A 576,716-nucleotide genomic window follows, 5' to 3' on the forward strand; every position below is an offset into this window, starting at 1 on the left:
GTGAAGGTAGCGTTTGGTATGCTTTCCCTCATTGGTCAGAGTACTGAGTACAGGAGTTGGGAGGTCATGTTGCAGCTGTACAAGACATTGGTTAAGCTACTTTTCAAATATTGTGCTCATATCTGGTTTCCATCCTATCGAAAAAATTTTGTGAAACTTGAAAAGGTTCAGAAAAGGTTTACAAGGATGCTGCCAGAGTTGGAGGATTTGAACTATAGAGAGATATTGAATAGGCTGGGGCTGTTTTCCCTGCAGCGTCAGAGGCTGAGGGGTGACCTTAAAAAGGTTTGTAAAACCATGAGGAACAAGGATAGGATAAATAGACAAAGTCTCTTCCTTGGAGTGGGGAGTCCAGACTAGAGGGCATAGGTTTAGGGTGAGAGGGGAAAAATATAAAAGAGACCTAAGGGGCAACATTTTCACACAGAGGTTGGTATGTGTATGGAATGAGTTACCAGAGGAAGTTGTGGAGGCTGGTACAATTGTTATTTAAAAGGTATCTGGATGGGTATTTGAATAGGAAGAGTTTGTAAGGAAATGGGTCGGGTGCTGGCAGATGAGACTAGATTGGGTTGGGATATCTGATCGGCATGGACCAAAGGGTTTGTTTCTGTGCTGTACAACTCTGTGACTCTAATACTGATTGACTGACTATAACCAGGTGGTTGATATTGTCCTGAGAGAGGACACTGAAATAGGAATATTATTGTTGGTGATATTTCTCAAGGGTTTTGAGATATAGATTGCACAAATCTGTGTCTATAAACACACTGGAGTGCTGTTAACACTACAACCAGCCTGTAGACCATGAGCTTGGTATTAGGTTTAAGATTTTTGTCATCGCCACTTGAAAGGTCTGAGAAATACTCTTATAAAACTTCAGCACTTGAAATTCAGTTGCAATATTCAAGTAGTGTGTTTATTACACATGGCTAATGCTGGACAGTCCAGACTCTTCTCCACCAAGGTTCAAAAGAGCAGAGTTTATATATGATTTCATTATCAGTTACAATTCAATAGTATTATATTGGCAAAGGCCATAGCACAATGGCTTCTCATTGACTAGTAACTGTGTTCCTTTACTTGGTATTGATCTTTCATGAGACAGTAAAGAATGTATATGTATTCTGCATAAATGTGTTCCTGTGTATTGTTTGTGTCTCATATCGAGTCACCCGACATCATGGTTTGTGTATGTTCGGTAACCTAGCTACTGGTCCTTAATGGCAGTCTAAAATTAATCAAACTTTTGCATTTCATACTGGTTTCAGATCCATATGTCATTTTTTTTTTGGTTTTGTTTACCCTACATCCAAAAATGCTTGTACACACTGAATTTTTCCTCTCCCATCACCATAAAAAATAGTCTTAGTTTCTGGATTACTAGCCCAGTGATATTACCACTATTCCATCTTCACCAAACACTGCTTTATGATTTATGACATTCTTAGAGGATGTATGCCTGTGCTTAGATATATCTCCACAAGTGGCTCACTGGGAAAGAGGACTCTGTGATTGAATCATTATTGTCTGTAGCATCTTTCAGTTAAGTACTTAAAAGGTGAGGGAATAATCAGGATAAAAGACTACAGTGACTGGGATGGAAGCTATTGGTGATAACAAAAGATAGGAATATGTGAAGTCGGGTGTTATGGATCTATGCACAGAATAACTTTAATATGGGGACATCATTGCCAAAATATTGTTGAAAAAGATTGTGCTCTGTAGTCAAATGAACTCATAGAGTCATAGAGATGTCCAGCATGGAAACAGACCCTTCGGTCCAGCCAGTCCATGCCGACCAGATATCCCAACCCAATCTAGTCCCACCTGCCAGCACCTGGCCCATATCCTTCCAAATTCTTCACACACCCATCCAAATGCCTCTAAATGTTGCAATTGTACCAGCCTCCACCACTTCATCTGGCAGCTCATTCCATACACGTACCACCCTCTGTGTGAAAAGGTTGCCCCTTAGGTCTCTTTTATATCTTTCCTCTCTCACCCTAAACCTATGCCCTCTAGTACTGGACTCCTCCACCGCAGGGAAAAGACTTTGCCTATTTATCCTATCCATGCCCCTCATAATTTTGTAAACCTTTATCAAGTCAGCCTCCGATGCTCCAGGGAAAACAGCCCCAGCCTGTTCAGCCTCTCCCTATAGCTCAATCCTCCAACCCTGGCAACATCCTTGTAAATCTTTTCTGAACCCTTTCAAGTTTCACAACATCTTTCCAATAGGAAGGAAACCAGAATTGCACACAATATTCTAACAGTGGCCTAACCAATGTCCTGTACAGCCACAACATGACCTCCCAACTCCTGTACTCAATACTCTGATCAATAAAGGAAAGCATACCAAATGTCTTCTTCACTATGTATGCCTGTATTTAAAATCTAATTATCTCACACTGTCACTCCTCTCTTTAGGAAGTTATTTGAAATGAAAATCTGAAGGAAAAAAACTTTAAGCCTATAAGAGGAAATTAAATATTAAATTACTTGAACAGAAGTGCTTGAAACATAATGATGTATGAGTTTCATATAATAGGTATTAGCATATTTACAAAAGATTAAAATATGTTTGGTAGTATTGGTTATACAAGGAAATTTTACAATAAGCCAAGATGTCCATTCTCAGGACTTGTTACTTAAATTCTTTCACTTTGTGTCTTTCATTGTTGTTGATTTATTACATGCAATATCACAGGGGATGGACAAGCATTGTTCAAAAATGCACTAAGGTCACTCATAACAAAGTGATGTTGCAAATAGTCTCACTCCAGCCCTAGCCGGACGATCTTCTGCAATGGCTTGTCTACTGCCTCTGAACCTAGCATTCAATTTCCTATATATGTTACCTCTAGTTGACATTATCTCTAAATATGAGAGCTCCACACGGATTCTAATAGCCTGGTTTTACCTTACCACTGTTTATCTTGACCCCACCAACATTGTAAGCCAAGTTGTTCAATGTCCATTTCTGAGGGAGCTTCAGTTTCCTTCAATTCAACTTTGGGAAGAGCAAAGGCATAATCTTGAGGTAACAGTCACAAATTCTGCTCACTTTGCATCCCGCTACCTGATCAAATTGTGGACTCTTTCTAGTTTCCACAAATGCTGCCAGTTTCCCCTGCTCTCTCTAAGTTTGTATAAGATTTCCAGCCTTCCTCCGGTGTGTTGTGTTGCTTTTCTTTTGTTTGGCTATGAACAGCTTTCTGGGCAATGAGAACCCCCCAATCCCATGAATAAGTAGACGTTACATGCACATGATGACTCTGATCGCAGGCGAGCTGAACCCAGCGCTGTATCTGATCGTGTTGACTGCGCACGAGACACTCAAGAGGAAGGTTTGAGTTCCTTCGTGCACGAGGGCGTCACCTGACCAACGTCTCTCTGGGCGCGGGCACGCGGCGGGAGCTATGGAGACGTGCGCGTGATGGGGAGTCCGGGCCCAGGGCAGGAGGCGATCCGAGTGTGAGGGGAAGTCGCTGCTGCATGGAGGGTTCCGGGGATGAGGATATCCAGCCGCTCCTTGATGGAGAGCGGAGGAAAGGTGCGTGACCGCGGCCTGTCGGACAGTCTCGGTGGGTGCTGTCACCCGACTCCCAGGGCTGCCCAGTAGCTACCATTCTGTTAAGATGTGTCCCGGCCGCAAACACCTTCCCTCCTCCCTCCCCCTCGGAAAGACTGCAGCTGTTTTTGTCACTGACTACAGCGTAGTCATTAAAAAAGTGAAACGTCTGCTCGGCCCTTCCGAGATGTGCTGGCTCTCTGAAAGCATTCTCATCCCCGGAACGATTCCCCTTTGTCCTCATTTGAGGTCACCCCCCTTTTCAAAATATATATTGTATACGTGTCCCCTCGTTGTTCAATATGCCATTCCCCATTTTAATTGCCTTTTACTTCCTGATCTCTCGCATCGTTGATTCATTTCTCCACCAGCATTGTCTGTGCTGTTAGATTTATCTCCTCGGTGTCTGTGCCCTGCAATGCAAGATTCTTTCTTTTAAGTTCTTTGCTCAGGTAAACTTGGGTTTTAACATTCTTTTACGTTTATCTGTTATTTGCATCTATATTTGGATTAGAACTGCTGTGGACACTTTCTTTAGAGAATTCACTGCTCATAGAATCGTGGAGGTCTACAGCGCAGAGAAGGACCCTTGCCCCGACGCGTCTACCTGGGTCAAAATCAACCATCTAACGACTCTAATTCAATTTTCCAGCGCTTGGCCTATTGCCTGGTATGCCTTGGCAATGCAAGTGCACATCTAAATAATACTAAAATGTTTCTATTACTCATACAGGCAGTGAAGTCCACATTACTATTACTGAGTGAAAACATTTCTCTTCACATTCTCTCTGACCCCTAACCATCAATCTCTACGCCATCTGTAGGGACTTTCCTGTTTGTATTCATTGAATCTCTCTTGTTTTGCATTACAAATTATTTAATCTAGGAATGCAGGGCTGTACTTGTATGGCACAATATGCAACATTTTATGCATACAATCCTTACTGTGTGGAAGCAGGTCAGTTGGCGTATAAAGTACATACCAATCCTCCCAAGAGCATCCCACCCAGACCCATCCTATCCCAGTAATTCCCTAACTAACCTACCTAGCCTACGCATCCCTGGACATTATAGGTAATTTAGCTTGGCCGGTCCACCTAACCTGCACATCTTTGGACTGAGAGGAAACTGGAGCACTTGGGGGAAACCTGCTCAGACACTGAGACTGCAAACTCCAGACAGGCAGTTTTCCAATGGTGGAATCTAACTTGGATCCCTGGCGCAGTGAGGCAGGAGTGCTGTCCCAATTTTACATTGACGTTTTGGACAAAACGTGTTCTCAGGAACCTAACTCTGGCTTGAACATTGATTTCTAAAGTCGCTTTTCACTAAAAGTCATAACTTGCACACTTGCAATCGCAATTTAAAATGAAAATGTTATATTTATTCAGTTCCTTTTTAAAGTTGGCTGTATTTCCACTTCTTGTTAAAGCATTCCAGATTATAATGATTCTGGATTTAAAAGAAATCTTTGCTTTCACTTGGTTCTTTTGTCATTTACCTTTTAAATTTTTTTTGCTTATTGACCCATCTGTCATTGGAAACAGTCTATCCCTGACTACTCAATCAAAATCTCATGATTTTTAAAAACACTTACTTAATCTCTCAACATCTGATCAAGAGAAAATAACCACCGTTTCTCCAAATAAGTGCATGCAGGAGGTGGGATTAATTTAGAATGTTGTCATGGTTGGCATAGATCTGGTGGGCTGAAGGGCCTATACCTGTGCTGTACTATTCTGTTGTCCTATGACTAAGGTCCCCCAATCCATGGCAACATACCATTCAAGCTCCATTGCATTTCCCAGGTTTTGACATCCATGTAGTCTATTGCTCAAACTTGAATACAATTTTCCATATTTGTTTTATTTGACATTTCAAAGCTTGACATAATGTCCTCGTGTACATATTCTCTTGCATTGCAAAGTCAAAGGTTCATTATGTTTTTATTAAAACTTGTCTTGCCATCTTCAATTCATTTTTTGTAAACTTGGGAGATTTATGAATACTAAATGTTACAGAAAAAAACGTAATTTAAAGGTTTCACCATATACCTATCTCAGCCCAATAATAGCGAACCTTTTAATACACTTTTTCTTGTTGATAGGGGAGTTATTAGTAGATGCAGTTGGTGGATTGGTAAATTTATAAATGGCGACAGTTTGTAATGAGTACTTGAAATCATAAAGTTCTAAAATGCTGAGCTCTGAACTTCAATGTGTCTGAATCACTAGTTAATGTTTAAATGAAGAAATCGTAGTCTAAGTTTTCTAATTATGCTTAATTACATTTTAAATTATGCTTAATAAATCTATGATTGACCTCAATGACAAATGATCTCTGTGCAAGAGCTTTGCCATCGTGGATTTTCATATTGTAAAATATTTTGTAGACAAATTATCCTTTGGCTTCTGTCTTCATGATGTAAGTTTCAAGACAGGATTTGAATAAAGAAATTGCAGCAGCATACATTAATTTATTTTCATATATTGAAAGGAGTAATGGTGTGTCAGTGAACAAAACCAGAATCACTGTTAAAAGTCGCAAGAATTAGAATGGCTGATTCTGAGACACGAGTTACAGTGATGTAACTTTGCTCTAGTCTCCAAAGGTAGCAGTGTGTATATTTCCAACCTATTATTTATTGGGTGAATTTTTATGGTTTTTCTTTATCTTTCAGCAGGGTGTGTAGCTGTGAATGGCAGCAATGTGCCCTTAATAGTTCATATTACTAAAAGAAAAAGAGACTGAAGGGGTTAGAAAAGCATTGACTGAAAAGCATTTAAAAGACCGACAGATGAAGTAGGAAAGCATATTCAATTCACTGATTTATTTTTCAACACTGTTGTTCTATGGAAAGGTGCCACCATTTCACATTTCTGCCGAAATCTCTAGTTTTATTATTAAATTTGAGACTGTGTAGTAATAGATTTATATATTCTGTTCTCAATTCAGTTTCAGCATGCTGCTCAGCTCGATGCAACTTGGCGATTTTGGCTTTTTGGGGATTTTTTGTTGTGTACGCACTACGTGTGAATCTCAGTGTAGCGATGGTTGAGATGTTAGATGATAATGCAACATCATTGAAGAATGGGAGTGTTGAGGCATGTCCACCACATTCCAATTCTACTCAACAAAATTATGTGAAAAAGGTAAGATAAGCTGTCTCTGATTTGTTCATTCAAATGAGATAATCAGTATTTGTGAAAGGTAGTGAAAAAAAATCTTTTAGCACAAAATATTTTTAGTGTGTTTAGTTAACTTTTTTTATTTTTGTATTCTGGATCAGTGGTGCTGGAAGAGCACAGCAGTTCAGGCAGCATCCAACGAGCAGCGAAATCGACGTTTCGGGCAAAAGCCCTTCATCAGGAATAAAGGATGCTCGTTGGATGCTGCCTGAACTGCTGTGCTCTTCTAGCACCACTGATCCAGAATCTGGTTTCCAGCATCTGCAGTCATTGTTTTTCCCTTTTTTTTATTTTTGTATATGAGCTGCTGCTCAAACCTGGTGCCATTATGTAGGTGTCTTTGGCTGCATTTTTAACTTGGCATTTCTGGTGACTGATGAGTTCTATCAGCGTTTTTGCTATAAATGCTGTGTCTTACAATCTTGTACTCCACAATCACCTGATGAAGGAGCAGTGCTCTGGAAGTTAGTGCTTCCAAATAAACCTGTTGGACTATAGCCCAGTGTTGTGATTTTTAAATTGTACATTGCATCAGTCACCAGTTAAGATACTGGTGCATTGAATTCCCTTTGGTTATATTGTTGGTCAGGGAGGAGAATCACAACAGTACAATTCTTCAAAAGTATTTTGACTGTTGGACTTGGGCAGCTGTTCATGATTTCCAGTTAATGTTTTGACTCTTGACAGAATAAAACTGAGTGAAGTCTGTAGGACAAAACATCTAGTGCTTTATAAAATAGCACCAGTGCTTTCAAATGGGATTTGCTGTACAGATAGCTCTGTCAGAAATTTAGTTAAAGTGATACTAGGTCCTAGTCTTAATGCAACTGACTTTAGTTTATTTGAAATGTGTGACAGTGCCCAGAATTTGACGATTCAATTAGTGATTATGTAACTTTGGAAGTCTTGCACAGGTATATTTAGCATGATCCCACTTGTATCATATGGTTCCAGTGGTAGGAAGATGCAATTGGAGAGGATTAGGAACAGAGTGGGAAAAGTGGAGGCTGTTATTGGACCTTATAGCAGAGTGGGAACACTGGTTGTGTAAAAGTTTCTGTAACTGATCATTGCGAAGTTGGATATGAGAAACATAGACCATTTGTCCCTTCAAACTGCTCTGGAATTCAATATGATCATGACTGAATGTCCAGCTGAGTAACCTATTTCCATTTTCTCTCTATATCCTTGGGTCCCTTTTAGTCTGAAAAACTATATTTAACTCTTTGAGAACATTTTGATGTTTTGGTCTTAATCACTTTTTATAGCAGAAAATTGCACAGGGTTATCACTCTTTGGGTGAAGAAATTTCTCCTCTTATCCTCCTTCAGTAGTTGACTGCATACTTTTGAACTGTGATCGCTTGTTCTAGACTTCCTGGTCATTCGGAATGTCCTTCCCGCATTTACCCTGCCTAGTCCTGTTAGAATTTTACAGTCTTCTAAATGACAGTGAATATAGGCCACTAATCCAGACTCTTTAGTAGGTGATGGATTCTTAGGGGAATGTAGCACGAACAGCCAAGTATCTGGCGTTGAGACTGGCTTTAATGTAATGAGGGGTACATCTGGTTCCAAGCGATGGATTTTGTTAGGGGATTCTAGTCCGAGGTAGACAGATGTTTCTGTGGCCAGCAGCGAAAATTCAGAATGGTATGTTGCTTCTCTGGTGCCAGGATCAAGGATGTCTCCGAGACGGTGCAGAATGTTCTCAAGGAGGACGGGCCAACTGGAAGTCGTTGTGTACATTGGAATCAATGACATAGGAAGAGAAAGGTTGAGATTCTGAAGGGAGATTAGAGTTAGGCAGGAATTTAAAAAGGAGGTCTTTGAGAGTAGTAATATCTGGATTATTCCCGGTCCTACAAGCTAGTGAGGGCAGGAATAGGAGGTTAGAGCAGATGAATGCATGGCTGAGGAGCTGGTGTCTGGGAGAAGGATTCACATTTTTGGATCATTGGAAGCTTTTTTGGGGTAGAAGTGACATGTACAAGAAGGACGGATTGCACCTAAATTGGAAGATTTGCTAGAGCTGCTCAGGAAGATTTTAAACTAGTAAGGTGTGGGGGAGAAACCCAGCGAGATAGTAAGGAAAGAGATCAATCTGAAACTGGTACATGAGAGAACAAAGGCGAATCAAACAGTCAGAGCAGGCAGTGACAAAGTAGAGAACAAGGTAGGACTGATAAATTAAAGTGTATTTATTTCAATGCAAGGGGCCTAACAGGGAAGGCAGATGAACTCAGGACATGGTTAGGAACATGGGACTGGGATATCATAGCAATTACGGAAATAAGGCTTAGGCTTGGACAGGACTGGCAGCTTAATGTTCCAGGATACAAATACTACAGGAAGGACAGAAAGGGATGCAAGAGAGGAGGGGGAGTGGCGTTTTTATGGGATAGCATTACAGCTGTACTGAGGGAGGATATTCCTGGAAATGCATCCAGGGAAGCTATTTGGGTGGGCCTGAGAAATAAGAAAGGGATGATCACCTTATTGGGATTGTATTATAGACCTCCTAATAGTCAGAGGGAAATTGAGAAACAAACTTGTAAGGAGATCTCGGTTATCTGTAAGAATAATAGGGTAGTTATGCTAGGGGATTTTAACTTTTCAAACATCGACTGGGACTGCCATAGTGTTAAGGGTTTAGATGGAGAGGAATTTCTTAAGTGTGTACAAGGAAATCTTCTGATTCAGTATGTGGATGTACCTACTAGAGAAGGTGCAAGCCATGATCTACTGTTGGGAAATAAAGCAGGGCAGGTGACTGAGGAGTCAATAGGGGAACACTTTGGGGCCAGTGACCATAATAAGTTTTAAAATAGTGATGGAAAAGGATAGACCAGACCTAAAAGTTGAAGTTCTAAATTGGAGGAAGGACAATTTTGTTGGCATTAGTAAAGAACTTTCAAAAGCTGATTGGGCACAAATGTTCGCAGGCTGGAAAATGGGAGGCCTTCAGAACTGATGTAATGAGAATCCAGAGAAAGTATATTCCTGTTAGGGTGAAAGGAAAGACTGGTAGGTATAGGGAATGCTGGATGACTAAAGAAATTGAAAAAGAAGGAAGCACATATCAGGTATCGACAGGACAGATCGAGTGAATCCTTAGAGTATAAAGGCAGTAGGAGTCTACTTAAGAGGGAAATCAGGAGGGCAAAAAGTGGAAAAGAGATAGATTTGGCAAATAGGGTTAAGGAGAATCCAAAGGGTTTTTACAAATACATTAAGGACAAAAGGGTGACTAGGGAGAGAATAGGGCACGTCAAAGATCAGCAAGGCTGATTATGTGGAGCACAGGAGATGAGGGGGATACTAAACAAGTATTTTGCATCAGTATTTACTGTGGAAGAGGAGATGCAAAACATAGAATGTTGGGAAATAGATGGTGACCTTGAAGAATCTCCATATTACAGAGGAGAAAGTGCTGGATGCCTTGAAACGCATAAAGGTGGATAAATCCCCAGGACCTGATCCAGTGTACCTTAAAGCTCTGTGGGAAACTAGGAAAGTGATTCCTGGACTTACTGAGATATTTGTGTCATCGATAGTCACAGGTGAGGTGCCGGAAGACTGCAGGTTGGCTAACATGGTGCCACTATTTAAGAAAGATGGTAAGGACAAGCCACTGAACTATAGACTGGTGAGCCTGACGTTGGTGGGCAAGTTGTTGGAGGGAATCCTGAGGGACAGGATTTGGAAAGGCAAGGACTGATTAGGGATAGTAAACATGGCTTTATACTTGCGAAATAATGTCTCAAACTTGATTGTGTTTTTTGAAGAAGTAACAAATAGGGCACAGCAGTAGATGTGATCTATATGGACTTCAGTAAGGTGTTTGACAAGGTTCCCCATCGGAGGCTGGTGAGCAAGGTTAGATCTCATGAAATACAGGTAGAACTAGCCATTTGGATACAGAACTGACTCAAAGGTAAAAGACAGAGGGAGGTGGAGGGTTGTTTTTCAGACTAAAGGCCTGTGACCAGTGGAGTGCCACAAGGGTTGGTACTGGGTCCACTACTTTTCATCACTTTTATAAATGCTTTGGATGTGAGGATAAGGAGTATAGTTAGTGAGTTTGCAGATGACATCAAAATTGGAGATTTAGGACAGTGAAGAAGGTTACCTCACATTACAGTGGGATCTTGATCAGATGGGCCAGTGGGCTGAGAAGTGGCAGATGGAGTTTAATTCAGATAAATGTGAGATGCTGCATTTTGGGAAAGCAAGTTTTAGTGGGGCTTATACACTTAATGGAAAGGTCCTCTGGAGTGTTGCTGAACAAAGTGACCTTGGAGTGCAGGTTCATAGCTCCTTGAAAGTGGAGTCGCAGGTAGATAAGAATAGTGAAGAAGGCATTTGGTATGCATTTCTTCATTAGTCAGAGTATTGAGTACAGGAGTTGGGAGGTCATGTTGCAGCTGTACAGGACACTGGTTAGGCCACTGTTGGAATATTGCGTACAATTCTGGTCTCCTTCCTATAGGAAAGATGTTGTGAAACTTGAAAGGGTTCAAAAAAGATTTACAAGGATGTTGCCAGGATTGGAGGATTTGAGCTATACGGAGAGGTTGAATAGGCTGGGAGTGTTTTCCCTGGAGTGGCGGAGGCTGAGGGGTGACCTTATAGTGGTTTAAAAAATCATGAAGGGCCTGGGTAGGGTAAATAGACAAAGTCTTTTCCCTGGGGTTGGGGAATCCAGAACTAGAGGGTGTAGGTTTAGGGTGAGGGGGGAAAGGTACAAAAGAGACCTAAAAGGCAACTTTTTCACGGAGGGTGGTATGTGTATGGAATGAGCTGCCAGAGGATGTGGTGGAGGCTGGTACAGTTGCAACATTTAAGAGGCATTTGGATGGGTATATGAATACGAAGGGTTTGGAGGGAAATGGGCCAGGTGCTGGCAGTTGGGACTAGATTGGGTTGCGATATCTGGTCGGCATGGATAAGTTGGACCGAAGGGTCTGTTTCTATGCTGTACCTCTCTATGACTCTGATTCTTTTCCTGACAGTCATCCCAGGAATCAGTCTAGTAAACCTATGTTCCATGCCTAAAGTCAGAACAGGTAAGGAGTCCAAAACTGCACTCTGTGCTCCAGATGGGGTTTCACCGAAGTCCTGAACAAGTGCAAGATATCCCTGCTCCTGTACTCCAATCCTCTCGCTGTAAAGACTAACATGCTATCTGCTGCTTGGCTTGCTGTGTTCTTCAAGCTTCGTGCTTTTCTGCTTTGGAATTCAGCATCTGCAGTTTTTTGACTCTAAGTCTACACGACTGTGAAATCTCTTCAAAGGATACCCACTTTAAAGAAGTGCTCTGCCTCTCCCAGACATGAAAACAGCTTCTCCCATCCCTACCTCCATTTCATTGGCAACCAAGCTAGTTTTGGGACTGGTATACTTCTAGGAGTGTCTTGATGAAATTTAATTTCATATTTGGAGTAGGTGGTAAGATTTATAGATCCAGGCTGGATGGCTAGTCAGTTTAACTTCAGTGGCAGGGAAACTTCTAGAAACTATTATTTGGGATACAATTTAATAATCGTATGGAAAAATGTGAATTGATTCAGAAAATTCCACATGGATTTGTTGAGGGAAAATTGAGTCTAACCAATGTGCTGGAGCTTTTCGTAAAGGCAATATAGAGGGTTGATGAGGCAAGCCGATTTATATGGTGTACGTAACTTCCAAAAGGCACGATACAATGCCACACAACAGACTTGTCAGGAAAGTTATAGTTCGTGGAATAAAAGGAACAGGTAGTAACGTAGATCTGACCTTTCCCACCAAGAAGAGAAAAGCCAGCAATGTTAAGGAAGACTAAGTTTTTGATTAGATTACTTAGTGTGGAAACAGGCCCTTCGGCCCAACAAGTCCACACCGACCCGCCGAAGCACAACCCACCCATACCCCTACATTTATCCCTTACCTAACAATACGGGCAATTTAGCATGGCCAATTCACTTGACCCGCACATCTTTGGACTGTGGGAGGAAACCGGAGCACCCGGAGGAAACCCACGCAGACACGGGGAGAACGTGCAAACTCCACACAGTCAGTCGCCTGAGTCGGGAATTGAACCTGGGTCGCTGGCGCTGTGAGGCAGCAGTGCTAACCACTGTGCCACCGTGCCGCCCTGTTCTTCTGTTAAATTGCACAATTTCTTGAAAAAAAGAATATTAATGTTTTTTTCCATCATTTATCATTGGATCAATACTCTGTAATACCGTGGTTAACCACATGATGGCACACTTGGGAAGGAATTAGTGCATTGGAGAATGGTTCTAGAGATGCGACAATTCAGTTAAGAGGAAAGATTGAAGAAATTGCAACTGTTTTTCTTGGAGTAGAGAAAGCTAAGAAAAAAACTAAGAAGTTTACAAAATCATCAAATTTTCAAAATGGAAGCAGCGTGCAGAGGTTTTGAAAAATATCATGAGAATGTCATTAAAATGCTGAGAACATATGTAGATGTGATGGCTTCCTCCTGCACTAGCAATTCTGTGATTCGCAAGCTGTAATTTGATTTGAAAATTGAATGTACTTTAATATTAATTTTGAATAGTATGTACATTTCATTAAGGGTATCTATGTCACACAAGTTAGAATAACATCCTGAAAAGGAGAAATCCAAAGGCATAGCAATATGAATCGGGAAATTCTCCATCATAATGGATTGTTGTACTCCGTCACAGGTTTATTATTGAATTTTACTTCAAAGCTTTTTTCAAGATGAACTTTATGCTTACAAAAACTATCAAGCAACTTGATGCTATTTTAAAAATTTAAAACTTTTTCCATTGATCACATATCAGACTTAAGCATTCCAAATAACCCACTTGAAAGTTAACATAATTTTGCCCCACTCAAGTGACATTGCCTGGTTATTATCACTCTGTGATTGAGTTTTTGCAGTACAGGTTTCAATTCAATCAGAATTTTTCAATCCTGTGCTAACAGGTAATCAAATTTGGCTTTCTTCATTCTTTATGCTCCCTGCCATCTGGCCTGTCTCAACAAGAAGAGGAGAAACTAGCAACAGGAACATTGAGTTTTTCTCTGAAGTTGCACAGTATCTCAAAGGTAGACGACAGAGGGTGGTGGTGGAGGGTTGTTTTTCAGACTGGAGGCCTGTGACCAGTGGAGTCCACAAGGATCGGATGGGTCCTCTACTTTTTGTCATTTACATAACTGATTTGGATGAGAGCGTAAGAGGTACAGTTAGTAAGTTTGCAGATGACACCAAAATCGGAGGTGTAGTGGACAGTGAAGAGGGTTACCTCAGATTACAACAGGATCTGGACCAGATGGGCCAATGGGCTGAGAAGTGGCAGATGGAGCTTAATTCAGATAAATGTGAGGTGTTGCATTTTGGGAAAGCAAATCTTAGCAGGACTTATACACTTAATGGTAAGGTCCTTGGGAATGTTGCTGAACAAAGACCTTGGAGTGGAGGTTCATAGCTCTTTGAAAGTGGGGTCGCAGGTAGATAGGATAGTGAAGAAGGCGTTTGGTATGCTTTCCTTTACTGGTCAGAGTATTGAGTTGTGAAAGATGTTGTGAAGCTTGAAAGGGTTCAGAAAAGATTTACAAGGATGTTGCTAGGGTTGGAGGATTTGAGCTATAGGGAGAGGCTGAACAGGTTGGGGCTGTTTTCCCTGGAGCATCGGAGGCTGAGGGGAGACCTTATAGAGGTTTACAAAATTGAGGGGTACGGATATGGAAAATAGGCAAAGTCTTTTCCCTGGGGTCGGGGAGTCCAGAACTAGAGGGCATAGGTTTAGGGTGAGAGGGGAAAGATATAAAAGAGACCTGAAGGGCAACTTTTTCACGCAGAGGGTGGTATGTGTATGGATTGAGCTGCCTGAGGAAGTGGTGGAGGCTGGTACAATTGCAACATTTAAGAGGCATTTGGATGGGTGTATGAATAGTAAGGGTTTGGCGGGATATGGGCCGAGTGCTGGCAGGTGGGGCTAGATTGGGTTGGGATATCTGGTCGGCATGGACCAAAGGGTCTGTTTCTATGCTGTACATCTCTATGACTGAGTATCATGGAAAAAGAACATTTAATGTTTTTCTTTCACTATCACTGGAATACCTTAGCTAACCATATGATGGCAACGTTAGCATAATGTTCAAGAAGGGCCACCTACCTTCTCAGTGCAACTTCAATTGGTAATGAATGATCATCTTGCCAGTGTTAACCATATCCTAAATCTGGTCAGAAATTTACATGTTCAATGGAAATTGGATAGTTGAAATATTTCTTCAAAATGATGTGTATGTTAACAAATGTTGGACCTTTTCATGTGTTATTGATTTATAGACGTTTAAATGTTTTAAACATGATGCACTTAGCTGGCCTAAGGATGTTTTCTTAATTTTGAAATAAGGTCAATTTTGAGAGGTAGTATTTTTACTGGAAAATTTTGTTTCTAACAGGGCAAGGTATATAAATGGAATTCAGACATACAGGGATGGATCCTTAGCTCTTTCTTCTTTGGCTACATCGTTACTCAGATACCAGGTGGATATCTGGCAGGTCGATTTGGAGGGAAGCTGTTACTTGGCTTTGGCATACTGGGCACTTCAGTTTTGACCCTCCTGACTCCTCCAGCAGCAGCATTGAGTGCTTACTGTGTAATTATATTGAGAGTTCTTGAAGGTCTGGGAGAGGTATGGTGTAAGTTTTCCTTTCCAAACGTTTAAGCATTTTACTTAATTCAAACATTCAGGTGTGTGTGGTGTTGGTTATAAATCAATAGTGACTAACTGTTTTTGACCATTTGGATTACATGATTCCAGGAAGTATAGATCTTCATTGGGAAGGAAGACAGTGAAATTGGCACAATTTGAGTTTTTATTTTAAAAACATCATGGTTTTTAAATTGTGATGAATGGTTTTGAAGTTTCTGTAGTTATTTAGCTGTAACTAGTTTACTGAATTTCTACTCGTTTATTTGCTGTCAATAATGAAGCATCGTTGTCCAAATTACGTATGACTGTTGATAAGGTCATATTGACATAAAAGTTCATGGATGAGGAAAGAAAGTTCCAAGATGCAGCATATTACAAAGTGTATCCTTTTGAATGATGGAAATTATTTGAATATATCCTTGGACAGCCTTGATTTAGTACTCGCCATGTCCAAAAACACAATAGTGTAGATGCTGGACGTCTGAAATACAAACAAAAAGTGCTGAAAGAACTGAGGAGGTCAGGCAATGTCTGTGGGTTGAGGAGAAGAGTTAACATTTTAGGTTGAAGACCTGGTTCTGTGCAAATATTGGATTTTCAAATTAATATTTTTTGTACTTATTTAGTTAAGCTTTCATATGAAGAAATAACAAATGGGCTTCCCCTAATATAGAATTTATCTAATGATAGAACTTTGAACATTTATAACTACAGAAAACCAGAATGCTTTGGAAATTGTAAATCTTTGTTATTAGAAATATTATTGTCATAAAGTTTTATGCTTTTAATGTTTACTGATCTATAGTATTGAAAAATAGCATTTGGTAAGTGTAAATATGCAATGTTTAGAAAAAAATCTTTGCTTTCTAAAATAACTGAAAATGTTGGAAATCCTCACGTCTGACACCATCTGTGGAGACACAAAAACAACAGTTAATGTTTTAGGTTACTCGCCTTTTTTAATTATAACAACATACAATGTTTGCTGTTCTTACTATGTAATATTCTCCAACACCATTTAAAAAAAATAAGAAAAACAAGCCAAAGAAACACAAAAACAATAAAGCTTCTTCAAACAGGTTGATCTTAAATGAGAGAAGCAGAGAGATTTAAGGTGAAAATGGCTCAGGAATTCAATACATGAAGATACTGCCATGAATGGTGGGGTGGGAGAAGCTGAATCTGAGCAAAACTGAAATCTCTGGACTCCTATATAGCTAACATTTGTAATTGTTGAGTCTGGTGATAAGAAAGATATCACTGAATATTTCAGCAACCGGTGGGCTGTAGCAGTGAGCAATACTACCAAAGCAGAAGAAGACTGCTTTGGTGATGGGTCAATATGATGTCAACGAACACAGTTTGGTCTAACAGAACGACAAGGTTTTGAATGGTCCAGTTGAGCCTGACTGGCTGGGGATGTGAATAAAATTGTTGACAAGTGGGTAGAGTTTAAAGAAATGGATTTTCCCTCCAATTTGACTGTCACTAGCTTTTAAGATTAAACTTTTTCTTGTGTCTGTTCTGATTATGTAATAGGGTGTGACCTTCCCTGCGATGCATGCAATGTGGGCTAAATGGGCACCCCCTCTTGAACGGAGTACACTCCTCAGTTTATCATATGCAGGTGAGTTCATTCATTAAATCTGTTGTCGAAGCAGGCCATTTGGCCCATTGAGTTGACAGTGCCACTGAGCATGCCATCCCTGTAACCTTGCACTTCCCATGGCTAATCCATCCAGCCTGCATATCACTGGACACAATGGGCAATTTAGCATGGCCAGTCCACCTCACCTGCACATAATTGGACTGTGGGAGGAAACAGGAGCTCCTGGAGGAAACCCACACAGACGTGGAAAACGTGCAAACTCCACATGCAGTTGCCTGAGAGTGGAATCGAATCTGGGTCCATGGTGCTAAACACTGAGCCATTGTGCTGCCCATTGTGTAGAACCTACCAAAGGTGATGCTGAGTGAGTGGATTCAACATTAGTGATGATGATATTTTTTAATAAAGGTGTCATTGTCAATTTCATATTCAACCCACTTAGTTTGATTTATTCACCTTTTTAAAATCCATATCCTAATAATATAGACGTTTGGTGTTTAAACAAAACAAATCTCAAAACAAAATCATTTGACATTTATTTTTTGCGATGGTTTGTGTTTTAAAAGGGATCCTGATTGTGAAACACTATTCTTCAGAGGTTCTTCTCTCGTTTTCTGCCCAGTCCATTCTTGGATCAAGTTGCATTCATTATCTTATCTACAATGTTCAGTTATGTTCCACATGTTGCATGTGTTTCTAAGTGAAAATGTAACGATTTGCATCTGGTTATAACCTCTTTCTGTCAGTATTTGTTCTTGGAATACACAAAGTTTTGAACTTTTCTAGTGCCATTAACAATAAACTTGTTGATTTGTAGGGAAATATTCTGTCCAATTTATGTAAAATTATGGTGAGATTTGTGGGGTAGATGTCCACTCGTATTTGATGGGCTGTTTTAATTGAACTATTGAAACTGAATACTAATTTGGATATCGGTATCCATTTAGTACCCAAAATACTTATCAAGTAGTGGGGTGGTTTCTAAGTCTGGAATCTTATTACTTTCTAGGTGCTCAATTTGGAACAGTCGTTTCTCTCCCATTGTCTGGAATGATTTGCTATTACTTAGATTGGTCATATGTATTCTACATATTTGGTAAGATTTTCTAATTGTGTGACCGTAAACTGTCTAACATGCACAGTATTCTCCGATATTTTATTTGTCTTGCTTTCCTTCTACACTTGTATCTCAAATGTCTACTGATATTTCCTGCTTAGTTATGAATATGCATGTGTGAAGTAAGAAGGAATATTTTATTTTCCCTGTTCATTTCTTAATAATCTTGGGAGAAGGAAGCTGGTGCAATTATCAATAAAAAGGCCACTCTGTTTGTAAATATTTAACCTCAGTTGCCACTTTTGCTGATCCCATTGTATGTTGTCCAGGAGAACCCACTCAATAGCTGGAAACGTTGCTACTGTTTTATCCCCCTATGACACTGATGGTAGTGTCCCTTTGCAGCCCTTGTCAGAAGCAGCCACCTTTGGGGGTTACACTCAAGACATTGCTGACCTGTATGCTGCTGTACAATGTGAAATGAAATTATTATTCTTGCCCTAACAAGCGTTCCAATAATCCTTGGTGAAAATTTAAATTCTCTCGTGGCACACCTTGACACCTGTAATTATGTGGCTATGCTTTTTTTTGAGAATATGGATACAAGTGCTTTGTTTATAGCAAAGGTAATTAACTATGTAACTGTTTTTGGATGCAAATGCTTGTAATATCATTTTGCTAATGGTGGAAGCTTAGTTATTCATAGCTTTGGATATCTACCAGCAAATTAAAATTAAATTAGCTACGAGGTTGTTTGTCATTAAATTTCATCCTGAACATATCCAGAGCTGCCTGTTGAGGTGGCCCCATACAGTAGGGACCAATGATTCTTCCATGGGTGTCTCATTGTATCAAGCTATGTAAACATAAAACCAGACCCATTTGGTGGATGTATTATTGATTTGTTTTGATTTATTTATTGTCACACGTATCCTGTTAGAAAGTACAATGAAAAGTGTTGTATACTATCACCACTCTAATGCCATCTTAAAACAAAAATAAACTAAAACATCAAATATTAAGGCAGGAAAATGAATAAAGCAAGTGTCCAACTTTACCATCCTTTTTAAGTGCTCCATCATGGGCCTGGTGGCCAGGTATGAGTCTCCTTTTCTGAGCCATTGCTGTTGGAATGGAAGTTTCCACTCTTGGGTGCCATTTCTCCTCCACTAACACCCTCGCCATTTACTTCTTGCTGGTCCTCGCCAGTGCAAACACCACTTGTGATGGGAACCAGATTGGACTAATCTCAACTCTGTCACTGCTATGAGTCCACTTTGGGCCCACGTCACTAATGCTGCTGATAACGCCAGGTCTCGTACTGGGTCCAAATTCGCTGCCTCCATGGATCTACACTGGATGTAGACATAGTTAGGAAACCAAATTTGCCTCTGCAGCAGCAGCCATGAGTTGGCACTGGGACCACCTTGATGAAGTAGAAGCCCTGATAATCCAAACCTACCACTGCCACACGTCCGTGCTGCTGGGCCCACTCGAGCCTGTGCTGCGGCTCGAGTGGGCCCAGCAGCACAGGCACGAGGAAAAAAGCAGGAAAGAAAAGTGGATGGAATGGACGAGCCCCCGGCCACAGATGCCCTCCCCTGTCAACATCTTACTGGAAGACTGCCAAATTTGATTTTGTTTTGGGATCAGTTTTTTTTTAAAGTAAGTGTTAGATTCCAGGGACTTATTAAAAGAATCAAGCCACAATATTCCACTGTTTTGATCAAACAAACTTTTTTATTTTTGTTGAGGCTGATGTGGGTAAGAGACAAACTATGGTAGAACATCTCTCAGCATTTCAAAAGTGAATGTGGTTAAGACAAATGGCATTACTCAATGCATATACTGTTTTCAGACCAAGATTAGTGACGGTACAAGGAATTCCAATTCCTTGTACAAAGATGTAGCTTCATAATTCCTTCAAATGCCACTGATTCAGATCACTTCAGTGCTCATTTTCCGGTAGTTCGCTTTCCTTTTCTGGGTGAATTCTGGAAACTAATCCATTACTTAGCTACAACTCCAGCCTTCCACAGACTGCTAGCTTCACTGAACCTGTACTACCCATTGTTTTTCTTCTTGCTCAACTGTACCAACAGTATTGCTTGTGGGCTTTTCAATTCCCATACACAGCTACATTAAAGAATTAGAGACTTCTTCTGAGCCCCTCACAGCTTCCAGAAAGTTTTTGAGCCCTGGCTCTTAGGACTTCTCCTGAGTCGTAACTGCACAAAGCAATCCAGCCTCTTCCGGAGTCCCACTAACACACAGCCTTTTCAGGAACACAGCTTAACAACACCACTTTTCTGCATCAATCCTGCTTCTTTCTCTGTTGCACTGCCCAACTGACTGTAACTTTAAACTCCACATGAATGATCCTTAAGCTGTTTTGAGTGAACTATTTTCAGCATTTTACAAAAATCTTTGGTTGCAGTGTGGGGATGCCTCAGCAGGACACCTTTGTAGGGAAGACTGCCATCAGTTGCTGCAAATTTTAGTTTCAGCATTAATCTTCAATTCTGTTAATTACTGAAGAAATCATGGACAACTGCTGATTTTAATTTTACTGCATTGCATAAACCAGGCCATTATCAATTATTATATGTAGAAATAGGTTTCACGATTATGCATACCTATTTGTGAGAATTTTAAGATATAACTTATTCTGCTGTATAAATCTCTGCATTTTGCCTTTTAATTGTTTTTTTTTAAAATTCAGGTGCATTTGGAGTGGCCTGGTGCCTGATATGGTTTGTGATGATTAGTGACACACCGGAAACCCACAAAACTATATCCAGGGCTGAGAGAGTGTATATAATGAATTCACTTCGGGGCCAGGTAAGATGACGACAGTCAAAGGTAATTGATTGAACTCGTACCAAACAAAAGCCTACTACTTTCCATCTTAAACTTCAACTGACTCAACATTCACAGACTCTGGAAGGGACATTTTCACTACCATGGTCAGAATGGTAAACACCTCTATAAACATCCGAGCTTTTATTTTAATATTATTCTGGTTTGACTCCCCTTCTCGCATGTTTATGTACATGCCCTATCAAATTCTTTAATAATCCCACTTCTGACCTAATGCTGGAGGTAAGGTAAAGCAGCTGAAAATTGTTCACACATAGATGCTGCCCTGTGAAACCCTGCATTGAACTACAGGGACTGAGGTCATTAACCTTCAACCACAATTGTCTGTCTTTGTGTCAGGCCTGATGACCAGGGTAGTGGTTATGGAATTCAGCTATTTTGTTTATCATGGAGTCTGAAGCTGAGTAGTGCCTGCAAAACCTAAACTTGAAATAAGTGAGCAGATTATTGTTGAGTGAGTGCTTGTTAGCACTGTGGACAATTCCTTCCACCACCATGGTGATTATTGGGAATATTTGACTGAAATGGACTTGGTTGACTCTTTGACAGGACACATCTGCATAATTTTTCAGGCTGTTCAAATTACATTTCCAAATAAGCTTCCTTCCTCAATATAGTAAGTTCCTTCATTTGGAAATAATTTGTTCACTATTGATCCTGAAGAGTAAAGTGGACAAGCCAAAGTGTACTTTGTTTTGAACAGGTAGTTGAACAATCTTTGTAAGATTGAACTGAGGATTTTATGCTTGTCATGAAGTGGGGAAACTTAATTAAATTTTAATTGTTCTTTAAGAATAGTTTTAAAATGATATGTAAAAATACAAAACAAAGTATAAAATATCAACATTGTTTAAACTTAACAGTAAAACTTATTTGATAAAACATAAGGAAATAGACAAAAATAACATTCAGTTTGATTTACTTGTAGCATTTTCTGTTAGCATTAGCATTTGGGTTGCTTTATTCTTTAATAACTTCTGCATTTTGTTTTGGTCCATTTCTGTAGCATTCTTTAAATAATAATGTACCCTGGAGATCTCTATGGCAATCTTTGCCACTTTGGGCTATAATCGTTCCTCATTTTTGCTACAACTGGACTTTTTACACATTATTAACCCTACTGCCAACATACATGGAAGAAATTCTACAATTTAACATTAAAGAGGTAAGTCTGACAAGGTTGTTATTTTCGCTTATTGAGAACTTAGTCTTTTTTTACGATAACTTTGAAAGAAACCATCAAATTGGAACTAAATAGTCTATCCCAGTCTTTCTAAGTTGCTTTGTAAAATATTAGAATATGTTGCAGATTGTGGCTTCATGATGATTATTTTTAATCATGCTATCACTAAAAATATGATCATGATCACTCTTCAATACCAGTAATAATGCTCATATTATTTATTTACCTAAGATCATTCCAACACCGGCTGGCAAATATTAAAAGCTTAATTTGGGGGCTGTTCCCCCTCATAGATTTTCAGGATTTGCACCAGACACTATTCTTAGTTCAGTGTCATCAATTACTTCTGCAAATTGACTTGTATAAGAGCAGAAGTATGCTATTCAGCCCATCAAGTTTGCTTTGCCACTGAACGAGATCATGGCGGATCTGATCATCCTCAACTTTTTTGCTCTTTCCCCACAAACCTTGATTCCTTTACTGATTAGAACTTTGTCTACCTCAGCCCCAAATACACTTAATGATACAGCTTCTATAGTCCTCTGTAATAAAGAATTCCACAGATTCACTACTGAGTGAAGAAATTCCTCCTTGTGAACAAGTGACATCTGGTCTATATGTGAGAAGTTTGAATTTCTGGAGCTGAGATCTTTTTTTAAAAACTCAGATAAAGAAGAAAAAGTCCTGTAGTGATACGGATTTGTTTGTATTGGATGTGTTTTACAATTGGACATCGTAAACATAGAGAAGCATGAACTTCCTTTCTGTTCGGAAGGATAGGAATTCTTTTGTGCTTGTCTGTTGGGGTGAGGCTGGACCTATAGCTTGGAAAACTTGTGTATTTTAGTTTGCAGAGGTCCAGGTGGAACTTGGATCCAAGAAACAGATTCTCCTGAAGAAAGGACATAGAATAGAATTGCCAGGAAACAACTTGCCTCAATGGAAGGATTTTAGTTTGAAAATTCTGGACTGAAAGTCATTAGAATTCTGAAGTGAAGGAATTATTTGAAGTTGAGAGTCTAAGCTCAGTTGTGATACAGTTTAACGAAGTGGCTACCAAACCATCAAACCTGAGAATTGAAAGAAACAGTTAGTCCTATCGACGTGGTAGAGCAGAGATCCCTCTCGATTTTTGACTACTATAAAGTGTTGAGATGATTGGGATTCCGCTTCTTACTGAGTTTCAAAATTTTTCAATTTGCTTAATTATTTCATTAATTTTAGTGTTATTTCAGTGAAAGACCACTTGTTAAATAGAAACCACATGAAATATGATCTATTAAGTCAGATTTCAGTCTGGAATCTAACTTGCATGTTGCCATGTGAACGGCAATTTCTTGACTCAAAGATTTTTGTTAAATTAACTTGGATTTAGTACAGGGTGTAGCTGCAAAAAAGTTTACAGAAAATTTGAAATCTTCCTTGTCTAAAACTTGGCTAAGTGTCAGGAAATTTTAGGGTGGTGAAATGTGCAGAAGCTGATAAATGGACTTAAATGCAGAGGTGTGATGTACTGCACTTTCAGTGTGGGATAACATATGGGATAACAATATACCACAAATCGCAAGATTTTGAAAAGTGCAGATGAGCAGAGAGACCTCTGTGTGTCCATATACACAAGCCATAAACATGGCTTTCAAAAAAGAACTTAAAGGTTTATAAACAGAAGAATAGGCTGGAACAACAAAGAGCCCATACTAAAACATTACGAATCATGTGGCATTTATTGTATCCAAGAATAATTTATTTTTAATCCATCATCCAAACACCTATAATCATACCACAGACACACTGATTCAGTTCACCACTAACCCAGCGCAGTTTGAATGCCTTTACCTATCGTTGGTTGTCCGTATCATTTTCCTGCTTTGAGCTTTCATTTGGTTATATAATGATTTTGAAATTTTTGATTCTGCCACATTTAAGATGCCACTGTAGATACAGAATAATTTTATGTTTTAAAAATGTAAGTGATTCCTTAGGGTATTCAGTTTACAAAATAAACACAATGTGAGTAGGCACTAAGCCCCAGGACCTGTTCTGCCAAGTTAATCTAAGACTTAAACCTGTTCCTGTTCCATACCCCTTAATACATATAACTAGTGAGGAAAAAGAAAATCACACTCATACTTAATGTCTAGATATCATTTTGATTAAGTTTATAGTGCCCTTTCTCCAAGGCTAGTATATTTTTAAGGTATGGTCCCAAAACTAAGTACTCTAGCTGTGGCACAACCAGGGCTTTGTGTAACTTGTTTAACTTCTACCCCCTTGTGTTCTAGTCCTCTAGATAAAGTGTGTTACATGACATGAGTCTCCTTGTGAATTCTGTGCCTGTCCATGATATTTTAATATCCTGTGTGTAATTAAAATCCATGGTAAAGAATATCCTTTTTTAAAAGCATTTCAAATTTGGAAAGCGCGATCACTTCTAAGAAACAAAATCAAAAATTGCTGAAAATAACTCAGCAGAAGAGTCATTGGATCTGAGATGTTAACTCTGTTTTCTCTCTACAGATGCTGCCAGATCTGAATTTTTCCAGCAATTTCTGGTTTAGTTTCTGATTTCCAGCATCTGCAGTTATTAGTATTTTTTATCTTTAAATCCTTTTTTAAATGACAGATACGTTGTGAACAACTTGAATATTGGAATACAGTAAAATTGCAAAATTTGCTGATTATGCTGAACTTGGAGTTGTGGTAAACAGTGAGAATACCCATTAATTACAAGGTGGCATTGTTAGGCAGAATGGGTACAAATGGTAAAAATGGAGAAGTGTGAGGTGATGAACTTTGGCAGAAGGGTTAGAGAGAGGCAGTTTTATGACATAATTCTGTAGAATGTAGAGATCTAAGGTGTTTCAAATTCAATTATTTATGAAGGTGATGAATATATTGAGAGAATGGTTAGCAAAGCATGTGGGTTTTGGGCTTCATTAATAGAAATGAGTTCAAAGTCAGGGAGGCTTTGGTGGACCTTGAATAAAGTACTAGTTAGAACACAACTAGAAGGTCATGTCTAGTTGAGACACTTTCCGAAGGATGTAGAGGAGATCTACCAGAATGATTCTAGGTATAATGGTTTGTTCTTGAGCAACAGAGATTGATGGGGGATCTGAGTTTATGACAGGTTTAGGTGAAGTTGATGAAGAAAAGCTATTTACGTTAATTGGTGGTGTAAGGACAAAGGAGAAGCTTTGGGGTAGAGATACAGAGGATGAGAGGAAGAACTTTGTAATATAGTTGAATGGCAGTGACCTGGAACTCTGTCCATGAGTAAGACTTGATCAGTGATTTCAAAATTAAACTGGCTGGGCAATTAAAGGAAATAAACTTAATGACTTTGATCCTAATTGGAAATGTAACTCAGCTTTTTAAATGATCATGGAATTGAAAGATGCACTTGCTAAATCAGCAAACTCTTTAGATTAGATTAGATTGCTTACTGAAGCGCGACCCATTTACCCCTTCACCTAACACTACGGGCAATTTAGCACGGCCAATTCACCAAACCTGCACATTTTTGGACTGTGGGAGGAAACCGGAGCACCCGGAGGAAACACACGCAGACGCTGGGAGAATGTGCAAACTCCACACAGGCAGTCGCCTGAGGCAGGAGTTGAACCCGGGTCTCTGGCGTTGTGAGGCAACAGTGCTAACCACTGTGCCACCGTGCCGCCCACACTCTTACTGAGCAAAAGGCAGTTGATGCTTGAAAATTAGATCATACACCTATCCAAATAATTCTTTATGGAACAACATCTCTACGTAAACTTGTGTTTATCCAAAATTCTGCTCATATTAGCATCAAATCCTATTCACGTCACTCTCTGGTACTAGCTGACCTATGTTGGCTCCCAATCTGACAATTACCTGATTTTTAAAATACTCATCTTTGCTTTCAAATTTTTCCATGGTTTTTCCATCCTTCGCCACCTCTTTACTTTTTCTATACCTAAAGTCTTTGAGATCCACCAATATTTGCACATCTGTAATCTTAGTTGCCTTGATCATTGACAATTGTGTTTTCAGCTGATTGGGCTCTAACTCTTAAATTCCTTCTCTGAAATTCTCCAGCTTGCTCCACCTTTCAGGCAGTCCTTAAAATCTACTACTTTGACCAAGCTTTTAGTCATCTGTCCCCATAGTTCCTTCTGTGGCATGGTGACAAATTTAATTAACAGTCTTGAAGTGCCTTGAGACATTTTGCTACATAAACAATTTATATAGCACCTTCACCTCAGTCTGTGTTGAGCAGTGTAATTTGAGTTACAATTCCAGACTTTGGCATCTCAGAAATAGTTTCCCTTCAAAGATTGTTAGGGGTGAAGTCCATTAGTGGGCAAATTTTCAATGGTCAATGGATAAACATTATTTATTGTTATATTCTTGTGCTCATGCTTTAATTTGTGCAGAAGTTTGTACTGCAATATAGCTAATTACTTTGTTTATGTAGAATGGCATTTTATCTGCCCTACCGTATTTCTTCTGTTGGATGGTGATGATTACTACTGGGTTCATTGCTGATTGCCTGATAAAAAATCACAATTTTACTACATCTGCTGTTCGTAAAATGTTTACCATTATAGGTAAGATGTTTTAATTTTAAATTTGTTGTGGCTGAAAACACTTTTGAGAAATATACTTTCAAATTCTGATGTAGAAATCAGTGATAGTGTAAACGTATTGGTTCAGAATGTAATGATATTGGGGACTTCACCAAAGTTTTATGGGATTTGGTGGTAAAGTTGAGATATACAGTGTCAGTAGAAATGCAATAGCTATATGAATGGATATGCAGATAGATTCCACATTGACAGTTAGTTGGTAAAACGAGGCAAAGGATGTTATTGGTTAGGTAATTGATTTAAAATAGGACATTACATAAATAGAAGATAGTATATATGCATAACAAAGACCACATTTTGGATCTTTGAGATGATTGGTCATTAGTTGGAGTTGGATTTCAGTGTGTAGCGTGGAAGTGAAGAAGCAAATAATTAGAAGCAGTAATTCAGCAAAGGTCACGGGTTTATTGTGAGTAAAATTGGTTAATCATTGTTAGGCTATGGTTTTCTTTATAAGTAAAAGAATTGGGCATTAGCAAGCGTTTTTTTAAGAGTATTGATGAAAAAAGCAAATATTGTTTCTCTATATGACACCGGTCAGGTGCCATTTGGTTGCTTTTTGACCAGAATTGACTAGGAACTGGAAAAGAACTCAGCTGAAACTTTACCAGCAATCATAAAGCTGTGGACTAAACTATCTAGGAAAACTTGTAAAATAAAAACATAAATTTAGTTTGCAGTAATTTGATGAAGTTGGGAAGGTTTGGATCAACAGATGTTGAGAATGGGCAGGGATGACCCATTCACTGTCTCCTTTTGATCCAGTAGAACAATTTGCATGATTGATACCAAAGACTAGCCACCAGAATACATGAACATCAACTAGCCACAAAAAGACATGACCCACTCTCTCTCTAGAATCTTTACATACAGATGAGGAAGGAGACCACTTTGATTAGGGCAACACATCCATCCTAGGACAAGCCAAACAGGGACACATGCGAGAATTCCAACAAGCTTGGCATTCCAACCAGAACTCAATCAACAAACATTGACTTCGATCCCATTTACCACCCCCTGAGAAAAAGAATGGGAAATTATGTCACCACAGGAAATGATGTCATCAACCCAAGGAAACCTAAACACCAATAAAAGTGGGCCATAGCACCGGTGCTTCATCCAGAGGCTCACTGATATTACCTAGTATGGTGGCATACCTACATCCATGATTGAGAACACATGGTTGCAAATACATGTGTAAGATACAAGTTTTTAAAGAGTTAAGTTTGGACTTGAGTGGCAAGTTGGGCAAATGCATGGCAAATGAAGTATAATGTGGATATATGTGAGATTATCTACTTTGATAGCAAGCAAAAGAGACAGATGATAAATTGGGAAAAAGGAAGGTACACCAAAGCTGAATTTGTACATAAGTCGCAGAAAGTATGCATGCAGGCGCAACAGGCGGTGCAGAAGACAAATGGTATATTGGCCTTCGTAGCAAGAGGATTAGAGCCCAGGAGCAGGGATATCTTGCTGTAATTATACAGGGTCTTGATGAGATCACATTTGGAGTATTGTGTGTGGGTTTGACCACCTTATGTAAGGATGGATGTTCTCGCTATGGAGTGAGTGCAACATAGGTTTACTAGACTGATACCTGGGATGGTAGAACTGAAGAGAGGCTGATTGGTTAGGATTATATTCACTGGAGTTCACAAGAATGGAGGGAATCTAATAGCTATAAAACTTTAACAATTAATGCAGGAAGTATGTTCCCAATGACCAGAGAGTCCAGAGCCAGGAATCACAGTCTAAGCATATAGGATAAGCCATTTAGGATTGAGATGAGAAATTTTGTCACCCAGTGTGATGATTTTGTGGAATTCTCTGCCACCAAAAGCAGTTGAGGCCAAATACTGAATGTTTTCAAGGAGTTACATTTAGTTCTTGAGGCCAAAGACATCAAAGGGGATTTGGATGAAAGCGTGTACTTAGAACATTTAGCCATGACCATATTGAATGGAGGTGTAGGCTTGAAGGATTGAATGACCTACTCCTCCTCTTTTCTTTGCTTCTGTAATTGTAGGATGGTTTATATAATTTTAGCTTGTATTGTTTTTAAATTTAGAAGGCTGCGGGATATTCTGATTCAATGATTCTCAAACAGTCTTTGTTCAGAAGCCTCTTATTTGAGTGGATTGAAAATCACTAAATTAAGAAAAAAATGGCTTTCTGTTTAAACTTGTACTTTGGCATCCTTTCCCAGTGTTTAACTATGTGGTACTTAATTTTTTAAAAGATATCCTCTTAAACAAATTTAAACTCACTTGGTGTCTGCTACCAGCTAATTGCAGGTCTGCTCAGAGATCTTGGTGCCATTCTCCGCACTCCTCTAAATATAAACAAAAAGATAAATAACTGTGGACGCTGGAAATCTGAAACGAAACAGAAATTGCTGGAGAAATCGAACAGGTCTGGCAGCATCTGTGGAGAGCAAGCATTTTGGGTCCAGTGACCTTCAGAACTATTTGCTCAGAAAAAGTATATATACTAAAGGAGGAGTAACAGGTGGGAGTAAAAGAGTAGACGATAGATGGAACCTTACAAGGAGAGAACAGTAGTTGGTTTGACAAAGATGAATAATGGTGAACTGGAGAGAAAGAAAAGCTGATGATAGGGACTATTAGGGAGTAAGAATGGGTTGGCTGTGATGAAGGTAGCCCGTGTGGTGACCGGGCCATGGTATGGGACTGGGGTAAAGGCTATGGAGTGAGGTATTCAGGCCCTAAAGTTACTGAACTCTGTATTAAGTCTTGAAGCTTGCAACGTCCCCAGATGGAAAATGAGATGTTCTTCCAGCTTACACCAAGCATCACTGAGCACTGCATTGAGCCCAAGACAGAAATGTGGGCCAGGGAACACCAGCGATCTGTTAAAATGGCAGAGAACTGGAAGCTCGGGGTCATTTTTGTGGACAGATTGTAGGTGTTCTACAAAGTAATCATCCAGTTTGTGGTTCATCTACGCAGTGTCGCAAGGACCACATTGTGAGCAGTGAATTTGGAGTCAATTGCAGTAAATTGTTGATTCACCTGGAAGATGGTGATTGCTGGACCCCTTGCTGAGATTTTTGAATCATCGATAGTCACAGGTGGGGTGCTGAAAGACTGGAGGTTGGCTAACCTGGTGCCATTATTTAAGAAAGGTGGTAAGGAAAAGCCAGGGAACTTTAAACTGGTGAGCCTGACATTGGATAAGTTGTGGAGGGAATCCTGAGGGACAAATTTACACGTATTCGGATAGGCAGGGACTGATCAGGGATAGCCAACATGGCTTTGTGTCTGGGAAATCATGTCTCTCAAACTTGATTGAGTTTTTGGAAGAAGTGATGAAGAGAATTGATGAGGGCAGGGCGATGGCCGTGATTTATATGGACTTAAGGCAGTTAACAAGGCTTGTCATGGTAGACTGGTTAGCAAGTAGATCACAGGAAGAACTAGCCAATTCGATACAGAACTGGGACGAAGAGTGAAGACAGCAGGTAGTGGTGGAGGGTTGCTATTCAGACTGGAAGCCTGTGACCAGTGGTGTGCCACAAGGCTTGGTGCTGGGCCATTGGTTTTTGTCATTGATATAAACTATTTGGATGTGAACGTAGGATGTGTGGTTAGTTCATTTACAGATGACACCAAAATTAAGGTGTGGTGGACAGCAAAGAAGGTTACCTCAGTACACAGGGATTTTGATCAGATGGGCCAATGTGCCAAGGAGTGGCAGATGGAGTTTTATTTAGATAATTGTGAGGAGCTGCATTTTGGAAAGGCAAATCAGGGCAGGACTGTTACCATTAAATGGTAAGGTCCTGGGAAGTGTAGCTGAACAAAGAGTGCAGGTTCAGAGTTCCTTGAAAGCGGAGTCGCAGGTAGATAGCATAGTGTAGAAGGTGCTTAGTATACTTTCCTTTATTGGTCAGTGCATTGAGTTGGGAGGTCATGTTGCAACTGTACAGGATGTTGGTTGGCCACTTGGAATACAGGTAACCCACACTTTTCAAACATTCGCTTTACATAATTTTGATTTTAGAAAAGCCCTACATTAGTTTTTGCGAATCTGAAGAGTTTCGCTTTTAAGAAAAGCTGTGTACTTTTTGCCAAATAAATTGTGCATCTTCACATTTATGCTATTTCTGGCTTACAAAAGGTTTCCTGGGAACACTCTAGTTTTGGATAGCGGGTCTACCGTTGTTGTATACAATTCTGGTCTCCCTTCTATAGAAAAGATATTGTGAGACTTGAAAGGGTTCAGAAAAGATTTACAAGGATGTTGCCAGGGTTGGAACAATAGGGAGAAGTTGAATAGGTTGAGGCTGTTTTCCCTGGACCACTGGAGCTGAGTGGTAATCGAGGCGCATGGGTAAGGTAAATAGACAAAGTCTTTTCCCTGAGGTGGGGGAGTCTAGAACTAGAGGACACCGGTTTAGGGTGAAAGGGGAAAGATTTAAAAGGGACCTAAGGAGCAACATTTTCATGCAGCGTGGTGCATGTGTCGAATGAGCTGCCAGAGAAAGTGGTGAAGGCTGTTACAATTAAAAACATTTAATAGACTTGTGGATGGGTATATGAATAGGAAGGGTTTAGAGGGATATGTGCCAAGTGCTGGCAAATGGGACTAGATTAGTTTAGGATATCTGGTTGGTATGGATGAGTTGGACCGAAGAGTCTGTTTACATGCTGTACATCTATGACACTGTCGGGAGTCCCTGGACCTGAAATGTTGATGCTGCTTACTCTGCGAATGTTGCCAGACCTGCTAAGTTTCTCTAGCAATTTCTGTTTCTATTTCAATCCTCTATCAATGTTCTCCTAGATGAGGGAACCTACCCCCTTAACGCTGTATACGTTGCAGTTGCACTTTGCATCCAACATCTGGAAACAGCGTCCATTCACCAACTCTTAATCATGGTATTATGGATGGTCCTTAACCCCTAATGTTAACCCTATTAGGCAAAGATTTTAATATTTTGAAGAACTTCTGGAAAGTTTCCACCGGTTCTTGGGGGTCGGTTTGAGAACCGCTGATTTAATTGAGATATTTAAATCCAATTGGGTTGGAGAGCACAGAATCTATGCCTAACCAAGGTAATGCTATCCAACAGCTTTCATCACAATGGGAAATTTCATTATGAACTTTTACGTGAGCTGTCAGCCTTCAATCTTATGGAATGATTGAACCAATTCAGCTAACAACAGCTTCCTTATCGATCCAATAAGGTTATCCACTATATAACTAAATCAAGACCTTCATGTAAGGGGTTTTGGCAAGTAGGTATAATCAACTAGGAGAAAGTGAGGACTAGAGATCAGAGCTGAAAAATGTGTTGCTGGAAAAGTGCAGCAGGTAAGGCAGCATCCAAGGAGCAGGAGAACCGACGTTTTGGGCACAAGCCCTCCTGAAGAAGGGCTTATGCCCAAAAAGTCTATTCTCCTGCTCCTTAGATGCTGTCTGACTTGCGCTTTTCCAGCAACACATTTTTCAGCAAGTAGGTATAATTACAATAACAATCTTTTTGTTTTGTTTAGGTATGGTCGGACCTGCAATTTTCCTAATTGCTACAGGTTATGTGGGGTGTAACTATACAATGGCCGTGCTATTTCTCACAATATCTTCTGCCTTGGGTGGTTTCAGCACATCTGGTTTCAATATTAATCATTTGGATATTGCACCATCGTAAGTGAACTATTTGAAACTATTGACCCTGTGTTTTCAATCTTCTGCTGAAAAATAAATTAATCTTTCAGTGTCTCCTTTTAATATGAAGAAATCTCTGAAAAATAATTTTAGAAATTGCCTTCTCTCCAGTTTGAACATGAGCATGAGTTACCGAAGTGAGAGGTCCATCTTATTTTCTTTGTTCATGTTGTACATTAACAAAGACAAATGAATAATATGGATAAAGGAACTGAGGGCATAGTTGTGAAGTTTGCAGACGTTACAAAGATTGGTGGAGGGACAGGTAGTGTTGAGGAAGCTGGGAGGCTGCAAAAGTACTTGACCAGGTTTATAGAGTGGGCAAAGAAGTGGCAAATGGAATGCAATGTAGGAAAGTGAGATCATGCACTTTGCTGGGAAGAACAGAAGTGTAGATTATTTTCTAAATTGGGAAAGGCTTTGGAAATCTCTAGCAGAAAGGGACTTGGAAGTCCAAGTTCAGGATTCTCTTAATGTTAACATGCAGGTTCAGTTTGCAGTTAGGAAAGCAAATGCAATGTTAGCATTTATTTCAAGAGGGATAGAATTCAAGAGCAGACTTGTACTGATGAGGTTGTATAACATTCTGGTGAGACCGTATTTCGAATATTGAGACATTTTGAGCCCCTATCAATGCTGACATTGGAGGGTGTCCAGAGGAGGTTTAGAAGAATGATCCTGGGATAAAGGACTTGCCATATGGGCACTTGTGGACTCTAGGTCTGCACTCCATCCAGTTTAGAAGGGTAAGGGAGATCTCATTGAAACCTGCAGCAAACTTAAAGGCCAAGATAAAGTTGACAATGAGATGTTTCCACAAGTAGGAGAGATAAGGACCTGGAGGGCACTGCCTCATAGTGAAAGAACTTTTAGAACTAAGATGAGAAGGAATTTCTTCAGCCAGAGCATGATGAATCTGTGAAACTCACTGCTGCAGAAGTCTTTGGAGGCAGTCATTGAGTGTATCTGAGACAGAGATGGTTGTTTGATAGTAAAAGGATCAAGGGTTACAGTGGAAAAAACAGCAGAATGGGGTTAAGAAACAAAATGGCCATGATCGAATGGTTGAGCATTGTTAATGGCTGAATGGCTTAATTATGCTCCGATATCTTATGATCTTATTAGCAGATTTCTAACTATAATGATCAATCAATGAAGTGAGGTGTAATAAATCACATGTAGCATCAGCCATCTTTTCAATCATTTAAATGTATTTATTCTGCTTTTAATGCAGAAACAATGTCTGATTTGTTGATATTTAGGTTAAATCAGAATTTGTTCATCTATCTATGAAAACACCAATATAAGATTCAGATTGAAGACCATAAGATAAAGGAGCAGAACTTTGGCGATTCAGCCCATCAAACCTGCTCTGCCATTCAATCATGGCTGATAAGTTTCTCATCCACATAATCCTTGATCCCTTGACTCCACGACCCCAGGGAAAAGACTTTGTGTATTTATCCTATCCATGCCCCTCAATTTTGTAAACCTCTATAAGGTCACCCCTCAGCCTCCGATGCTCCAGGGAAAACAGCCCCAGTCTGTTCAGCCTCTCCCTGTAGCTCAGATCCTCCAACCCTGGCAACGTCCTTGTAAATCTTTTCTGAACCCTTTCAAGTTTCACAACATCTTTCCGATAGGAAGGAGACCAGAATTGCACGCAATATACCAACAGTGGTCTAACCAATGTCCTGTACAGCCGCAACGTGACCTCCCAACTCTTGTACTCAATACTCTGACCAATAAAGGAGACATACCAAACGCTTTCTTCACTTTCCTATCCACCTGCGACTCTACTTTCAAGGAGCTATGAACCTGCACTCCAAGGTCTCTTTGTTCAGCAACGCTCCCGAGGACCTTACCATTAAGTGTATAAATCCTGCTAAGATTTGCTTTCCCAAAATGCAGCACCTCGCATTTATCTGAATTAAACTCCATCTGCCACTTCTCAGCCTATTGGCCCATCTGGTCCAGATTCTGTATTAATCTGCGGTAACCCTCTTTGCTGTCCACTACACCTCCAGTTTTGGTGTCATCTGCAAACTTACTAACTGTCCCTCTTATGCTCGCATCCAAATCATTTATGTAAATGACAAAAGTTAGAGGATCCAGCACCGATCCTTGTGGCACTCCACTAAGCTTTTCATTCCTGGGACTATTTTTGTGAACCTCCTCTGAACATTCTTGGGCCAGTACATCCTTCCTGAAATATGGAGCCCAAAACTATGTATAATACTCCAAATATGATATGAAAAGAGCCTCAGAAGTACATCCCTGCTTTTATATTCAAGTCCTCTCAAAGTAAATGCCATCATTGCAATTGCCTTTCTAGCTAATGACTCAACCTGCAAGTTTACCTTGGGAGTTCTAGTCCAGGATTCTCTCAAGTCTCTTTGCACTTCTGAATTTTCTCCCCATCAGAAAATAGCCTGTGACTCTATTCTTTATACCAAAGTGCACAACTTCACACTTCCTCACTTGTACTCTATCTGCCACTTCTTTGCCCATTCTTCTAACGTGTCCAAATCCTTCTGCAGCCTTCCCACCACCGCATTGCTACCTGTCCCTCTACCTATCTTTGTATTGTTGGCAAACTTAGCCAGAATGCCCTCAGTTCCTTCATCTAGATTGTTAATGTATAAAGTGAAAATTTGTGGTCCCAATGCTGAGCCTTGCAGAATGAGCTCCTGTTCTGAGAAGGACTCTTTTATCCTCGCTCTCTGATTTCTGCCAGACAGCCAAGTGTCTATCCAACTAGCACCTTGTCTCTGGCACCTTGGGCCCTTATTTTACTCAGTAGCCTCCTGTGCGGCACCATGTCAAAGGTTGCCTTAAAGTCCAGGTAGGTAACACCCTACCTGCTTATTACTTCCTTAAAAGATTCTGACAGACTTGTCAGGCACAACATCCCTTTGAAACCATGGTGATTTTGCCCTATTTTATCGTACACTTCCACATATTCAGAAATCTCAGCCTTCACAATGGATTCCAGAATCTTACTCATGGCTGAGATTAGGCTCATCTCTCTATAATTTTCTGTCTTTTGCCTTACTCCCTTTTTAAACAGGGGTGTCACGTTAGCCATTTTCCAGTACTCTGGGATCCTCCCTGATTCTAGCGATTCTCAAAAGATCACCACTAACACCACTATTATCTCTTCAGCTATCTCCCTTAGAATTCTGGGGTGTAGTCCATCTGATCCAGATGATTTATCCACCTTCAGGCCATTCAGTTTTTCTAGCACCTTCTCCTTGATGGCAACCATATTTCACTCTGCTCCCTCATTCTCGAATTTTTGGGATGTTACTCATGTCTTTCACAGTGAAGACTGACATGAAGTAATTCTTCAGTTCTTCAGCCATTTCATTGGAGAGATTGTAGTGGGGAACAATGTCCTTTCCAGCAGCCTAAAGTCCTCTTTTGCCCATTGTTAGAGTTTCTTTAGATCTACAGTCTTCCTTTATATTACTGGCTAGCTTACCCTCACATTTAATCTTCTCCCTCCCTTTTGTTTTTGTTGCTGTCTGTTGGTTTTTGTAGGCTTCCCAATCCTCTGGTTTCCCACTGCCCTTTGCCACATTATATGCTTTCTATTTTTGCTTTTATGTTATCCCTGACTTCTTCAGTCAGCCACAGTTGCCTCGTCCTTCCTGTACCATGCTGCTTTCCCCTTGGAATGAATCTCCGCTGTGTCTCCTGAATTACTTCCAGAAAGTCCTGCCATTGATGTTCAACTGTCTTTGATACTAGGCTCCTCTCCCAGTCAATTCTACCCAGCTCCTCCTTTATGTCTCTGTAGTTGCCTTTATTCAGCTGTAATACTGTTACCTTTGATTCTATCTTCTCCTGCTCAAATTGCAGAGTAAATTCAACTTATTATGATCACTGCCCCTTAAGGGTTCCTTCACCTTAAGCTCCCTTATTAAGTCTGCCTTGTTGCACAGCACTAAATCCAGTATTGCCTGTTCCCTCGTGGGCTCCACCACTAGCTGCTCCAAAAAGTCATATCGCAGACATTCCACAAATTTCTTTTATTGCAATTCACTACCAACCTGATTTTCCCAGTCCACCTACATTTTGAACCCTCCATGATCACTGTAACTTTGCCTTTCTTATACCAGGACAGAAAGATGATTTGTATCTTGCTGAGTGGTGATGAGAGAAACAGCATATGAGTCAGTCTGTGCAGCTGATGGGATGTGAGTGGGCATGTGGGGCAGGGGAGGAGAAGTTGGTTGGGTAGAGGGGTATGTTTGGTTGTAGCAGAGGAAGGCTTCACGAAGTCCATCACCATGGAATAATGAACAGTTTGGTTGAAACGTGTGTGAATACATAAAGTTTTTACTAAGTATATTACATACAGATTTTCATATTTAAATTATGTACTGCATGCGTTGATCTATAATATGTAGATCAAACTTTACTGCACCACCTTTATTGCTGGCAACAGGTGGTCATGTTTGTTATTTAAAAACAATATTTTTTTTGTGCAAGTTTCTTAGCCATATCTCATTAACAAGTGTTTATTAATAGTAAGGCCAACCTTTGCTACCCATCCCAAATTGTTCTTAAAGTTTTTGGTGAGTTAAAATAGGGTCACAATGCTTTTCAAACAATTTTCCATAGCCTTCTGCTTTACTTTGCATGTACGTAAACCAGCAAGGTCATGTTGTCTTCATCGTGTACTACTTGCATTCTCTCTGCATTGAATGCTGAAATGCTGAGGTCACTAGTGATTTTATTATGAATGCATTGGTACACAGTTATGATGGTAATCGGCAAACAAAGGGAAAATTAACATCTCGATCCGCTTAGTCTATAACTATCCCATTTGAAATTGCCTAAATGCATTTGTATTTCATTAGACAAATGCTGTAACTACATAATCCCTAAACTCAAAACTTTTATGCCTCTTTGTCTTTGCCATTTCATCCTGATTATTGTTCACTTTACCTGAAAGAGGCTAAGATCGTTAAGCTGGATGTTGATTATTAACAGGAAGGTACATATTTGCACACAAGGATTAGTGATCACACCAATTTAGAAGATACACCTGTAGAAAATATAGTTGCCAGGCTCTCATTAATGTCATTGATATTCCCAAAATGTCTCAAATATGGCAGTTTTTTCATCCAATACAACGCCTAGGTATCAACCACTTCAATAACCTATTGAAAGCTCTCCTCTCCATTTTCAACAAAAGCCCCAAACCAAAACTTTTTTGAAATTTCTCAGATTTTTAATAAAAAACACAACTGCTGTTTCTTCCCTCCCTTTGTTTATTGCTATAAGGCAGCCCAAAAATAAACTATATGATGATTTTTCAATATAGTTGTCTTAAAATTCAACTTGAAGAGACATTTGTAGTATCTGCACTTTGGAATATTTGTAATCTCAAGCTTCTTTATGCATTATTTTCCTTTCTAGGGAAATGGGGCAAGGTGGGTAGAGGGGGAGAAGAGGGAGGGCAGTTGAGGGACAGACAATTATACATGTATCTGTGTAAGGAAAACTGAATAAATATTTGAGGTGGATGACTTTATTCTGATTTCTGTGATAAAAGTTTAGGACAGAGATAGCCTGCTTGTGTTTATAGTTTATAGTTTATTTATAGTTCTACAAGCTTCTCTCTCTCTAGGATGACCAAATTGCCGTCGCCTTAGTTATTCACTGTTCAGCATCGCATATATTAGGAGCTGATTGAAGTAATAAGATTTACACAAGTTCCATTTTTCCTACCATTTTGTACATTGTGATTAGTGTTCCAATGTTCACTACCATTGTACTACCCAGTCTAGAGTTTGTTGTTGGTTGAAAACAGAACCAAACTGGTGTTGGAATCTTGGTCTCCCAGTCATCAAGTATATTATTGAGTAATGTTTTGGAGGGGAACAGGAAATCTTTAACTTTTGCAGTTTTTTGTATACACATTAAGGAAATTAAATTTGATACTTAATAACCAGGTACGCAGGAATTTTGCTTGGAATCACAAATACGTTTGCTACTATACCAGGAATGGTAGGACCAGTTATTGCCAAAACCTTGACACACAGTGTAAGTATAAATTTCTGTATGCTTACCAAGTGAGAAATCTTGCACTGTCAACTTCCACGTTCAGCAAACTATTTTGGCCTGTATTTGTATGTTTGAAAACAATGAAATAAACAGTTGTTTCAAATAAATCACAGGGCAAACAAAACATTACATCCTCTTTCAAATAATAAATATTATTTACATAATTTTAGAATTTAGTTCTAGTCGTTGAAATTATTGTATAATGTTATCAATTTAGCAGTTTGAAATGCTGAGTCACTGAGCTAGAAAATCATATTTGTTTGTTAAGTAGAACTGTCCTGAATAAAGCAGCATGATGTATCATAAAGAAATTTTTCTAATTTGATAATATGCAAGACCATCCAGTGAAATTTCCTTTGTATTTAATGAAGTCACTGTTATGAAATCAAACTGTTTGCAAAATTAGTTTATAACATATTTATCTTATAAGGATTATGCTGCTGTCTTCTCACAAACTAACATAGCTAATGACAAGGGGATTTGCCTGTTCATTTTAAATTTAATAGATTCTGCAGATGCTTTCTTAATCAGAATTAGTGTTTATTTTTGCTTTTCTCTTTTACTCCACAGCATACAATTGCACAATGGCGAACTGTATTCTACATTGCTGCTGCTATTGATATATTTGGTGCTGTGTTTTTCACCATTTTTGGAAAAGGTGAAATCCAGTCTTGGGCAATTAATAACTAAATATTTTGCCTGTGACCTTTTGTACTTAAATCATGTGACCTAAAAGTGCCTCTGTCCATTGTTATATTGCCATGTGACCTGGACTTACTCATTGTCCTTTACATTGCTGATCTTTTCTTTTCTTACTGCCAACAATAGTTAGCAGATTATCTAATTGTATCCCCCTATTGTGCTTAATCCATGAATTCTACAACTTTTTAAAAAAAAAGTTAACAAAGTATTTTTGTGTAAATTTTAAATGCTGAAACTGAATATGTACAACTTTCAAAAACTGTCCATAAATTGGTAATGAAGGAATAAAATAGACTCTTAGTGAAAAATCATCTATTTAGTCATTATTATAGAGTTATAGTCATACAGCATGGAAACAGATCCTTTGGTCCAACTATTCATGCTGACCATGGTTAGATATCAATTTTTGTTCCTGGTATAAAATGTGATGTCTTGCGTTTATAACAGTGACCAGATTGGTCCTTTTAACTTATCCAAAGGATTTCCTGATGACAAGAGTCATTGTGAGATAACACTGCCTTTAATTTTAAGACTGTCATTGTGAAACCCACATTTGTGTCAAGTACAGTCCAATTTGTATATTGATAATCAAACAATGCATCCAACTGTATGCTATCATGATAGATTCAGACCAGTAAACTGAAAAAAAAGATGGCATCAAGCTAAAAGAAAAACCCTGCACATAAAGTAGAAATCCAGCAGACAGGGAGAGCTAGAAAAAGCAATACTGGGGAAATAAAGGAATATGAAAGAAATTAAACAGGTAGAATTATTAAACAAAAATTTTATATATTTTCCACATAAACTAGGATAAACTATAAAGAATAATGGTATAACGGAACTTAAAATTACATGAATGAGGTAAACATTTTAATGGTGTAAATTTTGTGCTGAAATCAAACAGCATCTACAATTTCCAAACTTTGTAATTTATTTAATAAAGGAATGAAATGGTACACTGAATAATTTGTACATTTTGGGGTGTACGTCAACCTTGAAACTTCAAAATTGAGGGTTTGACTTGTATGCCCAAAGTATAATTAAACTGCTAGCATGGTTGTGGTCATTTTCAAATGTGATTAGCATCTAATGCAGCGGGCATGACTTAAACTTCCAAGTGTCTTTGCAATATTGTCTGGTTATGCCCAGGGGAAAGATACCAGTAAAAGAAAATATGCATTTGTGGGATGAAATATTTAAGGCTGAGTGCTACTCAAGTCAGTATAGCATGTCATGGTTGGAAAGGGGGACCAACCTGTATGTTAAGTACATGCAAAATCAGTTTTGGGGCTGAAGAATGTGATATTAGAACATAGAATGGTATGGCACAGGGACAGGCACTTCAGCCCATCACTTCTGCACTGACCATGATGCCGATCTAAATGAATTACATCTGCCTACACACTGTCTGTATCCTTATATTCCCTGCCTGTTCATGTGTTTGTCTAAATGTCTGTTGAATATTGTTATTGTATCTGCTTCTACCACCTCCCCTGGCAGTGTTCAAGATTTCTACCACCATGTGTTTAAAAATAAAACTGCCACACGCCTTTAAACATTTACCCTCTCACCTTTAAACCTAGCAATTGCACATTAGGCATAATGGTCAGAGTAAGTTAGAGTGAAAGCCACATGAGGGGAGGGGGAAGAGTGTGTGTGTGTGTGAGAGAGAAGGTCAGTGAGAGAGACACCAGCAGGTAGACAATGGTAAAGGTCTGAATGTGTGCTGTGCTAGTGTCTTGAATGATGGATTTATTCATGTGATTTTTATAGTAGCATAACCATTTTTATTACTGGAAAGGAATGTGATGTCACCATTTCCATTTATTTACTGTAAATAAATGCAACTTCAGATCAATAAATCACCAAGAACTGATAGGTTCCATTTTGGGATATTAGAATCAATTTTCCAAAGTTTTCCCTTTTTTTGTGCCTTTTGGATTGGAAATGTCAATTTGTTCACAGAAACCAGAAAATCACCTACATTAATGACCAATTCCAATTACATTCCTCATAACTATCATTTGTTCAAATCTTCAGTCTGACTTTAGTGAGCTGATCAGAGATTCTAGATATCTGAATAATCTAGCTAACTATGTTGAGAAACGTTTTAGTATGTTAGATAGGAAAATGTCTCTGGATGTTGTCTGTGGTGGACTTTCAAAAGGCATTTGAAGAAGTTCTGTGCAGAAGATTGAGTTTAAGTAAAATTAAGTGGAACTGCAGGAATCCTGAGAGGTGGATGTTGTGAGAAATAAAGGATTTATTTTCTAATTATTGGCATGTTCCATAGGGGTTTGTACTGGGGCATTACCCTTTCACAATATGCATCAATGAGTAGACAACTATTTACCTAAATTTGCAAATGATAATTGCAGGCAACATAGATGATTCCAGATGGTTATAGGAGGACAGACAGATTAGATGCGTGGATAAGATAGTGGCAGATGGAATTAAGAGTGAGGTCATCCACTTTGGAACCAGGATTGACCAATCCAAATATTTTTGTGTGAAATAGTAAAGAGGATTTGGATAGACAGGTTCAGAAATCACGAACAGTAAATGTACACGTATATACATTGATGCCAAATGTGCAAAAAAGTGTAATCTGGCAATAATTTGGCCTAAATGTGCAAAGAAAAGAGATTTTCAGGATGGAATTCTAGAGCATAAGGCTAGATAGCTGAAGACACAGCACCACTAGTGAAAGAACCGGAGATAACCGTTATCACAGGGTTGTAGAGCTGAAAAGTTAGAAATATAAAGAGAGGAGAGAAGAGGCAATGGAGAGAATTAAGAAATTTGAACTTGTGGTCAGTAAATCAGTGTAGGTTAGCAAATACAGAGGTGATTGATGAAAGTGACTTTGAGAGAGTTCAGATACAGCAGAGGAGTTATGCATAAGCTTGTAGTTTTGACAAGGGTAGAGTACAGATTTAATAGAATAATACAATGTATTAAAGAGTTACATGGAAGATATGTTTAATAAACTTGTATTTCCTTGCAATTTGAAGTTTTATGATATTATACCAGTGTTTTAAAAGATAATTACATAGAATACAGAAAATTATTTCCTCTGGTGGAAAATTTAGAACAAATGTGCACAACTTTAAGATAGAGCTAGGTTAAAATCTATCACCTTTTCCCAAAAAGTCTATGACTGCAAGATCAGTTGGTTTTACTTGATAAGGAAATTGAGGTATTTAGACCAGATGGGTAAGACTGCAGATCATCTGTATTACAGCTGAATAGATTTGAGGGAATGCATTCCGAGAAACTGCATTTCATGAATATTTCTTGTAGTCATGGCCCCTCTAATCAGACAGCTGTAAACTCCAGAATTGGGTAATCTGTTTTCCACTGTTGAGGTGAAAAACAAGTGAGACTGCTGCATCTTAAAAAGCCTGTTAAGAAAACATTAAATATTTATATCTTAAAAAAGGAAGCTACAGCCGAAAGGAACAGTTTCCCCATTTCCTTGGGATGGTGAAGCTAGTCACAACACTAAACATGTGATAAATGTTCATTTACAACAATAGTACTTTTATACTGATGTATTGATTTTAGCTAAACTATACCCCAATTATATTGCTTGTAATATATAATTATATTGCATATAAATACAACTATGCTTGTTCATAAGCAGAAATGTAGTAATCGCTCCAAGTGGTTCAAAGCAAATGTTTTGAGAATATCGATGGGGGTGGCATCATTTATCTATAGTTAAAAAGATTTTAAGGATGTTCAGTTTTGTGCCACATTTAAAGAATAAAAATTATTATAATTGTAGCTGATTTTCCAGTTTATAATTCCTTAAAATGACTCACTTGGACCAAATATTATCATAAGCTACAAACACTTGTTGCATGAAATAAATTTCTAGATTAGAGCCTTAAGTAAGCCTTTTATCAAACAGGTAAGTGCTACCATACTTAACCTAGAAAGCAAGCCACCTCTGCAGAATTAATCTATTTGACCACTAATTTCTAAAGCATGGATGATTGATAGACCGAAAAGGACTTAATTAAAACTCCTACCACACTATTTATAAATAATTTGTCGTGATGGGACTAGCCTAGAAACTCAACTTTTCACATTAGTGTTGGCATGGGCTGATTAAACTAATAAATAGGTTCAAAATGAGTTTCATTACTGCTTGCCATGGAGAATAAACAGCAACATGCACTGATTAAGCCAAACAACCTGTTTGAGTTGTAGACTACAGAAAACATCCTTTAGAGCAAGGAATCTGCTATCAATGTGATTCTAATCCTGCAACTTTAGTTAACAGTTTGTGGGTAATCAAGGTTGAGCAATAAATGCTGTTTTGCTCATATTGCTTACATTCTAAGAAGAATGGCACGGTGGCTCAGTGGTTAGTACTGCTGCCTCACTGTGCTATAGACCTGGGTTCGATTCCAATCTCTGACGACTGTGTGGAATTTGTGCATTCTCCGTGTCTGAGTGGTTTCCTCTGGGTGCTCCGGTTTCCTCCCACATTCCAAACAATGTGTAGGTCAGACGAATTGGCCATGCTAAATTGCCCATAGTGATAGGCACATTAGCAAGGGGTAAATGTGGGGGAATGAGTCTGGGTGGGTTACTCTTCGGAGGATGGGTGTGGACTTATTGGGTTGAAAGGCCCGTTTCCATGCTCTAGGGAATCTTTAAAAAGATTTGTTTCAGCAAAAATATAGTACTGGAAAGCAATAGTCACTACTGAATGATATCCTCTAACAACTTCATGTAACAAAAGGAATAAAAATAAACAACTTGTATGCCCACATTGCAACGTTCTGATGTTTGCAGTTTGGAAGCAGCATCTGATGTCCATAATAAATTACTAACACCAATTTACATGGCAACCATGATGAAAATTGATATTTTTATATCTAGAAATAACATCTTTTTAAAGTTTGGACTTCAGACTGGTGATGTGTTGGTTTTTTTTGTAAGGGGGTTTAATAATTATTTAGGTCTGTCTTTTTGGAACTATTATTTTAAGCTAGTATGTGTTAGAGTCAATAACTGGAGGCCTCCTGGAAGGTTAATTGAAAGTTGTTGACAATGTGGGGTTTTGCTTAAGCCATTAGCTTGTTGAAGCTTGGATAAGCATTTTCTTTTAAAGAAAATATAGAAAAGACAGTTTGGAGATCTGTCTGAAGTCAGATATAAGAATAGTTCCTCTGAGAAAAAGATTTGTTCAGAACGGTTATAGCAGTAAGTTATCTCAGTAAGGGTTTCAGTTTGTGAAAACATCTAGACCAGGAATGTTGAATTGGAACTCCATCGGCTATTGAAGGACTTAGAAAGTCTAAGATCCAGCGTTTTCTCCCTGTAAGCTGTGTGGCTGCATGTGCAGATCCAGAAGTCAGTGTTGTGCATAGGTTTTGGAAATCCATGCTGCTGGTAAGAATATTAGAGAGAATGTTGCTAAGATCTCGGTTACGTGAATATACAGGAAAAGGCTTTGTAGCTCAGAACAGGAGCCAAAGAAAAAGTATTTAAGTCAAAGCTACAGATTTGATAGGGAAGAGAAATTTCTCTGGATTTTAATTAATTGTTAGGTGGTTGTATTGAGAAGTACATAGGAATCAATTTGTCAGGAAAGCTTTAATTCTGGGATCTGGCTTGCCCAGAGGTAACATCAGCTGCAGCGATAAAAGTATCCAATTTGGAGTAGTATTGTTGAATAAAAATTGATGCTGAACTGCACGAGATATTCAGACTCATTTAACCAAAAAGTTGGTCAGAGACATAGTTCTTAAGGAGAGTTCACTCCTCTTAAGGAAAGATCCTGGTTCTTTTTAAGTGGCAAAGTAGCTTTTGCTTTGGATTATCTATCAAACAGGTGTATTGAGCAGCTCCACTTTGCCTTGATTTTCTTTTGTAAATCACAATAACAGTTCATTCCTAGATTAACTTTTATTTGTGAAATGTCTATAGTGTTTTTTCAAACTGCTTAAAAAAAAACTAGCTTAATTAACAAAATCTCATAACTTCAGCTGGGTTTCTATTTTGAGAACAATCCTGACAATATAAGCATATTTTTAAAAATTAGATTTTCTTTTTCAGCCACTGCTACAATTAACTCAGGATGGTAGAGTTGTGGATGGTAGAGTTCAGGGATCGTTGATTAACTAACTCTCACCCCAAGGCTTTTAAGACTGTTCCTCATCTAATAAAGCTTGTAGCAATGAATTTGGTTTGTTATATTAAAATTATAATTGGATGAGGTTACACGTTTCTGAATAGTTTAACTCATTACCCATAAATATCTTGCTTATGTTACATAAATTATGGTTTTATTCCTACTTTAATGGTTAACAGAATTGGAAAGGTCATCTGTGATAAGCTTCATCGAATACTCTTTCCACTTAAAACTTTTCTGATATTTTCAGCTCATCTCTCTTACCAAGTTCTGGACGAATTGCCAATTAACTAGTTGTGTGAGCTTATAGATATGGGAAGTGACGATGTAGAGTTGTAAAAGTTCAGATTTGGCATCCCAATGACCCACCAAACTAAGTCTTAGTTTTGATTTAATAAAGGAGCACTGACTGCTTGATCTTAGGAACTCTGAATATGCGTATGTTAAAATCAGCTTGAGACAAATTTCCTTAATTTAGAATTCCAGAGAGTCCTATTGGTTAATTTTTCAGGGCAGTTCCTTGACAAATCAGAATCAAGTAGCCTAGTTTAAAATTTAAACCTGGCTGTTAAATGTCAATTACCATTAATGGGTGCATTCTCCATGGCTCTACCAATCAATGCCCACTTGCAACCAATTAGCCTACGCAACTCATGCAGCATTAAATGTGGTTTTTCTCTTGATTTGGTATTCTTGTATAATGGGAGAAAGTAAGGTATGCAGATGCTAGAGATCAGAATTGAAGGTGTGGCACTGGAAAAGCACAGCAGGTCAGAAGGAGCAGGGGAGTCGACGTTTTGGGCATTAGCCCTTCTTCATGATGAAGGGCTTATGCCCAAAATGTCAACTCTCCTACTCCTCAGATGCTGCTTAACCTGTCCTTTTCTGGCATCACACTTTTTGATTCTTGTAAAACATCCTGATGATTGCAAGACAAAAAAGTTTGATAAAATGTCTTTTTTCAGTAATACTCAAATTTGTTATTATTGAGATGGGAATATTATAACCAAAATACAACTGATGGCATTATTGTCCAAGGAGGATTCGTGTCCCCTTTGTGGACCTAACCTTCATCATCAGAGAGTAAACCCAAGAAGCAAATTGCTTTATAAGTATGCAATTTGGAAGAAGCGAACATCCTTGAACATTAGAACATAGAACATAGAAAAATACAGCGCAGTACAGGCCTTTCGGCCCTCGATGTTGCGCCGACCAAAGCCTACCTAACCTACACTAGCCCAATAACCTCTATATGCTTATCCAATGCCTGCTTAAATGCCCATAAAGAGGGAGAGTCCACCACTGCTACTGGCAGGGCATTCCATGAACACTCAACCCGCTGAGTAAAGAATCTACCCCAACATCTGTCCTATACCTACCACCCCTTAATTTAAAGCTGTGTCCCCTAGTAACAGCTGACTCCATTAGCGGAAAAAGATTCTCACTGTCAACCCTATCTAAACCCCTAATCATCTTGTACACCTCTATCAAATCTCCCCTAAACCTTCTTTTCTCCAATGAGAACAGCCCCAAGTGCCTCAGCCTTTCCTCATACGATCTTCCTACCATGCCAGGCAACATCCTGGTAAACCTCCTCTGCACTCGTTCCAATGCCTTCACATCCTTCCTATAGTATGGCGACCAAAACTGCACACAATACTCCAGATGAGGCCGCACCAGAGTCTTATACAACTGCAACATGACCTCAGGCCTCCGGAACTCAATTCCTCTACCAATAAAGCCCAGTACACCATATGCCTTCTTTACAGCACTATTTATGTGGGTGGCAATTTTCAGCAATCTGTGTACATGGACACCAAGATCCCTCTGCTCATCCACACTACCAAGTAGCCTACCATTAGCCCAATAATCCATCATCTTGTTACTCCTACCAAAGTGAATGACTTCACACTTAGCTACATTAAACTCCATTTGCCACCTTTCTGCCCAGCTCTGCAACTTATCAATATCCCGCTGTAACCTGCCACATCCTTCTTCGCTGTCCACAACTCCGCCGACTTTCGTGTCATCCGCAAACTTGCTCACCCAGCTTTCAAGCCCCTCCTCCAGGTCATTTATAAAAATGACAAACAGCAATGGTCCCAAAATAGATCGTTGTGGAACACTGCTAGTAACTGCACTCCAAGATGAACCTATACCATCAACTACTACCCTCTGTCTCCTTCCAGCCAGCCAATTCCTAATCCAAACCTCTAATGCACCCTCAATGTCATACCTCTGTAGTTTTTGCATTAGCCTACCATGGGGTACCTTATCGAACGCCTTGCTAAAATCCATATACACCACATCTACTGCTTTACCCTCATCCACTTCCTTGGTCACCTTCTCAAAGAACTCAATAAGGTTTGTGAGGCACGACCTGCCCTTCACAAAACCATGCTGACTATCCTTGATCACATTATTCCTATCCAGATGTTCATAAATCCTATCCCTTACAATTCTCTCTAAGACTTTGCCCACAACAGAAGTGAGACTCACTGGCCTATAGTTACTCGGGCTATCCCTACTCCCCTTCTTGAACAAAGGGACCACATTCGCTATCCTCCAGTCTTCTGGCACTATTCCCATGGACAATGACGACATAAAAATCAAGGCCAATGGCTCCGCTATCTCCTCCCTAGCTTCCCAGAGGATCCTAGGATAAATGCCATCAGGCCCAGGGGACTTATCTATTTTCATCCTTTCCAGTATTCCCCAGACCTCTTCCCTACATACCTCAAGGCCATCCATTCTAATCACTTGTGACTCAATATTCACATCAGCAACAGTGTCCTGTTCCTGAGTGAATACTGACGAAAAGTATTGATTTAGTGTCTCCCCAATCTCCTCCACCTCCACGCACAACTTCCCACTACTATCCTTGACTGGACCGATACCTACCCTAGTCATCCTTTTATTCCTGACATACCTATAGAAAGCCTTTGGGTTTTCCCTAATCCTACCAACTAAGGACTTTTCATGTCCCCTTCTCGCTGCTCTTAGCTCTCTCTTTAGATCCTTCCTGGCTACCTTATAACTCTCAATTGCCCCAACTGAACCTTCACGCCTCATCTTTACATAGGCCGCCCTCTTCCCTTTCACAAGGGATTCCAATTCCTTATTAAACCACGGCTCCCTCACAAGACCCTTTACTCCCTGCCTGACTGGTACATACTTATCAAGGACACCCAATAGCTGTTCCTTGAACAATCTCCACATATCATTTGTGTTCTTCCCTTGAAGCCTATTTTTCCAATCCACGCATCCTAAGTCATGCCTCACCGCATCATAATTTCCCTGCCCCCAGCTATAACTCTTGCCCTGTAGTGCACACTTATCCCTCTTCATCACTAGAGTAAAAGTCACCGAGTTGTGGTCACTGTCCCCGAAGTGCTCACCTACCTCCAAGTCTAACACCTGGCCTGGTTCATTACCTAGAACTAAATCCAGTATAGCCTCACCTCTTGTTGGCCTGTCTACATATTGTGTCAGGAAACCCTCCTGCACACATTGGACAAACACCGACCCATCTAACGAACTCGAACTATAGCTTTCCCAGTCAATATCTGGGAAGTTAAAGTCCCCCATAACAACCACCCTGCTACTTTCACTCTTCTCCTGAATCATCCTCGCAATACTTTCCTCTACTTCTCTCGGACTATTAGGAGGCCTGTAGAAAACTCCTAACAGGGTGACCTCACCTTTCCTATTTCTAACCTCAGCCCAAACTACCTCAGATGGCAAGTCTTCCTCCATCGTCCTTTCCACCGCTGCAATACTATCCTTGACAAGCAATGCCACACCTCCACCTCTTTTACCCCCATCTCTGACACTGCCAAAACATTTAAACCCTGGAACCTGCAACAGCCATTCCTGTCCCTGTTCTACCCACGTCTCTGTAATGGCCACAACATCGAAGTCCCAGGTACCAACCCACGCTGCAAGTTCACCTACCTTATTTTGTATACTTCTGGCATTGAAGTATACACACTTCAAGCCACCTTCCTGTTTACAGGCACCCTTCTTCGAGACCGATGCCTTGTTCCTAACCTCCCTACACTCCAGGTCCTGCACCCTAAAGCTACAGTCCAGGTTCCCATGCCCCTGCAGAGTTAGTTTAAACCCTCCCAAAGAGCACTAGCAAACCTCCCCCCAAGGATACTGGTGCCCCTCAGGTTCAGGTGTAGACCATCCTGTTTTTAGAGGTCCCACCTTCCCCAGAAAGAACCCCAGTTGTCCAGAAACCAGAATCCCTCCCTCCTGCACCATCCCTGTAGCCACGCATTTAACTGTTCTCTCTCCCTATTCCTCGACTCTCTATCACGTGGCACGGGTAACAAACCAGAGACAACAACTCTGTTCGTTCTAGCTCTGAGCTTCCAACCTAGCTCCCTGAAAGCCTGCCTAAAATCCTCACCCATCTTCCTACCTATGTCGTTGGTTCCAACGTGGACCACGATCTGGGGCTGCTCTCCCTCCCCCTTAAAGATCCGGAAAACACGATGAGAGACATCACATACCCTTGCACCTGGGAGGCAACATACCAATTGTGAGTCTCTGTCGCCCTCACAAAACCGCCTATCTGTGCCCCTCACTATCGAGTCCCCAATAACTATCGCGCTACCTTTCTCCACCCTTCCCTTCTGAGCAATGAGGACAGGCTCCGTGCCAGAGGCCTGAACCTCGTTGCTTACCCCTGGTAAGTCATCCCCCCCCCCCCCACAAGTATCCAAAACGGTATACTTGTTCTTGAGGGGAATGACCGCAGGGGGTCCCTGCACTGGCTGCTTCCTCCCACTCCCCCTCACTGTCACCCATTTCTCTATAACTTTCGGAGTAACTACTTCCCTAAAGCTCTGATCTATGACCACCTCTGCCTCCCGAATGATCTGCAGTTCATCCAACCCCAGCTCCAGTTCCCTAACACGGTCTTGGAGGAGCTCGAGATGGGTGCACTTCTTGCAAGTGTAATCAGCAGGGACGCTAATGGCTTCCCTCACCTCATACATATTGTAAGAGGAACATTGCACTGCCTTCGCTGCCATCCCTCTAAAAGGTAAACTTTAAAAACTAGATCTAAAGAAACAAACAAGCAAAATGCAGCACTTACCTGCTTACCACAACGGGTCTTATTATTAGTTTAGAGGAGGGTCTACCCCTGTAGTGCCTAGGGTTCCTCGCCTGCACGCTTATATAAGAAAAAAAAACCTTCCCAGGTAAGCTAGCGCGACACCAGCTTCCGGGTCCGCTAGGCGCTTAAAAAAAACTTTAAATTTTAACCGTTAAAAAACAAAAACTGGACTATACCCGCGACTTAAAAAAACACCACCAGACAGCCGTTACCTGCTTCGCCGAGAGAGTGATTCTGGATTCTGGATTATTTCTTGAGTTTTTTTTATCAAAAGGAATGACATCAGTGGTAAAGATATTAAGTTATTGTCTCAAAACCAAAACTTTGAAACCATTTGATAAAACTTGTTGAATCTTTAAAGGATTGCTTGAATTTACTCTTGATTGTAAATCATATTTTGTGCCTTGAGATTGTATAAGAGCTACTTTCTTTCAGATGTGCAGAAATAACAATCAATTTCTTATTGCTTCTGCTAGCATTGTTTTTGTCTCCAATTTTCTTTTATCCCAGAAGATTCCAATTCATTTTTAATCCTCAACAGTGAACACAGATATGAAGCGCGTGACCACAGTTTAATCCTGTTCACAGTATATTTACAGAACCAGATGTCGGTTTGTAAACAGAAAGGAATCTTGCTAATTTTCTTCCTTTCCTAATCCAATATGCCATCTGCTCGGAATAGTTAATGTAGCACAAATCAGGAATCAACCGGAAGCGGCAGAGACAAACCACTATAAATGCCGGCGGAAACACCATAGAAGCGCATCGCAGGAGGCTCCCAAGCACTGAGGATGTCACCTAGACAGGGGGTGAAACGTCTGCAACACAAATTCCCAACTCGGCGAACACAACCACAACACAGTTTATTTATAGTAATAGATTTCTCTCAAGAACGCAGCCATGTATGGTTCCTTTCATTAAAAACTGTCTGTAACATTAGAAGCTATTATTCTTCAAAAGATCTTCTTGGCACATTGAGCATGGTCCAGTCAGATTAGAAGTAATAATTAATGTTATACGGCTAGTATAAAATCTAGTGCAATACTGACCCAGAGGCCAAATGTTTACTGGGCCAATCCTCCTTTGATGGCAAGTTAATTCATTTTATATAACAGAATTGGACATAATTTCAAAATGTGCAAATGACACAACCTAGCCATAATGAGATATGGATAGTGATAGACTCAAGATGATATAGCTGCAAATGTGTTGCTGGTCAAAGCACAGCAGGCCAGGCAGCATCTCAGGAATAGAGAAATCGACGTTTCGAGCATAAGCCCTTCATCAGGAATAAGAGAGAGAGCCAAGCAGGCTAAGATAAAAGGTAGGGAGGAGGGACTAGGGGGAGGGGCGATGGAGGTGGGATAGGTGGAAGGAGGTCAAGGTGAGGGTGATAGGCCGGAGTGGGGTGGGGGCGGAGAGGTCAGGAAGAGGATTGCAGGTTAGGAGGGCGGTGCTGAGTTGAGGGAACCGACTGAGACAAGGTGGGGGGGAGGGGAAATGAGGAAACTGGAGAAATCTGAATTCATACCTTGTGGTTGGAGGGTTCCCAGGCGGAAGATGAGGCGCTCCTCCTCCAGCCGTCGTGTTGTTGTGTTCTGCCGGTGGAGGAGTCCAAGGACCTGCATGTCCTCGGTGGAGTGGGAGGGAGAGTTAAAGTGTTGAGCCACGGGGTGATTGGGTTGGTTGGTTCGGGCGGCCCGGAGGTGTTCTCTGAAGCGTTCCGCAAGTAAGCGGCCTGTCTCCCCAATATAGAGGAGGCCACATCGGGTGCAGCGGATGCAATAGATGATGTGTGTGGAGGTACAGGTCAACTTATGGCGGATATGGAAGGATCCCTTGGGGCCTTGGAGGGAAGTGAGTGTGGAGGTGTGGGCGCAAGTTTTACATTTCCTGCGGTTGCAGGGGAAGGTGCCGGGGGTGGAGGTTGGGTTGGTGGGGGGTGTGGATCTGACGAGGGAGTCACGAAGGGAGTGGTCCTTGCGGAACGCTGATAGGGGAGGGGAGGGAAATATATCCTTGGTGGTGGGGTCCGTTTGGAGGTGGCGGAAATGGCGGCGGATGATACGTTGTATGCGGAGGTTGGTGGGGTGGTAGGTGAGAACCAGTGGGGTTCTGTCTTGGTGGCGGTTGGAGGAGCGGGGCTCAAGGGCGGAGGAGCGGGAAGTGGAGGAGATGCGGTGGAGGGCATCGTCGATCACGTCTGGGGGGAATCTGCGGTCCTTGAAGAAGGAGGCCATCTGGGCTGTGCGGTGTTGGAATTGGTCCTCCTGGGAGCAGATGCGGCGGAGACAAAGGAATTGGGAATATGGGATGGCGTTTTTACAGGGGGCATAGGCTGATGGAATAGATATTCACATGCAAGAAGAAATTATTTGCAGAGAAGTGTCAAGTGATGTGTTTGATAGGAAGAATTCTTTTTTTTAAAAAAAGGATACAATTGTAAAATGGGTGGAGGAACAAAAGGTCTGAAGGAATACTTGCACAAATCATTGAAGGCAGTCAGATACATCAAAAAAAGTTGTTGCTTAGAGCCACAACTTAACTAGGAAAAGAGTATCAACAATTGTACCCCATTTTTTTCCCAAAGGTCGTCACAAAATATATAACTTTCCAAGAAGAGTACCAAAATGCCAATTTGCCTAACTGACTGCTACTTGGAAAATGCAATTCACACCAGGTTACTTCAGAAACAAGTAATAAAAAACTTTACTGTAGTACACAACTTGAACAGTGAAAAGAAAGGACTTCTAATTTATGTAACTTAAACAATACTCCTTCAAAACCCACAATCATAATTAAGTCAGATAAAAGACAAATGGTTCAACACCGATACTATTTTTGCAATTATGAAACACTTTGAATCAAAGGACAACCATAATTGTGCAACATTTGATTGGGTGACTTTGGATCTTAATGAATTCTTACTTTTAAGCTTTCTTGGATTTTTTTTCTTTTCCTCCTCATGGAGGAAGAGATGCTCTTTGTCTGCAGGCTCTGGATGTTTCTCATTGTCTGCTTAATCTTCTGGCATTTACAACTTTTTAAACACTCTGTAGCCTAACCAATCAGAGGGCTGTTGCCAGACTGAATTAACTTCAAAAAACTCTCTGCCATTCAATCTCAAATTCTCCCTCGTGTTTTGCTTCCAAAAGCAACATTTTCTTACATCGCTCAACAATATGCAACACTTGATTTTCAAGTTGCAAAACTTTCTTGATTTTCAGTCCAACTTCCACTTCGGTTTACAGTCCCAAAAAAATGAAAAATGTAGTCTCTTACATAGGACACATAGAACCTGTGCTTTATGCAGTAAGATGTAAGCCAGGTAATTATGGTGACATTTATAAATGCTGATTGGATTTTAAATAGAATATTGTTTCAATTTTTAGGCACATTTAAGTACATCCATTTCAAGATGATTGGTAAAAGAAGAGGTGACATAAGGATTTTTTTTTGACGTACTAAGTGATTTGGATCTGGAAATAGCTGCCTGAGGGTTCTGCAGTGGATTATAAAATCTGAAGAGAAAAGAATTTGGAGGACCATGGGCACTGAGTTATTCTTTCTAACCACCAGGTTACTCTGAATTGAGTTATCTTACACAAGGTCATAACAAACTAAATGCCCTTCTTCAACATTGTAAACATTCTATGAAATCCTTACTTTAAAAATGGGTAAAACTTACTCGGAATAAAATGGATACTTTATCAAATTTCCTACATTAAAAAGTCCTGAAGGTTATGATTCACTTCAATTTCATTTTGTTCATTTTTAATTTCTCAAAAAATTCTAAGCATGGACGTCTAAAGAAACTTAGGAGCAGAAGTATGGTTATTCTCTATATGGTAAGTCTGTTCTACCATTATTTTGAGATCATGGCTGATCTGATCATTCTCAATTATACAATATAACAACTGGATGCTGGAATTCTGAAAACAAAAACCAATATTGCTGGAGAAATTCAAGTCTGGCAGCATCTGTGGGGAGAATACAGTTTTTCAAATCTGGTGGCTATTCATCAGAACTGTTGCAGAGTACTGTTGAAGAGTTCTGCTGAAGAGTCACCAGGGTCATAATATTAAACTGTTTTCTTCCCACAGATATGACCAGATCTGCTGAGTTTCTCCAGCAATTTCTATTTTTGTTTCAAATCCTCAACTCCACTTTCCAACTCTTTCTTTATATTATTGACTCCCTTACTGATTAAAAATCTGTCTATTTCAGCCTTGAAAACACTTAATGACCCAGACTTAACAGCCTTTTGCAGTAAAGAGTTCCATAGATGCACCACCTGCTGAGAGAAGAAATTCCTGTTTATCTCTGTCTTAAATGTGCAACCCCTTGTCCTGAGATTATGTCCTCTGGTCCTAGACTCACCCAAAGAAAAACAACCTTGCAGCAACTATCCTGCTAACTCCCCTGAGTATCGTGCATGTTTCAAAAAGATTGCCTCTCATTCTTCTTTATTCTAATGAGTATTGGCCCAATTTACTCAACATCTTAAAAGACCTTCATATTCAGTATCAGTCTATTGAACCTTCTCTGGACTGCATCCAAAAGCAATATATCTTTCCTGAGACAAGAGGGGGGGAAACCAAAGCTCTTCACAGTATTCTGGCAGTGGGCTGACTGGTGCCATGTGTAGTTTTAGCAAAACCCCTCTGCTTTTATACTCTACTCCTTTTGAGATAAAGGCCAACATTCCATTTGCTTTCCCTGTTACCCACTGAACTTGGATGCTACCTGCTTGTGATTCATGGATGAGGATCCCCCCCCCCCCCAATCATTATGTTCCATGCCTTTCTGCAGTCTTTCTTTATTTAAATAATGTTCAGCTCCTTATTCTTTCTTTTAAAGACCATAATCTCACACTTCCCATTAGTATATTCCATTTGTCAAGTTTTTGCCTTCTGTTATGAAGATGTAGATGTAGACAGACGGGAAGCTGGCAAGGACTGAAAGCACAGAATGTGCTGAACAATTTAAAAATGTAACATTTGGTTGACACAAATAGCTGATGTTGTGTTGCCAGAATACAAAAAAAAATTCAAATTCGGCCAATCAGTTTAAACTATGCCCTGGAGACCAAAATCCAATTGAACTTGAATTTAGTGTTTTGATGACATCAAACCAATGAAATGATTTGATGTTTTGGGGTATAAAACCAGACATTTTGAACAGGGGAGAACTACAAAGAGCACCAACAAGTACAGACTGCCAGCCAAATAGCTCTCCAAAAAGTACCTGTCCACAAGAAAAGTTGTGCAGCAGAAGACCAAAGAAAATACGACCCAGGAAAATACAGCGGAGAATCGACAAAGCCATCTAGTTTTGAAACATGATTTTTTTTTTGTAAATCTTAATCGGGGTTTATTATTGGACCAGTGCTGTAGAATGGGAGGTAAAGATAAGTTTAAGAGAAAGGAGCTGTAAATAGTTGTGGTTTTAATGTTCTCTATTGGAGTTAAAGAATAAAATAGTTAATTTTTACTTTAAACTGTGAAATCTGAGAGTTTTTTGCCTCAAAGTTTAACAGATTACAGTGCGAGGTGAGCTTCTCTGTGTGTCAGGTTTAAATTAGCAGAGGTATTTGCTGAGTATCGTAACAGTATGGGGGCTCTTGTCTGTGATTTGAACTGGTTTAGACAGATCCAGTCTGTGTTTGGACAGATTTGAATAGATTTGGAGTACGAAAAAAATCCCAGTAACTTTAAACACTTGCCAGTTAGTATCCTAATCTTTAAATAAAACGCAAGTGAGACAATTTAACTTTGGTTACTTGTGGTTGGTTAAAAGTGAGAGAAATGGCTCTTCAAATTGCTAAACACATTCTGGGATTTGAAGATGATTCCAAAATTTGCCAAGGAAGTTTAGAAAGAGAAGACCATACTCTTAGAATTAGCAAAGAGGTTAGAATTGGGTTTAACCAAGGACGACGGTAAAGCTGAAATTGTAAGGAAATGACTCAAAACACTTAGAGGTGTCAGAAAAACAGATAAGTGCAGTAGAATTAGAAAAACATTATTTACAATTAAGGAAAATTGAGTTAGAAGATAAAGAGAGCCAAAGAGAGAGACAGATGAAAAAGAGAGAGAGAAGATTCTGAGCTGAGCAAAAAGCATTTGAACTGGAGAAGCTGCGACTTAGCAAAGTCAAGTTTACAAAATGAAGATTAAAAGTGAACATAGTGAAAGATACAAATATGTCAAAACTCTGCCACATTTTGATGAGAAAGACTTTAAAGTTGCCTTTATTTCATTTGAAAAATTGGCTCAGTAGATGGGGTGGTCCGAGGATTTATGGGTAATGCTAGTTCAGACTAAACTGGTAGGCAGAGCTAGTGAGGTTTTTGCTCCGCTCTCAGATCAGGTGTCAAGAGATTATGAATAGGTAAAACAGGCTATTTTAATTGCTTATGAATTGGTACCAGGAGCGTATGGACAGCGGTTCAGAAACATTAGTCTGTCCTGGTTCCTTCTTTATGTTGAGTTCGAAAGAACTAAACAGTCATTTTAATAGATAGGTGCGAGCCTTAAAGATAGATGAGTCCTATGAGACTCTGAGAGAGATTATTCTGTTGGAGGAGTTTAAAAACTCACTTCCATAGATGATAAGAATTCACATGGATGAACAAAATGTTCAGTAAGTGAGAAGGGCAGCAGAATTAGCAGATGAATACATGTTGGTGCATAAGACAAGCTTACAGCCAGAATTTTGACCTGTGGGGGATAGAAGTTTGGGTAAAGGGAGATCCCACACTATGAAACAAAGGGTACAGAACACTGGTAAGAGTTTACCACAAGTTAAAGAGGCCCAACAGGGTGGAAAGGAGGTGAAAGGCCTCATGTTTTTTCACTGTAATGGAGTGGGACATAGAAAATTGCAGTGCTGCTGGTTCAAGAAGGGCACTGGGAAAAGGTGTCTTCACTGCAAGAAAGTGGGACATGTAAAGTCACAGTACTGGTCATCAAAGAAAGGCACTGTGGGAAAAGATGTGATAAAAGAAGCTAAGCCAGTGGCATTAGCAAAAGGAGTAAAGGAAACCCCGAGAAGCGCTGCGGAACTGCTGCAGAGTACGCGGCCTAGGCAAGGGTGGGTATGGAGTTAATGCCTGATCTCTAAAAAGGATTCACCTCCGTGGGTAAAGTTTACTCTGAAAGAACAGGAGGCGAAGGACAAGAAGTTATAATTTTGAGAGACAGTGGATCTAACCAGTCTTTAACAAAAAGAGATGAGGTAATTTGCATTCTTTCTGATCTGTACCCCGAGAGTTTGGTCATTTGTGGGGTAGTTGGACAGAAATTTAGCATTCCTCTATGTAACATCAGGTTGGAGTGCCAACTCAAGACTTGGGAAGTAACAGTGAAAGTGATTGACAGATTGTCAGTTCCAAGAATCCAGTTTATTCTTGGGAATGACCTAGCAGGGTCCAAGGTGGGAGTGATACTCCTTGTTGTGGAGAAGCCCAAGGAAAATCATAAAACTGAGGACTTAAAAGAAAAATATCCTGTTATTTTCCAGACTGTGTAGTAACATGAGCTGTAAATAGTTGTGGTTTTAATGTTCTCTGCTGAACTTAAAGAATAAAATGGTTAATTTTTACTTTAAATAATGAAATCTGGAATAGCTCTTTGCCTCTCGAAATTTAACAGATTATGGCACTAGGTTAGCTTCTCTGTGTGTCAGGTTTAAATTAGCAGAGAGGTTTACCCCGTGTTGTAACACTTCTCACTTAACCTGTCTATATCCATCTGTAGACTGTGTCATCTTCATCATGTGCTTTCACATCTATTTTTGTGTTATCTGTAAACTTGGTTACAGCACATTTATTTTCCTCAATCAAATCATTAATATACATTGTAAAGAATTTTGCCCCCAGCATTGATCCCCGTGGCATATCACTAGTTACACATCATTACTTGTTGCCATTCTGAAAATTCTTCCCTTACTCCCAACTCTTTGTCTTCTGTTAGTTAGCCAGTCCTCTATCCATACTAATATACTATAGTAAACATTGTTTTAACCAGCACTTTATGAACTGGTATTCATGATAAACTGGCAAAAATTATATACCTGAAATACCAGAAGTTTACTGTCTTTCTGCGATTCTAAGTTGTCAGTTGAGGTTGCAAACCAGAACTCTATCAACAAACACACTGACTTGGATCCCATTTATCACCCCCCACCCCCGAAGAAAAAGAACAGAAAATGACATCACCACAGTAGATAACATCACCAACCCAAGGAAACCTAAATACATGAATAAAAAGTGGGCCATACCATCAGTGCTTCATCCTGAGACTCACTGATGACGTTATCTCGTATGGCGATGAAATGTCTGAAAATGAACCTTCCAGCTCAGCGAGCAAACCGACATCCAGAACCTCAACCTGAGCTACAAATCTTCTCAAAACTTGCTAATGTCACCAATTTGCTTCATAATTAAATAATATCAAGTATGTGTCTGTAATATCATTTTAAAAGTAATTTTGAGAATTGCGGCCTGGTTTTTGCGATGGTTCAAAATCATCATTTTGAAACTGACCCATTGATGGTACTGTAACTAGACTGACCCTCCTTCACTTCTTTGACTGGTATAAAGCTGTACTTAGGTAGTCAATCTGACAATCACCCCGTATATATTAAACTGTGACATATAAGTAAACTGGAATATATTGAGCCTTTCTTTAGCCTCCAAAATCATGATTTTTGTGTGCATTCAGCATTTATATAAACTCACTTTCAACCCCCCAAAAAATCTTTTAGGTTCAATATTCTACACTTTGGTCATCAGCCTCAATTTTTCACCACAAAAGAGCATGTTTTTGTGGCAATCTAGGAGCAGGAGTAGGAATAGATCACTTGCATCCTCAAAACTACTCTGCCATCTAAATGGATGATGGCAAATCCATCGCAGTGTCATTATCCCCAGATCTCTTGATGTCTTTAATATATTGAAATACATTATCTCTGTGAGCAGGGGTGAGAAGAATTCCAAAGATTTGTTACTCTGACTGAAAAAAGAAACCTCCTCATCTCAGTCTTAAATAGCCTATCCTTCCTCTAGAATCCTTATCCAGGGAATCTAACCTACATCTTTGCTATATCTAACCTTTTGAGCCATATAAGAATTTTATACGTTTCAATGAGATCACCTCTCATGGTTATAAATTCTAGAGAATGCTGGCTCTCTAATCTCTCCTTTCAAATTAATTCCACCATTTGAAATCAGTCTGATCAACCTTTGTTGCATTCTATAGCAAAAATATTCTTGTTCAAATAACAACAGTAATAAAGGGTGTACTGTACTCACTACACAGGATGCTGTGTCATCTAAGACTCTATACAATTGCAGCATGACATTTTTATTCATGTGCTCAAGTCCTCTTGTAATAAAGATCAACAGATAATTTGTATTCCTAATATATTGTTACACCTGCAAATGACTCTTAGTGACTCATGAATGACAACACCCAAATGTCTTTGTACATCAATACTTACCAATCTCACGCTATTTCAAATAGTCTGCATTAGTGTTTATTGTTTCAAAGTGAATAATTTGCATCTTTTTATCTCTCAAGTTCTTGCCCATCCAATTAATCTCTAAACTCCACTGAAGCCTCTTTGTATCCTCTCCACTACTCACATTTTCATCTAGTTTTGCATCATTAGCAAACTTGGAATATGAACTGATCCCCACATCCAAAGCATTGCTATAAATTATAATAGCTGAGGTCAAATAAATGATCCTTTAATTACCCACTAGTCACAATGCACCAACCTGAGAGTGATCTATACTTTACTAATCTTTGATTCTCTGCCTGCTAAACAATTTTAAATCCTTGCCAGCATATTAGCCCCAATCCCATTTCCTCTAATTTTGGTCACTAAGCTCTTGAGAGAGACATTCAAACATATGAATTAGAAATAAAGGTAAGGCCACAGCCCCTTTATCATGGTCTGCCATTTATAATGTGATCACTAATCTGATTGCAGTCCCATCTACCCCTAATAATCTTTCCCTCTTTTGCTTTTCAAGAATCTACCCAACTCTGCCTTAAAATCATTCCAGGGCTCTATTTCTACTACCTTTTGAGGAACTAAGTTCTGAAGTCTTATGACTGTCAAAAAAACTCTCCCCAACTCTGTCTTAAATGGGTGATCTCAGATTTTGAAACAGTTATCCTGATTCTAAATTCTCCTACAAGAGGAAATAAAAGAATCCAATATGATTTAAGTGGAGAACAACTGCAGAAAGCTGCAACACAAAGGGATTGAGGTACTTGTGCGTGAAACACAGAAATTTAGTACACAGGTAATCAGGAAAGCTAATAGAATGTTGACCTTTATTTCAGCAGGGTTGGAGTATATGAGTAGGGAAGTCTTTCTGAAACAGTACAAGATGCTGGTAAGACCACATCTGGAATACTGTAAACAAAATTGGTTTCCTTATTTTGAGGAAAGATATCATCTCATTGGACACATTTCAGAGAAGGTTTATGAGGATGATAGCTGATATGGAGGGAATGTCTTATGAGCAAACGCTAAACAGTTCGGGACTCCATTCACTGGAGTTTAGCAGAGTGAGAGATGATCCCATTGAAATGTGTAGGATTCTTAAGAGGTTTGATCGGGTAAATGCCGAGAGGATGGGAGGGTCTAGGACCAAAGGGCATAGCCTTAGAATAAAGGCTTGTCAGTGAGTTTTGAGAGGATTTGTAGCTCAGGTTGAGGTTCTGGATGTAGGTTTGCTCGCTGAGCTGGAAGGTTCATTTTCAGACGTTTCATCACCATAATAGGTAATATCATCAGTGAGCCTCCAGACGAAGCACTGCTGATGATTGCTGCTTTCTATTTATATATTTGCACTTTTTTGGGTTGGTGATGTCAGTTTAAGACTGAGATGAAGAGGCATTTCTTTTCTCAGAGGGTTGTAATTCTTAGAAACTCTTTGCCACAGTTCTATTTTCATACAATCATAAATGCCTTTATTTCAGTTTAAAATACTGCACTTGAAGTCAATCTTCACTTTCTCAAACTAAAAGTAAAATTCTATCATACTATGTTTGTTGTTCAATCATACTATTTGCCACAGTTCTGTTTTCATGCAATCATAATTGCTTTTATTTCAGTTTAAAAGACTAGATTTGAAGTCAATCTTCACTTTCTTAAACTAAAAGAAAAATTCAATCATACTATGTTTGTTGCACACAGTACTAGGTCATTCATTTATCCTATTTCTTTGTACGATGTCAGATCTAGTATAGCTTAACATCTGGTTGGCTCCTGAGTACACTATCCTAAGAAACTATCTGACAAATAGTCTGTAAACTCATCTAGGTTGTTTTTGCCCATCCAATATTTTTAGACTATTTGCACATTAAAATACCGCATAATTATTGCTGTACCTTTGTGATAAATTCTCATTATTTTTCTTTTATACCCCACCCTACATTGAGTCACTATTAGGTGGCCTGCATATCATTCCCACCAATCTCATCTATTCACTTGCCTGCATTTGGTCTTTATCCCTTTAAATCTTTTCTAATCATGTACCCGTCCAAATGTCTTTTAAATATTGTAACTGTATCTACATTTACTACTTCCTCTGGCAATTTATTCTGTATACAAACCACCCTCTGTCAAAAAGTTGCCCCTCAGCTCCCTTTTAAATCATTCTCCTCTCACTTTAAAAATATGTTCCCTAGTTTTTAACTCCCCAATGGACCAAAGGGTCTGGTTTCATGTTGTTTGACACAATGATTTGAATTTATCGTTTTACAACTCTACTCAAATTGCTACTGCATCTTAATATTCTGAACTCAGGACATCCCCCTCTGTTGTGTTAATACTATCATTGATTAACACAGCTACACCACCACCTCTTTTTCTTGCTTTCTAACCTTCCTAAATGTTATATAATCTTCTATGTTTAGGTCTGAATCACTTCAGTCCACTTTCATCTTTCTGTAATGGCTATTGCATTTTACTTACTTATATTTATGAGTACGCGCGCTCAGTTTTTTGTTTGCTATGTGCATTCAGATACAGAGCATTTAGTGATTATTTTTCTCGTTTTTTGAACAATCCGTGGACTTATTCATGGATTTGTACTCTATTCCTTCCTGTTTATTATTTTCCATATTAGCACGATTCTCTCTTGCCAAGTCTCTACGATTTACCGTGTCCTCTCAAATTTGATCCTTTACTCCCATTACTTAATTTAAACCCCTTTCTTCTTTCTAGTTATTTGGTTGTGATAGAACTGGATCTTGCTGAATACTTTCTGAAAATCCAAATGCACCATACCCACTAGTTCCACTTTATCTATTCTGCTAGTTCCATTCATAAAAAGATTCCAACAAGGCTGGATAGGTTGGGACTTTTCTCACTTGAGTGTATAAGGTTTAGAGGCGACCTTATAGAAGTTTAAAAAGTAATGACGAGTATAGACACAGTTAATGGTAGTTGTGTTTTCTGTAGAACAAAGAAAATTACAGCACAGGAGCAGGCCCTTCAGCCCTCCAAGTCTATGCTGATCCAGATCCTCTATCTAAACCTGTTGCATATTTTTGAAGGGTTTGTATCCCTTTGCTCCCTGCCATCTATCTGTCTAGATACATCTTAAATGACCCTATCATGCCCACCTCTGCTGGCAATGCATTCCAGGTACCCACCATCCTCTGCATAAAGAACTCTCCTAAACTTTTCCCCATCACTTTGAACTCGTGATCCCGAGTATTTGAGTCCCACATTCTGGGAAAAAGCTTCTGGCTATCCACCCTGTCTATACCTCTTATGATTTTGTAGACCTCAATTAGGTCCCCCCTCAACTTGCTTCTTTCCAATGAAAATAATCCTAATCTACTCAACCTTTCTTTGTATCTAGCACCCTCCATACCAGGAAACACCCTGATCAACCTCCTCTGCACCCTCTCCGAAGCATCCACATCCTTTTGATAATGTGGTGACCAGACCTGTACGTGGTATTCCAAATGTGGCCTAACCAAAGTCTTATACAACTGTAACATGACCTGCCAACTCTTGTACTCAATACCCCGTCTGAAGAAGGAAAGCATGCCGTCTGCTGCCTTGACCACTCTATTGACCTGCTTTGCTACCTTTAGGGAACAATGGACCTGAACACCTAGATCTCTGTATATCAATTTTCCTCAGGACTTTTCCATTTTGGATCTTTCAAAATGCATAACCTTGCAATTATCCGGACTGGAACTTCATCTGCCATTTCTCAGCCCAACTCTCCAATCTATCTATATTCTGCTGTATTCTCTGACAGTCCCCTTCACTATCTTCTACTCCACCAGGATTTAAAGACTAGGGGACATATTTTTAAGGTGAGAAGAGAAGGACTTCAAAAAAGATGTCAGGGGTAAATTTTTAACAGAGGGTGGTTTGCATGTGGAATGAACTCCCTGCCCTGTGGAAGTGGTAGATTTGCGTACAATTAGAGTGTTTAAAAGATAATTACACAAATAGGAAAGTCTTGGAACGATGTAAGTCAGGAATAGGCAAGTGGGACTAGTTTGTACATAGACAACTAATTTGACACATTTGCTGGTGAGGTACAGCTTTCAGGGAAAGATCAATGGGGACAAACCCTCATTACTAATAAAATATTAAAACACAAGAGATTATATGTGAGATTACATTGCCCTCACGTCTTTTTTAAAATCTTTCTCCTCTTGAAATCAGTAGACTGGGAGAAACCCCCTGGCTTCCATTGATGGATGGACGAGATCCCAGAAGATGTTAATTCAAGTGATTGGCGAAAGATGCAAGGAGGAAAATCTTTTTTTCTCAGGCGGTAAGTGATCGGGGTGCGGTGGAGGCTTTCGAAAGAGAATTACATGAGCAGGAAAGGGTTTCTGGAAGGTTAGGTGAGGGAGACTGGCTCTCGGTGTTGTTGCTCTTGAGGTAGCAGGGAGACATCGGGCCGAATGGTCTCCTGCGCTGTGGGTAACGTCCTCTCACTTACCCCCGAATTCGTTCAGGCGGCAGGAAGAGCTCGAGCTGTTGACTTGAGGGGGGCGGGGGCGGGACGGAGGCGGAGGCGGAGGCGGAGCGCGAGGCGGGTGGGGTGGGGGAGGGGAGGGACGGACGGTGGGGGGTCGCAATTGAAGTCAATCGGCGGACCCCCTCTGGTACGTATTAATAGCCGTCACGCAGCCGCTTTCCGCCTATTTGCCGAGCGCGTGTGAAGTAGGTGGCCATTTGGCGCGACGCGCTGACCATCTGCCGGCGATAACCACCATCTGCTTCGTTCGAGAGGGTGAGAAGGTGAAAAACCGTGAAGGAAACAGCGGGGTTTGTGCCGCTGGTGGTGCGATTGAGCCAAAAGGAATGGAAGCTGCGGGCTAGCTTCGTTAGATTTCGGCGGTCGGTGACTGGTTTCGGCTCGATTTGGCTAATTACACTGTGAATGGGGGCTCTCCGACCCCTAATATTTTAATTCCCGTTACGGGAACTGCCGAAACAGCCTTCTCTCTCTCTCTCTCCCTCTGTCTCTCTCTTCCGCCGCCCTTCGCGTCTGTGACATAGTTAGAATAAAACCAGAGGTTAGCCGACAGGTGGGCGGCGTTCCTTGTGTGTGTGTGCGCGCTCTTTATTTTGCGAAGATGTTTCTTTTGCCATTTTTCCTTTTAAACGTTGGTTATAGTGGAGCGAAGATGATGAGTAAAGCTTATTACTGGCTGTGTGTGTGTCCGGAGGAGCAGTAGGGGGAGGGAGCCGCGGCTCGGTGCCCGCTAGTGAGAAAATGGCCGGTGTGTCCGTGCGGTTATTGTCAGTCAAAATGGAGGAGAGCAACAAGGAGGGGGAGGGGGGCGTCAGAGAGGGAAAGGCAAAAGGTATCTTTATTATTGTAACAATTCGAAGAAATGGACAAATATGCGCTTAAAAAGGAGGGAAAGCAGCTGGAGGTCGAGAGAGGCGCTCTCTGATCATTCAGAAGATCGTTGTCTTTTCGAGTAAACCAACTGACTCCTGTAATTTGAAGACTTGGAAGGCTGCATCGAGTTACTGCTTTCTTAACTTTTTTTAAAAAAAAATTGTTGACCGATTTTACCCCCATCCCTGGTTCCTTTTAGGGCTGAGGCAACATCCTTTGGCAAAAGCAATGGGTAAGGAAAAGATCCACATCAACATTGTTGTGATTGGCCATGTGGACTCTGGCAAGTCCACCACCACTGGGCATTTGATCTACAAATGTGGTGGCATTGACAAGAGAACCATTGAGAAGTTTGAGAAGGAAGCTGCTGAGGTGAGAAAGCAAGATCAACTTTATAAATGTTGTTGTTCTGTTGGAAAGTTACCTTGTATGGTTCTATCATTAAAAATGTGATGAGTATGACAATATTGTAAATGCCATGTAGGATACTGAACAAACTTGCATTATAATGAAATGTCTCTTTTTAACCCTCCCACTTCAGTTGTATCCATCACTGCGAGTAGACACGAAGTTACTATTCTGTTTTTGTGGATCCGAGCTCTTGAAAAATGAGAATGAAACTACCAAAGTCAATGGTAGGCTAAATTCTGAAGAGAATCCAAGGTGTTGCATCTGTAGAATCAGCAGGATTTGCACTTATCTATCTACTTTTTTTCCCCCATTTTTGCTAAGCTTTATTATTACTGAAGGCTACTAATGTACCACATGTGGTACTGTTTTCTGGCTTTTGGATGGAAAGAAAATAAACCTTTGAGTATGCAAGTTCTAATCCAGTAGCCATTAGTAGATAGTGTTTGATTTGTGTATGATCCAAATTCCTTTGCCAATTAAACTGAAACTAGAATGAGATTTATGTCCCAATTTGTTCTGGCCTGGAAAGAGCTAGAGTGCTCAAAGGGTTAAATTGCTTATTGGTCTTGCATGATTGGAGCATTGAATTACCAGGATTCCTACGCAAGCATGTTACTATCGTTGTCTTATTTGCATTTTCTTTCTTTAGAGAAGCATCTGAATAGAAAATCCTGGAGTAGGTTGTGCTTCGAGGATTTGGATTCTGAGTAGCTGTATTGATTGGGTGGTTGGCTGATCTAATCTGTGCTGTTTTTGATTATTTTCATTTTAAAAGAAAATAATGTAAGCAAATTTGAAAAATTAAAGCTACCCTATATGGGCAGGAGAAAACCTTCAAGCATTATTCTGTCAAAAGTGTTGCTTATGTGTATCTAACTTAATTACATGCCTCTGACAGGTCTCTGACATGTTTGATCTTTGGTCAGGTGCAACAGTTGTAATATACTATCAGAAGAAATCACTTGGGTGCATTGAAACTTAACCAACTGTCAGCTGGTTTTAAAAAAAAAATAACAATTTGAATTATTTTTGGTAAGGCTGCATTTCCATTACAGAGTTGACTTATTACTTTGTTAGTCTGAGATTGATCTAGAATGGAGTTCAGAGGAACGTTGCTTGAAATATATTTGTTGTGGTTCTGTTTGCCAAGCTGGGAATTTGTGTTGCAGACGTTTCGTTACCTATCTAGCTGACATCCTCAGCACTTGGGAGCCTCCTATGAAGCGTTTCTGAGATCTTTCCTCCGACATTTGTAGTGGTTTGAATCTGCTGCTTCTGGTTGTCAGTTCCAGCTGTCCGTTGCAGTGGTTGGTATGTTGGATCCAGGTCGATGTGCTTATTGATTTGAATCTGTGGATGAGTGCCATGCCTCTAGGAATTCCCTGGCTGTTCTGTTTGGCTTGTCCTATAATAGTGTTGTCCCAGCTATCCTTAGTAGCCACACACGCAGATGACAAGCAATATGAATTTGACTGGGACAACACTACTATTATAGGACAAGCCAAACAGAACAGCCAGGGAATTCCTAGAGGCATGGCACTCATCCACCGATTCAATCAATAAGCACATCGACCTGGACCCAATATACTGACTGCTGGAACTGACAACTGGAAGCGGCAGATTCAAACCACTACAAATGCCGGAGGAAACATCACAGAAGCGCTTCACAGGAGGCTCCCAAGCACTGAGGATGTCACCTAGACAGGGGACGAAACGTCTGCAACACAAATTCCCAGCTCGGCAAACAGAATCACAACGAGCACCTGAGCTACAAATCTTCTCTCAAACTTTGAAATATATTTGAAATTCTATCTTTGCAGAATTTGTGTTGAAGTTAGGTACACATTCTGTATAAACTGCAAACAAAAACAGTTCTCATAGTGCAGAAGGACACTGTTCAATTTGTCTCGTCATCCTGGTTTTCTTGAGAGAAACTTGGCTGAAATCTTTTTTCTCATAACTGAAATCGCAATCCCGGAGCCATTTATGTAACTTTTATTTCTGTGTTCTCTAAGCCTCAACATTTTTCAAAATGCACTTCCCACTGAAGTGCTGAAGAAGAATCACTGCACCTGAAACATTGACTGTTCTGTCTCTCTCATTGCTGCCAGATCTACTGAGTTTCTTCAATTTCTTTTTGTTTCAGATTTCCAGCACCTACAGTTATTTTTTGGTTGTGTTTTTATGAAGGCAGTTAACTTCCTTGCTTATTTAATGTATCTTAATTAAAGCCCAGGATTCGATTATGGCTTACTGACCACTTTCTCAACATGCCCTGCCATCTTCAACATTTTATGTTCAATTTTTTTGTGCTCCTGTAAGCTAGTTTAGAATGATCACTTTTATATTGCTTTTAATCGTTAGTCCCATCAAAATCTTTTATTTCATCTTTGTCTATACATGCCATCAACCTGTACAGCTTTAGAGTTGTAACAAAAATAGGAACAGGAATAGGTCATTCAGCAATCCAACATTTTATATGATGGCTGATCATCCAACTCTGTACTTATTTCTGCTTTCCCCTATTCCTCTGTCTTAAGTAGCTTACCCTGTATCGTTGAGTTGTCATTATCTTTTGGTGTTCTTCCAAGATTTGTCAATTGTAAATTTTGAATTTGTGCTATGTGCGTCCAAATCTAATCAATGATACCCACAAACAGCAATTGGTTTAACACTGATCCCTGGAGAACTTCACTATTCACTCTCCTGTAGTTAGAGGAAAAAAAAGGTCCCATTGCTGTTTCCTATTACTCTGGTTACCATGTTGTCATTCTTTGCCCACAGGCTTCAACTTTGCTGGCAAGATTGTTATGTGACACTGTCTAATGCCTTTTGGAAGTTCTTGTATGCCACACAACCCTTAGCAAAAGCTGAATAAACTGCAGATGCTGGAAATAATTACAAAAGTAGAAATTGCTGGAAATAAGACTCAGCAGGTCTGGTAATGTGTTTTGGTCCAGTGACCCTTTTCTTCAAAATACAGTTATAAATGGTCACTAGATCCAAAAGGTTAACTCTGCTTTCTCCCCACAAATGCTGCCAGACCTGCTGAGTTTTTCCAGTAATCTGTTTTTGTTTCTGATTTCCAGCATTCGCAGTTCTTCTGGGTTTTGTTTGTATAGACGTTTGCAAATCTGTCAGTTGAATTAAGATATCATTTGCTTCTAAACGGTTTTTGTTTTCAATGTTTGTTTCACTGAATTGAAAAGAAACAAGTAGGATTAGCCTCTACTGTAGAAATGAATAACTATTTTCACATTTTTTTTGACCCAGAAACACTGCTCTTGCCAAAATTACAACTCCTTAGGAAACCAGTGCATCTGCTGAATTTGGTTTGTACTAGCCCTTCCTTCCAAGGGAAAAGTGAACAAAAACTGAGAAAACACTATCTTTGCTGTCTTGTCAATTCTGGATAAACCAATACCTCATGACATCTGGACGGTTATCTTCACATCCGATGGCATTTGCATGAACACTGGAACCCCAGTTTCATTCCTGTGAATACTAGCAATTTTCCATGATTGATTTGTGATTATTATAAGAGAATGCGACCATCATAATTCACAAGAGTTTATGCTGGGGCTTTTTTTCTCCTGGTAAAAGCTAGATAAAGATGTAAGCAATATTATCTCCTACAGTTCGAACTGTTACTGGAGACCTCTCAAAAAGTACAGGACAGATTTGAGTATATGTTTGCATTCTGCAGAAGGGGAACAGGCAGGGAGGTTGACATAGAATTTCAACAGTGCAGATATACTAAGCTTTGTGGTCTTGAATCTTTGCGAAACAATGTATTGTGGCTTTGGTACGTAAAACATTGTGACAAGTGCTTATGTAAAAATCTAGTGGTTAGTGTACAACATTAATCTGCATGACTTAAGATTTGCTTTTATAATTTTGCCTTTATAGTGTGTTGTAATTTACCAAAATCTCTGGACACTAGAATTATGTTTCTATATAATTGTAGCATTCTGTGTTGGCTTGCAGCAACTCTAATGTACAATAACTATCTATTCTTCCAGATGGGCAAGGGGTCCTTCAAGTATGCCTGGGTGTTGGACAAGTTGAAGGCTGAACGTGAACGTGGTATTACAATTGACATTTCTCTCTGGAAATTTGAAACCAGCAAGTATTATATTACCATTATTGATGCACCTGGTCACAGAGATTTCATTAAAAACATGATTACTGGTACTTCTCAGGTATGTCAAGTTAAGAACCACCAGGGCAACATTTTTGAAAAATGACACTAGTAAGTGACTTGTATATAATGTTTATTTATTGTTTAAAGGCTGACTGTGCTGTATTAATCGTTGCGGCTGGTGTTGGTGAATTTGAAGCTGGTATATCTAAAAATGGCCAGACTCGGGAGCATGCTCTTCTGGCCTACACGCTGGGTGTGAAACAGCTCATTGTTGGAGTGAATAAGATGGATTCTACTGAACCCCCATATAGCCAAAAACGATATGAAGAGATTGTTAAAGAAGTCAGCACTTATATCAAGAAAATCGGTTACAATCCAGACACTGTAGCATTTGTACCGATCTCTGGCTGGCATGGTGACAACATGCTGGAGGCTAGTTCTAATGTGAGTAACTTTGGGACTATGTTTTAAAAAGCTATTTAATTTGTAGCAACTTTGTGTGATCTTAAATATTGGTGAAGGTGCTACCTTTACTGATGGCCATGATCATGTTGGGCTAATGGGAATTTTGCCCACTGTTCAGAGACACTGGGACCCTTAGGAATTCTCTTGGACCTTCCCTGTGGAATTGAGTGCCTTTCAGGCAATTAAATAATGTTTCTCATGATTAGGGTCTACTGTGGTGTAGACCCCACACTGCTGCTGCCACTCAAAAGTTAGCAACTTTTCATTGCTAGCACGAGTTGTGGTGATATAATCTACCTAATAGAGGGCCACGATCATCGTGGCATCCAAGCCAGCAGCAGTGAGGGTGAGTTGGAAGCAGGAACTTTGAGGTAAATTCAATTATCCTGCATCAACTCTTCTTACACTACTACCAGTTAGGGTGGTGTTGCAATTGCCAACTGATGATTGAGCTTACCTAATTGTGGACAAGGGTTCAGGTCAATGTTTTCTGCATTTAATAGGAAGGTTGGAGTTAATCTAACTGAGTTGATTGCCTCTTCCAAAGTTATGTACCCTAGTTGTCTTATTTGTTTTTGTGGATTCTACTGATAATAAAGGAAAATTATCCGTAGGCTATATTACTGTTCTGTAGTAGGAAGTAAACATTCAAGGTGCTTCTTTTACACAGATGACTTGGTTCAAAGGTTGGAAGATCAACCGTAAGGAAGGTAATGCTAATGGAGTAACTTTGTTGGAGGCTTTAGATTCTATCCTCCCACCACAACGGCCAACAGAAAAACCTCTTCGTCTTCCTCTGCAAGATGTCTACAAAATTGGTGGCAAGTATTACAGTATTCAGATCTCAATGTTGTCAAGTAGCTGTTTTGAAGCAAAATATATTCTTCATGTCTCTATTTAAAATTTAGTGGTAGGTTTTTCCCTGTATAAAAGTAATCCATAAGTGGATGTCACAAAAGATCATTTGACAAAGGTACAAATGCTAATGTAAAATTTAGATAGCCTCTAGTTAACCTATCTTCTATAGGTATTGAGACGAAGTAAATTCTTTCCCAATCACTACTGTGTTTTCAACTGTGAAATTCTGAAACAAATAGCTATAATAAGCTTCTTGAATATCAAAAAAGCGTAAAGTGAGCAAATCTGTAATCCATGTTTCCTACTGAGTAAAAATAAAGTGTATAACTTACTTACTTTGTGGTATGATGAGAATAGGAGGGAACACAAGTAATAACTTTAGAAATAATGTGATCTGAATGATCACTATAACCACTTAAGTAATAGTGTGGTATTTGAATCCAAGGCCTTTTATTTTTTTTTAAGAAACTATTTTAAATGGTGATGCTATTGAACTTTGATTTTGCTATGTGTACATTTGGGCTGGCGAGCTGGAACACTGATCTTAAAGTATGAACTTTCTATGTTCACTTGCAGGTATTGGTACTGTACCAGTGGGTCGTGTTGAAACTGGTATTCTGAAACCTGGAATGGTAGTTACATTTGCACCTGTAAACGTGACAACAGAAGTAAAATCTGTTGAAATGCACCATGAAGCCCTGACTGAAGCTATGCCGGGTGACAATGTTGGCTTCAATGTTAAAAATGTATCTGTTAAAGATGTTCGCCGTGGCAATGTTGCTGGGGATAGCAAGAATGACCCACCGATGGAAGCTTCCAACTTCGTTTCACAAGTCAGTGCTTTGGCATCGTTTTCTATTTGTCCAGATTATTTACAGGATTGTTCTTTGGCATTGAATGGAAACCTGTATTGTCCCTTCATTTATTTTTAAATTTTCAGTTTTTTAGTGGCAAGTTGGTATCATTGGCAAGGCCAACATCCAATATCCATCTCTAGTTCCACCAGGAAAGGTGGTGGCGAGCTACCTTATTGAACTGCTGCAAACTGTATGGTGTAGGGATACCTCTGGTGCTGTTCAGAAATAATTTTGACCTGGTGACATTGAAGGAATGGTAATAATGCTCAGTCAGGGTGGTGTATGGCTTAGTGCAGATGGCAGTGATATTGCGGATAGAAATCACATCCAGTCACCGTTTCAAAATGCATTTTGAGGTTGGGGCAACAGAAGTTGGAATGATGACTGCTCATATCTGAAATTTGTCAGAATCAAGTCATTGTTTGGCTATCATCATATTAATTGAGTTTTCATGGTTAAGAAAATATTGCCTTATTATCAGGACTTTATCTATAAGCAATGATTCCTAGCAGACCTATTGGCAGATATCACCTTGGCTGTATTGTCAGAATCATGGAATCCCTACAGTGTGGAAGGTGGCTATTAGGCCCATAATGTCCACACTGTCCCATCCAGACCCACCCATCCCTGTCACCCTGCTAATCCACCTAGCCTAAATATCCCTGGGCATGCTATGGGCAGTTTAGCATGGCCGTTTCAATTTAATTTTGCCTAGCAGTGTAGGCACCGGCTACAGCTATTTAAATGTTTCAAAGTACACATTTTGAGGCATACTCCTCAATTTTTCTAATTACAGAATAGACCATGGGTACACTAACGTGGCAACTGATGTAAGTTTGTTGTTGACTCCATCTAACCAATAGCAACTCCATCAGGCCTCCTAACTTTAAGCTTAGTTTTCCCCAGAAATTATGTTCCCTCCATCTGTCATTCTGTGGGTTGCTTGTGCATCTTTTAATTTTCTGATGTTCTTTTTCAAGATGCATATTTTTGCAATTTTGCACCTATGCTGTTCCATTCACTTAGTTTTTCACTGTTTCTGTCTTCTCCATCCTGTGTATCTTCAAAAGGTCAGTGTAAATTCCTTGTTCTGTACGACTGCATCAGGTGTTGCATCAAGTTTCTTCTTAGATTTTGTTTTCTACCTTCCACTGTTCCTATACTGAATTACTTTTTTTTTGTGATTTTTTTTGTCTTCCACCTGTACTTTTTTTGGGTTTATTGCTTGCCTTTTCCTCAATATCTTCTGGCTGCATCCCTGAATCCTCTTAATTTTGTGACCTGTTACACTCATTATGAACACTAATTAGGCAAGGATGTCTGTTATTTCATTATTGCTCTATGCCCTCAATTACCTTCCCTTTCCAGTATTGTTTTCCTATCCGTGGGGGAAATAAGCTCTTTCCCTCTTGGGTCTTGACTACTTCTAAATTGCCAATATTTGGCCTGAAGCATCATTCACTAGATTACACTTGACAACCTTAATGTCACATCAACATTAAATATTTACTGTCTTGACTGAATTGTTCCTCATACTTCCTTCATCTCTGATTTTGTTAAACCAAAGAATGTATGTCTTTGGTAATTTACTTTAATTATCATCACCTCTGGCTGGACACTTTAAAGCATTGTCAATTATCCTGTTGATCACTAAAACTGTTGACCTATTCGATGAACATTTGGGCGTGAAAATATAATTTTTACTTCTCTTCAATGGAAACTGTTCTTAAATGTCCCTTGCCTTCAGTAATAAATGTGAGGAGCTTCATGGATTCTTTTTGTCACAAAATTCAAGACTGGTCAACGTTTGCTGTTTCTCTCCTTACCCAGTTCAATAAGACAAATGTGTTATGTATTATCCTCTCGCCTAATATCTTGAATCTATTCCATCTCTTAGAGTCCACTCCCCTTCCTCTCCTATTCTAAACAAATTGCTGACCAATTAACATTCCTTTAGAGCTTTCACATTGATTACTGTTAACAGCTTCTCCTTTCGCATTTTTAGTCCCCTCCTAAATTTACTAGCATCACCGATTATTTGCTATGTAGAATTAAAGTGATGAGCTTTGCAGTCGTTTTTAAAGTTGCCTTGCATGTATACAACTTCAAGGGAATGTTGCTAATATGTGGTGAGCGGTATGGTATTTAAGCCAGATGAGAGCACAGCACTTGATAGAACATTGGTCATCAGTACTTGTAGCTTCTAAATCTGTGTGGTTACTTTCAACTCAATGTTTGAAACCTTCCAATGAAGTTTCTGGTCCAGTAACAGCTTGAAATGACTGAATCTACACATTCTTTTGTGATAAAGCTGACTGCTTCACTCTCCTTCCAAATCCTGTTTACTGTTATCAAGCTGTCTTAGCTTTGTCTATTCTTATCTATCCTGTTGTAGCTAGAAAATCTGCTACAGAGGATTCTCCCCTTGTTCTGTTACTTATTCTTTCCTTGGCCTCTTTAACTTCTCATCTACATCTATACAGTTAGCTTTTGGTGATACCTTCTAAGTCTACAGACCAGAAGCCATATATGTGCTAGTGACATTTGGTTCTCGCCACCACCCTCCATGGACTTCCTACTCATCAAGCTGCATGTCTGAACAGATGGTTTCTCCAATTAAATATTGGGAGATCTGTATAGCCAGTATCTTAGTTCCCCACCATTTGTTCCCTGGCAGCAGTTTTCATATTTTTTTTGTAACCAATCTTAAACTGAGCATGATCATTCATGATCTAGGTTTGTATTTGATCATGTTTCAAACCTAATTCACATAATCACCAACACTGCCTATTTCCACTGGCTGCATTAACTCTGACTCAGCTCAGTTTTTGTTAGACTTGTATCTGTAGACTTGATTATTCTAATGTGCTCCTGACCAACCTCTCATTTTTCCATCCTCAAGTTTTAATTATCCACATCTTCATGTCTTGACTATACCATTCAACCATTGTTCTGTGCTTTTTGATCTGCATTGGCTCCAAGTCAAACAGACCTAGATTTTAGAGTCCTCCACTTTTTTTTGTTTTCAAATTGCTTTGTGGCCAACTGTTGCCCATATCCAATTTTCCTATGTTCTCAGTTTCGCTTCTCCATTGCAGCCATATTTTCAGTTGCTTTGCGCTTGATGTCTGAAATTCCCTCTGTAAACTCCTCTGTTTCTGTGCCTTATTTCCTTAAGATATTTATTAAACCTGTTTTTATTTTAAAAACTTTGGGTCATCTGGCCTAAGATCTTTGCCTGTGGCTGTATGTTTACCGATGATTCTCTCATACCTTGATGCTTTAAATACGCTACGTTAAAGTTTCTCCTCTTCTGAAAAATATTTGCCCTGAAGCTTATTACATAATGAAAACTGATTTTCTTTTAATGCAGGTAATCATTTTGAACCACCCAGGACAGATTGCTGCTGGTTATGCTCCTGTCTTGGATTGCCATACTGCTCACATTGCTTGCAAGTTTGCTGAGCTAAAAGAGAAGATTGACCGTCGCTCTGGAAAGAAGCTAGAAGACAACCCCAAATTTCTGAAGTCTGGGGATGCTGCCATTGTGGAAATGATTCCTGGGAAGCCCATGTGTGTTGAGAGCTTCTCTGAATACCCACCTTTGGGTAAGTAAAACTGCATACTTGTTCACCTGCTGTCAAATTAAACTTGAATATAACCATACTTTTAAAAATATTCCAGGTCGTTTTGCAGTTCGTGACATGAGACAAACTGTAGCGGTTGGTGTCATCAAAGCTGTTGAGAGAAAGGCTACTGGTGCTGGCAAAGTAACTAAGTCTGCCCAAAAAGCTCAGAAAAGCAGATGAATTCGAGATTTGTCGGTTGCCACTACTTCAGCCTCCGCAGTTGGAAGCCCAGGTTTAGAGTGGATGATCACAGTTTACCATTTAAGCTCCATAATAAAAGACTGGTTAATCAAAATGCATCGTAAATACTTCCGAAGGAAAGGATTGTGGACCATTTCATTAATCTACGTTGTAGCAGTTTTAAGTTATTAGTTTTAAAAGCTGTACTTTTAAGTGAAAACCAACGCCTTGACAATTCTGTCATAGAAATTAAAGCTGTTAAACATGATTTTGAATCTGGTTTTCTCCATTTTTCTGAGACTGACTCCAGAACACACATGTATTCCTTTTTTTAACTTGTCTTTTTCCTGTTATCCTTTGCCACCATTACGATAAATGCTTTTGCATCATAACCTGTGGTAGCTTTTCATCAAACCTCTAGCAGTCTGTGTTTTTTAAACAAAGCTTGTATTTGACTTAATGATCTTTTGCCAAATGGTGAATAACTGTAAACATGGAACTAATTTCTAAATTGTGCTGGTTGAAGTGAAATGAATTGGCTAGTTTAAAAACACCACTGGTTAAAAGCCATTCATCTGTTGAGTTGTGCAACCACCTGCTCTTGGTTGTTGCTTAGTTAAGATAGTTGAGGTGAGTTTTTGTGTATCAAAAATGATAAAATTCACAGTAAACGACACAATTTATCTCTGGTGTAAAAATGCTTTTTTAGGGGGCATCAAGTGAGGAGCAAGGGGGATAATAAGGGATGGGAAGTCTGGCATTATTGCTAGACTGATCATCCAGAAAGGAGAAAGTGAGGTCTGCAGATGCTGGCGATTCAGCTGAAAATGTGTTGCTGGAAAAGTGAGGCAGGTCAGGCAGCACCCAAGGAACAGAAGATTTGACGTTTCGGGCATAAACCTGAAGGGCTTATGCCCGAAATGTCGAATCTCCTGTTCCTTGGATGCTGCCTGACCTGCCTCACTTTTCCAGCAACACATTTTCAGCACTGATAATCCAGAGACCCATGTAATGTTCTGGGTACCCACGTTTGAATCCCGCAATGGCAGATGGTGGAATTTGAGTTCAATAAAAATTGAGTGAAGTCTAAAAATAGTCATTGTCAGAAAAGCCCATCTGATTCACTTTTATGTTTCCTTTTAAGTGAGGAAATTGCATCCTTGGTCTGGCTTATATGTGACTGCAGAACTGCAGCATTATGTCTATCTCTTCTGGGTAGTTGGGGATGGGCTGTGATTTGCTGGCCTAGCCAGTAGCACCCAGTTAAAAGAAATCAAAGTGTACATCTCGTGAAGGAAGATGTGGAGCTAGGGCAAATTCTACTAGAAATCATGGGTTTTCGTTGATTTAAAGTTGCAATTCATGACACAAACTATTGTGTCACAATTCCGCTATGTTTTAATGCTTTACTAATTTGTACATTACTGCTAGACAAAGACTGCCAGACAGTTCTTGCAAAAGGTCAAGTTACCATAGTCCTGGCAGACCACAGGGCTGCTCTTCTCTAGAGAGACACTGCTGGTGGTGGTTTAAACTGAGGGTCACCATGCTTTAGGCAAGGGAACAAGTTGAAAAGGAGTCCATGGTAAGCTCAGCAGGTATGGCAACTCAACCCATGCTGTTGGCATTATTCTGTCTTGAAAGCTAGATATCCATCCAACAGTGGTTACCTTTTGTAAGCAATATTGCGAGTAAAGTTTGAAATCCAGTAATTTACTAACTTTCCTCTGCAAATTTTGAAACTAATCCATATTGTAGCTTTCATAGTTTTTGTTGTCAAATGTTTACATAATGATTGCTGTTTTGGGCAAAAGCCTTTCATCAGGAATAGAGGCAGAGTGCCTGCAGGGTGGAGTGATCTCTCCACCCTGCAGGCACTTGCCTCTATTCCTGATTGAAGGGCTTTTGTCTGAAACGTTGATTTTCCTGCTCCTCTGCTGCCTGAACTGCTGTGCTTTTCCAGCACCATTCTAATCTAGACTCTGGTTTCCAGCATCTGCAGTCCTTGTTTTTACCTAATTATGTAAACATTTAATGTAACAGTTGGTGCTCTCCTTGGTCCTGTAATTTTTGCTTTGAGCCCTATCTCTGAGGCCATAAGTGGGAAGGATCAGTCATGGATGGATGGATGGAACAATTTCTACGTTATCAGTAATGTTGTCTATAAAAGATTGAGAAGATTTGAAGCTCAGGTTGAGGTTGTGGATGTAGGTTTCTTCACTGAGCTGGAAGGTTCATTTTCAGACATTTACCTACCATACTAGGTAACATCGTCAGTGAGCCTCTGAGCAAGGCAGCACTCGCTTGGCTGCTATAATAAACTTGAAATCCTTGGGGAAAATGTGGAATATGCACTAGTTGGAGTTCATCTGAGCACAGAAAATGTTTGTTATAGGAAGCCAATAACTTCAGCACTAAGATATTGTCAGGATTGTGCTGGAGTCCTGTTGTCTTTGGCTGATTCATTACTGACCTTTTGCTCCAATTTAAAATTGAAAGTGGTAGTGCAAATTGCTGAGCAGCACACATCTGGCACAACTCTTCAGATACTCTGTCCAAATGCAGCAAGATTTGGGCAACATCTGGACTAAGGCTGATTAAGCAATTACTAGGCAATTATCAGCAACAGATAAGATAACAATCTCCCTTTTTAATATTCAAAGGCACTGTCAGAGCTAAATTCACTCACTGATAATATCCTGAATGTTGCCACAGGACAAAACCTTCATTGTACCATTTTAACAAGCAAATATGAGACACTGAACTCTGGTGATTCCTGAAGCCTATCTACCACCTGCAAGGTATAAATCAGGCATGTGATGGATTTCTTCCCATCTGTGGATGACTGCTGCCATTATAGCAGTCAAGAAACATGACACCATTTAAGACAATGCAATTGCTTGGTTGGTACTCTGTTCAGTTGTTTGGTCTTCTCCCATTGATATGCAGTGGCAGTGGTGTATGCTGTTAACAAGTCGCACTACGATAACTTGCTGTGACTTCAACTTAGAGTAACATCGGTGTCAGAAACGAGACCATTTCCTGAAACTTCCTCTCCAGGTGGTACCATTCAAATTTGGAATTGCATTACTGCTTCACTTTTTTTCCTGGAATTCCTTTCTAACACACCTGTGAATATTCCTGCATTGTGTTCAAAAGGAGACTCCGTTCCATCTTCTGAATGGGCAATGACTGCTGGCCTTGCTAGCAATGTTTATGTCCATGAACAAATAAATACGTATTACATCTTATCATCCTGATGTGTCTGCAGACTTGCTATAGCTGACAGTCACACTGAGATTCAGTTTTTAAAAATAAATTGACTTGATTGAGTGGGTTTTCTTCTGTTTTAATTGAGATTATAAAATGTTTTCTTTGAGGGAGTAAGCCATATTGCCCAGGTCAAAATTGATGTGTTTATAGTGACTTTTATGGATTAATTTAATGTAAATTGTGAAAACGCTCTGAGGCAAAAAGTTTTTACTCAAAGTTCCATGTTTTTAAATTGTTGTTTTGAAACTTAAAGCTCGTAACAGGCCTATGGTATGTATGTAAAACTTTTTGGCATTAGGTTTTGTAGACTTGAGCTTTTTAGCTCAATTGGGATATTTGGGGATGATATTAAAACCCGAGGGGATGAATATTTTCTAATCAACCTGTTCAGAGGTATACGTTTCTGGAGCAGGTGGGATTTGAACCCACAGCTCCCAGCTCAAATGTAGGACATCACCATTGAGTAAAAGTGCCTTTCCTGGGTGAGACTGCATACTTTCGGCAGACATGCCATCTGCCTCATTGGTGCCCTGATATCTTGGTAAATGAAGCATGACAAGCTGTGAAAGGGAGGATCTCACAAAGCAAGTGAAAAAATTCATTAGGCAATGGTAGGAATTAATGTTACTAAAATAACCACACTTCAAGAAGCCAATTCAGCCATAAAACCATAATAAAGCACAATATGCAACACACAGAAGTATAACGTTTAAAATGGGAGAGTATTACAAAAAGAAACAAGAATAGGCACATTTTGAAAGATTTTTTTAAAATCGTTAAGGCACTTGATTATAACCTGAGACCATAGTTAGACAATATGACACAGGAGAAGAAGTAGGCTATTCAGCCTATTGAGTCTGCTGTGCCATTCAATAAAATCATGGCTGATAATCCTCAACTCCACTTCCCTGCCTTTTCTCTACAACCCTTGAACCTGTCTATCTCAGCCTTGAACATACTTAAAAGTCTCAACCTCTGCAACCCTCTGTGCTAAAACAGTGGCATAATTTGTTGATATTCTTGAGTTCTCAGCGCATGGATATTTCTCCAATTTGCTGTATCAAAGGGGGCTGATTTTGGGGAGGCTGAGAATAACAGAGAGAGAGAGCAAATCAACCAGTTCTGCTTTTATGAATCTATTTCCCTTTATGCTCTGTTGAAAAGCTGTTGCCTGAAATATCATTCTTTTGTATTTTGCTGTGTCTAGCTTCATTGTTTTTTTTTCAATCTGCATAACCTACAAACAATGTTTGCCTCAATACTGTATATCAACCTTCTAGAAAAGTATAAATCAGCCAGGAGATAAAGATGACATGTTAGTTTTAGTTCAGACTGGGTGTTGTTATTGATGATTTCATGGACTGGCTCAGCCAGTCAGTTGATCACTATGGCTATCTTAAGTCAGTGTTTTCCTTTGTAAAACCATTTTACCTCATGAAAGGTCCTGAGTGTTAAAAATCAAATGATGGAAGATGAAACTTGATAGTCCATTTTTACCTTCATCATAATAGGTTTGTATTGTAGTATTGCCAAGTTGGCACCTTGTTTTTAGTTATGCTTGGTGCTACTTTATATATGTCTCATCAAACTAGGCTTGGTTTCTTCGCTTAAAAACAAAATATTGGCAATATTCAATAAGTCAGACAGCATTTGTGAAGAGAGAAATTGAGTAAAGGCTTCAGGCTGATGGCCTTTCATCAGAACTGGGAAATGTTAGAATTATAATAGGTTTTGAGCAATGGGTGGATAGATAAAAACAAAAGAAAGTTTTTTCAATTGGTTTCCCCTGGCTTGTTGCTAAGTTTAGAATGAAGCACATGCCAAGCCATGATGTTATGCATTGTGATGTTGAACAGTTCTGCTAACGGTGTCTCAGAATCTCATATCAGTTTGGAGCTAGAGAATTCTAGTTCATATGTTTGTAGTCAACACAGTTCAATGGAACATGTTCTCCATGTGAGGATGGGACCTGATCTCCAGAGGAATTGTGCAGTGGTGACTGTGGATAGAGACATCTACAACATGCAAATAGGTTTGGATGAGATCAAGTATTTATGATGGTTCTCTCATCATTTGTTGCTGTCCTGTTATAGTAGATACATCTTTTTGCAGCAAGCTAAGCCAGTAGTCCCCTCCTGAGCCACTCTAGTTGGATGTTGAATTGCCCTGTTCAGAATTTCTGTGTCCTTGCTAAAGTGCTTTGCCAAGTAGTGTTCAACAAGAACTGATTTATCAGCTGAGGGCAGGCACAGTGGACAACAATCAACAAGCAATTTCCCTGACATGTTTGATCAGTTGTCAGGCATCTAAAGTCAATACTGAGGCATTCCAGGGACATTCACTCTTTACTGTAAATCAATGTGTCACCATCTCTGTCCTGCTGATGGGGTAAGATGTCCCAAAGATGGTGATGGAGGAATTTGGGTCATGCAGAAAAGTATGATTTCATGAGAATGACTATGTCAAGCTGTTGTTTAACTAGTCTCCCAATTCTTGTATATTTCAGATTGCAGTTGTGAATAGAATTTTGCAATGCCAATGGTGACGTGTGTCATTGTGTCAGCATTTATGGGATCCCTGCTGGTATATTTGTATTGACAGGGAATCCCTAAGAATTTGCCACTATCTACAGGCTGTCCCTGGGAGTGCAATATAGGTTACACAAAACTCCAGAAAACATTAAAATCTTGAGGGGAGTCAGAGGTATGTGTCAGTATCTACAAGGAATTACTGGGAGTGTGCCAGCTCTTACAATGAGTCCTGTTGTCAAGAAGGGAGCTTGTAGATTTTAACCAGTGACTGTGAAGGATTGATGATCTTGTTCCAAGTTAGCACTGTGTGACTTGGAGGGGAACTTGTTGGTGCTGATGTTCCCATGAGTAATTTTCCAGATGGGAGATTGAAGGAGGCTTATTGTAGTGCAAACCTAGTTCCAGAGGGCCTTAGGGCTGTTTTCTCATTACATGGAGAGAGAGAGACAACTGATGGTGAATTTAACTTGAGTGTTTCTCTGCCTCAGGTGAAGTTGAGAAGGTAGCACGTTCATGGTAACCTCAGCTGGAATGGGAATTGAATCTGTGCTGTTGACATCAGAAACCAACCATCCAGCCAACTGAGCTAACTGATCCTATATCTTGTGGATGGGGTGAATATGTTTGAATTGGATGAGTTACTTTGACTTGGAGGGTGTCAAGCTTTTTGGGGGTTGTTGGAGCTATACCTATCCAGATAAGTTGGTAATATTCTGTCACACTTCTGAATATGACTTATGATGTGCTGGCATAGGGGAGAAAGGAGGTGAGTAACTCACTGCAGAATTCCCAGCCTCTGACCTATTTTTCTAGCCACAGTATTTATACGGCTGATTCAATGCAGGTTCTGGTCAATGGTAACCAAAGCATGTTGACAGTATGGGATTTGGCCCTGGGTAAGGGGAAAACATTCTCCTTATCTATCCTATCCATGTCCCCTCATAATATTGTACACCTCAAAGTGATCCCCACTCAGCCTTCTCTGCGCTAAGAAAATGTTCCAGCCTACCTTCTTTCTCTTCATAGCTGAATCGCTCTAGTCCAGGAAACCATCCCAGCGAATCTCCTCTTTACTCTCCCCAGTGCAAATGCCTCTTTCCTGTAGCATGATAATCAGACCACGCATCACAATATTTTAGCCTAACTTAGGTTAAATACAGTTTCATCATAGCCTCCCAGCTCTTGTATACAATGCTTTGTTTAAGAAAGGCAAGGATCCCATATGCCTTCTTAGCCAAATTATTTACCTTCAAGCATCAATGAACATGCACACACCAAAGTCTCTCTGCACCCCTATACTTCCCAGGGCCCTACCACTCAAAGTATAACTCTATTGCCTTGTCAGTTTTCCAAAAAGCATCACCTCAAAATTTCAGGATTAACTTCTTTTTGTCATTGATCAGTTAATCTGATCATCTCATCTACACTGTTCTCTTTCCTCTTCATTATTTACCATACCATCAATTTTGTTTCATCATCATCTACCTCCCACATTCATGTCTACATTATTAGTATAGACTAGAAAGAGCGAAGGTCTCAAATTCCATGTTAAGCCACTGGACACAGGTTTCTAGTCACAAAAACAACTTTTGACCATCACCATCTGCTTCCTGCCACAAAACCAGTTTTGAATCCAATTTGCCAAATTGCCTTGGATCCCAAGGGCTTTTAGTTTCTTAACTAGCCTGCTATGCAACCTTGGCACCTAGTCACCTGTTCAAAAAAAAAGTCCAATATATTTGTACGGCATGAACCCCCTGACAAGGTCATGCTATCCTTGATTAGTCCTTGCCTCTCCATGTGATGATCGATTCTAGCCTTCAGTATTTTTCTGATAATTTCCCAACTACTGATTGTTATGATACGTTATGATAGAGGCAACGGTTGGGGATGGGGTTGTGGTGGATGACATTTTTTTTAGATTAGATTACTTACAGTGTGGAAACACGCCCTTCAGCCCAACAAGTCCACACCGACCCGCCGAAGCGCAACCCACCCATACCCCTACATTTACCCCTTTACCTAACACTACGGGCAATTTATCCTGGCCAATTCACCTAACCTGCATATCTTTGGACTTTGGGAGGAAACTGGAGCACCCTCTATCTGTAGGAATGAAAACTCAGGGTGCCTCATAACCTGTAGGGAAATCTCTAGATGTGCACAATTTATTGCCAGTACGCGGAAGTTGTCAATAATTAACGGAGTTAACACTTAGATGGGTTTGTTGTACTTTGCCAGATGACCATTCCTGGCCACTTGATCTTAATGTGCTTCTGGGCATGCAGTTGTTTGAGGTAGTTTGCTGTCACCAATCCTTATTAGGTTTTGCTTTGTCTTGGCCCTGTCTACAGATTAATGATAAAGGGAACACCACAGAGGAATATCTGCAGAACAACTATTCTTAGTTAATGAGAAAGTTTTATTGCAAGATAGGAGTAAATAAAAATACATTTGGTAAGATTTAATTAGCAGGACCTTTTCAGGGGTTGGTACAGATAAATCTGCTTTCTCTGAAAGCTGGAGTAGAAATCCTTGGAAGGAGTGTGAGCAGGGAGTGGGTGTAGGAATAGGAGTGAGCAGGGAGTGGGTGTAGGAGTGGGAGTGTGAGCAGGGAGTGGGTGCAGGAATAGGAGTGAGCAGGGAGTGGGTATAGGAATAGGAGTGAGCAGGGAGTGGGTGTAGGAATGGGAGTGTGAGCTGGGAGTGAGTGTAGGAGTGGGAGTGTGAGCTGGGAGTGAGTGTAGGAGTGGGAGTGTGAGCAGGGAGTGGGTGTAGGAATGGGAGTGTGAGCAGGGAGTGGGTGCAGGAATAGGAGTGAGCAGGGAGTGAGTACAGGAATGGGTGTGAGCAGGGAGTGCATGTAGGAATGGGAGTGTGAGCTGGGGGGTGGGTGTGGGAGTGTGAGCTGGGAGTGAGTGTAGGAGTGGGAGTGTGAGCAGGGAGTGGGTGTAGGAATGGGAGTGTGAGCAGGGAGTGGGTGTAGGAATGGGAGTGTGAGCAGGGAGTGGGTGTAGGAATGGAAGTGTGAGTAGGGAGTGGGTGTACGAGTGGGAGCGTGAGCAGGGAGTGGGTGTAGGAGTGGGAGTGTGAGCAGGGAGTGGGTGTAGGAGTGGGAGTGTGAGCAGGGAGTGGGTGTAGGAATGGGAGTGTGAGCTGGGAGTGAGTGCAGGAATGTGTGTGAGTAGGGAGTGGGTGTACGAGTGGGAGTGTGAGCAGGGAGTGGGTGCAGGAATAGGAGTGAGCAGGGAGTGAGTACAGGAATGGGTGTGAGCAGGGAGTGGGTGTAGGAATGGAAGTGTGAGCTGGGAGTGAGTGTAGGAATATGTGTGCGTAGGGAGTGGCTGGACGAGTGGGAGTGTGAGCAGGGAGTGGGTGCAGGAATAGGAGTGAGCAGGGAGTGGGTGTAGGAGTGGGAGTGTGAGCAGGGAGTGGGTGCAGGAATATGAGTGAGCAGGGAGTGAGTACAGGAATGGGTGTGAGCAGGGAGTGCATGTAGGAATGGGAGTGTGAGCTGGGAGTGGGTGTGGGAGTGTGAGCTGGGAGTGAGTGTAGGAGTGGGATTGTGAGCAGGGAGTGGGTGTAGGAATGGGAGTGTGAGCAGGGAGTGGGTGTAGGAATGGGAGTATGAGCAGGGAGTGGGTGTAGGAATGGGAGTGTGAGCAGGGAGTGGGTGTAGGAATGGAAGTGTGAGTAGGGAGTGGGTGTACGAGTGGAAATGGGAGCTGGGAGTGAGTGCAGGAATGTGTGTGAGTAGGGAGTGGGTGTACGAGTGGGAGTGTGAGCAGGGAGTGGGTGCAGGAATGGAAATGTGAGCTGGGAGTGTGTGCAGGAATGGGTGTGAGCAGGGAGTGGGTGTAGGAATGGGAGTGTGAGCAGGGAGTGAGTGCAGGAATGTGTGTGAGTAGGGAGTGGGTGTATGAGTGGGAGTGTGAGCAGGGAGTGGGTGCAGGAATAGGAGTGAGCAGGGAGTGGGTGTAGGAGTGGGAGTGAGCTGGGAGTGAGTACAGGAATGGGTGTGAGTAGGGAGTGGGTGTACGAGTGGGAGTGTGAGCAGGGAGTGGGTGCAGGAATTGGAGTGAGCAGGGAGTGAGTACAGGAATGGGTGTGAGCAGGGAGTGCATGTAGGAATGGGAGTGTGAGCTGGGAGTGGGTGTGGGAGTGTGAGCTGGGAGTGAGTGTGGGAGTGTGAGCAGGGAGTGGGTGTAGGAATGGGAGTGTGAGCAGGGAGTGGGTGTAGGAATGGAAGTGTGAGTAGGGAGTGGGTGTACGAGTGGGAGCGTGAGCAGGGAGTGGGTGCAGGAATGGAAATGTGAGCTGAGAGTGAGTGCAGGAATGTGTGTGAGTAGGGAGTGGGTGTACGAGTGGGAGTGTGAGCAGGGAGTGGGTGCAGGAATGGAAATGTGAGCTGGGAGTGAGTGCAGGAATGGGTGTGAGCAGGGAGTGGGTGTAGGAATGGGAGTGTGAGCAGGGAGTGGTTGTAGGAGTGGGAGTGTGAGCAGGGAGTGGGTGCAGGAATAGGAGTGAACAGGGAGTGAGTACAGGAATGGGTGTGAGCAGGGAGTGGGTGTAGGAATGGAAGTGTGAGCTGGGAATGAGTACAGGAATGTGTGTGAGTAGGGAGTGGGTGTACGAGTGGGAGTGTGAGCAGGGAATGAGTGCAGGAAAGCGAGTGTGAGCAGGGAGTGGGTGCAGGAATGGAAATGTGAGCTGGGAGTGAGTACAGGAATGGGTGTGAGTAGGGAGTGGGTGTACGAGTGGGAGTGTGAGCAGGGAGTGGATGCAGGAAAGCAAGTGTGAGCAGGGAGTGGGTGCAGGAATGGGTGTGAGCAGGAAGTGGGTGCAGGAAAGTGAGTGTGAGCAGGGTGTGGGTGTACGAGTGGGAGTGTGAGCAGGGAGTGGGTGCAGGAATGGAAGTGTGAGCAGGGAGTGGGTGCAGGAATGGGTGTGAGCAGGGAGTGGGTGTAGGAATGGAAGTGTGAGTAGGGAGTGGGTGTACGAGTGGGAGCGTGAGCAGGGAGTGGGTGTAGGAGTGGGAGTGTGAGCAGGGAGTGGGTGTAGGAAAGTGAGTGTGAGCAGGGAGTGGGTGTAGGAATGGGAGTGAGTACAGGAATGTGTGTTAGTAGGGAGTGGGTGTATGAGTGGGAGTGTGAGCAGGGAGTGGGTGCAGGAAAGTGAGTGTGAGCAGGGAGTGGGTGTAGGAATGGGAGTGAGCTGGGAGTGAGTACAGGAATGGGAGTGAGCTGGGAGTGGGTGCAGGAATGGGTGTGAGCAGGAAGTGGGTGTGAGCAGGGAGTGGGTGTGAGCTGGGTGAAGAGACGCGGGACTTCCCCCAGGTTTCAGGGCGGGAACCAAACCAGGTTTCGTTTCTGCTTCTGCTGGTTTTGAACATCGCGCGTAAAGTCGGTCTGCAGCTTCCGAGCGAGCGATGAGCCAGAGGAAGGTGCCGGGCCGAGCGGGAGCCAGGGTCAGGGGGGTCGGCAACGGGAACGCAGGGAAACCAGGCTGCTCGGGCCGAGCGGCCGCCGGCGGCCCGAAAGGCCAGGCGGGGAGAGGATCCAAGGAGGAGGTACTGCGGGAGAGCAACAGTCCCGCAGCAACCCGCCTGAAGCACGGCGGCAGCCCCGGGGGGGATGTGGGGAAGAGCGGGGGCAGTAAGGCAGGGGACGGCAGGAGGACGGGCAGCGGGGTCCGGGGGAAGGGGAGGGCGGCTGCCGGGGATAGCAGCAATGTCCTCGGCGGCAGAAGGGCCGCGGAGCTGAACAAAGTGCTGCGGAATGTGGTGGAAAACCTGAGGATCAAGTCGGTGCAGAAATCCCGGGCATCGAGACAGGTCAATGAGGTGGTGGATCACTTACTGCGGTACATCCGGAGGGAATCTGGAGGTTGTTTCTCTGACATGGAGAAGTTATCGAGCGGCAGCTACTACGAGAACGTGAAGGTTATTAAATTTTTTTTTCATCCGCTGGTTCCCACCCTCTTTTCCCACCCTCTCCCAGATATTTCCTGCCCTCTGATTGCGCTTTTACTTTCATTTCCTCCGTGTTTGGGAGATGATCTGATGGGGAAGTGTCTCGGTCAGCCCCAGGGAGCCTGATCAAGGAACCTGCTCCCTTCAGGTGGATCTCCCCTCTCGGAGCAACTTGTGTGAACCTTCGTCCCTTTTTCCGCCTGCCGAGAGCTGCAGGGGTGGTCAAAGTAGGACCTTCTCTGGGCTTTATCGACTGCACGTTTCACCTGTCCATTCGGTCCTTCTGTTTTGCTGCTAGCCCTCAGAAGGTGGGTGGCACCCCTGCTCTATCCTTCTGCCTCCTCCTCCTCTGTGGGACTTGTCAGCTCAGAGCAAGTGGCAAACTTTTCGCTCAAGGTACCGGGAGATCTGGGGGTGGGAAGAGGGGCTGGTGGTGAGGCTTTGTGGGCATGAGTCACCTTACCCACCCCACCCCACCCCACCCACCGGGCTTTAATGTGAGACCTCAGCAAACTGTGGGCAGGTTTGAGAGTGAATTTGGGATCTCCTCTCCATTCACTGACCCCATCTCTCTCTCTCAAGCTCCACCCTTTCACCCTCGTCCCGCCTCCCCAACACCACCAACCATCACCCCCACCCCCCAAATCACAGGATCCCTCCCTGTAACACTGGAGCAGCTGCACTAGCGGGAGATTGGAGGAAAGCTGCAGAATAGCCGGCCCTGCTCAGATGGTGTGCCCAGGGAGGGGGTTGTGGGCGACATCGAGGGGGAGGTTTGTTGGTTACAGAGAAAGTCCGCAGAGAGGGGGATGGCGGTAACAGTGTATGCACAGGCAGGTGATCAGAGAGTGGAGGGGATTTTTGGTGATCAGAGTGCCCCCAGGGAGGGGGTTGTTAGTGACAGTGCCCCCAGGGAGGGGTTTGTCAGTGATCAGAGTGTCCTCAGGAAGGGGTTTGTCGGTAGTCAGAGAGGGTCCCCAGGGAGTGGGTTGTTGGTGATCAGAGACTGTCCCCAGGGAGGGGGTGGTGGATGTCAATGGTCAGAGTGACCCCAGTAAAGGGATAATGGTGGTCAGTGAATGGCCCCGGAGGAGAGATTTTATTTTCATTCACTCGTTGGACGTGTAAGGATCTTTGATGAATTTCTGCAATTTATTTTGAAGATAGTACACACTGCTACTACTTAGTGTTTGTGCATTTATGGCAATCAGGTGAGCTGCTTTGTTTGAATGGTGTCAAGTTTCTGGAGTGTTGTTGGAGCTGCACCCATCCAGCCACTGGGGGAGTATTTCATCACTCTCCTGACTTGCGTCTTGCAGATGGTGGACAGACTTTGGGGATTCAGGCAGTACGTTTCTTGCAGCACTGTTCCTAATCTGTGAACTATTCTTGTTTATGAGATATGTCCAGTTGAGTCTCTGGTGAATGGTAACCCTCAGCATGTAGATAGAGGGGCATTCAATGATGGGAACACAATTGACTGTGAAGGGGTGATAATTAGATTGCCAGTTATTGGAGATAACTATTGCCTGGCATTTGTGCGTCATGAATGTTACTTGCCACTTGTCAGCCCAAGCCTGGCCTGTTGTCCAGATTTGAACATGGACTGCTTCAGTATCTGAGGAGTCACAGATGCAATCATTGGTGAACATTCCCACTTAAGATGGAGGGAAATATTGATGTAGCAGCTGAAGATGGTTGGGCCTCTGACATGACCTTGGGGAACTCCTGCAGAGTTGCCCTGGAGCTGAGATGATTGACCTCCAACAACCATGATCATCCTCCTATGCACCAGGTATAACCCCCAACCTAGGGTTGGAGAATTTATCCCTAGATTCCCATTGATTCCAGTTTTGCTGGGGTTCCTTGATGCCATACTCGGTCGAATGCAGCCTTGATGTCAAAGGCTGTCATTCTCACCTCCCCTCCGGAATTCAGCTCTTTTGTCCATGTTTGAACCAAGGCTGTAATGAGGTCAGGAGCTGAGTGGCCCTGGCTGGGTGTTACTGAGCAGATTACTGCTGAGCAGGTGCTTCATAATAGCATTGTTGATGCATCATTTTACTAATGAATGAGGGTAGACTGATAGGGCATTATTTGGCAGAGTTGGATTTGTCTGTTTTTTCTCTACATGATAAACCTGGGCAATTTTCCACATTATCAGATACAATAGAAAAGCTCTGCTGGGGGACCAGCAAGTTCTGCAGCACAAGTTTTCAGTAATATTGCTGGAATGATGTCAGGGCCCATAGCCTTTGCAGTATCCAGTGTCTCCACCAGTTTCTTGATCCCATATGGAGTGAACTGAATTGGCTAAAGACTGGTATCTGTGATGTTGGGGACCCCTGCAGGAGGCTTAGACAAATCATCCACTTGGCCCTTCTGACTGAAGATTGCTGCAAATGCTTCAGTATTATCTTTTGCACTGATGTATTAGGATGTTCCACCATTGAGGATAGGAATATTTCTGGAGTTTCCTTCTCCAATTAGTTGTTTAATTATCCACCACCATTCACGACTGGATGTGGCAGAACTGCAGAGCTTAGATCTAATCTGTTGATTGTGGGATTGCTGTCTGTCTCTTACTGCTTATACTGTTGTGGTGCAAGTAGTCCTGGCTAGCTATACCAGGTTGATACCTCATTGTTAGGTATGCCTGGTACTGCTCCTGGCATGCCCTCCTGCACTCTCCATTGAACCGGGTTGATCCCCTGGCATGATGGTAATGGTTGAGTTGGGCCATGAGGTTGGAGATTGTGCTGGAGTACAATTCTACTGCTGCTAATGACCCTCAGCTGTGAGATCTGTTTGAAATCTACCCCACGTAGCCCAGTGATAGTGCCACACAACATGAGTGATTTCTCACTGTGAAGACAGAACTGAGTCTTCACAAGGACTGTGCGGTGGTCACTCTGACTGATATGTCACGGACAGATGCAACTACAGTCAGCAGATTGGTAAGGATGAGGATATATATGTTTTCCCACACCACCTGCTGCAGATCCAGTCTAGCAGCTATGCCCAACTGAATGGCTTGTTAGGCCATTTCAGAGGACAGTTGAGAGTCAACCACATTGCGGTGGGTCTGGAGTCACATGTAGGCCAGACCAGGTGAGGATGGCAGATTTCCTTCCTTTAAGGACATTAGAGAGACAGATTTATCCTGGATAATTGACAATGATTTCATGGTCATCATTAATTCCAGATTTTTTTATTGATTTCAAATTTCACCATTTGTTGTGGTGGGATTTTGAACCCAGGTTCCCAGAATACATCAACTGAGTTTCTGGATAATATCACTAGGTTGTCGTATCCCTGATGGTGTTCACAGAGTGAACGTGGAGAGGGGTGACCCAGATCCTGTGCTATGGTAGGTGGGTCCTAGATAGTTGATTAGATGGTTAAAGTATTCTGAGATTGTACTACCTGCCCAATGTCAGCAAGTTTCTCATTCTGAGTCCGTCCTCAGCTCAAGTCAGTAACATGCCTGAGATAATGATAAGTTAAAAATCACACAACACTAAGTTATAGTCCAACAGGTTTATTTGCAAATGCTAGCTTTCGGAGCGCTGTTCCTTCATCAGATAGCTGTGGAGCAGCATCAGAAGACACAGAATTTATAGCAAAAGATCAGTGTCATGCAACTGAAACAAGTTTGTTCAATATATTGTTTCAGTTATAGAGTCAGAGATGTACAGCATGGAAACAGACCCGTCCATGCCAACCAGATATCCCAACCCAATCTAGTCCCACTTGCCAGCACCCGGCCCATATCCCTCCAAACCCTTCCTATTCATATACCCATCCAAATGCCTTTTAAATGTTGCAATTGTACCACCCTTTGCATGAAAAAGTTGCCTCTTAGGTCTCTTTTATATCTTTCCCCTCTCACCCTAAACCTATGCCCTCTACTTCTGGACTCTCCCACCCCAGGGAAAACACTATTTTTCATATCCATGCACCTCATAATTTTGTAAACTTCTTTAAGGTCACCCCTCAGTCTCCGACACTCCAGGGAAAACAGCCCCAGCCTGTTCAGCCTCTCCCTATAACTCAAATCCTCCAACACTGGCAACATCCTTGTAATCTTTTCGGAACCCTTTCAAGTTTCACAATGTAATGGAAAATTATCCATTTACTGTGAAATTAATTATCCACTTACTGTGAAATTTAAAAGAAATGCTTTTCTTAAATTCAATGCTGTACTGAACTTTGTAAACGATGCTTTGATGAAGGTCTGCAGTTAGCTTATCTCTGTTTGAATTCTGTAAACATTCAATTCGACCATGCGATAGTCGAACTCCGTGAAAGCTGAAGAATTGTTATGTCTAGGACCAGGAAATGAGAGGATAACAACTTGAGTTTCCTGCAGTCTCTGCCCTGGAGAGTGTGATAAGGAACGCTATAAGGCAAGCATCTGTACAATATTCGGGGCTCTTTGCATTGAGGCATCTGGCTTAATGTAGAGTCAATCCTACAGGAGTTAAAATAAAAATCCTTTCTTTGCTCTTGCTAATAATTGAGTCAAGTTGATTTAATTTCCACGACACACAACATCTTTCCGATATGAAGGAAACCAGAATTGCATGCAATATTTCAACAGTGGCCTAACCAATGTCCTGTACATAACCTCCCAATTCCTGTACTCAATGCTCTGGCCAATAAAGGAAAGCATACCAAACGCCTTCTTCACTATTGCATGACACTGTGATCTTTGGCTATAAAGTCTGTCTTATAATCCTGCTCCACAGCTACCTGATGAAGTAGCAGTGTTCTGAAAGCTAGTGCTTCCAAATAAACCTGTTGGACTATAACCTGGTGTTGTGTGATTTTTAACTTGCCTGCCCCAGTCCAACACCAGCATCTCCACATCTTAAATAATGATAGCAAATTTTGCCAAGTCTTTGTGAGCTGGATACATCCAATTAACAATAAAGCTTAGTGATGGAAGTGTTAAACGTTCTCTTTCCCAGTTTGTTGCCATGCCATACCTCACTATGTCTGAGCAGAGACTCCTTTCAAATCTCATAACGAAGTTAACCAATATGTAAGCAAGTACTCAACTAAAAGCAAACTACTGCAGATGCTGTAAGTCCGAAATAAAAACAAAGTATTCATGGATGCGTTATAACTGTGCTTCAGCCTTTTTACACAAATTTATTTGTCACATGAATGAACAATGTAAGGCTTATAATTTCAGAGACCGAGGATACCTACTGCAGTATTGATACATACCAACTGTCAGACATGCTGAGCCCAGATATAATGAAATTCCTCCATAAATTAAATCATTTATGATGCTAGAGTAAGGGTGTAGCTCATCCAACACAGATCAGACATAGAAGCACCCTACAACATGGAGATTTTGAAACACTATGCACTGATGTTGTGGAAACCCAAAAAAAGGCAAGAGATCTTCTAAGGGAAGGAGAATAGTACTCAAGGGAAGTTTTTAAGGTTGGAGGATGTAATTGGATGGAAACAGTCTCTGGGGTCCAGGGTAGAAAGGTAGGCATTCCATAGGCTGGTCTCAGGGGAAAGTGCATGGGGAGGAACAAGTGCTCGAGGTAATGGAACGCTTGTTCAGATGTTGCAGAGGAGTATCATGGATAGGATAAATAATGTTTTCCCTGGGGTGGGAGAGTCTAGAAATAGAAGTTGGGGTCGGGAATAAAGCTTCTTGGACCTGAGCTATTTGCTAAGATCAGAGGTGAACTTTGACACCAAGTTCATTTTACCTTCCCTCCTGACGCCCTTACTTGCAGAAATCCAATCAAATCTCAGTCTCCAAACTAAACATTCGCAACCATGTGAGGCAGAGAATTCCAAGATTCGTAACCCTTTGAGTGAAGAAATTCCTTTTTATCTCAATCTAAAATGGCTGGAGTGGGGAGATGGGTTTAGTGTTGGGATCATGTTGGAGGTGGTGCAAAAAACAGAAAACTATTTGTTGAATACAGAGCACAGTGAATTTGTGTGTGTGTGTGTGTGTGTATGTATATGTGTGAGTGAGAGAGAGAGAACACATGAGTGTGTGTGTGTGAGAGAGAGAGAGAAAACACGTGTGTGTGTGTGAGAGAGAGAACACGTGTGTGTGTGTGAGAGAGAATACGTGTGTGAGTGTGTGTGTGTGTGTGTGTGTGGGCAATCAGCTTGTGATGGGATCATCTTTATTTCAGCATTTTACTTTTGGTCTCTGCAGATTTCAGAACCAAATGAATTTGACATAATGATCGTCATCCCTATTAAAAGAATTGAGTTTCTGGAAGTGGATGCTGAAGGTGCTTTCTACCAAGTGACATTTAAGAGAAATCCAGGTGCCAACCCCCTCAGTCAGTTTGTTTGCAATGACACACTATCAGCTGAAGAAATGATCTGTCACCTCAGGAAACTCATCAAAGAAGGGGCAAAAACTCTGTCAGGTTCGTATTAGGTTATGGTCATATAATTTACACATTCCTCCAATATAGGGTGGCTCCTGCTAAGCAAAATTGGTCATTGTGTTTTTCACCATGTGTTGAAATCAGAACAGGCACCTGTCCAATCCTTATCCAACATACTAATGGTGGCTGCAATCGATAACTGAATGAGTGGTTTACCTTCTCCTAAGTTCGGGGGGCTCTACCACACTGACTGGGCTCAAATAACTCAGCCCAAGTATGAGGATACGGGAAATAGCTGAAAAGGTAATGGATGAATTAGCCTGAATATTACAGAATTCACTGGATTCTTGGAGGGTTCCTGCGGATTGGAAAATGCTCATGTGACACTCCTGTTCATGAAAGGAGAGATACAGAAACAACAGGCCAGGAAGTTGAACATTGGTCATTGGGGAAATACTAGAGACAGTTGTTAAGTAGCAGCAGAATATTTGGGAAGGCTTAATGCAACCAGAGGCAACTGGGTTTTGTCAAAGGAAAATCATGTTTGATAAACTTGATACAGGCTTTTGATGATATAACAAGTGTAACAAGTCAATAGGTTAAGTAAATGCAAGAAGTTGACAAATGGAGTATAATATGGGAAAATATGAAGTTGTTTATTTTGGAATGGAGAACAAAAGTGCAGAACATTATTTAAATAGAGAAAATCTGCACAATACAAAAAACACGCACAGGAAGAAATTGGGAAAGCTAATGGAATGTTGGCCCTTGTTTCAAGAGGTTTAGAGTATAGGAATAGGGAAGTCTTACTGCAACTGGTGAGATCACAGCTGCAATACAGTGAGCAATTTTGGTCCCCTTATTTCCAATGAAATATTATTTCATTGGAAGCAATTCAGTGAAGGTTCACAAGGATGATCCTGATTTTGAGAGATTGTCTTATGAGCAAAGGCTAAACAGCTTAGGACTCTACTCATTGGGATTTAGAAGAATGAGATGTGATCTAATTGAAACATAGGATTCTCAAGGGGCTTGACAGGGTAAACACAGAGAATGTTTACCTTCATGGGAGAGTCTAGGATCAAAAGGCATAGTCAAAGAATTAAGGGGTGTGAATTTAAGATTAAGATAAGGAGGAATTTCTTAGAGTTGAAAGCCTTTGCAACTCCTTGCCATTGAGAGCTGTGGGGACAGGATCCTTGTATATATTTAAGGTTCAGATAGATTGATTGCCCTACTCATCAAGAATCTATGCTTACAGCTGCTGGAAAGTGGATGCGGTCAGAGCAGCCATGATCCTATTGAATGGTAGAGCAGGCCTGATGAGAAAAGGTCTACACTTCTATTGCTTTTTGTGCTATAGTTGATAATGAGGAACTAAGGTAGATGGATTTCCTGATAGTGTTTGAAAAGATGCCACATAAAAGATTACTGCACAAGATAGAGCTCAGTATTGGGGATAATTAATATCATGGATTGAGGGTTTGATAATACATAGAAAACAGAGTCAGGACAAACAGGTCTTTTTCAGGTTAGAAAGACATAACTGGTGAAATGCCACAGAACTGCACTGGGGGTAGTTCTAGAGGATCTAATTAGGCTGATTCCTTTGATGAAGGAGTTGATTGATCAAGAATGGTTAAACCGGTTAAGCCTTTATTCATCAGAGTTAAGAAGAATGAGGGGTGATCATAGTGAAACAAAATTCTGAGAGGGCTTGACACTGAAGGTTTTGAGAAGATGTCTCTATTCGTGTAGGAATCTCAGACTAGGAGGCATACTAACAGAATCAGGGGATACCCATGTAAAACTGAAATTCAAATATATTTCTTGTAGAAAGAAGTGCATTCTATAATTTTCCCTGCTCAGGAGAGCTGTGGAGGTGAGATCACAGAATTTGAAGAGGAGTTAGGTAGATTTCTGAAACACCAAGGAGTTTAGATAGTTGGATACTCTACAGTATGGAAACAGGCCCTTCGGCCCATCAAGTCCACATGGACCCTCCAAAGAGCAACCCACCCACACTCACCCCCGAATAATGCATCCAATGCCATGGGCAACTTAGTATGGCCAATTCACATTTCTCCACAGGATGGAAAAAGTTCTGGATAATTTTGGTTCCTCTTTATATTTAGTATTAGCAGGAGCCTCAATGTACTGCAATTGGTCTAAACTTTGAGTCTAAAAGTGTGGCACTGGAAAAGCACAGCAGGTCAAGCAGCATCAGAGGAGAAGGAGCATCTATGTTTCAGGCATAAGCTTGAGGGCAATGAGGAAGTGAGGCCTACGGCAGATCAGTCATAATCTTATAGAGTAGCAGGGCAGGCTTGAGGGGCTCAATGGCCTACTCCTGCTCTTACTTCTTATGCTCTTGTGGATCATGGAACTTCCTGTTATGAATAAAGGGATAAGAATGGTTGATAGAAAAAAAAGTATGAAAATTCATGGGCAAATACAAAAAAGTTCTGAAAATCTCAGACAATGGCAAATTTACTGAATCACGAGGGACTGGAAAATTAAGGCATTCTTCAGTGAAATCCAAATGCTTTGAGGCCACTTGCTCAAGTGATTAATGTGACAAATAAATAATTATCACTTTCTTAACAGGAATACCTTGGTGAATGTTTGAGTCAGGAATTTTTATCCTGACAGTATCAATATACATAAGTTGCTGAAATGACAAAAGGAAAATTCACAGCCTCCATATCATTGGAGAGAACACTTTGTATTGTGAATAGAGCTGTTTTTATTATAAGAGAGCATTTTCTTCTGTATGATGGTGATTTAAGACAATTTCCAGCCAAACTGCTCAAAATAATCGAAAAAAAAGTTTCGCCTGGATGAATAGCTCACTGGAATTCAAGCCCTGCTATACCTGGAGTGGGCACATATGTTAAAGATTTAAAAAATAACACCGGATTTCTCAGTTTACCTAACTTTCACCCAGACTGACAAAAAGCATGGCCGGATTTCTGCACTTAACAAGAATTTCTATTAATATTGAATAAATAGATTCTAAGAATGGATAAACAATTATGAACTATTGACAAATAACTTCCCTAGTTAAAACTTTAACCTCTTATAAACTGCCCCTTACATACATATAGGCAGACACAGACAGGAAAAAAAAGGTGTTATGAATAGAAGGGAAGACTGAGAAGGCAGCTCAATGGTTCCTTTTCACAAGGTTCACAGACAATTTTTTTTCCCTTGTCAGGACTTGCTGCTCCTTGAATCCTCCTTCTCCAGGTACTTTCACTTGCTTGCAGGAGGCACAGAACAGTTGGTTAAACATTTATAAAATTTCTGACCTAGTATTTAACAGCCATAGCTTAGAGCAAATTATGAGGGAAAAATAAACTGGTTTTCTTCAGGCGTGAGGTGGTTTTTACTGCAGAGAGCAGGAACAGCTTCTTATCTTTCAGAGGTCAGTAACGTCTTCCTCAAACATTCACATGATAAGTTGTTCAGCTGCCTAGAAGCCAGTTATTGGCAGGGAGCAAGCCTTTGCCATTGATAACTGGTCACCATACCACAAACCTATCGACTTAGTTGTGGCTGAAGCTCAGTTCATATATACCCCTCGGCTGCAGCTTGTCTATAAATCGGCTTTACCCATTGCATGAACAAACAGCTGTGTAAATTGTACTTATAATAAATGACAGTTAACCTTTTTTTAAAAAAAATGCAACAATCAGTCAACAATCCTTAGCTTTTAAACCAATACTTTTTCCATTTCAGTCCACAATTGGAAACAGAAAAATAAAAAAAATACAGTCTTTACACAATGTACTCAGCCTTATCATAGGGTCCTTCTTATCTCAGGGACCAATCTAGTGAATGTTGGCTGTACTGCTTCCAATGCAAATACATCCTTGTTTAGATATGGAAGCCATGAATGCATTCAAACTCTTGTTGTGGTTTCATAGCCCTGTACAATTTTAGCAAAACTTATTTTTATACTCCAACCCCCATTCAATAAACATCAACATACTATATTCACTTCTTAACTGTTTGCTGTACCAACATGTTAACTTTCTGGAATACTTATATGAATATACCCAAGTTCCTCTCAATTAACTCAACTAACCTGCCTACATCTTAGAGTGTGTGTGTCCCTTTCACAGCTTCTAGTGTTTTATAAAGTTCCAACATGATCTCTATTGATATGCTGTAGACCATGGCAACTTTCATATTCCATAAACTGTCTTCACCTTTTTTAAATCTGTCCTGCTACAGTGAGTGCATTATAGGCATAATCAGAAGTTCCCTTTGTCCCTCTGAACTTTTATGAATTTTACTATTTGTTTTCTGTGCCCTTGTGCTGCAATCCTCAAATGCATTATTTGGATGAAATACCAGTTACCACTTGTGTGCCTGAAACAAATGATGCAATAAAATTATCCACCATGCATGTTTAACTCCAGAATGGCATCAGAAAGCTACAGTCCATTTACAGCAGCACTTGTGTCTGAATGCATCCAAAACAATGGAGTGAAAAATCAAGAGGAATATTAAAATTGTGCAAGTGTGAACTCTGGGAGTACTGTGTTCCCTCGCACTGAGTGAATGTCGTTAAATGCTCCCTCACTTGAAATGGAAGAGATCGCAGTATAGTTCTCGCACAACTAACGTCCTGTGACATAACAGCAAATTAAAAGGTAGGAACACATGAGAGTACACATGTCGCTCCCAGTAACCTCATGAGGTAGCCAGTTGCTAAGTGCGCCTAGTAGTGGATTGACTGAGCTGCGATGAGGCTCTATTCTGGCATTCAGATTGTTTCTCAGGCAGCTTGGACTTCAGTAATCAAGTGAAAACCTTAGACCAAGGTTGAATGTGCCAACAACTATGGAGAGGCAGAAAATTGTTTCCAGGGGTAAAATAAAATTCTGCATTTGGCAGAATGTTGGAAAATTCAAAGTTTGCCAAAATGGTACAGTTTGATATTCAACCAGCTCTGGGTGGCTGGTTTTCATTTTAAATACTTTTGTGTCACATCCACCAAAATTACACAAAGTGCGAAACTTTCTGCACCAAAAGGGTGGATGTGAGGAGTCAACTGAAATTTTCAAGAGTGAGATTGAAGGATTATTGTTGGATATTAATGAAAAAGGATATGAATCAGGGACATGTAAATGACGTTCTGGTGCCTAGGTCTACCATAATTTATTTGGATGGTGAAATGGTCTCTTCCTATTCCTTGGGAATAGCTACTTCACCTTTGGTTGGCTTCTTCCTGTTGACCATTAACAATTTACTTGGGAGGAGCAACCTTTAAAGCTAGTAAATCTTGTGTGTTCGTGGTCCAAATCCTTTATTCTGCAATTATTGAGGATTATTATAATTATTTATCATACTCCACTGGTTAGAACACTTACTCCTTTTAAACTCCTGTTTGACAGAATACAATATAAAATTGGAAAGAAGAAAGCCAGGATGTCCTGCTGTGACCCTTCAGATTGAGGACAAGGAATATGGGCCAATCTCACTGGACATGGTTTTGGCCCTGGAGGTTCATTCACAGAGCTGGCCTAGCAGCACCACTGACGGCCTAAAGATTGAAGATTGGCAGGGAAAGAAAGTCAGGAAAGAATTCAGAATGAAGCCATTTTACCTTGTACCAAAGCATCCACTTAACCTGGCAGAAGGAACACGCGGTCAATCACAGAAAGGTAACTTACCTTTACATCCATACACACACCCAATACACTATCTTCTCTTGTACATAATTGCCATATACACAACATTTTCGGTACTTACACGAATTAATGTTACTAAATGGTTAAGGATTAAGTGGGACAAGTTTCTTCAGATCTTACTCTCCCTACCATAACTTAACCAAAAACTCTTAAGTATGGAAATTAGATTTCCACAGAAAAAATCCTTGCAAAACCAGTAGGGGAGGTCAGAGAATTTCCTCTTCACAAGCAATTCTAGCAAAAACCAGTCAAAAGAATTCTGAATCTGGAGCTGTATTTTCATAGAATCCCAACAGTGTGGAAGCAAGCCATTCGACCCAGTGAGTCCACACTGACCCTCTGAAGAGCAGCCCCCAGACCCAGTGCCAACCCCCTCCCCCACAACATCCCGGTAACCTTGCATTTCCTTTGGCTAATCCACCTAACTTGAACATCCTCGACATTGTGGGCAATTTAGCATGGCTAATCCACCTAACCTGCATATCGTTGGACTGTGGGAAGAAACATGAGCACCCGGAGGAAACCCACACAGAGACAGGAAGAATGTGCAAACCTCACACAGATAGTCGCCCAAGGCTGGAATCGAGCCTTTGTCCTTGGCGCTGTGAGACAGCAGTACAAACCACTGAGCCACCATATCGTCCTGATTTGGTGGCGTGCTATTGCACCTCTGCATAATCACAGCTGGAGTGTCAAAAGCCAGAAATGTATTGGAGGAGGATCTGGCTGCATGAACCTTATACTGGAATTCACAAACCTGACTGCAGGGAAATGAATAGTGAAGCAGGAAGCATCGGAATGGCACAATTAATACTGCTTTCTGATTGAAGCCTGAGCTTTTCACTATTTTTGATTATGTTTTAATCATTACAGAAATGTGGCGGATTTCATTCTCACATATTGAGAAGATGATGCTCCTGAACCATGGCAGCTTAAAAACTTGCTGTGAAAATGGATCATCTAAATGTTGCAGGTGAGACTTATCACTCATTGCTGTCGCCTGTTACTGATCTGGTTTGGAACAGTGGGAAGCACACATGTATTAAGTGAAGCAAATCATGTGATGTCAACAGCTAAGGTACTTTGATCACAGTTCTCAATAGCTAAGGTTCTTTGATCGTGGTAAATGTTAGGTTCTGGGGACTTCATTAAACACTTTAGAGGTTTGTTGAGTCGTCAGCTTCAGGATTTGACAGAATGGATCATAAGAAACACAGGAATAGCAGTAGGCTGTTTTTCAGCTTGAGATTAATCTGTCTTTCAGTGAGATCATGGTAGATCTGTGAGCTAACTCCTCATGCTCCTGAATAATTTTGAATAATAAAATCCATCATTCTCAGATTTAAAATTAATAATGGATCCAGCATCATTTGCCATTTGCAGAAGAGAGTTCTAAAATTCTGCCACTCTTTTGTACAGAGATGTTCCCTAATTTTACTGCTTTGAACTCAGGTGTTATGTACGCTTTAGTTCTAGACTCCCAAATCAGTGGAAACAGTTTGATCTACCCTTTATGTTCCACTTAATATATTAAAAACTTTGATCAAATCGTCCCTTAACCTTCTAAATTTCAGGGAATACAACCAAGCTTTGTGAAATCTGTCCTCTTAATTTCAACCTTGGGATTCAGACATCAGAAACTAGGTTGTACTCATTTCAAAGTCAAGACTGTGCTGCTGGAAAAGTACAGGTCAGGCAGCATCCGAGTAGCAGGAGAATCGACACTTTGGACAAGAGCCCTTCATCATGAATTCTGATTCCTGATGACGGGCTCTTGCCTGAAGTGTTGATTCTCCTGCTACTCGAATGCTGCATGACCTGCTGTGTTTTTCCAGCACCACACTCTTGACTCTGATCTCCAGCATCTGCAGTCCGCACTTTCTTCCTGTACTCATTTCAAAGTCAGTATATCCTTTCAAAGGTTTAGTGTCCTAAACCATTCATAGTACTCCAGGTATACTCTAACCAGAGCAGTGTAAAAACAGATTTTGACTTCCCTGTGTTCTCGTGCTCTGATGGAAAGGCCAGCACTAAATTAACATTTTGGATTATTATCTCTATATTTTGCACTGTCACTATTTTTACTTCTAACTAGTTAGAAAATAGCCTGTTCTATCCTTTTTAGATCCTTACATTGAAATCTATTTACCAAAGTTGGGCCCATCCACTTAATCTGTGTTATATATACTGCTTATAATACCACTGCCTATGTGCATATTAGATACTTGCCTTTCTATACCATGGCTCAGCTACCTAACCTGCACATCCCTGGACACTATGGGGCAATTCTAGCATGGCCAATCCACCTTTCCCGCAAATTTCCTAATCATGTCAGTTATTTGTCTTCAGTTTTAGGTCTCTTATGAGGAATAAGATCAGATGCCTTCTGGAATTCCATATTAATGACACCCAGAAACATTTCTTAGAATTTCTCATAGTTAAGTGTGTTTTGGTACAAACTAGAGAACTTAAGATGTAAGAGCAGGAATAGACCATTTGGTGCATCAAATATGCTGTGCCATTCAAGGGATGCCCAATCTGATAATCCTCAATTTTCCTGCATTTTCCCTGTAACTTTTGAATTCCTTACTGATTAAAAATCTGTTTAAGTCTTTAATATAGTTCATGGACTAGCCTCAATAGTCTGCTGTGGTAAGGAATTTAAAACATACACTACCCTCTGAGAGAAAAAAATTCTCCTCAGTGCTGTCTTAAACGTCCCTTATTTTGAGGTTACGCCCTCTGATCCTAGACTCTCTCACAGACTCACCTGAAGACTGAGGCAATGGAGTGTAGGTGTGTACACCTTTCCAGCTGACCCTGAGACTACTGGATCCAGCTCTCTAACATGTCCATGGAGTCAGCCAGATGATTGCTTACTTTTGGCGCTTGGGCCCCCACGGATGTAGCTGAACTCCTGCAGCATCCCACATACCCATTTGCTGCTTCCTGCTCCTCCCTGTGCATGTGGACAAATTCTCTGAGTACCCACACCACAGGGTCCTCCTCCTGCCTGGCACTGAGCAGCTACCTGACCAGCAGTGGAGTTGTTGAAGTGAGATGCTCACCAGCAAATGCTCCCAAACTTTCAAATTGTGACATTCTCCCTGAGGTGTTGGTATCTGAGCTGGCAGGGGGTGATAATTCCCTCCACACAGGTTGAGGAGATGGCTTCTCCTGGTCCAGGCTGTTTCTCCACCAGGACCATGGTCATCCCACTAGTACCTGCAAGACACAAGGGAGTGAAGGTGACACAGCCAATGGTTAGAAGTGGTGTGCAGTGAATGACACTGACAGTGGGGTTAACACGAGAGCTGCAGTGGAATGAAGAGTGGCACTTACTGAGTTGGCACAACATGAGTATCTCTGTATCCATGAAGGATGGATCCCGGCCTCCTCCTGTGAGGGTTCTCTCTCATCATGGTAGAACCTGATGTCAGGTACCTCTCCAATCATCTGGGCCCTTTCTGACTTATTGTGAGTTGTCTTCATCTAGATGGAGAGAAAGGGAAGTTTTGAGAGAGGTGGAAGTGAGTGGCACAGCTGGTGCAGGTGGCGCAAAGGCAGTGAGGTGTCCTGGGAGACAGGTAGTAGAGAGGCCATGTATACTTAGTGCTGGTGATGAGAATGAGGGAGGGAAAATGTTGTAGGGAATAGAGAGAGTGATGGTGCATGAGACTTTGATGGGAGCTGGGTGCAGTAGCTCAGATAGAGAGTGTGAGAGGTAAGAGAGAGAGGTGTGTGACACTTACCCTGGCAGAGCAGAGATCTTCTTGCCAACCTGTTGAACATTCCTGTGGGTTGCAGAGACGGCAGTGACCTGGGTAATGCCCTCAGACAAGCCTGGTGATCTCCTGTCCTCTGCACACCTTGTCCACAAGGACCACCAGGCCCCTACCAGAGAATCGTGGTGCCATTCTCACCTTCTCTGATATTTTCTAAATGAGTGTCCATTTCTGAGCAGAGCAACTTTGGAATGCCAGTATTGTGGGAGCACAGTGGCCTCTTAAATAGGGCATGGGCACCGGGGATGGTGGTCTTTAGGCAGATTGCTGCTCAGTGGTCTTCTGAAAACAGCAAATGGTAAGATGGGGCTGAAACTGGGTGAGAAAGGTGCCATAGGCAAGGGGTAGGTAATTAACGAACAGGTTTTGCAAGATATGGTGAGAGACCTTGCTCAGCACCGCAGGGAGAAATCTTCAATAAACTGGACGAAACTGACACTTGGCCAGAAGACATGGGATTCAGTCCCAAGATTTCCTACAGGTACTTAAAAAGGAAAAGTACGAGAGAAGTGAATGTGGATCTTCTAGAGAGAGTGAGAATGAGGAGTTTTGGATAATAAAGAAATGGCAGATAAAATGAAGAAATAATTTGCTTCCACCTTCACTCCAGAGGATACAAAAACTTTCCAGTAGTACTTGTGAATCACGAAGTGCAAGAGAAAGGGGAGCTTAGCAAAATTACAATCATGAGGGAAGTGGTACAGAGCAAACAAAGTTTATAAAGATTCTGAACAATGCTGACAAGCTGGAGATGCTGATCTACATGCTGTTGTAGGTCAGTCTAAAACCAGGGGACACTTTAAAATTAGTGGTCACTTTTCCATGCTGTACATCTCTATGACTGTATAATCGATAAAGATATCTCACAGAGGGTTGTGTGACTTCGAAACTGTCCCTCGGGAGGAGGGGCATATTTTGAGATGGAGATGGATCGATTCTGGTTAGGCAAGAGTCTTGAGAGTTATTGAATTGGATGAGAATGTGGAATGTGAAACAGATTAGCCATAAATCTTCCTGAATGGCAGAGCAGATTTAAGAGGTGGAATTCTACTTCTGCTCCTATTTTCTACATTCATATATTTTCACTACTCTTCACTAGTCACCTGGTCAAACAATTCAATTGAGTGAGTCAGACATGAGCTACCTTTTCTAAATTCATGCTGAATCTTTGTGGCCAGCTGAAAAATTTCAAGGTGTTCAGTCACCCTAATTCTTAATTAGACTCTGGCAATTTCCCAGTAAAAGTTATTCGGGCTTATCTATAGTTCTCTGGTATTCCTTTCAACCTTTTTAAAATAGCCGAGTAATGCGCAACTTTCCTAAAGGAAGACTTCCTGAATCAAGCAAACTTGGAAGATTATGGTTTGGATATCTGCAATGTTCTCACCTCCTTCTTTTAGAAACCTGAGTGGAAACCATCCACTGTGGGGACTTGTCATTATTCTCTTCATTAATGTTTTTGTTATATTAATTGTGATTATCCCTCTCCAAGATTTAATTTTAGATTTAGTGATTTTTCGGCCCGTTTGACCTGATTCTCTATTGTAAATACTGATGCAATTTTGTTGACAGAACTACATCACCATTGGTTATTTTCCACAGCTCATTGCTTTCTGGCCACTCATTCCTGTGGTTAAAAAAAAAGTATTGTGTTTGAATTCCTTGTGAGTTTCTTTTCATATTCTATTTTTGTCATTTTCACTGTTTTGGAATCCTTTGCCGGATTTGTGCTTTTTTTTTTATTTATGTCTTCTTAGCTTTAGATAATGGTTTTCATCTGTTTAGATGTCCATGGTTTTTTTGTGGCAAAAAGAGCTCACGCTCCTTACATACATAAATGGATTGTATGTATAAATGCCACATTCCATTGAAGTCAGCCTTGCACAAATCAGTGTATTAATTGCTTTTTATCGGTTTTCCTTCATTTCTAAATTTTTTTAAAAAAAATTACACTCTCATTACTATCCAATTAGAGTCATAGAGTCCTACAGCACGGAGACAGGCCCTTCAGCCCAAACTGGTCCATGCTGACCAAAATGTCCATCCCCATTTCCCTGCACTTGGCCCATATCCTTCTAAATCTTTCCTTTCCATGTATTTGTTCAAATGCCTTTTAAATGTTGTTAATGTATCCACCTCAACTACTTCCGCTGGTAGCTCATTCCATATGCACACCACCCTGTGTGTAAAACAAGTTGCCCCTCAGGTTCCCATTTATTCTTTCCCCTCTAACCTTAAACTGATGCCCTCTATTTCTCGATTCCCCAACCCTGGGAAAAAGACTGATTGCATTCACCTATCTATGCACACTGAAGATACTCCCTCAGTCTCCTACACTCTAAAGGAAAACATTTGAGCTTGTCCAACCTCTCCCTATAACTTAGATGGTTGAGTCCTTGTAAATTTCTTCTGCACTCTTTCCAATTTAATAATATCCTTTCTACAGCAAGGTGACCAAAGCTGAACACAATACTCCAAGTGCGGCCTCACCAATGTCCCGTGTAACTGCAGCATAACTTGCCAACTTCTATACTCAATGCCCTGTAAGGTCCCTCTGTTCCATCACGCTCCTTAAGGTCCTACTATTCACCATGACTCATACCTTGATTTGACTTTCCAAAATGCAAGAACTCACACTTATCTATATTAAACTTCATTTATCATTTCTTGCGCCACTTTCCCAGCTGATCAAGATCCTGTTGCAATTTCTGATAATGTTCCTCATTGTCCGTGATATTACCTATTTTAGTGTCATCTGCAAACTTACTAACCATCCCTTATATATTTTCATCCAAATCATTGCTACAGATAACAAACAGCAATGGGCCCAGCACCTACCCCTGAGACACACCACTAGTCACAGACCTCCAATCCAGTCAGCGTCCTCCTACTTTTACTCTCTGGTTCCTATCATCAAGCCAATTGTATATCCAATTTGCCAGCTCTCCCTGGATTCTAAGCCATCTAACCTTCTAGAGTAGGAGAAAGACTGCAGATGCTGGAGAATCGTTGAAAATCCTGATGAAGGACATTTGCCTGAAATCTCAACTCTTCTGCTCCTCAGATGCTACTTGACCTGCTGTACTTTTCCAGCGCCACACTTTTTGACTCTAACCTTTCAGATTAGCCTATCATGTGGAACCTTATTAAAGGTCTTACTGAAGTCCAATTAGACGACACCTACCACCACGCCCTCATCAATCTTCCTGGGCACTTCATCAAATAACTCTAACAAATTTGATAAGCATGATCTCCCATGCACAGAGCCATGCTGGTTATACCTAATCAAAGGAATTTCTTGTTCCTTGGATGCTGCCTGACGTGCTGCGCTTTTCCAGCAACACATTTTCAGCTCTGATCTCCAGCATCTGGAGACCTCACTTTCTCCTATACCTAATCAAACACAGTCTTTCCAACATATGTAAATCTTATCCTTCAGAATTGTCTCAAGTAATTTACCTATTGTAGGAGCATAACCCCTGACCGGCAACAAATTTTCAGGAGGCAGGCAGCATTCAGGCAAGTGGAAGATGTTGATTTGAGTAAAAAATAGTTAAAGCAGGGAGAGGGCCAAAGGATTGTTCCTGAATCTGGCTTCAACATAGGAACTTAATTATTTGCTTAATCTTTAGATTAGATGGGAAGAGAGATCAATGACACACTGTGATTTTACAGTAAAAAGCAGTATTTTTATACACTGAGTTATCATGATCACATTCAACGTGGTCACTATGTCCTTCCCCCTTACTCTGTATACCCAATCCTATGAGACACTTCATCAATGATGGCCTTTCCTATGGACAGCCCCAGATCCCAAGATCTTATGGTGTTAACAGGTACTATAATCTCTAGGCCTTGGAATCTTCCTATGCGTCCTATTCATTCACAGTTCAACGTTACGAGGTATACTCAGTCGGTCTGTCTCAGATTAGCTCATCTCCAAGGACAGCTTCAATTCTGTTACTCATTGTATTTCCCACTGTCCTAATTATATATGTACAAATAGAAAAAACAATTTTAACTTACTTGCTGTAAGATTTATAATATTAATTCAAATTATAAAGTGTAAAGTTATACAGTTACTTCTACTGTCAGCATTTCGTGATTAATGGGCTGTTAACAATCTATTCTGTTCACACCATGAGAGAAGTCATTTCCTAAAGCTGGTTAACATCACATCTAGGTCTAAATGCTTTTCTCTTAATATTTATATTATACTTTGGCTACATGTATTTATATGTTGAAAACTACCCATATGATTCTCTGAAAAGACTTCAACTAGAACCTATTTTTATATTCTGAAGTATTCCTGAAAACTAATTACTGAAAAGTAACTTTGGTTGTTCTGGCAGCTGCTTAGGGAGTTAATATGCTTTACCTTGCATGTGGTGTTTATTCATCATTATTCTTCGATTTGTCACTTGTTTATTTTGTAGGCATGCTGTTATCAAAACTATCTGGAACAGGCTGTTTGTCCTGTCTATCTCTTCTCAGCCATTTAGTGTTTTACTGCTGGGACAGGCTGCACCATCTTGTTTGTCAGCCATTGTGAGAGCATGACATTGGTCATTTTGGTATAAGCATGTACAGTATAGTCCTACATCTATCAAAGATGCTCGGCTTACTTACCTAACACAGATGCTAGGCTTCTTCAGCTGCCTTGGGTACAAATGATAGTACTCAGCTTTGACCCTCCATCTGGGCGGAGCTGGATCCTCACTGGCTGATCCATTAAGAATGGTGGGTTACATGTGATGCAAGAGGGAAAATACCACTCGAGGAATCAAAGTCAAGGGGAGCAGAAAGTTGCACAGAAAAAAAATGTAGACTGAAACTGCTTTAATTTTTCACAGGAAGCCCTGTCTGAAGCTTTTGAAAAACCTCATCCAAAAACTTAAGGAGAAGAATCCTCGCATTCTGGCAAATGTCTGTTCGTACCATGCAAAAACAACGCTGCTGCATGCCTGTGTCAAAAGACCTAAAGATGAATTGTGGCCTTTTGAAGAACTTGATACCTGCTTTCTTCAGCTGGTGGATGACTTCATCGAACACCTGAAGACATCCAACCTTCCTCATTTTTTCATTCCTACCTACAATCTGTTTAACCCTTCTGTATTTGGTACAAAATGCAGGGAAACACTGTTGCGTCTAATTGAAAATGAAAGGAAGAATGACTTTCCAATCTTCTGAAGGCCCAATTAACTGCATAACAGTCACTGATGATTCAGTTTGAGAGAAACACAGATGGTAGGAGAAGTTTGGTTTAAAAGTAACCTCTGGAATCCTGAACTAAATGCATACCGAATACAGCACATAGGTAAGGAAGCTATGCAAAATGTTTTTAAGTCACTGGTTAAACCTTAAGCTGGAGAACTGTGTTAGTCTTAGTGAGTGTGCAGAGATTTACAGGAACAGTGCTTTGGATGAGGGACACAAGTGGTGCAGAGAAACTGAACAAGGTGGAATTATTCTCACAATAGCAGAATGGGTTATGAGAATGGGTATGGAATGAACTGCCTGAGCAAGTGGTGGAGGCTGGTACAATTGCAGCATTTAAAAGGCATCTGGATGGGTATACATATATGTATATATAGGAAGGGTTTAGAGGGGTATGGGCCAAGAGCTGACAAATGGGACTAGATTAAGTTGGGATATCTGGTCGGCATGGGCGAGTTAGATGGAAGAGTCTGTTCCATGCTGTACATCTCTATGACACCATAAGGACATCGCTGTCTATGATGTCCAATCAGGGTTGCAGGTTTCTACTGTGCATCTTCATGTGACTGACCAGGCTGATGCTCACAGGCACAAAGGGCAGGACCTTCTAGTGGCACCCTGGAGGAGTGCAACATTTGTTTCCATTTCTCTGAAGCATTTTGCTTCATCATGAATGATCCAAAGTGTGCTGTTGCCATTTTGAATGAGTGGAAGCAGTCTCTTCTCAGTCATTAATGTCAAATGCCATCAAGCTTCTGAGTGTCTTTGTAGTGTTTTCTTTGTCCTCCCAGAGCATTGCTGTTTGAGAGATGGGGAAATATATCCTGATGATCCCTGTCAGGCATCCAGACAGTGTCTGATCCATTGTGGTTGATTTTTGCACATATTTTGAATCTTTATAGAGCTGGCCTCAAAGAGGATACAAATTTTCTTTTGAGTTGTCAGTTTTTCATTATGCTATTGTGTTTACTGCTGTCATTAATTTATATTGAGATAATGCAGATTCTTATCTTTGTCACAAGATGGTTGAGAAATAAATATCCAAATTTCCTGAGCTACCTCTGTGAACCATAGAAAAGAGCCTGCTTTCTGTTTGTTGTACTGAATGTATCAGGTTTAGCTTAAAGTAACATATCCTGAAAATGTTCAGTATTCTACACAGTATTGGAAAAACAAATGTTACCGTAAGAATCGATTCACCAAAATATGCTTTTATACTTTTTAATTTGTTAATATAAACCAAAAGGAGACAAGCAGGAGGCTGGAAGAACACAGCGAGCAAGGCAGCATCAGGAGGTGGAGAAGTCAACGTTCTGGGTGTAACCCTTCTTCGGGACTGGGTGTGAGTGGGGAGCTGAAGATAAAGGGGCAAGGTAGTGAAGTGGGGATAGGTGAAGACAGGATAAGAGTACGACCTGGTTGGTCAATGAGAGGAATGAATCTTGTTGGTGGCAGGGAGGATTTGAAGAGAGGAGGAAGGGCTTGGAAGGGAGTCAGGGATGGGAAGAGAGGTTATTTCCAATTTTCTAACTTCAAATAACTTCCCTTCCCATTCCCCTGACTCCCTTCCAAGCCCCTCCCTATCCCTTCCACTGCTCCCTGCCACTAACAGGATTCATTCCTCCCATTGACCAACTGGGCTGTACCCTCTACCAGTCTTCATTTATCCCCACTTCACCACCCTGCCCCCACCACCCCTTTCATCTGCAGCTTCCCGTACACCCACCCCCAGTCCTGAAGGAGGGTTATACCCGAAATGTTGACTTCTCCACCTCATGATGCTGCCTGGCTTGCTGTGTTCTTTAAACCACCTACCTGTCTACTTTGGATTCCAGCATCTGCAGATTTTGTCTTTCAGAACAAAAAGGAGCAGGGATCAACCATCACTTCTGTTACAATCTTGCCAGTTTGTTTATATAAACTTAAGATTTCAACCCTAAATTGTTTAACATTAACGAATGAGGAACTTTCGTGTTTTTATGTAAATTGTTAGTTATGAATAAATGCAACATTTTACAACCTTGACTTTGTATCAGTTATTGTTAAGACTGGTAGATGGGCGTTCTAGCAATAATTGTAGTGTAGGGCAGGGTAGAATATAAATCAAAACATGATAGTCTATGTAACAATGGTAATACAGTATTCATAAGGAACTCGAACTTTTATATGGACTGGCAGACTAAATTTAAAATAAATGTGGGAAGTAGTTGGTCAAGGAACGTATACAAGATAATCTTTTAGGTGAGTGTATTGAGTAAGCAGCCAGGAAATGGCTATTTTAGTTGTAGAATAATGCTAAGACAAAAAGATAATTAACAACCTCGCGGTATTATCGCAAACATCATTTACAGCACCCGTTGCTCTCGATGTTGTCTCCTCTACATTGGAGAGACCAAGCACAAATTTTCAGAATGGTTGAAGGAACATCTCTGGTTCGTATACACGAATCGACCCCACCTTCCTGTAGCCATTCATTTCAACTCGCCCTCCCACTCCCACCATGATATGTCCATTTTGGGCATCCTCCATTGCCTAAACAAGGCCATCTGCAAACTGGAAGAGAAATATCTCAACTTGCCCCTTGGCAGCCTATAATCTCACAGCCTCAACATTGAATTCACCAGTTTCCAAATCTCCCCACCTCATCCCTGATCCAACCTTTTGACTCGGCTCCACCCTCTTGAAAATCTTCCTTTCTGCCTATCCACTCCACATTTCCCACTGACCCATCATAATCACCTTCTACCTTTGCCCATCTATCACGATCCCACCTGCCCTTGCCCTAGCCCCACACCCCTCCCCCTATTTCTCTACCTCTTCCCCCACTCCAGTCCTGAAGAAGGGATATGCCCGATACATCGACTCATTTGCTCCTCAGATGCTGCCTGATCAGCTATGCTTGTTCCAGCGTCACCCTTTATTGACTCTGACTTCTCCAGCTTCTGAAGTCCTCACTATCTCCCAGCTAATCCAGAGACCCAGGAAATGTTCTGGGGATCTGGATCTGAATCCCTCCATGGAAAATGGTGGAATTTGAATTCAATAAAAAATCTGGACCTAAGAGTCTAATGATGACCATTGTCGATTGTCAGGAAAACCCATCTGATTCACTAATGTCCTCTAGGGAAGGTAAGTGCCATCCTTAGCTGGTCTGGTCCACATATGTCTCCAGACCCATAGCAGTGTGGTTGACTCTTAACTGTCCTCTGGACAATTAGGAATAGGCAATAAATGTTGACATACCAGTGACACCCTCAACAGTGAATGAAGTAAAATAATAGTTTGGTCAAGGGGCCTCCAAGGAAGGGTGACCATGTGATACATTTTATATTGAATTTGAAAATATTTGGTTAAGTCTGAAACTAGAGATTTAATTCCAAACAAAACAAATTCAATCGTATGAGTGATGAATTGGCTAAAGTAGGTTAAACATCTAGATTAAAAATGATGATGGCATACAAGGAATCACTAGCATTTAAATAATTAAGGTATAATTTGCAACAACCATACGGTCCATCGAAACACAACAAACTCAGGAAATGCAGCACGAACCATAATAGGAGTTAAAGATTGCATTCAACCAAAGGAATAGGGGAATTACGTTTAAAAAAAATACCTAGCCTTATGATTGGGAGAATTATTGAATACAGCAGAAGGTGGCCAAGATATTTTTAAAAAAAAGCATGAAATTGGATTAGCAAGAAAAAAAATGATTATAATGGTTTCTGTAGGTATGTAAATCAGGGATTTGTGAAAATAAACATGGACTTATTACAGGCAGACAACTGAAATTATAATGGTGAACAATGAAATGGCGAATAACAAAATGGCACAGATATTAACCAAACACTTCAGGCACAGGTTTGTTTCTGGGGTTCGCAATCTGACTTCAGAACGACAAGAGTTCTACTCTTTGTGTCCTCTGAGACCAGACAAGACTCTGGTTTCCTTGTTTAAAGATTTATTCATGCATGCTTGGTTGATATATCTATCCAAAGATGGGGTAGTTCAAATTTTTAATCACAAGAACAAAGACTTTACATCAATTTTGCAGATAACAAGCTTTCAATTGACTATTCCTTCAACAATAAATATGGGGCAGCACAGTGGCTTAGTGGTTAGCACTGCTGCCTCACAGCGCCAGGGACCCGGGTTCTATTCCCGACTCGGGCAACTGTCTGTGTGGAGTTTGCACATTCTCTCTGTGTCTACATGGGTTTCCTCCAGATGCTCCGGTTTCCTCCCACAGTCCAAAGAGGTGCAGGTTAGATGAATTGGCCATGCTAAATTGCCCATAGTGTTAAGTGTATTAGTCAGGGGTAAATGTAGGGGAATGGGTTTGGGTGGTTTGCTCTTCGGAGGGTCGGTGTGGACTTGTTGGCCCGAAGGGCATTTCCACACTGTAGGGAATCTAATCTAATCAATCAAAACATTAGAGTTTACTCACTGCTTTTGTTATCCAATCGTCTTTGTATATGTCACAATCCAAGTTAGTACATATGATGATGCGATCCAATCTTACTTAAACTAATATGCATGCTTATTTTATCCATGTTCACATTTTCTCAGGCTTCTTCACTGCTGACTGCAATCCGGGCTCACCAGGCTTCCATCAGTAGATTCTCAGTTTTCTTCACTGTCACCAATTTTGAGATAATGTGGCCTAATCTCTCAACCTCTTGGTTTCCTTTTTATCCACAACCTCATGCAAGTGGTTAACTCAACCTTTTCTTGGCAACATGGACTTTTTGTCTGCTTCTTTGAAACTGAACCATTCACTTTACAGGGGCCAGGAAGAGTGTGCCTCAAAGGCAAAATTATTCCAGATCATGAATCCACGAGCTGCCTATTGGGTCAGAAACACAGTTAGGTATAGCCATCTCAAGGTCTCCAACAACCCATTTTGAACTTGGAGTCTATGAAGCCTATCTCAACTTGAAATTGATGATTGAGATGTTAGCCATTGTCATCAGCTCTTGAGCCATGTTGCTTGCAGGGAGATGCACTGCTGTTCACGAAGGAAGGTTGGGATCTTAGCTGAGAATTTTGTCTGCAAACACAAAAATGCCAGTGTCTGGTTCTGCCCGCCAGCAGCAAAGTGGCCTTTTTATTTATATTTTCATGGGATGTACACATGCTGGTAAGGCTATGCCCTTCCATATTTGCCCTTGAACTGATCATCTTGCTAGGCCATTTCAAAAGTTAGTTAAGAGTTAACCACAGTACTGTTGGTCTGGAATCACATGCAGAATCAGAGTATTGCAGCACAGAAACAGGCCCTTTGCACTCATGCTGGCCATCAAGCACCATTTCTCAGCATTTAGCTCATAGCCTTGTATGTTGTGGCATTTGAAGTGCTCATTTATATACTTCCTTCATGTTAAATGTGCCATTTTGCAAGTTGCAACCAGTGACTAGTGCAATACCTCAGGGATCAACGCTTGGACCAAGCTATTCACAACATACATTAAATGATTTAAACAAGGGAACTAAATATAATATTTCCAAGTTTGCAGTTGACACAAATTTGGTGGGTGGGTGAACTGTAAGGTGGATGCAGAGATGCTTCAGTGTAATTTGGACAATTTAAGTAAGTGGCAAATGAAGTATAATGTAGATAAATACAAGGCTAACCACTTTGGTCGCAAAAACAGGAAGGTGGTATGTTAACATTCACAATGACAGGATTGGAATACAGGAGGAGGGAAGTCTCGCTGCAATCGTACAGAGCGCTGATGAGACCTCATATGGAGTACTGTTGGCAGTTTTGATATCCTTATCTGAGGAAGGATGGTCTGGTGATTGAGGGAGTGCAACAATGGTTTACCAGACTGATGCCTGGGAATTCTTCGAGGAGAAAGTGAGGTCTGCAGATGCTGGAGATCAGAGCTGAAAATGTGTTGCTGGAAAGGCGCAGCAGGCCAGGCAGCATCCAAGGAACAGGAGATTCAACGTTTCGGGCATAAGTCCTTCCTGAAGAAGGGCTTATGCCCGAAACGTCGAATCTCCTGTTCCTTGGATGCTGCCTGACCTGCTGCATCTTTCCAGCAACACATTTTCAGCTCTGATTCCTGGGAATTGCAGAACTGATGTACAAACACAGACTGGATCAGCTGGGATGATATCGACTGGAATTTATAAGTATGAGGAACACCTTATAATAACCTAAAAAATCATAATAGGGATAGACATGCTAGACAGGGAGGATACTCCGATGACCAGGGAGTCCAGAACCAGGGGTGGTAGGGTGTAGGTTTGCTCGCTGAGCTGTAGGTTTGATATCCAGATGTTTCATTACCTGGCTAGGTAACATAATCAGTGGTGACCTCCAAGTGAAGCAAAGCTGTTATTTCCTGCTTTCTATTTATATGTCCTGGATGGGGTTCCTGGGGATTGTGGTGATGTCATTTCCTGTTCGCTTTCTGAGGGGTTGATAGATGGTATCTAGATCAATGTGTTTGTTTATGGTGTTGTGGTTGGAGAACCAGGCCTCTAGAAATTCTCTGGCATGTCTTTGCTTAGCCTGTCCTAGGATAGATGTGTTGTCCCAGTCGAAGTGGTGGTTTGTTTCCTCCGTGTGTAGGGCTACGAGGGAGAGAGGGTCGACCCATCCAGGACAAACATATAAATAGAAAGCAGGAGACAACAGCTTCGCTTCACTTGGAGGTCACCACTGATGATGTTACCTAGCCAGGTAATGAAACGTCTGGATATCAAACCTACAGCTCAGCGAGCAAACCTACACCATAAACCTCAACTTAGCTACAAACCTTCACAAACCTGGGGTATTCTCAGGGTATAGGGTAGGCCATTTAGGACGGAGATAAGGAAAGATTTCTTCATCCAGAGAGTGGTGAGCATGTCAAAGAAATGCCAAAGAAACCTAAGTGAAGTCAAAACATTGAATGCTTGAGAAGTTCTTAGGACTAAAGGGATCAAAGGACATGAGGAAAAAGCAGGGACAGGGTACAGAGTTGGATGATCAGCCATGATCATATAAAATTGGGCGAGCAGGCTTTAAAGTTTGAATAGTCTTTAGCTGCATATTTGAAAGTTCTTGCCTCTTCAACCCTTTCAGGCAGTATGTTTCATATCCAGTTCCTTCCAAGGGGAAAACTATCTTCCTAACTGTCCTCAATTTTAAAAAATTTCACTTGGGTCCCCCTCAGCCTTCTCTGCTCCAAGGAAAACAACCCAGCATTTCTAATCTGTTTTCATAGCCAATATATTCCAGACAGGGTAATCTTCTGGTAAATTTCCTCTGCACCCTCTCCAATGCAATCACATATTCCTATTCTGTGGTGACCAGAACTACACACAGTACTCCAGCTGGAACCTAAACAACATCCTGTACAGCTCCATCATAACCACCCAGCTCTTGCATTCAATGGCTCTCAACTAATAAGGGAAAGGTGTTGTTGTCTTTAAGGATCCAAGGAGACAGATTTTCAGTACTACCCGGACTCCTACCACTCGTTATGTATTCCCTTGTCTTGTTGGTCCTTCCAAAATACACCACTCCACACCTTTCAGGATTAAACTCCATCTGCCGCTATTCTATCCATCTGACAAGCCTATTTACATTCTCCTGTAGACCAATACTTTCCCTTCACTATTTACCACACCACTAACTTGTGTCTTCTGTGAATTCACTTCTAAAACCTTATGTATCCTTGTCTAAAAATTTAATGAAGCCTGCAAAACACTACAGGACATAGGCTTCCAGTCACAACGACAAAACTAATTTTCACCCAGCTCCATCAGCCTCCTGCCACTAAGACAGTTTTGGATCCATTTGTTACATTGCTCTGGATCCCAATAACTCTCAGCTTCTTGACCATTCTCTCATACAACACCTTGTTAAAATCCTTACCAAGTTCATATAGGTGACAACATGTAGACCAGATTAGGGAAGGACAGCAGAAATCCTTTATTAAGGGATATTAACCAGATGGGTTTTTAAACAATAATCGATGATAATTTCCTGGTCACCATTACTGAGTCTGAGCTTTCAATTTCAGATTTTATTAATTTGTTTAAATTTAATGAGAATTAGTCTGGGCCTTTCAGTTAGTAGTCCAGTAACATTACCATTACAGTGCTCTCTCCTTTTGTGATACTCCTAGATGACAATAACAGAAGGGAATACTGGTCAACCTTTTACACTGAATGGCTTCTCTCTGTTACTACAATTAGCACTGAACCTCTCACCCGAGACTATATTGTTCTGAGAAACTGTGGAGTTGTTTTCTGTAGGTCAATGTTTCTAAACCTGAAACATTTTTATAACTTAACCCTGCTATAGGTAATGAAGAACTACACAGATTAAACACATCAGATATCTGATAAGCTTTTAAAAAACAAGCCAGATAAAATATAGTCAACACTTGAAGATCAACGATGTGAAGCTCATGTTCAGAATATATCGTCTGGGGTTTGTGCATTTTAGGCAACAATCTACACAAACCATTGACTAATTCCTAAATACATAGAGAGAAGGGGTACGATTGTAACTTTACAGCATCAGAGTTAGTAGACAGAATAACAGAGCTCGAGATAGCACCAACCACTGTAGGAGTGTCTCAAAAACTCATCTTGGACCAACCCAAAAGGTTACAATGTGGAAGGGCTATTGCAAAGTGGATACCAATATAGATTACTACAGGGAATACAGAGTCTGCAGACTGTGAGTAATTTGTCCATCATTAAATGTAAGCAAGCTAGTAAGTAATGCAGATAGTGTGACCTCAAAGTCACATCCGACAACTGTCCAACATTTCCTGTTGCAAGCAAGGCATGTGCCCAGAGGACACTGGAAGTGTCAATGCACAAAGGTAAGGCCAGAGCAAGCAGTTTGACGTTGTGAGAAGTCACACTTAAAAACTGCACAAATGCAGTGCCCATCAAACAAAACATTACATGATCCATGAAATATGTAGCCAGTTTACAAGATCAAATGAGGACGATGACCATCACATTGATACATAGTGAGCAATCATTCAGGCACAGTGAATATTCAAGTGAGTTGGTCAACTTTTTTCACACAAGGTGCATTAGTCAGAGGGAGATGGATCTGAGTAGGCTACTCTTCGGAGGGTCAGCGTGGACTAGTTGGGCCGAAAGGCATGTTTCCACACTGTAGGGAATCTAATCTAATCTAACCCGCATTCTGAAAACGTGAAGTCTCCAGGAAAGACCTGTGTAACAAAGTCTGGACAGATAAGCAAACAGATGTGTTTCAGTATCTTGTAAATTTATTGTTTTACACAAGGATATACTTAGATAGAGTACTATTTTGTTCTGCAGTCAAATGTAAAACTTTGAACCTTTAAACTTAAAATCTGTTTAGAAGTAAGGGATATTATGATGTTATCTTAAACTGCTTTCAACTACCACTTTGACAGGATGTGATTATTAGTCGCATGTCCTTTATTCATTCTACCACAGCAGATGGCAGCGGTTAGATATTTATTTAACTTCAGAATTAACATTATTTGTTAATTATTAGTCTCACCTTTGGGTAAGAATCAATCCATGTTATGTGAGTGGTGCATTCATGCTGAAGAATGATATGTAAATAGATAACACTTGGAACTACCCTTTGTCTATACATGTACAAACTGAAGTCACAGTGAACACTCGAGTCTAGATTAGAGTGGTGCTGGAAAAGCACAGCAGGTCAGGCAGCATTCGAGGAGCAGGAAAATTGACATTTCGGGCAAAAGCCCTTCATCAGGAATAGAGGCAGGGTGCCTGCAGAATGGAGAGATAAATGAGGTGGGGGGGGGTGGGGGGTGGGAGCGGGGAGAAAGTAGCATAGAGTACAATGGGTGAATGGGGGTGGGGATGGAGATGATAGGTCAAAAAGGAGGGTGGAGTGGATAGGTGGAAAGGAAGATAGGCAGATAGGACAAGTCATGGGGATGGTGCTGTGCTGGAAGGCTGGAGCTGGGGGAAGGGGAAACTGGTGAAGTCCACATTGATACCATGGGGTTGAAGTGTTCTGAGGCGGAAGATGAGGCGATCTTCCACCAGGTGTCGGGTGGTGAGGGAGCAGCAGTGGAGGAGACCCTGGACCTGCATGTTCTCGGTAGAGTGGGAGGGAGAGTAGAAACGTTGGGCCACAGGGCTGTGGGGTTGATTGATGCAAGTGTCCCGGAGATGTTCCCTAAAGTGCTCTGCTAGGAGGCGTCGAGTCTCCCCAATGTAGAGGAGACCACATCGGGAGCAATGGATACAATAAATGATATTGGTGGATGTGTAGGTGAAACTTTGATGGATGTGGAAGGCTCCTCTGGGGCCTTGGATGGAGGTGAGGGAGGAGGTGTGGGCACAGGTTTTGCAATTCCTGCAGTGCCAGGAGAGGGTGCCAGAAAGGGAGTGTGGGTTGTTAGGGGGACGTGGACCTGACCAGGTAGTCACGGAGGGAACGGTCTTCGCAGAAAGTGGAAATGGGTGGGGAGGGAAATATATCCCTGGTGGGGTCCGTTTGGAGGTGGTGGAAATGTCGTCGGATGATGTGGTTTATGCGAAGGTTGGTAGGGTGAAAGGTGAGCACCAGGGGGTTCTGTCCTTGTTATGGTTGAAGGAGCGGGATGTGGATGAGATGCATTGGAGGGCATCTTTAACCATGTGGGAAGGGAAATTGCGGTCTCTAAAGGAGGAGGCCATCTGGTTTGTTCTGTGGTGGAACTGGTCCTCCTGGGAACAGATACGGCGGAGGAATTGGGAATATGGGATGGCATGTTTGCAAGAGGTAGGGTGGGAAGAGGTGTAATTCAGGTAGCTGTGGGAGTCGGTGGGTTTGTAAAAAATGTCAGTGTCAAGTCGGTCATCATTAATGGAGATGGAGAGGTCCAGGAAGGGGAGGGAGGTGTCAGAGATGGTCCAGGTGAATTTAAGGTCGGAGTGGAATGTGTTGGTGAAGTTGATAAATTGCTCAACCTCCTCACGGGAGCATGAGGTGGCACCTATGGGTGGCACCAATGCAGTCATCAATCTAGCGGAGGAAGAGGTGGGAGGGGTGCCGGTGTAATTACAAAGGATGGACTGTTCTACGTAGCCAACAAAGAGACAGGCACAGCTGGGGCCCATACGGGTGCCCTCACCATCCCACGCCTAGAGGAAGAACGCCTCATCTTCTGCCTTGGAACACTTCAACCCCATGGCATCAATGTGGATTTTACCAGTTTCCTCATTTCCCCTTCCCTCACGTCACCCCAGCTCCAACCTTTCAGCTCAGCACCGCCTTCATGACCTGTCCTACCTGCTTATCTTCCTTTCCACCTAACCACTCCACCCTCTTCTCTGACCTATTACCTCCATCCCCACCCCCATTCACCTATTGTACTCTATGCTGCTTTCTCCCCATCCCCAACCCCACCTCCTCTCATTTATCTCTCCACTCTGCAGGCACCCTGCCTCTATTCCTGATGAAGGGCTTTTGCCCAAACCGTCGATTTTCCTGCTCGTTGGATGCTGCCTGACCTGCTGTGCCTTTCCAGCACCACTCTAATCTAGACTCTGGTTTCCAACATCTGCATCCTTGTTTTTACCACAGTGAACACTAACGTACTTACCTCCAAACTTTACTCCATAATGTCATGTTTAAAAAATTGCTCGTTTAAAATTAATTGCCATGGTGCATACCGAGGGAACAATGAATACCAAATCCTTCATACAAGACTGGTCAGGAGCTTCAGGCAAGGCACATATAACAATAGGGACATTTAAAACTGGAACTAGCTGTGTTTATTCATCTTCCAATAAAATACAGTGGAATACACAGAATGTTAATCATCAACATCTAGGAACATCGCACACTGCTGCTATCCCAGCAACCATATGGAACCTCATTCATTCCTTCCATACTAGGCCCCCATCAGCTGAAAATAACATTCTGTTTATATAAAGAAAAAAAAACAATTGTGCACAAAACATTTTTTAAATTTTCCAAAAGCGAAGGATGCAGTAAAGTGCAGTGCTCACGTGTCTTGGAATTGAGCCTGTGCAGTAATTTAACTTTGCTGCGCTGTATAAATCAGGTTTGGTTTCACTGCTACAAGACAACAAGAAGCGGATATCGTTGTTTCAGTTTCTCTGTAAAGATATAAATGTGTACATTAGCCAGCTGGTTGGCTGTATGATTACAAACTAACACTCTTAATTTAATCTCATGGTTTTCATTAACATATTGTTTATTTAAATGAAAACTATCCACATTGATGTTTACCTTTAACATTTCTTTCACTGTTTGAGCTCAGTCTAAATCTTGCCCAATGTAACCTGGTGGCCACCTGCCAGCTCTCCACCAGGCTGACGTTGAAAACTTCGCAGAACCACTGGCTGAAGGTTGGTCTGATCATTCGGCACAACCAATGCCTACGGCAACATACTGCCAGAAACATTTATAAAAGGTATTTTAAAAACCCATTTTGAACTGGGGACAGGGAATGAGGCTGCTCCCTATTGAATGTACACTGAAAGCTTTCTGGGAGGACAATGTTGATTCACAGTTTCCTGATCAGATTAAGGGGTACAAATGCAAACTGCAATTACAAATGTAACAATTCAGCTCTGCTTGTGATTGCCCATCAATGGCCTGTGTGAATAACCTGACTCTGGGATTGAAACCCAACAAGCTATGGCTTCAAAAACTTTAATATGACCTCCTAGGGCTGAGAGAATGCAAGTATGGCTTGTAGTATTAAACCTGGACAGGAAACATCATGTTTCCTTCGGTTCTGTCATCAGCATCAAAATTTCACCAACACTGCTCAGTTTTCATCTGTCCTCATTTCTTAACGTTGCCAATGAGTATGTTTTCTCTGCAGAGATGACTTGATCTTTAAATACCTGTTTCATATCCTTCAGATTATCATGTTACTTTCCTCCCCAAATGTAAGCATCACTATTGGATCCACCACCAATTTTACTGAAGTAATTTAATTGCTGATCAAAATCAAGGAAGTGCATGAAATGCACGATCAAGAATGTGCAGGTTTATTACCCACCACAGACACAATTTCATGAGTAAAGACTAAACTGAGAGAATGTTTTTGGATCTTACTTTATTCCAGCCTCTTCTGCCTTGCCCGCGACCGCTACGGCCTTCACCATGGGAGGCTGCAACCTCCCGCTCATATTCCTTCTTCATTTTGTTTTGTTCAAATCTTTTTGCCATTGTCAGAAGTTCTTCAGGAACAGGCTGCACATGAAAAGCCCACATTTACTGCAATTGAATTCAGTTATACAGTTGAACCTACAAAACAGCCTCACACCTTGTCTATACAGAGGATAGATGGAAATAAAATAACATGACAGAAACATTCTGTTCAACTGGTCATGCTCCACACTCAACCTCCTTCTTGTTTTGCTTCATTTAACCCCATCAATATATCTTTCTATGTCTTCTTTCCTCATAGACATATGACCAGGCTTCCCTTAAATCTCTGCCATTCACTCAACCACTCCCTGAAACGAGTTCCACATTCTTACTACTCTCTGGGTGAAGACCTTTGTTTTGAATATCTTGTTTTTTTAATATCTGTTAATAACTGCCTTACACACATAACTTTTTAATTCCTAAACTGGGAATCAAAATATAACTGATTAGATTAGATCCCCTAAAGTGTGGAAACAGGTGTTTTGGCCCAACAATCCACACCGAACCTCCGAAGAGCAACCCACCCAGACCCATTCCCCTATACCTGACACTACAGACAATTTACCTAACCTGCACATCTTTTGGCCTGTGGGAGGAAACCGGAGCGCCCGGAGGAAACCCATGCAGACACGGGAGAATGTGCAAATTCCACATAGACAGTTGCCCAAGGCAGGAATTGAACCAGGGTCCCAGGTGCTGTGAGGCAGCAGTGCTAATCAGTGAGCCATCATTTCCTTCCATAACTTTAAAGACATCAGTCTTCAACTCTCTCTGAAGAAGCCCCAAAAGCTCTGTGCCGAAGTCCAAGAATATCCCAATACACTGGATCCGTTCAGTTCAGGTCATCTTGTTTGAACACAGTTAGGTTATTTTATATTGGCACTGCGCTATTAATTTGAGGCACGTTTTCACTTATAGAGTCATAGAGATGTGCAGCATGGAAACAAACCCTTCGGTCCAACTCGTCCATGCCGACCAGATATCCCAACCCAATCTAGTCCCACCTGCCAGCACCCGGCTCATATCCCTCCAAACCCTTCCTATTCATATACCCATCCAAACGCCTCTTAAATGTTGCAATTTTACCAGCCTCCACCACATCCTCTAGCAGCTCATTTCATACACTTATCACCCTCTGCGTGAAAAAGTTGCCCCTTAGGTCTCTTTTAGATTGTTCCCCTCTCACCCTAAACCTATGCCCTCTAGTTCTGGACTCCCCGACCCCAGGGAAAAGACTTTGCCTATTTATCCTATCCATGCCCCTTATAATTTTGTAAACTTCTATAAGGTCACCCCTCAGCCTCAGACGGTCCAGGGAAACCAGGGAATTACATCTGAAGGTTTTTCCGCAAGTTCATTTCACAAAGGCTTGGATACAGGAGACGTTTTCAAGCTCAAGCCAGGAGCCCCACAACAGAAATCACTCTTTGAATGTTCCCAGTCTTTAAGTTATGAATCATTTAAGCCCCATTTCTCAGTTAATTTCCATCCAATTGCAGTATCTACACTTTTCCTTTGGCTGAGATGTTAGACTAGAGCTAACAAGTGAAATACTAAAATGAGGTACGACAAGAACTGCAGAAACACACCTGACATGCTCGTTCAAGAATTGCAATCAATTCTGCAGCAAATCTCCAATCATTCCTCGTGATGAGGGTTATTGCGGATCCCACACGACTGGAACAGAACACAATATGTTAACAATAAATCCTCAGTGTCCTGGTGAACTTCATTAAGCTGACAAAGAAGCAAACTGTACACTTACAAACAAGTTACAGCTTGCCTGCTACTGGCATAATCAATGAAACAGGAGGAAGCCAGCTATTCAGTCTCCCACTCAAAGGGGACAATATGGAATGGGGGTGGGGTTTTCCACACTGATAACCCTCTGGACCACGTGTGGCATAAAGCAATTGCAAAGCAATTGTACTACTAACATAAGGACAGGTTACAGCTATGGATGGAAAAGTTGCTGAGTTGTTTAAACTTTGTTGTACAAAACGGTGAATGGAGCAGATTCTGTTCTTGACTCTGAATCAAAGTTCCAGGTTCAAGTCCCATTCCAGTACTTGATACCCAAGGAAGGTCCATTTCCTAAACTGGCCAAACAACTTGCAAATGCTTTTAATAAATGTCAATGGTAGGTCATTAGAGTGGGAGAAATTCCTGGTGAGCCATGCATTGGAAAGGAATTGGAAATATATAGTTATCCATAACTCCAGCTTACAACAGGCTCGTTGAGATGAATAGCCTGGTTCTTTGCGGCAGTCTTTGTGGATACAGCTAATGACAACGATTTTATGGGAATGACCAATTGAAAAACTCAATTAAGCAATAAACAGCCTTTTGTAAGGTAAAGGCTTCAAGGAACATGGAGCAAAGCACAAACAGCCATGATTGAAGTGAACAACTGAACAGGCTTAAGTACCTAAATGGCCCATTTCCCTCTCACACAACCATTTGTGGTGCAATAGTAAGTCCCTACCTCTGGGCCAGAAGGCCTGGGTTCAAGTCCCCTGTGCTACAGAGGTGCATCATAACATGTCAGAACAGGCTGATCAGAAAATTATTACAGATGACCAATTTTTTTTGTCATTACGGTTAAAGTTTTCAGTTTAAAAAAAAAAGTTTGAGAAACTGCTCACAAAAACTATCTTGTAAGGAAGATTTAATAAAATAAAGAACTGGTTTTATCAATATTAGTACTATGAGTTGGATCAGATGCCATTCCCCCATATTTGAAAGCTAACACCCACAAGACTTGGCAAATACATAGACATTATATAATGGACAATCACATGGTAAAAATAAACTAACAAGTTAAAAAATCTTCTATGGTTTCACAATGTAAAATAAGCCAAGCATGGGATAAAGATTCAAAATTTGATAATTTACCAAACATTGGATAATTGCCATTCAAAATACGTCAACATCTCAAAACAGATGCATATCAGCTTGCAAGCTCACAAAAAGTTCTTAACAAAATGCAGTTCAGTATTTCAGCTGCAATATTCTAACTTGACTTCACAATTGTCAGTCACTTCCTCTCCACAACAGTCAACAAAAACAACTTGTAGCTCTTAGCCAAACATCAAATTCTGATACTCACACTTAGTACCAAATCAACAAAATGGATAACTTTACTCCATCCTTTCTCTAATCAAGAAATTTTCATGTGAGCCATGAAATAAAAAGGATATGTAAATAAAAGATGAATAGACAGTGACATGAAAACAGGAATTTTCATGTATCAAATAACAAGCAACTGTCACGTGAACCAGTAGGATCATAATGCCTTGTAGGGAATAACATTAATGTTGGTGGAAAGAATTTAAACACGAAAGGTAATTGCAAGTGTTTAACTGTATGCCACTAAAAAGGATCCTGAACCTGTTATTTATTGCAACCTTGATAGGGAGATGAAAACAGGAATAGAAAAGCTATGACCTAAATTTCAAGAAAGAAGTTTGAGCAAAAAGAGATGTTTAGCTATTTTATGGCAAAATTTGAATAATTTCCTGGAGCTCATCCATCTTTCTTATAGTTTCTTTTTTCTCCTGTTCTATTTACCTCTTCAAGACTTTGGTCGTGGCGAGGGTTGGCAGCTTGCACTTGAGGTGAAGGTGAGTTTGGGTTCCTAGCGGCCTCTGCTTTGTCGAGGCAGTCTGAGCGCTAACTGTGGCTGCTGATGCAGAGGGGAGTTTGGGATCCTGCCAGCATCTGCTTCCTCTGCAGATTCATGGAAACGGTGGCAGGGCACGTTTAGCCCCAGTACGAGATCAAGCTGCATCAGCAAAGCGGGCCCAAAGCCAACGCATGGCAGTAGTGGAGCTGAGTGTAGCTTGAAGCAATACCCAACAGCATCAGTGACAGCTGCACTGGCGAGGCCCAGCAAGGACTCAGTGGCAAAGGCATCAGTGGAAGCAAGATGGCACCACAGAGTAGTGACTTTCATTCCTGCAGGAGTGATGCAGCAATGACGACTTAAGCCTGATCACCAGGCCCATGATGGAGCACTTACAAGAAGGACTGTAAAGTTGGACACTTACTTTATTTTTTCATTTCTCGGTCTTTAGATGTTTTGGTTTATTTTTCTGTGTTTTAAAGATAGCTCTGGAGGATGGTGACATTGTACAAACTTTTCACCATTTTGTAACAAGATACATGTGACAATAAATCGAATATTAATAAGTTTTTAACAAACCAGTTACAAAAAGAAACAGTTCACATTTTTGAATACATGAACAGGAATACCAAAACAAAATGTGGTTACAGTAAATTTTTGTAATTTTCATTGAATCTCGATGACAAAGCAAAGTGGCAGTTTCTCATTTCAACAGTGTTCACTGTTTTCAATCCTTAGCCTCAGTTTAGCTGTGACAAACAACATTAGAGTTATAATATGCTACAGTTTAAATGCATTACATTCCACATTCAGCCCAACCTGCTGTACAAGGAATCAAACCACAATATATGAGAGAGGTACCAAGACAGAAAATTTGCCATTTTCTGTTATAACGGACACAATCTTCTCAATGGAATTTTCCAACAGCTCTTCCAAATGGGAATCTTGTTTACATCAAGGTTTGTTCACAATGAGTAACTTTGTCTATGTAGAAATGAGGTCTGTGTCTAAATCTACCCATGCCCAATCAAATTCAGCTCCTATGACAGAAAGTGTTGAACTTACTCATTGTGTCCTTTGCCAAAGTTATTTTGCAAAACAAATAGGAAGCAATTTTTTCCCCACAATTAGGTATATTGATGAGAAAAGTTCAGTCAAATGACTAACACTGAAGCATGCTTTTAGGTCAGACGAGGGGGCAGTGACGGACGGTTCCAGAGGGTGATGTTGAGTTGGAGGCTAGGGACTGGGACAATACGGGAGATAGGGAAAATGAGGAAGCTGTTGAAATCCACATTCATCCTGTATGGCTGCAGGGCCACAAGGTGAAATATGAGGCATTGCCACCCGACACCTGGAGGAGGAAAGGTTTGGCGGTGGAGAAGGCACAGGACATGCATGTCCCTGGTGGAATGGGAGGGGGAGTTGGAATTGTTCAGCCACAGATGGTGGGGCTGGTGGGTGTGGGTGTCCCAGAGATGCTCTCCGAAACCACCTGCAGTAAGGCGCTCCATCTCCACGATGTAGAGGAGACCGCACCGGGCGCAATGGGATGCAGCAGACAACACCGGCAGAGGTACAGATAAACCTCCGACGGATGTGCAAGGATCTCCTGGGGTCCCGGACGGAGGCGGTGGGAGCGGTGTGGATGCAGGCCCTGCACTTCCTGTGGTGGCTGGGAAAGGCACCAGGAGTGGGGTGCGGGCCGGCGGGGGGCATGGACCCGACAAGAGAGTCGTGGTGGGAATGGTCCCCTCGGAGCGTTGATAGGGGTGGAGAGGGAAATACATCTCTGATAGTGACCAACACCCTCCACCCAGATCTCAAACCCATCCAGACCATCTCGGAAACCTTCCCCTCCACCCCACCCCTGGACCTCTCCCTCACGGTGTCTGGCAACCGACTAACCAGAGTCATACATCACAAGCTCACCGACTCCCACAGCTACCTAGACTGCACCTCCTCCCAGCCCACCTCCTGTAAAACACCATTCCCCATTCCCAACTCCTTTGCCTCTGCCGCATCTGCACCCAGGATGACCAACTCCTCCTCAAGAAGACCTAAGTGGCTTCCCTCTTCCACGATTGCAACCTCCCCCCCACCCCCCCACCATGCGCCTGACAATGTCCTCCAGCGCCCTCCTTCACCCCACGCACCGCTGCCCTTGAACCCCATCCCTCCCAACACAACAAGGACCAAAACCCCTGGTCCTCACCTTCCACCCCACAAACCTCCACACACCACTCATCATCCTCCGCCACTTCCATCACCCCCAAACGGACCCCACCATCACAGACACACTTCCCTACCCACCCCCATCAACGGTCCAAAACAACCATTCCCTCCAACACTTCCCAGTCAGGTCCGCACCGCCCCCACCAGTACACACCCCTCCCCCAGCACCCCTCCCTGCCATCACAGGAAGGGCAAAACCTGCGCGCACACCCCCCTTCCCCCACCCCCGTCCAAGACCCCAAGGGACCCCCCAACACCTGCCAGAAATTTACCTGTACCTCCACCAATGCTGTCCACTGCATCCCCACCACACCCGGTGTGGTCTCCTCCACATTGGCGAGACAGAACACCCTCCCGCAGATCATCCCAGAGAACACCTCCGGGACACCCGCACCCATCAACCCCACAGTCCCATGACTGAACTCTTCAATACCCCCTCCCACTCCGTCATGGACATGCAGGTCCCAGGCCTCCTCTACAGCCAAACTCCTACCACCCAACGCCTGGAGGAGGAATGCCTGATATTCCGCCTCCAGACCCTGCAACCACACAGGACAAATGCGGACCTCAACAGCCTCCCCACTTCTCCTCCTCCCGTATTATCCCAGTCTGAAGCTTCCAACTCGACAGTGCCCTCCAGACCGGTCCATCATTCCCCCCCTCTGACTTATCACGTTCTCCCTCACCTTCATCCACCTATCAATTTCTCAGCTACCTTCCCCCAAACCCCACCCCCTCCCATTTACCTCTCAACCCCGACCCACAAGCCTAATTCCTGATGAAGGGCTCATGCCCAAAACGTTGATTCCCTTGCTCCTCGGATGCTGCCTGACCTGCTGTGCTTTTCCAGCACACTATAGTCTCGACTCTGATCTCCAGCATCTGCAGTGCTCGCTTTCTTCTGAAGCATGTTTTGTTTATAATTTAAACAGATCGCTGTTTAGAGGTTATTTCTGTTTTTAGTAGCATAATATTTGTGGTTATTCAACACAAATAGCAGTAGCAAACCCGCATTGCTTTGCATTTATATAGGCAAGAAGCCTGGGTTCAAGTCCTACCTGTTCATAGATGTGTACTAACATCTGATTAGAAAAAAAAAAGAAAAATCCCCAGGTGCTTCACAAATAAACTTTACAACATTCAATATAAACAAATGGAAATTACAAGAAAATATTTTCAATATGGAAATCTCAACTTAGTTCTGAAACATGTAGAGAAGCTCATAATCTGACCTTAAAAACCATTTTACTCTATCTATTTAGTCTGATCACATAACACTTGGCACTGATGTTACCTAGACTGAAAACAGTTCCATTCCCAGGCAGTAGTAAAAATTCATGAGCATAAAGACTCACTTCATTGAAACATGGATTTCAAAATCACTTTGCAACCAACCACTCAACTCAATGCAAGTCATCAGACAAAATGGAATTGAACAAAACAGTCAACATCCACTGTGAAATATGTTGCTGAAAAATAAGATGTTAGAACAGATATAAACGGCACAGGATGTTATTAAAAAAATTAACGTGCCCTCAAAACAATGGAAAAATAGTCCCATTTTAACCTCCTATTGCATCCAAAAGTCACCCACAACTTGGTTGGGTTCTTGTGGCTGCATAAAATGGGACACCAAAAACTTTTCTCCTTGACTACACTATATGGCATTTGTTTAGTGTCTGTCTACAAAAAGAGAACAATAGTGCTTCATGTTTATGTACAGGTAAGCAGGAGGACTTTCTTTTAAAAAGAAGAATGTGCCATCATTTGTGATGCAACCAAAGTGGAGACAAAGAATGGAAGGTTCAAGGAATATATGGTTTGGCGAAACTACATCAATGGAATATTGTTGAATTTCACACTTTTTAAAAAAAATACTATCAAGTGGGGATGATTTCATGAGTACCAGGGTCAAATTCACTTGAAGTTTTATTCTGTGGAGTTCAAGATATCCAAACCTTGCTGTATGATGATTTGAAGATGCCGGTGTTGGACCAGGGTGTACAAAGTTAAAAATCATACAACTCCTCCACTATCACCTGACGAAGGAGCGACGCTCCGAAAGCTAGTGTGCTTCCAATTAAACCTGTTGGACTATATAACCTGGTGTTGTGTGATTTTTAACTTTGCTGCATGATCACTTTTATACATTTTCGCCCACGATAAAATCTTGTGTGGTGCAGCTTGCTTTACAGTCTAACACTTCAGCACAATCCTCAAATCAAATTCAAGGTGAGCAAACATGGGTTCCTAGCCTGAAGCTTGTTTTTAAACAAAAGAAACTCTATTGGATTACACGAACATCACAGACTGGAACGTATCAAATTCAAATTATGTTTATTTATTTCAAAGTGTATGTTTAGGATTTATTGAGCCATCTGAGCATTTGAATGCTCAACTGTTTTGCAAAACACCAACGTGTTCTAGTATAGTTCCTTCAAGGGAATCTATTAAGTTATCAAGCAGAGAATAGTGTGCACAAATCAATAACTATGACAAGCAAAAGGGAACAAAGAAAACTTCAAAGACTTCTGGTAACACAACGTCCCAAGAGATAACTATCTCACAATCACCCACTTGAATAAAACACACCCTTGATTTTCACAAACACTTTTTCCAAGACAGGCGTGTTAAAACTAATAACCCTGTTTCACAAAAATCATTTGCAATTTTTTTTTAAAAACTGAAAAATCCATCAGATTGCAAATCCAAAGCACATTAAAGAAATCAATAAGGCCACAAAACTACCAACCCGACAGGACATATAAAAACCCATAAGTTTTTCGAATCAGATCCACATACTTCCTGTTGTTGTAGTTTTTAAAAAATGTTTCTATTGCATTAGCTAGCAGCTTCAGCAAAAAAAAAAGTGACCATGTACACTCATCAGTAATTATTTCAAAAATCTTGTGGACTCTTATAATCACTTAGTCAGGAGAAACTACTCCATTTCTGCCAACCCTATGACTAATTGTTTGAGAGAAGCTGTTTCGAAACAACAGTTCTGCCAGAAAATGATGACGGTGAACGAGAGGGAGAGAAAAAAAATTCCACTCAGCACAACATAATGAAACACAGTCAGGAAGACTTGAGGTTGAACTTCTTCAATCTCACACACAAGGACTGGATGAAATCATAAAAAAAGGAAAAAAAAGTGGCACAGTAGTTAGCGCTGCAGCCTCACAGCGCCAGAGACCCAGGTTCAATTCCCACCTTGGGCAACTGTGCGTGTGGAGTTTGCACATTCTTCCCGTGTCTGCATGGGTTTCTTTCGGGTGCTCCAGTTTCCTCCCACAGATGCGCAGGTTAGGTGAATTGGCCATGCTAAATTGCCCATAGTGTTAGGCGAAGGGGTAAATATAGGGGAATCGGTCTGGGTGGGTTGCTCTATGGAGGGTCAGTGTGGACTTGTTGGGTCGAAGGGCCTGTTTCCACACCGTAAATAATCTAAACCTAAAACAAACAGGCACTTGGGGAGGGGGATTGGGGGGGTGAAGGGAAATGAAAGACATTGGCTTCAGAAGCACCCATTGTTACTGTCATTGTATGACTGACACACCACCACTAACTGGAAGAAGGATGGCAGAATGAAAGAGAATGAGCTAATGGAAATATACCATGGTAAAGACTGGGAGATGCTGGTCAGCAAATGCCAACACAAGTCAGTGTTACCCTTCTTATTATTACAATGATTTGAAGACGAGCAATTTCAAAACTGCCGATATTTACGAATCTTACCAAGGTGATAAATTAGAATGCATGGAGGGAATTAAGAGTAGTGATGTGGCAAATAGAGTCCAAGGCAGTTGCAAATTCAGTAACAGGGTCCCTTTTTTTGGTGCAAGTCAGGAACTTGCAGGAGGGCGTCTGTCAGACACCGTTACTGGTACATCACTCCTGACATAATTGAGTAGTCACTGGCCTCCAACAGCAACCAAAGTAAAAAGTGATAAATCAATGAAATAATTTTAGAATTCTCCATGGATTTTCTGACATTTTCACATTTGGAGAATTAGTCAACTTGAAAATATCCCATCATTATGATAAAGATCAATAACAATACTTTAAAAAATGAATGACGCTGGCAATTAGCATCATGGAAGGTGTGTTGTCTTTTGTGACAGATAGTTAAATGCATACTCAGTGAATGTTATTAAAGCTATATACAGGTTTACCACATGGCAATTGGAGAAGGTTTTTCTACCTTATCAATTTTTAGGAAGTGCAGGGGTTTTACCCTCTGGCCAGTATTTATCCCTTGAAACAGAGCAGGTGAAAGATGTCTTTTCATGGCATACAACTGCAAAAGGGCAACAGTGAGGCAGGCAGATAAATGCTTCCTGCAACTATATGGCTAACATTTACAGACCAGAAAGGGGATAATGAGAGAGATGCCACCTCTGTCACAAGTGTGAAAAGCATGAAAAAGTGATGAAGACTTGTATTTATAAAGCATTGTTCATGCTGATAGAACATTCCAAAAAGTTCTTTACATCCAACAAGTATTTTTAAAATGTCACTGTTGGTGCATAGGAAGCCCGGAAACCAATTTGATCTAAAACAACAACAAACAAATATTCTGTTAATTGTGATTTTGATGGAGGTATTTTAAAAAAAAACAGCCAAGGTATCAGTGATAACTCACTTTTTTCAAAATCGTACCCAAGGATCTTCTACATTCATCTGAGCATGCAGCATCTCCAACAATACAGCACACACAGTACAGACGGTTAGCAAGTGAAGTAAATACATGTACAGCAGGGAGGCAGCAGAGATATAGACTGACAGTCACAGATTAAAGACATGGGATCAGTGCATACCCTGCTCTGCCAGTCCGCCCGATTCTGTGTACATACTCTTCTATGTTGCGGGGAAAGTCGAAGTTGAACACATGTGTGATATCATGTACATCCAGTCCACGAGATGCAAGATCAGTAGCAATAAGAATCCGAACTCTCCCTGGAGAGCAAAGAAGTTTGCATTTATTTTCAAAACCTACAGTAACATTTGCATCCTTCTTGTGAACCCAACTGTTCCTCATTAAGCTTTAAGTCTACTGTAATTCAGTTTCTAAATTTCTGAAATTCAGAAACAACTTGTAGATTATTTTGGGGCTAGAAAGAATGCGCATGTTAGTACAACTATGAAGCAGACAAAGGAATATACAGCAGGTTATCATCACTGTGAAGCAGATTGGGGGAGTGGATCTTGTTAGAAAGGCAGCAGGAGATAAGAACCAGTAGGAGAGAGCCTCTTCAACCTGTCCCTGCCAGTCAAAGTTGAAGCTTGATATCACAGGAAAATAGCAAGGCATTTGGATGGTGTTCCTTTCCTTTTGATTGGTCAAGTGGTTTAAATCAGGAGATAATACTACAGCTGAAGAGTCAGTTAGGAAATTCATTTCTAACATCAAATTCAATTACTTTAATAGAATAGAGGTGGCAAGTCAGGTGATTTATTGTGGCTGTAACATGTGGGGACTAGTGAATGCTGTGCATGGTGACCATATCTGCGGAAAGTATTGGCTGTTCAGGAAACTTCAGCTCAGAGTTGATGAATTGGAAGCCAAACTGTAGACATGGTGACACATCAGGCACAGGGGAAACTTACTTTAACACTGTGTTTTAGGAGACAATAAGACCTCTTCACTAATTACACCAAATTTGGTTTGTTATCAAGGACAGAAAGATGTGACTGAGAGTGAGACAGATATGAAATCTAGAACATAGCTTTCGAGGAGCCTCAATTAGTGCCATTGTCCAAGAGGTTCTTACACCCATTGTGAATAGGGGCACAGACCACACAGCGATGTCATTAAAGGTATCAGTGTGGCGATGAGCAGTGCTGTAGGTACAGTAGGTCATGATTTCACCCATCAGTTTGAGTGGAAATAAGGAAGAGTCAAGAGAAGTAGTCATGGGTGGAAACTGTCTACGTGTCCCCAAAAAACATGATTTTAAAATAGAATGCATGTAAGAAGCACTCCACCACTATCATGGGTGATTCTTATTTCCAGGTAATAACAAATCAGATAGGCAAGGGTAACAAGAAAGATGAATTTCTTGAGCACATCAGGGATTCATCCTTAGAGCTTATGTTGCAGAACATACCTGGGAACAGGGTATTTTAGATCTAGCAATGCGTAATGAAGTTGGATTAATAAGAGATCTCATAGTCTGGGTAGCAATCACAACTTACTAGAATTTCAAATTCAGTTTAAGGATCAGCAATTCCATATCAAACCAGTATCCTCCAATTAAATAAGAGCAATTACATTGATATGAAGAAAATGTCGTCTAAATTAAGCTGGGAAAATAAAACCAAGGGTAAGGTCAGTGGGTGAGCAGTGCCAGACGTTTAAGCAGATATTTCATAATGCTCAGTAAAATTTATTCTGATCAAAAAAGAACTTGATGAGAAGGATGAACTACCTGTTGATAACAAAGGCTGTTAATAATAGTATTCAGCTGAAAACTAAAACATGAAAAGTAGTGAAAACTAATGTTAGGCCAGAGGATTAGGACTTTTCTTTTTCGGAATGACTAATGCATAACTTTTAAAGTGAATAAAAAGGAAAAACAAATGATTATGAAGTAAACGGGTCAAGAAATATCAAATGAAATGACTATCTAAAGTGAGTATGGAACTCCCAAAAGGAAGTGACTGGAGTATTGAGAATGGGGAATAGGGAAATGGCAGATAATTTAAATCAATAATACGAATCAATCATCATGGTAAACATTACAAAAATAACAGATAGACAAGGGAAGAAATGTCTTGTAACCGTCTCTATCACAAGGGACAAAGTATTTGACAAACTAATAGGACTGAATGACCTGATGGCCTGCAATCAAGAGGTTTACAGGAAGTTGCTGAAGAGATAATGGGGGTATTGGTCATAATATTCCAGAATTCAGAGGGTTAAAACAGCGGTACACTGTCCCTTCTCAAGAAGGGAGAGAGACAATTCGCCTTACATCTGTCATTGGAATATTGCCACAAACTACTATCAAAGGAAGACATGGTAGGACATTTAGACATGTTTGTCACAATTCTCATGGAAAGGAAATCATGTCTGACAAATTTGCTAGAGCTCTTTGAGGGTATAACAAGCAGAGTTGATAACGAGAAACCAATAGATTTGATGTATTTAGATTTTTAGAAAGAATTCGAGAGGCTTCACATAAAAGATTATTCCACAAAGGGAGAAATGGAATGAATGGTTGGAAAGATTTAACTGGTGGAGTGCCAGGGGTATCAGTCCCAGAGTAACAATCATTTACAATTTATATTAATGATTTTGAGGCGTGAGCAGAATGGGACGAGTCTAAATTTGTTGACTTTATGAAGGCAGACGGGAGGACATGTTGCTAGGAGGACATAAGGAATTTGCAAGGGGGTACAGTTAGGTTGAGTGAGTGGGCAAAACTAGACAGATGGAGTTTACAATGTGGGGTCATGTATTTTGATAGGAAGAATCAAAAAGATAGACTACTGTTTAAATGGAGAGATGAAAAACAAAGTAAACAGGAGCAGAAGGAAGCCATTCAGCCCTTTGAGCCCACTCCGCCATTCAAAATGATCATGGCTGATCATGCAACTCAGTGCCCTGTTTTCACTTTCGTCCCATACTCTTTGATCCTATTTAGTGTTATAAACTACTGTTAATACTTCCTTCAAAACATGCAATGTTTTAGCCTCAGCTGTTTTCTGTAACAGAGGACTCCACAGGTTCATCACACTTGACGAATACATTTTTTCTCATATCAGTCCTAAGTAGCCTATCCCAGATCCTGTGAATGTGACCCCTGAATCTGACCTCCCTAGTCCTGCGTTTACCCACAAAAAACAGGAACAAGACTAGGCAGTATGGCTCCTCGAGCCTGCTCTGCTATTCAATAAGATCCAACATTCTTCACATCCACTTTCCTGCCTTTCCCCATAACACTCGATTGCCCTACAGATCAAAACTCTATCTATCTCAGCCTTAAATATACACAAGGACTGTCCCCCACAGTTCCCTGTGGCAAAGAATTCCAAAGACTTTCAACCCTCAGAAAAGAAATTCGTTGCAGTCTTAAATTGGCATCCCTTCATTCTGAGGCTAGACATTTCCAGGAGGGGGAACTCTCTCTCAGCATTCAACTTGTCAAGCCCCTTCAGAATCTTATATGTTTCATTGAGATCACCTCTCATTCTTCTGAACTCCGATATGTCAGGCCCCAAGTAGTTTAGCCTTTTCATTGTAAGACAATCCCTCCATACTAGGAAGCATCCTTGAGGGCCTTCTTTGAACTGCCTCCAATGAAATGATATTAAATAAAGGGATCAAAACTGCTCACAGTACTCCAGATGTGGTCTCACTAGCACTTTTGTAGAGTTGCAGTTAGACTTCCCAACTCTTAAACTTCAACCACCTAAAAACAAATACCAACATTCCATGAGCCTTTATGATTACATGCTGCACCTATGTGTTAGCTTTCTGTGTTTCATGCACAAGAATCCCCAAGTTGCCAGGGAAGACCAGGGAAACCCAGTGGATGTGGTCTATCTAGACTTCCAAAAGGCCTTTGATAAGGTGCCACACAGGAGGCTGCTGAGCAAGGCGAGGGCCCATGGTGTTCGAGGTGAGCTACTGGTATGGATTGAGGATTGGCTATCTGACAGAAGGCAGAGAGTTGTGATAAAAGATTCTTTTTCGGAATGGCAGCCGGTGACAAGCGGTGTCCCGCAGGGTTCAGTGTTGGGGCCTCAGCTGTTCACGCTATATATTAATGATCTAGTTGAAGGGACTGGGGGCATTCTAGCGAAGTTTGCCGATGATACGAAGTTAGGTGGACAGGCAGGTAGTACTGAGGAAGTGGGGAGGCTGCAGAAGGATCTAGACAGTTTGGGAGAGTGGTCCAGGAAATGGCTGATGGAATTCAACGTGAGAAAATGCGAGGTCTTGCACTTTGGAAAAAAGAATAAAAGCATGGACTACTTTCTAAACAGTGAGAAAATTCGTAAAGCCAAAGCACAAAGGGATCTGGGAGTGCTAGTCGAGGATTCTCTAAAGGTAAACATGCAGGTTGAATCCGTGATTAAGAAAGTGAATGCAATGTTGTCATTTATCTCAAGAGGGTTGGAATATGAAAGCACTGTTGTGCTACTGAGACTGTATAAAGCTCTGGTTAGGCCCCATTTGGAGTACTGTGTCCAGTTTTGGTCCCCACACCTCAGGAAGGGCATACTGGCACTGGAGCATGTCTAGCAGAGATTCATATGGATGATCCCTGGAATGGTAGGTCTAACATACGACGAACAGCTGAGGATCCTGGTATTGTATTCATTGGAGTTTAGAAGATTAAGGGGAGATTTAATTGAAACATGGCTTGGAAAGGGTGGACGCTAGGAAATTGTTTCCGTTCGGTGAGGAGACTAGGACCCAGCCTTAAAATTAGAGGGGGTCAATTCAGAACAGGAATGCGGAGACATTTCTTCAGCCAGAGAGTGATGGGCCTGTGGAATTCATTGCCGCAGAGTGCAGTGGAGGCCGGGACGCTAAATGTCTTCAAGGCAGAGATTGATAAATTCTTGATGTCACAAGGAATTAAGGGCTACGGGGAAAATGCTGGTAAGTGGAGTTGAAATGCCCATCAGCCATGATTGAATGGCGGAGTGGACTCGATGGGCCGAATGGCCTTACTTCCACGCCTATGTCTTATAGTCTTATGCTTTCTGGTACTGATTTCTGCAGTTTCTCTCCATTTAAACAATATTCTGTGCTTTTGTTCTCCCTTTCAAAATGAACAACTTTACATTTTCCCATATTACACTCCATTTGCCTTCATCAGTCATAACATAGATTATGAGCAGAGAGACCATCTTCAGCAGTATAAAACTTTAGTTATGTCACAGCTGATGGCTGCCACACTATAGGAAGAATGTGATTGCACTGGAGTGGGTGCAGAAGAGATTCAACAGGATATTACCTAGGGTGGAGCACTACAGCTCTGAAGACAGGCTGGATAAATTTGGGTTGTTTTCCTTAGATCAGAGAAGGCATAGAGAGGTCAATATTGAGGTATACACTATAATGAGGAGTATGCACAAGGTGGATAGAAAGCAGCTGAAGGGTCAATACAAGGGGGCATAATGTTAAGGTAACCCACAGGCAATTTAGAGGAGATTTAAGGAAAATGTTTTCCAACCAGAGGCTGGGGTTGTCTGGAATGTACTGCCTGAGAGGATAGTTGAGGCAGGAAGCCACAACCTTTGGAAAAGTACTTGGATGAGCATTTGAAATGTCATAACATTCAAGGCTATGGGCCAAGCGATGGTGTAGATTTAGAGTAGCTTTCGTTAATGCAGACTCACTAGACTGAATGACCTCTTTGTAATGTAAAATTCTAAGATTCTACATGCAGCAAGTAATTAAAAAAGCAAACTGAATTTTGACCTTAATTTATTGTGGTTTGGAATTCAACAAGAGGAAAGTCTTGTTAAAACTGTACAGGGTGTTAAGGATATACTGACATTGGAGGCAAAGAGATTCTCTCGGTTGAATTCTGGGAGAAAGTGGTTGACTTATTAAGAACGGCTGAACAGGTTCATTACGTGAGAAAAGGAATTGGGATGTCATGTTGAGGCTGTACAGGACATTGGTTAGACCACTTCTGGAATACTGTGTTCAATTCTGGTCCCTCTGCTATAGGAAGGATGTTGTGATACTTGAAAGAGTGCAGAAAAAGATATACAAGGATGTTACAAGGGTTGGAGGGTTTGAGCTATAGGCAAAGGCTGAGTGGGCTGGGGCTATTTTCCCTAGAGGGTCCGAGATGGAGGTGTGATGTTGTAGAGGTTCATAACATCATGAGGGTCATGAATAGGGCAAATTGGCAAGGTCTTTCATGGAGTAGGGGAGTCTAGAACTAGAGAGCATAAGTTTAAGGTGAGAGCGGAAAGATTTAAAATGGACCTAAAGTGACAGTTTTTTCACACAGAAGGTAGTGTGTGTATGGAATGAGCTTCCAAAGGAAGTGGTGGAAGTTGGTACAATTACAACATTTAAACGGCATCTGGATGGGTATATGAATAGGTAGGGCTGAGAGGAATATGGGCCAAATGCTGGAAAATGAGACTAGATTAATTTAGGATATTGGTCCAACTTGTCCATGCTGACCAAAGAGTCTGTACAGCTCTACGGCTCTATTTAGAAGAATCACAGGGTAGATGTTGTGAACACATTTCCATGAGTGGGGGAGTCTTGATCCAAGGGACATATTGCTCAAGGAGGGGTCACTTAAAGCTGATTTAAAGATGTAATTGATTTTTTTTCCCCCCTCAGAGGATACTGAATGTTTACAAATCACTACACAAAGGGTCTTGAAGGCTAGATCACTGAAAGTATTTAAAGAGGAGCTAGATAGATTTTGAAAAATGGCAGAGTTGAGTGCAATGAGGAACTGGCATGAAAGAGGAGTCAAGGCCTGAGCCAATCAGCCATGCTTTTATTGAACAGCAGGGTGAGGTTGAGGGGCTGAATCTCTGCTCCAATTTCTCATGTTGCTAACATAGCCTCAATGCATTCTACAGGGGTAGACAATGGCATACTGGTATTATTACTAGACAATTAATCCAGAGATCCAAGGTAATGTTTCGGGATCCTAGGTTTGAATCCCGCCATGGCAAATGATGGAACTTGAATTCAATAATTATCTGGAAATAAGAATTTAATGACAACCATGAATTACCTGATAGTTAGGGAAAAGCCATCACTAATGCTCTTTAGGGAAGGAAATCCGTCATCCTTATCTGATTTGGCCTACGTGTGACTCCAGACCCACAGCAATATGGTTGACTCTTAACTGCCCTCTGGGCAATTAAGGATGGGCGATAAATGCTTGTCCAGCCAATGACACTATCAATAAAAAAAAAGACACTGCTGGCATGGACATTAACCAGTTCACGGTCCACATTTCAATCTGGCAACACTGTTTAGGAGATTTCAGCAATTCATCATCTTTCTCATGGAATTGATGAGAAGGACAGAACACTGGGATTCTTCCAGATTGCTGAATCCCCAAGCCACAAAGCACAATGGATTGCTCAGCTCAGCAATTGTATGCTGAGCTCCCTATTCCTTGTCTGTAATTCTTGGTACTTTTATTTCACACCAATTGTCAATACTCAATCCTTTTTGTTGAGTCTATCATGTGGTAGGATGATTGCTGGAGAACCAAGGATGATTACTCACTAACTAACTCATAATCTGGACTAAAAGAGTAGCGTTTTGATACAAGAAGAGTAACACAGTGGTGGTGATGGATCATGTTCAGCAGGGGCATGGGGTGAGTAAGCATAGTGGAAAAAAGGTTGGTTCAGCTTCAACAGGCAAAGGAAAGGAACAGTCACCTGGAGCAGGGAGCTTATGGTGAGGACCAAAGACAGTAGTTATGGCATTCCTGGCATTGATAACATTGGATATCGGAAAGACAGTTTGGTGACTTAGAGGCAGTGGAGAAATCAAGGATGGGATAGAGCTGAGTGTTCTCAATACATACATGGAATCTCATGTTTACAGATGACGTTGCTGAGGGGTAGCATGGAGATGAGAAAGAGGAGTGCCTGCAGTAGAGGCAACCATGCTCGAGGGGGAAGACATTTCAGGGGTTCTCTGGGTACATGTGGATAGCTAAGAATAGATGTCACAGGATGACAGGCCTATCTTGGCTTCCGGCATGGTTCTACATTGATTTGCCAAAAAAACACCTGGTTGCCAAAAGTTAAATTATGAAGAGGATTACACAAAAGCTAAACATTGTGGGCTGCATACACAACTCCTGCTTCTATCTCTTGTAGTCATGAACCACAGACAAAAACATTCACTACATTTTCACCCTGGGGTTCAAGTTCAATGAAGAGTGTGAAGGGAAAGCTAGCAACAGCAGCGGGTATACCTAAATGTGAGGTGTCAACCTGGTGAAACTACTCCACAGGCTGTTTGCATGTTAAGCAGTGGTAGGAGCAAGTGATAGATGGAAGGATTCCACAACCAATCGATCAGATCGAAGCTGTGTGGAGGGGAGGTGGTGGCACTGGGAGACAGTTGGAAAGCAGCAATATCATTGGATTAATAAACCAGAACTCCAAGTTAATATTCTGGGTACAGTGGTTCGACTCCCATGACAGACAGTGAAATTTGAATTCAACAAAATAGTAGAATAAAAAACTAATCTAATAGTGAACATGTTGACTGGCATTACCTTCCCTAAAGGATGGGTTTTAATGTGCCATCCATCCCAGGTGTCACCTACATGTGACTGTAGACTCATAGCAATGGGGCTGACCTTTAACTGCACTGTGGGCAATTAAGAATAGGTAATAAATATCATGCACCTATATTCCAAGAAATAATTTTTTATAAAAAGCTCAGTCACTTCTAGATGTTTATGGGAGTAGACATTTAAACAAACTAACAGGAGCTAGAGGCTGCACAGACATCACTATTCTCAAAGATGTGGGTGCCCAGCTCATCAACGCAAAATTCAAGCTATAACACTTTACAATAATCTTTAGCAAGCAGTGCTGAATAGATGATCTATCCTCGGCCTCCTTCCGAAATCTCCAGCATCACAGATGCTCATCTTAAACCTGTTTAATTGACTCCACTTGATATCAAGAGCCAGCTGAAGGCACCGTATACTGCGAAGGTTATGGGCCTTGACAACATTCTGATAATAGCACTGAAAACTTATGCTTCAGAATTAGTTGTGCCCCATTGGAACAACTGGTTCCTACACACAGTAGCAACACTGACATCTACTCAACAATCTGAAAACTGACTATGTATGATCTGTAAAGAAAAAGCAGGACAAGCCAAAATTGACCAACTAAAGCCTCATCAGATTAATCTTGACTATCAAAGAAATGGAGGAATTGTTGATAGTGCTATCAAACATCCCTTGCAAAGAAATCACCTGATTACTTACACTCTATTTTGGATCGACCAGGGCCCACTTGACCCCTGACCTCATTACAGCCATGGTCTAAACATGAACACCAGAAGGTAGGTGAGGTGAGATGAGAGTGACCAACCTTGACATCAAGGCCACATTTGACTGATCATGAAGCCCTGGTAAATCTAAAGGCAACTGTGAGCAGGGGAAAACTCTTCATTTGTTGTAATCATATCTAGTCCAAGGAAAATGATTGTAAATGTTGGAAGCTAATTATCAGTCCCAATACAGTACTACTAGAGTTCCTCAGGGGACTATCCTAGGCTCAAACATCTTTAGCTGCTTCATCAATTCCCTTCTCTCCGCCACAAGGTCAAAAGTGGAAATGTGCCAGTCTCTATGGAACAATAGGGTCGCACTTCAGCTGTTAATCAGAAGGTTGTTGGTTTGATACCATCCAGCAATGAATGACCTCCATCCTTTGGACGATATGTTGGCCCAGTGGTTGGCACTGCTGCCTCATAGCACCAGGGACCTGGATTCGATTCAAGCCTCGACCCACTGTCTGTGTGGAGTCTGCACATTCTTCCTGTGTCCGTGTAGGTTTCCTCTGGGTGCTCCGGTTTCCTCCCACAATCTAAAGATGTGCAAGTTAGGTGAATTGGCCATGCTAGACTGCCCATAGAGTTCAGGGATGTGTGGGTTAGATGCACTAGTCAGGGGTAAATGTAGAGTAATAGAGTTGGGGAATGGGTCTGGGTGGATTACTCTTCAGAGGATCGGAGTGGACTTGTTGGATCAAATGGTCTGTTTCCACACTGTCGGGGTTCTCTGGATCTATGGTTTCCTGATGAATGCACAGATGTTCAACACCACTTACAATTTGTCAGATACTGAAAGGGTTCCATGCCCAAATGCAGCAAGACTTGCACAAAATTCATGCTTCAGCTGGTAAGTGGGAAATATCCAAAATAGCTGCAAGTTCTTCTCTAAGTTACACAACATCCAGTCTATTCTCTCTCAAATCCTAGAAAGCCCTCCCTGCAGCACTATGGGTGTATCTATACCCCAATGGCTGCAGCAGTTCAAAAAGGCAGCTTAGCACCAGTTTCTCTCAGGCTTTAGGGATGGATAATACATGCTGGTCTAGTTAACAAGGGTCACATCCCACAAACAGATTAAAAAAACACTCCCCTATTGTAAATATGCTTCCATGCTTTAATATTCCAGCAGCCCCTTCCAATTTGATATTTTGCTATCTTCTGGAATTCTCATCAAACTCTTTCTGATTGTAGTGTCTCTTAAACTGTGTGTTAAATTGCATTATCAACTGTTGTCCTGAAGTTTCTAGTGGGCCACAACTGCAAATGTGCATTTTGTCCAAATAAAAACAGCTTGTTTTGTGATACTTACTACCCTGGAGAGTAATTAGGTCACTAAAATGCATAATTTTCTTTGAATGGTTTTGAAAAAAAAATTACTCATGAAAACATTAAGGTGAAATAAAAAGGTTATTTTACTGCCTGGGGTAGTTAGTGATTGAAAGTCAGGTGATTTAACTTCTAGACAGATGCCAATGCTCCATCATCTTAAATGTTCCTCCCACTCAACCATAGATGCCTGGTTTCCATGATGACTGCGGAAGAGATTCTGCGCTGAAACTATGTACAAGGGACAGTGAGAAATAGCTAAAAGTTGCCAAGCAGTTGAAGAGCTCATAATGGTCAAACTTTTAAATGATCCACATATTTTTAAAAATTCATAAAGAACTACTCCAGAAACTGGTTACAGATATCCCCCTTTGCAGTACCTTCCTTAAAATCTTCCAGGGCCTGCTCTCGATCGTATTGCTCTCGGTCACCATGAAGAGACTGCACTGGGATCCCTTGCAGACTGAAATCACTTGACAAATCATCAGCTCTACATGGGTACAAACAATATTCAATTAGTCACCTTCCAAAACCTTTGAATAAAATAAAGAAACTTTCTGTCCAAACAGTTCCCCTGACCAACAAGGGAAATGTGGGGGACCATCATATATTGACAAGTACTTGCTGCAGAGATTTGCTGAGTCATGCAAATACCATGCCACCATGGTATTCTCCAAGCCACAATTTAGATAGGCAATCAGAGTTTACCAAAAAATGCTTTTCCGGCAGAGTTTGTGGAAGATTAGAGCATATTGCTGAGTCATGTAATATTGCAAATAAAAATCAGAAACTAAAAGGTTAATTAAGACTCCAATTCAGTGAGACATTCTTACAAAACCACAAAGCGGCCTTCACTGTTTCAGTTTCCAACCGTCTGGCCAATCCTCTTCCAGATTCTGAGAAACGTTTTGTTGGAGGCAAGCTCACAATAAACTTGATTGACGTAATATTACAAGTTGAGTCACTTGAGTGGTTGGATTTCGATTCAGCAGAAATGAAACATCTTTGGACAATTTTCTTCAGTATTTTCCTCCACACTGAACAGCATTATAAATTTTTTTTTAGAACACTGACATTCATACTATGACAATCATAGAAGGGAATCTGAAAACACTTCATCAAAATGGAATGAAAAAAAGAGCTCAGGCTTGAGAAAACAGAAGGACAAATAGCTTGGTTGCAGAGCTAGATTTTAAGGAGTTTCTTAACACAGAGATATGGAAGGGCAAAGAGATTTAGGTAGACAATTCCAGAGTTTAGATCCTGGTCAGCCAAAGGCAATGTAGCCAATGACTGGTTAGAGGAATTGGGATGCATTAAAAAAGAATTAAAGAAATAAAGGTTTTACTTTGGATGTTTTGAGTGGAATGTTACAGATGGAAGTGACAAGGAACAGATCATCAGGGTATATCACCTGGAAAGGTTTGTAGGATGTGAGTATTAAACGAACGACATTGCCATACAGCAAGTGTATAAACAGTGATTATCAGGTGGACTTGGTGTGAGTTAGGGTACTGACCATAGAGTTTAGGACAAGTGCAAGTTCATTAAGTACAGTTCAGTATAGGTGACTGTCAGAGTACTGAATTAGTCAAAATGACAAACATATGGATGAAGGTTTCAGTGATAGATAGGCGAGGTAGGGGTGGAGATGGAAATATCGCTGGAGAGATGTGGGTTTGAAGTCAATTTGTCATCTACTAGGACACCAATATTGCTAATAATCAGGTTTAATTTGAGGTAAGAATGGAACAAGTGAAGAGAGAATGGAGGATGCATCAGGACTGATGATAATGTCATTGCTCTTCCTATGTTTAGCTAAAGGAAATAACAGTTCATTAAAAACTGCAGAGCACAGAGTATGGTTGGGTTGAGTGTGGTACAGCATTCATGTGGAAGGTGATCCTATGTCTGAGAATGACAGTGTAAAAGTACAGCATGCAGACCAGAAAAGGGTTGACATTATACTGTTCTTTCCAATTGTAAAGATTTAATTTAACTTTGGAAAGAACAAGTTGATAGGCTGAAGAGCATTTCCCTTTCCATCCCCTGCATCATTTCACACAATGCCATGAATGGCTGGCTTGCATCAACACTTGCCCAAAGACTAAAAATAAATTTTCATTCTATAATTATACTAAACACTAGCAATTTTTGAGAAGATTTGTAGCTCAGATTGATGATAAGTATGTAAAAGTTAGCTCGCTAAGCTGGAAGGTTTGTTTTCAGATGTTTCGTCATCATTATAGGTAACATCATCAATGAGAGCCTCTGGTGAAGCACTGGTACTACGTTCAGCCTCTCTATTTACAGGCCTTGGTTTCTTAAGGTGGGTGATGTCATTTCTGGTTCATTTTTTCCAAGGGAAGGTAGACAGAATTTAAATCGATGAGTTTATTGATGGAGTTCTGGTTAGAATGCGATGCCTCTAAGAATTCTCGTCCATGTCTTTGTTTTGCCTGTCCTAGGATGTGTGTGTTGTCCCAGTCAAAGTGGTGTCCTTATTTGTCTGTATGTATAGAAACTAGTGATAGTGGGTCGTGTCTTTTGGTGGCCAGTTGGTGTTCATATATCCTGGTGGCACATTTCCTGCTAGTTGTCCGATATAGTGTTTTTTTTTTACAGTTCTTGCATGGTATCTTGTAAATGATGTTAGTCTCGTTGGTGGTGTCTATTGGATCCTTTCGGTTCATTAGTTGCTGTTTTAGTGTGTTAGTAAGTTTGTGGGCTACCATGCCAAGGGGTCTGAGTAGTCTAGAAGTCATTTCTGATATGTGTTTGATGTAAGGCAATGTGGCTATAGCTTTTGGTTGCGTTGTGTCTGCTTGTTTAGATTTGTTTCTGAGGAATTGGTGGATTGTGTTTATTGGATCACCAATATCAGGACTCTGAGCAGAAGCAGTAATGCAGAGACTTGAACAAGCTGACCTCCCATCTATCAAACCCAAACTTTGGGTCCACTATGTAGATGACACCTTTGTCGTCACAAAATGGAATAAATTAGAGGAAACAAATAACATCATCAACAATATCCTGACAGGCATAGAATTCACAAAAGAGGAGGAGAATGACAATAAACTCCCATTCCTCGACGTGACAGTTGAACGTGCAGTTAACAGAAAGCTTCAAACCAGCATCTACAGAAAAACAACTATCACAACACAAATACTTCACTTCAGAAGCAATCACCCCAACATCCACAAATGCAGCTGCATCAAGACATTATTCAATGAGCTACATTACACTGCAGCACTCAAGAACTACAAAAAGCAGAAGAAAAATATCTATCCAATGCTTTCAAGAAAACGGGCACCTAATAAACACAATCCACCGATTCCTCAGAAACAAACCCAAACAAGTAGACACAACACAACCAAAGGCTATACCCACATTACCTTACAACAAACTACTTCCAGACTACTCAGATCCCTTGGCATCATACTAGTCCACAAATCTACCAACACACTTAAACAGCAATTAATGAACCTAAAGGATCTAAGAGATGCCACCAGCAAAACTAACGTCACTTACAAGATACCATGCAAGAACTGTAAAAAAACACTATATCGGACAACTCGCAGGAAACGCGCCACCAGGATACATGAACACCAACTGCCCACGAAAAGACACGACCCACTATCACTAGTTTTTATACATACAGAGAAAGGAGGACACGACTTTGGGACAACACACACATCCTAGGACAGGAGAAACAAAAGCACGGACAAGAATTCTTAGAGACATGGCATTCTAACTAGAACTCCATCAATAAACATATCGATTTAGATCTATCTACCTTCCCTTGAAAAAAAAGATATGACATCACCCACTGTAAGAAACCAAGACCTATAAAGAGAGAGGCTGGACATACCACCAGCACTTCACCAGAGACTCTCACTGATGATGTTATCCAGTATGGTGACAAAATATCTGAAAACAAACCTTCAAGCTCAACGAGCTAATTTACATACATACAAAACATTAAACTAAAACCACCCTACACAATGCCACTACAAGTCCAGAAACAAGTCAGAATTCAAGCATACAGAGTAAATAACAACAGACTTTATGTGAGACTTTATCAACTTTGGTGTAATTAGACAGTGAAAAGCAAATTAGACACGGAAACCTTTATCCTGATTGCATTCAATGAGGAAGGGTGGGAAGAATCTTGCTCTTCAGACTGGTGAAGTGTGGTTGGACATGGGCCTGGTTTCTTTGTTGTAGACTTGATGCGAAGCAATAAACGGAACATTCTTCCACTGTGCTAGAAGCACTTCTCTACAGAAGTCCAGCTAGTGATTTGCAATAAACCATTATCCAATAAAGATCAATTAGTGTTTACATTTGCAAGAATTCTCTTTAGAGTTATCACTGGTCTTCTTATACAGTCAAATCAAATGACCCAGAAATATTTTAACTTATATAGAATCTTACAGCACAGAAGATGTCCATCAATTCAACCATTTTTCCTCTGATGTCTCTTTGATCGAACTGTTCAACTTGTCCACCCCTCTATTCTTTCTCCATAGCCCGACACAATTGGGTTTTAAAGTACTCAATCCAATTCCCTTTTGAAAGTTACTATTCAGCCAAATACTTGATTTTTAAAAATAACCTTGAGATTTGTTTTGGGGTAACTGGGAATTAAATTGAGATTGCATTTGTTGCCATCATTGTTCCCAGCTGTAACTACACTACATGAAGTCTGGGACTCTGTTAAGCTGCTGGCACTTAGTCAACAAAGTGTTTTAAAATAAAAGGAAATAAGTCAGGAATCAACTAGGGGAGAAAATATGCAATTAACCTGCATGTGGAAACTCATACACCTCACGCAGCCCCCATTGTAATGCGATGAACTCTAGTTGTCCTGGCCAATACTTATTCTTCAGCCAAAATGATCAGCAGATTATTTGGTCATCAGCACATTGTTGGCATGGGACTGTGTGTGTAAATTAGCTACCATATTTCTTCCAGCACAACAGAGCAAACTACAAAAGTATTTAATTCTACAAACATCCACTCCCTCCACCACCAATGCTCAGTAGCAGCAGTGTGTACTACCTACAAGATGCATTGCAGAAATTAATGATAACTTCTTAGACAGCACCTTCTAAACCCATGACCATTTCAGCTAGAAGGGCAACAGATATATGGCATCCCTGAAAGGCATCCAAAACAGTCATCACCCTGACTTCAAAACACATTGCTGCTTCTTCCCTGTCACTCACTTAAAAGCCTGGAATTCCCTCCCTAACGGCATTGTGAGTCAACCTACAGCACACGGACTGCAGTGGTTCAAGAAAGCAGCTCACCAACATCTTCTCAAGGGCAACTAGGAATGAACAATAAATACCAGACGATCAGCCAGCAATATTATTGTCCCAGGATAAACATAAAACTTGGCAGTGAAAGATTTGGGACATCCTGAAGTCGTAAAGCTGCCAAACAAATACAAATCTTGCTTTCTTTCTCTAATCTGACCTCTTAATTGCCCCAGATCCTGAGCTAGACTATTGCTTCAGGCACTATATCCTTAAAGAGCAATGAACTACTCTGATTAAATATACCAGGGTAGCCTCACCCACAGCAACTTAATTGCCATGGGCCTAACATCACTCAACTTTGCATCAACAAGTTCACTGCCAGAATCTCTGAGCTTTTGAAACCTTTCAGACTGTCAGTAAAAATAAATGACGAGAATTGAGCTAAGTACACCTCCATGAACATAGTTAGTACCCAACATACGTGAGCTTTCTTCCCACAAAGATGATGACTTTGTCTTCAGGGTTCATGGACTCAATGAAGTGAAGTGTGTAGCTTCTTTTCTCTTCTTCAGGGATAACTAGTACATGTTGTTCCACCGTTTCCACTGCCTGAGAAAAACATCATGAATTTGCTTCTAACAAGCACTCTTCTACTGTGTCATAGAAACACATTCAGTGTGGCAATTTAATTATGGCATTAATATGTTATGTATTTAGCATCACTGGGAAGATTTAGCAAAACTATATACTCACAACATTAAGGAAGTACAAGTTGCACTGACACTACATTCCATACCATTTCCTTTTGCCATATCTTCCCCCAAGATTGTTGAATTTACACAAATTCACATTCCTTAAAACATGAGCATTCAAACTACAGAGAAGACCTTTCAACTTCATCATTTAATTAGAACATGACTGATCTGCAACTCAGATCCATTTACCTGCCTCTGCTCCATATCTTTTGATCCTGAACAAAAATCTATTGATCCTTAGCCTGGAAAATTCCAACTGACCATCATCACCAACTGCTTTCTGGAGGAAGAGAGTTTCCGAATTCCAATACTCTGCATGAAGAAATGCTTGTGATACCATCTCTCAGCGGCCTAGCTGTAATTTTAAGTTTGTGCCACTTATCCAAGACTCCTTACTACCAGAGGAAAATATCTTCTCTCTAACTTGTTGAATTACTTCAGATAACCCAGAATCTTCTTAAGTCAAGGGACTGCAATCCCAATTTGTCCAACTTGCCCACATACTAGGGTAATTTAAAATCCCTCAGTCCTGTTTTCTAGTCACCTTGTGCTGTTCCAAAATAATGTGTCAATGTACGATTGAAATAGTTGCAGCAATTTTGTCGAAAGGCCTGTCTGTCTTGACTCCACATGATAGTTTTTCCACTGATTGTAAGTTCATGGAATCCCTTCAGTGTGGAAACAGCCCGTTTGGCCCAACAAGTCCACCCGACCCTCCAAAGAGTAACCCACCCAGGCCCATCCTATTACTCTACAGTTACTCCTGACCTACACATCCCTGAACACTATGGACAATTTAATATGGCCAATCCACCTAACCTGTGCATCTTTGGACTGTGGGAGGAAGCCAGAGCATCCAGAGGAAACCCACGCAGACACGGGGAGAATGCGCAAACTGCACACGGACAGTTGCCTGAGGCTGGAATCGAACCCAGGGCTCTGGTGCTGTGAGGCAGCAGTGCTAACCATTGTGTCACTGTGCCACCACAGTTAATCACTGCTAGCTTTAAAATCACCAACCAGACCAGATCTTTAAATCATCTTTAACCTTCTGAAAATTTTAGCTGCATTCAGATATGTTAAGTGGACCTTTGAGTAAAACTCAGTCTTGCAGGTTCCTGCACACCCTAAGCTACTTTAACAAACCAAACAGTCAAAATCCTCAATTTCGAAGTGTGACATGCTTTTATAATAACCTGCTGCACAAAATACATTATAGTTACTTTCTGAACATGTTCAAAAGCTTGCAAATGAAACCCAATGCTCTGCCTTTACTCACTGCTAAATCCAGTGTTCCTACATAAACCATCATTGGATTCTTCAGATACGATTTTGCTAATCTCCGAACCCCATCAGGCCATGTTGCACTGCAGAGAGAGAGAGAGAGAGAGAGAGAGAGAGAGAGAAAAAGAGAGAGAGAGAGAGAGAACAAAGAATTAACAACATGTACTGGTGTCTATTGCTGAGCATTCAACTTTACTCTTTGCAAAGTGCTCCAAGGCTGATTCCAACACGATGTGGGACCATTTCTGTAAGCATGAAACTGTTCTCTTAAGATCTTTCTTCACCCCAATCTGCTTTACAGTTTTCCTGAAAAGATGTTGATTTGACACTGGGTCATTCCACCTATGATGCTCAGTGCCGGAGTACAGTACCAAACATAGCTAACCACCTGCCAAACTCTCTGCATATGGAATGAACTCCGAGAGCACAGAGAATCCTCATTCTGCTTCAGTTGGTTGCAGGCTCAGTGCTGACAATCATTAACCCCCGCCCCTAATCCTGACTGGAATATTGAGCCAATTGTACAATGTCTGCCAGTGATTAGTTCTTGACCAATGAACTTGCTTTGTTGTTTTATTTAAAGCAGATTACTGCACTGTGTGTCTCTCACTGTGTCTCACACCTGCACACACACACCATGGGTACTGGGGAAAATAAGCACTACCGCAGTTAGGCGGTAGTGTGGGGGTGAATAAAGGAAAAAGAAATAAACAGGAGTGCACAAAAAAAAACCAAAAGGTGGGAAAAATAAGCAAAGAAAAAGACATAAAAAAAATAAAGCAGATTACTTGCCGCAGGGAGTGGAGTGCATCATTTCCCCCTCCAACTCTATTTTGATTTAGTCCCTGCCCTCCCCTTCACTGTTTGTTCACACAGCATTGCCCTTTGATGTGAAGGGCACTGCTTGTCACAGGCCACTCGGGTGTTTTCCTACTTTTCCTGGTGGTGGAAATTGAATAAAGATTTGTACACCTTGTCTCTCACTGTGCCTCACACCTGCACACACACACCATGGGTGCTGGGAATAAAAATAATAAGCACTACCGCAGTTAGGCGGTAGTGTGGGGGTAAAACAAAACAAAAAACAGGAGTCTCTTTGGGAAAAAAAAATAATAGAAAATAAACAGGAGTGCTTGATGTGAAGGGCACTGCTTGTCACCGGCCACTCGGGTGTTTTCCTATTTTTCCTGGTGGTGGATATTGAATAAAGATTTGCACACTTTGTGTCTCTCACTGTGTCTCATACCTGCACACACACACTATGGGTGCTGGGGAAAAAAATAAGCACTAGCGCAGTTAGGCGGTAGTGTGGAGGAAATTAAAATAATATAAACAGGAGATGCATTGCCCTTTGATGTGAAGGGCACTGCTTGTCACTGGCCACTCGGGTGTTTTCCTATCTTCCTGGTGGTGGAAATTGAATAAAGATTCGTGCAAAAAAAAAAATTTAAAGCCGATTATTCGAGGTGAGGAATACATCAGTCAGCCCTTTTCTACCTGGTCATAATGGTCTGTCTATCAGGTCGTATGTCCAAAAGGATCTTCATAATCTGAGGTTCAAATCCCATATCCAGCATGCGATCTGCCTCATCCAACACCTGTTTAAAGGAAGCAGAAAAATAACATTAATCCTCATTTTCTGATCAAATGACCAGAAATGATTTTTTTCTGTCACTGTAGTGCAGGGCTTAAAAAGTATCGCCAAACCAGGTTGTTTAAGGGTGAGTAGTTAAAGGTTCATTGGACATGACATTCAGCAATTAGAGACATATGGAACATTACTAGCCTACTACAATAACAGCCTGTTTTGGCTAGGAGGAGAGAGAAATGGGAGAGAGGAGTGGAGGAAGGGTTCCAGAGGAGAGCTGGGAACATTCTTTTATGCAGTTAATACAAAGCTATTTGGAGGCATTTTGTTGTCTGCACAATGGAATGTCTGAAAAAAGACAAAGTACGATGAAATGGTGATATCAGCACGTAATGTCAGATTCGGAAAAGTATTAATATTGGGGGACTTTCCATATCAGCCCGGGGTTCATGAGACCAGTGTCATGGAATTTGAGGTAGAGCTCCATGTGCCATTGTCACCAAGTCCCCAATGGCTGAAAGACTGTGTGACTCATTAGTTTGTATTTCTATTAGAGAGATTAAGCTAATAGATTTGCTCATTAGTTCGTGCATGTGTTAAACAGATTAAGCTAATAAATTTGCTATGTGTTGAAGCACATGTATTTTCTTGCATTTATTTTAATGAGACTTTTAAAAATATTCAACAAGATGGATTCCACAGCTGAGGAAACATTCTGCATCTCAGAATGGTCCTCTAACGATGGGTACGATGTGCAAGTGAACTGGTTGGCTGGGGTTAAGGCCCGTGAAGTTTATTGGAGGGGATTGGTGGGAGGTAGAGGATTTGGAGCAAAATCTCAAGGGGCTACTCCATGCCAAACAGGATTGACTGAAGGAAGTTTCACCCCAATGAGGTGGATTCCGCTGACTGGCTTCTGTATGTTGTTTTGGGAGAAGCGAAAATTAAAGGAGGAGAGCAGTACATTGACTATGAGTAGATAAAACTGAGGAGAGGCAGAGCAGTATAGCATGCAGTCCAGCATTAAAAGCAACAAACAGGGGTGGAGGGAATCGAGAGAGAGAGAAAGAGCAAGCGAGCGAGAGCGAGAGAGAGATGGAGAATGAGGATACACACTGTACATAGCAAATTAGTTGTGTGAAGCTATGAGATATAGTCAGTATAGTTTGGACAAATGAAATTAGCTATGCATGCAGCTGCAAGTCCTCAGAGATGGATCTCAGAATTGCTTCTACTGGCAGGACTTGACTGAAAAGCTGGACTGGTGTCATGGTTGTTGAATTAAGGATAATAAATCTTTTTTTGTTCGATTTCTGCTGGTTCATTGGATGTGAAACTATTTGCACATCTCACATAAAGTTAAAACTGAGAGACTCTTGTAACAGTGGTAGTGTCCCTACTTAAGTCAGGAGGCCTGGGATCAAGTCCATCGGCTGTCAAAGCATATTAGAGAGAGAGAGAGAGAGAGAGAGAGAGAGAGACACACACACAGAGAGAGAGAGAGAGAGACACACACACACAGAGAGAGAGAGAGAGAGAGAGAGAGAGAGAGAGACCCAGCATTTGTGTTTGACCAAGGCAATAAATCCTCTTTCTCTAGATGTGAATGCTTTGAGTGCACACAGTGAGCTGTTAACCTTTTGTGATCTAGTTCATACATGCTTTTATTCATTGGCTGCCAAAATGTTGTCTTGTGTCAGCTGTGTTCTTCCCCCCCGGTGCTCAAGATCTGGCAAGGCTTTTATATTTTTTGGAAAGTCCAACAAGTGGAGTAAAGTTCCCACTATTAATATTATTCTGAATCTAACATTACATGCTGATATCACCATTTCATAGTACTTTCTATCTTTTTCCAGACATTCCATTGCGCAGAAAACAAAATGCGTCCAAATACCTTTGTATTAACTCAAATTTTATATTTTTGAGAGTGTAGAGTGTAGACTGCAGTTGGAACATGGATGTCGGAGTTAAATGTCCCATTAAGGAATAATCAGTAGTTGTATAAAGAACCTGCTAGGAAATGTTTATTTTGGAATTACTTTCTTTAGGGCTTGGTGAAAATTTACCTCTTGCAATTGACTGAAGACATATAAAACCAAATGAAGAAAGGAAATTAAGTTAAAGTTATTTCCTCTTTCCTTTAAATGCTATACTGCCAGTGTTGTATTTAGTTTGAAGAGAAAGTCCTGGATAAACAGCAAATATCAAAATCTTTGTGATTGAATTACTGCCTTTAGAATTTCATTTTCTGGTCTTCTAAGGTCTGTAATATTTGTAATTGTTGTAATATATGAGTGAATCTTTAATACTGGGTAATAAGATTTGCTCACCTTAATTGTTTGTGAGCATGAATTGGTGCTCTAAAAGTGGGGAAAACTAGAATTTTGAGAAGGCAATTCTCTTTGAACAGATTTATCTGATGGCAAAAAACAAAACACGCCAGGCAGAAATCATCTGAGACTTGTAACAGAAGGTGCATAACCTTGAGAATGTAGCTGACAGCACTTCCCCAACTGTTCCATCCCTGTGTAGTGAAACAAAGCCAGTGTGTAATGGCATCCACGAGCCAGAAGGACTGTACAAAGAGGTTGGACCCTTTTGCACAATTAGAGATAAGATCAGCAAGTCTCTTTCAACTCCAAAGTTAAAGAAGCTCTCTGTGAAAATTGGATTTTATTCAGACAGAGTTCCCAAGGCAGTTACAAGATCAGCACTCCTTACATTCGACAGAAATCAGTAGTAAAACAAAGTTACCCCAAAAGCATCAGAGGCTCAAGACTTCCAAATCTTATTTCACTGGGAAGTCTTTAAAGAGAAGAGTTGTGAAGAAAATGCTTTAGCCTGCTCTCAAAAACATAGATAAACCTTTTTGGAAAGCATCGAATTTGAACTCTGAATTGGCAATGAGGAATGTTTTGTCTATTTACTCATTAACTTGAAAGTGGTTTTCAAAGAAAGAACTAGGGAAGCTTTTCTTTAAGACCATAGATATTTAAAATATTGCCTGAAATTATCAGAAGACTTTGACAGTATTTTTAAATCAAATACATGAAAGTACGACATGCCATCACCTGGTGACTTAGGCTCTTCCTCTTCCGGGACGAGCTGGGTTAACTCTTTCTGCTGACAGTTTTAAATGTAGACAAGCAGGAAGCTGGAAGACGACAGCAGGCCAGGCAGCATCAGGAGGTGGAGAAGTCAACATTTTGGGTGTAACCCTTCAGAATGTTGCCTGCCTTGCTGTGTTCTTTTAGTATTCCGATGGTCTACCTTGCATTCCAGGATCTGTAGTTTTTTCCGTCTCGGACAGCTTTAAATCTTCTCACACATCTTCTGTATGATGAAATATATGATTTTGGAAAGGACAAAATTCTAGACTTCCAAATATTACAGATATGTTTAGATATTACTAACCCATTGGGTTTCTTCCAGAGAAACAATGGTTTTTGTTTTGTTTTTTTGAACGGGTTTCAAGAACACACCATAAGAGCTGGAAGTTTTTGAAAAATAGGACAACCTTGAACAGACTACAATTTTGAAAGTTCACTGTTTAAACATCACCAAGCCTAAATGTATGATTCCTGAAATTGGGATTGATAGAGGTTGCTATTCAAGCACATGATGGGAAAGTCAATTGATTTTTAGAAGGACAAATAAATTTAAACCTTTACATTTTAATATAAAGCCAAGAGCCAATAGAAACAAACAGTTCGAGTGGTTTTAATGTGCATCAGAATAAAAAATGGGATAGATTTCTCAGGAAGAAATTAATTAGCTCAACACCACAGCTGGGGCTGTACATAAAATAAATCCAAATCTGTTGTCAATTTTGAATTTAGAATAATTTTGAACGAAGAAAATTTGAGTACAAGATGGTCACTTACATTTTAGAAAATTGTATGTACTTTTTGTAATAAAGACCAAACAAGTGAAATTTGTAGTGCTTGAAATCACAAGCATTAATATTCATTTGTCACTTTTAAAGGTATTGCAAAAACATGCCTGTGTTTATTCTATATAGTAAAGTTTTCACTAGTTATAATGATAATTGATGTGGGCCATACTTTGAATTAAAACAATAGTGACAGGGAAAAAGTGTCACAGCATCAAATGGAAATGGGAGTCACTTACATTGGATATAATCCATTTAGCTACACCCAATGATATCAAACTGTAGTTTTCTCTTGGAAATGTGTGTGGCCTTGCTGGTGGGTTTTTTCAAAAGGGAACTGAATTAGATGATTTGGCCACCAAGTAGAACACTGGGACCAGGCAACGATGGTACACAAACACTCTCCACCTACATGTGATCTTCCAAAAAAATTGCCTGAAAGTCAAAAATATATGGCATGATTTTGGGATCTACATGTAACCGTGCAAAAGAGATAGTTACATCTGAAGTAACAAATATGAGCTAATACTTGACAAAAATGCATTGAACAATGGGTCTTAGACATGCACAGCTACTTGATAAAATGGTTACTGTAGCTTGAAAGAGTACAAAAAAGGGTGTTTAAATGATAAGGCACTGACATAGTCCATAGAGAAACGGACTTTAAAACAATGAAAGTAGTATTTGTGAAAAGGAAGTAAAATGAAAACACAAGAATGATTGACTACTGTGTCAAAATGTTACAGAGATGAAGGGTCATGCACCCTGGGGGAAGTTATGATGGGTTGAATGGAAGGCCCATCAAATCACATAGTTACCCCACCTTCAGTGGTTGTATGGCACATGTACCCCGTGCTCAAACCAGGTGAAATTGTAAGATGTCAAGACTGTTAACATATGTGAAAGAAGGCTGAGCTAAGACTCAGTTGGTGGAACAGAGTGGAGTAAAGGATCCCTGGGAGTGAAAGCAGAAAGTAACGCCCAGAGCAAGAAGTTGACCTCAGCCAAGTGTTGCAGATTGGCACATGCCAAGGTCCAGTTCTATATGTTGAGGGACGCACTAAATCTTGGGACAGCTGCTGCCAAGGTGCAGTGGGGAAAGGCCACTCTAAGGTTTTCCTGCCCAAGTTAAATGGGGGTTGATGCAGTTATTGGACCATGCCTTAGTTTTGTTTGCCAAATAGTGTCACACTCCATTGTCTGTTTGTTTCTTCAAATATATATTAGTTTTTTATTTTTGTGGAATGTAGGTGTTGCTGGCTGGCCAGCATTTATTGCCCTTGAGAAGGTGGTGGTGTGCTGCCTTCTTGAACAGGTGAACTGCAACGGTTCAAGAATGGTCATGTTGCGGCTGTAGAGGACATTGGTTAGGCCATGTTTGGAAGACTGCGTGCAATTCTGGTCTCCCTCCTATAGGAAGGAAGTTATGAAACTTGAAAGGGTTCAGAAAAGATTTACAAGGATATTTTCAGGGTTGGAGGGTTTGAGCTTACAGGAGAGGCTGAATAGGCTGGGGCTGTTTTCCCTGGAGGGTCAGAGGCTGAGGAATGATCATATAGAGGTTTATAAAATCATGTGGGGCATGGATAAGGTAAATAGATGAGGTCTTTTCCGTGGGGTGGGAGAGTCCAGAACTAGAGGACATAGATTTAGGATGAGAGGGACAAGCTTTAAAAGGGACCTAAGGGGCAACTTTTTCCCTGCAGAGGATGCTGTGTGTGTGGAATGAGCTGCCAGAGGAAGTGGTGGAGGCTGGTACAATTACAACATTTAAAAGGCATCTCGATAAGCACATGAATAGGAAGAGTTGAGAGGGGTATGAGCCAAATGCTGGCAAATGAGAGTAGATTAATTTAGGATATCTGGTCGGCATGGATGAGTTGGACCGAAGGGTCTCTTTCCATGCTGTACATCTCTATGACTCCAAGACAGTAGCTCACTACCACCTTGTCAAGGCCAACGCAGGATGGGTATTAAATGCTGGCCAGCCAGCAAGCGATACCCACAAGAATGAATAACCAAAAAAAAAAATTCAATGTGGATGCAAGATACTGAAATCTAGCAACATAGTCACTGCTGGTTTGAGGACTCAATTGCTGGCAAAGATAGCAGATCACAATGACACTTGGACTTGCTAACTTTTGAAATAGTCTCAGAAATGCAGAGAGGAACTGTCCAGATATACAGATATGTCCTGTGGAAATAACACCCTCTTACCAGTGGTGGCAGGATGTACATATGCATCAATAAATGTGCAGCTTCAACAATAAAAGTGAACAGAGAAATTTATGATGGAAATATGGAAAAATAGAAAGTCTGACTTTAAAGCAAAGTCTGAATGCAGGATGCACCCTGTTTCCTCGACCCAACTCCAATTCACTGAATTTCAAGTATAAATGTGATTGTATTAATTCTTCATTCATAGGACCTGGGAATTGCTGGAAAGGTCAGCATATCTGGCTAATCCCAATTCCCCTTGAGGTGGTGGCAGTGGACTGCTTTCTTGAAACACTGCAAGTTTTATGGAATATGTACTTGCAACGCGTTGTGAAGGAAGGGAGTTCTAGGATTTTGACAGCAAAGGAACGGCAAAGTAACTTGAAGTCAGGATAGTCAGAGACTTGGATGGAAGCTTGTTGCCATGCACTTTCCCTTATTTTTCTTGAGTGGTGATGATTGCACGTTGGGATGGTGTTATTGAAGAACCTTGAACAAGCCACTACAGTGCATCGTGTAGATGGTAGTGCAGGGATAGAAAGTTTAAGGTAGGCACCGATTAGGTAGGCTGCTTTGTCATAAAAGGTGTAAAGCTTCTTTGGTGTTGTGACAGCCATATTCACCCAGGCATCACCTAATCAATATCCTGCTGGAATGTTTAAGAAGTGGAGAGAGGAGTTATCCACTGTAAATTTCCCAGCTTTTGTAGCCACACCATTTATATGAATGTTTTAGTTCTGTTTCTAGTTGATGTTGATAGTGGGCTATCTGACATTGCCAAGGGGAAATGTTCAGATTCTCTCTTGCTGGGGATGCTCATTGCCTGATAATCGTATGGTATGAATATTACTTGCTACTTATCAGCCTAAGCCTAGATGTCATTCAGGTCTTGCCACAAATTATTTTCTGATGGGTTGCCAACAGGAATGAGCAATCTTCTGCGAACATCCCCATATCTGTCCTCATGGAGGGAACATCATTACAGACATCAGGCATAGGGCACTAACCTGAGCAAAGAGACTGACTAACCAATGCATAATAATCCAATGGTCTGGAGCTGGGCTGATAGGAGGTGAAATTACCCACCACCTCAAGGGGAATTGGGATTAGCCAAATATGCTGACCTTTCCAGCAATTCCCAGGTCCTCTAGCTAACAGGCTGTGGTGTCAGTGACCATTCCCTGTGGTAAGGACTGATATGAAGACAAGCTTCTTTCACAAAAAGGACCCAACATAGATGTTTGCTCCTGTATAATTCCCACTCTCAAAAAAAAGCACCTGAAACAGTTTGAAAAAAATGCCATCTACTGGGAAACAAATATACTGCAATGCAACTCCAGAGATTTCTCCAGCCATTTACAAATGAGTCGACCTTTAGGTACTTCCTTCAATTCCAGTCTATCATTCAGACATCTATTTGATTTAGAATTTCAATTAAGACTGGTTAAACCAAGCAAAATCTAAACAATGTATCTGTAATGTGAATCACAAATGCAATGTCCAGCATTAATGTCAGAATTTGAAAGTTCTTTTGAAAAGGTTGGAGACTGGGTTGAAATTCATTCTGGCTCGACAACCTGAAAGTCCTTCTGCCAGCTGACCATCAGGATTCAGTATGAAATGAGCTGAGTCAGTCTCCGCACTGACAGCCCAGAGAACTAGCTCTGAGCAGCCTCAACTCCAATTCTGAAGAGTCACTGACCTGTAGGATAAACTTTATTTCTCTCTCTCTCTCACTCACTCATTCTACAGATAACAGCTGACCATTTGCAGCATTCTGCTTATTTCTCAGGTAGACAACTAGGTGGCTGGTTTGGGAACAGAGACGTATGCTAGTGCGGGACAGGAGGAGTGTCCTGGAGCTGTGGCCCTCCATCAACATAGGCAAGGCAGTGTGAAACCTCAGTGAACTTTTGCTGTGCCTGACTTGTAAGTCGTTGGTACAGACTCTGGTAAGGTGTTCCATCCTTCACTTGCAGTCAATTAATGAATCAACTCACCAGGAGGATGCTTTATCCCTGCATGACTTGAAGGCAAGAAAAACAACATTATCTAACAAAACCAAGTAGAACCTAATATAGGAGAGGATCAACATCTACTTGTTTATTTCAGAAGTACACACCAAGTTACTTTATAGGTAAGCATATAGCAAAATGAAACAAAGAGCAATGAGCAAAGAGCAGTTGATAGGAGTTAATGTTAAGGTGTTATTCACTCTTGTGGGATCTTCTACATGACACTAGTTTAACACCTCAGGTGAAAGGTGGCCAGCCCAGGCACCTTTGGTGCAGCCGTCCGACACTGACCCACACCCTCAATGTTAAATAAAGCATTCAAATGAAAACAGGTGAAACCTGGGGTTAAGTTCTGCTTCATTTCCCCTGCTCACTCACCAAATATGTGATGCTCTTCAGATTGATGAAATTGTTCATTTGAAGATCATTCAACCGCCCGGGAGTTGCAATAACTATGTCCACTCCTTTTGTTACAAAACTGATCTGATCTTTACGGCTTCCTCCTCCATAAATACAAATGCTGCAGATTTAAACATCTGACAATTAAACACAGAGTTTGAGGGTATTGAAATCCTTTCAACAACATAAAACGGTGCAAAAATACAAAAAACATCCCTTGTTCAAGTGAACAAATCTGGAGCTCGAGTTCCCACTGGGATTGTCCTGATCTCCCACTATAATTTTATTGACATGTAAAATGCATCACCGGAGTGGGGCATGTATGCTAACAAGAACATGAACTAATTTTCTGATCCTGTTTGAGATATAACAGGGGCACCTTCAGAACAGCCCTCCCAGATTAATGGCCACTACTTCCTGAAAAGCTGTTCAGAAACACAGCCTGACATGAATCACTATCCACTCTATGGTCAGACCACATTTAGAGTATTGAGAGCAATTTTGGCCCCATGCCTCAGAAAGGATGTATTGGCCCTGGAACAGGTCCAGAGGAGGTTCATGAGACTGATCCCAGGAACGAAAGGCTTAACACATGATGAACATTTGAGGACTCTGGGACTATATTCGATGGACTTTAGCAGGGTGAGGGGGAACTCAATTGAAAACTTACAGAATACTGAACGTCCTGGACAGACTAGACGTTGGGAAGATGTTTCCACTGGCAGGAGAGGAGGACCCGAGGGCATAGCCTTAGAGTAAAGGGAAGTCCTTTTTGAACGGATACAAGAAAAAACCTTCTTAGCCAGAGAGTGGTGAACCTGTGGAATTCATTGCCATGGAGGGCTGTGAAGGCTAGGTCATGGAGTATATTTAAGACAGAGGTAGATAAGTTCTTGATTGCCAATGGGATCAAAAGGTTAAAATGGAGAAAGAAGGAAAATTGGGATGAAAAACCTATCAACCATGATAACTTGGTGGAGCAGATGGGGCGAATGGCCTAATATCTGCTCCTATGATCTCAAGGTCTCCCCAAGGTGGTGGAAGATTCCCAAAATTGGGCAGAAACTGAAGGTATGGTTACCTGAAGCAAAAAAAAAGACAGATGTTGAAAATCCAAAGGGAGAGAAAAAAAATGGCAAATACTCATCAGGTCTGGCAACATTATATTGGTGCTGCCTGACCGTGAGTATTTGTAGCATTTTCTGTTTTTACAACATTTTTATATGGAATTGGAGAATTGGTTATTTAAAAAAAACCCGTTGCACCTTCTGTTATTCGTTCAGTTTAATGTCCTCGGCATCAATAATACCGCCTGCAGTTGGACACTTCCAGCTATTTGCAGCACCACTCTTATCACGTGGGGCTGAATACTGAGCACAGCAAGACTTAACTCAAGAAAGCTGCAATACAGACTGAAATCAGAGGCCCTGAGAAACAATTCTTGCTATACTTTGTTACAACATTTTACATTTCCCAGTGTCTGAGAAATGGAACCTAGAGGTCATGGTTCAGCACAGGTGGTTTTATCCACTGTGGCCGTTTCTCATGCTGTCAGTCTGAGAAACATTAAGGTGCACCGTATGTGCAACCAAACTGCACCATTTAATATTCATCTTGCAGGAATGTTAGTGTTGTTGATTTCATATTATTGAAGGTACTGTGGATTTGAGATTTGAACATTTGAAAATTCAGCAGTCAAAATCCACTGAGTAGCCAAAAATGCAAGCCTTCACTCCACCATTAAATATCTTGTTGGCTCCGACTGCTAGAGCAGGAGCATTATGGTGAGGTTTACAAAGACACAACAGGACATATGGAAGCAATTTTCTCTAACTGTTAAAGTACTGCACAGCTATCATCAGTACCTCTTAATTCCTTTGTAACTGTACTTGTTGCACTCTTCCTGTATCTGAAGAGCAAGCTCTCTTGTTGGAGTGAGTACCAACATCCCTGGGCCATCACCTTTCTCCCGCTGCCTAAATACAAACAGAATTGTTACAGATGGCAGGTATGGTTTAACCTCATGGTAAACTTTACAATGCAACAAAGAAGCCAGGTCTTGGCCTTGTGCAATCATATCAATGTGATTATTAATGTTTCAGTGTGATCAAAATTTCAATGTCTCATTTGACACCAGATAAATGGCATCGTTCGACAACGTTCCCAATTTATCAGAAAATCCAGGAATAAAGAAAGGACTACTTATCCAACAGAACTGTTGCAGCTATCTGCAGTCAGTAACCTCTAAATGCAGCCACAACATAACAACTGAAAGAGCTATAGGATAATTATAGTGGAGCTAGCTCACTAACTAATGATTAGCTAGAGAAATTTACAGCATTGGATAAGGCCATTCAGCACATCTTACTGCTGCTTTGAAGAGTCATCATAATTACACTAAGCTTTTTTCCATAATTCAGCAAGTTTCTCATGGTCAAATACCTGTCAAACTCACTCAACGAGCTTCCATCACTTGTGTCAGGTAAAGCATCCCAGATCCTAAGAACTGCAGGAAATAAAATTCTCCTGTATCTTCCTACTTATCCTAATGATTTTGATTTACAACCATTGAATATTGATCCTCTTGTCAAAAAGAACAAATTTCCCCAATTTGGTTGACCAAAGCCTTTCATTATCTTGAAAATTTACAAGAGGTCACCTCTCCACCTCCCTCCACATCTTTCTAAACATTGTACATCTCTGAAGTGTCAGAATTGTCTATAAAAGGTCATCCGTGGCCTAACCAATAAGTTCCAGCAAGATCGCTATGCTTTTATATTCCATTTCTCTGAATATAAATCAAGTAACCCAAATACGTTTCAAGAACTATATCAGGTTGTCTGATGTTTAAGGAATTCTGTATATAGGTATCAAGTCTCTTTCTTCATCCACATTCCAGAATAGTGCTATTTCTAGTACTCTTTCCATATTAGTTCTCCCGACACTTCACACTTTCTCATGTTAAACACCAATCTGCCATTTTTCTGCGCATTTAATCATTTAGACTATGATGCTGAAGTCTATAATTATCCTTATTAGTGCAGTAATCTCATTGAGTGAGGATTACAGTGACGTAATCACATCAATTAACAATCTCAGTGTGGTAATCTCATGGGGAACTATACAAGGCACAGTTAGCATTTTTCAAATGTGAAGGCGTTTAAATTTTGATCCGTTTATACTGCACTAATTCACTTCAACATTTACTTTAAAAATTCCAGATTTTGTAATTGGTCACAACGATTTTTCTTCCCCACAGTTTTTTTTTGCTACATCAATTATCACATGCTGTATATCACATGTTGTACACTGGTTTCACTTCCTATTACAAAACTGAGAATCTAAGCTAAACTTGTTGAGACTACTAATGTTTCACTTGAAAGAAACAACACCAGACTTGAACTTTAACATAAGAGAAATCTATTACTGAATAATGCCTGAGATAGTCTCAGGAATGGCTGTCTTGAATTCAGATACGAGAACAGAATTATCATGTTTAAAGCAGTGCCGGGTACAGATTTCATTTGTCACACTGACAATAATCTTTTCAGCAGGGCTACTTGTTTAAGTCACATGCTTGTGGTGTGCTAAAGCCAAGCAATTAATGCAAAGAAGTACACTCAGCAAAACCACTAACCCTGCAGTTTATGCAAAGCCCAGGGTTAATCTGACAGTCTCTGAAAACTGACAAAGTACAAGAATTTTCATGACTTCTCAGACTTTCTGTTGAGTTTTAAACTTAATTTTACTGCTATTTCAATGATTACTATCAAATTTCACAGCAAGAGAGGCCAGTTCAGCCCCTCGTACCAGTGCCAGGTCCGTGCAATTACATTACACACGTATCTCCAGCCCTCTTGGTCGCCATTAACTCGCAACCCCATCCCTCTCTCCAAATAATCTCTCCCCTCAGAGCCATTCACATCACCTACATTCTTTCTCTGAATAATCACCTAGTCCCATTCCTCATCATTTCTGTGACCTCCCGATCATCCCCATATCCTCTCTCTGAACTGTAGTCCCATTCCCCATCATACCTGTTCCCCTTCTGTGAATCTCAATATCAGTCCCCAACATCCCTGCTCCCGCATCTGAACAATTTTTCATCATCATCTCACCAATTCCATGTCCACTTGGTCCCGTTCTCTATCCCCCCTCCCCTCAGATTGTTCACCCCTTAGTCTTGTGCCCTCCATGTGAATCACTTCACCAGTGGTCCAATTCCCCACCATCCATGTCCCTTCATTCTGAATAATCTCACCCTCAGCCCATTCCCATCAGCCTATGCGCTCACTCTCTCTTTCTGAGCAACTTCTACTACTGGTCTCACTCTCCATCCACCATGCATCTCACTACACAGTTTCCCCTCTGTCACATTCTCCATCACCCCTGTAGATCACTTGGTGAGTGAGCTCTCCCTTCAGTTCTAGCCCATTGCCCTTTTACAAATATTAGCATGAAGACACTGCACCTTTCATTATTTCAATTGCTCCATACCCAGCAGCATTAAAATCCTTCCATTTGCTTCCTATGCAATTTTATTGACAAGGTGCTGATCTGAAATCAATGTCATCTTGTTACTGACTCAAACTAATGCAAGCTACAGTCCAGAACGTCTCCAATGTTCTTTCAAGATGCCAAATAGATAATCTTCAATAGTGATTTCTGGTGTTAGGAGGAATTTCCCATACTTGATCTATGGATGTAGATTTGTTCGCTGAGCTGGAAGGTTAGTTTTCAGACATTTTGACACCATACTAGGCAACATCATCTGTGAGCCTCTAGATGAAGCACTGGTGGCATGGCCCACTTTCTATTTGTGTGTTTAGGTTTCCTTGCGTGGATAACATCATTTTCTGTGGTGACATCATTTCCTGTTTTTTTTCTCAGGGGTGGTAAATGTGATCAAAGCCAATGTGTTTGTTGAGAGAGTTCCGGTTGGAATGCTTCTAGGAATTCTCGTGCATGTCCCTATTTGGCTTGCCTTAGGATGGATATGTTGTCCCAGTCGAAGTGGTGTCCTTCCTCATCTGTATGTAAGGATGCTAGTGAGAGAGGGTTTTATGGCTAGTTGATGTTCATGTATCCTGGTGGCTAGTCCAGGGAAAATTTCAACTGGGACTACACATCCATCCTAGGACAAGCCAAACAGAGACATGCACGAGAATTCCAAGAAGCAAGGCATTCTAACTGGAACTCTAACAACAAACACATTGACTGCATCCCATTTACCACCCCCTGAGAAAACAACAGGAAATGACATCACTACAAAAAATTATGTCATCCACGCAAAGAAACCTAAAACATACAAATAAAAAACGGGCCATGCTACCAGTGCTTCATCTGGAGGCTCACTGATGTCACCTAGTATGCTGACAAAACGTCTGAAAACGAACCTTCCAGCTCAGTGAGCAAACCTACATTCAGAACATCAACCTGAGCTACAAATCTTAAAACTTGCTAACTTGATCTATCCCAGTAAGTGTATATTACCGAGTTATCCCCTCCCTTAATAATTTCCTCCTTACATACTGCATTTTGGTGTTATCTAAACCATTTTAATTTCTTTAATTCCTTCCTTCTTGTCTTACCTCTTCCTGATCAAGGCACTGTTTTGCTCTAAAAGCCTGAACTCATGACTAAGACCTCTTAATATTCTCAGGGACTGGAATGTGCTGTCCAAATAGTGAAGCCAGCACTATTGTCATTGGCTTGTTTGTTTTTATCAGTTTTCAGTAGGCTGGTACAGACAATCATGGCAAAAAGCAGCAGGGTTTGCCTCACCACATTGTGCACTGCTCCTGTACTCAGCTGATTTGTATCTGATGAGTTGTGGCTCAATGAACCCTAGCTAGAATTAGAAGAATAACAAGGTTAATAACAGAAGGGGCAAAGGAGAGAAAGAAGATGGAATTTTTATGTGAGAAAGACATATGGAAAATAGTAGCTTACACTGGCTGTAGGTCCAGGTGGATGAAACCAGGTAAGAGGTATGCCAGGGTTTTTCCGGTTCCAGTCTGCGCTATTCCAATCAAGTCAATCCCCAGTAAAATTACTGGCCACGCTTGAGACTGAAGCAGAAACAATCCACACAAACAATACTAAGTCACACTTGCATTCACATAACAATCAGATTATAGGAATATACATGACGTTTTCCATACCTGGATAGGAGTTGGATGCTGGAACCCAACTCTCTTGATGTTTGCTATGACCTCTGGATAATGCTCAAAAGCTTCCACAAATGTGCGCACTGGATTAGGAATGTGTCGTTTACTGCCTTCAATCATATCTTCACATATTATATTGTTGTTTAACTTTCTATTAAAACAAGCACATCAATTCAGAGAGATTCTGTAACAAATATTTTGAGACAATACAACTTTAAAACTTCGAAAGAATCTTCGTCAATTTCCAGAGATTCAAAGGAAAGGTGACCGCCTCCTAAGCTCCCTCTCATATTGTTTTAATGAGGTGCAGGGAGTGCATCAGTGGGTCATAATGATGAAATTCTCATTGCCTTAATTGTATAACTCTGCTTCCAGTCAGTATCTTCTGATCAGTGAAACTGGAGGGAGGACCCTAAAGGAGAAATCAACAACGCTGTGCCTTTGTACCTTGATATAATACACTATTTCATCATATCAGGAACATGTCTTCCATAGTACATTTTAAACGTGCAACACAGCAAACAAATAGAATTTTTGAAAATACAGCAACTCGGGATAGGTGCTGAGGTAACAAAAACCAGGGATTTTCCAAGTATTAATTAAAAGACAGACATCAGGTGCACCTTAATATTTAAGAACACCCTTCATAAAAAAAGGAATGAGTGATACTGAAAGCTGCATACAGACAAGATATTAGTACTATAATTATATAATACTGAAGCTTGTCATTAATTGTAAAACAGTAATAACCTTTTTGCTACAACATGTAGTCTGGCCAGAAGTTAGATTTCACTATTAGATTAGAACAGTTAACAACAGCTCAAATAATAAAAAAAATTCTTACTGTAAACAGATGAAGGACTTACTGGACAAGTGTATGGCTAGAATCTGCCTTTTCTGCCAAAAGAGGGAGCTTTAACACTGGCAAATCTGGCTTCACAATTTGCTGGCTAAATTGCAACATTACAGAACAAGTAACTAGAATTGGAATAAAGGCCTAAATTTTAATATGGCAACCCACTGGCTTCTGACTTTGCTATGTTTCGAGGCTCAGCTTCATTGAGATCATTGAGCTTTCTGGTCTGAATGAGACTACAAATGATTGCCCACTTCTCAGCCTCAAATGGGTTTTGCGGGACAGAAATGAGATAACATAGACAACTTTCTGGCTCAAGTCGTAATAGTGATTGGCGGTCTTGCCAACAGGAGGATCAAAAGGATTCAGGGGCGGGGTGGTGGGTGTACATGTCTGTGTGTGTGTGACAAAATCTTCGAGGGCCACTTGTGCAGCTTTCTGAGAAACTGGGAACATTTTTGCAGCAAGTTAAGGACAGCACTATATGATACAGCTGGTTTGAGTGTTAGGTGATTGGCATGAGGTAGAAACTTGAGATAAAGTATGAAGATAGGAAATGCAGGATAACTACTGTACCTCCTCCTACCAGCAGCAGTCTCAGACAACGAAATTAATCAATTAAACAGCATTCTTTCAACATCAGAGACGGCAGAGCAAGAAAACAAATGCTGAAAGATCACAGGAGCGAGAGGCTGCTCGCAGCTCTGGAGTGGTACTTCCTGTTCTTCACAAATCAGATTACCTCACTGAACCAGACCAATGCACATACTGTGAAGAATAATTCCACATCAGTTATTCCACACAAACACCATTGTTACTTGTGACGTTTTCTAAACAATGCTGCATTCCCCATTTCTCGCTAAGTTATTTGAAGCAAGAGCCATAGATTGGTGTTTTGGTTCTGAACTAAAGTTGCGCTTGCAAAATGAAAGATTAACGTGAATAATGGCTGCAACAAATGGCAGGGTCAGCTTATGGGTAGGATAACTGTTTATATGGTTCAATTGCCTCCACCTTTGGAGCATACCAACACTTCCCATTCACCTTAATAAAGCAAATCAGTGAAGTGGTATGTATCAGTGGCATCCCTTTGTTAAGTGTTCATTCCAGGAAGTTCAACTGATGATCGGTCTTGAAATGGGTCCCAATTAATAAGAATCCTGTTGCTCAACAATGAAGTGACTTGTCAATAGTCACCCAGAATCCTTTTCCCAACTTTAACATTTGCACAGGGAGTACACATCTTTCTCAATTCAAACATTAGTTGTCTTCCCATCTAAATTTATATGCTAATGCTGTTTTTTCCTTTAGTCTGGTTACGTTGAATGTGTCCATATCATCCACCATAATAGTTAAGAGTTTGCTTGGCAGTCTGATGCAGGAGGAGACACATTGGCAGTATGCGTGGGGGTGAGAAATAAAGTCTGGTTGCCAGCTTCTTGATATTATCATGACTTGGAATGTAACGTTGCTCCTTCATGGTCACAAAGTCAAAACTCTGGAACTCTCTCCTGAACAGCATCATTGGTATCCCTATACTGACTGAGTTATAACACTTCAAGACAACAGCTTACCAACATCTTCACAAGGTCAATTAGGGATGGGCAATAAATGCTGGCATAGCCAGCAAGTCTACACATCCAATGACTGAATAAAACAAAACAACCCTAGTTACATCATACACTTCACAAGGGAGCAGAGTGCTGTCAGAACATTTCACATTGTAAGTAAAAGCAAGATACTGGGGAGGCTAAAAATATGAAATAAAACAGATGCTGAAGAAATTCAGCAGGTGTGGCAGTATCCATGCAGAGAGAAAGAGTTGATGTTGACTCCAGTATGATTGAACATGTGTGACTAGTGTCATACTGGATTTGAAATGTTAACTTGGTTTCTCTCTTCACATTATAAACACCACTACCAACATGTACGAGTGAGGTGCTGCCAAAAGACATTTGCTACATTTCGCACAATATTACCTTTCTGTCACAGCAATATGGTTTTCGACTTATGTAATCCATAGTGAGGGAGATCTGAATGTGTTTTCAGTGTGGCTTAACTAGTAACACTGATATGGAATTTTAGAACAGCAAGAAAGAAAAGTAATAGGCTAGCAAGTTCATAATATTGCTTTAATTAAACACCAGCGTTCAAATTAGCCCACCTTTTGCTGGCATCTCTAAGGCAAGAATCAAAAGGTAGATTCATTCCTTAGCTGTCCTATAACCTTGACAATTACTTTGTATCTCAAACTAACCAACCTTTGGAACACCAATTCATTTGTTAACATTTCCAGCTACATCCATCAGAGGCTAGTTAAATAGTCAGAATTATAGATTGTTCATATTAATCTTCTCTTTTCCTCCTGGTCATCTCAAAGAACACCACCACTTGTAAGTTTCCCTTCAAGTCTACAACAAGAATGAATCTAACCATCTCTATTTGATATGCAAGGGCATTACCACTGCTGAATCCCCTACAATTAACATTCAATGGATTACCATTGATCAGAAACTGAAAGTAGACCACAAAAATATTGTGGTTACAAAAGAAAGTGAAAGGTTTAGAATCTTGCAGTAATTTTCAGAATCCTCCAGAATTTGTCTCCATCTAAAAAGGTACTAGTCTGGAGTATAATGGAATACTGTCCCAACTTGCCTTTAAGTGTGGTTTCAGCAAATATCAAGAAGCTTGACACCATTCCAGATAAAGTAGCTTGCTTCATCAGTATCCCTATTCACAACCTTCAATATTCATTTCCTCTACCACTGATACATAGCAGTTTGCACCATATGGAAGATGCACTGCAGCAACTCACCAAGGTTCTTTAGACAGCACCTTCCAAACTCTGACCTCTACCACTTGGAAGAACAAGGGCAATACTTGCATGGGAACACCATGACCTGCAAGTTTCCTGCCAAGACATCATCCTGACTTGGAACTATAGTCACTGTTCCTTCACTGTGGCTGGGTCAAAATTCAGGAACTACCACCTTTAACAGCAACAATGCTGCAAAGCATAGAAGTGGCTTACTACCACCTTCCTGGCAGCAATTAGGAATGATCAACAAATGCTGGCCTTGTTCCTATAATGTATTCAGGACTTACTTTTTATTTCCAAAATGTAAAAATCCAAATAAGAGAAAATTCATCACTGGACCTAGTAATGGGACATAATCTAAAAAGGCAAGTGAAGTAAAAGTAAGGGGACTATCTAGGCAATAGTGAGAACATACTTTAAGACCATGATAGAACAAAACAAAGTACAATGAGAACGACATTTATAGCTTGAAGAAAGGCTGATTTTGAGAGGCTGAGAATAGAACGTGAAGAAAAAAGGGCAACAATATTAGGAAACAATGATGTAGAACAACAATGGGAAACCTTTAGAACAGTCCTCCACATAATGCAGGAGAAGTCTACTCAGCTAAAAGGAAAACTCAGACTGAACAGTTTTGCAATTCCATGGATAACTAAAAGGCATAAAGCATAACTGAGAGTTAGGAAATTAAGTGTACGGATAACAGACAGAAACAAAAACAAATTAGAAGAGAAGTAAAATAATTAGGAAGGAAAGGAGAAATTATGAAATTTTCATAAACAAAATAGTAAAATATTTCATAGATACATCAGTAAGAGCCATGGTTGGAATAAGATTGTCAAAAGTAGACAGGATAATTTCATAAGTACTGAAAGAAATGACAGAAATATTAAATTACTTTGTTTTGTGTTTCACAGGAAGATGGAATGTAGTCATGACACTAAATGATGAAATGAACAATAAGATAAGCACATTTAAACATAAATGGGAATGTTCTGAATAAACTGAAATTCATAGGATAAAATTCCTAGATTAGATGGATTGAATTCACCAATTTTAAAATGATTAGGGATGAGATTACTACATATATTTAATAATTCAATGTAAAAAAAGGTGTAGTTCGAGAGCACTGGTATATAACTAATACAACTCTCATGTTTAACAATGGGGCAGAACATGTCCAGGGAATTATAGACCAGTCAGCTCAACATTGATTATAGGAAAAGTGGAATTCTCATTGAAGAGAAAAAACAGATAATTACAAATTGAAGCTATAATAATGAACAGTCAGCATGAATGTCAAAGGAAAGTTGTGCTTCACCAATCTCACTGATTAATGAAGTATCAGAGTAGGAAAAATAATATAGTGTATGTAATTTATCTAGATTGTCAAAAAGGTCTTTGATCAAGTGCTTCGTAACAGAATGAGAGAACTTAGAATTAAGAGGCAAGTAGCAACACGGCTTGGCATCCAGTTTGAAGACATTTTATAGGAAACCTATGAGCAAGATAAGCCCACCATACTGAAACAGCTTGCAAGATTATAAAAGAATTCCACTTCTACAAACCTATAATATTTGCCCTTACATATCAGTTCAATATATGCATCAATATTTCATAATATAAATATTTAAATATCTTCAATCATTTTACCTATCAAATTACTTTTAAATGGGGTGATTGATGTGGAAAGCAAAATGGAGTTCAAATTTAATGGCCTTAAGTTGCTTTGTTGCATATAGTTGGTGATCTGGCCACATTTTAAGCACTCTCTCCCCAATCCCCTGCCATTTTCACTTCAACCAATAGATTAGATTAGTTTAGATTACTTACAGTGTGGAAACAGGTCCTTCAGCCCAACAAGTCCACACCGACCCGCAGAAGTGCAACCCACCCAGACCCATTCCCCTACATTTACCCTTTCACCTAACACTATGGGCAATTTAGCATAGCCAATTCACCTAACCTGCACATTTTTGGACTGTGAGAGGAAACAGGAGCACCCGGAGGAAACCCATGCAGACATGGAGAGAATGTGCAAACTCCACATAGATAGTCGCCTGAGGCGGGAATTGAATCCAGGTCTCTGACGCTGTGAGGCAGCAGTGCTAACGACTGTGTCACCATGCCGCCCAGATAGCATATCACCAAATGCAAAATCTAACATGAGCTTGAGCTACTGGGTAACACTATACTGTGCAACGTTTGAAAACAAATTGCTTCATGTATTCATGGATGGTAACCTAGCATTTTTTTTTATACAACAGAAAGTTAGTTTATCACAAGAAAAAAATTTATTTAACATTAATCTCCACCTTTGCCTTATTTGAAATGACTGAAAATGACTTCCAACAAATGCATAGGATGAATTGCTACTGATATTAAAGGATATATTAGTCAATGGCTTTGTAAATTAATTTTAAATGGAAAAATGTTTTTAAAATATGTGTATTTGTGTTCTTGTGTATCAAGCAAAAGCTTCATTTATGCAGCCTCTTTTGAAAGAGCATAAATGGTATACATGAAAAGATTCAATGGCGATAATTCAGCTTGGTGTCTGGGTACTTTCTTGTGCTGGGCTATTTTTTAGTTCAGAATCACAAAAAGATGATTTGCATTGAATTCAATTTGTGCTTAAAATTCTCTATTTTTTGCACCAGTCACAACAATTTTTGATTAATTACATTAAAAAAGCACAATGTAGCAAAAACTCGATCTCATAACTCAGAAATGCAAACTTTATCCAAAATACACAATAGGTCCACAGTCTACTGCACTTAATGGGTTGTTGTATTTTAACCCAAAGAGATTGAATCCACCACAGTTACTTAAACTCATTTAAATGAAATGAACAGTACAGGAAGAATTATTTTGCACAACTTTAACTCAAATTGAGGAGCAATAAAATCAATATAAGAACAGGATTCATGCAGGTCAAAGGAAGTATTAAAAGGTCAACATATGTGAATTGTTCTCTCTCAGGCAAGAACCGCTAAGAGTAAATACACTGTTCTTGCCAAGAGAAGCTCTGAATGAGATTGATAACTTTGCAGCTAATCAGCTCTTCCCATCTGGATATGAGGCAACTCCCTACTCAGAAACGACTCTTCCGAGATTAAACTGTAAATCTAACGATGGAAAGTGTTGCTTTAAGATAACAAACTCCTGACCCTTATCCACCTGGAACTGGAACTGCTTGTGTGAAGAGTCCACCTGCCCTTAGCATCTGAAAATAGAAATAAGGTTCAGTTCCTTCCTCACAATTCCAAACTACTCATCAACACTCCCTATACAGCTTTCCCACATACACAGCAGCAGGGAAAGTACTTGTTGAGAGCCGATGGTAAAAAGCAGAACTACATCTGCTAGAATAATTACTCAATATTTATACAGCAGTCAGGGCAAAATAAAAGTGACCAAAACACAGATGGCGAAAGCAATAATTCTTTTTTGCTTCAGTAAGAAGCCAGCCACATTCCATAAAATGGAGAGCATTCAACAGCTGATAACAGCTAGAGTACAAATGCCACCACTCAAATACTAACAACTAAGATGTCTGGGAATTAAATCCACTTGCTTGCAGATTTGAGTCCAAGGACTGCACAACACTCCAATCACTTGAGCACAGTTGCATAATACTGGTCACCCCTGCAGTTGGCTCGCAGATGTCACAAGAGTATAAGTAAAGAATTGTAAGGAGAAGGCAAGATAAGGAACAGGTGCAGTAGTAGGCAATTCAGCTCCTTGAGCCTGTATTCAACTAGATTATTACTGATCTTCTATTTCAAACGATTCTCCCAAACTAACCCTACATCCTTTGATAATTTCATATGGAGAAATGCACCAACACAGACTTAGAACTACACAGTGGCTGAGCTTCCTCAAAACATTCACCACCCTCAGAGTGAAGCAAATCCTCCTCACCTCAGCCCTAAATGATCTCTTATTCTGTGTCTCAGTTCTACACATTATATCCACTCCCAAAAACCTAGGGGTAACATTGATCTTGCATCTACTCTGACAAAGCATTGTAAAAATCACATTTTAATAAGATTTTCTCATTCCTCTCAGTTGAGAATTCAGCACTTTTACAGCTTCAGATAGGGACAAAGTGCTTCAAAGCCAATGAAGCATTTTCCTATCTCAACTCAATTTTTTTCTCCCCTAATCCAGTCCCTTTTCACTTATATCCACGGTTTTTCTTACACTTATGACAATTCACAGGCTCCAGCCATCTCCTCTCACTACGGACGTGCAATTCCTTCATACGTACGGTCTCAGGGCTTTCTGCTTCCTCCTGGAGAAAAGACTTGAATTGTCCTCATCCACCACCACCTACTCCTTCTCCACCTGGCCAAGTTAGTCCTCGCTTTGAACGACTTCTCCTTTAATCCCTCCTTTACTTAAGGTCAAAAGTGTAGCCACGGTTACACCTGTCTCTTCGCAGGTTAAGTGGAACGTTCCTTGTTCAGGTCTTACTCCTGCCCCACCCACACCTCTCTCTGGAACATTGATGACAATGATCAGACTGCTCTCTCTCTCTCGTCCAATTTTGCTTCCAATTTCCACCCGGCCCTCACTTTCACCTGGTCCATTTCGAATTCCTCCCTTTCTCAACATTTGTGTTTTCATTTCTAGGGACAGGATGATGACCACTATCCACTACAAACCCAGAGACTCCCACAGTTATCTTGACTACACAACCTCACTCCCTGCTTCCTGTAAAGACTCCATTCCGTTCTCGCAGTTTCTTAATCAACGTTACATCTGTTCCGATGATGTCAGCTTTTACAAAGGGCTCTTTGAAATGTCCAAATTCTTCCTAAACTGAAGATTCATCCCCACTGTGGTCAACAAGGCCCTTAACTGTGTTCAATCCATCTCCCACACTTCTGCTTTCACCCCTTCCCTCCCACAATAGTGATAGGGTTCCCCTGGTCATTGCTTACCATCTCACTAGCATCCATGTCCAAAGGATCATTAGGTTCTGGCAAATTTCGCGAGACGCCACCATCAGACATGTCTCCACTCCTAACACCACCCCCCCCCCGCAACACTGCACTTTCCCATGCAATCGCAGGTGTAACACTTGCGCATCTACTTCTTCCCTGCTCACTATCCAAGGCCCCATACACACCTAGGTGAAGCAGCATTTATCTGCACTTCACTCAATCTAGTCTACTGTATTGGCTGCTCACAATGTGGTCCCCCCTACATTGGGGAGACAAAATGCAGACTGGGCTACCACCCATGCCCTGTCTGCGAAAATGACCCTGCACTTCCTATTGCCTATCACTTCAACATAGCACTGTGTTCCTTGGCCAACATTTCTGTCTGAGGTTTGCTACAGTGCTCCAGCGAAGCTCTGTCCAAGCTGGAAGAATAACGTTTCATTTTCTGCTTGGGGACCTTGCAGCCTCCAGGACTCGATATCAAGTTCAATAATTTTTAGTCTTTAGCACCTTCGCCTATGTCCTTACCTCAATCCACAAAAAACCAGTCCTTGTCATTATGTGAGCTGCTACCATACTGATGATCCCCATTAGCACTATAGATTTTCCCAGGCTAATTGTCCATTCCTTTGTCTGTCCATCTACTATCCTCTCCGTCTCTGAGCTTTATCTCCATGTATCGTTTGCTGCTCTCCCAACTTCAGTATCAGCATTTACACTAACCTTTTCCTCACTATGATCAGTTCTGAAGAAGGGACAGTGGACCCGAAACATTAACTCTGATTTCTCTCCACAGTTGCTGTCAGATGTGCTGAGATTCTCCAGAAATTTGTTTTGTTTTAGAATTGGAAATGCTGAAAATCAATGGTTTTTTTTTATTTGAAACATTTTCTTTGGAAGAATCATCATTATTATGATGCAAGAAATGTGGTGATGGCCAACACGCATACAGTAAGATCCCATGAACAGTAATGAGATAAATGAGCAGACAATCAATCAGTAGTAATGATGTTGATGGAGGGGTAAATGTGGACCAGAACACAAGAGAGTATTCCTCTGCTTTACTTGAAATTAGTACCATAGGACCTTTTGCATTCACCTGACAGGGCAGATGAGGCCTCTGGGATTTACATCTCATCTGAAAAAAATCACCTGAAACAGTGCAGTCCTCTCTCAGCCTCACTCCTCTGATGGTGCAAATATCCTTTATTGTTTCCCTTCTGGTGATGCAGCCCATCTAACAAACGGCCCTTCCCTGGTGCTACCTTCCTCTGGCATGGCATTATTCTCTTGGCATGGTACTTTCCACAGGGCAACTGTTGTGCTTTGAGAGTGTAGCCACTCTTCATTACTGATCCACTAACATTACAGCTCTTGCTTGGAACTGCCTACCTCACAGCACAGCCACGCAGCACTGCCTCAGGAGCGCTAGCTTTGATTATAGGCTGAATCTTTGAACTTACTTTCTTCAGATTCTAAAACAAGATTGCTGCTAACTCAGTCATGACCAGCTTATCTTTTGTTTTGGAATTTGTTTAAGTGACCAGGCCCTTTAAGCTAATTGCACAGACTGCAAGTGCAGGTAACTTAAAGGGGCTGACTCGTACTTGGCTGGTATAGGAACTTTTAGGCAGTTACACGACTGTGCAGCTTACATGCAACACTGGCCTTGAATGCCAAAACCTTCTATAAAGCAAATTGCTCTAACTTGAAAATGACAAAGCAGCAGATTTTGCAATGTGGCCTGTTTGAATTATATTGCTTTCTAATCTTCTAAAGCATGATTGAGCACCGGATGGGAAGATCCAGAGACCAGACCACCAGCTAAATGCTGCAAGAGAAATGTAGAAGGAAATTTGCAGCTTTTTAGTTTCTGGACTTAAAATCAAATCACAAATGTTTTGGAAAATGTACTTCTGAATTTGTATTGTCAGATTTCAGAAAAAAATTACCTCCAATTTGTGACTTCTTCTGGTGTCATATTGACAACTGTCTCAGCTTCGATGTAGAAGTTTTTTTTAATTGGTGAAAGGCCTTAATGCAAAAAGAGAAAGTGGTTATTTGTAAAACAGATTCTTTCTGGTCAATCTAATATGGGCTACGGAGACTCAGCCTCAGTCGTATTGGTGACCAGGGTTTCTGAGTGCATGTATCAGATGACAGAAGGGAAATACCAACCAGCCCACTTCATGGCTTCATATTTCTCTTTGTTTGCACGCAGTGAGTTCCAGTTGATGACTGGACGGGGTGTGTTCACGTTGCTGCATTTAGCAGAGTAAGTATCAGAGCTGGTCCTTGCACTGCTACTTAATTTCGATGAGATGCCTTGAGGGATGGGCGAGGGAAAGAATGAGAAAAGACAAAATTAATGCAGATTTCCAACAGATTGTGAGCTTCCTTTCACATCTGAGATCCAGAGATCTGTGGCACAATGTCAACTGCTTTTAGACTTAGAGCATCATAAACTCAGGCTCAAACAATCACAAATCACACCCCTGACCACTGGCATCTCACTTAGAAGAGTGCCCTTTGTACAATTATCGTCTAGAGTAATGGAGAGCAATAGGTCTTTTGTTAATTTGGCTGATCCATAAACTCGAAGAAAGTGAGGACTGCAGATGCTGGAGTACCTGTGTTTTTCCAGCATCACATTTTTCAACTCTGATCCATAAACTCGACTGGTTTGTGACAGGTTCTGAAATCCACAATTATACCATAGGTTTCATGAACTGAACCCCTGGATCAGGTTTTTCACAGCAACTTCCAATCAATGTGATGATTCTGTTTGATCAATCAAGGGAGGCAACTCCCATCCTCAGACAGACAGCGCAAACACTACTTCATTCCCCTAACCCAGGTCAGCGCACGTGCTTCCCTCTCTCAACTACACTCAGTCACTGTGGACAATTCCCTACTTATCTTCACCTCCTGCATTTGACCAGTGAAGATTAGATTAAATTCCCTACAGTGTGAAAACAGGCCCTTCCACCCAACCAGTCCACACCGACCCTCTGAAGAGTAACCCAGACCCATTTGCCTCTGACTAACGCACCTAATACTATGGGCGATTTAGCATGGTTAATTCACCTAACCTGCACATCTTTGGACTGTGGGAGGAAACCGGAGCAACTGGAGGAAACCCACGCAGACATGGGGAGAATGTGCAAACTCCATGCAGACAGCTGCCCAAGGCTGGAGTCGAACCTGGGACCATGGTGCTGTGAGGCAGCAGTGCTAACCACTGAGCCACCGCTCAGATTTCCCAGGATATTGCTTGGTATGGAGGGACGGTCTTATGAGGAAAGGCTGACTAACTTGAGGCTGTTTTAGTCAGAGAGAAGAAGGTTGAGAGGTGATTTAATAGAGACATACAAGATGATCAGACAGTAGGTAGGGTGGACAGTGCGAACCTTTTTCCTTGGATGGTGATGGGTAACATGAGGTTACATAACTTTAAATTGTGGGGTGATAAATATAGGACAGATGTCAGAGGCAGTTTCTTTACTCAGAGTAGTAAGGGCATGGAATACCCTGCCTGCAACTGTAGTAGATTGGCCAACTTTAAGGGTATTTAAATGGTCCTTAGGTAAACATATTGATCATAATGGAATAGTGTAGGTTAGATGGGCTTCAGATTGGTTTCACAGGTCGGCACAACATCGAGAGTCGAAAGGCTTGAACTGCGCTGTAATGTTCCATGTTCTAAAACTAAGACCTTTCAGACTTACTTCGGTCAGACCTCTTAGCTCCATCCACCTCATCTGCATTTCTCCTCTCAACAATATTCTCAATTAGTTCCTTGGCTTTCAGCTGGGCTGCGTGGCTTCCAAACAGCTTCACTTCCACTTCAAAATCTCCTTTTAATATCTAGCATGAAAGAAATTTTTTTAAAAAGTGTAAAATCAATAGTCCTATGACACCAAAATGGGGTAAAACAGCATATTCTAGTATCTGCTTGTGCTGTTGGTTTTGGACGCAGAAAGCTAACAGACACCATTCTCCCCAGCAGTGATGTGCAGCTTGTTTGGAACATTAGTCACTCCTTATATCATGGATTAGGATGAGTGACAGTCTAACCCCAGATCTGCTGCCTTCAAACTTTGAAAGAACCTCAATTCTGTTACAAGAGGCTTTCGATCTTTAATCTCACGGTTGCCATGATCCAGCTGATCTTTATCCTGCTTTTAAGAACACATGAATGTTTCAGAAATGATGCTAGTTTGCTTTTTGCTTTCAGCTGACGAAATGTTGCTTCTACATTGGGCTTCATCACTGTGCTCGGGGACAGGATTCTCATAGAACAGTTAGGGGACATTCTCTTCATTTTGAACAATGTCTGTCCTCCAGCTACATGTGTGAAGCAGATTACACAATGAATCACAGCATGGCAAATTGGCCATTTCGCCTGATTCAAAGTGCTGGCATAGACAAGGAACAACTTGCCTCGTGCCACTCCACTGCCTTTTCTCCATAACCTTGCAATCACGTTTCTTATTTTTCAGATAATAATACAATTGTTTTGAAAGCCTCAACAACACTCTCAGACAGTATATTCCAGACCCCAACCACTTCCTGTGTGAAAAATCTTGTGTCACTGTCCTTTTACCAATTACTTTTAAGTCTCTTCATTTACACTATCCAAACTGCTCATGATCTCTAATACGTCTAAACAATCTTAAATTTGATCACTCAACATCGGTCCTAGCATCACAATTCTACTCCTTGCTGAAATCTTTCATTTGCTATTTACACTGGAATTGTTTAATCCCATCATATAGACCCTTTTTTTATTCACATGGACAACAGAAAGAGTGAAAACATACAATCTCAATTTCTGATTCCTCCCATAGTCACATGGAACTGCAAGTCTGAACGAAGTCACTTCCAGAGTAGGCGGCCAGTCAATGAACCTTTCTTCAGATTGTGATCAGACAACTTGTCAGACAGTTTTGTTGCACCGACCCAAATTAAGCAACCCCAACTCACCTTCACAATGATGAGGTACAAATGGCAAAATCTAATACTTGCAAATGGGGACAGGAAATTTAATCTACAGATTTACCAGAAATTCAACTTTTGATACATTAGAGTCTTCATTTTTAGAAGTGCTGCAAGGACCACATTCATCTGCTCCTGTATAACTTTGGTTATAGTAAATAACCTACAACTGGCTTTCGATGAAAAGCATTAATCAGAACTCTGTGTACCTGGGATCTTGGAAATTTCTGCTAGTGTTTTACAGAAAAATCATTCTACAGTTATATCTAGATCAGAATGAATTTGAGTTTTGAGAATATTCTCAACAAGTTCCTACCTGTATTTTTGATCCTGATGTTTCTTCCAGCTCACGTATTTTAGATCCTCCTCGACCTAGACAAATCAAACACAGAACTAAAGAACTGGAAGGCTACGGACTGATTTTAATCCCTTCACCTATTAGGATACCTTGTCTTACTCTCAGGCTTTCCATTAACCCTCCCCGATGACCCCCCGACCCCACCCCTTGATATTGCACAATAAAAGTCTTCCCAACAGTAGGCTGCAGATTATTGGAGTAGGATGGTGTCAATATGGATTGATTCAGACAATGTTGTAAAAGGCCCCAGACACTTCAAGTGAATCCTACATATTATTATGCTGACACTCTCTGCTACTGCACAATATTTAGTGACAGATGAAGAAATTGACTATCTGTACCACAGAAGTAAAATAGGCCCTGATTCAGCAGGTAGTAGGTACACACTCATTATTCGCTACCCATTATATTGGTAAAATGTCCTCAGTAGGCAGGCAGGGTATACACCTGAAATTGGGGATAGGCTCTTTAGACAAGCAATAGTGGAATTACCACCTATTTCAAACTCCCTTTGCAAAGGTGGACTGCAAGTGATGGCAATTGTCATTGTCCCTGGCATGGGATAAACCTCCTAAGAAGCAAGCACAAATTTTTGCTGCATTTATATAATGGAACAGGGAGAAGTGAGGGAGATTGCGACAACACAGCAAAGACAGCAACTACTAATCCAATTTCTATATGTTTTTGTGAGGTTGGGAGAAACTAGCAGAAGTGAAGTTATTTACCACAGATTCAGTCACAGTTTTTAATAATCATCTAAATTACAGGGAATGCAACCCTAGTTTGTGTAATTTACCCCAGGTTATAATTAAACATAGACAACTAGATTTATTAAAGAAAAATTACACTTGACAAATTCATTCAGAGTTTGAGAAAATGAAACACAGAAACAGGAGAAGCCATTTAACCACAGCCTGTTGTACCATTCCATGAAATGATAATTTATCTGCAATTTTACTAAAACCGTTTTTGCCTTGTGTCAGTTAACACATTTTTTCAGTCTAAAATCTATCAATAGAAAGTAATAAGTAACAGTTGATCTAACACTGATGATCATTTGCAGAAGAGAGTTCCAAACCTCTCCCACCCTTCACAGGGAGAAGCATTTTCTAATTCTCTGAAAGGCTTAGTTCCAATTTTTATGGTATACCTGTAGTCCTAGACATCTCAAATCAACAGAAATAGTTTCTATCCTCCTCTTTCCTTTAATATCTTGCATACTTTGATCACATTACCACTTAACTATCTCAATTCCAAGGAATACAATCCTAAAAATTGTGTAATCTCAATTCATAATTTAAATCGTTGGAGTTAAGGCACGAATCTGATCCAGCCATACTGCACTCTCACCAAGGCCATACTATCCTTTGTAATGTGTGATGTCAAGAACTGTTCACAGGACTGCTATGTGGCCTCAGTTGGCTTTGTATAGCTGCAATATAATCCCAACAGCCTTGCATTCTAATCCTATTAATGAAAGAGGCTAGGATTCCATTAGTTTCTTTGATTATTTTCCAGATCTGATTAGTTGATACTGTCAAACTACGAAGCTAAGAAAGGAAATCTTTTTGTAAGGGTGCTTTCGCTTTATTCAATAATCTTCATTGAAAACTTAGCACACACTTGAAAACTGCAACAATTTTTCATCATAGCACATACAACATTCTAAACTGCCTTAAAAATAAATCCATAACATTCTGACGAAAGTCAATATGCCCGTCTCTCAATGCTAATAATTATTTCAAAATAATCCAGAACTGGATGCACATTTTCTCCAAAACTAATTAGTTCTTCCTTGGCCATAGCCTGATATTTTGTTGAAATCCATCCATTAGTTTGAGAGATATATTATTTACAGACAATCAGATCAAAAGGGGCGTTAAATATCAATTACCTTCAATGATAGAGGAATTATTAATGCTACTCCTCTCTCCACCTATTTCCCATCTTTCCTGCAGACATTAGAGTCTGGAATATTTACTTCCCATCCTGATCATTGTGCAATTATGTGTCACTAATGGTTATTCTACCAGCCCCTCCAAACTAAATTGGTGCCTGTAATTAATCAACTATTCTAACCTATTTTTCTGCCCTAATGTTTTACTCATGTCATAGAATCTAAGAAGCCCTCCAGTATGGAAACAGGCCATCTGGCCCAATAAGTCCACAGTGACCCTCTGAAGAGTAACCCATCCAGATCCATTCCCCTACCCTATTACACTATATTTACCCTTGATTAATGCACCTAACCTACCAATCTTTGGACTGTGGGAGGAAATCAGACCACTTGGACAAAACCCATGCAGACACGAGAGAATGTGCAAACTCCACATGGGCAGTCACCCGAGGCCGGAATCGAACATGGATCTCTGGTGCTAGGAGGCAGCAATGCTCACCACTAAGCCACCATGCTGCTCCTCTAATGCTTTTAGTTTTCTTTGCACCTGTATTGCCAAAAGCATAATTTCTGACTTGTTACTGTACACTCTTTTCTTTTTAGATCACATGATCATAAGTCATAGGAACAGAAACTAGGCCATTCAGCCCATCAAGTCTGCTCCATTATTCAATCATAGCTTATAAGTTTCTCATCCCCATTCTCCTGGTAACCTTTGATCCCCTTTATAATCAAGAACCTATCTATCTCCGTCTTAAATATACTCAATGACCTGGCCTCCACAGCCTTCTGTGGTGGTGAATTCCATAGATTCACCACTCTCTACTTGAAGACATATCGCCTTGTATCTGTTCTAAAAGGTCTTCCCTTTACTCTAAGGCTGTGTCATTGGGTCCTAGTCTCTCTTACTAATAGGAACATCTTCTCAACATCTACTCTGTCTAAGCCATTCAGTATTGTAATGGTTTTTGAAAAATTTATACTACTTTTCCAGCTTATCCCTCTCTTACCTTAAGTACCCTGCCCATCTTTATAAGCCCTCGAAAGTCAGAGTCATAGAGGAGTACAGCATGGAAACAGACCCTTTGGTCCAACTCATCCATCCCAAGCAGATATCCTAAATAATCTAGGAGAAAGTGAGGACTGCAGATGCTGAAGATTAGAGTCAAAATTGTGGTGCTAGAAATGGCAGAAATGTCGATTCTGCTGCTCCTTGGATGCTGTCTGACTTGCTGTGCTTTTCCAGCACCACAATTTTGATTCTAAGTAAATCTAGTCCCATTTGTTAGCATTTAACCCATATCCTTCTAAACACTTCCTTTTAAAGCACCTGTCCAGATGCTTTTTAAATATTATAATTGTATCAGCCTCTATCACTTCCTCTGGCTGCTCATTCCATACACTCACCTACCCTCTGTGTGAGAAAGTTGCTCCTTAGGTCCCTTTTAAATCTTTCTCCTCCCACCTTAAACCTATGCCCTCTAGTTTTGGACTTTCCCATCCCGGACAGCTTCCTAGTTAGGATTTAGGTCTCAGCCAGTTCTGAAATCCCATCCAACAATACTATTAGTGCAGGCACTGGAACACGAGCAATGCTCTATGACATGGTACACAGTATTTCCCATACCAGTCCTTCCACCACAAATTCACTTCTTTAATCTGCTCATCTCTATTGCAGTTTGCAGTTGACATTGGTAATACTGCACAGATTTCAACCCATTAAGTTTGATCTTTTAATTTCACTCCAAACTTCTGGTGTTTTTCAAAGAGGACCTCTTATTCACACTTTCTTGTATGTTCCCAACTTGGATAACAATAATTCAATTCTTTCCTTCACTACTCTAATATCCTTTAATCAGTATTAAATGCCCTCCCATCTTGGCACAAGGTTGCCAATATACCATGTCAAACTCTTGATCCTGTTTCTTACTGAATTCCCTACAAGTTTTCATCCTTCACTGGCTACGTTTGGGCAGATTTCTGCTCCAATATGCTTCCCCCATACTAGGTTATGCTTCGAAGTCTTCAACCTTACCCTCAAATTGTATATGAATTGCACCTATTAGAGTCAGAGATGTACAGCTTAGAAACAGAGCTTTCGGTCCAACCCGTCCATGCCGACCAGATATCCCAACCCAATCAGGTCCCACCTGCCAGCACCCGGCCCATATCTCTCCAAACCTTTCCTGTTCATATACCAATCCAAATGCCTCTTAAATGTTGCAATTGTACCAGCCTCCACAACATCCTCTGGCAGCTCATTCCATACACTTACCACCCTCTGCGTGAAAAAGTTGCCCCTTAGGTCTCTTTTATATCTTTCTCCTCTCACTCTAAACCTATGCCCTCTAGTTCTGGACCCAGCGACCCCTATCCATGCCCCTCAATTTTGTAAACCTCCATAAGGTGACCCCTTAGCCTCCAACGCTCCAGGGAAAACAGCCCCAGCCTCTTCAGCCTCTCCCTGTAGCTCAGATCCTCCAACCCTGGCAACATCCTTGTAAATCTTTTCTGAACCCTTTCAAGTTTCACAACATCTTTCTGATAGGAAGGAGACCAGAATTGCACGCAATATTCCAACAGTGGCCTAACCAATGTCCTATACAACCGCAACATGACCTCTCAACTCCTGTACTCAATACTCTGACCAATAAAGGAAAGCATACCAAACACCTTCTTCACTGTCCTAGCTACCTGTGAATCCATTTTCAAGGAGCTATGAAACTGCACTCCAAGGTCTCTTTGCTGAGCAACACTCCCTAGGACCTTACCATTAAGTGCATAAGTCCTGCTAAGATTTGCTTTCCCAAAATACAGCACCTCGCATTTATCTGAATTAAACTCCATCTGCCACTTCTCGCCCACTGGCCCATCTGGTCCAGATCCCGTTGTAATCTGAGGTAACCCTCTTCGCTGTCCACTACACCTCCAATTTTGGTGTCATCTGCAAACCTACGAACTGCACCTCTTATGCTCGCATCCAAATAATTTATGTAAATGAAAAAAAGTAGAGGGCCCAGCACCGATCCTTGTGGCACTCCACTGGTCACAGGCCTCCACTCTCAAAATCAACCCTCCACCACCACCCTCTGTCTTTTACCTTTAAGACAGTTCTGCATCCAAATGGCTAGTTCTCCCTGTATTCCATGGGATCTAACCTTGCTAATCAGTCTCCCATGGGGAACCTTGTCGAATGCCTTACTGAAGTCCATATAGATTACATCTACTGCTCTGCCTTCATCAATCCTCTTTGTTACTTCCTCAAAAAACTCAATCAAGTTTGTGAGACATGATTTCCCATGCATAAAGCCATGTTGACTATCCCAAATCAGTCCCTGCCTTTCCAACTACATGTACATCCTGTCCCTCAGAATTCCCTCCAATAACTTGCCCACCACCGAGGTCAGGATCACCGGTCTATAGTTCCCTGGCTTGTCTTTACCGCCCTTCTTAAACAGTGGCACCACGTTTGCCAACCTCCAGTCTTCCGGCATCTCACCTGTGACTATCGATAATACAAATATCTCAGCAAGAGGCCCAGCAACCACTTCTCTAGCTTCCCACAGAGTTCTCGGGTACACTTGATCAGTTCCTGAGGATTTATCCACCTTTAACCATTTCAAGACATCCAGCACTTCCCCCTCTGTCATCTGACATTTTGCAAGATGTCACCATCTATTTCCCTACAGTCTATATTTTTCATATCCTTTTCCACAGTAAATGCCGTTGTAAAATATTCATTTAGTATCTCCCCCATTTTTTGTGGCTCCATACAAAGGCCACGTTGCTGATCTATTCTCTCCCCAGGTACCCTTATTTCCTTAATATATTTGTAAAAACCCTTTGGATTCTCCTTAATTCTATTTGCCAAAGCTATCTCATGTCCCCGTTCTGCCCTCCTGATTTCCCTCTTAAGTATACTCCTACTTTCTTTATATTCTTCTAAAGATTCACTCGATCTACCCTGTCTATACCTGACATATGCTTCCTGCTTTTTCTTAACTAAACCCTCAATTTCTTTAGTCATCCAGCATCCCCTACAGCTACCAGCCTTCCCTTTCACCCTGACAGGAATATACTTTCTCTGGATTCATTATCTCATTTCTGAAGGCTTCCCATTTTCCAGCCGTCCCTTTACCTGCGAACATCTGCCTCCAATCAGCTTCGAAAGTTCTTGCCTAATACCGTCAAAATTGGCCTTTCTCCAATTTAGAACTTCAACTTTTAGATCTGGTCTACCCTTTTCCATCACTATTTTAAAACGAATAGAATTATGGTCACTGGCCCCAAAGTGCTCCCCCACTGACACCTCAGCCATCTGCCCTGCCTTATTTCCCAAGAGTAGGTCAAGTTTTGCACCTTCTCTTGTAGGTACATTCACACACTGAATCAGAAAATTGTCTTGTACACACTTAAGAAATTCCTCTTCATCTAAACCTGTAACACTATTGCAGTCCCAGTCGATGTTTGAAAAGTTAAATTCCCCTATCATAACTACCCTATTATTCTTACAGATAGCGGAGATCTCCTTGCAAGTTTGTTTCTCAATTTCCCTCTGACTATTAGGGGTCTATAATACAATCCCAATAAGATGATCATCAATTTCTTATTTCTCAGTTCCACCTAAATAACTTCCCTGGATATATTTCCAGGAATATCCTCCATCAGCACACTGTAATGCTATCCCTTATCAAAAATGCCACTCCCCCTCCTCTCTTTCCTCCCTTTCTATCCTTCCTGTAGCAGTTGCACCCTGGAACATTAAGCTGCCAGTCCTGCCCATCCCTGAGCCATGTTTCTGTAATTGCTATGGTATCCCAGTCCCATGTTCCTAACCATGCCTTGAGTTCATCTACCTTTCCTGTTAGGCCCCTTGCATTGAAATAAATGCAGTTTAATTTATTAGTCCTACCTTGTACCTGCCTGCCCTGACTCTTTGACTCACCTCTGTTCTCAACCGCACCAGTCTCAGATTGATGTCTTTCCTCACTATCTCCCTGGGTCCCACCACCACCTCTCCCCCCCCCAATCTTACTAGTTTAAATCCTCCCAAGCAGTTCTAGCAAATTTCTATGCTGTATATTAGTCCCCTTCCAATTTAGGTGCAATCTGTCCTTCTTGTACAGGTCACTTCTACCCCAAAAGAGATTCCAATGATCCAAAAATGTGAATCCTTCTCCCATACACCAGCTCCTCAGCCATGCATTCATCTGCTCTATCCTCCTATTTCTGCCCTCACTAGCTTGTACCACTGGGTGCAATCCAGGTATTACTACCCTTGAGGACCTCCTTTTTAAATTTCTGCATAATTCTCTGTAATCTCCCTTCAGAATCTCAACCTTTTTCCTTCCTATATTGTTGGTTCCAATGTGGACAATGAACTCTTGCTGGCCCCTCTCCCCCGTGAGAACATTCTGCACACTCTGAGACATCCTTGATCCTGGCACCAGGGAAACAACACACCATTCTGCTTTTTATCTGCTGGCCACAGAAACGTCTGTCTGTACCTCGGACTACAGAATCCCCTAACACAATTGATCTCTTGGAAGCCGACGTACCCCTTGTTGCATTAGAGCCAGTCTCAGTACCAGAAACTTGGATGTTCGTGCAACGTTCCCCTGAGAATGCATCACCCCCTACATTTTCCAAAACAGCATATCTGTTTGAAATGGGTATCTCCACAAAAGATTCCTGCCCTAGGTGCCTACCTCTCTTACCCTTCCTGGAGTCAACCCATCTGTGTGACTGTACCTGAGACATTCCCCCCTTCCTAAAAGTGCCATCCACCACACACTGCTGCTGTTGCAAATTCCTCATCGCTTCCATCTGTCTCTCCAACCGATCCACTCGATCTGATAGGATTTGCATCCAACAGCAATTATGGCAGATATAATCCACAGTAACCCTTAAACTCCCACATCTGACAAGTACATATCATTGCAAAGGCCATTTTTGCTCCTTCATTATGTACAGACCCAGAAAATAACACAGTCTTATTCCTCTACAAAACACTGCACCAGGTTAAATTAATAGCTATGGCTTATAGTTTAAGTTTAATCAAGAGACTTATCTCCAAGATTAGTTGCGAAATTCATTGTTTGTTAATTTCACAACTAATCTTGGAGGAACCGGTTTGGGCGAAGTTCACAACACAGAATCAGAGAAGTTAATTGTTTTAAGTCTGTCTAAGAGAAAGGCTGTATTAGTGAGTAGAGTGGGTTCTTTCTTGATTATGTGTTTTTGGAGATAAGTCTCTTGATTAAACTTAAAATATATGCCATAGCTATTAATTTAACCTGGTGCAGTGCTTTGTAGAGGAATAAGACTGTTATGGAATTGCTGATCCTTTATCTCACCTGGGTCTTCTACTCCACACATTATAGTTCATACTAACGCCGCATGAACAGTTATGGAGTTTGGTGTAAACTGTCCAGATACTGCTTCCTTTGAATGTCTCCGATGAACATGTCATTGAGGTTTATAAAATCATGAGGGGCGAGGATAGGGAAAATAGACAAGGTATTTTCCCTGGGTGGGGGAGTCCAGAACTAGAGGACATAGATTTAGGGTGAAAGGGGAAAACTTTAAGAGGGAGCTAAGGGGCAACTTTTTCATGCAGAGGGTGGTGCGTGTTTGCAGAGGAAGTGGTGGAGGCTGATACAATTACAACATTTAAAAGGCATCTGGATAGGTATATGAATAGGAATGATTTAGAGGGATCTGAGCAAATCTCTCTGGCAAATGGAACTAGATTAGTTTAGGATATCTGGTTGGCATGGATCAGTTGGACCAAAGGGTCTGTTTCTGTGCTGTACATGTCTATGACTCCATGACTGTAAGTCAGAGAGAACTAAAATGTAAGTACATTTAACTTGGGATGAACGAGCTTTCCACAAATTTCCATTCAATGCAGTCTGGACGCTCAATCTGCTTAGCATTATCCAAGTCCAGATTAATTACACTTATTTATCAAGTTATTGAATTATTTTGTTTTCACAAACTGGTTTGGACTGAGACTTCTTTTAAATTGTCCACTCACTCCCTCAGGCTTTCGCAAACTGCATGTATTGGAGACTTAAAGCAGCCCCTCCTTCCCTGTCTACACTGAATGCTCACTCTCACCAAGTTCTTATCTTATACGTTCCATTTACACTTCCACCACGTTACAACTTTCTGGAAGAGCAGGACACCAGTAAATGTGTATTTTCAGAAGTTAAATAGGTGCCATACAAGAGGTTACTACACAGGATTAGGGCTCAATGAACTTGGGCGATTCTGTAGAATGGAGATTGGTTAATGGACAGAAACGTAAAGCAGGAATAAACGGTCATTTTTGAGATGAATGGGCTGCAACCAGAGTGCTGTAAGGATCATTGCTTGACCTTCAGTTATTCATTAATGACTTCAATGAAAGGGAAAGTGTGTAATATAGTCAAGTTTGATGATGTAAAGCTAGATGCAAACAGGCTACAAAGGGATATAGAATGATTAATGATTGGGCAAGAACATGATCCATGGAAATGACATCAGGAAGTGTCAAATCATTAATGTTGAGAGCAAAGAAACAAAATGTCTAGTTTAAAAGGCAAAAAAAGTCCATGTTGGTATACAGGAGGATTTGTATGCCCTTCTACACTAAACAAGTTATCATGTTTACTAAGCAATTATGAAGATTAAGAGTATGTTAATTTTATTACAATGGACCTGGTATTAGAATAAGATCTTGTTGCAATTATTGTGGGCTTAGTGATGGTGTACATGGGGTTTAGTTTTATCTTCTTCCTGCAGAAAGAAATACTTAGTGGTGGACAAAGGTTCACCAGATTTACTCTGAAATCTAAGCTTTGAAGGAAGAGTGAACTCATTGAAATGTATAAAATTCTCAGCGTTTGACAGGGTAGATATTGAAAAAAAAACTTTTCCCTGACCGGAGAATCTAAACTGCTGTCATAGTCTCAGGAAAAGGGGCTATTTGAGATTGATGAGAATATTTTTCATTCAGAGGCTTGTGAATCATTGGAGTTTTTCGCTCACAATGGAAGCTGTGGATGGTCAGTCACAGAGTACATTCATTGCGAACATTTTTAGCTCCTTTGGAGATTGGTTACACAAAGATGCTCTGTCTTACTGAACTGAATTGCTATGTCGGCTGCCTATCCTGCTCTTATTTCTTATACTCAGATTTATCTTGTAATATTTAACCCAATTTAACCCAGCAGAAGGGGGTGGCATGTTGGCAGTGGTTAGCACTGCTCCCCACAGCACCAGGGATACGGGTTTGATTCCAGCCTCGGGTGATTGTCTGTATGGAGTTTGCATATTCTCTGTCTCTGTGTGGGTTTCCTCCGGTGCTCCGGTTTTCTCCTACAATCCAAAGATGTGCAGATCAGGTAAACTGGCCATGCTAAATTGCTCATAATGTTCAGAGATGTGTTGGTTAGGTGCAGTAATCAGGGCCAAAATGTAGAGTAGTAGGGAAACAGGTCTGGGTGGGTTACTCTTTGGAGGGTCAGTGTGGACTTGCTGGGCTAAAGGGCCTATTTCCATACTGTCGGGATTCTAGGATTCCAATATCTCCCAATATTGACAGATATTATTTAAGCATCAGTTATTTAACCCTGTATCAATTCTAAGGTATTAACCTACACACCATGTCTTGACCCTTCTCTTCAGTATTCATATCCAAGTATTTGTCACTGTTCACATATGGCAATGATTTACTTTTGATTCCTTTGGGTATTTACAATCTGTTCAACCTCCAATTCAATTTTCTCTTTTTATCCTGGATGTGTGCCCTCAATTTACACAAGAATATTTACACCTTGCAATTGATGGGTATTTGACTACTCAAATTCCCACTTGGAGTTCACTGTTAGTATACAAACAAATACTTATTCTGGAATATTTACCCTTGTATTAAACCTCAGTATTTACCAATATAGTATTTTATTAACTAGCTATCAACACCCAGGAAAGCATATGATCATCAGATCCAAGTTTATATCTGCAGTATTCAGACTCAGCTACTCACCTGAGAATACATAGGTATTCATATGTGGTATCAATAAACAGCTGAGCATACTGGGAGACGTACAGGACCTTGACATTAAAGAAGCATCTGACCAATTGTGGCATTAAGGAAGCCAGAAAGTTGAAGGGACTCAGGGGAATAATTGTCCCCTGGCTTGCATCACACCTACACAAAGGCAGATGGCTGTCATCAATGGAAGCCAACTTACTCATGGAGTCATATAACATGGAAACACATCCCACAGTCCAAGTCATCTGCACCGACCAGACATCCCAATCTGACCTAGTCCCATTTACCAGTACTTGACCCATATCCCTCAAAACCTCTCCTATTTACATACCCATCCAGATGCCTTTTAGATGTTGTGACTGCACCTACCTCCAACACTTCCTCTGGCAGCTTTTTCATACACACACCACCCCATGTGAAAAAGGTACCCTCCGGGTCCTTTTTAAATCTTCCTCTCTTAACTTAAATCTATGCTTTCTAGTTTTGGACTCCCCCACCTTAGGGAAAAGCACTAGCTATTCACCCTATTCATGCCCCTCATGATTTTGTAAACCTCTGCAAGGTCGCTCCTCAGCCTCCGACACATCAGGGAAAAAAGCCTCAGTCTATTCAGCCTCCTGCTAAAGCTCAACCCCTCCAGTTGCAACAACTTCTTTGTAAATCTTTTCTACACTCTCTTAAATTTAACAATATCCTTCCTGTAGAAAGGCGACCAGAATTTTAAGCATTATTCCAAAAGTGGCCTCAGCAATGTCCTGTACAGCTGCAACATGACATCCCATGGTGGCTCAATGGTTATCACTGTTGCCTCACAGCACCAGGGTCCCAGGTTCGATTCCAACCTCAGGCAACTGTCTGTGGAGATCAGATGAATTGGTCATGCTAAATTGCCCCGAGGTTAAATGTGTTAGTCAGAGGGAAATGGGTCTGGGTGGGTTACTCTTCAGAGGGTTACTCCTCAGAGGGTTGGTGTGGATTTAATGGGCTGAAGGGCCTGTTTCCACACAGTAGGGAATGTAGAAAAAAATCTAATTAAAAAAAAACTCCAGTATTCAATGTTCTGACCAATGAAGGTAAGCGTGCCAAATGCTTTCTTCACCACCCTGGTTACCTGTGACTCTACTTTCAAGGAACATTGCACCTGCACCCCCAGGTCTCTTTGTTCAGCAACACTCCCCAGACCTCTACCATTAACTGTACAAATCCTGCCTTAGTTTGCCTTACCAAAGCACAACAACTCACACTGATTTAAATTAAACTCCATCTGCCACTACTCGGCTCATTGGCCCATCTGATCAAGGTCCCTTTGTATCCCTGACATAATCTTTACCATCATTTTGGTGTCATCTGCAAACTTACTAACCATGCCTCCTATATTCACATCTAAACCATTTATACAAATGAGAAAAAGCAGTGGGCCCAGCACTAATCCTTGTAACACACCATCACTGGTTACAGGATCCAAAGACATCACTCCAGCAGTTCTTCATGGCATTCTTTTAAAATAGGCTGGTTCAAAGATTTTATTGCACACCTCTGGAGTTCCTGGTCCAGAGGTAGGTACACTATCACTATGCAACAAGAGCCCTGATTGGTCGTCAAGGTAGTGTCTGAGGCCCAACCACCTTAACCTGCTTCAGCAATGGTCTTTCCACTGTCAGGCTAGAAGTGGAGATGTTTGCTGATTATCGCAGTGTTCAGTCCTATTCACAGCTCATAAGATACTGAAGCAGTCCCTACCGACATGCAGTAAGAGCTAGTCACATTTTTGACCTGGCCTGATAAGTGGCAAGTAGCATTCACAAGTTCCATTCAATGATTACGTTCAACATGACAGAATCTAACTTCTCCTTTTGACATACAACTGCATTATCAATGTTGAGCTCCATCAATGTTCGGCGGAGTTTGGGAGAGGATAAATCAACATTGATCAGAGCCTAAACTGATCTGCTACATTATTGCAGCTACAAAAACAGCTCAAAGACAGGGATTCTGTGGCTGTCGCCTGACACCAGCCAGTAGAGAGGAGCTCAACAGACTGGCATCCCATCTACTATATATTCACATACAATCTGTTCATGGTTAGTCTGGTGTATGCCATCTATTAAATGCAATGTCAAGGATATTTCGACAGCTCCTTCCAAACCTGCTCCCTCTTACCTTGAGGGAAAGGGCAACTATGAGAATGCCACCACCTGTGACTTCCCTTCTTTGAAAAAATAAACTTGAAAAGCTTTGGGATTGGATCAAGAAAATAGTATTGACTATATTGCTCTACAGAGAACCAATACAGACTTTATGGGACAAATGGCTTCCTTTTTTGCATTACAATTCTATAACATTCACACCTATTTACTCTTGACATACACAGGGATGTGACTCACCGGAGTGCGTTTCACACCTAGGAATTTAAAGCTGAAATATGCCAGAGAACCTCTGAAATTCTCACTTGGGTATTTCTCATTAGTATTCATAACTGTGTACATAACTCCATACATTTACAACATGGTATTCCTACCAGGAAACTCCCAGGTACAACCAGGTATGTGCTTTAGTATTTACCGCTGATTATTTACAATTGAATGAAATCAGGAATATTTTCCACGAATTTGCACCAGCAGTGTACCTTAACCAATGTAAGCCGATTTAGGATTTAACTCTCACACTTGAAGAGTTAGTCTCAACTTCACACTTTATGCTGACATGTGCACTTGGGCATTTACTCCCTGAGCTTCCCACTTGGGTGCTGATCCCATGGCAGTCATCCCTGCTATTTAGCCCCAGGTATTTTCCCCAACAGTCTCTAATGGGTATGACGCCCCTCACAGTCAACTTCAGGTATTTATCCTGCCCAGGGGGCGGATACTCTCCCCAGGGTATCTGCCCCCAGTATTTACCCTCCGGCCGTCTCCCCAGGGTATCCACCCCCAGCATTTACCCCGGCCGTCTCCCCAGGGTATCCACCCCCAGCATTTACCCCCGGCCGTATCCCTAGGGTATCCGCCCCCAGCATTTACCCCTGACCGTCTCCCCAGGGTATCTGCCCCTAGCATTTACCCCCTGTCTCTCTGGGGTATCTGCCCCCTGCATTTACCCCCCAACAATCTCCCCAGGGTATCTGCCCCTAGCATTTACCTTTTGACTGTCTCCTTGGGGCATCTGCCTCTTCCACTTACTCTCTAACAGTCTTCCCAGGGTAAGTGCAGGAGGCAGATGCCCCAAGGAGACAGTCAAAAAGTAAATGCTCGGGGCAGATAACCAGGGGAGATGATCGGGGATAAATGCTGGGGACAGATACCCTAGGGAGACGGTCGGGGTAAATGCTAGGGGCTGGGGAGATGGTCAGATGGTAAATGCTAGAGGCAGATATCCTGGGAAGACTGTTAGAGAGTATCTGCCTCTAGCATTTACCATCTGACCATCTCCCCAGCCCCTAGCATTTACCATCTGACCATCTCCCCAGGGTATCTGCCCCCAGCATTTATCCCCGATCATCTCCCCTGGTTATCTGCCCCGAGCATTTACCCCTGACAGTCCCCCCAGGGTTTCAGCCCCCAGTATTTATACCCCGAGTCTCCCCAGCTACTTGCCCCAAGTATGTACCCCCTGAGTCTCCCCAGGGTATCAGCCCCCAGGGTATTTACCCCAAATGGTGTCCCCAGGGTATATGCCCCCATATGTACCGACAGTCTCCCCAGAGTATTTGTCTCTAGTATTTACCCCCCGTCAGTCTCCCCAGGGTATCTGCCCCCAGCATTTACCCTCCAACAGTCTCCCCAAGGTACTGGTCCCCAGTACTTACCGCCTGACCATCTCACCAGCTGATTCGCCCCCAGTATTTCCCCCTGACTGGGTATTTGTCCCAGTATTTACCACCTGACAGGGTATTTGCCTCTAGTATTTACCCTGACAGTCTCCCCAGTGTATCTGCCCCCAGTATTTACTCCTAGCAGGGAATCTGGCCTTTTTACTTACTCCCAACAGGGTATTTGCCCCCTGAATTTACCCCCTGACAGTTTCCCAGGGTATTTGCCCCCAGTATTTACTTCCTGACATGGTATCTGCCCCCAGTATTTACCCTCTGACAGTGTATCTGCCACTGGTATTTACACCCCTCCCCAGTGTATCAGCCTCTGGTATTTACCCCCCACGGTATCTTCCCTAGTATTTACCCCGACAGGGTTTTTGCACGGTATGTAACCTCCCCAACAGGGTATTTGACCACAGTATTTACCCCTGACAGGGTATTTGACCACAGTATTTACCCCCTGACAGGGAATTCGCCCACAGTATTTACCACCAACAGGGAACTTGCCCACAGTATTTAGCCCCAACAGGGAATTTGCCCACAGTATTTACCCCCTGAATTTACCTCTGACAGGGAATTTGCCCACAGTATTTACCCCCAGTATTTATCCCCCTGACTGGGAATTTGCCCAGAGTATTTACTCCTCCCGTAGGGAATTTGCCCACAGTATTTACCCCGACAGAGAATTTGCCAACGGTATTTACCCCCCAGAGAATGTGTCCTCAGTATTTGCCCCGACAGGGTATTTGCCCACAGTATTTATCCCCTGACTGGGTATTTGCCCACAGTATTTACCTCCCAACAAGGAATTTGCCCCAAGTATTTACCCCCGACAGGGTATTTGCCCACAGTATTTACCCCCGACAGGGTATTTGCCCCCGGCATATACCCGGCAGTGAATTTGCCCACAGTATTTACCACCCCGACAGGGTATTTGCACACAGCATTTACCCCCCGACAGGGAATTTGCCCACGGTATTTACCCCCCAACAGGGAAATTGCCCAGAGTATTTACAACCCTCGATAGGGAATTTGCCCAGAGTATTTACCCCCCGATAGGGAATTGCCCACAGTATTTACCCCGACAGAGAATTTGCCCATGGTATTTACCCCCAACAGAGAATTTGTCCCCAGTATTTGCCCCCCCGACAGGGTATTTGCCCATTTATCCCAATAGGGAATTTGCCCACAGTACTGAGCCCCGACATGGTATTTGCCCACAGTATTTACCCCCAACAGGGTATTTGCCCTTGATATTTACCCCCTGACAGGGTATTTGCCCTCGGTATTTACCCCCAACAGGATATTTGTCCACAGTATTCACCCCCGACAGGGTATTTGCCCAGTATTTACCTTGACTGTGGGCAAAAACACTGTCAGGGTAAATACTGAGGGCAAATACCCTGTCAGGGGGCAAAAACACAATTTGCCCCAGACAGGGTATTTACCCAGTATTTACCTCCAACAGGGTTTTTGCCCACAGTATTTACCCCCTGACAGGGTATTTGCCCGACAGGGTATTTGCCCTCTGTTTGCCCTGACAAAGTATTTGCCCCTTGACAGGGTATTTGCCCAGTATTTACCCTGACAGGGTATTTGCCCCCTGACAGGTTAATTGCCCTCAGTATTTACCGCCTGACAGGGTATTTGCCCACTGTGTTTACCCCCGACAGGATATTTGCCCTCAGTATTTACCCCGTCAGGGTATTTGCCCACTGTATTTGCCCTCGACAGGGTATTTGCCCAATGTATTTGCCCCCGACAGGGTATTTGCCCACAGTATTTGCCCCCTGACGGGGTATTTGCCCCCTGACAGGGGGTTTGCCCACAGTATTTGCCCCCTGACGGGGTATTTGCCCTCACCTATCACGGAGCCCACCGCCGCACTCTCCATGTAGAAGCTGAGGAAAGGGCAAGTTGATGGAGAAGGTAAATTCCGGGCCGACCCGCCGCCGCCTCCTCGGCCCCCGGTCCCGGATGGTCTCCCCCTCCGGCCCCGGCTCGACTCCCCGCGGATCTCCCACCGGTCCCCGCCCCCCTGCTCCCTCCGGGGGCGGCTCTGGCCCGGCCTGGGGGCCGCGGGCGGCCTCCACTCAGCCCGGGGCCCCGGTGCCTGCTCGTCGCCGCTCTCCGCCTCCCAGTCCGACATGGTCCGCTACCGTCGGGGGCGCGCACACCTGCCCACCTTATCAGGGCACGCGCGGGAGCGAGCACACCTCGGGGAAGCGCACCTCCATTGCATCTCCCCTCAGAGCCATCAGTCTCTCCTGAACAGATCAATAACCTGTAAACTAATCAATAACCTATAAACCCATCAATGATCTCCAAACCCATCAGTGTGCCCTAAACTGATCAATAACTAAACTTATCCATAATCTCCAAATCTATCAATAACCTCCAAGCCCATTAGTATGCCCTAAACCAATCAATAACTGAACCCATTAATAACCTCCAAACCTATCAATAACCTCCAAAACAATTGATAACCTCCAAATCCATCTATGTGCCCTCAACTGATCAATAACTACCAAACCCATTAATAATCTCCAAACCCATCAATAACCACTGAACCAATCAAAAACTACTGAATCCATCAATAACCTCCATAACCATCAAAAATTGGTCCCTTCAGAAACTAGACAAGTTACAATCCCATGTGTCTGTTACATTACAGATTGTGGAAACTGCTTAATATCACTAGCCAGTTACATCACTTATTTTTCTTTTGATTTATTCCATAACTGTATCCGTTTGTCTGACTTTGTGTAAGTGAGGGATAGCGTCAAAGACAGTTGGGTTTAAATCATGAACATGAATTGGATCACCTTGTTGTTTAACTTTGTTCTGCTAAAGCGACCGTATTATTAATTGTTAATTCTTTTGTTTAAGCTATAAGCTTGATGTCTGGTATTGGTTATTCAAAATGTATCATTAAGAGCTACTGGGGCAAATTTGAGGGTCATTGAATTTTAATTTTATTGCAAACACAGGAATGAGAGACTGACTTGACTTGGCTGTTTGTCTTTAGGTCATTACAACATCCCATCATATTGTTCTTTGTGGGAGCTTGCTCTGGATTAATTAACTGCCACATGTCCTATACTGCATTGGGAGAAAGTGAGGACTGCACATACTGTGTGGCACTGGAAAAGCACAGCCGGTCAGGCAGCATCCAAGGAGCAGGAGAATAAACATTTCAAGCTCCTTTTCTTTATCCTGATGAAGAGCTTATGCTTTAAACGTTGACTCTCCTGCTCCTCAGCTGCTGCCTGACTGGCTGTGCTTTTCCAGCGACATGTCCTATATTATGAACAGTAACTACTGATAGACTTTAAGCAGTATCTGAGCAGAGAGCTGACAATCGTGCAACTACCTGGCCCTTACAGAGAGCCAAGACAAAGATAGTAGGCCTAATACCCTCCTTCAAAGCTATTTTATGATTTCCACATTGAATACAATGTATGAGAAGCTGCCGGGAAGCTAAACGTATAGGACTGTATGTCTCACTTGTGGTCCTTTCAACAAGATTCTCCACTTTTCTCTGGCACTGAATAGAAAATCTATGCCAAAGTATTCAAAACTAGAACTCCTTTTGCTCCTTTTCTAATGAAAAGGCCTTTAGACTCCAACCTCAACCACTTGCTGTTGAATATTTGATGACTGGCATGGACAAGATGGCCCAAAGGGCCTGTTTCTACACTATAAAAACTCTACAACACTATTTGACAACCAATTCCTTCTGCATCTGGAGCTGCCTGTTCTCTGGGATTCTTGTTTCCTCAACTTAAGATAAAAGTAAGATGTTCACAAAGAAACAGGAATTGTCCAGAAAAAAAAGGAATCTTACAAATGAAATCAACTCCAAAACACTGGGAGTAGTAAAACTTGCTGAAGAATAAACAAAAGCAGGATTTGATTTCTCTTGGTTTATTAGACTTCGAGAAAAAATGTCATTACCTTATTAAAGAAGCCAGAATTGACCTGTCACTAAACAAATAAATTAAACAAATCTAAATCTTACTGCAATCAAGTTATTTAAGGCAAAATGACATACTTCCATGTAATAAATTATTTGTGAAACAATTTATGAAAATTACTCAAATAGGATTTGAATTGACACTAAGCACAACTAAAATTGATCTTAAAAGACTCTTATTATTTTTCAGGAGCCTCCGTTACATTAGGGATTCATCTTTAGTCTTCACATTTGTTAGAACATCAGGCAAGAAAGGCACCATATACAGATCAAATAAGAAAAAGAATCATCGGCTGTAAAACCTATATATCCTTTACATATTATACAGTTTGTAAAATTTACAGACTGAGTTTTGATGAATGGAAATTCAGACTCATTCATTGTTTTTAAGTTTTTAGTGATTATTTACAAATGTCTACATATACCAAATAAGTTAAAATTTTAAGAAGACAATGAGAAAATTACTTTTTCGCTGCCTTGACAATGTCAGGTAACATTATGGCAAAAAATTTATAGTGAGCTATATGCAGCTATATCAGTCATGTAACATAAATATGCAAAATCAATAGAGTAGTGAGTTAGTGGGAGTCTTCAACCATTGGTGGGAAAAAATATAAAAGGATAAGGACTGGAGTAATTCCTGAAATGTGTGTAAGAGAACTTTACCAATCACTCTGTTTCCAGCCTAACAAAGAATGGAACAGTGTTAGATCCAATTTTTGGGAACAACATGGAACATTTTCAGTGGGGAGCTAGCAGTTAGGAACTTGTGATCATATTGGAGTAGCAATGGAAAAGGACAAGGAACTATCAAATGTCAAAACACTCAAAGAAGTAGATTCATCTTAGTGAAGTTAAAGCAGATTGGAGTTAAAACCTGGCAGGTAAATCAACAAGTGATCAATAAGAGACCTTCAAATGGAAGAAGGTTTGATAAACATACTCCTGCGATGAGCTCCTTAGTGAACGAAAGAAATTGGCATTAAAATTAAACAGAAGAATAACGATGATCATAAAAGTCAGATTCATAATAAATTAGGGATCTAGTTGAGCACAGAAACTGCAAAAGAAATGTAAAAAAGGAATGGCAGTAAGCAGAAAGTATGGAAACAGATGAGTGGTGAATGGAAATGTGGTTCCAATGTCAATTTAAGCCCATAAATTCTAAAGGGGTAGTCAATGGAAGTGAGGTGGGACCAATTAAGAGCCATAAAGGAGAGATGCTTAGGAGAGGGAGCTTGCTGTTTTCACTGGAGAAGACATTGCTGCCAAGGTGACATTCAATGAGGATGCAGAAGAAAAATTGGATGAATAAAAATGAAAGTAATTAATGGGACTCAAAGTAGAAAAGTCATCCAGTCTGGACCTCAGGTTAATGAGAGAACAAAAATGAGAATTGTGGAAGCTCTGGACACAATCTTCCAAATTTTTTGGATATGGAGTTGATTGTTGGGGATAAGAGGACCACAGATGTTACTCCTCTGTCCCAAAAAGATTTCAGCCCAACAACTATAGGCCAGTTAGACAAACATCAGTCGTGGGGATATTTCTTTCAACTGTAATTCCAGTGCATTGCCATTTAGAAAAATATGGGTCAATAAATGAAACTCAGCACACATTTGTTCAAGCAAGAAGTTATTGAGTTCTTTGATGAAGTAATGGAAAGGATGTTGTAGTGGATACATGTTGGAGCATTTAAGAGACAATTGATAAAGTGTCACACAATATAATTGTTAAGAAAATTAAATCCTAAGCATTAAGGAGGCAGCAGCAGTGTGGATACAAAGTGCCTAAGGATCAGAAGGTAGAGAGTAGTAGTGAACGGTTGTTTTCCGGGTTGGAAGGTAATATACAGGGTGTTCTTTAGCATCATTATTAGGATCATTGCTCTTTTTATTCTGTATTAATGACCTGGATTTGTACATGCAAAGCTAATTTCACAGAAGCAAATTATCAAAATTAGAAATGTGGTAAAAAAAATGACGAGGATAGTAAGACCTCAGGAAAACAAAGCAGGCTAGAAAAATGTGCAGACTCGTGGCAGATAAATTAATTGTAGAGAAGTGTGAAGTGATGAATTTTGGTACGAACATTTGAGGTATTTTATGGGGCTCAAAGTAGAAAAGTCACCCAGTTTGGACCTCAGGTTAATGAGGGAACTAAAGATGGGAATTATGGAAGCTCTAGATACAATCTTATAAACCTTTTGGGTACAGGATTGGTTGGCAGAGGACAAGAGGATCACAGATATTACACCTCTGTTCCACAAAGATTTAAACCCAACAACTCTAGACCAGTTAGACAAACATCGGTGGTGGGGATATTTCTTGAGACTGTAAATTCTAGGTGAACAATTTGGAAATCTGGGCGGGGGTTCATGTAAACACACCTTTGCAGGGGCTGCAAAAACAAATCATCCATAATGACGAGCTTTATAAATAAAGTCATTTTGTACAAAAACAAAATTAAGCTAAACCTCTATAAAAACTGTTTAAGCATCAATTGGAGCATTTTGTCAAATTTGACACTTTAGAAATTGATGTCAAGTGCTTGAGAAGGTGCAGAGAGGCTTTACTGGAATGGTATTAGGGATGAGAGACTTGAATAAACGTAGAAAGACTGGAGAGGCTGAGATTGTTTTCTTTATGACAGAGAAGGTTAATAGGTGATTGCATAGGGGTTGTCAAAATTATTAAGAGTTTTGATAGAGTAGACAGGTAGAAACTTTCCATTGGCAAGAGCATCAGTAGCTAGATTTGATAGCTAGATAAAATTTGGCAAATCAAACTTTTAGATGAGGCAACATATTTTAACGCAGTGAGTTACAATGATATGGAATGCACAATCTGACAAGGAGGTGGAAGATTTAATAATATCCATACAAAAGCAATTGGGCAATTACTGGAAGGAAAACATTCACATGGTTAAGAAGAAAATATACTGAGAGTGTAACAAATTGGATAACTCTTCTGATTGTGTGATAGGCTGAATGGCCTCCTCCTGTGCTGTAAAATGCTATGTGTTTTACACTAAGATCAATCATGCAGCAAATTGTGCTTCAAGGCAGCATCTGGATCCACCAGCTCAGCTGCTGTTCAACATGGTATTGTACAACTAATCGGTACAAATATCATAATCATAGATTAACAAAATTACATACAAAACATTCAATAGTGAGCTCATATTTTCTGTGAAGCATCAACATTTCATTCTATTGGAGAACCGCATATCAAAAATTTTATCTGTTCGATAAGAAGTCTCATCACTTAATTCATATTGCACTCCGCAGCAATGAGACTTTTAGCTCTGGCACTCTCTGAATTTTAATCTTGCAGACTACCCTCACACTTTCCTCAGCAAAGGTAAGGTTAAACTAGAATACGGTTTTAAAATAAAGTTATCAACAGTTTACCAAAATATATAGGAATAAACTTTCAAAAGGGTGGTGAATGAGTGTGTTTGCCTTGCAACAGACACACTGATCGTTGTACCTCACAGGTAGCTGAAAGATACTTCTGCTGTAAACAGTAACCATTACCTGGACAAAATAATTGCATGTTACAATTGGCTTAAAAGCCTTGAGATGCAACGTCACTGAACATGTGCTGTAAATAATAATAGTTTTAATCTGTTCAGTCCCTTGAATAAATGTACTCTGGTCCATCCTCAAACAATTTCTGTGCACATTTCTTACAAGAATAATGCCTGCTATATCAGCAGAAACAGGCTGTTTTAATCATAACACTGTAAACAGATATCATTTCAAATTTAACATGCATTTTTCATGCAACTAGCTCATAACTGCTCCTACAAGTGCCTTTCTGATTTGTTCAGATTCTTGCATGTGAAAGTTTCACAATATGTCTCATCCTCAGCGACAGTCCACTTGCTGATATATTTCAGAAAGTGAAGCCAGAGTCAAAAGGAAAGCTTCTTCTGATGTCATTTTAGTTGAACATGAGACAGGCTCAAGGGGCTTGATGGCTCCTTACTTCGGCTAAAGTGCTGATGGGTTCTAGTTATATCCATCCTCAGTGAGACATTGGCTTCCAGCATCTCTGCACCAGTCTCCTCATCTCTCGGCAAAAGAAGTGAATCTGCCAATTCAGAGTAGTGCTCTTGTTTCACCTTGTGGCTGCTGCCAGTGGTGGGGACTCTCAGACTGTGTGTGGATTGGATCAGATTTTGCACAGACAGTGAGTGCTCTAATGGTTTTTCTGTGAGTGAGCAATCTCTGACCAAAGATTCGTTCTCCACACTTTGGCTTCTCTTCCACTGTGTCTCCTGAATGAGGTTAATTCCTGCTCCTTGACCAGCAGGAGGGCAGGAGGTGGCATCTCTGGTGGTTGGGATAATCTGGAGAGGTGTTGCCCTGCACACATTCTGAATTGGTGACAATTGTAGTGTTGGCATGGCAACTTTGGCTGATGGCACCATTTGATTTACTGCAGACATTGTGGGTCCATCACTGTCAGTAGTTGGAGGAACCTGAGGGTGCATGACTGAGCTGATGGTGCAGCAAGAGGGAACACGTGGATCATTAGGTGATAGGATGTGCTGTAATCCCCTCGAACTTGTGGATCTTGACATGCAACCACCAAACTGTGCTGAGTTAGGCCCATCTAAAGGACTTTGGTAATCAGATGTCTGATCAGACTCAAACACTGGCATCTGCAGTGAGGCGAGTGTTAGTGCTGAGACAGAGCCTGTCTGCAGACACTGCCTGTAGATATCCAAGAGACAGTCGAGCTTTGATTCGATAGACTGTACCTGCAAAGATAAATGTCATCGTTTCACAATCAGCACATAACTGCCCAAGATCACGAATGTCATGACTTTCGCAACATGAAACCTGACCTCGATTAGAGATGGTAGAATCAATGGTTTAATTTCAAAACATACAGGTTACAGATTAGACAATCAATGGAACGTTTTTTGTTTACTTGCGGGATGTGGATGCCATTGATAGGCCAGCATTTATTGTCCATTTCACTTTGTCCTTCAGAAAGTGGTGGTTAGCTGCCTTCTTGAATTGCTGCAGTCCCATTGTGGGTGGACCCAGAATGCCATTAGGGAAGGAATTCCAGGATTTTGACTTTGGGATACTGGAGGAATGGCAATATATTTCCAAGTCAGAATGGTGAATAGATTGGAGGGGATCTTGCAGCTGATGCTGTTCCCACATATCTGCTGCCCTTGTCCTTCCAAATGGAAGAAGCTTTGGTTTGGAAGGTTCTGTCAAAGGAGGTTTGGTGAATTTCTGCAGTGCTCCTTCTAGAATGGACACACTGCTGCTACTGAGCATGGGTGGTGGAGGGACTGGGCATTTGTGTATTGGGTGCCAATCAAGCAGGCTGCTTTGTCCTCCATAATGTCAAGCTTCTTGAGGATCTTGACATTTCTTGACAGAGCTGCATTCATCCAGGCAGGTATTCCATCACACTCATGAATTGTGCCTTGTAGATTATGTACAGGCCTTGGGGAATCAGGAAGTGAGTTACTCACTTCAGGATTCCTAGCCTCTGATTTACTTTTGTAGTTACTGTATTTAAATGGAAAGTCTAGTTCAAGTTCTGGTCAATGGTAACCCCAAGGATGTTGATAGTGGGGAATTCAGTGATTCACCCTCAAACATGCAGATTAAAGACTGGAGATCGATGGACTAACCCCCAAATACTCGATTAGAGACTAGAAAATTGATGGATTAACATGTAATTATCCAGTCTATTTGTGGACAAAACAATATTCTTAAATGACATTCACAATTACAGAGCTGTTATTTTGGTTGTGTACTTCTTTATGAATGGGAAAGGATGCTTAGAAATAACTGGAATGATTTCCAAATGGTACATTGATTTTACCTGTTTTTCAACTTTTACCACCCGTCCCATCATGCTGAGATCATCAGTGGCATTAATGTCTGGTGGGACTTTCTCACGTGACCTCTTGTCTGTTGTGAGCTGTCCTCTTCCAAGCATATGATCCACACTACATTAAATAAAATAAAGAAATTCAGGAAGCTCTCACATACCCATTGAAAAATGAATCTCTCATAGTGGTCTCTTGAAATAGCGATGATTAAATACACCTTGTAATGATATTGTCTTGTAGAAATACTTATCAGGAAACCAGATATTCCACAGACTGAAATCTTTAAGCAAAGAATCTAAACGTCTGAAGCCACAGTTTGAACAATAGAATCATTCTGACAATTATTCCACAACTAATCACATCAAAGTTTATTTGATCCATTTGTATTCCATGTGAGATGGATAGATAATATCAGCACGTGGAGCTGATTTTCCTCAATCGTGAGTTATGTGTTCCTTTTTGACCCAGAGATGAGTGCCCCTGTGAACCTTTGAGAACTCATTCACCCAAATATGAGAGAGTCCAGAAGAAATCAGTGAGTGAAAACTTTAGCAGTTCACGGCAAATAGGGGTGAAGCACAATTAGGTGTAATTCCGGAAAGGAAAGGGATGGACAGACACAGTGGGTTTAGTTTAACATTGGGAAATTGGGTATATTGGCTTTTCTGGTCACCTCAAAATCATCACATTGATCTTTGAAAAATATGGAAGTTGGGCAGTTGCAGAAATTGGCAGCCCTCCCAACATTTTGACATTACCAATCCCCAGTAAAATATGCAAATGATGATGGTGCTGGTCCAAAGTGGAGTTCTTTATGAAGGCATAAAGCTGCATTCAGACCAATTCTACTGAGCTTGTTAACAACCCCGTCATGTGAGATTTTCTGTGACCACTGGATTTCACAAGTTACAGATATAAAGTGGTTTGGGAGTCATTTGTGCCAATTTAAACAAGGCAGCACAAAGGTGGTATAACAAGACTTGGCACCTTGACCATGGTTGAATGTTTTAGCATATTCCGCTGGGGAAGGTGGCAGTGTCTGCATGTTTTTGTTTTAATTTTATAATCTTGAAGATCTTTCGTATGTCTTCAAAATGGTGAATAAAGACTGATTCTGAGAGCAAGCAGATTTTGTGGCTGGAAAAATAACCTGGAAGGAAACAAAACAGTAAAACTTGTGAAATGACACACACAAAATTGAGAACCATCAGAATCACCAGTATATTCAATTCCAAATATTACTGTGTTTTTAACTGATGGTCCCTCTCTAATTTGCAGTGCTGATTCTCAGAACCTTCACTCCACGGTGTTATTCATATAACAATATGCATGTAGTGGCAACAAAAATTCAACACTCCATTGTTTTTGAGTATTGCAAAATTAAATATTCAAAAGAGTTTTGCAAATGTTGGTTTTCCCTTGAATTGGTATTTTCGTGAACTATCTTGATGAATGCAAGATTAAATGCTTACAGGAAAGATATTGTTCGACTTGAAAGGATTTACAAGGATGTTTCCAGATATGTGGCTTTGAGCTATAAGGAGAAGCTGAATAGGTTGGGCCTATTTTCCCTGGAGCATCAGAGGTTGACATCACAGAAGATTATAAAATCTTGAAGGGCAATGATAAAGTGAATAGTTAAAGTTAAGTGACTCCCTAGCGTAGGGGAGTCTAAACTGGAGGCGATAGGTTTAAGTTGAGAGGGGAAAGATTTAAAAGTGGTCTAAGGGGCAACTTTTTCATGAAGAGGGTGGGGCGTGTATGGAATGAACTGTCAGATGAAGTGGCGAAGGCTGGTACAATTACAATACTTAAGAGCTACCTGGATGGGTATATGAATAGGAAAGGTTCAGAGAATTCCACCGTCCCACCACTCTTTGGCTAAAGAAAATTCTTGTTATCTCAGTTCTAAATGGCCTAACCTGCTTCCTTAAACTGGGAGACCTGATTTTGGACATTTGGATTATTTGTCCTACATTTACCATGTCTAGTCCGACGAGAATTTTATAGATTTCTATGATATGCCCACTCATTCTTCTGAACTCTGGTTAATATAATCCCAACTTCCCTCCCTAATGACATAGTGGGTCAACCCACAACAGGTGGACTGCAGCGGTTCATGAAGACAGCTCAGCACCACCTTCTCAAGGGCAGCTAGGAACAGGCAATGAATGCCGGCCAACCAGCGACACCCACATCCCACTATAAAATGAACAAATAAATAAAAGATCCAGTTTCTCTTCATACGTCAGTCCTGTCATGCCAGGAATCAGTCTTTGTTGCACTCTGTCAAATGGCCAGTCGATCCTTCCTCAGATAAAGAGACCTAAACTGCACACAATACTCGAAGTATGGTCTTACCAAGGTCTTGTAAAATTGTGGCAAGGCATCCCTGCTCCTGTACTCAAACCAGAATGGTGGGTGGGGGGCCTGGCCTGTCACAAGGAATTTTCCGTCAACATCCCATATCAACCATTGTCAATTCCAGTTTTAATTGGAACTATAGGTTCAAGTCTCTATGGAGCAAGCTGCCAATTTACTTGGCATGCTACACTGAGAAACTCAACTGGGATGGGGATAGGATTAGGAAGTTATCCTGGTGAGATCTCTGAGGATTCTTGTTATTTCTCTGTCCTCTCTTTTCTCTGACCATACCTGCACAGGCCTGGAATTTTCAGCCTCTTGTATCCTCCTGACTGTTGGTTTCCTACCCTGCTTTGTATTCTTAAGGCCCAGAACCTCAAAGACATTTTTGACTTCCAATTCCAACATGTGTTGTTTTTAAATGAAGGGCTGCCACAGAAAACACTGCAGATTTAAATTCACTCACTGTACGGAAAAGTCCTGTGGAAAGCCCATAGAATGTTGCATTTGTAAATTATTTGGGAACCTTCAAACAGGGGTATAGACTTAAAAAGAAGAAATAACGAGATGGGGTGTTGACTACCTCCCCATCTTGGTAGAAAGCCACATCTTGCAGACATGTCTGTTTTATTCATTCACGGGATGTGAGTATTGCTGACTAGCCAGCATTTAATGTCTATTCCAGAGGGCAGTTACAAGTTACATGTTTCCAGATCAGGTAATGTTGGCAATTTCCTTCCCCAAAAGGCATTACTAGATGAGATGGGGTTTTACAACAATCGACATTTGATAATGGTCATCATGAGACTTTTAATTCCAGACTTTTTAAATTGAATTTAAAATTCCAATATCTGTGATGTTGGGATTCAAACCAGATCCCAGAATTTTATCTGGGCCTCTGGATTAACTACTAAACCACTAAGCCACTAATACCACTAAGCCATTACCTCCTGCATTATCCTCTGGAAATGTACAAAAAATGGTTAAATAAACACTTTCAACTTTACTGGAATGGACTAATGGAGCTGAATGCTGTGTGTTTGAGTGTTTGTGGTCTGTGAAACTCACAGTTGAAGAATTATCCCCTAGTTTCTCCATGCGACAATTAAATAACCTCTCTAACTAAGTGCTGAAATCCAGTTAAAAGGAAAACTGCAACACAAAAGGATTTATTCACACCCATGAATGCTGGAATTCAATCTCAATTTAAATGAAACAGAACTTCAGAATCTCAACCAATTGGCAAATCTAAGGATCTTGAAGCCGACTGTCCACCTACCAACCAGTAACTGGCCACCTACCAACCAGTAACTGACCACTTACCAACCAATGCCCTCAACAATCAACTGGCTGCACTTCATGAGAAATTCAGGGAAATGTCAGTATGTACCCTTATTTTTAATTTGTTGCATTACTAATTCTTTCTGTGTCTATCAAGGAACAAGCTTAACATGGTTAGCTCAAGAAAGCCTGGTGAAATTGGGTCCTTTTGAAACATAAGTTTATCTGGACCTGGGAGCTAAGTACTCACAAGGGAAGGAGTTCTTTAATAAATTAACCTTGTTGCAACCAAGGTGGATAGATTACTAAAGAAAGGGAACCAGTTCATCTATCCATATGTGGGGGTTTAACCATGTATGGTATCCTATCATTGTAATGAATTAGGGAACATCACCCAAGCTCTACTAGTAATAGTATCATCAGTAAATGTGGATATATTACAATTTATTCCATCTTCTAAGTCATTACAATTGGTGAAGCCCAAGCACTGATCCTTACGGTAAGATCCTGCCTCCTTGAACATGGTCCATTTATTCCTGCCCTCAGCTCTCTGCTTTTTACCAATTCTCCAAGAATGGTAAGATTTTAACCTCAACTTGATAAGCACATATCTTGTGCAACAATTTTTCTTCAGGCACGTTATTGGAAATCAAAATATGCTACATCCATTAATTTCCCTTTTAGCTACCATATTAGTTTTATATGCAAAACACTGTTTTGATGGTCAAATATCATTTCCCTTTCATACACCCAACCTGTTCCTAATATGTTTTACTACATTCCCTGCCGATGCTTGTTTAATAAAATATTTAAACATTTACCAGAAGATTGATGTCAGAATAATTGGTTTGTGGTGCTGTCTGTCTGTCTCTCTCTCTCTTCTTGAATTGTGATGTTACATTTGTTAGTTTCTACTCCAGTGGGACTCTTTCATGATCTAGCAAATTCTGGATGATTTCTGCAGTCATCTCTTTTAGAATACTACAACATAGGCCATTGGGTCAAAGGGAATTGTTGGCTTTTATTTCCTTTAATGTCTCCAGTCCCTTATCTTAACTAATATTAGTTCCATTAAGTTCCTTACTATTAATGAGATCCTTGGTTAGCCAGCATTTTTCTTAGCCTTGTTTAGCTTTTACTTTGAAGACAGATGCAAAATACTAATTTTATGTCATAGAATGGTTTAGCATGGCAACAGACCCATTGGTCCAACTAGTCCATGCTGACCAGATATCCTAAATTAATCTAGTCCCATTTGTGAGCATTTGGCTTATATCCCTCTAAAACCTTCCTATTCATATACCCATCCAGATGCCTTTTGAATGTTGTAATTTCACCAACCTTCACCAATTCCATACATGGACCAGCCCCTGCACGAAAAAATACCTCTTAGGTCCCATTTATATCTTTCTCCTCTCACCTTAATCCTATGCCTTCTAGTTTTGGACGTCCCTACCCTAGGAAAAAGACTTTGACTATTCATTCTTTTCGGGCTCCTCATGATTTTATGAACCTCTGTAAAGTCACCCTTTAGTCTCCTATGCTCCAGGAAAAATAGTCCCAGCCTATTCAGCCTCTTCTTTATGGCTCAAACTCTCCAATTCCAGCAAGATCCTTGTAAATCTTTCCTGAACCCTTTCAAGTTTAACAACATCTTTCCTGTAGCAGGGATGCCAGAACTGTATAAATGGCCTAATCAATGTCCTATACAGCCACAACATGACATCCCAACTCCTGTACTCAATGCACTGACCAATGAAGGTAAATGTACCTAATGTCTTCTTCAGTACCCTGTCTATCTGCAACTCCATCTGCAAAAAACTATGAATCCATACTTCAAAGTCTCTTTGTTCAGCAACATTCCCCAGGATCCTACCATGAAGTGTTTAAATCCTGCCTTGACTTGCCTTACCAAAATAGTAACACCCCACATTTATCTAAATTAAACTCCATCTGCTATTTCTCAGCCCATTGGCCCAACTGATCAAGGTCCTGTTGTAATCTGAGATATCCTCCTTCACTGTTCATTATGTCTCTTTTTATTCCCTTTAGTAATTTAGCCTGTCAGTCTCTAAGGAATCCATGTTTACTTTTGCTACTCCATATTACATTTTTGTAAAAACTCTGATAATCTGTTTTCATATTTCGTTTTAGCTTACTCTCATATTCAATTTGTCTTACTTAATATCCACTTCTGGTCATCCTTCACTGGTTTCAAAATTTCTCCCAACCTTCCCGTTAGTCCTTTCTTTGGCAACAACTCAAACCTCTCCTTTTAATCATATTCTATCCTTAACATCTATAGTTAGCCTCAGAGGGATTGATTTCTTAATGGAATTTTATATTTCTCAACGAAGACCATATTTGTTGAAAATTACAAAGTATTTCTCTCGAATGTCCTAATGCTTAGCTATTATTATATCTTTTAATCTGGTTTCCAATTGGCCTGAGCCAACTTGCACATCACTCCTATAATTGACTTTACATTTTATTTTGGGCATAAGGATGCCATTCCTAATCGTAATTTAAGATTCTATTACTTTGCGGTTGCTCTTCCCCAAAGAAGTCTTCATGTGAGATTCTGAATCAACTTTGTCTCATTACAGAAGGCAACATCTAACATAACCTAATTGTCGAAATGGTTCCATAGTACGTTGTTCTGGGAAACTGTCTTGAACTCATTTCAATTTGATTTGGCCACAATATATAAAGATTAAAATCCTGAATGATTATTGCATTATCTTTGTAAGTTTTATTTTACCTTGATTAATACCATGTCTAACTATATAGCTAGCATTAGATAAAATATAACCATTCCAATCAGTGTTTCTTGTTCTTTCTTATTTCCACTCACACTAATTCCATTTGACCAAATACTTCCTAACTACTGTATTTATGTCACTCTATGTTATCATGGCCACGAACTCCTCTTTTCCATTTTCCTTTTGAAATACGGGTTACTATTTCCTACCTTGGTCAACAAACAGTGGATCTCTGTGATGCTATTACATCAAACCCATTTATCCCAGTTTTGGACCATCTTTTAACATCTCTGTTTTACTATGAATGATTTGCGAATTCTGAAATAGTACCTTTAATTTTCCCACAGTGTAATTGAAATAATTTGAGGATACAATACTGTTAAACTCTTTATCTCTTTCTTTCACACTCTGCTTATTTTTATCCAAATTTGGCTAAATTTTGAACTTTTCATTATATCCCAGATTTAAATAATTAAATGTAAATTTCATCATCATGGTGGGCTGTAACACATGCATTCAGAGAGTTAGTTTAGGTCTTTAGATTACAATGCCAATGACTTTGCTACAACACCCCCAACTTCCCTACTGTTCCTAACTGCCTTGACTTTCTCTTTAGATTTAGAATATATCTTCATTGGTGTCTTCCCCTCAATCTCTAGTTCAATTTTGTAGGCAATTGCCTGGCTTGGTTTATGTGGAGTCCATCTCAGTGAAAGCGCCTTGCTTTCATCCATACTGGTGCAGGTGTTCCAGTCAAAATCACTGTCTCCCTCTGAGCCATACACTCACCCTCTCAGCTGATCAACTTAATGCAAATTTGTACACTGTAGTAATTCAGAGATTATTATCTCAAGGGCTCTGCTTATTAATTTAGACTTGAGCATGTCCTAGTGCCCACACTCACCGTGATTGCAGACTCTTGATCCTACAGAGCATGTCCAAATGTCCAGCAGAATATTGCTCAATCACATCCTTTACATCATATGGACGGAGAGTCTCTTTGAACTTCCTCTTTGCAACATGAAACTTCACAATCCTGGAATATACCAGAGAAGGTATAAGAGCTTTCAGCGGTAACATTGGGCTATTGACAATCAAATTGGAATTATTTTCCTTTCTGGTTGATAACTCTTTGGATTAGTTCACAAACAGGGTCCAGGATGCACAATCAGATCGGATTCACTGCTTGTCATTCTGAACCGATGCAGCAACACTTTAATTTGTGGTTGACTTAGCAGGGAGAACTAGACTAAATCGTTTTCATTATATAGTATGGCAAAATAAATGATTTCGCACCATAGCATGGAACCATGTTACAGCACAAACAGGGAAAGCAATTTTGGAATTGGAATTTGTAAGACTGGAAATACAAGATGGAGAAAAGGCTTAATTACAACGAGTTCAACTTCTATCTTCATTTGATACAATAATAAAGGAGTTTCTGACTAATTACAACAGTTAATCTTTATCAATGAATTTACAATAGACTATATGAGCTGCAAAAAATTTCACTGATTAAAAGCTTTGCAAACCAAACGTCACCTGTCACTCCCAAACCCTCACCACATCATGTTTCAACTTACGAACATACCACATTCTAGGTTTTTTTTAAATTAAGAAATTTGATTTGCATTATAATGAATCAATACTGTGTTAGATGTTTCCACAGTCTCCCATAGAGATTCTGTTCCATAGATTGACTACTCACTCACTAAAATATTGTTTCCCCAAGTTATTTTGAATTTCTCCTCCTTCAACCGTAAGCCTCTGGTTCTACCATTTTGATGAGATGACACAGCTTGATCTGGTCCATTTATTCAGAACCTTTATGTTTCATTTTGTGTGTTTAATGGCTGCACATTTTAAAGTGAAAAGATCTTAGAGAGAGGTTATATGCGTATGTCAAGTTGTGAGCATGAAGTCTCCTTACAAATGTGTTTTTTTCCAGCATCCCCCTTTCCATTGTAAAAAAATATATAATTTGTTGTCTCAAGTTACCCAATATATAAGGCCAATGAAGAAAAACAGAATGTTCATTCCCGTCAGTCCAATTTTGGTGAGACTGTGCACATGCATTTCATACATAATCTTTAAACCATGTTGATGGTTCGTTTTGGCTATTCATCTGATATCAATTTATTGTTAAGGTGATGTTTCTTCTCTGCAGTGTGTCGATCACCTAGTGAGTGCCTGATTAGGGTAAGGTGCATGTCTTTTAAATTTCTGCTATCTTGATGACTTCCACATTGTGTTGAGTTGCTACGTTGTCCATTTCTGTGACCCAGTACCACCTTAGATGTGAGCTTGCATGGGTGGTCACATTCTGATGACCAAATTAGATAAAAACCATGCAAGGTCGTTCATGAATTCAACAAATCATTGCACCATTTTCACATCTGTTGGTTACTATATTTCTGCTGCAGCTTTCACTTTTTCTGGATCCAGTCTTTTTGTGAAGTGAAAGTCTTTTTGTGGCTCATACATCACCTAAGTTTTTGTCATCAGAAATCTTTAATTGGATCTCCTTCTTGTTCTGCTTCAAGTTAATCTGGCAAGCTCCTCTAGTAGTTGCACTGGATTCTGATTGTTGCTCCCACCAGCTTCTTCCATTGTATCTCCTAGACTCATAGATCATCCACAACAACCTCAACTTCAGAAAGTTACTAACTAGCTCATCTAATCTGCATTAGTATTGCTCTGAAGCAGTGGCAATGACAACTAACAGTTGCAGTAAGTTGTAATTCCTGAATGAAATCCAGAATGTAATTAGAAAACTGCTGTCTTCACCCAGCTTCACGTGCCAGTAATTATTCTTATCATTGAAGGTAGTAAGAACCCCTGTTTTGGCTAATTGTGGCAAAATTTCTTCAGTGGAAAACATGGTGGAGTGGCATATCTTTAAAGCTTAACTGAAATCCTTTGGAGGATGGAGGGCCAGGTAGTGTTGAGGAAGTGGGGAGGTTGCAGCAGGACTTGGACGGGCTAGGAGCATGAGCAGAGAAGTAGCAGATGGAATACAGTATGGAAAGTACAAGGGAATGCACTTTCGTGGGTAAAACAGAGGTGTAGAATATTTTCTAAATGGGGAAAGGCTTCATAAATCTGAAGCACAAAGGGACTTAGGAGTTCTAGTTCAGGATTTTCATAAGGTTAACTTGCAGGTTCAGTTGGCAGTTAGGAAAGCATATGTTGTGTTAGCATTCATTTTGAGAGGGCTAGTGTACAAAAGCAGGAACTCATTGCTGAGACTGTATAAGGCTCTGGTCAGATCGCATTTGGAATATTGTGAGCAATCTTGGGTCCCAATCTAAGGAAGGATGTACTGGTCTTGGAGGCGATTCAGAGGAAGTTTATATGAATGATCCTGGAAACAAAGGGCTTGTCATATGAGGAGAGTTGAGGACTCTGAGTCTGTATTTGATGGAGTTTAGAAGGATATGGGGGGATCTGATTGAAACTTACAGAATACTGAGAAGCCGAGATAAAGTGGTCATGGAGAAGATGTTTCCACTAGTAGAAGAAACTTGGACCCAAGGGCATAGTCTCAGAATGAAATGACAACCCTTTAGAACTGAGAAGAGGAATTTCTTCAGCCATAGGGTGGTGAATCTGTGGAACTCATTGCCACAGAAGGCTGTGGAGGCCAAACCATTGAGTGTCTTTAAGACAGAATACATGAGTTCTTGATTAGTAAAGGGATCCAAGGTTATGGGAAAAAGGTAGGAGCATGGAGTTTGGAAAAAATATCAGCCATGATTGAATGACAGCAGATGTGATGAACCAATACACCTAATTCTGTTCCTATAATTGTATGATCTTATGGACCTGTGCATACTCAGCTTTCATAGATTTTTCAATGAGAACTTGCTGATAAGTTAGTCTGTAGGATTTGTTACTTGCTTGTCCCTTCTTGACCAGGTCTTCTATCTTGTCTTTTTGGCTGAACTGAGGTCAGCTGGAACATTCCTTAAGGCAGATGCTGAGTTAGACACACACTCTCTTCCACTTCGGATGAAACTCACCAGGCAGCCATCCAAGAACTAAAAAGAAACATCTCTGTAATCCTTTAGAATCCTTTCAGCAGTCCAAGGCTAAATGGTCTGCAAAACAATGAACATTTCTTCTGGCCTGCATAGGGTTACTAGAATTTTGACCAGCTTCAGTTGAGATGAGTGGATTTTACTTACTGTTTACGATTTGGACTAGTAGATCATCATTCTTTTCAATACGCTGCGCTCTCAGCTTCATTTAAAATCTTGGGATGAGTATCATTCCCTCATGTACCTCAACCTTACCTTTGAGAGCTTCACTTTTGTGTCATCACATGAACCAGCTTTTGATGTTGGACAATACACTGATGCTTAGCTGTCACCTCACAGTCTTGAGGCTCTGTTTCTGGAGTTCTGGGGATCGTAGGGAGTGGTTTAATCACCATGAAAGACACCCAGGAAAAGCATTCATTCTTGGCTCATATTTCATGTGTCGAGAGTGTGGTGCTGGAAAAGCATAGCAGGCCAGGCAGCATCCAATGAGCAGCAAAACTGATGCTTCAGGCAAAAGCCTTTCATCAGGAATCAGATTCCTGATAAAGGGTTTTTGCCTGAAGCATCAGTTTTCCTGGTCCTTGGATGCTGCCTTGCCTGCTGTGCTTTTCCAGCACCACACTCTCGATTTTGATCTCCAGCATCTGCAGTCCTCACTTTTGCCCCATGGTGTGTTTAATGGCTGCTCATTCTAAAATGAGAATAACTTACAGCTGAGAATGCACGATTATATGGGGTTAGAAGTGTACAGTGTTCTTACAAATGCATTTTTCCACACACTTTAGGATCCCAGCAGATTCCTAAGCAAATTCCAGCACACTACTCATTCAAAAGTGCAAAGGACACTTCACCTGATAGCTCTGATCACTGTCTTGAGAACCGAGGTGAGTTCTTCCATGGAGAACTCACACTGAGCTCCTCGCTCATCAAAACCTTCATCTGTACCAAGAGCAGTGTCTGCAAGAATTGAACAAAAGGTTGGTTTTGTGTGTCACTGCAAAGGCTTGAATTAGAGACACAAGTTTCTCAGATTGAAGTGTTTGATTTCCCCTTTTTGCTAAATAAATAACCAAAGTCAGGCCTTTCACTGTGTTTCACTGTTTTACAAACTTCAGCAAAGAACATTCCCCAGAAAGAGGTCAGATACCCAGTCACAGGGTCAATCTCTCCAAGTCATGGGGTCATCTTTCACATCACCTTCAAACACCTGAACCTGGTGTGATGAGGTGGGTGTAGGATGGGAACATTCTGTGAAACAGTTGATGGCAATTGAACCTCAGACATTCCTTTCACCCTTCCAAGTGTGCTCTGCCCCACACCCACTTCCAATGAGGTTGCTGTCCTTCTCTGCACCACAACCTTCTCAACCCAGGGTCCTACCTCAATCATCCATCTACCCCTAACATCTTACCATTTCTCTGCCCACCCTAGCTCCCACCACTGCCCCCACATTGTTCACTGATTTAATGAGGGGTGTCAGTGATCTTGCCTAGGCCATAGTGAGCCTGCAGTGCTAATTGGAAGCCAAGTGGAGAAGGTCTGGAAAACATGGGTCATGGTCCTGAAATATCTCTCTCACCGTCCGAAATTCCCCGTGACTGACAGCTCTTATAACGGAGTGAAGGTCGGAATCGAGTCCGATCATTGAAGCTCCAACTCTTCTGCATCTTGGTGGGACTAGCCTCTGTAGTTTGGTCATTGCTGGATGACCGTCGGTCTGTCACCAGCGAGGCCTGTCTGCCCTTTACAGCTTGACCCCTGGGGCTGGTCATTCGGACACGCTCCTTAAAACTTAACTTGTGGCTAAACAGGGGAAAGAAAAGGACAATATTATCTCTATAGGCGAAATTTGCCAGATCAATTTAACTTGACATCATTCCCTGAGTCATGATCGCTCACTGTTGACAATTCAATACTTCCTTTCTCAGTCCTTTTCAAAACTCAGGGACGTTTCTCACTGTAGAGAAAAAAGAAGGGAGTACAGTCAAATTAAGTGTGGGAGTAGACAGTCAGTGTAAAGGAGGACTAGAGGAACCTAGAACAAAGAAGAGACAGAGAGATGCAGTGTAAAGGAGGGACTGAAAGACCCAGAGTAAATGGTTAACAGAGCCAGACCAAAATTAAAGGACAGACAGACAGAGACCATGTGTAAAGGAGGACCAGAGAGAGCAACAGTAAAGAATGAATAGAGAGACAGATCAAGAGTAAAGGAAGGACAGAAACCCAGAGTAAAGCAGAGTCCCAGTGTAAAAGATGACCAGAGAGAGAGACCTGGCAGTTGAGGCAGAAACCTCACAATCTTTAAAAAGTACTCGAATGAGCACTTGAAATGTCATAACAGTCAAGGCTATAGGCCAAGTGCTTGAAAGTGGGACTAGTTTAGCTATAGCATAACTTGGCAGTACAGGCTTGATGGACTGATGGGCCTCTTCTGCACTGTATGATTCTATGAGACCTAGAATAAAGGAAGGAATATAAAGATGCAGAGTTACAGAAGGAAGAGTGGGAAGATGTAATGTATGATATAGAGCAGAGTGCAGTGAAACATGGGCGAAATGGAAACCATCACTAACAAAGTAACATTTCCAATTGCATCAGGAGGCACCATAGAAATAAACAAATTAATTCCACATTAAAGTTAATCAGTAGTTCAGCCAAACAAAGGTCTTCTTGCTGTTGATTCAAAAAAGGTTGATAACCAAGCAGTAACAAAGGGGGCTCAGGCTGATGATTAGTACCGAAAAAATCAAAGGCAAATTAGTGGGATGTTTTCAGATATTTAGATTATTAGAAGAAGGGAGTATTTTTTCACAAGGGTGAGTAAACCAGGGATGGTCCATTTAAAAGACAATTGAATAAAAAAAAGACTCAATGTTTGATGAGGATCTGATGAAAGCTTCCTGATGAGTGTGGCCTTTTTTGTGCTAAATTTTAACCTGTCCACTTATCTACCATCAAACATGAACAGTGAAAGGAAATCTGATGATAAAATCTGGTGCATTTCATGCCAAATGCAATGCGTTATGAACATGCAGAATGCGCAGAGGCTTGAAATGGACAAGTGCACTAAACGCTCGCATTCTCTAAAGGGTGTGATCCACTGATACGCTTGTGGAACATCCCTGCAGTTATTGAACATCTCTCACTGAGGTACCATTTTTATATAATTGCACTGATTTTGCAGTTAGCAGTAAGTGATGGGTGAATGGTGCTACCTATGCATCACACTTATTTGTAGTTTTTCTATTGGGTTTTTCACCGGAAGTTGCTGTGATTTGAAACTCATTTTGACATCATCTCTTCTACAGAATCCAAGGATCTGTATGAACAACTGTATCACCTTAATCAATCTGATGGAAGAGTTACAACTGAATAGTGCAGAGTGTGAACTAGTAAGTGTGCATTAGATTTGTTAATTTAATACCAAATCATGTACATAATACGACTAAAGAAATGAGCTTGAAAGAAGAGACAAAGAAAGAATTTGAAAAAGTAAAACTTTCAGCAATAATTAAAATTTGAAGGCTTGAGACTCCCACACTTGTAAATGTTAGTTTTCAATGCCAAATTTTACACTGAATTGGACAAGGTTTAATCTTTTCTGGAGAGCTTATGGTAAAAAAGAGAGGTAAACTCATCATAGTCTTACCAGGCCTTAGAGCTGCTCTTTCATTAGAGAGACATGACTGGTGATGGTATTACCTAAGGGTCACTACACCTCAGGGGAGGGGAGAGTTTGAGAAGGAGAGTCCTTCATAGTAAACTCAGCTGGTGCGGAGATAGAACCCACAATATGGCTTCATTCTGCAATGCGAATCAGCTGTCCTGATGAAGGGCTTATGCCTGAATTGTCGATTCTCCTGCTCCTCGGATGCTGCCAATTCAGCTATCCAACCAACTGAGCTAACAAACCCCATCATACATAGAGCAACTTGGCAGCATTGTGAGTATTTTAATGCTGAGAATGAGGGACTAGCCTGCTAAAGTTCACAGATGAGCAGGGCAACTCAGAAAGTAAGGTCCTCATTTCGGCATTCAACTGCAAGTGTTCGGTTATAGAGTCATAGTGATATACAGCATGGAAACAGACCCTTCAGTCCAATCCATCCATGCCGACCAGATATCCCAACCCAATCTAGTCCCATCTGCCAGCACCCGGCCCATATCCCTCCAAACCCTTCTTATTTATATACCCACCCAAATGCCTCTTAAATGTTGCAATTGTATGACCCTGCTTCTTTTGCTGAAAGGTTTTGAAAACAAAGAACTGATGAAGAGTCATGTAGACTTGAAACATTAGTTTGCTCTCTCTCCATGGATGCTGCCTGACCTGCTGTGATTCCCAGTATATTTTATTTTAAGTAGAAGGTCCTAGCATCTACATTAATTTACTCCCGCTGGAAGTTTCTCTTATATGTATGCTTTAATGAAAAGCGTTGGCCTGATTTTGTGTTAGAAGTAGCCATCAGTTTCACAGCACAGCCCATTTCAAATCAGTTTAATGTTACAACAATCTTACTGAGAGCACCATTCAATAACTGGGGAGGGGGGAAAACATCTTTCCCAACTCTGCATCAAAGAGATAGCAAATGCCAAAGGCCATGCCCAGAAATACAGTGATTAGAGATCTAACGAGAGTACTTCAATATTCGCAAGCACCAAGCAAGGCAATGGGAGTAAAAGAAATGGGGGGGAGGGGGAGGAGAAATGGCAAGCAGAACTAATACCAGAGACAGAGGATTCAGGAAGCTCTGTATGAAAGCCTTAAAAAGGAAAGGACGAAATAACTAATCATGCATTTGCTGTTAGTGACATTCCCAAAGACCATGTGAGCAGATGCTGGATACCTATGTTTCCTGGAGGTGTATATCCTGGAGAGCTTCTGTTTATTATTAAAAAGCTTACTAGGAAGTGAGGGGAAATAGAGCAGCATTTTAAATACTGATCAATGCAAACCTGCAGAAATTAGTAATGCCAATAGCTTGAGTAATCAAATCTGACAGTCACCTCCTCCTATTAAGTAATGGTTCATATACAGTGCAAACTTGGTGTGGAAGATTCTCTTATAAATACTGGTAAGGGAGATTGTACTACAGTTAGTTGATTTTTTTCTATGTCACCTCCGGCAATTACTCTCCAGTTAACATTTCACTGGAGGCATAGTGAGGGGCTTTTGAAGTGACGGGTTATTGTGCATTGTTAAGGTTTTTTGTTCACAATGGGACTCAACAAATAAGCATGAAATTTTACATTGCACAATGTGCATTGTTAGTCAGATGTTCAATTGAGGCTCACTGATTGGAAATGAATAGGGCCAGAGATGCCACTGGGTTAGCCTCACTGGACTGAAACGACACTGGGTGTTATTACACCTCGTGAAGACCATCTTGGTGAGTTGTGCCAGTAATTCACTACACGAGGCACTATTGCTCCTTCCAAGGATTTAGGGTTTGACCATTGGGTATGTTAGATTAAGTTTTGCTCTTGGTGTAGAATCTCAGCAACACAGATTCCAGCCACATGCCTGCAGTGAATTCGTTACAGGGCATATCTGTCGGTTAAATGTAGATTAAACTTTGATTTTAGTTTAAGAAAGCTCACAGTTTTAGAAAGAAAGGAAGGATCGTAAACTGATGCAAAGATGCCCAGTTTCTTTTTACATTCTAAATTTGGAAAGTGTCCTCCCAGTCATTTGGCAATCGTTTAAATCTGAAACTTCCTGTGCTGGTTTGCAATAAGGAGCTGAGAATCTGACTATTAACTTTGCATAGCCTTTGCATAATTTGTACTATTTGGGAAGAAAGGGTAGTGAACAAACCTGCTGAAAGTTTCTCCTTGGTCTCTTCTTCAGTGTTAGTTGGTGAAAGGAAACAGAGTCAGACAGAAAGTATCGGTCATCAAAATAAATAATCAATAATTAAATAATTGAACACGCTGAAAGTCTTATTCTAAAGTGCACAGTCATCTCCTAATTCACACAGACAAAGTGCAGCATTAAGCATCAAGCTGGGAAGGATGATCTAAGTTACATGGATATTAAAAAAGGATAAAGCAGTGAGTCAGGAATAAACACAGCAACTGAGCACTATCCACAACAGGCAGGACAGAGCTGGATACTAGGATATTGCTGGCTGAGGCAAGATTAAAATATGTTGGGGACATATTGTGATCCTGTCCTCTTGGGGAACTGGGGGATACTATCCTGGGAGATAGTATCCCCATTCTGCATTGATCCTGCTTCCCACCTCTCACTTCTACCTTGTCTTTCCTTCCTTCTCCCCCTCCCTCTCTGCATATGTGTGAGTGTGCCTGTCCCATCTCCTACCCAAGAGTGTCACTCCCTCCTCTTGCTCCTACTGAAAGAATTGGGTCGGTATCTTAAACTCAGGTAGAGAGAGGACAATTGAAGAGAAACAGCAAGCTTCACATCCAAAGCTGACAGGATCCAATCACATTCTGTGTCTCACCTAATCTGCTGAGATTGGCACAGCTGTGTTGGGATTTCAACTGTTTATGCTTCAAAAGGCACATATATCAGGAGATCTCTCAGAGCACCTGATCATAGACCGGGTTCACAGAGAAGCTCATTGTCCCATTAAATATTCACAAGCGACGTACAGCTCGGAATATAGCTCTCAATACTGTCCAGTTAAACATTCCCTGGATAGATGCAGCATTTGCTTAGTTATAGAGACAAGCTCTCTGAAACACTCCCAGAGCAAGTACTTTACAGGAGATGACCCCCTCTGCATTGTCTTATTGAATACTTCCTGAGCAGGCATAGTCGGATCAGTTGCAGAGTAAAGCCTCTGCTATGTTATCCATTCAAATATTCCCAGAGCAGGTACAGCACAAGTGTGATACAGAGTAAACATCCCTCTACACTGTCCTATCAAATATTCTAAGGACAGGTACAAGATGTATGTGATACAATGTAAAGTGCATTCTACACTGTTCTGTGGAACACTCCTAGTGCAGGTTAAGTGTAGGTTAGATACAGAGTGTAGCTCCCTCTGTCTATTTTTTCTTATTTGTATAAAAGTGTGGCATGGTAGCTCAGTGGTTAGCACTGCTGCCTCTCAGTGCCATGGACCTGAGTTCGATTCCAGTTGGATGACTGTTTGTGTGGAGTTTGCACCTTCTCCCCAAGTCTGTGTGGGTTCCTCTGGGTGCCCTCACTGTCCAATGTTATGCAGGTTAGGTGAATTGGCCATGCTAAATTGCCCATAGTGTTCAGGGATGTGTAGGTTAGGTGCATTAGTCAGTGGTAAAGATAGATAATAGGGTAAGGGAATGGGTCTGGGTGGGTTACTCTTTGGAAGGTCAGTGTGGACTTGTTGGGCCAAATGGCCAGTTTTCACACTGTCAGGATTCTATGATTCTATTGTCCACTCAAATACTTCCAAGACAGGTACACCACAAGTTACACACAGACAGATGAGATCTAGCAGCTGGAAACATGGCCATCAATAGTAGAATTGTATTCAACCACAATCTGTAATCTCACTGCCTTGCATATTCTCCATTCTACAATTACCATAAGCCAGGCGATCATTGAATCATACAGTACAGAACAAGATCCTTATCCATTGAGTCTATACTGCTAAAGCTGTTCTAAATCTATACTCATCCCAATTTTCAGCAGTTGGCCTATAGCCTTGAATATTCTGACATTTCAAGTGCTCACCTAAGTACTTTTTGAAGTTTAAGCGTTTCCTACTTCAACTACCCTCTCAGAATTACATTCTAGACAACTACCACAGTTTTTACTCAAATCCCCTCTGAACCTTCCTCCTTTCACTTAAAAATTATGCCCCCTTGCTGCTCATATTTCAAATATCAGGAACAGCTGCTTTCTATTCACCTTGTCCCTGCCCCTCATGATCTTATATATCTCTACCAGGCCCTCCCTTTAGCTTTCTCTGCTCCAAAGAAGACAACTTGAGTTTATCCAGCCTCTCTTCAGCACTAAAGTGCTCTGGTTTAATGAAGAATGCAGGAAGGCACACCATAAACAGTACCAGGTTGACCTAAAAGTGAGGTGTCAACCTCATGAAGCTACAACAAAGAGCTACTTGCATGCCAAATAGCTGCATGTGACATACAAAGCTTGTGATGGCATAACCAATAGATCAAATCTAAGCTCTGCAGTCTTGCCACATCCAGAGGTGATTAGTGATGATTAATTAGACAACTAACCAGAAGAGAGGAATTCACAAATAGACCTGTCCCACCTGTCAATCTTCCTTCCCACCTATCCACTCCACCCTCCTCTCTGACCTATCACCTTCACCCCCACGTCCATTCACCTCCTGCACTCTCAGCTCTGCTCTCTGTAGCCCTACCCCCCTCCCATTTATCTCACCACTCCCAAGGCTCTCAGCTTCATTCCTAATGACGGGCTTTTGCCCAAAATGTTGATTTTCCTGCCCTTTGGACGCTGCCTGACCGGCTGTGCTTTTCTAGCACCACTCTAATCTTGACACCCAACACATCTGTATAGATGATAAGGCTGAAGAATTTGCAACAGTCTTCACCTTATATGATATTAAGAAATGATAGAGGGCACTGCATACTGTAAAGGTTATGGGCCCTCACAAAATTCTAGAAACTGTATTAAAGGCATATGCTTCTTGACCAGACCTGAGTTAGACTGGCCATAAAAACACTGTGGCTGCAACAGCAGGTCAGAGGCTACGAATTCTGAGATGAGTAACCCATCTCCTGTTTTCGCTCTGCCATATACAAGATATAAATCAGGAGAGTGTTATCATACCTTCCACTTGCCTCAAAGATTGCAGTTTCAACAACACTCAAGAAGCTCAACATTATTCAGGACAAAGCAGTCTGTTTGATCAATACCCCTTTAACCACCTTCAACATTCACTCTCTCCACCATAAGTGGACAGTGGCAGCAGCGTATCATCTACAAAGTGCATTGCAGCACTCACTAAGGCTTCTTTGACAGCACATTCCAAATCTGCAACTTCCCACTTGGGAGGGTAAAGGTAGCAGATACATGGGAACGCCAGGACATGCAATTCTCCTCAAAGACACTCACCATCCTGACTTGGAACTACAACATCATTCCTTTATCATCACTTTAATCAAATTCCTGGAACTTCCTTCCCAACAGCGTTGTGAATGCATTTACTTGGCATAAACCGCTGCAGTTCAAGAAGGCAGATCACGACCACATCTTCAATGGTCACAAATGGTAGCTAAGTCAGCGATGACCACATTCATGAACAAATTTCTTTTAAAAACTGCTGGGGCAGGTATAATGCAGGTTAGATACATGGTAAAGGATGCTTTATAGAATCCTTAGAAATATTCCCAAGGCAGTTAAAGCACAGGTTCGATATTCAGTTAAGGTCCCTTTACAATATCCTGTTAAACTGTTCCAAGGTAGGTGCAATGCCTTAGATCCCACATAGTCTCTGTGTACCACAATCTGTATTTACTGGACCTTGCATTATGGCCCATGCAAGTAACCAAATTAAAGTAGCTAATTCATATGAAGCTGTGAAATGCAGATAAGTGCAAAACAACTTCAATTTTTGAGAATAAGATTTTGTGTACACTTTAACATTTTAAAAAACTAAAGCAGCCTTTGTTCAAGAAGTTTATGAAGGTCTGAAAATGTGCTTTTCCACACTTTGTTTTCAGTGCTGTCAATCTCTTATCTCTTAAAAGTAACTGGATCCTCTCACTGAATGATGTGACAGCTGTGATTCTCTCGAGAACAGAGAAGGAAACAGCTTCAAAATGTGGGATGCAACTAAAAGCCATAACACAAGATATCAAAGTGACAACATCAGCCGCCAGTTTTGTATCTACTTTGCAGGGCTGCAGATATGCAAGGTGTTCAAGTATGGCTTCCAGGTTGCTATGGAAACCGAGACCCCATCAGCTGCATAACTATGCCACACATACTACGTGCAGATTTTATTATATTTAAAGATATCAAGCAAGGAGAGGGAAAGGGGGAAAAGAAATGAAACAAAAATGGAAAAAGCAAGTTAGTAAAAAGGATCCAAGTGAATGGTGCGTTCATGATCAAAGCACTTGATACATGCCTGAGTGGAGACAGGACACTCTCATAAAATCGCCAGGTGGCCACCAGGTATGTGCGGCTACCATCGGTGGAGTACAACCGCCAAGCAGCCTAAAGTCAAAAGGGAGGTGGTGGAGAGGGAAGGTAAAAGGTACAAATACCCATGTAAAATCAGCAAGTAAAACAGGGTGAAAGAAACACAGTAAATACATCGAATGACATTTTCTTTCCTTTCAGCCAAGTTTTGACGTAATAAATCTGTTATGGGGTGGGAAAGTGGCAGGCATTCAATCCAGTCTGTTACTCACAGGCTCCAATTCTCCAGATCCACAAGAAATGTTAAAATCGGCGAATCAGACCGCTTTGTTAAACCTCAAACAATTAAATGATAAAGAGAGGAGAGCATATTGGCTGATTTCAGAACAGTATCTCAAATATTGACCTGGTGTTATGAATATGTTTGTCATAGATGCATATAGAACAGGATCTCTATCACAACACTGGATGACACTGAGCCATTCACTAACTGCTATTGTTCTGTTTTTGCAATGATTGAACTTCTCTCCAACAATAAACAACTAATTCAAATTTCGTGCATGTTTAAAAGAGAGATCAGGGCTGGATACAAAAGGAACAAAACAAAATTAAGTAAGAGAGATTGTGTGGAATTTTATGCTCCACACTCCCATCTGGCAATGGTGTTGAGTCTATTGCCTACACACCCCCTTTGGAGTTTTGCCAGTGTTGGTGGGGGGGGGGGGCGATGTTGGATGACCCCTCAACCTTTGAGCCAATTGAAGCTCTAATTTGGCCAATTAATAGCTGTTTAAGGCCCTCAATCTCTTCCTGCTTCAGAACAGGGCTGGGAGTAGGTTGGTGAAGAGCTGGTGGGATTAGGCTTTTATAGGGGCTTCCATGGGTAAACCTCCTGGTCAGGTACTGTATGCTCAATGGACAGACCTGTCCATCTGCGTGAACCCCCCCCCAACAACAGGGAGTTCCTCCCTGACATCCTGTTGGTGATCCCACCAGAGGTATGACTGACTGCAATGGATCAAACTCCTTTCTAACCTGGTCCCTGCTGGAAATGGACAGTTGTTGTCAGCTGAATGGTTGTCAGCTCTTGGGAGCTGGGATTTCCTTGCAGATGGGAATGGAGGTCCTGCCAATTAACAGCCTGATAACCATAAAATCTTTTGGGACATACCTGGCGAGCGGTCAGAGGCTTGGACCTGGCTTTTAAGCGGAGGGGAGGAGAGAGAAGGGGCACAGGAGTCGGTGTCCCTGTCTCCGTGTAAACATTCAGCCTATTTGGTAGCTGATGTTATTCAAACTGTGGGTTGGTAAATCAAAGGAAAGTTGTTGGTTAACTTGTATTTGCTTTGGTCTCAGTTGGTTTTGTGTTGATGGTGGAACATTGGAATAGGAGGAGGGAATTCAGCTCCTGAAGCCTGTTTGGTAGCTCAGCTCCTGAATGTCTGAGATGTAACTTATGAGACTATGCCTGTGGTTGTAGATTTCCCCACCAGAGGGAATTGTTACCTTCCCTCTAATTTCCCAAAACATGTTTAACATCTCAATCTGTTAATTTTCCAAACTCAGGTGAAACTAATCCTAATCTATCCAACCATTCCTCATAATGTAACTCCTGGCCTTCTCTCCTTGACTGTGTGATGATCATTTCTGACATCATCTGTCCTTTCTGAATCCCAATCCAGCTTCACTACATAACAATAAAAGCTAAAACAAAACTTGGCAATAAATCTCAGCTATTTTTTGGGCTTCATGTTGGCAGCTTCCGTTCTCATTCTCCAATCAGCAGTATCTATTCATGAAGGAATAATTTATAAAGGTTAACATATGAGGAATGAGCTGCTGTGTCTTGTCTGTTGAGGGAGTCCCTGTGGAACACTGCTATTAATTGCTCACAGCAGGTCAGACAATACCTGTACCAAGGACGTTGATTAATTAAGATAATTTTATTCATTTTCAGAATAATTTTGCTGAAGCCCTGTCTTTATTCTTTCACAAGCTGAATAATGTTTCGTTATGAGTCACAGTTCTAACTGAATAGCAGGGTGACACGTAGAGGTAAGTACAGGTAAGTTCAGAAAGACACCTTTCTCCCTCTCTATTAGCGAGACATCTGGTTATGTAACTTCTGGAACACCACTTCAAAAAGCATTCTGTAAGGTAAGAAGGGATATGTCCCTAAACTGAACTTTGAGAAATCTTGATGCTAGTGTAATGAGCCTGTGATGTGGAGATACTGGTGTTGGACTGGAATAGACAAAGTCAAAAGTCACGTGACACCAGGTTATAGTCCAACAGGTTTATTCACATCCTTCATCACCTGATGTTGTGACCTTTGAGCGTGTAATGAACCATCCTTGCCAAATAATGTGTCATCTTGTAAACTACATAAAAGTCAGAAGACATTAAAAAGTGAAATTAGGCTAGTTAATATCCCAAAAGATTTTATTTTCCCTGAGGAATTTAATCCCTATGAGTTCAAACATGAAACTAATAAGTGTCTTTAAACAGAAGATGTTCAAAAGCAAAATTCTAGACAATTCACATTCTAATAAATTCTTTGTCATTAAATGGTTCACAATAAATGCAGATGATAAAGTTTCTTGTACTCAGAGAACAATTGGTGCAATGTCTTACTCAGCCTCAACTCTCAAGCTCTCTCAGTCATCTTGTATTCCAAGCTAAAACTGAAAGAACTGCAGATGCTGGAATCCAAAACAGAAATTTGGCGAAATATCTCAGCGTATCTCGCAACATCTGTGGAGAGAAATCAGAGTTAATGTTTTGGGCCCGGTGACCCTTCACTCGCCCTGAAACATTAACTCTGATTTCTCTCCACAGATTCTGCCAGACCTGCTGAGATTTCCCAGCAATGTTTGCATTGGTTTCTATACTCCAAGGTACTGTGCAAGTCTGGGTACTTCAACCATTTTTAAAGTCTCATCAATCAAAATCATTATTTCAACAAATGGTTACATTACTGTCTCCAATCTGTTTTCAGTTTTGTGGATTGACCTGCAGAGAAGGGATCAATGGGTAAAAACACAGCACGGAGATCCTTTTACTCCAGGGCAGCAACTAAACTATCAACACCTCAGGTAGGCCACTTTAAAAACAGACAAATGCTAGATGATCTACAGTTGATCATCTAGATGCGTGTTGATGTCGTAAATAGTGAAAAATTGAGTTAAGGGATTGACATAGTTTCTACAAACTTTCTTTCACTGTACTTTAGTTTCTATCTACTTGTTGCTTAAATGTTTCTACACAAATTAATTAGACAAGTGACTGACCTGCTCTCCAGTTTTAAACATTGTTGCTGTAGGAGAACATCGTGATTGGGACCAGGGCCAGGTGGACCGCATTGAATATGAGATCTTTGACTGGGGTTATTAACGTCTTAATCAAGGAGCCCTGGCTAACAGATGTAAACAGGAGATTCAGAGTCTCTTCATTCTAGCAACTGGCTCTGAGCTGGCTGGTCAGAGTCCATGTACAAATCACGTGTAAATAAAGGCTGTCTTAGTGATGGGATACTGGCTTCTGGGCTGCTATTTCGGGGATTATGGCTAGCTCAAGAACCCTTTGGTCCAACCCGTCCATGCCAACCAGATATTCCAACCCATTCCAGTCCCACCTGCCAGCACCCGGCCCATATCCCCCTAAAACCTTTCCTATTCATATACCCATCCAAATGCTTCTTAAATGTTGCAATTGTACCAGCCTCCACCAGTTCCTCTGGCAGCTAATTCCATACATGTACCACCCTCTATGTGAAAATGTTGCCCCATAGGTCTCTTTTATATCTTTCTCCTCTCACCCTAACCCTATGCCCTCTAGTTCTGGACTCCTTGACCAGGGAAAAGACTTTGCCTATTTACCCTATCCATGCCCCTCATGATTTTGTAAACCTCTATAAGGTCACTGCTCAGCCTCCGACACTCCAGGGAAAACAGCCCCAGCCTGCTCAGCTGTAGCTGAGATCCTCCAACCCTGGCAACATCCTTGTAAATCTTTTCTGAACCCTTTCAAGTTTCACAACATCTTTCCGATAGGAAGGAGACCAGAATTACATGCAATATTCCAACAGTGGCCTAACCAATGTCCTGTACAGCTGCAACATGACTTCCCAACTCCTGTACTCAATATTCTGACCAATAAAGGAAAGCATACCAAACGCCTTCTTCACTATCCTATCTACCTGTGACTCCATTTTCAAGGAGCTATGAACCTGTACTCCAAGGTCTCTTTGTTCAGCAACACTCCTTAGGATCTTACCATTAAGTGTATAAGTCCTGCTAAGATTTGCTTTCCCAAAATGCAGCACCTCACATTTGTCTGAATTAAACTCCATCTGCCACTTCTCAGCCCATTGGCCCATCTGGTCCAGATCCTGTTGTAATCTGAGGTAACCCTCTTTGCTGTCCACTATACCTCCAATTTTGGTGTCATCTGCAAACTTACTAACTGTACCTCTTATGCTCACATCCAAATCATTTATGTAAATGACAAAAAGTAGAGGACCCAGCACCGATCCTTGTGGCACTCCACTGGTCACAGGCCTCCAGTCTGAAAAACAACCCTCCATCAATGTGGGCGGCACGGTGGCACAGTGGTTAGCACTGCTGCCTCACAGCGCCTGAAGACCCGTGTTCAATTCCCGACTCAGGCGACTGACTGTGTGGAGTTTGCACGTTCTCCCCGTGTCTGCGTGGGTTTCCTCCGGGTGCTCCGGTTTCCTCCCACAGTCCAAAGATGTGCGGGTCAGGTGAATTGGCCATGCTAAATTGCCCATAGTGTTAGGTAAGGGGTAATGTAGGGGTATGGGTGGGTTTCGCTTCGGCGGGTCGGTGTGGACTTGTTGGGCCGAAGGGCCTGTTTCCACACTGTAAGTCTAATCTAATCTAAGTCTAATCTAATCTAATCACCACCCTCTGTCTTCTACTTTGAGCCAGTTCTCTATCCAAATGGCTAGTTCTCCCTGTATTCTTTGAGATTTAACCTTGCTAATCAGTCTCCCATGGGGAACCTTGTCAAATGCCTTACTGAAGTCCATATAGATCAAATCTACCACTCTGCCCTCATCAATCCTCTTTGTTACTTCCTCAAAAAACTCAATCAAGTTTGTGAGACATGATTTCCCACACACAAAGCCATGTTGACTGTCCCTAATCAGTCCTTGCCTTTCCAAATACAGGTACGTCCTGTCCCTCAGGATTCCCTCCAACAACTTGCCCACCACCAATGTCAGGCTCACCGGTCTATAGAAACCTGGCTTGTTCTTACCACCCTTCTTAAACAGTGGCACCACATTAGCCAATCTCCAGTCTTCCGGCACCTCACCTGTGACTATCGATGATACAAATATCTCAGCAAGGGGCCCAACAATCACGTCTCTAGCTTCCCACAGAGTTCTCGGGTACACCCGATCAGGTCCTGGGGATTTATCCACCTTTACCCATTTCAAGACATCCAGCACTTCCTCCTCTGTAATATGGACATTTTGCAAGATGTCACCATCTATTTCCCTGCAGGCTATATCTTCAACATCCTTTTCCATAGTAAATATTGATGCAAAATGCTAATTTAATATCCCCCCCATTTTCTGCAGCTCCACACAAAGGCTGCCTTGCTGATCTTTGAGGGGCCCTATTCTCTCCCTAGTTACCTATTTGTCCTTAATGTATTTGTAAAAACTCTTTGGATTCTCCTTAATTGTATTTGCCAAAGCTATTTCATGTCCCCTTTTTGCCCTCCTGATTTCCCTCTTAAGTAAATTCCTACTGCCTTTATACTCTTCTAAGGATTCACTCAATCTATCCTGTCTATGTCTTACATATGCTTCCTTCTTTTTCTTAACCAAACCCTCAATTTCTTTATTTGGAGGTGCTGGTGTTGGACTGGGATGTAAAAAGTTAAAAATCACACAACACCAGGTTATGGTCCAACAGGTTTAATTGGAAGCACACTAGCTTTCGGAGAGACACTCCTTCATCAGGAGCTTCGCTCCGAAAGCTAGTGTGCTTCCAATTAAACCTGTTGGACCATAACCTGGTGTTGTGTGATTTTTAACTCAATTTCTTTAGTCATCCAGCATTCCCTATACCTACCTTTCACCCTGACAGGAATATACATTCTCTGGATTGTCATTATCTTATTTCCTAAGGCTTCCCATTTCCCAGTCGTCCCTTTACCTGCGGAAATCTGCCTCCAATCAGCTTTCAAAAGTTCTTGCCTACTACCATCAAAATCAGCCTTTCTCTAATTTAGAACTTCAACTTTTAGATCTGGCCTATTCTTTTCCATCATTATTTTAAATCAAATAGAATTATGGTCGCTGGCCCCAAAGTGCTCCTCCACTGACACCTCAGTCATCTGCCCTGCCTTAGTTCCCAAGAGTAAGTCATGTTTTGCACCTTCTCTAGTTAGTACATTCTCTTACTGAATCAGAAAATAGTCTTGTACACACTTAACAAATTCCTCTCCATCTAAACCCTTAACACTATGGCAGTCCCAGTCTATGTTTGGAAAGTTAAAATCCCCTACCATAACCACACTATTATTCTTACAGATAGCTGAGATCTCCTTACAAGTTTGTTTCTCAATTTCCCTCTGACTATTAGAAGGTCAATAATACAATCCCAATAAGGTTATCATCCTTTTCTTACTTCTCAGTTCCACCCAAATAACTTACCTGGATGTATTTCTGGGAATATCCTCCCTCAGCACAGCTGTAATGCTATCCCTTATCAAAAATCCACCCTGTCCTCTATTGCCTCCCTTTCTATCCTTCCTGTAGCATTTGTATCCGGAACATTAAGCTACCAGTCTTGCCCATCTCTGAGCCATGATTCTGCAATTGCTATGATATCCCAGTCCCATGTTCCTAACCATGCCCTGAGTTCATCTGCCTTCCCTATTAGGCCCCTTGCATTGAAATAAATGCAGTTTAATTTATTAGTCCTACCTTGTCCCTGCCTGCTCTGACTGTTTGACTCACTTCTGTTCTCAACTGTACCAGTCTCAGATTGATCTCTTTCTTCACTATCTCCCTGGGTCTCACCCCCCCACCCCGCTTCCCCACCCCACACACGCCCCCCCCCCCCCCCCCCCCCCCCCCCCGTTAGTAGTTTAAATCCTCCAGAGCAGTTCTCGCAAATTTCCCTGCCATTCCTTGAGTCCCCTTCCAATTTAGGTGCAATCCATCCTTCTTGTACATGTCACTTCTACCCCAAAAGAGATTCCAATGATCCAAAAATGTGAATCCTTCTCCCATACACCAGCTCCTCAGCCATGCATTCATCTGCTCTATCCTCCTATTCCTGCCCTCACTAGCTTGTAGCACCGGGAGTAATCCAGATATTACTACTCTCGAAGACTCCTTTTTTGAATTTCTGCATAACTCCCTGTAATCTCCCTTCAGAACCTCAATCTTTTCTCTTCCTATGTCGTTGGTTCCAGTGTGGACAATGACCTCTTGCTGGCCTCTCTCCCCCATGAGAACATTCTGCACCCTCTTTGAGATAACCTCCGAGACATTTGGACCGAAGACATCCAGAATGTAAAGAGATGATCAGACTGAAAGAGTAAAACAAGCTCATGTTTCAGTGCTTGTTTCCAGATCTCTGTGAAAGTCAAACCATCTGGGACCGCTGATACTAATTAGTTAATCTGCAGAATGGGAAACAGAGTTCAATTTGGGCTAGGAGGATATTTGGAGAAAGAATTTACTCATTGCTTCAAATCAACAATTGATAATTGTAACAGGACAGAAAAACACTCACAGCAATTGTTGATATTGTTGTGACATTAATGCGATTTTACTTAATTTTCTTTGAAGAACATTAGAAAGAAGAAATCACCAAATGATAGAGTAAAGTTTAAAAATTAACAGTCGATAATTTATCTTTCATATTCAGCACTGCCAATAATGAACAAACATCTGAAGCAGGATCAGAAGTAGGTTATTCAGCCTCTTGAGCCTTTTCTGCTATTAAATAAGGCCATGACTGATCTACTTGTGTTTCAAATTCCATATTCCAATCTACCCTCAATAACCCTTGATCTCATAATCTAGCAAGAATCTATCCAGGTCTGTCTTAAAAATATTTAATGACCTGTCTTCCGAAGGAAAGAGTTCTAAAATTGCAGAACAATCTGACAGTTACAATTTCATCTAGTTTCTGTCCTAAAAAGGTGATCCTCTAATTTCTAAACAGTGTCCCTTAGTTCTGGACTCATCCACAAGAGGAAACATCCTTTTTATGTCCACTTTGTCAAGACCATTCAGGATTTTATACACTTCATTTTACCACCTTAATAAACACCAGTGGAAACAAGTTCAGTCTGTTCAAGCTTTCCTCATAAGACAACCCATTGATTCCAGGTATCAAACCTCCTCTGAACTGCCTCCAAAGCATTGTCATCCTTTCCTAAAGAAGGAATCCAAAACTGCACATTCCATTTGAGAGATGGTCTTATGAATGCCTTGCATAGCTAAAGCAGAACATCCTTACTTTAATGTTCCACTCCTCTCATAATACATGAAATACAAAGCCCAGAAGATAAACTTCATTTTGTTGCAATTGAAGAATATTGTTGGGACTGAAAAGAAACGCTTTTGAATAAAACATTTCACACTCAACTTTTGCCTAACTCAGTAATACAGGAGATAGAATTTAATGTTTGTGGCGGTGGGTCCATCATCAGCTGGACAGCACACCTCGGCCATTCCAAACCCCGAGATCTGATTTATTGCCACTCGGGCACTTACCTGGTCCTTGTTATTCTCAGGAAACTCTCTGCCTCTGAGAGCTGCAAGCCAATCAGAATCTGGCTGCTATGCAGTTCCATTAACACTGGTAGCTACTGCTGGTACTACAGGTAGCCGAGACCACAGACTTGTCACTGGAGCTTGCAGTGTCAGGGAAATGGTGGTGAGGAGTCAGGAAGGTAATGAGTTCTCCATCCTGCACCCTCTTGCCCGATTAAATGGACCACCCAGCCTCCAGGGCAGAAAACAATTCTGTTGTTATGTGTATCTCAATGTGTGACTGCATATGAGGATCTGTGTCAAAACATAGTCACAGGAGAAGACCATTTAACCTCATATGCCTGTTCAATTAGATCAAAGCTGACCTATGACCTCACTCCATAGATGGCTTTTGCATCATCTTCCTTCCTTCATATTTTGGTTAACAAAAGGCTTCACCAAATGTCCTTGTAGAAGTGATTTCTAACTTCACTCCTACCATTTCTGGCTCTAGATTTCAAACTGTATCATGTAGTCCTGATTTCCCCAACCAGTAGAAATAATTTCCCTCCAACCACACCATCCATTTCCCTTAATATCATTAAAACTTTGGTCCAATCATCCCTTAACCTTCTAAATTTCAGTAGAGTACACCCCTATTTTGTGGAGTCTCTTCTTACAAATTAACTTTTGGAACCTTGGCATCATTCTGGTAAATCTACACAGCATTCCTTCCAAGGTCAATGTAATCTGAGGGTGTGATACCCAGATCTGCTCATATTGACTTTAAATGTGATCTAACTGGGGCTTCATGCAACTTTTTATGATTATTTCCATAACAGCCCATGACATCTTAACTCTCCTTCGGATGTGGAAGTCCTAGGCCAGGATTTTAAGGAACAGTAAAAGGTTGTGTCCCTTAGACAGCAAGTTAGGGGTGTCACTGCCTCAGCTTGACATGAGGTCCCTGACTGCATTTCTTGTGCAGCAGCCATTTACTAGCCGATGGTCAGGGCTTTCATCCTTTTAAGGGACACCCTCCCACTCCCAAGATCTGCTGGTCAGTTGGAAGTCTGCTGGGACTGCAATGGTCCCAGGCAGCTGCAATGCCCCAGAATGGAATATATGGGTAGAAAACACATTTTTGCCTGTGTATTTTCATCCCTTTTCTATTCCTTATGAACTGCTTTGCACATTTTGCTGTTCTTTGTATCTCTTCAAATTCCCATGATCTGTCAGTTTTTACACATGAACAATAGAATGGGAGTAAGTGTGAGTGAGTAACTCTCTGAGTTACTCTGATTTGTTAGTTCAGTCTCAGATCCTGAACTCTGCCCTTCCTTACTGAGGTGAAGCACATCATGTTTCCTTTGCTTCTGAGCCCTTTCTTCACAGAATCCTATCATCAGCTCATCAATCAGAGACACCTTCTCCCCAAGGGAGTACAACTTCCTTTTCTCAAAATCAATATATGCATTTGTCGCTTCCTTGTCTGAGTTACTTGTTTCTGACAGTGCAGCAGAACAGACTGAGGCTCTTGATACTGTTGACACATTATCAATCATCATGGGGCCTACCTGAATGAGGCTGGCTGCTGGATTCCTTCTCTTCTCAAAATGTTTCTGACGATGTTGCTCTTGAACTTTTAAGGCAAACCCTGAGCCAAGAATACCCTGTGATAAAAGCCATGAAAACATATTGTTCATTGCCAATCTAACTGGTTTCCAATACGAGAAAATGTTGAAGAATTATAATAGTCCCTGCTGGACTCTTCAATTGCTGGAAAGAGTCTGGTTGTACCTCCTTTGAGCTCGCCTCCAAAAAGTTTTCACTTTGATCATACCTCTCTGCAATCTGTGTTGAAATTTTTGTTTTACATTTGTCTTTCCTTACACAAGACAATGAGTCCACTGAGTCATAGAGTCAGAAATCACGGAAACAGTCTTTTTGGTCCAACTCATCTGCACCAACCAGATGTTCCAATTTGACCTGGTTCCATTTGCCTGCATTTGGCCCACATCCCTACTCTACCTTCTCCCACGTTTTAGTCTGCAATGTGGAATCCAGGAATGCATCTCACACAATGCGATCTTATCTAGGTTTAACAGGTTCTTCATGTGGATTTTTAAAGCTGTAAATTTAACATGTTCTGCAGATTCTGATCAAATCCCAGTTGGGCAACTTGGAATACACTGAGGGATTGAAACTGAAGAAATATTCAGACTGTGCAAAATGAGCCTTATGTTAATGTGTGTTGGCAGATTTCCAAAACATTCAAATTCTTCTTTCCTGCTGATACTTTCCTCCAGTGTCTATATCAAGACAACTAGGGAAACTGCTTAATGTATTAGAAGTCCCTCTCTCCCAGCTCTGGTTCTGTAAACATGAGGACACCAGCGACAAATGTGTCAACACTGAGGTAAAGGAACAAAGTCCTTCAATGACAGTTGGTCAATGATTTTTCTGAGTGCCTCATGATATGAGGTCTATCCGGGACAGTCCCTGGGATGCGAGCTGTGACATGAATGTGGTCTGACCACACCTGTTTATTCATGTGACTCACATCTCAAGACAAACTTCATTTTATCAAGCAAACAGGAAGCAATGGCTGCTGTGAGTGGGTATAGAACCGTAAACAATGATTGCCTTCCCTGACACAATTCGTCTGGTATTTTATGCCAGAAACAATGTTTTTCCTAGTGTCAGGTACAGGATTGGTTAATTATTTCTATCACTTGATGCTAAGTACCAAGGGATTGGTTTTAGTAAATAAAGTCATCAATTTGTGTGAAAGTGGGACCTTTATTGAGCAAGCGATGTCATGGTTGGGATGTGACTTCACAGCATTGACAGTCTGGGAGTGGAGTGTGAGGGATGCCCTGCTCAATGAAAAGAGAAGGGACCTCTTCACAACAGCCTGTAATACTCCAAATCCCAGCAGCACTCCCCACAACCAGCTCATTCAGACAGGGCTTTCCTTCCCTTAATACTGTGAGAAATGAATAATGTATTCTGTTACGTGAGGGACACTGCATCCGTGTATCCACATTGTTGCGATGTTAATGTGACCTTTGGGAAAATTACTTAGATTAAAATGTTGTGTTAATTAAGTAGAGATACAGCACAAAGCTTTCAAGAATTACAAGGTCTGCCCTTAGTGATTAATGCTGTTTTGAAACACCGATCTAATGCTCTTAGAAATAGTCTGCTGCATTGGCAGCAATTAAATATAAAACTACAATGATTCCCTTAGTCTCTGTGTTTTCCAATCCTTCAACAGCCTCTCCTCCCTTTCTCTCCCAGCTTTTCAACTCCCTTGAGGTTGCTGCACATTCCTAATTCTAGCCTCCAGAGCAGTCCTGATTTTAACAGGTCCACCCTTGTGAGATATGTCTTCAGCCCTCCTTAAATTTCTCCACTTCCCTACCTCATTCTGTTCCATTAAGACTTCACTTTAACCTGTTGGTCACCCTGTCTTAATATTGTCTTATTTGGTTTTATGGGAGAAAGTGAGGACTGCAGATGCTGGAGATCAGAGTTGAAAAATGTGTTGCTGGAAAAACGCAGCAGATCAGGCAGCATCAAAGGAGCAAGAGAATTGACATTTCGGGCATAAGCCCTTCTTCCTGAAGAAGGGCTTATGCCCGAAACGTCAATTCTCCTGCTCCTTTGATGCTGCCTGACCTGCTGCGCTTTTCCAGCAACACATTTTTCAGCACTTATTTATGTTGTTTGATGACACTCCTGTTATCAACTCCCTTGAACATGTTTTTAATCACATTTACAAATTTGTATGTTTTTATATGTTGTTCACAGATTCCCACCCACTTTTCTATCCTAAATAATGGGATATTTGGGGTTTTACAATTGAGAATGGGTAAGCTCTGACACCATAATTGGAGGTCTAGTGGACAGTGAAGAAGGTTACCTCAGAGTACAACAGGATCTTGATCAGATGGGCCAATGGGCTGAAGAGTGGCAGATGGAGTTTAATTTAGATAAACGTGAGGTGCTGCAGTTTGGAAAGGCAAAGCATAATGATAAGGTCCTAGGGAATGTTGCTGAACAAAGAGACCATGCAGTGCAGGTTCATAGTTCCTTGAAAGTGGAGTGTAAGGGAGATAGAATAGTGAAGAAGACATTTGGTATGCTTTCCTTTACTTGTCAGAGGATTGAGTACAGGAGTTGGCAGGTCATGTTGCAGCTGTGCAGGACATTGGTTCGGCCACTTTTGGAATATTGTGTGCAATTCTGGTCTCCCTCCTATGGGAAAGATGTTGTGAAACCTGGAAGGGTTCAGAGAAAAAAAAAAGACAAGTATGTTGCCAGGATTAGAGGGTTTGAGCTCCTGGGAGAGGCTGAACAGACCGGAGTGTTTTCCCTGGAACATCAGCGGCTGAAGGGTGACTTTATAGAGGTTTATAAAATCATGAGGGGCATGGATAGGGTGAATAGACAAGCTCTTTTCCCTTAGTTGGGAGAGTCCAGAACTAGAAGGCATAGGTTTCGGGTGAGAGTGGAAAGATTTAAAAGGGACCTAAGGGGTAATTTTTTTTTCATGCAATGGGTGGTGCGTGTATGCCTTGAGCTACCAGAGGAAGTGGTGAAGGTTGGTACAATTAGGAGAAAGTGTGGACTGCAGATGCTAGAGATCAGAGTTGAAAAGTGTGGTGCTGGAAAAGCACAGCTGGTCAGGCAGCATCCAAGAAGCAGGAGAGTCGATGTTTTGAGCATTAACTCAACATCAGGCGATGATGCTCCTGATGAAGAGCTTATGCTTGGAACATCGACACTCCTGCCCCTTGAGGCCTTTCGAGGTTGGTACAATTATAACATTTAAAAGGCATCTGCTTGTGTACATGAATAGGAAGGGTTTTAGAAGGATATGGGCCAAGTGCTGGCAAATGGGACGAGACTAATTTAGGATATCTAGGCAAAAGTGAGGATTGCAGATGCTGTAGATCAGAGTCGAGAGCCTGGTGCTGGAAAAGCACAGCAGGTCAGGCAGCATCTGAAGAGCAGGAGAGTCGACATTTCAGGCAAAAGCCCTTCATCAGGAGCATCATCATCCTGGTGAAGGGTCTTTGCCCAAAAATCATCAGGAGCATTATCATTCCTGATGAAGGGCTTTTGTCCAAAGCATTGACTCTCCTGCTGCTTGGATGATGCCTGACCTTCTGTGCTTTTTTAGCACCACACTCTCGACTCTAATTTAGGATATCTGATTGGCATGGATGAATGGACCAAAGGGTCTGTTTCCGTGCTGCACATCTCTATGACTCTATGCCTCTTTCCCTTTGGCAGGTCAGCTCTCATAATTATCGGATCCCAGCAGATCCCTGACTTGTTTCAAGTAGTCAAGCTTTCAGTAACATCACAGGACCTGCAGATTTTCTAAACTTAAATGTGGCTTGACTGTCTGAGAGATTTGTGGGAGTGGGAACTCACTTTGGGGGAAGTTACCGCCATCCTGCTTAGTGCCCTCTGGGAGGAGAATTAAAATTGTCCATTATGTTCAAAGTTTTAATAATTTCCAGTTAGAATTTAAGAACTTAAATAATTTAAGACACTTTTAAATGTGTTTGTACTGAACTGGGGGCGGCACGGTGGCACAGTGGTTAGCACTGCTGCCTCACAGCGCCTGTAGACCCGGGTTCAATTCCCGACTCAGGCGACTGACTGTGTGGAGTTTGCACGTTCTCCCCGTGTCTGCGTGGGTTTCCTCCGGGTGCTCCGGTTTCCTCCCACAGTCCAAAGATGTGCGGGTCAGGTGAATTGGCCAAGCTAAAAAATTGCCCATAGTGTTAGGTAAGGGGTAAATGTAGGGGTATGGGTGGGTTGCGCTTCGGCGGGTCGGTGTGGACTTGTTGGGCCGAAGGGCCTGTTTCCACACTGTAAGTCTAATCTAATCTAATCTAATCTAAACAGTATAAGGATAACAGGAAACCATTTGGCCCCTTATCCTTACACTATCAAGTAGGTCATAGCTTAACTACATCAGAACTTCTTTCACACATTTTTGTTTCATGTCAAACTGATATTCTTGCCAAATAAAAATATATTGATTTCAACCCTAAAAGCCCTGATTATGTCCTAGCATTACAACCTTTTAGGAAAGAGGAATTCCACATTTCCAGTTCCTTTTGTGTGATCGAGCAGTGTTTGTGGATTTAAAATAGTTGGGCTCTAAGTTGAAAAGAGAAGATTGAGCTTTTACCAGAGGAAATAGTTTCTCTCTAGAATTTCTACCAAATCCTTTAATCATCTTTAAACTAAACCAATTCACCTCCTAATCTTTGAAACTCATGTGGATACAAGTGAAGTTTACACAATCTCTCTTCATAAAGTACTCCATTAATCTCGGGTTTGATTAGGTGAGTCTGCTTTGTTCTTACACTAAGATTAATACGTCCTTCCGGATGTACACTAAGCTTATAGTAATCAAGGATGCCCATCACTGATCACCATGTTGTGTTTGGTTTTTAAATGCTAACCACTGGCATCTTGTGATTGGAGTAAATTTACTGCCACTGGTTGAGTCTTAACAAATTAAACAATTTGTACTTTATTGCATGATAGCAATCAGTTACAATATATATTAGTAAGTTAGACAATGCAACTAAGACTGTAAGGATAATTTGGATATGGGTCTTCACTCCTTAAGATGCTCATAAGTTGTGCCTTATCTCCACCCAAACCTACCCAATATCATCAGATTGGGATGATTTTAATGCAGTCTCCAACATTACGCTTTTTGGAACCACGATCTTATATGACAATATAGTGCAGCTGAATGCAGAGCAAAGCTGTCTCTGTACTGCTCCCAGCATTTTGAAGAGTGTTCATCTTTAAGCATGGGTGTTTTCAGCTCAGTGCTATGAGAGAGATATTTTAAAGCATTGGATTATGTTCATAGAATCCCTACAGTGTGGAAACAGGCCATTTGGCACAACAAGTCCACACCGATCCTCCAAAGAGTAACCCACCCAGACCCATTCTCCTACTCTATTACCCTACATTTACCTCTGACTAATACACCTAACCTACACATCCCTGAACGGGATGGGCAATTTAGCATTGCCAATTCATGGCCATCTTTGGACTGTTTGAGGAAACCAGAGCACCCAGAAGAAACCCATTAAGACATGGGGAGAATGTGCAAGCTCCACACAGGAAGTTGCCCGAGGCTGGAATTGAACTTGGGTCCCTGGTGTTGTGAGGCAGCAGTGCTAACCACTGAGCCACCGTGTATCTAAGAGCTGCTTTCATTCCACTTGATTTGTGACTCTCTTCACCAGTTCACAGATACTCACAGCAGGAAGTGCAAAGAAGGAGATCCCAAGGAGAGCAAAGCCAGCTGACAGCAGCCTCCCGAGCCATGTGGTTGGAGTCTTATCCCCATAACCGATGGTCGTCAGAGTGATCTAGAGACAGAAACAAGGATTGCTGATTACAGTTCAACTGCATCCGTCTGCCTTTGGATCTGATACAATTTCACCCCTCCAAATCCTGACAGTGCCACGTACACAGCAGGGCGGGGTGGCTCAACAAAACATTTCACTATTGATCTTGGATTTTCAGATAGGATCAGGTATTAGGGATAGTTAATGTGGGATTCTGCTGTGTCCCAGGACAATCAGACAAGGTCAAGTATGAGGAACTGAGAGTATGGAATCCAGCTGTTTTCCAACACGTTAAACAGAATTGAGTATCAGGGACAAACAGTGTGGTATCCTCCTGAATCCCTGGATTTTAATAAAGGGCTGAGTATCAGGGTCAGAAACTATGGGATTTTGTTATATTCCAGACCAATCCTCGAGTTTCAGTGCCTTATGTGTTAGTCAGAGATAAACTTCTCACATCACAGGTATGGCACCTCATTGGGGTTTCGGTTTCAATTGTGATCCTTTTAATTGGCACTTAGACAATAAACTGCAGTGGGTGATGGGAAGTATTTTGTATCTGGAAGACTTTTCCCTGACTGGCTGTAAATCAGAGATATTTGATAGTGTTGCAAAGAGAAAGGGGATGGGTGGGGGTAAGAGACAGAGAATGGGTGGGACAATAGACAATGGGAGAGAGGTGGAATTAAGAATGAATGGCATAGCAAGTGTGAATAAGAGACAGAGTGGGAGAGAGAGATAGAATGAGTTGGAGAGAAGGAGAATGAGTGGGAGAGAGAAAGGGAGAGATTGAATGGGAGAGGATGAAATATGTAGGTGAGCGAGAGTGGGAAAGAATGAGAGTGTGAGCAAGAGAGTGAGCAAACTAGAGGGGGAGAGTGAGACCAAGGACAATACAGGAAAGGAGAGAGTGAATGCAGGAGAGTAGGAGAGGGGCAGAGTGAGTTGGATAGAGAAAGAGGAGACAGAGTGAAAGTGAAAGAGAATGAGGGGAGAGGGTGAGAGAATTTGAGAGGGATGGAGAAGGGTAAGATAAATTGCAAGAGAGTGAGAAGAGGGCTGAAAAACAGCAAGGAGGAAGACAACGTGGGCTGAGAGAATGGGTGCATGGCAAGTATTTGGGAGAAAAAGGAGAGAAAAAGTGGGTAGGTGAGAGAGGACAAAGATAGAGAAAAGGGGGAGAGACAGAGAAGGGAGTGGAGAGTGGGACATATCTATACAAAGAGAGATAGAGGGGGACAGAGTAGTTATTGGGAGACTGATAGAAATAGAGAAGTAATAAAGGAAAGAAAGGAGAGAGAGCAAGTAGGAGAGAGGAAGAAAGTGACAATGGATAGGGAGAGAAAAGGAATAATGAGGGCAGGAGGAGAAGGAGGTGGAGAGAAAAGGAGAGAAACAAAGAGGAAAGACATGCTGAATGCAAACAGTGATTTTTGTGACTTTCCAATGGTAATTTGATTTATTGTCTCTTGGTTTGAACTATCCTGTGTTAACCTTGAAGACAGAAACAGGGAAATATATTATGGGGAACAAAGAAATGGCAGAAGAATTGAATTCTTCAGATCTGTGTTCACTGGGGAAGACACAAGCAATCTCCCTAAGGTAACAGTGGCTGAAGGACCTGAACTTAAGGGAAATTATATTTGCCAGGAATTGGTGTTGGAGAGACTATTAGGTCTAAAGGTTGATAAGTCCTCGGGGCCTGCTGATCTACATCCCAGGGTACTGAAGGAGGTGGCTTGAGAAATTGTGGATGAGTTGGTGATTATTTTCGAGAGTTCGATAGATTCGGGATCAGTTCCTGCGGATTGGAGGGTGGCTAATGTTATACCACATTTTAAGAAAGGTGGGAGAGAGAAAGCAGGAAATTATAGACCAGTTAGTCTGACCTCAGTGGTGGGAAAGAGTCTATTATAAAGGATGAAATTACGACACATTTGGATAGTAGTAACAGGATAGGTCAAAGACATCATGGATTTATGAAGGGGAAATCATGCTTGACTAACCTTCTGGAATTTTTTGAGGAGGTAACTCTGAAGATGGACGAGGGAGATCCAGTAGATGTAGTGTACCTGGACTTTCAGAAAGCTTTTGATAAAGTCCCCTATAGGAGGTTAGCGAACAAAATTAGGGCACATGGTATTGGGGGCAAAGTACTAACTTGGATTGAAAGTTGGTTGGCTGATAGGAAATAAAGAGTAGTGATAAATGGCTCCATTTCGGAATGGCAGGCAGTGACCAGTGGGGAACCGCAGGGATCAGTGCTGGGACCGCAACTTTTTACAATATATGTTGATGATATAGAAGATGGTATTAGTAATAACATTAGCAAATTTGCTGATGAAACTAAGCTGGGTGGAAGGGTGAAATGTGAGGATGATGTTAGGAGATTACAGGGTGACTTGGACAGGTTAGGTGAGTGGTCAGATGCATAGCAGATGTAGTTTAATGTGGATAAATGTATGGTTATCCACTTTGGTGGCAAGAACAGGAAGGCAGATTACTACCTAAATGGAATCAATTTAGGTAAAGGGGCAGTATAGAGAGATCTGGGTGTTCTTGTACACCAGTCAATGAAGGTAAGCATGCAGGTACAGCAGGTAGTGAAGAAGGCTAATAGCATGCTGGCCTTCATAACAAGAGGGATTGAGTATAGAAACAAAGAGGTTCTTCTGCAGCTGTACAGGGCCCTGGTGAGACCACACCTGAAGTACTGTGTGCAGTTCTGGTCTCCAAATTTGAGGAAAGACATTCTGGCTATTGAGGGAGTGCAGCGCAGGTTCACGAGATCAATTCCTGGAATGGCGGGACTACCTTACGCTGAAAGACTGGAGTGACTGGGCTTGTATACCCTTGAGTTTAAAAGATTGAGAGGAGATCTGATTGAGACATATAAGATTATTAAAGGATTGGACACTCTGGAGATAGGAAACATGTTTACGCTGATGGGTGAGTGCCGAACCAGAGGACACAGCTTAAAAATATTGGGTAGACCATTTAGGACAGAGATGAGGAGAAACTTCTTCACCCAGAGAGTGGTGGCTGTGTGGAATGCTCTGCCCCAGAGGGCAGTGGAGGCCCAGTCTCTGGATTCATTTAAGAAAGAGTTGGATAGAGCTCTCAAGGATAGTGGAATCAAGGGTTATGGAGATAAGGCAGGAACAGGATACTGATTAAGGATGATCAGCCATGATCATATTGAATGAAGATGCAGGCTCGAAGGGCAGAATGGCCTACTCCTGCACCTATTGTCTATTGTCTATTGTCTAATCTTTCCAAAGCAGAAAGGCAGTAAGACAGTTGTACTCACTGTGCCCCACCACAGAGCATCGGCGTAAGTGGCGAACTCTGTGTTTGAATCCTTTTCAACCAAGTAAACAAGGAAGGAGGAGAAGATCAGCACCAGGAAGCCAATGTACCAAGCAGTAATCAACTCCTGCCAGGAGGGAACACAATAATACTAAGTCACAGCCCCCTGATCTCGCCAGAGCAAAAGCATGAAGAGCAATTGTGAAACAAACAGAGACCTTGGAAGGGGTCAGTCTGAGCACTCTATTGCTGAGTCTTCATCCTATCAGAGGACTAACCACAGTGATTTCTATTGATGACTCTACAACAGATTGTATGAACTAAGGAAAACCCCACTGACAAAAAGCTTTGGCAACCAGATGTCCAAAGTCACCTGTTCCTCTCAGGCATGCGACACTCACCATGGTATAATGTCTATTAACTATTCCTTTAACTATTATTGAACATGTTACGTTCTGAGTGTAATCTAACTTTATATGTGTAATGATGTGGAAGTGCTGGTGTATGACTGGGGTGGACAAAGTCAGAAGTCACATTACACCAGGTTATAGCTTATTTGAAATCACAAGCTCTTGGGGCGCCCCTCCTTCGTCAGGTGATGTAATTAATTAATTGGCTCATAGGCCATCCCTACCCTTGCTATTCAGCTGTTTATTGACACCATTTGACACTTTTGACCACCTGCAAAGACTGGTTATTCAGCCTGTCGATACTCCTCTCCCACGGTCTGTATTTATCTGTTGACACTCTTAATTACCTGGAATTATCTTGCCATTATCTTTATATTTTATGCCTGGGCGCTTCCTTCCACTTCACCTGACAAAGGAGCAGTGCTCCAGGAGCTTGTGATTTTAAATAGACCTATTGGACTATAACCTGATATCGTGTGACTTCTACATTTGGAATGGGTAACTACAAACTATTCCTTCATGTCCCTCATTCCGTCGATTGATCACTCACTCACTGAAATATTGTTTCATCAGATTAATCTTGAATTTATTCATGTGAAGCACAGGCTTCGTCCACTGCTTCTGTTCTGCTGAAACAGGCTGTCACAGCCCACATTATCTAACCCCTTTTCAAATCCTCCAAACAGCAATCTCCTACTTTGAAATCTTCCACTTGGCCAACCTCACATTGAAGCAGCCCTGCACAAGTCTTCACCACCAGTTCTTCACTTAAAGTGATCTTTAAACCTGAACACTCCTCTAAACCTTGAACTGGGTTGGTCGCAAGGGAGAGTGAAGGTAGTTCACAAGGGAAAGTGGGTTAGTCAGATAAAGGTGGTGGCCTCAGCAGAGACTGAGAAACCCCTGCTACAAGATGGGATGGGCAGCAGTCGAAGAGTCTGTTGTGTAAAGTACCCAGTTCACCCACCTTACTGTGTGCGTAAACCACAGACCCAAGCAGTTTCCAGGTGCCCCCTCGATGGTCCATTCTGACCATGCGGAGGATCTGTAAGAAGCGGAGACTTCGGAGCGCCGATGTGGCAAATATATTCTGCTGGGTGCCAGCAGCAATGACTGCGATGGAGGCAATTAGGACGATGATGTCTGGATAGAGAGATGACAGAATGTCAGCAACCACAACTCTTCAGATTTCTCTTCAAATGTCTCCTTCTTCCCATCCCAAAATGCTGACATGTTCTCATCTCTCGCTCTGTCCTCTCAACCTTAACTTTCAAACACAGAAAGCAGTCTAACCCATCCTTTCCTGTGTTTAACTATCTTGATCAAATCATTCCTTAGTTTTATCAGGTCAAGAAAAAGCAGTTTGAAGTTTTTAAGATTTTCTTTGTGTTCCCTCAGATCTGACAATCTGTACTAGACATAGTTTGAACATCCATCCAATGGTGGTTATGGCTTGTCAGAGATTCGCCATTACATTTTGACTTTTACATTATATCCACTTTTTTTTAGATTAGATTACTTACAGTGTGGAAACAGGCCCTTTGACCCAACAAGTCCACACCGACCCCGCCGAAGCGCAACCCACCCAGACCCATTCCCCTACATTTACCCCTTCACCTAACACTACGGGCAATTTAGCATGGCCAATTCAGCTAACCTGCACATTTTTGGACTGTGGGAGGAAACCGGAGGAAACCCACGCAGACACAGGGAGAATGTGCAAACTCCACACAGTCAGTCGCCTGAGGCAGGAATTGAACCCGGGTCTCTGGCGCTGTGAGGCAGCAGTGCTAACCACTGTGCCGCCCACAAAAACTTGTCGGTTCTCCCCGGTGGGGAATTGAACCCCGGTCGCCTGTGTGACAGGCAGGGATACTAACCACTATACAACTGAAGAACTCATGGATGGAGGCAAGACAGGAGAGCAGAGTTAACATACACATCAGCCGTGATTGCACTGAATTGTGGAACAGGCTTGATGGGCTGAATAACCTCGTGTTCCAATGCTGCCATCAAACTCAATATTCTTTATTGGTAACTGAATATTCAGCTGCTAAGGTCCTAAACACTGGAATTGCCTCCTCGCCTCTCCACCTTGAAGTCCTGTTTCTGTGAATAAACTTTTGAGCAACTCTCCTGATATTTCTACCAGAGAGTCATTTCAATTATATTGATTATGGATGTGTGAGGCTCCTCATCATGTTTCAGAGTCTAGCTCAGGAGCCTCTACTTGGTATGTAAACTGGCAAGTCAAAATGAGGAATACTACCACAAGGGCTAAATTCACTTTGTTTGTTGACACAACATTTTGTAACTGGTGATACGGGTAGTGATTGGGATGGATGCCTGATCAATCACCTTTCCTCATTGCTCAAGGGGGAGATCAGCCAATCCAGAAATTCAGAACAAGCCACTACAATCTGCTCCTTCATGAAAACAATCCATTGCAATTCCTCTGAATATTTCAAAATTTAACGCTCAATTTCACCAGCTGGCAAAAGTTCTCATTTCCATCACTTGAAGAAACCGTCTCATCAATTTACAACTGCGGAATGAATCGGAGCTAACTAAATTCCCCGAGACAGTGATTAATTTTGTGTGAAATTCGAACTGATCTTTTAATTTGTCACATGGCGTGCCAGGGTTTCTGGAGCTTTATCAGCAGTTGTGAGAGGGAAGGAATGCCACCTGTTAGAGAATTTTGCAGCAAAGATGATTTATTGGTGAGAATCTTCAGGTGCTGATATCAGGGAACTAGGAAAAAGGAAGAAAAGTTTGATGTGGAAAGTCTTTCCCTGCCCGCGCCTCCATTAACTTTGTGCATTGAACGGAATGGGAAATGTTCAAGTTCCATTGGCCACAGCCAGTAACAGCTGCAGCTTCACTTGTTGCCCACTGTCTTTGCATCAGATGGTTTTGAGATCAAGTCTCCCTCCAGGGCTTGAGCATGAAACTCCAAGGATGGTGCTGCAGAGCAGTACCAAGGAAGGGCTGTGCTGTGTTGAGGGTGCTTTGTTTTGGAAGAGATGTCAAAGTGAAACCCATTCAGCCTACTGGGATGGATGTAAAATATTTAATTGTGACTGCCTTAATGAAGGGCAGGAGCGTTATCCTTGTCAATATTTATCCCTCAATCAATATCATGCAAAGCAAATTAGCTGGTCATTATCACTTTACTATTTGCTGCAAACTTATATTGCAAGTGCCTTTCGATTATTATTTTGTGATTTTTTCAATGGCTGCTGGAGCCAATGGATTCCTTGTCAAGGCCACTCAGTGTGGAGCTTGGAGATGGAGAAGGGAGGCCTGAGAATGTTTGAAACCCTTTCAATGGTTTGAAGGCTAGCAGAGAATGAACAGGAACATGCCCAGATGAGTTGTCCAGTTAGAAGAGTAGAAAAGAATCCCTACAGTGTGGGAGCAGGCTGTTCGGCCCATCAAGTCCAAAGAGCATCCCAGCCAGACCCAACCCACTACCCTATCCCCGTAACCCTGCATTTCACATGGCTAACCCACCCTGCCTGGACACTATGGGCAATTTAGTATGACCAATCTAGCTAATCTGCACATTTTTGAATTGTGGGAGAAAGCTAGAGCATCCAGAGGAAACCAACACAGACACGGAGAAAATGTGCAAACTCCACACAAACAATCACCTGAGGTTGGAATCAAATCTGGGTTTCCGGCACTATGAGATAGTAGGGCTAGCCACTGAGACACCGTGCCATTCATCTTGAAAAGCAAGAGATAACAATAAACCAAATGGGTTGCAAAATCCGCTTCACTCCTGCAGTATACAGTCTCTTAGGTACTCTCACCTACTCTGTTATTGATTTATATTTAATGAGCTGTTTCTCATTCCTCTAAACAGATTTGAGGGGTTGCAAAGGGGGTGTGATGGTGAAAAAGGGCATGAGAAAAGCCCAAGAACTGGAGGGTTTGGGTGCAGGGTGATGGGGTGAAGCCAGAGGAGATTTCACAGGAAAGTAGAGGCAAGGTCATGCATGAATTTAAACATGAAGATGAGGACTTAAAATTGGAGGTGCTGGTGGATTGGGAGACAATGTAAGTCAGCAAGAACAGATCAGTTGGCAAATGAGATTTCATTTGTGATTAAAAAAAAGGTGACAGAATGGAGGCACTTTTCAGAAGGTGGAAAATGAAAACCTGGTCTGGAAATCATTGGAATAGATAAGACTTGGTGTGACATGGGAGTTAGAAGCTGACAGCCAAGTGATAGAAAGACTACGGGATTGGTAGCTTGGTTAAGAGTCAAACAGAACACCAAGATATCTGACAAACTTGGCCAGTGGCCAAGCTGTACAATGAAGTCTATGGTCAGGGCACAGAGATTGCCATGGTGGGGGTGGGGTTGGGGGTCATTTGAAGTAATGGCTTTGTTCTTTCTGGTTGATAATAATTGGAGAAATATCTTTGTTTTAAACAAGCTGGGTGTCACCATTATGCATAGGAAGGCCACATTATGTTCTTGAATCATGTCGGTTAAGGACAGTTGAGCTTTGTTGAGAGTGTATTGCTGAAAAAGCACAGCAGTCTAGACAACATCCGACGATTTTCCTGTTCCTCGGATGCTGCATGACCTGCTGTGCTTTTCCAGCAACATACTCTCAACTCTGAGTTCCAGCATCTGCAGACCTCACTGTCTCACAGTTGATTTCAGTTTGACCGTAAAGCCTCTTCCAAGGATACCTACCTTGAAGAAGTTCTCCTTCTCTCTCTACAAAGACCTCAGTGAATCCCTCTGTCACTGTACTCTCCACTTCTTCTCTTTTCCTCTTCCCCTCATTCCTGATGAAGGGCTCCGGCCTTAAACATCGATTCTCCTGCTCCTCGGATGCTGCCTGGCCTGCTGTGCTTTTCCAGCAACACATTCTCTACTTTGATCTCCAGCATCTGCAGACCTTATTGTCTCACAGTTGAGCCTTGGACCATTTTCATATCCCTTTATATCTCTGGACTTGACCATTTCAATGCTTGACTGGCCTATATCACAACTACCACCCTCATCTGAAAGTCTGCACCGATATCCTAATTCACACCAAATTCTGTTCATGCTTTGTGCTTGTTGATCTACACTAACTTGGATCCATGACAACAAACTCTCTTCCTTTATTTGAAATCCATTCATGGCCTCTCTCCTCCTTAACTCTCCAAGCTTATTACCTCTGAGATTATCACATTCCTTCTGTTCTGGCTTTACTCCATGATGAGAAGCCACTTCCTCAGCTGTCAAGGCCCTTCATGCTAGAATTCCCAGCATTAACCTCCCCACTTCTCGCCTGCTCTCATCTTCCTTTAAGGTGGTCCTGAAAACCTTAGACCAAACATTTGGTCATCACTCCAAATATCTGTCCATGTGGTGCAATGTCAACTTTTATTTGTTAATGCTTCTGTGAAATACCTTTGGCGGTTTCAGTACAGTAAAGGTGTTGTGTAAGTTTAAAACATTGTTCTAGATGACAAATAGTAGGAAGCAAGGACATGTCTATGGGGCTACATTGGAAAAGGGTGAGGATGAATAAACCTATTTTAAGCACCAGCATTCAAACCTTGTCAAGTTAGCCCTCCTAACTAATTAAGGAATATCTTGTAAAACAAATGCTCTATTTTGAGCAAAAAATGAAGTTTTGACATGCTGCCCAATCTTGCCAGAATGTGACAGATTTTGAATTTAAGGATATGTGAATATTTTTGAGCAGAAACACTTTTCAAAGAGGGGGGACAATTTTGAGCGTAATTTGCAACTACATCAGCAACTGCACCCAAAGCAGTAACTCCAGTGACAGTGTGAATTGCGATTTTGCTAAAGGCCAGTTCAAGGCTGTATGATGTTGGAACAATTCACTGTGTGAATTAGTTGTGCATGTGTGTGAGGAGTGCAATACAGAGAGAGAGCCCATTTATATTTCATATGTGGCTTGTGAAAGAAAAATGCTAACTCCAAAAGTTTGTGCAAAGCTTATGTACACTGTGTGCTATGCCTTTTTCCACAGCCTCATGGTCTGATAAGCCCTTGGGAGAGAGAGAAGCTCCAGCATATTTTAAATCACTGCTGATGTAAAAATGATGCATCTGCAATTTGAGAGAGATCTCACAATGGACTGCAGGCTGCTTTGTGATCTTTTTTATCATAAATAATTAGCGTTGATTTCCTATTCCTGGGTACCTGCCAGCTCGCCCTATATGTGATCAAGTATTAATTCTTGAGATGTAGACAAGGCCAGCATTTATTGTTCTTCCCTTTGACAGGGTGACTCTTGAAGTTGGTGCTATTGTCATAATATTATTGACAAGATTCTTACATTCACCACTAAACAGCCCCTCAACACTAGCCCCCTCCCCAGTTCTATTCTCCTCCATCTCTACTTCCACCATGACTTCCACTTGCCCATTCCAGACCTGAGCCAGTTTCAAACCCCTACCATTTTGGTTGTGTTTGCATTTCCCCCTACATTCACATAGTCCTTATCCCAGTTCCTGAGTTGGCTGCTGCTCCTGGTAGGAGGATTTATGCATTGTTTTAAACTTGCTTCCAGGGTGGGTCAGTATGGGATTAGTCACAGCCAAATGCTGAGCCTTCGTTTCAATGGGCAGGAGGGATGATGGATGAGATACCAATAAATGGGTCAGGATAATGGGTAACAGCCTCTTCCTGAGTCTTGGTCCCTTATAATATGAGGACCTCACACACTGAGTTCAGGTCCGACTCCAATACAAAGCAGAAATGACAGATCAGCAGTGCAGAGTGAAACAGAAATGCTTTAAAATGAATGTGGGAAGTTAGGTCAATGATAATGCCATGATCCCATGATGATAGAGATAGGAACAACTGCCTTGACTTTGCTTTTCTTGCAGTCAGTGGGAGTCAGCAAGTAAAAAAACACTGCTGCAAAGATGGAAGGTTTGTTAACTGATAAGAAGTGAAGAGTTAGGATTGAAGCAGGTATTAGTTCAGGGTTTAATAGGTTTATGTGACCAAACTTTCCAAAGAAACACTAAAGTATTACCCTGCTATTCCTTGCTTCACTTATGATAAATTGGCTTAATTAATAGAGGGATAGGAAGAGACCCCACCAGTGATGGACACACACTCAGTGATCCATCTGTTGCTCATCTCTCATTTCTATTTTCATTTTGAAGTTAATGGTATGAGACATTCTGAAATTGAACAATAATCTGTGGCTGACAACATTATGTCAAGAGAACAGTGTACGTCACATAAGGTGTAGAAGGACTGGCTCAGGGTGAATGACCTCTTTCTGTGCTCTAAAGATTGTAGACAGATCCCTGAGACAGATGTTTAAACACTGAGAGACCTGATCTCAATTGAACAATAGCCCAACCGTGATGGGCGGCACGGTGGCACAATGGGCGGCACGGTGGCACAGTGGTTAGCACTGCTGCCTCACAGCGCCAGGGGCCTGGGTTCAATTCCCGCCTCAGGCGACTGACTGTGTGGAGTTTGCACGTTCTCCCCGTGTCTGCGTGGGTTTCCTCCGGGTGCTCCGGTTTCCTCCCACAGTCCAAAGATGTGTGGGTCAGGTGAATTGGCCATGCTAAATTGCCCGTAGTGTTAGCTAAGGGGTATATGTAGGGGTATGGGTGGATTACGCTTCGGCGGGTCGGTGTGGACTTGTTGGGCCGAAGGGCTGTTTCCACACTGTAAGTAAACTAATCTCTGTCTTTCTGCATACACTTCAAGACCATGATTGATTACATTTAATTCTGCAAAACTATTTTCACAGATCTAAGGAAAACACAATTGCATTTTTGTTGTTATATAATTTCCCTCTTGCAATAAAGTTAACTTTCTACTTTATTAATATATTGCTGATAATAAATTCACTGAATAGTTGTTTCATGTGTCTATGCACAATGTTTAAATGCAGTACTTCATGAAGATACCTGAAACATTTATACCTGTGTGCATCTTGACTAAAGTGGTGGAGCATACAATTGGCTGATCAATGATTTAATGGGTGGCAGAAGCTAACAGGGATCACCCCAAGTGTATTCCCAAACACTGGAAGATCCTGGGAATGTTCCAAGTCTATTTCCATCCATTGATGGTTCTATCATTGTCAATGCCAGAAGCACCCTGAGTCCAGTTCCATCCATTACCAGGTTGGTCAAGGGAGCTTGATTTGGGGTCCCAGAAGCCTTATCTCCCCAGAGAAAGGACATTTACACCAAACCAAGCCTTACTATCAGCATAGATTGAAGTGTTGGCCATCTTGAAAGCTTGGCTGACAGTCAACAATCAACCTGTCAACTAACTGTCAAAACTCACTGGAGCAATGTGCTGGAAATCAAATCCCACCATTCCTGGAGTCACAAATGTTAAAAGTTAATGAAACTGACAGAAATCCCAGTTTGTCTCTGACTGACTGCTATCCAGAATAAAAGCAAACTACACCAGTTTCATTCAGTTACCAACAATAATTAATCTATTACTTGGGGACTAATGACTTGTGACTTTGCCATCAGAGGTGGGTAAGTTATTGGAGGGGATACTGATACCCAGGATTTACATGTATTTGGAGACATATGGACTGATTAGAGATAGTCAGTGAGTCTTACAAACTTGTATGCATTTTTTGAGGACTTAACTAAAAGGACTGATGGGAGCAGAGTGGTAGATGTTGTTTACATGGACTTCAGTCAAGTCGTTGACAAGGTTCTGCCAGGTAGACAAATTAATAAAGTTAGATCACATGGGATTCTAAATCAGCTTGCCAATTGGATACAAAATTGGCTTGATGGTTGGAGACAAAAGGTGGTGGTGGAGGGTTATTTTTCAGACTAAAGGCCTGTGGCCAATGCTGTTCTGCAGGGATCAGTACTGAGTCCACTTTTGTTTGTAATTTATATAACTGGTTGGGATGAGAGTATGGGAGGCATAGCTAATTAGTTTGCGGATGACCCCAAAATTGGTGGTATAGTGATCAGTGAAGAATGTTATCTAAGATTATAAAAAGATCTTGATCAGTTGGGCTGAGGAGTGGCAGATGGAATTTAATTTGAATAAATGCGAGGTATGACATTTTGGTAAAATAAACAAGGGCAGGACTTATACAATTAATGGCAGGGTCCTGGGCAGTGTTGCCAAACAGAGATTCAGGGCTTCAGGTACACTGTTCTTTGAAAGTTGCATTACAAGTAGACAAGGGTGGATAGGAAGGCATTTAGCATGCTTGCCTTCATTGCTGAGGTCATTACGTAGAAGAGGTGGGACATCATTTTGAGGTTGTACAGAGCGTTGGTGAGGCCACTTTTGGAGTCTACAGTTCTGGTTGCCCAGCTATAAGAAGGATATTATTAAATTGAAGTGGGTTCAGAAAGGATTTACCAGGATGTTGCTGGGACTGGAGGGTTTGAGTTATGAGGAGAGGCTGGGACAGCTTTCAGTGGAGTGTAGAAGGTTGAGGGGGTGACCTTATAGAGGTTTATAAAATCATGAGAGACATAGATAAAGTGAACAGCAAAGGTTATTTCCCTAGAGTGGTGAGTTCAAAACTAGGGTGCATATTTTTAAGGTGAGCGGAGAAAGATTTAAAAGAGACCTGAGGTTTAACTTATTCACACAGTGAGTGGGTTTGTGCTTGGAATGAACTGCCAGAGGAAGCAATAGATACAGGTACAATTTAACAACATGTGAAAGACATTTGGATATGTACACAAATAGGAAAGATTTAGAAGGATATGGGCCAAATATTGTCAAGTGAAACTAATTTTGTTTGGGAAACTTGGTCGGTATGGATGAGTAGAACTGAAGGATCTTTTTCTGTGCTGTATGACTCTATGACTCTATAATTGTTATAATTCACTGAACTTTAACAAGAGCAGTACAATAAACTGATTTCGCTCTCTCTCTCTCTCACACACAACATGAACACAAATATTACGAGTGGAGGGAAGACGATGAAAGCTAGTTGGGTTGGTTTCATAATCCTTTTGATTCTTTTGTGATGCCTTGACGTTGTCTGCTCTGTATTAATCGGTCCACAGTTCACTTCTTGCTCTGTTGGTTCCTGGGTCTTTCTTGTTGACTTTGGGTTTTACGCTTATGTCTTTCAACGTCTGTGATGTAGCTTCTCTGCTCTCTTGACCGAAAATTGGAGAGAGCAACTTTGCAGAGAATGGAGAGAGAGATTGATGGCAGTTAGGGTCTAGAGGTCTCCTTGCTTGCTTCTGCTTCAATCCCCTAAGAGGGGCTATGCTAATCAACAACCTTAGCAACTGGAGGCCTGTTGTTCTGCTGAGCTCTCCTGAATCCATAAAAATATTAAGACCATAAAACATAGGAGTGGATGTAAGGCCATTCGGCCCATCAAGTCCACTCCGCCATTTAATCATGGCTGATGGGCATTTCAACTCCACTTACCCGCATTCTCCCCGTATCCCTTAATTCCTTGTGACATCAAGAATTTATCAATCTCTGGCTTGAAGACATTTAATGTCCTGGCCTTCACTGCACTCCACGGCAATGAATTCCACAGGCCCACCACTCTCTGGCTGAAGAAATGTCTCCGCATTCCTGTTCTGAATTGACCCCCCTCTAATTCTAAGGCTGTGCCCACGGGTCCTACTCTCCTTGCCTAATGGAAACAATTTTTTAGCATCCACCCTTTCCAAGCCATGTATTATCTTGTAAGTTTCTATTAGATCTCCCCTAAACCTTCTAAACTCCAATGAGTACAATCCCAGGATCCTTAGCCATTCTTCGTATGTTAGAGGATCATCCGTGTGACCCTCCTGAAGACAGTACTCCAAATGGGGCCTAACCAGAGCTTAATAAAGTCTCAGTAGCACATCGCTGCTTTTATATTCCAACCCTCTTGAGATAAATGACAACATTGCATTTGCTTTCTTAATCATGGATTCAACCTGCATGTTTACCTTTAGAGAATCCTCAACTAGCACTCCCAGATCCCTTTGAACTTTTGCTTTATGAATTTTCTCACTGTTTAGAAAGTAGTCCATGCTTGTATTCTTTTTTCCAAAGTGCAAGACCTTGCATTTGCTCACATTGAACTTCATCAGCCATTTCCTGGACCACACTCCCAAACTGTCTAGATCCTTTTGTAGCCTCCCCACTTCCTCAGTACTACCTGCCTGTCCACCTAACTTCGTATCATCGGCAAACCGCTAGAATGTCCCCAGTCCCCTCATCCAGATCATTAATATATAACGTGAACAGCTGCGGCCCCAACACTGAACCCTGTGGGACACCGCTTGTCATTGGCTGCCATTCCGAAAAAGAACCTCTTATCCCACTTTCTGCCTTCTGTCAGACAGCCAATCCTCAATCCACGCCAGTAGCTCACCTCGAACACCATGGGCCCTCACCTTGCTCAGCAAACTCCCGTGTAGCACCTTATCAAAGGCTTTTTGGAAGTCTATTTAGACCACATCCACTGGGCTTCCCTGGTCTAACCTACTTGTCACCTCTTCAAAAAAATTTCAAAAGGTTTGTCAGGCACGACCTCCCCTTACTAAATCCATGTTGACTTGTACTAATCCGACCCTGGTCTTCCAAGAATTTAGAAACCTCATCCTTAACGATGGATTCTAGAATTTTACCAACAACTGAGGTTAGGCTAATTGGCCTATAATTTTCCATCTTTTGCCTTGATCCTTTCTTGAACAATGGGGTTACAACAGCGATCTTCCAATTATCCGGGACTTTCCCTGACTCCAGTGACTTTTGAAAGATTTCAACCAATGCCTCCGCTATTTCCTCAGCCACCTCCCCCAGAACTCTAGGATGTAGCCCTAGATGGTGCCAATTTGATTACAATCTGTGTTCCTAGAAAGTAACATTGTTTTGTATGCACCAGTTAGCTTCACATACTTTCCAAAGCTGCAAACAATTCCTTGTAACTTCTGCACTTGCTAAAGTAGTGTCTATTTTTCACATTGTTAGTCCATTGTCCAAATGAGAGGAGAAAGATATAAGACAGAACTAAGGGGCAAGTGTTTTTCACTCAGAGGGTGGTATGTGTATGGAATGAGCTGCCAGAGGATGTGATGGAGGCTGGTACAATTGCAACATTTAAAAGACATCTGGATGGGTATATGAATAGGAAGGGTTTGGGTTGGGTGCTGGCAGGTGGGACTAGATTGGGTTGGGATATCTGGTTGGCATGGACGAGTTGGATCAAAGGGTCTGTTTCCATGCTGTACATCTCTATGACTCTTACATTCAGTACAAAGGGTTTAACTTTCAGTCACACTCTCAGCAGGGAGGTTGGCAGCATGCAGGGAACCTGCAGGTTTTACCAGCACATTTATCTGTAACTTTTAACCCAGTCACTTCATTTACACCTGACCTCCCGATTTCCCAACTAGTTCAAGTAAGCAGGCATAATGTCAATTTTCATCAGTTTATTGCAATTCCAATATTTAAGAAAAGACTTTGCAAGTGTCAGAGTTGATTCATTATTGAAGAGCTGTGACAACAGAAACAACAATGCATTATGCCTTTAACACAATGAAACATTCCATGATGCTTCACAAGAGCATTATGAAACAAATTATGATGATGAGCCATATAAAGAGATGGCAAAACAATTGTATCTTAAAGGAAGAAAGTGAGGTAGGGAGGTGAAGAGATGTAAACTGGATATTCCAGATCATGGTCAATTAAGAGGCCATAAATATTTTGGAAAGTTGCAGCGTTTGCTCCTAGCCCAGGGCCCCTAGCTCAACCTGTGCACAGCAGACCCTGAACACAGTGACCCTGACCTGTGTCCTGAGCAGAGCAGGACATCCCCTGAGCCTCTGGCCATGGTTATAGTGCCCTGATGTGCCCTTCTGTCATGGGTTTAATACAAGCTAATAGTTCTGAAGGAGTTTATGTTGGAAACAGAATTAAAATCCAGCTAAATCGAGGATGTCTTAAGGAGTTAGGTGTGGGAAAGGCAGAACACCTTTGGGCTTTGTGAAATGCAAATACATATCTTTAGATCTTCTTATAGTCTTAGCAACAATGCTTAACTGACTAAGGAAGCTATCATGCAGGAAACAACACCTTTTCCATATAGGCCCTTAGGTACAGTCCAGGGAAGAAGGTGAAATCACTAAACTTCACCACCATGGAACAAACAGAAAATGCTGGAGAAATCAGCAGGTCTGGCAGCATCTGTGGAGAGAGAAACAGAGTTGAGTTTTGAGCCCAATATGTCTGCCATCATGAAGTGTGTTAATGGGTACAACATCTCCACAAAGTATTGAAAAAAAAGCTTTCCCCTTTTTTCTCTTAAGAGTCAAAGAATAAAACATTAGAAACTTAGCTACTAGTAAACAGATGAGTAATTCTTATTGGCAATTATACAAGAAATATATCCACAAACTGCCTTGAGTGGCCTTTGAGCTTCAAACTCAGAGGACATTGATGAGGATGGGAGCATGTCTCCTGATCTAGGAGCAACACCATGTATTCATGATGGGAAAAGCAAAACAAAGAATCTATAGTCGTATAATGATAATCACTTGACTGAGCATGAGGTATTTATTTCAAAGAATCGTTGTTTGTACCCATTATTAACTGCCATCCACCAAGTGGCTTTCAGCCTTGAGTGAAATGGTGTGTAAAGAGTTAAAGAAGAGCAATGGATCTCTGTGAGATGAACTGCCTTGTACTAGGGGCTGGGGATGTGACCCACCTGTGTCTCAGCTGGCTGCATGGTCTCAGGACAGCTTAAGCAGGACTAAAACAATCTGTGCGAGGCATCTCTGGTACCAAGTGGGTGGCTGCCAGTCACCTTGTCCCACCAGACGTCTTCTCCTCTGGAGGTATGTGAGCTATCATTACCTTCATCCAGCCTCCAGCTCTGACTGGCCTCATGAGTCATAAAATATACACAATTGTTTCACTTGGCAAACATGGCATTGCTAAGCTGGTAGATGCACTTTGAGCATCAATAAGCATCACCAGCAGATCCTGGCAGGAGCCAAAGGCGAAAGAGCGAAGGTGACCTCGATCACTGATGGCAATGTCTGGTCATCTAATTCATTTTAAAGGTGGCCTTCAATTAGGAGGCTGCGATTGTCAGGAACTACCTGAGGGGGAGCTCTGAGCCTCCTGAGATCCCAGCGCTCAGTCAATGTTCAGCAAGCTAATTCTCGGCCTATAAACTTCACACAGAAGGCATTGCCTCCTGGGGAATGGAGCTCTCTGTTCATCTCCTCTGGCTGATGGAGGTACAGGCAGCTAAAGGGAAGGTGAATCTGCTTCTGTTGGCATTGTTGTATTCACAATGCAGTCATACAAAGCTACAGGCCAAGTGCTGGAAAATGGGATTAGGATACTGGAAAATGGGATTCAGATAGTGCATTTGTTTTGACTGGTGCAGACTCATTGGGCCCAAGGGCTTTTTTCTGTGCTGTAGACCTCTATGACTCTGTGCTGCTGCTGTCTCTCGTTCTTCATACTGGATTGCCAAGGTAGAGTTGAGTAATTTTCTTCTGTGGCTGGCAGCAGGGATGTGCAGATAAATGGCAGAAAACTCCCTGGTACCAGAAATGACTGGCAAAGACTGAGAATTTGCTAGCAAAGCAATGTGAGCCCACTCTCAGAACAAGCCCAGACTCCTCGGACAATAGGTTGGCTTTTCTCATTTGTTAGCACCAAGATGTGACTTATGTATTTGAACAGTTTGCACAAAGTGTCACTGACTCTGCATTGACCAAGTTTATCAACTGCGCTTTGAATCAGCACTGTGCAGGCAATGAGCAGACCAGAAAAGTGGCACACCTTCCCAATGTGAGAGCCTCTGGTTTCAACAATATCTGCTCACGGGGCACTGTAGAGCTAACTTGTTCAGCCATAGAATCTGAGATCACAGGTGGAGGCCATTCTGCCTGTTGTGTCTCTGCCAACTCTTTGGTACAGATCAAATTGATTACACTCATTGCTTTTTTCCCTCAGTCCTGCAAACAGTTTTTACCCAATTCTTTTCTGAAAGTTAACACTGAATCTGCTACCACCACATGGTCAGGCAGCACATTCCAGATCATAACGCTCACTGAATAAAATGACACTGTCTCAGGTTCTCCCTTAAATCCATGACTTCATGGTTACTGATCTTCTTGCCAGTCGCAGTCATTTCTCCTTGTCTTCTATCAATGTTTCTCTCATTTTGAACACCACTTCTGGATTGGATCCTGATGCCACTGGTATTTCAATGTGGTAAACTGTATCCACTGAGGAGAAAGGTGGATCAGCTCATACCTAAAAGTCCACACAATCTCCTCCATTCTCACTAAAGCTGATTTCATTAAGTGTGTACTGAGAAGGGTAATTTTAATTTCAGTTTCAGTTCATTCAATTTCTGCCACCTTAGTTTCTGCTAAAGCTAATAATTATTCTGAACAGGTCAGTTTTAAAACATAACGAGAGTCAGATTTATCTCATTGAAGACATGTTTAATCAATCTGTTTAATTTTTAATCAGTTATTACACACCTCTGAAACAGGCAAGACTTGAACTCAGGTTTTCGAGCTCAGAAGCATGGACACCACCACTGTACCACAAGAGCCCTAAACTATCAATGAGTTTTGTGGAAAGCTGAGATTGAGCCAATGATCTCTTAAGCCTTCAGTCTAATGCTCTCCCAACTGAACTATTTCAGATAATTCTTTGTCATACACATACTGCTGAGCAAATTTGCATCAGGCCACAGGATGAAGATTGGAGCTGACTGGATTCTGGTTCAAGCTGAATCTAGACAAAAATGAATTAGTTCTTAAACTGAATTACTGCAGGGAAATCTAGGTAAGTGAATCAGAGGGAAAGGATTTGCTGTTTGGGTTACAACAAAAACTTGTGATTATGTATTGCCTTTGATGGAATAAAGTGACCCGCAGGGCTTCACAGGAACATTGTCAAACAAAGCTTGACCCTGCACTTCACTAGACCATAAGAAATTGGGACAGGAGTAGGCCTTTTGGCACCTCAAGCCTGTTCTGCCATTCAATAGAATCATGCTAATCCGACAGTCCTCACAAACACTTTCCTGCCTTTTCCCACTGATTCCCTGACTGACCAAGAATCTATCTATGGTCCTGAAGGGTTAATACCTGAAACATTGACTTCTCCACCTCCTAATGCTGCCTGGCTTGCTGTGTTCTTCCAGCCTCCTGCTTGCTACTTTTTTTTTGTCTCTTGCCAAGAATCTGCCTATCTCAGCTTCAAATATACACAAGTAGTCTGTCCCCATAGCTGTTTGAGGCAAGGAGTTACAAAGACTCTTAACCCTCTGATGAAGAAATTCTCCTCATATCAGTCTTAAATTGGCACCCGTTACACTGAGACTATGCTGTGTGGTACTAGATTCTCCAATGAGGGGAAACATCCTCTCAACATTTATCCTGTCAAGCCCCTTAAAAATTCTACATGCTTCAATCAGATCACCTCTTCTTCCTCTAAACTCCAGTGAGTAGTGTTCTAACCTGGCGAACTTTCTCTGAACTGCTTCTGATGAAATGATGTATTTCCTTAAATAAGGAGACCAAAACTGCTGATAGCACCCCAGATGTGATCTCACCAGCACCTTGAACAGTAAGACTTCCCTACTTTTATACTCCTCCCTCCTTTAAAGAAGGGCCAACATTCCATGAGCCTTCCTGATTACCTGCTGCACCTGTGAGTGAGGGTTTTGCGTTTCATGCACAAGTATCCCCAAGCCGCTTTGTGTTGTAGCTTTCTCCATTTAAGTCAGATTCTTCTTTTGTTCTCCCTTCCAAAATGAACAACTTCACATTTTCCCACATGGTAACTCCATTTGTCAACTGTTTGCCCACTTACCTAACCTATCACTTAACCTATCTCTGTAAACTCTGTCCCTCTTGAAACTTGCAATTCCACCTATTTTTGTGTGGTCTGCAAATTTGGCTACGGAACATAGACTTCCTTCTTCTAATTCATGAATATATATCGAAACAGTTGCAGTCCCAGTACTGATCCAGATATACAGGTCAAAAGGAATAGACATAGATGAACAGTAGAGGAGGAACAGGCAGAGATAAATAGGCAGAGGAACATACAACACAGAAGCAGAAATAGAAACTCTATGGCAATTGGAAGGCCCTTTAGCACATCATGAATGTACCCACTAAAGGAGCTATCCAGCCGAATGGCACTTTCCATCTCTTGGTCTGTGACACAATGCTACAGGTTACGGAACTTATACAAATTTTTCAGATGTGATGGTTATACTCCTCTTTCTGGCAGTGCGTTTCAAACCTCACCACCTCCGGTGAAAACATTTCTCCACTACTTCCTGATTTCTTAAATCAGTTATTTTAAATCTATGAATCCCTGTAATCGTCCTCTCTGTAAATGGAAATAAATCCTCCTTATCCACTCTTTCCAGACTTTTCATTATTTTGTGCATCACTATTTAATCTCCCCTCAGCCACCGCTGTTCCAATGAAATCAACCCCAGCCTACCAGTTTATCCTGTTGATTAGAACCTTCCATTCCTCTCCTTTGTACTTGCTCGAGTGAGATTACATGTTTCCTGTAAGGTAATAACCCGACCTGTATAAATATTACAGCTGGTACGAGCTGGTGGCGCTAGTGACCAGTGTTTTATACAACTCCAGCATAATCCTCCAGTTATTTACCTTAGTCAATGAAGGAAAGTATTCTGTCTGCCTCCCTAACAATCCTATCTACCTGTCTAGCCTTACTTGGGGGTCTGTAGACATTCACTGTAAGGTCACTCTGTTCCTTTACACTTCTCGGCATCTTACCATTTATTGTTGGCTACTTGGGCATCACAGACTAACATCCATATTCTGCCAACTTACTTTATTACTATAATATAGCCTAGAACATGATAGTCAGCAGATATTCATTGTTTGTAAATCTGCAATTGTGAATAGAGTGTGTTTTTTTTTGATTATATGTTTTATTGAGATCTGTCTCTTGATTAAATTTTAAAAATATAAAACATAGGTACTAAGCTGGCCTGGAGCAGTGTTTGTTTAGACCAGTAAGACTGTGCTATTTTTTGCATCTGTAGTTTGTTGAGGTGCAAAGATGGCCTATAGTAGAGTGATGTGCTGATCCTGTAGTATGTGAAAGATTAGGGAGGATTTCCATGTCACTAATGATTATATCTGTAGGAAGTGTATTTGGTTGCGAATCCTGTCATATTGCATGGATTGGTTAGAGCAGCAGTTAGAGGCAACAGGAATTTACAGGAGTTACAGGGTATGACAGATGGCAGTTATAGGATGGGAGAAAAACTGCAGATACAGTCAGGTAGGAGAAAGTGAGGACTGCAGATACTGGAGATCAGAGTTGAGAGTGTAGTGCTGGAAAAGCACAGCAGGTCACACAGCATCCAAGCACCAGGAGAATTGATGTTTCGGGCCGAGGCCTTTCATCAGGAATGAAGCTTGTGGCTCGGGGGTGAGAGATAAATGGAAGGGGGTTAGGTTTGGGGGAAGGTAGCTGAGAAAGCGATAGGTGGATAAAAGTGAGGGAGACGGTAATAGCTCAGAGGGAGGCGTGATGGACAGTCCGGAGGGTAGTGCTGAGTTGGAGGCTTGGGACTGGGATAATGTGGGGGGAGGGGAAATGAGGAAGCTGTTGAAATCCACATTTATCCCATGTGGTTGCAGGCTTCCAAGGTGGAATATGAGGCATTGCTCTTCCAGGTGTTGGGTGGTAACAGGTTCCAGTCAGGTAGACATGTTACCTCCAGAAAAGATAAGTGAGGAAAGAGATCAGTCAGAGAATGGTACAGTTGAGAAAAACAGCAAGTCAAACAGTCAGAATAGGTAGGAACAAAGCAGAGAATGAGGTAGGACTGATAAATTAAACTGCATTTATTTCAATACAAGAGGTCTAACAAGTAAGGCAGATGAACTCATAACATGGTTAGGAATATAGGATTATAGCAATTACTGACACGTGGCTCAGGGATGGACAGGACTGGCAGCTTAATGTTCCAGGATATAGATGCTATAGGAAGGATAGAAAGAGGTTTAAGAGAGAAGGGGAGTGGTGTTTTCGATTAGGGATAACATTACCGCTGTACTTAGGGAGGATATTCCTGGGAATATGTCCAGGGAAATTATTTGGGTGGAACTGAGAAATAAGTAAGGGATGATCACCTGTTTGGGATTGTACTATAGACTCCCCAGTAGTCAGTGAGAAACTGAGAAACAAATTTTTGAGGAAATATCAGTTATCTGTAAGAATAATAGGGTGGTATGGGATGTTAAGTTTCTAAACAGGAACTAGGAGTGCCATAGTGTTAAGGGCTTGGATAGAGAAAAATTTGTTAACTGTGAACAAGAAAATGTTCTGATTCATTATGTGGATATACCTACCAGCGAAGATGAAAAACTTGACCCACTCTTGGAAAATAAGGCAGGGCAGGTAACTGAGGTGTCAGTGGGGCGCACTTTGGAGTCAGCAACCATAAATCTATTAGTTTATTTTGATAGTAAAGGATGGACTGGATTTAAAAGTTGAAGTTCTAAATTTGAAAAAGGCCAATTTTGATGGTATTAGGCAAAAACTTTCAAAGGTTGATTGGGGGTGGATATTCACAGGTAAAGGGATGGCTGGAAAATGGGAAGCCTTCAAAAATGAGACAATGAAAGCCCATACACAGTATGTTCCTGTTAAGCTGGAGGACAAGGTGGTAGGTGTAGGGAATGTTGGATGACGAGAGAAATTGAGGTTTTGGTCAATAAAAAGAAGGAAGCATATGTCAAATGTAGACAGCAGAGGTTGAATGAATCTTTAGAAGAGTATAAACACAGTAGGAATAGACTTAGGAGGGAAATCAGGAGAGCAAAAAGGAGACATGAGATAACTTTGGCAAATAGGGTTAAGGAGGATCCAAAGGGATTCTATAAGTACAAAAGGGTAACTAGGGAGAGAAGAGGACCCCTCAAAGATCAGCAAGTGGAAGAAAATGAGGATTTTTCATCATTGTTAATTGTGGAGAAGGATAAGGAAGATATAGAATGTGAAGAAATAAATACTAACATCTTGAAAATGTCCATATTATAGGAAGAGGTGTTGCATTAAAATGGATAAATCCCCAGGACCTGATCAGGTGTAGCCTAGAACTCAGTGGAAAGCTAGGGAACTGATTGCTGGACCAATTTCTGAGATATTTATGTCATCGATAGTCACAGGTGAGGTGCCGGGAGACTGGAGGTTGGCTAACGTGGTGCCACTGTTTAAGATTGATGATAAGGAAAAGCCAGGGAACTATAGACTGGTGAGTCTGACATCAGTGGTGGGCAAGTTGTTTGACGGAGTCCTGAAGGACAGGATTTACATGTATTTGGAAAGGCAAGGACTGATTAGGAATAATCAACATGGCTTTGTGCGAGGGAATTTGTGTCTCACAAACTTGATTGAGTTTTTTGAAGAAATAACAAAGAGGATTGATGAGGGCAATGCAGTGGACATGATCTATATGGACTTCAGTAAGGCATTCAATGAGGTTCCTCATGGGAGACCAGTTAGCAAGATTAGATCGCATGGAATAGAGGGAAAACTAGCCATTTGGATACAGAACTGGCTCAAAGGGAGAAGACAGAGGGTGGTAGTGGAGGGTTGCCTTTCAGACTGGAGGCCTGTGACCAGTGGTGTGCCACAAGGATTAGGTGCTGGGTCCACTGCTTTTCGTCATTCATATATATGTTTTGGATGTGAACATAAGACATATGGTTAGTAAGTTTTCAGATGACCTCTGAAAGTTGCCACCCAGATAAAAAGTGCTGTGAAGAAGGCATATGGTGTACTGGGCTTTATTGGTAGAGGAATTGAGTTCCGGAGTCCTGAGGTCATGTTGCAGTTGTATAAGACTCTGGTGCGGCCTCATCTGGAGTATTGTGTGCAGTTTTGGTCGCCATACTATAGGAAGGACGTGGAGGCATTGGAACGAGTGCAGAGAAGGTTTACTAGGCTGTTGCCTGGCATGGTAGGAAGATTGTATGAGGAAAGGCTGAGGCACTTGGGGCTGTTCTCATTGGAGAAAAGAAGGTTTAGGGGAGATTTGATAGAGGTGTACAAGATGATTAGGGGTTTAGATAGGGTTGACAGTGAGAACCTTTTTCCGGTAATGGAGTCAGCTGTTACTAGGGGACACAGCTTTAAATTAGGGGGTGGTAGGCATAGGACAGATGTTAGGGGTAGATTCTTTACTCAGCGGGTTGTGAGTTCATGGAATGCCCTGCCAGTAGCAGTGGTGGACTCTCCCTCTTTATGATCATTTAAGCGGGCATTGGATAAGCATATGGAGGTTATTGGGCTAGTGTAGGTTAGGTAGGCTTTGGTCGGCGCAACATCGAGGGCCGAAGGGCCTGTACTGCGCTGTAATTTTCTATGTTCTATGTTCTATGACACCAAAAGAGAAGGTGTAGTGGACAATGAAGGTTATCCCAGAGTACAACAGGATCTTGATCAGATGGGCCAATGGGCTGAGGAGTGACAGATGGAGTTTAATTTAGATAAATGTGAGGTGCTACATTTGGGAAAGGCAAATCAGGGAGGACTTATATACTTAATGATAAGGTCCTGGGGAATGTTGCTGAATAAAGAGATCTTGGAGTGCAGGTTTATTGTTCCTTGAAAGTGGAGTCTCAAGTAGATAGGATAGTGAAGAAGGTGTTTGGTATGCTTTCCTTTATTGGTATTGAGTATAGGAGCTGGGAGGTCATGTTACAACTGTACCGGACATTGGTTAGGCCACATTTGGAATATTGTGTGCAATTCTGGTCTCCCAGCTATAGGAAGGACATTGTGGAACTTGAAGGAGTTTGGACAAAATATAGAAGAATGTTGCCAGGGTTATAGCATTTAAAGGAATCTGGTTGTGTATATGAATAGGATAGGTTTAGAGTGAAATAGGCCAAATACTGACAAATGGGACTAGATTAATTTCGGATATCTAGTTAGCATGGACAGGTTGGACCATAGGGTCTGTTTCCATGCTATTCTCTCTATTAGTCTATGAGTCTATGAGTGATGAATACTGACCAGGACAGTGGGCATAACTCCTTTGCTTTTCTTTCAAATATAATTTTGGGATCCTTAATCCTCATCTGAGAATGCAGATTGCCCCTCTGTTTAACATATCATCTAAAAATAGACACCTGCAATTCAGCGTCTGTCATTTTTTAATATGTGCTTCAGCCTTGGAGTTGAAATTGAACCTGGGATTATGTGGTTCAGAGGTGAAAGTACTTCAAACTGAGTTATTGCTGACCCACAATTACTTCGTGCATTCCCTTGCCTTTATTGATGTCTCAAAATGCATTTCCTCACTTATTCAGATTGAATTCCTTCAACAGAACCTAGTTTCTGACCACTTGACTAACTATTGGTAACTTCCTTCAGTCTACAGCTTTCTTCCCCACTATCAATACGACCAACTTTTGTATCATCTGCAAATTACTCAACCATGTCAACTTTATTTAAGTTGAAATATTATATAAATACCATGAAAAGAAAAGGACTGAGTAGTGAGCTGTGCAAAAACACCCATCCATTATTGTTTTCTGTTATCTGCCACTGAACCAGTTTTGGATCAAATTTGTTACTTATCCTGGGTTTCATAAGCTTTTAGTTTACTCCTCAGTTTTTCATATTTTATTATGCTGAAAGCCATGCATCATTGATGGGAACTACATCAAACACATTATCCTCATCGACCTATTTTACATCCTCAACAAAGTTCAATCATGAATGACATGATCTTTCCTTAAGAAATCCACACTGATAGCCTTTACGTATTCTGTGTCTTTCCAAAAGAAAAATGATACTGCCCCCCTCAGGATTTCTCAACTAGCTCACCCGTCACTGAGGCTAAGTGGCAATTACTTGGTCTAGCTCTTCCTAAACAGGGATCAGGAGGAGCAGAATACAGAGTGATAAGCAGATTGATGGCAACAGACACAGGTGAAGTAGAACAAACAGCAGAAAATGAAGAGTGAGGAAAGGAGAGAGGGGAATTGAAAGCAAGGAACACAGAGGGAATACAGAAGGGAACAGACACAGAATAAAATTGTCAATTAATTATAGACAGGGAAAATAACTGCAGCAGTTTACTTGAAACGACACATTATAGTGGTTAATACTTCACAGGATGTGTGTCTGGATATGTCTGTGTCATTCATTGCCAATGTGAATTCACACATAATATACACCAGGGTGTGGACTCTAGACCATATCGTACACATTTCACTGTGTGATATACAGTTTAATGAACAGATCACAAAGTGTAATATATCGCATAATAACAGGTCAGAGTGTAATTTACAGCAAAATATACGGGTCAGAGAGTGTAATATGCTGCATAATACACAAGTTTGACACTGTTAAATGCAGCATAACGTGTAATACACATTGGAATACAAAGTTCAGAGTGTAACATGAAGCATAATATCCAGGTCAAAAATGTTTGTGTAGCTCAATTCAGATGTCAATGTGTAACATAAACATAATGCACAGATTGGAGTAGATATGCCTCCAATTAAAAGGATCATTATACAGTGTTATACACAGGCCAGAGTGTATTGTACAGCTTAATACACAAATCTGAACAATGTAACATCCAGCATCATCCACAGGTCAGTGGCTACAAAATAGAGCAAAATACATTCGTCAGAGTGTGTAATATACACCGGTCAGAGAATGCAAAATATAGAATAAAATGCAAGTCTTTGAGTGTAGCATGTAACATAATACATATTTTAAAATGTAGTATACAGCATGTTACACCAGTCCGACAGTATAGTTTACAGCTTTATTCACTAGGTGGAAATGATAATTTACAGCATAATACACAGGCCTTTGAGGATACAATATACAGGTCTTTCAGTGTAATATGCAGCACATTATACAGGACAATGAGTGATATGCAAGATACTATACAGGTCAAAGAATTTATGATGGAGCACAATGCACATACCAGTGAGTAATATACAGTGTGTACACAAGCCCGAATTTAATATGCCTCACGGTACATTGGTTAAAGTGTTTATTATGCAGCATGTCTTTGAGTGTATTATACTTCATAATGCACAGTTTAGATTGTATAATATACAGTGTAACACAGACATCAGAGTGAATAATATATATATAGGCTAGATTGTGACCCCATTTTGAAGGGCATAATCCTATATATTTAAGTGAGAAGTGTGAGACCTATTCATAAAGCTGATTAAAAAATCTCATCTATCACAGCCCATCCACATCAACACTACAGTCAAGAAAGCACTTAAAAATGAGTTGCTGGAAAAGCGCAGCAGATCAGGCAGCATCAAAGGAACAGGAGAATCGACGTTTCGGGCATAAGCCCTTCTTCAGGCTTCGCCCGAAACGTCGATTCTCCTGTTCCTTTGATGCTGCCTGCCCTGCTGCGCTTTTCCAGCAACACATTTTTAAGCTCTGATCTCCAGCATCTGCAGTCCTCACTTTGTCCTAGTCAAGAAAGCACACCAACACCTTTACTTCCTCAGAAGGCTGAGGAAATTTGTCATGCCCACAATTAATGTTACCAATTTTCATAGATGCACATAGAAAACATCCAATCCGGATGCAGCACAGCTTGCTATGGCAACTGGTCTGCTCAAGACTGCAAAAAATTACAGAGAGGTGTGAACTCAGCCCAGTCCATCATGCAAACCAGCCTTCCTTCCATTAACTTTGTCTACACGTCTCGCTGCCTTGGGAAAGCAGTCAATATAGACCCCTTCCACCTGTGTTACACTTACTTCCACTCTCTTCCATCGAGCAAAAGTTTGAAATCATGTACTAACAGATTTAAGAACAGCTTCTTCAGCTGTTATCAGATTTATGAATGGACCTTCCATATATTGAAATTGATCTTTCTCTGCATCGTCTCTGTAGCTGCAACACTGCAGTCTGCATTCTGTTCCATTAGCCTGATGTATTTATGTCAGGTATTATTTATCTGGTGAACACGCAATATAATTCTTTTCACTGCAAATCAGTACATGTAACATTAACAACTCAACTCAAATCAAACATTTCTCAGCTCATTTCAAGGTACACAGACCTTTGATCTATAAGACACTCAGAAAATAACAGATTAGTTGCTGCAAATGTCAGTCATCTCATGGAAAGAGAGACTTGTTTTAAAGTTGGAACTTTGACACACCCAAAGTCTTTCACAGCCAATGGTGTACTTTGAAAGCTGAGTCATTATTCTAATATGACATCAACTTTCAGACAGCAAGCTCCTACAAATGTTTTCACTCCAAAGACAACATCAATAGTGTAAGCATCAGGATAGTGATGAATCTAATCCCAATTGGATTCTCAGTTGTCAGGGATAGTTCCCCAGATCTATGGGGTTTGGACTTTTTGCATTAATCTGGATACCCAGCACATCTGCCTCCCTCCTGCTTAAGCTGTCACTTACCGATGATGCAGAATGGCTTCCGCACAAAGCGAATACGCCCCATCCAGCCACGATATCGACAGCAGCAGCCTGCTGCCCAGATCCGGATGATGAACTCAAGACCAAACACCACGATCATCACAAACTCCTGTCAGCAAAACAAATTCTGTGTCGGCTCACTGTTACTGTTGTCATGCTGAAGAGAGCGCGCTATTGATGGGAGATAGTCACTATAATGATAAGCAGTAGGATCAAGACATGTGGAAAGAGTGAATACAACTAGCGGGAGTTTATCATTGTATAAAGGGAAGTAAAGTCACTCTATTTCGACTGAACCAATGGGCTGCACTCTCATTAGATAGCAAGCGACAGAGAGAAACCGCTGGTGGTGGTCTAACCTGAGGGTCACCATGCAATTGGAGGGGAGTGATTGAGAAGGAGCTTCCCAGGTGTCCCAGCCAATATCTATCCCTCAATCAACAACACCAAAAACAGAGGATATGGTCAATTTCACATTGCATTTGGTGGGAGTTTGCTCAGTACAAGTTAGTTGTTATTTCCTCATTGCAGTACTTAATTTAAAAGAGCTTCATTGTCTGGGAACAGCCTTCATAGGCTGGATGTTTGTGGAAAGTGCAATACAGGGCGACACCCGTATCCGCGGAATCATTTTCCGCAGTTTCAGTTATCCATGGCCTGATCATATGATAGGGAACCTTCCAGAATCATGGACCAGGGGGGCTACCAGGAAGGTAAATTTCCCAAATTAAATGAATGGGTCCACTTCTATCCGTGGTTTCGGGCTTCCGTGGTAGGTCCTGGAACACATTCCCCATGGGAATGGGGGGACTACTGTATATGTAAATACAAGCCTTTCACTCTTTTGCAGTACTGATGGAGGTTGTGTCAGATGAACTCTTGTGACTGACATCCTGAATAATTAACACCACCAAACAGCACAGCGCATCATTCACAAAACAGTCCCTGCGACTGATATTAAAAAGAAAAAAATTTACACCTACATGACAAAATTAACAGATCAATTTTCTCCAAATTGGCTCATAGGAGCATTATGCTGAGAATGAGCCACAAAAGGTGAGGGTGAACAGTACTGTCGAATGGGCAATACAAATGGAGTATAGTACTGTTAGAGAGTCAGTACCGAGGGAGGGCCGCACTGTCAGAGGGTCAGTACCGAGGGAGGGCTGCACTGTCAGAGGGTCAGTACTGAGGAGGGACTGTATTGACATGGTTCAGTATGGAGGAAGAGGTGTACTGACAGAGAATCAGTGCTGAGGGAATGTTGCACTATGTGAGTGTCAGTACTGAGGGAGTGCTGCACTGTCAAAGGGTCAGTGATGAGGGAGTGGCACACCATCACAGGGTCAGTACTGAGTGAGTGCCAAGGGAGTGTTGCATTGTGGGAATGTCAGTACTGAGGGAGTGCTGCACCATCAGAGGGTCAGTGCTGAAGGAGTGCCACACCATCACTGGGTCAGTACTGAGTGAGTACCAAGGGAGTGTTGCACTGTGGAATAGTCAGTACTGTGGGGATGCTGTCCTGTCAGAGGGTCAGTACTGAGGGTGTGCAGCACTGTTGGATAGTCTGCATGATAGGAGTGCTGTATTGTTAGCTGCTCAGCTCTTAAAGAAGCAAATACTTTAACTTGATGATCTATCTGTGCTTTCTGGAGTAGATCCAATGGAGTTACCTTGTACAAAAGTAGAGAAATTCTCCCTGGTGACCTGGGACAATATTTATCCTTAGCCTGTGAGTGCATGATGGTGGAGTGGTGGTGGATGGATGAGAGGGGTGGCGACTGTGTGGAATGTGAGAGTGTCGGCTGGGCAAGTGCAGGATTACTGCAGGAGAGTGAATTTGTGAATAATGGTGAATGTGAGAGGATGGCTGTGTTTTACATAGAGCTGAATTGAGCAAAGCTGTGCTGAACTGAGCTGAGCTGTGCTGTGAGCTGAGCTGGGTGTGGTGGATTCCCTGATTTTCATCTGACAGCAGTGCTCCTGTGATTCCAGCTCGATCATGATCCCAGTCTAAACTTTATCAGCCTGTCACTTGCTGAATAATTTTGGCACCTTCTACTGAAGCAGGTTTTCAACTTTTACGATTTCCAATTTGAACTGGGCACTATTAATTTTAACGTAACATCATTCGGTCTGAGCACCAACAATAACAATCCCATTTCCGTCCATTTGACATGCTTCAGCACAAAGGGTCAGATTTTTGACTCCCCTGCAGAGGGAACACATACACTGATCTATAAATGATTCCCTCATTTCAAAAGGCACACAGAAATTAGGAGCAATAGTAGACCATTCAGCACTTTCATTCAATAAGGACAAGGATGATCTGATTATAATCTCAAATCCACATTCCTGCCTACTCCTGATAACCTTTCACCTCCTGACTTAACAACGATCGATCTGACGTGGGACCTTGTCAAATGCCTTCTGGTCCTAAATACAATACATTGACCAATTAGCCTTTACCCACAGCATATATTATTTCTTCAAAGAAGCTCAATAGATATTTCCCTCTCACAAACCACACTGGTTCTTCCCAAGTACCTTGAACTTATCCAAGTTCACTGCTTTAACTTAGTTAATAATAGGTTCTGACAATTATGTGAAGCTCTCACCAAGATGAAGAGACAATGTGAAGCAAGAACGGTGTGCTCCGGGATGGTCGAAAGTACGGACAGAACCAAACAGCTGAAGACCAGGACAAACCTGTGGACCAAATAGAGAAGATGGTCACTTAGAGGGCATGGATATTGAGACGGTGGGTCAGTTAGAGGAAATGGTCAATCAGTGCAGCCAGACAGAGAGAGAGGGGCGATCAGTCAGGATGCACAGTGAGTTAGAGGGGATCAACAGGTAGAGAAAGTGGTCAATTAGAGGGAGTGGTCAGTTGGAGGGGATGGTCAGTTAGGAAGGGTAGTCAGTTAGAGGGAGCAGTCAGTTAGGGATGGTGGTCATCTAGAGAGGGTGGTCAGTTAGAGAGGGCTGTCAGTAGGACGGAGCAGTCAGTTAGAAGGGAAGTCAGTGAGAGGGAGCAATCAGTTAGAAGGGAAGTCAGTGAGAGGGGGTGGTCAGTTAGAAGGGAGGTCTGTTAGAGAGGACGGTCAGTTCGAGAAGGTGGGCAGTCAGAGGGAGTGGTCAGTCAGAGAGGGCAGTCAGTTAGTGGGGCGGTCAGATAGAGAGGACGATCATTTAGAATGGAAGTCAGTTACAGAGGGTGGTCAGTTCGAGAAGGCGGTCAGTGAGAGGGAGTGGTCAGTTTGAGAGGGCAGTCAGCTAGGGAGGCAGTCGGTTAGAGAGGGCAGTCAATTAGAGGGGGCAGTCAGTTAGAGCGACCAATCAGCTAGAGAGCATGGTCAGTTAGAGAGGATGGTCAGACAGAGAGAGTGGTCAGTCAGATGGAGCAGTGAGTTACAGGGGGTGGTCAGTGAGAGGAGGCAGTGAGTTAAAGAAGGTGGTCAGTCAGAGGGAGCAGTGAGTTAGAGAGGGTGGTCAGTCAGGGTGGGCAGTAAGTTAGAGAGGGTGGTCAGTCAGAGGGAGCAGTGAGTTAGAGAGGGTGGTCAGTCAGAGGGAGCAGTGAGTTAGAGAGGGTGGTCAGTCAGGGTGGGCAGTGAGTTAGAGAGGGTGATCAGTCAGAGGGAGCAGTGAGTTAGAGAGGGACGGTCAGTCAGAGGGAGCAGTGAGTTAGAGAGGGTGGTCTGTCAAGGGAAGCAGTGAGTTAGAGGGGGTCAGTCAGAGGGAGCAGTGCGTTAGAGGGGTGGTCAGTCAGTGGGAGCAGTCAGTCAGAGGTGGCGGTCCGTCAGAAGGGGCAGTGGGGTAGAGGGATGGTCAGTCAGAGGGAGTAGCGCGTTAGAGGGGTGGTCAGTCAGAGGGAGCAGTGAGATAGAGAGGCGGTCAGTCAGACGGAGCAATGAGATAGAGGGGCTGGTCAGTCAGAGGGAGCATTGAGTTAGAGGGGGTGGTCAGTCGGGGGAGCAGGATTTAGAGGGGCAGTCACTCAGAATGAGCAGTGAGTTAGAGAGGCGGTCAGTCAGAGGGAGCAGTGAGTTTTAGGGGCAGTCAGTCAGAGAGAGCAGAGAGCTAAAGGGGTGATCTGTCAGGGGGAGCAGTGAGTTAGAGGGTGGTCAGTCAGATGGAGCAGTCAGTTGGAGGGGGTCCGTCAGAGGGGCAGTGAGGTAGAGGGGTTGGTCAGACAGAGGGAGTAGTGTGATATAGGGGGTGATCAGTCAGAGTGAGCAGTGAGTTAGAGGGGCGGTCAGTCAGGGGGAGCAGTGAGTTAGAGGGGGTGGTCAGTCCGAGGGAGCAGTCAGTCAGAGGGCGCAGTCATGCAGAGGGAGGGGTGGGTTAGAGGGGGTGGTCAGTCAGAGGGAGCAGTGAGTTAGAGGGTGGTCTGTCAGAGGAGGCAGTGAGTTAGAGGGGCGGTCAGTCAGAGGGAGCAGAGTGTTAGAGTGGCGGTCAGTCAGAGGGAGCAGTGAGTTAGAGGGGCAGTCAGTCAGAGGGAGCGGTGGGTTAGAGAGTGGTAAGTCAGAAGGAACAGTCAGTTCGAGGGGTGATCAGTCAGAGGGAGCAGTCAGTTAGAGGGCAGGGTCCGTCAGAGTGAGCAGTGTGTTGGAGGGAGGTCAGTCATGAGGGAGCAGTGCGTTAGACGGGCGGTCAGTCAGAGGGAGTAATGAGTTAGAGGGGTGATCAGTCAGAGGAAACAGTGAATTAGAGGGGGCAGTCAGTCAGAGGGAGCAGAGAGTTAGAGGGGTTTGTCAGTCAGAGGGAGCAGTCAGTTAGAGGGGGCATCAGTCAGTGGGAGATGTGAGTTAGAGGGCTGTTAGTCAGAGGGAGGAGTGAGGTAGAGGGGCGGCCAGTCAGGGGAGCAGTGAGATAGAGGGGCGGTCAGTCAGGGGGAGCAGTGAGATAGAGGGGCGGTCAGTCATGGGGAGCAGTGAGTTAGAGGGGGTGGGCAGTCAGAGGGAGCAGTGAGTTAGAGGGGGCGGTCAGTCGGGGGAGCAGGATTTAGAGGGGCAGTCAGTCAGAAGGAGCAGTGCGTTAAAGGGGTGGTCAGTCAGAGGGAGCAGTGAGATGGAGGGGGTGGTCAGTCAGAGGGAGCAGTCAGGTAGAGGGAGCAGTGAGATGGAGGGGGTGGTCAGTCAGAGGGAGCAGTCAGTCAGAGGGAGCAGTCAGTCAGAGGGAGCAGTCAGGTAGAGGGGCCAGTCACTCAGGGGGAAGAGAGGGTTAGAGGAGGTGATCATCAGAGGGAGCATTGAATTAGAGAGGGCTGTCAGCTGGGAAAGCAGGAGTTAGAGGGGCGGTCAATCAAAGGGAGCAGTGAGTTAGAGGGACGGTCAGTAAGAGGAAGCTGTGAGTGAGAGGGGCCGGTCACTCAGAGTGAGCAATGAGATGGGGGGATCAGTCAGAGGGCGCAGTGAGTTGGGGCGCGGAGAGTCAGAGGGAGCAGTGAGATAAAGGGGCAGTCAGTCAGGAGAGCAGTGAGTTTGAGGGCGGTCAGTCAGAGGGGGTAGTGAGGTAGAGGGGGTGGTCAGCCAGAGGGAGCAGTCAGTCAGAGGGAACAGTCAGTAGAAGGGGGCAGTCGGTCAGAGGGAACGGTGAGTTAGAGGGGTGGTCAGTCAGAGGGGGCAGTCAGTTAGAGGGGGCGGTCAGTCAGAGGGAGCGGTGAGTTAGAGGGATGGTCAGTCAGAAGGGGCTGTCAGTTAGAGGGGGTAGTCAGTCAGAGGGAGCGGAGAGTTAGAGGGTGTGGTCATTCAGAGGGAGCAGTCAGTTAGAGGGGGCAGTTGGTCAGAAGGAGGGGTGAGTTAGAGGGGGCTGTCAGTCAGAGCGAGCAGTGAATTAGAGGGTGGTCTGTCAGAGGAGGCAATGAGTTAGAGGGGCGGTCAGTCAGAGAGAGCAGTGAGTCAGAGGGACGGTCAGTCAAAAGAGGCAGTGAGTTAGAGGGGTAGTCAGTCAGAGGGAGCAGTGAGTTAGAGGGGCGGTCAGTCAGAGGGAGCAGTGGGCTAGAGAGTGGTAAGTCAGAAGGAACTGTCAGTTCGAGGGGCGATCAGTCAGAGGGAGCAGTCAGTTAGAGGGCGGAGTCCGTCAGAGTGAGCAGTGTGTTGGAGGGAGGTCAGTCATGAGGGAGCAGTGCGTTAGAGGGGCAGTCAGTCAGAGGGAGTAATGAGTTAGAAAGGTGATCAGTCAGAGGAAACAGTGAATTAGAGGGGGCAGTCAGTCGGAGGGAGCAGAGAGTTAGAGGGGTTTGTCAGTCAGAGGGAGCAGTGAGTTAGAGGGGTTGTTAGTCAGAGGGAGGAGTGAGGTAGAGGGGTGGCCAGTCAGGGGAGCATTGAGTTTGAGTGACGGTCAGTCAGAGGGCAGTGATTTAGAGAGGGCGGTCAGTCAGAGAGAACAGTCAGTTGGAGAGGGTGGTCAGTCAGAGGGAGCAGTGAGTTAGAGGGAGCAGTCAGTCAGAGGGAGCAGTCAGTCAGAGGGAGCAGTCAGTTAGAGGGTGCGGTCAGTTTGAGGGAGCCGTGAGATGGAGGCGGTGGTCAGTCAGGTGGAGCATTGAATTAGAGAGGGCGGTCAGCTGGGAAAGCAGGAGTTAGAGGGGCGGTCAGTCAAAGGGAGCAGTGAGTTAGAGGGGGCGGTCAGTCAGGGAAGCAGGATTTAGAGGGGCAGACACTCAGAAGGAGAAGTGAGTTAAAGGGGTGGTCAGTCAGAGGGAGCAGTGAGATGGAGGGGGAGGTCAGTCAGAGGGAGCAGTGAGATGGAGGGGGTGGTCAGTCAGAGAGAGCAGTGATTTAGAGAGGGCGATCAGTCAGACAGAGCAGTCAGTTAGAGGGTGGTCAGTCAGAGGGAGCAGTGAGTTAGAGGGGCAGTCAGTCAGAGGGAGCGGAGAGTTAGAGAAGGTGGTCTGTCAAGGGGAGCAGAGAGTTGGAGGGGTGGTCAGTCAGAGGGAGCAGTCAGTTGGAGGGGCAGTCAGTCAGAGAGAGCAGTGAGTTAGAGGGTGTGGTCAGTCAGAGGGAGCAGTCACTCAGAGGGAGTGTAGAGTTAGAGGGGGTGGTGAGTCAGAGGGAGCAGTGAATTAGAGAGCATGGTCAGTCGGGGGAGCAGGAGTTAGGGTGGGCGATCAGTCAGAGGGAGCAGTGAGTTAGAGGGGGCAGTCAGTTAGAGGGAGCAGTGAGTTAGAGGGGGCAGTCAGTCAGAGCGAGCAGTGAATTTGAGAGGCGGTCAGTCAGAGGGAGCAGTGAGTTAGAGGGTCAGTCAGTCAGAGGGAGCAGTGAGTTAGAGGGTCAGTCAGTCAGAGGGAGCAGTGAGTTATATGGACGGTCATTCAGAGGGAGCAGTGAGTTAGAGAAGGTGGTCAGTCAGAGCGAGCAGTGAATTTGAGAGGCGGTCAGTCTGAGGGAACAGTGGGTTAGAGGGTGCGGTCAGTTAGAGGGAGCAGTCAGTTAGTGGCGTCGGTCAGTCGGAGGGAACAATGAGCTAAAGAGGGTGGTGAGTGAGAGTGAGCGGTGAGTTACATTGGCGGTCAGTCAGTCAGAGGGAGCAGTGAGTTAGAGAGGGGTGGTCAGTCAGAGAGAGCAGTGAGTTAGAGAGGGGTGGTCAGTCAGAGGGAGCAGTCAGTTAGAGGGGCAGTCAGTCAGAGGGAGGAGTGAGTTAGAGGGGGTGGTCAGTCAGCGGGAGCAGTGAGTTAGAGGGCGGTCATTCAGAATGAACAGTGAGTTAGAGCGGCGGTCAGTCGGAGGGGGCAGTAAGTTAGTGGGGCGGTCAGTTAAAGGAGCGATCAGTCAGAGGGAGCAGTCAGTTAGAGGGGGTGGGTAGTCAGAGGGAGCAGTCAGTTAGAGGGGGTGGTCAGTCAGAGGGAGTAGTGTGTATAAGGGGCGGTCAGTCAGAGGGCGCAGTGAGTTGGAGAGTTTGGTCAGTCAGAGGGAGCAGTCAGTCAGAGAGTGCGGTCAGTCAGAGGGAGCAGTCAGTTAGTGGTGTCGATCAGTCGGAGGGAACAGTGAGTTACATGGTCAGTCAGTCATAGGAAGTAGTGAGATAGAGGGTCAGTCAATCAGAGGGAGCAGGGAGTTATAGGGGTGGTCAGTCAGAGGGAGCAGTGAGATGGAGGATGGCCAGTCAGAGGAGGCATTGAGATAGAGGGGCTGGTCAGTCAGAGGGAGCAGTGAGTTAGAGGGACGGTCAGTAAGAGGAAGCTGTGAGTGAGAGGGGCCGGTCACTCGGAGTGAGCAATGGGATAGGGGGGATCAGTCAGAGGGCGCAGTGAGTTGGGGGGCGGTGAGTCAGAGGGAGCAGTGAGATAAAGGGGAAGTCAGTCAGGAGAGCAGTGAGTTTGAGGGTGGTCAGTCAGAGGGGGCAGTGAGGTAGAGGGGGTGGTCAGTCAGAGGGAACAGTCAGTTAGAGGGGGCAGTCAGTCAGAGGGAGCAGTGAGTTAGAGGGGGTGGTCATTCAGAGGGAGCAGCCAGTTAGAGGGGGAAGTCGGTCAGAGGGAGCGGTGAGTTAGAGGGGGTGGTCAGTCAGAGGGAGCAGTGAGTCAGAGTGAGGAGTGAGTTAGAGGGGGCAGTCAGTCAGAGGGAGCAGTGAGTCAGAGAAGGTGGTCTGGCAAGGGGAGCAGTGAGTTAGAGGAGTGGTCAGTCAGAGGAAGCAGTCAGTTCGAGGGGGCGGTCAGTCAGAGGGTGCGGTGAGTTAGAGGGAGTGGTCAGTCAGAGTACGCAGTGATTTATAGAGGGTGATCAGTCAGAGGGAGCAGTGAGTTAGTGGGGCGGTCAGTTAGAGTAGCGATCAGTCAGAGGGAGCAGTCAGTTAGAGGGGGCGGTCAGTCAGAGGGTGCGGTGAGTTAGAGGGAGTGGTCAGTCAGAGTACGCAGTGATTTAGAGAGGGTGGTTTAGTCAGAGGGAGTAGTGAGTTAGAGGGGCGGTCCGTAAGAGGAAGCAGTGAGTTAGGGGGTGGTCAGTCTGAGGGAGGAGTGAGTTAGAGAGGGATCAGTCAGAGGGGCGATCAGTCAGAGGGCGTAGTGAGTTTGAGGGGTGGTCAGTCAGGGGGAACAGTGAGGTAGTGGGGTGGTCAGCCAGAGGGAGCAGTGAGTTAGAGGGGCAGTCAGTCAGAGGGAGGAGTGAGTTAGAGGGGGTGGTCAGTCAGAGAGAGCAGTGAGTTAGAGAGGGGTGGTCAGTCAGAGGGAGCAGTCAGTTAGAGGGGCAGTCAGTCAGAGGGAGGAGTGAGTTAGAGGGGGTGGTCAGTCAGAGGGAGCAGTCAGTCAGAGGGAGCAGTTAGTTAGTGGTGTTGGTCAGTCGGAGGGAACAGTGAGCTAAAGAGGGTGGTGAGTCAGAGGGAGCAGTGAGTTAGAGGGTCAGTCAGTCAGAGGAAGCAGTGAGTTAGAGGGTCAGTCAGTCAGAGGAAGCAGTGAGTTAGAGGGTCAGTCAGTCAGAGGGAGCAGGGAGTTATATGGACGGTCATTCAGAGGGAGCAGTGAGTTAGAGAAGGTGGTCTGTCAAGGGGAGCAGTCAGTTAGAGGGGGTAGTCAGAGGGACCAGTCAGTCAGAGGGAGCGTAGAGTTAGAGGGGGTAGTGAGTCAGAGGGAGCAGTCAGTCAGAGGGAGCGTAGAGTTAGAGGGGGTGGTGAGTCAGAGGCTGCAGTGAATTAGAGAGGGTGGTCATTTGGGGAGCAAGAGTTAGGGGGGGCGACCAGTCAGAGGAAGCAGTGATTTAGAGAGTGGTCAGACAGAAGAGGCAATGAGTTAGATGGGTGGTCAGTCAGAGGGAGCAGTGAGTTAGAAGTGCGGTCAGTCAGAGGGAGCAATGAGTTAGAGGGGGCGGTCAGACAGAGGGAACAGTGAGTTAGAGGGGGTGGTAAGTCGGGGGAGCAGTGAGTTAGGGGGGCGATCAGTCAGAGGGAGCAGTGAGTTTGAGAGGCTGTCAGTCAGAGGGAACAGTGAGTTAGAGGGGTTGTCAGTCATCGGGAGCACTCAGTTTGACGGAGTGGTCAGTCAGAGGGTGCGGTGAGTTAGAGGGGCAGTCAGTCAGAGGGAGCAGTGAGTTAGAGGGGGCGGTCAGTCAGAGGGAGCAGTGAGTTAGAGGGCTGGTCAGTCGGGGGAGCAGTGAGTTAGAGGGGGCGGTCAGTCAGAGGGCGCAGTGAGTTAGAGAAGGTGGTCTGTCAAGGGGAGCAGAGAGTTGGAGGGGCAGTCAGTCAGAGGGAGCGGTGAGTTAGAAGGACAGTCAGTCAGAGAGAGCAGTGAGTTAGAGGGTGTGGTCAGTCAGAGGGAGCAGTCACTCAGAGGGAGTGTAGAGTTAGAGGGGGTGGTGAGTCAGAGGGAGCAGTGAATTAGAGAGCATGGTCAGTCGGGGGAGCAGGAGTTAGCGTGGGCGATCAGTCAGATGGAGCAGTGAGTTAGAGGGGGCAGTCAGTCAGAGCGAGCAGTGAATTTGAGAGGCGGTCAGTCTGAGGGAACAGTGGGTTAGAGGGTGCGGTCAGTTAGAGGGAGCAGTCAGTTAGTGGCGTCGGTCAGTCGGAGGGAACAATGAGCTAAAGAGGGTGGTGAGTGAGAGTGAGCGGTGAGTTACATTGGTGTTCAGTCAGTCAGAGGGAGCAGTGAGTTAGAGAGGGGTGGTCAGTCAGAGAGAGCAGTGAGTTAGAGAGGGGTAGTCAGTCAGAGGGAGCAGTCAGTTAGAGGGGCAGTCAGTCAGAGGGAGGAGTGAGTTAGAGGGGGTGGTCAGTCAGCGGGAGCAGTGAGTTAGAGGGCGGTCATTCAGAATGAACAGTGAGTTAGAGCGGCGGTCAGTCGGAGGGGGCAGTAAGTTAGTGCGGCGGCCAGTTAAAGGAGCGATCAGTCAGAGGGAGCAGTCAGTTAGAGGGGGTGGGCAGTCAGAGGGAGCAGTCAGTTAGAGGGGGTGGTCAGTTAGAGGGAGTAGTGTGTATAAGGGGCGGTCAGTCAGAGGGCGCAGTGAGTTGGAGAGTTTGGTCAGTCAGAGGGAGCAGTGAGTCAGAGGGTGCGGTCAGTCAGAGGGAGCAGTCAGTTAGTGGTGTCGATCAGTCGGAGGGAACAGTGAGTTACATGGTCAGTCAGTCATAGGAAGTAGTGAGATAGAGGGTCAGTCAATCAGAGGGAGCAGGGAGTTATAGGGGTGGTCAGTCAGAGGGGGCAGTGAGATTTAGGGGGATGTCTTTCAGAGGGAGCAATGTGTTAGAGGGACGGTCAGTCAGAGGGAGCAGTGAGTTAGAGGGGGTGGTCAGTCAGAGGGAGCAGTGAGTTAGAGGGGCGGTCAGTGAGAGGAGGCAGTGAGTTAGAGGGGCGGTCAGTTAGAGGGAGCAGTAAGTTAGAGGGGGTGGTCAGTCAGTGGGAGCAGTGAATTAGAGAGAGTGGTAAGTCGGGTGAGCAGGAGTTAGGGAGGACGATCAGTCAGAGGGAGTAGTGAGTTAGAGGGTGGTCAGTCAGAGGGAACAATGAGTTTGAGAGGATGTCAGTCAGGGGGAACAGTAAGTTAGAGGGGGTGGTCAGTCAGAGGGAGCAGTGAGTTAGAGGGGGTGGTCAGTCAGATGGAGCAGTCACTCAGAGGGAGCGTAGAGTTAGAGGAGGTGGTGAGTCAGAGGGAGCAGTGAATTAGAGAGGATGGTCAGTCGGGATGCAGGAGTTAGGGTGGGCGATCAGTCAGAGGGAGCAGTGAGTTAGAGGGGGCAGTCTGTCAGAGGGAGGTGTGAGTTAGAGGGGATTGTCAGTCAGAGGGAGCAGTCAGTTAGTGGCGTCGGTCAGTCGGAGGGAACAATGAGCTAAAGAGGGTGGTGAGTCAGAGGGAGTGGTGAGTTACATTGGCGGTCAGTCAGTCAGAGGGAGCAGTGAGTTAGAGGGAGTGGTCAGTCAGAGGATGTGGTCAGTTAGAGAGGGCGGTCAGTCAGAGGGAGCAGTGAGTTAGAGGGGTGGTCAGTCAGAGGAAGTGGTCAGTTAGAGAGGGCGGTCAGTCGGGGGAGCAGTGAGTTAGAAGGAGTCGTCAGTCAGAGGGAGCGGTCAGTTAGAGGGGGTGGTCAGTCAGAGTTAGTGATCAGTTAGAGGGAGCGGTCAGTCAGAGGGAGCAGTCAGTCAGAGGGGGTGGTCAGTCAGAGTGAGTGGTCAGTTAGAGGGAGCGGTCAGTCAGAGGGGGTGGTCAGTCAGAGGGAGCAATCAGTCAGAGGGAACAGTCAGTTTGAGGAGGCGGTCAGTCAGAGGGAACAGTGAGTTCGAGGGAGTGGTCAGTCAGAGGGAGCTGTGAGTTAGAGGGGTGGTCAATCAGAGGGAGCAGTCAATCAGAGGGAGCAGTCTGTCAGAGGGAGCAGCATTTCAAGGGGGCAGTCAGTCAGAGGACACTGTGATTTAGAGAGGGCAGTAAGTCAGAGGGAGCAGTGAGTTAAGGGGGGTGGTCAGTCAGAGGGAGCAGTGAGTTCGAGAGGGTGGTTAGTCAGAGAGGGCAGTCAGTCAGAGCGAGCTGACAGTTACAGAGGCGGTCAGTCAGAGGGGGCGGTCAATTAGAGAGGGTAGTCAGTTTGAGAGGGTGGTCAATTAGAGAGGGTGATCAGTTTGAGAGGACAGTCAATTAGATGGCACAGTCAGTTAGAGGAGGTGGTCAGTTAGAGAGAGTAATGAGTTAAAAGTTAAGTTTAGACACTGGAGGTGGTTTGTTAGAGGAGACCGTAAATTAGGGGAGATGGTCAAATGGAAGGAATGATCAGGTTAAGGAGGTGGACGGTGCAAAGGGCTATTAGATACAAGGAGTGGTCACTTAGATGGCACAGTTACTTAGAGGTGATGGATACAGTCATGAATCATTGAGTTATGCACAGAATAACAGAAAAATAACAAACTTACTACATTATGGAGGATTTTGACACTGAGTTATGGAGTAACAGTACAGTAAAGACTTAATAACAGGAGAGTAAGAAACCTATTAACTTAGACTAAAAGTCTTGCAGCAGAGTCATTAACTTAGAGTAATAGTCTGTAACAGACTCATTAACTTACAGACTAACAGTCCTGTAACAGATTCACAGATTAGTCGCTTATTGAAGAATGAAATTGACAGATGCTGTAACAGATTCAGTGAACTATGAAATAACAATACTGCAAAATACTCTGTAACTCAGAGACTAACAATCCTGTGACAGTTGTAACAGTCTTACTGAGTTACACAGTAAGGGTACTGAAACAGTTTTATAGAGGAACAGCTTATTGGAGAGTGAAAGAGACAAGTTATTGAAGCATTAGAGTGGCAGGATTATGGACAGTGACTGTGGCAGGATATTCAGAGTCAGAAGAAATGCAATTACCCATAATGTACTGGCAAAAGTGAGGACTGCAGATGCTGGAAACCAGAGTCTAGATTAGAGTAGTGCTGGAAAAGCATAGCAAATCAGGCAGCATCCGAGGAGCAGGAAAATCGATGTTTCGGGCAAAAGCCCTTCATCAGGAAGAGCTGATGAAGGGCTTTTGCCCAAAACGTCGATTTTCCTGCTCCTCGGATGCTGCCTGATCTGCTGTGCTTTTCCAGCACCACTCTAATCTAGACACCTATAATGTACTGGCTCTTTGGCCTAGTCATGTGACTTATGCCTCCACTGTTAGTGTGTATTGGTGCAGTCTATGGCCCAAGTCAGTTATCAGCTGTAACAAGGTGTTGTGAAAGGTACAATAAAACCTTTGGTTCTCAGTGCTGTAAGGGACCTGTTGAATTGAAAAAGTCAGCAAGAAATGTCCAATTGAATACATGGGGATATTCTGAGCTGTAAAAGAGCCAGCTACAGAGAGAAACAGCAAGAAAGTTGAAATAACTCTACAGAAGATGGTATCGCATTACTAAGTCACCCATTAGTTACCACAATGAGCTGTCTTTGACTATAGTACTGACTCATACAGAGTCAGGCACCAGGATGTCAGTATCTCTGCTAGAGCTCCCTGACTGAACCAGATTAACAGTCCCAATCAGCTGGATGAACCTCCTTACAATCACTACAAAAGTTAATTTAAAAAAAACAACCTACAACTTTGAATGACTAGGTGAGTATAAAATGCCTGTTCATTTTCTGCTCTCTGCTGCTATGGAAATGAAAGAAAACCTGAGACTAGACTGGAATATTTTCTACATTCTGTGGCAAAACTACAAAGGGCTGGATCATTAATTTAAAAATCTGAACAAATAAGCTTAGTGACCTTGTTATCGGTGCTGCGAAAACAAAGGCTACAAGCTGTATTGTAGCTCAGATCTCATGAAAGAACAGAAAAGTTAGACTGAAGAGGTTTTGAAGGCTTTGTGCATACATTTTGAACTTCTTTTCAATAATACTTACCATCAGCTTATGTTTAATTTCAAAGTTCAGGGAAAGAGAGTGAGACTATTAATCAGTGCATGACCATATTGATGCACCAGGCTGAACTCTGTGAGGTAGAACAACTGAATAATACCTTATCAGAGATAGGATTGTCTTTCGCATAATAGATACCCCTGTGAGAGCACATCAGCTGAGACAGGAGAATTGTACTCTCAAGAGAGCTGTTGACATGTGCAGGAGCTCTGAGTCTGCCAATCATAACCTAAAAGTTATGATGCAAGAATAAATGACACTTATGTATCGAGGTTTTCCAGACCAAATGAAAATGACAGGTAGCGGGAGAAGTAAGACTAATTACAGAAGAGTCAGTCGAAAGATCAAGACCAGATAACTGGATATTGAGGGGGACATAATACAAAAGAAAATGAAGCGTGTTCAGGGTTGGGAAAGCAGTGTTCCAATTGCAAAAAAACGAAATCATTTTGTACTCGGGTGTTCAGTAGAATGAAGCAGACCGAGCCTGGAAAGCCACAAAACTTGGCACCATCAGGGCTAAACATGACAAATGGTATGTGATTGTTAGAATGTTGACTACAGGAAAGCACTGAGTGAATGTAAGTGTTAGATAGACAGTGATGCTTCATGTCAAATCATGACTTGCTCATATCTTTGCAAAGTGGGTCAAGGTGGTGACCTAAAGTTGGAGCCCAGAGCTGGAAATGTGTTGCTGGAAAAGCGCAGCAGGTCAGGAATTTCCTGAAGAAGGGCTCATGCCCGAAATGTCGATTCTCCTGCTCCTTGGATGCTGCCTGACCTGCTGCACTTTTCCAGCAACACATTTTCACCTCTGATCTCCAGCATTTGCAGTCCTCACTTTCTCCTAAAGTTGGAGCCCTCCAATTTAGATTGATTGACCAATCGATAAGATGGAATAACATTTATCCCAGGAGGAAAAACAAAGCTGACAGTCCAATGCAATGGGAAGAATGACGGTGTGAAGTTTCAGATAGTAAATATTAAGCAAAGCTAACTAAGAGTCAGGCTATAGAATTGTGCATCATGGAAACAGACCCTTCAGTCCAACTCATTCATGCCAACTAGATACTCTAATTTAATCTATTCCTATTTGCCAGCATTTGACCCAGATCAGTCTAAACCCCTCCTATTCATATACCTATCCAGGTGCATCAGCCTCCAACACTTCCTCTGGCAACTCATTCCATAAACACACCACCCTCTGCATGAAAGAGTTGCCCCTGAGATCCCTGTTATAGAATTCCCCTCTCACCCTATCTCAGTTAAAGCAAGCCTCAAGCTTGGTTTGATGAAATTTGAAGAGTTCCATAGGTCAGTAAGCAATTGACTGGTGAACAAAGAATCATAGGATTTTACAGTGCAGATGGAGGCCATTTGACCCAGTGGGTTTGTACTGGCTCCTGAAAGAGCTATCCAGCTAGTTCCACTTTCCAGCGTTAACTCTGTATCCCTCTAAATTTATCACTTTCAAATATATATATATCCAGTTCTGTTTTGAAACCTCCTACGGAATCTGCCTCCACCACTCTCCCAGGCAGCACATACCAAATGTGAACAACTGTCTGAGTAAACAAACTTCTCCTCATCCCACTCCTAGCTCTCTTGCTGATAATTTCGAAATTGTGTTGCCCCCTAGTTACTGACATATCTAATGCAAACAGAGTAACCCTTTACTCTGTCAATATTGTTCATAATTTTGAATACCTCAATAAGGTCACCTCTTGATCTTGTCTGCTCCAAGAATAATAAGCCCAATTTCTTATCTTGCCTTGCATCTAAAATCCCTCATTCATGGTCATTCTAATAAATCCCCTTTTCACTCTTACCAGGGTTTTAACATCCTTCCTGCCCAGAACTGAACACAATACTCCATGTATGGCCTGACCAATGATTTGTAGAGGTGTAGCATCATTCCTTGCTGTAAAATGTTATACCTCAATTTATAAACCCAAGAATCTTATAAGCCTTCTTAACAGTTGTTTCAACTTGCCTGGTCAACTTCAGAGAATTATGCAGGTGAATCTTGAGGTCCCGCTGCTCCCCTCAAAGTTGTCCATTGAGCTTGCATCGTCTCTCTGTGTTCCTTCTGTCAAAATGCATAACCTCAGGTATCTATCTCTGTGTTGAAATTCATTTGCCAGATGTGTGTGTGTCCTATGGTCAACTTGTCAATGTCCCTCTGAAGTTGTTCAGAGTCATTCTCATGATTCACTACTCTCCACAGCCTAGTATCATCTGCAAATTTAGAGATTTTCCCCTCAACTCATCTCCAAATTATTTAAATAAATCAGAAAAGTCAAGGGTCCCAACACCAATTCCTGGGGAACTCCACTTTCAATTTATCTCCAATGTGAGAAATACCAATCTATACCTATTCTGTTTCTTATCTTTTAGCCAATATTCCATGCTGTCGAGAACCCATCCATCCCAAACCTTTCTAATTTGCTAAACAACCTCCATTTGACACCATATCAATGATTTCAGAAAGTCCAAATATCCACAGCACTCTCTTCCTCTACTGCCTCTATCATTTCGTCAAACAACTCAGTTAAATTTGTCAGGCATGATCTGCCCTTGGCAAAGTCATGTTGATGGTCTAGCATTAAACTAAGTATAAATTTACCTTATCCTGTATTATGGCCTCCATCGGGTTTCCCACTATTGACGTCAAGCTGACAGGTCTGTAGTCTCCTGGGTTGACCTTTGCCCCTTTCTTAAACAACTGTGTCACATCTGCAATCCTCTAGTCCCCTGGGACTAATCCTGTGATCGGAGAGGCCTGAAAAACTCCTGTCAACAGCAACAGATTCTAAAGGATTCCAAAGATGTTTTTGCAGCTCTTTGAGATCTTCCTGGTGAATATCATTGCGAAACTGAACAGAGCATGAGGCAAACTCAGCACTTGCTAATGAGAGTTCCAGCTATCCTCAAGTCTAGCCAGAAAGACAAGATAGAGGAGTTGGAGAACAAGAAAATAGTCAAGAAAGTGACAACTTCTACAGACTGCACTAGCAGCTTGGTGGCAGTAAAAAACATCTGGAAAGCTGAGTACTTATGGATTCAAAGAATGTCGAAAAAACTTTAAAGGGACTTTGTTAACCATAGAATTCATTTTGTTACAGCATTCCAAGGCAAAATACTTTACCAGCCTCAATGAAAGAATTGTTATTGGCTGGATGAAAGAAAGTTTTCTAACTACATTCTAGAGGCTGTTTGAAGATCATAGATGGTTGCACATATGATTTGGCATTTCCACAGATCCACAAGCATACAATGCAGACAGCATGCAATTTTGTGTTGCCTTTCCTAAGTGGAAGCTATTGTGGATGATCTGCAAGTATATGGATGTGGAAACACAATGGAAGAAGCCAAGGTGGACCTTGTGTGGAATCTGACACAACTCCTCGACAGAGCTCACCAAATGAAGCGGAGGCAACAAGGAGATAATGTAATTGTCTGAAATTAAGGAAGGAAGGGTCACAAATCCTGCCCACAGCTGCAGTATTGCCACAGTGTGAGTCAGTGATTGTGAAGCCCTGGCTCGTGTTCCTACCTCCACACAGAGAAACACTGAAGGCAGGTTTAGCACCAGCTCCTGGAGCTTTCACTCCATTGCCGAGTATTTTATCTTAATTCACCTAAAACCAGCCAAAAAACCAGAAAAATCATGTTGTTTTATGTGTATGATGTGTCAAGTATAAATCAAACTTATGTGACCGAGTTTAAATAGTGTCAGATTGGCACGCAAGGCCAACACAAAGTGGTCAGGGATGAACAGTGAGGGGGTCAGAGGGGTCACAGTGAGGACGGACAGGGAGACAATGTGAGGACCGTCAAGAGTCACAGTCAGAAGGTCAAGGGGTCACAGTATGGCTCGTCCAGGGGTCACAGTGAGAGGGTTGGGGTCACAGTGAGGATAGTCAGTGGGGTCACAGTGAAAGGGTGAGGGAGTCGCAGTGAAGACGATAAGGGTGAAGGGATCAGGGGTCACAGTGAAGGGGTCAGGAGGTCATGGTATAGATGGTTGGTGGTCACAATGAGAATGATCTGGGGGTCATAGTGAGGATGGTCAGGAGGTCACAGGTGAGGGTCACAGTGAGGACTGTCTGTCCTCTCAATGATGAACTCAGCTAGTGTCATTCCCACATACTTTCCCTGTGTTTTGAATAAAAATTTCTTGTGTGGTGCTTATCTCATTCCCTATTGGAAGTCCCATTGGGACCTGCCTCCAGCCCTCTCTCAAGCCATTTGTTCCAAATCCTAACTATTCACTGAGTATGAATGTTTTTTTCCAGTCTGCCACTGGTTCTTTTGCCAATCATTTCAAATCAATGTCCCTTGGTTCTCAAGTCTTTGTCATGAGGAAAGGTTTTCTTCAATTTATTCGATCTAGCCTCCCATGTCTGGAAACACCTCTGCATAATATCCCCTCAAGTTCACTTGTCAGAAAGCAACATCACCTTTTCCAATTTATCGTGGGGAGTGAAGTCACTCATTCCTGGAACAATTCTCATGAATTCTTTCTGAACACTGTCTAAAATCTTCAAATCCTTATGAATGTTTGGTGTCTGGAACTGAATGCAATGATTGAGTTGAGGCCAGACTAATGTTCAGAAAAGTTCATGACAACTTGCTTCCTTTTGTGCTTTATGCTGCTTGGTGACTTCGTCACTTCGTTTTCAACCTGCCCTGATATCTCAAGGTCATAGAGTCGTAGAGATGCATAGCATGGATACAGACCCTTCAGCCCAACTCGTCCATGCCGACCAAGTATCCCAAACTAATCTAGTCTCACTTGCCAGCACCCAGCCCATATCCCTCCAAACCCTTCCAATTCCTATACTCATCCAGGTGCCTTTTAAATGTTGCAATTGTACTAGCCACCACCACTTCCTCTGGCAGCTCATTCCATGCGCGTACCATCCTCTGCATGAAAACGTTATCCCTTAGGTCTCTTTTATATCTTTCCCTTCTCACCCTAAACCTAGGCCCTCTAGTTCTGGACTCCTCCACACCATGGAGAAAAAGACCTTGTCTATTTATCCTACCCATATCCCTCATGATTTTATAAACCTCTATAAGGTCAACTCTTAGCCTCTGATGCTCCAGGGAAAACAGCTCCAGCCTATTCAACCTCTTCCTGTAGCTCAAGTCCTCTAACTCTGGCAACATCCTTGTAAATCTTTTCTGAATCCTTTGAGGTTTCACAACATCCTTCCAACAGGAAGGAGACCAGAATTGTATGCAATATTCCAACAGTGGTCTAACCAATGTTCTGTACAGCTGCAACATGACCTCCCAACTCATGTACTCAATACTTTGACCAATAAAGGAAAGCATACCAAATGCCTTCTTCACTATCCTAACTACCTGCGACTCTCCTTTCAAGGAGCTATGAACGTGCACTCCAAGGTCTTTTTGTTCAGCAACACTCCCAAAGACCTTACCATTAAGTGTATAAGTCCTGCTCTCATTTGTTTTCCCAAAATGCAGCACCTCGCATTTATCTAAATTAAACTCCAATTTTGATGTCATCTGCAAACTTACTAACTATACATCTTATGCTGACATCCAAATCATTTATATCAATGACCAAAACTAGTTTCACTACTTCAGCTACTTTGCACAAAATCTCAGTTCTTACACCCTCTTTATAGTTCCACCCATTAATTTGTCCAGTCTCTCCATTAAGTTTCAACCCCCACGTGTTTGCTCAATCCACCAGATGGTCAATATTCTCTGAATCTATCCACTCTCTCACTTCCAGTTCACAATATTCCAAAGTTTTATGTCTTTTGCAAACTTTCAAACTGCCTGCATGTTCAGGTCTAGACTATTTACATATGTAAAGAAATGGAGCAGTCCCTGTATCAATCTCTGGGAAACCATATCTCATACCCTCCCTGCCCAAAACAACACAGCTCATGACTACTGTTTCCTGCCTCCCATCTCTCATGTGACTTTGTATCCATATTGATGTTATTAATTTTGCTCCTCAGGCTCCAAATTGCTGACAATCAGTTAAATGACACTTGACTAAATATCTTTGTGGATCCATGCACTTTACATCAACTGCATTTTTAAAATTCATTTATGGATATGGGCATTGCTGGCTGGCCAGCATTTATCGCTAGTCCCTGGTTGTCCTTGAGAGCTGCCTTCCTGAACCACTGCAGTCCACCTGCTGTGGGTAGTCTGACAATGCCATTCGGGAGGGAATTCCAGGATTTTGACCCAGCAGCAGTGAAGGAACAGTGATATACTTCCAAGTCAGGATGTTGAGTGGCTTGGAGGGGAACCTGAAGGTTGTGGTGGTGTTGACCATGCCCTTCTAGATGAAAGCATCCTGGGTTTGGAAGGTGCTATCTGAGAATCTTTGGTGAATATCTGCAGCACATCTTGTAGATAGTACGCAGCTGCTGCTACTGAACATCATTGGTGCAGGGAGTGGATGCTTGTGGATGTGGTGTCAATCAAGCTGGCTGCTTTGTCCTGAATGGTGTCAAGCTTCCTGAGTGTTGTTTGGGCTGCACCCATCCAGGCAAGTGGTGAGTATTCCCTCAAATTCTGGACTTGTGCTTTATAGATGGTGGACAGGCTTTGGGGAGTCAGGAGCTGAGTTACTCGCCACAGTATTCATAGCATCTTTCCTGTTCTTGTAGCCCTGTGTTTATGTGGTGAGTCCAATTGAATTTCTGGTCAATGGTAACCCGCAGGATATTGGCAGTGGAGGATTCAGTGATGGTAACAGCATTGAATGTCAAGGGACAGTGTTTAGGTTGTCGCTTATTTGAGATGGTCATAGCCTGGCATTTGTGTAGTGTGAATGTTACTTGTCACTTGTCAGCCCAGGCCTGGATATTGTCCAGATCTTGTTGCATTTGAACATGGATTGCTCCAGTATCGGAGGATTCGTGAACGGTGCTGAATATTGTGCAATCATTGGCCAACATCCCCACTTCTGACTTTATGATGGAGGGAAGGTCATCGATGAAGCAGCTGAAAATGGTTGGGCCTAGGATGGTACTCTGAGGAACTCCTGCAGAGGTGACTGACCTCCCACTACCACAACCATCTTCCTATAAGTCAAGTATGAATCCATCAGCAGAAGAGGCTGCCCGCTGATACCCATTGATTCCAGTTTTGCCAGGGCTGCTGGATGCCAAACTCGATGAAATGCGGCCTTGATGTGATGGGCTCTCTGGAATTCAGCCCTTTTGTCCATGTTTGTTCAAAGGCTGTGATGAGGTCAGGAGCTGAGTGGCTCTGGCAGAACCCAAACTGGGTGTCACTGAGTTGGTTACTGCTGAGCAAATACTGCTGAATAACCTATTGATGACACCTTCCATCACTATACTGATGATCGAGAGTAGACTGACGAGGCAGTAATTGACTAGGTTGGATTTTTTTAAAATTAGAACTCCTACTGTGTGGAAACAGGCCCTTCGACCCAACAAGTCTACACCAGCCCTCCAAAGAGTATCCCACTCAGACCAGTTCTTCTACATTTACCCCAGACTCATGCCCGTAATCTACACATCCCTGAACACTATGGGCAATTTAGCATGGCAATTCACCTAACCTGCATATTTTTTGGAGAAAGGGAAGAATGTGCAAGCTTCATACAGACAGTCGCCCGAGGCTGAAATCAAACCCGGGTCCTTGGTACTGTGAGGCCGCAGCGCTAACCACTGAGCCACTGTGCCCTCCCTTTTCTGCTTTTTCTGTACAGGACATACGTGGGCAATTTTCCACAGTTTTGGGTAGATGCCAGTGTTGTAATTGTACTGGGACAGCTTGGTGAGGGGAGTGGCAAGCTCTGGAGCACAAGCCTTCAGTACTATTGCTGGAATGTTGGCAGGACCCATAGCTTTTGCATTATCCAGTGTTTCTAAATGTTTCTTGATATCATGTGAATTGAATTGGCTGATGGCTATTATCTGTAGCACTAGGGACTATCAGACCAGGCTGAGATGGATTGTCTACTTGGTACATCTGACTGAAGATTGCTGTGAATGTTTCAGCCTTACCTTTTGCATTCATGTGTTAGAGTATTCCATCATTTCAAGGCCTCTGTGTTAAGCTGCAGGAGATGGGGGAGATACTAAATGAGTATTTTGCATCAGTGTTTACTGTGGAAAAGGACATGGAAGATATAGAATATAGGGAAATAAATGGTGACATCTTGAAAGAATGTCCATATTACAGAAGAGGAAGAGCTGGATGTCTTGAAACCTATAAAAGTGGAAAAATCCCCAGGATCCAATCAGGTGTACCCTCGAATTCTGTGAGAAGCTAGGGAAATGATTGCTGGGCCTCTTGCTGATATATTTGTATCATCAGTATTCACAGATGAGGTGCTGGAAGACTGGAGGTTGGCTAATGTGGTGCCACTGTTTAAGAAAGGAGGTAAGGACAAGCCAGGGAACTATAGGCCTGTGAACCTGACATCAGTGGTGGGCAAGTTGTTGGAGGGAATCCTGAGGGACAGGGATGTACTTGTATTTGGAAAGGCAAGGACTGATTAGGGATAGTCAACATGATTTTGTACGTGGGAAATCATGTCTCACAAACTTGATTGAGTTTTTTTGAAGAAGTAACAAAGAGGATTGATGAGGACAAAGCGATAGACGTGACCTGTATGGACTTCAGTAAGGTGTTTAACAAGGTTCCCATGGCAGACTGGTTAGTAAGGTTAGATCTTATGGAATACAGGGAGAACTAACTATTTGGATATAGAACTGGCTCAAAGGTAGAAGACAGAGGGTGGTGGTGGTCAGATTGGAGGTCTGTGACCTGTGGAGTGCCACAAGGATTGGGGTTGGGTCCACTACTTTTTGACATTTATATAAATGATTTGGAAGTGAGCTTTAGAGATATAATTAGTAAGTTTGCAGATGACATCAAATTTGGACGTAGAGGATAGTGAAGAAAGTTACCTCAGATTACAATGGGATCATGATCAGATGAACCAATGGGCTGAGAAGTGGCAGATAGAGTTTAATTTTAGATAAACATAAAGTGCTGCATTTTGGGAAAGCAAATCTTAGCAGAACTTATACACTTAATGGTAAGGTCCTAAGGAGTGTTGCTGAACAAAGAGACCTTGGAGTGCAGGTTCATAGCTCTTTGAAAGTGGAGTTGCAGGTAGATAGGATAGTAATAAGGTGTTTGGTATGCTTGCCTTTATTGGTTAGTGCACTGAGTAAAGGAGGTGGGAGGTCTTATTATGGCTGTACAGGACATTGGTTCGGCTTTTGGAATATTGCGTGCAATTCTGGTCTCCCTCCTCTGGGAAATATGATGTGAAACTTGAAAGAGTTGTTTAAGTTTCCACCACCATTCATGATTGGATGTGGCAGGATTGCAGAGCTTAGATCTGATCTGTTGGTTGTGGAATCACTTAGCTCTGCCTATCACTTGCTGCTTATATTGTTTCGCATGCAAGTATTCCTGTTTGGTAGCTTCACAAGGTTGACATCTAATTTTCAGGAATGGCTAGTGCTGCTCCTTGCATGCCCTCCTGCACTCTTCATTGAAACGGGGTTGATCCCTGGTTTGATGGTAATGGTTGAGTGAGGGATATGCCGGTGAGGTGACAGATTATATTGGAACACTGGTGCTGCTGATGGCCCTCAGTGCTTCATACATGCCCAGTCTTAAGTTACAAGATCTGTTTGAAGTCTTTCCCATTTAGCATGGTGATCGTGCCCCACAATATGATGAAGGTTATTCTCAATGTGAAGGTCGGACTTAGTCTCCATAAGAACTGTGTAGTGGTCACTCTTACCCACGCTGTCTTGCACATATGCATCTGTAGCTGGTAGATTGGTAAGGATGAGGTCAAGTATGTTTTTCCTTCTTGTTGGCTCCCTCACCCCTGCTGGAAACTCACACTAGCAGCTATGACCTTTAAGACCTGACCAGCTGGATCATTAGTACTGCTGCCAAGCCACTCTTGGTGTGGACATTGAAAGCCCCCACCTAGAATACATTTTCTGCCCTTGTGACCTCCCAACTCCTTTACTCAGTGCACTGACCAATAAAGGAAGAATACCAAACGCCGCCTTCACTATCCTACTTACCTATGACTCCACTTTCAAGAAACTATAAACCTTTGCTTCCTCCACTTGTTGTTCAACATGGAGGAGCACTGATTCATCAGCTGATGGAGCTTTGTACTTGGTAATGCGGGCTGCACGGTGACTCAGTGAGTAGTACTGTTGCCTCACAGAGCCAAGAACCCGGGTTCAATTCCAGCCTTGGGTGACTGTGTGGAGTTTGCACGTTCTCCCCTTGTCTGCATGGGTTTTTTCCAGATGCTCTGGTTTCCTCCCACAGTCCAAACATGTGCAGGTTAGGTGAATTGGTCGTGCTAAGTGTTCAGGGATGTATAGGTTAGGTGCATTAGTCTGGGGTAAATATAGAGTAGTAGGGGAATGGGTCTGGGTGGGTTACCCTTCAGAGGGTCAGTGTGGACTTGGGCTGAAGGGCCTGTTTCCACACTGTAGGGATTCTATGATTCTATCTGCAGGAGGTTTCCTGTATACGACTATGCCTCCACCTCTGCTGGGTTTGTCTTGCCGGTGGCCCAGGACATATTCAGGGATGGTGGTGGTGATGTTTGCAGCATTATTTGTGAGGTATGATTCTGTGTGTATGTCAGGCTGTTACTTGACTATATCTGTGAGACAGCTCACCCAATGTTGGCATTCGCTCCCAGGTGTTAGTGAGGAGGACATTGCAGGGTCGACAGGGCTGTTTCTGCCTTTGCATTGTCCGGTGCCTAGGTTGATGTTAAGTGATCCATTGGGTTTCATTTCTTTGAGACTTTGTAGGGATTGGTACAACCGAATAGTTTGCTACACCACTTCAGAGGGCAGTTGAGAGTCAAAGATAGTGCTGTGAGTCTGGAGCCACATGTTGTCCAGACCAGGTGAGGGTAACAGATTTCCTTCCCTGAAGCACATTAATGAGCCAGATGGGTTTTTCCGACAATTGATAATGGTTTCATGGTCATCAGTAGATTCTTCAGTTTTTTTTGTCTAATTCAAATTCCACCACTTGCCATGGCAAGATTCAAAATGAGGTCCACAGAGAATTAGTGGGGTCTCTAGATTAACAGACTAGCGAGAATACCACTGGGCCATTGCCTCTGCAATCAGGTGATTACTCTTATCAAGGATTACTCCCATCTTACCATTCCTGAAGAAGGGCTCATTCCCGAAACGTCGACTCTCCTGCTCCTTGGATGCTGCCTGACCTGCTGCGCTTTTTCAGCGACACATGTTCCGCTCTGATCTCCAGCATCTGCAGTCCTCACTTTCTCCTAGAAGATTACTCTTATCAACCCTCTCTTCAAAAACTCAATCTAGTTCATTAAAAATGATTTGAACAATCCTATGTACGTTTAATTATTCCACCCTTACCTTTGTTTGTGCCCCTGGCTATTGTTTCAAAATCCTTTTGCACTGCTGACTACTTTGCATTTGCTGTCCTTATTATTGTGACAACCTTCCGAGTTCTGAAGTTACAATTCTCCATTGCTAGCTTTGCCCTATATATAAGGAATATTTGAAGATTATGGCCTGTGCCTCCACAGTTAAAAATGCTTATTTTGTTGCAATTGAGGCATGTTAAGTTGTACAAATAAAACTACACACACTTACCACTCTGAAATACCCTAAGATCTCATGTTTAATCCAAAGAAAATTCTAAAAGAATTCCGTTAAATTATACTGCCCAATTGCTCCGGTTCATTTAGAAAACTCAGGAATTTGAGTTTGAAACCGGAACCAAAATTTCACTTCAGAAAACTGGTGAATTTTGCATCTGGCCTGGGGCCTCCACTTCATGGAAACTCTAACCCTGTCTGCCTGTGTAATCAGGAGAAAGTGACAACTGCAGATGCTGGAGATCAGAGTTGAAAAGTGCAGCACTGGAAAAGGGCAACAGGTCAGGCAGCATCCGAGGGCATAAGCCCTTCATCAGGAATACCTGTGTAATCAGCCTATTCAGAACCCAGACTTATGGTACAATAAAACCATGGCTATGGTATAACTCCAGGTAAGAATAATGACTGCAGATGTTGGAAACCAGATTCTGGATTAGTGGTGCTGGAAAAGCACAGCAGTTCAGGTAGTATCTGAGGAGCAGTAAAATCGACGTTTCGGACAAAGGCCCTTCATCAGGAATATAGGCAGAGTGCCTGAAGGGTGGATGGTGGGGGTGGGGAGAAAGTAGCATAGAGTACAATAAGAGGTCAGGGAGGAGGGTGGAGTGGATAGGTGGAAAAGAAGATAGGCAGGTAGGACAAGTCATGGGGACAGTGCTGAGCTGGAAGTTTGGAACTGGGGTGAGGTAGGGGAAGGGGAAATGAGGAAACTGTTGAAGTCCACACTGATCCCCTGGGATTGAAGTGTTCTGAGGCGGGAGATGAGGCGTTCTTCCTCCAGGTGTCGGGTGGTGAGGGAGCGGCGGTGAAGGAGGCCCAGGACCTCCATGTCCTCAGCAGAGTGGGAGGGGGAGTTGAAATGTTGGGCCACAGGGCGGTGTGGTTGATTGGTGTGGGTGTCCCGGAGATGTTCCCTAAAGCGCTCTGCTAAGAGGCGTCCATAGAACATAGAACAGTACAGCACAGAACAGGCCCTTCAGCCCACGATGTTGTGCCGACCACTGATCTTTATGTATGCAGCCTCAAATTTCTGTGACCATATGCATGTCCAGGAGTCTCTTAAATGTCCCCAATGACCCTGCCTCCACAACTGCTGCTGGCAATGCATTCCATGCTCTCACAACTCTCTGTGTAAAGAACCCGCCTCTGACATCCCCTCTATACTTTCCTCCAATCAGCTTAAAACTATGACCCCTCGTGTTAGTCATTTCTGCCCTGGGAAATAGTCTCTGACTATCGACTCTATCTATGCCTCTCATAATCTTGTATACCTCAATTAGGTCCCCTCTTCTCCTCCTTTTCTCCAATGAAAAGAGTCTGAGCTCAGTCAACCTCTCCTCTTAAGATAAGCCCTCCAGTCCAGGCAGCATCCTGGTAAACCTCCTCTGAACCCTCTCCAAAGCATCCACATCTTTCTTATAATAGGGCGACCAGAACTGGACGCAGTATTCCAAGTGCGGTCTCATCAAAGTTATATAGAGCCGCAACAAAATCTCGCGACTCTTAAACTCAATCCCCCTGTTAATGAAAGCCAAAACACCATATGCTTTCTTAACAACCCTGTCCACTTGGGTGGCCATTTTAAGGGATCTATGTACCTGCACACCAAGATCCCTCTGTTCCTCCACGCTGCCAAGAATCCTATCCTTAATCCTGTACTCAGCCTGTAAGCCTGTAATCCTTAATCCTGTAATCCAGTCTCCCCAATGTAGAGGAGACCACATCGGGAGCAATGGATACAATAAATGATATTGGTGGATGTGCAGGTAAAACTTTGATGGATGTGGAAGGCTCCTTTAGGACCTTGGATGGAGGTGAGGGAGGAGGTGTGGGCACAGGTTTTGCAATTTCTACGGAGGCAGGGGAAGGTGCCAGGTTGGGAGGGTGGGTTGTAGGGGGGCGTAGACCTGACCAGGTAGTCATGGAGGGAACAGTCTTTGCCGAAGGCGGAAAGGGGTGGGGAGGGAAATATATCCCTGGTGGTGGGGTCTTTTTGGAGGTGGCGGAAATGTCGGCGGATGATTTGGTTTATGTGAAGGTTTGTAGGGTGGATGGTGAGCACCAGGGGCATTCTGTCCTTGTCACGGTTGGAGGGGTAGGGTCTGAGGGCAGAGGTGCGGGATGTGGATGAGATATGTTGGAGGGCATCTTTAACCACGTGGGAAGGGAAATTGCATTCTGTAAAGAAGGAGGCCATCTGGTATGTTCTCTGGTGGAACTGGTCCTCCTGAAAGCAGATACGGCGAAGGCAGAAGAATTGGGAATACGGGACGGCATTTTTGCAGGAGGTAGGGTGGGAAGAGGTGTAATACGGATAGCTGTGGGAATTGGTGGGTTTGTAAAAAATGTTGGTGTCAAGTCGGTTGTCATCAATGGAGATGGAGAGGTCCAGGAAGGGGAGGGAGGTGTCAGGGATGGTCCAGGTAAATTTAAGGTCAGGGTGGAATGTGTTGGTGAAGTTGATGAATTGCTCAACCTCCTCGTGAGAGCACGAGGTGGCGCCAATGCACTCATTAATGTAGCGGAGGAAGAGGTGCGGAGTGGTGCCGGTGTAATTACGGAAGATGGACTGTTCTACGTAGCCAACAAAGAGACAGGCATAGCTGGGGCCCATACGGGTGCCCATGGCTACCCATTTGGTCTGGAGGAAATGGGAGGATTCGAAGGAGAAATTGTTAAGGGTGAGAACCAGTTCGGCCAAATGAATGGGAGTGTCGGTGGAAGGGTACCATTGGGGACGTCGGGAGAGGAAGAAACGGAGGGCTTGGAGGCCCTGGTCATGGTGGATGGAGGTGTAGAGGGACTGGATATCCATGGTGAAGATGAAATGTTGGGTGTCGGGAATACTGAAGTCTTGGAGAAGGTGAAGCAAGTTTTAGCCAATGCCTAGCTTACCCTGGAAAGCATTTCGACTGGAAATCAGCAGGGAACTTTCCCAAAACCTCCTTCATGTAAAATGGTCAAAGCAGTAAAGAGGTGGTTGAGAAAATCCATCTTTCAAATAAATAGAAGGTTTAACTTTAATTCAGACTGATTTCCATTCACACCAATAAGCCCTGCAGGCATGAAACTATTGTGAAAGGAGCTTTTGTTTCACTTTAATCTGATTTGAAAGATTTTCCCCAAATTAACTTGCAGCTTCCTGGATTGGCCTCAATCAGTGTCTGGACTTACTGTGGACTCTCTCTGTGTAATGGTTTGACCCATTCCTCAGACTGCAGTTCAGAGAATGTTTTCCAAAGTTGCTGAATTCACCCTCAGATGCTTACATATGCCATCGTAGTTCAAGAAATGCAGTATTCTAAATCGATGATCTATTTTGTGATAGCATCACTCATCTCTAACCCTGGTTTGCTCGTAACTGGCATCAATATGACAATGTAGGTTTGACTGGAGCTTGGAGGATTGATTTAGTGTCTGCTTAGGCCAGCAGGTTTAGCCCATGATGTTTGTGTGCAGTAACTGTGAGACATATATCTGAGTCTATCCAAAGTTGCTGTTTAATTAAGACTCCTATCAAAAACCTAAAAACTGAAATGTAGGGAGGAAATTGCTGGACCCCTTGCAGATATGTTTCATCTATAACTACTGGTGAGGTGCCCAAATGATGGAGAGTGGCTAAGGTTGTGCTATTGTTTAAGAAGGGATGTAAGGAGAATCCTGGGAACTACACAGGAATCGTGATTATCTGAAGGACATTGGCACAGAGTATTTCATTTGGGTAATTGAATTCCGGATAACATAGTTTAGCCAAGCATTGGGAACGTGCGATCTTGCTGGATAATCTGATTTTCAGATAACTGAATGCCGGATAATCGAGGTTCCTCTTTGTAGACCTGTGAGTCTGACTTCAGTGGTGGGTAAATTGTTGGAAGTGAATCTGAAAGATATGCATTTGGATAGGCAAGGAGTGATTCGGGATGGTCATCGTGATTTTGTGCGAAGGAAATTGTCTCTCAAACTTGAGAGGAAGTAACCAAGAAGATTGATGAGGACAGAGCAGTAGGAATTACTTACTCAGACTTTAGACAAGCCTTTGACAAAGTTCTGCATGGCATTCTGATTAGCAAGGTTAGGTCACATGGTGAGCTTGCCAGTTGGATACAAAATTGGCTAAATGACAGGAGACAGAGAGGGACAGTGGATGGTTGTTTTTCAGATTGGAAGCCTATTACCAGCTTGTGTTCCACAGGGATCAGTACTGGATCCACTTTGTTTGTCAATTATATAAATGATTTGGATGAGAATATTGAAGGCATGGTTAGTATGCTTTCAGATGACACCAAAATTGATGGTATCGTGGACAGTGAAGAAGGCTATCGATAATTATGAAGAGATCTTGAGCAATTGGGTCAATGGGCTGAAGAGTGGCAGATGGAGCTTATCGAGTCATAGAGATTTACAGCATGAAAACAGACCCTTCAGTCTAACTTGTCCATGGTGACCAGATATCCTGGCTAAACTAATCCCATTTGCCAGCATTTGTCCCTTATTCCTCTAAACCCTTCATCTTCATATACCCATCCTGATGCCTTTTGAATGTCGTAATCATACCAGCCTCCAACACTTCTACTGGCAGCTCATTCCATAGATGCACCACCGTCTATGTGAAAATGTTGCCTTTTAAGTCCCTTTTATATCTTTCCCCTCTCACCTTAAACCTATGCCCTCTAGTCTTGGACTCTCCTACCCTGGGGAAAAGACCTTGACTATTCACCCTCTCTAATGAGTATTGAAGTTGGGACATCATCTTGAGGCTGTACAGGACTTTGGTGAGGCCTCTTCTGGAGTACTGTGTCCTGTGATAGGAAGAATATTATTAAGCTGGAGAGGGTTCAGAAAAAAAATTACCAGAATGTTGCCAGGAATGGGAAGTTTGAGTTATAAGGAGAGGCTGGATAGGCTGGGACATTTTTTTACAGGAATGTCAGAGGTTGAGGGGTGACATTATTGAGGTTTTTAATGTCATGAGGGAAATAGATAAGGTGAGTAGCAGTTACCTTTTCTGTAGTGTGGGGGATTTCAGGACTAGGGCGTATGTGTTTAAGGTGAGAGATGAAAGATTTAAAATACACATGATGGATGATGCTTTTTTGCTTAGAGAGTGGTTTATGTGTGGAACCAAATCCCAGAGGAAGCAGTAATTGTGGTAAAGTGACAACATTTAAAAGGCATTTAAATAGGTAGTTGAATAAGAAAGGTTTCGAGGGACATGGGCCAAGTGTAGGCTGGTGGGACTAGTTTAGTTTGGGATTATGATTGGCATGGACTGGTTGGACCAAAGGGTCTCTTTCTGTGCTGCATGACTATGACCGAGATTCTAACTCTCACAATAGTACACTTAAATAAGTCGATCAGTTTCTAAACATAATGCAAATAAAGACATGAATATTGCTAAGACCTCAGCTGTATGGTATTCAACACTATGAAAAGGGTGCTGAAAGGCTATTTCAGGGCAGTCTGTGATGGCAATCAGTATACAAGTACCAAATGTCACTATGTACTGAGGTTCTACCGGTCTTCTTTAAGAAGGGTGGTAAAAAGTGAGGTCTGCAGATGCTGGAGATCACAGTTGAAAATGTGTTGCTGGTTAATTCCTTGGATGCTGCCTAACCTGCTGTGCTTTAGCCAGCTGTACAATTGCAATATTTAAAACACACCTCTAACAGCTCATTCCATAAAGGCATCACTGCCTCCATGAGAAAGTTGCTCCTTAGGTCCCTTTTATATCTTTCCTCTCTTACCGTAAACCAATGCCCTCTGGTTCTGGACTCCCCCACCCCAGGGAAAAAACCTTGTCTATTTACCCTATCCATGCCCCTCATGATTTTATAAATCTCCATAAGGTCACCCCTCGGCCTCCGATGCTCCAGGGAAAACAGCCCCAGCCTGTTCAGCCTCTCCCTGTAGCTCAAATCCCCCAACCCTGGCAACATCCTTGTAAATCTTTTCTGAACCCTTTCAAGTTTTGCAACATCCTTCCGATAAGAACTGCATTCAGTTGGACCTTTCCATTTTACTTGTCCTTCATGGAGAAATTTGCAAAGAAAAGCACCCTTGGCCATAAGTCAGTCAGGACTAGGTCAGCACATAGGGTCCTTGAGACCCTGTGGGTAAAGGGACAGGTGGATCCTGTCGCATCTTTCCCTGAGCAGACCGTCAAAAACCATTTGGCAGAACGACACTACCTATGAAATCCTTCTTGTATGTCCTGTCAGTCTATGCAGTTGTATGCTGCCCTTGAAATGGCTGCGGCGGGCTAGAGACTGTCGCACATCTCTTTCTGGAGTGTGCCTTTGCAAAGGAAGTCGGAGGAAGCTGCATTGGTTTTTGTTCAAGTTCATCCTGAGCAATGCCATTACACAGCTCTCGGTGTTATATGGTGTGTTCTGGGGGATATATATCAGGACAAACATTGGCTGCTCCTGGAGAACTATCAACTCGGTGAAAGACACTCTTTGGTCTGCCCGAAACTTGTTGGTCTTCCAGAATAAGGAGTGTTGACTGAGTCTTGCAGACTGGCACATTCCATGGTCTAGCATTATGCGCTGAGGGATGCACTAAAGTTTGGGGCAGTTGTCGCCAAGGTGCAATAGGGAAAGGCCACTGTCTGAGGTCTTCCTGCCAGAGTACAATGGGGCCGCATTCAGTTATCGGACCTTCCCGATATAATCTTGTCCAAATAATAAATATTTTAGATTTGTTTGTTGTATAGAGTCAATATTTCATTTTTCTTCACATTCTGCTGTACCTCACCAAACTGTTTTAGTGACCATGTATGTATACAAAGATATTTTTATGAGTAAAGTGTATTTTTGAAATAGAAAAAGATCCGTGATGGCATATTGTGCAGCTCCCATGAATTTTCAAATCTGAAGCTTGTCCAATCTTCTCCCTGTATTTCCTTTTAAATTCATATTCAGTGCACAGAGTAGAACAGATGGCTTGAGACATAGCTGAAAGCTTGAGTTTGTTACATGAATCATAAACTACAGCTCGAGTACAGTGTACACTTCTGAACACCTCGATGCAGAGGGGATACGATCACCTGAGAGAGTCTGTAAAATACACTTAGAAGGAAGTTACCATGAAGTGAGATTTTCAGCAATGAGAAAAATAATGGATAAGATAGGGTTGTTTTCTTTGGAATTGAGTAGGCTAAGGGGAGACTTAATTGAAGATATCAAATTATGAGGGATAAAATGATTAGATTAGATTCCCTACAGTGTGGAAACAGGCCATTTGGTCCAACCACTCCTCACTGACCCTCTGAAGAGTAAACCATCTCAACCCATTCCCTGACTAATGGACCTAAGACTACGGGCAATTTAGCACTGCCAATTCATCTAACCTGCACATCTTTGGATTGTGGGAGAAAACCAGAGCACCCGAAGGAAACCCACGCAGACACGGGGAGAATGTGCAAATTCCACACAGACAGTGGCCCAAGGCAGGAATTGAACCCAGGTCCCTGGTGCTGTGAGGTAGTAGTGCTAACCACTGAGCCACCGTGCTGCCCTCAATGTTGAGGGAGGGGTGTGCAATGGTCACTGATTGTAGAGATGGCTTTACAGTCTCAGTGACTCATCCTGAAACAACAGTTTCCCACATGGAATCACCAGCCTTGACAATGTCTCCATTTCCTGTGGTGTCCAGGTCACCTGTGTTGCATGTTACGGGCTTTCTCACCCTGTGACAAGACAGCAGAATGCTGCTGGGTGATAAAATAACATTAAGCCAGGGCTTGAAGCCTAACAGCTGGGTGTGAGCCCCACTCTCTGTCTCACTGAGAAATACAGGGATTAAACGAGCATCTCATGGTCTTGCAACATCACCATCTGTCCCAGGAAATCAGTCCAAAGGAGAACTCCAGGATCTGCTCCTGGCGCAGAGTGGATCAGCTGGGCCAATCTCCCCATTCACTTCACAGTGAACCAGCACAGCCTCACACAGAACGACTGACCAGGGCTCTGCCGACACTCACAGAATAAACACTGTGATGAGATACACTGTCTCCCTTGAACAGGAGGCAGATGAACAGGGGAGCAGAGGACAGTGAGACTCTGAAATGGCAGCACTGAGACCAACGTACACTGTCCCACCCAGAGAGCAATCTAGAGAGTGACACAGAGAGTGGCCCAGACACTGACATGGAGACACTGACACAGAGACAGATGCACAGACAGACGTAACAATGACCCAGAAACTGATCCAGAAAGTTCACATACTGACCCAAACACACTTCGTCACCCAGGGATCTATTTCCTCTTACTGTCATGTCACTGTCACTCCTGGTCACTCTCACACTTAGTCATAAATACTCTCCTCAATGTGACGTCCTCCACTCTACTTGACAATCTCACAATTTCACACTCTCTCATATATTCTCATAATCTCACACTCTCATACATTCCTTCTCTCATCTCCAACACACCCCATCCACCTGGACACCCCGTGCTGGCCTGTTACCTGCCTTTGATATCTTCATCTCTAACTGCCGCTGTGACATGGACCATCTCAACCTGTCCACTCCCTCACCCACTCCAACCTCCTGCCCTCACAACATGCAGCCCTCCACTCCCTCCACTCCAACCCCAACCTCACCATCAAGGGGAGGCAGTGGTAGTAGGCTCACCAACCTCTATACTGCTAAAGCCAACTGCCAATTCATGGACACTTCCTGCTACTGCCCCCTTTGACCACAACCTCACCTCCCATTACCAAGCCATCATCTCCCAGACCATCCACAACCTCAACACCTCTGGGGATCTCCCACCCCAGCCTCCAATCGCATTGCCCATGAGCCCCTCACCGCCCATTTCTACCTCCTACCAATGATTCACAAACCTGATTTCCCTGTTGACCCATTGTCTCACCCTGCTCCTGTTCCACTGAACTCATCTCTTCCTATCTCGACACCATCCTGTCCCTCTTAGTCCAGGAACTCCCTACTTACATTTGGGACACCATCCATGCCCTTCACCTCCTCCAAGATTTTCATTTCCATGGCCCCAAATGCTTCATCTTCACCATGGACATCCAGTCCCTGTACACATCGATCCACCATGATGAAGGCTTCTAAGCCCTCCGTTTGTTCCACTCACGCCATCACAGCCAGTACCCTTCCACCGACACCTTCATCCACTTGGCTGAACCCTACCCTTAACAACTTCCCCTTCCAATCCTCCCACTTCCTCCAAACCAAAGAGATAGCCATGGGCACACGCATGGGACCCAGCTATGCCTGCTTTTTTTTTGGGCTCATGGAACAGTCCATGATCTGCAGTTACACCGGCACCACCTCCAAGCTGTTCCTCCATTACATCGATGATTGTATCAGCGCCACCTCATGCTCCCATGAGAAGGTTGAACAGTTTATCAACTTCTCTTACCTTCTCACCTCACACTCTGACCTCAAATTCACCTGGATCATCTCGGACACCTCCCTCCCCTTCCTGGACCTCTCCATCTCCATGTAAAAAGTGAGGTCTGCAGATGCTGGAGATCAGAGCTGAAAATGTGTTGCTGGTTAAAGCACAGCAGGTTAGGCAGCATCCAAGGAACAGGAAATTCGACGTTTCGGGCCAGAGCCTGATGAAGGGCTCTGGCCCGAAACGTCGAATTTCCTGTTCCTTGGATGCTGCCTAACCTGCTGTGCTTTAACCAGCAACACATTTTCAGCTCTCCATCTCCCTCTCTGGTGACCGACTAACCACAGCTATCTACTACAAGCCCACCGACTCCCACAGCAACCTAGGCTATGCTTCCTCCCACCTACCCCCTGTAAAAATGCCATCCTTTATTCCCAATTCCTCCGCCTCTGCCGCATCTGTTCCCAGGATGACCAATTTGACCATAGAAAATCCCAGATGGCCCCCTTCTTCCAGGGTCACAATTTCCCTTCCCACATGGTCAACGATGCCCTCCAGCATATCTCCTCCACTTTCCGCACCGCCACCCTTGAACCCTACCCATCCCAATGCAACAAGGACAGAAGCCACTGGTCCTCACCTTCCACCCCACCAACCTCCACAGACATCGTGTCATCCTTCACCACTACCGGCACCTACAAACAGACCTCATCACCAGAGATATATTTCCCTCCCACCCCAATCAGCATTCCAGAGGGACCATTCCCTCCGCGACTCCCTTGTCAGGTCCACGTCTCCCACCAGTCCACACCCCACTCCCGGCACCTTCTCCTGCCACCGCAGGAAGTGCAAAACCTGCGCCCAAACCACTTACTTCACTTCCATCCAAGGCCTCCTTTCACATCCGACAGAAATTTACCTGTCCCTCCACCAATGTCATCTGCCGTATCCGTTGCACCGGATGTAATTTCCTCTTCATCGGGGAGACCGAACGCTTACTTGCAAATTGTTTCAGAGAACATCTCTGGAGCTCCAGCACCAACCAACCCCACCACCCCGTGGCTGAAACTTCAACTCCCTCTCCCACTCCATCAAGGACATGCAGGTTCTGGGCCTCCTCCACCGTCAAACCTTTACCACCCGACCCCTGGAGAAAGAACAACTTGGGACACTGCACCCACACGGGATCAATATGGATGTCAACAGTTTTCTCATTTCCCCTCCCTCCAAGTCCCAAGCCTCCAACTCAGCACCGGCCTCCTCTCTGACCTATCACCTTTTCCCTCACCTTCATCTACCTATTGCATTCTCAGCTATCTCCCCCCCGATTTATCTCTCAGATCCCCGGCCCACAAGCCACATTTCTGGTGAAGGGCTTATACCTGAAACATCGATTCTCCTGCTCCTCGGATGCTGTCTGACCTGTTGTGCTTTTTCAGCACCACACTCGCGACCCTTATGCTCTCACTCTCTCACATTGTCTTGGTTGCTCTCACAATCTCTCGGACACACACACCTACACACTTTCCTGAAAAATCTCACACTCGCCCTGGCACTCTCACACTCACCTGGTCACTCTCACACTTTCCCAGACAAACTCACACTCTCCCGGTCACTCTCACAATCTCCTAGACACTCTCCCTGACACACTCACACTATCTCTCTTTCCTGGACACACTCACACGGATGCTCTCACTGTCTTCCAGACACTCTCACACAATCTCAGTCTCCTGGACACTCTCACAGTCTCTCAATTTCCCAGACACCTTCACACTCTCATAGATGCTCTCACACTCACTTTTGCCCGGACAGTGTCACACTTTCCTGAGCACTCTCCCACTCTTACTCTCTCCTGGACACTGTCACATTGTCCCGCTTGCTCTCTCACTCTATCCTGGACACTCTCACACTGTTCTGAAGATTAACTGAATTCTGATTTGATTTCAGAAACTGAGAATGTTGGAGTGTCCGAGACTGCTCTGTCTGTTGTGATATTTCAGCTAGTCTGAGACCCCAACATTAAAATCAATTACACAGCCTGAAGGCAACATTTATTAGACTTACAGTGTGGAAACAGGCCCTTCGGCCCAACAAGTCCACACCGACCCGCCGAAGCGCAACCCACCCATACCCCTACATTTACCCCTTACCTAACACTACGGGCAATTTAGCTTGGCCAATTCACCTGACCCGCACATCTTTGGACTGTGGGAGGAAACCGGAGCACCCGGAGGAAACCCACGCAGACACGGGGAGAACGTGCAAACTCCACACAGTCAGTCGCCTGAGTCGGGAATTGAACCCGGGTCTACAGGCGCTGTGAGGCAGCAGTGCTAACCACTGTGCCACCGTGCCATCTTGCCTACTATACAACAGCGGCGGCACAGATTGAACCATGCGTAACCTTCCTGTATTCAGCAAAGATGGGACAAAGTGACAGCCTGTTTAAAAGCTGGATTGTTGCTTTCCTTTGTGTTCAGGAAGCTATTGAGTTGTGTGACGGATGTATTGAACCCTTGTCTAGAGGCGCGAGTCTCGGTCAAACACACAGTTAATGCTGACCAGCTGTTTAGAGTGATAGGTGAATGTCCTGATGTTGAGGATTACCTCACATTCCTCTCACTCTCTCTCTGGAGGAGAAATAACCAGGCATAAACTCAATGATAGAACAGTTGGTTCACACACAAACACTCATCAAGTGAACACATCCCTTGGGCACCTTTTCCACTAAGCTGCTATCAGGCAATGCGATCATTTCATTTCCTTGCCTCATTGAACATGAATATGACACAGAGTTAGGTTAGAATCTTCTGAACACGTCAGAGACTGAAGCTAATACATTAGCAAGTCACTAGCAATCTAAGATTTGCCAACAAATTGCCCAGTGTGTGTCCTGTCAATGAAAATAACAGCAAATTGCATTTATAAAATTCCCTGAAACATATTAAAATTTGCAAGGCACATCACAGGAGGCAGCCAAATCTGACATGGGAATTTCTCACAGCAGGGCAACCAAAAACGTGAACAAAGAAGTAGATTTTACAGTGTGGCTCACAGGAAGGGAGAGAGGTATGAGGAGTGGCGAGGCTGAGGGAGGAACTTCTAAAGTTTGGAGTCTAAGCAGTGATGCACGGGAGAACAGAAGGAGAGCTGATATCGCAGCGGGTTTTTTTGGAGTGGATGGGGTTACTGAGATCGGGAGACTTTTAAAAATAAGCACTGGCATTTCAAATCAAGGCATCGCTTGACTGGAAGCCAGTGTAAGTCAGGAAGTTAGAGGGGTGATAGGGAAAGCCACAAGCTGTGAGTTAGGAGAAAGCAGTCGAGGTTTGAATCAGTTGAGGTTTACAAAGGGAGGGATTTGCAAAGGCAGCTGGGAGCACATTGCAATAGTTGAATCGAGAAGTAGTGAAGGCATCGATAAAAGTTTCAGCAGAAATGAATTGAGCCGGGGAAACATTGAAGAATTATGGGGTTGGAAACAGATTTAACAATATAAATCCAACAAACCAACTACTTTGTGTCATGTCTCATAGACAGTATGTCAGTATAATCTGAAGTGACATGGTCATTATATTGTCATGGTAACATGAGGATATAAGGATCACATCCTCCATCTTACCTCATATCATGCGAAGCATGCTTCTCTCCTGGAAACATGCTTCTCTCCTGGAAACATGCTTCTCTGTGCAACCTATCAGCTTAATCCTAGCTCAGACCTTTGTGCTTGAGGAATGCAATGTTTATATATAAAATTATTTCCTATGGTTACTTCAATACTGTTTTGTAAAAAAGCTGCCATCTCATTTTGAGCCGAGGCACAGTTCTGTGCACTACATAAAACTGAAAGCTGAGGATAGTTATCGTATAAGTATCAACCACTCTCAGAAGAATAGTCTGTGTCAGGAAAGATGGAGCATTTTAAATTCAAACATGTTAATATTCGAACATCCAGGCCACGAGCTCCTACTCTGCACAATAATCTTTGATGTGGAACGTTATCAAATGCCTTACAGAAATCCAAGTACAATACTGCAGCAGTCCACCCCTCACCACGACAACCCCTTTGTCACAATACACGTAACCACTTCAAAAAATTCAAATTGGTTAAACACAATTTCCCTTTCAAAAAACTGTGCTTGCTGATTACTTTCAGTTTTTCCAAATGTCCCAGGTCAGAGGGAGACGATGGCCTATTGGCATTATCACTTGACAATTAAACCAGAAACCCAGATAATATTCTGGGGACCTGGGTTTGAATCCCATTACAGCAAATGGGGGAAGTTGAATTCAATAAAACAAAGTCTGGAATTAAAAGTCTAATGATGACCATTGTTGGAAAAACCCATCTGGTTCATTAATGTCCATTAGGGTAGGAAATTGCCAGCTTTGAATGGCCTCCATATGACTCCAGACACACAGCAATATGGTTGACTCTTAACTGCCCTCTGGGCAACTAAGGATGGGCAATTAATGCTCACCTAGCTAGGGGTGCCCTCATTCAGTGAATGAATAAAGAAAATGTAACAGCCTTCTTAACAGTGAATTCTAATATGTTCCCAGTAACAGACATCAAGCTCTCTGGCCAGCAGTTTCCGTAATTAATTCTTTTCTGCCTTTCTCTCTTAGTGAATACAGAGTTTATATTTGCTGCCTGACAGACTTTTTGAACCTTTAGAAAATCTAATGCATCCATGGCCTCATTAGCCTAGGATCATAACTCTTTAAGGTCCTGGGATGAAGTCCATAATGACCCAAAGACTGATCAACCCATAGCTCCATCAGTTTGGTCAGTCTTCCTTCCATTGTGAGTATAATTTCACCAAGTTCCTCTCTCCCTGCAAACTCCTGATTTATATATATGACTGGGATGTTTTTCGTATCCTCTATAGCAAAGGCAGAAGTAAAATCTTTATTTCTTACATCCACTATTTCTTTATTCTGGACTATCAGCTCTCCATTCTCACCTTCTAAGGGGACCAAAGATCACTTTACTCAATCCTTTGCATTTTAGATATCCGTAAAAACTCTTGCTATCTTTATTTTAGATTTCTAGCTAGCTTTCTCCCATGCTCGAATTTATTTGTCCCAAATATCTTTTAGTCATTATTTACCATTATTTATACTCTGACCAGTTATTGTATCTGCCACTCATCTTTGTTCAATTCTATGCTTTTTTTCCTCAAGTTACATGCCTTCCTCATCTTTAGTTAACCATGGATAGTGGACTCTCTCATTGGAATTTTCTTTATAGTAGGAATATACTTATTCTGAGCATTTTTAAATTCACTCTAATTATATGCTATGGCTCCATCATTTATATAAATGATTTGGATGTGAGCATAAGTGAAGGCATCAAAAGTGAAGGTGCAGTGGACAGCGAAGAAGATTACCTCAGAGTACAATGGGATCTTGTCCAGATGGGCCAATGGGCTGAGAAGTGGCAGATGGAGTTTAATTTAAACAAATGTGAGGTGCTGCATTTTGGGAAAGCAAATCTTAGCAGGATTTATACACTTAATGGTCAGATCCTAGGGAGTGTTGCTGAACAAAGAGACCTTGGAATGGAGGTTTATAGCTCTTGAAAGTGGAGTCGCAGGTAGATAAGATAGTGGTATGCTTTCCTTTATTGGTCAAAGCATTGAGTAAAGGAGTTGGGTGGCTGTACAGGACATTGGTTGGGCCACTGTTGGAATATTGCGTGCAATTCTGGTCTCCTTCCTATGGGAAAGATGTTGTGAAACTTGAAAGGGTTCAGGAAAGATTCACAAGGATGTTGCCAGAGTTGGAGGATTTGAGCTATACGGAGAGGTTGAATAGGCTAGGGCTGCTTTCCCTGGAGCGTCAGAGGCTGATGGGTGACCTTATAGAGGTTTATAAAATCATGAGGGCATGGATAGGATAAATAGACATTGTCTTTTGCCTGGAGTGGGGAGTCCAGAACTAGAGAGCACAAGTTTAGTGTGAAAGGGGAAAGACATAAAAGAGACCTAAGGGGCAACTTTTTCACTCAGAGGGTGATACGGGTATGGAATGAGCTGCCAGAGGAAGTGTTGGAAGCTAGTACAATTGTAACATTTAAAAGGCATCTGAATGGGTATATGAATAGGAAGGGTTTGGAGGAATATGGGCCAGGTGTTGGCAAGTGGGACTAGTTTGAGTTGCGATATCTGGTCGGCATGGACGGGTTGGACCGAAGGGTCTGTTTCCATGCTGTACATCTCTATGACTCTATGACTCTATGCTCCACTACTGCTCTATTTTCTAATCTAATATTCCAGTTTACTTCAGCTAACTGTAGGCAAGCTGACATAGTTGTCCTTAGTTAAGTTTAGAATATTAGTCTTAGACCCACTCTCTTCCCTTTCAAGCAAAATGTAAAGTTTAATCATCTTTTCAATCACCGCTACCTTGAGGTGACTTGACTCAGAGGTCTTTAAATAATGCCATCACTTCACACAAAACACAGCTTACTGTAGCCTGCTTTCTGGTTGGTTCCAAAATGTGTTCCTCTCAGAAACTCCCTTGAAAGCATTGTAAGAACTCTTCATCCAGGCTACCGTTGCCAATTTGAATTTCCCTGTCTATATGTAAATGAAAATCACTTGTGATTATTGACATTTCTTTAACACAATATTATTTCTTATATAATGTGTCCTATGTTGCGGATAAGTTAGGGAGCCTGTAGCTACTCCCAATAGTAACTTCCTTGGCTTACATTCGCCATGTCCACCTAAACCTATTCAATATCCTGATCTCCTGAAACAAGGCCACCTCTAACTAATGTATCAATACTGCCTTTGATTAGGAGTGCTATTCCTCTGTGTTTACCTGGCTTCATATTCTTCTTAAAAGTCACATACCCCTCATTCCTCAGAATCTATTTTTTGTTGCTATGCAACATATCTTCAAAATGGCTATTGCATCATATTTATTCACTTCCATATGTACAATTAATTCATTTACTCTGTAATGAATGCTATGTACATTCAGATATGGAGTCTTTAGATTTTTTTGTTATCTTTGTAGCATCTAGACTTGACTGCTTTTCTCTGACCTTTATTTTCCACATTAGTGTTTTGCTCTCCTGCCTGAATTTTATACTTGATTTGTTCCAATTATTCAAACTTGATCCCTTTGCTTAGTTTAGAGTCCTCTCCCAATCTCTATTGACGGGGAACATGAGAACACCAGTTCCCCAGCATGGTTCAGGAGTAAATCCTCCCAATGAGCTACAAGGAGAGGCTGAGTACACTAGGACTGTTTCCCTGGAACATCGGAGGCCGAGGGGTGACCTTATTGAGGTTTATAAATTCATGAGGGGCATGGATAGGGTAGATTGCCAAGGTGCTTTCCCTGGAGTGGGGGAATCCAAATCTGGAGGGTTTAGACTTAAGATGAGAGGGAAATTATATAAGAGGGACCTAAGGGGCAGCTTTTTCACACAGAGGGTGGTGCATGTATGGAATGAACTGCCAGAGGAAATGGTGGATGCTGGTACAATTACAGCATTTAAAAGGCATCTGGATGGGTATACAAATAGGAAGGGTTTAGAGGGATATGGGCCAAATGCTGGCAAATGGGAATAGATTAATTTAGGAATTCTGGTCAGTATGGATGAGTTGGACCGAAGGGTCTATTTCTGTGCTGTATATCCCTATGACTCTGCGACACAGATCCCATTTCCCTTGTACTGGTACCAATGCCCCAGACACCAGAAGCCAATTCTTCCATACCATTCACACATTCACTTCTCTAACCTTATTTATTCTGTGCTAATATGCACATGGCTCAGGTAGTAATTCAGATATTATTGCCTTTAACGTGCAGCCATTGGGCACATTGGATGTGCTGGTATGGCGGCTCAATGGGTAGAACTGCTGCCTCACAGCGCCAAGGACTTGTGTTCAATTTTACCTTTGGGAGATTGGCTGTGTGGAGTTTGTGTATTCTCACTGTGTCTGTATGGGTTACCTCTGGGTGCTCTGGTTTCTTCCCACAGTCCAAAGATGTACAGGTTAGGTGGATTGGCCATGTTTTAATTGCCCATAGCATCCAGGGATGTGCAGACTAGGTGAGTTATTCATGAGAAATGTGGGGTTAACCAGGAAGGGATAGGATGTGTGGGTCCGGTTGGGATGCTCTTTATAGGGTCAGTGTGAACCTGATGGGCCAAATGGCCGACTTCCACATCGTAGGGATTATGCTGCTTTTTATTTTAGAATCTAACTTTCTCATACTGCCTCAGCAGAACTCTTTCCTGAGGTTGTTGGCTCTACTGAGGTTGTTGGTATGGATGTAGACCACGCCACTGGATGCTCCTACTTTCCTTTCATGCAAGTTCTTCTCCACCCCGAAAGTAGATATCCTGAACCCTGCCATTGGGCAGAGAATAAAACTACCTGGACTCACCCTCTTTGCTGCAATGAACAGTGTCATCTCTATCACTATAGAGATGGTCTCCTAATACCACTATATTCCTCTTCATTCCTCAGCTCTTCAATGGTTTCCTATAACATAACACCTCTGAGTATAAGATGGTTACTGTGGGAGTCTGTATACTGAACAGCGTCAAACCAGGAAATTCAATGACTCGTGAATTTATGTGAGGTAATGCCAACTGCACTAAGCCCAGCAGCAGAGGGAATCTTTACACCCAATCCATGTTCCATCCACTGCTTGGACACAATTCACCATGCTGGGGGGAGGTTACATTAATTCTCTCAATTTTCCATTGTTTGACAACTTGGCAACACAATGCATGTGATTGTCATTGACATACTGCAGTTTATTCAGTGTTGACTAAGTTGGGAGTGACCCACATCACCTCATCACCCGAATAGCCCCATGCTACACTGGCCTACAAAATGTATGGTACGTAACAGCAGCCAATCCATGCTCATCACGTGTTGAGCAGCAAAGCAAGATTTTATTGTGCTATATTGCTGAATGTTTGTGTGCACCATGCATGGATAAGGGGTTACCATGCCCAGCACAGCCTTAATTCAGAAGATGAATGTGAATGACCTGATCCAGCAACCGATCGTCTAACTATTCATAGACACAGGACATTCTCCTTTAAAGACAAATGAGAATGAAAGAGATACATGATGAGTGAGCTGGTAGAACTACCACAACTATGCACTGGGCAGACAGTTTAAGTCAGAAATCCAAATGAAAATACCAGGATGCTGGCAAAGATTTCTAGAGTGTCTATCTGAGGTCACACAAAATCTTTGTGCTACATTGTGAAGGATCAGAGGTCAGCTCAGACTAACGTACAATACACAGATTAGTCACAAGGAGATAGTAAGGAACAATACTCCAACAATGATGATTGTGTGGTAATGTTGAGAGACAGCAAGACAACCAAGTAGTCAACCAAAAGGGACTGAAAACAACATGTCACCCTCCAGACAGGAACACAAGACCAGATCAGGGTGAGTTGTCAGACCTCCAGAAATTTATAATGAAATTTGAAATGCAAGTTTTTAAAAGTTCTGTTTTACCTATTTGTATAATTATTGAGTTGACAAACATACCTATGTGAATCTGTTTGGGTAAGTTTCATCTTTGGAAAAAGGGGGAAGATGTCTCTTAAAGATGTGTACCTTTAAGAGATATGCTCATGATATCTCTTTCTGGGTCAGTGTGGACCTGATGGGCCAAATGGCCTACTATATCATAACATATGACCTGAGGGGTCTAATAACCTCATACTCCATCTTGCTTCAGATCTCATGAAGCATGACCCTGTACTGGAAGAATGTACCTCTTCATCAACCTTTTAGCTTAATGTTAGCTCAAACACTCAATGTTTGTACATCACAATTATGGGAAATGGCTGATGGATTCTTCAACGCTATTCTTCATTTATGTTACAGGGTATGGCAATAATCACTGCTAGAGTACAGGGATGATGAGGAAAGGGAGTGGTTGTAAGCTAGAGTTTAGAAACAGGGTTTTGGATGAGCTGAAGTTTACAGAGAGTATAATGTATAATGTTGTCCAGAGGTGTATTGTAGTTTGATTAGATTAGACTTACAGTGTGGAAACAGGCCCTTCGGCCCAACAAGTCCACACCAACCCGCTGAAGCGCAACCCACCCATACCCCTACATTCACCCCTTACCTAACATTACAGGCAATTTAGCATGGCCAATTCACCTGACCCGCACATCTTTGCACTGTGGGAGGAAACCGGAGCACCCAGAGGAAACCCACGCAGACACGGGGAGAATGTGCAAACTCCACACAGTCAGTTGCCTGAGTCGGGAATTGAACCCGGGTCTCAGGCGCTGTGAGGCAGCAGTGCTAACCACTGTGCCACCGTGACGCCCAAGTTGTTGTACTTAAGAGTAACAGAGGCATAAATGAAAGTTTCAGCAGCAAATAAACCAAGATGGGGCAATAAAAGCCCTGGTTCATTAATCCATTCTGATTAGGGAAGTGATTGAAAGTATAGGAACCACAGGTATTGCTGTTAGGAAGCACTAACACAGCAATAAGCTGCTTACTGATACTCAGTTTGGGGTCTGTCAGTGCCATTTAGCTCCTGGCACCATTGCAACAAATGTGGACAAAAAGAGCTCAATTTTGAGAGGTGAGAGGAAAGTAAATACCCTGACACTTGTTCGAGTGTGGCATCAAGCAGCCTGAGTAAAATTTATGTCAATGGGCAATGGGGCTAAACTCTGTGTTAGGCAAAATTATGGGTACTGCAGATGCTGGAGATTAGAGTCAGGATGAGAGTAATGCTGGAAAAGCACATCAGGAATCCTGATGAAGGGCTTTTGCCTGAAACTTCGATTTTTCTGCTCCTTGGATGCTGCCTGACCTGATATGTTTTTCCAGCACTACTCTCATCTTGATTCTAAACTCTGTGTTAACTACAGCCTGGTCTTGATTCAGCTTGATCTCTGAGTGAAGAAAGTAAAAGATTCACTGTGACAAACTCATCAGCTACACGGAAGCCTCATCAAATCAAGTACTGCCCTTGATCTGTGAAAATTAGCTATTTCTAGATCTGTGTATCCTCAAACTGGGATAGAAACAACATTTCAGTTTTACACTGCAAAGGTGGCTGACCTTTTCTGTGCTGATTGCTACCCACAACCAGGCAGGGTGAACACTGCCTAAACCCGACACCTTGAGATTCCCACTAACTGGACCAGTTACTGATGGCTGCTACAATCCTGTCATCCTCAACACAACCTCAACTCAGGAATACACTCCCTCCTGTCTGACAAGCTGGAGGAGCCAAATGGACAATGGTTAATCTCCTTAGATTCTACAGCACTGTGTGTGTGTGTGTGTGTGTGTGTGTGTGTGTGTGTGTGTGTGTGGTCGCAGGGAGGTCGTGCTTGTGATTAGTTCAGTTAGTTGGACAGCACGTTTGCCATGTAGAATAAAACCAACAACATGGGTTTAATTCCATTATTGGCCAAGGTCATTGTGAAGGACTCAGTTTCTCAATCTCTCCCCTTGTCTGAGGTGTGGTGACTCTCAGGTTAAACCATCACCTTCATCTTTTTCTCTCTCTAATGAGACACCATGTAGTTGGGAAGATTACAGTAGTCTAACCTTCTCTGCCACAACAAAAGGTAATTTAACCCAGGCTGCTTCTAAGAGATAGCTGGTTACAAATTGACTTCCACATTGCCTCATTATGACAGGGACTACATTTAAAAAAATACAGGATTTGCCATGAAGTGATTGGAATGTTCTATAATTGTGAAAGGTGCAATACAAATGACAGTTTTTCTTTTCTTTCCTCAGTGAAGAGCAGTACCTATTCTCTTAAACCTCTTCCTTGTTTTAAAGACCTCTATGTGGTCACCAGTTAGCCATCTCTTTTTAAGAGAAAATCATCCCATGGTTTGGCTTTTTTTGAGGTTTTTAACATTTCAGTTCAATATCCCTCTTATGAAATGGAGACTGGCACTGTGCGCATTATTCCAAGTGTAGTTAAACCATTGTTAACATGAGCTTAATATAACTTCCCCACTCCACAGTCTGTCCCTCCAAACCTAACTCTTTCTCTAAATTACAGCCTTATTGACTAAGATCAAATTTTTCAGTAATTTGTGTATCTGTCTTCCCAAATCCATTTGTTCTATTATCCAACTCATTTTACAAATGAGATGTGACTGCCTCATTTTACTTGTAATACCAAACACCTCACTGTGTTGAAATACAGTCATCCATGAATTCTTCCATCCTTTTGTTCTGAGGCATGCTGGAGGGGCTGAATGGCCTCTTCCTGTTACCATGTAACAGGTTTGAGGGGCTGAACGGCCTCATCCTATCCCTATGTGACAGGTTCAAGGGCTGAATGGCCTCGTCTTGTCCCTGTGTGACAACTGCGAGGGACTGATGGCCTCCTTCTGTGTAACAGGCTTGAGGGCCTCCTCTTATCCCTGTGTAATTGGTTCAAGGGACTGAATGGCCTCCATCTGTGTAACAGGCTCGAGGAACTGAATGGCCTTTTCCTGTGTAACAGACTTGAGGGACTGAATGGCCTCCTCCTGCCCCTGTGTAACAGGTTCAAGGGGCTGAACAGCCTTTGGATGCTCTTATATTCCAATGGAATTTTGAGATATCATGGGGGGTCACTGGTTTGGGACTGAAACATTTAATGTGTAAACCAATCCCACCCCCTTCAAAATCATCCTTCGACGAACATCTGAGGCAGCTGTCATTTCTGCCTCTCGTCCCCTCCCTGGAATTTGATGTCAAGAATTTCCGACCAGGAAGCCTAAATTTGTCACAGGGAAATGGGGAATTTAACATGCTGCAGACTTTGGGTTGGGGGGGAGACTGGTTAGATTTACAGCTGTCGCTGGCTGACAGACTCTCATGGATTTACTCCGGAAGCGATGGGCAGCAGATTGCAGCTCAAACCTGTTCTCGCAAAAATGGAAGGACTTCTCCCCAGCTGCTGCCAACTACTAATGTGGAATCAAGACAGAATCGCTGTTTCATTACAGTACACACAAAGTCCAGGCGGGTAGATACATCTGTGTGTTCACACTGCAGTGCAAACACAGCTCCGTGATACTGGGATAAATCCAGCAGCAGAGAAAATTTCCACCTTAATCAGAGAATCATACACAGAGATTGAGGCTATTTGGCCCATCTTACACATGCCAGCTTTAGCCCCAAGCTACTGCACTTTCAACGTAACCCCTATGGAGTTTCTCTTTAATGTCTTAAATCTGGTTACTGTCAATTTTTTTTTTGTTTAGATTAGATTCCCTACAGTGTGGAAACAGGCCCTTCAATTCTGACAATGGTAGCAGTCTCCTTATTTGCTTGACCAAGACCATTCATTATTTTGAACACTTTCACTAAGTTTGCCTCAGGAACATCTCTACTGTAACAGGAACAATCCCAGCATCTTCAGTTTTTCCATTTAACCAAACTCCGTGATTTGTGTCACATTGCTGCCTCAGTGACAGTATGGACAGCCTCTGTGGATCAACTCTTATTTCAGACCTGGGCTCAGCCTGGACAACAGACCCCCTCATCACACAGAAACAGGAGGGACCAAACAGCACTGCTCACTAATTCCAGAGCAGGACAGCACGTGAGAAAGAAAAACACAGTTTCCTTCCTCCCCCATCTCTCTTTCGATCCCTCAGGAGGAGGCGATGGTCTAGGGGTGTTATTGTTGGACTGTTAATCCAGAGACCCAGGTAACATTCTGGGGACCTGGGTTCAAATCCCACCAAGGCAGATGGTAGAATTCGATTTCAATAGAAAAATGTGGGATGAAGAATCTAATGACCAGCATGAACTGATTATCGGAAAAATCCATCTGATTCACTAATGTCCTTTAGGGAAGGAAACTGCCATCCTTACCTGGTCTGGCCTACATGTGACTCCAGACCCACTGCAATGTGATTGACTCTTAAAAGCCTTCTAGGTGCTTAGGAATGGACAAAAATTGCTACCTAGCCAGTGACGTCCTCATCCCCATAAATGAATAAAGCTCTCTCTCCCCCATCGTTTATTTACTCTTTCGCTCGTATTACCTTTCTTTTGAACTCTGTCTCTCCTTATCTCTATCTTTCATCCTCTTTGTTTTTCCCTATCATTCTTCCATTATCTGTCTTTCTGTCTTGACCACTGCTTGTCCTCTTCTTCTCTCACACTCTTTCTTTAGCCTTCTCTCTTGCATTTCCTATCTCTGACTTGGTTTACCGCTTTACTCAATTCTCTTCCATTCTCTTGCTCTCTGGCATTCTGCTTCTTAAATCTCTCTCTTTCTCTTTTCTTTGTTACCTCTGACCTTCCCTCATTTCATGCAAGAGATTAGATTGTCACTGCCTTTCTGTGGTCTACCTGCTGATATGTTTTCCAGTTGGGTTAAACATTCCCATAATGTGTAGCTGCAATGAGGAAACCTAACTACAAGCCTGGCTGGAGAGAAGTTAGCTCATTGCTCACTGAGGTAAAATGAAGCAATATTTTTGCGATATAATTGCTTATCCGCAGGGTCAGTCTCAATAAAACAGAAACTCCATCTGATGCCCACAGCCTCCCCTGCCATCTGTTTACATCCTGCAAAGTTTAGAAACATCTTGTTTATTCACGAATACATTAAGATTCACATTCAGACATGAAATATTTATCAGCAGAAACTGCAATTTAACAAATTTTAATAAATCAGGATGCTGTGGAGCTGGAATTGGAGGGAGGTTTGATTTACCAGTGAACTACAATGCTTAAGGTTCAGTTCGACAAATCGGACAATGATCTATTATTTGTGAAAACCGAAATGTAATATATGAGATATGATGGCACTAAGTTGTAATGTTAGTCAGTCATAGCTGTAGCTGCGTGTGAGATGGTCAGTCATTCCAGCTTATTTGTCGCTATGAGAAGGGTCAATCAAAGATACAGGTACAGATCTGAGACACCACAGATGTGTGCAGCATATTCCACAATTGGCCTCACTTTCCCTCTGTCACTAATTGCACTGATCTAGAATTCCTTATTCTGTGGGTTCTTGATCTCAGTCTTCTCTCAGTCAGCAATTTCAATTCCCAGTGGACTGCTGGGAAGTACATCTCTGAAAATACTCACAAATCTGGCACTAATTGGACAATTTAAAGCAGAAGAGTTGAAAACGAAGGAAAGTAAATGCCAGAGGTGCAAGCTGGGGCAACATTCTTATCTATTTCTTAAATCAGAGAATCTCAAATTGCATCAAAGCATCCAATTCCTGACCTGTCATTGCTTCAAGGTGACAGTAAGAATCCATTCCAGTCACCTCCAGGAACACGTACAGTCAAATCCTCATTTAATGAAAGAAACTGAACATAAGTGCACAAACCAAGAAAAATATTCAATGCCTCTGACTTACAAACCCACTGCCTCCCACAGTTACCTAGGGCTATACATCCTCACTTCCTCCTTCCTGTAAAGACACTTTTCCTTTCTCCCAGTTCCTCAGTCTCTGTTTCCTCTGTTCCAATGATGCCAACTTTGACAAGGGAGGGCCTCCAAAATGTCTTCCTTCTTCCACAACCATAGATTCCCAACACCTCAGCTGACAGCACCCTTAGCTGGGTCCAATCCATCTCCTGCATTTCGGCCCTACCACATCCAGAGGATCATGAGCAACCATTTCCTCCACCACCACCAGACAAATTCCTCGCCCCTTCCCGGTCAGCCTCCTGCAGAGAGTATTCCCTCCAGGATACTCTGATCCACTCCTTCTTCACTCCCAACACATCCCCACGGCCTTTCGGCACCTTCTCCTGCAGCTGCAGAAGGTGTAACACGTTCCCACTTACTTCTTCCCTCCTCAGGGCCCCAGACACATCTTCAAGGTGACTTACCTGCACTTCATGCAATCTAGTCTACTGCAATTGCTGCTCATAATGTGGTCTCCTCTACATTGGAGAAATGAAGTAGACTGGGTGTCCGCTTTGCATAACACATACATTGTGTCCCCAAGAATGACCCTGAGCTTCTAGTTGTCTGTTACTTCAAAACACTACCATATTCCCTGGCCAACATCCCTGTCTTGGGCTTGCTGCAGTGCTCCAGGGAAGCTCAGCACAAGCTGGAAGAGCAGTAGTTCATTTTCCACTTGCAGACTCTGCAGCCTTCAGGACTCAATATTGAGTTCAATGAGTTTAAAGTCTGAGCACCTTCTCCCATGTCCTTCCACAACCATCACACACCAGGCCTTATAATCACATCAGCTGCTACCACACAGAGCCCATTGTCAGCTACTAATGTTCCCATTAGCAGCTATTGGTTCTCCCAGGCTGATATTTACCCATTCCTTTGTCTGTCCGATTGTTATTCTTTTATCTCTCTGGGCTCTATCACCACATATCGTTTACTCCTCACCCCCAGCCTACCCCACTCCATCATCTGCATATAATCAACTCTTTTCCTAGCTACAGTCAGTTCTGAAGGAGGGTCAAAGGACCCGAAATGTTGATTCTGCTTTCTCTCCACAGAGGCAAAGGTGAGGACTGCAGATGCTGGAGATTAGAGTCGAGAGTGTGATGCTGGAAAAGCACAGCAGGTCAGGCAGCATCTGAGGAGCTGAGGCTTTTGCCTGAAACATTGATTATCTTCACAGGTGCTGCCAGACCTGCTGAATTTTCCCAGCAATTTCTGTTGTGTTTATTTCTAAGGCTAACCTGATTTTAAATGAGCTTTCTCCAAATAGGAAGTTCTGCTTAATTTTACAGATGCCTCTGATGAACCACAATGTGCTGGATGGAGTTATTGCTGGCAGAGTAGGAGATGCATCAAATGAAAGAGAAAGTGAGGAGTCTGGGTCTCAAGCTGAGTACATTCTGATCACCACACCGATCACCAGTGGCTGTACTCCTTCGGCTCATGATCCCTCACTTGTTTCATTCAAGTGGTTCCATTCAACCACAGATATTTCCACAGTTGTCCAGACTGGACAGCTGTGATGTGCTGCCAATGGCTTTTTGCTCTGGTATGATTCACAGAGTTTACTCCTGCATTGCTCTATAATTTCACATGGAGTTATGAAGCTTTTATCTTCAACTCTGGCCAAAGTGAGACACAGTTGTTTATCTTGCCCAAACATTCATTTTGAGCACAGTCCAGTAGGAGTTCCTTGGGGAGAGTTGGCCATGGGTCCTCTCCACACTTCCTTGCAGACAATTGGGAATATTTAAACTGTAAAGGCTTCCAACATTTAACTTCCTCTCAGCTGTCAGTGTATGCAACAAATCTTTCATTCCCGACATTCCTGTATCCTTAGTGGTGCTGCTGCAATCCTTCAACCGCATGACCCTGGCCCTGATCAGATGACTCCTCTCTCCAGATTGATAGCTGCTTAGTCACACAACATAAAGGCCATGTACTGATTATCTCTGCCTTATTCACCTCACTCCTTCTCGCCTAGATCATCTACCGAATGATTGCACAATGTTTAACACCATTCACAACTTCTCAGATACTGACATAGTCTATACCGAAGTGCAAGACGTAGACAATATTCAAGTTCGGGCTGACAAGTGGTAAGTAATACTCATGCCACACAAGTGTCAGGCAATGACCATCTGCAATAGGAAATAACCGTCACCACCTGATATTCAAAAGGTGTTACCATCACTGAATCCCCCATTATCAACATCCCTGGGATTTCGCTTGACCAGAAACTCAACTGGACTTGCTACATAAATACAGTGGCTAGAAGAGCAGGTCAGAAACGAGGATACTGCTATGAGTACCTCACCTCTTAAGTCCCCATAGCCTGTATACCATTGACAAGGCACAAGTCAGGAGTGTGATGGAATACTACCCGCTTGCCTGGATGGGTGCAGCTCCACAACATTCAAGAAGGTTGACACCATCCAGGACAAACCAGCCCACGTGACTGACATCTCATCCACCACCTTCAACATTCATTTAGTCTGTTTAAAATATTGTGCAGTGTTAGCAGTCCGTACTATCCTCAGGATGTGCTGCAATAATTCATCCTGGTATCTGATACAGCACCCTCCAAACTTGCAACCACCTCCATCTAGAAAGACAAGAGCAGCAGATACATGGGAACACCATCTATGACAAGTTCTTGCCAAGTCATTCACCATTGGAACATTATTCCTTCACTGTTATTGGGTCAGTATTAAGGAACTCTCTCCCTAAAAACACTGTCAGGTGTCCTTACACCCCAAGGTTGCAGTGGTTCAAACAGGCAGCTCATCACCACATCCTCCAGGGCAATTAGGGATGGGCAATAACTGACACCCAGCCGCTGACATCGATATCCAATGAACAAATGAAATAATTTTCACCACTTTTCTTTGCAATCTTCCCCTTTCCCTCCCTCTCACAAATTCTTACTCCACCAGAAACCTCTGTCTCCTTGAACAATCTCCCTGTTCCCCTACCAATCTCTTTCCTTTCTTCCTCAGAAATTCTCCGTCTCCTAAAGATCTCGCCCTCATCTTCCTGTCATGACCTCACCCTCTTCTCCTCCATGATCTTACTGTCCTCCTCCCTCTCACAAACTCTTCCTCGATTAACGTTCCCAGCTCAGAGATCTCGCACTGGTATGGGGACACAATGGGCACAGAGAGCCCAGCATATAACAGTGCCCAACTCCTACCTGGCATGCCACTCCTCCAACAGTGGGTGAACCTCAATTATCTGTGCAACACATTGAGGAGCTGGGTCAGGTAAAGGTGATTTGGGATTAAAAAAAAAGGAGACTTGGATGTAATGGTATGGGAGAATCCCTCACTCACTTTGCATGCTTGCTGCTAACTCCAAGTCTCCGGGTTCCAGTCTCACGGCTGCCCCATTATTCATGAGCATCCAGTCCGTGATTAGCAGGATTTATTAGTTCATTACCGGGTCACTAGAGGCAATGGGTTGAGAGAAGAAATCACACTGACACCTGCCAATCCCAGAGGGGCACTAGCTTTGGCACAACCTGCCAAAGAAGGAATCACAAACCCAGGCACAAACAAAATAAGCAACATGTGGGAAAGGAATTGAGATGTAATACATAATTATATAAGTTAACTCTGGATGGGGGAATTTGCTTAGCTCAGCAAACCACAACTGGAAATGCATCAAGATTTAAACTTTCCCAAACCAATTTGTTTCTCACTGGTGACATCTCACTGAGAAAACAAATTAATTGGATATATTGTACTACGGTAAGAACCAAGCTGCTTTAATGAGATACATGTTCTCTGCGTCTGACAGAATTCCAGCACGAGGCAAGTTTCTCCAGAAATAATAGAATACAATGTCAGTCCAGGATGTGTTATCAAGTCTTACTTATAACCTGACTGCGCATCTTCTGATCTCGGTCATGATGCTATTCTACTGTAACTTATCAAAAGTCTTTCCGATCTTTAATATTATGATGTATTTTTCCTACCCTTGGTTAATGTCATAGCCACCATGTTAGTGTCCCTGGTACATATAAAGGCAAAGTAACTATTTAAGAGCTTTCTTACTCTGCTTTCTTACTGTTCAAAGCCTTCAGGGTTTATATCCATATCCTGAAGTTGCTTTTCTTTTACAAATCAGTAAAACAAATAACTACTTCAATTCTTATTTTGATAATTTAGTTTCCAGCTTCTCTTTGCACTTCAACTTGACTACCTGAACTTTTCATCACTTTTACACATTCCCTTTCATCCTCCTTTCTGTTACCATTTGTGAAGTTAATGCTACCTTTCGCTTTGGTTTGTGCTTTTCTGTCATGCCTTTATTCATTCCTAGTGTGACATTCTGGTTAGTTTATTTTTGGCTTTTAATGGGATATATTTTTAGATGTTTTACCTGATGTTATTTTTGCTTTACTTTCATTTTATTGTCCATACACAAAATTTCATGCAAAAATTCATTCTGGATGCATTGTGTTTGTCAAAGATAATTATGGAACAAGTAAATAATAAAAGGTAAGAAGGTAAGAGCAAGTTTCCTGGGCCCTAGATGCCTCCTTTTCAATGACCAATCCATGTACACGTCCACACAATTTTGCTGCCAATTTCCATCCTCTCACATTCACTTGATCCATCTCAGACTCTTCCCTTTTCTCCCTAGACTTAACCATTTCCATTTCTGAAGATCAGCTATCTACCCAAATCTCGTACAAGCCCATTGACTCCCATGTTACCTCAAGTACACCCTCCCACACTCTGCTTCCTTAAGTCGTTCGTTACATTCTCCCAGTTTCTCCATTTCAGTTGCATCTGTTCCAGTGATACCAGGGTGCCTCTGAAATGACCACATTTTATCTCAACCAAGAATTCTCCTTATTGCAAGTTGATAGGGCTATCAGCCATATCCGACCCTTCTCCGTTACTTACACCCTCACCCCTTTCCCTTCATTCTAGAACAACTGTCAGGTTCTCCTTGTTCTCACTTTCTGTCCCATTTTTCTGTAATCAGAGAATCATTTTCTGCCATTTCTACCACCAGGATACCTCCACCAACCACGTCCACCCACTCTGTGACATCCTTGTCCACTCCTTCATCACTCCAAACATTTCTGCATTCCCCAAGGCATCTTCCATGCAATTGCAGACAGTATATCACTTGCCCAATCATCTCCTCCCTCCTCACTGTTCAAGGCCCCAAACATACCTTACAGGACAAGAAGCATTTTAATTCTACTTTTTTCAATCGAGTCTACTGCTCCATTGCTTACAATGTGGTTCTTCTACATGGGCGAAATCAAACACAGATTAGTGTCCAATTTGCAGAATATCTCCCTGTCCTTCCAATTGCTTGTGATTTCAAAAATACCACTTTGCTCCATGCTAACATTTCCACCCCTGGCTGCTTCAGTGTTTCAATGAAGCATAATACAAGCTGGAGAACAGTACCCCATTTTGCATTTAGGTACTTAACAGCCTGTAGGATTCAATGTTGAGTTTCACAATCTCTCAGCATGACCTTCCCCAGCCATGTCTTCTTATGCCTTCTTGGTTTTGCTCTTAATACAACAGACCGATTTTGTCCTTTTCACATTGTAATTTACACCTATTCAACATCTCTATTTCTTCTTTACCACTATTTGCCATACTTCCATTGAAGTGAGCCAACACAAAGCACAGATAGCTGTTTATACATTTACATTCTCAGAAAGTCTCCCTCTTTCAACAATAAAACAGATTTCTAAAATTCACAGTGTAAAATTCTTCAAAACTCCCTGACTGCGTGGAATTTTTCATGAAGTACCGATTACTGTGCTTTCAATTCTCTATTTACACTTGCAATGGCCCAATGATGATTATCCCAAGGTACTATATTGTTGGATGCAAAATGATTTTACTGGATTGTCTGGATAATATCTGCTGTCTGGCTTTAAAGATGAAAAGACAGTATCCTTGGTTAGTTTAATCTGTAACCCGATCTTTAACTTTGCTCAATAAAAACCCTCATTCTTCAATCATGACTCTCTACATCCTCCAATAATAACTGCTAAATTGTTTAACTTCCTCTCTCCTTCAAAGGATAGGGTCACTATTATATTCATAGCTAATAAAGGCTATTAATTCGACACACACAAAGCATATGGATGAACAACACACAGGCACACGTTTGAGAACTGGAAATAAGTGATTTTTAACTGTCATCAACTGAAATTTATTCTGAATTGTATTCTACAGTGAGATCAGAGGACATTTAAACATTACCTCCCAGCACATGGAATAATCTTTCCCTTCAGGTAAAGGTAGTCTTGCCAACCGAAATGAATGCACTAATTAATAATTTGTAAGTGCTGAAGTTAAACTCCTCCTCCTCTCAGTTCTTAAGCTTCTTGTACTTAATTGTCTGAATCTGAATTTTTTCACATTTGTTTCCAGTATGACCTACAGCCATTTAAACTAGAAAGTTGATAAAGAGCTGTGTTGATGTGCAACCTGTGACTTGAAGCAGACAGCCATCAGAGAACCAGCTGACTGGATCCACATGGATTGTGTGATGTCCATCTTCACCAAGCTAAATTGACAGATTTACAAATTTAAAGCAACTGAACGATATTACTAAAGTATCTAATAGAGTTTTGTTCATATCCAATTGGCTGCTCACAGGTGAATTACTGGTGGTGGCTAGTAATTAAATACAAAAAAAAAGTCATGGTGATTTGACGGTGAGTAAAAGAACAATCGCTTATATATACTAGCACTTCCGGATATAAAAATAAAGTTGAGAAATTACAACAGTGGCAGACATTACAAACTACAGAGATAACACTATGTAGCCTGGGTGGCATAATTATCAGAAGCATCAGAATGTTCCAAGTTACACTCTAACACATTGCACATGAGAGGGTTTAAACGTATATATTACTCACAATCAATCAACTTCACTTTTGAGCTTGTACACTTGGCTCAACCTCTATTTCTTCAGAAACGTTAGAGAAACTTGACAACCTCGCAGTTAACAACTTGTCTCGAGTAGATAGTGTTCAAACACTGCTCTACGAACAATGGTCACTGACCAGTTAGAGGGGGCAATCAGTAGTGAACTTCATTGTGCTTCCCACATGCATGACAGAATCCAACCAGAAGAAAAAAATCAGTAAAATCACTTACATTGGCTTAAGAGAGCTGTTTAACAACATAGAGGAAGTCACAGACTTCACAAGACCCTTGGGAATGACTTCTAAAATAGAACAGTCAGAGAATCATAGGGTCATAGAGATGTACAGCACGGGAATAGACCCTTTGGTCCAACCTGTCCATGCCAACCAGATATCCCAACCCAATTAGTCCCACCTGCCAGCACCCGGCCCATGTCCCTCAAAACCCTTCCTATTCATATATCCATCCATATGTCTTTTAAATGTTGCAATTGTACCAGCCTTCACCACTTCCTCTGGCAGCTCATTCCATACACATACCACCCTCTGCATGAAAAAGTTGCCCCTTAGATCTCTTTTATATCTTTCCCCTCTCAACCTAAACCTATGCCCTCTAGCTCTGGACTCCCCCACCCCAGGGAAAAAACTTTGTCTATTTACCCTATCCATGCCCCTCATAATTTTGTAAAATACTATAAGGTCACCCCTCAGCCTCCGACACTCCAGGGAAAACAGCATCAGCCTGTTCAGCCTCTCCCGAGAGCTCAAATCCTCCAACCCTGGCAACATCTTTGTAAATCTTTTCTGAACCCTTTCAAGTTTCACAACATCTTTTCGATAGGAAGGAGACCAGAATTGTATGCAATATTTCAACAGTAGCCTAACCAATGTCATGTACAGCCGCAACATAACCTCCCAATTCCTGTACTCAATACTCTGACCGATAAAGGAAAGCATATCAAACACCTTCTTCACTATCCTATCTACCTGAACCTCCACTTTCAAGGAGCTATAACCTGTCCTCCAAGGTCTCTTTGTTCAGCAACACTCCCTAGGACCTTACCATTAAGTGTATAAGTCCTGCTAAGATTTGTTTTCCCAAAATGCAGCACCTCGCATTTGTCTGAATTAAACTCCACCTGCCACTTCTCAGCCCATTGGTCCATCTGATCAAGATCCTGTTGTAATCTGAGGTAACCTTCTTCGCTGTCCACTACACCCCAATTTTGGTTTCATCTGCAAACTTCCTAACTATTCCTCTTATGCTCACATCCAAATCATTTATATAAATGATGAGAATTAGTGGACCCAGCATTGATCCTTGTGACACTCCACTGGTCACAGGCCTCCAGTCTGAAAAGCAACCCTCCACCACCACTCTCTGTCTTCTACCTTTGAGCCAGTTCTATACCCAAATGGCTAGTCCTCCCTGTATTCCGTGAGATCATGTCCCAGACCATCCATAACCTCATCACCTCAGGGGATCTCCCATCCACCGCCTCCAACCTCATAGTCCCACAACCCCGTACCGCCCGTTTCTACCTCCTGCCCAAAATCCACAAACCTGACTGCCCGGCCGACCCATTGTCTCAGCCTGCTCCTGCCCCACCGAACTCATCTCTGCATACCTCGACAAGGTACTGTCCCCCTTAATCCAAGAACTCCCCACCAACGCTCGGGACACCACCCACGCCCTCCACCTCCTCCATGATTTTCGCTTCCCCGGTCCCCAATGCCTTATCTTCACCATGGACATCCAGTCCCTGTACACCTCCATCCCCCATCACGAAGGACTCAAAGCTCTCCACTTCTTTCTTTCCTGCCATACCAACCAGTATCCTTCCACTGACACCCTCCTTTGACTGACTGAACTGGTCCTCACTCTGAACAACTTCTCTTTGCAATCCTCCAACTTCTTCCAAACCAAAGGAGTAGCCATGGGCACCTGCATGGGTCTCAGCTATGCCTGCCTCTTAGTAGGATATGTGGAACAGTCCATCTTCCGCAGCTACACTGGCACCACCCTCACCTTTTCCTCTGCTACATCGATGACTGTATCGGCACTGCCTCGTGCTCCCACAAGGAGGTTGAACAGTTCATCCACTTTACCAACACCTTCCACCCCGACCTCAAATTCACCTGGACCGTCTCAGACTCCTCCCTCTCCTTCCTAGACCTCTCTATTTCTATCTCGGATGACCGAATCAACACGGACATTTACTATAAACCGACCGACTCCCACAGCTACCTGGACTACACCTCCTCCCACCCTGCTCCTTGTAAAAACGCCATCCCATATTTCCAATTCCTTTGTCTCCGCCACATCTGCTCCCAGACGGACCTGTTCCAATACCGAACAACCCAGATGGCCTCCTTCTTCAAAGACTGCAATTTCCCCCCAGACGTGATCGACGATGCTCTCCACCACATTTCCTCTGCTTCCTGCTCCTCCGCCCTTGAACCTCGCCCCTCCAATTGCCATCAGGACAGAACCCCACTCGTCCTCACCTACCACCCCACCAACCTCCATATTCATCATATCATCTGTCATCATTTCCGCCTCAGGCGACTCACTGTGTGGAGTTTGCACATTCTCCCTGTGTCTGTGTGGGTTTCCTCCGGGTGCTCCGGTTTCCTCCCACAATCCAAAAATTGTGCAGCTTAGGCAAATTGGCCATGCTAAATTGCCCGTAGTGTTAGGTGAAGGGGTAAATGTATGGGAATGGGTCTGGGTGGGTTACGCTTCGGCGGGTCGGTGTGGACTTTTTGGGCCGAAGGGCCTGTTTCCACACTGTAAGTAATCTAATCTAATCTAATCTAGTCTAATCTAATCAAACGGACCCCACCACCAGGGATATATTTCCCTCCCCTCCCCTATCAGCATTCCAAAAAGACGACTCCCTCTGTGACTCCCTTGTCAGGTCCACACCCCCCACCAACCCAACCTCCACTCCCGGCACCTTCCCCTGCAACCGCAAGAAATGCAAAACTTGCACCCACACCTCCCCCCTTACTTCCCTTCAAGGCCCCAAGGGATCCTTCCATATCCGCCACAAATTCACCTGCACCTCCACCCACATCATTTACTGCATCCGCTGCACCCGATGTGGCCTCCTCTATATTGGGGAGACAGGCCGCCTACTTGCGGAACGTTTCAGAGAACACCTCTGGGACACCCGGACCAACCAACCCAACCATCCCGTGGCTCAACACTTTAACTCCCCCTCCCACTCCACCAAGGACATGCAGGTCCTTGGACTCCTCCATCGCCAGACCATAGCAACACGATGGCTGGAGGAAGAGCGCCTCATCTTCCGCCTAGGAACCCTCCAACCGCAAGGGATAAACTCAGATTTCTCCAGTTTCCTCATTTCCCCTCCCCCCACCTAGTCTCAGTCCCAACCCTTGAACTCAGCATCACCTTCCTAACCTGCAATCTTCTTCCTGACTTCTCCGCCCCCACTTCCACTCCGGCCTATCACCCTCACCTTAACCTCCTTCCACCTATCGCATTTCCACGCCCCTCCCCCAAGTCCCTCCTCCCTACCTTTTATCTTAGCCTGCCTGGCACACTCTCCTCATTCCTGAAGAAGAGCTCATGCCTGAAACGTCGATTCTCCTGTTCCTTGGATGCTTCTGACCTGCTGCACTTTTCCAGCAACACATTTTCAGTTCTGATCTCTAGCATCTGCAGTCCTCACTTTCTCCGTGACTGTGTGGAGTTTGCACGTTCTCCCCGTGTCTGCGTGGGTTTCCTCCGGGTGCTCCGGTTTCCTCCCACAGTCCAAAGATGTGCGGGTCAGGTGAATTGGCCATGCTAAATTGCCCGTAGTGTTAGGTAAGGGGTAATGTAGGGGTATGGGTGGGTTTCGCTTCGGCGGGTCGGTGTGGACTTGTTGGGCCGAAGGGCCTGTTTCCACACTGTAAGTCTAATCTAGTCTAATCTAATCTAATCTAATCTAACCAGTCAATGCCAATGCTGAATGATAGTTCAGTAACATAACTGCAAATGTTTACTTTATTAGTCAATTAGCCACTCAAGATGACTGAAGATGTCCAATCTGATCAATAGCTTGAGAGAGATGATCTTCATATGACTGCATGGAAGCCAGAAGAGCATTCACAGATTCAAAAAAAAAGCTTGGTCTAAGCTTCTGGCATTCTGGGAAAAAAGACTACCTTTTCGAATTAAAACGTGATTGCCTGATCCAGAAATCCAGGATACAGTAAGGAATAAAATATTTCAATGAAGCAGCTGACTTCCAAGAAGAAAATTCAGGTGATGGAGTGTCCTCCAGCCCTTTCGCCAGAAGGATACTAGTCTTCAAACTCTGAAGAGAGTGCATTCTGAGAAAAGTGTTAAATGTACTGACTGCCTGCATTTGTAAAGTTAGAAACTTGAAACATTTACATTGGTAAATGTAATATCGTTAAATGTAATATGATTGTACAATGAGTTAACCACGAGGGTAGGACTTGAAAGTGATGTTATATAAGGTAATAAGGTTGTGAAGGGTTAATGCTCAGATGTTGGCTCCACCTGTTGTATTGCTGTCACCCATACTCTGTGAGTGAAGGCAAGGATTTCTACTCTCATTTTCAGAGGGAGCAGATGGATCTGAACCATCTCCCCAAGTTTCTGGTATTTATACCTGACAAAATGCAGTTGCACTTATTACTATTCTGCAAAAACCCTTCTTTTGATTAAAGAACATTGTCTTTTCGTAGATAGCCTGTGGTGACATATTCTCTAATCACTAATCACCAAATAGGTCCAAGACAAAGCAGAATCGGTGGAAAACAATCCTTACCCAGTACTATATACTGAAAGAGAGGGGTCAAATATCAGTGTTTTCAGCCATTCTATTAATCATAGTTGGCCTGTATTATGCAAGCCCTGGATGTCTGATGCTCTGAGAGAAACATACTGTGCACAGGGCTGGAAATCAGAAATTAAAACAAAACACATTTGCAGAAACTGGATAATAATGTGACCTTTGAATTCAACCAAGGCTGCCCGACTTGCTTAGTACTTCCACTGCTTTCTCTTTGGAAGCCGATGGACTCTTGTTTTGAAGAGGGGCAGGATTCAGACAATGTTGATGGCACTAGGGAACCTACACACTGGGCAGTCCCATATCAATACCATAAGGCACTGACGCCAACTCATTCACCAGTAACACCAACAACATTCAAAAACAGGACTTTGAATTTCTCAAGCCTGCTCCGCCACTCAATAAGTTTATGGCAGATCTGACAGTGACCTCAAAATCACTTTCCTGTCCCCCAGTTTATCAAGAGTCTACCCACCTCTGCCTGAAAAAAAATTAAATGCCATTGCCTTTTTGGGAAAAGAGTTCCAACTTTCCATGAGAAAACAATTCACCTCATCCCTGTCTTAACTGAGCAAATCCATATTTTTAAAGATTGACTCCTAGTTCTGAATTCTCTCATAAGAGGAAGCATTGTTTCCATATGTTCCCTAGTCAAGAACCCCCTGGGGTGTTAGATGTCCCAATAAAGTCATCTCTCACTCTTCTAAATGCCAGTGGATGTAGGGTCTATCCTGTTCAACCTCTCTTCATAAGGACAATCTGCTCATTCCAAGAACTTTTTTGGTAAGTGTTGCCTGAAATGCTTTTGCATCTTTCATTGAATAAGGTGATTAATGCTGTAACAAATTTCCAGCTGTGGTTTCATGAATGCCCTGCATTATTTGAAGTATAATCTTCCTATTCTTGTATTCAATTCCTCTCACAAAAAGTGATAACATTCTATTAGATTTCCTGATTACTTGCTGCACTTGTATGCTAACCTTCCATGATTCATGATTGAGAACACCCAGATCCCTAGGCATCTCAGAGCCCTGCAACCTCTCACAATTTAGATAATATGCTTTTTGTTATTCTTCCTGTCAGCATGGACAATTGCACATTTTCCCACATGATACTCCATTTGTCACATCTTTGTCCACTTACTAAACATACCTGTATATTTTTATAGCCTTCTTATAACCTCTTCACAACATGCTTTCCTATCTACCTTTGTGTCATCAGCAAATTTGCCAACTATACCTTCTGTCTGCTCATCCAAATCAATTTTATAGATTGTAAGCAGTTGAGGTGCCAGGAGCAATCCCTGTGGCACACCACTTGTTACAAACAGTAAAAGACTCAATTAAATCTACTCTCTGTTTCTTGGTATCCAGCCTTTCTTCCTTTAACCAGCAACACATTTTCAGCTTTCTTCCAGTCCTGCCAATATGTTACCTTCTACACCACTATATTTTGCTTTTCTCAATAACCTTTGATGTTGCACTTATCACATCTGGAAATCTAATTACTAATTCCCTTTTATCCAAAGCACATATTACTTAGAATTTTAGAATCATAGAATCTTTACATACTACCTACACAAGTCTCCATTTCCGACACAAGACACATAGCCTACAAAGTACTTTTTAATGGCTGTTAGGTGTTCTGCCTCCTAGGAAATGCATTCCAGGCCCCCATCACTCTCTGGGTGAAATTGTTTTATTCAAATCCCCTCCAAAGTTCCTGCCTCTCACTTTAAAATTATGCTCCTTTTTTATTGACCTTTCGACTAACGGGAACAACTGCTTTCTGTTCACTCTGGACATGCTCCTCATGATCTTATACTCTTCTATCAGGTCCCCTTTCAAACCTCTCTGCTCCGAAGAAAACAACCTGAGCTTATCCAACCTCTCCTTTTCGCTGCAATGTTTTAAGGGGAATCTCCTCAGTATTCTCACTTCCTTCCTATAGTGTGATGACCAAAACTGCACACAGTATTCCAGTTGTGCCCTAACCAAAGTTTTGTACAGCTCCAATATAACCTCCCTGCTTTTATAGTCTATGCCATAACTGATAAAGGCAAGTGCCTTTATTAACCACCCAATTAACCTGTCCTGTCACCTTCAAGGATCTGTGAACAAGCACTAGATCCTTCTGTTCCTTATAGCTTCCTAGTGCCTTGCCATTCATAGAGTATTCCCTTGTCTTCTTCTTTCTTTACCTGTGTTTCACCTCACATTCTTCAGAGTTATATTCCATCTGCCACTGATCTGTCATTCTTCCTGTAACACCTTCTTCCTCATTGCCAACCAGGTGGTGAATCTTTGTGTCATCTGCAGACTTATTTATCATTCACCCACCCCCAACATTCTCATCTCCATCATTTATGAATTCCACAAACAATAAGGGATCCGCCACTGATCTCTTTGGTACACCACTGCACATTGGGCTCCAGTCACACAGACAGCGTTCGACCATCACCATCTGCTTCCTGTCAGGAAGCCAATTTCGGATCCAGCTTGCCAGGCCATCCTGGATTCCTGTGAGTGCTTACCCTCTTCATCAATTTCCCATGTGGGACTTTGTCAGGGCCTTGTTGAAATTCATTCAAACTACGTCAATTGCCCTATCCTCATCCAAACCTCTGGTCACCTCCTCAAAAGAATTGTCAGGCATGTCCTCCCTCTGACAAAGGTTAGCTGACTGTCCCTGATCCAAGTGGAGTTCAATTCTACCCTTCAGATTTTCACCAATAGTTGTCTTCCGCTGATGTGAGACTCACTGTTCTGTAATTTCCTGTTTATCACTCCAATGCTTCCTGTAAAGTGGAACCACATTAACTGCCCTATGTCTTCAAAGAAGGCCAGTAGATTGATTAAACATGATTTCCCAGTTACCAAAAACTCGACAGACTCTGCCTGATCACTTTGAACTTGTCTAAGTGTTATGTTATAACTTTGTATTAATAGTTTCTAACATTTTCCTTTGACAGATTTTAAACTGGTTGATGATTTTCTGCTTTTGTTGAATAAAAGAGTTTTTCTGAACACAGGAGTTACATTTGCTATCTTTTAATGGCACCATCCCCAAGATCTCAGGAGTTTTGGGAAATTAAAGTCAATGCTTCAACTATTTCACTAGCCACTTTTAAAAAAATTCTACAATGAAGTCTATCATTGTACTAGCCTACCTACAAGTCTACCAGCCACTTGCAGCTCTCACTAGTTACTCTGTACCATTTACAATTTTCCTGCATTTCTCCCTCCTGTTCCTGCTTCTTCTACAGTGAACATTGATGCAAAATGCAATTTAACTGCATCTCCTTATTTTCCATGATCAGTTCTCCAGACTTACTTTTTATAAGGCCCATGCACACTTTGTTATCTCTTTTTGTCTTTAAATATTTAGAGAAACTCTTACTATTTGTTATTATATTCTAGCAAACTCATTAATCATAGGCACTGCCATGAATTCATTTTCCAGAAACACTACCAACACTAATTAACAGAGACACTAGCATAAACTTATTAAGCAGAGGCAAAGTATTGACTCATTAACCAGCAACATTAACTTTAACTCATTACTGTGAGATATGAAGGCACAACTAAGGCTGTCAGCCATCATACTATCAGTGTATTCCTATTCCAGAACCATAGTCACTGTTTTCCTACTGTCCACTCTCAGTATCCCTATTCCAGAACCTCAGTCACTGTCCTTCCAGTGTCCATTGTCAATGTCTCTAATCCAGAACCTCAGTCACTGTCCTTCCAGTGTCCATTGTCAATGTCCCTAATCCAGAACCTCAGTCCCTGTCCTTCCAGTGTCCACGGTCAATGTCCCTAATCCAGAACCTCAGTCACTGTCCTTCCAGTGTCCACTGTCAGCATCCCTATTCCAGAACCTCAGTCCCTGTCCTTCCAGTGTCCACGGTCAATGTCCCTAATCCAGAACCTCAGTCACTGTCCTTCCAGTGTCCACTGTCAGCATCCCTATTCCAGAACCTCAGTCACTATCCTTCCAGTGTCCACGGCCAATGTCCCTAATCCAGAACCTCAGTCACTGTCCTTCCAGTGTCCACCCTTTCTAATCCAGAATCACAGTCACCGTAGTCCCTCGGGGCTACTACTCTGAAAGTATTTTACTTGCTCAAGACTAACCTGAACAGCTAATCTGGATTATGTACTCAGGTCTCTAGGATGATTGCTTGAATATGGTACCGATAGTATAGACAGAGCATGGGTGATGGCCTGAAAGGTCCCCTTCCGTATGTACAATGATGAATTTTTGTTTGAGTTACGAAGCCACTTTATGCAGAATCTTCCAGATTTAACTGCTGGTGTGTGCTGAGTTTGTTGATTAGTGTTTGTTTGCCGCTGGGCTCAAGGGATGCATGCTTTTAATTGGCAAGTGCTGCTGACTGGAGACCCCCTGTGAGGAGTCTGGAGACATGCATTGATCATGGATCCAGCCATAGGGGCAGGTTATAGGGTGGAGGGGGGAGGGTATATATCCTGTGTTCGAAACAACTCAACATCAAAGCAATCAGCACGCCCCATTGACAGCGAGAAGATGTTTATCCATTTCGGAAGGTAGCTGCTGGGGAAAGGTATCCTCAGTCACTCGCCTGTGAGCCATTTCGAAGAAATGAAATAGAGAGGAGTCACATTTGGAATTGGGGTGCTGTCCTAGGATCAGGAGGTGCTCCTGGATTGAGAATCTCCTGGGATGGGGAATTTTCTGGGATTGGTTTTGAACTCTATCATTGGCTGCAGTAGGCATTACTTCTGACCTGTGTAATTTGTTTCAATCCAGCAAGCTAGAGCAGCAATCAAACTTAACAACTTGAAATCGGTTGTGAGTCATTGTATAGGACCTCCACTGAAGAGCCTATTTCTACACAGGAACAGTGACAAGTGCCTGCAGCTGTTTGCCGGGGTGATATTGATGAAATCTTCTTGAAACCTTTGAAGTCTTGCCCAACGCCAGCAGGATGAGGCTGAGAGACACTTTAATCACCGAAATTAAACTGTGTAGGTCAGTGAGTGGTAGGTGTAGGGTCTGGAGGAGGAGTGTACACTGTGACAGGGAAACACAGACTAGACAGCAAGGGGCACCAGAGGTCTGAAATACTGAGTGGATATATAAACACACTAAATATGGCTTCAGTCACCATAAATAATGCACTTAAAATATTGGCAGAATGCGGAAACCATTTAAAAGCCTTTTAAAAAAAGCAAATTACTGCGGATGCTGGAATCTGAAACCAAAGAAGAGAAAATGCTGGAAAATCTCAGCAAATTTCTCTCCTTACAGATGCTGCAAGACTTACTGAGATTTTCCAGCATTTTCTCTTCTTTGGATTTAAAAGCCTTTGTTGGTTTGATATATTGTTTCATCCATGTAGCACAGCTCAAATTTTAAAATCAATTTGACAGCTTCATCCTTCAGTGGGTGAGAATGACCACATGACAACTGCTATTGTTAAGTGTTTTTAAAGGATGAGAAACTGCACCATTGGGTGTGGGTCAACTGTTGGAGTTAAAGATGCAAAAAAAAAGTGTAGGAATGAAATGTGAAGAGTTCAGCATTATAATAGTAAACTATCTGCTTAAACTTCTCGCCATACATACATTCCTGTCTCACACACACTCACCTTTCATGTACCGAGCATGCACACATGTACCAACTCCTGACACATTGCCACGTGTGGCTGATCATCTGACTCCTTACATAGTCCATTTACCTCACCTTAACACCCCATTCAAGCTGTTCCAAACCACTGCTGAAAGGTCTTTATAAATGTTGGACCAGAAGGAGATCATTCATCTGCTTGAACCTGCTACATGGTAACAGGACTAGCTTTTCAAGCCCATTGCACACAAACAGGAGGAAACCATTCAGTCTCTCTCTCTCTCTCTCTCGAGCCTATTGCCCAGGTATAGGAGGAGTCTTTGCAATAGATCGCCGTCCTTTCAATGTCACTGGGTCAAAATCCTGGAACATTCCCCCCTTATGGCATTTTGGGCGCACCTACAGCAGATGGACTGCAGTGCTTCAAGAAGACAGCTCATCACCTTCTCAAGATCAACTAGGGACGGGCAGAAAATGCTGGCCAGCCAGTGACACCCTCCTCCCATGAATGAACAAAAGAAAAAAAGAGAACAATTTGAGCCTGATAAACAGCACAAGAATGAGACCATCCAGCCCTTCAAGCTTGCTGCACCATTGAATCAGATCATGGCTGATTGTGTCTCAGTTCCAATTGCATGTCTTCATTTCATTGCATGTCTTCATTTCATTCATCATGTTCAACAAAGCCCTGTTAGCCTCAGTTTTGAAAGCTTCAGTTGACAACCAACATCCACAGGCCTTTCTCTGGGGTACAGAGCTCCAGATTTCCAATAATCTTCGAAGGGGGAAGCTGTTACTGGTCTGTAGGGATTTTATGATTCCATCACCAATTGACAGCTCTAATTTTAAGATTCTGGATCTGGATCTGGATCTCCCCACCAGAAGAAATAGATTCACTTTATTTTATTTTGTCATATTATGAAACTCCATTATCATTTTAAGTACCTCAATCAGGTCACCTCCCAAGCCTTCAAAACATAAGATTATGCAAACTATCTCAGTATTCCCGGTCTGCATTTGTTCATATTGCAATTATATAAACAAACCTGCCATGCAGTGCTTTGAAAATATTGCTCCTTTCATTTTCTGTGTTCTATTTTCTACATGTGTCTCACAAGTTGAAATTTACTCTTTATTCTGATTGTCCATCAGTGATAGCTCTCTCACCAACCTGGACAGGAAGAAATTGACAAGGATCTTTTTGGATGAAGTGGACATAAAGGGTGATAATAACACACTACTTTAAACTGAACCATGTTGCTAGGCATTAAAATTGGGTGCAAACCAGTCAAGGATAAGTTCAAGATGAGGAATGAAGCTCAATTCTTCGCAATCTTCAGTACAGAAAGCAGGCCCTGAGGAACGAAGTGGTGGCAAAAGCTCAAGGCTCATTAAATGCACAGCTGCAACGTTTTTAAAAAAAAAATTTCACCATGAATGTGATCAGAATTTATTGCCCACTGCTAACTGCACTTGGTATCTCATTTGAGAAGGTCATGAAAGTCAACACATTGTTGTGGGTTTGGAGTCACATGTAGACCAGACCGGGTAAAAAACATTGACTTTCATCCCAAAAGGGCATGTGTGGCCTTAGCATAGACTTCTGGTCTTGAGATGATTTCAGAGCAGTCTCTAGGCCTCTAGAATCTTGAGGTGAAATCTGGCACAGTCTGGAGTCAAGGCTTGGAGTAGACTGGAGACTAGGTGCCAGTGTGGACTGCGTTTGAAGGATCCTTGTTCTGAATTTTTTATTGCTGTTTTATCATTTATTCCTTTGATCTGGAAGACTGGACTTTTTAACTTGTTAAAAATTTTTTTCTTAACAGCATGTACTGAAGAATCTGTACCTAGGTACCTTTGTATCTAAAATGGCATTGTAAGTGGCAACTTGTAAACCTTCCACTGTACTCATCTGAATACATATGTCAATAAAAGTAATTCATTCATTCAGATAGATTTGTAACCAGAACATGATAGTATTGTCATCACCAATACAGAGGAAAGAAATTACACCAGACTTATATGTTTTGTGTTTCCTGACCTTTCTGACTTATGGAGACCAGAACTGTTCATACTGTTCTAAGAATTGTGTAAACAGTTGTATATATGATATTCATATTATGTTTCTGACTTTCCCTCTAAAAGTGTTCAGTCCTTTGTGAGTGTTTGATTAAGCTGTGCCACTACTTTCATTGTGTATCTGATCTTATTGTCCCATTACTCTTCCCTTCACATTCCATGTTGAGTTAATTTCCAGCTGAAAATCTTGGCAGTACTATCCAACAGTGCTAATGAAATCAAGTCATTTCCAACGACCTAAATTCAAAGACTGCAGAAAGAAAAACAGGCAGTGCTAGAGAACCTCAGCAGACCTGGCAGCATCTGTTACGACAGAAATAAAGTTAATATTTCGAGTCTAAAGACACTCCCTCAGTTATGGAGAGAAGTAATTATGGACTCAAACCTGCTGGAGCACTTCCTGTTTTTATTTCAGATCTTCAGCATCCACAGTATTTTGCTTTAAAAGGGAGAGCAGAGTTGGAACAAGGTGTGACAGAGATTAAGTAGAGCCTCTTATTATTGATTACTTGATGAAGAATACATTAATCAGTGGTCATGAAATTGCTGAACCTGTACGATTGGATCACCGCTGCTCTATCTCCCACTGAGAGCATTGGGCACTACTGACTAAACCAGAAAAATGCTCCAACGTGGTAAGTCCATTAATAAACATCCAAACCCACTGAGCCTCTATTATCATTCTGATCATTTATTCATACAATGCATGAGGAAAAGGACGCAGCCCATTAACCATCAGCCCCTCGAAGAGTTGGGAAAGGAAAGTGCAAGTTTCAGCAGTTTGCAGAAAGAATAGCTGTCTATCTCCCACACTTCCCAGAGGCAAAACATCTTGCAGTGCCTCTAGAGGGGCAGTCATTACCAGACAGGAAGCTTTTAAAATTGGAGCCTATGACGAAAGTGCTGCTCTCTCTGAGCTGTCCTCACCTCTCATTGTAAACATGCACTGAATTATGAGGGAGTCATGTAAATGGAAGAAGAATTTACTCAACCGATCTCAAACAACTAATTCCAGGCAACAGTAGAATGTCTCCATGAGTCAGTTTCTTACTGGTCACAATTGATAAATAATCTTCTTCGAATGAAGAACTACCTAGTATAAAGAGCGATAGAAACATACAGCACACAAAGAGGGCACTCCTTATAAGCCTCAGAAGAGGTTAATGAGGAAGAGGCTGAATCAAACTTTTAGCTAAAACACATTGGGGAAGAGGGCTTCCTCTGAAATTTAATTTGTTTTTTCCCATTTTATTACTTATAAAAATTGTTTTTACAGCTACCACTGCATCCTATTTAAGCAAGATCAAACTTAGCTGGAAGGTGAATTGATATATCATGGCCTCCGTCCTCTCAGAATGGGATATCATGGGTCCTTAGGATAAAAACTGCAACTATTCTTTATCTCATTTGCTTACAATTATTAAAAGTAGAATGCTATTTTCCTTATGTATGTAGCAATGGATTCCGATATTGGAAACAAGAGTTGGAGTCTGGTAATCCCTGACCCCAAAGAACAAGCCCACTGTTCATTCTTCTACATGAGGGCAAAGAATAAACTATTTAAATCAAAGAAGAGCTAATCTTCAATCCTCTTACCAGTGTTATGACAACATCTGTAAGTTATTAGTGGGTTTATGTGGGTTATTAATGGTCAGGGACTGAACTCAACTCTAAACACTAGTCACAACACTAAAGCCCACTCCAGAAAATCAAAATCTGCGGTGGGAACTCCTGCAGTGAGTAACCGATCTCCTGAACTTTCCAAAGCCTGTCTACCAACTATAAGGCACAGGTCATGAATGTGATAAGAACATAAGAAATAGGAGCAAGGGATGACTCATTTAACTGTCAAGCAATGTCTCTCCATTCAACGATGCATTTGTGCAGCTCCGACAATACTCAAGAAGCTTGACATAATCCAGGACAAAGTAGCATGTTTATTTGGCACTCCATCCATCACTTTAAGCATTCATTCCTCCCAGCCCTGACACATAGTGGCAATAGGGTATACCACATACAAGCAGCACTACAACAACGCATCAATGTTCCACTGACAACATCTTCCAAATCTATGAACTGTAAGATCTAGAAGGACATGGCAGCAGATACATGGAAACACCACTGCTTGCAAGTTTCCCTCTAAGCTATTCACCATTCCAATGTGGGAATATATCATTCTTCCTTCACTTCACTTGGTCAGATTATTGAAACCCCTTCCTAAAGCATGATGGGTGCACACACACCACTTAGACTATTTTGTTTAAGGTGTTTCACCATCACCTTTTACAAGGGAATTCAGGACAGGCAACAAGCACTGGCTTATCCGGTGATACCCACAGCTCATGAAATAATTAAGAAATTACCCTCTTACCCTTTTGCACAATGTCTCCTTCACTGAATGTATCTGAATCTATCTTACTGACCTCAGACCATAAGATATAGAAGCAGAACTAGGCATTTTCAGCCCATTGCCATCTGCTCCACCATTCGATCATGGCTGATATGCTTCTCAACTTTATTTTCCTGCCTTCTCCCTGTAATCTTTGATCCCTTTACTAATCAAGAACATATCTATCTCTGTCTTGGATACACTCAATGACTTGGCCTCCACAGCCCTCTGCAGTAATGAGTTCCACAGATTCATAGCCTTTAGCTGAAGAAATTCCTTTTCACCTCAGTTCTAAAGAGACATCCCTTCACAATGAGGCTGTGCCCTCAGGTCTTAGTCTCTCCTATCAGTGGAATCATCTTCTCCACGTCCATTCTATCCAAGCCCCTCGGTATTTTTAAAATTTCAAACAGTTCCCTCCTACCCTCACCGTTCTATACTCCATCAAGTGCAGACACAGAGTCCTTAACTACTCCTCAATGACAAGCTCTTCATTCTTGGCTTCATTCATGTAATCCTCCTCTGGATGCCCTCCAAGGCTAGCACATCCTTCCTCAGATACAGAGCACAAAACTGTTCACAGTATTCCAAACGCAATCTGACCAGAGCCTTATATATCCTCAGCAGTGCCTGCCTACTCTTGTATACTAGCCCTCTCAAAATGAATGCTGGCATTGCATTTACTTTCCTAACTGCCCATTGAACCTGCATCCACTTAAGGGAATCATGAACTAGGACTCCTAAGTCCTTTTGTGCTTCAGATGTCCGAAGCCTTTGCCCATTTGGAAAATAGTTGTTGCCTCTATTCTTCAAATCAAACTGTATTACCTCATACGTTTCACATTGTATTCCACCTATCACTTCTTTGCCCACTCTCCTAGCCTGTCCAGTTCTTCTGCAGCCTGCCTGCTTCCTCTATCCTCCACCAATCTTTGTGTCATTTGCAAACAAAGTTCTCATTTCCTTCATCCAGATTGTTAATGCATAATGTGAATAGGTTTGGTCCTAACACAGACCTCTGCGGAACTCCACTGGTCGCTAGTTGCCATCCTGAAAAGGACCCCTTTATCCCTCCTCTCTGCCAGACAGCCAAACCTCTATCCATGCCAGTACCTTACCCTTAACACTCATCTTATTTAGCAGCCGACTGTACAGCACCTTGTCAAAGGCCTTCTGGAAATCCAAATAGATCACGTCCACTGGCTTTTCTCTATCTAATTTGCTTGCTACCTCCTCAATGAATTCTAACAGATTTGTCAGGCATGATGTTCCCTTGATGAAGCCATGCTCACTCAGCCTTATTTTTATCATGCGCTTCCAAGAACTCCACAACCTCATCCTTAATGAATAAACTCTATAAGCTTACCAACAAGCAATGTCAGGCTAATCAGCCTGTAGTTTCCTGTCTTCTTCCCACCTTCTCCCTATATTCATCAAGCAATAACTCACCTTCTCACTTTAAACTCCAAACCACCTAATCTCCCCTTCCCAGAAACACAAACAACCGTCTTGTGAACTTATTTCAGCTTTTCTTCAAAAGCCAACCCGATAATATTTGCTGCAGCTCTGTGAGCTTTGGGTAATAAAGATCATTCCAACCTGGATCAATTTGCCTGGAACACTGTGCATTGATTATTTAGCATCAATATTCCACTTTTTACATAAAGGACTTAAGCCACTGAGATTTAATCCAGGACATAGGTTGTCAGTGATCCATTTTGCAGCCTTTTAGTCTTTTAACAATTGTGGACAATGGAAGAAATTGATTTTTATATGGTCAGGTCGTAGAGCACAAAACAGGCCAATCGGTCTAACTGGTATTTACACACCACACAAACCTCCTTTCTCCTTTCTTCATCTTATCCTATCAGCATTTCCTTCAGTTCCTTTCTCCTACAAGTTTTATCAAGCTCTCCCTTAAGTCCACCCACTCTATTTACTTCACCATATTTAGGCATTTATATCTGCTCTAGTTAATGTAACTTTATTTAGTCACCTCGTAGATTATTTTTAGTTCTTCCATTTCTTTGCAGGAACGCACAATTGTCACAGAAGAGACACTTGCCAAGATTTCTTGAAGCTCTAAATGATTACTAATGCCCGGTTCAATTGCTTGAGTGGTATTGTTTGCTTAAAGTGCAGCAGCCACTGCCAATTTATCTCTGGCTGCAAGTTGGATTTGATAACGTTGTCAGTTATAAATGGATAAATAACCGCAGTCTTAACATATGCAGCCACAATTAAGCTGCAGGTTAGGGGTGGTAGGTGAGGATTTGTGGCAATTTCGCTCACCATCTGCAAGCTGCACAGGCCTTTGCAAAGAGCCAATTAGCTTTCTGCAGAGACAGTGCTGAGCAGCCGTCACTTCTTCACCATGAGATGTTGCTCCAGGTGATAATTAAACATACGGAATGGATTAAAATGCTGCAGAGCCATCGAATCATAGAAATTTCCAGGACAGAAACAGACCATTCAGCCTCTTCCGCCTGTAGAGATATTTTGAAAATGAACAATTGTGCTTAATGTTGCATCCCTGTGTTTTGATAATAATACTGCAAATTCCTCACTTTTTTTGACATCTTCTAAAATTATGGGATCTCATGGAATACAAGGAGAATTAGCCAGCTTGATGCAGAACTGGCTCGAAGGCAGAAGACAGATAATGGTGATGGAGAGTTGCTTTTCAGACTGGAAGCCTGTGACCATTGGTGTGCTACAAGGATTGATGCTGGGTCTACTACTTTTCATCATTTACATAAATGATTTGGATGTGAACATAGGAGGTATGGTTAGTTAGTTTCAAAATGACACCAAAATTGGAAGTGAAGTGGACAACAAAGAAGATTATCTTAGAGTACAATGGGATCCCGATCAGCTGGGCCAATGGGAGGCCTAGGAGTGGCAGATGGAGTTTAATTTAGATTAATGTGTGGTCTTGCATTTTGGAAAGGCAAATCAGGGCAGGACTTATTCACTTAATGGGAAGGTCCTGGGAGTGTTGTTGAGCAATGATACCTCAGAGTGCAGATTCATTGTTCATTGGAAGTGGAGTCGAGGTAGATAGGATAATGAAAAAGGCACTTAGGATACTTTCCTTTATTGATCAGAGCATTGAGTATAGGATTTGGGAGGTCATGTGACTCTACAGGACATTGGTTCGGCCACTTTTGGAATATCGTGCAAAATTCTGGCCTCCCTCCTATAGGAAGTATATTGTGAAACCTGAAAGGGTTCAGAAAAGATTCACAAGGCTGTTGCCAGGGTTGGAAGGTTTGAGCTAGAGGGAGAGGCTGAATAGGCTGGTGCTGTTTTCTCTTGGAGCATCTGAGACTGAGGAATGACCTTATAGGGGTATATAAAATCATGACGGGCATGGATAGAGTAAATAGAAGGTCTTTTCCCTGGGGTAGGGGAGTCCAGAACTAGAGGGCAAAGGTTTAGGGTGAGAGGGGAAAGATTTAAAGTGGTGAAGGCTGGTACAATTACAGCATTTAAAAGGCATTTGGGTGGGTGTCTGAACAGGAAAGGTTTAGAGAGATATGTGCTAAGTGGTGGCAAATGGGACTAGATTAATTTAGGATACCTGGTTGGCATGGACGAGTTGGACCAGCGGGTTTGCTTCCATGCTATTGATCTCTATGACTCTAAATGCTGCAATTGTACCAGCCTCCGCCACTTCCACTGGCAGGTCATTCCGTACTCGCACCATCAAGTCTGTTCTACCATTCAATGAGATCATAACTGATTTGATAACCTTCAACTCTACTTCCCTACCTTTTCCCTGCAATCAAGATTCTCTTACTGATGAAAGATCGACCTATCTCACCCTTCAATATACTTAATGTCCCAATCTCGTCACCACTCTGTGGTAAAAAGAATTCCACAGATTCACTATCCTCTGAGAGATGAAGTTCATGCCACATCTGTAATATTTATTCACTGATTACTCTACCAAACTTGTTATTCCCTTTATCTTCTCCAGTCAAAAAAGAAATTGCCCTAATGTTTCCAACATTTCCTCAAACTGAATTCCCTCATTTCTAAGAACGTCCTGATAAACACACCTCCATATGTTTTGAATTGAATTAGCTTTACGGTCACATGTACTGAAATGAGAACAGTGAAAAGTTTACAAGTGACCATTTATGGCACCATCTTAGATATAAGCTACCTAGGTACAGATTCTTCAGTTCAAGTTGTTAGGGAAAAAAAAAATTAGTAAAAATAAATAAATAAATTGTGGGCGTTACATCCTTTCTGAAGTGTTGAGTACAGAATTGTCCACAATATTTCAGCTGAAGCAGAAGTGATTTACAAAGTCTCAGCATGATCTTTTCACTGTTACCTACAACGCTTCTATAAACACAAGCAACTCATACTTTTAACCAGCTCATTAACCTGCCCTGTCACCTTTATGGAGTCATGAACATGGACATCAAGGTCTTTCTGCTCATTTGCACTTTTCAAAATTGTGCCATTTATGGTGTATTGACGTATGTTATCCACATTAGTATTCCTAAACTGCACCATACCACTCCATCTGCCATATTTTTGTCTGTTTAACAACATTGTTTCTGTCAATATGGAGCCAGTAATTCTGATATGACTATTGACTACTTTGTCACATTTTGTGTAATGCTGCTTGCTACACTTGAGTCCACAGTAGACAAGGAGGAGGCTGGAAGAACACAGCAAGCTCGGCAGCATCAGGAGGGGGGAGAAGTCAATGTTTGGGTTATAACCCTTCTTCAGGAATTCACACCTGAGGCCACGTCATTCATATAAAGCACAGAAAAATGGACCCATAACTGATGCTTAAAGACCTCCCAGATTGTACATATCTATCCATGAGCACCCTTTGTTTACTGTCACTGAGTCAATTTTGTTCCTTCATTAGTCTTATGACTTCCAAAAGTCTTCACGTGTATCAATTGTAACTGGACATTTTAGATCTTGGATATTATTATTTTATTTTTAGCAGGCTGAGAATAGCTAAACAGTTCATACTATAAAATCAGTACCTTCCTGGAAGGTATTCAGTGCAGTTTTCGAGAACAATGTCCTTTAGAGTTTACAAGGGAATAGATTGATGTGGATGCCATGGTAAATTGCTCATCGTGTTAGGTGCATTAGTCAGAGGGAAATGGGTCTGGGTGGGTTACTCTTTGGAGGATCGGTGTGGAGACTGGTTGGACCGAAGGACCTGTTTCCACATTGTAGGGAATTTAATCTAAATGCTGAGTGTAGTTTAATGATAAGTGCAATGATAAAGAGATGAAAATTGCCGTTGTGATGTAACAGTCATGTGACGAAAGGATTGCCTAGATAGAAGGAGAACAAAATGTTAATAAGGATCAGCAGAATCTACTGGAGTCAGCCATCACTCGTAGGCAAGAGGTTCATTGGATCATAGATTAGATTAGATTCCCTACAGTGTGAAAACAGGCCCTTCGACCCAACCAGTCCACGCCAACCCTCTGAAGAATAACCCGCCCAGACCCATTTCCCTCTGACTAATGCACTTAACACTATGGGCAATTTAGCATGGCCAATTCACCTGGCCTGCACATCTTTGTGACTGTGGGAGGAGACTGGAGCACCCGGAGGAAACCCACACAGACATGGGGAGAATGCGCAAACTCCACACAGATAATTGCCCGAGGCTGGGATTGAACCTGGGATCCTGGTGCTGTGAGGCAGCAGCACTAGCCACTGTGCCGCTCAATGGATTAGGATTAGGCCATTCAGCCCATTGAATCTTCCTGCCATTCAATACAATCATGGTTTATCAGCCACTTCAATGACATTTCCCCACACGATCCCGATTTCCCTTTCTGTCATTTGTATCTAGAAATCTGTCAAACTCTAAACTTACCCAAAGATTTAGTTTCCACACAAAGAATTCCAAAAGTTAACCACCCTCTGAGAGAAAAAAAAGTTAGTTGTTGGTTTATTTTGTCCATTCGCAAATCACTTCTTTCTCAATTTTAGAATCAGGCAAAATTCTTGTCAGTATTTTGTTCGCACAATCTTGGATTGTGTAACATAATTGGTGAGGAATACTGCAGCATTTTTCCCAGTGGTTTTCTTGCGATGAGTTCTTCTTTAGCGAGAGAAGCAATGAGCAGTGGCATGACTGTTCTCTAGTTTTTCTGATTCCATGTGCTCTGTGACCTCTGCACAGCTGCTGAGACTTCACCTTCCACCTACCAACACCCCAGGGTGAGTGCTATAGCCGTATCAGTTTTGTAAAGTTGGGTTTTGAATCTGCTTTCTTGGCACCGGTTGACATTAAATCAGTGAAACTACAAGCTTTTCACGGTTTGAAAGTTCCTCTCCACCATCATTCATGTTTTGGTTTGTCTAAAATCTACGTCAATTAGCGAAGTAAGCTCGCAATGTAATGTTTACAGTGGGAACAACAGGCAACGTTCAAGAGCAGATTTATGCACACACGTGTGTAGGCATCTGTTAAAACATGATGCTGCTAAGTGCAATGAAGTGAGGAAAAATCCAATCATCGGTGAATGGAGCACCCCTTAATGAATAATTTGCATGATCTTAAAAACTGAAAGAACCGAGGATGCTGGGAATCAGAAGCAAAAACAGAAATTGCTGGCGATCTGGCAACGCCACTGGAGAGATATTAGAGTTAATGTTTCAGGTCAGGTGACCTTTCCTCAGAACAATAATATGCATTCTATTTGCTTATGTGGGGTCAGTCAGCTCAGTTGGCTGGACAGCTGGTTTGTAATCAAGATTAGAGTGGTGTTGGAAAAGCACAGCAGGTCAGGCAGCATCCGAGGAGCAGGAAAATCGACGTTTTGGGTAAAAGCCCTTTAGCAGGAAACCTTGACTCTCATCTCCAGCATCTGCAGTATCCATTTTCACCTGGCTGGTTTGTAATGCCAACAGTGTGGTTTCACTTTCTGCACTGGGCGAAGTTACCAGGAAGTACTCTCATTCTCAATCTCTCCCCTTGCCTGAGGTGTGGTGACTCTCATGTTAAAAAACACGAGTCATCTGTCTCTCTCTCTCTCTCTCTTCCCCTAATGAGAAAGCATCCTATGATCTAGTAGGACTATGATGACTTTACATTTATAAGCTTATTTGCTTAAAATCTTCTTCCAAAATCTTGCCAGTTGCTTTCAATAACCTTTGGAATTCTCTCCCAGGTGGCCTGTGGAAGTTCAGTCATTGATTTCATACAATCCCTACAGTATGGAAACAGGCTCTTCGGCCCAACAAATCCATACTGACCCTCTGAAGAGTAAACCACCCAGACCCATTTCCCTACCCTGTTATCCTACATTTACCCATGACTAATACACCTAACCTACACATCCCTGAACACTATGGGCAATTTAGCATGGCCAATTCATCTAACCTGCACATCTTTGGATTGTGGGAGGAAACCGGAGCACCCAGAGGAAACCCATGCAGACACCATGCAGAGAATGTGCAAACTCCTCACAGTCACCCGAGGTAGGAATCAAACCCAGGTACCTGGTGCTGTGAGGCACCACTGAGCCACCGTGCCACCCTGAATATGTTTAAAGTAGACAGTGATAGATGTTGACTCTGGTAGTCTCCTAGATAAACCTTGAGTGTTGGCAATGCTGTTTCGAATAAATCTCTTTGACAAAGGTTTTGGATTTTCATCCTAATATTCACTTATGTGGCTTGATGTCCTACACCTCTGTTAAACGCAAGGTTTGTGAAGGTTTGTAGCATAGGTTGAGGTTTAGGGTGTAGGTTTGCTCGCTGAGCTGTAGGTTTGATATCCAGACGTTTCATTACCTGGCTAGGTAACATCATCAGTGGCGACCTCCAAGTGAAGCGAAGCTGTCTTCTCCTGCTTTCTATTTATATCTTTCTCCTGGATAGGGTTCCTGGGTTTGTGGTGATGTCATTTCCTGTTCATTTTCTGAGAGGTTGATAGATGGATATTCAAAAAACAGTGCGCAGATTCCTCAAGAACAAACCATGACAAGCAGACAAAACACAGCCAGAAACCCTAACCACCTTACCATACGTCAAAGAAGTTTCAGAAATGACAGCCAGACAACTGAGACCCCTCGGAATCCTAGTAGCACACAAACCCACCAACACTCTCAAACAAAAACTAACAAACTTAAAAGACCCAGTACAACCCATGGACAAAACCAATGTCATCTATAAAATTCCATGCAAGGACTGCCACAAACACTACGTAGGACAAACAGGAAGAAAGTTAGCCACCAGGATACATGAACACCAGCTAGCCACAAAAAGACACGACCCCCTCTCCTTCATAGCCCTACGCACGGATGAAAAAAAAACATCATTTCGACTGGGAGACACATCTATCCTGGGACAGGCTAAGCAAAGACATGCTAGAGAATTCCTAGAGGCCTGGCACTCCAACCACAACGCCATAAACAAGCACATAGATCTAGATGCCATCTATCAACCCCTCAGAAAACGAACAGGAAATGACATCACACAAACCCCAGGAACCCCATCCAGTAGAAAGATATAAATAGAAAGCAGGAGACAACAGCTTCGCTTCACTTGGAGGTTGCCACTAATGATGTTACCGAGCCAGGTAATGAAACGTCTGGATATCAAACCTACAGCTCAGCGAGCAAACCTACACCCTAAACCTCTGTTAAAATATTTGGGGACATTACATTTGTTGTACTCTACAAGTTTTTTTTATTAATGGCAAGTTAAATCTGGAGCAAAGTGAAGGAATTATCTTAGTGTGTGGAACCATGATGGTTAGCAAATAGTTAATAAGCCAAGCACATTGAAAAATTCACAAGCAACAAACCCAGAATTGAAAAATATTTAATATCCCTCATCTCTAACTTACATCTTCAGATAATGAAACAAAGACTGATGACTGGATCACGTTCATATAAAGTATGAAAAAGGTGGGTACTTTTAGTATTTCAGAAAAAAAACATTATCTACCACAAATGAAATAGCTTTTCAGGTCTGGAGTGGATGGTTATTTGCAGTTATGAAATTAGCCCTCTGTTAAAAAATCAGTTAGACCCAATTGATGTAACATTTTGCAGGGTTCTTGTAGAGAGACTAACAACACTAAGTGTGACATTGCTGTCAATTTTGACTATACAGGAGATAACAGCCCTGTGGGTTCTTTGATGGGTTCATCCTGTGGTGAATTTTAAGTTCAATGACAACAACTTCTAGATATCTGCGATATTCTGTGAATGTCCAGAGTCTCAAAATTTCTGTAACTTCCAATGAGGAATTAATGACAAGCACTGATGGTTGTCCTGTCATTGTAAAATTTGGGCCATTGTGGATTTGTTGCAGGGCGGACATGTCTGTTTAGCGAGCGAAATATTTTGGACAAGGTCAATGGAATGACCAATGGGGAGTTTTACTCAGGGTGTTCCACAACCAGCAAAGTACTCTTGAAAGGCAGCTCGGGTTAGATTACAGGGACCACTGCATGGTGAATTGGTGAAGGGTGATTATTGATCAAGGCTACCAGAAGACATTTTGACAAAGTTTCTGCCAAGGGATTATTGATAAAAATAATAGCATGGCAAATTCGAGGAAACTGTGTGACATGGGTCAGTAATTGGTTGGGAGACTGTGTGATAGGTTGTGAATAAAGACAATGATCTCTGATGGGTGGGATGTGCCAAATGTGCCCAGATAGGGGTGGTACGGTGGCTCAGTGGCTAGCACTGCTGCATCACAGCACCAGGGACCTGGGTTCAATTCCACCCTCAGGTGACTGTGCGGAGTTTACACATTCTCTCTGTGTCTGCATGGGTTTCGTCTGGGTGTTCTGGTTTCCAAAGATGTGCAGGTTAGGTGGATTGACCATGGTAGGTTGTCCTGCGGTGTCCAGAGATGTACAAGCAATGTGAATTAGCAATGGGAAATGCAGAGTTACAGAGATAGAGTAGGGTGGTGGGTCTCGGTGAGATGCACATCAGAGAGTTGGTATGGATTCCATGGGCTGAATGGCCTGCTTCTACAATGTTGGGATTCTATGATTTTAAGGAAAAGAACCCTCCCTAGTTCAGGAGGTGAAACAGATTGTGAGAGGACATTCTTCAGGAATTAAACAATCAGAGTGATTAAATGCTCACTCCATCTCATTCCAACTCGAAGATGTTGTCTGGTATTTTCAACAAGTCGCTTACTGTAATTTTAAAAACAAATCCCAACTTTCAGAAGTGAGATCAGACTTACTGCTGCACACATTTTGTGCCTTCAGGGTGGAGTTGTGCTATTTCTGTCTACTTAGCATTTGATTGGCTGACTTTAGGGATGTGAGATGGTGGGAATTCTAAACCATGTGTGTTGAAAACAATCATTATTTTGAGGCTGGAAATGTCTCTCAAACAGTAACTACAGATAACTGTGGTGGACAAGCAGGAGGCTGGAAGAACACAGCAAGCCAGGCAGCATCACGAGATGGAGAAGTCGACGTTTTGGGTATAACCCTTCGCCTGGGGGTGGGGGTACAGGGAACAGCAGATAAAGGGGGGAAGGGCAGGGCTTTCAATGGGGAGGCGGCAGAATGGTGAGGTGGTGAGAGGTGAACTAAGGTGGTTGTTTGATGGGAGGGATGAATCTGGTTGGTAGCTGGAAGGAAGGTTCAGTAGGTGGAATGGAAGGGAGGCGGTGGGGCTGGAAAGGGAGTCAGGGGATGGGTGGGAAGATTATTGACACTGGAGAACTCAATATTAAGTCCTCCAGGTTGTAGGCTGCCCAGATTGAAGATAAGGTGTTGTTCCTGCAATTTGTGGTCTGATTCACCTGTGGCAATGGAAGATGGACATGTCAGAAGAAAGACAGCACTGACGGAATGGATACGGCACAAACAAAAAGATCACGCACTGACAGAGAGACCACGGCACTGACAGAGAGAACATGGCACTGACAGAGAGACCACGGCACTGACAGAGAGAACATGGCACTGACAGAGAGTTACACGGCACTGACAGAGAGTTACACGGCACTGACAGAGAGAACATGGCACTGACAGAAAGTACAGGGCACTGACAGAGAGAACACGGCACTGACAGAGAGAACACGACACTGACAGAGAGTACACAGCACTGACAGAGTAAACGTGACTGACAGAATGGACACTGCTCTCCAATAAAGCATAGAACATACAAACTAGAGAGCACTGTATTGTTGGATACAGTGTCGGCATTGGAAACATGACACTGAGGTCTGCACAGTAACGCTCAGTGCTACAATAAGACCTAATGCCTTATTGAATGAGTGGTGATTAATGGACAGCGGAGGACTGTACTCACCCTGCATTTATTGACAAAGTTGACATAGATTCCCTGGTGAGTTATATGTAGTTATGTTGTGATCAGTTGACAATTAGATGCAAATGATTGGGCACACAGAATCCTCCTTGTACAAGTGGTTTACTTCATCTACTTATCAAATACTCTACAAATTACAGCAGATTTTAATTTCACAAAGGCAGCCCAACATTTCACACAGTCATATGCTGACATTTTTAATCAGCTGACAGAGCATGGCAGGATCAGAAGTGCTCCACTTCATTGACAGACTAAACATGGCATGACAGTATGAACATGATACTGAGAGAGTGAATATGCCATTGACAGAGAGAACACGTCATTGACTGACTGAGCATGGCACTAACAGAGTGACCATGACACTCAAAGAATGTCCCACAAACTGATTGCCAAACTCTTGTCAAACGTTCTCAGAAATTTACAAAATTTTACAATCGAGTGAAGTCTTGTATGCAGCATCTAGCTAATTTATCTGTATTCTGTGTCTGGTTAGGAGAAGACTTGCACCTGAAGCATGGTCAGGTAAAGTTCAGAATATCGGCTAAACATGTAGATACTTGACTCTGGAGTCACTAGTGACAAATTGTCATTTTGAAATGACAATTTGTATGTCGTGTTTGCCTGTAGCTGTCATAAAGAACAACTCCAGCAGCAAAAAAGTGCAGCAAAATGCTTGGTTTAATTGTTAATAACAGCAAATATTGTCACATGCTGGTTGGGCTAAATCTCAAGAAACTTCTCATTAGTCGAGAATGCCAGAGTCTGGTTGGGGTAAAGTCCTGGTACCCCAAGCCGATCAGTGATGGTCATGTACACTATCACAGACAGTGACTGGAGTTGGGGTTCAGTATCACAGGCAGTGACTACTATTGGAGTTCAATATTACAGACAGTGGCTGGTGTTGTGGTTTAGTTTCACAGGCAGTGCCTCGTGTTGGGGTTCAGTTTCACAGGCAGTGCCTCGTGTTGGGGTTCAGTTTCACAGACAGTGACTGGTGTTGGGGTTCAGTGTCACAGACAATGCCTGGTGTCAGGGTCAGTATCATAGACAGTGCCTGGTGTTGGGGTTCAGGATCACAGACAGTGTCTGGTGTCAGGGCCAGTATCACAGACAGTGCCTGGTGTTGGGGTTCAGTATCACAGGCAGTGACTGGTGTTGGGGTTGAGTATCACAGGCAGTGCCTGGTGTTGGGGTTCAGTATCACAGACAGTTCCTGGTGTTGGGGTTCAGTATCACAGACAGTGTCTGGTGTCAGGGTCAGTATGAGCTGAAAATGTGTTGCTGGAAAAGCGCAGCAGGTCAGGCAGCATCCAAAGAGCAGGAGAATCGACGTTTCGGGCATGAGCCCTTCTTCTTTCCTGAAGAAGGGATCATGCCCAAAACGTTGATTCTCCTGCTCTTTGGATGCAGCCTGACCTGCTGCGCTTTTCCAGTAACACATTTTCAGCTCTGATCTCCAGCATCTGCAGTCCTCACTTTCTCCTCATCAGGGTCAGTATCACAGCCAGTGCCTGGTGTTGGGGTTCAGTTTCATATACAGTGTCTGGTGTTGGGGTCAGTATCACAGGCAGTGCCTGGTGTTAGGGTTCAGTGTCACAGACAGTGTCTGGTGTTGGGGTCAGTATCACAGACAGTTTCTGGTGTTGGGGTTCAGTGTCACAGACAGTGACTGGTGTTGGGGTTCAGTATCACAGACAGTGTCTGGTGTCAGGGCCAGTATCACAGACAGTGCCTGGTGTTGGGGTTCAGTGTCACAGACAGTGTCTGGTGTCAGGGCCAGTGTCACAGACAGTGCCTGGTGTTAGGGTTCAGTATCACAGCCAGTGCCTGATGTTGGGGTTCAGTATCACAGACAGTGTCTGGTGTTGGGGTCAGTATCACAGACAGTTCCTGGTGTTGGGGTTCAGTGTCACAGGCATCTTTTAATGGTGTAGTATAGATCCTTGTGATTGTCTGCCTCATCTCTCCATCACTACAGCCTAAGTTATAATCGCTGCTATTGACATGTTAAATTTATGTTGTAGCTCTGTTTCAGCATTTCATTGAGGTTTTGTAATGAAGGTTTTGTGCCAACTGTTACCCCCTCAGACTCATTTCTGAGCGAAATTGAATGGATTTTGGAGTCAGAGTAGCTGGCTTTTTAAAACGCTATCTGTCAACCTGCAGCTTTGTTGATTTGGACCACATACTTAGATCAGTTGAACTTGCCACTGGAAGTCATGAAGTACCCAACATCTTGCACTCTGCCACACAATGCTGCAGAACTTTGATACACCGAGAAATGGGATCTTCATTGTCTTCTGTATGAGTGTAAAGTAACAGAAAGATATGGCGCATGTCTTGTCAGGGATAGTGGGTCTCCCCATGGTGGAGAGAGCTTATGTGTGTGGTCCTGTGGGAGCAACTCCTTCAACTGAGAGATGCATTGAAGGTGTAAGAGCAATAGTCAATCAAGGTGTAGCTTGCCTGTTTGATCATATGTGGAGCATCAGACTTGGAGAGAGCCTTCTATCCAGACAGAATCACAACCCTTTCTCCCTGTCCACTCTTACAGCTGTGATACGGAACCAGGGGTATTCCTGTGCAACAACCACGCCTACCTGTTTTCCTGTTATTTAAGAAGGAAGGGTGACACAGGGAATCGAGGGAATTGTGAATCTGTTCGCCTGCTGATGTTGGGGAAACTACGAGAGTCTGTAAATAGGCCTTGGGGTGACAGAACACATTGATGTTTTTCAGCTCACATAAAGAACAAGCGTAAATTCATAAAGAGTAGGTCACATCTTGTAGATTAAACTATTTTAGAAGCTGACAAAACCAGTGAACATCTCTGGCTGTTCTTGCTATTAACATTCGTGAGATATTGATGAAGTCCCTCACAAGAGACTTTTAGTTATAGACAGAGCTCATGGAATTGAAATTAAATTAATGACCTGGTTAGGAAACTGGCTGAGACAGAGTGTGAGGAGAACAGACAGGTAGGACATAAGTAGTCAATTAAAGTACTAGGAACTTTGTTGTAGCTTCAACAGTTCACTATATTTTTTAATGAACTAGATGATTGGATAGAAAGCCACAAAGACGGTATCCAGTTTTGCTGATGAGACAAACATGCAACATTAAACAGCATAGAAGAAATATTACAAAGATATCCAAACAGGAGCCATATTGGATCTGAAAAGATAACACTTTCTTTCTTCACAGTCACTGCCGGACCTGCTGGGTTTCTCCAGCATTTCCTATTTCTATTTCTGATTTCCAGCAATCACACTACTTCGCTTTTAAAGCAGAAATTCTGATGGATGAAGTGAATGGGCAAGATTGTGGCAAAAGGACTTCAATATAAGCAAATGTGAAATTGCTCAGTTTGGACCTAAGAGGAGAGAAAAAGCTATTCTAGGTGGGCAAGTCAGAACATACTTGAGGTTTCAGATAGATAGATCATTACAATGTTATGAACTGATACAGAAAATAACCAAAAAGACTTGTAGAATACTGGCCTTTATGAACAGAACAGAATAAAAGGAGCAGAAATTATATATCAGTCTTTCAAAACCCTTGTTAGACATTATGTGGAAACTATTTGGAACACCACACACTGGGGCAAATATATTGACCTTAGAGGGAGTGCATGTGGATTCCACAATGATACCTGAAATCCAAACAGTAAATTATAAGGAGCAAACAAACAAACTGCACTCCTTGGAGTTCAGGAGGTTAAGTGATAATTCAATTGAAGTTTTCAAGATCCTGCAGAAACAGTAGGAAATTTTGTCCTAGTGGACATAGAAGGATACAGCGCAGTACAGGCCCTTCGGCCCTCGATGTTGCGCCGACCGAGTCCTACCTAACCTATACTAGCCCAATAACTTCCAAATGCCTATCCAATGCCCGCTTAAATGAACATAAAGAAGGAGAGTTCACCACTGATACGGGCAGGGCATTCCATGAACTCACAACCCGCTGTGTGAAGAATCTACCCCTAACATCTGTCCTATACCTACCACCCCTTAATTTAAAGCTATGTCCCCTAGTAACACCTGACTCCATTAGCGGTAAAAGGTTCTTAGTATCTACCCTATCTAAACCCCTAATCATCTTATACACTTCTATCAGATCTCCCCTAAACCTTCTCTTCTCCAATGAGAACAGCCCCAGGTGCCTCAGCCTTTCCTCATAAGATTTTCCTACCATTCCAGGCAACATCCTGGTAAACCTCCTCTGCACTCGTTCTAAAGCTTCCACATCCTTCCTATAGTATGGCGACCAAAACTGCACACAATACTCCAGATGAGGCCTCACCAGAGTCTTATACAACTGCAACATGACCTCAGGACTCCGGAACTCAATTCCTCTGCCAATAAAGCCCAGTACACCATATGCCTTCCTCACAGCACTATTTACCTGGGTGGCAACTTTCAGAGATCTGTGTACATAGACACCAAGATCCCTCTGCTCATCCACACTACCAAGTAGCCTACCATTAGCCCAGTAATCCATCATCTTGTTATTCCTACCAAAGTGAACGACTTCGCACTTAGCTACATTGAATTCCATTTGCCACATTTCCGCCCAGCTCTGCAACTTATCTATATCCCGCTGTAACCTACCACTTCCTTCCTCACTATCCACAACTCCACCGACTTTCGTGTCATCCGCAAACTTGCTTACCCAGCTTTCAAGTCCTTCCTCTAGACCATTTATAAAGATAACAAAAAGCAATGGTCCCAAAACAGATCCTTGTGGTACACCGCTAGTAACTGCGCTCCAAGATGAACATAATCCATCAACTACTACCCTCTGTCTCCTTCCAGCCAGCCAATTCCTAATCCAAACCTCTAATGTATCCTCAATGCCATACCTCCGAAGTTTTAGCATTAGCCTACCATGGGGAACCTTATCGAACGCCTTACTAAAATCTATATACACAACATCTACTGCTTTACCCTCATCCACTTCCATAGTCACCTTCTCAAAGAACTCAATAAGGTTTGTGAGGCACGACCTGCCCTTCACAAAACCATGCTGGCTATCCCTGATCACGTTATTCCTACCCAGATGTTCATAAATCTTATCCCTTACCATTCTCTCTAAGACTTTGCCCACCACTGAAGTCAGACTCACTGGCCTATAGTTACTAGGGCTATCCCTATTCCCTTTCTTGAACAATGGGACCACATTCGCTATCCTCCAGTCCTCTGGTACTATTCCCGTTGACAATGACGACATAAAAATCCAGGCCAATGGCTCTGCTATCTCCTCCCTAGCTTCCCATAGGATCCTGGGGTAAATGCCATCAGGCCCAGGAGACTTATCTATATTCATCCTTTCCAATATTCCCAAAACCTCTTCCCTGCATATTTCCAGGGCATCCATTCTAATTATTTGTGATTCCATATTCACATCAGCAACAGTGTCCTGTTCCTGAGTGAATACTGATGAAAAGTACTGATTTAATGTCGCTCCAATCTCCTCCGCCTCCACACACAACTTCCCACTACTATCCTTGACTGGACCGATACCTACCCTAGTCATCCTTTTATTCTTGACATACCTATAGAAAGCCTTTGGGTTTTCCCTAATCCTACCAGCTAAAGACTTTTCATGTCCCCTTCTCGCTTTTCTTAGCTCCCTCTTTAGCTCCTTCCTGGCTACCTTATAACTCTCAATCGCCCCTACTGAACCTTCACGCCTCATCTTTACATATGCCGCCTTCTTCCCTTTCACAAGGGACTCCAATTCCTTACTAAACCACGGCTGCCTCACAAGGCCCTTTACACCATGCCTGACTGGTACATACCTATCGAGGACACGCAGTAGCTGCTCCTTGAACAATCCCCACATCTCATTAGTGTTCTTCTCTTGAAGCCTGTTTTTCCAATCCACACAACCTAAGTCATGCCTCACAGCATCATAATTTCCCTGCCCCCAGCTATAGCTCTTGCCCTGCGGCGCACGATTATCCCTCTCCATCACTAAAGTAAAAGTCACCGAGTTGTGGTCACTGTCCCCGAAGTGCTCACCTACCTCCAAGTCTAACACCTGGCCTGGTTCATTACCTAGAACCAAATCCAATATAGCCTCCCCTCTTGTTGGCCTGTCGACATATTGTGTCAGGAAACCCTCCTGCACACATTGTACAAACACCGACCCATCTAATGAACTCGAGCTATAGCTCTCCCAGTCAATATCTGGGAAGTTAAAGTCCCCCATAACAACCACCCTGCTACCTTCACTCTTTTCCTGAATCATCCTCGCAATATTATCCTCTACTTCTCTAGGACTATTAGGAGGCCTGTAGAAAACACCTAACAGGGTGACCTCACCTTTCCTATTTCTAACCTCAGCCCAAACTACCTCAGATGGCAAGTCCTCTTCCATCGTCCATTCCACTGCTGTGATACCGTCTTTGACAAGTAATGCCACGCCTCCCCCTTTTTTACCCCCATGTCTGATCCTACTAAAACATTTGAACCCTGGAACGTGCAACAGCCATTCTTGTCCCTGTTCTACCCACGTCTCTGTAATGGCCACAACATCGAAGTCCCAGGTACCAACCCACGCTGCAAGTTCACCTACCTTATTCCTTATACTTCTGGCATTGAAGTATACACACTTCAATCCACCTTTCTGGTTACAGGCACCCTCCTTAGAGATCGCTGCATTATTCCTAACCTCCCTACACTCAAGGTCCTGTACCCTAAAGCTACAGTCCTGGTTCCCATGCCCCCGCGGAGTTAGTTTAAACCCTCCCAAAGAGCACTAGCAAACCTCCCCCCAAGGACACTGGTGCCCCTCAGGTTCAGGTGTAGCCCATCCTTTTTATAGAGGTCCCACCTTCCCCAGAAAGGACCCCAGTTGTCCAGAAACCGGAATCCCTCCCTCCTGCACCATTCTGACATGATCTAATGATCTGAGTCAGAAATTGCAGAGTGAAATCAATTGACATACAAAGGGTAAAAGAAATTTGGAGTACTGTTCCATACACAACAATTGGTGTTAGGTCAAAGGGCAGGTGATGGCCTAGTGGTATGATCACTCAACTATTTATCCAGACAGAGTTGAGAGCGTGGTGCTGGAAAAACACAGCAGGTCAGGCAGCATCCAAAGGGCAGGAGAATCGGCATTTCAGGTTTCATCAGCCCTTCTTAATGAAGGGCTGATGCATGAAATTCCTGAAGAAGGGCTTATGCCCAAAACATCGAATCTCCTGTTCCTTGGATGCTGCCTGACCTGCTGTGCTTTTCCAGCACCACACTCTCGACTCTGATCTCCAGCATCTGCAGTTCTCACTTTCTCCTATTAAGTCAGACATCCTGGTAATGTTCTAGGCACCTGGGATTGAACCCTGCCATATCTAATGGTGGAATTTGAATTCAATAAATATCAGAAAATAGGAGTCTAATGATGACCATGAAACCAGTGTCAGGGAAAATCCCACCTGGTTCACTAGGGACGGAAACTGCTGTCCTTACCTGGTCTGACCTACATTTCACTCCAGGCCCACATTAACATGGCTGATCATTTAACTGCCCTCTGGACAATTAGGGAATGGTAATAAATGCTAGCTTGGCCAGTAAAGTCCACATCCTGTGATCTTATAACAGAGTGGATGGGTTTTTTGTTAGACAAAGATATTAAGGAGGTGAGATAGGAGTATGGAGTTAGGTTATAGATCAACCATGGTCTAAGTGAATGACAGAAGAGGTTTGAGGAGCTAAGTGGTTCCTGCTATTTCTAAATTCTTTGTTCTTATCTTTCAACTCACTTACACACCTTCTCCCTCAACTCCACCCAGTCCACACACCCGGGAGTAGGAATAGTTTTGGGTTCTGTGCTTTTTGTTCTCTTTAATGACTAATTCATCAAATGTGTTACCAAAACAGGGAACAGCAGTTGGTTCCAGGAGCTTTTTGCTCTGTACAGGTGGTAAAGGGCTTACCCAGTGTGGGTGTTCTGATTCAAGATGATTGGAAAGTTTTTTTTTACAATTGAAAGTGAATGCCTGGATCATGAAACAGTGCTCATGGAAGGCTATTTACTTTACCTTTCCTTTCATTGTATTTTAAAAACTCAACGTCAGAAAGACAAATTGCTGTTGGAAAAACCACTGATTGCAAGAAATAGCTAACAAGAATCCAGGGATTTTAAACCCCATACAATATTTCAATGCTGACAGTATTTTAATCTGTGAACACAAATTTCTTCTACATCATCAAAAATTACACCTTATATAATCCATTGCAGCATGTTCCTCCTGTTCATCAGTGTAATTCTGTCGACATTTTAAAGTGTGTACAGGACAGCAACATTTAAAAATAATCATGTTTTAATATATTGATTGCAAGTATCTTGGTGACAGAACATGCAAACTATCAGTAAGCAGTAACTCTTTCCCTTCCCATGTCTTTTCTAATTTCTCATGATTTTACCCACACTCCCCTCTCTCCTATGCTCCCATCATATATCCAATTACCCGCCCTCTACTTCCTTCCCATTTTCCTCCCTTCTCTTCCCTACCTCCCCACTTCCCATCACTTCCATCCTCTTCCTTACCCTTTCTCCCATCTACCTCCAGTTCCCTTCACTTCCCTCCTCTTTGCCTCTCCTTTCCCTTCATCTCTTCCCTACACTCCTCTCTTGCACCGTTTAAGGCGGTGGGAATGTTGTGATAGGAACCAGGTGGATCCCATTAACTATTGAGATCCTTGATTGGAATTGTTAATCTGGGTCAATCAGGGAGCTCTGGAGGATAGATAGAAACAGGAGATTCTGGCAGTGGAAATTGAATAAAGATTTATATACTTTAAAGAAAAGGAAACAAAAAAAAACAGGAGTGTCAGAGATTCTGCTCACTCTGAGAGTTAGCTTTGAAGGAGTTGGATCAGTGTCAAGGACTTTCCACATGCAAATAAAGAGTAACTTGGCTACGGGGAAAAAAAAGATACAGAAGATTCAGAATCTCCTCACATGATGGACTGGGTCCGAGCTGGCTGGTCACAGCCAGTGCACTGTGTACATGTAAATAAAGGGTGACTTGGTGATGGAATACTGGCCTCTGTGCAGTTTCTTCACAGTCCCTGTAAGATTCATTGCAGGTCATTATAAGACACATTGTTAGCCCCATAAGGTACCTTTCTAGTTCCTATAAGACACATTGCAGGTGCCTATAAGACACAATGCTAGTCACTATATGATACCTTTCCATCCCTATAAAAAACTTGCTGGTTCCTATAAGGCAAAGCTATGGCCACTTTAAGACAGATTGCATATCCCTTTAAGGTCCTTATAAGGCACATTGCTAATCACTTTGAGACAAATTTCGGGTCCTTTGAGACACATTGCCAGCTCCTTTAAGATACATTGCTTGTTCTGATCCCTTTCAGACACTCTGCTGGTTCCTTTGACACATATTGCCAGTAGTTCCTCTATGGCACAATGCTCACAGTCAGGGAGAAGGGAAATACCTGACCCATTTGGAGACTGCAGCTGCAGTGTATGTAAATAGAAGAAACAGTGAAATGGGAAGAGCATTTCACATAGAAACCTTTACCTGCCAAGAGGTTTCAGAGAGCAGTTCTGCCTTCACCTGACGTAGGAGCAATATCTGGGATGACTCAAGTAAGATGGTGCAGACCTATGTCACTTGCAGCAAGGTAGCTCTGTGGGCTCTCCATGTGAATGGTTAAGGGTTACAGAAAATGTAAGGGCTTCGATTTCATAGGCCACAATCTGATCTTTGACAATGCACACTATCCTGGCAACAGCTACAATGCATTCATCCTGTGCCAGTTGACCCTGCCCACTGCCTTTAGCTTTTCCAGAAGAATCTGCAGCTAGGTGATGGGGTCAAGGGACATCCCCCATGTATGAGGCCGTTAGCCTCTTCTACTGTCCTACCACATGAGTGCAGCGAATCTTCAATGAGAGCCATGCAGCCTCTTGGAGCAGACGCCCAAGACAGTCATTCTACCATTGCGGATCTGCTTCAGGTTCCTAACTTGGCCATTGTGCATAATCAGGAGATGACCTCAGGAGGGACAGAGGAGGCAAGTCCAGGGCCTTGTAAGAGGAAGCAAGTTCAGGGCCTTGTAACTGGATTGATTGTTGGAGTGTGCTTTATAAAGTAATGCTTCCACTAGGACAACTTCCCGAAACTAAACTGGACCCGCCATTCCCCACCCCGTCAGATACCTTACGACACGATCCTCTGGGCTACCACCCAACAAATCAACCACCCAGAGACGACCCCGGTAAAGCTCCATGCCCACACATCCAGCATGTCCTTTCTGGATGAGGAGGTGCTACTCTTTGAGCTGAGATGACCTCCATCAGTGCCACCTATTCCCTTTCTGAGTCCAGTCAGAGACATAATAGTTGAGGAAGGAGGTAATCTGTTTTTCTGATGTGTATCTTAATCCAATAACAGGAACGCATCCAAATACAACAAGTAACGTGGACTCCTCAGCCTTGTGCAATCCTGTAGTGCCTTTACCTGGGTGAGTAGCAGCACAGTGTTACCCCCCAGCAGTTGCAACACGGCTGGTGGGAGGCTGCTGACTCTCACTGGGGAAGTATTGAGGGATCAATCCTCGAGGAGCTCTGACCTGCTGGGCTTGGCTTCGGAATGCCCCACCTTGGCATGAGCAGCAGCAATCGGCTGAGGAACGATCCATTTTTTTTAAAAAAGGGCAGACGTGACCTGACAGTTTTCAGCTTGTTAAATACAAGGCACAGAACAATGGCAAGGCTGGAAATAGCACTGATGACCAGATTCATTACAGTCAGTCACTGGCAGAGAAACATTGTCAGGCTAAAAATTAATTATCTGTCGCTTATGAAGGAAACATCTAACTTCATCCAGAAATATTGGGATGATTAGAATTGCCACCACATCTCAGCATAGAAGTGTTGAATTACTTCTACACTATTGTTCAAGGTAGGATAAATTCACTGGTGAGATCTTCCTTCAGAGTGTTTAATTTAGTATTCCAGAGGGCTGGGTGTATGCATTGCCCTGGATAATAGATAGGTGTATTGCTCTAGGAAGTGGGTGCACAGATTAACCTGGGATTTGGCATATATGCTGAATTGTACTGGGTGTGTACACAGCCCTGGTTACTGTGTGCATACACTGCCCAGGGTACTGTGTGTGTACACTGTCCTGGGTACTTTGTGTGTACACAACCCTGGGTACTGTGCGCGTACACTGCCCAGGGTACTGTGTGGATACACTGTCCTGCGTAGTGTGTGTGTACACTGTCCTGGGTACTGGGTGTGTACAATGCCCTGGTTACTGGGTGTGTACATTGTCCTGAGTACTGTGTGTGTATACACTGTTCTGGGTACTGGGTGTGTACACGGTCCTGGGTACTGTGTGTATAGTCTGCCCTGGGTACTATGTGTGTACAATGCCCTGGGTACTGGGTGTATACACTCTTCTAGGTACTGTGTGTATACACTGTCCTGGGTACTGGGTGTGTACACTGTCCTGGGTACTGGGTGTATACACTGCTTGCATACTGGGTGTGTATACTCTCCTGGGTACTGGGTGTGTACACTGCCCTGGGTACTGTGTGTGTACACAGCCCTAGGCACTGTGTGTATACATTGCCCTGGGTACTGTGTGTGTACACTGCCCTGGGTACTGTGTGTGTACACACTATCCTGGGTAGTGTGTGTATACACGGCCCTGGGTACTGTGTGTACAGTGCCCTGGTTACTGTGTGGATACACTGTCCTGCATAGTGTGAGTGTACATTGCCCTGGGTACTGAGTGTGTACATTGTCCTGAGTACTGTGTGTGTACACTGTTCTGGGTACTGGGTGTGTACACTGCCCTTGATATATGTGCACACACTATCCTGGGTACTGGGTGTGAACACTGCCCTGGGTACTGGGTATGTACAATCTTCTGGGTACTGTGTGCATACACTGTCCTGAGTGCTTGGTGTGTACATTGTCCTGGGTACTATGTGTATACACTGCCCTGGGTACTGTGTGTGTACACTGCCATGGGTACTGTGTGTATAGTCTGCCCTGGGTACCAGGTACTTGGTGTGTACACTGCCCTGGGTACTGGGTGTGTACACTGTCCTGAGTTCTGGGTGCATCCACTGCCCTGGGTACTGGGTATGTACACTGCCCTGGGCACTGTCTGTGTACTTTGTCCTGGATACCGGGTGTATACGCTGTCCTGGGTACTGTGTGTGTACACTGTTCTGGGAACTGGGTGTATACACTGCCCTGAGTACTGTGTGTACACACTGTCCTGGGTACTGAATGCACACACTATCCTGGGTACTGGGTGTGTGTACTACGTTCTGGGTACTGTGTGCCCTGAGTAATAGGTGTGTACACTGCTCTGGGTACTGTATGTATAGTCTTCCCTGGGTATTGTGTGTGTACACTGTCCTGGGTACTGGGTGTGTACACTGTCTTGGGTTCTGTGCACGTACACTGACATGGGTACTGTGTGTGTACACTGTCCTGGGTACTGGGTGCGTACACTGCCCTGGGTAGTGGGTGTGTACACTGACATTGGTACTGTGTGTGTACACTGTCCTGAGTACTGGGTGTGTACACTGCCCTGGCAATTGGGTGTGTACACTGACATGGGTACTGAGTATGGGAGGCAGCTGTCACTGGCCAGGTCAGCATTTCTTTCTCATCCCTAATTGCTTTTCAATGGACTGGATTGTTCGGTTGCTTCCTAGGTTAGTTGTGAGCTACACACATTATGAGTTGTCTGGAGTCACATGTAGCCAGGACCAAGTAAAGACAGCAGATTTCCTTCCCTGAAGGGCATTAGTGAACCAGGTGTTTTATTTTGACAACAACCAATGGCTACCACCGCTAAGGCTAGCTTTACTTTCCAGATTTCCACTTGCTGTGGTAGGATTTGAGCTTATGTCTCCTGAACATTAGGACATGCCTAATACTGCATGTGTACATTGCTGTGGATGCTGGCTATGTGCGGGGACTAGGCGGGTTATCAGAGAGGCAGAGAGGTTAGTCAGGTGGTGAAAAGAGTCAGGAGTTGGTGGGAGGGAGCAGTGGCCAGTGACGAGGGTTGGAGGCAGAATATGGAGTGTTGAGAGGGCTGGGTGGAGATTGGATAGGGGCGAGGGTGTCGGTTGTGTGGAATTACAATAGGAGTTTACTGACAAACATTTCCTGAATAACTACCCCGATAATGAAATTCAGGACTGGTCAAAATTCTAACGCTAACTCAGTCCAAGACTTCTGTGGAAGATCCTGAGAAGCAAAAGAATTGTTTGCTGCAAGTTTGAATCCAATAGAAACTCAACATGTCAGGACAAATGTAGACACTAGATCCACAACTATAGTTTTATATCTAGCATGTGATGATCCACAGACCAGAAGATCAGGAAGGAATTATTGAAGGAGAATTAGCGTTCCCAAAAATAGGACGAGGCAGTGTTATGGAGCCCCAGAATATTGTAGTGGGATATGTTGTGCATGGGACTGAATAGAATACTATTGAGGTGTGGCTTTAGCACTACCCACACTGATGATGGATCTTGGGTAATCCAAGATGGAGGACAGGAAAAATTTGTGGCTGTCAGAGCTTATTGCTTTCTTGAGGTATTTTCAGCGTTGGAGCTGAATTATAGGAGTGGCAATTATTGTATTATAAGCTGTTGGAATTCGGGGAAGAAAAAGATCAAAATTACAGCACTTTAAAAAGGAGAAAGGAAGACAAAGGGCAATGACCACATGGGGAATGATCCAAACGGAAGAAGGATGTTGTGAAACTTGAAAGGGTTCAGAAAAGATTCACAAGGATGTTGCCAGATTTGGAGGGTTTGAACTATAGGGAGAGGGTGAATAGACTGGAGCAATTTTCCCTGGAGCATTGGAGGCTGAGGGGTGACCTTATAGAGGTTTATAAAATCATGAGGGACATAGTTAACATAAGTAGACAAGGTCCTCTCCCAGTAGTGGGGGAGTCCAGAACTAGAGGACATAGGTTTTGGGTGAGAAGGGAAAGATTTAAAAGGGACCTAAGAGGCAATCTTGTCACCCAGAGTGTGGTGTGTGTATGGAATGAGCTATCAGAAGAAGTGATGGAGGTTGGTTCAATTACAGCATTTGAAAGGCATCTGGTTGGGTATCTGAATAGGAAGTGTTTAGAGGGATATGGGCCAAATGCTGGCAAATGAGACTCGGATATGTGGTCGACATGGACAAGTTGGACCAAAAAGAATCTGTTTCTCTACTGTATATCTCTATGACTCTCTGTCTTAATAAACTTGAGGTAGAACAGGTTAGTATCTCATAGGAGTAAGACCTAGCATCTTCCTCAGTATCTATATCAATGTCACTAAGCTGCTCAAGTGTCAAACTACTTGAGGTGCAATTCCAGAGGCTCCCCAATTGAACCAGCAAGGAGTTTTCCTGAACCTCTGTAGGCCCAGTAAATCCCCACACTTGAAGAGGATGGTGCCAACAAATATAGGGAGGTGCAGGCTCCATTTAGCAGCATATAAAATAAGATAGTGCCACAGACCCCAGATACTGGAGTGCGTTACAGGTCTTATGAAGGCATGGGCTGTACAGATTGGCAGTATTTGGAGGAGCTAGTGATATTTGATCAAGTTGGATGTTGCTTCTGCTCAATGCAGGTCTGGTAATCTCTGGGAATTGTTATCGCTTTTGGCAGCGAGTGTGATTTTGACTGAAGCTTGGCACTTCTTTGGAACAAATCCAACACTGAACACTTTCTGACTGTGACTAAATCATGAAGTTTACTGAGCTGTGATGATGAGTTGATTGCCACTGGGTATAGTCACACTGATACTGCATTAGCCACTGACTGGTTCATACACAAAAGCTGAACTGCAAAGTATATATTATATAGGAATATAACTTTCTTGTGCAAACAGCATAATAAATCTAGCCTGAGTATCCAAACTCCATTGAGTATAGAGGTGAAAAGGTCAGTGAAAACACTATGATCAAGCCTGCTGGAGTGTTACTTTGCAAACATTGGGAATGAGTTTAAATCAATTCTGAAATGATAAAACGTGTATCAACAAATGAGTAGCATTCACCTGGAGATATCAGAGTAAACTCCCATAAGAGCAATTTATCCAAATAACCATTGATATGAAGAAATGACAAAGCACTCTGCTCCCACTCTATACTACAGTACAGCACTCTGCACCCACTCTATACTATAGTACAGCACTCTGCTCCCACTGTACACCACATTACATCACTCTGCACCTACTGTATACTACATTACAGCACTCTGCACCAACTGTACACCACATTACAGCACTCTGCACCCACTGAATACTGCAATACAGCACTCTGCACCCATTGTATAGTACAATCATGCCCCGGTCACTCTACAACACATTGCAGCATGCTACATCCCTCTACACCATATTACAGCACTCTGCACCCCCTCTACATCATATAACTGCAGTCTTCACATTCACCCCCCCCCACGACATTACAGTACTCTGCACCCTCTCTATACTACAACACAGCAGTCTGCACACTCTCTACACTACATTGCAGCACTCTGCACCCACTGTATACTACATTACAGCACTCTGCACCCACTCTACATCATATTACTGCAGTCTTCACATTCCCCCCCACGACATTAAGTACTCTGCACTCTCTCTACACTACAACACAGCAGTCTGCACACTACATTACAATACTCTGCACCCACAGTACACCACATTACAGTACTCTGCACCCACTGTATACTACATTACAGCACTCTGCACCTACTGTGCACTACATTACAGCACTTTGCACCCACTATATACTGTATAACAGCACCCTGCACCCACTGCACATTACAGCACTCTGCTCCCACTGTACACCATATTACAGCGCTCTGCACCTACTGTATACTACATTACAGCACTCTGCACCCACTGCATACTATATTACAGCACTCTGCACCCACTGCATACTACAGTACAGCACTCTGCACCCACTGTACATTACAGCATCTGCTCCCACTGTACACCACATTACAGCACTCCGTACCCATTGTATACTACATTACAGCACTCTGCACCTACTATATACTACAGTACAGCACTCTTCACCCACTGTATACTACATTACAGCACTCTGCACCCATTGTATACTACATCACAGCACTCTGCACCCACTGTACATTACAGCACTCTGCTCCCACTGTATACTACAGTACAGCACTCTGCACCCACTGTATACTACAGTACAGTACTCTGCACCCACTCTATACTATAGTACAGCACTCTGCTCCCACTGTACACCACATTACATCACTCTGCACCTACTGTATACTACATTACAGCACTCTGCACCAACTGTACACCACATTACAGCACTCTGCTCCCACTGTATACTACATCACAGCACTCTGCTCCCACTGTATACTACATTACAGCACTCTGCTCCCACTGTATACAACATTATGCTAATCGGCAGAAGGTATCATCAGTGGTTTCAGATCACACAGACTTAGGAGGAAACGGTGGAATGTTCTGGAGGTGTCCTACTAGGCCTGCCTTGAATATCATTAATACAGGTTGTTAGGTCTCACTAATGTAGTTAAAGATGTTCTTCTGTCAAGAAGACACAAACAGCCCAGACATTACAACATGATAGTAGTGTTTATGAGCAAGTTTGTAAAGTTGCTGTTTGAAGATAGAGAGCACCAGTCTGCAAATGTCCAAAAAGTGGAAAACGCTGATCAGCATGATCCAAACCAAATCAGATGGTTTCTGATATGCATGATTTGGAGGTGCCGGTGTTGGACCGGGAGTGAACAAAGTTAAAAATTACATAATACCGGGTTTTGGTCCAACAGTTTATTTGGAGATGCTAGCTTTCAAAGCGCTGCTTCTTCATTGCGTGGTTGTGAAGCAGGACCGTAAGACACAGAATTTGTAGCAAAAGTTTACGGTGTCATGCAACTGAAATGATAAATCTAGATGAAATCTTTCATCTTTTAGAGTGAATTTGCTCATTTTAGTTCTTTAATTTGTAAATCCCAGAACTCCTTTTAAGTCACATTCTCAAAATAATTTCAGGTTTTCTAACAAAAGTTGCCATCTCAGCTCAGACAATGCATTAAGGCTGTGAGGTAAAAGTATGTCTCTGGCCCAATCTTGAGTCAGACTGGTTCTATTTCTAAAGTGGGATTTATATAATATTACATGGATTGACTGTAGGTTATGCATTTTTTGAGCAAAATATAATGTATCTGCAAATATAATTTTGCAGAAACAAATGCACCCCATAAGCTTATATGTGTGCACGTGCACGAGAGACAGAGTGAGTGTGTGCATGTGTGTTTGTGTGTGTGCAAGCTTGGTAAAATATGTGTGTGACTATGATGGGGTATAACCTGTAAGAGGGTGTGTGCGTGGGTGTGAGTGAGTGGGGTGTATGTGTGTATGTATGAGAGAGGGTCTGCATGAGTGTGTATGTAAGAGTACATGTGCGCGTGCGCGCTTTCATGTGTGTGTGCACCTGTGTGTGTATGTGTGAGAATGTGTATAGTGCAGTGTGGTCACCTGTAGTGTAACACGAACCCAAGATCCCGGTTGAGGCCATCCTCATGGGTACCAAACTTGGCTATCAGCCTCTGCTCAGCCACTTTGCGTTGTTGCCTGTCCCGAAGTCCGCCTTGGAGGATGGTCACCCAAAGATCCGTGGCCGAATGTCTCGGACTGCTGAAGTGTTCCCCGACTGGGAGGGAGCACTCCTGCCTGGTGATTGTTGTGCGGTGTCCATTCATCCGCTGCCATAGTGTCTGCACGGTCTCACCCATGTACTATGCCTCAGGACATCCTTGCCTTCAGTGTATGAGATAGACAATATTGGCTGAGTCACATGAGTACCTTCTGCGTACATGGTGGGTGGTGTTCCAACGTGTAATAGTGGTATCCGTGTCAACACTCTGACACGTTGTGCAGCGATTGCCGTGATAGGGTTTTATGGTGTTGTGGTCAATGTTGTCCTGAAGGCTGGGCAGTTTGCTGTGAACAATGATCTATTTAAGGGATGGTGGTTGTTTAAAGGTGAGAAATGGAGGCGTAGGGAAGGTTGTGGCAAGGGGCTCATCCTCATCGATAATGTGTTGCAGGCTGAAAAGAACATAGCATAGGTTTTCAACTGCCGAGAAGTATTGGACAACAAAGGGTACCATATCAGTTGCAACCTTTGTCTGTCTCCTGAGGAGGTCCTTACGGTTTCTCACTGTGGCACATTGGAACTGGTAATTGATGAGTTGAGCATTGTACCCTGTTCTTATGAGGGCATCTTGGAGTACTGTTAAGTGTCCGTCATGTTCCTTCTCATCTGAACAGATCCTGTGTATGCATAGGGCTTGTCCAGAGCGGATGGCTGTTTTAATATGTTTCGGGTGGAAGCTAGAGAAGTGTAGTATCGTGAGGTTATCTGTGGGTTTGCGGTAGAGTGAAGTGCTGATGAGCCCATTCTTGATGAAGACACATGTGTCCAAGAATGAGACAGATACTAAAGAAGAGTCCATAACAAGTCTGATAGTGGAATAAAACCCATTGATATCACTGTGTAGTTGTTTCAGTGACTCCTCGCCATGGGTCCAGAGGAAGAAAATGTTGTCAATATATCTGATATAGTGGCAGCTGGAGGTTCTGTGCAGAAAAGAAATCTTGTTCGAACCTGTGCATGAAAATGTTGGCATATTGCATTGCAAATTTGGTCCCCATGACTGTTCCGTGTGTCTGGATGAAGAACTGGTTGTCAAATGTGAAAATGCTATGGTGGAGGATAAAGCAGATGAGTTGTACGTCAGTGCTTGAACTGAAATAAGCAAACCCGTTCTAAAAGATGAAAGACTTAATCTAGGTTTATCATTTCAGCTGCATGACACTGTAATATTTTGCTATAAATTCTATGTCTTACAGTCCTGCTTCACAACCACATCGCTTTGAAAGCTAGTGCCTCCAAATGAACCTGTTGGATTATAACCTGGTGTGTGATTTTTAACTGCTGTGTGATATGCAGATATTGTGGGTAATGACAAGAAAACTAATTTTAAGTTGGATACGAGAGAGAGCAATATCCATCTGTTTAGATGCCTACTTGTGACTGAAGCCTTTTTTTTTCTCCAAACATCTATGTTTCTGCTTTTCAGTGCAGGTGATGTCTTAGTAAAAGAGTGCACAGCAATTTAACAGGAGCGAGAGCACCGATACTCAGCATATAATTCCAAATCAGGATTGGTCTTTATTAAACAGAAAGGCTTGTGTAGCTTTGAAATGTCCTGCTTAAGCAAGTTTTCTCCATAGGGTCAACAAGTTCATAAAGATTGTTAGTTTACACGGTTGCGAATTCTCTTCTATTAAGAATTCCTAGGTATGAACCCAGATGTTAAAACAGATTGAGGTGGGAGGACTGAGCAGTGTATGATTTAGGAAAGAGCAGTTAGAGAGGAAACCACTGTGACTTAATTTCAACACACTTAGAAGCACTTAAGGAAAGGGGATTAATGAAGCCATGGTTACTGGACTGTAGTTGGATTGCTACCAACCAAGATATCTGACTTTTATCATTAGATGTCAACATTCTGCAGGCAGCACAGCATTAACGCAAGCGGTTGAAGAGGCCCCACAAGATCAGTGTAATGTCTCTGCAATGTTTTCAAATGAACCAGCTGTCTTGTTATTGTCATCACAGGACTACTTGTGTCTCTTGTATCTCAGACTGACCACTCTCTCTTGGTTACACTCTGACAGGACCATCCTCTGCTTTGTCTTGTAGTTCATTGATACCACCTTTCTGTTTTGTTGATGTTCATTGAATAATTTATATTAGTCCCACCATCCCTAAAATGCACCAGTAATTATCATTCAGAAATATTTCATTAGCTGTAAAACACTTTAAAACTTTCTGAGATTGTCCAAAATAAGATGTAAATCTTCTGTCCTTTCTCTTCATCATCAAGGATTGACACCTTTGACACCTTCGAGGCTACCTGTGATGTTGCATCATACCACATCTACACCTCCCTTCAACTGAAGATTGTGAAAAAAAATCAGAAGTCCCTCATCACTCCACTCAATAGACTTCTTCCCCACCTCTGACCTTAATCCCCTTCCTCCCACTCACCAAAGCCACACATCCTGTCCCCTCCAGGATTCCTGATGAAGGGCTTTTGCCTGAAATGTCGATTCTCCTGCTCCTCGAATGCTTACTGACCTGCTGTGCTTTTCCAGCACTATATTCTCGACTCCTTCTGTACTGTAAAATTTTATGATTCTATGAACACTATCCCTTATAAACTCAAAAAACAAAGTTTCATCATCTATTGAGAATAACATTTGAAAGAAAAATCATTGCAGAGTTTGAATTGACTGCTAAGAAGACCATTGTTCACAGAGATGAAATTTTAATGACTTAAAATATGCTATTCCTGAATACATTATCCAACTAATACTTAAAAAGCACACAGTCATAGAATGTTCTGCCTTATCCTTTTATAAAACCACCAAACAAACTATCCTTTTTGATATTTACACAATATCATTGAGCTTCGATTTGGGGAGTGCTGGTGAGTTGAAACTTTACTGGAGTTATATTCTCTTGAAATTCTCCAAAATTACAATGAATGAACAAATCATCTTTTCAAGGCTACGATAAGCTCTCCAATGTTTTCCCCGGGCAATGGATTCCTTGTCCCAGCCTAATAGCTTTTGGCTATTCCCAAGAGTTTAGGGTTATAGTGTTGCTCTATTTTAATCAAGGTGTCCAACAGCAGTGTGTTTTTTGGTTTTGCTAGGGCTAGCAAACTCCTGAGTGTTTAATACACTTTTGGACCTGCTTCAGTCAAAGACATCACCCTTTCTCCCACTGCCTGGGAAACACTGGATTGTCAAGGTATTCAAGGATATTTTTGGCAGTGAAAAACATCTCTGGCCAGTTCACACACGCTGAATCTGACTCTCGACCAGGCCTATATCGTACTTGCCAAGCCGCTTGATAAAACTTGCTGACACAGCTGTCTTTGAAGGGCAGTCCTCCTACCTTTTCTTGAGACTAGATTTTCAAGCTTTGTTCTCAGAAAAAGAGCACTCAGCTTCCATTGGGTTGATTAGTTGGAAGTTTCTTCAATCCAAATTGTCTAGTTCAGGAATCTGTCACCCCTTTTGTCACCATTCATTTAAGATCTTTCCAGACAAAATCAGTCATGTGGACAGCATGAAAATCTGCTACAAAATGAGAAGTTAGATCTGCTGTGGTTTAAATGCATACATGGATGGTTATATGAGGGAATAGGTAGAGTTAGGTTTTGGAATTTACTTCCCCACTGAGCAGTGGAGGCTCAGTGTACTGTAAAATTCTATGATTGTATGAATGTTACCCATCATGGACTCATCACAATTAAAAATACAAAGTTACGTCATCTACTGACAACAACATTTGGTAACAAAGGTCATTGCAGTTTTTGGATTTACTGCTCTGAAGACCATTGTTCACAGAGATGAACAATGAATATATTTAAGGCAGAGTTAGACCAATTTGGATCAAGAAAGTAGGCATGGATTATGAGGAACAGGCAGGGAAATTGAGTTATGGCCATGATCAAATCAGCTATGAAACATTGATCATCAAGCAGACTAGATGGACTGAATGGTTTTGTCCTGCTTCTATTCCTTCTGACTCCTTATTGTCAAATCCTTTCATGGTCTCACAAATTCTTATCACTGTTATCTCCTCTAGATCCATAACCTTTTTCAATTTCAAGGTTTGTGCGAAGATTTGTAGCTCGGGTGCTCGTTGTTGTGGTTCAGTTCGCCGAGCTGGAAGTTTTTCAATTTTGGTCTCTTGAGCATCCCTGTTTATAATCACTGCACCTCTCTGAAATTGTCTCCATCTCTCTACCTTTCTATCTTCCTTTAAGAACATCCCTTAACACCTAGCTCTTTGACCAAGATATGGCCCAGGCAAAAGTGAGTACTGCAGATGCTGGAGATCAGAGTCAAGATTTGGGTGGTGCTGGAAAAGCACAGCAGGTCAGGCAGCATCCGAGGAGCGGGAAAATTGACGTTTCGGGCAAAAGCCCTTCATCAGGAATGATGTAGGGAGCCTCCGGGGTGGAGAGATAAATGGGAGGGGGTGGGGCTGGGGAGAAGGTAGCTAAGGTCAATGGATGTGGGGTTGAAGGTGATAGGTTGGAGAGGAGGGTGGAGCGGATAGGTGGGAAGGACGATTGGCAGGTAGGACAGGTCATGAGGATGGTGCTGAGCTGGCAGGTTGGAACTGGGGTAAGGTGGGGAGAGGGGAAATGAGGAATCCAGGGAAGTCTACATTGATGCCCTGGGGTTGAAGTGTTCCAACGCGGAAGATGAGGCGTTCTTCCTCCAGGAGTGAGGGAGTGGCAGCGGAGGAGGTCCAGGACCTGCATGTCCTCAGCAGAGTGGGAGGGGGAGTGGGAGTGGGAGTGCCTGAAACGTTGATTTTCCTGCTCCTCGGATGCTGCCCAACAAGACATGGCACAGCCAGCCCAAATATAAATTAATGTGATCCAGTTTGTAATTATGCTTTACAATGTTGCTGTGAAGTATTATGATGCCAAAGGTGTTGCACAAGTGGTTGTTGTTTGCTGTCCTTTGTATCCTCCCAATATTTACCACAACTGAGGCAACCAGAACAGCACATAATGTGCAGACAAATCAATGACATGGTGTTTTATTTTCACTCAATAATGAGCTTCTAACCTTGATGGAGACTTTATTTGCTTTACCAACCATCATTAAAGATTGTCATGACAACTTCAATTTATTCTCGATTAAGATCCCTAGATACATTTCATTTTCCAAACACATTATTTCTTTCCACATGAGCAAATGACCATTAATGGAAGCCTTTATTGCCACGCGTGACACTTAGAATTTTTCCAAATTGAACAGTTGAGGTTTGCAAATTCAATGTATTCAAAATGTCCTATTTTTTATCCTGTTCAGTTTTGCAGTTTAGCATGTCCATTAATTTGATGCCCCCTTCACTTGGCTTGTCTCTATTAGCCCCAGATCATAAATAAAAGGTGTTAAACACTTTTCAATGTTTTCATACCTGTGACACTGAAATAATTCCACAGAGGTCAGTATTCTGTCACCAAGTCACTCTTTACTTACACGTGGAAAGTCTTTGATATTGGTCCAGCTCACTCAGAGCCAGCTCTCAGGCTGTCAGAATGTCTGACACTCTTTTTACCTGATTTGGAGATGCTGGTGTTGGACTGGGGTGTACAAAATTAAAAATCACACAATACCAGGTTATAGTCCAACTGGTTTAATTGGAAGCACACTAGCTTTCGGACTGACGCTCCTGCATCAGGTGAGGCTCTGCACTCACTACACACACACACACACACACACACACACACACACCCCCACCCCAGACAGACACACACAGACAGACAAAAATCCACATGCACACATATATTTTGTGGGGTGAATTTGTACTTGCAGAGTTACATTGCACTTTGCTCAAAAACTGCATACATTCATGTAGAACTCTGAGCTCAACACCTGCATGAATTTATGTAAAACTCTGATCTCACATTTTAGATTAGAATCAATCTAAACATCAGGCCATAGACAGAGAACACAGGGGGCTAACACCTTCAACATATTGTCTAGTTATCATCATTGTTAACACCTAACCCGAGAATGTAACTTTAAAAAAAAGTTTTGTGATTTACACATGAAAGAAGTGAAACTATTACTGTATTCTAACAGATGAAAGGCTTAACAGACAATCAATTTTGCAATGTATAATTTCAGTTACATCACACTGCAAATTTTTGTTATAAATTCTGTGTTACGATTGAGCCCTCCACTATCACCTGATGAAGGAGCGTCGCTCCGCAAGCTAGTGTGCTTCCAATTAAACCTGTTGGACTATAACCTGGTGTTGTGTGATTTTTAACTCTTTTTACCTGTCAGCTAGGGCTCCCTAATTGGACTAGAATAATGGCCCCATTCAAGGACCTTACATACTAGTTGTTACAATCACTACATCCCTCCCTGTCTGAGTCTGAGGACATAGGTTGTTCCTTTCTTTGTAGCTCTTCCTGGGGTGTTTTAGCAGCGGGTCAGGTTCCCCTGACTCTACCTCAGATACATGGGGAGAATATTGCACAGGATCTTGTCTCTTGTGCCCAAAGTAGTGACGGAGAAATTCACTCTTCTCCTGCCAAAGTGACGATATTCGCCGTGCCCGTCTCAGATTCCCAGATAACTTCAATGCTTGATGGAGAGGGAGAACCCACAGGTTCTGCCAGCCTTTCTGACTTTTCCAAGGAACAGGGCATGTTTTTCTCCCAAGTTTGCAAGTTTGCAGCTTTCATATTGTCCACGTGTTTGTTCAGAATTATCATTCCTACCTGAGCTTTATATGTCACTGGTCCTGACCTCATATTGACCAAGCCTCTTACCTATGCAGGGCCATTCCTGTGGTTCCTACATCAAACTTTCTACCTTGATGGACACTGCCTCTCTTGCTTAGTGGAATCTGGTGTCCAACACTGGTATTCCTGCTGCTGTTTCATCCCACAGGCCCAGGAAGATTAACCTGGTGCAGAGGTTTTCTCCTTGTTAGCAACTCTGTTGGAACCATAATTGCATGAGAGGTGGTCTTATAATCAAATAGGAACCAGGACAGTTTGGTACCTAGTGAAGCTGTAGGCTGTTTTTTTCAAACCTGTCTTCAAAGTTTGGACTGCTGTTTCTGTCAGACTATTGGATGATGGATGGATGGAACTGTCCTTATATGTCAAATCCCATTCAACTTTGCGAAATACTCAAAATCCCTGCTGGTAAGTGATGGCCCATGATCTGTGACAACACTTCCAGAAGTCCAGGTATTACAAAAGATGCATGCAGATTTTCTATCATCTTCCCCATGTTTGACAAATGAACTCTATGCACATCCAGTTACTTTGCAATGACTAAGAACATTGAACCCATAAAAGGAGCAAAGTAAACGTGTAACTGAGTCCATGAATGTAGGGGAGCTGCCGGCAGTAAGTTTTGTCTTTGTTGGCACTCTGGGCACTGCCCCACCAACACGGCAATGTCTGCATCCAACCATGGCCTCCAGACATAAATTCTTGCCAACACCTTCATTTTGGCAAGCCTTATTTAATCTGGTGGAGTTCAGCCAGTACCTGGCAGTGACCTTTGCTTGGGACAATCAATCTTGCTCCTCACAATAAAATGCCGTTCCCCTACTGTGATCTGGTCTCTGGGTCCAAAAGTGTTTCAGTTCCGACTGTGACGGCCCTTTCGTTCCCCCCATCAGCACCAGCTTTTTCAGTTTGCCAGGAATGGATCTAACCTCCTTGTCCAAAATCTGATCTTGTCAACTGTGACTGGGAGTATGTTCAGAAAATTTAAAACCATTATAGAATCTTCCATTAGTGTATCTGCAGTGGGAAGTAGCTTAATGCACCCGTATTCACTACTTGGCCTCCTGGATGGTGTTCCAACTTGTAATTATAGACACTTAGTATTACATTTGCCCCTGAAATAAACCTGAAGCTATGAGTGACACTGCCTTGTCCTCTTTAAGTAGATCTATTAGGGTTTGTCGTCCATTATTACCATAAATTTGCATCTGTAAAGGTATTGGTAGAACTTTCTGACTACAAATATGACCACCAACCTTTTCTTCTCTTTCTGGGCATATTTATGCTCTGCATAAGCCAAAGTCCTGGGTGCATGCTCCATTGGGCATTCCTCTCCATTTGTCCACCTATGAGCTAATACTACCCCGATGCCATGTGGGGAGGCATCGCATGTCAATACTAGATATCGCTTGGGATCACAGTGTGCAACACCTTAGAGGATGACAGCTGTTTCTTCACTTCCTTGAAAGTTATGTTGGCTGTGCAACTGTTTCCAAGGCTGACTGTTTAAGAGTTGATGCAAAGATACCAGGATAGAGGCCATGTTAGGTATGAACTTTCTGTAATAATTCACTAGCCAAAGGAAAGACCAAAGCTCAGGTACAAATATTGGAGCCAGGTCACCTTTTATTGCCCTCACTTTATCTTCCAACAAAGTCTTATTGACTCTGTAGCCCAAGTAGATTATTTGGGGTGCCTGGAGCACACATGTTTCCCTTTTAAGGCATACCCTCGCCTGGGAGAAATGTCTAAGGACTATGTTCAATTCTTTACATACTCCTTACTGGTCTTCCCTGTTATTAGCAGTTCATCTAGATGTATTATGACCTGGGATAGACCTGGCAAAATGGTCTCCATCCTGAATATTGGTTTGCTACATCCAGTACCTCAACCTGAGCTACAAATCTTCTCAAAACTCAATGAAAAATTGCACAAGCTGACGATACCCCAAATGGCAGTTTCAAATATTGGTACAGACTTTTATTGGCATTAATTACAGCATACTTCATACAAAATCCTCACCCACCTGCTATTAAAGGTATGCAATGTCCTGCTTTTTGAAGGACAACCCCCAGCCAGGTTTGTGTATAAATCCTCTATGCAAGGGATTGGGTATTTATCTGTGAGAAGTTGGATTACCGTTTGTTTAAAATCCCCACAGAGAAAAACTGACCCATCAGACTTCAAAATCAGTACAGCTTTCTGATTTCTGCCTTTAATTTTGCTCATAAGGCAAATGACAGTGGACGGGCATTGAAAAATTGTGTAATTGTTTCCTAATCCACATGCGTGGTGGCCATGGCTCCTTTAATAGTCTCTCGGCCTTCGCGGAAGACTTTTGGGCATTTAATTAGGACTTCACTCAGGCAGCCATTTTCTAATTGAAAAATATTGAGCCAGTTCAGGTGAACCTTTCCCAACCAATTTTGCCCCATCAGACTTGGGCCCAAGCCTTTCACTACAATCACTGGTAAGTGAACCAACTGCTTCTCATAAGAGATTAGAACTGAAGTTGTACCCTTAATCTGTAAAAGTTCCCTGGTATAGCTGAGGTCTTATATAAAATTAAAGATTGGATTCCAGAGCAGATTTTGCTAAAGAGTGATTCTGCAATCACTGATAGGGCACACTGGTATCAACCTCCAATTAAACCAAATAACAATTTAATCAGACATTTATTTTGATGGGTTCTAATTTGGATACTGCTAAGCAATTTAACTGTTCAAAGCCAGATAGAAGTGGACTTTCCATGGTGTGCAGTCTCATGATACCAGCCAATGAGATCTCTTATTCAGTTTAGGTCTAGTGGTACTCCTTTGCAGTCTTGAGACCACATTCCTGCAGCAACTACAATGGCTTGCCGGTCTGGATCCTGAAGAAAATTTTAACCATTTGGCTGAGGCTTGGCTTTGTTTTTGGGTTTTGCTATGGGTTGGCCTAGAGTCCTTCTGTTCAGGATATGAGTGAGGCTATGCAATTGCCTTCATTCAATTGGTGATCCCCAAGTTCAGTCACCCTGGCGAGGCTGCCCACTTCCATCAGAATCACCTTCAACTCATATGCTCCACTTGCCGCATTTTCCAAAAATAAAGCCAGTTATAGCGCCTGTTTGAAGTCCAGTTGGGCTTCAGCGGGTACATGATTTTGCATGGTTACATCATTGATCACACATACCAAATGGTCTCTCAGCATTTTATTACAGGTTAGCCCAAAATCACATGCCTCTACTAGTCATCTTAAACGAGTCAAAAATCCCAATCTGCATTCCCCTGGTTCTCAAATTGCTAAGCAAAACTAATAGCATTTCAGAATTAAAAGAAGCTTGGGATTGTAATATTCCTTAACTAATTCTGTCAATTCTTGAATGGTCTTAGTATCTGGTGTACCAAATAAAATTAGTCTCCTAATAATTGAAAAAGCTGCAAATCTATATACTGTCAGGAGAATTGGTTGTTGCTTTTCATCTGCCCCAACATCGTTTGCCAGGAAAAAAATAACACATTCTTTTCACAAACTGGATGCGGTCTTCGACAGCAGGGTCAAATGAGTCAAAGTTTTCCAAATAACAGCATGATTCAATAAATGCTGAACCCAGCTCAAAACAACTGTTGCGAGCAAGTTTCTTCAGGAACGTGCTTTATTCTCATCACCACTGGAGACTCTACAGAGGCTAGTATCGCATCACCAACTCACCCTTCATTTACCTGTGGAGAGCCTTTGACATTGATGCAGCTCCCTCAGAGCCTGCTCCCAGAGTGAACAGGATGTCTGACGCTCCTGTTCTTATCTGTCACCCAGGGCTCCCTGTTTGGACCAGATTAGCACCTCCAATCAGGTAACTCATATTCTATGAGGTCCACCTGGCTGACCTTGCTACAATCTCTGCATACACCATGTGTTATAGCTTGGGCAGTTCATGGTCAAAACTGCACACTGGCTCTTAATATGGTGCAATATTGTAGGCATCTGACTTATCTTCTGGAGGTTTCTGCAGAGGTCAGGCAACTATCAGTGGCAATAGGCAATCATTAGCAGACAGTTAAAACCACCCTCATTTTAACCATGAAGACAGTGGTACTAATGTGAGGAATGTGGGGACGAGAGTAAGTTCAGATGCAGCATGTTGTCGCCAGAGGCAGGAATCCAGGCACCACTTTTTCCTGGTGAGTAGTATCAGGAAGTTGTGTATGAAATCAAGCAGCATTCTCATTAATGCGCCCTTAATTGGAATTTGATATTTAAAGTATATATCTGCAGTTCTAGACCAAGACCCCATGGATTATCTGTTTAGTTTTAATGATATTTCCTCCTCCCTGTGATTCCCATTATTTTCAGGCCTGTGCATGTCACAACTTGCTAAAGCAGCTATTCAAACTGGACTCTGTCCTTAAAAGGGACTACTGTAAATGCATAGAAGCACACAATGTCTTTGGAACCAAGGGATGTGAAAGTAATGTGAAAGGATTACTGGGAGTTGGTGCTACTTACTCCCACATGTCCCCATGCTGAAGCTATATGGATGGACACCAGGGCCTTTCTGACATTGAATACAATGACTGCAATTGACTACTACGGGCAGGACAATCTAACCTGATGTGAAACAGAGAGCCAGGAATAAAGGAGGAGAGACAGAGAGAAGGGGATGGGGGTGGGTGGGGGGGGAATGCAGATTTTAAAATCACAGATTCCTTACAGTGTTGAAACAGGCCATTTGGCCCAACAAGTCTTCACTGACCCTCTGAAGAGTAACCCACTCAGACCCCTTCACCAATCCTCTTATGCTACATTTTCCCCCAACTGATGCACCTAACCTACACATCCCTTAACACTGTGGGCAATTTAGCATGGCCAATTCACCTAACCTGCACATCTTTGGATTGTGGGTGGAAACTGGAGGAAACCCTTGTGGACACGAGAAGAATGTGCAAACTCCACACAGACAGTCGTCTGAGGCTGGAATCAAACCCTGGTCCTTGGCGCTGCGAGGCAGCAGTGCTAACTACTGAGCTAACTTACTTTACTTAATTTACAAAGGCTTAAAGAAAATTGGAGAAAGTGAGCAAGAAATGGGAGAAAGGAGAATAGAGAAGAGAAAGAGGGAAAAATGTCAAAGACAGTGGAGAGATAAAGATAGACTTCCATTTCTTGAGTGCTTTTCAATATTCAGGACATTTCAGAGTGCTAGACACACAATAAAATATATTTTTAAAGCACTGTCATTGTAGTACCATAGGAAGCAACATAGCTTATTCCTTGAAAAAGTGTCATGGAATAATGGTGAGATAATCTGTTTTAATGATGCTGACGAAGGGACCAGTTCAAAGTTTGTGCGAAGATTTGTAGCTCGGGTGCTTGTTGTAGTGGTTCTGTTCGCCGAGCTGGAAGTTTTTGTTGCAAATGTTTCATCCCCTGGCTAGGAGACATCATCAGTGCTCTGGAGCCTCCTGCGAAGCGCTTCTTTGATGTTTCTTCTGGTATTTATAGTGGTCTGTCCTTGCCGCTTCCGGGTGTCAGTTTCAGCTGTCCGCTGTAGTGGTTGGTATATTGGGTCCAGGTCGATGTGTTTGTTGATGGAGTTTGTGGATGAATGCCATGCCTCTAGGAATTCCCTGGCTGTTCTCTGTCTGGCTTGCCCTATGATAGTAGTGTTTTCCCAGTCGAATTCATGTTGCTTGTTGTCTGAGTGTGTGGCTACTACACACTAGAAGGGACCAGTAATGACTAGGTCACCAGACAGAATCCATTTGCTGCTCTTCAGCAGGGATTTTGGAGCATTTTGAATTCCAAGAGGGAGCTGACAAGTCTCTGTTTAATATCTGATACAAAAAACTGCAGCCCTGAAAATACTGTACTCTCTTGTACTGCCTTTCTAACAGTGTGCACGAATCCCTCAGCACTGATGATTTGGCAATGCAGCACCTCCCTCATATTGCCTCTTTGATAATTCAGCACTGATCCCGCAACAATGCAGCACTCCCTCTGTCTGACATTCCTCTCCAACACTGACATTATCTCATACTGACCCTCCAACAATGTCACTCTGTGTCAGTGCAGACCTTTAGTTGGCTTATTAATCCCTCAGTACTGTTCTCTCACCCTCTGACACAGCAGTGCTTCCTTGGTCCTGCCCCTCCAACAGTGCAGCAATGATTCCTCAGTAGTGCTTCTCGGACAGTTGTTACAACTACATTAGGAGTGTTTACAAAATGGGACAATAAACTGGGAATTCATATTGCTCATTGAGTTCCTTTTAGTTTGAACATTTCAATTTAAAAAACAATGAACGGTAAAGTGGTAGACTTTAAAAAAGAAGTTAAATCATTACACAATTATTACTGAAAGTTACAATGTTAAGTGATATAATTTTTAGATAAAGTTCAGATACCATGATTAATGTAGATTCAAATAAAAGATAATTAAAAAGATCTAGCTGTTAATGTTACCGGCCTCTTATTTGAATGAAATTTCTCTGTCTGAGGTGAAGAGGTTGAAAACGTGAAGTCAGAATTCAGCAACAGAAACAACTTCCATAGGTGAATAATGGGAGGTTGCTTCCACTGTTGGACTGAGCAGACAAGGTTCTGAAAATGGGTGAAGACTAGTTGATTTCACTATTACATCACAACAGGTTGTGAATCTTGGTACCTGGAAAAGGAGTCATGGTACTGCCCCTCAGAATGAAGTACTGTCACTCTGATAATGTAGTGTTTCCTCAGGGCTGCCCCTTCAGACAGTGCTGCACTCCCTCAGCATTGCTCCCTCAGACAGTGCTATCCTCCCTCAGCGCTGACCCTCCAGCACCCTGCAATCATTTCTGGTTACGTACTTGGCTTTACAAAATATCACAGATATATATCTGTTTTCAATTAGATTGTGGTTACATATTTACTTACTACACATTTATCATGATTAAATAGCTGACTTTATGTTTGAATATAGTTTAAGAACCAGATTCACACCCAATCATCAGAAAACACTCAGCCTTACATTGAATCACTATGAATAAACTGGTTCACATTAACATTTTGTTAATCATCTGGTTCTACACAGGAATCTGGTTAATACCTGGCTGTACATTGGAATCTAGTTGAGTACAAGGCGGTGTACTGGCTCATGGTTTAATATCACAGCATCACAAACAAGGTTTTAACTGGTGCAGCTCAAACATAGTCTGTCCAAAATGTACATGGATATTATAAATGAATCAAAAGAAATTCCTTCTCTGAAAGGATGGAAAAGTTAACCTGTCATAAAAATGAAGCAAGTGTAGTGTCGCATCAGTGTCACAGACAGAGCACTATGTAACTTCAATGAGAATGGAATGAATCCTGAAAGCACTCTAGCTAACCCAGCACTACTTCCAAAACTGCCGCAGTTAATGGTTTGGATGCAGCATCTGTACAGAAAAAGGCTCTTAATTTGGAACTGCAATAAAACTGAAACAAATTGATGCAAATTGTTGTAATAAAAATTAGTATAAACAAAACTAGCGAAGTGGTTAAAGTTAATTTTCCCATGCTGAACACATTACCAACTGATTTTGCTATAAATTTGGTTGGGATTAAATGGCCTAATGTAACCAGGTGTGTTCTGGGCAGAACCAGCACTGGTTTGAATAAGACATTAGGTATATGAATGGATGAACGGATTCCCAGAGTCTGCAAATCAACACTACATCATTTTATTTCCCAGGGTCCTTGGTCCAAAGTCTTCCTTGTGTGAGTGATCATGGGACACAAATGTTAAGTTCAGGTCATCAGAAAGTAAGGATATGAATCCAGCTCTGTCTGCAATGCTGCTTGACATGGGGATGAAACTGTTGTGTTCAGTGTGTCTAGGAAATCCAGTGTGTAAGTGTTGCAATAAAACAGAAAGTGCTGGAGAAACTCAGCAAATCTGGCAGCAGACAGAACACAGTTAACGTCTAAAATCAAGAACTGAAGAGAGGTGAGGAATCATAGAATCACAACTGCGCAGAAGGGGCCATTCAGCCCATTATACCTGTCCTGGTTCTCCTCCCTCTTGCCAATCTTTTACCTTCTCCCCATTTTCCCACGCACCATATTTACCCAAATAATCATCCATCATTCTCTTGAATGACTCATTTGAACCTGTTTCCACCCCATTTCCAGGCAGTGCATTCCAGGCCCTAACTACACGCTGAGCAAAAAAAAAAATTGTTCATACATCATTTTTGATCTATGCCCTGTAGTTATTTTCTCTCTTATGAGTAGAACCGCTTCTCTCTATCTACTCTATCCATTCTATTCATGATTTTGAAAACCTCTGTCAAATCTCTCAGCCTTCTTATCCCCAGGCAGAACAGTTCCAATTTCTTCAGTCTATCCTCATCACGGAAATCTCTCCTTCCTGGACCCATTCTTGTAAATGGGTTCTGCACTTTCGCATTTTTCTGTAATGTGGCACCCACAACTGTACACAATATTCCAGCTGAGAACTAACAAGTATCTTGGTATATGATCAACTGGCTCTTGCACTTCATGTCCCTATTAGTAAAGCTGAGAACATATAACTACAAGCATATGTAGAACACAGAACAGTACATCACAGGAACAGGCCCATTTGCTCACCATCACTGTGCTGACCATGATGCCATTCAAAATTAACTTAATCTATTCCCTGCCTGTTCATGAGTCTCTTTAAAGGTCTCTTAAATGTTGCTACCATATCTACTTCTACCAGCTCCTTTGGCAGCACATTCCAGGAACCTAACACTCTCTGCATATAAAATATTGCATGCTTTATTAACTGACCTCGGCATCTACTCTGCCATCTTCTATGATCTGCACACATATACACCAAGATCCCTCTGTTCCTTTAGATTATGTCACCTACTTTATGCTGTCTTTTTTGACCTTGTGTCTCAGCTTTGAGCCTCAGCCGCCACCTATCTGCTCATTCCACCCATTTGTCAATGTCTGTTTGGAGATTCACAGCGTCCTCCTCAATCTGCGATTCTTCTAAATTTAGTGCCATCTGCAAACTTTGAAATTATCCCCTGCACATCAAATTCTAGTTCAGTAATATTTATCAGGAAAAGCAAGGTCCCCAATACTGACCCCTGGGGAACTCTACTACAAACCTTCTTCCAGCTGAAAAGTATCCATTGACCATCACCCTCTGTCTTCTATCACTCAGTTAGTATTGTATTCACATTGCTACTATCCCTCTTATTCCATGACCTATAACTCACAAGTTCACAAGTCTGTTGTGTGGCACCGTATTAAACACCTTTTGGAAATCCGTGTACACCACATCAACAGTGTTACCCTCATCAAGTCTTTCTTTTACTTTTTCAAAAAAACAGAGGTTTATAACATCGAAAAGTGTGAGAGGAGTTGGATGAAGAACAGAAGGGAAGGTCTGGGATATGGTGGAGGGAAAGAGAGATTAATAGATCAAAATATCATGGAAAAAAGACAAAAGAAGTGGCAGTGATCATCATGACGATTGTTCGGAATCCAGAATTACTGTGGATATTTCATATTTGTAATTCCAAAATGTGTTTAATAAAAGAAGGCTGTTCCAGACAAAAATGACTATGTATGTAAATCAAGTAGCTATCTGAAGAGAGGGAGAAACATGGAATGTCACATTTATGGATTCAAAGGGAACTTCAAACAAAAGCATCTTGAAAAGGCACAATGGGCAAGTGAAAACAAACTGGACTGTGATGTCTTGTGACCACAAAGATAATAGGAGGCTGATGAAACCCTGTTCATTAGCAAGACATCCACTGCAAATAAGTCCAAACTGCAGACACATTTTGTGTTTTTTCTTTTGAAGAATATACAAGGACAGAGGTTAAAAAGCTAATTTATTCTCTACTGGGAGCATACTAGTGAGACTGAATACTCGTGTGTATATCAGCCTGTGTTTAAACATTACATACTATGTAGGTCACAGTTGAAGATCTATCCTCTCCTTACCCTTCTTGCAGGTAAAGGAAGACCATCTCTTATTTCAAATGCTGCAAACCAGATAAACGAAAACAGGATAATAAAATGACTCATTCTCACACTTAATGCACACATTTAAACTTAAAATGCTGAAAGGAATCAGATACTCAACTAATCTGCAAAACTAAAACTGACTACTAAATTACTAACGTCAATACTACTGGCAAGCTGCTGTGCAATGGCCACAAAGACCAACCATCCTGTCTTTGTAAGCATTTCAGAGAATGATCCTTATTTCTGTTTTGTTTTAAACTTTTATCCTTTTAGACTTGATGTCAATTTTGAATCTGGATATACGTACGTTGTGTTAATAATGCTTCTTGCATTTGATAAATAATAAACACACTCTTTGTTAACTCAAGAAAGCATGGTTAAATTGATTTCTTTTAAACATAAATTCATTTGGGACTGGGGAAATGTATCTGCAAGTAAAGGGATACATTTTAACTCAACCTTGTTGAAATCAACTCAGGAGGTGATTGAGTAAAGAAGGGGAACCAATTAATCCCTCCTCAGGGGAGCTCAACAATTTGTTGGAGCCCACCTAGAACTGTGTGAAATTGGGGAATTCCACCTGGTTCTTGTTGTAACCAATAGGGGCTCATTCAGGATCCTGTTGCTATATCATTGCTGTTAAAGAAACAAAACATTTGACAAAGAGTGAGGGTGTGAATGGCAGAATAACAAGCAACTTAGTGCGAGAGCAAAAACAGGAAAAACACGATTGAAAACAGCACATCGCAAAACAGAATCAAAATTGATGACAGAGTTATGGTCTAAACTGTTTGAACTCAATTTGAGTCCTGAGGGCTATAAAGTGCCTCTGCAGTAGTGGAGGTGTTGTTCTTTGAGCTTATATTGAGCTCCATTGGAACATTGGAGCTGGCGGAGGACAGAGAGGTTCATGTGAAACTGTTGCACTTGGAGTGTCGGAGAATGAACATTGTGGCTGAGCTTAACACAGTTGGCAAATTTCAAGCATGCATCCAAGATTTCAAAACTGTGCATGATATAAAACCCACATAAACTATTTTAATGTAAGTTCCTCATTATTAGGAATGTTACAATGTCAACTAGGATGGAAATAAATGGGAAACATGGGCTAAGCATCAGGTCATGCTGATCCCAGTAATAAAAATCTACCTCATCCCAACATTAAAGTGAGAAAAGTAGTTGGTCAAATACTATTTCTTTGTCAGAATGTGAAAGTCAGATGCAATTTTTATTCCAGTGATCTCACATGAATGGGGCATGGTGATGTTTTCAGTGAATTATGCCATTGGCCATATTTAAACAAACATAGTTAGAGCCATCAGAGCCTCCTGGGAAAGAAATTGATTTTCTCCTTGAAAAATAAATGCAATAGATGTCATTTTGGACCGACAAGCATTCAATTAAGAGCCTGTGGTTCAGATGGAGAGTGAGGAAGTTGTACAATGGACAAGAGAAAGATCAAGTTGGTACACCATGTTGACTGATAACAACCCTATCCATATCACAGTGAAATAAATACCACCTCAAAGCAGCAAATTATAAAGTGTAAGAATAACATTAGAAGTAAAATAATCTAATAAAATTTGATAGCTGGATGAAAACGGATGTCTAGAGTTTGTGTAAATAACAACAGCGATTCTTCCATTTAAGTGACTAACTACAATTTATCTTATACATCTCTGCTTAAACTTCTTTAAAAGTAAGATCGAAATAAATGTCTATTTTAATGCTGAACGATGGAAGGGTGATCGGACAATGCCCTCTGGACTCCAGTGACGGCTGTCCTGCTGAAACCAGCAACATTGCATTTGTGGAATGCAGAGTTAATCAGACAAACAGAGATGCAGCACATTTACTCAATTGGCATTGAAATTTGACACAAATTTCTCAAGATTATGCTTGGAGGTGTGAAGAGTCCATGATTGGATACTAAGAATGAAAGTACCAAAATTGGAAAAATATGCTCTATCTGTTATAGATGATCTTATATTTTTACATCCATGACTGGAAGATGAGAACACTTGGTTTGATCTTTACTGACTGAGGGTTCTAATACTTTGGACAATTTGAGTAACTATAGACGCTCAATTAGAAAGCTTGTCAAAGAATCTTTCTAATTTATTGTAGGCCATTCTTTGAACTCATGACAGTATTTCATCACTGTAATGACATTATTGAGGTCAACCAGGTGGACCTTATAGAATATGAGTTCCCTTATTGGGGCTGTTAATCTGGTGAAATCAGGGAACCCTGGCTGACAGGTATAAACAGGAGTGTCAGAGGTTCTGTTCACTCTGAGTGCTGGCTCTGAGGAAGACAGACCAGTGTCAAGCATGTATCAATAAAGGGTGACTTAGTGATGGGATACTGGCCCCTGTGCAGCAATTTGAGTCTTATTCATTGAAAATGTCTATAGTAGAACTCAGTTTTGAGAATCACTGGTGACTTCCACTCTCAGTATAACCATAATGTGACGGCCAGACATTAGGATTACACCCAAATGCTGCAAAACTGCAATCTCACGCAAATACACTAGAGCTGCACTCAAACCAGTATAACTGCAATCAAACAGACAGACATTATAACTGCATTCAATGTCAATGTGTTTGCAATCTAACATACAGACATTAGAACTGCATTCAATCTCAATGTATTTGCAATCTAACATATGGACATTAGAAATGCACTCAAACCCAGTAGATCTGCAATCAAACAGACAGACATCAGAACTGCTGTCAGTCTCAACGTATTTGCAAGCTAACATATAGACATTAGAACTGCACTCAATCTCAATGTATTTGCAATCTAACATATGGACATTAGAACTGCACTCAAACCCAATATATCTGCAGTCTTACATAAATTCTGGAGCTGTACTTAAATATGGTATAACTACAGTCAAACAAATCAATGCTAAAACTGTACTCAAACAAGGTATACTTGTCTTATTCTGCATGCTTGGATGACAGCCCAGAATCCCATAAAAAGGTTTGACTTTATTGGCACAGCTGTGAAGAGGGGAAAGCCTTTCCTCATTGACAGCCATGAAATGTTATAATAAACTACTTTTGTTATCTATTTGTCAATGGCTCAATGTTTATTTTCACTAGATAAAGAAATGTCATGTACTTACAACGTCTTTATTGAAATGTTAGAAGTGCACTTGATTGACACTTTTATAGGCTTGAAGCAAGAACAGGTTTTAAACAAAAATTATGAATGGTCTTTCTCAAGTGTTGTAGCAACCAAATTTTTTTAAAAATGAAAATTATGAATGGTGTTTTTAAGCAGTTGTCAATGCTAGTGTTGCTATTAGGTTTGTTTGTTTTGTATAGGGTACATACTGGATGAATTGAAATGGAATAGACATAGAGAGAATGAGGGGCCATGGGAAATGAGTGGAGGTCATGAATTTGCATGGAGAGTTGAAAGGGGCACAAGTAAGGCCTTTTAAACTTTCTTTTCATGAGCCCATGTTTCACAACTTCTCTTAGGGACCAAAAAGCATATCTCATGGAGAAACTAGCCAAACTCTTAAAACTGCAGATAGCTAGGAGATATCTACTCTTGCAATGTAATCAAGGCCAGAGTGGAAATCAGAGTATGTCCTCAACAGCCACACTCTTATGTTACAAAAACCTGGGGGGTGGGCATTGCCATTAATGGGAAATGTGGAATCAGGTCCAGGTTAAATGGCTTTGGGATCCTAATGACTCTAAAAATCTGCCTACTCTCTAAAACATGGACACTAGAGCTGGACTGCAGTTATATAGCTGACTCTAGTGTGCACAGTCTCTGAGTAGAATTCAGGGGTCATCAAGCATAATTCACACTTTCTATCATTATTGTTTTCTTGAAATTGTTTTCAGTCAATAATTACCCACCAAATCCCAATTTATTGCACATTTCTAAAATCCATTCAATAGCTTAAAACAATACATGATCACTTGAGGGGAGAGAGTGCTGAAACCAACACCATTGTCTGTTCTGCTGCCCAGTCAGTTCTGACAATGTACAGTCACTGATCACCCAATGTAATCTGCTCAGACCTGCTTAATTGACTGGATCAGTGACATCAGTCCCACTGAAATATCCCAGATCCAGGATCGTGATAGGTGTGTTTACTGTGACATTATGCTTATCTTACAAGAGTAAAGATTTGGAAACAGAAGCTCAGATTGTACCATACCTTTTTGTGAACTTACATTTGATTGATAAAATGTATGTGGAACGAAAAGCTGGCATTGTACACACTGACCATGAAGTTATTGTTCTGTCACAAGAACCCAACTACTTTACTTAATAAAGGTAAAGTCACCTGAGCCCTACCAGTCTACATGATTGCTTTGTCATTAGAGAGAGAAGGATGATGGGTGGATGTTTATCCTGAGATTGAGAAGGAGAGCCCTTCATGGTAATCTCAGCTGGTGCATGAATTGAACCCACACTGTTGTCATTACTCTGCGATGCAAACCAGTTGTGCAGCCAACTAAGCCAATCAACTCCTTTCAATTAATACCTTTTAAAGGACTGAATCCTGCTGTGGGCTTACATGTGAGTCTTGATCCACACCAACACAGCAGACTCTTAACTGCCCTGTCTTTTTCAGTTCAAACAAATGACTATGCAAAATGATAGATCATCCAAAACTAATTCACCCTTGATGGCAAAGGAAATAAACATTTTGATAGAAAAAAAATTGGTTTACGACAAATACCAAGGGCAAGATTAGTAATTAACCAGGGAGATTGTATAAAGTACAAGAGGGAATTTTAAAAAGTTAATACCGGGAGCAAAGAGAGATTATGAAAATTACTGAAGGCATCCAACAAAGTGCCACAGTGCAAGTTTATTTGGAAGAAATCCCTGTGGAATTATAGGTAAAGAGGTTGTACGGATACGATATTGACTTGGTGACAGGTAAAATAAAGATAATGGAGGATGAAACTATTTCAGACTTGGTAGTGACTTGCAGTGGGATTCCTCAGTGGCTGATTACACTTTATTACTTTTATAAATGCAAAGGGCACCATGATAAAGCTTGCAGATAATGCAACAATAGATGAGTATAGTTTGAGTCTCCAAGATGTATAGACATGATGGTGAATGGTCAGAGGCATAATAAGTGAAGTTCAATGTGGAGAAGTGTGAAGTGGTGTGCTTTAGAGGATTAATACAGAAAGACAATGCATTATGAAAAGAATAACTTGAGTAAGGTAAGTGTTCAGAGAGAAATCAGTGTTCATATACACAAATCGTTAAAGGCTGATAAGATGTTAGGCAACTTTGATTCATAAACAAAGAAATTAAATATAAAAGCAAAAAGATCCAGTTAGATCTTTATAAAATCTTGGCTAGGTCTCAGTATGGATGTTCTGTGGTCAATTCTGGACCTCACACTTTAGCAAGGATACAGAAGTCTTCAAAAGATATGAAGAATCAGGAGAAGTTTAATGAAAGTGACCACTGCTATCATTGGAACAGACAAAGTTAATGGTGACCTAAGTGAGGGCTTTCATGATGACAAGATATGTTGATGGAATATGTTGTTGTAGAGAAAAACCATTCCCTCTTGTGAGGAGATCAATACCCAGAATCACTGGAAAGGGATCTTGAGAGGAGCTGAGCAAAATTATTTTCACACAGAAAATCTCTGCCTTAAAAGATAATGGTGGCATTTCGATGAATAAACCTAAAGGGGAGTTGGACTGGTGTTTGTGGATGGGAAAATAACAGAGGCATAGATAAATATGCGCTCGGGGACTAAACATGACTATTTTTATTTAACCATGGGATGTGGGCACCACTGGTTGGGTCAGTATTTATTGCCCAACCCTAGTTGTCCTAGGGTTTGAACCACTGTAGACCATTTGGTGTAGGCATACCCACAATGCATTAGGAAGGAAATTGCAGTAATTTGATCCAATTACACTGAAGGGATGGTGATACATTTTCAACTCAGGATTCTCAGTGGCTTGTAGGGGAATTTGCAGGTGGTGGTCTTCCCATGTATCTATTGCCCTTGTTCTTCAAGATGGAAGTGATCATGGATTTGGAAGGTCATTGCCTTGGTGAATGTCTGCTGTGGTCCTTGTAGATGGTACACACTGCTGTTTCTGAGTACCAGTTGTGGGAGAGAGTGAATGTGGAAGGTGTTAAATGGATGTTTTTCCTTTCAATTCTCCAATTAGGATTAAGTTATAAATGCAGACCTAACCAGCGATGCTTACATTTCATGAATGCAAATGAAAACAATATCACATGGCTGCTTTGTTCTGGATAGTGGTGACCTTGTTAAATGTTGATGGGGAGGGGGATTCATAGAATCTAACATCATAGAAGAGTCCATCAGCCCATTATATTTGTGCTAGATCCTTGAAAGGAATTTGTCTTATCCTCTTGCTCTTTTTAAATAGCTTTGAAAATTTTATGTTTCCCATTTCAAAACTAGGGGAATGATCTACACCCATAAAGCCATAAGAAATAGGAATAGGAATTTGGCCCCTTGAGCCTGAATCAGTAGGATCATTATTGATCTGTCCACTTTCCTGGCTTTTCCCCATAGTCTTTGATTCTCCTCCAGGTCAAGAGTCTATCTATCTCAGTCTTAAATATACACAAGGAGTCTGCCTCCACAGCACTCTGTGCCATGGAGTTCCAAAGACTCTCAATTCTCTGAGAGAAGAAATTCAATCTTACATTGATGCCCCTTTAGTCTGCAAATATGCCATTTGGTCCTGGATTCTTCCATGAGGAGAAACATCCTCTCAGCATTTTACCCTGTCAAGCCCCTTAAGAATGCGATCGGTTTCAATCAGGCCACTCCTCATTCTTCTAAACTCCAGTGAGTAGAGTCCCAACCTGTTTAATCCTTGCTCATAAGAGAATCCCTCCTTACTGGCAATCATCCTAGCGAATCTTCTCTGAACTGCCTCCAATGATGTGATTTACTTTCTTAAATAAGGGAACGAAAACAGCTCACAGTATTCCAGATGTAGTCTCACCAGCACCTTGCAGTAAGAATTCTCTACTTTTATCCTCCAACCCCCTTGAAATAAGGGCCAATATTCTATTAGCCTTCATGATTACCTGCTGCATGTGTGTGTTAGTTTTTTGTGTTTCATGCACAAGTACTCCCCAAGTCCCTTTGTGCTGTAGCGTACTACAGTTTTTTTTCCCATCTATATAATATTGTTCTTTTGTTCTCCCTTCCAATATGAACAACTTAAATTTTCCCACATTATACTCCATTTGCCAAACAGTTCTGCCCATGAGCCAATTCTCTTTCCACATCAACATTTTATCTTCAACACAATTGGGTTTTATCTTATGACTTAACCTTTTGTGGGGTACCCTGTTGAATGCCAAGAAGTCCAAATACAACATATCTATTGGTTCAAAAAACAGAAATTGCTGGAAAAGCTCAGCATCTGTAAAGACAAATCAGAATCAATGTTTCAGATCCAGTAACCCTTCCTCAGAACTGATGGTTCCTGCATCTACTGTAGTTGAGACTTCTTAGAAAAACCAATTAGTCTGACATGATTTTTCTTCATGAAGCCATGTTAAGTCTATTTGATTAGATTATGATTTCCCAAGTGTGTTGTTATTACTTTCCTAATAATTGATTCCAACATAGATGTTAGGCGAATCAGCCTCTCACTTTTTGAGTAGGGGTGTCACATTGACAGTTTTCCAATCTTCTGATACTTCTCCAGGATCCAAGGATTTTTGGAAAAGTACAACTAATGCATCCACTATCTTTGTAGCTACTTCTTTTACTTGAGAAAAATACGGGTCTGAATCGGTAGAAAAGCAAAGGGATCGGGGGATATACATCATGAAAAACAATAGTGTAGTTCAGCAAAACAATTAAAAATGCTCACAAAGCAATGGGAGATGTTTGCAAGGTCATAGGGTTCAATATGTGGATGTACCTACTAGAGAAGGTGCAAAACTTGACCTACTCTTGGGAAATAAGGCAGGGCAGGTGACTGAGGTGTCAGTGAGGGCCAGTGACCATAATTCTATCAGTTTTAAAAGAGTGATGGAAAAAGATAGACTGGATTTAAAAGTTGAAGTTGGAGGAAGACTAATTTTGTCGGTATTAGATAAAAACTTACAAAAGCTGATCGGGGGCAGATATTCACAGATAAAGGGATGGCTGGAAAATGGGAAGCCTTCAGAAATGAGCTAACAAGAGTCCAGAGACTGTTAAGGTGAAATGAAAGGCTGGTAGGTGTAGGGACTGCTGGATGACGAGATAAATTAAGGGTTTGGTTAAGAAAAAGAAGGAAGAATATGTCACGTATGGACAGGATAGATCGAGTGAATTTTTAGAAGCGTGTTCAGGCTGGAGGAATATACTGAAGAGGGAAATCAGGAGGATAAAAAGGAGACATGAGATAGCTTTGGCAAATAGGGCTAAGGAGAATCCAAAGCGCTTTTACAAATACATTAAGGCAAAAGGGTAATTCAGGAGAGAATAGGGCCCCTCAAAGATCAGCAAGGCAGCCTTTGTGTGGAGCCGCAGGAGATGGGGGAGATACTAATTGAGCATTTTGCATCAGTATGTACTGTGGAGAAGGACATGGAAGATATAGAATGTAGGGAAATAGAAGGTGACGTCTTGAAAAATGTCATTATTACAGAGAAGGAAGAGCTGGATGTCTTGAGATGCATAAAAGTGGATAAATCCCCAGAACCTGATCAGGTGTACCCTAGAACTCTGTGGGAAGCGAGGCAAGTGATTGCTGGGCCCCTTGCTGAGATATTAGTATCATTGATAGTCACAGGTGAGGTGCTGGCAGATTGGAGGTTGGCTAATGAAGTGCCACTATTTAAGAAAAGTGGTAAGAGCAAGCCAGGTAACTATAGATTGGTGAGCTGACATCGGTGGTGGGCAAGTTGTTGGAGTGAATCCTGAGGGACAGGGTGTACATATATTTGGAAAGGAAAGGACTGATTAGGGATAGTTAACTTTGTGCATGGGAATTCATGTCTCATGAACTTGATTGAGTTTTTTGAAGGAATAACAAATAGGATTGATGAGGGCAGAGCAGTAGACATGATCTATATGGATTTCAGTAAGGCATTCGACAAGGTTCCCCATGGGAGACTGATTAGCAAGGTTAGATCTCATGGAATACAGGCAGAACTAGCTATTTGGATACAGAACTAGCTCAAAGGTAGAAGACAGAGGGTGGTGGTGGAGGGTTGTTTTTCAGACTGGAGGCCTGCAACCAGTGGAGTGCCACAAGGATCGGTGCTGAGTCCACTACTTTTCATCATTTATATAAATGATTTGGACATGAGCATAAGAGGTATAGTTAGTAAGTTTGCAGATGACACCAAAATTGGAGGTGTAGTGGACATTAAAGAAGGTTACCTCAGATTGCAACCTTCTGGACCAGATGGGCCAGTGGGCTGAGATGGAGTTTAATTTAGATAAATGGGAGGTACTGCATTTTGGGAAAGCAAATCTTAGCAGGATGTATACACTTAATGGTAAGGTCCTAAGGAGTGTTGCTGAACAAAGAGACCTTGGAGTGCAGGTTCATAACATCTCGAAAGTAGAGTTGCAGGTAGATAGGATAGTGAAAAAGGCATTTGGTATGCTTTCCTTTATTGGTCAGAGTATTAAGTATAGGAGTTGGCAGGTCATATCGCCGCTATACATGATGTTGGTTAGGACACTTTTGGAATATTGCATGTAATTCTGGTCTCCTTACTGTCGGAAGGATGTTGTCAAACTTGAAAGGGTTCAGAAAAGATTTACAAGGGTGTTGCCAGGGTTGGAGGATTTGAGCTATAGGGAGAGGCTGGATAGATTGGGGCTGTTTTCCCTGGAGTGTCGGAGGCTGAGAGGTGACTTTATAAAATCATGAGGGGCGTGGATAGGATAAATGGACAAAGTCTTTTCCCTGAGGTGGGGAAGTCCAGAACTAGAGGGCATAGGTTTAGGGTGAGAGGGGAAAGATATAAAAGGGACCTAAGGGGCAATGTTTTCATGCAGAAAGTGGTACATGTATGGAATTAGCTGCCAGAGGAAGTGGTGGAGGCTGGTACAATTGCAACATTTAAAAGAAATCCGCATGGGTATATGAATAGGAAGAGTTTAGAAGGATATGGGCCAAGTGCTGGCAAATGGGACTAGATTAGGTTAAGAAATCTTGTCGGCATGGATGGGTTGGGCTGAAGGGTTTGTTTCTGTGCTGCACATCTTTATGATTCTGTGACTCTAAGAACTAAAAGACTTTGGTCAGGCTACATTTACAGATCTGTGCGTAATTATGGTTTCTACTTAATTCAAAAATAACAGAAGATAAAGTGGAAACAAAATTGACAAGGATGGCTCCTAGTCTGAGAGATTATAGCCAGTAAGAGAACTTGAATATGTTTCATTTTTCTCTTCAGGAAAGCAAAGCTATAGTGTGGACCGTAGGAAGATGTTAAAACTCTGAAAGGGTTTGGACAGAGTAAATATGGAGCAGGTGGGCAAGATTGAAATGAAGGTAAAAGGGGTCACACTGCCAACTGAGAGGAGACCTATATCATCGCGTTTAGGGACAAGCTGCTGAATTGTCTCAATCAGTTGGGTCAGTATATGTTGGAAAGCAGCAGGACTTCAGAACTCAGCAGCGCCACAAGGAAAGTGTGGCTGCTGTCAATACTATATGTACTGAGGTGTCAGATCATTGAGGAACATAGGCACAAGTGGTTGAGGTGATAGGGAGCTGGATTTCAGCAAGCACACTATCCCCACCTCTTCCCAATTGCAGGTCTTTCAATTGGGCACTAAGGGTCATTAAAGGAGGGAATCTTGCAACCCCAGGAGTCTGGGGGCATGAAGATCCCTTAACCAAGACTCTCCTCACTACTGAGTTAATATCAACAGCAGTGGGGTGAGGCACTTTTGTGTGCATAATTGGCAAATGAGCAATTCATCTACTGCCATTTGTCTGCTCGCTTCCCACAACACTACATGTCCTCCCCCCACCCCCTTGAATGCCTCAATCAAACATATCCTCTGCCATTCTCTCTGACAGTACATCCCAGTTCTTATCACTTGCTGTTTTCAGTAGCTTTTCCATATGTTGTCAGAGGTTCTTTCATCAATTCCCTTCAACCTATGTCCTTTATTTCTTAATATTTCTCGCAATAGGAAAGTTTCTCCCTATCTAGTCTAACCAGACCTCTCATGGTTTTGAATACAAATCTCTTTTGAATCACATCTCTTTCCAACTGTCTCCAAGGAATACAGGCCCAAACTCTCCAATTTCTGAGTAGCTGAAGTTTATCCTTTTAAAACATCCTCGTGAATCTTTTCTGCGCTCTCTCTAAAACCTCCATATTCTTCCTAAAATGTGGTGCCTTAAAGTTGATGTAATTCCTTCATTGAGCCCAAACCTCAGAGTTTTATGAAATTCAGCTTCACCTCTTTGTTCTTGTACTCTATTCCCCTGTTAATTAAGCCCAGGTTAATGTATGCTTTATTAACATCTTTCTCAAACTATCCTCCAACCTCAATGTTTTATGCACTATACACTCGGGAACCTCTGTTCTCGCAACGTTTTAAAATTGTATCCTTTATTTTATGCTGTCTCTCCATTTTTGTCCCAAAAATAAAGCACCCTTCTCACCATTAAATTTTATCTCCTACTTGTCTGCCCATTCCACCAACCACCTTTATCTTTTTGACATTCTACATTATTTCCCTCACAGTTCACAATCATTCCAAATTTCATATCATCTGCAAATTTTGAAATTGTACCTTGTACTTTAAGGCAGCATCCAACGAGCACGAGAAGTTTTCCTCCTCCCTCTCTACAAGAATCTCAGGGAGTCCCTCTCCCACTGCAACTCCCAGGTCATTTATCTCTCCATGCTTCCAGCTCACTGCCTTTATTCCTGATGAAGGGCTTTTGCTCGAAACGTCGATTTTGCTGCTTGTTGGATGCTGCCTGAACTGTTGTGCTCTTCCAGCACCAGTGATCCAGAACCTTGTACTTTAAGGTCTAGGGCCATTAATACATAGTTTTTATAATAGCAAGGGTCCTAACAATGTAGTTCTGCTGAACTCCATTGTAAACCTTCCTCCAGTTTGAAAAGCATCCATTAACATTGCTCTGTTTCTTGTCACTCAACCGATTTTATTTCTAAAGTCACACAACACCAGCTTATATTCCAACAGGTTTATTTCAAATCACAAGCTTTCAGAGCACTGCTTCTTCATCAGGTGAAATGCCACACACTGTATTTACGCTTGTACACAGTAGTCCTGATTCAAGCTTTATCCTTACCCTTCTGTTCTGAACCCATCTAACAAACTTACTGTTTCCTATTCTGGTGCTGTCTATCCCTCCTAGTATTCTCTCCAAGTTAGTTTGAAACCAGCTCGAAAACATGAGCAAAATGACCCACAGAGAACTCAGACTGGATTCTGTTCAGGTGCAATCCCTCCTCACCCAAAGCGGTTTCCAAAATCCCATAATCCCAAGCCTTCCTTCCTGCATCATCTTTCCAGCATGCGTTTAATTGCTTTATCCTTCTATTTCAGTACTTAAGGTCTCTGGAGATTGCTACTTTGGGAGGTCTTGCTTGCTAATTTCCAATCCAGCTCTGTACATTCTGACTACACAACAGCATCTGTCGTGTCATTCATATTAACAGCTGTCACAACAGCTGTCTGTTCACTCTTTCCACTCTGGGTGCTCTGTTGCCTCAGCGATATTCCTAATCCTGACACTCAGGAAGCAACTCACCTGAGGCTGCAGAAACACCAATAGCTGTCCAATCTCCTATCAGTATTGCTCTTCCAATCTTCTTTGAGCTCTGCTATACAGTTGAGGTGGTGACATAGACTTTGGTTCTGTCTGCACTTCCTATATGAACCGTCATTTCCATTCAGAACTGAATAGCTAAGCCATTGAAAGTCAACAGCCTTCCACCAGCCAAGCTGCAGTGGTGCGGCAGCTACACTGAGAACACTAGCCAGCAAAAGACAAATGGTAGAGAAAGTGACTAAGGGAATGCTCAAGGGTGGTTAGTTGAAATTTGCACCCAATATTTCAGTATTTGTAATTTTGCTTTGTAGTTTATATTTTGCATTGGCTGTTATTTTTCCATTGTGGCCAAGATTCAGTGATTGTCAGTACCAGCAGATGAGATGTGGCCCTGTTGCTTAATGAGGAATTGGGATTGTGTTTGCTCCCGGGGTCAGAGGAATTGATCCCAGGCAGGATGACAGGGAAAGGGCTGGATGGATGACCTCCTCCTCTCAACTCACTTCCCTTCCTTGTTCCTCTCTTGCTGCTGCTGCTGCCCTCTGCTGTTTATTGGCCCCTGTTACATTGGCAAAATCAAATACAGACTGGAAACTGCTTTATGGAGCACCTCCACTCTATTTGTAGGAATGACCCTGTTGTCCTGTTGCTTGCCATTTCAAGAATCCACTTTGTTCTCACGCTAACATTTCAGTCCTGTCCCAATGTAGCATAAAGCAACCTTGATAAACAACATTTCATAGCATCAGAGTCTCAACATTGAATCCTATAATTTCTGAAACTGACCGCATTACATCTGCTCTCCATTTTCTTATATGCCACACTCCAATACGTTTCGCTTGCTTGTGTCTTGTTTACTTTGCTCTTAGTAGAGAGGACTCATTCTCTCCCTTTCACACTTTAATATGCTTGTTTCATTGCAGCATGCACAGTATTTTGTTTATATTATATTTATACAGCTGCGAGCAAAGCCTGTACTTGGCCTTTGAGGTGACATTGAGTCGCCTCAGACTATACTCACTGCAAGTTAGAAGAATGAGGGGGGATCTTACAGAAATGTATAAAATTATTAAGGGGATAAATATGATAGAAGCAGGGTGGTTGTTTCCTCTGGGGGTGAAACTGGAACTAAGGGGCATAGCGTCAACAAAGGGGACAGATTTGAGCCCTAAATCTGTAGAATCCCAGTAAAGAGGTTGAGGCTACCTCATTTAATGTTTTTGAGGCAAGATTTTTGAACAGTAAAGGAATTAAGGGTTATGTTGGTGGATAAGTGGAGCAAAGTGCATGAAAAGGTCAGCCATGATCTTATTGAATGGTGGAGGAGGCACGATGGGCCAGACGGCCTACTCCTGCTCCTATTTATTATGTTCTTATGTTCCAGTATGACAAAGCTGTATGCCATGGATCAGTCCACCAGGGATTAGGCATGCACTGTGAGCACTGCAGGTCTCCTCCAGAATGGGACAGACATCAGCAGCAGCAGCACTCTTTCAGCATCATTTGGCAGGTCTGCGATATGGCCATTCACATGTGGCAATACAGTTTCCCTCTATCCATGCTGTCTGTGTATGCAGAGGCTGAGTGCCAGAGACATCAATCAGGCAGTCAGAGGGTGGTTTGTGTTGCTCAGAAGCCATCCCTTGGTTAATTGTGATCTAATACAGATGTACTGCAGCTGCTACCTCTTGAAGGCATCATGACTTCTGCCAGGAGAGCAGGCATTCACCTGTATGATATACCGCACATGAGCACTGAGGGACCCCATGGTGGCATACCTCAGAATTGACACGTGGCATCAGCAAAGTGATAGGCTTGCTGTCCATTATACCTTGCACCACGGGGAAGTTACGTGCTTACTCAACTTACTTCCCTTTTCAAGAGAGAAAAAAATAGTAGCTTCGTCTCAGCACTCCTCCCTTTTGCAATATTGGTTGGCAAACTGAAATGTTGTAAATATTAGCTAAGACGAGGCCGGATACATGAAATTTCAAGGCCACAGTCAACCACACAGCCACTAGCACTGTGATCCTCAGCCTGGCCCAAGGCAGTGGTAGATTTCAAGGAGGAAGTTCTTAAACATTAACACTGTGCAACAAGAGCTCCAGCCATTTATAGAACAGTAGCAACAGCCAGTAGAAATCAATCAACAAACAAACATGAATGTAGTTGATGCTCCCTCTAACTCGCACTGCTTGTGGATTCCTTCCTGCTGCTGAAAGAGCGTTCAGCTGTACAAACTCTCCTGATGTCTTATAAGTTACAAAGTACTGATTCAAATTTTACATCTGATGAGGGTAAGGTTTGTGGTGTCTGGTGAAAATTAGGCTGACTATCTTTTTTAACTAGCTGTGAAAAATTGCTTCTGTCAGAGATATTATTTCCCTCATTGATAAATTAAAGCCGCTCCAGTATTAGCAACCAATAAGAAAACAAGCTTGGTTTAAAAACAAATCTCAAATCAATTGAATTAAACTTGTTTAGGATGCACAGATGCTTCCAACAAAATCTATTTCTGGAGTTATAATTTTAACTCATTCAAAACTGAATCATATAGACAAAGTTCAAAGACTTCAAATGAGGCAGTATCTGAAGTTAACATCGTTGTCAAACACAAAACATTCAGCAACCTATTGACACTGGATGGCATGGTGGCACAATGGTTAACACTGCTGCTTCACAGCGCCAAGAACCCAGGTTTTGATTCCAGTCTCAGGTGACTGTCTGCGTGGAATTTGCACATTTTCCCCGTGGGTATCTACTGGATGTTCTAGTTTCCTCACAGAGTACAAAGATGGGCAGATTAGGTGGATTGGCCATGCTAAATTGTCTTATAGTGTCCAGGGATGTGCAGGCTAGGCATGGTAAATGTGGGGTTATGGGGATTGGGTGCGATGTTCTCACAGAATCGGTGTGGACGTGATGGGTCAAATGGCCTATTTCTGTACGCAGTGATTCAATTAATTTGTTTATTATGTGGGGAAAGGAAACTTAAGACACAACACCATCTCTGGTTTACCTCTTTGAAGCTTTCATAGCCAGCTCAAGGTGAAGTACAGCCAGCCCAAAATTACTATCTCCCATTCCATCACCAGTTACAAACAAAAAGCAAAGTGTGTCTTCATCATTGACGCAGCTATCCACTACTCCTGCAACAATTTAATATTTCCAACAGAACACAGTAAATAAATTTGAAACATCCTAACCCTGTACTTCTGTTTGCCATACTCAGAAACAAAATAACGTTGGCAAACATTGTTCAGTATAAAGTTTGTTGTACTCCAGAGGCTAACTGGTTATTGCAGTATGGAGCTCGGTGTTGAAGACCACAGCTCCACATACAGCCTTGTCTGTGCTGTGTTAGCCCCTTAGAGATAGGTGGTAGGGGATGGGTGATAGTGAGGACTGGGGATGCTGGAGATCAGAGTCTAGATTAGAGTGGTGCTGGAAAAGCACAGCTGGTCAGGCAGCATCTGAGGAGCAGGAAAATCGACGTTTCGGGTAAAGATGCCTTTTCCAACTAGGGAGGGAAAACTCAATCACAATGTCTTCTCCTGACTCTACTCTAGCTATCCCTATCAGTGACAAATGGTTATGTAGGACACAGATGTTCCGCCCTGTGACAGGATGGCTCAATGACTCAATAAGCATAAGTGTGGCATTTCTATATCTCAACAGATACCTTTGGGAGCCTTGCAGCATTTCACAGTGGGTACCATGCTATTTCCCAATTAAAATACAACAGTTGAAAGGTTTTCAAGTAACTGAGATATGCTAAATATCAATAGAAGTCTAAACATTGCACATTGAACTCCTTTCCTCTTATTTTGATTCAATAACATTGAAAACAAAATCAAATCTAATTAATCGCATGGCTTAGCAGGATGAAATTCAGTAAAACAACCACACTGTTTATATGACACTATCCTGTAGGAGAGAGTCAGTGACTTCACTGACCAAAACCCAACTCTATATTTATAGTTATTTATATCGTTATTTATTCTAAAAATGGCACATTGACATGCGACTACAGATTTTGAAAGAATGTTGTTTGCTCTCCATTTACCCACCAGATATGCTGATGTCAGTTTAATTATGTATTGTGATAGTCAGTGCCGCCCTTCTTAAACTTCAGTTCATTCATAGCTCTGAATTCACCTGAATTCACACAACTTTCCCATCATCTGTTACCACTGTGCAATCTTGGCTTGTGGTCTGACAATGCCTGCAATTTAATATTCTTGTCCTAGTACAATGGAGCATTCTTGTCCGAGTACAACACATGAAAACATGGAAGTTACAGCAGTCTGATTTTTCTTTTAATCCAGTGTTAAACCTAGAAATACGTTCATGTAAATGGTCTTCCTCAAGAAGTAAACTTTCTTTTAATCAATGGGAGACCATTGCATGACACTACAAAACACAGACAAACCAACAAAAGCTGAACTCCTGGTATACCTTGTGGTAACTAGGATGCTGGGTCATGGTCTCAAAATGTTGTCCTTTCTACCCTATCCCCAATCTTCACATACTGGACTGGATGGAAAACTGAGCTCAGAGTGCCATGGAAAAAGAAAGTTGAGAGCGGACATGCTCACAGCTATCGTTGTGACAGTTTCTGTCAACTAGATTAACCAGATTATCTCATCATCCAGGTCACATGATGTCCTCAGCTTCTTGAAGCTCTTCAGACCATAGGGTCACCATGTGACCCAGACCATCCCCTTGTGTTCCATCAGCTGGATGCCTGCTCCAGTTCTCCGTCCCTGGTCTCCCAGCCTGGTACAGACCACAGGCTAATCTCCCTCACTCCTACTTGACTCCAAGTTGATTGATGAGGAAAGAGCATTTGGATGTTGTCTACATGGACTTTAGTAAGACATTTGACAAGGTCCCTCATAGCAGGCTGGTAGAAAATGTGAAGACGCATGGTATCGGGGGGAGCTGGTAAGATGGATACAGAACTGGCTTAGTCATAGGAGACAGAGGGTAGTGTGGAAGGATGCTTTTCGGAATGGAGGGTCATGACTAGTGGTGTCCCACAGGGTTCAGTGCTAGGACCATTCATGTTCATGATCTACGTAAATGATTTGGAGGAAAATGTGGCTGGTCTAATTAGTAAGTTTGCAGATGACACAAAGATTGGTGGATTTGTGGATGATGAGGAGGATTGTCAGAGAGTACTGCAGGCTGTAGATCAGTTGGAGGCAAAGGAAGAAATGTGGCAGATGGAGTTTAATCTGGACAAATGTGAGGTAATACAATTTGGAATGTTAAGTACAGGTGGAAATTGTACAGAGAATGGCAGAACCCTTAGGAGCATTGATATGCGGAGGGATCTGGGTGTGCAGGTCCACAGATCATTGAAGATGGCAGTGCTGATAGATAAAGTAATTTTAAAAAAAGGCTATGGCATGTTTACCTTCATTGGAATGGGCATTGAGTATAAGGATAGACAAGTAATACTGCAGCTTTGCAGAACTTTACTAGGTCATAATTGGAATATTGCATTAAGTTCTGGTCACCACACTACCAGAAGGCTATGGATGCTTTGGGGTGGGTTCAGAAAAGGTTTATCAGGATGTTGTCTGGTATGGAGGATCTTAGCTATGAAGAAAGGTTGGATAGACTGGGTTTGTTTTCACTGGAATGCAGGAGGTTCGGGGGTGACCTGATAGAAGTTTATAAGATTGTGAATGACATGGATAGAATGGAAGGTATGAGGTTTTTACCAGGGTGGAGGGTCAATTACTAGGGGTCACGGATTCAAGATGCAGCGAGGGAAGTTTAAAAGAGATATGCAAGAGAGGTTTTGCCCACAATGGATGGTGAGTGCCTGGAATGCACTGCCAGAGGAGGTGGTGGAAGCAAACACAATAGCAGCATTCAAGCAACACCTGGACAAATATATGATGAGGAAGGGAATGGAGGGATATGGATCCTGTAAGTAAAGAAAGTTTCATGTAGATGGGCAAACATCTGTTGGCACAGGCTTGGAAGGAGGCGAAGGGCTGAATCCTGTGCTGTATTGTTCTTTGTATTTTAACCCACTCCTCTTTGCCTCTTGTTGCAGCTCTGAGGCAAGGCCACAAGTCCCTGAAAATGGTGGAAGGATTCAAAAGATCCAACAATTTCCATGCTGGTGCTCTTCCCCAATATTGCCATCTTGCTGGTGGAGGCTCATGTGACAGGACATCCTGGTAGTCAGAGAGAATGCCCCCTTTGAGGACGGGTGGGAGGCGATCTAGCTTCACTTCTGGAATGAGCTTTTTTGTCCAAATTTGGGGCTACGTGGTTGACTGTTGAGTGCTCTGAGCACAACCTGAACTGAGCATCAATGAGCCAGATGGTCCTGTGAAAATACCACTTGGTTGTGATGTTGACGATCCTTTTCCATCACTTTATTGAAGATCAGGAGTAGACTCATGGGGTGGTTATTGGCCAGATTGGATTTGTCCTGCTTTTAGAGTCTATGGCATTGCTGGACAATTGTCCATATTGCTGGGTTGTTACAGTGTCGGAGCTGTAATGGAGCAGCTTGGCCAGGTTGTAGCTCATTCAGGAACCTGAGTCTCGAGTACCACGGCTGACATGTTGATAGGATCCATATCTTTGCTGTATCCTTCAGTTTTTTCTTAACATTAGATTATTTAGTGTGGAAACAGGCCCTTCAGCCCAACAAGCCCACACCAACCCGCCGAAGCGCAACCCACCCAGACCCATTCTCCGACATTTACCCCTTCACCTAACACTACGGGCAATTTAGCATGGCTAATTCGCCTCACCTGCATATTTTTGGACTGTGGGAGGAAACCGGAGCACCCGGAGGAAACCCACGCAGACATGGGGAGAACGTGCAAACTCCACACAGAGAGTCACCTGAGGCGGAAATTGAACCCGGGTCTCTGGCGCTGCGAGGCAGCAGTGCTAACCACTGTGCCACTGTGCTGCTCATCTTGTGGAATGCATCAGATTGTCTAAATGCTGGCATTTGTGATACTGTGACTTCAGCAGGAGGTTGAGATGGATCATCCACTTGGCACTTCTGACTAAAAAAATGGATGCATTTCCTTCAGGCTTGTCGTTTGCACTGACTGGGCTTCACCATCATTGAGGATGGGAATATTTTTGGATTCTCTCTTCGAGTATATGTTTAGTTGTTCACCACCATTCAAGACAGGATATAGCAGGACTACTGAGCTTTGATCTGATCCATTGGTTATAGGGATTGTGTACTCCCGTCTATCACTCACTGCTTCTCTTCTTTAATTTGCACGTGGTCTCATGTAGTTTTATCAAGTTAACATCTCATTTTTTAGGTATTCTCAGTGCACGCCCTTGGCACACTCCTAAGGTTTGTCATTGAACTAGACCAAGGCCCAAGAGTTAATGGTGGGGACTCCCAAGACAACTCCCTTTTCAATGTACACCCCTGATGTGTCTGACTTGCCAGTGGGACAGGATATACTTAGGGTTGGTGATTGGGAAGTCTAGATGTAATTCTATGACTGTGACAGGTTGCTAATTGGCCTGCCTATGGGACTGCACTCCCAATTTTCACAAAGCTATCCAGGTTTTAGCTTTGTGCTGGGCTGGATGTGTCAGTGTCATGCTTAAATCTAGTGCCTAGTTAATGCTAGGTGGCCCATCAGGTTTTATTATATGATTATAAACATTTCTCATTGTTTGGTAAAACTGAATGGCTTGGTGGGACTTTTCACAAAATGGTTAGAATCATATGGAAACAAGTCAGACGTCCATTCCAAAAGGCATTAGGAATCTAGATGGGCCTTTACAAAAATCCAGTCATTTCATTGTCATCATACCCATGACTAGCCTTTTGTTCCACAATTACTTCACCAACTAAATGAGTTGAAATCCTCCAGCTGTTGTGGAAGCTCAAACTACAGGACTGCGGTCTCAGAATAATGTGTTGACCATTGAATGTTATTAGAATAAGTAGGAGAGATAATAGATTGTGTCCTGATGTGGTCGTCACATCTGAAGAATGAATTAAAGAAGCTTCTGTGGTTGTTGGCACTGACTCTGGAAGTACATGTCAATCCTGGCTGTAATTCACCATTAAATCCAGAGTTTCACCTTGAATACTGAAGGTGCAGCTTTCACACTTCCTGCTGCTTGTGCAATCCTGTTTAGGGTCCCTCCCAAACTGCAACACAGCACTAAGAGGACAGACTGGGTTGAAGTTAAGAGCAAATCTGTAGATGTTATCTTTGCTACCTTCCAATCCATGGGGACCGCTCGAGAATCTAGGGAATTCCGCAATGCTTTGGAAAACCTCAGATGTAGGAAATCAGGAGCAGAACATTTGTCTCTCCAGTTCAATTTCTCTGCTAATATTAATTACTTGAAAGTTTCACAGTCTTGCTCGACTCTATGGTCCTTATCATTTCTGCAAAAACTTGGGAGTCTTTGAAAATTGCACCATACTAATGAAGAAATATAGGCCCACTCAGCTCCCTGTGCCTGCTCTGACACGTACGAGGATCACACTGACTGATTGCAACGTCAAATCCACATAACTGCCTGCCCCTTGAAATTAACACAGATCCAAAGTATTTTGTAAAATGCATATCGAGTTCGGAATTTACTGGTTTGGGGGTGCCTGCCTCATGGCCAAAGAAGTTAAAAGATTGAGAGAATTAAACAAGGGGAAAAGAAAATCAGATAAATTCAATGCCAAGTCAGAAATGAGATTACAGAGCGGAAGAGAATTAAGAGAGAGAGATAGATAGAGAGAGAGAGAGAGAGAGAGAGAGGAAAGGAGACAACTAGATAAAGTAAGGAAGCAATTTAAAACTGTAACATTTGACCTTCATATCAAACCTTTCAGAACAATTTAAAATCTGAAGCAATGAGACTTGATGGTTAGAATTGTTCACTTTCTAGGCTAAAGGTTTAACTGGCAGTCAATGGCAAATGTCACATTGCTAAAAGGATACTTGATTCCTGAAGAAGGGCTTATGCCCGAAACGTCGATTCTCCTGTTCCTTGGATGCTGCCTGACCTGCTGCGCTTTTCCAGCAACACATTTTCAGCTCTGATCTCCAGCATCTGTAGTCCTCACTTTCTCCTGAAAGGATACTTGAGCTGCTATAAGGTAGATATTATTTTCTGTGCTGAGCTTAGTGGGAAAATGATCAGTAAATGTGGCGACTTCATGAATAGTGAAATGTGAAGATTTGGTTTTCAGTCTCCTCACAGGGTTTATTACTTCGTTACAAATTCTAGATTTTGGGACTTATAAATCACCTGACTCTCATTTGATTACAGCTTTCTAAACTCTCCCAGCTGGCTGCTATTTCAGATTTGTTTGAAAAAATACTAATCTAATGAGGCATCTTAGTTTAGATGCACATTTACAATACACCAATAAATCTGATCTAACAAAGAAAATGAGCCCTGGTCTCTGAATCTTTCAGTCAGATTTTGAACAGATGCCTGCAGGAGGTAATACAGCCACGCACAGCATTGACTAAACAGGATCACAAGATCTTAAGAAATTCCAGCATTGACTGAGGGTCTGTGCAATCTGCCTCAGCCTGCTGTACTTCAAACAGTTCATTTTGTACAAACCGTTTAATCACAGTCTGTGTACTTGACATACACCAGGTCCCAGTTTTTTTTCCAATGGAGTGTACTTCCATTATTTATAAGTGCAATCCTTTGATCTGGGAGTTTGAACCTGGATTTATGATTCAATAAATAGTGACCCGGGAGGCAGATTGAGTGTTCCTTTGTCAGATGTTCTTCCTATTTCCAGAGATGTACATACAGAAGGAGGGACATAGTCACGTACTGCCCGTGGCTGCAGTGAAGTGTAAAGGATTCCTCTCTAAGCGAGACATGGAGTTCGAGTTACATGATTAATAGAGGTGATGGAAAGTATGAACAGCTTACCACTAGTTCATTTTCTACTGCTTCAGCTGCTTGCACTCAATTAAACACAGGGTTTGCTGTTTAACAGAGTTTGCAGTCTGCCTCCATCTATTACACCCCCCAACATTTCTCCTCCCCACCCAACACTTGGGAACTCCTTCCCTATCAGGACTGCGGATTGCCCCCTGTGACCCTACAATCAGAGAATCATTGCATGGTTACAGCACAGAAGGAGGCCATTCGGCCTTCTGAAAGAGCAGTTCACTTTCCGTCACTCCCTTCTGCCTCGAAGGATTTCCTTTTTGAGTTAATGACCTACTTGCCTTTTGGATGCAGTGCCTAACTCTAACTCTGCCTCGCTCTCAGCCAGTGAATTATAGAATCCCTGCAGTGCAGAAAGAGACCATTTGGCCCATCAAGTTTGCACCGAACCTCCGAAGCGCATCCCACACAGACCCCCACCCTATCCCCATAACCCACATTTTCCTTGGCAAACCCACCTTGCCTGCATATCCCTAGATGCTCTGGGGCAATTTAGCATGGCCAATCCACTTAACCTGCACATTTTTACTGTGGGAGGGGACTGAAGCACCTGGAGGAAACCCATGGAAACATGGGGAATTTGTGCAAACTCTACAGTCGCCCAAAGCTGAAATCGGACCTGGATCCTGGCGCTGTGAGACAACAGTGCTAACCACTGAGCCACCATGCCAACTATAATCCTAGTCATTTACTGCATGAAAAGATTTTCCTTTTCTTCCCTTTAAATGATGCCTTCTGACTGTCGAGTTGGCCATGTCCTCAGAGGAGTTTCTAGGAACTCTCCTTCTGAAAAGATGGTGGAAGCTGAGTCTTTAAACATTTTTTAAGGCAGTGGGAAATTGAAAGGTTTTTCTATTTACTTTATTAAATAAATAATATAAGCAGCCACCTTTCCGCTGGCACTATTTCATTTTCTGTCTACTTTTCCTCAATACATTTTAGTGCCTGTGCTGAGTTGTTCCCAGGTTCTTGTAGTAAGTAATCCATCTGAACAAGGCCTTTAACCCCTGTATCAATCATCTTCCCATTTGCTCTCATAAATGTTGTGATTCTTTTTTGTCTCTCTTATTAGAAAAGCTCAGTTACTTTCTTTAGTGAACACTGAGATACAGTGACAACTCAATGTATATTTCAGTATGCAAATTTTGGCAAATGCAACATGTTGTTCTTCCTACCTGAGGGTTAATTAGTGCACTGAATATCTGAATGTTATGACAGGGTCATTGACCAGCCAACAGTCCCATGAATGATGAGATGATTTAATTTAGTGATCTTGGTAAATATATTACGAAACCAGAAAATGTTCCCCTGTCCTTCTTTGAAATAACAGCCATTGGACCTTTTTCCATCACCAGAAAGAGCAGTTAGGGTGTACTAACTCATCTATCCTGGGTGCAATGTTGCCTCAGTATTGATCCTTCAACAATACACCACTCATTGAAAACCAAACCCCATTCTGTTACTGCAATGCTCCCTCAACACTATTCATCTGACAGTGCAGCTCTCCCTCAATACTGACACTCCGACAGTGCAGCACACCCTAAATACTGCCTCCTCCCCTAACAGTGCGGTACACTCTCAGTACTGCCCACTCTGACAGTGGAGCACTCCCTCAGTACTGCCTCCTTTGACAGTGCAGCACTCCCTCAGTACTGCCCACTCTGACATTGCAGCACTCCCTCAGTACTGCTTCCTTTGACAGTGCAGCACTCCCTCAGTACTGCCCCCTTTGACTGTGCAGCACTCCCTCAGTACTGCTCCCTCCCCTGACAGTGCAGCATTCCCTCAGTACTGCTCCCTTTGGCAGTGCAGCACTCCCTCAGTATTCCCTCCTTTGACAGTGCTGCATTCCCTCCGTTCTAGTACAGCTTTTGATTGAGAAGCAGAACATCAACCAAAGATCCCTGAGACATAAGCAAGAGCTTATATTCATTGGGATCAGCTTTGAAGTCACTCTTAACCCCTAGCATCCAGTCTTTTAAATGTTGTTACTGTACCCATATCTGTCACTTCCTCAAGCAATTCATTCCACATACGAACCAGCCTCTGTGTGAAAAAGTTGTCCCTTGGGTCCTTTTTAAATCTTTCTCCTCTCACCTTAAAATATGCCTTCTATTTCAGAACTCCTCTACCTTGGGGAAAAGACCTTTGCTATTCACCTTATCTACACCCCTCATAATTTTATAAACCTCTAAAATCACTCTCAAATTTTTACACTCTTGTGAAAAAGTCCTAGCCTATCCAACCTCTCCTTCTAACTCAAACCCTCCCGTCCTTGCAATATCCTTAGAAATCTTTTCTGCACCCTCACCAATTTAATAATATCTTTCCTATTGCAGGCTCATCCAATCCTTCCATCATTTTAAACATAATTTAAATCACTCACCATAGTTCTAAACTCCAAAAGAAACAACACAAGTTTAAGCAACCTCTCTTCAACCCATAATGCTCTCCCTTGAGGCCAATGTATTCTTCCTGAGGTGTGGCGCCTGAACTGCATGCAGTAATCCAAATTGGGTAAGGCCAAAGTTCTGTATAACTGAATCATAACTTCCTTTTCCTTTTTAGTCAAGTTCCTTTCATATGAAGGCCAACACTTTATTAGTCCTTACTATGATTGCTTGGTACCTGTGCAGTTGCTCTAAGTAATCTCTGTACCTGGTGTATCCAAATACTCTTTGCACTTTCACATTTCTAGACTTTCACAATGTAAAATATTTGGACAAATCAATTTCAGGTCCAAAACGATGACTTCACTCTTAATTCCATTTGCCACTATTTTACCCACTCATCTGTCTGTCTGTTCTCCTATAACCTTCTGCAGTCATCTACTCGAATTAATAAGCCTCCTGTCATTTGTAAATCCAGATAAATAACTCTCTATTCCTTGGTGTACTTGATCAAAGGGTAATCCTCCGTATAAACTCTGATGGAACATGCCATCAGCTAGAGAATTAACTCTTTCGTTCCAACATCCTCCCTACCCCCAGGATACCTCCAGTTTAGTTTAATTTAACTTGGGCAAATATTTTTTAGATTAGATTACTTACAGTATGGAAACAGGCCCTTCGGGCCAACAAGTCCACACCGACCCGCCGAAGCGCAACCCACCCATACCCCTACATTTACCCCTTACCTAATGCTACGGGCAATTTAGCATGGACAATTCACCTGACCCGCACATCTTTGGACTGTGGGAGGAAACCGGAGCACCCAGAGGAAACTCACACAGACATGGGGAGAACGTGCAAACTCCACACAGTCAGTCGCCTGAGTCGGGAATTGAACCCTGGTCTCAGGCGCTGTGAGGCAGCAGTGCTAACCACTGTGCCACCATGCCGCCCATATTCTCCTGTGCAGAACCTGATTAAGTATCTTCTGAAAATCAAATATGTAACAGCCAGAGACTTACACTCTAACAAATTCAACAAGTCACTCTCATTAACTTATTTTTCAGGTCCTCTTCCACTCTATTCCCTTGTCCTGTGCCTTGACTGTGAACACATATAAAAGTATTCATTTAGTGAATCCACATATGTATTACTGCACATATCCTTTTCTTTCAAAATGTTCTGTTGCACTATATCTCATTTTCCATGATTTTCACAATCACTTTTTATAACCTCTTCCAGTCTGCATTTTCTTTCAGCTGAATGTTGTCTCTGTTGCTAGACATATCAGTGTGCGTTCTAATTCCAAACTCATTCTCAATGCTGATCGAGGACTGGCTTATGTTGAACTGAGATGAGTTCGTAGTGAAATAGCTTGCCAACCTTCTGATCTCATCTAAAAACTGGCGGAATGGCCGAGCTACAGAAGGATATAAGGGTGAAATATTTCTCAACAAGGATTCATCACCTTCAGGAGAGGAAGGAAGAGGAGAAACCTGGTGAGAATGATGATAACAGCATTCGCCTGAACAAATTCACCCCTAACCCATCATATTTCAGAAAATTCACAAGTGTTTTAGCAGACTTTTGACTTTTGAAGTTGTTTTGGAGTATTGCTAGTCTGCGCTTCAAAATTGGCTGTCGTCAGATGCAGTTTGGCAGGAGAAAGAGGATATAATGCAGTTATTTAAACAAAAATGTTTGGAAAGGTTAGATAAATATAATTGTGGAATGGAACAGTTATTGTTTTTACACTTTTACTTTAAGGATGGTTTGTCTTAGTCACAATGCGCACAAAGTCATGTTTAGATAAGTGAAGTCGTTTAGGGCAGTGGAAATGTGGAAGAAAATACAGGATAGTGTTCCAATGTTTTTCTTCCTTAAATAAAGGCTGGGTAAGCCTTGGGGCGTGCAACAGAGGGTGACACTGGTATTTAATCACTGTCAAGCTAATGGAATGAACAGTTGACGGCCTTGTAACACAAGACAAGCTCTGCTGTCATATAGCCCAGTGCCCTGCGTGTGAAAGGTACATGTGGGAAATGCTGGAATGACACTGAGGCTGAGTGAAAGAGAAAAGACAGCCTGGTTCATATGTCAGTCAACACTGTAGGGGGAAATGTCATCATAGGCACAGAACCTAAGGGGAGGTGCTGAGTCCTGGGGCGGAGAGAAAGGGTTATTGCCAGTCCAATGGGTGTGGCCGCCTAATGTCCCAGGGTGATAGTTCAAGTGGGGGTTATTTCCCCTCGCCCCACCCTCCTCATCCTGAGGGAGGTGCAGCTCAATGAGGGATGGTGAAAGCATGACCCTGGGAATAATACAATGACGGGGGAAGGATTCAGGGCATCTGCAGTATCTAGATGAGGGTGGGAGTATAGCTCCAGGATCTTTGTATCCTATTGGAAAGCATGGACAGCCCAGTCGAGGTCCGGGGTCAGTGAGTGCTTAATGCCTTCATTCTTTAGCAGTGCATTGTCAGCTAAGTTAGGGCCACAGCAGTAAACTGAAAGCTGGTTCCCAATCACCAAGGGCATTCAAGAAGCAGGAATGGATTTAGGCCATTCAGCCCGTCAAGCCGTTTTCTTTCGGTATGGACATGGCTGATCTGAATGTCATCTCAAATCTACACTCCTACCTCTCCTGGGAACAGAGGAACTGCAGACCAGTTAGTTATTAGTGTGTTCTGAAGAACAGTCATATCAAACTCAAGACATTAACTGTGACTTTCTCTCTCCACAGATGCTGCCAGGTCTCCTGAGCTTCTCCAACATTGTCTGTTCTTATTTCAGATTCCAAGCAGCCGTGGTGTTTTGCTGTTCACTGATCAAAGAAAATGGAGTGTTTCCTGAAAAGGTTAATGTTTGGAAACTAATAATATAATGAATAGGGTCTGTTCAGATTTCAAAAGAGAAAATTATGCTGAACCAATTTCAGTGAATTCCATGAAGTAGTAACAAGAAGATTCGTTATGGTAATGCAGTCATGATTGAAGGTAACATGCCTTCAAAGGGTTTGGAATAAAGGACCACTCACGTGGGGTGACACAGTGGCTCTGTGGTTAGTGCTGTTGCCTCACAGCGCCAAGGACCTGGGTTCAATTACCCTCTTTGGTGACTGTGTGGACTTTTCATTTCTTCCTGTGTCTGCTTGAGTTGCCTCCGAGTGCTCCAGTTTCCCCCCACAGTCCAAAGATGTGCAGGTTAGGCAGACTGGCCGTGTTAAATTGCCCATAGTGTCCAGGAATGTACAGGCTTGGTGCATTAGCCATGGGAAAAGTAGGTTTGAGGAGGTGGGTGTGGGTAGGATGCTATTTGTAGGGTGCATATGGATTCAATGGGCTGAATGGCCTTTTTCTGTACTGTAATGATTTGATTTGATTCTATGGTTAAGGTCAGAATGTGTACAGTCAATGGATTGGTGATAGAGTGGATCACAGGCTGCTACAGGAATTAAATACAGGCGTACATCAGTACATCAGTGAGTGGTCTTCCACAGGGACCAGCGTTGAGATCACCGTTGTTCATAATTTATATTGATAATTTGAAACCCTCATTTGAATAACTTCGCAGCAAGTTTGGGAGGTATAGTTAACACAAAGAAGGAATATTGTGACAAAATAGAAAAAGTTGTTAAAGATGCACATGTGATTGGTTAATGACTTTCAGTATAGATTAATACATGAGAGGTTGCTGCGTCACAATGATGGTGTCCCTACCTCTGTGCTAGAAGCTCCTGGTTCAAATCCAACTTACCTTGGAGGTGTAGTCCAAGCAGGTCGACTAAAAATAATTACATTGGTTTGTGAGATGCATGGGTGGAGGAGCAGAGAGATCCCAGAGATGCACAGGACGGAAACAGACCCTTTGGTGCAACTCATTCATACCGACCAGATATCCTTAATAAATCTAGTCCCATTTGCCAGCATTTGGCCCATATTCCTCTAAATCCTTCTTATTCTTTTACCTATCCAGATGCCTTTGACATGATCAAATTTTTAACGACTTTGACAGGGTTGAGGTAGGAAAGATGTTTCCAGTTGTGTGGAAGAGCAAAGCTAGTGATGTGAATTATAAGATAGCCACTAATAAGTATAATGTGGACTTCAGGAGCAACATCTTTACTCAGAGAGTAGTAAGAATGCGGAACTTACTGCATTAATTCAGGGGAATGGCACAGATACAATTAAGGGAAGCCAAATAACTATATGTGGGAGAAAGATTTGAGGAAATGCTGATGGGGTTGTTAGGGTGGAAGCAAAATCGCCTGGTGCAAAAGTACTGTGGTACACCATTTGGGCTGAAATATCATGTAATTTCTCCCAACGCAAGCGTAGAAGTGACAGACAGTTAATGAGTTTACCAGGACAGTCTTCCCACTAGCACTGTGCCATTCAGGTAAAAGCTTTTAAAGACATGAATGTAAATAATTCACCTTGAAAATTTGATTACATTTTTACCAAGGATTAACAATTTAATGGAATCTATGGTTTCACTCGTGGTTGGAGCAGGTAATGTTTTCACCCTATTTGTTATTCTGTTTCGGTTTTTGCAAACAAGATATCTCAAAACTGAATGAGTGGATTTCAACAAAACTCAGTATGTAGTTTGGGCATGGTCTGGGGAACCATGGATTATGTTTTGATGCCAATATGGATCTGGATGGTGGAATTTTTTAAAGGATCTATTTGCATTTGTAAATGGACCAAATCTACTTTTATTTATAAATCATATTGAATATTTTAATGAGAACATCATTGTCCTTTTGGAATAATTGTAGATTTTTACAGCTGCAGTGTAGAATTTGAAGAGAGTTTTTGAATGTGTATTGGCTATAAGCCACCTCAGTGAGGTGGAGGTGGAGGCTCTTAATAATAAGATGGATATTTGCACTTTTTGAACTATTTTTTCTTGGACCTTGTAGATGGTAGACAGGTTTTGGGGAGTCAGGAGCTAGGCTATTTGCTGCAGGATTGCTAGCCTTGTAGATAGTATTACTTATATGGCCATCCCAGTTGAGTCTTTGGTCAATGGTGACATGCAAAATGTTGATAGTGGGGAATTCTGGTCAAAGCACAGCAGGTTAGGCAGCATCTCAGGAATAGAGAGTTCGACGTTTCGAGCATAAGCCCTTCATCAGGAATCATCAGGGCTTATGCTCGAAACGTCGAACTCTCTATTCCTGAGATGCTGCCTAACCTGCTGTGCTTTGACCAGCAACACATTTGCAGCTGTGATCTCCAGCATCTGCAGACCTCATTTTTTACAGTGGGGAATTCTGTAATAGTAATGATGATAAGGGCGATGGTTAGATTCTGTCTTGTTGCATATGGTCAGTGCTTGGCGCTTGTGTGGCATGAACATTATTTGCCACTTAAAATCCCAAACTAGGTCATGCTGTACTTGGACATGGACTGTTTCAGTACCTAAGGAATTGTGAATGGTGCTAAACATTATGCAATCATTAATGATCATCCCCACCTTATAGTGGAGGGAGGGTCACTCACGAAACAGCTGAAAATGGTTGGGCCTAGGACACAACTCTGAGAAACACCAGCACATATATCCTGGAGCTGAGATAACTGACGTCCAACAACCACGATCATCTTTCTATGTGCTAGGTATGACTCCAATCAGTGGAGAGGTTGCCTCCTGATTCCCATTAATTCCAGTTTTGCTAGGTCTCTTTGATGCTACACTTGGTAAAATGCAGCCTTGATGTCAAGAGCTGTCGCTCTCACCTCACCTCGGGAATTCAGCTCGTTTGTCCATGTTTGAACCAAGACCGTAATGAGGTCAGGAGCTGAGTGGCCCTAATGGAACTCAAACTGGGCGTCAGTGAGCAACCTGCCGAGTGCATACTGCTTATAGCACCGTTGACGACACCTTCCATTACTTTACTGATGACTGAGAGTAAACTGATGGGTGGTCATTGGCCAGGTTGGATTTGTCCTGATTTTTGAGTACAGGACATACCTGGGCAAGATTTCACATTGCTGGATTGATTCCAGTGATGTAACTGTACTGGAAGAGCTTGGCTAAGGCAGCAGCAGGTTCAGGGTGTAGAAACAATAGTTAATGTTCCAGGTCCATTGGCTGGGCTGTTCTCCTTGGAGAAGATTAAGAGGAGATTTGATAGACACTACTAGGGATTCTTAGGGATCACCAGGTATAGGCCCAGAGATTAGTCAATCGTGTGATGGCCTGGGATCAGAAAGAAGATTGAAAATCTATAGCTGACTGTAAAACTGTGATTCATAGGTCAGGCAGCGTGAGCAGCTGAAACCAAGTACTTTCCTCAACAGACTGTGAGCACTGACCTATTCATTTCTCACGGGAAGTCCTCTCTTAGTACTGTTGGATAAAGGTGAAGAAGTTACATACCAGTGCTACCAGTGCAGTTGTCAGCATGTTGCATGAAATATTTACAATGAATGGTATCCCCTATGAGGTCACGGGGACAATGAATCACATTTTGCTAACATATGCTTCAGCCAATTTGCAGCCAGTTCTGGAACTGAATATTTCATAACTTTTCCCTGATAATCACAATTGACTGAAGAGCAGGTTCAGACAACAAAGCCTCCCTGGATTTTCTGCAGCATTGCTAAATGATTGATTCACGCCCCTCCAGTGGGATCTCATCATTAGATTTCCTAACAGGCAGAAAGCTGACAATTTAGTTCCCCATCCTACCAAAGAAGTTAACTCCATGTTTATGCCCATGGGGGTATCAGGGTGTTTATAAGGAGCAGTCCTATAGACTGCAAGGAGCTATAGACACAATAATAATTACTCCCACCCGCCCAAATGTGGATGCATAACCTTAACAGGAATGGTACTGTCATTTGAGGAACTGCAGAAAAGCAGTGATACTATTTTGTTTGGACTGAAGAAGTTGCACAACAGAACTGGAGGAACCTCAACCCATTACTGATCAATGAGTTGGGACATGAGGTAACAAAAATAATTTCCAGATCTAATTGTCAGGAACAGAATCAAACTCTTCAAACCAGACATAAGTGGGTACTGCAGATGATGGAAATCAGAGTCAAAATTAGAGTGGTACTGGAAAAGCACAGCAGTTCAGGCAGCATCCGAGGAGCAGGAAAATCAACATTTCGGGCAAAAGCCCTTCATCAGGAATGAAGGCAGGGACCCTCCAGGGTGGAGAGATAAATGGGAGGGGGGTGGGGCTGGGGAGAAGGTAGACAAGAGTACAGTAGGTGGATGGAGGTGGAAATGAAGGTGGTAGGTCAGAGAGGAAGGTGGAGCAGATAGGTGGGAAGGAAGATTGGCAGCCATGGGGTGGTGGGGTTGATTGGTACAGGTGTCCCAGAGATGTTCCACCGTCCCGTGGAACAACATTTCAATTCCCCCCTCCCACTCTGCTGGAGACATGCAGGTCCTGGGCCTCCTTCACCACCAATCCTCACCACCCAACGCCTGGAGGAAGAATGCCTCATCTTCTGCCTTGGAACACTACAACCCCATGGCATCAATGTGTACTTCATCAGTTTCCTCATTTCCCCTCCCCCCACCTTACCTCAGTTCCAACCTTCCAGCTCAGCACCATCCTCATGACCTGTCCTACCTGCCAATCTTCCTTCCACCTATCCGCTCCACCCTCCTCTCTGACCTACCACCTTCATCCCAAACACCATCCACCTATTGTACTCTTGGCTACCTTCTCTCCAGCCCCACTCCCCTCCCATTTATCTCTCCACCCCAGAGGCTCCCTGCCTTAATTCCTGATGAAGGGCTTTTGCCCAAAACGTCGATTTTCCTGCTCCTCGGATGCTGCCTGACCTGCTGGGCTTTTCCAGCACCACTCTAATCTAGACTCTTCAAACCAGTCATCTACTGACATTTTTCAAGATTGATGAGAACACATTCTGAGAGAATAGTGAAACATTCAGACTGCCTGAAATTATAAAGTCAGAGACATGGCTAGAAGTAACTATATTGAAAATACATAAATATTTATTAAGAGAAAACTTGGGTCACGAATAGACATTTTATAAGAGTGTAATGGTCTGAAAGGGTTAATGCTGAGAAGTGCCTTAATCACCATGCAATATAGTTATCACATGGGCTTGGGGAAGGACAGTTCATAATTTAGAAGGGGAGGACCTACCTCCTGATCTTCCTCATAGTTTCTGTAATGATGTAAATCATATTAATGCAACTTATACCCGTTCCTATCATATAAGAAACTACATCTTGTTTAAAACGAGGGCTGCTTATTAGATTGCCAAGTGGTTTTTCTTAACCATACCTGATCAACCATGACCTATAGAGCGTAACAGGGAAAGGCGGCTGTGGCATCAAATCTACCAGAAAGCTCACATATAATGTGATGATTTATCTCACAACAGACCCTGGTTCCTCTGAATTTCAAACATTTTCCAGGAGCTCACAATTCTAAATATATCCTGTATTTTTGTTTTTCCTGCCATCATTTCACATTTTGCCAAATGGTACGACATCTACTTTGTTCTTGTCCACTTACTGAGTGGTGCGGTGGCTCAGTGGTTAGCACCACTGTTTCACAGCGCCAGGGACCTGGGTTTGATTCCTGCCTCGGGCAGCAGTTTGCACATTCTCCCCATGTCTGTGTGGGTTTCCTCTGTGTGCTCCGGCTTTCTCTCACAATCCAAAGATGTACAGGTCAGGTGAATTGGCCATGCTAAATTGTCCATAGTTTTAGGTGCATTAATCAGGGGTAAATATAGGGTATGGAATGGGTCTGGCTGGGTTATTCTTCAGAGGGTCGGTGTGGACTTGATGGGCCAAAGGGCCTGTTTTCACACTGTAGGGAATCAAATCTAACCTTATCTATTTCCCTCTATTGCCTTTTTGCATATTTCTCACTGTTTACAATTTTATATTGTCAGCAAATATGGATACATTACAGCCAGTTTCCTCCTCTAAGCCAGGAGTATAGATTGGAAATAGCTGAGATTCTAGTATTGATCCCACTAGCTACAACCTGCCAACCCCAAAATGTTCCATTTATTCTTATGTCTATAAAGCAATTCTTAATCCATGCTAATATATTACTCTCAATCCCATGAAAGCTAGTAATAACTAGTGGTTAGTTTTCTTTATAATTAAGTTACAAATTTACTCTTGAAAAACTGAAGTAATCTTTCCTACTAAAAAAATGTGGGCGGGTTAAAAGTTCAAAGTCAAGTGAACTGCCACGTTCAAAAAGTACCATGGGTTACAATTCATCGTGAAGTTAGAGGTCTTCACTCCAATGTAAAAATCAAAAGTGGAGTCTTCAGTTGGCTGGAGGAGGACTTTCTGCTTGCAACGCATGGTAGGGGTAGGGCATGTCTCTTCTCTGACAGCTGCCAATCAAATGATTTCACCTAGCAGGCTGGACACTTGGCACTGCATCCCCCACCATGGATATAATCCTAGTGGAAGCAGAAAAACGTCCTACAGTAGCCATTAATTGGTTATTGCAGGACTCAATTGGTAAGGGGTTTGCTTGTTGCCTCCGCTATGGTTAGTCAAATCACAGTGGGATGGGTACTACATAGGCAGTGGGCATAACACCATGATACTGTATTTAGCAATACCTCCTGGATACGATTCTGAAAGACTTGCATTTTATATCAAACTGTGCTGACCATCGGATTTCTCAAAATACTTTCCAGCCAATGAAGCCCTTCTGGGGTGTTGTCACTGTTGTAATATTGTCAACATGGAGGATTCTTCAATTTAGCAATGTGATCATGGCCAGATCATTTGTTTTTCTTTGAGATGTTGATTAAAGATATTGGGATATTAGGCTCGAGATCAGGGCAACTACCTTGCTCTTCTCTGAAAATTGCATTAGTATCGTTTACATACACTTGAAGAGACAGATAATATCTCAGTTTGAGAGAACATGAAGTGGTAGTGAAAGAAGGAAAATATTAATAGCAAACTTAATCTCAAGGAGATTTAGAGTTAATGAGGTAGAACAGTGCTTAACGCTCTTCTTTTGAGAGATTACAGGTATACCCATTTCGAGAGAGCCCATCCAAACATGGTGTAGCTATATCAAAGAGATGTGCAAATAGTCTTGTACTTTGATTGAATAGTATATTCTTTGATTTGATTTGATTTATTATTGTCACATGTACCTAAGTACAGTGAAAGGTTTTGTTTTGCGTGCAGTACAGGCAGATCATAACACAAAGTGCATAAAGGTAATAGAACAGAGCGAGGAATAAAATGTTACAGCTATAGAGAAGGTGCACAAAGAGCAAGATCAATATGAAATTTAAAATTTGCGAGGTCCTTTCAGAAGTCTAATAACAGCAGGGAAGAAGCTGTTCTTGAAGCTGTTGTTACAATATATTCACTACATTAACTATTATAAAGGCAGGCTGATTTACATTGTACAGTTATTATACTGGCTCTGTATATTGCATGTATTATATATTGTATAAAATTATGAACAGGCTTACATATAAGCATATGAACTAAAATTGGTAACAGTGGCTTTTAATGCAGTCGCCAATCTCCACATTTTCAATCTGCAATCATCTCCCTCCCAGCTAAAACCCAACTTCATGTGGTAGGTTTTTACCACGTAGAGTTAACATAACATTAACAACAATCAGAATTACAAGCAAAATACAACAGAGAATGAAAGGGGGAAGATTAGATGATAGCCTCCAATACATTTGTATTTTATTCCTGCTAGTGCGATGCTCTGTTGCTTCATATATAATAGTTGGTTTTGAAATATACTGGCCATGAAGTGATGTGTGGAAAGGTGCTAATATCACCGATTCCATTAAACACAAATCCAAAGCATAGACCAGGAAATTGCACTGGGTAATGATCAAACAAGCCATATAGGTACCTGGAGGATCATAGCTTAACCCCACTGCAATAAAGCATGTTAGATAGAAGCCCAAAAATGAGAAGGAACAAAAGAGAAAATAATTTATGAAAATATATTTCACATTCTTTGAATCAACACCTCCCTTTTGCATTGAGATGAGAGTTGATTCGTGATTTGTGGTCAGTGACAGTTGGAAGATTATTTTGCCATGGATGTCAAGTCAAAGTCTGGTCCCCACCTGTCCATGCAGCTTCCCATTTGAATCATGGGACACTGCTGAGTCATTCACAACTTCTACACCTTCTGGCACATGGACATAGCATGGCACCCCAAGAGCTATTCTGTAGATATGGGCCTTTGATTCCGAATTTTTCCAGTCTGTATATCTCTGCAACAGTTGATGACATCAATTTGCATTTGTAAGTATTAGTGAACAGTTATAGCTTTAAAATCTGGTCAGGAACTTCCAAATGGTACTGGTTTGTAAATACCATTTAGTGGCTAATGGGTTTTTGCAGGAAGAGAGAGCTGACAGTGCTTTCCATCTTCTCATTGATTTAACGTCTTGTTTATAAACAGAACCAGAACGAGTCACTGTAATTCAAGTATATCCTCGTATACTCGAGGCTTCCGATTGCCTGTTCACTCATTTATCACCATCCAGTTTGCTGTCATGTACTACCTCTTAAAAAAACTTGGGTGACTGACAGCTCCATACCTGTTTCAGATATTATAGTAACTTGTTCACTGATGATACCATGAACTACACCACTCATTTAAACTCACATCTCTTCAGCTATTTTGGAGGAACTTAAATTCTGTACTGTATTAAAACTAAAGATTACATAAGAGAGTACATGTTAAAATTAAATGCACATTTAAACTTCTAAAGAGTAAGATTTTTAAAAAAATTCATTCACAGGATGAGGGCACCACTGGCCAGGCAAACATTTATTATCCATCCTTAATTGGCTAGAACACAATTAAGAGTCCACCACATTGCCACGGGTTTGGAGTCATATGTAGACCAGACCGGATAAGAATGGCAGATTCCCTTCTCTAAAAGGACATCAGCGAATCAGATAGGTTTTTCTGACAATCGACAACGGTTTCATGACCACGAAAATTGTATTGAATATAAATTCCACCATCTGCTATGGCGAGATTCACTCCTCAGTCCCCAGTACATTATCTGGGTCTCTGGATCAATGAGCAGTAATACCACTAGGCTATCCCTTCCCCTCTGACAGGTTGAGGTAGGTACTGCAGACTGCGTACAAACACTGACTTGACCAATACTTTGTCTTAATCACTATAACATGCGGGGAAGTTTACTCTTTGAAAGTTTAATCAGCCTGTTTTTTAAAGCAAGTTTGATTAACAGAGCATGATTAAATTTAGCTTTAAGTCGGACATAAACCAAGGTAGACAAAAGGATCTATTTACTACTCAGTGAAATGTCCGGACTTTGCAGTTTGATATCGCATGAGAATGTAAAGGATACAAACAAGGAAATTTTGGAAAATGCTCAACTTTATCCCCATGTATTAAACACACCATATAAACCCACAATAATAGTTCATTTCTTTTCTCCAAAATGTATCAATTGTCATTTTGCCACTTTGTAAATGGAGGAACCAGCAAAGGCCATGCAGTGTGTTTAGCTTGTTGTGTCATTCAGTTTCATTTTGGTTGATCTATACTTCCACTTCATCTATCTACCATAGTTCTACATCCCTCGATAACCCAAACCAATAATAATCTAGCAATTTCAGTTTGTAAATTTTCAAGTGGTTTACATCCTCAATGGCTTTTGAGTGAGGCCGTTCCAGATTCCCAATTGTCTTTGTGTGACTAAATCCTTCTTCCTTTCATTCCTGAATGACCTTGTTCAAAACTTAAAATGTTTCCCCTTGTTCTGGTCTCTCCCACCAGAGGAACTATTTTTATTAACCCTAACAATTTTCCTAACCTTATGAAGCACCACAATCAATTCAGCCCTTGATCTCCTTTAGTCAAGGGAAAACAAGCTCAGTTTGTACACAAGTTGTTCATTGTTTAACCCCTGTAGTCCTGGTAGTATTCCGAAGGACCAGCACTGCATTCCCTCCAAATGAATATTTCTTCCTGAGCTTCGCAAACAGTTCACTGAATTTCTTCCACTAGTCTTCACCGTTGTTTGCTGTTTAAATCTGGCATCACATATAATCCAAAAGGGTAAGGTTATTAAGCTACCTCTGCAATCTATCATTTAGGAGACAAGTGAACCAGTGGTATTTGAATGATCATTGGTAGTATCATGGTCACTTTCCCCACTACTGCATTTTTATTTCTATTTCTGATGAAAGGCCACTGATATCAAATATTAACTCTCTTTCTCTCTCTCCACAGATGCTGCCTGACCTCCTGAGGTTCCTGATAAATTATGTTCTTATTCTATGCTTATGAAACTAAATTCAAATTCTCAAGCTGCTGATGAGTCATTCAGAAATTTCACACTCAGAGTTGTTACAATGCAGTAAGAGGCCATTTGGCCCATGGCATTAGGTAGGATGATAGCCTTTTTCCTCAGATGGTGATGGCTAGCATGAGGGGACATAGCTTCAAACTGAGGCGTGATAGATATAGGACAGATGTCAGAGGTAGGTTCTTTACTCAGAGAGTAGTTAGTGTGTGGAATGTCCTGCCTCCAACAGTAGTAGTCTTGCCAACTTTAAGGGCATTTAAATGGCCATTGGATAGGCATATGGACGAGAATGGAATAGTGTAGGTTCGATGGGCTTCAGATTGGTTTTACAGGTCAGTGCAACATCAAGGGCTGAAGGGCCTGTACTGCGCTGTAATGTTCTATGTTCTGTCAAAAACACCCTTCCACTTGTTTCTCTTCTGACAGAGATTTGAACCTTGTGAACAATTTACTTTGATCAGCTTTGAAGGTTTGTTTCATTATTATAACAATATCAATTCAGCCGCCTCCACATCAGCTCTTTCCCAGATAGGTCCGAGACCACTGTTTTCAACTTTAATGTCTGTATTGGGATCCACTTTAATATCTTCCTCAAAACCTCCACATAGGAAATTTATTCAGTGTAAATAATACTTCAGGGAATCAGTTGTCCCTATGCTGAGGAAATCAGTTCCTCTTGTTTCTGTAACTAAACCTGTATGAAAGGCTTATGCCCGAAACGTCGAATTTCCTGTTCCTTGGATGCTGCCTAACCTGCTGTGCTTTAACCAGCAACACATTTTCAGCTGTGATCTCCAGCATCTGCAGACCTCATTTTTTACCTGTATGAAATCATGCCGTCTATTTATACCATAAGCACTTCCCTGATTTTTGTTCCTTGCTCCAAATCCAGATCAAATTGCATGAATTTCTTGAAGGACCTTGGATATCCCACTTTAGGTTGCTGGTGATCTTAGGTAAAAGGCCTAACTTGTTTTAGTGTGTGTGCACGTGTGTGTGTGTTTCTGTGCAGAAAATCAGCAATTATAAAAATTATGGAGTAACTTCAACATGGCAAAGTAGCACTCGACGTAGTGGACATTACAGTGAGCAGGGAAAGGGACCGATGAATTGAAGAGGGAGGTCTTGAGAAGGCTTTTGAAAATAGGAAATATAAGCCTCACCTTCAGGAGAAAAGATGAAGTGTGACAGGAGGGGTTGTGGGGAAGTCACCGACAGAATGGGCTGGAAGGGCTCGAGAATGTTAATGTTTAGAGACTAATGGCTCTGCTTCTCCAGTTAACACAAATTGAGCTGACATTGCAGCAGCGAAGTAAAGAGGCAAGTGGCATGTTGGCCTTTATTTCAAAGGGGTAAGAGTACAAAGACAGGCAGCAAGTATTGTCATGATTGTGTAGGGCATGACTGAGACAGTTCCTAGACTTGGTCTATGTATTAAGGGAAGGGTAAACTTGCATCAGATGTCTACAACAGCAAAGATTCCCGAGAATGGCCTCTGGGATGAGAGAGGATTGTTCAATGTGAAGAGACTGAGTTAATTTGGCCTCTGCTCTTTGGGATTTATAGGAATGAGAGTTGTCTCAAATTGAAATACACAACATTCAAAAAGAATGTTTCTCCTTGTCAGTGAAATAACAGAGTCTCAGAAAAAATTATTTTTTTCTCACTCACTCACTATTCCGAACAATCGCTCTCCGTCTTGGTCAGTATTCCAAACAACCCCACCCCCTCTCACTCACTATTCCGAACAAACCCTCTCCCCCTCATCACTATTCCGAACAATCCCACCCCCTTCTCACTCACTATTCTGAACAATCCCACCTCCTCTTGGTCAGTATTCCGAACAATCCCACCCTATCTCACTCACGATTCTGAACAATCGCTCCCCTTTTTGTCACTATTCCAAACAATCCCACCCTCCCTCACTCACTATTCCAAACAATCCCACAACCCTTTCACTCACTATTCCGAACAATCCCACCCTATTTCACTCATTATTCCGAACAATCCCACCCCCGTCTCACTCGCTTTTCCCAACAATGCCACCCGCTCTCGGTCTCTATTCTAAACAATCCCACCTCCTCTCGCTCACTATTCCGAACAATCCCATCCCACTCTTGAAACAATCCCACCCCCTCTCACTCACGATTCCAAGCAATCTCTCCCCTCTCTGTCACTATTCCGAACAATCCCACTCCCCTCTCACACACTATTCTGCACATTCCAACTCCCCCCTCGGAACAATCCAACCCCCTCTCGCTCACTATTCCGAACAATCCCTTCTCCCTCTCACTCACCATTCTAGACAATCCCACCCTCCCTCACTATTCCGAACAATCCCTCCCCGCTCCCACTCACTATTCCGAACAATCCCTCCCCGCTCCCACTCACTATTCCGAACAATCCCTCTCCCCTCCCACTCACTATTCCGAACCAATCCCACCCCCCTCACTCACCATTCCAAACAATCCTTCCCTCGCTCACTATTTCGAACAATTCCAAACAATCCCTCACCCCTCTCACTCAGTATTCTGAACAATCGCTCCCCTTCTCACACACTATTCCGAACAATCCCACTCCCCTCTCACTCACTATTTGGAAAAATCTCATCCCCTCTCGCTCACTACTCTGAGCAATCCCACCCCCTCTTACTCACTATTCCAAACAAGCCTTCTCCCCTCTCTCTCACTATTCAAAACCATATGTCCCTCCTCTCCGTCACTATTCCAAACAATCCCATCCCCCTCTCACTCACTTTTCCCGACAATGCCACCCGCTCTCAGTCTCTATTCTGAACAATCCCACCTCCTCTCGCTCACTATTCCGAACAATCCCTTCTCTCTCTCACTCACCATTCCAAACAATCCCACCCTCCTTCACTATTCCGAACAATCCCACCGCCTCTCGCTCACTATTTCAAACAATCCCTCTCCCCTCTCTCTCTCACTATTCCAATAAATTCCCACCCCCCTCACTCACTATTCCGAACAATCCCTTCCCCCTCTCACTCACCATTCCAAACAATCCCTCCCTCCTCTCATTATACCATATGTCCCCCCTCTCCATCACTATTCCAAAAAATCCTACCCCCTGTCAGTCACTATTCCAAACAGTCCCTCCCCGCCTCACTCACTATTCCGAACAATCCCACTCCCCTCACCTCACTATTTTAAACAATCCTTCCCCCCTCTTGGTCAATATTGCAAACAATCCCAACCCCCTCTCACTCACTGTTCTGAACAATCCCACCTCCTCTCGGTCAGTATTCCGAACAATGCCACCCCATCTCACTCACGATTCCGAACAATCACTCCCCTCTCTGTCACTATTTCAAACAATCCCAGCGCTCTCGCTCACTATTCCAAATAATCCCTCCCCGCTCTCTCTCACTATTCTGAACAATCCCTCACTCCTCTCGGTCACTATTCTGAACAATCCCATCCCCCTCACACTCACTATTCCGAATAATCTCATCCCCTCTCACTCACTACTCCAAGCATTCCCACCCCCTCTTACTCACTATTACAAACAAGCCTTCTCCCCTCTCACTCACTATTCCAAACAATCCCACCCTATTTCACTCACTATTCCAAACAATCCCATCCTATTTCACTCACTATTCCAAACAATCCCACCCTATTTCACTCACTATTCTGAACAATCCCACCCTATTTCACTCACTATTCCAAACAATCCCACCCTATTTCACTCACTATTCCAAACAATCCCATCCTATTTCACTCACTATTCCAAACAATCCCACCCTATTTCACTCACTATTCTGAACAATCCCACCCTATTTCACTCACTATTCTGAACAATCCCACCCTATTTCACTCACTATTCCAAACAATCCCACCCTATTTCACTCACTATTCCGAACAATCCCATCCTATTTCACTCACTATTCCGAACAATCCCACCCCCCTCTCATTCGCTTTTCCCAACAATGCCACCCACTCTCAGTCTCTATTCTGAACAATCCCACCTCCTCTCGCTCACTATTCCGAACAATTGCTACCCCCTCTCACTCACTATTCCGAACAATGCCACACCCCTCACTCACTATTCGGAACAATCCCTTCCCCCCTCACTCACCATTCCAAACAATCCTTCCCTCGCTCAATATTCCGAACAATCACACCCCCCCTCACTATTCCGAATAATCTCATCCCCTCTCGCTCACTACCCCGAGCATTCCCACCCCCTCTTACTCACTATTCCGAACAAGCCTTCTCCCCTCTCACTCACTATTCCAAACAATCCCTACCCCCTCTCACTCACTATTCAAAACCATATGTCCCCCCTCTCCGTCACTATTCCATACAATCCTTCCCCTGTCAGTCACTATTCCGAACAATCCCACCCCCATCTCACTCGCTTTTCCCAACAATGCCACCTGCTCTCAGTCTCTATTCTGAACAATCCCACCTCCTCTTGCTCACTATTCCGAACAAACCCACCCCCTCACACTCACGATTCCGACCAATCTCTCCCCACTCTTTCACTATTCCGAACAATCCCACTCCCCTCCTGCACACTATTCTGAACATTTCGACTCCCCCCTCGGAACAATCCCACCCCCTCTCGCTCACTATTCCGAACAATCCCTTCTCCCTCTCACTCACTATTCCAAACAATTCCACCCTCGTTCACTATTCCGGACAATCCCACCCCTTCTCACTCACTATTCTGAACAATCCCTCCCCACTCTCAGTCACTATTCCGAACAATCCCTCCATTCTCTCACTCACTATTCCGAACAATCCCTCCCCACTCACTCACTATTCCGAACAATCCCACTCCTTCTCACTCACTATTCTGAACAATCCCACTCCTTCTCACTCACTATTCCGAACAATCCCATCCCCCACTTGTTCACTATTCCTAACAATCCCACTCCCCTCACACTATTCCAAATAATCCAACCCCCTCTCCATCACAATTCCGAATAATCCCTCCCCCCTCACTCACTATTCCGAACAATCCCTCCCTCCTCTCCCCTCTCACTCACTATTCCGAACAATCCCTCCCTGCTCCCACTCACTATTCCGAACAATCCTTCTTCCCTCTCACTCAGTATTCCGAACAATCCCTCTCCCTCACTATTCCGAACAATCCCACCACCTCACTCACTATTCCAAACAATCCCTCTCCCCTCTCACTCACTATTCCGAACAATCCCTCTCACTCACTATTCCGAACAATCCCACCACCTCACTCACTATTCCAAACAATCCCTCTCCCCTCTCACTCACTATTCCGAACAATCCCTCTCCCTCACTATTCCGAACAATCCCACCACCTCACTCACTATTCCAAACAATCCCTCTCCCCTCTCACTCACTATTCCGAACAATCCCTCTCACTCACTATCCGAACAATCCCTCCCCGCTCCCACTCACTATTCCGAACAATCCCTCTCACTCAGTATTCCGAACAATCCCTCCCTGCTCCCACTCACCATTCCGAACAATCCTTCTTCCCTCTCACTCACTATTCCGATCAATCCCTCTCCCCTCTCACTCACTATTCCTATCAATCCCTCTCCCCTCTCACTCACTATTCCGAACCAATCCCACCTCCCTCACTCACCATTCCAAACAATCCTTCCCTCACTCACCATTCCAAACAATCCTTCCCTCGCTCACTATTCCGAACAATCCCTCACCCCTCTCACTCAGTATTCTGAACAATCCCTCCCTCTCACTCACCATTCCAAACAATCCCACCCTCCCTCACTATTCCGAACAATCCCACCCCCTCTCGCTCACTATTTCAAACAATCCCTCTCCCCTCACTCTCACTATTCCGAAAAAATCCCACCCCCCTCACTCACTATTCCGAACAATCCCTCCCTCTCACTCACTATTCCGAGCAATCCCTCCCTCCTCTCATTATACCATATGTCCCCCCCTCCGTCACTATTCCAAAAAATCCTGCCCCCTGTCAGTCACTATTCCAAACAGTCCCTCCCCGCCTCACTCACTATTCCGAACAATCCCACTCCCCTCACCTCACTATTTTAAACAATCCTTCCCCCCTCTTGGTCAATATTGCAAACAATCCCAACCCCCTCTCACTCACTGTTCTGAACAATCCCACCTCCTCTAGGTCAGTATTCCGAACAATTCCACCCCATCTCACTCACAATTCCGAACAATCACTCCCCTCTCTGTCACTATTCCAAACAATCCCACCGCCTCTCGCTCACTATTTCGAACAATCCATCTCCCCCTCACTCACTATTCCGAACAATCCCTCCCCGCACTCTCTCACTATTCTGAACAATCCCGCCCCCCTCACACTCACTATTCCGAATAATCTCATCCCCTCTCGCTCACTACCCCGAGCATTCCCACCCCCTCTTACTCACTATTCCGAACAATCCCACCCCCCTCTCACTCACTTTTCCCAACAATGCCACCCGCTCTCAGTCTCTATTCTGAACAATCCCACCTCCTCTTGCTCACTATTCCAAACAATCCCACCCTCTCACACTCACGATTCCGAAAAATCTCTCCCCTCTCTGTCACTATTTCAAACAATCCCATTCCCCTCCTGCACACTATTCTGAACATTCCGACTCCCCCCTCGGAACAATCCCACCCCCTCTCGCTCACTATTCCGGACAATCCCACCCCATCTCACTCACTATTCTGAACAATCCCTCCCCACTCTCAGTCACTATTCCAAACAATCCCTCCATCCTCTCACTCACTATTCCGAACAATGCCTCCCCACTCACTCACTATTCCGAACAATCCCATCCCCCACTTGCTCACAATTCCTAACAATCCCACTCCCCTCACACTATTCCAAATAATCCAACCTCCTCTCCATCACAATTCCGAACAATCCCTCCATCCTCTCACTCACTATTCCAATCAATCTCACCCCCACTCGGTCTCTGTTCTGAACAATCCCTCCCCCCCCACTCACTATTCCGAACAATTCCTCCTCCACTCACTCACTACTCCAAACAATCCCTCACCCCTCTCGGTCACTATTCCGAACAATCCCTCACCCCTCTCGGTCACTATTCCAAATAATCCCTCGCTCCACTCTGTCTCTGTTCCGAACAATCCCACCCCTTCTCACTCACTATTCCGAACAGTCCCACCCCCTCTCACTCACTATTCTGAACAATCCCACCCCCCTCACTATTCTGAACAATCCCTTCCCCCCACTCACCATTCCAAACAATCCTTCCCTCGCTCACTATTCCGAACAATCCCTCACCCCTCTCTCACACACTATTCCGACCAATCCCACTCCCCTCTCACTCAGTATTCTGAACAATCCCACCTCCCTCTCACTCACTATTCTGAATAATCTCATCCCCTCTCGCTTACTATTCCGAGCATTCCCACCCACTCTTACTCACTATTCCGAACAATCCCACCCCCCTCTCACTCACTATTCAAAACCATATGCCCCCCTCTCCGTCACTATTCCATACAATCCTTCCCCCTGTCAGTCACTATTCCGAACAATCCCATCCCCCTCTCACTTGCTTTTCCCAACAATGCCACCCGCTCTCAGTCTCTATTCTGAACAATCCCACCTCCTCTCGCTCACTATTCTGAACAATCCCATCCCATTCTCGAAACAATTCCACCCCCTCTCACTCACGATTCCGAGCAATCTCTCCCCTCTCTGTCACTATTCCGAACAATCCCACTCCCCTCTCACACACTATTCTGCACATTCCGACTCCCCCCTCGGAACAATCCAACCCCCTCTCGCTCACTATTCTGAACAATCCCACCCCTTCTCACTCACTATTCCGAACCCCAACCCCCACTCGGTCACTATTCCGAACATTCCCACCTCTCTCACTCACCATTCTGAGCATTCCCACCCCTCTCACTCACTATTCCGAACAATCCCTCCCTCCTCTCGGTCACTATTCCGAACATTCCCACCCCTCTCACTCACCATTCTGAACAATCCCTCCCTCCTCTCGGTCACTATTCCGAACAATCCCACACCCCACTCACTCACTATTCCGAACATTCCTACTTCTCATTTACTATTCCGCACAATCCCTCTCCCCTCTCACTCACTATTCCGAACAATCCCACACCCCACTCACTCACTATTCCGAACAATCCCTCTCCCCTCTCACTTACTATGCCGAACAATCCCACTCCTCTCTCCTCACTATTCCGAACAGGGCCACCCCCCACTCATTCACTATTTTGAGCAATCCCAATCCCTCTTACTCACTATTCCGAACAACCCCTCCCCCCTCTGACTCATGACTCCAAACAATCCCACCCCCTTTTACTCACTATTCCAAACAATCCCTCTACCTCGCTCACTCACTATTCCGAACAATCCCTCTCCTGCCCTCACTCACTATTCCGAACAACCCCACCCCCCACTCGGTCACTATTCCGTACATTCCCACCCTTCTGACTCTCTATTCCGAACAATCGCTCCCTCCTATTGGTCACTATTCCGAACATTCCCACCCCCCTCACTCACTATTCTGAACATTCCCACCCCTTTCACTCACTATTCCGAACAATCCCTCCCTCCTCTCGGTCACTATTCCGAACAATCCCACACCCTCTCTCTCACTATTCTGAACATTCCTACTCCTCATTTACTATTCCGAACAATCCCACTCCCCTCTCCTCACTATTCCGAACAGGCACTCCCCCCACTCACTCACTATTCTGAACAATCCTACCGCCTCTTACTCACTATTTCGAACAACCCCACACCCCTTTCGGTCATTTTTCCGAACAATCCCTCCCTCCTCTTGGTCACTATTCTGAACAATCCCTCTCCCCACTCACTCACTATTCCGAACAATCCCTCCCCTCACTCACTCACTATTCCAAACAATCCCTCCCCTCACTCACTCACTATTCCAAACAATCCCTCCCCCCTCTCACTCACTATTCCGAACAACCCCACCCCCCACTCGGTCACTATTCTGAACATTCCCACCCCTGTCACTCACTATTCCGAACAATCCCTCCCTCCTATGGGTCACTATTCCAAACAATCCCTCCCCCCACTCACTCACTATTCCGAACAATCCCACACCCCACTCACTCACTATTCTGAATAATCCCACTCCCCTCTCCTCACTATTCCGAACAGGGCCACCCCCCACTCATTCACTATTTTGAGCAATCCCAATCCCCCTTACTCACTATTCCGAACAATCCCTCCCCCCCTCACTCACAACTCCAAACAATCCCTCCCCCTTTTACTCACTATTCCGAACAGTCCCACCTCTTCTCACTCACTATTCCGAACAATCCCTCTACCCCGCTCACTCACTATTCCGAACCCCACCTCCCACTCGGTCACTATTCCGAACATTCCCACCTCTCTCACTCACTATTCCGAACAATCCCTCCCTCCTCTCGGTCACTATTCCGAACATTCCCACCCCTCTCACTCACCATTCTGAACATTCCCACCCCTCTCACTCACTATGCCGAACAATCCCTCCCTCCTCTCGGTCACTGTTCCGAACAATCCCTCCCTCCTCTCGGTCACTATTCCGAACAATCCCTCCCTCCTCTCGGTCACTATTCCGAACAATCCCACACCCCACTCACTCACTATTCCGAACATTCCTACTTCGCATTTACTATTCCGCACAATCCCACTCCCCTCTCACTCACTATTCCAAACAATCCCAACCTCCTCTCAGTCACTATTCCGAACAATCCCTCACCCCCTCACTCACTATTCCGAATAATCCCACCCCTTCTCACTCACTATTCCGAACAATCCCACTCCCCTCTCCTCACTATTCCGAACAGGCCCTCCCCCCACTCACTCACTATTCTGAACAATCCTACCGCCTCTTACTCACTATTCCGAACAATCCCTCACCCCTCACTCACTATTCCGATCAAGCCCTCCCTCCTCTCACTATTCCGAACAATCCCACCCCTCTCTCACTTGCTATTCCTAACAATCCCATCCCCCCTCACTCAGTATTCCTAACAAGCCCTCCCTTTTCTCACTCACTATTCCGAACTTCCCCCCCCCACTCACTTTCTGAACAATCCCACCCCCCTCTCACTCATGATTCTGAACAATCCCACTCCTTCTTCGTCACTATTTTGAACAATCCCTCGCCCTCTCACTCACTATTCCAAACGATACCACCCACTCTCGGTCACTTTTCCGAACAATGCCTTCCCCTCTCGGCCACTATTATGAGCAATCACTTCCTCTCTCACTCACTATTCCGAACAATCCCTCCCCTCCGTCACTCACTATTTTGTTCAATCACCCCCTCACTCAATATTCCAAACTATCCCTCCCCCCCACTCACTATTCCAAACAATCTCTCCCCGCTTGGTCACTATTCCAAACAATGCCTTCCCCTCACACACTATTCTGAACAATCCCTTCCCCCTCTCGGTCACTATTCCGAACAATCCCATCTGACTTACTTCTGTCGTCCCTCCGGCTTGCCATTCCAGTCACTGTCCCTATTCCTGCTCATTATTCCAATCAAACTATATCCTCTCTACACTCAATATTCTGAGAAATCAAAGTCGTCTCATTGGAATTCTGACTAATTACCTCCTCACTCCTGTATTATTACAAACAATCCCTGGTCCCCATTTCCATTCACGATGCTGAACAATCTTTGTGTTCACTCCTGCACTCTTCTGACTATCTTTGTTCCTGCTCACTATTCCTGCTAACTCATGTACTGCCACTCAGAATTCCACACAAATTATGCTTACAGTCCCATTTACTATTCTGACTAATCCCTCTCCCCATAGTCAGTGTGACTAGAGTCATAGAGGTATTTAGCACAGACAGAGGCTCTTTACCCCACTGCATCTGCACCAGTCAGAAACAAGCACCCGGAGTCATAAAAACAAAGCGAAGTACAACACGGAAACAGACCCTTCGGTCCAAGTCGTCCATACTGACCAGATATCCTAACCCAATCTAGTCCTACCTGCCAGCACCCAGCCCATATCCTTACAAGATTAGAGTGGTGCTGGAAAAGCACAGCAGGTCAGGCAGCATCCGAGGAGCAGGGAAATCGACATTTCGGGCAAAAGCCCTTCATCAGGAATAGAACAAGGTGCCTGCAGAGTGGAGAGATAAATGAGAGGGGCGTGGGGGTGGGGAGAAAGTAGCATAGAGTACAATAGGTGAATGGGGGTGGAAATGAAGGTGATAGGTCAGAGAGGAGGGTGGAGTGGATACATGGATGGAAGATAGGCCGGTAGGATAGGTCATGGGGACGGTGCTGAGCTGGAAGGCTGGAGCTGGGGTGAGGTGGGGGAAGGGGAAATGAGGAAACTGGTGAAACCCACGTTGATGCCCTGGGATTGAAGTGTTCCGAGGCGGAAGATGAAGCGTTCTTCCTCCAGGCATCGGGTGGTGAGCGGCGGTGGAGGCGGCCCAGGACCTGCATGTCCTCGGCAGAGTGGGAGGGGGAGTTGAAATGTTCGGCCACAGGGCGGTGTGGTTGATTGGTGCGGGTGTCCCAGAGATGTTCCCTAAAGCACTCCACCCTCCTCTCTGACCTATCATCTTGGGAGTGGGAGTGGGAGTGGGGGGTGAGGGGGGGAGGTGAGGTGAGGAAATACAAAGCTGAAAATGTGTTGCTGGTTAAAGCACAGCAGGTTAGGCAGCATCCAAGGAACAGGAAATTCGACGTTTCGGGTCAGAGCCCTTCATCAGGATTCCTGATGAAGGGCTCTGGCCCGAAACGTCGAATTTCCTGTTCCTTGAATACTGCCTAACCTGCTGTGCTTTAACCAGCAACACATTTTCAGCTCTGATCTCCAGCATCTGCAGACCTCACTTTTTACTTGAGGAAATACAAAGCCATGACTTAATATAACACTCAAACTGAGCACTAATAACTGAGCGACAGAGAGAGAGAGAAGCTCCCTTTCCCCCGTCATCCCAGCAAGTTATATCATTCTCAGATCCTGAAGTTTGTGCCGAGTGTTTGCAAACTGCTGGATGGAGTTACTGAGGCAGGGAGACTGTACAAACAGCGTCACTTACACAAAGCCGTGGTAGATGAAGGCGCAGCTCCGTGGTCTCTCCAGGATGTTGTAGATGAGGTTTTGCAGTCTCCTGTAGTTCACACTCCTGCGGGGATAGTCGCCTCTCGCCAGCGGGCTGGCCAGCAGACTCAGGCGGCTGCCTTGCTGGGTGAAAGCCCGGTACTCAGCCGTGTCCAACCCTGTGGGTCTTCTCAGTGCGGATTCCACATCCCTCATGCCTACAAACTCCACTCTGCCTCCCCCTGCTGCTGCTGCTGCCGCCCCGGGGCTTGGCATCCCCAGGCCGGCCTCCTGGATCGCATTGCGGGCCATGCTCTCTGAGACATGGGGCTGGTGGCAGGCACACACAGACACACACACACACACAGGCACAGACACAGAGAGAGAGACAGACACAGAGAGAGAGACACACACAGAGGCACAGAGAGAGAGAGACAGACACAGACGCAGAGAGAGATACACACACACACAGGAAGAGAAACAGAGAGACACACACAGAGACAGAGAGAGACAGATACAGAGAGACACACAGAGACACAGAGATACACACACAGGGAGAGAGACAGAGAGACACAGAGACACAGGCAGAGAGAGAGACACACACACAGGGAGAGAGACACACACACGGAGACACTGGCAAAGAGAGAGACAGACACACACTCTCACACAGAGACACACACACAGAGGGCTGCTCCTGCTCTGACCCGCCTCCGGCCACTCTCTCCCAGCCTCCCCGGGGCTAGCTCCCAGTCTGCAGGCAGCTCGGCTGCAGCTCACTCCCTTCTCGAGCTGACAGCAAGTTCAGACTTTAATCCTCAGTTCCCGCAGTGGAGGAGTTGCATACTGTCCTCGGAAGTCGCTAATTCTGGAGAACTGACACACACCAAAGTTTATTGTTGGGAGATTCTCCAGCCCGGGCTTTCTCTGATCTGGGCTCTGTCTTCCGACCTCCACTGCTAATGAATGGACCAATCTGCGTTTGTGTGTGTGTGCCTATGCCTGTATGTTTGTATCTGTGTGTACATCTATATCTGTGTATGTATGTCTGTATGTTTGTATCTGTGTACGTATATATGTATGTGTATCTGTGTATGTATATGTATCTGTGTGTGATTATACCTGCGTGTATGTGTGTGTATATGCAGTTCCCTAACACTGATCTCTCTACCCTGGGTCTGTGCCCTTGCCAAACCCCCTCCTGGCCTCTCCACCCAAGTGGCTCCTGAGTAACTGTAGCCTCACTGGGATCCCACTGAGATCTCGGTGGCTCACAGACAGTGAGGAGCTGCCAGTAGACCTGCCTTGCCGGAATCCCGGAGTCCCTGCACTTGAGACAGTTTCCTTTTTCAGAGCAGCATTTCAACGTGACGCCAGGACTTCAGGGACACCTTCCGCGGGCGAGGGTGCGCTTTCCCTGGTCAGCGGCTGTGCCTTCGCCTGGGTAAATCCAGCTGATTGTACACCGTTTCCGAGTGAGATTTCTGACCCAGAATGTCCATCGAGTGTTCTGAACAGGAGGGAGCCGCTATCCAAGGCTCTGCAGTGTCCGGGATAGACTCAGCACCTGGAGGCTACAAGCCTTTCTCCCCCCTCCCTCCTCTCCCCGGGTGACAGCTGCTGAGAGAGGCGCCAACAATGTCTCTGCCTCCGGCTCATTCACTGCGCACATCCCGTGCTCAGGCCAGGGGCCACTCTGCCCGCTCCTCCCGCTGCACACCTCCTTAACCTTACTGCAAACTCCTCCCGCCCTGCCTTCCAGCCAGATCTTTGGGAATTGAAACTTTGGGATAGTATCAGGCCATTCAGCCCCTCCGACTTGACTTTGTGTCACTCAGTCAGATCCCGGGTAGTTTGCACTGAGCTGAATCTGTTGCGCTCAGGCACAGACCTTGTTAAACACAATTACGGCAAATTGTTAGAAAATGTGTGCGTTTCTCTGTGACATAACTTCACTAAAGGTTAATATCGCCGTGACTGAAATGATTACAGTAAATATAAATGTATTAAATAGTAACCTTTTCATTAAAAAATGTTGCGTTGCATAAATAGCTGTACATTTAAATCAAGGTATATCAATTAACTGTGAAATTGAGTTAATGCCATTTCTATGTACTGTGGTTGTTGTATAGAGACACGTTGTTCCCAAATACTTTAGGGCAATTCCAAGCTTGGCCGGTGAGGTGTCTTTGTCCTGTTTAGTTTGTTGATGAGCATCATTGCAAACAGGGCTCCGGGTTTGAGTTGAAGCTGCAGCGGTGTGTCTGCTCACTGAGCTCTGAGACTCTGACCTGGACATTTCCTGGTTCAGTGCGGCTCACCTGGACCAGCCTGGGGGAGAGAGAGGGATCAACTCGCCCTCTGGTGGAGACATCCAGCCATTGCCGTCACTTCGATTCAGAAGCTTCCATTTAAAAGTTTCAGCAGTAACTTTTAAAACTTGCAAGTACAGCGCCCAGTCAGCTTGCCACTGACCCCTGTGAAGCCTGGATGGTGTGAACTGACACTTGCACTCCATATTAGAAATAAGAATACTGCAGTGCCCATAATTCTTCACTAATCCTTTTGTAACTTCCCGTGCAGCTCCCTGAGTTAACCAACTCAGACTAATTTAACACAACCACCTGTTAAGAAACAGCGCTCTGAAAGCTAATGCCTCCAAGTAAACCTGTTGGACTATGTCTGGTGTTGTGTGATTTTAAACTTTGTCCACCCCAGTGCAATACCGGCTCCTCCACATCATAAATTTATACACAAACTTTTCACTTCATCATCGTCCTCCAAGCTTCTAAAGTCAAAGCTGAATCTTTTTTTTTCTGATTTAGCTGATCTCTCATTGTGGTTCTCCGCATTTCCCAGTGAGGAATGACCGTGCTTTTAATTTTAGAGTTTTGTTTTCAACAAATAAATGTTTGTAACAACAAAATAGAGCAAAAGGCGGTCCCAGCCTGCAATATTCAGAACATTTTGGACCGGATAAAGATTACTCACTGGTGAGTCAGGACTTAATACTCATCTCACAATGTAATAAACCCATCTCTGCAAAAAGCTAAAAAAAAATACGCTTCAACTCAGAAAAAAAACTCAAAGAATGTTAAGAAGAAACTCCGAAATGGCGAATTCTGGGAATGTTTGAGGAGACAGTTCTGATGGATGCAGGAAGTGGACTTTATGGAGAAATGACTGTCAATATCTGGCTATGATTCGGAGATGCCGGTGTTGGACTGGGGTATACAAAGTTAAAAACCACACAACACCAGGTTATAGTCCATCAGGTTTAATTGGAAGCACACTAGCTTTCAGAGCGACGCTCCTTCACCAGGACTATCACCTGATGAAGGAGCGTCGCTCCGAAAGCTAGTGTGCTTCCAATTAAACCTGTTGGACTATAACCCTGGTGTTGTGTGATTTTTAAATATCTGGCCAGCATTTTACACATAGCTAATTGCTTTTGAAAGGAGCTGTTGAGTCACTACCTTGAATATATGAAGAGACTCTCATAGTGCTGCTAAGTAACAGGACTCAGACTTAGATCCAGTCACGATGAATGATTTGAACTAGGGAGTATCCATTAACTGTAATGCACATCTGAAGTTGATGCCACTTCTATATGATGTATGTGCATTTATATTGGTTACTTTTCAGGGACAAATTGTCCCCTAATTCTTTAAGGCAAGTCCAAACATAATCTGTACAGCCAATATCGTGTCTTGTCCTGTTTCGTTTGCTGGTGAGCATCATTACAAACAGGGCCCTGTGTTTGGGGTGATGCTGCTATGGTGTGTCTGCTCACTGAGCTCTGAGAGATTGACCTGGAAATTTCCGGGTTCAGTGCAGCTCACCTGGACCAGCTCGCCCTCTAGTGGAGAAACCCAGCCATTGCTATCACTCCACCACAAGCTGCAATTCAGAAGCTCTCCTTTAAACTAGCTCAGCTACCGCCCATCAGTTTCAGCTATAACTTATCACTGCACCGTGTAAACGTGGCATACGCTCATGAGTGTTGTATTTCCGAGTCAGGATGATTTGTGACTTGGAGGTGGTGGTGTTCCCCTGCACTTGCCGCTTTTCTATTGAGAGATGTCCTGGGTTCGGAGAATAGTGTTGAAGCAATCTCACTGAGTTGATCCAGTTCATCTTATAGACCACATTGCCTGCAGGTGCTCCAGACAACGATAGTGGATAGAGTAACGGTGGGATGGGCTGCCAATCAAGTGGGGCTGTTTCATCCTAGATCAGGACACGTCTTTGAGTGTTATTAGATTAGAAGTCCACCCAGACCCATTTCCCTCTGACTAACGCACACCTAACCTACGGGTAATTTAACGTGGCCAATTCATCTGACCCTGCACATCTTTGTGATTGTGGGAGGAAACCCACGCAGACACAGAGAGAACGTGCAAACTTCACACAGGGCAGTCGCCTGAGGCTGGAATCGAACCTGTGAGGCAGCAATGCTAACCACTGAACCACCGTGCCGCCCCATTGGGGGCTCACCTGTCCAAGCAAGAGGAGAATTTTCCATCGTACTCCTGACCTGTGTCTCAGAGACAGTGGACAGGTTTTGGGTAGCCTGGAAGTGAGTTATTTACCACAGAATCCCTGACCTGATAAGTTAAACCAGGTTAAAAAGTTAAGATTCAGCTCAATGATATTCCAAGGGATAGTGCTGCTGGGGAAGTCTGTCTTAATAATCTGACAAATAGGTCTTTTGCCTCTCTGATTGGAGATGGTCACTACCTATCAATGATGTAAATACTTCTTGCCATGTCTCAGTCAAAGGCCGAATGTCTCCCAGGTTGAATATGATATTTGACCATCTAGTGTTGCATTAGGGTGTTCACTGCACCTACAAATCAATGGGAGTAGAATATGTATCCTCTTGCCAGCGAGCAGTGCGTAAAATGAGTAAAACAAACACAGGGAAATCTGGAAAACCTCAGCAGGTCTGGCAGCAACTGTGGAGAGAGGTACAGAGTGAGTATGTGACTATGGGGATTGTTGGTTTCCACATGGTGTGCAGGGACTATTGATAGCTTGCAGATCACCTTGCCGATGTGGCATGCCAACACTGAGGTGCAACAGCACAACCAAGGGGAAAACATGCCCTCAATGCCCAGCTGCTGTGTGACCATGTCACAGTCTATCATGGAGATAATGTGGGAGAATGGTGCTGAGGTAAATGATGAGCCATGATCTGTTTGAATAATGGCGTAGCCTTGAAGGACTGATTGATCTGATCCCGTTCTTATGTTCTGAGGATTTTTGACGTTGCTAAGTCAAAAGTCTATCAGACAGGTCGCCAGTCTGAAATGTTAGCTCTGATTCTGTCTACGCGGATGTTCCCACCCTGCTGAGTATTTCCAGCATTTTCTAGTTTTAATTCAGATTTCCGGCTGAGTTATTATATCACACTAAGTTCTAAAAGAGCGAAAGAGGCACAGAGAAAAAGAGAGAGAGAGATGTCATAAAACTTTAAGGCTATAAAATAAATCATGGACAGTAGAGAGCAGGGCTTCCAATGTTTTCTGGACTGATGGCAGAGACATTGCGTTCGGAGTTATGATTGCTACTTGCAGAGATTTGTATTAAGAGCACAAATCCAGGTATGATGTCTCAGAAATATTATACATTGTTTGACCGATTGTACTGAAATCTGGTTGCAAATATAACTTTAATTGAGAAATATGTATGACTAATTAGGTAGGGCACACATAAATATTAAAACAAGTCCCTTTTCCCAGGGATGTTATGCACCTTCTCTGGCTATATTGTGCCATAATAGGGAATATCTGTTTTGGCCCATTCAATTAATGGCATCACTGTCCTGTTTGAAGCCGTCTTCAGATATGTCTTCCCTGGACCTCCATTCAAGATAATGCTGAGCTATCCTTTTTCTTTTATGGTCATAAAAACAGTGAGGTACTTCATGGACTGTACTGTGCTGTACTGTTCTATGTTTTATGTTCTAAAATGATGGATAGTATCATCAACAGTGCTATCAGGCAACACTTGCTCAGTGACGCCATGTTTAGGTTCTGCCAGGGTCACTCAGCTCCTGACCTTTTTACAGCCTTGGTTCAAATATGGACAAAAAAGTTGAATTCCAGAAGGGAGGTGAGAGTGACAACCCTTGACATCAAGGCTGCCTTTGACCAAGTGTGGCATCAGAGAGCCTCAGCAAAACAGGAATCAATGGGAAACAAGGGACAAACTCTCCACTGGTTGGAGTCATACCTGGCAAATTGGAAGCTGATTGCGGTTGTTGGAGATCAGTCATCTCACCTCTAGGATATCTCTGTAGGAGTTCCTCAGGATAATGTCCTAGGTCCAACCATCTTCAGCTGTTTTATCAATAACCTTCCCTCCATCATATAGTCAGAAGTGGGAATGTCTGCTGATGATTGCACAGTGTTCAGCTTTGACACTGAAGCAGCCTGTGGTAAAAAAAACAAGATCTGGACAATACTCAGGCTTGGGCTGACAATTGGCAAGTAACATTCATGCCACACAAATACCAGGCACTAACCATCTCCAATAAGAGACAAACTAACCACTGCCCCATGACATTCAATTGTGGCACCATCACAGAATCCCCATCTATCGACATTCTCAGGGTTATCATTGACCACAAACAATGGACTAACTACAAAAACACAATGGCTACAAGAATAGCTCAGAGGCTAGGAATCTTACTCACCTCCTGATTCCCCAAACTGTGCCACCATCTCCAAGGCACAATCCAGGAGTGTGATCGAATACTCCCCACTTGCAACACTCAAGAAACTTGAAACCATCCAAGACAAAGCAATTTGCTTGATCATCACCACATGGACAAGCATCCACTTCCTTCACCATTGGGGTTCAGTAGTAGCAAGGTGTACCATCTATAAGATGTACTGCAAAAATTCAATGAAGATCCTTAGAAGGCACTTTCAAACTCACAAACATTTGCATCGTAAAGAACAGGGCAGCAGATACACTGGAGAGCTACCAGCTGCAAATCCCCTCCAAAACACTCACCATCCTGACTTGGAAATATATCGCTGATCCTGGAAATTCCTCCCTAAAGGCATTATGTGTCAATCTACAGCATGTGGAACTTCAACGGTTCAAGATGGCAGCTCACTGACAACTTATCAACAGCAACTAGATGTGAGCCAGTCAGTGACATCCACTTCCCCTCAGCACCTGAACGAATAAAACAACCAAAAAAAATGTAGCAGTGGAATATCCATCAACATTTACAGTAAAGTTTTACCTTAAAGCTCCAAGCAAGTAATACATCTGGTGGAAGAAATTATCTTTTGAGAAGTATAATCTTAATATTTCTGAAGTTTTGGTGAAAAGCATTATTTTTACACTGTCAGATGCTTTCTACTTTACAAATGAGAATGTTAAGCCTCTATATATGTTCAATCCACTTTCACCTGTTGTTGTATCATTTAATATTATTCCTTAATTATTTCCAGAAGATTCCTTTCCAAGTTTTGACTACTGCATCCATTTGGTGTAGGTATATCCACAATGCTATTAAAGGTGGAGTACCAAGACTTTGACCCTGTGACTGTGAATGGTGTGCTTCCAAGTCAGGATGTTGAGAGATTTTGATGTGATTGAATCCTTATGTATCTGCTGGTATTGTCCCAGATGCTGGTGGTCATGGGCTTTTGAAGGTGCTATCTAAGGAGCCTTGATGAATTTCTGCCATGCATTGTGTAGATGGCAGACTCTGTTGCCATTGGTGTGGAGTGGGTGAATGTTCATTGAATGTTCATTCATGCCAATGAAATGGGTTGCTTTGTCAAGCTTTTTGAATGTTATTGGAGCAGGACTTATCCAGGCAGATGGAGAATATTGCATCACACTCCTAAACTGTGCCCTATAGATATTGGATAGTCTTTGGGAAGTCGGGGGAGTTAATTAGCACAGAATTCCTAGCCTGTGACTTACTCTTGAAGCCACTGTATTTATATAGTAAGTCCAGTTCAGTTTCTGGTCAATGATAACATCCAGGATAGTGATGGTAGTGCCATTGAATGTCAGGGGAAAATGCATAGATACTCTCTTGCTGGAGGTAGTCATTGCCTGGCACTTTTGTGGCATGAATAGTACTTACCAGTTGCCAACCCTGGATGTTGCCAAGGTCTTGCTGCATTTGGGTTGCTTTGGTAACCGAGGAGGTGATAATTGTGCTGGACGTTGTGCAGTCAGCACAGAATATTTCTACTTCTGACCTACTGATAGATGGAAAGCCATTCACAAACCAAATGAGGAATATCTTCAATGATGTTCCAGGGTTAAGATGACTGATCACTCACAATTATAACAAACAAGGTGAGGGAATATATGATGAACAATTGGACCCTGCGAAGCCTCGAGGACCAGACGGGTCTCGGTGAGTATGTCACCGGTCTCTTAAGGTAGCAGGACAAGAAGATCAACGAGTCAAGATGAGATATGGGATACTTGTCTCTATTAGCTGAGGCATAGAGTTGAAGAGCAGGGAGCTTATACTGAAACTGTACAAAATGTTGGCTGGGTAACAGTTACAGTATTGTGTGCAGTTCTGGAATCCACATTATATGAGGGATGTGATTTTAAGGGAGATTTACCAGAAGATTGAGTGGACTGGAGAGACTTCAGAGGGGATGTTAGGAGAACAATTTTCACCCAGAAGGTGGTGGGGATCTGGAACCCGTTGCCTGTAAAGGTGGTAGAGGCAGAAATCCTCATAGCATTTTTTAAGATTTGCCCTCACAATGCCAGGGCATAAAAAGCTATCGGCCAAACGCTGGAAAATGGAATTTAAACAGTTTGGTTGTTGTTTCTTGACCAGCACAGACTCAATGGCCAAAGGGTCTTTTTCTCTCCTGTAGATCTCTATGGTCTGTAGAACATATAACACCTATAGATGTTTAGGCTTATTAAAATTAAGAAAGCCCATTTAGAGATAGGTAACATTCTCAGGCAGCTTCTTCCCTTTGGAATGGTTACATTAATCCGGAAGATCTAAGAATTAGTATTTGTGGGATTGATTAGCTTGAACACACGGGATAGAAATCAATATACTCCTGATCTAAATCAGCTTTAAATATGAATTAAAAGCTACTCATTGTGAATCCCTACAACTTTGGGATTAAATTTTGATAATAAGGAGCAAATGAGTAACTAGTGAATTTTTTTGTGTAGTTTTGAATATGTTTTACAATTAAAGCTGATTGCAGTGATGAAGTATTTTAGGTATTAATAATTTCCATCTCTATTAGGAAGGTTTCATTAATAGTTGTTAATTATTAATACTTGTCAGGTTTAATGGAATTTATTACGTGCATTCACATTGTTTAAGTTTGTGTTCGCGGTAACAAGATTAATTAATACTTATTTTTATATAGTTATGAATTGCTAAAGGAATGGCAGAGCTATCTAATCTCAAAGATGCACATCCTGTGCTATGTGGCAACTCCAGGACATTTCGCATGTTCTCAATAATTCTATGTTGAAGCAACCTGACCTCTGGGTTTTGCAACTTGAGAAACACCAGTCAAACTTCAGAACAAAATAAACAACTTAGTGGAATGGGGCAGGTAAGCGGCTAATGCAGTTCAATACAGATAACTGTGTGATGTGATAAATTTTTGTGCAAGAAACATGCAGGACAAAACAAACTAAAGGGCATAGTTCAAAAGGAAATGCAGGAGCAGGGCATCTGGGTGTGGATAAACTCATTAAAGGTGACAGAACATATTGAAAAATTATTAATAAAACATGCAGTATCTCAGGACTTTTTAATAGGGATACAGGGTAATAGAGCCAGGAGGTTATGTTGAACTTATATGAAACACTGTTTGGCCTCAGCTGGAGAATTACATCCAGTTCTCTGCACCACACTTTAGGAAAAATGTAAAGGCATTGAAGGGAATGAAGAAAAGATTCCCTTGCAATCACATCCCTGGTTTCAGTTAGGAAGATCGATTGGAAAAGTTAGGAATATTTTTCATGGAAAAGGAAAGGCTAAGAGAGCATCTGATTGAAGTTTTCAAAACCTTGAGAGGCCTGGAAATGGTCAATAGGGAGAAAAAGTTCCCACTCATGAAAGGATGGAGAATGAGAGGACATGGATTTAAGATAATTAGTGACTGAAGCAGAAGTGAGGAAAAATCTCTTTCATGCAGTGAGTAGTTAGGGTGCAGAATGCACTGCCTGGGTTTTATTGTAGATGAGCTCAATTGTGACATTTAAAAGGGAATTAGACAATCATTTGATAATGAACAAGGTGTAGGTAACATTTACAACACTTAAACAAATTCTTTGATTGGTTACAAAGAACCAATTCAGTCATAAATGTTCCTAAGGGTGAATTTGCCAAAGCAAACGTGACTGGTTGTGCCACACTGTAGAACAAGGTGAAGTTGCATCTAGAGAACTAAAAATAAATGATATCTTGAAATTTTAAGACAAACTGAGAAATCTTGAAGCATATGGACATGAATGGATTTTATTGGGAGTTTTTTCTGAATTTGAGCACAGTGTTGATCCATTGAGAAGCTTGTTAAAGAAAAGTATGCTGTTTGAATGTGCAGAGGAATGTCAGAGCATGAAAGCTGTACTGATTGCACCCAAGTTTCAACAGCACCAAATTATGCTGAACAACCTAAACTACCTGTCGTTGCCTGTGATGGTGGTGTCATTACAGGAGATGATGGGGAATGAACAACCAGTTATCTTTCACAAAGGTTCAATGTGTGCCAGCAAAAATGTAACAAACTGTGGAAAAGGAAACTTTGAGTTTGGTGTTGGCTTGACAATGTTTTGAGGTCTATGTATTCTGCCGCGATTCTATTTGTGATCTTTTGTCTTTTCAATTGAGATTTCATACCAAGAATTTAATCAACTGCACAATTTGAAAATGATTCATGAAGGAATAACACCATAGTGGCTGATTTACCAAGAGCTAGAATAGAGGGAACCACATTTCTTGTTTGTCTTTGACATACAAAAATCCATGACACTCCTTATTTTTGCCTCTGTAATGCTACAGAACACACAGATTTGGAGCTATATTGTCTTTCCCTCACTGTAGCCAAGTCAAAACTCTGAAGCTTCCCACCTAAGAACACTGTGAGTGTACTCAGTCACTATAAGTTGCAGCAGTTCAAGAAGGCAGCTTGCCACCATCTTCAAAGGACAATGAATGCTGTCCTAGCAAGTGACAGGAATAAGTGAATGATTTAAAAAAAGTTTAATTCTTAACTGTTTCATTGAAGCCACAGGAACTGGTGGGATGTTCAAGTCTTCATTCCATTTACTCAGAGCAGTAATCTGAAACTCAGTGGTGCCAGATAGTGCTCTGAACGTACAGCCACACTCAAGGGTTTCTTGTGGGTTACTCGCTGTTAATCAGTACACAAAGATAGATTATTCCATCACAGTATCTCAGCATTAGTCATGGATTTGTGGCTCTAATATTCTGATTAAGGATATTATTATTAGTTCTAATTCTTTACTCTGTTTTACTGAGTCACTGGTTCATAATAACAACTAACTGATGATCTACACCATGGCTCATAGAAAATGATGACTACTTGCTTTCAATAAGTTTGGGCAATCTTCAACTATTTCTCAATAACGGAGTTACCAGCAAAGTATTGAGTCAAGCAGCAGTTAAAATGATATCTGAGATTTAAAAAATCCTCACACTGTGAGTGAGACAGCCAGTTTATTCCTTATTCCCAGAAGAATTGAAGAAGCAGCCTTTCCATTGACATTGATCCAAGCAAAAATGCCATCAACCTCTGAGGAAATATAATGGTGGAGATATTTCATTCACCATCAGAACATATTCAACCAAAATTGCCCATTTATATACCTTTATTTCCCAGCCAAGATTCTAAGTCTGGTCTGTCTCAACTGCAGCCATCAGAGGAAAACATGGAGAAATTCATTCAGTGCAGGAGTCATGTTGAAAGCCAATACATGGCTGTTTTTAATGACACTTGCAGCTCCTTTCTCAGAAGTGAGAGATCCCAAAGCCACTTTGACAGTGACTGAGGAAGTATAAGTGTGCAGGGTAAGTGGGGAGGCAATAGCCTAGTATCTGTTATTATCACTGATTATTAATCTAGAGACAGGTGGGTATTGGATCCAAAGGGTCAGGTTAGGGGAAAGGCTGTCAGATTTGGCAGGGTGGCAATGCTTTACTGGGACAGTGTGTTGGAGCCAAGTGGGTGTTGAAGACTGGGGATGTTGTGTTGGAGGGGGTGTCAGTGGTGAACTGAAGTTTGAGTTTTATGTTTATCCAGGAGTTAAAGTAGGTTTTCAATCTTAGGTGGGCCAGAACCTGCCAAATTCTCTGACATCTTAAGGACCAGTGGCAAACAGAATTTAATCTGAATAAATGTAAATAAATTGGGCCGGAGAGAGAAATCAGGTGAGGGAATACATAATGGATGGTAGGACCCTGGCAAACACAGAGAATCAGAGAGACCATGGTGTGAATGCCCACCAGTCTGTTAAGGTAGCAGAACAGGTAGATAAAGGGGCTAAGAAGGCAAATGGGAAAATTACCTTTATTAGCTGGGGTATAGGTTTTAAGAGCAGGGAGGTTATTCTGGAAATGTATAAACAGTTGGTTAGGCCACAGCTAGAGTGGGCAGTTCTGGAATCCACATTATAGGAGGGAAATGGTTGTGCTGGTGAGGGTGCAGAGGAGATTTACCAGGATGTTGCCTGGGCTGGAGAATTTTAATTATGAATAGTGACTGAATAGACTGGAGTTGTTTTCTTTGGAACAGAGGAGACTTGGGGGGGCATAATTGAGATGTATAAAATTATGAGGGGCATTTACACAGCAAACAGAAATAAACAGTTCCCCTTGGTGGAGAGATCAATGACTGGGGGCATAGATTTCAGGGAAGGGGCAGGAAGTTTAGAAGGGACGTGAGGAAAAGAAATTCAAGCAGAAGATGTTAGGAATGTGGAACTCACTGCCTGTAAGGATGATAGAGATAGAAACTCTCATAACATTTAAAAAGTAGTTAGATGTGCACTTGTGATGTCAAGGCATACTAGACTCAGGGCTGAAAAATGTGTTGCTGGAAAAACGCAGCAGGTCAGGCAGCATCCAAGGAGCAGAAGAATCGACGTTTCGGGCATAAGCCCTTCTCAAGGCTGATGTCCGAAATGTCAATTCTCCTGCTCCTTGGATGCTGCCTGACCTGCTGCACTTTTCCAGCAACACATTTTTCAGCTCTGATCTCCAGCATCTGCAGTCCTCACTTTCTCCATACAAGACTCAGGACCAAGTGCTGGAAAATGGGATTAGAATAGTTAGGTACTTGTTTTTGACTGGTACAGACTTGATGAACAAAAGGGCCTTATTCATTGCTGTAGACCTCCATGACTCTCTGACCAGAGGGCATAATCTCAGAGTTGTCCATTTCAGACAGGGGCGAGGAGGAATTCTTCTCTTAGAGTGTAATGAATCTGTGAAATTCTTTACAGCAGAGGCTGTCGAAGCTGGATCATTAAGTATATTCAAGGCTGAAACAGATTTTTAATCAACAAAGTAACTAAGGGTTATGGGAAAAAGCAAAAGAGTGGAGTTGAGGATCGTCAGATCAACTGTGATCTCATTGGATGGCAGGGCAGAGTGGATGGACCGAACAGCCCATTCTATTCCTCCATCTTTTGGTCTTGTATCATTGTTCTGTATCCTGGTCTTTGTAATGAACTTGCCTATTTGCAGGTAAACCTGCACAGGTATCCTTCAATTACATTTAGCATTTCTTTGTTCACCTTTTGGTATATATTTGTTGATCCATAGAATTTGGCATGTTTTGTTCCCATTTGCTTTAACTATCTTGTTCAAATCTTTGGGAGTGAGGTATGTTTTAGCAACTAATAGAGCCTGCAGGACAGTCAGGGAGCACAGCAGTGAGACTGAAAGTGATTCAGAGATTGACAACTGAAGGAAATCCATCATTTCATGCATCACTATATTGAGCAGTTTTATATTGTTGTGGCTGACATTCATTGTGAGCTTTGTAACTACAAGACTGACAAACATCATTTACTATCAATGATATTGCAGAACCCCTTCAAACATTGGTACTTTAACCAGAATTGTGAATAAAGCATTTGAATTCCTGTACATACAAACACTTATGTTAATATAGCGACCCAAAGGAAATTTGGTGAAGAATTGAAAGAAGTGCTAAAATCTCCCAGGACATTGGTTGATTTATTTTAAAAAGAAACAAACCAATCTATTGCTCACTGTGGAAAATTAGAAATAGGTTTCAGCTCCCATTTTAGAAGTTTGTTGTTTCTTTGTGGTAAAAGCAAAAATACCTGAGGTGCTGGACATCTGAAGTGAAAGCAGAAAATTCAGAATTGAAGCAGGCCTGGTAGCATCAGAGAAAGAGAAATGGGGTTAACTTTTCAAGTCTGATATGACTCATCTTCAGAACTGAAAGGGGATGAAACATTGTGGTTTTTATGACGTTGACAAATGGGGAGGAGGAACGAGGAGAACAGATAGTGAGGGTGCCAGAGCAAAGGACAATTGGACTGTTCGTGGTAGTAAATGATAATGCTTTCTTTGTCATTCTATTATAAATAGTTGTGGGAGAGAATGGAAGTGATGGTATTATAAATTTGCTCTCTCCTCTAATCCTGTTGAAACATTGACTGGAATATGGAAGATACAATGACCTCAGTTTGACATGTGCTTGAATTGATTGAGATGATTGAGAGGAACATTATCTGATTAAGGCAGTTGAAGAGAAAGCATTTTATAGGACCTGTCTTGAGTTTGCTGGATGGCTTGGAAGTATTTGACTTTAGAATTAATTTTTCATTTGTGTAAGAATTTATTTCTCAAATACTTTTTTTCAGTTTGAAATAGGGTTCAACAGGGTTCAGTGCTTAGACTACTTCCATTTTTGATTTATATATTAGCAACTCAATCCTGGGGATGCAAGAGATCAGTTTGCAATTTGAAGTTTGCACAATATTCGATCGTATAATAGACAGTGAGATGATAGTTGTAGGAAACAAGATGAAATAGACAGGCTTTTGGAATGGCAAATGATATTTAATGCTGGAGAAAGTGACACATTCTGGCAGAAAAACAAATAAGTATTGCACATTCCCTATGCTACAACTTTAAAGGGGTAAAAGAACATAAATCTTGGACTGTTGGTGCATGAACCATTTAAGGTGTTAGGACAAATTAGCAATGTTGTTCATATGGAACATGGAATTGTTGGTGTCATGTTTAGAGGTACAGAGTGCAAAATAATAGGGTGTTACACTATACCTTCATAACAGAGGATCTGGGTCTCTGCTGGAGTCCCATCTCCAATTCTAGGGAACACATTTTTGGATGGACATGACAGCGTGGCAGAGGGTGCAGTCACGATTGTGTAGTTATGGTCTGGCAATGGCACGAGAAACTATTTTAAGTTTTCTATTTTAATTCAAAAAGAAGCTTGGGAATACTGTTTTGAAATAGCAATAAATTCTAATTTCTAAGTCTAAATCTAAGTAGCTGCAGGCCCAGACAGAATTTTGAATTACAAACTGAGTCTCCATTTCAGAGAGGACAAAAAGCAGTCTTTAGTTTAGTTGAGTTTCACTGTGTTCTTATCCAGTCAATGACCATGCTGCATTGATGGTTTGTCGTGAGACTGTAACTTAGGCATTGTCCAGAACAACAGCTAAGAATCCCAGGTTGGAGAAGGGCTGCTTCTGAAGTGGCAATGCCTTAAACAGGATCTAACCTAACGTTGTCATAGGTTGCTCGGTAACAATGACCATTGTATCTTTCTTGCTGAGAATTATACAACATGTACAGGATATTGGTTCGGCCACTTTTGGAATATTGTGTGCAATTCTGGTCTTCCTCCTATTGGAAAGATGTTGTGAAACTTGAAAGGATTCAGAAAAGATTTACAAGGATGTTGCCAGGGTTGGAGGGTTTGGCCAATCGGGAGAGATTGAATAGGCTGGGGCTGTTTTCCCAGCAGCATCGAAGGCTAACGAGTGATCTTATAGAGGTTTATAAAACCATGAGGGCATGGATAGGGTAAAGAGACAAGATCTTTTCCCTGGGGTGGGGGTGTCCAGAACTGGAGGGCATAAGTTTAGGGTGAAGGGGGGGAAGATTTAAAAGGCACCTAAGGGACAAAGTTTTCATGCAGAGGGTGGTGTGTTTATGGAATGAGCTGTCAGAGGAAATGGAGGCTGGTACAATTACAACATTTGAAAGGCATCTGGATGGTTATATGAATAGGAAAGGTTTAAAGGAAAAATGAGACTACATTAATTTAGGCTATCTGGTCAGCATGTATGAGCTAGACTGAAGGGTCTGTTTCTGTTCTGTACATTTCTATGACTCTATGACAACAATGAAGCTGCCAAGTTAAGGAGAGATTCCACCTTGAGCCATCTGGAATAATCTTCTCTCCAGAGCGGGAGAGAAAGATAAATCTATAAGCAACTAATAGCTGGCTGTGTGCTGAGCAGGAAGGCAGGAATCTTATCTCTCTCTTCCGAAAGCTGTCACCTGGCTGGGTCCACCTAGGGATGAAAACTCCAACTATTGTTTGGAGCTGTTTGAATTCTGATGACGAATTCATAATCCTTTCATTTTGAAGGCCTGCAATGGTAATGAATTGAGCTGACATTGGCCGTTGTAGTTGTCTTTTCATAGAATCGTACAGGGCAGAAATAGCCCATCGAGTCCTCACTGACCCTCTGAAGACCATCCCACCAGACCTGGCCCCTACCCTGGCGCTAATCGACTTATCCTGCATGTCCATGGCAATTAAACACAGCCAATCCACCTGACCTGCATATTTGTGTGGGAGGAAACTGGATTATCCACAGGGAATCCACACAGACATGGGGAGAATGTGCAAACTTTACACAACCAGGCACCTGAGGGTGGAATTGAACCCAGGTCCCTGGTGGTGTGAGGCAACAGTGCTAACCACTGAGCCACCATGCCACCATGCTTTTATTTCTATCCACTATCCCATCTGTATTTTATCTAAAACCAGTCATTTAGAAAAGAAAACCCATTTTTCTAATCAATGGGAAAGTTATTACACACCTCTGGAATAGGTGGAACTTGAACTTGAGCCTCCCAGTCCAGGGATAGGGACATTATCACTGCACAATAAAAGGGCCCCTTTTTTATTATTTTAAAATTTTATGAAAAAGTTGTGTAATGAATTAACCTTTCATTTAAAATTTGTTGGAAAACTAAAATCTTGCTGCTGGTTCTTTTAAAATTGGAACACTCAAGCAAGCGAGGGTGGGAAGAAGTGAGTTACTTTTAAAAATCACTTATGAGATGTGGGCTTCACTGGCTTGGTCAACATTTATCGGCCGTCCTTCGTTACCCTGAAGAAGGTGGTGGTGAGCTGTCGTCTTGAACGGCTGCAGTCCATGGCATGTGGGGACATCCACAATGCTGTTAGGAAGGGAATCCGAGATTTTGATGTAATAACAGTAAAGGAAAGGTGTTCCAGTTCCAATGTACAAAGGTGTGTATCTTGAAGAGGGACCTGCTGCTGGTGGTGTTCCCATGTTTGGGCTTCACTGAATGAAAGGGTGAGGACAGAACATAAGTGCCACTTTCTAAATTCTATATATCTGAAGATTTTTGTTGATAGCATTTCATTCTATGTAATTATCAATATCACAGTGTTAATATTGGAGCCATTATCTAGGAAATACAAGAATGATTAATAACCTAAAAGCATATAAAGAATGTGAACAAGTATATCATGAGTTAGCCACAGAGGCAATTGATTCAGTGGCAAATCAACAAAGCAAAATGTTATCTTATTGAACAAATAGTTGGAACTAGGAAAACGTTAGCATAGATTAACAGGTCAATTACAGTAACTTATGAGAGGTACAAACAACTGAAAATATCATAGAGTAAATGTGTTTTATCAACACAATAGTTAATTGCTCTTTTTATTTTTCAACTTGATGAATTCAGTTTAATCTGAAAGCCTATGAGTAGGCTCTGTTGAGACATAAGGAAGGATTTTTATATTCATCCACACATCAAACATCCAAGGAATCAGTCAGCTTATAACATTACCAACATTGATTTAACAAATAGGCTCAATTAAAGTGTTTTCTTTCCCTTATTTTAAATTAAGAGAAATGTTTGTATTCACAATTTTATCTACAATGAAATAATTCTGTTCCAGTGGAGATTGGAAGCTAAGGGTATTGTTCCTGTGTCTATTCAGAAAGCACAGTTGGGGACAGCTCCCCTTTGTGGGTAGAACAGGGGCAGGAATGGCTGTTGCAGGTTCCAGGGTTTAAATGTTTTAGTAGGGTCAGACATGGGGGTAAAAGAGGGGGAGGTGTGGCATTGCTTGTCAAGGATAGCATTACAGCGGTGGAAAGGACGATGGAGGAAGATTTGCCATATGAGGTAGTTTGGGCTGAGGTTAGAAATAGGAAAGGTGAGGTCACCCTGTTAGGTGTTTTCTACAGGCCTCCCAATAGTCTGAGAGAAGTAGAAGATAGTATTGCGAGGATGATTCAGGAGAAGAGTGAAAGTAGCAGGGTGGTTGTTATGGGGGACTTTAACTTCCCAGATATTGACTGGGAAAGCTATAGCTCGAGTTCGTTAGATGGGTTGGTGTTTGTCCAATGTGTGCAGGAGGGTTTCCTGACACAATATGTAGACAGGCCAACAAGAGATGAGGCCATACTGGATTTGGTTCTAGGTAATGAACCAGGCCAGGTGTTAGACTTGGAGGTAGGTGAGCACTTCGGGGACAGTGACCACAACTCGGTGACTTTTACTTTAGTGATGGAGAGGGATAAGTGTGCACTGCAGGGCAAGAGCTATAGCTGGGGGCAGGGAAATTATGATGCGGTGAGGCATGACTTAGGATGCGTGGATTGGAAAAACAGGCTTCAGGAGAAGAACACTGATGATATGTGGAGATTGTTCAAGGAACACCTATTGAGTGTCCATGATAAGTATGTACCAGTCAGGCAGGGAGTAAAGGGTCTTGTGAGGGAGCCGTGGTTTAATAGGGAATTGGAATCCCTTGTGAAAGGGAAGAGGGCGGCCTATGTAAGGATGAGGCGTGAAGGTTCAGTTGGGGCGATTGAGAGTTATAAGGTAGCCAGGAAGGATCTGAAGAGAGAGCTAAGAGCAGCGAGAAGGGGACATGAAAAGTCCTTAGTTGGTAGGATTAGGGAAAACCCAAAGGCTTTCTATAGGTATGTCAGGAATAAAAGGATGACTAGGGTAGGTATTGGTCCAGTCAAGGATAGTAGTGGGAAGTTGTGCGTGGAGGCGGAGGAGATTGGTGAGACACTAAATCAATACTTTTCGTCAGTATTCACTCAGGAACGGGACTCTGTTGCTGGTGTGAATATTGAGTCACAAGTGATTAGAATGGATGGCCTTGAAGTATGTAGGCAGAAGGTTTTGGGAGTACTGGAAAGGATGAAAATAGATAAGTCTCCTGGGCCTGATGGCATTTACCCTAGGATCCTCTGGGAAGCTAGGGAGGAGATAGCAGAGCCATTGGCCTTGATTTTTATGTCGTCATTGTCAACGGGAATAGTACCAGAAGACTGGAGGATAGCAAACGTGGTCCCCTTGTTCAAGAAGGGGAGTAGGGACAGCCCGAGTAACTATAGGCCAGTGAGTCTCACTTCTGTTGTGGGCAAAGTCTTGGAGAGAATTGTAAGGGACAAGATTTATGAACATCTGGATAGGAATAATGTGATCAAGGATAGTCAGCATGGTTTTGTGAAGGGCAGGTCGTGCCTCACAAACCTTTTGAGTTCTTTGAGAAGGTGACTAAGGAGGTGGATGAGGGTAAAGCTGTAGATGTGGTGTATATGGATTTTAGCAAGGCGTTCGATAAGGTACACCATGGTAGGCTAATGCAAAAACTACGGAGGTATGGCATTGAGGGTGCATTAGAGGTTTGGATTAGGAATTGGCTGGCTGGAAGGAGACAGAGGGTAGTAGTTGATGGACTAGGTTCATCTTGGAGTGCAGTTACTAGCGGTGTACCACAGGGATCTGTTTTGGGACCGTTGCTGTTTGTCATCTTTATAAATGATCTAGAGGAGGGGCTTGAAAGCTGGGTGAGCAAGTTTGCGGATGACACAAAGGTCGGTGGAGTTGTGGACAGTGAAGAAGGATGTGGCAGGTTACAGCGGGATATAGATAGGTTGCAGAGCTGGGCAGAAAGGTGGCAGATGGAATTCAATGTAGCTAAGTGTGAAGTCATTCACTTTGGTAGGAGTAACAAGAAGATGGATTACTGGGCTAATGGTAGGCTACTTGGTAGTGTGGATGAGCAGAGGGATCTTGGTGTCCATGTACACAGATCTCTGAAAGTTGCCACCCAGGTAAATAGTGCTGTGAGGAAGGCATATGGTGTACTGGGCTTTATTGGTAGAGGAATTGAGTTCCGGAGTCCTGAGGTCATGTTGCAGTTGTATAAGACTCTGGTGCAGCCTCATCTGGAGTATTGTGTGCAGTTTTGGTCGCCATACTATAGGAAGGATGTGGAGGCATTGGAACGAGTGCAGAGGAGGTTTACCAGGATGTTGCCTGGCATGGTAGGAAGATCGTATGAGGAAAGGCTGAGGCACTTGGGCCTGTTCTCATTGGAGAAAAGAAGGTTTAGGGGAGATTTGATAGAGGTGTATAAGATGATTAGGGGTTTAGATAGGGTAGACACTGAGAACCTTTTACCGCTAATGGAGTCAGCTGTTACTAGGGGACACAGCTTTAAATTAAGGGGTGGTAGGTATAGGACAGATGTTAGGGGTAGATTCTTTACGCAGCGGGTTGTGAGTTCATGGAATGCCCTGCCAGTAGCAGTGGTGGACTCTCCCTCTTTATGGTCATTTAAGCAGGCATTGGATAGGCATATGGAGGTTATTGGGCTAGTGTAGGTTAGGTAGGATTTGGTCGGCGCAACATCGAGGGCCGAAGGGCCTGTACTGCGCTGTATTTTTCTATGTTCTATGTTCTATATATGTTCTATATCACCCTGACCCTGTCCTTGACTCATTCCTATTTCCTACTACTCCAACCCCAAACGCCTGGTAATGACCTTGGAATTTCAATGTATTCCACTAATACTTGTAATTGCACTATAAGCACTTGTACACTTCTATTCTGCTATTCAATCCCAGAAAGAGATCCTGGTTATCACAATGACCAGATATGTCTGTGGCATGGTCACTGGTCTGTGACAACTCTGGCATCAATCAACAGCATCCAACACTGCCCTGGTATGTCCTGTGTACAAAAAGCAGGACAAGTCCAATCCAGTCAATTATCGTCCTATCAGTCTTCTTTTGATTACTAGCAAAATTGTGGGAGTTGTCTTTGGTAGTACTGCAGGATTAAGCAGCTCACTGACATTCAGTTTGGATTCCACCAGGGTCATTCAGCCCCTGACCTTATTGTGGGTGTGGTTTAAACATGGAGAAAAGGGTTGAATTTCAGAGGTCAGGTAAGAGTGACTGCCTTTGACAACAAGATTACATTTAACTGGGTGTGGCATCAAGAGCCCAGCAAACTTCAAGTCAATAGAAATGGGGTGCATCTCTCTGCTGGAAGATGGTTGTAGTTGTTTCAGGTCAGTCATCTTGCTCCAGGACATCTCTATAGGAGTTCCTCAGGGTAGGGCTTAAAAATGTGTTGCTGGAAAAGCGCAGCAGGTCAGGCAGCATCAAAGGGACAGGAGAATCGACGTTTCGGACATTCCTGAAGAAGGTTCCTGATGAAGGTTCCAGCAACACATTTTAAGCTCTGATCTCCAGCATCTGCAGTCCTCACTTTCTCCTAGTTCCTCAGGTAGGCCCAACCATTTTCAGTTGCTTCATCAATGACCTTCCCTCCATCATGAGGTCAGAAATAGGGATGTTCACCAATGACTGCACAATGTTCAACACTATTCATGAGTTATTTTTATATTCACTCATTGGATGTAGGCATCATTGGCTAGCCAGCATTGATTGCCAATCCCTATTTAGCCACAGGAAAACTGAGAGTTAACCTTATTGTTGTAGTCAGATGTAGACTGGACCAGGTAAGGACAGTAGTTTCCTTCCCTTGACACTAAAGTTCTCAGATACTGAAGCAGTCCATGTCCAAAAGAAGGAAGACCTGAACCATATCCAGGTGTGACTGATAAGTACCAAATAACATTGGCACTGGATGAGTGGCAGGCAATCCACAACTCCAACAGCAGAAAATCAAGACAATAGACAATAGGTGCAGGAGTGGGCCATTCTGCCCTTCAAGCCTGCACCACCATTCAATATGATCATGGCTGATCATCCTTAATCAGTATCCTGTTCCTGCCTTATCTCCATAACCCTTGATTCCACAATCCTTGAGACCTCAATCCAATTCTTCTTAAATGAATCCAGAGACTGGGCCTCCACTTCCCTCTGGGGCAAAGCATTCCACACAGCCACCATTCTCTGGGAGAAGAAGTTTCTCCTCATCTCTGTCCTAAATGGTCTACCCCTTATTTTTAAGCTGTGTCCTCTAGTTCGGCACTCACCCATCAGCAGAAACATGTTTCCTGCCAGCATGCTATTAGCCTTCTTCACTACCTGCTGTACCTGCATGCTTACCTTCATTGACTGGTGTACAAGAACACCCAAATCTCTCTGTACTGCCCCTTTACCTAAATTGATTCCATTTAGGTAATAATCTGCCTTCCTGTTCTTGCCACCAAAGTAGATAACCATACATTTGTCCACATTAAACTGCATCTGCCATGCATCTGACCACTCACCTAACTTGTCCAGGTCACCCTGTAATCTCCTAACATCCTCATCACATTTCACCATGCCACCCAGTTTAGTATCATCAGCAAATTTGCTAATATTATTACTGATACCATCTTCTATATCATTAACATATATTGTAAAAAGCTGCGGTCCCAGCACTGATCCCTGCGGTTCCCCACTGGTCACTGCCTGCCATTCTGAAATGGAGCCGTTTATCACTACTCTTTGTTTCCTATCAGCCAACTAACTTTCAATCCAAGTTAGTACTTTGCCCCCGATACCATGCGCCCTAATTTTGCTCACTAACCTCTTATGTAGGACTTTATTAAAAGCTTTCTGAAAATCCAGGTACACTACATCTATGGGATCTCCCTCGTCCATCTTCAGAGTTACATCCTCAAAAAATTCCAGAAGATTAATCAAGCACGATTTCCCCTTCATAAATCCATGCTGACTCTGACCTATCCTGTTACTACTATCCAGATGTGTTGTAATTTCATCCTTTATAATCGACTCCAGCATCTTTCCCACCACTGAGGTCAGACTAATTGGTCTATAATTTCCTGCTTTCTCTCTCCCATCTTTTTTAAAAAGTGATACAACATTAGCCACCCTCCAATCCGCAGGAACTGATCCTGAATCTATCAAACTCTGGAAAATAATCACCAACGCATCCAAGATTTCTCAAGCCACCTCCTTCAGTACCCTGGGACGTAGACCATCAGGTCCCAGGGACGTATCAACCTTTAGACCTAACAGTCTCTCCAACACCAATTTCTGGCAAATATAAATTCCCTTAAGTTCAGGTCCTTCAGCCACTGTTACCTCAGGGAGATTGCTTGTGTTTTCCCCAGTGAACACAGATCTGAAGTACCAATTCAGTTCTTCTGCCATTTCTTTGTTTCCCGTAATATATTCCACTGTTTCTGTCTTCAAGGGCCCAATTTTAGTCTTAGACATTTTCTTGCCTTTCACATACCTAAAAATGCTTTTACTATCCTCCTTTATATTATTAGCCAGTTTACCTTCGTACCTTAGTTTTTCTCTGCGTATTTCCTTCTTAGTAATCCTCGATGGTTCTTTAAAAGCTTCCCAGTCCTCAGTTTGCCCACTTATCTTTGCTATGTTATACTTTTTCCTCTTTTAACTTTATATGTTTCTTAACTTCCCTCGTCAGCCACGGCCACCCATGCCTCCTCCTAGGATCTTTCTTCCTTTTTGGAATGAACTGATCCTGCATCTTCTGCATTATACACAGAAATATCTGCCATTGTTCCTCCACTGTCATCCCTGCTAAGATATTGCACCATTGAACTTTGGCCAGCTCCTCCCTCATAACTCCATAGTTCCCTTTACTCAACAGAAATATTGTCACTTCCGATTGACCCTCTCCTCTCAAATTGCAGATTGAAGCTTATTTTATTATGGCCACTACTTCCCACTGGCTCTTTCACTTCGAGGTCCCTGACCAATTCAGGTTCATTGCACAATACCAGATCCAGAATTGCCTTCCCCCTGGTCGGCTCCAGCACCAGCTGTTCTAAAAATCCATCTTGGAGACACTCCACAAAGTCTCTTTCTTGAGGTCCAATACCATCCTGATTCTCCCAGTCTACCTGCATGTTGAAATCCCCCATAACAACTGTAGTAACATCTTTGCGACAGGCCAATTTCAGCTCCTGATTTAACTTACATCCGACATCCAGACTACTGTTTGGGGGCCTGTAGATAACTCCCAAGAGGGTCTTTTTACCCTTAGAATTTCTCAGCTCTATCCACATTGACTCTACATCCCCTGATTCTAGGTCCCCCCCGTGCAAGGGACTGAATATCATCCCTTCCCAACATGGCCACCCCACCCCCTCTGCCCGTCAGTCTGTCCTTACGATAGCACGTGTAGCTTTGAATATTCATTTCCCAGGCCTTGTCCACTTGAAGCCACGTCTCAGTTATCCCCACAATATCGTATTTGCCAATTTCCAAAAGAGCCTCAAGCTCATCCATCTTATTTCTAATGCTTCGTGCATTCATGCATAGTATTTTTAATTTGTAACTGTCCTCACCCTTCCCATCAACTCCTATTTCACTCAACCTTACAGCATGATCCCTTTCTGCTTCATTGGTACAGTTGTCTTTCTTTCTTGACTTCCCTTGTTCTAACTTTCCCTCCAATTTCCTTCTTAAACATCCAGTTTGTCCCCCCCCCTCCCCCACTACTTAGTTTAAATGTAGCTGTGTTGTAGTAGCAAACTTGCCTGCCAGAATGCTGGTCCCTAACCTATTAAGGTGCAAACCATCTCTCTTGTAGAATTTATATTTACCACAAAACATACCCCAGTGATCCAAGAATTTAAATCCTTGCTTCCTGCACCAGTTTCCCAGCCACACGTTCAATTCCATTATCTCCCTGTTTCTGGCCTCCCCAGCCCGAGGAACTGGAAGCAAACCGGAGATAACCACCCTGGACGTCCTGCTTTTCAGCCTTCTTCCTAGTTCTCCGAAGTCCCGCTGTAGTATGTTCCTCCTCTTCTTCCTGACATCATTTGTGCCAACATGTACCACCACCTCTGGCTCTTCACCTTCGTCCTTGAGGATTTCCTGCACTCTGTCTGTGATGTCTTTAACCCTGGCACCAGGAAGGCAACACACCATCCTTAAGTCCCATCTGCTGCCACAAAAACCCCGGTCAGTTCCTCTCACTATGGAGCCCCCATTACCATGGCTCTGTGCGATGTCCGACTCTTCCACTCTGTCTCCACGCTAACGTTTGATTGACAGACCTGGCCGCCTCGCGGACTGGCAGTGTCATCTGTCTCTATTGTTTCCAAAAGATTCAACTTGTTCCTGACAGGTACTTCCCCCGGGGTCTCTTGCATCTGTCTCCTCTCTGCCTTCCTCATCGTCTTCTCTCTTCTGCTCTCTTCTGGTACGATTGGTGTAATAACCTCGCTGAAGATCTTGTCCAGAAAGATCTCGTTCTCTCGGATGAGCCTAAGGTCCTCGAGTTCTTTCATCAGTGCTGTAATATGCTCTGTCAGTAGCTGAACGTACCCACACTTTCCACACTTATACGAGCCAGACACACCAGAGTCGTTGACCTCCCACATCAAGCACGTAGCGCACTGAACCGGCTGGGCAGTCATGTCTTCACCCTCTTCAACTCTGGCGTAATCACTGCACTCAACCTCCTTATCAAAGACTCCTGAGCTAAAGCCTCACTCTTCAATCCACAGGAACTTCCTTGGACCCTCTTTTTGGGACAAGTCTGTGGACTTTTAATTTAGGTTAGAGGAGGAGGGAGGGAGGGAGGCCCTACTTTGTATGACCTGGGGTCTAGAACACACCCACTCAAATAACAATCACTTACCTTCTCGACTGGCTTTCACTTCACTTCCGCCCAGCTCCCGCCACTCTCTGATGCGAAAATCTAACCATTATTTGTGGTTGTTAAATGACATTGCAATCACTGAATCCCACTATCAACATCCTTACCATTGACCAGAAATTAAACTGGACAAGCCATTTATAAACAATAGCTACACAGGTTAGGAATATTGTGGTGAGTAACTCATCTGCTGTCTCCCCTTCTATAAGCCACAAAGCCTGGATTAGAGCAACTCCAACATCACTCAAAAAGCATGAGACCCTCAAGGAAAAAGCAGCCCTTATGATTAACACCCTATTCACCACACACAGCATTCATTTTCCAATTCACCATGTACAATGGAAAATAATGTGCACCATGTCCAAAATGCAGTGCAGCAACTCAGGAAAGCACCTTCACCAATAATATCTTCCAAATCAGCGGCTTCTACAATCTAGAAGCTAATGGTGATTGTGATTACTCTCCCAGAAACTGTGGCTTTTCCAAATGTATCTCTGGCTATATGGTGGTCATGGCAACAGCAGATTGACTGGGCATGATCATCAAAGTGATGACATATTATATTTTCAGTTGTCATTTTTCACATTCTTGTGTGCAAAGTGATTTTATACATGGCTCGATTTGCCTGGTTGGTTCTCTGTTTCTTTCACATTTGACCATTTTAAAATTATCTGCTGCCAGACGTTTAAAACAAAATACTGATGTGAACCTGCTCAGTTAATTAACAAATTATGGTGGGGCTGGCAAACAAGTTTAGATTCTTTTTCCTCATCTTTCCGTGAAAAGTGCTCATTGTTTCACACCATCTGGTGTGCTCCCATATACCTTAATTGTTTTTTTAACTCATTGACAGTGAGATATGTTTTGGTGATCGGTAGTGCCTGTAGAGTGATCTGGGGTCAGAATGGTAAGAATCAAAGTGATTCAGGGATAGAGAACTAAAGGAAGTCCATCATGCTACTTTTCGCCACATCAAGGTGTTTTATATCGTTGGGTGGCATTAACTGTGAGCTTTGTAAATATGAGATTGACAAGGAAAATTTGCTGCATCCGAGGAGCAGGAAAATCGACGTTTTGGGCAAAAGCCCTTCATCAGGAACACCGATTTTCCTGCTCCTCGGATGCTGCCTGGCCTGCTGTGCTTTTCCAGATCTAAACTCTGGTTTCCAGCGTCTGCAGTCCTCACTTTTGCCCAGGAAAATTTACTCTCAAGGAGACTGTACAACCCCTGCATCTATCACCACTGAACCTGCAGCTATGCTGTAATATTTGAATTCCTGAAAAGATGTCCATAATTATGCCACTACCCAGAGGAAATTCAGGTAAGAGCTGAAGAGGGCTTTGAAATCTCCCTGGCCACTGATTCAAAGATTATTTAAAAATGAATCAAAACCAATATAGACTTCACTTTGAGATATTAGGATTCAGTTTCACCTTCTGCTTTAAAGACTACTCACAATATTAATCCTGTATTATAAATACCTGACAAAGGTTATGGCTATTCTTCTGAAAGGGTGATGTTACAATGGTTAAAATTGGGCGTGCATTGTCACTACAATTCAAATGGTTATTTGCACTTGGCATTAATTTCTCTTGGTTTGGAGAATAAATTCCGACCTTTCCAGCATTGTTCACACCATATAAATGAACTTACAAAAGAAGCCCAACAATTTCAGAATTTGCAATATGCTCAGCTTGGCCATTTCAACAAAAGTCTGTTTCTAAACCATATAGTTTGCCGTGACTAGGACAGGATGGTTGTAGCTAGTGTTTGACACCATTGCCGTGTAGTCCTTAGCGCTCTTTGTTGTGACCACAGTAATCTCAAATCTAATGAAAATTATAATAGTACTCATTTTCATCGTCTTGCAACTCTTGCTAGCAGAACACACCAAGAAATGAAGCTTTACAGTTTGAAAATGTGCAAATTGTCACTGATTTTCAGTTCTGTCCAAAATTAATTTCCTTGAAGGAAGGTTTTAAACTTTCACCCTGACTTCACAGCATAAAATTGCCATCACTAATCCAATGGTAACCCATTGTAGGGTTGAACCAGCACTGGAGCAACTGGTTAATGAATATAAATGTAGTGTAGCCCAAGTACTGGAGTAACACAATAACTCCAGCGTAAAAGTAGAGTGTCACTAGTACTGGAGTAACATAATTCACTTCAATTTAGGTGGAGAGCACAGTAGTGCTTTGGTAAATCAAATGTAAGTATATGGATGCCACTAGTGCCATAGCTACATAGTAAACTGTAATGTAAGAGTAAGGATCTGTAATGGGCTAGGCCAGACTACTCAAAACATTCTTAAGCAGGCAGCCCAGACCATAACTTTGCAATTTGTTTCAGTAAGTGTATAGTGAAAATTACCCAGAGTAAGTTAGCAAGGTTGACTACCAGGTTTAAAACAGACAAAAATTTGTTCACAAAATTACAAAATGAAATAGAATAAAGAACCACTACAGAACTTAGTCTATCTGAACTAGACTTATGTATGCTGTTCCGAATGTACACAACAGTCCCAATAAACAAACTCCCTTTAAAACCCAGTATCAAAGGAACACATGCTTACAGGTTGAAGTTAAAAGGCAGAAGGAGAGATAGAGAGTTTCCACACAGCTCCCTGTTGAATTCCTCCCCAGTTCAGGACTGAACTAAACTGCTCAGCTAGAGAGCTGACCACTGCCCTTTCATTATGCAGTTCACTTCTAAAACATGACCACTTTGGCCTGAAGTTTCATCTTTTTACACATAAACAAAAGGCCTCTCAAAAACCTTTTCATCTCTGTACCAAACCAGACTGATCGGAGCCCGGCCCGGTTTAATGCCCCTCTGAAAAATATCAAGGACAGAATATCCTTGAGCCAGAGAATTGCTTTTAGAGAAAAAAGGGGACTAGCTTTGTGACACCACCCTCTCATAAAAAAAACATCAATTCCAAAAGATGGCTTCATTTTTAACCCTTCAAAACCCAGTTAGTAGTCTCAACACATATACACTGTACTGGCTATAAATATGTAAACTTGCACACCCACATGCAAATTCATGCCATGGTACACCCACCACTGAATGCCTCTTTATTTCATTCGAGTCTCAAAATCACATCGGCAGTCACGTTTTCGCGACCTGCCACATGCACAATTCTCAAACTGAATGGCTGCAACAACAAGCTCCATCTGAAAAGTCTGACATTTCTGTCCTTAAATTTTTCCACAAATGTCAATGGGTTGTGATCAGTGTTTACGATTGTCACAGATGCATTGCTGGTAATGTAAACACTAAAATGTTGTAATGCCAAAACCAAGCTTAAAGTCTCTTTCACCACCGTTGAATATTTCTGCTGGTTACCGTTCAACTTGCTGGAAAAATACCCGAAAGGTCTTACTATTCCGTCGTCATTCTCCTGCAGGAGCACTGCACTGACACCCACATCACTGGCATCGATAGTCACCTTGTAATCCAGTCTGGCTAATACTGGGGCAGTGGTTAACACAGGTTTTAGGCTGTTAAATGCCTTTTGACAGTCTGCTGTCCACTTAAACTTCTTGCTCTTTTTAAACAATTCAGTGAGTGGAGCAGCCACACTTCTAAAGTTCAGCGCAAACTTTGGGTAAAATCCACTCAACCCCAGGAACTTTAGTACTGCTTTTTTTGTTGAATGTGTGGGAAATTCCCCAATTACCTTTGTTTTTGTGTCCAGTGGGGCCATTTGTCCATGTCCAATAACATGGCCCAAGAAGGTGACTTGGGCTTTGGCAAAATCACTTTTAGCCAGGTTTATCACCAAGCCTGCCCTCTGAAGTTGATCGAACAATTCTGATAAATGCTGTAAATGTTCCTTCCATGAGTCATTAAAATCATCAGGTCATCAATATAGTTGGGTAATCCAGCAATGACCTCATTAGTCAGTCTCTGAAATGTGGCTGGAGTGTTTTTCATATCAAATGGCATGACTTTGAATTGATATAGTCCATTTCGCATGGTGAAAGCTTAAATTGCACTCTCTGACAGAGGTGCTTTACAGTAGCATCTGAGCAAGTCCAACTTAGAAGTGTAAGTTGCTCATCCCATTTTTTCAACACAGTCTTCCAACTGTGGAATTGGATATGCATCAGTCTTTGTAACAATGTTGACTTTGTGATAGTCTACAAATAACCATTGGGTACCATCTGGCTTTGGCACCATGACTATAGGGGAGTTCCAGTTACTATAACTCACTTTAATTATGCCATCTTGGAGCACGCACTTTATCTTCTTCTGAACCTGTGCCAACATTAGAGGGTTATACCTATGAGGAGATTGCTTAATCGGAACAGCGTCTCTTATGTCTTCATCATGCACAATTAGATTAGTACTTCCCAGTTTATTTTCACATATCTGACCATTTGACAGCAATAACTCTTTCAGGTCATTTTGATTTGTGGAAGATAACTCAATAATTTGTTCCAATTTTTGACAACTACCTCATTGTCCAAGTTGGTTTGAGGAATGTCCAATTCAGAGTCCCCTGAATTTGGTTCTTCCTTCCGTCCTGTAATCATTAACACCTTCTCCTCTTGTTTTCCTTCTCGATCAAAATAACTTTTAAACATTTTCACATGACACACTCTTTGAGTCCTCATCAAGTCATTCACCTCACTCAATTTCCTCTCAATAAGGTCCACTAAACCTGGCTTTTAAAGGCTCACCTGTTACTGGAAGTAACACCATTACCTTATCCCTAATTGCAAAATCGTGAATTTGTGATTTTTTTTGTCTGTTTCCTGTTTCATTGTATGCTGAGATACTTTGAAATGCTGTCTAGCCAACTCTTCAGCTCTATTAAGTCATTCTCTAAAATTTGACACATTGTCCAAATGAATGATCTCTGAATTCTGACTTATCAATTTTTCCTTAATCAATTTTAACGGTCCTCTTACTTCATACCCAAAAGTTAATGCAAATGGACTGAATGTGGAAGATTCATTCGGTGCATCTCTGATTGCAAGAAGTACAAATGGAAAGCCCTATCCCAATCGTCTCCATAAGCCCTCAACATGGTATTTAATGTTTGATGCCATCTCTCCAGCACTCCCCATGATTCCAGGTGTTACACAATAGATATGAATTGCTTTATTCCCAAGTTATCCATAACCTCTTTGAATAGTTTGGATGTAAAGTTTGATCCTTGATCTGACTGGATCTTTATTGGTAGTCCATATCTAGTAAAAGGTTTAAGTAGTTCTTCTATAAGTCTTTAAGCTGTGATGTTGCATATTGGGATTGCCTCAGGAAATATAGTCGACACATCCATTATTATTAATAAAGACTTATTCCCACTTTTTGTTTGAGGTAGGGGACCTACACAATCAATCAAGACTCTTGTGAAAGGTTCCTCAGATGCTGGAATAGGGATTAAAGGTGTAGATTTTATTACTGCCTGTGGTTTTCCGATTAGTTGACATATATGACACGTCTGGCAAAAGTCAACTACATCCTTATATAGTCCAGACCAGTAAAAATGTCTTTGTATTTTAGCTTGTGTTTTCCTCACCCATAAATGACCTCCAAGTGATAGCTCATGCACCATTTGCAGCACCTCCTTTCTAATCCCTACTGGCAAAACAATTTGATGAATTTCTGCCCATTTCTCAACTACTTGAATGTGTGATGGTATCCATTTCCTCATTATGACATCATTTGTTAAGTAATAACACACAGGAATGCATTCACTTTCCTTTTCTGTAAATGCCTTTTGATATAACTGTTTTAAATGTTCACCTTTTTGCTGTAATTCAATCAGCTTAGCACAGCTAAAGATACTTGCATAATTACCTATTTGCTCCTTCTTTGTTCCACTTATCTGATAGAAGAAATTTTCTGATAAAGCAATGTCAGCTTCCTTATTGATGCCTTTTGATTCCTCCTGCTTCAGCTGTGATCTTGTGATCACACAATCTGAGAAAATTCCTGGATAAATATTCTTCATGTCTTCAGTTCCCTGTGTTTCCACTGGCTTTTCAACTAGAGTAGGCATGCCTACCGGTGAATCAGTAATATCATTTGCCAGGACACATTGTATTCCTGGAGATGAGAGTTTGTCCAGTACACCTACCACAAATTCTCCACTCTTCTCTGGACTCTCTAGCCTTACTTTAATTGAGCATTTTTTGCCTCACCATGATTTCTTGTTACCAGTACCAGTACCTTTTCTGGCAATAGTCCCTCAGGAGTGCATATCTCCTCATTCTTCAGCATTACAGACCAAGAGGATTCTGTGTCCCTTAATATTGTAACCTCCTTACCTATTACTCCTGGCCTATGTGAATACACTTTACCCTTGCATGTACATTTTTCAAGCAGATCTGGCACTTACTCCTTAATCAACTTCTGACCATCTTGTACAATCTGAGGCAGTTGTCTAACTTCCCTTGTGCTTTTTGTTACTAGTCCAACAAAACTCCCAGGCTTGTCTGGTTTTCCTTTATCTGGTTTTCTCCTGGCCCAACAACATTGTGATTTCATGTAGCTCACTTTATTACAATAAAAACACAGGAGCCTTTTAACTTCTTTGTCCCCCTGAAGGGTTTCTTTTTCACCCTGTGGTAAGTTATCCTTTTGATCTTCACTGAGGTCTATTTTTCCCTTTCCACGTGAGGATTTCTCTTTGCTCCAATTCTGGGAGCCAAACCGAGTTTTATGGACCAGCTCATGACCATCAGCCCCTTCAGCTGCTAACCTTGCTGTTTTAACTCTCTGCTCTTCCACATGAGTTCGCACTACTTCAGGCAGTGAATTTTTAAATTCTGCCAAAATAATTACCTCTCTTAGGGAGTCATAGGTTTGCTCGATTTTTAAAGCTCTTCTCCATCTATTGAAATTACTCTGTTTGATCCTTTCAAACTCAATATAGGTTTGACCAGGGTCCCTCCTTATATTCCTGAAATGTTGACTATAGGCTTCTGGTACAAGCTCATCTGCACTTAAAATGGCTTTTGTCATCTCCTCATACTCCACAAATACCTCCTCTGATAGTGAAGCTGAGAAACCTCACTAGCCTTACTTACAAGTGTTGTTTGGATCAACAAAACCCACATTGCCACTGGCCACTGCATTTGTTAAGCCACATTTTCAAGTGAGATGAAAAAGGCTTCCACATCCATCTTATCAAATTTAGGCAATGCTTGAACATACTTAAACAGTTTTTCACTGGGCTTCTGACTACCAGGGGCTTGCTCATCCTTACTCCCTTCCTCACTGAGCCTACCCTTAGCCTTTATCTCCAATCTTTTAAGCTGACTTTCCTTTTGAAGTTCAAAAACTCTCTCTTTTTCCCTCTCTTCTGCTTTTAATCGTAACTCAAACAATTTCATTTCTGCTGCCCTTTCCTTATCTTCGCCTCTAACTCAAGCTGCTTCATTTGCAATCGAATTCTTGCCATCTCTATAGATTCTGATGGCAAGTTTAAGTTCTGAGCTACTGCTGTAATTACCTCTCCTTTCCTCACAGATGCAGGCAGTTCCAATTCTAGCTTCTCTGCTAGTTCCTGCAACTTGGTCTCTCTCACTTTTTGCAAAACTTCCAAAGTCACTGCATCCACATCCAGAAAACTTTTGGTGACTGAAAGAGCCATTACTATCCCAAGCTTTGTCTACCCAACCAGACCAGAACCCGAAATAAATACACTAGCACCTTCCACTCGCTGTTTAAAATCCCACAAAGAGCCCAAGGTCTGTTATGGATTAGGCCAGACCACTCATAACATTCTTAAGCCCCAGACCATGATTTTGCAATATGTTTCAGTAATTGTACAGCGAAAATTATCTGGATTAAGTAAATGAGGGTGACTACCAGGTTTAAAAGAGACAAAAGTTTATTCACAAAATTACAAAATGAAACACAAAGAATAGAATAAAGAACCCCTACAGAGCTCAGTCTATCCAAACGAGACTGAAGTATGCTGTTCTGAATATACCCAAAGCCCCAATAAACAACCTCCCTTTCAAACCCAGTATAAATGGAACACATGCTTACAGGTTGAAGTTGAAGGGCAGAAAGAGAGAGAGAAAGTGTTTCCACACAGCTCCCTGTTGAACTCCTCACCAGTTCAGGACTGAACTAAGCTGCTCAGCTAGAGAGCTGACCACTGTTCTTTCATTATACAGGTCACTTCTAAAATATGACTACTTTGGCCTGAAGTCTCATCTGTTCACATATAAACGAAAGGCCCCTCAAAATCCTTTTTATCTCTGCGCCAAACCAGACTGATTGGAGCCCGGTCTGGAAAAAATCAAGGGCAGAGTATCCTTGAGCCAGAGAACAGCTTTTAGGACAAAAAAGGACTAGCTTTGTGATAGATCACTAGTGCTGCTGGAATAAACTTTGCCACTGGACTGAAATTCTGGCACTATTAAAAATAGTTCACCATACAGTCCACCACTCATTTTGGAGGAATTAGGGCACTAGGAATGAACCAAGAGCAGATCAGGATGATGACAACAAGGGAGCTGTCTTCAAATGTGTTGCATGAATAGAATCATAGAAATCCTGCAGATTGGAAGGAGGTCTTACAGCCCATTGAATTCACACTGATCCTCTGAAGAGCAGCACATTCCCCTATCCTTGCATTTCCCATGGTTAAACCATGGAGCCTGTGCATCCCTGAACAGTACAGGACAATTTAGCATGGCCAATCCACCTAACCTGTACATTTTTGGACTGTGGGAGGAAACCTACGCAGACACGGGCAGAATGTGCAAACTCCCCACAGACAGTCGACTGAAGGTGGAGTCGACCCAGGATTCACTGGAGCTGTGAGGTATCAGTATTAACCACTGAGCCACTGTGTTGCATAAAGACAGAGTATATTTTAAAAAGAGTGTTTTGATAATTTAAACTGATGTAGTTTAGTTGCTTGTGGACAAAATGAGGTTAAATTTACTCCTTCAAAAGTGTTGCAAGAGTTTCAGATGTAATAGAGAAATGAACCATCAGGCAAGACTAAGACTCTGAGTTTATGAATAATCTCAAGGTTTATTAATGTTTAGCAAAGTAAGATTATACACTTACTGCTAAAAAATCAACTAAATAACAAAAGGAAAGACAAGGTTATACTTATCAAAGAGATGGAACTGACTTTAAACTGGATGGCCAATCCAGATGCCAGCTCTTTGCAAGCAATCTTTTGACACTGAGATCAAGCTCATAGGGTTATTGTGCTAACAGACAATGAGCTTGCTGACAGAGAATTATATTAAGACCAACCATCCCTGCTTGAGACTGTCTCCAAAAGGTTAGTTAATCTGGCTTGAGACTGGAAATCCTTTCAACCAGTTATGGGATTAGTGAGGGTCTCAAAGAAATGGAGCCTCCTTTTTTTATATCCAATCCTATGTTTGACCCCCAACCCCCTTAATTACAAGTTATTAGGATCTATTTTGTTAATAATGTGTGAATAGCAAATGTTTTTGGATCTGTTTAAATTTTATATTAGATCAAACATTCAGATAATCATGTTTCAGACTGTTTACCTTATCTTAAGATGAACAAGTGTCTAGCCATTAATGTGTCTGTGCCTTTAAGACCCGAGGACAGTTCAACATGAGAAGACCATGGGTGGGTCTTGCCTCGTTCATTTCAATAGCCTGTTATGCGCAGCACTTTTAAAACTTCTGAGTTATTAAAAAGACTTCAGCAAGGTGTTTGACAATGTGCATCGTACACAGGTTAGCAAGATTAGATCACATGAAATCCAGGGTGAGTGAGCCTTTTGGATACAAAATTGACTTGAAGGTAGGAGGTGGATGGTGGTGTTGGGGGGTTGTTATTCAGACTGGAAGCCTGTGACCAGTGCTATGCCACAAGGATCGGTGCTGGGTCCACTGCTTTTAGTTACTTATATAAATTATTTTGATGTGAATTATAGGGGATGTGGTTAGGAAGTTTGCAGATGACACCAAAATTGGTGGTGTAGTGGATGATGGAGAAGGTTACCTCAGAGTACAACAGGACCTTGATCAGATGGGCCAATGGTTGAGGAGTGGCAGCTTGAGTTTAATTTAGATAAATGAAAGATGTTGCAGTTTGATAAGGCAAATCAGGGCAGGATGTATACACACTTATTTGTAGGGTGCTGGGCAGTGTTACCAAACAAAAAGACCTTGGGGTGAAGGTTCATAGCTGCTTGAAGGTGGAATTGCAGGTAGTGAGGAAGGCATTTGGTACGTTTGCCTTTATTGGTCAGTGTATTGAGTATAAGAGTTGAGATGTCATGTTGCAGCTGTACATGATGTTGGTTAGGCTACTTTTGGAATATTGTGTTCAATTCTGATCTCCCTGTTGTAGGAAATATTTAATGAATTTGGATTGAGGTTGACCCTCTTCCTGCTGCCCTCCACTTTGCCTTCTGGAAGAGATCTCTAGCTTTTCAGATCTGATTATTTCGCTAAAACACTGATATTTTATTTTCTGAGCATCAGTTTTAAGAGCTCTTTATACTTTTGCAATTTCAATTTTCTCTTCATTTGCCTGATGGTTTATATATGGAAATTTTGACATTTGTCTTAGCACCCACATTTCAAAGATAATTTTTCTTTACTTCACTTTCAACACTTTTGTCCGTAGAACCTCAGTTAAGTTTTTGAGGCAGATAGGAAAGTGAATAGAAGGTTGATAGAATCCTGAGTTTTTCCTTGTTGCAAGTGTGTGTTATCTTGTTGTTAGCACCTGCTTATCTTCATAAAGTTACTGATGACTCTCCCCATCGTTTTTCTAATGTTGCCAATCTAATCTACCAATTTTTGTCCTAAAAATACAAATGTACGTACTTCTTCCATTGTGACACCATTCACTTCAACCTTCACTCTAATTTCTTCCAATGTATTCCTTCCAACCACCATTATTTTTATTGTCATTACTCAAATCATATTCTAAAACTCCAATCTCCAATATTTTGTGGGTGCCTTTTGAGTTGGCAAGGAGTTCCCCGTCAGCAAGTTTGTTATATTGTTGCCTCCAATTTTAATCCTGGAAGTATATTTAATTCTCTGAATATTTGTTCAGTGTACAAATTAAATAATTTTCGTGACAGCACATAGCTCACAGCCTTGGCAAGCTCTTTTATTCACTGGAAACATATCTGGTTGTCCTATTTTAAACTCATGCTTGCTTTTTGCTGTCAATGCAATACTTCATCAACACGTTTATTGCCTTGCAATGAAGTGCTTCATATTGTCATATGTAAATGTCCTTGTTTATCTCTAATCTATTTCTTTTATGTTAAATATTCCCTGACTCGTTCCTAGTCCAGGTCTAAATTTTAGACTGATACACCAATTCCTGCTTCAAATATGTTATTATTTACTTCTTATATGTAGAGAGGATATTTCTTCATGTGGGGCAATCCAGAATGAGCGGACATTGTTTTAGGATAAGGGATAGCACATTTAAAACAGAGATAAGGAGAAATTACTTCCCTCAAAGGGTCATGAATCTGTGGAATTCACTGCCCCAGAGTGTGTTCATGTTGGGACATTGAGTAATTTTAAGGCAGAGCTTGACAAATTTTTAATTTGGAACAGGTTGAAGGGTTATGGAGAGCAAGCAGGAAAGTAGAGTTGAGGTCAAGATGAGATCAGCCACGATCATGTTGATTGGCAGAGCAGTCAGAAGGAACTGAATTGCTTACCCCTGTTCCTCGTTGTTATGTTCGAATGTTCTGATGATCACCTAAATGTGATAAGCTATAAGCTTACAATTCTAAAATGCTTGAACTCTATTGCCTTCGGTGTTTTAGGTAGTTTAGCAAATAATGAATGTATCAATCACTTGGAGTGCACAATTGGTATATATTTAATCAGGAATCTGTTGCCATTTTGTAATCTTGTTTCTCTGACTCCTTTTCGATATCTGTTTTTACATCATGTGTGCCTGTTCCTGTTTCCTGTTCTTGTCAATTTCAAAGCATTCTTTGGGAATGGGAAGGTATTTTTCAACCATTGTTTGCCTCTAAATTTTATGGACTCCCTTGATTTGGATCACTGTAGCATTCCTTTCTATATTTTCTCCGATTATTTGATCCTTCAACATGTCAAAGTGTGTATTGTTGCCCATCTTTTGCTTTTATGCTATTTTCAATAGCAGAGTAAATTTAATTTTATTAATGACTGATCATTAGCTAATTATTCTTTGATTACATCATAATTGAAGTTTTGTTCTGATTACAATCTGCTGTAGCTGCTGGCTACTTTGTAATACGAGTGATTTGTATCTTCTTTGTTAGGCAGTTGTTTGGATTTAACATTGTGAGTTCTGTGGTGACCAATCAGTCCAATGCTGGATTGGTAAGCCCAGCTACAGATGAACAGGTAGCGTTGGCTGAGGTTGTAAGGTGGGATGCTGATTAGCGTGTTACCCTGTGCAACAGCATAAAGTGGTTTCTTTCAAAGATAATGTATTCGTACACATTGGCACCTTTATTAGACTAACAGAGTTAAAGGCATTCATTTGAAGCTTTTGTGACAAAGTGAGCCAGCAGATCCACGTTCATGACCCACTTCCTTCAGATATGTATCACAACACATCTGAACAGGTTGATTACATAACTATACAGACATTGAAATAAGCTGCTCAAAGTTAAATAAGATAGATCTATCATCAGTCCATGGAGATGGAGGAGGGGAAGAGACAGAAACTGAGACACAGAGGAAAAGAGAGAGAGAGAGAGCACCACCCTCAGCTCTATCACCCCACAAGTGGCCAGAAAGATATAGATAAATAGATAGCTAGAGAGAGAGAGAGAGAGAGAGAGAGAGAGTGAGAGTCCAGGATCTGAACACAGCCAGGATTGAGCCATGCTTCTCTCCACTTCCTTTCACTCTCTCTAACACCACTCCCCACCTCTCACCCGGCCACACCACCACTGCTCTCCTGGAACTCTCCCCCAACATCTCCATATAATCCCCCTGAAACCTCCCCCAAAATTCCCCATCCACAGGGAGTGAGGAGAGAGATCAGGGAAGTCTCTCTCTCTCTCTCTCTCACACACACACACCTGACCCACCCCATGCCCACTGCTGTTGGAGAGGAGTGCAATCTGAGCACTACCACTTCCCCATCCCCCAACCCTCTCTCCACACAGGTTAAACCCTGGGTCCTCACACTCTCCTTGACCAACTTCCCCCACCTCCACTATTCTTTTTGTTGTACCCCATTGCTGCCTCACTCTCTATTGTTTCTACCATCTCTCCCTCTTGACCCCTTCCCGACCAAGCTGCCCACTTGATCCTCTTCCTGCCTCCCTTAACCAAATTCCCTTTCACCCCCATTCCCTTCACCCCTATCACCTTCCAGAGGGAGCTCCATCTCCTTCTTATCTCCTCTTTGACCAGATATCATTCACATACCTTCCTTGTTGCATTCAGTAATATTTTTTAAAAGAAAGGACATAATTTATCAGTATTTCCTTCCACCTACTTTCTCCCCATCGTTCATCCTGGGAGAAAACAGGATGTGATTGAGGTAAGAAAATGCGAAGGGTGAGAGATCAGGCCCAGCATGGAGAAGAGTGGCACCTGTTGCCTTTGAGTGGTGTGAACAGGGTTGGGAAGATGGGTAGTGATGGGTGTGTGGCTGGGTAATGGAGGGATGAGGGGAGGAGAAGGAGGAGGGAACGGGATGTTGGGGTGGCTGGGTTGGGAGAAAAGGGAGTAAAATCCAACTGCATGCAACTCCCAACCCTACCCACCCAACTTTGTTTGTATTTTGTTTCCTTATTGTGTGGCTGACTTCCCTTCCTTAGTAGCCCGCTAATATATCACTCCCCTCCTCCCCCCACCCCATTCCCCCAAGACAGCAGAGGTTTTCCCAGCCTTTTTTGTTTAAGGGAGAAATAAATGCAGCCTTTCTCTTGCCTTCTTTGTTCAGAGAAATTCGATTTGATGTTGTTTTTTCTCTCTCTGTCTAGAATTAATGTCTCTTGCAGTGTTCCTAAAGCTGGGGGGATGCAGTTGCCCACCCACTGAATGTGTGGAAGTCAACAGAACTCAAGGTTACATCCTCATCCCTTCTCATCCTTTCTCTGTAACAGAGAAATGTGATTTGTAAGTGATCGAGAAGTTGCAGATTTGGGAGCCGTTGTGATTCTCACAAATCCTAGTCCATAGTTCGGCATCAAGGAATGGGGATGGGGAGGGAGGGCATTTTACCAGAGACAGCTAATTAAGAAGCTGCTGCCAGAGCCTCTTTCTAACTGAAGATGGTGGCTCATTCCCAACCAGAGGAGTAGCTTGGCAGAACACCGGAAGTCATAGCCCTGAGAAGATCTAATGCCTCTCTCTGGATAATTTCCCACAACATATTTCCACACTTACTCCACTCAAGATCATTGAGCTCTATGATTCTTTTTGGACTGAAGAATAAGTTCCTGTTGTGTTTGGAGAAAATGTTGAAAAGCAAATTTAAATCGTCATATTGAACTTAGTCATCCATGTTTGTGAAATCTGCATTGCGTAATCGGTGAATGAGTGGAGTTGATACAAAATGGATTGCAGCTAGCGCAAAGAGAAACTGATCTATCGTCTTTCCTGGTGAGATCAAATCAAAAGTGAAGAATTCTTCAAGGGTGGAGACTGAGCATTTGGAGAGTGATGAAGGTTTTGACATTCTAAAATCTGCAATAGGATGATTGTGAAATGCCTATGGAGTCCCGTCAAAATTTCATAGATTTTAGATTTAGATTTTGATTTAGATTTGATTGTCACATGTCCTCAAGTACGGAATACAAGAGCACAGTGAAAAGTGTACAATGTTGCCACACAAGGCACCATCTGATGGTGGTGGAGTATAGGTCCTCACCAGAGCTCATTTGCTCTGACTGGTGTTTTCCTTTCTTTCTTCTATTTTTGCCTTTCTCTTTCTTTCTTTCCATTCTTTGGTCTTTGGAGCTTGGTCATGGATGTGATAATAACAGAGATCAGTGACGAGGCAGTGATTAGTTGTGAAGGATAGTGGCAGCATTGGCAAGTCAGTGGTCATGGCCAAGGCCTTGTGAGTGGTGCCACTTTTGTCAGTGGTGATGATCTCTTTACTGAGATGACACTTTATCATTCTCCAAAGCACTTCCTCCATGGATAAAATTGACAGAACATCTTGAATGATATCTCCTTTCCTCATTACAATCTTGACTCCATCTATACAACCCATGTATGTATATATACATTCGGAAAGGCTGCAATTACCTCTGCAGAGAATCACAATCGTCATTAAATTTGCTGTAAGAAAGAGAAGGAGAGAATGTAAGTAGAACCTTCTAATATAAATATAAGTAGATGAATTTAAGTAGAACCTTTTAATATAAATAGAAATAGATATCCTGGATGGAAGTATTTTACTTTATCCATGTGATTATCAACTCAGAGCCATTTGAAATAGGATTAGCATTGCAACCATTATCTGGAATTATTAGTAAAATTGTAGGGTTAGGTAAGAATGGAGTATCTGGTCAGATGGTTCTTGACCCGATTTTTGCAACTTTCAACATATGACTACATCACCAAGGAAACATGCTACTTCATCAAACAAACTGGAAGAACAGCAAATACATTAACACAGATTTACAAAAAGTGGATTGCAAAAACTCAGTTGGAACACCAATAACTGTGAGTATTGGGTAGTAAATCTCTTTCATCAGGAGAATAGCTGCTTGCTTCATTTTCTGTGAGAACGTATGAATTCAATCCAAAGTGAAAATCTTCATTAGGTTCTGTTGACACACCTGAGAACTCTACATTTATTCACCTCAGTTGAAACACACCTGAGAACTCAATATTTATTCACACTTCAGTCCTCCAGGGAGTCAATCAGGTTACATCATTCACATTAGCTCAAGTCATTTAACAAGCAGACTTAATTTATTGTTTTGTGGGGTACTTCAGAATAAGGTATATTGTTATTAGGCAGCTTGAAGGAAAAAGCTATAACGAAATATTATTTCCATGTAGAGATTGGAATCTGGGAAAATTGGTAATATATCTATTCAGAAGCACAGTTGGAAACAGGTCTCTTTGTAACTATCATTAATTGATCTTTCCTAATTCCTCTGGTCCCTATGATAACAAGCAGATGATAGCTGAAGAAGTGCTCTTTATATGACCGGCCTTAGTAATAAAAGTTAAAAACTTAAAAGGTATCTGGATGGGTACATGAATAGGAAGAATTGAGAGGGATATAGGCCAATTTCTGGCAAATGGGACTAGATTAATACACTAAATCTGGTCAGCATGGATGAGTTGGACTGAAGGATCTGTTTCTGTGCTGTACGTCTCTTGGCCTCTATGACTATGCTGGAGATACTAAGCAGATCAGACGCTGTGTATAGAATGTGAAAAATGCGTTTAACATTCAGACCTCATATCAAAGCTGGAGACATTTCGAGGTTAATATGTCTAAAACAAGTGCAGAAGCAGGGAAAGTGTGGAATAGAACAAAAGAGAAGTTTTCGGCAGGGCAGAAGGCAGGAGAGAGCAAACTGCAAAAAGGATGGTACAATGTATAAGCATGTGTTCATTGTTTCAGTGAAGTTGAAGAATAATGGTCTAGAGGGCTAAATGGAGAATATTGTACTGTCAGCAAAAATTGCCATCCAGAAATGTGGGCAGGGGCTGGTCTTAAAGGACGCACTGCCCCAAGTATCGATCAATCTATCTCTGGAAGGGTCTATGCAGTATATCCTGTTCCACCTTTATCTGTCTCTCTCTTTTGGTGTTTATCCATACTATACTATATTTAATTACATACTTTCCACTTTATTACGTCTCTGTTTTAGAGTCATAGAGAAGTACAGCATGGAAACAGACCCTTCGGTCCAACCCATCCATGCCCCTTAGGTCTCTTTTATATCTTTCCCATCTCACCCTAAACCTATGCCCTCTAGTTCTGGACTCCCCGACCCTATTTTTCTTATCCATGCCCCTCATAATTTTTAAAACCTTTATAAGGTCACCCCTCAGCCTCCGACGTTCCAGGGAAAACAGCCCCAGCCTGTTCAGCCTCTCCCTATAACTCAAATCCTCCAACCCTGGCAACATCCTTGTAAATCTTTTCTGAACCCTTTCAGGTTTCACAACTTCTTTCTGACAAGAAGGAGACCAGAATTGCATGCAGTATTCCAACAGTGGCCTAACCAATGTCCTGTACAGCTGCAACAAAACCTCCCAACTCCTGTACTCAATACTCTGACCAATAAAGGAAAGCATACCAAATGCCTTCTTCACCATTCTATCTACTTGCAATTCCACTTTCAAGGAGCTATGAACCTGCACTCCAAGGTCTCTTTGTTCAGCAACACTCCCTAGGACCTTACCATTAAGTGTATAAGTCCTGCTAAGATTTGCTTTCCCAAAATGCAGCACCTCGCATTTATCTGAATTAAACTCCATCTGTCACTTCTCAGCCCATTGGCCCATCTGGTCCAGATACTGTTGTAATCTGAGGTAACCCTCTTTGCTGTCCACTACACCTCCAAATTTGGTGTCATCTGCAAACTTCCTAACTATACCTCTTATGCTCGCATCCAAATCATTTATGTAAATGACAAAAAGTAGAGGACCCAGCACCGATCCTTGTGGCACTCCACTGGTCACAGGCCTCCAGTCTGAAAAACAACCCTCCACCGCCACCACCCTCTGTCTTCTACCTTTCAGCCAGTTCTGTATCCAAATGGCTAATTCTCCCTGTATTCCATGAGATCTAACCTTGCTAATCAGTCTCCCAAGGGGAACCTTGTCGAATGCCTTACTGAAGTCCATATAGATTACATCTACTGCTCTGCCCTCATCAATCTTCTTTGTTACTTCTTCAAAAAACTCAATCAAGTTTGTAAGACATGATTTCTGACGTACAAAGCCATGTTGACTATCCTGAATCAGTCCTTGCCTTTCCAAATACATGTACATTCTGTCCCTCAGGATTCCTTCCAACAACTTGCCCACCACCAAGGTCAGGCTCACCGGTCTATAGTTCCCTGGCTTGTCTTTACCGCCCTTCTTAAACAGTGGCACCACGTCTGCCAACCTCCAGTCTTCCAGCACCTCACCTGTGACTATCGATGATACAAATATCTCAGCAAGAGGCCCAACAATCACTTCACTAGTTTCCCACAGAGTTCTCGGGTACACTTGATCAGGTCCTGGGGATTTATCCACCTTTACCCGTTTCAAGACATTCAGCACTTCCCCCTCTGTAATCTGGACATTTTGCAAGATGTCACCATCTATTTCCCTACAGTCTATATCTTCCATATCCTTTTCCCCAGTAAATACTGATGCAAAATATTCATTTACTATTTCCCCCATTTTCTGTGGCTCCACACAAAGGCTGCCTTGCTGATCTTTGAAGCGCCCTATTCTCTCCCTCATTACCCTTTTGTCCTTAATATATTTGTAAAAACCCTTTGGATTCTCCTTAATTCTATTTGCCAACACTATCTCATGTCCCTGTTTTGCCCTCCTGATTTCCCTCTTAAGTATACTCCTACTTTCTTTATATTCTTCTAAGGATTCACTTGATCTATCCTGGCTATACCTGACATATGCTTCCTTCTTTTTCTTAACCAAACCCTTAATTTCTTTAGTCATCCAGTATTCCCTATACCTACCAGCCTTCCCTTTCACCCTGACAGGATTATACTTTCTCTGGATTCTTGTTATCTCATTTCTGAAAGCTTCCCATTTTCCAGCCGTACCTTTATCTGCGAACATCTGCCTCCGATCAGCTTTCGAAAGTTCTTGCCTAATACCGTCAAAATTGGCCTTTCTCCAATTTAGAACTACAACTTTTAGATCTGGTCTACCCTTTTCCATCACTATTTTAAAACGAATAGAATTATGGTCGCTGGCTCCAAAGTGCTCCCCCATTGACACCTCAGTCACATGCCCTGCCTTATTTCCCAAGAGTAGGTCAAGTTTTGCACTTTCTCTAGTCGGTACATCCACACACTGAATCAGAAAATTGTCTTGTACACACTTAAGAAATTCCTCTTCATCTAAACCTTGAACACTATGGCAGTCCCAGTCGATGTTTGGGAAGTTAAAATCCCCTACCATAACTACCCTATTATTCTTACAGATAGCTGAGATCTCCTTGCAAGTTTGTTTCTCAATTTCCATCTTACTATTGAGGGATCTATAATACAATTCCAATAAAGTGATCATCCCTTTCTTATTTCTCAGTTCCACCCAAATAACTTCCCTGGATGTATTTCTGGGAATATCCTTCCTCAGCACAACTGTAATGCTATCCCTTATCAAAAATGCCACTCTCCCTCCTCTCTTGCCTCCCTTTCTATCCTTCCTGTAGCATTTGTATCCTGGAACATTAAGCTGCCAGTCCTGCTCATCCCTGAGCCATGTTTCCGTAATTGCTATGATATCCCAGTCCCATGTTCCTAACCATACCCTGAGTTCATCTGCCTTCCCTGTTAGGCCCCTTGCATTGAAATAAATGCAATTTAATTTACTAGTCCTACCTTGTCCCTGCCTGCCCTGACTGTTTGACTCACTTCTGTTCTCAACTGTACCAGTCTCAGATTGATGTCTTTCCTCACTATCTCCCTGGGTCCCACCCCGCCACCTTACTAGTTTAAATCCTCCCAAGCAGTTCTAGCAAATTTCTGTGCCAGTATATTAGTCTCCTTCCAATTTAGGTGCAATCCGTCCTTCTTGTACAGGTCACTTCTACTCCAGAAGAGACTCCAATGATCCAAAAATGTGAATCTTTCTCCCATACACCAGCTCCTCAGCCATGCATTCATCTGCTCTATCCTCCTATTCCTGCCCTCACTAGCTCGTAGCACTGGGAGTAATCGAGATATTATTACCCTTGAGGACCTCCTTTTTAAATTTCTGCCTAATTCTCTCTAATCTCCCTTCAGAGTCTCAACCTTTTCCCTTCCAATGTCGTTGGTTCCAATGTGGACAATGACCTCTTGCTGGCCCCTCTCCCCTGTGAGATCATTCTGCACCCTCTCTAACACATCCTTGATATTGGCACCAGGGAAACAACACACCATTCTGCTTTTTCTCTGCTGGCCACAGAAACGTCTGTCTGTACCTCAGACTACAGAATCCCCTAACACAATTGATCTCTTGGAAGCTGACGTACCCCTCGTTGCATTAGAGCCAGTCTCAATACCAGAAACTTGGCTGTTCGTGCTACGTTCTCCTGAGAATCCATCATCCCCTACACTTTCCAAAATAGCATACCTGTTTGAAATAGGTATGTCCACAAAAGACTCCTACACTAACTGCCTACCTCTCTTACCCTTCCTGGAGTTAACTCATCTATGTGACTGTATCTAAGACTTTACCCCCTCCCTATAACTGCCATCCATCACATACTGTTGCTGTTGCAAATTCCTCATCGCTTCTATCTGTCTCTCCAACCGATCTACTCGATCTGATAAGATTCGCATCCAACAGCATTTATGGCAGATATAATCCGCAGTAACCCTTAGTACATATCACTGCAAAGGCCATTTTTGCTCCTTCACAGTCTACAGACCCAGAAAATAACACTGTCTTATTCCTCTACAAACACTGCCCCAGGTTAAATTAATAGCTATGGCTTATATTTTAAGTTTAATCAAGAGATTTATTTCCAAAAACATATAATCAAGAAAGAATCCACTATACTCACTACTGCAGCCTTTCTCTTGGACAGACTTAAAACAACAATTAACTTATCTGATTCTGTGCTGTGAACTTTGCCCAACAGTTCCTCCAAGATTAGTTGTGAATTTCACTCTTTGCTAATTTTCCCAGATTACTGTACTCAAAATTCCTTGTCTGATGTTTCTTTGTATTACACACTGTGCACAACACAGCTATAAACAGGATAATCTGGATACCACTAGCCTCCCTATTGACCTGCTCCAAACTCAATGGCTAACATTAACCAGGCTGCTTACATTCTTTTCTCCTTCTTCCTTACAGCAACCCTAATGACAATTGATATTCTCTGCCGAAGAAATTGCAGCCTGTCTGAATGTATCTCTACACACATGATTGCCATGGCAGCAGGAGATCTACTGGATGTTTTTATCAATGTAATAATATATTATGTTTTCAGTTATCACTTCCCACATTCATTCCTGTTTCACAGTCCTGCGTACAAGTTCATCATATACATGACAGGTATCACCTTTGAATTATCTATTTGGTTAACTATCACTTTCACCTTTGACCTTTTATAATTATCTGCTGCTCAAAGTGTAAAAGGATATATGCCACCGAAAGACCTACGGCCATGGTTATGATGATATTTTCTATGATGAGCTTTTTAAAGAACATTCCTGTATTATTTGCATATGAACCTGAAGTAATAATTAACAACTTCCAGTGGGGCTGCATTGCTAATCTGGTCTATTTCTCCTCACCCTTTGGTGTGGCATGCTCTTGGTTTCACAGTTGCAAATGTGTTGCTGGTCAAAGCACAGCAGGTTAGGCAGCATCTCAGGAATAGAGAATTCGACGTTTCGAGCATAAGCCCTTCATTGGTTTCACAGTGTCTGGTGCATTTGGTTCACATTTACTTTAATTATCTTGTTCAATTCTTTGACAGTGAGACATATTTTAGTGACCAATAGAGCCTGAAAAACCCTCCGGGGTCACAACAGTAAGAATCAGAGTGATTCAGAGATGGAGAACCGAAGGAAATCCATCATTTTACTCTTCACTATATCAGGGAGTTTTATATTGTTGTGTCTGACAGCCAATGTGAGCTTTGTAATTACAAGAATGACAAACACAACTTACTATCGAGGAGATCATGCATCCCCTGTATATCTCACCACTGAAACTGGAGGCATGCTGAAGCATTTGAGTTTTTGCACAAATACATGCATCTATGCAGCTACCCAGAGGAAATTCAGGGAAGAATTAAAGAAGATGCTAAAGTATCCCTGGGCAGTGATTGTAAGGTTGTCTAAAATGATACAAACTTGATTTAGAACTCAATTTTGGATATCAAGCATTCAGCTTCAGTACCTTTTTTAGTTGAGATTCTTTTGGCCAAATTTACATAATTACTGAAACAATTACTTGATATGTGATCACTTTTGGTCTTTGTTCATGGAGTTCTTCATGCAACCGATCACAACAAATCATTCAAGCTTAACGAGAAGTAAGTCCATTTAAGATTCAGTTGCTTATGACTGCAGTGGATTTGATATTTTTTTCATGGAGATTTGATGAAAATGTTGCTTGGATTATTGTCAGAAAGAATGGATCCTTAATTTCTTGTAATGGGATGTTTTATCTTTTTGAGCACTTTCAATTTTCCCACTGTTTTGATTTCAATTTCTGATATCTTGTTTAATTAAATATATTTGAGAACTGTCCAGATATTTTAAAACGAGGCTTGTATTTTTTTGCTATGAAATATGTTATGGGAATCTGAAGCTTGTTGATCTGAACCAGTGACCCACCAAAGCTAGTGAGTCAATGGGAGAACAATATTAATAACTGGATATTGCTGACACTTACATATTAAAGTAAAAAATGAGGTCTGCAGATGCTGGAGATCACAGCTGCAAATGTGTTGCTGGTCAAAGCACAGCAGGCCAGGCAGCATCTCAGGAATAGAGAATTCGACGTTTCGAGCATAAGCCCTTCATCAGGAATAAGAGAGAGAGAGCCAAGCAGGCTAAGATAAAAGGTAGGGAGGAGGGACTAGGGGGAGGGGCGATGGAGGTGGGATAGGTGGAAGGAGGTCAAGGTGAGGGTGATAGGCCGGAGTGGGGTGGGGGCGGAGAGCTCAGGAAGAGGATTGCAGGTTAGGAGGGCGGTGCTGAGTTGAGGGAACCGACTGAGACAAGGTAGGGGGAGGGGAAATGAGGAAGCTGGAGAAATCTGAATTCATACCTTGTGGTTGGAGGGTTCCCAGGCGGAAGATGAGGCGCTTCTCCTCCAGCCGTCGTGTAGTTGTGTTCTGCCGGTGGAGGAGTCCAAGGACCTGCATGTCCTCGGTGGAGTGGGAGGGAGAGTTAAAGTGTTGAGCCACGGGGTGATTGGGTTGGTTGGTTCGGGCGGCCCGGAGGTGTTCTCTGAAGCGTTCCGCAAGTAAGCGGCCTGTCTCACCAATATAGAGGAGGCCACATCGGGTGCAGCGGATGCAATAGATGATGTGTGTGGAGGTACAGGTGAACTTGTGGTGGATATGGAAGGATCCCTTGGGGCCTTGGAGGGAAGTGAGTGTGGAGGTGTGGGCGCAAGTTTTACATTTCCTGCGGTTGCAGGGGAGGGTGCCGGGGGTGGAGGTTGGGTTGGTGGGGGGGTGTGGATCTGACGAGGGAGTCACGAAGGGAGTGGTCCTTGCGGAACGCTGATAGGGGAGGGGAGGGAAATATATCCTTGGTGGTGGGGTCCGTTTGGAGGTGGTGGAAATGGCGGCGGATGATACGTTGTATGCGGAGGTTGGTGGGGTGGTAGGTGAGAACCAGTGGGGTTCTGTCTTGGTGGCGGTTGGAGGAGCGGGGCTCAAGGGCGGAGGAGCGGGAAGTGGAGGAGATGCGGTGGAGGGCATCGTCGATCACGTCTGGGGGGAATCTGCGGTCCTTGAAGAAGGAGGCCATCTGGGCTGTGCGGTGTTGGAATTGGTCCTCCTGGGAGCAGATGCGGCGGAGACGAAGGAATTGGGAATATGGGATGGCGTTTTTACAGGGGGCAGGGTGGGAGGAGGTGTAGTCCAGGTAGCTGTGGGAGTCAGTCGGTTTATAATAGATGTCTGAGTTGAGTCGGTCGCCCGAGATAGAAATGGAAAGGTCTAGGAAGGGGAGGGAGGAGTCTGAGACAGTCCAGGTGAATTTCAGGTCGGGATGGAAGGTGTTAGTAAAGTTGATGAACTGTTCAACCTCCTCGTGGGAGCACGAGGCAGCGCCGATACAGTCATCGATGTAGCGGAGGAAAAGGTGGGGGGTGGTGCCAGTGTAGTTGCGGAAGATGGACTGTTCCACATATCCTACGAAGAGGCAGGCATAGCTGGGGCCCATGCGGGTGCCCATGGCAACTCCTTTAGTTTGGAGGAAGTGGGAGGATTGAAAAGAGAAGTTATTCAGGGTGAGGACCAGTTCAGTCAGTCGAAGGAGGGTGTCAGTGGAAGGGTACTGGTTGGTGCGGCGGGAAAGGAAGAAGCGGAGGGCTTTGAGTCCTTCGTGATGGGGGATGGAGGTGTACAGGGACTGGATGTCCATAGTGAAAATAAGGCGTTGGGGACCGGGGAAGCGAAAATCCTGGAGGATTTACATATTAAAAACTGCCTGAGATATTGAGATGAAGCAATCCACCTGTTTGGCCTGGTGCACAGAAAATAATCTTTGATATCCCTTCCCATTTACCAGCTGGTGTTATGTGGCAACCACAGGGGCAAAGGTAAATACATGAAACATTTCAGGAGCATGCCAGTCTACCTCCAGATACAGCGACTCCAATGATTTATTTGCCAATTTAAGTTGTGTGGTAATCTGCAAGATGCCAAAATAGCGTCAAATATACATTCTTCACACTGCAGCATGTATTCGGTTAGCAAAAGAGAATTTTCTGACTGGTTTTGCTGGAAAGAATTTTTGTTAAAGTTTTATGTTAATTTCTTTTGGTTGTCTGGCTGGTAACTCTAAAGGAACAAATAGTCCCCATTCTGCGTACAAACATTCAATTCCCCCTGGTAATGGGGAGAGGCTTTGTTGGAGGGAGACATATCAAAAAGGAATCTTGAATCCTATGTTTAATCGAACCAATCCATCTTTATTCCTTATGACTGCCGAGTGAGTGAGGGCCCTCTGTTTTCCCCACCCAATTACAGCATTTTATACATTCCATGGTACAATAATTACACGCCACATTACACGCAACATCCCACTAATATATACATTCAATCTTATAAATATGTGATCAATGATGGAAAACTCTATGAACCACCCAAGGTCCTATCATAATCTCATGACCTTTACCTGATACCTTTTATCGTCTGTTTTTGGCATCTTACAATGCATCTCATTCAATCACATTCCAACACTGACAGTTAAACTCCTTCCCAACATTTGCCAGCAGCATCATATTAATTGCCAATAAATTGAATACTTAGTTATCATTAAGAACTCTTCTAAATTTTGCAATTTACATTCTCTATTAACCTTAGAAGATTAGAAAGGAGATTAATTTCTACCAATTGTTGTAAAGTCTTTAAGATCAACCCAAATATAAAGTTAGTGTAGTTTTATGACAAGATTGACAAATTGGGAGCAGCTTCTCTCTCACTTGACCCTGGAAGATCAAACAAACACAGTCTCTCTGTCTTGTAGCAGCAATTTACAACCTCTGCAAATTGGTTTTAAATTGCAAGATTAATTCTTGGATAAACCTTATTGTCTCTATTCTAAACTGCACCCTTTTATTAAATATGACAGTATTGATTCAAATTCCATTGATAAAGGTGAAATTCAATCATTTGTGCAGCTTTACCAAGTCATTAAAACAAATTTATTTGAATTCACTAGGTGCAACAGGACATGACCTCACTCCCATTCTTCTCTTATCATTTGTCTCTGCTACCTTTCCCTTGATCTTTGGATGCAAGGATCTGCTCAAATTGTCTACAGCTGTACTCTGCTGTTTGCTCAGGTATGAAGTTGTAATTGTTTATTTCTCCATAGTCACAATGACTCTGTTTTGCTCTCTCTCTACCTCCTTCTGTGCTGTGGTACTCATTTAGAAGTTATCTGAGTGCACCATTTGCTGTTTCTGTCCTGGTTGACAGAGCAGGAATTTTCTTTATTGCTTATAGCTATCTGCTTAAAGGAATTCAATCAAACCCCTTAGTATGAGTTTGTTGTTGATAATTTTAATTTACAAGTACCTAAAAGAGTTCAAAATATTGTGGGATCAGTCTTTTCATTGTACATTTTACTAAATACCAATCTTGGAAATGTGGTTGATGTCTGTTTACTCTTTCAAGGGTATTGTTTATTAAACTGCTTATCAGTAGTGCAAGATTTTCAATTGGTTACACAGGACAATTTTGGGAGCTTCTGGCAAAGAATTTAAAGGTCATAGTTAATTGGAGAAGGAAACAGTCAAGAACAGAAGCAGATTCCATGTTGGGTAATGCTGATGTCAATTGTGCTGCTAACAAGAGTGGTGCTACCTGGGATTTGTGTAGGAAGGGCTCTGGCAGCTCGAGAGTGGTTGAATAGCTCTGTGTAGTGAGGGCTCAGGGAGGTAATTGAATTGTGGGGTCTTATTAGCAGTTGAGTGCCATTTATAATTCATTGGAACTTTGAACGAGGCTATACATTTGCTTTCTGCAGCTGGACCAGACTAGCTGCCAGTGACAAACTGGAATTGTGCACACTGTATAATTAAGATCTAGGAAGAATACTGAGGGATCTGTGGTATCTGTCTTGATCACAATAGTTATTAGCTGTGCACTCTGGGATATTGAATTACAGTCTATTGCTGATTTTTGCTACATGTTAATTGTGAGTGCTTGAAATATGTTGTACATTTATTGGAAATTGTATCACTGTTCTGATATTGTGAAGATTTCTGTTTGTTCAAAATAATGAATAGTTTGGCAATATTCGATTTACAAATCCCTTCCATCTCATGCTGTATTTACTGTTGTGGACCAGACCAGACCCCCTCAAAATATACTAAGAAAATAGTCTCTAACTTTTTTTAATTTTAAAAGTAGGTGCAATTTGATTGATCAAACTATCAGCAAAACATACTTTATTTACACACTCTAGTTAAAATACAATAAAAGAAAAATAAAATAATTAGTTTAGCTGTAACTCCATTGGAAAATATAACAGAATACGATTAGTTAGCTACTAAAATGTAACTGTTCCAATATAGTAACATCCTGTAAACACACCCTTAGCAAAAGGCAAATTTAATAAAATAGATAATCTCACATGCAGTCTAGCAGCAAGAAAAGAATCCCTTGCTTTTCACTGTAACTGGGACAGGGAAAGTTAGCAATTTTACCAAAAATATACACAGAAGATGAATCTGACTATTCTAGAATGTTACTATCTTAAAAAATGATGTCTTGATGAGGAAATGGAGACCATCACATTTACAGGCAGATAAAAACTGGCAGAAGTTCATCAAATTGTATTATAGAAATGAGGTGTTACAACTGCATATGAATTACTAGTAGGAGGTCATTTAGGGGTAAGTAAAACTCAAGCCAAAGTGTAAAAACATTTTTATTGGCCTGAACTGCATAATGATATTGTTGTATTTTGCCAGATATGTCATAAATGTCAGGTAATTGAAAAACCTCAGGTAGTGATAAAATCATCACATTTAACACCTATTCCTGCAACTGAGTAACCTTCAACAAGAGTGTTAACCAATTCCATAGTACCCCTAACTAAAACAAAAATTGGGAATCAGTATTTGTTGACTATTATGGATGTATCCACTAGATTTCCAGAGGACACTCCATTATGCAATATTACAGCTTAAAAGGATTGTAGATTATTCAAATTTTTCACTGGGTACCAGAGTGGTACAATCTGATCAAAGGTCAAACTTTACATCAAAATTACTTAGGGAAGTTATGGATAGCTTAGAAATAAAACAATTTAAATCTGAGGAGTACCATCCAGAACCACAGACATTAACATGGTGGAATCAAGCTTCATAGACCATGTTGAAGATTTATAGTCAAGACATTCTGGAATATTGGGATGCAAGAATTCCATTTGTACTTTTTGCTATCATGGGTGCACCAAATGAATCTATCAAGTTCAGTCCCTCTGCATTAGTCTTTGGGCATGAGGTGAAAGGACCACTAAATTAGCTAGGAGAAATTTTTGAGTCAGAATTCAAAGACCACATATTTAGACTATGTGTAAAAATTTTAGGCTAAGAATAAATAGAGTGGGTGAGTTGGCTAGACAGCATTTTAAAATTGTACAGCCTGTGATAAAACAAGAAACAGTCAAGAAGTCAAAAATTCACAATTTTGCCAGTGGAGTTGATGTGTTAGTGTTACTTTCAGTGATTGGTGAACCTTCAAAAGCAATGTTTTGTGGACCTTATTAAATCAAAAGGAGATTGAATGTGAATTATTTGAAAAGAACACCAGTTAGAAAGAAATCTCACACCATGTGTTACACAAATGTGCTCAAATTTTGTTAAGGAAGTAAAGCAAAATGAGAATGTGTTACTGGTTACAACACAGATTGAAGAACCATATTCAGAGAACTCTGAATTAGACATCCCTCAAGTTAACTTGGAGAATGACAACATTCTCAAAGATTGGGATAAATTATTGAGTTTCCTTCCAGAGGAAAATGGAAATGATCTGAAAGAGCTTTTACTATCACATGGGGAAATATATGGGAATATACTGGGAAGTACTAATATAATTATGCAAGATGTTGATATAGGAAATGCTGTTCCAATTAAACAACATCTTTACAGACTTAATCATCTAAAGTTGGCACAGGTTCAAAAAGAGGCTGAACACATGCTCAAAGATAACATAATCAAAGTGAGTTGCAGTGGCTAGAGTTTACCTGTAGTAATAGTACCAAAACCAAATGGTACCCAATGATTATGTATGGGCTATTGCAAAGTCAATATTATAATGTTTGACTCATATCCTATTCCATATTTGGAAGAGTGTATTGAGAAGGTAGGACAATCGACTTATATTATAAGTTGGACTTAGTCAGAAAATACTGGCAGGTACCTTTATCTAAAAGAATGAAGACAATTTCAGCTTTTGTGACATTGAATGAACTATATCAATTCAAAGTCATACCATTTGGTATGAAATAAAACAACAGCCACATTTCAAAGACTAACCAATAAGGTCATTTCTGGATTGCCCAATTGTGTTGTGGACATTGATGACCTGGTGAGTTTTAGTCAGACATAGAAGGAACATTTGGAGCATCTATTGGAATTGTCCGATCGACTTGGGAGGCATGCTCAGTGGTAAACCTGGCTAAGAGTGAAATGACAAAAGCCCAAGTTACATTCTAGGCCATTTTATTGGACACAGACAGGTGGCCCCACAGAATGCAAAAACAAAAATTATTGGGGAGTTTCCCATACCATTGACAAAGAGAGCAATATTACGATTCCTGGGATTGAATGGGTTTTATTGGATGGTTGTACCAAATTTAATCAGTGCAATTCCTCCACTGACTGACTTATTGAAGAACTGCAAAAACTTCCGGTGGAAGCAGACTGTCAGAGACATTTGACAACCTGAAAGCTCTGTAAACCACTGCCCCATTATTAGCGAGTGATGTGGGTTTTGGTGCTGTGCTCTTGAAAGAAGATGATGAGAAGATAGAAAGAACTACTGAGTATTTTTCCAAAAAAACTGAGTAATCATCAAGAGAAATATTCCACAACTGAGAAGGGAACCTTAAGCTTGGCATTGCCCATTACAATATTTCAGCATTTATTCTGTCAGTAATGTGTCTGAGGCAATTTTATATACTGATCATAACCCATTTACATTTTTGGAGAAATTTAAGGGCAAAAATTCCAGGCTGCTTAGCTGAAACTTATTATTGCAACCATTCAATTTGAAAATTATACATGTGGCAAGTTGAAAAAGCATTATTGCTAATGCATTGTCATGAGACTTAAATGAAAAAAGGAGGCATTTGGTGGTGAGAATAAATGGACTGAAATTGATTGATTCTGAGCATGCAAATAATCACTTCTACAATGTAATAGATATTTATTGTAGTATTACTAGTAGAGAAAGTCTAAGAGTTTTAAAAATGAAACTATCTTTTGTAAGGGGGAGGTATGACAATGCTGTCACTTTAATAAGCTATTTTGTCCTGGTTTCTTTTGAAGAGAGGTTGGAAGGCTGAGGTGTGGAGCGGTCTCTAAGAAAGTAACAATTTGTGAGGCCTTTGGATTTTTTTTAAGTTGGAACAATGGAAGCACCCTGGGTGGGGCCAGCTCTCACGGACCAAGGTTTCTGGGTTTTCTTTAGTTTTTAGGTTTAGATTTATGCAGAGGCCTTTGAGGTCTCAAGAGTCGGAGTGTCAGTGAATGTCCCCTCCCTGCTGCTTCCTCTGAATCTTCTATTGATTATTTTTTCCTCCTGGATTGGAGAACTGCATATGAGAATCTGTGTCTGAATTTGCCTTTTTGCCAAGGGTTGTGCTTATAGGATGTTTCTATATTGGAACAGTTAATTAGGAAAAGCTACTCTATCTATTATTTGGTTAAGGTTATCAATAGTTAGGTTATCATAAATTTCTCTTTCTTTTGTTTGTATTTTAACTATAGTTTTGAGAAGATTGAGGTTCTGGATGTAGGTTTGCTCGCGGAGCTGGAAGGTTCTTTTCTAGACGTTTCATTGCCCTACTTGGTAACATCTTCAGTGGGCCTCCAGGCAAAGCACAGCTGCTGATTCCTGCTTTCTCTTTATATGTTTGGGTTTCTTTGGGTTGGTGATGTCAGTTCCTGTGGTGATGTCATTTCTTGTTCTTTTTCTCAGGGTGTGGTAGATGGAGTCTAACTCGATGTGTTTGTTGAAATAGTGCTGGTTGGGATGCCATGCTTTTAGGAATTCTCATGCGTGTCTCCGTTTGGCTTGTCCTAGGATGAATGTGTTGTCCCTACTCTGACTATAGTATCCTTGCATACAGGTAAGGAAGGACACCACTTCGACTGGGACAATGCATGAGAATTCCTAGAAGACCATAAGACCACAAGACATAGGAGTGGAAGTAAGGCCATTCGGCCAATCTAGTCCACTCTGCCATTCAATCATGGCTGATGGGCATTTCAACTCCACTTACCTGCATTCTCCCCGTAGCCCTTAATTCCCTGTGACATTAAGAATTTATCAATCTCTGCCTTGAAGACATTTAGGGTCCCAACCTCCACTGCACTCTGCGGCAATGAATTCCACAGGCCCACCACTCTCTGGCTGAAGAAATGTCTCCGCATTTCTGTTCTGAATTTACCCCCTCTAATTTTAAGGCTGTGTCCACGGGTCCTAGTCTCCTCGCCTAACGGAAACAATTTCCTAGCATCCACCCTTTCCAAGCCATGTATTATCTTGTAAGTTTCTATTAGAACTCCCCTTAATCTTCTAAACTCCAATGAATACAACCCCAGGATCCTCAGCCGTTCCTCATATGTTAGACCTATAATTCCAGGGATCGTCTGTGTGAATCTCCGTTGGACACGCTCCAGTGCCAGTATGTCCTTCCTGAGGTGTGGGGACCAAAACTGGACACAGTACTCCAAATGGGGCCTAACCAGAGCTTTATAAAGTCTCAGTAGCACAACGGTGCTTTTATATTCTAACCCTCTTGAGATAAATGACAACATTGCATTCGCTTTCTTAATCACGGACTCAACCTGCATGTTTACCTTAAGAGAATCCTCGACTAGCACTCCCAGATCCCTTTGTACTTTGGCTTTATGAATTTTCTCACCATTTAGCAAGTAGTCCATGCTTGTATTCTTTTTTCCAAAGTACATGACCTCGCATTTGCTCACATTGAATTCCATCAGTCATTTCCTGAACCACTCTCCCAAACTGCCTAGATCCCTCTGCAGCCTCCCCACTTCCTCGGTACTACCTGCCTGTCCATCTAACTTTGTATCATCGCTAAGCTTCGCTAGAAAGACCCCAGTCCCTTCATCCAGATCATTAATATATAACGCAAACAGCTGCGGCCCTGACACTGAACCCTGCGGGACACCACATGTTATCGGCTGCCATTCCGAAAAAGAAACTTTTTATCCCAACTCTCTGCCTTCTGTCAGACAGCCAATGCTCAATCCATACCAGTAGCTCACCTCGAACACCATGGGCCCTCACCTCACTCAGCAGCCTCCCCTGTGGCACCTTATCAAAGGCCTTTTGGAAGTCTAGATAGACCACATCCACTGGCTTTCCCTGGTCTAATCTACTTGTCACCTCTTCAAAGAACTCTAACAGGCATATCAGGCAAGACCTCCCCTTACTAAATCCATGTTGACTTGTTCTAATCCGACTCTGCTCTTCCAAGAATTTAGAAACCTCATCCTTAATGATGGATTCTAGAATTTTACCAACAACCGAGGTTAGGCTAATTGGCCTATAATTTTCCATCTTTTGTCTAGATTCTTTCTTGAACAAGGGGGTTACAACAGCGATCTTCTAATCATCCGGGACTTTCTCTGACTCCAGTGACTTTTGAAAGATCTCAACCAACGCCTCCGCTATTTCCTCAGCCACTCCCTCAGAACCCTAGGATGTATCCCATCTGGACCAGGAGATTGATCAATTTTAAGACCTTTTAGCTTTTCTATCACTTTCTCTTTTGTAATGGCAACCATACTCAACATAGCCCCCTGACTCCCTTTAATTGTTGGGATATTACTCATGTCTTCCACTGTGAAGACTGACGCAAAGTACTTGTTAAGTTCTCCTGCTATTTCCTTATCTCCCATCACTAGGCTTCCTGCATCAGTTTGAAGTGGCCCAATGTCTACTTTTGCCTGTCGTTTGTTTCTTATGCATTGAAAGAAACTTTTATTATCATTTCTAATATTACTGGCTAGCCTACCTTCATATTTGATCCTTCCCTTCCTTGTTTCTCTCTTTGTTATCCTCTGTTTGTTTTTGTAGCCTTCCCAATCTTCTGATTTCCCACTGCTCTTGGCCACTTTATAGGATCTCTCTTTTTCTTTAGTATATTTCCTGACCTCCTTTGTCAGCCATGGCTGTCTAATCCCTCCCTGGATAATCTTTCTTTTCTTGGGGATGAACCTCTATACAATATCCTCAATTATACCCACAATCTCCTGCCATTTTTGCTCTACTGTCTTCCCTGCTAGGCTCTGCTTCCAATTTATTTTCGTTAGTTCCTCTCTCATGCCCTCATAATTACCTTTGTTTAACTGTAACACCATTACATCCGATTTTGCCTTCTCTCTTTGAAACTGCAGACTGAACTCTACCATATTATGATCGCTGCTTCGTAAGTGTTCCCTTACTTTAAGATTTTTTATAAAGTCTGGTTCATTACATAGCACTAGGTACAGAATAACCTGCTCCCTTGTGGGCTCCATGACAAGCTGTTCCAAAAAGCCATCCTGTAAGCATTCCATGAATTCCCTTTCTTTGGATCCACTGGTAACATTATTTACCCAGTCCACCTGCATATTGAAGTCTCCCATGATCACCGTGACCTTGTCTTTCTGACATGCCTTCTCTATTTCCCAATACATGTTGCACCCCTGGCCCTGTTCACTGTTATGAGGTCGTACATAACTCCCATTATGGTTTTTATGCCTTTGTGGTTCCTCAATTCCACCCACACAGACTCCACATCATCCGACTCTATGTCATTCAGTGCCATAGATTTAATTTTGTTCTAAAGTAACAAGGCAACCCCATCCCCTCTGCCCACCTCCCTGTCTTTTAGATAAGTTGAAAATCCTTGAATGTTTAACTGCCAGTCCTGATCCCCCACCCCGTAACCACGTCTCTGTGATGCCTACCACATCATAATCATTCATGATGATATGTGCCATTAGTTCATCTGCTTTGTTACGAATGCTACGAGCATTCAGGTAAAGTGTCTCAATGCTAACTTTCTTATTATTAGAGATATTGGAGTTCATAAGATGCCCTAAGTTATTCTATTTGCTGCATTCCCCATCTGCCTCGAGTTTAAATCCGCCTGCACATATGCTATCCTGTTACTTATCTTTCCATTTAACTCCATACTCCCTGTCGCTTTCACTTTCCCTTCCCCCTAACTCAGAGGTTTAAAGTCCTACTGACCCCCTATTTATCCTCTTCGCTAGAACATTGGAACCTGATCCCTTCAGGTGGAGACCGTCCCAACAGTACAGATCCTCCTGGTTCCAAAACTGATGCCAATGTCTCACGAAGTGGAATCCCTCTTTCCCACACCAATCCCTTAGCCACGTGTTTACTTCCCTAATTTTCTTATCCCTATGCCAATTGGCACGTGCCTCGGGCAGTAATCTGGAGATTATGACCTTTGAGGACCTGTACTTCAATTTCCTTCCTAGTGCTTGATAATCCCCAAACAGGTCCTACACCCTAGCTTGGCCTATTTTGTTAGTCCCAACGTGGACCACAACAACTGGATCCCTCCCGTTCCAATATCCTTTCAAGCTGGTTGGAGATGTCCCGCACCCTGGCACCAGGCAGGCAACACACAATGCAGGACTCCTAATCCGGTTTGCATAGGATATTATCTGTCCCCCTAATTATAGAATCCCTTATAACAACTACTTGTCTTTTTGCTCCACCCTCTTGAAGGGCCTTCTGCACCATTGTGCTGTAGTCAGCTGGCTCATCCTGTCCAGAGCCCTTTTCCTCATCAGTGCATGGAGCAAGAAACTCATACCTGTTGGACAAGGTCAAGGGCTGAGGCTCCTGCACTCCTGAACTCAGATTCCCCCTGAGCATGGGGGAAGCATGGCATTCCAACCAGAACTCTGTCAACAAACACATCGAGTTAGACCCCCATCTACCACCCCCTGAGAAAAAGAACAGGAAATGACATCACCACAGGAAATGACATTACCAATCCAAAGAAACCCAATCATATAAATAGAAAGCAGGAATCAGCAGCAGTGCTTCGCCTGGAGGCCCATCGAAGATGTTACCAAGTAGGGTGATGAAATGTCTGGAAATGAACCTTCCAGTTTTACTATAGTATTTAAACAAATTGTGTTTTGCTCAACATTGAGTGTTTGATGAGTTGTACTGCATCTGCAACACAGCACCTCACATCTACCTTTATATTTTAAAGGGGTCCGGTCTAATGATAACACTAGCGACATCATAACAATATGGAAAACTTGAACGCCTTGTGAAACTTGATCAGCTTCTGAAAATTAAGTGTTTACTTTCCTTTTTGACCTTTTGCTCTCTGATGCTAAATGCTCTGTACTTAGCAAAGGTCTTTGCTCCATCTCACTAATCCTTCACATCAATGAATTTCAGGTATGACATGATGTTGAACTCTTCTTCCATTGCCTTCATCTCTGCACCCATTTCTTTGGGCAGAAATCCTCTTCCCATCCCACAGACCTTTTCACTCAACTCCAATACTCTCCCTCCATCTGGACTCCCCTCTCTGGCCTTCTGCCTGCAAAAAGATTTCATTGAGAACTGTTGTCATAACATTGGTCACCATAATTTCTCTGCCCCACCCCTCACCTAATCCAACGTATTTCCCCCTGAACTGACTGCAATACTTGCTCTCAGATCTGACCCTGACTTTGTAATTAAGCCTGCCGATAAGGGTAGTGCTGTTGTTGTGTGGTGTTCTAACCTCCACATTGCGGAACCTAAGTTCTATCTCTCAGATACCTCCTGCTATCTTTCCCTGGACCATGATTCCATCATGGAAAACCAGGCTATTTTGTACACAATGGTCATGAATTTCATATGGTGATCTCCCCCCACAGCCTCCAAGCACATAGTCCCCAAACCCCATGCAGTTCACTTCTACCTCTTTCTAAAAATAATCAAGCAGAAATGCCCAAGCCAACCCATTGTTTCTGCCTGCTTCCACCCCATAGAACTTGTCACTTCCTACCTTGACTTGATTGTTTTCTGGTCTTGTCCAGCTCCTTTCCACTTATATCCACAATCCTTCTGATGCTTTATATTAGTTTAATAATTTCCAGTTCATAGGCTCCACCTGCCTCCTCTTCATCATGGACATGCAATATCTTTACATGCCCATCCCCCAACAGCATGGGCTTAGGCTTTCCATTTCTTCCTGGAACAAAGGTCTGAACCATCGCCACCACCCTCCACCACCTGGGCTCACTCTGAGCAACTTCTCCTTTATCTCCTCTCAGTTTCATCAGGCCATAGATGTGGCCAAGGGTATTTGCATGGGCCCCAGGTATGCCTGTTTCTTTGTGGGATATGTGGAACATTCCTTGTGCCTATCCTAGGTTGTCCCACATCCATAGCTCTTCCTCTGGTGCATCGATGACATAATTGGTGCTTCGTTTTTTTTTTCTCTCTCTCATCCAGAATTGGAAAAGTTTATCCATTTCATTTCCAATTTCCACCCTGCTCTCACCTTCAACTGGTCCATCTTCCTTCCTTCCTTCACTTCCTCAACATCTCTGTTTCCATTCCTGAGGATAGGTTCACTCTCAGTATCCAATGTACACCTACCAACTCCCCCAGTTACCTTGAAAATATATCCTCACATCCTGATTCCGACAAACACTTTATCCTCACCCTCCTGGTCACTGCTGCATCTGTTCCAATGACTTCAGCTTCCACAGGGGAGCTACAGAAATATCCACATCCTTCCCCACCTGAGAATTGTCTACCACTGCGGTCGATGGGGCCCCCAGTTGTGTCTGACTCATCTTTCACACTTCTGCCCCTCCCCTTCTCTTCCATCACACAACATTGATAGTGTTCCCCTGATCTTAGCCACCATCACACCAGCATCCACAGCCATAAGATCTCTAGCCACCATTTCCCCCACCTCCAGCAGGATGTCACAATCAGACACATATTACACTCCCCTCCCTTGTCGGCCTTCCACAGAAACTATTCCCTCTGCGACACCCTTGTCCACTCCCAACATTTCCCCATATCCCCAGAGCTCCATCCCATGAAATCACAAAAGGTGTAAAATCTGGCCATTTTCTTCCTCCCTCCTCACTATCCAAGACCCCAGACGCACCTACCAGGTGAATCAGTGATTTGCCTGCACTTCAATCAATCCAGTCTACTATATTCGCCCCTCTACACTGGGGAAATTGAAGCGCAGACTGGGTGACCGCTTTGCAGAAAACCTACATTCTGTCTGCAAAAATGACTCTGAACTTCCAGTTGCCTGTCGCTTCAACACACCACCATGTTCCCTGGCCAACATTTCTGTCTCGGGCTTGTTGCTGTGCTCCAGTGAAACTCAGCACGAGCTGGAAGAGCAGCATCTCACTTTACGCTTGGGGACCATGCAGCCTTACAGACTCGATATCAAGTTCAATCATTTTATAGCCTGAGCATCTTCTCCTATGCCCTTACCCCAACATCACACACCAGGTCTGGTCATCACATCGGCTGCTACAACTTGTGACCAGCTATGAATATCCCCCATTAACAGCTGTTCATTCTCCCAGTCTGAGGATCACTTTGTCTGTCGAACTGTTTTTCTCTCTCTCTCTCTGGGTTCCATCTCCACCTGTTATTTTCTCTCTCCCTCCTCCCCCCTATCCCACTATCAGAATATATACCCACCTTTTCCTAGCTACAATCAGTTCTGGAGAAGGGTCACTGGCCCTGAAACGTTAACTCTGATTTCTCTCCAAAGACGCTGCCATATCCACTGGGATTTTCTGATCCACAACATCCACCGTTTTTTTGCATGTTTTAAAACCACTCTTTTGCTTGTTTGACTCTGAACCTCATTGATGTGTTGGTGTTTATGCATCTTCTCAATACTGGCTGCCAGAGCTGTGCTGCTGTACTATCTTGTTTGTCACCTCTGAATTGTTCTGAGAACTGGTTTTGTCTTTGCAACCAAATTTCCTAGTTCCACGTGGATGATAGAAATAGCAGAAAGAATAAAGAAGCATATTATCTAAACGGTGAGAGGTTGCAGAGCTCTGAGATGAAGAGAAATCTGGATGTCCCAGTGCATGAATCACAGGTTAGACCGAATTAGTAATGAGGAATGTTAATGGAATATGATGTTTTATTGCAGAATGGGACTATTTGGCGCCGCCCTTTTGGTGCCAATCATTTGGCCCCACTGTTTTGGCTCTAAACTGTTTTGGCACTCATTACTTTGGCGCTGAGCTGTTTTGGCGCCAATTCAGAAGAAAAAAAAGTCTTGTAGAGCCCGTAATAAATTTGTTTTTATTGCATTGTAAGAAATAAATCTATTTCCTTTTTATTCATTATTTTTAACCTATTCATAATAAAAATGAATTTCTACATTTTGCTGCATTTATCAAACACATATAGATAACTATCTTGAGAAAATTCTGGTTTGTCTCTCTTGCTTAGAATGTTTTCAGCCATTTCTGGTATGGGCTCTATAAGAAAATAGAAAGAAAATTGTATTACAGCTTTCCAATTTGAAGACAGAAAGGCTTAAGTATCATCAAGGCAGTATGTTAAATGAGAAAATGATTACAAAACGAGATTTGAATCTCCAGCGGGTCATTACAGTTTTGACTATCAACTATTGCCAGTTGAGAAAATGACATTGGGCCATTAATCATCCTCTCTTCTTTAAACAAACAAGACTTTTTAAAAAATTCTGATTTGGCGCCAAGACCGCTCAGTGCCAAAGTAATGAACGCCATAACAGTTTAGAGCCAAAACGGTGGGGCCAAATGATCGGCGCCAAAAGGGCGGTGCCAAAACGTACCCTATCCTTTTTATTGGCAGGAGGGAATTGAATGCAAGAGTGTGGAGGTTATGCTTCAGTTATACAAGACATTGGTGAAATTACATTTGGGGTACTGTGTACAGCACAGGTCATTGAATATATGGAAGCATGTTAATGCATGAGAAGCAGGTAAGAGAGGGTATACTGGACTAACACCTAGAATGAGTGGGTTATCAGTAATATCAGGAAAGGTGAGGCAGGCAAGGTCTGTAACTTGGACTTTGGAAGATTCAGAGGAGACTTAATTGAAACATACAAGATGTTGGAGGGGGTGGGGTGTTGGGGGGGGGGCGGGTGGTGGGGGCTTGTCCAGGTGGATGTTGAAAGGAATGCTTCCTCTTGAGAGAGAATGTAGAACTCGGCATCATAAGTTTAAAAATAAGGGGGTGTCCATTTAAAACTGAGATAAAGGGGGGAATCCAAGATGGCGGCGACCCAGCAAGTCTGAGTCTATAGTGCTCTTCCCAAGACTTGGGTAAAGTGGGTCACCCACCCCCACCACACTCACCAAATCATTCATAATAGCTGTTAACTTTAAATAGTTGCTTAGTATTACATTTAAATAGTCTAATATTTAGTAAAAATGACCAAAGGGAAGGGAGCCCGCAGCTCTCAACAAGCAGGACCCCCTCCCCCACCCTCTCCCTCTTCAGCTGCAGCTGAGACGTCCACAGCCGCCCCGGGGGACTTACCGACGGTAACAAGCCCTGTGGAGATGATCACCAAGCTGGACGCGAAGATCGACGCATTTGTTGAGGAGTCCCGAAATCGCTGGGAATCACTCTCGGCCGCGCTGCAGAAGCACGGCCGAGACATCCAGGAACTTGAGCGCCGAGTCGGAGGGGCGGAGTTAAAGGCCGCGACCTCCGAGACTGCAGCTCAATCGGCCGCGGATCAGGTCCGGACTCTCGAACAGCGAGTCCGGACCTTAGAAAATCATATTGACGACCTCGATGATTGAGGTTGTCGACAAAATATTCGTTTGCTGGGCCTTCCCGAACGGGAAGAGGAAGGCCAGCTTACAGTACTCCTGGAGCAGTGGCTGCCACAGCTTTTAAATCTGCATGCTGGATCAGGCCAGGTAAGGGTGGAATGGGCCTACCGGCTCACAATACGTGGGCCCGGCTCAAACCAGCGCCCATGCCCGGTCCTGTTCCAGCTGCAGAGCTATAGGGAGAGGCAGATGCTCCTAGAAACCTCAAGAAATCTTGGAAAAGATCCCCAAGCCATGACCTATAAAGGATCCAAGATCATGCTATTCCAGGACTTTTCCCCAGCTCTGGTACGAAAGAGGAAGGCATTCAATGAGGTGGAGAAGCGTTTAAGGGACTTAAATATTCAATACTTCTTACGCTATCCAGCGACGCTACGCTTTAACCACGAAGGATCCATATATAACTTCGGATCACCAGAGAAGGCTAAGGAATTCTTGGACTCTCTTAGATAAACTGTAAGAGATAGTGGATATTGGTTTGCCTTTCCCCCCACTTTGGTCTATATCCCCCCCCCCCTTTTTTGTCTCTCTTTTTTCTTACCTTATTGTTTAATATTATCATGGGGGACGGGGAGAGGGATTTGATTTTCACCCCCACCCCCTGCTTGGGGTTGTTTTCTTTTATTACTTAATGTATATATGTGGGTATGTATATATATGTTGGAGCGTTTGGTTAATGTTGGTGGGGGGAGGTGGTTACCTTATTCTATTTTACCTCTGTCTTTAGGAGCGGGGTTGTTTCTCCCCTGTTATTTTGTATTATTATATTTAATTATTACTTGTTGAGATTGTAATTTATAGTTATATATTTATATATGGTATTAACATTCCCAAATATATCCAGGTGTTGGTGTGAGCGGGGGTAGGGTGCTCACTGTTAACTCTAGCTTTATATTATATTTGAATTCTCCTCATTTTATTGAGGAGCACCTGGGTCAAGGGTGGGGCATTGGTTGGGAGAAGATAAGATGGACTTTTGGAGAGGAAGTGACACTCCCTGGGGACAAGGGGGAAAATCTCCACCTAGGTACGTTTTATATTTTTTTTATTTAGAAATAGTTTTTTATTATACTGTTGTGAGTGTATTAGAGAGCCTTTATTTTTGTAAATTTTATATGCTCTATGCTCGGGATGTTTCAGATAGGGTTTCCCCTCCCGAGGGGTCTTGGATTTGCCCAGATGATTATGGTTGAACAGTCGGTTAAATGGTGCACCTGGAATGTCAAGGGGAGTAATTCGCCAGTCAAAAGGAAGAAAATATTATCAAATCTTGAGAAAGAAAGAGTTGATATAGCTCTCCTACAGGAGACACACCTGTCGGATAAAGAACACTTAAAATTACGACAGGGTGGATTTGATCAGGCCTTTTTTTCTTCTTTTAGCTCAAAAAGCAGGGGAGTTGTTATTCTTGTTCGGAAGAATTTCCCTTTCAAAATCCTAAATCAGATAAAAGACGAATCTGGACGATATATTTTGATTAAAGCCCTCATAAATGGAGAGGAATATGGCATTTTAAATTTGTACTGCCCCCCGGCACACCCCTTTAAATTTATAACGGAAGCTTTTTCAAAATTGAGGGCCTTTGCTGCCCGTCATACAATTAAAATCTCCCCCTATAACTGTATCATGGATCCGGAAATAGATAGGATTCCCAAGAGTGCTGCCGGAGTATCTCCCAGATCTAGACAACTGGCGGATCTGAATAAAGAATTAGGATTGGTAGATGTATGGAGATGTCTTCATCCACAGGGCAGAGATTTTTCTTTCTACTCTAATCCACATAAATGTCATACTAGAATTGATATGTTTTTTGCCCCCTCGATTTTTTTAAATTCCATATCATCCTGTAAAATAGGTACTATAGCAATTTCCGACCACGCTGCTGTATATATGGAAACTAAGGTGAGGAACAACGGGACATCCGCTCGGCATTGGCGTATGGACCCCTTCCTGATAAAAGATAGTAAATTTGTAAAGTACTTCTCCCAAGAATTTAAAACTTTCTTAGAAATTAATTCAGGTACGGCTAGCAACCCATCAATGATGTGGGAGACCATCAAAGCTTATGCACGAGGTTTGATCATCTCCTACTCAGCGACCCAGAAAAAAATTGAAGGCAGAACAACAGCGCCTGCTCAAAGCTCGCTTAAAAGCAGCTGAAACAGCATACGCTGATAGACCTTCTATTATAAAATTGCAAAGGATTACGGCTCTTAGGACAGCTTTAAACACTACGCTTACTCAAACGGCTAAGCGGGAAATATTATTTGCAAAACAAAGGTTATATGAATATGGTGACAAACCGGGTAGATACTTAGCATTTCTTGCAAAGAAAAAGAAGGCCCCTCAGACTATTACGTCCATCAAGGAAAGTACAGGTACTTTGACTCATGATCATAAAAAGATTAATGCGATCTTTAGAGAATTTTATTCTGAGTTATATAAATCACAGGATTGTGAAGATAGGACTAGGAGGATGCAGTCATTTTTAAAAAAATTGACCTTTCCGGGCCTAACTCCGGAACAGGTATCGGTCCTAAAAGCTCCTCTAACAGTCCAAGAAATACTTGATGCAATTAGGCAACTCCAGAGCGGAAAGGCACTGGGCTCAGATGGTTTTCAAGCTGAATTCTATAAAGAATTTACAGAAATATTGGCTGATCCACTTATGGACATGTATAACTATGCATATAGTCAGGGCTGTCTCCCGCCTTCGTTGAAAGAGGCAAATATCTCTCTTATCCTTAAAAAAGGAAAAGATCCAGAAGACTGTACATCATATAGACCAATATCCTTGCTAAATGTAGATTTTAAAATCCTCTCTAAAATGTTAGCACTGAGACTAGAAAGGGTACTGCCACATATTATAAAGGAGGATCAGATGGGATTTATTAAGGGCCGTAGATCATCCAATAATATTAGAAGGGTTTTGAATATGATTCAAGCCTGTCATCAGAGAAAGATACCAGGAGTAGTAGTTTCATTAGATGCGGAAAAGGCATTCGATAGGGTTGAATGGTCATATTTGTTTTACACATTGGAAAGGTTTGGCGTTGGACAGGTGTTCACCAAATGGGTCTCAACATTGTATAGTGATCCCAAAGCAGTTGTGGTTACCAATGGATTAGGTTCGGATAGCTTCAGTGTGGGTAGGGGCTGCCGTCAAGGATGTCCTCTCTTGCCATTGTTATTTACGCTAATAATTGAACCACTAGCAGAAGCTATACGGACTGATCCTAATATAACGGCCCCGAGGATTGATACAGGTAAACATAAAATTACCCTTTATGCAGATGATGTTGTTTTATTCCTCAGTAATCCTCAGATGTCCGTACCTCGTCTAATCCAAGTTATTAATACATTTAGTGCATTCTCAGGCTATAAAATTAATTTTTCAAAATCGGAGGCTATGCCAATGGGTGGCCTGGCTATGACACCCCACTTAGTGGACGGATCCCTTTTTCCCTTTCATTGGTCCCTGGAGGGTTTCTTATATTTAGGTATTTTTATTACTCCAGTATTTGGTCAGTTGTATAAGGCTAATTTTGTGCAATTACTGGAAAGGATAAGGCAGGACCTCCAGCGATGGGGAGACCTTCCAATTTCCTGGTTGGGTAGAATAGCACTAATTAAAATGAATGTTCTGCCCCGTCTCCTATATCCGATGAGAATGCTCCCGGTGATGCTGCCAAGGATGGCTCTACGTAAATTATATGGCTGGCTGGGTTCCTTTATTTGGAAGCATAGACGGCCCCTCATTAAGCTGAAGAAGCTATAGCTTCCACAGGCAAGGGGAGGACTGGACTTCCCAGACTTTAGGAAATATCAGTTAAGTTCCCTATTAAATTATATAGCTGATTGGGTCTTGTCTGATCCACAATCAATCTGGCTGGACATCGAGGCCTCTCAAGTAAAATACCCACTTATTAATCTCTTATTTTCAGACAAGAGGAAAATCATTACAGATCACTGTAAAAACCCCATAATACTAAACACAATTAAGGCTTGGAATGTAATGCGGCAAAATGAGGATAATTTACATAAAACATCCCCTTATGCACCGATAGTAGGAGCATGGGGATTCCAACCGGGGTTTACAGATGCCACTTTTAAACTCTGGAGATCCAGGGGTATCTCATGTTTAGGGGACCTATTTAAAGATGGGGTCCTGATGTCTTTTGAACAGCTGCGTCAGAAATTCGGATTACCTAATGGAGACCTCTTTCGATACTTCCAAATTCGAGATTATATACAGAAGAAGACTACGTTATTAGTTAGTCTTTATAAATCAGATAGAGAACGTAATGTCCTACGACCAGTGGGGGTATCTTCCGTCAGCACTATTTATCATTTACTACATGATGAAGTATCGGGAGATATGGACAATCTGCTTAAAACATGGGATCAGGATTTGGGACTAGAAATATCTATAGAAATGTGGAATGATACTTGGGAAAATGCTAGAAGAATTACTATCTGTAACAGAACCCAGGCTATCCAGCTGAAGATACTTCATAGGGCCCATATAGCACTGGCTCGATTGGCAAAATTTAAGGCAGGAGCATCTCCGATGTGTCCCAAATGCAAAATAGAGGTGGGCACTCTTGTACATTGTCTATGGACTTGTCATAAGATCATATTGGACTAAAGTAGCAAGTACCTTGACAGAAATTTTAGGAACGGAAATTAGAGTGGACCCTATATCTCTCCTTTTGGGCTTTTCAAACTTTTCCTTCCTGGATATGCACGGGAAGAGACGATTTTCTATTCTCTCTTTTTGTGCAAGGAAAAATATTTTGGTGAACTGGGTGGCTGAGGGCCCCCCTGGACTTTCAAACTGGCACAGATTAATTATGGAATGTATTCCCCTTGACTTCCTTACAAATATGGTGCACCGAAAGACTGAATTATTTTATAAAATATGGCAGCCCTTCTTGAATTACATAAATGCAGATATTTCGGCCATCCTAACAAGGGCTTTTATTTAATGGAGATTACAAACCTGGCTGCTCCGGGGCCCCTTAGGAGAAGAATCCCGCACGAATACGGGTTTTAGTACATTTGATGTTAATACATTCCGAGCATGTAAGAGACTTAAGTATACACTCTGGTTAGTAGTAGGTTAGATTAGTAGAAAGTTGAGTTTTGGTTTTTTTTTTATCTATTTCGGTATATCTTTTTTATTTTTTTTTCCCTTTGTTAAATTTTGACTATTGTATATTTGATTTAATTGTATACCAATGTTTGTATTTGAGAGTTTTGTTTATTTTTGTAAACTTGTAAAAATGTTAAATTTCTAATAAAAATATCTTTAAAAAAAACTGAGATAAAGAAGCACTTTTTCTCTCAAACCATTTTGAGTTCTCCCTCAAAAAGCAGATGAATGCAGAATCGTTAAATATTGTTAAGGCAAATGTGAGTAGATTTTTGATTACCAAGAGGATGAAAGATTATCAGGGATATGCAGGAATGTAGAGCTGATGTTAAAATCAGATTAGCCATGGCCCTTATTGAATGGTGAGGCAGGCTCGAAGGGACAAGTGACCTGTTGTTGCTCCTTGTTCATATGTTAGTAGATTAAGAGAAGGTTGAACAGTTTTAGGATAGGGGTAACAAGCAGACAGAAATGACAGAGAGGCAAAACCAGTAAAAGAAATAAACAAACGCTACACTGTACTTTAAAAGAAAAACCTCAAATGAGAAATGGAAAACAAGCATTTAAATATGAACTTTTGGAGTCTTTGCTGAAATAATAATTCAACCACCATATTACAGTCTTATTTTACATATCAAATGATAAATTATTCCAAGAGTATAGCTCTGAAAATCATGCAGAAGGGTAGGCTTTACAGAATTAATGCATCAGACCTTTGAACATGTTCAGCCATTCAAAGAGATTATAACTGATTTTGGGCTTCAATTCTATTTTCCCATCGTTTCCTACATCCCTAGATTACCCAAGAAACCAAATATCTATCTCTCTCAGCCAGTGATAGAACATCCACAATCTTATGGAATAAAAACTTCCAACGATTGTTAATCCTTTGATTACTACATTTTTCATCTGCTTCTTAAATGTTTCTCCCCCATAACTGAGACTGTGTTCATATATTCTAGACTGCCAGTCAATGGGAATACCTTTAGTATCGATCTATTAAGCGCTGAACGTTTCATGAAACAATCTCTCAGGATATATTGGCCAAATTTACTCCACCTTTCCATTATCCACAGTATTTCACTTTTCCTAACTTTTTGTGTTTCTTGTACAAGTGCACACAAATCTCTCAGAAAAGTTACAATTTTCATGCTTTTTAAACAAATATTAAGAATTTCTACTCTTATGACTAAAGTGAGTAATGTCAATCTTTCCTGGTTAATAATCCAACTGCCATGTCATTGCCTAATCAATTAACTGGTCATATGCAGCTTCTCTGAGTTTTCCTTGTAGATTAGATTTGCACCAGCTTTGTATTGTAAACAGACTTAGATGCATCACCCTCTGACTCTTCTGAATATAGTCAGAAAATATCCAAAGCCAAGACACTGATTCTCGCCACACTCAACTAGTCATGATCTGCCAATGTAAAAATGCTCCATTCATACCTTCAATCCTTTCCTGCTTGTACCCATTTCTCTATCCATGTTAAAATATTACCCATGACTCAGTAAACTCTAATTTACTTCTTTATGGTTCTCCACCTGATATTAATTTGTTAAGTTGCCTTAGTCTCAACAGGTACTAGGCTACTTTTTATTTTCAGAATGAAACATTTAATGTAACAACTGACACAAATGTTGTTCAATATATCTGCCATTTGCTGATATCCATAATGATTTGCACTTTTTTTTTACTAACAGACTAACATATAATTTAGTTACTCTCCTACTTTTGATATCCCCTTGAAAGCTATGACCATCTGTTACTATATTCATGGCCAGTTTATCTCATATTACATTTTTTTCTCATTTTTATCAGCTTTTGATAGCTTCTGCTGGTTTTAAAAGATTCCCAATCTTCTATTGTGCTTTAATACATTGCAACATTAACATTACCTCATGCTACACTTAGTGGAGCTGATGATGCCTCGGTACCATCATGAAATTTGAAATCCCTAATCACTGACTACTTTTCTGGGACATGGGTCTCAATTCCACCATGGCAGATGGGAAAATTTGAATTCAATGAACACCTGGAATTAAAAGAACCTAACCTAATAATAACCATCTCACCAATGTTGTTCCTTATAAAAACCCAATCTATTTAATTAGTTTCTCTTTGACAGTGAAATCTTGCATGATTATTTGGTCTAACCTACATTTGGCACTGCACCCACAGCAGAATGGTGAACTCTGAAATGTTCTCTGGTCAATATGAAATGGGGAATACTTGCTGGCCTAGTTAGAAATACCCACCATCTCATGAATGGTTAAATAATTGCTCTTAAATCCATGGCATTCCCAGGAAGTTATCTTACTGCCTGAGTTTTTGATTTCCAGTGGAATGTATTCTTATTGAATGTTTTGAATTGATTCTTTAAATATGCCTTATTGTTGATTTACTGCAATATCTTTCAGATAATGGTACTTATAATCTCTCCTTTCTCTTTCTTACAGTGAACCTAATAACAATTGTAATTCTCTGCCAAGGAAAGTGTGGTCTTTCCAAGTGTATCTTCTTCTACATGGTGGACATGGCAACACCAAATCTACTGGTCTTGTCCAACAATATAATGGTGTATTATGTTTTGAGTTATCATTTTCCACATTCATTCCTGTCTCACACTCCTGTGTGCACTTTCATTTTGTACATGACTGTTGTCAGCCTTGATTTAACCTTTGGTTCACTGTCACTTTCACATTTGACCATTTTATGTAATTATTTGCCACCAGAGGTCGAAAGCAAAGTACTGCACCAAGAAAACAGCATCAATCGTTATAACAATGTTCTCTATTCTGTTCTTAATAAAGAACATTCCTGTTTGGTTTGCATATAAACACGAACACATAATTAACAAAATGCAATGGGGCTGTGGGGGAAATTTGGCATTTTATTCCTCAACATTTGGTGTAGTGTCCACCTGGTTTCACGCCATTTGCCATGTTTGGCTCCCATTCACCTTAATCATTTTATCAAATTCTTTGACAGTCAGATGTATTCTTGTAGCCACTAGAGCCCCTAGAGCTCTCCGGAGTCACAGATGTGAGAATGAGAGAGATTCAGAGATGGAGAACTGAAGGAAATCCATCATTTTACTCTTCACCATATTGGGCAGTTTTATATTGTTGTGGCTGACAGCAAATATGAGTTTTATAACGACAAGACTAACAAATATAACATACTATCGAGGAGATAGTACATCCCCTGCGTAGATCGGCACTGAGTCTGGAGTGATGATAAAATATTTGAATTCCTGCACAAACACATGTATTTATGCAGCTACCCAGAGGAAGTTCAGGGAAGAGTTTAAGAAGGTGCTGAAATTTCCCTGGCCACTGATTGGAAAATTGTTGAAAAATGAACAAAATCAATCTAAACCTTGTTTGAGACTAGAATTCTGTTTCAGCTCCTAATTTGCTGAGGGTAAACATTTCTCCTTTGGCCATTTTAAGTTAGCTTCTGAAACAACCAGAGGTGTGTGATTATATTTAGTCTTTATTTGGATTCCTATGTGGTAACCTTCATAGTAGCGACAATAAGTGTGAGCAGCAGCGGAGGTAGGACGAACTCGGAAGACTGCAGATAAGGTAAGGCAGTTTTTATTAAAATTACTTACCGGTAACGGGCAGTGGTGTTTTTCTCTTTCACAGAAGGAGCGGGAGCAGCGGAGGAAGTGATGGGGACCAGAGGGGCAGCCGGGAAGGAAAGCAATGGCCATATATCTGCAAGGTGGCTAAACCCGAGACTCCACTACTGTAGTATCTCCCACCTGCCCTCCTCATCTAACCTAGTTAATAAGTAGGAAGAGCGGGAGCGATGACCAGGGGACTGCCGGTAATATATCTGGGCAGTGGCTGAACCCGAGACACTACACGTGTTGTGTCTCCCAATACCCACCACCCCCCCGCCCCCCGCCCCTCCCTCCTCTAACCAAAAATAGGACTCTGGTTTGTTAAGGTAAGGATTTTCTATTTCTTTATCGGTGAATGGATTTACTTTTTATGGTTGATCTATTAATTGGTTTTTAGAAAAAGACTATAGCAGAGAGGTATCAGAAAGTATTTTAACTCAAACCTATACAAAGCAGTAAAGTAATTAACTAAGCAGAGATGGCTGGGCAGGTGATGTGCTGTAGCCGTATGATGTGGGAGCTGGCTGATCCCATTGTGAATGGCAGTGACCACATCTGCAGCAAGTGTTGGTTGCTGGAAGAACTCCGGCTCAGAGTTGATGATCTGGAATCTGAGCTTCAAACACTGTGGCACATCCAGGAGGGGGAGAGCTACCTGGATGCTTTGTTTCAGGAGGCAGTCACACCTGGGAGATTAAATAATTCACATTCAGTTAGTGATGAGGGACATCAGAGTGTGACTGTAAGTGAGGCAGGCGGGGGAACTTGAGTTCAGGAGTGCAGGAGCCTCAGCCCTTGACCTTGTCCAACAGGTATGAGATTCTTGCTCCCTATACGGGTGAGGAAATGAGCTCTGGACAGGATGAGCCAGCTGACCACGGCACCATGATGCAGAAGGCAATTCAAGAGGGGGGAGCAAAAAGACAAGTAGTTGTTATAGAGGATTCTATAATTAGGGGGGCAGATAGTATCCTATGCAAGCTGGATCGGGAGTCCTGCATGGTGTGTTGCCTGTCTGGTGCCAGGGTGCAGGACATCTCCGACTGGGCTTGAAAGGATATTGGAGCAGGAGGGGGAGGATCCAGTTGTTGTGGTCCACGTTGGCACTAACAACATAGACAAAGATAGGGTGGAGGACCTGTTTGGGGATTATCAAGCACTAGGAAGGAAATTGAAGTACAGGTCCTCAAGGGTCATAATCTCCGGATTACTGCCTGAGCCACGTGCCAATTGGCATAGGAATAAGAAAATTAGGGATTTAAACACGTGGCTAAGGGATTGGTGTGGGAAAGAGGGATTCCATTTCATGGGGCATTGGCACCAGTTTTGGAACCAGAGGGATCTGTACTGTTGGGACGCTCTCCACCTGAACAGATCTGGTACCAATGGTGTAACGAAGAGGGTAAATAGGGTGGTCAGTAGGACTTTTAAACTTCTGAGTTGGGAGGAAGGGAAAGTGAAAGCGACAGGGAGTATGGAGTTAACTGGAAAGATAAGCAGGAGGATAGCGTGTATGCAGGTGGATTTAACCTTGAGGCAGATTAGGAATGCAACAAAAAGGAAGGATAACTTAGGACATCTTATGACTTCCAATATCTCTAATGATAAGAATGTTAGCATTAAGGCACTTTACCTGAATGCTCGTAGCATTCGTAGCAAAGTAGATAAACTTGTGGCACAGATCATCGTGAATGATTATGATGTGGTAGGCATCATAGAGACATGGTTGCAGGGGGTTCAGGACTGGCAGTTAACATCCAAGGATTTACAACTTATCAAAAAGACAGGGAGGTGGGCAGAGGAGGCGGGGTGGCCTTGTTAGTTAAGAACAAAATTAAATCTATGGCACTGAATGACATAGGGTCGGATGATGTGAAGTCTGTGTGGATGGAATTGAGGAACCACAAAGGCATTAAAAACCATAATGGGAGTTATGTACAGACCTCCTAACAGTGGTCAGGACCAGGGGTGCAACATGTATTGGGAAATAGAAAAGGCATGTCAGAAAGGCAAGGTCATGGTGATCATGGGAGACTTCAATATGCAGGTGGACTGGATAAATCATGTTGCCAGTGGATCCAAAGAAAAGGAATTCTTGGAATGCTTACAGGATGGCTTTTTGGAACAGCTTGTCATGGACCCCACAAGAGAGCAGGCTATTTTGGACCTCGTGCTATGTAATGAACCAGACTTTATAAAAGATCTTAAAGTAAGGCAACACTTAGGAAGCAGTGATCATAATATGGTAGAGTTCAGTCTGCAGTTTGAAAGAGAGAAGGCAAAATCGGATGTAATGGTGTTACAGTTAAACAAAGGTAATTATGAGGGCATGAGAGAGGAACTGACGCAAATCGACTGGAAGCAGAGCCTAGCAGAGAAGACAGTAGAGCAAAAATGGCAGGAGTTTGTGGGTATAATTGAGGACACAGTACAGAGGTTCATCCCCAAGAAAAGAAAGATTATCCGGGGAGGGATTAGACAGCCATGGCTGACAAAGGAAGTCAGGAAATGTATCAAAGAAAAAGAGAGATCAGAAATCAGAAGATTGGGAAGGCTACAAAAACAAACAGAGAATAACAAAGAGATAAATAAGGAAGGAGAGGATCAAATATGAAGGTAGGCTAGCCAGTAATATTTGAAATGATAGTAAAAGTTTCTTTCAATACATAAGAAACAAATGACAGACAAAAGTAGACATTGGGCCACTTCAAGCTGATGCTGGAAGGCTAGTGATGGGAGATAAGGAAAGAGCTGGAGAACTTAATAAGTATTTTGCATCAGTCTTCACAGTGGAAGACATGAGTAATATCCCAACAATTAAAGGGTATCAGGGGGCTGAGTTGAGTATGGTTGCTATTACGAAAGAGATAGTGATAGAAAAGCTAAAAGGTCTTAAAATTGATAAATCTCCTGGCTCCGATGGGATACATCCTAGAGTTCTGAGGGAGGTGGCTGAGGAAATAGAAGAGGCATTGGTTGAGATGTTTCAAAAGTCACTGGTCAGGGAAAGTCCCGGATGATTGGAAGATCGCTGTTGTAACCCCATTGTTCAAGAAAGGATCAAGACAAAAGATGGAAAATTATAGGCCAATTAGCCTAACCTCAGTTGTTGGTAAAATTCTAGAATCCATCGTAAAGGATGAGGTTTCTAAATTCTTGGAAGAGCAGGGTCGGATTAGAACAAGTCAATATGGATTTAGTAAGGGGAGGCCGTGCCTGACAAACCTGTTAGAATTCTTTGAAGAGGTGGCAAGTAGGTTAGACCAGGGAAACCCAATGGATGTGGTCTATCTAGACTTCCAAAAGGCCTTTGATAAGGTGCCACATGGGATGCTGCTGAGTAAGGTGAGGGCCCATGGTGTTCAAGGTGAGCTACTGGCATGGATTGAGGATTGGCTGTCTGACAGAAGGCAGAGAGTTGGGATAAGTGGTTCTTTTTCGGAATGGCAGCTGGTGACAAGCGGTGTCCCACAGGGTTCAGTGTTGGGGCCGCAGCTGTTCACGTTAAATATTAATGAGCTGGATGAAGGGACTGGGGGAATTCTAGTGAAGTTTGTTGATGATACGAAGATAGGTGGACAGGCAGGTAATACTGAGGAAGTGGGGAGGCTGCAGAAGGATCTAGACAGTTTGAGAGAGTGGTCCAGGAAATGGCTGATGAAGTTCAATGTGAGCAAATGCGAGGTCTTGCACTTTGGAAAAAAGAATACAAGCATGGACTACTTTCTGAACGGTGAGAAAATTCATAAAGCCAAAGTACAAAGGGATCTGGGAGTGCTAGTCGAGGATTCTCTAAAGGTAAACATGCAGGTTGAATCCATGATTAAGAAAGCGAATACAATGTTGTCATTTATCTCAAGGTGGTTGGAATATAAAAACAGCGATGTGCTGCTGAGCCTTTATAAAGCTCTGGTTAGGCCCAATTTGGAATACTGTGTCCAGTTTTGGGCCCCACACCTCAGGAAGGACACACTGGCACTGGAGCGTGTCCAGCAGAGATTCATATGGATGATCCCTGGAATGGTAGGTCTAACATACGAGGAACGGCTGAGGATCCTGGGATTGTACTCATTGGAGTTTAGAAGGTTAAGTGGAGATCTAATAGAAACTTACAAGATAATACATGGCTTGGAAAGGGTGGATGCTAAGAATTGTTTCCGTTAGGCGGGGATACTAGGACCTGTGGGCTCAGCCTTAGAATTAGAGGGGGTCAATTGAGAACAGAAATGCGGAGACATTTCTTCAGCCAGAGAGTGGTGGGCCTGTGGAATTCGTTGCCGCAGAGTGCAGTGGAGGCTGGGACGCTAAATGTCTTCAAGGCAGAGATTGATAAATTCTTGATGTCACAAGGAATTAAGGGCTACGGGGAGAATGCGGGTAAGTGGAGTTGAAATGCCCATCAGCCATGATTAAATGGCAGAGTGGACTCGATGGGCCGAATGGCCTTACTTCCACTCCTATGTCTTATGGTCTTATGGTCTAATACCTCAGTTTATGATTCATAGAATTCCAATGTGACGCCTCAATGTGTTGTTCCTGTTTCTCTTAAATCTTGTGGTTTCCACACTCCATGTTCCTTCCAAGAATGCTCTCTGGCATCACAAAACATTCCAAGACTTTGAGTGATAGCTTCCCAGTTGGAAAAATATTGTTAAATAAAATGGTAAACCTAGTTGGGAATTAATGTTCTGGGTCTACTGGAGCACAACTTGAAGTATACCTGACGAGTGGAATAATATGAATAAAAAGTGAGGTCTGCAGATGCTGGAGATCAGAGCTGAAAATGTGTTGCTGGTTAAAGCACAGCATGTCAGGCAGCATCCAAGGAACAGGAAATTCGACGTCCCGAAACGTCGAACTTCCTGTTCCAGAGTGGAATGATATGCCTTATTCATAAGCCTTTATCATTCCTGCATTCTAAGACCTCCGTATTTTCACCTGAACTCCCCCAAACCAGAGAGAATGATCTGAAGTTAAATCAAAACTGATCCTATTTTTTACTCAACCATGCAACGTTGGACTCTTCTTCATGAAAATGAAGTTTGCACATACAGCTGAGATCATAGTTACACATTTTGGCATTTGCCTCTGTACAAGAAACTCTGGTTATGATGCAATTATTGCATAGCGAATATTTCTCCTGTCCCCTACACCTATTGTTAATACTTCCCAAACAAGACTAATTTGTTCTTCTCTTTGATTTTCCCAACATATGAAACGGTTATAGAAAGTGAATGCCAGAAGATTGACTTTTTGCATCATCTTGAAAATGTTAGAGCCCTTGCTGCTTTAGCACTTTCTTATTTTTTATATTCTAATCAATTTTGGTTGGAAGCTGTAAACTGGGAATTGTGAACTGAACTTAACTTTTGGACTGCAGGCAACACTCTATGTTAAAATTCGAACAAATCAAACAACTTTAATGTGTTTGTGAGGCCGGAGCTAGAAGTTATTTGCATGTTGGTTCCTAATCAAAATGTTCTGCAGATGCTCCATCACTTGGGGAAGAGCATTATAGTTAAATAGATAGCAGGCATTGGTTATTAGTGAGGTAAGTACCTAAGAATTGGTTCCAGCAAGTCTGGAAAAGATCTTATGCTCAAGTAGATGACAGATGTTGAATGGCAACTGGAACCTTGTGAAGGAGACAGTCAGTCTGTCAGGGAGTGGCCAGAAATTGCTGGTGAATCTCAGCAGATCTGGCAACTTCTATAGAAAGAAAGCAAATCAAACATTTCGAGTCTGGTGACTCTTTAACAGTCATCTTTGTTTTATTTTAGGGAATGTTCAGAATTGAAATTGGGCTTTGAACTGTGTTTTCAACAAAAGAAAGAATCTGGCTGTTGATACCACAGTATGAAGATTTGAAAGCTCCCTGTCTAATCTCTCATGGGCATCTCGTGGAAGCTCAGATGAGATAACTTACAGATAAGTATTAATGTCTTTGTCGGAGAAAATTCTAAATATGACCTTGATTAACATCGTCAGAAAATCAACCAAGAAGCCATTATCTATGCCAGTCAAACAATGAATTGTGAAAATCACTTCTGTTATCCGGCCAGTTTTATTCTTATATTTTTCCCTCGAGAGCGTTTATTTGTCTGTCAATCTTTACTGAGAATGGGACTTATTCTCCTACTCCTCGGATGCTGCCTGACCTGCTGTGCTTTTCCAGCACCACATTCTCGACTCTGAAGACGAAAACTATATTGTTTAAATATTTATCCCGTTCCCTAGACCTGGTGACATTTCCGAAGCAAGACAAAATTGCTATTCTTTTAACTTTCCTAATGACAGACCAAACAACTTTACTGTATTTTTGAGCCTAGGCCTGGAAGTTAATTGCATGTTGGTTCCTCATCAAAATGTTCTGCAGATGTTTCATCATTGGGGAAAAGCATTATGATTAAACAGACATTTGTTGTTAGTGTTGGCCAACACCTGGGTGGCATGGTAGCTCAGTGGTTAGCACTGCTGCCTCACAGTGCCAGGGTCCTGGGTTTGATTCCAGCCTCGGGTGACTGTCTGTGTGGAGTTTGTACATTCTCCCCATGTCTGTGTGGGTTTCCTTCGAGTGCTCTGGTTTCCTCCCATGATCCAAATAAGTGCTGATTAGTATGAATTAGTCATGCTAAAATCCCATAGTGTTTAGGGATGTGTAGGTTAGGTGCATTAGTCAGTGGTAAACGTAGAGTAATAGGGTAGGGGAATGGGTCTAGGTGGTTTACTCTTCAGAGGGTTGATGTGGACTTATTGGGCCAAAGGGCCTGTTTCCACACTGTAGGAATTCTGATTCTGGAACTGAATGCCAGAAGATTGACTTTTTGTATAATCTAAAGATGTTAGAGCCCTCTAACATGGACCAATTACATGACTTTGCTGTTTAATTTTGCTCTGCTAACATTACAGTATGGTGAACAAATTGCTAAGACTTTTGTTTAAGTTATAGCCATGGTGTCAAGAATTGATTACTTGCAGAATCTGGGATTGGTTATTCAAAAAGTCTGGATAGGAACCATTTCCATCAATTTTGAAGGTTTGGAAGATTTTAGTTTCACTGTGTTGTGAATGCAGAGATAGAAAGCCTGGTTTGGTTCTGCCAGGATAAGTGAGGACTGCAGATGCTGGAGATCAGAGTCAAGACTGTGCTGGAGATCAGTCAAGACTGTGATGCTATAGTCTTCAGGGAAGAGCTTATGCCCAATGTGTCGATTCTCGGATGCTGCTTGACCTGCTGTGTTTTTCCAGCATCACACTCTCGAATCTGGTTTGGTTCTGTTCTCTGTCTCCATGTCATGCAATAGTGGAGGGGCTCATTGCAAGGTTTTCAATGGGTCACTAAATTCAGGGGTCACTGAGATTAATGTCAGGGTTACAGTTTAGTTGGACAGAAAGAGTGGCAGACTTCTTCTTTGGAGTGTGCATTTTCAGCTGACCTGCAGGGAAGAAGTCAAGAGCATTTGGCTAACCCTGTGAGGACAGGCCTCAGGAGGAGTCTAGAGCAGCTGAGAAAGTGGGAGGGGGGGAGTTTCTGAATCGTGTCGGTGGGAAGCTGTGTGGGGGAGGTGGTATTGCTCAGAAGAATCCTGAGAAAATTAACATTTCAGCACACTGAAAGAAGGGGCATTGAAGAATCCCATAAACAGTGTTTGCTTCATACAATGGAGAAGACTAAAAGTCAGGGAGAAACCAATATTCAATGCACCGAGATGCAGGGGAAAAGCTGGACCTGTCCCTGTGAGTAAGGACTGGAGTGTACATTCGGAGACAAGGAGAACGTGAACCCTGGACAGAAGGATGATTGTCCCTGTCACAGACCAGTCATTGTGACAGTCCATGACAGAAAGGTTTTGAGAACAAGTTTCAAGGCTGGATTGGCAAAAATAAAAAGACACTGTGCTTCCTTGTGAAGTTTAATCATTTTTGATGGTCCACCTTGTCATTCACATCTGAGTAGAGTTTTGAACTATCCATCGGATCTGTCCCAGAAGCATTTTCTACATGATGTGCTCTGTGGCTTGTCTAATCATAGGATATTATCCACGCGTATCACATTTCAGTTTTCGATGTTAGAAATGAGTTGTACATGGACAGTAGGTTGCGTTTGTGTTCACCTTCTATAATAGAGTTACATTTATTCAAAACCATGGAATCTTGTGGCTTTATTCACTCAACAAGTCCACTGTTTACTTTCCAAATAAAGGTTACTGCTCCCTAAAATAAAACAAATATCTGAGGATGATGAATACTGATCCTGAGCTTCCAGTTGCCTGCCACTTCAACACATCACCGTGTTCCCTGACCAGCATTACTATCTCGGGCTTGCTGTCGTATTCCAGTGAAGCTCAGCATAAGCCCAAAGAACAATCTCTCATTTTTTTGCTTTGAGATCCTGCAGCGTCAAGGATTTAATGTTAAATTGAATAACTTTAGTGTTTGATTCCATCTTTCCATGGTTCTTTTTTCCATCCCGAACCTGGTCCTGTTATGACATGGGCTGTTTTTATCACAGTCACCCATTCTCACACATGTCTGCTCCCCTTATCACACAGCGAATCCATTTTCTCACTCTTTGCTCTTATTATAATATATTCAGCTTTTCTTCTGCCTTGGACTGCTATCTATTTTCTCCTTGATTCTCTCCCCTGTTTGTATCTCTCTCTCTCTGAGCTCTGTCTTCACATATCCGCTCACCTCTCCCCATTACCCCTCATCAGCTTCAGCAGAATTGCCACTTTTCCTGAGCTACTAACAGTTCTGATGGAGTGTCATTGGACTTGAAATGTTAAGTCGGCTTATTTCCTACACATGCTGCCGGACCTGCTGAGTCTCTCCAGCAATTCCTGTTTTTGTTACTGGTCCCTGATCAGATTGTAATATAACTTGGGTAACATCATGCTAGTGGACAGCTCAGGCATAACATGCCAATTGCTTCACATTTAACAAATTATACATATGCAGCTGAATGAATATTTTTTATCGACAAACCTTATTTTCTAAAATTAAAGAATCCCTTCTCTTTAACATAATAATATTGTAGCCCCCCAAGGAAATTCCAGTTCTGATGACATAACAGGGTGTAAGATGTCAAAGCTAAACTTTATGCAGAGAAATACCAATTAACTCGAGACAGTTTGGATGGTTAAAGAGGGAAAAAAATGAATTGATGAATGACATCACTTGTGTTTGTTTTCACAGTTTCACAGTTCACGCGCTGACAATCCACAGCCAGGATGGCAGGAGTCAGAACTTGTTTGGCTTGTATTGCAATGGACATTTAGGCACCAGCCATGGTTGAGTCCCCAAGTGTACTGAACTGGCCATAGCATTCAATCTAGTGAGAATCTTAGAGTCATAGAGTCATACAGTACGGAAACAGACCCTTTCAACCACCAGTCCATGCTTACTAGGTTTCCTGAGCTAAATTTGTCTTACCTGCCTGTGCTTGGCACCTACCCCTCCAAACCTTTCTTATTCATGTACTTATTCAAATGTTTTTTAAACATTGTAACTGTATCCATCCATCACTTCCTCTGGAAGTTCATTTCACACATCAAACACTCTCTATGTCAAAAAATGGCCCCTCACGTTTTTCTTAAATCTTTCTCCTCCACGTTTAAAATATGCCCCTTCGTTTTGAAGTCCCTCAAACTATGGAAAAGATACTGCCATTCATTTAAACTCTACTTGTCATGATTATATAAACCTCTATAAGGTAATCTCTTAATCTAATATCCTCAGTGAAAAAAGTCACAGCCTATCCAGCCTCTTCTTATAACTCAACCCTTCTATTCTTGGCAACGTTCTTCAAGCTGTTCTGAACCCTCTCCAGCTTAATAATATCCTTTCTTTAACAGTGAGACTAGAACTAGATACAGTACTCAATATGAGTCCTCACTAAACTCCTCTACAAACCTGAACTTTACGTCCCAACTCCTTTACTCACAGGTCTAAGTATGATATCAAAGTATCCTCATGTCAGCTTAAAGTGTTAGTCATGAACCCACTATTCTCTCTCTCAAACTAATGTAAAATTCAACCATATTATGGCCACTGCTGCTTCAGGTCATCTGTCTTACAAATGTATTAGTTAATCAATCCTAATTTGTTGTATAATAACATTTCTGATTAGGCATGTTCTTTGTTTGAATCCAGAATATGTAAGTAAAATTAAAATCATAATAACACAATAAATTCTAGTTTTAATGGAGGGTACCATTCATACTGGAGTAATTAACACTGTAACATGCTTAGCTCCAATATCAATGTAGGATATCATTAGTACTGGGGTAACACAGTTAACTCTAGTGTCCATGTAGGTTGCTACTAGTACCAGAGTAACACGGTTTTCCCAATGCAAGACACAACTTGTACTGGAGTTATTGTTACTGCCAAAGTAAGGTATAACTAGTAATGCTGTTACACAGTGAACTCTAGTGCAAATATATGATACCACTAATACTGGTAGAGTATGCTCATAGTGATTGTGGAGGAATAGGACATTATGAATGAGTCATAGCAGAGTCAGGATGGCAACTACTGGGAAACCTGTCTCCAGAAATCCTGTATGAATAGACACAGTACCATCACAATACTGACAGATTCAAACACATAGCATTTTTTCATTGTAGGTGTTCTGTGAAATTGCTAAAGCACATTTTCAAACATTTTTCTTCTGAAAAGCTATATAAACACAAAAATAGTTGAGTTTATTTGTTAAATCAGTGTGGCTAATGTCACTAATGGTTAACGTGTCTGATTCACTGGAGGATTGATGTATGATTAAAGAGAGAATTCCCTGCCCATGTATCAGCCACGCATGAGTCACACACTTTCAGCTTGGAGACTATTCAGAAAGGAGCAAACTTCAATTATTCTGCCTGTGAAACAGTTACTACCTGATTCTCTCCATTATTGGTGTCCCTGGTGAATTGTTGTAATCTGCTTCTTGTGAATCAGTGTAAATATTCTCCCTGTTCTACCTGCTTGTTCAATAATGTGGTACATTTTCAGTTTTGACATGGAGATACCAGTGTTGGACTGGGGTGTACCAAGTTAAAAATCACATAACACCAAGTTATAGTCCAACAGGTTTAATTGGAAGTACTAGCTTTCAGAGCATTGCTCCTTCATCAGGTGGTTGTGGAATACACAATTGTAAGACACAGAATTTACAAAAAAAATTTATAGTGTGCTGTAACTGAAATTATACATTGAAAAATACCTTGATTGTTTATTAAGTCTCTCATCTGTTAGAATGACCATATTAGTTTCACTTCTTTCATATGTAAATCACAAAGCTTTTCTCTAAAAGCTACATTCTCAAGTGAACTTTAACAATTGGTATCAGCCCAGGCAATGTATTCTGTGCTGTGACTGATTCCAATCTAAAAAATGAATTACGAGTCTGACATGGATTCATGCAATTTTTGAGCAAAGTACAATGTAACTGTGCAAGTCTAAATTCACCCCACAAACTTGAATGTGTATGTTTGTGTGTGTGTGTGTGTGTTGGGGTGTGGTGGGGGAGGGGTGGTGGTTGGTTGTGAGTGTTTGTGAGAGAGAGTGTATATGTGTGTGTGAGTCTAAAGGGGTCTACATCTGTGAGAGGGTACATGTGTGAGTGTAGGAGTCTGTGTGTGTGTGTCTAGGGTGAAGGGTTGTGAGTGTCTGTGTGAGTGTGAGTGTGTGTAAGTGAGTGTCTGTGTGTGTAGGAGTATCTGTGTGTGTGTACAGTGGTCACCTGTAATGTGACATGAACCCAAGGTCCCAGTTGAGGCCCTCCCTATGGGTACCAAACTTAGCTATCAGTCTCTGCTCGGCCACTTTTCACTGTAGCCTATCCTGAAGTCTGCTTTGGAGGATGGTCACCCGAAAGTCCGAGGTCGAATGCACCAGACCACTGAAGTGTTCTTCGACTGGGAGGGAACACTCCTGTCTGTTGATTGTTGTGCAGTGCCCATTCACCCATTGCCGTAGCCTCTGTTCAGTTTCCCCAATGTGCCATGCCTCAGGGCATCCTTGCCTGCAGTGTATGAGATAGACAACGTTGGCTGAGTCGCATGAGTACCTGCCATGTACATGGTGGGAGGTGATCCCTTGCGTAATGGTGGCATCTATGTCCACGCTCTGACACGTCTTGCAGCGCCTACCATGACAGGGTTGTATGGAATTGTCTTGAAAGTCGGGCAATTTGGTATGAACAATGATCTGTTTGAGGTTTGGTTTGTTTAAAACGCAAGCAGTGGAGATGTGGGGAAAGTCTTGATGGGGTGCTAATCCTCATTGATCATGTGTTTCAGGCTGTGAAGAACATGGCATAGGTGTTTGGCTCCTGGGAAGCACTGGACAACGAAGGGTATGCTGTCGGTTGCAGCTCGTGTATATCTCCTGTGGAGGCCATTGCTGTTCCTTGCTGTGGCACGTCGGAACTGGTCATCGATGAGTTGCACAACGTACACCATTTTATAAAGGCACCCCTGAGTACTTCCAGATGCCCATCACGTCCCTCCTCATCTGAAAAGATCCCGTGTATACGTAGAGCTTGCCCACAAGGGATGGTTGTTTTAATATGTGTTGGTTGGAAGCTGGGGAAGCTTAGCTTTGTGAGGTATCCTCCGGTTTGTGGTAGGGTGTGGTGCTGAGGTTTCCATCCTTGATGGAGATGCATGTGTCCAAGGATGAGACAGATAGTAGAGAGTAGTCCATGGTGAGTTTGATGGTGGGATGAAACTCATTGATATCACTGTGTCATTTTATCAATGACTCCTCGCCATGTGTCCAGAGGAAGAAAATGTTGTCAATGTACCTGGTGTATAATGTTGGTTAGAGGTTCTGCATAGAGAAGAAGTCTTGTTCAAAATTGTGCATGAAAATGTTGGCATATTGAGGTGCAAATTTGGTCGCCATGGCTGTATCTGGATGAAGAACCTGTTGTCAAAGTTGAAGACGTTGTGATTGAGGATAAAGTGGATGAGTTGTTGTACGGTGTTCGGAGATTGGCAGTTGTTGGTGTTGAGTACTGGCTGTTGCCGTGATGCCGTCTTTGTGGGGGATGCTGGTGTAGAGTGCTGAAACGTCCATTGTGACAAGGAATGTTCCCGGTTCTACTGGTCCGTGGGTGGTGAGTTTCTGTAAGAAATCTGTAGTGTCGCAACAGAAGCTGGGGATCCCCTGTACAATGGGTTTCAAGATGCCTTCAACATAGCCAGAGAGGTTCTCACACAGCTTCCCATTGCCTGATATGATGGGACCCCCTGGTGCATTGGCTTTGTGTTTCTTTGGAAGACATTAGAGGTCACCTACATGAGAAGTACATGAGACGATGGCGTGTAGGGAATTCTGAAGGTCTGAATCCAAAGTCCTGATCAATGTGTTTAGTTCACGGGTGTGCTCTGTGGTCGGATCGGCCAGTAGTTGCTTGTTATGTTCCTGGTTGTTCAGTTGTTGGTACACTTCCTTGCAATAATCTGTTCTATTCTGAATGATGATGGCTCCTCTGTTATCTGCTGGTTTGATGACAATGTTGTGATTGGTTTTGAGAGAATAGATGGCGTTGCGTTGTGAACGGATGATGTTTTGCTCTACCTTGTGGGTGCGGCTGATGAACCTGGCATTTATATATTTCCTGACGGGTTGAGCGGCCCTCTGGTAGGGTCCAAGTTGACTCCTCCTTTGGTCGCTTCTCTTCGGATCCCTGTGATGACTGTTCTGGTTCCTCGGTGGGCTCATTGGGGTCACTGCTGGCACCTTGAAAGAATTCCTGGAGCCTCATTTGTCTGATGAACTCATCCGTGTCTGCTGCAAGAACCTTGGGGTCCAGTTTGGTGGTGGGGCAGAAATTGAGACCTCAACTCAGGACTTCAATCTCTTCCGGTTGAAGGGTATGATCCGATAAGTTGATAATTGACTTCCCCGCAGTGATAACGTTATTGACAGTGGTGCCAAGGTAAGCTTCGCTACTACTCATGAAAATGCCATGTTTTTCTATATTTTTGTTCTTAGTGTACATGTACGTGGTGTAGTTTTGTCGTCTTGCCTGTTTGGCAACGTCGCAAAATTGTGCTGCGGTATCCTGAGCGCGGTCTGTGAGTGTGGACTCCATCTTAGTTTCAAGGTTGTGGCGTCTGCTGTAGAGTTGGTGCATGAGATGATTAAGGAGTTTGTGAGATGTGATAGCTAAGTTTGGTACCCACAAACTGGCCTCAGTTGGTGGCCTCAGCTGGGACCTTGGGTTCATGTCACACTACAGGTGACCCCATTGCAACACACACGCACACCTACACACACACACCTACACACACACACACACACACTCACACTCACACTCAGATACATACACGCACACACACACTCCAACACACGCACACACACACTCCTACACACGCACTCACACATGCACCCTCTCATAGACTTAGACCCCTTTACACTCACACACACATACACATTCTCTCTCACAGACACTCACAACATACACATACACACACATACATATAAAAGTTTGTGGGGTGAATTTGTACTTGCAGAGTTACTTTGTACTTTGCTCAAAAACTGCATGAATCCACGTAAGAGTCTGTTAATTCATTTTTAGTTTAGAATCAGTCGAAACATTATGGCACAGATAGCAGCACAGTTTGGTACATGCTGGAGCTTTGCACCATCTAGTCATTTAGTGCCAACGTAGGGATAATATGAATGTGTGGATAGATTTCCCACATGATGGCTTCAACAGTAACTTTTCTCATATTGCTATACTGACATTTGCATGAAATTGGGTAAAATGCTCTCAACCTGTACTCCATATGAAAAGTCACAGAGTCAAAACAGACTCTTCAGGCCAACAATTCATGGTAACATAATCCCCAACTAAAGCAGTCCCACCTGCCTGCTCCTAGCCTAGATCCCGTCAAACATTTCCTGTTCATGTACTTATTCAAATATCTTTTAAATGTTGCAATTGAACCCACATCTACCACTTCCACAGGAAGTTCATTCCACATGACAGCCACCCTCTGTGGAAAAAATTTGCCCCTCATAACGTTTTGAAATCTCTCTTCCCTCATCTTAAAAATGTATCCCCTAGTCTTGAAATCCACCATAGAATAAAATATAGTGTTCTTTGTGACTATTCAGCTATTTCAGGATCGTGACTGATCTTGGGATTTAATTCCACTTTCCCCACATTCCCTCCATCCCTGGATTGTCTGAGAAGCCAAAGATCTATCCCTCTCAGCCAGTGATAGAACATTGACAAATGTGTGGAATAAAAACTTTCGTAGATTGTCAATCCTTTTGTGAAGAATGTTTCCAGCTGCTTCCTAAATCATTGCCCCATATTTGAAACTATGTTCGTATATTCTAGGTTGCTCAGTCAGTGATGTGAGAAACAAAGCTCACTCACTTCAATAATTTCAGTCCGAGACAAGATCTGAATCAGTGGTGTCATTTATTTTACCCTTGCAAGAGGGTGTGATGTCCACTGTCCACAAGGCAGGGCACACACACCCTGAATTCAACTAATACACGATATTTATGTAATTTGGTTCTTTTTTTAATCCCATTGCTACTCCCCGTTTACATCCTCCCCTTCCCTAAGACCGGCACCCATTACTCCTGTTTATCTCTTGCCTTATCCAGCCTTGTCTGTGACAAAATGCTTATTTCTGGCCTCTCAAGGCTGTTTGACTACGTCCTGCTGTGACTCATTGTTAGGGACATCTTTTCTTCACCATTATCTACTCCCTCCATCTGTGCTTTCTCCAACTATACTGATCCCTATAACCTTTTAATTGGGGTTTGTTCCTGTGTTACTGCAGAAGTGGGAAACAGATGCTTAGAACTACTGCTTGTGCAAGCTATTCTAGCTTAACCTACATCCTCACAGCCCCTTATCTATTTGTCAGTAACATCTACCATTGTTTTGCAGTCACGTTTCATTCTTGCATACAATTTTAGCTAATACAGAAACAATTATGCATTTCCTCCACATAGTTTTCATTCTAGTTGACTCAGCTCTTAGTTGAAACAATTACACACTGGTGTGAGTTCATTTACCTTGCATAAGTAATTATAAATGCAGAAGTAACACTACTTTACCTGTATCCCACAATTTCCCCTTTTTCTTTAATTACCATTTGTTACCTTCTGCATTTTTCTTTCAAGCATCGCTCCCAAAATTCGCAAGCATCAGTCTGGAGATTTCATCCATCTTGGTCTCACTCATACCTCATTATTTAGTTAATAAAGTTCCTCTGCCTGATTCCCTTTTAGGGGCATCTGTTTCATTAAGGCTGTCTCAATCATTCTTTGCGTGAGCTCTCGTATACAGGGTATGATACAACAGCCAATGGCCACCAATACCCCAACTACTACTATCAGGGAAGTAAGGATGGAAACCACCACCCCCTTCCATCTTCCAAACCATGTTTCAAGCCATCCCGTGAGAGATGTGTCTACTCCTGAATTCTCAGCCAGTTCCTCTGCTAAGGTAGTCAATCCCCTTAAGGTCCGAGTAATTGAATCATCAGGTGCAGTGTTATAAGGAATAAAGGTACAGCAGCTTCCTCCTAACATCACGCACACACACCCTTTTTCTGCTAAAATCATATCAAGGGCCATCCTGTTTTCCCATGCCATCCTACTTGTCGCATCAAGCTGCTCTGATATTCCTTTAACCACATCACTTGTATAATTTATAAATCGCTGTTGATTATAGAAAATGTAATTTATCCAATCTACATTTTTATTAATTGTTACCGACCAAAAGAGAGCTGACTCAAAGCCTGCTGCAATCTGGTTACAAGCCTTGAACTTATCAGGTACCCCCCTAGGGACTCCTATAGAATCGAGATAAATCCTGTCATCGAAAGAAGTGTCTAACAGTAATCTTTTACCCCTTCCCTTTTTCTCTACTATCTTTTCCTTCTCAAATGCCAGGGTAAATGGAATTGCCAATTATACAATTGCACAGATCCCTCTCCAATCCGAAGGTAGGATGGGTCTCAATGTTTTGCCTCCACAGTACCAACACAGATCCGTTCGGGGAACCTTTAGTGCTGAGTAGGTCCCTCCCTTCTCCGTTTCGGTAACATTTTTAATCTCTGTACATGATTTCAGCTCCCCCAAATCTCTAGACTGACTTGTACTTCGTCTACACACACACAATGTGTGATTTCCAACAACGGCGGAAAATGTGGGGGGAGCTTTTGCATCCTTCTTCTCCAAGGGAGTGAACATCAGAGATAGGGAGGTACAATTCCTATCATTCCATGCAGTCTCATCCTGATACAGGGCTATCATACATTTCATGCCCTTCCTGTCTCGCTTCCACCCGTGCGGAAAGGGAACCACCTGGGCCACTGGCCTACCGGAAGCACATGCATAGCAATTGCATTTGTTCAGACTTTTTACAGTATACTTTACCCATTCAACCCAGGCATTTGCATCCCTGTACCCAGTTTCTATTTCGATAGTCTGTTTCAAGTCCTTTACCTCTATAATTTTTACTGCTTTAGGACCAGCGGGAGGGGTGAAAGGTTGTATCTTATTACTCAATTGTTCCGCCCTTTTTCCCTGTTCTACGCTAATTCGAAAACAACAGCCCGAGAAATCCTTCCTGTTTGCTTTCATTTCTATCCCAAATGTTTCATTTAATTGTATCTCATAGGTGCCCCCCCACCCCAGAATTGCTTTGTGCCATGTGGTTTTCTTTATTGTTAGGTATATTGGGTTACACTTTGTATCAGGACAATCGTGAGCTGGTCGGAAGGGGGTCCGGTGTACTTTGATGAGACCATTATACCAAGTACCATCCCCAAGGCCATCCCCATAGGACTTAAGATGTATCTCAGAGCTGCGGTACTGTCTCTGATTATCTACATCCCCACAATTTACTAAGCTGCATGCATCAGCGTCTTTTACTTGTAGATTATCAGACTCAGAAACCGTTAATAATACATATGAAAATAACATTTGACAAAATCCCAATACTAAGAGGGCGAGAATCATAACTCTAAGCATTCCCAGTATTCTAAAAATCATGCTGAAGCACAAAAAGACTTAATATACAATCCTACAGAAATAATCCCACGCTCACGTCGCCACTGTATAATCAGTTACTCAAAGTCTCTTTAGTCTGAGTTTCAGCGGGTCTTGCGTTGATTCGGCTGTCCAGACGTCTTCCTCAACTGGAGATTCCACTGGCCCTTTGATCCGAGTGTAGTGAGTCCAGCCTTTTTCTGCCATTCTTATCGCTGTTTCAGGGGTCAAAAGAGCCTGGTACAGCCCTTTCCCGTCCGTTTGCAATTTAGTCCCCGTCCATGATTTTACTAAGACCCAATCTCCCGGCTGGATGGGATGAACAGTGGGGCAGAGTCTGTGCCAATAAACCCTGTTTCCTGAGGAAAGACAAAGAGGAGGACAAGCCCAGTATATACTTCTTTAAGAACAAATCTTTAGTTTCTGGGATTGGCAGTGGCCAGAGATAGGAACTTCCCAAAGACCTGGGACAGTAGGTATTAGAGAATAGACCACTGCTTCCTGTGGATTCAGAACTGTTTCTTTTGTTAGCTCATCAGCCAGTAATGTAGCTTTCCATCTTTAATTAACAATGAATTAATACAGTCATGTTTTAAATTAACCATGAATCAATGACAGGTCACTGAGAATGCATGAAGGGATCCTGCCAATTAATATTGATTCAGGCTAACACAATCGATTTATTGTAAATATGAATCATTAATTATATATTATATAAAAATAAGAATCATTATTTGTAATTCAGGGTGGAAACGCAATAAATGACCAAAAGATTTTTAAAACTGTAATTGCACAGTTCTATTTGTTTACCCGTCACTTGTGCTTTCTCATTTTGTTTCTGTAATTGTTTTGCTCAAGCACATTCATTTTTAAGAACCTCAACAGATTTCATAGCACCATTTGCAGTTACTTCAGTCCCAATTTGGTGGCAGTATTTTGTCATGAGCGCAAAACTGATTCTTCATGCCTCTCATCACAAAACTGTCACCATAATTCCCACTGCCTTGGGCTTAAATTTTGAGGATGACCTTGCTGCCCCTGTATCGACGAGGAAGACTACGTCCTCTTTATAAAGTCCCACCTTTAAATTTATCAAGGGTTCCTTGTGGGTCCCCGGGGGCAGGAACTCTTGACACCTCTATTTTTCATCAGGGTTCATAAACGGTACTGTCTTTACTTCCTTTTTCAAATCTGGACACTCTCTCTTAAAGTGACCTGTCCTTTCACAGTAATAACATCCCGCATGTGGGGATTTCCACTTCGACCCTTATTCCTGTCCACCAGACCCCTTAACATCTCCTCCCTAACCATTCCAGTTTCTTTCTCCTTTTAGTTTTGTCTTTTTCTTTATTATCTCATCAACCGTGGACTATCATTATTTTTGCCTTTTGTTTCCACTTCTCATGTTACGTTGCCAGATCAATTGCTGACCCGATTTAACCAACTGAACAGCCTTAGGGCCACCCAATGGCCGTTCTTCATCACCCAATATTTTATTTAGACCTTGAGAATTTTTTTTAAAGAAATATTGCAATATTTCTTGCTCCCCATAACTTCAAATACCAATAAATCAATTCATGCTTGACTAACTTTAAAGCCTGTTCCTAATTTGTAAATATATTTATATATTTACATTCATTTATTCAGTATTTAATATTTAAAATGTGAAATGCATACAGTTCCCAACTTTGAAATCCACTATAATTATCCAGTTTTAGTCCCTTAATTTAAATCCAAAATTAGTTTTCTTAAGTAGTCCTGACCAATCATTGCTCAATTACAATGCTATAGGTCATGAAATAATCAGAGCTGTCTTAAAAGAATTTGTCTATTCAAGTTAAAGAAAACTTCTAATGCATGAATAATGGCTGAATCCAAGGTCACAGATATTAACCATAGGATTTTGTTTTTACTACAATCTAATGTTGAACTGAAACTTCAACGTCCTCCATAAATCGCTTTTATGTAAGGATAAAAGAGATTAGTTAGTAAGACAATCATGTCCTGTAAAAAGAACAGGAGTTATCATTTTTTTTTCATAATCACTATAGAATCCTTAACCTTAAAAGAAATCATGTTAAGTTTCCATAATAAAAATCAGATTCAAAACAGTCCTGGAACTCAAGCTCCAGGGAATAAAGCGCAAACATTCAATCACCAACAAACAAATGTGCAATCAAACCAAATCACAAAGGGTTAAACTTTCTACCAGCTGTACAACTCTTTTCGTTCTCTCTCTCTCACACCATATCTCACAGACACTTTCTGACCTTCCCGCAACAACACCTCTGGGTGCTCCTCGCTTCAGCCTTCTATCTTTTGAATATTTTTCTGGATGTCTGGCCATGATTTAGTTACAAAGTGTACCGTCAGTAGCCCTTCAGCCACTAGCCCTTCCAACTTGAAGCATAATCTGATTCCTCCTGACTGTAAGGCTGTTTTTCATTGACATATAAATTCAAATATTTACAAACCCAGTCTTCGTCCGACCTGTACTTTGGCCAGAAGATGGCGGGACGAAGAATGGACTCCTTAGTCCATACAAAGCAACAATATTTAATCATTTTCTTTTTATCTTTTACCTTCATTATTTTTCCAATTCCGCAACGTCCTGCCCAACTGACTTTCTGGAGGTATGTTGTAAGGGACCCCGCCTCCATTTCAATTGCTTTTTTCTTCTTTTGTTTTCCCGGAGGCTTTTTTCCTTACCATGGCACAACCCATATTGAGTTCCTTCGTTAGTCCCTTATTAACTGCTAAAACTCAATCTCGGCCACCAAGGCAGTACTTAAAAGTCAATTTGCTTACCCTGGCCTGTGCACAGAGTTGCCTGGCCCCTTTTTGCCATATTTTCTATCGACCTCCTTTCACTGTCTGATTCAGATGTCTCTCTTGTGGGATTCGTACCAGCCGCCCAAGGGAGCGGACCAAACCGGGACATGAGACCGTTCCTTAAGTGGGAACGGGACACGTCTTCCCAGTATCCAGGGCCAGCCACTCCCCCGGCGATGGAAGAAAATCCCGGGCGAGCCCCCAATTGTGAGAAACAAAGCTCAATCAATTCAATAATTTCAGTCCGAGACAAGATCTGAATTAGTAGTGTCATTTATTTCACACTTGCAAGTGGGTGTGATGTCCACTGTCCACAAGGCAGGGACAAACACACACTGAATTCAATGAATACACGATATTTATGTAATTTGGTTCCTTTTTTTTGTCCCATTGCTCCTCCCTGTTTACATCTTCCACTTCTCTAAGATCGTCGCCCATTACTCCTGTTTATCTCTTGCCTTATCCGGCCTTGTCTGTGACAAAATGCTTATTTCTGGCCTCTCAAGGCTGTTTGACTACATCCTGTTGTGACTCATTGTTAGATACATCCTTTCTTCATCATTATCTACTCCTTCCATCTGTGCTTTCGCCAACCATACTGATCCCTATAACCTTTTAATTGGGGTTTGTTCCTGTATTTCTGCAAAAGTGGGAAACAGATGCTTAGAACTACTGCTTGTGCAAGCTATTCTAGCTTAATCTACATCCTCACAGCCCCTTATCTATTTATCTATAACATCCACCATTGTTTTGCAGTCACGTTTCATTCTTGCATACAATTTTAGCTAATACAGAAACAATTATGCATTTCCTCCTCATAGTTTTCATTCTAGTTGACTCAGCTCTTAGTTGAAACAACAAACACTGGTGTGAGTTCATTTACCTTGCATAAGTAATTATAATTGCAGAAGTAACACTACTTTACCTATATCCCGCATACCTTTCAGTATCTATCTATCAAATCCCTTCAGAACCTTGATTGTTTCATGAGACCATCTCTCATTCTTCTAAACTTTTGGGGATATAGGCCAAATTTACTCTGTCTTTCCATTATCAACATTATTTCACTTTCTGTGTTTCCTGTACATGTACACACAGATCTCTGAAAAATTATAAATTTTATACCTTTTAAACAAGTACTCAGAATTTTCATTCTTATGACCAAAGTCAATAAACTCAAACATCCCCGCTTAATACTCCAACTACCATGTTGCTGGCTGCTAAATTAACTTGTCTTTGTCTCTCTGCAGCTTCTCTGAGTTCTCCTTGCAGATTGTATTTCCATCCAGTTTAGTATTGTCAACAGACTCAGATACATTACTTTCTGGCACTTTTAAAATAGTCTGTAAATTGCTGACACCAAGGCACTGATTCCAGTAGCACTCCTCTGCCTGTATAAAAATGCTCCATTCATTCTTACTTCCTCTTCCCCAGATGGGGGAATTTGAACTCAATAAATATCTGGGATTAAGAAAAGCTCGCCTAATAGCGATGCTGTCCATACCCAAACCTCTATCTGTGTTTACATATTACCCTTCACAGAGTGACCCCTAACTTTCCTTCCTCTTGGTTCTCTAGCTGATATTAATTTGTGCAATTTTCTTACTCTTTATAGGCACTAGGTTACTCCTTATTTTTAGTGAGAAACATTTACTGTAAAGACAGGCACTAAAATGTTGTTCAATACCTCTGCCATTTGCTCTTTTCCATACTAATTTGTACTCAGGAATTAACATATAGTTGAACTATTCTTTTTTTTCTGATATCCTTTTGAAGACTATGTCCATCCCTAATTCTCCATTATGCTTTAATGCATTGCAAGATTAACACAACCTCATGCTTTTAATGGTAATACTAGCAATATCATTAGTTTAGAAATCTAAAACATCATGCTATTGTTCCGGGGACATGGGTGTCAATCCCACCATGGCAGATTTTGAAATTTGAATTTGATAAATATCTGTAATTTAAAAAAAGCTAACCAAAAAGTGATGGTGTATCCAATGTTATTATTTTTAAAAAAAATCCAGCATGCAATTATTGCCCTTAGAAAAGTAAATTCTTTGTCATTATCAGGTCTGGTCTGAATTTAACATACATCCATAGCAAGATGATGAACTCTGAAATGTTCTCTGGTCAATTTGAAATGCGGAATATGTGTTGGCTTTGTTAGAAATACTCACATCTAATGAATGAATAAGACAACTGTCCTTAACTTCTTGTGTCAGCCATCAGATTTTATTGAGTTTTTCATTTTCAGTGGAATGTATTTTTGTTGAACATTATGAATTGATTCTTTAAATGTTTATTGTTGTCTATTTACAATAAAATCGTTCAGATTGTGGTACTTATAATTTCTCCTTTCTCTTTCTCACAGTGAACCTAACAACAATTGTAATTCTATCCCAAGGAAAGTGTTGCCTTGCCAAGTGTATTTCTCTCTACATTAAAATTTGGTAGCCATGACAACAACAAATCTACTGGTCTTGATCATCAATATAATGGTGAATAATATTTTGAGTTATCACTTACCGCATTCATTCCTGTCTCATTTTGTACATGAATGTTGTCAGCATTGATTTGACCATTTGGTTCATTGTCACTTTCACATTTGACTGTTTTATAATTTAATTTTTTAAAAATTTCATTTGTGGGACTTGGGCATTGCTGGCTGGCCAGCATTGATAGTCCATCCTTATTTGCCCTTGAGAAGGTGGTGGTGAGCTGCTTTCTTGAATCACTGCAGTCCACTTGCTGTGGGTTGACCTACAATGCTGGTCGGGAGGGAATTCCATGGTTTTGACCCAATGACTGTGAAGAAACAGTGGTGTTTTTCCAAGTTAGGATGGTGAGTGGCTGGGAGGGGAACTTGCAAGGTGGCAAGTTATCTGCCACCAGAGATTTAAAGCAAAATACTGCACAAAGCGAACCATATCTATGGTTATCACTCTGTTCTCTGTACTGATATTTATAAAGAATATTCCTGCTGGTTTGCATATGAACATGAGCATGTAATTAGCAAAATGCGGTGGGATTGTTGCCGATGTTTGGCATTTTTTCCTCAATGTTTGGTGTGATGTACATCTGGTTTCACAGCTTTTGACGTGTTTGGCTCCCATTCTTCTTAAACGCTTCTGTAATTCTTTGACAGTGAGATGGGTTGTAGTGGCCGCTAGAGCCTGTAGGACTCTCTGAAGTCACACACAGGAGAATGAGAGACATTCAGAGATGGAGAACTGAAGGAAATTCATCATTTTACTCTTCACAATATCGGGCAGTTTTATATTGTTTTGGCTGACAACAAATGTGAGCTTTGTAACAATAAAACTAATAAACACAACTTACTATCGAGGAGACCAGACATCCCCTGCGTATATCACCACTGAGTCTGGAATGATGATAAAGTATTTGAATTTCTGCATAAACACATATATTTATGCAGCTACCCAGAGGAATTTCAGGGAAGAGTGTAAGAAGGTGCTGAAATCTCCCTGAAATCATTGAAAGATTGTTGAAAAGTGAACAGAATCAATCCAGACTTTGTTTGATAGACTGGAATTCCATTTCAGCTCTCACTTTGCTGAGGCTGAACTATCCTCCTTTGGCTATTTTAAGTTGATTTCTGAAATAATCCAGAAGTGTGTGATTATATTTGGTCTACATTTGTGAATTTCTAAGTGATAACCTTCTTATTAGTGACAATAACTCAGCTTATGATTCATGGAATTCTAATGTGATGGTCAATGTGTGGTTTCTGTTTGTTTTAAACTTTGTGTTTTTCAAGTTCCCATGTATTTTCCTAGAATGCTATTTTCTGTCACAAAATATCACATGTCCTTGAATGACCTGCTTCCCAGCAGGAATCACCCAGTAAAAATAATGCTAGAGATAGTTGGGAATAAATGCAACGGGTGTACTGGAGCCCTGTTTTGAAGAATTGCCGATGAGTTGGAACAGCATGCATTATTCATAAGCCTCACTGATCTACAACCTCCAAGGACTCGATGTTTTCACTTGCAATCCTCCAAACCAGAGAGAGAATGATCTGAAGTTGAAGGGAAACTGATTCCTATTTTTATGCAGCGAAGCAACCTTGTCTTCTTCTTCATGAATATGTAGTTGTACATCCAGCTGATATCACATTTATCCCGTTTGGAATTTTCCTCTGTTCAAGAAACTCTGGTTATGATGCAGTTGTTGCTTAGGCAAATATTTATTCCATTCCCTAGAGCTGTTGTTGATATTTCGCAACCAAGACGACATCACCATTCTCTTTGACTTTCTCTTCTACTGGAAATACTAAACGTACGGATCACCAGAAGATTGTCCTTTTGTATAATTTTGAAAATGCTAGTGATTTTGTTACTTTTTCATTATTTTTGTTTTTAATATTTCAAAAGTTTGAAGTTTGGATTGTTGGCAACGGTTTTTATTAAAAGAAAAACAGACCAAACAACTTTAGTTTATTTGTGAGGCCAGGCCTGGTAGTTAATTGCAAATTGGTTCCTGATCAGGAGTTTCTGCAGATGCTTCATCACTGGGTAAGAGCATTATGATTAAACAGACGACCAACATTGATTATGAGTGAGGTCAGTACCTGGGAAGTGGTTCCAGCAAGTCTGGGAAGAATATTATGATCAAGCAGATGGCATAAGTTGAATGGCAAGTGAGACCTCGCAAAGGAGACAGTGTGCTTGACAGGAGGGAATGACCAGAAATATAAATAGAAATTGCTAGTGAACCTCACAGCTGAAAATGTGTTGCTGGAAAAGCGCAGCAGGTCAGGCAGCATCCAAAGAGCAGGGGAATCGACGTTTCGGGCACAAGCCCTTCTTCAGGAATGAGGAAAGTGTGAACCTCACAGGTCTGGCAGCCTTTGTGGGAAAAAACAAACAAAATTAACATTTCAGGTCTGGTGATACTTTATTAGAGCATCATCTTTGTTTTATTTTAGGAAGCAGTCAGGATTTAAATTGGGGTTTGGACTGTGTTTTCTGTCAAAGAAGTAATCTGGCTGTGGATGTTATATACATGAAGGTTTGAAAGATCCCTGTCTAACCTCCCATGAACTTCTCTTGGAAGTTCAGAGAATAGAAACCTGGCATGTGAGTATTACTACCTTTACCTGAGCAAACTGTAAATGTGACCCTAATTGACATCTTCAGAAAATCAACCAAAAAAGCATTGTCTGTGCCTGTGGAACAATGCTCCTTGGAAACCACTTCAGTAACTGGCACAGCAGGTCAGGCAGCATCCAAAGAGCTGGTGAATCAATGTTTCGGGCATAAGCCCTTCTTCAGAAATCATGAAGAAGGGTTTAGGTCCGAACGTCGATTCTCCTGCTCCTTGGATGCTGCCTGACCTGCTGCACTTTTCCAGCAATATATTTTTCAGCTCTGATCTCCAGCATCTGCAGTCCTCACTTTCTCCTACTTCAGTAATTGGGCCAGTTTTATTCTTTTCTTCTATTTATCTCTTGCATGTTTATTTGTCTGCCTGTCTTTAGTGTGAATGGGGCTGAAAATAAAGGCTGTATTGTTTTATTCTGTGGGATATAGGTAAATTAATGTTACTTGTGCAATTATAATTGCTGATACAAGGTAAATGAACTCACACCAGTGTGTAATTGTTTCAGCCAAGAGCTGAGTCAACAAGAATGGGAACTATGTGGAGGAAATGCATAATTTTTTTTGTATTAACTAAAAACGTATGCAAGAAAGAAATGGGACTGCAAAACAATGGTAGAAATACAGGCACTAGATAAATGCTGTGAAGAGAGGCAGTTAAACTAGATATGCCTGTGTAAACAATAGGTCTAAACATCTGTTTCCCACTTTTACAGAAACACAGGAACAAACCCCAATTAAAAGGGCTTAGTGATAAGATGCTGTGAGGAAAGGAACAGATGGAGGGAATGGAGGGAGTAAATAATGGTAAGGCAAGGGTGTTCCCACAGCAGGATGAGGTCAAACGGCCTTGTGAGGCCAGAAATAAGCATTTTGTCACAGACAAGTCTGGATAAGACAAGAGATAAACAGGAGTAATGGGTACCGGTCTTAGGGAAGTGGAGGATGTATTCAGAGGGGGAACAATGAAATTAAAAAAAAATGTAGGAACCAAATTATATAAATATCGAGTATTTGTTAAATTCAGTGTGTTTTGTCCCTGCCTTGTGGACATCACACCCACTTGCAAGTGTGAAATAAATGACACTACTGATTCAGATCTTGACTTGGACTGAAATTATTGAAGTGAGTGAGCTTTGTTTCTCACAATTCCATTCCCTAGATCTTTTGTTGATATTTCCAAGACTTACCTGCAATTCAATTGGCTGCTGTCATTCCAAAACAGCTAAAGGAACTGAATGCCAGAAAATTGATTTTTTGAATCATCTTAAAAATGTTAGGCATCACTAATATTGATAAATTAGATGATTTTCTTATTTAATTTTGCTCTGCTAACTTTACAGTATGGTGAACAAATTGCTAATACTTCTGTTTAACCCACAGGCCCATTGCCCATTGTCAAGAGTTAATTACTCACAGAGTCCAGGATTGGTTATTCAAAAAACCTGGTTAGGAACCATTACAGTCAACTTTGAGGGCCTTTGAAGATTTTAATTTTACTGTGTTGTGAATATAGAGATAAAAAGGTGGGTTTGGTTCAAATTTCTGTCTCCTTATTATGCAATAGTGGAGGGGCTCATTGCAATCTTTTTAACAGGTCACTAAGGACAGTACAGAGGTCATTGAGAAACAGTTCCAGGGTTACAGCTTTGTCATACAGAAAGAGGGGCAGACTCCATCTTTGGAGTGTGTATTTTTAGCTGACCTGCAGGGAAGAAGTCAAGAGCACTTGGCTAACGATGTGATGTCAGGACTCAGGAGGAGTCTAGAGCATCTGATAAAGTGGAAGGGGGAGTTTCTGGATTGTGTTGGTGGGAAGCTGTGTGGGGGCGGGGGTATTGCTCAGAAGAAGCCTGAAAACATTAACATTTCAGCACAATGAGAGTGGGGGCATTGAAAAATCCCATAAGCCATTGTTTCATGCAATGGAGAAGGTTGGAACTCAGAGAGAAACTAGATATTTGATGCAAAGGGCTGCAAGTGAAAAGCTGGAGCTGTCCCTGTAAGTAAGGACTGGAATGTAGATTCAGAGACAGGGGGAATGTGAATTAAGGACAGAAGGAAGATCGGTCAATGACAGGAGCAGTCATTGTGAAAATTCATGATAGAAAGGCTCTTGAGAACAAGTTTCAAGTCTGAATCGACAAAAGTAAAGAAAAACATTGTGAATCATTGTGAACTTTCATGATATTTGATGATCCACCATGTCATTCATATCTAGTAGAGTTGCTGTGATATAGATGGGATCTATCCTGGAAGCATTTTCAATGTAGTGTGTTCAATCATAGGATATGACCCATGTGTATCACATTTCAATTCTGGATATTAGAAAAGAGTTGTACATGGACCGTAGATTGCATTCAAGCTCACCTTGTATAGCACAGTGTGAATTTGTTCAAACAATGGAATCTTATTCAAAAGGGCCACAACACAGTGCACCAGAACTGCAAAAAGAGGAAGAGGAACACCTACACAAGGTATTCACCAAGAACGGATACCCACACAATTTCATCAACAGATGCCTAAGGGAAAGACAACGGAACGAGGACATGCCGCAACCCAAAGGACTAGCCACACTACCATACATCAGGAGCATTTCCGAACTGACAGCCAGACTGCTGCGACCACTTGGACTCATAACAGCACACAAACCAACAGCCACTCTCAGACAACAACTCACCAGGACAAAGGACCCGATACCCAGCATGAGCAAAACCAACGTAGTGTACAAAATCCCATGCAAGGACTGCACAAAATACTACATAGGACAAACAGGAAGACAGCTAACAACCCGCATCCACGAACACCAACTAGCCACGAAACGACACGACCAGCTATCCTTAATAGCCACACACACAGATGACAAACAACATGAATTCGACTGGGACAACACTACTATTATAGCGCAAGCCAAACAGAGAACAGCCAGGGAATTCCTAGAGGCATGACACTCATCCACTGATTCTATCAACAAACACATCAACCTGGACCCAATATACCGGCCACTGCAGTGGACAGCAACTGACAACTGGATGCGACAGAGACAAGCCACTATAAATGCCGGAGGAAACATTACAGAAGCGCTTTACAGGAGACTCCCAAGCATTGAGGATGTCACCTAGAAAGGGGACGAAACGTTTGCAACAAAAACTCCCAGCTCGGCGAACAGAACCACAACAACGAGCACCCGAGCTACAAATCTTCTCCCAAACTTTGTGGCTTTATTCTCTTAGTAGGTCCACTGTTACTTTACAAATAAAAGTTACTGATCCTTAAAATAAAACAAAGAGCTGACTATGCTGCATACTGAACTTCCAGTTGCCTGTCACTTAGCACATCACCATGTTCCCTGGCCAGCATTACTGAGTTGGCCTAGCTGTGGCATTCCACTGAAGGTCAGCACAAGCTTGAAGAATAATCTCTCAATTTTCACTTTGAACCCTGCAATCTTGAACAATGAAGGTCGATTTCAGTAACGTCAGTGTCTGATTTAATCCATCCTTGTTTTTTTTCCATCCCACACTGCAGTCCTGTTATGACATGGACTGATTTCAGCCCAGACACCCATTCGCATGTAGACACTCTTTTGCATGTAATCACTTGTATGCATTCAGCAGTTAACCCATTTTCTCACTGTTAGATCTCACAATCCCTCATTCAGTTTTTATTCTGCTCTGGCCTGCTATCAATTATCACTTTGTTTACCTGTTCTGTTCATTTTTCTGTCTCTGTGCTCTGTCTTCACATACCACTCACCTCTCCCCTTCACCTCCTCCCCCAGTTCAGCTTTGGCATAAGTACCACTTTTTCCAAATTATTGACAATTCTGATGAAGTGTCACTGCACTAAGAGAGCATTGAGTTGTACAGCACAGAACAGGTCCTTCAGTCCAACTGATGAAGGGCTTTTGCCTGAAACATTGATTTTCCTGCTCTTCAGATATTGCCTGACCTGTTGTGCTTTTCCAACACCACGCTCTTGACTCTAATCTCCAACATCTGCAGTCCTCAGTTGTGCCTTTAGTCCAACTCATCTATGCTGATCAGATATCCTAAAAATCAATTCCCATTTGCCAGCATTTGGCCCATATCCCTCTAACAGCTTCCTCTTCACGTACTGATCCAGTTGCTTCTGTGAGGTTGTGCCTCACTAATATCATTGAGTTTTTTGAGTTGGTGATGAAGATGATTGATGAGGGAAAAACAGTTGACATTGTCTCCATGGATTTTGACAAAGTCCCTCATGACAGGCTGGTACAAGAGGTGAAGTCACATAGAATCAGGGTGGCAAGATGGATATAGAACTGGCTTAGTCATAGGAGACAGAGGAGATGGAATGGCAGGCTGTGACTCTTGATGTTCCACAGGGATCAGTGCTGGGACCTCTGCTGTTCATGATCTACATAAATGATTTGGGAGTAAGCATAGCTGGTCTAATCAGTAAGATTGCAGATGATACAAAGATTAGTGGAGCTGTGCACAAATGAGGAGGAATGTCAGAAGATACAGCAGGATGTAGATCAGTTGGAAACATAGGCAGAAAAATGGCAGATGGGGTTTAATCTAGACAAATGTGAGGTGATGCATTTTGGAAGATCAATACAGGTGGAAATTATACAGCGAATGGCAGAACCCTTGGTAGTATTGATATGCAGAGGGATCTGAGTGTGCAGGTACACGGATCACTGAAGGTGACAGTGCAGGTAGATAAAGTAGTTTAAAAAAAGGCTATGGCATTTTTGCCTTCATTGGAAAGGGCATTGAGTATAAGGTTAGACAAGTGATGCTGCAACTTCACACAACTCTAGTTTGGCCACACTCGGAATATTGCATACAGTTCTGGTCATCACAATACCAGAAGGATGTAGATGCTTTGGAAAGCGTACAGAAATGGTTCACCAACATGTTGACTGATATGAAGGATGTTAGCTATGAAGAAAAGTTGGATAGACTGGGTTTGTTTTCACTGGAACACAGGAGGTTGAGGGATGACCTGATAGAAGTTCATCAGATTGTCAATGGCATGGATAGAGTGGAAGGTATGAGGCTTTTTACCAGGGTGGAGGGCGGAGGGTCAATTACTAGGTGACACAGGTTCAAGGTGTGAGGTGGCCAGTTCAAAAGAGATGTGTGAGGCATGTTTTTCACACAAAGGGTGGTGAGTGTCTGTTACGCATTGCCAGAGGAGGGGGTCGAAGCAAACACAATAGCAGCATTCAAGAAGCACCTGGACGAATATATGGATAGGAAGGGAATGGACAGATATGGATCCTGTAAGTGAAGGCAGTTCTAATATGGAAGGGCAAAATGGGTCAGTGCAGGCTTGGAGGGCTGAAGGGCCAGTTCCTGTCCTGTATTATTCTTAGTTCTTTGTTCCTTTTAAATGATATAATAGTACCCACCTGCACCATGTCCTCCACCATCTCATTTCATACATACACCACTCTCTGCATGAAAACTTTCCTCCTTAGATCCCTTTTAAATCTTTCTCTTCTCATCTTAAACCTACGCCCTCTAGTTTTGGACTTGCCTCTGCTGGGGGCATGACCTTGGCTAGTCACCATACCCATGCCCCTCATGATTTTATTAACATCTACAAGGTCACCCTTCAGCCTCTGATGCTCCAACCTATTCAGCCTCTCCCTATCGCTTAAAGTCTCTAATTCTAGCAGCATCCTTAAAAATCTTTTCTGCATGCTTTGGAGTTTGACAACATCTTTCTGTTGGCAGGGAGACTAGTACTTCAAAAGTGGCCTAACCAATGTCCTGTACAGCCATAGCATGATATCACAACTTCTATATTCAATGCACTGATAAAGAAGGCAAGTATTCTAAATACTTTCTTCACCACTCTGTTTTCCTGCAATCCACTTTCAAGGAACTATAAACAGGCTCCTCAAGGTCTCTTCGTTCGGCAAAACTTTCCATGATTCTACCATTAAATGTATGAATCCTGCTCTGATTTGCCTTTCCAAAATGCAACAGCTCACATTTATCTAAATTAAGCTTCATCTGCTGCTCCTCAGTCTATCTGAGCAAGGTCCCATTGTACTCTGAGGTAATCTTCTTTGCTGTCCATTTTTTCACCACTACGTTTGGTGTCACCGACAAATTTACTAACCATACCGAGCATACTCACATTCAGATCATTTATATAGATGACAAAAAGCCATGGGCCCAGTACTGATCCTTGTGGCACTCTGCTGGTCAGTCCTTCAGTCTGAAAAACTGCCCTCCACCACCACAGTCTGTGGCCTACCTTCAAGCCAATTTTGTATCCAGATGGCTAGCTCTCCATGGATTCCATGTGATGTAAATCTTGCTAACAGGTCTACTGTGTGGAGTCTTGTTGGATGTCTTGCTGAAGTCCATATAGATAATGTCCACTGCCCTGCCTTCATCAATCTTCTTTGTCATTTCTTCAAAAATCTCAATCAAATTAGTGAGAAACAATTTCCCATATGAAAAGCCATGTTGACTATCCCTAATTTATAATTGCCTTTCTAAATGCACATAATTCCTGTCCCTTAGAAACTCCATCAACAACTCACCCATCACTGACGTCAGTCTCACTGGTCTAGAGTTCACTGGCTTTTCTTTACCTCCAGTCTATCGACACCTCACCAGTGCCCATCTGTGATATAAATATAATATAGTACAACCCCAATAAGGTTATCATCCTTGTCTTATTTTTCAGTTCCATCCATATAACCTCACTGGAGGTACTCACAGGAATATTCTCCCTGACTACAGCCTTAATGTTATCCTTAATCAAAAACACAACCTGTCCCATTTTTAGTCCAAGAACTCCCCACCTACGTTTGGGACACCACCCACGCCCTCCACCTCCTCCAGGATTTTCACTTCCCTGGTCCCCAACGCCTTATTTTCATGATGGACATCCAGTCCCTGTACACCTCCATGCCCCATCACGAAGGACTCAAAGCCCTCCGCTTCTTCCTTTCCCACCGCACCAACCAGTACCCTTCCACTGACACCCTCCTTCGACTGACTGAACTGGTCCTCACCCTGAATAACTTCTCTTTTCAATCCTCCCACTTCCTCCAAATTAAAGGAGTTGCCATGGGCACCCGCATGGGCCCCAGCTATGCCTGTCTCTTCGTAGGATATGTGGAACAGTCCACCTTCCGCAACTACACTGGCACCACCCCCCACCTTTTCCTCCGCTACATCGATGACTGTATCGGCGCTGCCTCGTGCTCCCACGAGGAGGTTGAACAGTTCATCAACTTTACTAACACCTTCCATCCCGACCTCAAATTCACCTGGACTGTCTCAGACTCCTCCCTCCCCTTCCTAGACCTTTCCATTTCTATCTCAGGTGACCGACTCAACACAGATATCTACTATAAACCGACTGACTCCCACAGCTATCTGGACTACACCTCCTCCCACCCTGCCCCCTGTAAAAACTCCATCCCATATTCCCAATTCCTTCGTCTCCGCTGCATCTGCTCCCAGGAGGACCAGTTCCAACACCGCACAGCCCAGATGGCCTCCTTCTTCAAGGACCGCAGATTCCCCCCAGATGTGATCGACGATGCCTTCCACCGCATCTCCTCCACTTCCCGCTCCTCCGCCCTTGAGCCCCACTCCTCCAACCGCCACCAAGACAGAACCCCACTGGTTCTCACCTACCACCCCACCAACCTCCGTATACAACGTATCATCCGCCGTCATTTCCGCCACCTCCAAACGGACCCCACCACCAGGGATATATTTCCCTCCCCTCCCCTATCAGCGTTCCGCAAGGACCACTCCCTTCGTGACTCCCTCGTCAGGTCCACACCCCCCACCAACCCAACCTCCACTCCCGGCACCTTCCCCTGCAACCGCAGGAAATGTAAAACTTGCGCCCACACATCCTCCCTCACTTCCCTCCAAGGCCCCAAGGGATCCTTCCATATCAGCCACAAGTTCACCTGTACCTCCACACACATCATCTATTGCATCCGCTGCACCCGATGTGGCCTCCTCTATATTGGAGAGACGGGCCGCTTACTTGCGGAACGCTTCAGAGAACACCACAGGGACGCCCGTACCAACCAACCCAACCACCCCGTGGCTCAACACTTTAACTCTCCCTCCCACTCCACCGAGGACATGCAGGTCCTTGGACTCCTCCACCGGCAGAACATAACAACACGACGGCCGGAGGAGGAGCGCCACATCTTCCGCCTGGGAACCCTCCAACCACAAGGAATGAACTCAGATTTCTCCAGTTTCCTCATTTCCCCTCCCCCACCTTGTCTCAGCCGGTTCCCTCAACTCAGCACCGCCCTCCTAACTTGCAATCTTCTTCCTGACCTCTCCGCCCCCACCCCACTCCGGCCTATCACCCTCACCTTGACCTCCTTCCACCTATCACATCTCCATCACCCCTCCCCCAAGTCCCTCCTCCCTACCTTTTATCTTAGCCTGCTTGGCACACTCTCCTCATTCCTGATGAAGGACTTATGCCCGAAATGTCGAATTTCCTATTCCTTGGATGCTGCCTAACCTGCTGTGCTTTAACCAGCAACACATTTTCAGCCATTTTTATCCTGCCTTCCTATCCTTCCTACAGCATCTACCAGTGGGAACTGCCACTGCTGCCCTTCCCTGAGCCACTCTCTATGTCTGATGTTTATCTGGCTTATCGGTCAGGATTCTTGCACTGAAATAAATGCAATTTAATTTATCAGTCTCACCTCAATCTCTGCCTTGCTCTTGCCTGCATTGATTATTTGACTTGATTCTCTTCATAACTGTATCAGACTCAGACTTAGCTCTTGTCTCACTATCGCTTTGCACCCCTCCCCATCTCTTCCTGCTAGTTTAAAGCACTAGCAAATTCCCTCCCCCTCCCCCCACAGCCCCCCAGGGGTATAGCCCTCTTCCAATTTAGATGCAACCTGTCCTTCTTTTACAGATCACCCCTACCCCAGAAGAGATCCCAATGTTCCAAAAATGTGAATCCCTGCCCCATGCACCAGCTCCTCAACCACATAGTCACCTGCTCAATCCTCCTACTCCTACTCTCACTTACTGGCAGTAATCCAGATATTACTAAGAACTAGCACTCTTCGTACATGTTTTGTTACTGGTCCTTAATCAGATTGTAATATAACTTGGTGATCTCTTCCTGAGTCACATAATCTTGGTGGTCAGCTCTGGGATAGCATAAGAATTGCTTCACATGTAGTAAATTATATCTACACACATGAATAAATATTGATTATAGACAAGCCTTACTTTCTAAAATTAAAGAATCCTTCTCCTTCACAGAACAACATTGTGGCCACCAGTGACATTCCAGTTCTCATGACTTAACAGGTTGTAAAATTTAACAGTCAAACTTTATTCAGAGAAATACCAAGTAACTGGAGAAACCAAAACAGCTTGTACTGTTCAGGAGGGGAAAAGAAAGAATCAATGAATTACATCACTTGTTGTGTTTGCTTTCACAGTTCATACACCTACAAACACCTTTGCATTCTGGTATCCACAGCCAGGCTGATGGGAGTCCGAAGTTGTGTGGCTTGAATTGAAGCTTAGACGCCAGCCATGTTTGAATCTCCGAGTGTAGAGAGGTGACCATAACTGCCAATCTTGCAAGAATCAGCTCCAAGCTTTGTTTAATGCCCTGTGCAATGTCAAGGTTTTGGAATATAAGTTGTGTGCTGACTTTCTGGCTGACCTATCAATACACCAGGCAATTCGTTGTGAGCATTCATCAGTCTTCTTCTGCAGTTCACCACCATTGATGGGCCGACATGAGCCATCTGCAGCAGGACTAGCATCTGCTCAACTCTTGTCCCCTTGCGATGATTTTAAGGTACTGATGCTCAGTATCTCACCATGTATGGAGTTCACATCCATGCTATCCTTCAAATGGTGCTCAGTGTCAGTGTCTGAGCTGGTGGCTACAACTAGGAAACCTAGTGATGGTGCTATTTTGTCCTTCATGACGTTTTTATTCTTCTGCCTGTGCCTGAGCTATGGAAGAGCTTGAGCCACTGAAAGTGAAAGACAAGAATAAAGTGGTGATGGCGGAAGAAGGGAATGCCTAAGTTCGATGTTTATACCATTAGCAGCTTGTATGTGAGAAGAGATTTTGGGATGTGAGAAGGAGGGTTGAGTATTAGAAAGTGTCATTTTGGATGACATAACTTCTGTTGCTGGGCTTGGTGTCAGTATTGGGTAATGGATGTCCCAGTGATGGCCAGTACTGTAGTCCTGTAGAGTGAGATGATGCAGGTTCTCTCATTCTCCACTGGCTAACTCCTGATGTTTCCTGAGTGCATCATTTAGTCCAGGAAGGGAGATTGAAGAGTGTTCGTGAGTGTGGTGCTATCGATTTGACTGATGGGACTGCTACGGCTGAATAGCTGGCCGCATGTCTCACAGGAACATTTTGCATTCGCTCCCTGCCATATTATGCCTTTCTATTGTATTTTACTCTCTCAACCTCAACTTTTACTATCACTTTCTGCACCTGCTGCAGCCAAAAGTGCACCTCGACCTGAAGAGATGCAGCTAGTTTCAAGTTAAAGTCTGTCATCATAGGTGAATAAAATGAGATAGGTTACAGTTTATCAGACACAGAAAGTAGGCTAGATTTTATTTGTTAGAGAGATAATTGTACTTTCATGGAAGTAGTGACATAGAGAAATGCCAATTTGGGGTGATAGACATTAGTATAGTAGAATATAGTGATAAAGAGGGACACCACTAATGAGAAGCAGAGGGAAACTTAAATGAGATACTGAGAGACAGCCAGCAAACAGAGATTGGTGAGGTGTGACTGACTATGCTGAATGCTACAGACAAAGGTCAGCAGAAGAAGACTGAGAAATGTACATGCATTCAGTGATACTGAAAGAGACCAGGAGAGGGCAGGAGACTGACAATTAAAAGACTACAGTGAGCTGTAAAGAGCTTACAAAAAGAAATACTGCACAAAACTGTTGATAAGCATTGTGACATCAAAAGGCAACAGCAGAGGGAGAGAGAAAGGTGAGTGACGCAGGCAGACATGACAGGCAGAGAAATATTTACAATCCAGCATCCCATTGTAAAGTGATGGGAGATTACATCGAGTTGTAATGGAATGCATGGAATGGTCTACCTTCCCATTTCCCTTCCTTTCCTTGCTTCACTGTCTCCATTTCTGGGGAATAGATTATCAACTGATGGTGACCGTAAGCTCAGCTTTTCCTATGACTATCTTGATCCTCATGCCTCATTTCCTGCAGGGACTATGTTCTACACTGTTTATCATTTGGTTTAATAATGCCACTTCCTATACTTAGGCCACCTATTTAATTGAGGATTGCTGTCCACTGTGACCAATTGGGCACTCCACAGTTTGTGTTCCTTTCCCTGCACATCCACTATGATTGTATCCCTTCCCATCCAAAACCTTCCTCTCTTAACCTTCCTCCGCATCAACTTTCAAATGAAACAAAACATATTCTGCTATTTCCACTGCACCTTGCATAATATCACCTCCAAACATCTCTCCCTTTCCTCTTTCAGTATTCTGAAGGAACAGTGAACATAGAATCATACATGACCGAAGAGACCTTTTGACCCATCGACATCGAGTCTGCAGCCAGTGCTTGTGTGTAACTTTGTTGACTCTACAAATAGTTCAACATCTCCATCCACTCCGGTGACACCTTCCCTCAAAAACTTGGGAGATAGTACACTTTTACAGCTTTTGGCTCCTTACTTCCCACTAATCAAGAACCTATAGATTCCCTCTGGGTGAAACAGTGACTTTTTCATGCTTATTTCAATGTTGTACACCCTTTTCACTGTTGAGGGTTTACAAAGTCTTATCTTCTATATTGGGGCAATCAAAAGCAGATTGGGTTTTAATGTGGCGGAACACTTCCATTTGGTTAAAAGGCATGACCCTGAGCTTCCTGCCCTCTATCTCATTGCCTTCTTCAATAAAGGAGTTACACTGACTATTTTCCAATCTAATGGAACCTTCTCTTTGAGAATTTGAGAATCAACACTTTGGCAATCTCAGTTGCCATTTCTTTTGAGACTCATGATGAAATCTCACAGGGCATGGGCTGTTCATTGTCTGTATTTGCAGGTGGTTGTTTCATTAGTGAGTCTGTCAGCAGCCAATGTGGGACGGAACAAGGCTGTGATTGAAGAGCTGTTGAAAAACTAAATGTCGGTGGTGAACTTTGCTGGAGTTGCTGTCGGCTGGATCCAAGCCTCAGTGGTTCCTGTCAGTCAGGTCAGAACCTCAGGAGATGTGGGAGCTGCATGTGAATCAGGTCCAGTGAGTTCCAATGGCTGGGTCCAAGGGATGCCATTGGCAAGGATGGGCCAGGACTGGGGCTCGGGGGTGGCTGCAAGGTGGCATGATAAAGAGGAGTTGGGAATAGAGAGGCTGCAAGGGAGTAAGGAGAGGACTGAAAATGAGGATTGGGCACAAGAGGGAAGAGGAGGTTTCAGTGAATGTAGGGAATGAAGGAGACTGCTAAGAGAACAGGGAAACAGTTTCATGGGGATGCAAGGAAACAGTGACCTTAAGAAAAGAAGAAAAGAAGGCAAAAAGGAGAGAAGCAGGTTCGAGGATGTAGTGTTGGAAAAGCACAGCAGGTCAGGCAGCATCCGAGGAGCAGGAGAATCGATGTTTTGAGCATAAGCCCTTCATAGGAATGAACTTTGTGGGTTGGGGCTGAGAGATAAATAGGAGGGAGAGTGGAGTTTGGGGGGAAGGTAGCCGGAAAAGCGATTGGAGGATGAAGGTGAGAGAGAGGGTGATAGATCAGGGATGGACAGTTCCAGAGGGCTGTGCCGAGTTGGGACGGGTATAATATGGGGGGAGGGGAAATGACAAAGCTGTTGAAATCTACATTTATCCCATGTGGTTGCAGGGTCCCAAGGTGGAATATGAGGCACGTTCCTCCTCCAGGCGTCAGGTGGTAATGGTTTGGTGGTGGAGGAGGTCCAGGACCTGCATGTCCTTGATGGAGTGGGAGGGGGTATTGAAGTGTTGAGCCCCCAGTGCGGTGGAGTTGGTGGGTGTGGGTGTCCCAGAGATGTTCTCTGAAATGGTCCGCAAGAAGGCGTTCTGTCTCCCCAATATCCGGGTGCAACGGATGCAGTCGATGACGTTGGCAGAGGTACAGGTCAATTTCTGGCAGATGTGGAAGGATCCCTTGGGGCCTTGGACGGAGGTGAGGGGAATGGTGTGGGCGCAGGTTTTGCATCTCCACGGTGGCAGGGAAAGGTGCCAGGAGTGGGATGTGGGCTGGTGGAGGATGTGGACCTGAGGGAGGCTGGTTGCATAAAGTGGGGGTGGAGGCTGCAAGCTGGTGGAGGTGAAGGATCTGTTGGAGGGATCTGTTGGAGGGATCCAAAGTGGAGGGATCTGTTTTACCTGAATATTCAGTGTTCACACTCCTAACTCTGGCATTGGAGATAACTGTAGATTAGCATTTAAATATAATTAACGCCAAGTTTGTATGAATTCCATCTATTTTTGTGTGACTTACCAATTTCTCAATTTAGATGCCTGAATTTTACCACATGTCAAACTTGAATGTCAAAAAATATGAGTTACTTTCTAAAACATATGAATCAAAAATGAAGTGTTTGCTTCAACTCAGGTTGACAAAAGAACATATGACAAATGGTTAGGATTCGGAATTCACTGTTTGGATGACGTGTTCAATTGAAGCCTTCAATGATAATTTGCATAACTAAGAGAAGGAGAAGGTATTCTCAGCATGTGGTGGAAGCAAGTAGACTTAACTCCAATTCTTTTCCAAGTTGCTGTTGGATTTGGTATTCATGATTTGGAGATGCCAGTGTTGGAATGGGACGTACAAAGTTAAAAATCACACAACATCAGGTTATAGTCCAACAGGTTTATTTGAAAGCACTAGCTTTTGGAGCGCTGCTCCTTCATCAGGTGGATGTGAAGTATAAGATCATAAGACACAAAATTTATAGCAAAGGTTTACAGTGTGATGTAATTGAAATTATGTATTGAAAAAGACCTGGATTGTTTATTAAGTCTCTCATGTTTTAGAATGAACATGTTGCTTTCAGTTCTTCCATATGTAAATCATATAACTTTTTAAAAGTCACATTCTCAAGTGAACTTTAACAATCCTGTGCTTTCATTACTCACTGATTGGAAGAAGAGATCAAGGAAGGATCAAATTTGAAGACACTGATTTGAAGAAAACCCATCTGATGAAGAGATTAATCATACTTCAATAAATGTTTTTGCAAGATTTTGTTTGAATATGTTTGGAAAAGAAGTGTGGTGGGATGCCAGGATATTTTAAATAAAATTCAAAAATGTGGTTAAATCATCTTCTTATGTCCCATTGGGTTTATTGATTTCAGAACCAATTCCTCAAAACAAAATGTAGCATAGACGGAAATGAGTCAATAAATCTTTACAACTAAAAGATTTTTTAAAAATAAAGTTGCTCAGAACTGTAAAGACATAATTTTGTGGCTTTTGCAGAAATAAGTTAATAGGTGTGGAAGCTTCATGATTTGAGATGATCCCAACTTGGTTGCATGAGGGACCCTGTCTGGGAGAGGAATCAGAGCAGTTCGAGGAAAGCCAACAGGGATTGTGTATGAGAGAAATGGGTCAGCAGTGACACAGGATTGTCTGTAAGAAATAAACTTGGAGATCTCTAGAGAAGGATTTCCAGAAGATGTGTCACAATCCTTGGTATGAGTAAATTTTTAATGGTTTCAGAGACAATTAAACTGAGTTTGTAATTGGTCCAAATCGGGATATTAACTCTTGTATGTTTAATAGGCTGAATGGAGACAGAAACATGCTGAGGCTGAGCTTCTACCTTTTTCACTGGGTTCATATGGACAGTTAAATGATGTGAGCCAAAGACCTAAAAAGCTATTGAAACTGCAACAAAAAAAGAGAACTGCGAACATGAGTAATCAGAAAATCAGAGACAGGGATGTGTTAGTATAGGGATATGAAGTGTTTATTGGGTATCCTGAGCTGTAATGTCTCCTCCCCATTTACCAGCTGGTGTTATGCAGATATTCCCAACTCAAGGATGTAAATTCAGAGCACTGTTCAGCATCACTGAAACCTGTGTTTGTGGGCTTTTTTCCTGATAAAGGTGTCTGGTGAAGACTTGAATCCCACAAATTCCTGTGGTTTCTATGAAGCAATATCTAATTGAAGCTGCAGCTGACATATCAGCCCTCAATCACTTGTTTAGACAATGTATAAAGTATTTCCAATTATTGTGATTATTTATGGAGATCCAGACTGTGACAGCATTTACAGGAATGACTGAGTATAAATTAATATTCCAAAAATTACCAAACACTGAAGACTTTCTGGGAAACCTTAAACTGGGTCAATATTAACATGTTCCATAAAATTGAATTCACACAGAAAGGGCTATCAAATAAAATACATATTTTGCAAGTCTTCTGACTTTCGTATGGTTTTCATATAGTAGCTATGATGCTGATTGTTTATTAATCGGATTTTAAATGTTTTTATATCGTGAGTATCAATCGCAAACTTAGTATTGCATAATAGGAGCGGAATGAAATGGTGATTGTTGGTTCTTTGGCCTTTGGAGCTCGTTAATGGATGTGGCAATAATAGAGGTCAGCGGCAAGGCAGTGATTGGTGGTGAAGGATGGTGTTAGCATTGGTGAGGCAGTGATTGGTGGTGAAGGATGTTGGCAGTATTGGCGAGGCAGTGATTGGTGGCGAAGGATGTTGGCAGTATTGGTGAGGCAGTCGTCACAGCCATGGCCTTGCAAATTTGTCAAGGGCCAAATTTTTCAAGAACCATTAAATGATCAACTTTAACAAATTGTGTAAAATGTCTATTCTATGAGCACTCCCACATCTCCTTATTCTGATTCTAGTGGTCTGGGTGCTGCGAGAGGCACAGCACCAAGGTCTCTGAGGGCAGAATTGCCATCAATAATCTCTGAACATGTGACTTCTAGCCGTCCTTGACCTCTTTATTAGGATGGCACTCCATCATTCTCTGCCTCTGCCTCTGTGGCTAAATTTTACAGAACTTCTTTAATGATAGCTCCTTTCCTCATCACAACCTTGACCCCATCTTTTCCTCATCACCCTGGTTAACATTACTGATTGAGTTTGGAACATTTCAATATGGAGGCTAAGGATACCCAGCTTATCCTGTTCACTGCTGTGTTGTACCCAGTGTGTGATACAAAGAAACATCAGAGAAGAGATTTTGGGTGCAGAGAAATAGAGACATAATGATGTGCAAAGGGTGTAACTGAATATATTATGAACAGAAATTAAAAGAGAGAGACAGATAAAGATGGAACAGGATATATTGAGACATAGAGACCCTTCAGAGGTAAATAGAGTGATCGATGCTTGGGGCAATGTATCCTTTAAGAACAGCTTCTGCCCCACATTTCTGGATGAAATTTTGCTGACAATACAGTATTCCTCATTTACTCCTCCAGACCTTTATTCCTTTACTTCACCTGTACCATTAACACATGCGTGAACATTGTACCATCATCCCTTTTAGAAGGTACCCTCTCTTGCTTTCTGCCCTATCACAAACTTCTGTTTTGTTCCTTTTGACCCTTTTCCTGCCTCTGTACTTGTTGAAAACCTAAGAACCTCTAAATGTCTCCAGTTTGATATAAGGTCTGAAAGTTGAATGCATTTTCATCTACCATAGACACCATTTGGTCTACTTAGCATCTCCAGCACTTTTAATTTATTACTAAGACTGCTCATACAAAGAACACTCCTTCAGTTGTCATCTGTTTCTTCATCATTGGGACCCGAGGAACTAGGAAAGATGAGTTTCAGGATGATGATTACAAAGACAGTCATGTCCAACTATGCTCTCTGAATAGACATATCATAAATTCTGTCAGATTCCAATCTCTATTTGTAAAGAATATGTCATTATAATTTTTTCTTCAAACTGCTTAGTAACAATATACCTTATTCTGAAGCACCATACAAAAACTAATTAAGCCTGTTTGTTAAATGACTGGAACTAATGTTAATGATGTAAGCTGACTTATTCCCTGGAGGACTCAAGTGTGAATAAATATAAGGTTCCCTTTATGTGTCTTCAACAGAACCTAGCCAACGATTGTCACCTTGGGTGAAATTTAGCTATACTCACAGGAAATGAAGCAAGCAGCCATTCTCCTGATAAAAGAGATTTACTACCCAATACTCGCAGCTATTGGGATCCCCAGTGAGTATTGTGATCTGCTTGTGAGTGTAAATGTAGTTGCTGTTTTACAGTTTGTTTGATAAAGAAGCATGTTTCCTCGGTGACATGGCCACATGTCAATAATTGCCAAAACCAGTGCAAGACTCACCTGACTCCTTTCTCTATGTGTTCCTAACCTAATAGTCTCACTAATATTCCAATAATTCTGTCTCAAGTGGCTCTGTGTTGATAGTTCCATGGAATAGAGTAAAATTCTTCCATTCAGGAGCTCCCCTTACATTTGAATTAGATAATGCTGCTTACATTCTCTCCTCTCTCTTCCTACAGCAAATCTAATGACGATTGTGATACTCTGCCGAGGAAATTGCAGCCTTTCTGAATGTATCTCTACATACATGATTGCCATGACAACAGGAGACTTATTGGTCATAATCACCAACGTAATGATATATTATATTTTTAGTTACCACTTTCCACATTCATTCCTGTCTCACACTCCTGTGTGTAAATTCATCATATATATGACAGTTATCACCTTTGAATTATCTGTTTGGTTCACTGTCTCTTTCACTTTTGACCGTTTTATAATCATCTGCTGCCCAAAGTTTAAAAAGGAATACTGCACCAAGAGAACTGCTGCCGTGGTTATGATGATATTCTCCATGATGTGCTTTATAAAAAATATTCCTGTATTATTTGCATATGAACCTGAAGTCATAATTAACAACTTCCAGTGGGGCTGCATTGCAAATCTGGTCTATTTCTCCTCACCCTTTGGTGTGGCATGCTCTTGGTTTCACAGTGTCTGGTGCATTTGGTTCACATTTACTTTAATTATCTTGTTCAATTCTTTGACAGTGAGACATATTTTAGTGACCAGTAGAGCCCGAAGAACCCTCCGGGGTCACAACAGTAAGAATCAGAGAGATTCAGAGATGGAGAACCGAAGGAAATCCATCATTTTACTCTTCACTATATCAGGGAGTTTTATATTGTTGTGTCTGACAGCTAATGTGAGCTTTGTAATTACAAGAATGACAAACACAACTTACTATCGAGGAGATCATGCATCCCCTGTATATCTCGCCACTGAAACTGGAGGCATGCTGAAGCATTTGTGTTCTTGCACAAATACATGCATCTATGCAGCTACCCAGAGGAAATTCAGGGAAGAATTAAAGAAGATGCTAAAGTATCCCTGGACACTGATTGTAAGGTTGTCTAAAATGATACAAACTTGATTTAGAACTCAATTTTGGATATTGAAAATTCAGTTTCAATACTTCTGAGATTCATTTGGCCACCTTATCATACTTATGAAACAATTACTTGATGCGTGGTTCCTTTTGGTCTTTGTACATGGAGTTCTTTCTGCCAACTATCACAAGAAATTATTCCAGCCCAATGAGAATTTAAACCGTTTATGATTCATGTGAAACAATAACAGAAATGGCTGGAGATAATTAGCAGGTCTGGCAGCATCTGATCTGATGTTGAAGGTAAACTAGTTCGAATTTTTCACAATGACACAATGTCAGCTTCTTTTAAAATAATGCACATTTCATGAGATTTCAACTTATATTTTTCAGTTTTGACTGGGTACAATAGGCTTTAGTTCTGATACAGTTACTGTTAAGGTAAATACCTATCCCGTTCTGTTGACCTATTGTTGATATTTCTAAAGGAAATTGAGTTCCCTTTCCCTTTGATTTTCTCAATCACTGGAACTGCGAAGAGAAATGAATGTGGGAAGGTTACCTTTTATTAGCTTAGAACATTCAATTGTTCTTCATTCAAGACTTTATTGGCCTGATTGAGTGTGGATTTCTCCAGATGTTTGGCAGTGACTCCTGTCAAATAAGAAAATTCCATCATGAGTGTGAAAGGAATTTGCAATGAAGGGGTAAATGGTTTGATCAATGTGTTTATAATCTGAATTAAATTGAGTTCTGTTATAACTTAACAGGAAGAGGCTCCAGTTTACTAAGTTTATAACTCTAGTTGAGATAACACTTTCTCATGGAGATTTTATTGAAAATGTTACTTGGATTGTTGTCAAATGGAATGGATCCTTAATCCTTTCTGATGGGATGCTTTCATGTTTTGAGTGCTTTCAAATTTCCCACTGTTTTGTTTCATTTTCTGATATCTTGTTCAATGAAATATATTTGTAAGCTGTCCAGAAGTTTTAAAATAAGGCTATCATTGTATTTGCTATGAAATGTGTTCTGGGAATCTGACGCTTGTTGATCTGAACCAATCACCCAACAAAGCTGATCAATCAGTGGGAGAACATTAAAACTGATAAACATTAATAACTGGATATTGCAGACACTAATATATTAAACACTTTCTGAGATATTGAGGTGGAATAGTCTACATCATGAAAGACCACTCCCACTCCCATTTGGGAGGCACGGTGGCACAGTGGTTAGCACTGCTGCCTCACAGCGCTAGGGACCTGGGTTCAATTCCCGCCTCAGGCGACTGACTGTGTGGAGTTTGCACGTTCTCCCCGTGTCTGCGTGGGTTTCCTCCGGGTGCTCCGGTTTCCTCCCACAGTCCAAAGATGTGCGGGTCAGGTGAATTGGCCATGCTAAATTGCCAGTAGTGTTAGGTAAGGGGTATATGTAGGGGTATGGGTGGGTTGCGCTTCGGCGGGTCGGTGTGGACTTGTTGGGCCGAAGGGCCTGTTTCCACACTGTAAATAATCTAATCTAATCTAATCTAATCACCCCAGTTATCCTCTCTTCCAACCTCTTCCATTTGGTTGAAGATACAGAAGCATGAACACATTTCACTGACAGGTTCAAGAACAGCCTTTTCCCTGCTGTTTTAAGACTGCTGAATGGACCTCTCTAACTTCAAATAGTTCTTGATCTTGCTAATGCTGTTCTTGCTTTGTGCACCTCCTGTGTAGCCATACCTTGTATGCCTTCATCTGTCTAACCACCCTATGATCTGCATGTCCATGTTTCCTAAGATCTGCCTGTACTGCTCGCAAAATAAAAGCTTTTCAATGTACTTAGTTGCATGTGACTATAATGAATCGAATCAAATCAAATCAAATCTCCTGTTTGCCCTGATGCACAGACAATTATCTGTCATGATTTGGAGGTGCCGGTGCTGGACTGGGGTATACAAAGTTAAAAATCACACAACACCAGGTCATAGTCCAACAGGTTTATATGGAAGCACTAGCTTTTGGAGTGCAGCTCCTTCAACAGGACAAACACCTGAAGAAAGAGCAGCTCTCTGAAAGTTAGTGCTTCCAAATAAACCTGTTGGACGATAACCTAGTGTTGTGTGATTTTTAGAATGATCTGTGATATCCCTTCCCCACTTACCAGCTGGGGTTATGCAGCAATCACTGGGGAAAAGCTCAGAGCATTGTTTGGTGCCACCGAAACCTTGCTTTGAGAGCTTTGCTAGGGTCAGAGCTCAAGACCTGAATCAATTCAAGAGCACATAAGCCTCTGTCCAATTTCGTAATTCCAATTATAAATTTTCCAAGTTAACCTGTGTGGTAATTTGCAAGATGCCAAAAGAGTGGTCAAATGCACATGTTTCACACTGCAGTATGTATGTGGGTAGCAAACGAGAAGTCTGTGACTGGTTTTGATGCCAAGATTTATGTTAAAGTTTTGTGTTCATTTCTCTGGTTGAACAAGTGACAATCTAAGGCAGGTAACTCTTAGGAAACAAGCAGTCCCAATGCTACATCACATTAATTGCCAACAAATTGAATACTCATTTATCACTAAGAATTCTTCTAAATCATGCAATTATCTTCCCTAGTAATCTTAGTATGGAAGATGGGAAAGTCTGTTAATTTCTATCAATTGTTATCAACTTAAATATGAAGTTAATTCAGTTCTGTGACAAGACTGATAAATTGGGAGCCACTTCCCACTCACTTGTCACTGGGAGATCAAACAAACACAGTCTCTCTGTTCTGTCTTGCAGCTATGTCTTATGACCTCAGCTATTTGCATGCTATGAGGTTATTTTAAATCAGAGGGGTTAATTCTTGGATAAAATCTTACTATCTCTGTTCTAAATTTGGTCCCTTTACTAAATAAGACAGCATCAATTCAAATTCCGTTGTGAAGGTGAAATTCAATCACTTGTACAGCTATATCAAGTCATTAAAACAAACTTATTTGAATTCATAAGGTACAACAGGGTATGACCTCACTCCCACCCTTATAATTTGTCACTGTCATTTTTCCCTTGTTCTTTGGATGCAAGGATCTTCTCAAATTGTCTACTGCTGTACTCTGCCATTTGCTAGGCAGTGAAGTTGCAATTATTTATTTATCCACAGTCACAACGAAGGTTACCTCTACCTCTGATAATGCTATGGTGCTCAGTTAGCGGTTATTTGTTTATACTATTTGCTGTTTCTGTTCCAGTTGACGGTGCAGGAATTTTCATAATTGCTTACAGCTGTCTGAAATAAAATAATTTGATTGCATCCCTTAATATTAGTCTGTTGTTTGCATTTTTAATTTCTAATTACCCAATAAGTTGGAAATACTGTGGGATCAGACATTTCCTTCCACATTTTACTAAATAACAAACTCGGGGACTGTGGTTAGTACCTCTTTACCCTTTCAAAGATATTATTTATCAAAATGCTTCGTGTTTAGAACTGCTTGTCTACAGAAATCTGATTAAATTCCCCTGTCTTTTCTTATTCGGACCCTCAAATGACTCCCACAGAACCTTTCATTATCTTATCTGGTAACTCTGTATGGAGACTACAAATCTATCTGTGAACATTTGCGAAATATAATTGCTAATTCCTTTTCTAGCTAACTTATGTCAGCTTTAGTCAGAGGTTGCCACACCAGACACATTGCGAGTTTTCAAGTAGTCACCCAGGACAGTTTTGGGAGCTCCTGAAAAGGAGTTCAAAGATCACAGTTAGTTGGAGAAGGAAACAGGCAAGAACAGAAGCAGATTCCATGTTGGGTAGTGCTGCTGTCAATTGTGCTGCTAACGAGAGTGGTGCTACCTGGGATTTGTGTAGGAAAGGCTCTGGCAGCTCGAGAGTGGTTGAATAGCTCTGTGTAGTGAGGGCTCAGGGAGGTAATTGAATTAGCAGTTGTGTGCCACTTATGATTCAGTGGAACTTGGAGCGAGTGTGTGCATTTGCTTTCTGCAACTGGACTAGATGAGGTGAACCTAGCTGCCAGTGACAAACTGGAATTGTGCACACTGGGAAGAATAGTGAGAGATCTGTGTGATCTGTCGTGATCACAATAGTTATTAGCTGTGCACTCTGGGATATTCAATTACAAGGAGACAGTGAAGTGTGCAGATCCTGGAGTTCAGAGTTGAGAGTGTGTTGCTGGAAAAGCACAGCAGGTCAGGCAGCATCTGAGGAGCAGAAGAATTGACGTTTCAGGCCGGAGCCCTTCATTGGGAATGAAGATGGGAGCCTCGGGTGTGGAGAGATAAATGGAAGAGGACTGGGCAGACTATTGCAGATTTTTACCACGTGTTAATTCTGGGTGTTAGAAATACATTTACATTTATTGGAAATTATATTACTGTTCTGATGCTGTGTAATTTTTTGTCTATTCAAAGCAATATTGTATTTTGGCTATATTTGATTTGCAAGTCCCCTGGACCTCACACCTTGTCTATGTTAAAAATAGAAGTTACTGGTCCTGAGCGAGATCATAATAATATGGAAAATTTGAACACCCTGTAAAATTTGAATATGTTCTGAAAATCAGTTGTTTACTTTCCCTTCTGACCTTCCATTCTCCGATGCCGAATATTCTGTACTCAGGAAAGGTCTCAGCTTTATTCCACTGCATCCCCCACCGGAATGATATTCAGGAATGACATGATGTTGAACTCTTCTTCCATTGCTTTGGCTTTTGAACAAGAGTGCTTTCCACATCCCACAGTTCTCCTCACCCACCTCCAACATTTTCCCTCCAACTGGACGCCTGCCTCTGGACTTTTACCTGCTCTCAAATTTTCATTGACAACTGTTGATCTGAGATTGGTCACCTTAAGTTCTTTGTTTTTGACATCCAATTCAACCTATCTTTCTGTGAACTGATTGCACTCTGTGCTCTCAGATCCAACCATGACTTTGTAACCAAGTCTGGTGATAGGGTGTTGCTGTTGTTGGCTGGCTTACTGACCTCCACGTTGTAGCGGCTAAGTGCCAATTCTCAGGTACCTCCTGCTATCTCTCCATGGACCTTAGTCCCACCCCGGAACACCAGGCTGTTTTGTCCATAATGGTCATGAATTTCATAAGGTGATATTCCACCACAGCCTCTAAGCCCACAGTTCCTGATTCCCATACAGTTCGCTTCTATCTATTTCTAAATATCATCAAAGAGGACTGCCCAGACACACCCATTCTTTCTGTCTTCTTCTGCCCCACGAACTCATCTCTTCTAACTTTGACTCAATTTTTTTCTTTCCTTGTCTAGTTCCTTTCTCCTTATATCCGCGATTCTTCTGATGATTTACATTAGTTTCATAATTTCCAGTTTATGGGCTCCAGCTGCCTCCCCTTCACCATGGACTTGCAATACCTTTACATGCCCATCCCCCAACAGCATGGGCTTAGGGCTCTCCATTTTTTCCTGGAGCACAGGCCTGAGCCGTCCCTATCAACACCACCCTCCACCACCTGGCCTCACCGTGAGCAACTTCTCCTTTATCTCTTCTCAGTTTCATCAGGCCATAGGTGTGGCCATGGGTACTCACATGGGCCTCAGGTACGCCTGTTTCTTTGTGGGATATGTGGAACATTCCTTGTTCCTATCCTAGGTTGGCCCCCACCCACAGTTCTTTTTCTGGTACATCGATGACATCATTGGTGCTTCTTCCCTCTCTTGTCTAGAATTGGAAAAGTTTATCTCTTTTGCTTCCAATTTCCAGCCTGGTCCATTCTTCTCTTCCTATCTCAACATCTCTGTTTCTATTGAGGGATAGGCTGATCCTCAATATCCACGACAAACCCATCAACTCCCATAGTTACCTTGACAATACATTCTCACACCCTGCACTTCTGTCCCTCCCCCTCTTATCCCTCCCACAACATTAATAAGCTCCTGTGGTCCTCACCTACCATCCGACCAGCATCCACATCCACAGGATCTTTAGCCACCATTTTCTCACCTCCAGTGGGATGTCACAATCAGACACATACTGTCCTCCCTTCCATTGTCAAACTTTCACAGGTCCATTCTTTCTCCACTTCCAATATCTCCCCACATCCTAGGGCACCTTCCCATGCCATCGCAGAAGATATAAAACTTGCCCATCTACTTTGTCCCTCCTCACTATCCAGGGCCCCAGGCATACCTTCCAGGTGAAGCAGTGATTTACTGCACTGCACTCAATCTATGAACTCTATTCACTCCTCTGCATTGAGGAGACAAAACACAGACCAGGAGACCACTTTGCAGAATGCCTATGTTCTCTCTGGAAAAATGACCCTAAGTATCTGGTTGCCTGGCATGTCAACACACTTCCATGCAGCCTGGCCAACATTTCTGCCACAGACTTGTTGCAGTGATCTAGTGAATCTCAGCATCTCATTTTTCACTTGGAGACCATACAAACTTCTGGACTCAAGGGTTCAATAATTTTATGGCCTGGGCACCATTTCCCATGTCCTTACCCCAACTCCCACACACCAGGCCTGGTCATCACATGGTCTGCTCCCACACAGAGCCCATTAATGGTCACCATGAGCAGCTATTGATTCTCTCAGGCTGACCTTTACCCTTTCCTTTGTCTGTTTTTCTCTCTCTCTCTCTGGGCTCCATTTCCACCTGTCAGTTTTTTCCTTCCCTCCTCCCTCCACCTCACCATCAGCATATATACTAACCCTTTCCCAGCTGCAAACAGCTCTCAAGAAGTGTCACTGGACCCAAATGTTAACACAGATTCTCTGCACAGATGCTGACAGACCTGCTGAGTTTTTTCCAGTAATTTCTGTTTTTGTTTCAGATTTACAGCAGCTGCCGTTTTTTTGTGATTTTTAAAAATTTGATTTTGCTCAGTTAATTCTAAACCTCATTGGTGTGTTTGTGTTTGTGCACTTTCTCAATAGTTGCTGCCAGTGTTGTGCAGATGTACTATCTTGTTGGCCATTTCTGAACCGTCCTGGGAACTGGTTTAGTCTTTGCAAACAAATTTCCTGGTTCCTTGGATTACAGATCTAGCAGAAAGAATAAAGGTAAAGTATATTATTTAAATGGTGAGAGGTCGCAGAGCTCTGAGATGAAGAGAGATCTGAGCGTCCTGATGTATGAATTACAGGTTATTCTGTAATCAGTAATGAGGAAAGTTAATAGAATATGATGTTTTATTTGCGGGGTGAATTGAATGCAAGAGTGTGGAGGTCATGCATCAGTTATACAGGGCATTGGTGAAACCATATTTGGACTACTGTGTACAGTGTAGACCAGAAAAAGTGAGGACTGCAGATCTGGAGATCAAAGGTGTGAGTGAGGTGCTGGAAAAACACAGCAGGTCAGGCAGCAAGCGAGGAACAGGAGAGTCAACGTTTCGGGCAAAAGCCCTTCATCAGTACAGGTTACCGTAATTATGGAAGAATGTTAATACATTGGAAACAAGTCAGAGAGGGTGTACTGGACTAATACCTGAATGAGTGAATTGCTTTGTCAGAAAAGGCTACGTAGGCTCGGTTTGTATCTTCTGAGTTTAGAGGAGTCAGAGGTGACTTATTGAAACATATAAGATGCTGAGGGGACTTGATCAGGTGGATGTCAAAAGAATGCTTCCTCTTGAGGGAGAATTTAGAACTAGGGTTCATCAATTTAAAAATAAGGGGGCACCCATTTATAAGTGAGATGAGGCAGCATTTCTCTCTCTCAGACAGTTGTGAACCTTTTGAATTTTCTTCCTCAAAAAGCAGTTGGATATAGAATCATTAAATATTTTTAAGGCAGTGGTAGATAGATTCCTGATTACCAAAGAGATGAAAGGTTATCAGGGATATGCAAGAAGGTAGAGTTGAAGTTAAGATCAGATAAACCGTGGTCTTATTGAATGGTGAGGCTGGCTGAAAGAATTGAATGCCTACTGTCACTTCTTGCCTGTATGTTTGCATATCACAAGAAGGTTGGACAGCTTTAGGATAGGGGAACCAAACTCTATCTGCAATAGAACTTGCAGGACTGGTGCACTATATTGACCATAATGACAGTCTTGGCTGCACTTAATGCATGCAACACTTATTGGCCTTCAACTATTGCTTTATTTGAATACCCACCCTCAAGTAATGCATCAATGGTATGATCCTTTATGTTGTCCTTCTTAAGGGCTTTAAGGGTGTTGATGTCATTAATAATTCAATGAGCCTCTCTGAGAGATCCTCTTAGGAAATGTCACATTCATGCACTCTGCTGCAAAGAAAATACGGTGAAAATTAAACTTTGAGATGGTTTTGTACAGTAAGAAGGCTTATCTGTGTCCAAAGATTGTTTCAAAATTTCAACATTTTGTTGCTTAAACTTGACAAGGGAGTATAGAATGTCCACATCAAATTATTATTCTTTGCTTTCTGAAGGAAGGAACCTCTGAAGGAACATCACCTGAAGGAAGGAACCTCCCACTAAAAAAAATTATTTCTGAAAGGAGCAGTTTTAAAATGACTCAGGACAGGAAAGGAACAACAACAATGAAAAATAAAGAGAAACAGAAGTAAAGAGAGAAAAATAAAAAGGACAGAGAAGCAAAACCAGCAAATGAAATAAACAAACACTTCACTTTAAAAAAACCCTCAAATGAGAAATTCAAGACAAACACAATTATGAACTGAAATTCAAGAAATATTTGCAGTCTTCTTTTACAAATCGAATGATCTATGATCCCAAGAATATAGCTCTGAATATCATGCTTAAGAATGTGCTTCACAGAATTAATATGTTAGCTCTTTCTGTGGACAAGCAGAAACATTCTGAAGAGATTAGCTCAGGTTATCAAATTAACACATGGGACTAAAATTAACTCAATTTACCTCAATTCCAAGAGATTACTGTTCAGTTTGTTGGCAGATGCTGCAAAGAAATGAGATGAGGATGACTTTACAGAAGAGAAACTAAGCTTGCTGGTGTTTAGTTCCAACACAGAAGTGTAGTTCTTGCTGCACTCTTCTCATTACAGCCTGCCAATCAAATAAAGATTAATTCATTGATAGTTTCCCTGACAGCTGATCAATCTTTTACCTGAAACAAACATAGAATGCTGGAGAAACTCAGCAGGTCTGACAGCATCTGTGGAGGGAGAAACAAGTTAATCTTTCAAGTTTGTTAAGATTTAGATTTCCAGCATGTGCAGTATTTTCCCTTTATTCAATCTTCTATTCTCCCTTTTAGATTAAAGACATTACATTTGTTATGATATAATGTAATAGAACAATCCCTGAATCTTGGGAATTTTGGAAAATTAAAAGAAGCTCATAGTTATCACACTAGCTCTTTCTTTAAAAACCTTGGATAAAGTCCATGAGAACTCAACATCTTGTTAACTGGAATTTCCAAACATTTGGACAGTATCATAATTCCTGATGTGCAGATACATCTGGGATCTGTATTATAGTGTCTATAATGATGATCAATGCAGAATGCCAGCTATACTTATCTACCATCTCCTTCTTTTCCATTATAAGTTCACCAGTTTCATTTTTATATGTATTCTGTTAACTCTTCATTTTTAAAATATCTTAGGCAACATATTATCTCTCTGTATGTTATTATCTAGCTTTTTCTCACATTCTATTTTTCCTTCTTATTTTCCTTCCTTCTGGTCATTGTTTGCTGCGGTTTTAAAAAAAAAAATCACCTGGCTCTCATCTATACGTAGTACATGTTTTTCTCTTTATGGTTGATACGACTTTTAACCCACACAAAAACAAAATTTTGCATCAGTATTTACTGAGGAAAAGGATATGCAAGATTTGGACTGTAGGGAAATAGACAGTGACATCTTGAAAAATGTCCATATTACAGAGGAAGAAGTGCTGGATGTCTTGAAATGGGTGAAGGTAGATAAATCTCCAGGACCTGATCAGGTGTACCCTAGACCTCTGTGGGAAGCTAGAGAAGTGATTGCTGGGCCTTTTGCTGAGATATTTGTATCATCGATAGTCACAGGTGAGGTGCCAGAAGACTGGAGGTTGGCTAACGTGGTGTTACTGTTTAAGAAAGGTGGTAAGGACAAGCCAGAGAACTATAGACCAGTGAGCCTGACATTGGTGGTGGGCAAGTTGTTGGAGGGAATCATGAGGGACAGGATGTACATGTATTTGGAAAGGCAAGGACTGATTAGGGATAGTCAACATGGCTTTGTCCGTGGGAAATCATGTCTCACAAATTTGATTGAGTGTTTTGAGGAAGTAACAAAGAGGATTTATGAGGGCAGAGCAGTAGATGTGATCTATATGGACTTCAGTAAGGCGTTCGACAAGGTTCCCCTTGGGAGACTGATTAGCAAGGTTAGATCTTATAGAATACAGGGAGAACTAGCCATTTGGATACAGAACTGGCTGAAAGGTAGAAGACAGAGGGTGGTGGTGGAGGGTTGTTTTTCAGACTGAAGGCCTGTGACCAGTGGAGTGCCACAAGGATCAGTACTGGGCCCTCTACTTTTTGCCATTTACATAAATGATTTGGAAGCGAGTATAAGAGGTACAGTTAGTAAGTTTGCAGATGACACCAAAATTGGAGGTGTAGTGGACAGCGAAGAGGGCCACCTCAGATTACAACAGGATCTTGACCAGGGGCAAATGGACTGAAAAGTGGCAGATGGAGTTTAATTCAGATAAATGTGAGGTGCTGCATATTGGGAAAGCAAATCTTAATGGTAAGGTCCTAGGGAGTGTTGCTGAACAAAGAGACCTTGGAGTGCAGCTTCATAGCTCCTTGAAAGTAGAGTCGCACATAGATAGGATAATGAAGAAGGCGTTTGGTATGCTTTCCTTTATTGGTCAGAGTATTGAGAACAGGAGTTGGGAGGTCAAGTTGCGGCTGTACAGGACATTGGTTAGGCCACTGTTAGAATATTGCATGCAATTCTGGTCTCCTTCCTATCGGAAAGACATTGTGAAAAACTTGAAAGGGTTCAGGAAAGATTTACAAGGATGTTGCCAGGGTTGGAGGATTTGAGTTATAGGGAGAGGCTGAAGAGGCTGGGGCTGTTTTCCCTGGAGCGTTGGAGGCTGAGGGGTGACCTTATAGAGGTTTATAATATTATGAGGGGCATAGATAAGGTAAATAGACAAAGTCTTTTCCCTGGAGTCCAGACCTAGAGGGCATAGGTTTAGGGTGAGAGGGGAAAAATATAAAAGAGACCTACGGGGAAACGTTTTCATACAGAGGGTGGTACGTGTATGGAATGAGCTGCCAGAGGAAATGGTGGAGACTGCTACAATTGCAACATTTAAGAAGCATTTGGATGGGTATATGAATAGGGAGGGTTTGGAGGGATATGGACCAGGTGCTGGCAGGTGGGACTAGATTGGGTTGGGATATCTGGTAGGACCGAAGTGTCTGTTTCCATGCTGTACATCTCTATGACTCTATAAAATTGTTGGAAAAAACGCAGCAGGTCTGGTATCATCTGTGGAGAGAAATCAGAGTTAGTGTTTCAAATTCAATGACCCTTTTTCAGAACTACTTTTAATCTTTTTAAATAAATATGGATGGTTGGTACCATGCTTGAAATTTCTCTTTCTCATTTGAGTCTTTCCATTGCATGTATCCTGATGTATTCCCTTTAATTTCTGCCACCGTATCCCTATTGACCCACCCTTTAATCTTTCATCAGTTCACTTAAGCTGATTTATTTATTGTCAAATGTAGTTTGTTAGAAAATACAGTGAAAAGTGTTGCATAGTGGCCCTTCCCTGCGCTGGAATGAGAGATGCCACTCTAGGGTGTCATCTTGCCTCCACAGAAGTCCTTGCTGCCATGAGTCCTCACTGGACCTCGTCAATGCAGACACCACTGTTGCCGTTGGGTACCACACCAGTCCAAAACCAACTCCACTGCTGCCATGAGTCCACTTCAGGACCACCTCGTTGGTGCAGCCATTGCTGATACTCATACTGGGTCCAAACTTGCCTCCACTGCCGTTATTTCCATGTATTTGCAGTGGACACAGATGCCACTTGGAACCCAAACTCACCTTCAATGCAGCAATGATGAATCGGAGCTCGGACTGCCCTGTCAATGAAGAAACCAAACTCTATCCGGTGCCACCACCATGAGTCTGTACTGGGCTTACTGGCCACTGTTGATGCCATGTCTGCAACTGAGCTCAAGAAGTAAGTAAAATAAAAGAGAGAAAGAGAAAAAAATAACAACAAAACAGAGAAAAGAAAGTTAAAAGCAAAGAAAGGAAAAGCAGATAAAGCGGAGAGGCTCTGGGCTCAGAAACCAATTCCACCGCCATCTCACCAGAAGCTGAACAGGATCTCTCATTCTTGACTGTATGAAGCTTTCTAGTTCTGATTTTATGATCTGTACTTGTCTTCATTTAAGTTTAAAATGGCAAATCTTGGACCTACTATTCTCTCTCTCAAACTAACGTAAAATTAAATCATATTATAGCTACTGCAGGTTCAGGTTATCCCTCCTATGAAATCATTAATTAATCCTAAATTGTTCAACAATAACCTGTCGAGGTTAGCCTGTTATTTGGTTCACTCTAGAATATGTAAGTAAAATTAGTACCATAAGAACACAATTAATTCCAGTGTTAATGCAAGCTACCATTAGTAATAGAGTGACACAGTTAATTCTCAACTCACTGTAAGGTATTATCAGCACTGTAAGTAACACAGTCAGCCCAAGTATCAATGTTGGATATCACAAGTACTGGAGTAACACAGTTAACTCTAATGTCAAGGTAGGTTCCCACAAGTCCCAGAGTAACATGAACATGCAAACACAAGATTCAACATTTACTGGAGTAACAAGCGGAAGAAGAAGGCTTATGCTGGGATGAAACATGAAGACTCAGTTAGAGCACTTGAGAGTTACAGGTTAGCCAGGAAAGACCTAACAAGAGAACTAAGAAGAGCCAGGAGGGGACACGAGAAATCTTTGGCAGATTGGATCAAGGAAAACCCCAAAGCTTTCTATAGGCATATCAGGAATAAAAGAATGACAAGAGAAAGGTTTGTGCCAATCAGGGATAGTAGTGGGAAGTTGTGCGTGGAGACAGAGGAGATAGGGAAGCGCTCAATAAATATTTTTTGTCAGTATTCACACTGGAAAAAGGCAATGTTGTCGAGGAGAATGCTAAGATACAGGCTACAGGACTAAATGGGATTGAGATTCATAAGCAGGAGGTGTTGGTAATTTAGGAAAGTATGAAAATAGATAAGTCCCCTGGGCTGGATGGGATTTATCCTAGGATTCTCTGGGAATCCAGGGAGGAGATTACAGAGCCTTTGGCTTTGATTTTATGTCGTCATTGTCTACAGGAATAGTGCCAGAAGACGGGAGAATAGCAAATGTTGTCCTCTTGTTCAAGAAGGAGAGTAGAGGCAGTGCTGGTAATTACAGACCAGTGAGCCTTACTTACTTGTGGGTGAAGTATTGGAAAAGTTTTTAAGAGATGAGATTTATAATCATCTAGAGAGGAATAAGTTGATTAGGGATAGTCAACACGGTTTGTGAAGGGTAGATCGTGTCTCACAATCCTTATTGAGTTCTCTGAGATGGTGATGAAATAGATGGATGAGGCATGACGTGGTGCATATGGATTTCAGCAAGACATTTGATAAGGTTCCCCATCGTAGGCTATTGCAGAAAATATGGAGACATGGGATTGAGGGTGATTTCGTGGTTTGGATCAGAAACTGGCGAGCTGAAAGAAGACAGAGGGTGGCGATTGATGGGAAATATTTATCCTGGAGTTCAGTGACTAATGGTGCATCGCAAGGATCTGTTTTGGGGCCACTGCTGTTTGTCATTTTTATAAATTACCTAGATGACGATGTAGAAGGATGGGTTAGTAAATTTGCAGATAACACTAAAGTCGGTGGAGTTGTGGACAATGCTGATAGTGCAGATTACAGAGAGACATAGATAAGCTGCAGAGCTGGGCTGAGAGGTGGTAAATGGAGATTAATGCAAAAAAAGCGTGAGGTGGTTTACTTTGGAAGGAGCAACAGAAATAAAGAGTACGGAGCTAATGGTAAGATTCTTGGTAGTGTAGATGAGCAGTGATCTTGGTGTCCATGTACATAGATGCTTGAAAGTTGCCACCCAGGTTCATAGAGTTGTTAAGAAGGCATACAGTGTGTTAGCTTTTATTGGTAGAGGGATTGAGTTTCGGACCAATGTGGTCATGCTGCAGCTGAACAAAACTTTGGTGCAGCCGCACTTGGAGTATTGTGAAGAGTTTTGCTCACTGCATTATCAGAAGGATGTGGAGGCACTCCACATAGTCTCTTTCTTGAGGTCCAATACCATCCTGATTCTCCCAGTCCACCTGCATGTTGAAATCCCCCATAACAACTGTAGTAACATCTTTGCGACAGGCCAATTTCAGCTCCTGATTCAACTTACATCCAACATCCAGACTACTGTTTGGGGCCTGTAGATAACTCCCAAGAGGGTCTTTTTACCCTTAGAATTTCTCAGCTCTATCCATACTGACTCTACATCCCCTGATTCTAGGTCCCTCCGCGCACAGGACTGAATATCATCCCTTACCAACATGGCCACCCCACCCCCTCTGCCTGTCAGTCTGTCCTTATGAAGCTCAGAACTAGCACATCGAACAAACTCTTATTTTTCACTTTGAGAGCCGGGAGGAGCCTCGAGGATGTAACATTCCATTTCGTAAATTTGGTATCTGATTGCATTCTTCCATGGTTTATTCCCATTCCACAGCCAGTCCTGTTATGACATTGGCTGCTTTTAGCACAGACACCCATTTCCACAGACTGTTAGGTCCATTATCATAGTGTATGCATTCAGGACAGCTCAGCCCTTTTGTCACTCTTAGCTTTATTATCACTAACTCAGGGTCTATTCTGTCCTGGCCTGCTATCCCTTATCTCTTTGTTTGCCTACCCCCTTCGTATTTCTCTCCTTGTGAGCTCTGTCTCCAAATCTCTGCTCTTCTCTCCCATCCACCTCCTCCCCGACTTCAGCTTTGGTGTAAATCTCACTTTTTCCAAGCTGCTAACAGTTCTGATGAGGCTTCATTGGATTCAAGATATTAACATGGCTTTCTTCCTACACATGCTGCCAACCTGCAATTTGGTCTCTCCAGCAATTTGTGCTTTTGATATTGGTTCCGAATCAGATTCCATATGTTCTTTACCTTTTTTACTTTTTTCTTCTCTCTGTTTTGTTTCTGTACTCCTCTCAGGATTGGAGGTTAATAGCAGTGCAGGGTCAGGTGCTGGCAACATGTCCCAGGAGCAATGGGGTCTGGGAAAAGCACGAGTTGCAAACCCTGGGACACCACGAGCAGTGAGACCGTGAACACTGCGAACAGTGAAACCCAAAACACCGTGAGCAGCACACTCCGGAACACCGCAAGAAGAGAATCCTGGCACACCACGAGCATAGAAACCTGGCACACTGCGAGCAGAGAGCCCTGGCAAACCACAAGCAGAGAGCCCTGGTACACCATGAGCAGAGAGCCCTGGCACACCATGAGCAGAGAGCCCTGGAACATCACCAGCAGAGGGCCCTGGTATACCATGAGCAGAGAGCCTTGGTACACTATGAGCAGAAAGCCCTGGTACACTATCAGCAGAGAGCCCTGGCCCACCATCAGCAGAGAGCCCTGGCACACCGCGAGCAGAGAGCCCTGGCACACCACAAGCAGAGAGCCCTGGAACACCATGAGCAGAGAGCCCTGGAACACTATGAACAGTGAACCTGGAAACACCATGAACAGTGAGCCCTGAAACACCGTGAACAGTGAACCCTGGAACACCAGGAGCAGTGAGCCTCGGAACAGGGTGAGTAGTGAACCCTGGAACACGGTGAGCAGTGAGCCCCAGGACACAGTGAGCAGTGGGCCCCAAAACACCATGAGCAGTGAGCCCTGGAACACCATGTGTAATGAGCCCAGAACACGGTGAGCAATGAGCCCTGGAACACCATGAACAGTGAGCCCTGGAACACAGTGAACAGTGAGCCCTGGAACACTGTGAACAGTGAGCCCTGAAACACAGTGAACAGTGAGCCCTGGAACACCATGAACAGTGAGTCCTGAAACACAGTGAACAGTGAGCCCTGGAACACTATGAACAGTGAACCCTGGAACACTATGAACAGTGAGCCCTGGAACACCATGAACAGTGAGCCCTGGAACACTATGAACAGTGAGCCCTGGAACACTATGAACAGTGAGCCCTGGAACACAGTGAACAGTGAGCCCTGGAACACCATGAGCCGTGAGCCCCGGAACACCGTGAACAGTGAGCCCCAGAACACAGTGAACAGTGAGCCCTGGAACACCGTGACCTGTGAGCCCCGGAACACCGTGAACAGTGAGCCCTGGAACACCATGAACAGTGAGCCCTGGAACACAGTGAACAGAGAGCCCTGGAACACAGTGAACAGTGAGCCCTGGAACACCATGAGCCGTGAGCCCTGGAACACCGTGAACAGTGAGCCCCAGAACACAGTGAACAGTGAGCCCTGGAACACTGTGAACAGTGAGCCCTGGAACACAGTGAACAGTGAGCCCCGGAACACAGTGAACAGTGAGCCCTGGAACACCATGAACAGTGAGCCCTGGAACACAGTGAACAGAGAGCCCTGGAACACAGTGAACAGTGAGCCCTGGAACACTGTGAACAGTGAGCCCTGGAACACCATGAGCCGTGAGCCCTGGAACACCGTGAACAGTGAGCCCCAGAACACAGTGAACAGTGAGCCCTGGAACATTGTGAACAGTGAGCCCTGGAACACAGTGAACACTGAGCCCTGGAACACTGTGACCTGTGAGCCCTGGAACACTGTGAACAGTGAGCCCTGGAACACCGTGAACAGTAAGCCCTGGAACACCATGAACAGTGAGCCCTGGAACACAGTGAACAGAGAGCCCTGGAACACAGTGAACAGTGAGCCCTGGAACACTGTGAACAGTGAGCCCTGGAACACAGTGAACAGTGAGCCCTCGAACACAGTGAACAGTGAGCCCTCGAACACTGTGAACAGTGAGCTCTCGAACACTGTGAACAGTGAGCCCCGGAACACCATGAACAGTGAGCCCTGGAACACAGTGAACACTGAGCCCTGGAACACTGTGAACAGTGAGCCCCAGAACACCATGAACAGTGAGCCCCGGAACACAGTGAACAGTGAGCCCTGGAACACCATGAACAGTGAGCCCTGGAACATGGTGAACAGTGAGCCCCAGAACACAGTGAACAGTGAGCCCTGGAACACAGTGAACAGTGAGCCCTGGAACACAGTGAACACTGAGCCCTGGAACACCGTGAGCTGTGAGCCCTGGAACACCGTGAACAGTGAGCCCTGGAACACCGTGAACAGTGAGCCCTGGAACACCATGAACAGTGAGCCCTGGAACACAGTGAACAGAGAGCCCTGGAACACAGTGAACAGTGAGCCCTGGAACACTGTGAACAGTGAGCCCTGGAACACCATGAGCCGTGAGCCCTGGAACACCGTGAACAGTGAGCTCCAGAACACAGTGAACAGTGAGCCCTGGAACACAGTGAACAGTGAGCCCTGGAACAACATGAGCAGTGAGCCCTGGAACACCATAAACAGTGAGCCCTGGAACACAGTGAACAGAGAGCCCTGGAACACAGTGAACAGAGAGCCCTGGAACACAGTGAACAGTGAGCCCTGGCACACTTGAACAGTGAGCCCTGGAACACCATGGACAGTGAGCCCTCGAACACTGT

At 42.3% G+C, this 576,716-nt stretch overlaps 5 protein-coding genes and 1 long non-coding RNA gene across 11 annotated transcripts; 3 read left to right on the top strand and 3 right to left on the bottom strand.

Annotated features, from left to right (window-relative positions):
• Positions 1-3,365: 3,365 nt before the first annotated feature.
• On the top strand, positions 3,366-39,597 carry slc17a5 (solute carrier family 17 member 5). 2 transcript variants are annotated; one of them, XM_060852759.1, is made up of 11 exons: positions 3,366-3,556; positions 6,530-6,726; positions 15,207-15,440; positions 17,001-17,088; positions 18,080-18,166; positions 20,850-20,968; positions 22,014-22,172; positions 26,647-26,779; positions 32,341-32,488; positions 38,476-38,566; positions 39,158-39,597. In XM_060852759.1, the coding sequence occupies exons 1-11, from the start codon at positions 3,499-3,501 to the stop codon at positions 39,275-39,277; spliced, it is 1,434 nt and encodes a 477-aa protein (XP_060708742.1). In that variant the 5' UTR covers positions 3,366-3,498; the 3' UTR covers positions 39,278-39,597. The 2 variants fall into 2 exon arrangements, with proteins under 2 accessions (XP_060708742.1, XP_060708749.1); XM_060852766.1 differs by lacking the exon at positions 6,530-6,726 and having other exon boundaries at positions 3,410-3,556.
• LOC132834139 (uncharacterized) lies at positions 29,102-82,903 on the bottom strand. The gene is made up of 3 exons (XR_009647147.1): positions 82,840-82,903; positions 38,593-38,644; positions 29,102-29,153 (listed from the first exon to the last, which is right to left on the bottom strand). It is a non-coding gene; the product is annotated as an uncharacterized LOC132834139 (long non-coding RNA).
• Positions 64,665-76,294, top strand: LOC132834065 (elongation factor 1-alpha 1). 5 transcript variants are annotated; one of them, XM_060852756.1, is made up of 8 exons: positions 64,665-64,736; positions 65,682-65,854; positions 69,916-70,095; positions 70,185-70,481; positions 71,173-71,323; positions 71,937-72,193; positions 75,591-75,825; positions 75,902-76,294. In XM_060852756.1, the coding sequence occupies exons 2-8, from the start codon at positions 65,711-65,713 to the stop codon at positions 76,024-76,026; spliced, it is 1,389 nt and encodes a 462-aa protein (XP_060708739.1). In that variant the 5' UTR covers positions 64,665-64,736; positions 65,682-65,710; the 3' UTR covers positions 76,027-76,294. The 5 variants fall into 5 exon arrangements, with proteins under 5 accessions (XP_060708739.1, XP_060708737.1, XP_060708738.1 ...); XM_060852754.1 differs by lacking the exon at positions 64,665-64,736 and adding an exon at positions 64,766-64,872; XM_060852755.1 differs by lacking the exon at positions 64,665-64,736 and adding an exon at positions 64,770-64,864.
• A 4,355-nt stretch (positions 82,904-87,258) lies between the features above and the next one.
• Positions 87,259-110,854, top strand: LOC132835866 (cyclic GMP-AMP synthase-like). Its single transcript, XM_060854967.1, has 5 exons — positions 87,259-87,771; positions 94,004-94,223; positions 99,590-99,859; positions 100,760-100,859; positions 108,525-110,854. The coding sequence occupies exons 1-5, from the start codon at positions 87,259-87,261 to the stop codon at positions 108,859-108,861; spliced, it is 1,440 nt and encodes a 479-aa protein (XP_060710950.1). The 3' UTR covers positions 108,862-110,854.
• Positions 110,855-120,656: 9,802 nt separating this feature from the next.
• On the bottom strand, positions 120,657-197,749 carry ddx43 (DEAD (Asp-Glu-Ala-Asp) box polypeptide 43). The gene is made up of 17 exons (XM_060854977.1): positions 197,464-197,749; positions 180,814-180,869; positions 179,228-179,366; positions 177,678-177,824; positions 177,452-177,533; positions 166,865-167,021; positions 166,653-166,771; positions 162,566-162,676; positions 160,680-160,821; positions 152,087-152,187; positions 150,585-150,672; positions 149,032-149,159; positions 143,664-143,773; positions 132,734-132,872; positions 123,643-123,730; positions 121,958-122,095; positions 120,657-120,987 (listed from the first exon to the last, which is right to left on the bottom strand). Exons 1-17 carry the CDS (start codon positions 197,747-197,749, stop codon positions 120,979-120,981), a joined length of 2,040 nt encoding a protein of 679 aa, XP_060710960.1. The 3' UTR covers positions 120,657-120,978.
• A 40-nt stretch (positions 197,750-197,789) lies between these two features.
• Positions 197,790-440,440, bottom strand: kcnq5a (potassium voltage-gated channel, KQT-like subfamily, member 5a). The gene is made up of 16 exons (XM_060854986.1): positions 440,127-440,440; positions 273,949-274,039; positions 271,313-271,439; positions 246,829-247,004; positions 245,453-245,578; positions 242,053-242,163; positions 236,317-236,412; positions 225,738-225,832; positions 221,716-221,742; positions 220,745-220,801; positions 217,477-217,700; positions 216,749-216,854; positions 212,759-212,890; positions 205,438-205,564; positions 203,816-204,346; positions 197,790-197,867 (listed from the first exon to the last, which is right to left on the bottom strand). Exons 1-16 carry the CDS (start codon positions 440,438-440,440, stop codon positions 197,790-197,792), a joined length of 2,418 nt encoding a protein of 805 aa, XP_060710969.1.
• Between the last annotated feature and the right edge of the window lie 136,276 nt (positions 440,441-576,716).

This window comes from Hemiscyllium ocellatum, chromosome 3 (assembly GCF_020745735.1).
Source record: "Hemiscyllium ocellatum isolate sHemOce1 chromosome 3, sHemOce1.pat.X.cur, whole genome shotgun sequence".
NCBI lineage: Eukaryota > Metazoa > Chordata > Chondrichthyes > Orectolobiformes > Hemiscylliidae > Hemiscyllium > Hemiscyllium ocellatum.

Bases quoted from the DNA above. Each gene is read 5' to 3' on its own strand.
- LOC132835866 (XM_060854967.1), top strand. From the start codon at position 87,259: ATGAGCCAGAGGAAGGTGCCGGGCCGAGCGGGAGCCAGGGTCAGGGGG. The intron at 87,772-94,003 runs GTTATTAAATTT...TGGTCTCTGCAG, and splicing joins GCTACTACGAGAACGTGAAG to ATTTCAGAACCAAATGAATT. The intron at 100,860-108,524 runs GTGAGACTTATC...AATTTTTCACAG, and splicing joins GGATCATCTAAATGTTGCAG to GAAGCCCTGTCTGAAGCTTT.
- ddx43 (XM_060854977.1), bottom strand. From the start codon at position 197,749: ATGTCGGACTGGGAGGCGGAGAGCGGCGACGAGCAGGCACCGGGGCCC. The intron at 177,534-177,677 runs GTTGGTATTTCC...TTTTGCATTAAG, and splicing joins TGAAGCCATGAAGTGGGCTG to GCCTTTCACCAATTAAAAAA. The intron at 162,677-166,652 runs GTAAGCTACTAT...GTTTGTATTTAG, and splicing joins CACCTGGACCTACAGCCAGT to GCAGCGGGAGAAAGGTGATG.
- slc17a5 (XM_060852759.1), top strand. From the start codon at position 3,499: ATGGAGGGTTCCGGGGATGAGGATATCCAGCCGCTCCTTGATGGAGAG. The intron at 17,089-18,079 runs GTGAGTTCATTC...ATTACTTTCTAG, and splicing joins CCTCAGTTTATCATATGCAG to GTGCTCAATTTGGAACAGTC. The intron at 32,489-38,475 runs GTAAGTGAACTA...CTTAATAACCAG, and splicing joins CATTTGGATATTGCACCATC to GTACGCAGGAATTTTGCTTG.
- kcnq5a (XM_060854986.1), bottom strand. From the start codon at position 440,440: ATGGCCCGCAATGCGATCCAGGAGGCCGGCCTGGGGATGCCAAGCCCC. The intron at 245,579-246,828 runs GTGGGTGAACTG...CCCTCCTGGCAG, and splicing joins TGGTTTACGCACACAGTAAG to GAGTTGATTACTGCTTGGTA. The intron at 220,802-221,715 runs GTTTGTTCACTA...CTCACTTCCTAG, and splicing joins CAAGGAGAAACTTTCAGCAG to TAAGCTTTTTAATAATAAAC.
- LOC132834065 (XM_060852756.1), top strand. From the start codon at position 65,711: ATGGGTAAGGAAAAGATCCACATCAACATTGTTGTGATTGGCCATGTG. The intron at 70,096-70,184 runs GTATGTCAAGTT...TATTGTTTAAAG, and splicing joins TGATTACTGGTACTTCTCAG to GCTGACTGTGCTGTATTAAT. The intron at 75,826-75,901 runs GTAAGTAAAACT...AAAATATTCCAG, and splicing joins CTCTGAATACCCACCTTTGG to GTCGTTTTGCAGTTCGTGAC.